Raw genomic sequence first — 477,826 nt, forward strand, 5'->3', positions numbered from 1 at the left:
GTCTCTCTTCAGCCAATATGGATGCAGTTTGGCATTTAATTTTACAAATCAATAGTTTGCTCATCCTCACTGTATTCAGTTAAATTTTGTTGTTGGGGGTTTCGTAGATTTCTTGTGGAAGGTTTTCTGCAAATTTCAGTTTACAGTGGAGGAAATGAACTGTTGGATTGACTGCCTTTTATTTGACAATATAATTGTGTATAAATTTATTTGTCTAAATGCTGGTCTTGTTCCCACTTTATAAATTTGCTTAATAATAAACATTTTGATGTATTCAGGATTTACAAATGCAGGATTTAATCATCTGGCTGAGTCCGTGAATGCACTTAAGTGGCTGTCATTTAACTCAGTTTGACACTTTATTTTATAGAGGAATTGTGCATTTGGCATAATTTCATTCCGTTTAATGTAGGACTTGCTTCTTTTCGTAAGGTTTCTGTAGAAAAAATTTTGTTACCTTCAATTCACAAATAAGGAAAAGAGGTTTATAATTGAAAGAAGGTTTTGTAGTATTTCCAGTATAGAAATGCATACATTGACAAGCTGAGTGACTGGGATCTTGTTTTAGGACAGTGAATGACCAAAAGAGATCGTCACTGGCCACCACTGAACATCGTTTGCGATTTCATTACCTGTAAAAATTGGATGTTGGATATCACATTATTTATTTCAATTTTGTCCCTGGTCTTTTGCATACATTTCCTTTGAAAAGTGTGAGACTTTTCAATGTATAAATTAGGAAAATAACAGTGAGATTAAGTGCTTTGTATCTATCTTCCATCACGGTAGTGAAGGTCTGAATTTTATTTTACAGTATAGTTGTGTATTTAACATAATAGCAATTTAAAATTTTTGGTCTAGGTCCTCTTTCCTTGGTGTTTCTCCACAGAAGAAAATTATTTGTATAGTTTCTATTTACAAACAAAAAGGGCAGCAGTGGTAAGTCAGAATACATAATACAGTAATATGATGTTCCTCCCTATCCTTGCATGTGCTGGTGCTGCCTCTTATGCTCCTCCCCCCCATCTCTGCCTCTGCTGGATCTGCCTGTTCCCATGACCCTCCACCATGCTGGCAAGCGCTGGCCCCGCCCATTCTCATGCTCCTCCCTCATTCTACCACTTACTGGCCCTGCCCCTTTGGCTACCCACTCTGATTGTGCCATTGTATGCACCGGTGTTGTTAAAGGCAAGCATTTGAAATTGGCAGAGATTTCATTGTGTGACATCTAATGGGCATTAAAGGGGAGAATTAAATTTTTTTAAAAACCTCTTTTGCCTCTTAAAAACCTGAGGACCATAATCAGTGAGAGGAAGCTGATTCTTGATTTGAGGTAAAATGGCGCTAGTTGAATTTGTCTGGTTTATTCTTAATTTTGACTTGATTTATGTATATTGTTTAGTATCTAAGTCAATTATTAAAATTTATATTCATTAAACATTAATGCTCTCCAAATATTATCTTCCTGGATTATATTTACAAATCAGAAAGGTCTATTGGTTGTGCTGAAAACTGCCTCTGCCTTTGTTACTATGAGGTACCAAGGTTTTAGGAATCAGGATATTAACTAACCTCACAAATGCTAGCATTTTAAGCAGAGCCCTAAATTTTGAACAATTTCTAACTGTGGGATTTAGGTCCAGATGTCAGGCTTGATGGCATTTTTATTGCATCCTCTTTGCTCACAGAATCCTAGTGGGGATATTTTCCAGGCCACAGCTACAAAAGCCAATATGAGCAACTGTCAAATTTCTTTACTTATTATTTCCTTGAAGATCTATGCTGTGTCAGAGAGTAGCAATATTATTTAATGACAGGAATTATTCATGAAATTAACCTAAATGATATTAGCTTCTTTCTGATGGCCATGATTTTCTAACTTACTGTGTTACCGATTACTGACACTAATACACCATAAAATGCTGTTTGTACAATCTGGTGAACAACTTAACCTCCCATTTCAAAGGTTTATTACCCATAATCCTGCCCGAGTCTTTAGCTATGGTACTGAAATAAGATAAAGTGATTTAAGACTCCCTCTTATAGTAACTGGACATTGCCTTTCAGCCTAATATTTCATAATTTCTCTGATGTTTGATTAAAGCAGGATGAACTATGGTTCATTTTGAAGAGGCACTCAAACCTCTGAAGCAGCAATCTTATCTGATCTTGTGATCCCAAGATTAGTACAGTACCTGTCTTACATTATCTTTCACTCTGCATAATTATGTACCCTGGCTCCACCAACCATTTTTAGAAGTGCCTCTGGATAAGGGAAAGAGGACACTTATCCCACCCATCTAAATGAATGTAACTTTCCTGAAGTGGTGCTAAGTTTTTTACCCAGGGCAAGCCACCTTACCGATTTGTATGATCACCACCTTCTTCAGGACCTGTGATGGAAAAGTCCAATATTGGTTAGTCTGTGGGCTCATAATATGAAAAAAATGGAACTGGAACCAGTAGTCAGAACCAGCCAGATAAATAAATGCATCTCTATATAGTGTGAAGTGAGGGGGTTTGGACAGAGGGCAGAGCCCATCTCTTATTCTCTGGTGCCATCATTAAAGATGGTGTTGAAGCCCCTTCTCTAGGTCTCTAAAAGACAGGGACTACCAGCAGTGGCTGGGTCACTGCTGGTCACTACAACCTGTTCCTTTAATTAAGCAGGAACATCTTTTCCCGTACCTATTTGTGTTCCTCTGTACACTGTGAGTGCCACTGTTACGGACACATTGACATAATTAGACCGTTCTGATGTCAAAGATACCTCGCTTAAAAGCTTTGGCTTTATAACACCAAAGTCCTGATTTTTCTTTTCATTCGTTTTGGAAAGCTAGTAGCAGACAGCAGATGCATGGAATGGACTAGACTGAAGACAAACTACAGGAGCTTAAGGAGTGCGGGGTGCTGCTCAGGCCTTGTTTCAACAGGTATGAGAGGTGGGTCTGAATATAATTATAAAGCCCAACTTTATCTATGAAAAATGGGGAGAGATGAGATCCATGCACCAAGTGGGGGGCAGGGAATGGTAGTCTGCCAGCCTACCCTCCCTGTAGCATTTTTTAAGTAGAGGTCTGGAAAGCACAGGCCAGAGATTAAAGTAATAATAGATCAATACTCCTCCAAATCTTCACCCTTTCATACATTCTTGGCCATTTCTCTGTGTTGCAGACATTGCTGGGGCCATATTCCATGCTTGATGTACAGTTAGCTTCCATTCTGAGTGAGAGACACTCAGCTTATTTTCACTCTAAGGCAGCAGTCTGGCAGCTCAGCTGGCTTCTAACGTATTATTTCAACACTGTGTACCACTGTTGAAATTTTTCAGTGAATTCAGGTATTGGAAGCTGGGGGCAAGTTTTGAAATTTCCATGCTAAGCCTCCCTGACCCCTCTGTACAAATGAAGTACAGTGGGATGAATGAATTTGAGTGATTTTATCATGACAAAAAGTGCTAATGTTGATTAGGTTACACTTAATGCTCCTGTATAATAAATGTTCTCTTGTTCCTTTCCAGGTCATAGTCTCTGTCAATGCAGTCACCAAACTGCAAGGCTTGATTGGTAAGCATTCCTTATTTGGTACTGTGTACCCCAGACAGCAGTCTGATGCAGGGGTCCTCTGTCTGAACTTGATTTTACCTTTGCTAACTGTCAATTTTCTGGGAAGGTATGCAGTAACTGGGTCAGGATTCCTTTCTCTTTATTTTTTAACTTTTTTTCATTATAGTTTACATTCAATATTATTTTGTATTAGTTTCAGGTATACAGTACAGTGGTTAGACAATTATATACTTTACAAAGTGTTCTCCCTGATATTTCCAATACTCACCTGGCAACATACATAGTTATTGCAATATTATTGACTATATTTCCTATGCTGTACTTCACATTCCCATGACTAGCTTGTAACAGCTAATCTGTACTTCTCAATCCCTTCATTTTTTAAACCCAGTCTCCTGCTACCTTCCCTTCTGGCAACCATCAGTCCATTCTCTGTATCTATGAATATATTTCTGTTTTGTGTTTGTTGATTTATATTGTTCTTTAGATTCCACATATAAGTTACATTATATGGCATTTGTCTTTCTCAAACTGACTTATTTCACTTAGGTCCATCCATGCTGTTGCAAATTGTAAGATTTCATTCTTTTTTATGGCTGAGTAATATATCCACTCATCTATTGGTGGGCACTTGGGTTGCTTCCATATCTTGGCTATTGTACGTAGTGCTGCAATGAACATAGAAGTGCATATATTCCTTCAAATTAGTGATTTGGTTTTCTTTGGGTATATACCCAGAAGTGAAATTGCTGTGTCATAAGGCAGTTCAGTTTTTAATTTTTTGAGGGCCCTCCATACTGTTTTCCATAATGACTGCACCAGCCTGCATTTCCACCAACAATGCAGGAGGGCTCCCTTTTCTCCACATCCTCACCAACACTTCTTTGTTGATTTATTGATGATAGCCATTCTGACAGGTGTGAGAGATAATCAATAATTTATTATCTCATTGTGGTTTTAATTTACATTTCTCTGATGATTAGTGACTTTGAGCATCTTTTTATATGTCTCTTGGCCATCTGTATGTCCTCTTTGGAGAAGTGTCTATTCAGGTCTTTGCCCATTTATTTACTGAATTGTTTGATTTTTTGTTGTTGAGTTGTATGAGTGCTTTATAAAATTTGGATATTAACTCCTTATCAGATGTATCATTGGCTAATATGTTCTCTCATTCAGTAGGTTATCTTTTCATTTTGTTGATGATTTCCTTTGCTGTGCAAAAACTTTTTAGTTTGATGTAGACCCATGTGTTTTCCTTGCTGAGGAGATATATCAAAAAAATATTACTAAGAGTAATATCTGAGATTTTGTTGCCTATGTTTTCTTCCTGAAATTTTATGATTTCGACTCTTACATTTAAGCCTTTACTCCATTTTGAGTTTATTCTTGTGTATGGTGTAAGAAGGTGCTCTAGTTTAATTTTTTTATGTATCTGTCCATTTTTCCTAACACCATTTATTGAATAGGGTGTCTTTATTCCGTCGTATATTCTTTCCTCCTTTGTCAAATATTAATTGCCCATAATAGGCATGGGTTTATTTCTGGGCTCTCCACTCTGTTCCATTGATGTTTATGTCTGTTTTTATGCCAGTACCATGCTGTTTTGATTGTACTATAGTTTGATACCAGGTAGTGTGATTCCTCCAACTTTATTCTTCTTTCTCAAGATTGCTGTGGCTATTCCTGGTCTTTTATGATTACATATAGAATTCCTTTCTGATGAGTGGTCAGATTTCATATTAACTTGGGATTCAAACTTTAAGAACATGGGTATACCAAATCTCAAAGTGAGGGATCTTTTAACTACAGTTTATCCATTTGATGTTGTTGCTCACTTTGACATATGTTTTAGAATATGTTCTTCCTCTGAAGTCATGTAATAGTAAGTCTTATTAGTTTTACATATTATTATCATCTGTAGAAGAAATGACTACATTATGTAGCCCTAATGCTTGGTGCTTTATAACTTCCTGGGTTGCTTTGGAGTTAGACACCAGGTCCAACCTGACTTCATCAGTAACTGTCTATCCTTAGTTCCTAACTAATTCTTTGAGCTTCAGTTTCCTTTTCTGCAAAACCAGAATCATACTTTGCTATTAAGGATATTGTGAGAATGAAGTGTGATAATCTTTGTAATGCACCCAATACTCAGGAGGTACTCAAGAAATTAGTCCCTTATTTTTGAATGCACAAATCAGAGCAGGGCATTATAGTGGTTGGTTTAGCTCCCTCCCTGTTCCTTTCCTTTAATTATGTTCTTTCCTTTCTCAGGTACAGCAAATTTTTCATAAGTTACATGGGCTTCATTTTGGAAACCACATTTCTGTATTTTTTTATCCTCAGCTGAGGATATGTTTGATTTTTGAGAGAGAGAGAAAGAGAGAGAGAAAGAGCGATGTGAAAGAGAAACATCAAGCGGTTGTCCCCCATACACACCTTGACCAGGGATCCAACCAGAAACCTAGGCATGTGCCCTAACCGGGAATCAAACCTGCAGCCTTTTGGTGTCCAGGACAACACTCCAACCAACCAAGCCACCTGGCTGGGGCACTTGTGTAATTTTGCTGTGAAGCAAGAGGTGGTCCAGGGACCTGGGATTTTTTGTGTTCTGAGCTGAGTTCTGTTCTGGCCAGCATAGGCAACTTACACAGAGGCTGTCTTGGCTCAGCACCCAGTGGGACATTAGGATTTGTCAAGTTGTGTGGGCTGGAAAGTGTCTGTTAACTAGCAGTCGAAGAAAATTCTCCTCTCCTTGCTTATAAAAAGTAACTTCTGGGCTGTTATTAGTTCTTTAAAATTAAGTAAAAACCAGATGAACAGCAAGAACCAAAAGCTCAGGTAAAAACTTTGACAATGTCAAAGATAGAAAAAATGCTAAAAATAAATATGTACTATCCCAAGATGTTTTAAAAGAGACTTTTAACTGTTAGTCTCAAAAGATACCTCTGGTTCATCTAGTTTTTTATTAGCATAGGTTTTATTCTGGTAGGATCATGGAACTTAAAGTTCACCCCACACAGGGTCAAAAAACACACACTTCTTTTTGATTTGAAACTAAAGTGTCTAGCTGTTACATAGCACATTGACCTTTCAAAGCCTTTCCTTATAAGTGGTTTAATTACTTTAAAGCCCTGGATAGTGGGTGGGGCATTATTGCTCTTTCCCATTAAGTAAAAAACTTCGGCAGGAGGTATTTAGAGAAAGCTTCACCCAAAACCACTTAGTGGAGCTGTGCCAGCCAAGTTTCTTTACTAAGTAACATGATGGTGACCTTAACTTACTTGCTAGTCCGAAAGAAAGATGTGGTTCGGCTGGGCGTGGCTAAGTGGTTGAGCATCGACCTAGGATCCAGGAGATGGTGGTTTGATAAGTGGTCAGGGCACATACCTGGCTTGCGGGCTCAATTCCCCAGTCGGGGGCATGCAGGAGGCAACAGATCAATGATGACTCTCTCCTCGTTGATGTTTCAACTCTCTCTCTCCCTCTCCCTTCCTCTCTCTGAATCAATAAAGATATATTTTTAAAAAAGTGAAACTTAACTGTATCTCTGCCACCTCTTCCCCCTTCCACATATATATACTTGAACCCATTGCCCAGTGTTGTCATCTTGGGTCTCTATATGGCAAAGTGTGGAGAAGGCCTAAATGAACTGTTTGGCGGGTAATTTTACTAAGTATTAGCATTTTAAATGTGGTCACAAGGTGGAGGAATCCAAAAGAGTTAATATATATTTGAATGGATGTTACCAAAATTCAGAGACCTAGGAAAACTGAAAGTGACCCTGTTCAGAAGTTAAGGTAGAGCTTGGCTTCTTGAATCCTAATGAGTTCAGCCCTTTGCCCTTTGACTCACCTGAGGTCTTCTCTGTGAATTTTATTGAACTATAAATTCTTGGTTTGGTTTTTCTATCTGAAACTCATGTTTGGATTAAATGTGTTTTCATACTTCTTATTTACATGGAATCTGGAGAGAGATTGGATTATAATGGAAATTTAAGGGCAAGTTTATATGCATTATGGATCTTTTATGTAGGAAAAAATTTTTTTTAGTACTTGATAAAAAAGCACCATGTACACAAAAGGTAATATGCTCAAATTTTATTTAAAAAAATATAACTTCATTGAATATTATGCAGTCATAAAGAAGAAGGATCTCTTACCCTTTGGGACAGCATAGATGGACCTGGAGAGTATTATGTTAAGCGAAAGAAGCCAGTTAGAGAAAAACAGATACTTTTGATATCACTTATATGTGGAATCTAAAGAACAAAATAAACTGATGAACAAAATAGATCTAGTGACATAGAAGCATGGAACAGACTGACGAATCTCAGAGGGAAGGTGGGGGTGGGTGGGTGGGGAGAGATTAACCAAAGAATTTATATGCATATATGCATAACCCATGGACACAGACAAGAGTGTGGTGAAGGCCTGGGGTGGGGGTTGGGGGCGGGGTAGAAGGAGTCAATGGGGGAAAAAGGGGACATCTGTAATACTTTCAATAATAAAGATAATTTTTTAAAAAATAACTTCAAATTGTAATTATAATATGTGCTCACTAAGAAGGTCTAGAGATTATAAAAAGTGGTATGCTAGTAAATGTTTAGCAACTAGCTCTCCAAAAGACAGAAAAACACCCTACTATATAGCATTTGCCAATTTCTGAGGTGAAAATACTCTCACCATGGCTTAAACCACAAATGTGACATCACTGAAAGCAGGTTTAAGAAGAGATGTGCACTCTCTGCTCATATGAGACAGCTCTTACACAGCACTGAATGAATTTTAAAATCACTGACCATCCACTTACATGGAGCTATGACAACTGCCAACATTTTGATGTTTTCCTAACTAGTCTTTCTGTGAAAATATCCATATTGGTTCTGATGAAGAGTCTTGGTACTGGTTTTAATAAGTAAATCTGTGCTTTCTCATTCAGGCACTTGACTCCATTTGTTTTCAAACTCAAATATTATGTACACACTTAAGAAAGGCATAACTATTCAGTGATTTTAAATATTCCAATTTTTTGTTAATCCTAATGCCCTAAAAAGCATTTTACAGTGTAGCATTTAAAAAATTTCAGAAAATGTAGGAATAGTGATAAGACCAGAATTCTTAAAGGAACCGTTGCTGTTCATTTGTATGGTTTGATGCACACTAATTATAGGTCTGGCTCATGGGAATATAAACAAGGAGGAGGTTTTCTCTGTCCTGTTCATATTTTCAGTCCCATTGTCTAGAATTTGTTCTAGAAATAAATTGCCTCCTAATGAAGGACCTCAGGTCTAGGTCAGGTGTTACAAGAGACAAGAGGTATTGCAATGTGTCTGTGTGTGTAGATAGACAATTTAAGAAGTTCTGCCCAAGGTCTAGGAGGAGCTGCTGATGTTGCCATACTGGATAATCAGGCAGAATACCCAGATCACTCTAGTAGAATACTGCATAAAGACTTTGTAGAGCCATGAGTGCCTTGGGAGAGCCTCATGACTGCTAGATCCCTAAGAGCAGACGTATGCACTTCTGCTGGAGCTCTTCTTCCAGAGTCGAGTGGAGGCTCTGTTCTCCTTGCTTGGGTCTTTCTCTAGCTGATGACAGTGATTAATGTCTGGGGAAAGACTTCACTAGAGGAGGCAGGGTAAGAGATGCCAGTTGGAAGCATGGTAAGAAGAGAGTAAAGAGACAAGAAGGATTGTTCATAGTGCACAAAAGGACACGTGCAACCTGCTGCTCAGAGTAACTTCTCTAAATTTGATCTCTTCCCAACAGATCCAGTTTCACTGTTTCCACCTAGACTAAGTATCTGCTCCTCTCCAGATCCTTGAGGAGGTGAGGATATATGAGAGTCACAGAAGACAAGCATTTTTAATAATTAATGGTTTTGATTCACAAAACAAACAAGTGGCTGGAGGTAAAATTTTCACAGTTTGCATTGCGTGTTAATTAGGTCCAGTTAGAAGCCTTGGCTGTTAGAGGCACTTGTTATTGTTTTGTTTGTTTGTTTTTTGCTGTATGATTCCATTTATTTAACATTTTGTGTGTTTTTTTAAAATTTATCTTTATTATTGAAAGTATTACAGATGTCCCCCTTTTTTCCCCATTGACTCTTCCACCCCACACCCACTCCCTGCCCCAGGCCTTCACCACACTACTGTCTGTGTCCATGGGTTATGCCTATATGCATATAAATTCTTTGGTTAATCTCTCCCCACTCACCCACCTCCACCTTCCCTCTGAGATTCGTCAGTCTGTTCCATGCTTCTCTGTCGCTGAATCTATTTTGTTCATCAGTTTATAATGTTCTTTAGATGTAAGTGAGATCCTGTGATGTTTATCTTTCTCTGCCTGGCTTATTTTGTTTAGCATAATATTCTCCAGGTCCATCCATACTGTCCCAAAGGGAACAAGATCCTTCTTCTTTACAGCTGCATAGTATTCCATGGTGTAAATGCCCATAACTTCTTTATCCACTCATCTACTGATGGACACTTGGGCTGTTTCCAGATCTTAGCTATTGTAAATTGCACTGCTAAGAACATAGGATTGTATATATTCTTTCTGATTACTGTTTCAGGATTCTTAGTATATATTCTCAGAAGTGGAGTCACTGGGTCAAAAGACAGTTCCATTTTTTATTTTTTGAGGAACCTCCATACTGTTTTCCATAGTGGCTGCACCAGTCTGCATTCCCACCAGCAGTGTACTAGGGTTCCCCCTTCTCCACATCCTCACCAGCATGTGTCATTTATTGATTTGTTGATGGTAGCCATTTTGACAGGCAAGAAGTGATACCTCATTGTGGTTTTTATTTGCATCTCTCTGATGATTAGCAACGTTGAGCATTTTTTCATATGTCCTTGCCACAGCCATCAGACAGGAGGAAAACATAAAAGGTATCCAAATTGGAAAGGAGGAAGTAAAACCGTCATTATTCGCAGATGACATCATATTGTACATAGAAAACCCTAAAGACTCCACCAAAGCACTACTAGATTGATAAATGAATTTGGCAAAGTAGCTGGATACAAAATTAACATCAGAAAATTGACAGCATTTTTATACACCAACAAGGAACTCTCAGAAAGAGAAACTAAAAAAAAATACCATTTACTATTCAACTAAAATAATAGGATACCTAGGAATAAACTTAACGAAGGATGTAAAAGATCTGTACTCAGAAAACTACAGGACACTGAAAAAAGAAATAGAGGAAGATATAAACAAGTGGAAAAATATACCATGTTCATGGATTGGAAGGATTAATATCATTAAAATGTCCATACTACCCAAAGCAATCTATATATTTAATGCAATTCCTATTAAAATACCAACAGCATATTTCACAGAGCTAGAACAAATATTCCAAAAATTTATATGGAAACAAAAGATACCCCGAATAACCTCAGCCATCTTGAGAAAGGACAGAGTTGGAGGAATCACTTTATGGGATATCAAACTATACTACAAAGAAGTGCTTGTTTAATTTGAATATCTATTCAGAGAAACTAGTTCTTATTAGTTACAGCCAGGGCTGGTGGCCAGCCATAAGGAAACTTCAAAACCCATTTGTTCCCTTGGACTTTTGACCAAAACAAAGTCATCCACACATACGTAGTTAGTACTGTAAGTGTAGATCATTTGGGTACTTCAACCCAGTGGAAATTTTGATTCCTATATTAAGTAGAAACACATTTTCCAGCTACCTGTTGTCAGCATCTCTTGTTTTTGCCTGTTCTATAAACCTGTCCTCCATTTGCACATGCAGTTATATTGGAAATGTCCAGGGACCAAAGGTGGATATTCATGAAATTCCATAAAAGTATGCTTTCACAAAGATGTCATTTATTGGTATTCCAGAGGACCTGGTAATAACTTCTTTTCCATCTGAGTCTGCTCTTCAACCCCTCCCCTTCACCTTGAACTTTTGCTTGAGTCTAGGAATTAATTTTGTCTAATTTCCAAATGTTGCTTGTTGGTAGTTTGGCTGGATTTTATATATATATATATATATATATATATATACACACACACACACACACACACACACACACACACACACACACATATATTCCAAAAAATGTATACACAATTTAACAGCTGATAGCTAAATTTTAAAAATGAAATATATTTTAATAAACACTGCCTTTATAATTATTCAAAGTGTGTGTATACATTTTTGGACACCATATATATCTCGACATATTCTTGTTTGTGGGGTTTCATTGTACTGACACTTCTGAAACTTACGAATTTTGTGTCTGTCAGAAAGCATCCATTCTTCAACTGAATTCTGTCTCTTTTCTATGAATGTCATCAGGCTAACTAAAATCTACTCTAAGCTTTTATTTTCTTTGTCTTGTCTTGATTGACTGTACTTTATCATGTTTCATCTTCCATCTCCCTTTCCTAATTCCATAAATTTCTCTGCCATGTGCCCTTAGGAAACATGCAGTTCCTTTATGCCAACTCACTCACCTATAGTAACTGCACTAGAAAATAATCCAGTAAGTCTGTTAGTATTTTATGATGATATTACTAGACTTTACTTCTGATCCATCTAGATTTTTTCATCTTAATCCTCAAGAGGTATTTTCTTAATTGCTATTTCTGCATACTTTGAGCTTCTCAATAATTTCCTATATTTTGGCTCCTTCAGTGGGTGGAGATGGTATCCATCTCATTCTGACTATTGAGTTCTTGACTCTCATTAGTTCTTAGGTTCTTGGATCCTGTTCACTATTTGTGATCTTTAAAACTTAAACATCTTTCCTCATCTAATACACTCTTGAAGAGGATGTAGACCTGGGTGTATTTCCTTTTCTATTTTTACCTGTCCCTCCTGGTCTTCAAGAACTCATATATATCTGCACAGGCTGACTTCTAAGAACTCATACTTAATATTAAGAACTCTTGCTTTGAACTTAATCTGTTTTAATTGTTCCACTGCTCATGTTATATGATTTAGCAGATTATTTAACTTCTCTCAACTTTAGTTTCCATAAGTATAAAATGGAGATTATAGGATCTGCCCCAGTTTCTTAAAGGGGTTGTTATTAGGGCAGAAGTTAAAATCATTGTTGAATGTAGGGTCCTCAAAAATACCACTAGAATAACTTGTTGCTAAGGCAAAGTTGAGTTTATCCTTATTGTGGTAAAGAAGAGCGTGACCTGGACAAAGTCTTAGTAATGCCAGGGGAGAGAGGCAAAATGGGGATAGTTGTGAGGTTTGAGATTTTGAAGGTGGCTGTTTGAGTTTGGGAGTTTGTTTAGAATCGGGTAAGGATCATGAAATAATAGTTTAGGATTGGTGGACACAACAAGGGAAGGTTTTTGAGACAAGGGTTTTGATTTTAATCTTATCTGTTGAAAGTCTATTTGCTGTTCATTTGAATATTTTTTCCAGACGCTTCTGGAATGAACAACAGATTTATTTGCAGTGTTTTTCTTCTTGAGCTAAAGTTTAACTGGAATAGTAAAGTCATATTGATGAATACAGTAGAATAGTAAAATTATGTTTGATAAGGTAGCTAAAGAGTAAAATCACGTTAATGTAGGCAGTGAGCAATGAAGGGTGGGTAGATGCTTTTAGTTTCCAGTTTATAAAAGCACTTTGTAATTGATAAGTACTACATAAATGATGGTGGTGGCATTAATAAGTCAAGTATTTCATTTGTTTCTTATTCTTTTGCTTTTTTACCTAACTGCAGTATTTTTCTGCTTAAACTCAGTAGGAAGGGTAATCTTTATTCAAAATGACTAAGCTTCTGAAATGTCATTTCATTCTTTTCAATGCTGGCTCGACCTAGATCGAAAAGGTCAATTATGTAATTACTACACAATTTTCCATTACTATTTTAGAAAGTGACCAGTCATGAGAGAGAATTCAAAGGGGGTTATATTCAGGTTAATCTTTCATAACAAGATAAAATGTTTGTGGGCAGATATATTCCAAGATGCTGATTGAAACAAAACTCCTCACCTGGTTAACCAGAGGTAGCCTTCTACCTTCTTTATGTGGAAATGAAATTTTGGTAGGTCTTTCCTTTCTAGCTCTCATTCTGGCCTTGATGCTGGTTTACTAGTTAACGCCAGCTGCATGATATATAGAGTTTTAAAAAAACCTCATTGGCCATAAACTGGAGAACAGGTTGCTTAACCCATAGACTAATGTATGTAAAACATCATAGAAAGACTGTATTTAACATTAGACCAAAAATTAAAATTTGGTCCTCCCAAGATAAATACTTACTGCAGAGTCCGTTCCATTATCCTTAGGTTATATAAACTTCAAATTAGTATTATCGATTAATCCTCTTTTAATTGGATAGATAGGTGTGATTTTCTCCTAATGGCTCTGAAACTATCATAGAAAATAAATGAACACAGAAGAAGGAGCATTGTTTGTGGGCTCCTTAGTAATACAGAAATTGTGTATTAGTTTATTCAGTTTGAAGAAACCTTTGGTGTTTAGAGTAGAGGGGAGAATGGCTATAAGAAGCTGTTCTCAGTGCTTAGTATTCATTACTTTTCCAAATGAGTGCCTGTTTTATATATATGAAGTTATGTATACTTATATATGGAATTTTTTCATATATGAAAATATATTTATAACATATAGATATATTTTATATTATGTGCATTTTTCATATATACTGATTTGCTTCAATACTTAGCAGCTTAAAACAAATATTATTTCAAAGTTTCTGTGGGTAAGGAATATGGGTATGACTTAACTGGATGTTTCTGGCTCAGGGTCTTTGACAAAGCTGTGATTAAGTGTTTGTAGCTGTATTTTCTCTAAGGCTCAACTGGAGGAAGATCTACTTCTGAGCTCACTCATGTGGTTGTTGGCTGGCCTTAGATCCTCAATAGCTCTTGGATACAGATATTAGTTTTTTGCCTCTTGGGCCTTTCCCTATCACAACTCACAAAATGGTAATTGGTTTCTCTTAGAGTGAGTATGAACTAGAGAAAATGCCCAAGATGTAAGCTATGGTCTTTTGGTAACCCAATATTGGAAGTGACATCCCATCATTTTTGCTATGTTCTTTTTATTAAAAGCTAGTCAGTATGTCCAGCCAGCTCTCAAGAGGAGGGGATTACACAAGGTTGTGAATATCAGGATATGGGGATCCTTGGGGACCATCTTTGAGGCTGCTTGCCACAATGCCTAACTTAGTCCTGCAGTTACTTCAAAGGCCCAGCAGTGATCAATGCTGTCTACATTATGAAATCTTGTGAATTGAGGCATTAGCCTTTGTATGAGGCTGTCACCATTAAGAAAGAAGGAAATTCAGAGAATCATAAATTCATCCTATTTTCATGCTAGAAGGACTGCAGATATCAACCTAGTTTAATGCTTCCTAGCATCCAGAGCACCAAGAAACCATTTGATTGTTTTATCCCATGGACTGCATGTTTGAAATAGTTGTATGAATCAAACAAACTACATTTAATAATAGCAGTAACACTTAATAATAGTAGTTACACTTAATAGTGTTAATTTGGTTCCTTATTATGTAGAAATCTTTGGCATTGGAAATTATTGATTAAGGTTTCTGATTGTCTATGTTAATTCACTGAATTAATATATTCTTTCTCCTTTTCCATGTGGCTGTATTCATGTTATTGCACATGTTTATCTCAAACTATCAGACTTGGGCAATACAAATTACTTTCTACCTGGTCTGCATTGCTTCTGATTTCACAGAGGATTTGATAGATTAACACAACTCAAGCCCTGGCCGGGTGGCTCAGTTAGTTGGTTTGTCATCCATATACCAAAAGGTTGCCTATTCAATTCCTGGTCAGGGCACACACCTAGGGTGTGGGTTCAGTTCCTAGTAGGGACATGTACCGAAGACAAGTAATTGATCTCCCTCCCTCCCTCCCTCCCTCCCTCCCTCCCTCCCTCCCTCCTTCCCTTTCTTCCTCTTTCTCTAAAATCAATAAATGTATCCTCAAGTGAGGATAAAAAAATGAGGGATAACTTATATAAAGATACTCAAATAGTTTTAATTGCCTATTAAGATTTAAAAAACACACACAAAATACTCCTTTCCACTATGGGACTTTTTCCTTTTCTCTTCATTTCTCTTTCTCCTATAGTTGTGAGGCTATAGATAAAACAATTGTATTTAAAAGGTAACAACTGTTAATCGCAGTTCTTTAGTGTTGATCAACTGTCTGACAACTTGTCTGACATAACGTTTTCTGATTCTTACCCACTCCCAAAATTCTGGGCCACTTTTTTGTTCCATACACATGCCAAATACTTTCTCATTTCAAGGATTTTGCTCTTGCTATTTCCTCTGCCTGGAACGCTGGTCTTAGCCATCCTTGGTCTGCTGATACCTAGGTATCTATATTCTCATTGCAGTGTGGCTTTTGGCCATTGAAATACAAAGATGGACCATCATGAAATAAGAGAACTGGAAGGGACTTCAGAGGCTGCACAGTAACTTTCCAATCTCATTTGGGAGATAAAAACAATGAAGAAAATAATTTTCTCAGGATTCAAAGAGTGTATCACCTACTTGAAATAAACTCAGAACAAGGCCAGACATTGAAAACTATATGAAAAAACAAGGCAAAGAAATTATGCTTTTCCCAGGGGCCTTACAATCTAATTAGAGAGAGAAAACTAAATTAAATTCACTTAATCTGTATAATGAGTTGAGGGGAAGGAAACATTGCAATTTAGATTAAGAAAACAAAGTTAAAAAGTCCTAATGGTGAGATTCAACTTGTTTTGGCTTTCCAAGGATAAAATGAAAGTATGAATCCACAGAGGAGAGGGGAAAAATACTCAAAAGAAGAGAAATGTGTGAGGTAAAGGGACAAAAATGGGAGTGCACAGATAGACCCATGATCCTTAAAGCTGAATTTCTGATTCAGTGCCAACAGACTTACATCATTGCTAGCACTGGTGTGACTTGGCCCTGAGTACTCAGAAGCTTTATCGGATTATTACCTTTGTGACACTGCAGCTATTAGTCACACTCAGCCATAGAGCTTGACAATATAATGATATTCTTATTTTACGTTCTCATTCATATTGACTTCTTGATAAAATCAGGCCACAATCAGGGGCTTCTGAGTACTCTTCCCTAATACTTAGTCCACAGTCTCTGACTGTCAAAGAGAGGCAGGCCCTTGGAGATCACTCTCCGCTGTTTAAGTGAAGAAATGGCAATTTAGCAAGATAACGACGGCACAGATTGTAATTGAGCTGACACTGCAGTCTTTGTATTATTTCCATTTCACTGTGCACTCTTTGCAGACTCAAAACTCACATTTGCAGGAAGTTGATAGTTAAACAAAGGCAGTGAATTAGCCCCTTCTTCAGATGGAGAATTGGAACACAGTGACCTTAAATAATTTATCCACAGTCACCAGGCCAGAGAGAAGACCAGGTTAAGAATCTGTGTCACCATGCTTTGGCCACATTCCTGTTTGATAAGTGCATCAATATTTAGGAAGAAATGTCATTACTTAGACCAACTGGTATGTACTGCATGTGGCATTCAGCCAATAGAAAGACTTTGCTATTCTTCTGGAATCCAAAGTTTTATACTGAGTTTTTATATCCTTATGTCTAAAGTTGGATTAAGATTAGGGGTGGAAAGGGGATAGTGATGTGATATACATAGTTGAAGTCCATAGGAGTATCGCATTCCAGGAGGTCCTTAGCATGCAATAAGCATCTTTAATAGTTACATGCTTCTAATTTCTTTATAAGCATATAATTTGAAAGTAGAAAGTAGTAAGTGCTACAGTTGAGGTTTCGATCTGGATCTAATGCTTTAAATCAGCACTCAGAAGTGTTACTATAATGCATAGACAAAAGGGACTATCTTTCTTAGGCACGTGTGTTCTATGAAGTTGGGGAAATCATTGGACAAGATAGGAAATAAATAGAACCGTTAGATATACCTATTTCTTTAGAGCCCATGAAACAGGTTTGAACAACCATCTCCTTTCATTAACTCAGCAGACAAGTCTTGAGTTCTATTATATTAATAGAATTGATTGGGGGCATTTAATAAATCACTATTTAGCTTATGTATTCAAATGAGCAATAACAGTGAAATACAAAGCCAGTGTTAACTCTGTGGATGAACTACCAATTTGCTACTTAGAAATAGTTTCCGATCTCAGCTTTCTCAGTAAAACCTACAATTAGTTTAAATAATTTATCCACTGATGATAATACTACTTGTAGTAAAATATCACATGTCATTCTCCCTTAATTGCAATTTCTTTGACTGTCTTCATTTGAATTGTTCATCCTGGTTTTGAAGGAACTCTGTGCAAATCAACAATGTAATAACTGCTTGTGTTACTTTTTTCAGAAAACTATATCTCAAGTCATTTTATGAGATGGTGTGAAAATAATCATATGACTAACTTGACTGTCTGTTATTTGGACTGATTCCTAATTCAGGCCAGTGTGTATTCACAAGCTGTCAAGAATGCTGAGAGGGTCTACTGTAGTAGGGTGTGGGGTGGCTATCCCAGATGACCTATAAAGTCTCTTCCAGCTCGGGAGCATAGGATTCAGTAAAAGGCTAAACTGGTGGTATATCAGGTAGAAACAATCTGTAAATGACATTTAAAGGGCTTTGGATTTTTTCTTAGAACTTGGTAAAGGACCAATATCCTTCATGTCACAGGGCATAGTTTACCTTCCTGTTTATGGTAATCATTATTCATTGGTCACACAATTAATAAATTTTTCTTTATGTGCCATTTACAGAATGTTCTGTCATACCCAGCCCTTGTGTTATTGAAGGGCAAAAGTAGGCAAAGACTTCAAAGAGCTCCCATATACATGAATGAATGTATTTGAAATGGCTGTGCAGGGAGCTGAAGGAGCTGTGATAACGTGACTGTTTGTGGGGAATGCTCTTCCCCATCCAGTGCACACACATGTACACATGCACATACACAGCAGGGTAACCATATGGCAGCCTATACTGTCTGTAGAGCCATGAGTTCAGTTTGTAGGGATGCATTTTATTTGTTCTAAAGCAGTGGGTCCCTAACATTTTTGGTCACTGATCAATTTGATAACTTGTTAACATCATACCCCATCTCCTTGGGAAAACAGGCTTTTGTACATTTCCACAGAGTTAAAAATTTTTAGGGGTTCAAGGACTACTTCAGGAGTTCAACATATTGCTCAGGCTAAAGAAATCTTGCTAATGTTATCTAAGCAATTCTTTATGTATTTGGTAATCGGACATTTGATTGTCTACCATGTATTCTGGATCCCGTGCTTGATGCAATTATTATATCTAGTGTCAGTTCCATACTAACCAGCCACATGACCTTGGGCCATCCCTTGACCTCCTCAAGTCTGAATTTTCTATAGTATGAAATTAGAATTTTCTAATAGGATGATCCCTAAGGTCCCTTGTTGTGCTTTATTTACTCAGCATTGTTCTCTGTATAGAAGGAAATGCACAGTCAAAGCATCCAGTAAGGTAAGATAGTAATCAGAACCAGGCAAAAACAAGAAACAAAGTGAACAAAGGCTCCTAGTAGGTCATCTGAAGTTCAGACACACAGGCAAAGAAACTATGTCTTACTCATGTGAGGGTGCTGTAATACCAAGTCTGCCTCTATATGTGGCACTTGATTTAGAATATAATTAATTATCATGTCATCAATTCTTTGGGCTATTATTGAATGATTGTTTTACTTGAATTTTGAGTTGCTTTTAAACTTTTTAAAATTGAATCCTTTTCAACCAAGTATTTAATGGATTAAGTTATTGTTATTGGACTGCAAGAAGTTGGGAAGATGGTACCTGTGTGAGGAAGCTGAATGGAGTTTCACACAAACTGTTTCAAGTAAATTCTTTTTAAATGCTTATGTTATTACAGGGCCTACTGAAAACATTTCAAAAGCTCTTAGTAAACTTGTTCTTAGGCTGCTGTGTCTGTATTTATTCAGCTTTGAATATTCATTTGCTCATGGCGTTATGTGTGTTTTTTTGTTTTTATACAATATGACTTAATTTTATACTCAAGGTTTGTATAGCTGAAGCTTCAAGTATCAGGATGTCCAATAAGTTCATTATATCTGGCAGATTTTCTCCTAACAAGTAGAAATTCATCAACATCGAATAATGACACATTAAACCATTAAATTGAAAATATCTTTATATTCATCCTGGAGCTTAAATATATCAGTCAATAATAATCAAATACCACCCAAACACTCACAGTTTTCTGAAAATAGAAAATTAGCTGGTTTTAATATGTCTGGAAGATAAATCAGACTGTCAACATTCTGTCGTTCATATAAGAAATATATATAGCTCACATTAAACACATTAGATCAACTGGAAAATTAGAGTTATTAAATGTTTTAGGGGAAAGAATTTTATTAGAAGAGCAACAAATACACTCTTGACGTTCTAGGAGTGCTGCCAAGACCATTCCAAAGACCCATAAGAGAATGCAAGCATACTAGGCTGAAGGGTGCGAGGCATGAGTAGATTCCCTCGAATCCCTAGATTAAAGAGGGAAAGCCCAAGGTATCTGTATTCATAACAAGTGGGTGGCTAGGCCTAGAATATGCCAGCACACTGAAGGAGAAGACGGATATCATAAAGATTTTACTTACTCCTTTTTATTTAAAATAAAACACTTTAAACTGAATAATAGAAATGCTTTAACACATATGGATGGGCTTATGATGAACATCAGGAGACTTCTCTCCCATGTTTCTCTATCCCTCCTCCTTCATAACTGTTTTTAGTTCTTCTATTTCACTATCTACATATACTATCTTAATAATCATTATTTAAATCTTTATCTTAAAAGATTGTCTGTAGTCTTCTGTTCTAATAGCTCATTTACACCATCCTCATATTTTCTCTTGTGTCTCTCTTCCAAATTTACATCACTATTAGTTTCTCTGCTAGTTACCTCTGTAACTTCAGCCACTGTACTGCAGTATCCATCTCTGGTTGCATCAAGTCTCCATGCTTGACAAGGACATTTATTTTGCACTTCTATCCTCTTTATTTCTTTCTCTTTCATATTGTGCACTTGGTCAAACATACCTTTGCTTTCACATTATAAAGTTTGTTAAAGCCCTCTTTTTTTAAATAATCACCTTATTTTGCCTGAGTAAATCATTAAGTAAGCTCCTAAGGAAGTTGTGTGTAAGATAGAGTTTCTGAACTGTTAATGATCTGAAAATGTCTTTATTCAGGCCTCACCCTTGATTGATACTTTTGGTGTAGAATTCTAGGTTCAAAACCATGGGTCCCCAGGGTTAGTTATTCTTTTTTCTATTTTCTTTCTTCTATGTTTTTTGGATCTTTTATTGATCAGATAGATATTGGGTCACCTGGGCCAATCCTCCATAACATTTATATTTCTTACATCTGTGTCTTTGACTTTTTGCTCTATGCTCTGGGAACACATTCTCAATATTGTGAAATTCATGATTCATTGGAAACGTTTTCTAGGCCACAGTTGACTACCCCTCCCAATCCTTGAGTCTTTTCAAGGTCCCATTCTTGATACACCCCCATGAGCTTCTCACCCATAATTGTGACTCCAAGTATGGTGATAGTAGATAGATGTCAGTATTTCTAATTTTCAGGTGTGTTCTCTAATAAATTAAAAAAAAATCCTTTTCTTCCTGTCCTCCCCCTTTTCTCATGAAAATGTACCTTGTTCCCTTTGAATGACATTATGCAACATAAGAAACCAATTATAGACTTCTTTATTTGTCAAAGCATCTTGAAGATGACCTTTCACAATGCCATACCTGGCTTTGAATAAAATTTATTTTGAGAACTTGTTCCACAGCTGATTTGTACACCCCATCCACCTGAATTTGAGTAAATAAAAACAGTATAAGGCCATGCATTAAATGAGACATTTAAAAAAATCTCAAGTAACAAATGGAAGAAGGGAAGAGGTTACTTGTACAGGAGTCTTCTTGTCCAGAAAATTACAAATTTAAAGATCTACAATACGTACTCTATTCATGAGTTGCTAATTCACTCATTCTTTTTAAAAAAATTATCTTTATCATTGAAAGTATTACAGATGCTCCCCTTTTTCCTTCATTGACCCCCTCCACCCCAGTCCTGCCCCACCCCCTGCAGGCCTTCACCGAACTATTGTCTGTGTCCATGGATTATGCATATATGCATATAAATTCTTTGCTTAATCTCTTCCCACCCGTCTCCTTCCCTCTGAGATTCATGTCTGTTGCATGCTTCTATGTCTCTGGATTTATTTTGTTTATTTTGTTCATTAGATTCCACATATAAGTGAGATCATGTTGTACTTGTCTTTCTCTGACTGGTTTATTTTGCCTAGCATAATACTCTCCAGGTCACTCATTCTTAATTGGCAGAAAGCACCGAAAATACTGCCTTGATAACCTAAACAGTTTTTAATTTCATATATATCGACAAGTCACTTAGTTTAAGCTCAGTACTTAACTTTACTCCTTGAAATATATAGCATCCCTTCTGTCACTGAAATTCTTGAGAATTTTCCTGCAATAATGTTTTGTTTTGTGCTAAGTGGAAACTTTGCAGCTGATGGGCTCATTAAGACTCCCACTTGCTGCAAGATTCCCGGCACACTTAGCCCTACCAGTTTCTCCTGCCTGATAATCAACCACATCTCTGCACTTGAACATAAAATCCATATTGTCGGTGGATACAGGCAATGGGTAAATGAAAATAGTTTGGTTTTTTCAACACAAACTATTTCAAGATGCCCAAAGCAAGATTGGGAGATAAGGGTGAGGCTTCTGATCTTAGATCTTGATCTTAGAATTTGGAGCTAGAAGGCACAATTTCCTTAAAGAACTGTTTCCTGTGTTTTCTTTCCCATTCATTGCTCACTTATACTGCTCTTATTAGGGCAAAAGTTTCACATGCTATTCCTTACTTTACAGCCTGTGAAAGCATACACTGATTGTAATTTTGAATTTTGGATGTAACAGATGGGGGCATGTCTTTTATAATTAGAAGGACCCAAAGGAAATAAGACAGACATTACTGTTCATTCTGCTTCATTGGAGCATTCATGAACAACCTACAAACACTGTGCTTTTCTATATCTGGATGTAGGAAGCAGGGTGGGTGTTCCAGAGGACAATATCTTAGGACTGGGAAAACCATCAACGCTAACAAATCCATAAATCCCTTCTATAGTCTCTTTTTAATATGTGTCAAGGTTATTGAGAGAGCAAACTTTTTGTTGTGCTTAATATTTAGAAAACCCGCCATAATTATCTATTTTTACTGCATCCTGAAGCTGAATATTAAACCATCCTAGTAATGTTAAGATAAACTTAGCTTGTATAGTATTTGGAAATGATTTGCTTTTAAGATTACCCCAGTACTTTTATTAGTGAATTTTTTACATTAATTGATACAACTTTTAAAACATCATTATTTTTTACTCTAACCATAATTGCAGTGTGATAACATACCTAATATTTTTAAGCACTCACAGCAACTGTAAGAAGAAAGGTTTTTACAATGCAGGAATAAAGAAAAGAAAATTTTAAATTATTAGCATTAAAGAAATAACATTTAAGTAAAATGTTCTTATTGTGGTGAATAATGTTTTGTTTTGTTTTTTCTTCCATCTGATTTCAAGGCCAGACCAATATCTGGACTTTTGTCAGATTTCTGTGATCTTACACTAATCTGCTGAACAGAATGCATTTCAACAGAGCAGATCACTAGAATATAGGAATTACTAGGACTTCTGTGTGTCACACAGTCTCTTGTCACAGCAGAAGAGTGCTTCAAGCTCTTAGAGAAATGCTTGCATAAAATCCCAAACCTCTCAAACACTAAACCTCCATTTCACTGTAGTAGTGAATTCCATTTTGATTCATGCCACTTTCTGTCATTCACCATTCAACATCTTCGACTTGGGAAATGCTGGGTCATAAAGAAGGGATTGGAAATAGCCTGTTGTCATTCTTTTGTGATCTTAAACTAACCTGCTGAGCAGGATGCATTTCAACAGAGCAGAATGATAGAGTATTAGGAATTACTAGGACACCAAAATCCTGTTTCTTATATTTTACGTCTTGGATTATTCTTTGCTTTTTAACAATCTCTTGGAGATTGTTGTCAGTACTTTTAAGGAAGAGGTGGAGTGGAGGGAAAGCAAGCAGATGTCCATATACTTCTTTTGAGAGAAGTCCTGAACCTATTTGTGAAGGAGTCTTGTGGCTTGATGGCACTCACAAGAGAGGCTGTCCCAGAGCTTTGCTTTAGCGGGAGAAAAGTTACAGGAGCTAGACTGCAACTATCCTGGTGATCACCAGGAGTCTCCATATCTACGATGCTTGGATTATTATTTTTTCCATTGTCAATTTTGCCTCCAGGTTTTGGTTCTGTGAATAGTGGCACCAAAAACAGTAACAATTAGTATTTATTGAGTGCTTACTATGTGCCAGCTAAAGTATGAATAAAATTAAATTCTAACAGCTACCTGGAGAGCTGAGCACTAATTCTCACTGGTTAAGGATACTGAGCCTTAAAGCAGTTCAGTTCTTGCTACCAAATACTACTGATTACTTACTCATTTTCTCCTGCAGGGACAATGTCTTTCATAGATAGCTGCCGGACCCCAATTATACCATTTTTTGCTGATTAGATCCTGTTGATCATTCCCATGTGAAGAGAACAGGTCTCATCAGAAAAAAATAAACATGCTCACAGCCCCAAAGGACAATACCTCTGCTATGGACTTAATTGTGTATACCCTCTAAATTCATATGTTGAAGCCCTAACCCCCAATGTGACTGTATTTGGAGATAGAGCTTTTAAGGAGGTAATATAGTTTTAAATAAAGTCATAAGGGTGGGGTCCTAATCAGATAGGACTGGTGGCCTTTTAAGAAGAGAAAGAGAAAGAGATATCTCTCTCTCCATACACATACCCTCAAAAAGGCCTTGTGAAAACACAGAGGGCAACCACCTGCAGGCCAGGAAGAGAGGGCTCAGCAGAAGCTAAGCTGTGCTTCCAGAACTGTGAGAAAATAAATTTCTGTTTTTGAAGCCACCCAGTCTATGGTATTTGTTATGGCAGCTTGAGCTGACTAAGATATCCTCCATCTGTCTTTCTCTAACCAGGGGAGGATCTGTGGGGGCAATAGCTAGAGTATTGCTTACATGTAAAGTGAAGATAAAGAAATTCTCTGTGTGGAAGTTTGGCATTTGAAATTGTTGAAAGAGCAATTTGGCTTGTCTCTTTGGGTTTTAATAGCAGAAAGGCATTTCACATAATAATTCAACTTCGTGGCTGACTCTAATCTTGGTCTGAGGGTGGGGGGTTGCATTCTTTGTTGTGATATACATCACTTGACACCTAATGTAATGACTTCCACTGCAAGGGCCATTGCTGTGGCTGTGCAACTACACTCTGTCACTGGCAACGTTCTGAGAGCTAGGGGTACCCTTGATTCAGTCCAGAGACTAGTGCTGTGTAATTAATGATATCCTTTTCCTCCAACCCCACCAACTGCTACACATCATTTCTCTTTAAAAATCAGTGAAAGCAATATTTTCCCCATATCCCCCCACGCCTTTTCAGTAATGCAAAGTTGGCTGTGCAATCAATCATTGAGACTTTAGGCTTTTTCCTTCTTCTTGCATTTCCAAGTTTTCATGAGAATGTCTTTGTTGAATATTTTAAATGCATTCTTTTAAGGATGTCATTAGTACCTGAGCTCCCTAACTAGCTACTACTGTACTTGAGGACCGCCTCTGAAGTGGAATTTTAGCCATCTGTGTGTAAGCAGCAGCCATCTCTGTGATTGTCCTCTAGGACTGTAACAGATGTTTTAACTGATAACACCTGTAATTTTATTATTAACATTGCAGTTTGATGAAAGTAGCTAAGAACCAGTTATTCTGTGGGCTAGGCTGAAGGGGGTGGAATATGGGACTAGGATTTCGAAGGTAAGGTTTGTTATGATTATTTAGGTTGTATCACTAGCATTATTAGACCAAATAATTTATCCACATAGATGGTCTTCAATTCTTAAGTCACTCATACTCTGAGTGACTGATAAATTAAGAGAATGGGGTTCATTATAGACAGTAAGAAGTAAAAAATGCATCAGAAGTTTGGCAAAGAACAGAGTCTTAAAACTAGCTAAGCCACTAATGTATTCCAGTGCTTTGTTAAGATGTTTTTATTATGTTACCATGTTCTCTGCTTTTCTATAAAGGTTTCTGAAAGTATTTTCTGTTGGCTATTAAGACAGAGCAAGGCAAACCAGATAGCACTTATGACTTGAATGCTCAGTGCTGTAAAACTATCACATGAATATATTTCAGTTTAGGTATGGAAGATGACATGGTACCTCAGTGCTGTTTGCATTATTAAAGCTCAGGAGGGAAAATGGAAAGTGACTGGAAAAGAGGAAGGTGAAAAAAAATTAATTGGGCCCGGCTGGGCGTGGCTCAGTGGTTGAGCGTCGACCTAGGATCCAGGCGATCGGGGTTCGATTCCCGGGCAGGGCACATGCCCGGGTTGCGGGCTCAATCAACGGCTCTCTCATCATTGATGTTTCTATCTCTCTCTCTCCCTCTCCTTTCCTCTCTCTGAAATCAATAAAGATATATTTAAAAAAAAATTAATTGGGACTATGAGACCAATGACACTCCCACCGGGTCAGCCCCATTTATAGTTCAAGAATTAAGTGCTGTCTAGAGGACACTAAATAAATCAGTAATTTTGAATCTCTGGAAAGCCGTTAATTACTTGCCGCATGTAGGAAATGTAGCTCCTGGAATGGACCCTAACTCTGTACTAGAAAATAGAAATGAGAATAAGACAGAATTTCTTGGAGTTTATCCAGCAGAGTTTAGTTACTGAAATAACAAATATCCTCATTACCCCAACTCTCTCCTCCAACCTAACACAACTCCTTGGACTCTGCTCCTCATCCTTGGAATGTACCCCTTCCTTTTATTTAATGAATAGCCTGGAGAGGAAGAGACTATGTAATTAAGTAGGAGACTCTGCATTTAGGTAAAGTACCTAGGTAGGAGCTTTGGGTCCTAGTCTTGGCTCAGACACTTAAAACCTCTCTGACCTGAAGGTCCTTATCTGACAAATTTGGCTGTGAGGCAAAGGATCTTTTGTCTCATCAGCACCAAGAGTTCTTAAGTCTATGCATTTACCAACTTCAGAGAGGTTTGCTGGCATGCAGAGGGAGGTGAGATTTATTTACATTCAGAGAAGATCATTGACCTGGCTCCTGAATTTTCACGTAAAATTAATCTTACTTACTCTTTGTCTCAATTTTGAGTCTGTTTTATATCAGCAACAGAAAATATTAGCCCTCCACTGAGAAAACAAGACAACTACCAGGTGAGAAAAGGGTTTCTAGGAAAAAAAACCATGTACACATAAGATATAGAGTGTAATGGGAGTATTTACAGGCGACGTTTGTCAGAAGCTGGTGTTTACTGAACAACCCCTGTCCCACGGGCACTGAGCTCACTCATGTCCCCCAGGCTCATGGGCTCCAGAGGAAGCTTGTTCTTGCTTAGTCCGGAGTCACAAGTGACATTTTTTTTTCAATTAAGTAGAAAAACACAGCTCTACCTTTGTATCTGCCAGGAGCATCTGCATCGCCATCCCTATTTTCTCCTTTGCTGCTTCTAATGACAATATGATGACTTAATTTACTATTGGAAAGCTATTTTTATGTAATTAATGTATGTGCTCTTGTTTATAAATGCCTGACTCAAAATGAGAAAATGTTAGCTCTCTATATTCTTCTACGCATATCTTTAAGAAGACATGAGCTCAGACTATATTCATGGTTAATATCATACTTCCTTAACATATTCATGTTATGGGCTTCTTACAGTAACCATATATTCTGAACCAAGTACTGTACACATATTAGTGGAGCCACTTTCAATCGAAGGTGTCCAAAAGAAAAGCAATTCAATGTAGCTTTTAAGCGAGAAAGAAAATTTATAGCATGTTATTGAGAAATCCTGTGGTGACAGTTTCACATATAGTATTCTATTTCATTCTATTTCACAGCTCTCCTTTCTCTAGTTTTCTGAGTCTTGGCTCTTCCCTGACACAAAGTAGCCCTCTCCATGTAGCAAGAGGAGACAGTTACCAGTGCTCCCCTTTGTCCACATTGTAAGAAGAGATGCTTAGACTCAGGGTGATCTGATTTTCGCCACATGGCTCTCGTATGCATCCCCTGCACCAATCTTGGTGGACAGGGGTCATGAGTTACCATGATGGGCAAGCATTGCCCTGATTGCCTGACCACTGACAAAATCAATAATAGTCCATTACATTCTATTCTTGGTAGGCTTAGCACTCTCACTGAAATGCACATGGCAGCCTCCCTCCTTTTCCTGGGAATCTTTGTATAAATAACCTCTGGGCTAGAATCACAAAGATACTCACTCTCTTTCCAACTGAAAATAACCTAAAGACAATCAAGTTGAAGTTTCCAGTGATATCTGTGGAGGGACTTCTTTCCTAAATTATGAAATTTTTCTCCCCCATCTTTTTGGTAGTCACAGACACATTCACTCCCTTTTCTGCACTTTGAAGTCAGCTCTTTAAGTGCTCTGAAGCTCTATAAGCATTTGGACTCACTGTGTTTAATTGGGCACACATATGGCATCAGATATGAATGTTATCTGCATTCCCTCCCAGGTGTACAGCCTGAGCTCCCTAAATATATAACCAATTGTTTAGTGCAATCTCTCTTGAACTCAAACTTCACCCTCATAACATATTTTTTCATTCTCCATCTCTGGGACCACACCTTGGTCCATCTTAGTGATTGGTAGCACCAAACTCTCTACCCAAAAGGGGTATTAACTGCTCTTGCAACTTGCTCCATGCTTTCCCTTGTTGATGCTCATCATTCATTTCTACAATCTCATCTCTCTATTTTTTACCACTCCATCATTGACTGTCAAAATCCCATCTGTTTCATGCTAAAAGCAAACGAATGTAAAATAGAGACAAACAATGTCAGGAAACCATTTACTGGAAGTAACTCTACTGGCTTAAACAAGTAGTTTAATTATTTCATTTTTCACATAACACTATATCTTGGGCTGTCAAAATTTATATTTAAAGCTTCTTCCCAACGTGAATATGGAATTAGTGATTAAAACTAAATATCATTTAGGCATGTTTGATTGTATGTAACAAAAACTTTCACTGCCTACAACCTCAATTACAAAGTCACATCATAGAAAATGTGCTGGTAGTAAATTCGCTCATTGTGTAAGTAGCTCCAGATCATTAAGGATCCATGCTCTTATGATCTTTCATTTTATTCTGCCATCTTGAACTTGTTAGCTTTCTAATCAACTAATCTAAAACTACTTTTCCTCTTTCAACCTTCGGACTTGTGGTATTCAATATCCAGTGGTCCTGGGCTCTCAACTGCAAGTAACAAAGCAGAACTACATTAGCTTAGATAAATATGATGGTCATTGCAGTGGCTCCATAACATTTTCAAGGAACTATTTTCTTAAGAAATCTTTCCACTCTTCAATTCTTGGTTCTATTTCATCATTACAGTGATTGTCTCCTGGAACTAATAAAGCTTTATTTCAGTGTTCATCTTCATATTGTTGTCTCATGAGATAGGAAGGCATACTTATTCCAGCTGTCATATTTGCAGTCAGATGGGGAAAAGGGAAAGAGTGGATGTTGAATGGCAAAACAGATCCTATCAGAAATCTCTCTTCTTTATCAGGTACACAAATTCAGTAGACTCCTGCTGCTATCTATTGACAGTTGTGTCTAATGTCCTCAACACTCTGGAAGTGCAGTTGGAAAGGGAAATGTTGTGGATGGGAGTTGGATCAGCCAACCTACAGTATGAGCCACATGGAAGTAGATACCAGGGTCAGGGCTTGCTTCTCATTTTCAAGAAACATATGGAAACATATAGAAAGCCAATTTCCAGAACTGGCAAGGTATTTAGCTATGCCTGCAACCACCAAAATTTTGATCTGTGTTGTCCAATATGGTAGCTAATAGCTACTTATAGCTATTTAAATGAAAATTAAATGCAATTGAAATTCTGGTCCTTAATCTTACTAGCCATATTCAAGTGTTCAGTAGCCACATGTGGCTATCATATTAGACAGCACAGATATAGTACATTTCCATGTCTGCAGAAGGTTCTATTGCACAGGGCTCTACTAGATTAAATAGAGTCAGTGAAGGGAAAGGGGTTAGTTACCAGTTCTCAGAGTTAGCTAGTAGTGAAGCAGTCACCAGACATCTGGTCTTCTCATGTTTAAGTAGAGAGCATGGCTTTCTATATGTTTCTGTCTTTCTGCTTAATAATGCGTCTCATTTTCTTTTTTTTAATCCTCACCCAAGGACATGTCCATTGATTTTAGAGAGAGGGGATGGGAGGGAAAAAGAGAGCGGGGAGAGAGAGAGAGAAACAACATGAGAGAGAACATCGATTGGTCTCCTTCCATACATCCGCTGACTGGGAATCAAACCCACAACCTTTCAGTATAAGGGAAAACTCTCCAACCAACTGAGCCACATGGGTCAGGGCTTGCTTTTCATTTTCAAGAAATTATGTTTATATTTTGTTGTTCGTCTATGCTCTAGTGTATATGACTGACAGGAAATGATGACATGGGTAACCTGAGGTGTTTTTACTCATAATGCATTGATATTTAATATTACAGTTATGGCAAAGGTCTAAATGACCATCAAGAAGTCAGTTGAGAGTTAGTAAGAATTGTGGTGATGCTGAAGGAACCTGTTCTAGCTTTAATTCTGTTTTACTTTCTGTGATGGCTAAAAGACATTACCTCTTTCAGAAACCAGATGGTAAAATCGCTTGCTTCTGAGGCTTAAATGAGTGAATGAGGAATTGCTAAAGGCACAAAATGTTCCATGCCCTTTACAAAGCTTTTTAGATTCTCAGCTTGTAGAAACGCTAGAGTGGAAGAGAAAAGTGCAGAAGCTAAGATATTATAAAAGTAACAAAGGAGAGCTAGGCTATGATCACCTAGATTCTATGTAATAGCTATGTATAAATAGAAACACCTGGTTTAAAATATGTAAATAGCCTTGGGTAAGGGGAAGGGGCTGCAAAAGAAAAGGCATTAGTTAGAAAAATAGGGAATATTCGGAGTAATTAATAGATAAGAGTAGCCATGCATTTTAATTTCTTTTTTTTCTCATCATTTATTTACCTGGGCTATTCTATAAATAATAAATGGAATGTATCAAATTAATTGTTATATTGCTGTCATTCTTGATTTCTTAATATAAATTAAGTTGGTTTGCCTATGCTGCCTCAATTAATCATCATTAATGACCTTGTGGCTGTAGCCAGAGATGAAAGTATCTCAGAAGAGTAAACATCTCCCTCTGGTAGCTGCAATCATTTCTAAACCCCCTTTTATAATGAAAAAAAACCATAACACTGAAAATCAATTACTTGGCAGCAACCCACTCTAGTGCATTAGTTAGGACATGCCCAGTATTCTTGAGCACCAGCCTCATTTTTTCCATACCAAAGAAATCCAGCTTTTCCTATAACTCATTCTGCTGGTTCATTCAGCCTCTGTTCATGTTTTTCAAGCCCTCAGCAAGGAAGTAAGTAGCCAGCACAAACATCTATAAGTTGAGAAGATATTGGTCCCTTTTAGATATGTGCTTTGTGTGTTTTCACATATCCAGAAGACGTAAGTGGAAATCCTCATTGTGTCTTGGGAAAATTCTGCATAGAATCTGAGTTTAGGTCTGAGGATGTGGCTTTGACAATATGTATACTGTCATTTCTCTGTGGGCTTATTTTCTTCATTTGGAAATGAGGAGCTTGGACAAGTTGTTTGTGGCACAAATTTCACGATTCTCTATGGGAAATATCCCTGCCCCCCAGTGTTTGGAAATTGCTAAATATGTCATCCCTCAGCACAAATGAAAAAAATGCACTGGAAGTTACTGAAAACAGCTGTAGTAGAAAATGCCTAATACAACTCATGGTCTCTGTCAGTGAGAAAATTGCAAATTCCCAAGGAAATTCTCATGAATTCTGACCTTTGTCAGGAGACTCCGAGTAAATCAATGTATTATTGATCGACCTGCTGTCATGAACCTATTTTTCTTTCCTTCTCTATACTTATATTGTGAGTGACACACCCAGCTGAAACCTGCAGTTACCCAGCAGCTCCTTAGAGAAGTAAACCTAGGTGGGTTCCCCAATTCCACAGGTATTTAGCTTATTGCCTAGAAACAAGTAGACTCTAAGGAAAAGAAAGCAGCTATTCCACTGTAGGGTTGGCTTTAAATTAACTCCTGCACTAGGGGATGTGGGCCCTGTCACATGTGCTCTCATGTGTCCAGTCAAAGGCATGGAAAAGTGAAACCCATAAAAGTGTAATTATGAAATAAGGATATAAAAACAATCAAATCTAAATCCCTTTCAGTAGCTTCAAATTCAACCCCAAAGTAAGAACTCTTTTTATAATTACCCTATGCCTGCCAAATCCAAACCAACCTATCATTTCACCTCAAGAATTCATTTCTTGTTTTAATATTTATCAAATGGGCATGTGGAATACTGCATCCCCAAAATATCACTGGAACAACCTGTGGCCAGAAAAAGCTTGCTGAATTTATTGCTTACCACTGTAAGGGAGAACTCCATATTGACAGAGTCTAATAGTGTTTTAGGAGAGGAAGGGAAAGCCTGAGATATTGAGACTTTGAGGATTGCCCTAGTGGGAGGTGGGGACTTGATTAGGATTGGTTAAGATCATAATATGAAATGGGCTAGAATAGGTGGACATGGCAGGGCAGGGATTAGGAGACAAGAAGTTCAAAAAGTCTAAGGGTATATACTGTCAGTGGATGCTTTCTATTGAAGAGTTGCTTGAATAAACAGGAAACCTATGTGCAACTTGGATCTTCCTGGGCAAGAGTGTTTGCAAGTAGTAAAGTCATATTGATGAAAATGGTAGAATAGTAGACTCATGTTAATGTAGACAGTAAGCTGTATGGGGTATATGATTTTGGTTCTCAGTACCTGTGTACTGGGGAATACATGTGCCCTGCTGTTCTTCAGGTGCTATGTATTTTAAAATTCACAGAGATAAGAAGCAAGAATTGAGGGAAGAGGGATGGATAGCACTAGGTTGGAAGAATGATGGACAACTTCATGAGGGAGTTAACATTTGAGATAGGCCCTGATCATTGGTTATAAGTTTAGAGAGTTTGAATGGTAACCTAGTATTTCTTTTTAAAGGCTACTACTGCTTGGCTAGTTGTGGCTTCCTTTCTTCTTTAAGGGTTCATTCAAGGCAAGGAAAGACTTTCCCATTTTGCTATAGTCCTGTGGAGGGAAAATGGAAGCAGAGTCATTGGATGAGGTTCAGCACATATTTTTGAAGGCTCTTGGGCCCCCTGAAGCCAGGTGGCATGTTTCCTTGTCTATGTTTTTTATGAATGTAGCTCAAAACTTGAAGCAGAGATTTTTAGATCTCTGCCTTCTTTACTTTGCGGATGGCCTCTATTAGCAGCACAACATAAAAATCACCAAAATATTGGCAGGGGAGAAGAGTGTGTGAGGTGGTTTGTTGGACTCTGAGGGACTCTGTTCAAGGATGCAAGTCCAGAGCAGCTGCTTATTTTCTCATTTGAGCTTTGTGAGTTCCTTTTCTTACCAAGATGACCAAGCTGGAAGCAGAACCCTGTTTTTGTCAAATGGTGGGTTAGAAGCTTCAGAAGCAGGAGCTGCAAAGCTCCAGATAACTGTGGAAACACTGATTTTCTTTGATTTTGCATCTCCCTCTCTCTCTCTCTCTCTCTCTCACATACACACACACACACACACACACACACACACACACACACACACACACGCACCCCCCCCCCCCTTTACCCTATTATTTTAATGGCAGCAAAGGGGGAAAAGATGTAGTATGCAGAATGAGGGACCACTTAAGTAAGAAGATGAATGAGAATCACTTTTTTAGGGGTTAGAGGTATGATTTAAGTTTTGGGAATCTGTTCTTAAGGATATTTCAGGATAAGTTTTAAAAACCACAATGAACAAATTAAGGCAATTTTGTATTTCTTCTGTTCATGGTCTGATCCTTCAGATAAGACAGATTGGTATTTTGAAGGCATAATAAGGGATTTTCATTTGTGGCATTTAATACATTTTCTAGTTCATTATAAAAAAAAAAAGCTGCTATGTAGACCTCCCTCACAGCTCTTACTAAGCTGTGTCATATATCTTGAACCAAGCTGAAGACACATTGAATTGCTGCCCGCCTTACCTTAGAAAGGAAAACGCTATAACTCCCTCTTGTGTTGTGTGAGACTAAAAACATCCCTCCATTAGTACTCTCAAAGTATCTCCTCAAAACTTTTTTTGGGATGCGGACTTTGCTATAGAGGAAAGTGCCAGGGATCCAGCTAATCTTTTATAGCTTCCCCCTTATTTCCCACTCTCTTTCTCTGTATTTAAGAGCCTCTTTCTTGGAAGGTCACCTTTTTCTGGCAGTAGTTCCTTTCGGATGATTTACTTCATGAGGTTATAACCCTATTATCTTCCACTTAGTATGTCAAATCTTGTACCATTTCCTCTCAAAATAAGAGGAGTGGAACTTGCGTTCACTATTGCCCTGTCTTGCCCTGTCATGGGGGCCACTTCATTCTGTATCATGACTTCTCAGTTTAAACCAGACACCAGTTTCTTTGCTCATCCACCTCCAGGGTAAACATGTCAAGTTCCCCAAGTCTCTCACACTCTAGTACATGAGTTTGGACATAAACATGTTGGCTACTCAATAAGTATGCAGCAGGGTGTGAGATGCATTCACATATCTGTTTTTGAAACAATACCCCAATCTCAACCCCACACTTGACTTGGACATAGGAAAAGGAGAAAGGCCACAGTACTCCTTATTCATGAATTTTCTTCTTTCAAATAATCTTTGAAAGTATCAGTATTCTTCACATGTGTAGCAATTTTTATATAATGTGGTTCTTGTTCCTGATTTGTCACCTTTGCCAATATTGCAAGACAAAGGAAAAAGTCTTGTTTTATACGTCATTTACAAAATTATATAATTTAAAGATGTCCATTGTTATAAAGATTTACACAGTTTTGTAATTATTTCTATAGAATAGCTTCATTAAGTTTGTATGCATTTTATATTTGATAGATAGTAGTCCTCACTTATTCAGTCTCCTGTCTTATATGACCTGGTCTTTGTGTCGTGTTCAGTTTGATGTCCCAGAAACAGTTCCATCCCATTTAATTCCACCTTTTCCTGCCTTGCCAGCCCTTATTTTAAAACTTCAGACACTGTTTTCTTAAGGAAAGTTAGAATTCTTTGGTCTAATCCATTGAAGGACTCCTACTTGTCCAACTTTATGATTTCCCTTGACAAAGGGAAGTTTCACTCCACACACACTGAAAAAAAACTCATTGTTTTCCAAGACCTGTTAACTTTGTGGTTGGATCATATGAAGCAGCAATGCAAGGTAGCACAGGCTTTTTTGACTGTCTTACAAAAAAGTGAATGCTTTGAGAATTCTGAGGCAGAAAAAATCAGGCCTGACAATCTTCTGCATGAAGTGAGACTCAGAATATTAAAAGAAAGGGTAAACCCTGGCCAGCGTGGCTCAGTGGTTGAACATTGACCTATGAACCAGGAAGTCATAGTTTGATTCCCGGTCAGGGCACATGCCTGAGTTTCTAGCTGGATCCTCAAGTAGGGGGCTTGCAGGAGATAACTGATCAATGATTATCTCTCATCATTGATGTTTCTATCTCTCTCTCCCTCTCCCTTCCTATCTCTGAAATTAAAAAAAAAAAGAGGGGGAAGGGTTGAACTAAGACTGAAGTAGGAAGACTATTAGGCAATTCCATGCAGAGAAGGAATGCTACAAGAAGCTGAGATAGCAGAAAATACCTGGATTCTTAAATAACATTAGTTGAATTTGATTTAATATGTTTTTCCATGTACTGCCATTTTTTTCTATATTTGTTTTACAACCTATCTGAGGTCAGGAATATTTTATTTCTTATCTTCAGATCTTGTTCATAGTCAATGTCAATAGTTGATTGTGTATCATCAAATATTTTGGTTGTTAAGTGAATAAACAAATAAATGCAATACTTAGCAGAAAGTGCTGAAAAATACTAGGAGGGTTGCAATTTGAGAAAAGGAACTGATTTCTACAAAGCCTCATTTATCATGATTTCCATGTAACAAGTATACACTCTCTCATGAAAGACCATTCTTCCTTAATGAAATCATACTTAACTTCAGAAAAATAATTTGCATTCTGGTCTCTTAATCAACTATGTCTTATTAATAGCACTACCATAATAATTTTAAAAGAATGAAAAACAAACCCAAAAAAGCTTTGCCCAAACTGTCGCTTGGAAAAGGCTCAAAGCTTGAATAACTCATGGGAACAATTTACTAGTCTGGAGAATTCTTCCCATTTTGGTCAGGGCCTCCTATGGAGAGATTTATGTGCAGTGTATGTCAAAAGGCAAAGTAATGGCATTTCTTTGCTATACAATGACTTGGACATTTGCTGAGTGCAGAAATGCACCTTTAAACCAAAGAAAGAATCAGTCTGCCCTGATCCAATCATTTGAAAAAGCCATGCTTGCTGAAGCTGGGACCAAACATGATGGCAGGATTTAATTGCTAATGCTCTAGAAGCAATGCTCCTCTTGATATGTTGACCTTTAACCCAGACTTGGGAGAGTGAAAAAAGAGAGTGCATGGTTTTCCTTCCCCCTCCTACATCTGATCATGCCTGTCTCTAACCCCGTCCACATACTCCTAACATTCATCTTTCCACCCTCATTCTCATTAGTTACTTCCAGCTTTGGAGCCAGGGTGAGAATGAATAGAACAGAAGGGAAGGTGGCAGGAGAATTGCAGAAGGAAGCCTACAAGCAGTTGACAGCTGCTTAGAAGCAGGGGACAGAATTATAGCTACTGAAATGAGAGCTGAACTTCTGGTGCCTGATGCTTCTACCCCACCCAGCTACCCCAATATTTCATGAGATTTCAGCCTTTCCATCTTTCTGTTCTCTGTTCCCATTTTACCCTTTCTTGTCCATATTTATAATCACTCCCTTATCTATACCTTCAGCTCCCTTTCTCCTCTTACTTGGTTATTTATGAATGGCAAAATCTCAAGCAAAGTTAAATGCAAGGCTTTACCTATTGCACATCTGCACCATGGCAGCTGGGCAGCTGAATTGTAGGTGGAGAAAAAACACAAATATGCTGATTGGTCTCACTGTAAATTCATCACCACTAGCCTCAGTTGACCCTTTGTGCTACTCAGCAAGGTTACTGTTCCATTCGTGCTCCTGCTTTTTTTTTTTACAACACTTTCACACCTTCTTTCTCTTCAAATTTCTTCCCTGTTCTCTAGCCACATGGTCTGCTTTCTGTTTCTAACATGCCAAGCACACTCCTAACTGAAGGCCTTTTTATTCATTCTTCCTCCTTCCAGGAGCACTCTGCAACTATCTATTTGCTCTTTCTTTCTTTCTTTCTTTCTTTCTTTCTTTCTTTCTTTCTTTCTTTCTTTCTTTCTTTCTTTCTTTCTTTCTTTCTTTCTTTCTTTCTTTCTTTCTTTCTTTCTTTCTTTCTCTCTCTCTCTCTCTCTCTCTCTCTCTCTCTCTCTCTCTCTCTCTCTCTCTCTCTCTCTTTCTCTCTCTCTCTCTCTCTCTCTCTCTCTCTCTCTCTCTCTCTCTCTCTCTCTTTCTCTCTCTCTCTCTCTTCTCTCTCTCTCTTTCTTTCTTCTTTCTTTTTCTTTCTCTCTCTCTCTCTCTCTCTTACTCTCTTTTCTTTCTTTCAAATATATCTTTATTGATTTCAGAGAGAGGAAAGGAGAAGGAGAGAGAGAGATAGAAACATCAATGATGAGAGAGTCATTGATCAACTGCAGCCCACAACCCGGGCATGTGCCCTGACCAGGAATCAAACCCCAATCGCCTGGATCCTAGGCTGATGCTCAACCACTGAGTCACGCCCAGCCGGGCTCCATCACTTTCTTTAAGAGCCTGCTATGTTATCATTATCATTTAGACCTTCCCACACTACTTTATATAAGGCAGCAAGCTTATTCCCACCACCACAGGCATGTCCTCCTCCCCTAATTTTCTGTTTTCTTTAGCAGTTACCACCATCTGGCAGTCTATGTATTTTATTTGTATATAATTTCTATTTCACTGCTAGAATGAAACATTTTTTTCTTTTTTAAAAATTTGTCTTGCCCTGCTGGGTGTGGCTCAGCAGTTGACCATCGACCTAAGATCCAGGGGATCAGGGTTCGATTCCCGGTCAGGGCACATGCCCAGGTTGTGGGCTCGATCAATGACTCTCTCATCATTGATGTTTCTATCTCTCTCTCTCCCTCTCCATTCCTCTCTCTGAAATCAATAAAGATATATTTTAAAAAAATTTTATCTTTATTGTTGAAAGTATTACAGATGTCCCCTTTCCCCCCCATTGGCCCACTCCACACTACTCCTGCCCCCCCCCCCCCAGGCCTTCACCACACTATTGTCCGTGTCCATGGGTTATGCATATATGCATATAAGTTCTTTGGTTTATCTCTTCTCCCCCCACCCCCACCCCTACCCTTCCATCTGAGATTCCTCAGTCTGTTGCATGCTTCCATGCCTCTGGATCTATTTTGTTCATTAGATTCCACATATAAGTGATATCATGTGATACTTGTCTTTCTCCAACTGACTGATTTTGCTTAGCATAATACTCTCCAGGCCCATTCGTGTTGTCTCAAAGGGTAAGAGGTCCTTCTTTTTTACAGCTGCATAGTATAGAATGAAGGTTTTAAGACAGCATGTATTTTTTTCTTTCTTTTTATTCTCCTATACCTAGAAATTAATACAGTGCTTGTTAGTATGCCGTACATATTTGTTTAGGGGATGAATGGAGAGATGAACGCCTATTGGGGTTTGAGAATCCCTTCTTCCCATTTGCCAAACCCAACATACTCACCTACTCACCTTCTAATATTTTTTATATGGTTACCGTAGTTTCCAAGCCCAAATTTAATATACATCATTTAATTGGTAGAGAAAATATCTTTTATTTTGACTGTCTTGGGAAATTCAATGTGTTGTTTTTTTTCAAGTCATATCTTTTATATGAAGGAGCAAAAACGTTTACAACTTGAATAAATAGTATTGAGATTTAGACTGAATAAAAATCAAATATTGTGAGTGTATTCTACATAGAATAATAGTTATAGAATGGAGTCCACAAAGGAAATGCAGATGATTATTTTCCAGTTAATTTAATGGGTTCTGATAGTAGAATTGGCTTATCCAAGGTCACTGTTTAGTTTAAAATAAATGTCACTTCATACCTGTCAGAATGGCTACCATCAAGAAATCAACAAACAAGTGCTGGATAGGATGTGGAAAAAAGGGCACCATAGTACATTGATGGTGGGAATGCAGACTGGTGCAGCCACTGTGGAAAACAGTATAGAGTTTCCTCAAAATATTAAAAATGGAACTGCCATTTGACCCAAGGATCCCACTTCTAAGAATGTATCCTGAGAAACCCGAAAACCAATCAGAATATATGCACCCCTATGTTCATAGCAGTGCAACTTACAGTAGCCAAGATCTGGAAACAGCCCAAGTGCCCATCAGCAGATGAGTGGATAAAGAAGCTGTGTCACATTTACAGTACATAATGGCATACTATGCAGCTGTAAAAAAGAAGGAGCTCTTACTTTTCGCAACAGCATGGATAGACCTGTAGATTATTAGGCTAAGCAAAATAAGCCAGACAGAGAAATACAAATACCATATGATCTCACGTCTATGTGGAATATAATGAACAAAATAAACTGATGAAGAAAATAGAACCAGAGGCATGGATACATGGAACCTATTCATTAACTCAGATTTGTCCACTGCCTAGTTATTCAGAAATTTTTAATTTTGAGTGATTAAGTACATCTGAACCTTCTCCACTGGTTTGAGTACAGGGAGCTAGCTCAGGTTATGTGGGCTCTGTGGCCAGAGCTAGCTTTAGGAACCTCTCTAACCTATATATGATGGGCAAGAAATTGTTACTTATACTTATTTTTGTCAATGAGCCAGATACTCTAGAGCCGACCATGGTGTCAGTGGGATATTAGTCACTAATGTAACTTTTTTGGAGTTACTGGTTTGTCTTATGGAGGGCTAGGCGTGGAAGAAGCAGGTGGTGGGGGGCATTGATTGATACCTCATAGTCTAAATTTTTGGAGGATCACTGAACACTGTCTTTTTAACATATTTGTCAGGGCTCAATACAAGTGGGCTTATTCTGGTGGCCATTGGAAAGAGCTATTCTATTTTAGGGAGAAATATTCATCACCAACAGGGTGATGTATTGGTTGTTAGGGAATAAAAGTATATTTGAAGTCCATCTTAATATCTTCTTAGGAAATTTCAGGGCTTTGGGAATGATCCTTTTACTTACTTGGTGCTCAAGAGTGTGCCCTTGCCTTGAACACATTATCACAAGTTTAATAAATGTTCACATAAGATGTTCAAGATGTTTTTGGAAAGCTGGGATATTTGGCTGAAAGTAGATATAGGATGACAAGCAAAGTTACCCTTTTCTGTTATATTTTCGGAACACTTAGTGGTAGGTTAAGTTTTCAGTTCTACCTTTACTTTTTACATGTAGGATGTGGTGATCTTAGTGCAGTGTCATGGTGCTGTTCCTCATCATCTGATTGGACTTTCTCTTTCACTACATCAGTGACTTGCTGTCTTACTGTTTCCTTTTACTTACTTTCTGTTCGGGCGATGTTAGGGACCCCACCGGATACTGAGAAGAATCTTCAGATGCTTCTGGCTTGTCCTGAAGTAGGCAGTGTACATGGAAATGTTAACATGTAAAGAACTGGGGTTACAGATTTATCACTTAGTTAGACTAACTAAATGGTGCTAAGGAGAAGATGAGTGGTGTGTTTGCAAAGCCACAGAACTTGTTTGGAGAGTTTTTGGACTGATGTTCAGAATACTGTGAGTTCTCATACCAGAAATGACCCTAGTCAGGCAAATTTGGTACACCCAACTTGTTGGAATATATGTCTCACTGGTGGTTTGGAAGGGAAGGCAACTGGGGAGTAGAGAAGTGGGATTAAGAAATTGGATTCAAGAAATTGGCCTAGCTTGTGGAAGGTGATTACCAGGCAATTTATGTTAGTTGTACAATGTAATCAATTGGAGGAGAATGTGGAAACAGTTCTAGCCAATCAGAAGAACAGTGCTAGACTGTCAGTATGAAAATGGTTTCTGCAGTCTGAATTCCATGTTGTCTCAAGCACAAACAGATCTCAAACTCACTTAACCAGGTTCCATAATTAGCTCTGGGTAAAATACCTTGTACTAACTTTTTCATGGATGGCTAAGTATGTCCTGACAGTGTGTTCACATAATATTTTCTGGAAAAAAGAGTATGAGACCTAAGGCCTGCTAGAAGTTGTTTCATGTGATTTTCCCATTTGCTTATGTTAGTGGTCCAGTTATACTACAAGGCTTCATGACAGTACTCCTCAGCCCAGCTGACCCTGGGAATCTTCTAGTGATTCTACTTTAGACAGGTCAATATGAACATAATTGCAAGTATGAGGAAAGCAGGGCTAAATATCCTGGAGGTGGTCTGTTTAGTACATATTTCACCCATGTTGACCATAACCAGTTTTCTTCTAGGCCATACTATGATGCATTAAGAAATAGAAAGTAGAAATATATTAACTAGGATTTAGTAAGAAATTTGTAGACCCTGAGTGCTGACTTGGTTTTGCCTCTGTAAAAATGGCCAAAAAGACACCAGGCCACTGACTTCTCTTCTGTTTTAACCTGGGGAATTCTTCACTCTGCATGGATTATACTGACCTTGAAACTTCGGGTATGCCTCCATAGAAACAGTGAAGCAAACGTTGGAGCCAAGAGGAAATTCTCCACTCATTATATCCTGTTTTTTTGTAAATCTTTTATACTATGTGTTTGCTTGTTCAGTAGTAAAACATAGTAAATACAACCTTGAACTGATTCTCAGCCATCATTTTAACAAACTTTCAAAATTGTGATGAGTTTTTTATGGTCTTGCTCAGCATGACTTTAAATTTTTAATTACCAGGCACTTATCATGAAAATTTGGATTGCTTAGAACATACCAGGTCATCTTAGCTTGTGGGAGCAAGAAATAGCCTATTCTTTGATACCTGCTTTAAGCAGTGGTAGTTTAGGACCCCACATGGGGTAGACTGTGTAGACGTCCCCAGTTCCACCTGAAAGAAAGGAACATAACTGGAACTGGAAGGAGGCAGACTGATTAACTATTAGTGGCCAGTGTATGAATTCCTCTAGATTTCTGGACATCAAGAGATATTCATCTGACTCTAGCCAATGTGGCTCAGTTAGTTGGAGCATCGTTCAGTAAACCAAAAAGTTGTGGGTTCGATTACTGGTCAGGGCATGTACCTAGGTTGCCAGTTCAATCCCCTGTCAGAGCATGTATGGGAGGCAATGGATTGATGTTTTTCTTTCATATCTCTCTCTCTCGCTTGTTCTCTTTCTTTCTCCCCCCTTCCTTTCCCTATAAAGTCAATAAACTTATCCTTGGGTGAGGATTAAAAATAAAATAGATATATTCATCTGTTATTGGGTTAAGGGCCACATAGTGCCTCCCATTTTCTTATTCACTTATTGTGGTTACCTTGTGGGGTCATTCTGTGACAGGAGGATTAACATAATAGATGCATACACTTGAGACATTGTTCATTATGCTCTTCACCTATGTACTGAAAGCCTTTCAAGTGTTTAATTATTTCAGTTGAAGTGGGGAAATTAATAACAGAATTAATTTAGTATTGCAATGGAAGAGATTTAGTGTATGGAAGTAGAGTTTGAGTTCTAGCCAGACATTTCTCTGATAGCTTAAATAATTTTTTCTTAATTTTTTTTTCCAGTAGCGGCCTTGCCTTGGGAATCAAGACTCTGCCTTCATGCAACTGTGGACAGCTTTTGAAGGATATTGGTTTTATCACTAAAGATGTGGGTATCCAGAACCTGAAGAGTCTCTAGTATAAAACCAACACTAGAAACAGCATTACTCTGTATAGAGAACTAAAGGACCATTGCTTTCATGTTATCTCCAGAGGTTAACTTGCAAAACAATTTGGAACTTCACAATTGTCAATAATTTAGGACACATGTATTTTATTTCTAAAGAAAATATGACTGCTCTAACAATACATGGTTTCGTCCAAATATGGAACACGGAGACTGGGATGTCTAAGTCAAAAGAAGCATTTATTGAAACAAGGGAAAGAAAGAAGAAAGTTAGATTGGTGGTTCATTTCAGCACTGGAGAATATACAACTTTTCAGCTAGGTAATAATATTAAAAATGTAGTCTTTAGATCCTATGGAGAAAATAAAAATTACCTGCATTTAACTTTCCAAAATAATAGCTTCTTGTTTATTAAAAGATTAACCTCTAGAGATGCTAAAGATTTGAAGATGTTCCTGGATAGAGTCCATCAAAATAATCTTCAACCACCCATGAGACCTGATAAGGATGAGAGTGTCATTGCCAGCACAAAAACACAAAAGAAAATCGATAAAACTTTATTTAACAAAATCTATAAGAAGTCAAGAAGTGGATTTTTTGAGACAGGAAAAGGAAATAGAGCACCTGACCTTCAGAAGATGCCTTTGTATACATCAGAATCATCAATGCCTACCTGTAAAGACTTATTTAAAAAGGGATGGGGGAAGAGAAAAAGGATGATATCTGGTTCAGAGAGATATGAGAAACTCCAGGAAGAGAATAAATCTGTAAGAAACAAGAAATCCAAGATAAATCTCTTGAAGTATATAATTCACGATGAGAGAAAAAAAAAGTGGTTAAAAGAGTTAAAAGAAAGTAAGAAATTAGATTATGGACCTTTATTCAAGACCAATTCTACTGGAAACCCTTACCTAGATGGCACTTGTTTTCTCCAAAGTCTCTCTGAGAAAATATATTTTACACTTCTGTTGGAATCATTGTATAGTGAGGATGACCCAGAATGGGACAGACTCAAGATGACCTTTGACTTTTACCCAGAGAAACTATGTCAAGGCCTCCCCAATTTGGGAAACACCTGTTATATGAATGCAGTTTTACAGTCCCTATTTTCTATTCCATCCTTTGCTTATGATTTACTCTATCAGGGTTTCCCATGGAGTAAAATTCCCCTTGATGCCCTTAGCATGTGCCTGTCACATTTGCTTGTTTTGAAAGATATTTACAGCATAAAAATCAAGGAGAAGTTACTTGTCAATATTAAAAATGCCATATCAACAGTTGCAGAGATATTCTCTGACAACACACAGAATGATGCTCATGAGTTTTTAGGTCACTGTTTAGATCAGATGAAAGAGAACACGGAAAAATTAAACAAAATTTGGAAGACTAAAATTGAATCTGAGGAAGAAAATTCACCGCAACAGTTTTTTGCTGACAGTGCTGTCACCAAAATGCTTGTTTGTCCTGTCATCACTAATTTTGAAGTTGAGTTGCTGCACTCTATTATTTGTAAAGCCTGTGGTCAGGTTGTTCTCAAGACAGAAGTGAGTAATTATCTCTCCATCAACCTTCCCCAAGGAACAAAAACACATCCATTGTCTGTTCAGTCTACTTTTGATCTTTTCTTTGGAGCAGAAGAGCTTGAGTATAAATGTGGGAAGTGTAAGCACAAGACTTCTGTTTCAATGCACAAAATCAGTAGGCTACCCAGGGTCCTCATTGTTCATCTGAAACGCTATAGCTTTAATAAGTTTTGGACTTTAAGGAAGGATGGCCAGGAAGTCATTGTTTCTAAATACTTAAATTTGTCTTCTCATTGCAACGAAAGTACCAAACCACCTCTTCCCTTGAACAAAAATGTACATATTAGGGATTTCCAATTCTTAAAATTCTTTCGAAAGATTAATTTTGAAATCCTTAGGTCATTAACACCTTCAACAAAATTGACCTCAGAATTCAAGGATTGCCTGGCTCCACACATTGGATCAGACAAAGAGTTTAAACCACAAAAGTACAAGATTTTTGGGTCAAGCAAAGAACAGCAGAAAAAAAAAATGGGAAAACACTCTAAACTGACTAAAACAGAGCCTATATTGGTACATTCAGGATATGGCACAGCCATTGGACAAGAGCTATTAGTACCGAGCTCAGTGAGGTATCTGAAAGATACCAACCTTTCTTCAGTCCGTGAAGATGAAGGTAAACCCACCAGTGGCTCAGACGCATGTCCTGCAAAAGTTCATTTTCAAGAAGTACCTAGAAATCCAAAACTAAAGAAAAGTGAGAAAACCAGTATGTTTGCAGCTGTTGATAGTGTCGCTAAGACAACTGAAGATTTTTATGAAGCTAAAAAAAACAGAATTTCAGAAGAGTTCTCAAATGTAGCTGGACAGACTCAGCACTGTGAAAAGGTGAGAATCTATGAACAAGCCCTTTGGCAGGCACTGCTTCAAAGCCTTCAGAAGACAGATGCCCAGTGCTGCACAAATAACCTTAGAAGACCAACAGAATTAAATCTCCAGGAGGCCAATGCAAATTCCTTAGGTGCATCGGGTTCTAATAAAAACCTTGGAGACAAAGACTTTTTAGGTAAGGAGAAGACTGAAGCTAAAGCCAAGAAACCAAAAAGAAATCCCAAGATGAGAGATCGTTATGACTATCGGCTCATTGGTGTTATCAGCCATCTTGGGAAAACCCTAGATTCAGGCCATTATATCAGTGATGCCTATGACTTTGAGAGGCAAGTCTGGTTCACTTATAATGATATGCAGGTATTAAGTATCGAGGAAGCTCTGATGCAGGAGGCTAGGCTTTGCACCGGGTACATCTTCTTTTACATGCACAATAAGATTTTTGAAGAGCTGTTGGGAAGGGAAGAGAACTCTCAGCCTCATAGCACAAAGGCAGGGAAAAACCATCAGAGAAAATAAGAGGAACAGACTCCTAGTTGCACAGATCTGCTTGACTGCCTCAGTAGCTACCACTTCTTCCATGGAAGGAAAACTCTGAACGTTAGCCAAAGATGAAGAGGCAGTTAGCATTCAGGAGCAAAGTTCAAGCAGAAGCACTTATGGGAAAATCTTCATTCTAATCCTGGTATAGACACCTCAATCCCACAGTTCTGACTGATAAGCATCCTTTTCTGCTAGTAGACTAGAATAGTGCTTTCCATATTCTAATGCAGTGGATTCCAAGTGCAGTCCTTGAACCAACAGCATTGAGAGCATGGAAGAACTTGGTAAAATGCAAATTCTTTTTCCACCACAGGCCCACTTATTCAAGAAACTGGGGGATGGGTAGAATTTCATGTTGATTCTGATGCTTGAGAAAGTAGGAGAACCACTACTGCGGTGTATAGAGTATCTTGGTGTGCTTCGCTGCTGTATATTTGAAATGTTTATATTTTATTGTGGGGTTTGATTACATTTTTTGCTACTTATATTCATGTATGTCTTTCCTTCGTAAACTTGTTAATATCAGAACACACACAAAAATTACTCTTCTGCTGATCATACTCAGTGATTTGATGGAAAAATAGTTTCTGAGGTCTTGGCAAAACAACACAAAACAGTTTTTGAGGTCCTGGTGGAAAAAAAATGCTTGGATCCTGGCAATAAATAGTAAATAAAGAAGGAAAATTATGAATCTTTTGGGGCATATATAGGTAAGACTAAACACCAAGTCAAGTCTCCAAATTGTTTGTTAAAGTCCTCCTTTTCCTTATGCCCTCTAGAAATTGACTAACTTTTCTTGTCTGCTAGTAAGCTGTTCTTGGTGATCTCAGCCCACTTTTCCATTTTGGTCTTCTTAGAGGGGTGTTTGCATTGCCTCAAAGGAACATTGATTACCAGAACTTTAACTGGAGTATTGAACAATCTTCTTCATTCAACACGACAAGACTACGTCCATATTTCTCTTGTTTCTCTATACCTTATAGCATGGTGGTCTTATTTTTTCATTGAGTAAGCAATACATGTTTGGTGTTTTTTTTAAGTATACATATTTTTTTATTTCAGAGAGAGGAAGGGAGGGGGAGAGAGATAGAAACATTGATGAGAGAGAAACATCCGTCGGCTGCCTCCTGCAGGACCCCTACTGGGGATCAAGCCTGCAACCACCAGCAACCTCCTTGTGCATGGGACAACAGTAAAACAAATGAGCCACATGGGTCGGGCAGCAATACATGCTTTAAAATGGATTTGTAGTATTTGAAAGTCTTACTTGTTACTGATTTGATGCAATGTCAAAAAGTTTGCACCTGAATATGATCTGCTTCTGGGTAAAATCCTCATGGATCCTGGGTTGGCCATATTCTGTTGGAACTCCCTGTGATTCAGAGATTTAGTAGGTCTGATATTAAACATGTACCATCTCTGTAACTCAGACTTTCCCTGCCTTTCAGGCAGTGACTCTGTAAAAATTTGTACCTTGGTTATGAACAAATTAATTGTACTAAGGGACTATTTCACATCACACTGAGGGATTGAATTTTGGTCCTACCTTTACCAACAGGGGTATCCCCCCTGTGTGTGTGGCATAGTCTTTTTTAATCCAAGAGCTTGTTGATGCTCTTAATCCCAAAGACCTTTAAAGGGATTAACTGGAATTTAGTGGTGTGGGAAAGTTAGAAAATGCCCTCTGAGGAAACACCAGATTCCAAAGTTTGGGAATTCCACTGTTCAGAACATGTATCTAGAAGGTATGAATGGGACATGAAGATTGTTGAGGTAAATAGGGGCAGAGTTTCCTAGATTAAGTTAATCACTCTTGTGGAAGAAGGTGTTGTAGACACAATAATGAGAGATTTGTTCAACTTGTGTAGTACTTCAGTAGCTGGACTGGTTGAAAGATAAAGCTGAAGTTATACTCAGAGGAGGGGAATGACAGTTTTGTTTTTCAATTTTTAGGCTTTGACTTCTCTAGAATAGTTAAATCTGAGCCCAGTTACATAGGCATCAAAGTAGGAGTTTTGGTAGGAATGAGGGAAAAGTCATCTTGTTTTGAAAGGAGAATGAAGATGCCAATAGTGTTAAGAGATTTAAAAATTTTTGGTGTGGCATATAGAGTATTATACATCCTGAACATGCTGCTCTTCATTCAGCATGTAGTACTTCCAAATGTAGGGCAAATAAAAAGGTGAAGAAGATGGTTGGGGCATCCATGAGAGGGATGATCTGTCCTGGAAAGATGGCTTAGATGGAATCCATCATTGCCCTATGAGAAGAAATTCTGACTGTATGATGAGTGGCTATATACTATTTACCTGTTTTGTTGTTATTTAAAATAAAAGATTAAAATAATTCTTCAATGAATCAGTGGCTGTTATATATTATGGATTTTAATTGGTTCTCTAATTTACATATCAGGTTTCTAGGTGATCCATGGCTATAAAAACTTTCTTTGACACTCAGTGTATTAGTTTTCTATTGCTTCTGTAACAAATTACCACAAATTTATTGGCTTAAAACAACATAAGTTTATCTTCTGATAGTTTTGGAAGTCAGGAGTTCCAGATGAGTGTCACTGGGTTAAAATCAAGATATTGACAGGGCTACAGTCCTTCTGGGTTCTCTAATGAGACAATCTATTTCATCACCTTTCCCAGCTTCTAGAAACTGCCCTCGTTCAGTTCATTTCTCCACCTTCAAAGCCAGTAATGTTAGGATGTCCTCACACTGCTATCTCTGGTTCTCCCTCTTCTACCTCCATCTTCCACTTTTAAGAACCACAGTGTGAGTTGGTTTACCCACATAATCCAGCATAATCTTTCTATTTTAAGATCAGTTGATTAGCAACTTTAATTCCCACTTGTCTTGTAACAGTATATTCACATCTTCCAAGGGTTATGATATAGACATCTTTGTGTGACCCTTATTCTGCTTGCTACTCCATAGTAAAAGTTAAAGGGAAAACTATCACATCAATAACGAAAAGCAGAATGATTCAGGACTCAGACCCTGATCACTCCATCAGGTAAAGAACCCAGAGCACCTAAGGTTTATCCAAGAGTGAGGGAAATTGTAATTGGTAATTGAAGAACTAAGACTTTGAGCCTAATTAAAGAAACAAGAGGTATTTTCTCTGTTTATTTTTGCAGATTTTCTCTGTTTATTATATTCATGTGTCTATTTGCGTATACTCGCCATTCTCTTTTTCTCTATCCTTATTTTTTATTTTATGCAAAAGTTACTAGAGGTTAACTTTACAATTCAGTCTTTAGGTAACAGCATATACAATGAGTGTCTGATGGAATTTGAGGAATAATTAATAGAACCCATGGTGGGTGCAATGACTTGGGACTCTGAGTCATCAAATTTGGGGAGAATGGTGAAAATGTCTGAAAGGATTGGTGTATCCATTAGGTGGAAATACAGAATTGCTTTGTTGCTATAAGAGAGTTCATATGAATGTAGAGTGGTGCATATGAAAGATGAGTAACCAAAGGGATGGGCTGTGTCAGTTATCAATATATTGCTTCTCAGTTCCAAATTTACCCTTCAATCATGTTCTGTGATAATGGACAGAATTCCTTTAGGCATTTCTCCTTTACAGTAAGCACATGTTGAGCTTTCTCAATAGAGGGTGTGAAAGGTACATTGCAAGTAGAAGGAAGGGGTTCTCTTTGCTGTTTCCAGCTGTTAACATGGGTGTGACTTGAGAATATCTGGTGGTGCACTAACCCAGCTACAGAACCAGAATGTGTGATCCCTGATTATCTTTACAGCTCCATCCTGGGCTGGTGATGACTTTCCTGCTGCTATTTCAACCTGGACACCATGAACTCTAGGGCTGTGCCTTGATCATGTGCCCTTCCCATGTTTGTATTCCATGGGCTTTCTACTACCCAGTCCTCCTGACAGGAATCTACATACTCCAGGCCTCCTGCCACACCAACACCCTCAGTCCCTGTGCATGATGGCATACTTGGCCATTGGTTGTAGCCCTACTTGTGTCCTGGAGGGTTACCAATGGGGACCCCACTTCCTCTGTGCTCATTCACTGGCTGAGGCTTGTTTGCATTTTGACTGCATTCCACTTGCACTTCATCTGTACTCCAGATGGTTGCTTACTGATTGCCCAGTAACTACAGACCATGACTGGCTCAGGCCAACCAAAAAACTTCTCTGCCACCCAGTAGGCTGCAACTACATCATTTTTCTTTTTTTTCCCTAGTTTGGTTAGAATGTTCCTTCTCAACCAATGGGCAACAGATATTTTCTTTTTTTTTTCTTTTTAAATTATCTTTATTGTTGAAAGTATTACAAATGTCCCATTTGTCCCCCCATTGATCCCCTCCACTTTGCGCCCCCCACTCCAGGTCTGTGTCCATGGGTTATTACAGCTCCATCCTGGGCTGGCGATGACTTTCCTGCTGCTGTTTCAACCTGGACACCATGAACTCTAGGACTCTTAGGTTATTCTCTCCCTACCCACCTCCCCAACCCTGCCTTCCCCCTGAGAATCATCAGTCTGTTCCGTGCTTCTATGTCTCTGGATCTATTTTGTTCATTGGTTTATTTTGTTCATTAGATTCCACACATGAATAAGATCATGTGATACTTGTCTTTCTCTGACTGACTTATTTCACTTAGCATAATACTCTCCAGGTCCCACCATGCTGTCTCAAAGGGTAAGAGATCATCAATTTTTACAGCTGCATAGTATTCCATGGTGTAAATGCCGGAGAAGATGCTTGATATGATTTCAGTCTTCTTGAACTTGTAGAGACTTGTTTTGTGTCCTAACATGTGGTCAATCTTTGAAAATGTCCCATGTGCACTTGAGGAGAATGTATATTCTGCAGCTTTGGGGTGAAATGTTCTGTAAATGTCAATTAAATCCATCTGATCTAGTGTGTCATTTAGAGTCACTGTTTCCTTGCTGATTTTTTTGTCTGGAAGATCTACCCAGTAAAGTCAGTGGGGTGTTAAAGTCCCCTACTATGACTGTATTGCTGTCTATCTCTCCTTTAAAGCCCTCCAGAACTTTGGGGTTGTTTTTTTTTTCAGTCTGTGTGAGTCTTTTGTTTTGAGGTGGGATTCTTGTAGGCAGCATATATTTGGATCATGTTTTCTTATTCATTCAGCTACCTTATGTTTTGATTGAAGCATTGAATCCATTTATATTTAAGGTTATTATTGATAGGTACTTATCAATTGCCACTTTGTTTCTTTATGCCTATGTTTTCCTTTCTCTCTGTTTGAAATTCTTGTTACAGCAGTCCCTTTAACATTTCTTGCAATGCTGGTTTGGTGGTGATAAACTCCTTTAGCCCTATCTATCTATCTATCTATCTATTTATTTATTTATTTATTTATTTATTTATTTATTTATTTATTTATTATTCATTTATTTTTGTCTGGGAAGCTCTTTATTTCATCATCTATCTTGAATGATAGCCTTGCTGGATAGAGTAGTCTTGGTTTCAGATCCTTGCTTTTTACTACCTTGAATACTTCATGCCATTCCCTTCTGGCCTGTAGAGTTTCTGATGAGAAATTAACTGACAGCCTTATGGAAGTGTCTTTTGTAGGTAAGGGATTGCTTTTCTCTTGCTGCCTTTAATATTCTCTCTTTGTCTTGAATTTTTGACATTTTAATTGTGATGTGTTTGGGCATGGGCCTCTGGATTCTTTTTGCTTGGGACTCTCTGTGACTGCTGAACTTATGTGACTGTTTCCTTCACCAGGTTTGGGAGGTTTTCTGCCATTATTTCTTCAAACAGGTTCTCTAACCCTTGCTTACTTTCTAGATCTTCTGGTACTCCTACGATGTGAATATTGTTGCATTTCATGTCCCACAGCTCCCTTAAACTGACCCCCTGTTTTTTAAATTGTTTTTTCTTTTCCATTCTCTGATCGGGTGATTTTTTTCTACCCTGTTTTCTAATTCACTGATCTGATTCTCAGCTTCCCTTAATCTGTTGTTTATTCCCTCTAAAGTTTTTATTTATTTATTTCTACTATGTCATTCTTAATTTCCTTCAGTTTCCATATCTTTCCTCATGCTGTTGAGCATGCTTATGATCAGTATTCTGAACTCTATATCTGATAGATTGCTTATCTCCATTTCATTTAGTTCTTCTGGAGAATTCTTTTGTTCTTTCACTTGGGTCTTGTTTTTTTGTCTCCCCATTTTGGCTGCCTGTTTGGATTTGTTTCTATGTATTAGTAGATCTGCTAGGACTCCCAGTGTTTTGGATGGTCAGGCCAATATCAGACACTGTTTTTCCCTGGCCTTGAGTAACCTGTTTGAAGCTTTCCTCACTTTACAGCTTGTGGTTCCCTTTGTTGGGGCTGGGTGCACTTGAAAAGGACCAAGGTGCACACCAAGTTCTGCTTTTCCAAGTCCTGGGTCCAGAAGTAAATCGGGCAAAGACTCAAAGCACCCAGAGGCTGATTGTTATTCAGTCTCTTAATGAGCCTCAGGCTGTAGAAACTCCACAGGGTTGGGCAGCTGACTGTTATTTAGTCTCCTAATGAGCCTCAGGCTTTAGAAACTCCACAGGATGGGGTAAGAGGTTTTCAATGGGTGGAGTAATTGCTTCCTCTCCAGGCAAAAGCTGCTTGTACAGTAAATGTCTGCCTGAGAAAGATGTCCTCTACTGTATGGGGGAGTGACTCAGCACAGAAATCCAGATGGCTGTCCTCTGAGCTCTATCTCTCAAGCAAGCATTCCTAGACTCTCCTCACACAGCTCCAGTCCACTCTGCCCTCTGTCTGCCAGAGCCCAAGGTGAGTGACTGCACAGGAAGCTTTGTGCCTCGGCCCTTTAAGAGGGCGCCTGCAGTTCCAGCTGCCTCTCCCTGGCAGACAGAAACCCTACTGCTTTTCACAGCCAGATGTTATGTGGGCACCTTTCTCAGTTCTGGTGCTGTGGGCTAGGGTGCCCAGCTTAGGGGTTAGGCCCCGGAGTCCTCAGTGGGAATCTCGAACAGCTGAGATCTCCCTCCGGACCTTTAGCTGCTGCCTGTGAGAGCCCAACCAGCCCTCTTGTCCCTCCACATCTCCTACCAGTTTCTATGCGGTCTCTGCTTTAGGTCCTTGGTTATGAGAGTTCTTCCCAGCTAATCTTCAGTTGATTATTAAGGATGGTTTTTCTATATTTTAGTTGTAATTCCAGTTTGGTCCCAGGAGAGTGTCAGTATAGCTTCCACTCAATCTGCCACCATCTTGGAATCCATGTAGCTACATCTTTAACAAGATCTGAAGCCTAGTCCTGGGGATTGGGGTCTCTCTCAAAATTTGTTCTTTTTTGGACACTCTCCCTCAGCTCTGGGATATAATATAGATTTTAAAATTATCCTATAGTTGCTCTTAACATAGATCAATAATTCTTTATATTAAACTTCTGTTTAAATAACTATAGTTTCTATCTCCTGATGGGGACACAGACTGATTCATAGGCTGAGCATGTGAGGTATTTTAGCTCTAATATTCCAAATAAATCTAAAGATCCTAATGTGAGATTCTTTGTTTTAATTTTATTTGGTCATGTTTTTTGATGTAAAATAGTGCAAAGAATGCTGGATAGAGAACCATAATACTCCACTTGCTGGTACAACCTCTGGCAAGAGATGATTATGATATCAAGCATAATAAGGTTAAATAAGATATCTTATTTTTATGCTTCATTTGCTATGTGGATAATAATAAGGACCACTAGATGGTTTTAGGAGATGATGGCAGTTTAGACAGGTTCACACAGGGACCTTGGTCTCGGAACATCACTCTCTAGTGTCTACATTCATGCTCTACCAACCTGGTCATACTTCTCCTTCACATGTTGACCTTAACTGGTAAAAATGTTTCAAAAGAGAAATCTTAGCAAAGTATGTTTCTGTAACCTAGTAGAGTGGACTATTTCCTCCACTAAAAGTTTCAGTGACTGGCAAGCAGAGTGGGACTGTGACCTCCAGGTGACCCTGTTTGCCACTTCAGTTGGTACAAGGAGACTCTCACACCTGGCTCCAGGCACTGAGTATCACTGTGCTAGGTGGAAACAGCACTGTAGCACTGTGTCCATGCAGGATAAGGCCTTCCCGCTTTACAAGGTAGAGTTTTAGCCTAGGTATTCTACTAAAAAAAAAAAAAAGTGTTATACCTGAGATACAGGTTACTCTTCCAAACTTAATGTGTTATATGTGTGTATGCATATATATGCATATGTTTATTTATGAACAGAGAGATTTATTTTAAGGAATTGGCTTATGCATTTAAGGCTGGAAAGTCTGAATTCTGTATGGCATGTCCGCCAACTGGAAACTCAGGCAGGAGTCAATATTGCAATCTTGAGTCTGAAATCCATAGGGAAAGCTGACAGCCTTAAAACTGCTGCAGTCTTGAAGCAGAATTCCATCTTTGGGAAACTCAAGATTTTCTCTTAAAGCCTTCAACTGATTGAATAAAGCCCACCCACACTATCGAGAGTAACCTTTACTTAAATTCAACTGATTATAGTCCCCTTGAATAAAGTCTCTCCTTACCTAGGTCTGGATTTTTATTTTTATTTTTTTGACACAAAGTGTTCCTTGTCCTCAATGTATAGCAGCAAACTGATTTCTCTTTGGTAATTGGTATCAATCACTCCAGTAAGTAGACTAACCCTTCTTATGCCAGTTTGTTCAGTGGCATAAGGAGACCAAAATGACCAAGTGGCACTATCAGTGTCCAGTTCAGTCAAACATTTTTGTGGCCCCAGCTGGAAGCATTCCTCCCCCAGGAACTATTATCTTCAAACCAGTAGAGCTAAAAATTTCTGGAATGGGAAGTGAAAATGTAGGAAGTATGTTAGTAGGTGTAATAGTAAGAGAAGCCACTCCTACTCCAACCCTTCATTCCTAAACCCATGTAGTCTGGGTATGGGGACAGAACACCACATTATGTCTGTGATTTATAGCATAAATGGCATCCTGTGAGACTGAATCCCAAACTAGCAAGGTGTTTTCTCCCAATTGGCCCTATAACTGAGTCTTCAGTAAGCCATTCCACCTTTCAATTATGCCAGCTACTTGTGGGTAATAGTGGATGCTGTAAGATCAGTTATTTCCATGGTATGAGGCCATTGCCATACTTCCTTGCTGTGTGATGAGTTTCCTGATGAGATTCAAGGCTGTGTAGATTGCCATGATGATCAGGCATTCTATGAGTCCATGGATGGTGGTGCTGGCAGAAACATTATCAGCAGAGAAGATAAACCCATACTCAAAATACATATCTATTTCAGTGAGGACAAATATTTGCCGTTTCTATGCTGGAAGAAGTTCAGTACAATCAACTTGCTAACAAGTGGCTGGCTGTTCTGCCAAGAAATGGTGCCATATCCTAGACTCAGTGTTGATCTGTGCCATGAGCAGGTTATACACTGAGCAGTAGTTACAGTCAGGTCAACCTTTCCAAGGGGAAGTTTATGTTGTTTTGCCCATGCACAGCCTTTATTCCTACAAACTCATTGAACAAACAGGTGGCTGGAGAAAAAAAGCTGACTGACATTCATAGAGTACATAATTTTCTCCACCTGATTTCTTAACATTTTGTGCCCATTCAGAATAGTCTATCTACATACCTCTTCCCCAAACTTTCTCACATCCACAGCAAACCCACTGTGCAACTGCCAGAAACAAGGGAGAGCCCCTTTCCTCCTGCAATGTTTCTCCACTGCCCTCTACTGACAAGCTCAGCATTGTGCCTACTGTAAAGGAGAAATGTTTGAATGAATTCTGTCTGTGGCGGCAGAGCTTGTATTTGGAGCTAAGAAACAATACATAGATAATTGGTACAGATTCTTCACTTTAGTATCATCAGGCCTCTGCTTATTTGGATTATAATCCTGTGTGATTGTTGAGCTATTAAAATTTTGAGCCTTAATTTTCTGACCCCTGGAACATAGCTCAAAGGGTATATTCCCCAACCCTGAATCTATTTGTAATGTTAAGGGCTTAATAATTGTATGTTTTCAGCAACATATTTCCCAAATACCTGGAAGTAAATAGGTCCCTTCAGGGGCTTACCTAATCCTTGATTATTTTGCCTAATCTTAATCTTGCCTAAAATCCTTGATCCTTCCTTTTCATACCCTAGAGAACACTTACTTTACTTAAAAATTATAAAGCAGGTTATACATTCATCCCACAGTCATGGCTGCTCCAGAATGACAGTTCAGATAGTTCATCTGAAAACGTAAGGCTTTAAGGTTCTACTGAAGAAAGAAAGACTGAGAATTTTTATACTGGCATGCCACTCTTTTTTTTTCTTTTCCTTAATTCTCACCTGAGGATGTTTTTTTTTCATTGATTTTTAGAGAGAGTGGAAGGGAGGGAGGAGAGATAGAGAGATATACATGCCCTTGACGGGGAATCAAACTGGAGATCCTTAGGTGCATGGGCAGATGCTCTAACCACTGAACCACACAGGCCAGGGCAAGGCCACTCCCTTTTGCTTTTAGTCTTTTTGGTGCAGAAAAGGTTGACTGACTTGCACTAGGAAAAAATAGTTGGTGGTAATGAAAGTACCAGCAACTGGCTAGAAGTAACAATGACTTTCTATACCTTAGATTTTACTGCTACTACAGAGTCTTGAGCATCATGGCAACAAGTAGCTTCTGAGGTGGCTCAGGCCATCAGTAGGCCCTCTGGTACATAGTGGGTATTCTTGTACCTAATTGATGTCCTTATATCAGGGTATACCCAGAGGGCTAGGGAAACAGGAAAATGAGCATAAGATTGTCTCACATTCCCATAAGCCTCTGTAAGGTTTAGGGGCTGTATTTTCCCACTCTGCTCAATCAAAAATGCAAGCCCATTGTTCTTCAGCCTTTCTATGCAGCGGCTTGATTCATGGGTACCACTACATAATGGGCCACTTTTGCTTTGGATTAATTCTTCTCACCTTTCATATCCCACCTTTATGTCTACTCTCACCTCATTCAATAGCCAATGCCTCTGCATTTATTAGCAACCTCCATTCAACATTATCTCCCAGACTGCCTTCGCCTATAGTACCACATTCTAATTGCCTCTCACTCGTTTTTTGCTTCTCTCTCCCTCCTCTGAACCATCCTTTCTAGCCCATGAAAACTTTCCTTTTCTTGGTAGGCTGGTCTGCCCCAAGTGTTGCAATAAAAGCAATTGCTTTGTCAACATGAATCCTTAGTTACTAAAGCTCCACTCCCCTCTCACTGATGGCAGATGAGGTCTTGCAGTGAAGAGATGGAGACTGGACTCTGAAATCACTCCTGCACCTGCTAGGTATAAAGCATATTTTATTTAGTCATATTGGCCACTTGGAGTTTGCTCTAATGACCACATATATTTTCTACTTAGGATCATATTCATAATTCTGAGGGAGAATTTGGAGTTCAACAGAGAGAAGTACAAGTAGGAAATGAAAAGGTTGCAAAGCACAGACTATGCTTTAGCAATAATTATGACCATTATTGAAAATGATTATCTTCTCTGTAGCATTTTCAGTGCCATCTTTTAGAAGCTTCTAATTTTCTTTCTGCCCTTTTCATTTTACAAGCAATTATCTAGAAGTACAACTGAAGTGCCAGGGATCTGAACTGTTATTCTTAAAATGACAACTATGAAGTCTAAGGAATAAATGTGAAAATTGATAACTTTTATATGCTGTCTCTGTGGGTTTTGTTCTTGTTTGTGATAGGTTGCTCAGTTTCTGTAAAGAAACAAACAAGGTACCATGTTTTGTACTCATTGTAAACCACCATACTAACCATTCTTTTCATAGGTCAAGGTCCAACAGTCACTAACAGAAATCTTCCCTGTGTCTAACTTTACCACAAACTGGTTGGGATTGTAGTAGGAAGAGTCATCACAGAGTTTTACTTGTATAAGGGGTAAATTCTGAAACTGCTTTACCTTCAAAGAGCTATTTAATATCTAAGCCTGTTTTCTAACCTGAAAAATGCACGCAAAATAATTTTTTTTATCCTGGAATAATAATTGTGATTAAATTAAATAACCTGTGTGAAAATACCATGTATACTCTTAACTGTTAAGTAAGTGCTAAACATGGAGGCACCAGTACTTTGGGGTTACATGATGGTTACAAAACCAAATTTAAGAGGCATGTGGAATAACTAAATAGCACAAGGCATTTCTTTCCCAAGTTGGTAATACCTTAAAATTCTAAAGCTCTTCATCCCCAAAGCTAGGAGTCAAAATTAATGTTTTCCAGTTTGGTAAGTAATTACTAATTCTAAATAAAAATACACTCTCTTCCCATTTTCTCTCCTCCTTCCCATTCCTCTTCCCTGTGCCACACTCCTCCCTAACCCCCTTCCAAGACCATTTATATATGGAATCATAGGCAGTTTCTAAGCACTTTGATTGAGTCCGGATTTCTGTGAAGTCTGGATAAGACATATCCAGTGGTGTGATGGAGCTGGCTCCTACTAGTACCAAATGTTTATCCACATTCCTTCCCAAAACACAGTTAATGATATCCATTGGTAGCTTAAATTGGCCATGGTAGGGAAATGGCAAACACTACAAATTAGATCTTTTCTTTTTGCCTTTCAGAGAGCCTGTTGTTAAATATTTCCCAGCAAACATATCCCTTTTGGATTCTTATCTCCTTAGCCATTGATTTTCTTCTTGAACCAAACAAGTGTATATTTGGCTGCATATAACCAAAAACCTAACTGAACAATATTGTAATCCTTTCTGTCTCATAGCAGGCATCATTGAGGGACCTTCAACTTTGCCTTCATTACCATGTTGGCCTGATAGTTCCTTCTTTTAATCCAGGTATTGTATCCCCAGATAATATATTTTGCACATAGCCACCAATAGCTGCAAGGTATCCTGGCTAACGTGTGTTTAGCTTTTCAACCTTTGCAATAGAGAAAAGCAAAAGAAAAGGTCAATGGGATTGGATTTAGGGGGGAAATCAGCCCAAAATCCATTCATGATTATTTATCCCGTAATATTAGCAAGATTCAGTGTCAGTACAAAGAATGAGTTAAAGCATAAAATGGGAAGATGGCTTTATTTGCCTCTTCTAGAAAGAGTTGTCCCAAATTGGGTCCATAGAACATATCTTTTATTTCCTTTAGTGCCATCTTCTATTGTATGGCGTTAGCTGCACGTGATGATTTTGTTTCATGTTTGTGACTGTGGATGTGAGCCTTTGTAGAGGTCATCATGGAGCCACTAGAGTTGCCTATGTTACTCAAATCCAGATGCTTTTATAACCCTTTGTGGGATCCTTGGTCTGAGATCTCCTATTAGCAATCATCTGGTCTGCGGTCCTGGCCAGATGGTGACAAGTCTGATGAGACATGTCTCCAAAGCATCTGACCCCTTCTTTCTGAGTCCACTTTCCAGTGCACACTGTGCAGGTTTCATTAGGTTTCTTGCTTCCAGAGAAAAGCAATGTGAGAAAGTACTTATTGTTCATGATGACCAGCATTTGAGGTTGCTTTCCAAGCAGATAAGAATTTACAGATTTATCATGGAAATGTTCAAACACACAAAAGTTGAAAAGTAGTACAAAGAAACCTTTTAAAAAAACTATTTTTTAAAATATTTATATATTGATTGGAGAGAGAGGATGGGAGAGAGTGAGAGAGAGAGAAACACTGATTTGTTGGTCCACTTATTTATGCATTCACTAGTTAATTCTTTTATGTGCCCTGACCGGGGATCAAACTTGCAACCTTGGTGTATTAGGATGGTACTCTAACCAACTGAGGTACTGAGCCACGGCCAAAGACACTTTTATGTTCCCATCATCAATATAAGTATCAACCCATGGCCAATTAAGTTTGATCTCTCCCCCTTACTTATTCTTACCACCACGGGGTTATTTTGAAGCAAAAATCCAAACATCATAACACTTCGTTCAAACATATGTGAATGTGTACAGAGAATGTTTTTCATAAGAAGGAACAGAAAACTTTATGAATGATTTTCAATGAGTATGCAATTTACAATGAGTAACTGACTAAGGAAGAAATGTCTTCCTTCTTTGTAGGAGTAGGGAGGGTGGAGGTGCAGAAATAATGGTGACAGTTTCTTCCTATAATATTTTATAGGAGGCATTGTCCTTTCTTTTTGTCATACATATTTGTCATCTCATCTCGATTACAAATTCTGTAAGGAGACAGAGTGCTTATCTTATTCATGCTGTAGCTTCAACTATGCAGGAAGGTTTGGTTGTTTTTCAGAAATTCCAGGCTTGTGACACTGCTTGTTTATTCTGTTTTCTTATTGTGTTAGCCCCATGCATAGTTAGTCTCACTTATTTGTTATATACCAGTGTTTCAAAATGGTGTTAGTTCCTGGGTTTCAGTATTGGAAAATGAATTATAAGTATGGGACCCTTATTTTTAATTCTAACTTTGTATTCTGCCTTTTTATCAAACCACCGTAGATTTGAGTATCTGGTAATAAGGTCCCTTCTGTATGAAGAAAATAAGTCAATACATTGCTAGTAGTGTTTTTCCAGATGAAATGAATGGATTAAATCAGCCTTTACCTTATTATGAAGTTTATTCTGAACAGTAAATGTGGGTCATGAGACCCTAAGAACTGGTTGTCTTCTGGAAAAATTTAATGACCTGGTTTCATTTGAGATGAAACAGCTCCCATCAAAGTTACTTTGTTCTCTATGACCTAATCCATAACTGAAGGCTGTGCTGGTGACGTCTAGCATTTGCCTTCCTTCCAGGCAGCTTGTGATAAAGTAGGCTAATTGTCAAGTAAAGTATCTTATGCTATTGAGCGATAGAATCATACTTCATATTTTACAAACTGCTTTTCCATTATTTATTCCTTGCAACCTACCTATGAGATCTCCTGGCTGTCTTATTTCCCATATTGTGGCTGAAATATGACTAACCTATGTTCATAAATGCTTCAGAAAGCTGCAATGAATATAGGTACTTCCTGACATACAAACACCTGGCACTCAAATGGTCAGCCTATTCTCCCCTTGGGAGTGGAGGATGCAGCTTCTCTAGAGAGTGGGAAATAATTCCATTTTCTTGTGTGTACAGTGGTCTCTGGGACTGCAGGCATGAACGTTAAGAATGAGAGCAGTGAGGGTGGATGATTATACTCTTATTTGTGTTCCACAGAAGATTCCTAGTCCCACAGACACATTGTTTACCTAGGCTTCTGCACTCAGACAAATTAAAAAATGCCCATGTACCCAAGATGCCATTTGGCTTGGACCTGAGTTAGGGTCTCTCATGGCTTTTGTGATTGAGAGTACGCTACACTATCCACAAACCTGGAACCCTGAGTTTATGGATCGATAGAAACTGCCCACATAAGGAAAGGACATTTGGCGCTTTTGCAGCATGCATTCTTGGGATGGTTATCTGTTTTGCAGTAGTTCCTGGTTTCTTTGTCTCAAGTTACGTATGTTGATACTTAACCACATTCTCCTCCAAAGGAGTTTCTAGAACAGCAGTCTTTAGGTAAGGTCTGATTTGGCGACATAGTTAATAGATTAAGAGCCTCTGTCTACCATGTCTGCCAAGGTGATCATGAACAGGAAATAGAATTTTATTTAGAGCCTCTTTGTGCTTGGTACGAGTCAGGTGCTCTCTCAACAGACCAGGGTTGCCATGGCTCCAGACTGCTTGCAGTACATCGTGTATCCTTTCCATTAGTCCAGCGTTTCCTGCTAGTTGGTGCTTACAGATAAGCCATACTGAAATGTCAAGCTAAAACAAGGACAGGAAGATAGAAATCTGTTTACATTACATGTATACAATGTATTTATACAAATATGAATTCTCTGTTGATTCAGTCTCAGTTAAATACAAATCAGTGCTATTAAGTTTCAGAAGGTAAAAGATCTGCTGCCAGAAGGGTTATATCTAATTTTTTTTTTTTAATTTTTATTTTTTCAAAATTTTTTGTCAATTGATTTCAGAGAGAGGAAGGGAGAGGGAGAGAGGGATAGAAACATCAATGATGAGAGTCATTGATCAGCTGCCTCCTGCACGCCCCCTACTGGGGGTCAAACCCACAATCCAGGCATGTGCCCTGACCCTGACCTCCTGGTTCATAGGTTGACACTCAACCACTGAGCCACACAAGCAAGGCTAAAATTTTTTTTTTTGAATTTACATTTCTTTCTAATGATGTTATTGATAACACAAAACATGAATTTTTTGAAAGGCAGAATTTGCGGAAAAAGTGCTCCAGATTAGACTTCAGGAGATTTGAATCCCACTCAGTTTACTTCTGATATTGACTAGGTAGTGGGTCTTTTGTCAGGCTACCCAACTCCTCTGGACTTGTTTCCTCACATGTCAATAAGGATGTTGAACTAGATTGATTCCGCCTTTTTTTTGTAGCATAAAGACTTTTCTACTCTATCCCAAAAAGAAATAGATATTAATAAGCCAACTAGTGACACATATGGTTTATTGCCAGAAAGCAGGCAGAGGATCTTTTCTCAAAGGATGCCACTGGAACCTGTTACCTCCTATTTTTTTTTCTTTGTCTTCCAGCAACTCATTCCCATTTGTGTACCTGTTTTCTGCTCAAGACATGCACAGGTCAATCTTAGATCAAGTGTCTTAACATTTGTATTCAAGACTTTCTCATGTTTTGTAGCTCTTCCCTATTTCCCATCTAATAACCCAACTACTGGGGCTCTTGTCCAGGTACAACTGAAAGTCTTATTCAAACTTTCCACTTGAAAGATGATTAGTTGACTGCCTGAGTTACTATGAGCAGCCTGTTTGTGGCTTTGCAACCACTTCACAGATATAGTTTTTTCATTGTCAGCACAGCTTTATTGAAAAAATTAAAGGAGAGGGTTTATGTTCTTTGAAAACAAAAGCACTTGCAAGTATTTCCTAGTAAGATCTTATGTGATGCTTCTTCTCTAGAAGCATGAAGCATAGTAACTACCTTTCTCAAAGGTAATTGATAAAACCAGAAAATCCCAGTCAAGATAGGCGTTTAATAGTGTCTTTTGACCATTATTAATGATTGAGATGAGGATTATTTAGACATACACAAGGGAATAGAGAGAATGTTAAATAGATACATTCTGATCTGTATTATGATTAGAATTCTACATATATTTTATAGTTTGATTTTATTCAGCTACAAACTCTTCAAAGCAGACAATGAATGGATTATCAGATGGTACCCAAAACAGTATTATGAAAATAATAAATGGCATCCTAGCTTTCCTTGAAAGAAAGCAGGTCCTCCAGGTTGCAGGTTGCCCCAGGTTAGGGCTTGGGGACTTGGTGTTGGTATCTGAGATGTGCTCTATATCTGGAGATGAGAATAAACCCATGGGCATTGACTAGGCCAGAAGCCCAAATCAGAAGTTAGTCAGATAGACAGTGTATCCATGATAAAAATATGAAGGGACCTGTCCAAGGTATAACATCCAGGTAATTAACATCTGGGATTGATAGCCAAATCAGAGTAACAGGAATTGGTTTGAGCTGTGGGTGGGGGTGGTATGTTATATAGGCACCTGCCTGGCTCAGATATCCAGTATAAAATATTTGCTGAATTGCTTTGAATAAGTAAAGTTAATGGAGTACTGTGTTTAGTTGTGTTAGAACTGTGTGATTGGTGGCACTTTTGCAATCATCAGTACATTTGTTGAGTGCTTACCAACTTTCTCTCTTCCTAGAGAGATGGGAGGGACTAAGGGGATATATATAGAGGCACTGGAGTTAGGAAAAAACTTACTCCCTCCCTCCTGTGGAGGACAGGAAAGAAAATCATTCTGATGTTTTTCTTTAAAATAAATTGGCCATGTCTCTTTCAATTTAGAGTATTTGGCATGTACAGCAAAGCACTTCAGAGTAAGAGGATAATTGAGATTTATGGGAAAAGGAGAATGGAAGAGTAGATGATAGGAATATAATAGTTTAGGTTTCAAAAATATCTGAAGGGTAAGAAAGAGGTGACGAACCAGGGACTGGAGAGAGGTGGAAGTTATTTTCAAGGCTGGTAAAATGCTTCAATTGCCTTCAACATTAGAAATGACTTGGCTTCTGAAATAATAAACTTATTGGTACTTCTTGGCTCTAGCTGCTTGCAGCCATCCTTTAATATCTACAGTTAAATATATTTCAGTACAGCCAAAAAAAGGAAAATTTAACTTTGCAGTTAAGGTGGAGGCAAATCTATATCTAAAGTTACCCACAAATACCTGGCCAGCATGGCTCAGCAGTTGAGCATTGACCTAGGATCCAGGAGGTCATGGTTTGTTTTCTGGTCAGGGCTCATGCCCTGGTTGTGGGCTTGATCCCCAGCAGAGGGTGTGCAGGAGGCAGCCAAGCAATGACTCTCTCATCATTGATGTTTCTATCTCTCTTCCTCTCCCTCTCCCTTCCTCTTTCTGAAATCAATAAAGATATATATATTTTTCAAAAGCCCTTAAAAAAATAAAGTTACCAACAAATATTTAAGGAATATCAAATGAAAACAGGAATTTGTAGAATAGCCAGTATCAGATCATCCCATTTTAATAAAAACTAGTATATATGTAGAAAACAATCTGGAAAAGAACACGGTAACATAATGACAACAATTATTTCTAGGAATTTTTTTACTTTCTACTTTCTTCATTTTGTGGTAACATAAATTTGTATAACCATTGAGAAATCATATTAGTACTATTTGGAAATCAGCTTGGCTGTATTTAGGATTCTTGTTATTTCAGAGTATTGAAAAATTCCAAACTTTGAAAGAAATTTGAAATATTGAAGTTAAGCTATAAAACAGTTCATGTTCTTTCTTTCTTTTGAACTCATTAACTGAGATTTTTACAATCGGTCACTTTGCTTTTAATTTAGGCCCCCAATTTTTTATCAGCAATATTTTCAAATTCTCTGGGGTGATATTTAGCAGCAGCATGTAATGTAAATTTTGAGAAGTTGGCATATAGTATTTAATCCATGCAAAGAATTTGGACACCATGCACATAACCTGAAATAAAGGTATTGAAAGAGAATTTAAAAATCATTCTTATTTTTTGTGTTTTCTTATTTCTTTTCTTTTTCATGAAGAAGATATTATACACAGTTCCTAAAATTTATGGTATTGAGAGATATAGAAATTGATTGATTATACGATTTCGAGATATCGGGCTTTTATTCTGGAGTTTATACAATATATACAATTGTTTGTGAATATTTCTGTGAAAATTGAAGTTCTTTTCATATCTATCTGACTGTCAAGGAATATAAGACCCAAAGCACATTAGAATCACTTATCTGGAGGGAGTTTGAGGTTCCTGACAATATTTTTTATATTTGTTGTAATCTTGTTCTTTGATATAATCTGAAGCATAATAGAAAAAAAACAAGTGACTGAATTTTAAGCATTTGTCAAAATTTACCCTGGCTTCCTGACCCATGGAACAAAAGCCACCATGATTAGGAGGACAAACAGAAGCCAAGGGAGCTCTCTTTGCCCCTTAAATGCAAGCACAGGTCCTGCATTTAAGTGGGCAGTGTGACTGTTACGGTGTTGTTTGTTGGTTATCTGTTTGTGTTGATGGTCCTTCTTGGAGAAAGTCAATTTTCTTGTCAGAGTGCCTATGCTGTTGGACTGCCAGTGGGGGGGCACCTGGATATCTTACATTTCTGAGCCAGTTTCTTGGTGCTTGTGTTAGTAATTAGAAGGAAAGCATTATAAGTGGGATCCCCCATGATTTTGATATACAATTTGTTATTCCATTAACTCTTATCTGCTCATGAACTACTTCAAATTTACCGCAAGCCTTTACCTGGCTGATGGTATGACTTTGGCGTAATTTCATGGCTTACTGCTAGCCAGGATTTATTGTATTTGTGCATTTGATTGAATTATAGACTAATTCAAACATCACTGAGTGTTTTGTAGGATGCCTGATGTAGGGTAATTTAATTGATTTCCCTGTATGTGTGACATTTACACATGTATGAGACATATAATGGCAATTTGAATGATCACTAGATGCCTCTGGATTTTGGTTTGCCCTCTCAGCACATTCTGCTGACTCTAATAGCACAGCATAAAAGTTACTGACTGCTGTCAGGCAGGCCACCTAATATTTTGGATTTAGATTGTATATCTGAGCTTCTCTTGCCTCTTCTTTTAATATTCATTTCCTATTAACTTGCTCCTTCTTATCAACTTAACCAAAGACCAGCAGTGGCCTGATGTCCATGAGAGTCACTGATTTTCTCAATCTCCTCCATCAGTCAGATGCAACTGGCCTTATAGAATGCTGGAAAAGCCTGTTGTGAGCTCCATTTTATTACCAGTTTGGAGAGTACAGGATGTAGAATGAGATTTTAGCCAGAATCCAGGTACCTGTGCTTCTCTTCTAGGATGTAAAATGGATGGATTTGGGCACCTGAGGTTAGAGGTGAGAACTGAACCCTTAATTATTACATGAGTGGTCCCTCTAAAATGTTTGTTGTTGTTGTTGTTTTTCTTTTATTATTATTATTATTTTTAAAAATATATCTTTATTGATTTCAGAGAGAGGAAAGGAGAGGGAGAGAGAGAGACAGAAACATCAATGATGAGAGAGTCATTGATCAGCTGCCTCCTGCATGCCCCCTGCTGGGGATAGAGCCCGCAACCCGGGCACGTGCCCTGACCAGGAACTGAACCCCAATTGCCTGGATCGTAGGTCGACGCTCAACCGTTGAGCCATGCCTGGCCGGGCTTGTTGTTCTTTTAAAAAAAAATTTTAAATTTATCTTTATTGATGAAAGGATTGCAGATGTCCCCCTTTTTCCCTCATTGACCCCTGCTACCCCGCTCCCGTCCCCTCCCCAGGCCTTCACTGGACTACTGTCTGTGTCCATCAGTTATGCATATATGCATATAAGTTCTTTGGTTAATGTCTTGCCACAGCCCCCCTTCCCTCTGATATTTCTCAGTCTGTTCCATGTTTCCATGTCTCTGGATTTATTTTGTTTATTTTGTTCATTAGATTCCACATTTAAATGAGATCACGTGGTACTTGTCTATCTCTGACTGACTTATTTCACTTAACATAATGCTCTCCAGGTCCATCCATGCTGTCTCAAAGGGTAAGAGATCCTTATTTTTTACAGCAGCATAGTATTCCATTATGTAAATGTTTCATAGCTTTTTTACCCACTCATCTACTGATGGGCACTTGGGCTCTTTCCAGATCTTAGCTGTTGTTAATAGCACTGTTATAAACATAGGGGTGCATATATTCTTTCTGATTGGTGTTTCAGGATTCTTAGGATATATTCCTAGAAGTAGGATCACTGGGTCAAATGTCAGTTCCATTTTTAATTTTTTGAGGAAACTCCATACTGTTTTCCACTGTGGCTGCACCAGTCTGCATTCCCACTGGCAGTGTACTAGGGTTCCTTTTTCTCCACATGCTCACCAGTGGTTGTCAATTTGTTGATGGTACCCATTCTGGCAGGTGTGAGGTGATACCTCATTGTCATTTTAATTTGCATGTGTCTGATGATTAGTGAGGTTGAACACTTTTTCATATATTTATTGGACATTTGTATGTCCTCTTTGGAGAAGTGTTTATTTAGGTCCTTTGCCCATTTTTTAATTGGATTGTTTGTCTTCTTTAATGCCATCCCTATTAAAATACCAATGGCATTTTTCACAGATCTAGAACAAACACTCCAAAAATTTATATGGAACCAAAAAAGATCCCGAGTAGCTGCAGTAATATTAAGAAAGAAGAACAAAGTAGGAGGGATCACAATACCAGATATCAAATTATACTACAAAGCCATTGTGATAAAAAAAAAACAAAACACAGCCTGGTACTAGCACAAGAGCAGGAATATAGATCAATGGAACAGGACAGAGAACCCAGAAGTCCAAGCCATTATGCTCAATTAATATTTGACAAAGAAGGCAAGAGCATACAATGGAGTAAAGACAGTCTCTTCAATAAATGGTGTTGAGAAAATTGGACAGATACAAGCCAAAATAATGAAACTAGACCGCCCATCTACATCATACACAAGAATAAAGTCAAAGTAGATAAAAGACTTAAATGTAAGTTGTGAAACCATAAAAATCCTAGAAAAAAATGTAGGTAGCAAAATCTCAGACATCCTTCATAGTAATATGTTTGCCAATGCATCTTCTACGACAAGAGAAAAAAAGGAGAAAATAAAAGGGAGTACATCAAACTTAAAAGCCTCTGCACAGCAAAAGAAACCATCAACAAAATGAAAAGGGAACCCACTGTATGGGAGAACATATTTTCCAATGATACATCTGTATAAACTCATACAACTTAACAAAAGGAAGACAAACAATCCAATTAAAAAATGGGCAAAAGACCTAAATAGACACTTCTCCAAAGAGGACATAGAGATGTCCAAGAGACATATGAAAAAATGCTCTAAGTCACTAGTTATCAGAGTGATGCAAATGATTGTAGAACTCAAGAGGAAGAATGGAAAATGCCATTTACAGCTTCTACATAATAGTTTTGCCTTGATTTTTTTGATTTGTATGTAATATTTTGCATTGGTTGTGTTTAAGGTTAACTTTTAGTCCATATAGGTTTCTGAATCTCAAACAATCACAGCAGTTCTACATAAGCCATGAACTTCACCTAAAAGACTTCAACTCAAGGTGTGAGACATTAGTCCTTGGGGTACTATGCCTTTGTGTTTGACCTTGGCTTGGGCATTAGGCTGTTTTCTCTTCTTATAATATGTGTACTTGTGCTTACAGGAAGAATCTTGGAATTTTACATAAGAGGAGATGTCAAAATATGTATATACTGTATTATACTGTGGAAGGCAGTAGTCTCAGGCTGATTTTTCAGCAGGCACCTTTTCTCTGAGACCTTCCCACACTCTTATGTTTTTTGTGTCACCGTGTCCTTGTATATAGCTACTTGGTTTAATATTTGTCACCTTACCGTAGTTGAACCAGTCTCAGTTTTTGTCCTATTAATTTTGGAGTTTGGAACTAGACCACAAGACTAAGTGGTAGCCTGCTAAGTCTCATTAATGCTCTTTTATTAGAGAGAACCCTATTTAGAAGACCTACTGTTGAGTTCTCCTGGGCTACCCTTGTTTCTGTGCCTGTGAAGCATGACTGTTGCTTTGGTTTCCTGTATTTTATAAAGTAATTATGTTTTTCCAGTGATTTGTTGTTGTTGTAAAGCTCCCACTTGTAGACTTTTATTATTCACAGTGATTACAAGGACGATCAAGAAAGCTTGTGGTTCTGCCAAGAACATCATACAATGTTCCGAGGCAGAGTTCTGAGGTATATAAACTGATACATTGAGGACAGAGATTTGGAGGCAAGGTGAGGGGTCTCCAGGCCAGGGTTGAAGTTATCTCCTTTGTTAAGGTCAAAAAAGTTATTAGGTAATCTAATACCTCCCTATAAGAAGTGGTCCTTTTGGCCAACTTATGAAGGCCACAAATACATATTTGGGGACTCTGGGGTAGCAAAGACATCTGCTGCCCCTGCTAGGGGAATGGCCAACACACAGTAGCACTGCAGAAAGATTAGTCCAGAACTCATGAGAACATGGACTGGAAGCAGTGGGCACACAGTTGCCTCCTGGTCAAGCCTGCAGTTGAACTTTGGTTCCTTGAGTCTGATGTGCTTCTTGTTATATCACATTACCTGGTCTGATAAAGTCATAGTAGAGACAGAATCCAAAGAGGTAAGTTAGTGAAAGACCATTTTTAGAATTGCTTATTCTTTAAAAATTTGATACTCTTTCTGTGGCTTGTATAAAATTTCTAGTTAACTAAAATTGTATGTTCTCTGTATAACTTGCCATGGTTTAAACATTCACCAAATAACCTTATTGTGGTCATTAAAATTTCCCTCCATAGGAAAGGAGAACAGGCTGCCAGTCAGTCCTGCCTGAAGATGTGCTACACTGGATGGTTGAGTATGGGTCTCTCCCTGGGATTTATAAAGATTTGGGGCTGCAGGTGTCAGCAACTCTATTCTTGCCATTCAGTCTAGATGGGCCCAAGCTGCAATGTCTCATGTCCTGCTCTTCCATAGCAGCTGGAACATTATTTATATCTTTATTGTTACCCTCTCTGTGTTAAGGAATGGGTCACCCACTGGGCTGTAAGTCACTCTTACCCAGCTACACTCACCAACATACCACTCAGCATAGTGTCCCCATAGTGTGTGCCCCTCTCCCCAGAAATTCTCTGAAATTCTGTTCCGGATGGTGAGGATTTTGTAAAGAACTAAAGGATTAGGTGAACAGATGGCTAGTGACTCTTAACCTGACTCCATTTCAAAACACCTCAAGTTTGTAATAAGAGTCTGGTGATGAATCTTTGTCACAGTTCAGATAAACTTGCAATGCCCAGTTCCACTGGCTCCCAGCACATAGAAGAAGGTGGCCAAGTGCATGGTGTCTTCCCTTGACCTGACTCTGTATGAGAGTTATGTGAGTTAAGGTAACCATGGCCTCAGAAAGGCTGGGACACACTGAGACAGGAATTGCTGCTGATGGTATTTCTATGTACTGTCAACTTTCACAGATTAGGGAGAAGTTTGCATCTTTGTTTTCTATGAAAGCAGTTTTGGAACTGGAGAAGGCTTTAGGAATATGAATGACTTCAAGGAGTAGAGTAATAATTATTTCCATTTATTGAGGGCTTTTTATGGCACCAGATTCTGTGCTGTTTATTATTTGTAGCATAACACTTTATCATCACATCACCTGTTGCTAAAAGATATCATCATCTGAAGTCATATCCTTTGAGTTTCCACAGCCAGGGTATGGATTCTGACTTGGAGTTTGTGTGTGACTGACTCAGACTCCATGCCCTCAATGACTAGTTTCCTTTTATTCTAAAAATAAGGTGATGGTTTCAGTAGGTAGAGAAGGCCTGTACCTCTGGGCCATTTTAGAGCGGAAGGCAATGAATGCCAGGGAAGCTGCTCTTCACCACCACAGAGCTAAGCAGTCTCCTTGAGTTCCTCATCTCTCTACCTTTGACTCTGCACTTAGGTTACACTCAGTTAGGTGTCCCAAATTTTGAAAATATACTTTGTCTTCACAAGTCACTTTACTTTAGACCTCATTCCCAGGTATCTGATTAGAGTAACTTTCTAACAAATTAATGACATTTTTAACATGTGATTGATAATAAGAGTAAGTACTCCATTTTAGGAGAATGTGAAGTTGACCCAAAGGATTAAATTTAATTATGGATCATCAGATAGCAGAGAAGGCCAGCAGAAAGATATTAGAGTGTATCCCTGCCTGTGTCTATGTGTGTGCCTCTCCATGACCTGTCTGAGCACCCATCATTATTCCTTAAAGGCATGTCTATACAGAAGAGGGGCAGACATCGATAAAAATGAACAAACAAACGCATCTTTGAGTTGGAATTTAATAAGTGGAGGTTGAGCATACTAACAAAAGTAAGATTCACTGGAGATCTACCAACTATGGAGACATTCTGTGTGGGTTAGATCATTATCAGGACAGGGAAGAACACATATTCCTCTAAGTTCACCTGTCCACAGTGTTGAATATTTTCTTCATGCTACACAGTGTACAGAAGATCTGCCAATCTTACCCCACCTTTCTGAGGCCTGGAGAGGTGAGACCAAGAATGAAACTGAGCCCACCTGGGGTAGCTCAGCAGTTGAGCATTGACCTATGATCCAGAAGATCGAGGTTCGATTCCCAGTTAGGACACATGCCCATGTTGCAGGCTCGATCCCCAGTGGGGGGCATGCAGGAGGCAGCTGATCAATGACTCTCTCATCATTGATGTTTCTCTCTCTTCCTCTCCCTCTCCCTTCCTCTCTCTGAAATCAATAAAGACATATTAAAAAAAAAAAAAGAAAAGAAAAGAATTAAGCTCAAGACATGTTAGTTAAAACCCCAAACTCATGTTCCCTACTCTCATGGCCAGAAAGCATTTTTAGTGACTCTGACATGCTCTATGATAAGCAGTCAGCATCCATTATCTCCCTTCATGTTCATAGTAATCTAAGGAGCTAGACACTATGTTATTTCTCAGAGAAGTTAAACTATTTGCCTAAGGACACACAGCTAGTAAAATTCAGAGCCAAGATTGGAGTGCACCTGTGTCTGATTATATAGCTTCTGTGCTCTTATGCACACAGCAGCCTAGGTTGTCATGGGACTTACTAGGGATAGGGAGGTGGAGGAAGTTTTGAACATTATTTTTTAAATCATGGTAATTGAGATTTTGAAAATTAAAAAGACAGAAGAAATCCACTTCATTTTTTCCCATCTAAACCCAAATACTTTCTTTTTTAAAAAAAATTTATTTTTGTTTAAAATATTACAGATGTCCCTTTTTCTCCCCAATGACCTGTTCCACCCCGTCCCATCCCCCTCCCCAGTCCCTCTCCCCACCATTGTTCGTGTCCTTGGGTTGTGAATATAGGAATATAAATTCTTTTGTTACTCTTTCCCTCTCCACCCACCCACCCTCTCCATCCCTCTGACATTTGTCAGTATGACTTACGCTTCCATGTGATTGAATCTATTCTGTTCATCAGTTTATGAAGTTCCTTAGATTCCATGTATGAGCGAGATCATGTGATGTTTGTCTTTCTCTGCCTGGCTTATTTCACTTAGCATAATATTCTCCAGGTCCATCCATACTGTCTTAAAGGGTACGAGATTCTTCTTCTTTATAGCTGCGTAGTATTCCATGGTGTAAATGACCCACAGCTTTTTTATCCACTCATCTACTGATGGGCCCTTGGGCTGTTTCCAGATCTTAGCTATTGTAAATTATGCTGCTATGAACTAGGGGTGCATATATTCCTTCTGATCAGTGTTTCAGGATTCTTAGGATACATTCCTAGGAGTGGAATCACTGGGTCAAAAGGCAGCTCCATTTCTAATTTTTTGAGGAACCTCCATACTGTTTTCCATAGTGGTTGCACCAGTCTGTATTTCCACCAGCAGTGTACCAGGGTTCCCCTTTCTGGAGCCATTCTGACAGGTGTGAAGGGATACCTCATTGTGGTTTTAATTTGCATCTCTCTGATGATTAGCGACGAGCATTTTCTCATGTGTCTCTTGGCCATCTGTATGTCCTTTTTGGAGAAGTGTCTATTCAGGTCCTTTGCCCATTTCTTAATTGGGTTGTTCATCTTCCTCTTGCTGAGTAGTATGAGTTCTTTGTACACTTTGGAAATTAGCCCCTTATCAGATACATTCTTCGCAAATATGTTTTCCCAGATCATGGGGTTCCTTTGTATTTTGAGGCTGTTTTCTTTTGCTGTGCAGAAGCTTTTTAGTTTGAGGTAGTCCCATATGTTTATTTTGTTTGTTTCTCTTGCCCTAGGAGATGTATCAGTGAAAATTCCACTATGTGGGATGTCTGTGACTTTACTGCCTATGTTTTCTTCCAGGATTTTTATGGTTTCGTGACTTACATTTAAGTCTTTTATCCATTTTGACTTTATTTTTGTGTATGGTAAAAGTTGGTGGTCTAGTTTCATTTTTTTGCATGTATCTATCCAATTTTCCCAGTACCACTTATTGAAGAGACTGTCTTTACTCCATTGCATGCTCTTGCATCCTTTGTCAAATATTAACTGACCATAATGGCGTGGATCTATTTCTGGGGTCTCTGTTCTGTTCCATTGATCTATATGCCTGTTGTACCAATACCAGGCCATTGTGATTACAATGGCTTTGTAATACAGTTTGAAATCTGGTAATGTGATCCTTCCCACTCTGTTCTTTTTTCTCAAGATGGCTGCAGCTATTTGGGCTCTTTTTTGGTTCCATAAATTTTCAAAATATTTGTTCTAGGCCTTTGAAATATGCTGTTGGTATTTTAATAGGAATTGCATTGAATTTATAAATTGCTTTGGGTAGTATGGACATTTTAATGATATTAATTCTTCCAATCCATGAGCATGGTATATTCTTCCACTTGTTTAAATCTTCCTCTATTTCTTTTTTCAGTGTCCTGTAGTTTTCTGAGTACAGGTCTTTTACATCCTTGGTTAAGTTTATTCCTAGGTATCTTATTTTTTTAGTTGCAATAATAAATGGTATTGTTTTTTTTAGTTTCTCTCTTTGAAAGTTCATTGTTGGTGTATAAGAATGCCATTGATTTCCGGATGTTGATTTTGTATCCAACTACCTTGGCAAATTCATTTATCAAATCTAGTAGTACTTTGATGAAGTCTTTAGGGTTTTCTATGTACAATATCATGTCATCTGCAAATAATGAGTTTTACTTCCTCCTTTCCAATTTGGATGCCTTTTATGTTTTCTTCCTGTCTGATGGCTTGGTGAGGACTTCCAGTACTATGTTGAATAAGAGTGGTGAAAGAGGACATCCTTGTCTTGTTCTTGTTTTTAACGGAAATGGCTTATTTTTGTCCATTGAGTATGATGTTGGCTGTAGGTCTGTCATATATGGCCTGTATTATGTTGAGGTATGATCCCTCTATTCCCACTTTGCTGAGAGTTTTTATCAGAAATGGGTTCTGAATTTTGTCGAATGCTTTTTCTGCGTCTATTGATATAATCATATGATTTTTGTCCTTAATTTTTTTTATGTAATGCATCACATTTATTGATTTGTGGATGTTGTACCAGTCTTGCATCTCCGGAATAAATCCCACTTGGTCATGATGTATGATCTTTTTAATGTATCTTTTTAATGGATCCGGTTTGCTAGTATTTTAGTGAGGATTTTAGCATCTATATTTATCAGGGATATTGGCCTGTAATTTTCTTTCTTTGTAGTGTCTTTATCTGGTTTTGGGATTAGGGTGATGCTGGTCTCATAAAAAGAGTTTGGGAGTTTTACCTCCTCTTGAATTTTCTAGAACAGTTTGAATAGAATAGATGTTATTTCTTCTTTGAATGTTTGGTAAAACTCACCTGTAAATCCATCTGGTCCAGGACTTTTGTTTGCTGGGAGCTTTTTGATTACTGCTTCAGTTTCATTAGTTGTTATCAGCCTATTCAGATTTTCTGCCTCTTCTTGATTCAGCTTTGGAAGGTTGTATGCTTCTAGGAATTTGTCCATTTTCCCCATGTTGTCCAATTTGCTAGCATATAGTTGCTCACAGTGTTTTCTTACAATCACTTGTATTTCTGTTGGGTCCTTTGTTATATCGCCTCTTTCATTTCTGATTTTATTTATTTGGGTCCTCTCTCTTTGTTTCTTAGTGAGTCTGGCTAAAGGTGCATCAATCTTATTTACCTTTTCAAAGAACCAGCTCTTGGTTTCATTGATTTTTTGTATTGTTTTTTTAGTCTCTATGTCATTAATCTCTTCTCTGATTTTTATTATTTCCTTCCTTCTACTTCCTCGGGGCTTTTCTTGCTGTTCTCGTTCTAGTTCTTTTAGTTGTTGTGTTAGATGGTTCATAAGATCTTTTTCTTGTTTCTTGAGATATGCCTTTAATTCTACAAATTTTCCTCTCAGGACTGCTTTTGCCGTGTCCCATAGATTTTGGGTTGTTGTCTGTTCATTTTCGTTACTTTCCATGAAGTGTTTGATTTCTTCCTTGAGCTCATTGGTAACCCATTCATTGTTTAATAACATGCTGTTTAGCCTCCATGTGTTGGAATATTTTTCAGTTTTTTCATAGTGGTTGATTTCTAGTTTCATGGCATTGTGATCCAAGAAGATGCTTGATATGATTTCAATCTTCTTATATTTGTACAGACTTGCCTTGTGCCCTAACATGTGGTCTATTTTTGAGAATGTTCCATGTGCACTTGAGAAGAATGTGTATTCTGCTGCTTTGGGGTGAAATGTTCTGGAAATGTCAATTAAATCCATTAGGTCTAGTGAGTCATTTAAGGTCTGTGTTTCCCTGTTGATTTTTTATCTTGATCTGTCCAATGCTGACAGTGGAGTGTTAAAGTCCTCCATTATGATTGTGTTGCTGTCAATCTCCCCCTTAAAGTTCCCCAAGAATTTTTTTTTATATATTTAGGTGCTCCTACATTGGGTGCATAAATGTTTATAAGGGTTATTTCCTCCTGTTGGATTGATCCCTTTAGTATTATGTAGTGACCATTTTGTCTCTTGTTATGGTCTTTATTTTGAAGTCTGTTTTGTCAGAAATAAGAATCGCTACTCCAGGTTTCTTTTCCTTTCCATTTGCATGGAATATTTTACTCCATCCCTTCACTTTTAGCCTGTGTGAGTCTTTTGCTCTCAGGTGGGTCTCTTGTAGACAGCATATATTTGGGTCCTGTTTTCTTATCCATTCAGCTACCCTATGTCTTTTGATTGGACCATTTATTCCATTTACATTTAAAGTTACTATTGATATAAACTTATTTAATGCCATTTTTAGGGGAAATGGTTTTAGTTTTTGCCCACTGAGTTTGATGTTGGCTGTAGGTTTGTCATATGTGGCGTTTATTATGTTGAGGTATGATCCCTCTATTCCCATTTTGCTGAGAGTTTTTATCAAAAATGAGTGTTGGATTATTGTATTGAATGCTTTTTCTCCATCTATTGATATGATCATGTGATTTTTGTCTTTCAATTTGTTTATGTGATGTATCACGTGCATTGATTTGCAAATATTGTACCAGCCTTACATCCCTGGAATAAATCCCACCTGGTCATGGTGTATGATCTTTTTAATATATTGCTGGACCTGATTTGCTAATATTTTGTTGAGGATTTTAGTATCAATGTTCATCAGGGATACTGGCCTGTAATTCTCTTTCTTTGCAGTGTCTTTTCTGGTTTTGGAATTAGGCTAATGCTGGCCTCATAAAAAGAGTTTGGAAGTGTTCCTTCCTCTTGGGTTTTTTGAAACAGTTTGAGGAGGATAGGTGTTAATTCTTCTTTGAATGTTTGGTAAAACTTCCCTGTGAAGCCATCTGGGCCAGGGCTTTTGTGTGCTGGGAGCCTTTGATTACTGTTTCAACTTCATCAGTAGTTATTGGCCCATTTAGGCTTTCTGACTCTTCCTGATTGAGTTTTGGAAGGTTATATTTTTCTAGCAATTTATCCATTTCATCCAGGTTTCCAGCTTGGTGGCATATAGTTGTTCATACTATTTTCTTACAATCCTTTGTATTTCTGTTGGGTCAGTTGTTATTTCACCTCTTTCATTTCTGATTTTGTTTATTTGGGTCCTCTCCCTTTGTTTCTTGATGAGTCTGGATAAAGGCTCATCAATCTTGTTTATCTTTTCAAAGAACCAGCTCTTGGTTTCATTGATCTTTTGTATTGTTTTTTTAGTTTCTATGTCATTAATTTCTGCTCTGATTTTTATTCCTTTCCTTCTGCTTACTCTGGGCTTTTCTTATTGTTCTCTTTCTAAATTTTTAAGTTGTGGGGTTAGAGAGCCTATTAGAAGTTTTTCTTGTTTTTTGAGGTAGGCTTGTAGTGCTATGAACTTTCCTTTCAGGATTGCTTTCATTCTGTCCCATAGAGTTGGAGTTGTTGTGTGTTAATTTTCATTTGTTTCCAGGAAGTTTTTTATTTCTTTCTTAATCTCTTTGGTAACCCATTCATTGCTTAAAAACATGCTTTTCAACCTCCATGTGTTTAAATGTTTTTTAGTGTTTTCATTGTAGTTGATTTTTAATTTCATGCCACTGTGGTTTGTGAAGATGCTTGATATGACTTCAATGTTCTTGAACTTGTAGAGGCTTGTTTTGTGTCCTAACATTTGGTCTTTCTTTGAGAATGTCTCATGTGCACTTGAGAAGAATGTATATTCTGCAGCTTTGGGGTAGAATATTCTGTAAATGTCAATTAAATCCATCTGATCTAGTGTGTCATTTAGGGTCATTGTTTCCTTGTTGATTTTTTGTTTGGAAGACCTATCCAGTAAAGTGAGTGGGGCGTTAAAGTCCCCTACTGTGACTGTATTGCTGTCAATCTCTCCCTTAAAGTCCTCTAGAAGTTTTTAAATAAATTTTGGTGCTCCTATATTGGGTGCATATATGTTTATCAGGGTTATATCCTCTTGTTGGATTGATCACTTTAGTATTATGTAATGACCTTCCTTGTCTCTCATTATAGTCTTCATTTTGAAGTCTATTTTGTCAGACATGAGTAATGCTACCCCAGCTTTTTTTTTTTCATTTTCATTTGCATGGAAAATTTTTTTCCAACCCTTCGCTCTCATCCTGTGTGAGTGTTTTGTTCTGAGGTGGGTCTCTTGTAGACAGCATATATTTGGGTCATGTTTTCTTATCCATTCAGCCACCCTATATCTTTTTGTTGGGGCATTTAATCCAATTACATTTAAGGTTATTATTGAAAGATACTTATCTACTGCCATTTTATTTCTTTATGCCTATGTTTCTCATTCTCTTTATTTCTACTTCTAATTATAGCAGTCCCTTTAATATTTCCTGTAATGCTGGTTTTGTAGTGATAAAGTCTTTTAGCCTTTTTTGTCTGGGAAGCTCTTTATTTCACCATCCAGCTTGATAATCTTGCTGCATAGAGTAGTCTTGGTTTCAGATCCGTGTTTTGCATTACCTTGAATACTTCATGCCATCCCCTCCCGACCTGTAGAGTTTCAGATGAGAAGTCAGATGACAGCCTTATGGGGACTCTTTTGTATGTAACAGATTGATTTTCTCTAGCATCCTTTAAGATTCTTTGTCTTGGATTCTTGGCATTTTAATTATGATGTTCTGGGCCTGGGCCTCCTTGGATTCTTCTTGCTTGGGACTCTCTGTGCCTCCTGAACTTGTGTGACTTTTTCCTTAACCAGGTTAGGGAAGTTTTCTGCCATTATTTCATTAAACAGGTTTCTGACCTCTGCTTACTTTTGACGTCCTTTGGCAGTACTATAATATGAATATTGTTGCATCTCATGCTGTCCCACAGCTCCCTTAGACTGTCCTCCTGTTTTTTAATTGTTTTTTTGTTTTGGGGTCTCTGATTGAGTGATTTTTTTCTATCCTGTCTTCTGATTCACTGATCTGATCCTCAGCTTCCTCTAATCTGCTGTTTATTCCTTCCAATATATTCTTTATTTCTGCTATGTCGTGCTTCATTTCTGTCTGGTCAATTTTCATAGTTTCCTTTTTTTTTTTTCCCCTTCATGCTGTTGAGTATCCTTACAATCATTGTTCTGAACTCTATATCTGAGAGATTGCTTATCTCCATTTCATTTGGCTCTTTTTCTGGAGACTTCTCTTGTTCTTTCATTTGGGTCTTTTTTTTTGTTTTTTTTGTTTGGTTGGTTGGTTTGGTTTTTGTCTCCCCAGCTTGGCTACTTTTTTGGGGTTTGTTTTTAAGCGTTAGGTAGATCTGCTAGGACTCAGTCTTTTTGGAGGGTCTCTTGTGTAGGCCAATGTCAGATACAGTTTGTGACTGGCCCTGAGTACCCTGTTTGGAGCTATCAACAACCCCAGGCTGAGGTCTCCACTGCTGGGGCTGGATGTGTTTGGAGATTACCAAGATGCATACCAAAGTCTGTTTTTGTAAGGCCGGTCCAGAAGCAGATAAGGCAAAGACTCAAAGCACCCTTAGGTCTGCCTCTGCCTGCAGACTGATTAATCTGATTCTCTTAATGAGCCTCAGGCTGTAGAAGCTCCACAGGGTGGGGCGGTTGGTTGTTATCAGTCTCTTAACAAGCCTCAGGCTTTAGAAACTCCTCTGGGCAGGTTGAGAGGCTTTTCAGCGGGGGGGGGGGGCAATTGCTTCCTCCCTCAGGAAAAAGCCAAAAATTGACCTCCCAAGAAAAATGTCCTCCACAGTCTGGGGGAATGACTCGGCACAGGAATCCAGATGGGTGTCCCCTGATCTCACTCTCCAGAGCCCACAACCTTAGACTCTTCCCACACAGCTCCAGTCTACTCCACTCCCCCTCCGCTGGAGCCCAAGGTGAGTGGCTGCACACAAAACTTAGTGTGTTTGCTCTTTAAGGGGGTGCCTGCATTTGCAGCTGTTTCTCCCTGGCAGACAGAAACCCAGCTGCTTTTCACAGCCAGATGTTATGTGGGCACCCTTCTCAGTTCTGGTGCTCTGTATTGGAAAGCCCAGCCTGGGGTTTAGGCCCCAGAGTCCTCATTGGGAACCCCCACAGCTGAGATATCCCTCCGGCCCTTCAGCTGCTGCCTGTGGGAGCCCAGCCAGCCCTCTGGCGTCTGCACTTCCTACCCGTCTCTGTGTGGTCTCCACTTTTCCTCCTTGGTTATGAGGGTGCTCTCCAGCTCATCTTCAGTTGGTTTTCAGGATCTTTTTTCTATGTTTTAGTTGTGAATCCAGATTGGTCCCAGGAGAGTGTCAGTGTAGCTTCTACTCAGTCTGCCGCCATCTTGGGTCTCTCCCAAAATTGATTTTCGACAGAACGCCCAAAAAGCTAGTACTTTGACTATGAAGGCTAAATATGCATTACACAGTGAATGCTCAGGTAGGATTCAAAAAAAGCCTAGGAAGTGGAGAGTGTACTTGTAACTAGATGGTCTTGGGAGGCCCAGGAAACACAGACTTGCTTCCACAAAGAGGCTAATCCGTTTTCCTGGCCTCCTGTTGGAGGGCATTCTCCAGTGCTCTTTCTTTTGCCTCTGAACCCAAGGAAGTATGAGGCTTGTTTATCCCAATGTGTCTCAGACCCTGCTGTGTATCCACATCACTTGGGTTTTGTGTGTGTGTGTGTGTGTGTGTGTGTGTGTGTACATACAAATCCGCAGGCCCAACTGCCCAGATATTTATAGCTGGTAGGACCTGCAAGTCAACATTATAAGAAGCTTTCTAGGTGATTCTGATGCAACAGATCCACAAACCAGCACTTGGCAGCCATTGACAAACCACAAATTGTGCAGGTGGGGAAAGTGAGGCTAAGAAAGGCTGAATGAACTTGCTCAAGGTCACACAGTTGTGTTTCCAGTGAGAATTAAAACAATTCTTTGTTTTTTCCAGTTTAATGATGAATAAGATAGCTACAAAATAGTCAAGCCATGCAAGTAGAGATGCAACCGGAAGCACAGCCTTCCAGGAAAGACCAAACAAGGAAAAGTTCTAGGATGGGAGAGGAGCACGAAGCAAAATGTTTTACATTTCACTTTCACATTATCTGAAAAAAAGAAAGTTTTCAACTAATTTTGCTTATTTGGATGACTGGCTTAAATTTCATTTTGGCCAGCTTTCCGCACCCCACTTTAAATTTCACAGGTTTTATGTACTTCTATGGAGCAGAGAACCTTTTGACAATAATCATTTGTGTTACTCAATATCAATGTGATATTAATTAAAATGACATGATGACTAAATACAAAATGATATCCTGAATTAGATTCTGGAATAAAAAAAAGACAGTGGTAACGTTAGTGAAACCTGAATAATATAGTTCAGTCAGGGTTTGATTCTGGTCAGGGCACATGCCTAGGTTGCAGGCTTTATCCACAGTAGGGGGCTTGCAGGAGGCAGCCGATCAATGACTCTCTCATCATTGATGTTTCTATCTCTCTCTCCCTCTCTCTTCCTCTCTCTGAAATCATTTTTAAAAACATATAAAAATAACCTCTGTAATTTAAAAAATCTGGATAATGCCTGCAGTTTAATTAATAGTAATTTACCAATGTTAATTTCTTAGTTTTGACAAATGTAGCATTGTTATGTAAAATGCTTACATTAAGGGCAAGTAGATGACAAGTGTACAAGAGCACTACAGCTCCTCTGTAAATGTAAAATGATTGCAAATTAGAAAGTTTGTTTAAAAAATAGACTTAGGTAAGAACAAACCAGAGCAGTCAATGAAGCAAAGACAAATTGCTAATCAAAGTACTGATTTCCTCTCACCCTGGGGGTAAGGTCCTTTAGGGAGAGGACTACTTGATTTGTATAAGAAAGTTACTTAAGGAGAGAAAGCCTGTTATATCTCAGAAGATAACCTGGCTGAGTGAGGGAAGAGAGTGCTTTAACTTCAGGAGAATCAAATGGTGATTTTTCTTCTTTGATAGCCCATTCTGTTTGTGCGACTTTCACTGAGATAATTGTTTTCCATTTAAGTAATCACCCCAAACTGGAATAACCTCATAATGGGGTTTATATACAGTAGGTTAAAATGGATAAATAGCTTAAGCTGAAATACAACTATGTTACTTATATGCTGTCTGTAGGAACAAATATTTTTTAAAAGTAATGTTTGTAAGGTTAGTCATCTTTATTGGGCTGCATTGGCCTACTTGGAGGAGGTGTCAGCACTCAATGTTATAGAGTGTGAGGGGGCTCAAAAATCTTCAAACTTCATGTCCCCTTCCCACCTTCCTGCTATATAGTGCCTAAAGCATCCCCATAATTCATCCCTTCATACAATAAATACTTATTGAGTAAACTAATAATACCAGCTAAAACCTAAGGAATGATTATTATGGACCAGGTGATTTTCATAGATTTATTTAATTCTCATAACAACCACATGAAGCAAGGATGAGTTATAATCTTTAATTGTACAGATGGGGAAACAAAGACTCAGACTCTTTAAGAGACTTGTTCAAGGTCAGACAAGAAAGATGTGGTTGAGCTGGATGTTGAGCCAGATTCTGACTCTACATTTAGATCGTAATGGTAAAATGCTTGCCACTACTGTGAACCAGGCCACAGGGACAGAGGGCAAATGGTGAAGAGGAAATTTTGTCTGTGTGCCACTGAGAGTGGGGAGCAAGGGGCAGCATGGTTGGCTGGAGTCATAGATTTGAGAGTCAGCCACAGGGTGATGGTCATCTAAATCATGGGAAAAGAAGACACCTCAGAGGGAGAGGGGAGAGAAGGTGTGGACAGTCTTGAAGATGCCTGTATGTAGGTGGCAGGAGATGGAGGAGAAGTTTGTTAGAGAATAGTGGAGGCCATGTAAATATTGGGGATATTAAGTGGGAAAAGAATTTCAAGAAGTCATCAAATGCTTCTGAGAAGTCAGATGTGATAGAGAATTAAGTGACATTTAATAATGAGATGTTCATTTGTGTCATTTGAAAGCAGGCCAGTATAATTGGGGCACCATATCCAGGTTCAGGGGTAAGGAGTCGGGGGATGGTGAGGAAGGAGAAGGAGCAAGGGCAAGGTGTATTTCCTATCAGTTTGGTGAGAAAGGTGAGAGAGGAAGGGCAGTGCCATTTACAAGATTTTTTGAAGTTGAGAAGCTCTGAAAAGTGGAGAATCTACTGTTGAGTGAGAAAGGGATGATATGCTAGAAGAAAAAGTATCATTGATGTGATGACAACCAGATAAAATGGGACAGGCAAAATCAAGGGCACAATGAACAGAGGAAGGAGCAAGTAGTATTTCCATTTGGGACTGGGAGTATTTGTGGAAAAGTGCACCAAATGGAGCTGTCCCTCCCTGAGTGACAATTCCTTCCCCATCCTGCTGTGTGCTCCCTTCTGTCTCCTGGTTTCTACATAAGACAGGTGGGCTCAGAATTGTCACTGAGGTCTGGGGTATTGTGGACTCTTAGCAGCTGAGGCAGCCTGTTTACCTGGTGACTGTTTCAGTGGGTAGAGTCAAAGACAAATTTCTTCTTGGTCATCATTCCAGGCCTATTTCAAAGCAGCAGGTACAATTTCATCAATGACTTCTGCTTTAAATCTTTTACAATGTCATAAAATTACATTATCCTGATGATCATCATCTGATTGCTTTCTTTAACATCATAATCACAATTGCATACCCACATATATGTCACTATTCACTTAAGGTAATCGGGTTTAATGACATTTGCTTCAGTTTCTTTCATAAATCAGGTGCTTTTAGGAGATAATGGAGAAACATCTAATTTTGATCTAAGACAAATGAAAAATGAATGTATGTGTCTTTAAATATATTTTGTTGGCTCACAATATCCATTACTTAAAGGAGAAAGAATATCTCCTGACTTATCTTTCAGAACTAAATGAGGCAAAAGTACAGTAGGTTTTGAATACCAAATTATTAGTTGTAATGTACTGTAAACAAATAATAATCTTAACTCCCCCTTAGTAGCCTTTGCACAAATCTCAATTGGATAGAAATCTTTGGCTGTGAACAGCATGTGTGATACTCTCCCAAGCTGTTCAGGAGGAAAATCTTAACACCACACTCTCTTTACAGGAGCAGAATTAAACTCTGAGACTGCTATTTTGACTGTAGAAAATAGAATAGCATTTTCTTTCATCTGACAAACATATATTACATTCCTACTATGTGCCAGGCAATGTAACAGAGATGGATAACACATTCTCTGCTCTTGAGTAGATGGCATGTTCTAGTTGATGAAGCAGGCATGTATATGACAATTTCATTCACTGGAGTGGGCTAGGTGCCAGGATAAAGGCAAATACAAGGCAAAATGGTGGAAGTGTTATCTGTGGTACATGCATGCCTGTGTGTGTGTGTGTGTGTGTGTGTGTGTGTGTGTGTGTGTGTAGAGTGGTAGGATTGGTTGGAGAATCTTACAGAGAAGGTGTGGTGGTGGTATTTGAGCTAAGTCTGTACTGAGTTGGAATCTCCCAGGAAAGAAGAGAAAGGACATTTTCCCAGTCTTTCCCCATTTATATATTGTTCTCACTGCCCTAGGATTTATCTTTCTCCAAAACCAAGTCCAAACTCAGTGTGACATAGGAAGATCTTTAAAATATGGTTGGAGACTTCCTAAGGGACTCTTTTGGTCACATACTCTTTGTTTCACTGAAATTCTCTTAGTATTTCCAGAACATACTCTTTCACATTTCCTTCCCTTCGCATGTTCCCATCACCTGCAATGCTGTTTTCATCTTGGCAAGGTGATCCTTGTCAATCTTGTATCCAGAGCAAGAAAGAGCACCTTAACAACAACCCACAGAGCTCTCTGGGAAGCTGTTACTATTTCCTCCTGCTGCAGACACAAGTTGGTGAGCTCATGTGAGCATGGCCCCCCCATTCTCTGTCTTCTGATTGACCTGATAGGATCAGATCCTGCTGCCAAGTTCTTTTTCATGGAGAGATAGCTCCTAAACACGTACTCACTTCCATCTGTAGAAATTTTGAATTCCTTTGTCTTCAGCCTCCCAACACCAACACTGGGGGAAAACTGAGGTAGAATGACATTTTCCTCTAGTCTCATTACAGGTAGACAGATTATCATTTTCTGTGAAGGTTTTCCCAAACCTTAAACCCTACATTTTGTTTCTTTATCAAAAGTGCTTTAGGAAAATTAAGGCAAGATTTGGCTTTTATTAATCTTGTCCATTAAGCCTTTCCTGAATGAATGCAAGCCTTTGGACTAAGGTCTATTGTCCCATTCATTTCAACTTTAATTGTAGGTGCCTAATTATGTTTTCCTCAAGTTTTCCTGCAATAGAATTCCAGCAAAATAAGTTAATTGTTATGAAATTGATATGATGGACCTAGAGGAAGGCTGGAATGAAACCTTTTGAAGGAATATCATTCCCCATTGTAACAGGTTTCACTGCTATTAAGAATTAATACACAATGGTCCCCACAATTGGATGAATTACATAAATTCTAATGTCAATATCAGACATCATTTAGAAGAGAGATGGAGAAACATTTTCTATTTTTAAATGTTAAATCCATTTCTCATCCATTGGGTAATAATTCTTCAATTTTCTTTTCACAAATACAGTATATAGTCAGTGCTATTGAAGTCATAATTGATTTCACAGCTATGAAACCATGGGAAGCCAAAGAACCTTCATTAGGAGATAGAGCTTAAAAATATAATAAGATACCACTTCCCTAAGAACTAGAAGATCAATAGATGACTGCAGCACATGGAGCTGAACCATACATTTACTACATACTCTTGGCTGCATATGAGTGCCAGATGGCAATGAAGTAGGTCTTAAGTGACTACTAAGGGCTCAAATGGGTTGTTTAGTAAAAAACATGGTGGTTTCAATTAAATGTCAAAGACAATTGCATGGAAAACATCAGAGCATCAGAAGTAGGGCAGAAAGATTACATTTCGCTAACCTAACACTCCGTTACTAAATTTCCCATCCTTTAGAGAAACTTAGCTGTTCCAGGAAAGCTTGAGATTCCAAATTCATGAAATGGCACAATTAAAGGGCTTTGGAGGAAATGTCACTTTCTGGATAATATGTGGGTGATTTAAAGACATGAAAGTGTGAAGTGGCAGGACTCTTCTGTGTTTTGTTTTGTTTTTTAACTCTCAGCCAAGATCTATCTCTGTTAAAATTCTTGAATGTGGTCACCATTCTTATGGTAAAAGTAAAATGAAATAGTCCAACAACCATGTCCCTTAACTGCAGAATTGACAAATCTTTTCTTTGTCCCTCCCTTCTTCCTTCCTTCCTTCCTTCCTTCCTTCCTTCCTTCCTTCCTTCCTTCCTTCCTTCCTTCCTTCCTTCCTTCCTTCCTTCCTCTTCTTTCTTTCTTCCTTCCTTCCTTTCCTCCTTCCTCTTCTTTCTTTCTTTCTTTCTTTCTTTCTTTCTTTCTTTCTTTCTTTCTTTCTTTCTTTCTTTCTTTCTTTCTTTCTTTCTTTCTTTCTTTCTTTCTTTCTTTCTTTCTTTCTTTCTTTCTTTCTTTCTTCTCCCCTCCTTTCCTTTCCTTTCCTTTCCTTTCCTTTCCTTTCCTTTCCTTTCCTTTCCTTTCCTTTCCTTCCCTTCCCTTCCCTTCCCTTCCCTTCCCTTCCCTTCCCTTCCCTTCCCTTCCCTTCCCTTCCCTTCCCTTCCCTTCCCTTCCCTTCTTTCTTTCTTTCTTTCTTTCTTTCTTTCTTTCTTTCTTTCTTTCTTTCTTTCTTTCTTTCTTTCTTTCTTTCTTTCTTTCTTTCTTTCTTTCTTTCTTTTTCTTTCTTTCTTAATCCTCATCTGAAGATATATTTTCATTGATATTAAAGACAGAAGAAGGGAGAGAGAGAGAGAAAGATCGATGCGAGAGAGAAACATTGATCTGTTGCCTTTTACAAGCTTCCTGACCGGAGATGGAACCCACAACCTAGGTATGTGCCCTGACTGGGAGTCAAACCCATGACCTTTTGGTTTATGGGATGATGCTCCAACCACTGAACAACGACCAGGACTGCCATTTTCATTGGCTCTGTTTCTCTCCTTCCCCAGTCCCATCAATCATTGTGCCTAGAAGCTACAACAAATTCAGGCTGCAGTCCTTAGGCATCATGCAAATGACTGTGGTCCCCTGGTGGTTTGGAGATCCTAGCTGTTCGCCCTTTGAATTCATCCTAGATGTGTTGGGCTAGACTCAGCATAATCCTTGTTCATAGGTAGACCTGCTGAGGAGTCTTGGAAAGAGGCTGTACTTAGGTGGGGCCCAGAGCTTTGTCCACTACTCTCAGAGAAGCCAAGAATTGGGTTCTTACCATGACCAGTCCAAGGCCAATCAAGACAAACTTAAGAAGAAAAAAAAAAGCTTGTCTTTGGAATTCCCCTCCCCATCTTTTAGGGGCCCTCATCTTTTCTCTTCTGTATCCTTGGCCCAGATGCCCTAGAAAGCACCTTAAATTATTGAGTCATTTCCCAAACTCTTCAGGAAGTACTCGATCAATGAGATATCAATAGACTTTTTGTGACAAGTATGTTTGGGAAACTCTTTATAATGTGCTATATCCCTCTACGGGACATATAGAATGCCAATGAGCACTGAAGAGTCTAAGAAGCCCTGCCATTATAAGTACAACTTTATTTTATCTAACTCAGCTTTTCTCTACATTAATTTGACCATGGAGCAGTTCTTTTCATGTAACAGCTGATAATGTATTATTAAATTACTATTCCATGGAGGTTAGCTATAGATTAAGAGGAACTTCTCAAAGGATATGCAAATATTTTGAGGCTACTTGGACATTTTGTGGGAGTTGGCACCTTCTAGAAGGTTTGTGATTTCATCTGTCTCATTTCAGCAGAAATGTAGCTTTCTTTATTTCTCCATAACTAATCTCAACCTGCTCGTAAGCCCTCATTTCCACTGATGGAGAAAACTACTAAGCCTTGGCTACTGAAGTAGACTGAGTATCTCTGGTTGAAAATGTAATTTCTTTTGGGTAATTAATTGCTCATTTGCTTCTGCATTTCAAATAAGTCCAGTATCAGGGCTGGTTTCAACTCTCAAGAATTTTCTCCCACACCCCTCCATGTCCTCTTCTTTTTTTCTTCCTTCACATCCTCTACTTCCTCCTTCTTTTTCTCCCTCCTTCTTCCTCCTCCTCCACTTTTTCCTTCTCTCCTCTTTTCCCCTCCTCTTCCCCTTCCCTTTCTTTCCCCCTCTTCTGCCTCCCCTTGAGGATGTGCTGTTTTGCAGGAAGCAACACCCCTGTACTTTACCATTTTGCATGCCAGAGCAGAATGTGTCATTGTGAGACCATCATATTGGTCAGCAGCATTTAGGGAAATCATGTTAATTGAAATTTCTTTTACTGCTGGGAAAAGTATAACTTAGAGCTAAAATAACAGAGAGTTGATGACTGGATGTTCTCACTGTTCCAGGGAGCTGTAAGAAATACCAAAAAAAAAAACTTTTACAAATGTTCTTTCATATGAGAAGTAGAGCAAAACCCAGCACATTGAATATTTCATGGGTATCAGCATAATGTTGTGCCAATGCAGGGAAGTTGAGAAACACATAATTTTAAATTATTTTTCATTTTATTGTAGGAAGCTTTGATCCAATTTATTTATAATGCTGGTTAAAAGCCCCATATATCTCAGATGGCAGCAGGTTGAACAATAGGGACGGTACCTGATTTTTTTTTTTTTTTTTTTGTATAAAGACAAGCTAAATTAACACACAAGAACCTGTTATTTATATGAGGCAGTGTCTGACTATCTCTGTAAAATGTATGCGATTTGTGATCATATCTGTCTTATGTTCTATGAGATTGTTAAAAAAGTTAACAGATGAGATGTTTTAAAAATTACTTAAGGAAATTGATTTTTATAGGCCAACTACTGCAAGTATCGAACCCATGAATAATTGCTACCCTTTCACATAATCTCCCAATAGATCCAAACCTCTGTCATCAAGTGAGGAGGAAGCTGCCCACACCACTAGAGGCTCTGCTTTTTTTATAAAACATAATTCCTCTTTTAACAGACATACTTTATCAACTAAAATCTTGGAGAACATAAAAATAAATGGTAGAAAACAACTTATTTTTACTAAATGCAACAAGTTGTATGTATTTCAGGAGCAGAAATGTTTCTGCATTCACAAAGCTATGCAGTTATCTGGGGGTCATGTGTATAAGGAATACTGAGGGAATATAAAGGTAAGCATCGCAGGTGGATTTCTCACCTGCCTATACAAATATTGGACAAGGATCTCAACAACTGGAATCTTCACTATCCACCAGAAAAGCAAACTTGAAACTGACCTTCTGAACAACTTTCCTACCTAAAACAATGTTTAAATGTTGTTCTAAAAGCTCTAATGTCTGGGATGCATCTGGTCATCAGTATAGAAAATGTTGGCTACCCAGACTTCAGGCTCAGAGTTCGCTGGATGGCCACCCCAGCTCTATAACTGGCTGGCTCTGTGAAGCTGGACAAGTAGTTTAACTCAGTTTTATTATTTATAAAATGGGGATAATAAGAGTACGTGTTTATTGTTGTGAGACCATATTTAGATAAGGGACACAAAGTCCTTAGCATTTAAGAATATCTCAATATGTTAGCTAGTGGATGGAGGTAGAAAGTAACAGCAGAACCCTCAAATCTTATATGTAGATCCTTAATGAACTCCAGAGCCCAAGGCTATTTTGGAATTGTTTAGAACCAATACAAACATGAGTCACTCTGAAGCCAGGCCCAGGCACCTTCTTGAGTGAGAAGGCAGTCCCAGATCTATACATCCAAGAGAACAGGAAACCTTAATGACTGAATGGCCTCACTTTTACTTTCTCTGAGAACCTAGATTAATTTTGTACCTGCTTTCTCACCGAAATCCCTCTTCAAACTGCAGTATCTTATTCTGCCACAGTTATTCTGCTTCTGTGGCTGTGGCAAACTGCTCTCTGCCACCTCCACTTGTTCAAACGGACATGGACCTAGGAGGATTTCTTTCCTGTCTTGGGCAGTCTCCATTGAGAAAATAGTTGACCATGCCCATGGCTCAAGAAGGCATTGTGGTGTTGGCTCACCCCTGTAGGCATGTAATTATATGGCTTTATTTTTGAAACTTCAGAAAAGGTCTTTGGAATGGAGGATATTAGCTCACTACTCAATGCCTGTAATTTTATACTCAGAGAATAATCAGTTTTAACTGAAGATTCTGAACTGTGTGCAAATGTACATGGAGCAAGGATTATCACTCATCTATACTGTAGTCTGAATGAAGGATCTGAGCATGGGTTTTGGGAAGACGAGAGAAGGGAAAAAGGTACTGAGCCCATGAGAAGGTGCAGTAGATCCATGAGGGTGTGGGTGTGGGGAGTGAAGTGAGGCAAATGAACATAAACTTCTGACTTCCAAATTTTCACAGGGTCCATTTTGACCTGGTTTATCATTGTAAGCATGTTGTAATTATGAGTGCTTCCTGCTTTGTGTGTTCATTTTATCCGTGGCAACAGAAGGCAGGGGTAAGAACAAGGGGCTGCTGTTTGATATCGAGGTCTAGCTGCCTTGCTGAGAATAGAAGGGAGGGAGGAATGTCCTAATGTTTATTGAGTGCCTGCTATCTTCCAGTTACTGAGAATGTCCACATCACATCAGGATTAATTGTTGAAGAGGGTTGAAATATCTCACTGAGCAGAGCCATGGGATGCTGGGAGAGAAAGGAAACTAAGTAAGAAGTAAGGAATTAGTGAGAACCATTCAAAAGGCATAAAGTAAGTTCACTTAGCCATCCAGGCCCTTTCATTTGTATTTTATTTTCAACAATTGTGGAAGCTGAGAATCAGGGACATTGACTCCCCTAAGATCATACAGCTACTTTGTGGTAGAGCTAGGTATGGGTTCTCCTTTGTCCAAGAGAAGAAACACACCTTCTTGAATCAACATGGCATGCAAAAGAAAGAAAATGGGCATGTTCGACTTTGGTTGGTCTTGTCAGTAGGTGAACTTCAGGTATTAACATACATGGACATCTATTTACAGAGGAACTCAGATAAGAAGGGAAACACCATGGGGCAGAGTGTCCCATTCTTCTTTGGCAACTACCAATATGGAAAAAAAGCAAATGAAAGAAAAAGAAAAAGAAAGAAACCAAGGCAGCTGAATGTGATACATTCTGAAGAGCTCAAAAGACAAAAATGATATTCTAGCTTGGAATTTTTCGTAATGAGCAAGACTCAATCAATGGAAAGTGACAGATGGTATAATTTAAAGTTCAAGTTTCCTTCTTGTTTCTTTGTATAAAAGAGAACCAACTTTTTGATCATTTTTTGCTCAGCTGTAATATTCTGCTGCATAAAGAAGATTGAACACCGAATACCACATTAATATGTTATTGGCATCTTTCCCTTTTCATATCCTACATGTTGATTGTAAAATCGTCCAGAGAGACTGATAGCTGTAATATATTACAGTTTCTCAACTTCAAATTAATTTCATAACAGTGCAGTAGAGCCAGATATTCTCTGCTCCAAGAAGTAACTCAAAGTAGGTAATATTATTTTTCTTTGCTTTTTTGAAAACTTGAGTCTGTTTCTTTTATTATTTTATTATTAAATAACCTATCTAGACTTCACCTCCATATGCTCCATTACCTGCTTCAGTAATTACCACCAACTCTGAAATGTCCAATTCTCCAGCAGGTAAACAGAGTACCTCTCTGCATGTGCCCCCAGGGTGAGCTGCACAAAGCATAGTATAAGCAGGGGAATTGTGTGTGAAATGTGAAACCCATGTCTCCAAAATCCCCATTTCACATCCAGAGTTCCAACTTGAGTCGGTGGGCCAGTGTAGTCATAGCCTAATCCAATGACCACATGAAGAAACAAATCAAGGTGATGTCCAGTGCAAGAGCATGAGTATTTTTGTCCCCCAGACCAAGCTCCCCACCTGAGAGGAGAAGTTAAGAACACTTTATTCCTTCTTCTCCATCACTTGGGAGAAGAGGTTGTAAAGAAATGGACCTGGCACCTTCTTCTCTCACCTGAGTCTCAGGATCCCTCTAGCTGCCACAATCAAAGGATCAAAAATGTATTTCACTCTTTCATCTCTTTCCTCTAGAGGTATGCTGTTCAATATGTTAGCTACTAGTCACAGGTGACCATCTAAATTTAACTTACTTAAAATAAAATAGAATAAAAGTGACTTGTAATTAAGTTGGATTAAAATTTAATTCCTCAGTCACACTAACCACATTTCAGGTGCTCACTAGCCACAGGCAACAAAAGGCCGTGGTATCAGAGAGTACAAATGAATATTTTTATTGTCCCAGAATGTTCTTGTTGAGAGCTTTGCTCTAGACCCTAACTAATTAATCTTGAAGGAGGAACAGCACATTAATTAGTAGCAGTGAGAGGAAAGATATTTCAAGATGGAATGTGCAGGGATAAATGCTTACTGTTTGGTATGGTGCAATGCTCTATGAAGAACATCTCTAAATCTCTGGTTTTCTGCAACATTCTTAATTTTATAGGCAGATCCAAAAAGAATTTAGGGTATTATTTAAAATTCTCTGATACAACCATGTAAAATAAATATTGAGGTAGAGAAAGCAGGGAAAAGGAGTTTCAAAGGATTTAAAAGCATAATTAAGTCTCTTCCTACATTTAAATTCAGAAAACACTTATTTTGGACAGTATCTTAATTGTGTGATTTAGAAAATATCACAGAACTGCAAAAATAATTTAATATAATTAATATTACAATCTAAAGTTCATATATTGGGTTAATATTTATTTCTTCATTTGACAAATATTTTTAAACACCTGCTATGTGTCAAGCACTCTTTTAGACCCTTGGGTTATAGCAATAAACCAACAAAGATCCGTGCTATGCAGAAGCTTATATCTTAGTGGGTGGAGATAGATAGCAAACAATAAGCATCATAAATTAGTAAATACAGGGAATATTTGGGAATGATATGTCTCATGAAAGAAATAGGGCACAGTAAGGATCATCTACAGTACTTGGTGGTAATATCAGTGGTTCAGGCAGGCAGTGGGATTAGGCATGCTTTCCTGGATCTTCACACAGGGTAAAATCCTTATTATATAATTGTACAAAATAAAGCCCTGGCTGGCCAAAATTTATACATACACACAGACTTCTATCATAATATGTGTTGGTAAGGATGTGACAAACAGGGTACTCTTGTACAATATTCATGGTACTGCCTTCTTGGAGGGGAATATGAGGGTATTTATTGCCTTTGACTAGCAATTCTAGTTCCAAATTTCTGTATCTGTCGAGGATGGGCTGGGTTATTTTGATAACAAAGAACTCCAAAATCTTAGTGTCTTGTAACAAAAATGTCTATTTCCATATGTGTACATGTTCACCAGAAGACGTGTTCCTCACAATATGGATGAATTTCACAAACATATTGAGTGAAAAAAACACATGGAAGAGTAAATACTGCATGTGGTAGGCAGGATTCTAAGATGGCCCTCTGAGATTCCTGGAGCCTGGTGTACATATACCTTCCTAGTTATTCAGTCAAACACTAAGCTGGGTTCTGCTATAAAGGAATTTTGCAGATTCAGTTAAAGTCCCAAATCAGTGAACCTTAAGATAGGGAGATTATCCAGGTAGGCTTGACCTAATCAAATGAGCTCTTTTAAAGCAGAGCCTGTTCTCTGCCCACTTGCAGAAGAGGAAACCAGAGAGTTGAATCACACGGGAGGTAAACATGAGAGTTCTCTGTTGCCGGCTTTAACATAGAGGAAGCCTTGTGACAAGAAATGTGAATGGCCTGTAGTTGCTGAGAATGACCCCCGGTTGACAGCCAGCAAGAAAACGGGACCTCAGTTCTAAAAGTACAATGAAATGATTTCTTTCAACAACCAGTGAGCTTGGAAGAGGACCTAAGCTCTCGATGAGAGTCCAGCCCTGGCCGACAGCTTGATTTCAGCCCTGTAAAGGAGTTTTCAGAGTAGAGAATCCAGCTACACTGGGCCTGGATTTTTGACCCATAGAAACTGTGGGATGACAGATATGTGTTTTAAGCTGTGGAGTTTGTGGTAATTTGTTAAACAGCAACATAAAACTAATATACTGTATGATTCAATTTATATAAAGTATAAAAGCAGCCAAAACTAATTTATGCTGATGTAAGTTAGAATAGTGAACACTGGCCCTGGCTGGGTGTCTGGGTTGGTTGAAGCATCATCCTGTACACTAAAAGGTTGCAGGTTCGATCCCCAGTCGGGGAGCTTACAAGAGCCAACAGATCAATGCTTCTCTCTCACATTGATGTTTCTCTCTTTCTCTCCCTCTCTCAAATCAATAAAAAGTAAAATAAAATAAATATCCTTGTTAAGGATAAAAAAGAATAGAGGCCACCATTGGGGGTTTATCAGTTGGAAAGGGGCAGAAAAGAGGCTTTTGGGGTGATGGTAGTATTTCTTGATGAGTGCTGATTACATGTGTGTTCAGTTTAAAACTTCATCAAGCTGTACACTTATCTCATGTTCAGATGCATATTGTATTTCAATAAAATATTAAAACATACATACAAAACAAACACTTTGTTTTTTGAAAACACACACAAACCAATACTATCTATTTTTATATGTATATTTTTAGGTGCACTTGTTTACAAAAATACCCCCAATCTACAAAGCAAGCTGAAAAGAGTGATTACCCCAGGGAAAGGGAATAAAATTGTATGGGGGTTAAGAGTATTATTGTTTCTATGATAATTGAAATATTACAGAGTTTTCAGTGGTGAATTAATTGGGTAATTAAAAACATGAAGGTAGAAGAAATAGTAAACCATATGTATATATCCAATGACTTATTTAAGAAGAGTAATTCATGTAGATATTCAACCATGATTTGAAAGACACTACGAAGGACCTAGCCATCTCTCCTGTTTTGTTCAATAACAATCACTGCCATTCATTGGATACCCATTCTCTGCCAGGTCCTATAAAAGGTGTGTTACATACATTATCTCCCTAATTTTTAAAAAATTTCTTACAAAATAGTTGATTATAATTATTTCCATTATACCAAGGAAGAAACTGAGGCTCTAGAGGTCTATGTACTTTCCCAATGCCACACAGCTAGTAAAGAGTAGGACTGAGATCCAAATCCTGGTCTGATTCCAGAGAGTGTGCTCTTTCCACTACAGTTGCCTGCTCCTCCAATGGTCTTATTGATTCTTAGGCTGGTATAAGTCACAATCATTCCCACTTTATTTATTTATCTATAATTTAAGTGACTTTCCCCCCTTTCTCTTGCAAATCTTTTCAATTTTAATTTTAATTTTTCAATAACGGTTGGCATTCAATACCATACTAGTTTCAGGTGTACAGCATAGTGGTTAGACATTTATATAACTTATGAAGTGATCCCCCTGACAAGTCTAGTGCCCATCTGGGACCATACATAGTTATTACACTATTGTGTTGTGATTCATTCATTCATTTTAAACTGCATTTTAGGGAAGGGAATCCTCTGAATCCCTAACACCTTGTCAGAGGTAACACCTGAGGTGTTCCTCAGATTTCTTTCTTCCCCTTTGGGCATTGAAACATACTTCCAGGTGTGGGTGGGAAGTCTGAAAGAAATGGGCTGACATAGAAAAGAAGATGCTGTGTCCTAGACAGGACTGACTTGGATACATCTCAAAGTTCCCTAGAGGTGGCTTAGGGTGACAGGATGTCCTCCTGGGGGGCTTGGCTCAGCCTAGTTTCAGGCTGCAAGCTCTATGATGTAGATTCCAGCTTGCTCTCAATATGATCCTCTTGTATGGAATATTATTAATAACTTTGGTACAAGCACTGTAGACATGGAAAGTGGAATCCAATCCCTGCCCAGGAGATTCCAACCCTGAAGACATAAGGGCCAAGCCATCCATCGAATTGCAAAAGACTCAGAATGGAGGCAGTTGACTCAAGCCTGAATACTGGCGAGTGAGCCTGACATCTGACCTGTGGCAAGGGCACTCAGGTTATGCAGATAAAAGAGCAGCCTGCAGTGTTGACCAAGAGCTTTTGCAACACACTTCTGAGACAGGAAGGGCAGGAAAAGGGCCTGCTTAGAGCATTTTATTTCTTTGGCTTTGGGGGAGTTCCTATGTTCTTTTACATGAAGAATGGTCTGTAAATACTCCTAAGGGAGACTCCTGCCGTGTCATTTAAGATTAGTTTGGGGAAGATTGGGGGAGCACAATTCAACCTGAATCTCTTTCTGTTTGAATTAGAGTATTAGGCTACAAACTCTAGTGTAGAACAGAGTATAAAGGAGGCTTGGAGAATAGAATAATGTCTTTATAGTGAATTTTCTATGTAGTGGTAAGTCTCCCTCATTTGATGAAATCTGGCTGTATCAGGTATCTGTTTTTTGATGAAGTTAGTGTTGAATAAAAAATTTAGTACTCAGCCATAAAAAAGATGAAATATTGCCATTTGGGACAGCATGGATGGACCTTGAGGGTATTATGCTATGTGAAATATGTCAGGTGGAAAATGACAAAAACTGTATGATTTCACTCATGTGGAATAAAACAAAACAAATACAGAAACAAAACACACAAAGAAAAAACAAACTCACACTTACAGACAGCAGATTGGTGGGTTACCAGAGGGGAATAGGGGTGCAGGGAGGGTGAAATGGGTAAAGGGAGTTAAAAGTATGGTGACGTGGAAACTAGACTTCAGTGGTGAGCATGCTCCAGTGTATACAGATATCAAATTATAATGTTTTCCACCTGAAATGTATATAATGTTAAAAAACAATGTTACCTCAATAAAAAAAATTTTCAGTTGATATCCAACATCAAATGTCTGTTTAAAGTGTCATAGCATGAGTATCTAATGGAGATGGCAATACCATCTAGCCATATTTCCAGATTGCAACCAGCAAAGGAACTTGTCTGTCCAGCATTCTGGAGTTGCATCATTTTGGCAAATTACTGTTGTTGTCATTGTTGTGAGTTTGCTATTGCCCCAGCATCTCAGCATCTCAGCTGGCATAAAGTTTGCCCTTGATAAGAGGGCTCAAAATTGTCCATTTGGTAATCCATTATCTGGATCTTTTCCAGACAACTCTGGAACAACAAATGTCAGTTTCTGCTTTGATTTGCTACCATCTAGAACTATGGAAACATTTACGGAGAAATGCAGTGTCTTTTCTTTTACTTCAACAGTGTCCTGCTCTCTTCTCCTTACCAAAAGCAGCTTGCTTATTGACTTGGTCTAAAAAATCAACTATTTGTTCTCCAACCCTGTTGTGGATATTGACACAGACTATACTGCCCTTGTGAAGCCACACACTGTTCTCTTGATAAAAGAGCCTGAAATGTCATGCTCTTGGCCCTGCAAATTGAGGGTGGGATTTGTACTTTGGGAAAGCTAGGCCACTTGTTATACAACCTCATCGACAAGCAAGGGTCTGGGTGTACTGTCAACAAAAGTTCCAAGACAAAAAAGAGGGGGGCAGTTTATTGACTGGCTTTTCCAGACCCCTCTGAAGTTTGCTGGGAAACCTCTGACCATTCCAGCCAACTGTGGACTGTCCTCTAAGCTATCACTACATTACAGCCAGTGCAGCAGATCAGTCAGTCATTGACTAGCCTCATGCTCACTCATGGTCACTGTATTTCCTTACATGAATGGCAAGTTCTCTGAGAACATGGACCAGTTTCTGGTGAAGATATTTGGGGTTTCTGGTAGGATGTAGTTAGTAGAAAGAAAACAATATTTTTTAGTTATAAGTTGTCAAGTAAAGGGTAGCTAACATCTCTTGAGCACCTACTCAGTGTTAGATCCCTTGTGAAGTGCCTTGGGCATTACCTTGTATTGACATGTGTACTTGGGGAGATTAAGGGAATGGTCAGTGGTGGCAACTCCATGCAAGCTGTGGGCCCTTGGTCAAGTTCCTTCAGGCCCCAGAGACTATTTCCTCCTCACATATAAGGTGAAGGCAATAACAGTTGCTTTGCCAAGTTGTTAAGGTACAGTCAGTGTTTGTGAAAGTATTTGGTAAACTGAAAAGCCCTAGACCAAATATTATTGTTGTTGGGCATGCTGGGGAATTTCTTTAAATGAAGAAGCGTTCTAGAAGTTATTGCTTAGTAAACCTGACAAAGTTGCTTCTCACACTTCCAAAAAATAACAGTATCAGACAAATGTGGGTGATGCTCCAACGTTACGTATCCATTGAATTGTCCAATCAGCAGTGTTTGGGTCTCTGCTTCCCTCTTTACTAAAATTCAGGCTCTGGGTCCTCAGAATATGTGCATGAGCCTGGGCGTACACACACACACACACACACACACACACACACACACACACACACACACACTATGATCCCTCTTTGCCCAGCTCTCTGGCTTAGGATGATGCCTACCTAAGTCTCTTGATACTCCATTTTGGGACAGGATGCCCCATACTCTCCAGCTCATGCCCAGACACCCTTGAGCTGGGTGAGTATCATTAGAGCAACAGAGTTGTTTCAAGCTGTGGAGTTAGACAGATTTTGGGTTCAAGTCCCAGCTCCACTATTTCCTAGCTGTGTGGCTGTAACTCTGCATGCCAATTTACTCATCTGTCAAATAAGTACAGAAGTAACTACCTCAAGGGATTGCTGGGAAAGTTAATTGAGAAGAGGCATGTAAAGTGTCTAGTAAAGAGCCAGACACTAACAGATTTTCAGTACAAGAGCTATTAGCTTGCTAAACATTTTAGAGTTAGCTTTCAAGAGACATTACCAAGTCCAGCCATACCTTATTACTATGTAGAGCACTGGAGATGACATCCTTTACATGTTGCTCTCCCCTTGACCATCTTGTTACATTTCTAACCCTTCATTTAGCCCTCCCAACTGCATTTTGTCTACTCATTAGGGGTTTGGATATTGTCTTCTGTTTCAAGTAAATCTTCCACAAGACAAAACCCACTAAGGCAACTTTCTTCAGTGAAGATAAATGTTCAAAATGTCTTTTAAAAATTTTTTATTGAATTTATTGAAGTGACATTGGTTTAAAAAATTATATAGGTTTCAGGTGTACAATTCTATAATACATCATCTGTATATTGTATTGCGTGTTCACCATCCCAAGTCAAGTCTCCTTCCATTACCATTTATTTCCCCTATACCCTCTTCTACCTCCCCCACCCCTTTCCTTCTGGTAATCACCAAACTATTGTCTGTGTTTATAAGTTTTTTTATTTTTTATTTTTTGCTTAATCTCACTGCTATTTTCACTCAGCCCTCCCAATGCCCTTCCGCACTGACAGCTGTCAGTCTGTTGTCTGAATCTATATCTATGAGTCTGTTTCTATTTTATTTGATAGTTTATTTTGTTTATTAGATTCCAAATATGAGTGAAATTATATGGTACTTGTTTTTCTCTGACTGACTTATTTCACTTAGCATAATATTCTCCCGGTCCCTTCATGCTGTCTCAAAAGGTAAGAGATCCTGCTTTTTTACAGCTGCATAGTATTCTATGGTGTAGATGTACCACAGCTTTTTTATCCACTCATCTACTGATAAGCACTTGGGCTGCTTCCAAATCTTGGCTACTGTAAATAACACTGCAATAAACATAGGGGTGCATAAATTCTTTAGAATTAGTGTTTCAGGTTTCTTCTGATATATTCCCAGAAATGAAATGGCTGGATCATAAGGCAGATCCATTTTTAATTTTTTGAGGTAACTCCATACTGCTTTCCACAGTGGCTTCACCAATCTGCATCCCCATTACCAAGTTCATTTCACTTTCCCACTGGCTAATGTAGCTTTCTGCATCCTAATGCCACTTGGTGAAGTGTGGATCTTGAAAATATATATATAACATGTAAGTCCTTCTCCAGGTTTTTCTGTAAAGCCCAGTTAAGGGTTTTATTAGCCTCTAGTCTGACTTTCTTTAATCAAAAATTAATTTTCATTTATTCTGTGACATGTATGATTTCTCTAAACTAATTAATTTCTTTTCCTGGGTTATTTTTAGAGGACATTCCCTTTCAAGCCCATTTTAGTGACAAATCATTTTCCTGGGAGCAACTTTGGCTTCGAGGCTAGCTTCCTTCAGATCCTTCATGCTGCTCTAAAATATAATTTTCAGCTCTTGTATTTCCCCAAGAGGCCAGTCAGGAGATCAGCAATGAGTGTGCTCTTCTCTTGCCAAGATCCCAGAGTACCAAAACAAATGCGATTCTTGGTGATTCTTGTTGTTGTTATCATTATTAAAACCTACCTAGGGCTTCTGTGTCAGCTGGAGGTCAGTTCTCAACTCTTTTCCCCAATCTTTCAGCTTTGACTTTTGCCCAAGTCAGTGGAAACCCGAAGGCTTATTTCGAATTTCTGTCTTACTCACGTGATCTAAGAATGTTTGCTCCTCAGTTAAGTCCCTCTGCTTTTTTGACTCAGCTACTAGCTGGAGGGTTATCTTTGGTAGTGTGTTTTTGCCGACATTGCTGACACAAAGGCTAAAGAATGTGGTGTCCTTCCCCAACTGTTCTCATTAACTAGCATAGCTTAGATCACAGAAAGCTCCTGCTGAAATGGGCCTTCAGGGTAATCTAATGCAGCCCCTTAGTTTACCAAAGTCAGCAAGTAAATCCCAGAGACATCAAGCAACTGGCCCAGGGTCACACAGTGAGCTAGAGGCAAAACTGAGACTTCAAACATTGTTTTCATGGCATCCAGCTTGGTGCTCTTTCTACTCTGCCACCATGAGCTGGTACTGCTGGCCCAGGGCTCAGCAGAAGAATGGACTTGCCCAGTTCTGGCTCATGAAGGATGAACGCAGAACCGATCCTGTTTTTCAATCTGACTGCCGTGGCTTGACTAGCTGATCAAATTGAAACTCCTCTGGCCAGATGAACTATTAAGTTTTTTTTAAATTTATTTATTATTTTTTTAAAAATCCCACCAAGGACATGCTTAGAGAGAGGAAGAGAGAGAGACAGAGAAACATTGATGTCAGAGAAAAACATCTGTCGGTGGCCTTCTGTATGTGCCCCAACTGGGGATCAAACCCAAAACCCCGGTATGTGCTCTGACCGGGAATTGAACCTAAAACCTTTTGGTGTACAAGACAACACTCAACCAGCTGAGCCACATTGGACAGGGCCAGATCAACTATTAACTTTTGAAGTGAATGGAGCTTAAAATTAGTGTCCATAGTTTAGAGTGGAGCTGGCCTTACAAGTTCTCCACTTATAACTATCTTTCTACTCTCCACCTCAGCTTCTCAAGCATCTCCTCCTGTGCTGTTATTTTATAGTATTTCATTGCAGCAATCCTTCATCAGGAGTAAGCATTTCCCTCTTTCTCCTCTCTTGTAGATGTCTCCTGGGAGGGGTCACGTGTACATGTTTCACTTCTCAGCGTGATTGAATGGATCAGAGGTTATCCTCCCCCACAGGACACCAGCCAGGAGAGCACTGAAGAGGTGTGAAGAGAGGGTGAGAAAAGAGAGCAGATAAAGAAATGGGAAGAAGGCAAAGCCAGTCTAGGTCACAATTAGGCCCATGGCCAACAACCTGTCATTAAACATGTGTATATTACTATTGTGAGAAATATACCAAAGAGCTCAAATCAAAGCTATTGAGAGTCAAAGGGGAAGAGAAATGAAGTTACAGAAGATCTACGTTCCCAGGAACCAGACTAAGTGCTCTCAGTAGATTTTAGTTAACTCACATGACAACCCAGTGAGGTAGCTATGATTAGCCCCATTTTCATGGATGAGAAAACTGAGGCTCTAAGAGAGCTCAGAGAGTGCTGACTAAATTCCAGGGGGATGGGCTCTCCAAACCTATGCGCTCTCCTTTTTCAAAAAAAAAGCTCACTGGAGATTGGATTCGTCTTTACTATGCTACTAAACCAGCTTTTTGAAGGTATCTGGTCAGGCTATTTTATAGAGCAGAAACTGAAGCCCAAAGAAGTGAAGTGACCGTCAGAGGAGAGGAGTCTGTCCTACTTCTCGTTGTCCCCAGGCCTTGGGTTACCATAGCTTTAAAAATGCTACAAGACCTGACTTTTCCATTCACAGCCAGAATCTCAGAGGGAAGGGGGATGGGTGAGTGGGAAGAGATTAAACAAAGAATTTATATGCATATATGCATAGCCCAGGAACACAGATAATAGGGTGGTAAAGGCCTGGGGTGAGGTGGGAACTGGGTGGTAGGGAGTAAGGGGGAGAAAAAAAAGGGAGGCCATTTGTACTACTCTTAACAATAAAAAAAAAAAAAAAATTCCACTGTCAGTGAAATGGTTGACATCCTGCATCAGGAGAAGGGTGGTCATTGGTCTGCATGTTCAGAGTCTTCCATGAACCCCATTCAAGGTCTTATCTTGCCTTTGCAGTAGACATTCATTTAGCATACACATCACCTCCTCCTTTAATTCCTCAAGTCCCTTGTTTTATAAAGCTAAACAAATAAAACAGTGTTTTGTGGGGGGGATATAAATGACTGTAGAGAGTGATATATATAACACACCCAACCTGTTTGCAATGTTAAAGCATGAATTTCAAAACAGTGTTTTCATTAAGTAATGCTGCTCATTCAATTTGGAGACACGCAAAAACAGAAACAGCCCAGCCAGCGTGGCTCAGTGTTTGAGCGTCGACCCATGAACCAGGAGATCACAGTTCAATTCCCGGTGAGAGCACAAGCCCAGGTTGTGGGCTTGATCCCCAGTAGGGGACATGCAGGAGGCAGCTGATCAATGACTCTCTCTCATCATTGATGTTTCTATCTCTCCCTCTCCCTTCATTTCTCTGAAATCAACAACAAAAAAACCCAAACAGATTTACTCAATACTTTGCATACCTTCAATTTTTGTGACAAAAATAGCCTATTATTGAGAGTATAAACATTTTAAAAAAATTAGTGACACCTGGAAAGACAAGGTTGAGTATAATGCTCAGGATAAGGGGGAAAGCCTATTTTGTTAGTGTTTTATGCTAAACTCTAAAGAGTGCCAGCACATTAAGTTTTCATTGTTTCTGTTCCAATCTGAACAGGGGACCCTGATGACAGCCCTGTTATGAAGGTCCAGAATAAGTTCAGCTGCTGATTGCCTGGTGAGACCCAACAAAATGTCACAGAAACAAATGAAGACTAGGCCTATGCTTTCCCCTAAGATGAGACTCTGAGAGTTTGCAGCCCTTTGACCCTTGAGTAAGACAATAGAGTGCATGTGACCTTGAATGTCAGAGCAGGAAAGTACCCTTCGAATAACAGTATCAATTTTGCCTTCTTACAAATAGGGAAGATGAGCCCAAGAGCAAGCAAATGGCTTCTTCATAGTCATACAGGGTCTCATTAGTGGCAGAGTTGAAATAAGAACCCAAGTCTCTGGATTCCCAGGCCCATGCTCTTTCAAATACCTCCTGCTGTCCTTTCAGATTACAGCAACCAAATAAATGTCCAGAAGTACACTGCTTAAGTAGGCAAGCCAAGCTGACCTTTACCCTCACTCCCAGAGTCATCAACCTTTTGTGGACACAACCAGAAACCCTGCTGACTGCAGAGTTCTCCTCACCTTCCAAGTTCCGAATTCCATATATATAGGGTGTCCCCCCCAAAATGTATACACACTTCAATAGCTGATAGCTCAATTTTTAAAATGAAATGTATTTGAATAAACACTGCCTTTATAATTATTCAAAGTGTCTGTGTACATTTTTTGGGACACCCTATACACACACAGCAACTCAGGTGGGTCTAAGAAATAAGGAGATGGAAAAGCAAAGTCCTGACAATTCAGGCAGTTTTCTTCCTCTTTTGCATCCCACCCCAATTTCCAAAATAGGGCTGATTTCTGAGTATCAAGACCTGTATTATTCAGTTCCTGAGAGGAACCAGCCCAGGATTGTAAGGAGCCTTGGAACTTCCTGCCAAGGCCCAACCTGGCCTAAGGAGAGCACAGCTCTTAGGACACACACAGGAAGAATTCTCTCTTCTGAGCAGGAAGCCTCTTCATCCCAGGAGGGTTCCCCTGAGATTTGTGGGACCCCTGTTGCCCCCAAAGACAATTTTCTTCCACTTTTAGGAACCCTGACATATAAAATCTACAATGAGAGATGTGTTTCTGCGTTTTTCTTAGTGCACAGAGAAAGGCTTGTAAATGCAAATATCCTCCATGAGCTGCTGTATATAATCACACTAGCATGTTAGTGAAATATTAGATCTCAGAAACTGGACTTTACAGTCTGATCCTGTTCCTTCTTTTGCTCTGCAACTACCTACCTGGCTGCCCTTTTCTTTGAGATCAGACTGTAAGTGTGTGTGTGTATGTGCTTCTTTTCACCACCTAAATTAGTAAATCCTGATTATTCCTCATTCTGGCTACCACCCGCTCACCCTTACCTCCATCCAAGGCATTTCCCATGTTTTAATCTCACAAATCTCTCTTAGAGTAGCATCTCCAGAGTTAGTTGCTGAGGGCATGAATGCATCACCCACCTATTTCAGAAGTGTTTTCCTAGGGGCCCCACTGAGTGTCATTATAATGGTGTAATGGCAGAAGGATCCTCATATGACACTATGATGAGAGCCACTTACTAGATGGACTTTTGCAGTGCCAAAGAGAAGGTGGGGACAGCTGGCAAGCCGAACTCCTGAGCTACCCCCATGGCTTCTCACTTCCCAGGTTCTCACCATCACCGGCCCTCAGGGAGAGTAGGCATGTCCCATAAGCCTGGGGGATGGGAGGGGGAACTCTCACGGAAGCCAAGTTGATGCACCGGTCCTTAGTACACTTCCATCAGTCAGAGTGACCATCTGGAACCCGGGGATAGGTGGAATGCCTGAAATGCAAGATTCCCAAGCTTTATGGCTACAGGCAGACAAAGGGGTCTTCACTGTTCCCAGCAGGTTTGGGGGCAAATGAAAAGACTGGGGAAGTCTGAGGGGAGCTAAGGGCAGGGGGCACAGCTATAAAATTGCCCAAGAAAGGCCTCTTCCTTAATTGGCCTGTGACCCTGTTGGCACATTGGAGCTTAGAGCATCAGGTTAACACAGCCTCACATCTGGAATTTCCCAAAGGTAATCATCACAGTGCCCCACATGGTCAAAAAGGAGTTGATTCTATTTTACAGAAGAGGAAACTAAGGCTCAGGTGGGGCAAATGATTATCCCAGGGCTGCCCAGCCAGGAAGTGTCAGCTTTTCAGGACTCCTAGACCAGTGCTTGCTGCTCCATTGCACAGAAAGAACAGGAGGGATGGAGCAGAGCTGAGCGAGGGACCAAATGTTCCTAGGGAGATACAGGCAGAGCCTGTCTCTGAAGGGACTTCCTTCCACTTCAGGACTCTGATGACTGTCCCCCACTCCCCAGCCCCAACAACACTCTTTTGAAACACTGCTGCCACCCTGTGCCACTTCTGCAGCAGTGAGACTGAACAGGGTGAGCATTCATTCAGGGAAACACCAGTCCCCTATATACAGCAAGCTCCACCTGATCAATCACATGGGGATAGTCTGAGTCCTGAGTTCCTGAGGATCTTGTCCAGGGGGCATCCGCTTCTTTCCTTGCTAATCCTCACATTGTTTTTCCTGAGGGTGAAAAGAGCGTTTTAGGACACCGGGGCTTGAGGATGCATCTATTTATTAGAGGGATGTGTTGATGGTTCCTGGTTTCTTTGTTTCAAATCCTGGGGCTCTGTCATATGACCTTGGGCACATTTCCTCCCCTCTCCAGGTTTCAGTTTCCTCATTTGTCACATCATATAGGACTAGATGCTCCCCACTCTGATGTAGTATTTAGTCATGTATCTTTCCTTCAATAAACCTTATATAAGTGAAGCCTTCCAGTAGGCACGGGGCTTGATGCCAGGGACCCAGCAAGAAGAGAGTGGTTTGTCACTGCTCTGAAAAATCTAACATTTCCATTCTGTCATGTTTTTGGTCATGCTTCTCCATGTTGGCTTACCTGTTCAGAAAATGCTCCCGCTTCCGTTGGAGAATGGAAATTGGCAGAGAGGGAAAAGGTCCAATTTGTGCGTTTGCTATTTTAGGGGACGTTGAAATTATGAGCCAAAGTGGAGTGATGCGCTCAGTGTAACGACGGCCCTTACCCAAGACAACAGAAAACCCAGGTCCTCCGCTTGTGAAGTGGCTCAAGCTTTCAGGAGTGAGGCAGTATTACATAAATTCAAGCTCGTTCCTGATCCTTAGTACCCTGAGTTGCCTGAAGGGGGGAATGGCACTGCCTGCGAGTGCAGCCAGGGCGCTCTGGCGGCCACAGCAACCGGAGCGAGGAGCGCCCGCCCGCACCACCTGTCCCCGCCGGCATTCCAGAGTAGAGGCCGAATTGGCAGAGAGCCGGCCCCGATCAGTCACCGCCTCAGTCTGCGAAGACCCTCCTAGGGGTGTGTCTCCCGGATTCAACCCTCAGCCGCTGCCGGACGAGCCCCTAAAGGCGTCTTCCTCCCAGGCGGGAGCCGCGCGCGCCCCACTCTTCGCGCTGCTGCCCCGAGGCCGCCGCAGGCGGATGCACGACCTCCGGAGACGCTGGGACCTGGGCTCCCTCTGCCGGGCCCTGCTCACTCGGGGCCTGGCAGCCCTGGGCCACTCTCTGAAGCACGTGCTCGGCGCGATCTTCTCTAAGATTTTTGGCCCCCTATCCAGGTACGTTTTAGGCGAAATCGGGACTCGCACTACCGGGCCCGGGTGAGCGGGAGCCATATGGAGAAGGAAGGCAGCCGCAGCCACGAGGGGAAGGGAAAGGCGCAAAGTTCCAGCTGGCCAGTGGAGACGGGGCTTGGGCGCTCCGAAGGGACAGGGCGCGCATTTGGCCACTCTGCCGCTCCCACCCCGACGTTCCGTGGGCGCCGGCAGCGCAGCGTCTCTGCTTGCAAGTCGGGCTGCCGGCGGACTCCTTCCCCCAGGGGCACTCGGCAAGCCCGGATCGGAGCTCAGGAGCTCACTCCAGGCGCCCTCCAAGGTGGGCAACCGGGTGTGGAAAAGAGCAAGGCTTGGGGGTCGGTGGGTGGGGTGGCTTGGGGAGGAAGCCCGCTGGGGCAGGCGGGGAGGCAGTAGCTTAAGCGCCCAGAGGACTGGGGGAAAGCGACTGGGAGTCCGGTGGGCGAAGCGGGATGATGATGGAGCCAGGAAACCACCGAGAGTGGAGGGAGACGCGTGGGGGCTCGGACCCAGGGGTGTGAGTTGGAAAGTGAGGCATTCAGCGTCCTGCGGGTATGAAACCCGCGAAACAGTTCTTGAGAGCTCCTGCTCCGGGAGAGGGCAGGCAGCCAGCGGGAAGGGGTTGGGGGGTGGGGGGAGGCTGTGCGGCACAAGCCACAGCGCTGAGCCTGCCGGGAAGGAAGGAAGCGGAGTAGGGCGCCACCACCGCTGCTGCGTCCACAGCGAATACTCGTTGGGAGGGGAGGGGGTAAGGGGGCGCAACGGTGGAGAGGGATTACGGGCACACGGTGAGTGCGGGCTTTGCTGCGGGATTGACGTAACGAGCTTGGGTTTCCCCCAGCGTCGGGAATATGGATGAGAAATCCAACAAGCTGCTGCTGGCTTTGGTGATGCTCTTCCTATTTGCCGTGATCGTCCTCCAGTATGTGTGCCCCGGCACAGAATGCCAGCTCCTCCGCCTGCAGGCGTTCAGCTCCCCGATGCCGGACCCGTACCGCTCAGAGGATGAGAACTCCGCCAGGTTCGTGCCGCGTTACAATTTCAGCCGTGATGATCTCCTGCGCAAGGTAGACTTCGACATCAAGGGCGATGACCTGATCGTGTTCCTGCACATCCAGAAGACCGGAGGTACCACTTTTGGCCGCCACCTGGTGCGCAACATCCAGCTGGAGCAGCCTTGCGAATGCCGCGTGGGTCAGAAGAAATGCACTTGCCACCGGCCGGGTAAGCGGGAGACCTGGCTCTTCTCCAGGTTCTCCACGGGCTGGAGCTGCGGGTTGCATGCCGACTGGACCGAACTTACTAGCTGCGTGCCCGCCATGGTGGACGGGAAGCGCGATGCCAGGCTGAGACCCTCCAGGTGAGTGCACCCCGCGGTGAAGCGGGGTTTTGGGGCTCGGGAGTGCCTGCGACAACAGTGCTCACTTTGGTGCCTTCGTGCTTACACCCCTGCTGGGCTGGCGCCAGGTATCCCACCGGGCTTGTGGCGCCGTGGTTGCTGTAGGTAGCGTATGCTTCCGGCCGGGACGCCTGTCTATCCTCAGGTTGGCCTGCTTGGTGGCTGTGGGGTGGGTGCTGGGAGGCCCGGAACGAGCGTCCCCAGCCCACTGCTGGGACTGGGTACATTATGCAGACTCTGAACTGGAGCGCCCTGGAAAGAAACGCGCTGTGTATAGTGTCACCGAGTCTCACCTGTCCTCGGTCTTCTCTGCACCCAGGTTCCGAAGTCTCCTTTAAACTTTCTTCCTCTTTCCCACTCCCGCATTGTTTCCCCCTTTTTTCTCTCGCTTCTTTATTTGCCTTTCCCTCTTTCTCATGCTCTTGATCTTACCTTCTGCCAAAATTCTTCTCACTTTGTTTCTCTTTCATCATTTATGTTTTTTCTCTTCCTGGCTGATTTTTGTCGCCTCTCCCCTCCTTTGTCTCCTCTGGCTCTACTCTCCTGGGAGAGTGGCTGTTCCACTGCTGCTGTTTGAGAACATCGGAGAGAGCTTGTGTACCCAGTTTGTGCCCCTCTCTACTGGCTGCACGCCAGGCATCTGCGGAGTTTTTCCACTGGCCTAAGGGCAGGCTGGAACGCTGCCTGCCCCATGTGGGGCTCATCCTTGAGAATCCGCTTGTGATTTACCAACCCTGAGCCCCATCGCAAGGCTCCGCTCTCCCAGTTGCTGGAACCCGGGACTGATGAGGGAAAAGCTGATATGTGAAGAGCCTGTAGCTACTTGCTTTTGAAGTTAGGGCATTTCCTCCATCAAGCTGCAATGCTGGGTTGGTGGAGGTAACGGAATAACATAAAGATGGTGGCGGGGAAGGTGCATTGGAGTGCAGTTGCTCCAGCTAGGGCTCCCATTCTCCCTAAAACAAATCTGGACTGGGCAGATAAGGGAATGGGTAAGGTAAATGTAGTTGCCCAGGCGCCTCTGGACTGGGTCTCTGGGCAGGCAAAGACACGGTCATGCTCTTTGCCTCTTTATCTAAGTGATCACAGGGGCTTTTGAGGGTGCTGCTGCTGCAATGGCTGCTTATCTGGACCCTTTCCCAACACTCCCTAGTAACCCTCCTCAGGAGGTAATCTGTGCACTGGACTAGGCAACGCTTTGCAGGTATCTCTTGGACACCGCCAGCCTAGTTTCTTCTGTCCAGCCCCAGGCAAATGGAGCCCTGTGACTTTCTGGCCACCACTGAGATTCAGAGGAATCATCACCCCCTACTCACTTTCCTTTCCCTCAGTTTACAGTGGGCTTTCTTGAATGATAGAATTTTGGCAGAATTTGTTGAATTTTCATTTCCTTTCCAGCCCTAACTGATTTTTTTGTCATCTTAAGAGAATCTTGGCCTCAGGAAATTTGCTGCCTCAATCCATTAGGAGAATTATGTAAGTCATTGTCACCACAATATTCTGGCATTTAAGAAGATTCCAAACAGCTTGGTAATACTGCACATAATTTCTGTTGCTGATGGAGTTTGTAGGTGTAGAGATGGGTGGTGATATAAAAAGCTCTTTAGAGCAAAAATAAAATTCCACAGCTGTGACTGTGTCAGAGAATTAAAACTGAGGTCTTGGCCACTATGGAAACCATGGCCCTGCCTAGAGTTCCACAGGATACATATTGCCTTTTAAAATCCTTTTGGACATGTGGGTCAGGGTGTGATATGTTCTATAAACACACCTCCTGAATTGCCCCAAATCAAAGTAAAACCATTTGGTGGGAAAAAATAAAAGATTTTGTTTGTCATAAAAAGGGTGATATCACAGTGCCATCTAGTCAAGTCAAAGAAGAACCACTTTTTCAAGAGAGTTACTGGATATTACAATATTTGCAAAAATGAAAAAAAAATTACTAGAGAAACACCATGCTACCCCAAGGGCACCTTTTTATTTCATTAAATCTTACCCATCTCCAGAAATCTTTATCTTGAGAGTTCCAGAATTTCCCAGGATGTTAAAAAAATCCATGCTTGCAGGGCCATTCCTGTGAGTTCTGATAATCTGTAAGAGCCAAGAGATGCATAAGTGAGAATGAGTGTGTGTGCACTCACACACGTGTGGTGAAATTAGAAGCAGAGGCAGCTAGGTACTGGCAGTGACGTGTGAGGGTGAGGAACTGGTCTCAAGAGATGAGAGAGCCAGCCATTGGGAGTTTCTGTGTCCAGCACCCTTTTATGCCAGTTGGTGGTCTCTGTACTCTGCTGAACTGAGGGGAACAACAGCTTAGCCTGTTTAGCCTGTGAGTTCCCACACCTGGGTCTTAGTTCCAGGCCAGCAATGAACCACCTGTGTGACCTTGGACCAGAGCCTGTCCAAGCCTGGTATGTGTGAAGAGCACATTCCAGTTTCTGATGAGCTTTCACATCTCTTATCTCTGGTATTTCTCTGTAAACTTGTACTATTTGGGGGAAGAGGGCAGAGAGGGCAAAAGTATCCCCATTTATCAGATTAAAGTGAAGCTCAGAGGGGCTGAAGGACTTTCCCAAGGTCAGTTGAGCACTTTTGTGGCACAGTAGGAATCTTATTCCAGTTCTGTTGGACTCCACAGCTGTTTTGGTCTGTTCACTGTGCCTTGATGAGTTAGGGTTTTTGTAAAAACACGGTGAGATATTTTATGTTAGTAATTATCACAAAGTGAACACTCAACTAAAGTTAACTGATATTGTTATCACCTATATCATCACCGTTTTTAGTAATGTTACACATGTGAATTTGGATGAGAGGTTGGACCAGGGTTGCCACACCCATTGGAAGAAGAGATTTCCATCTCTTTGAGGCTTTATGCTCACCAGGAATAAGTCTCCTGGCTAGGTTGCAGAGGAACTTTTCATTGTTGTGTTGGAAATCACTACAAAGCAGAAAAGAATGGGAGGATGCTGGGAGCCTGGTGAATAAGTGCCAGTAGGAGCCTTCAGCACTGACAAGGGCCACCTTCTGACTCATAGCCATCCATTGACATTATTAGGGCATGAGAGGCTACATTTGAGATGCTTCCCTGCCTCAGCAGATGATAAAGTGATTGGGTGATATATAACTGCTGAATAGAAATGACTATGGTCCCTTTGCCCCAAGAGGACAAAGAGTGCTTGGCTGGCAAAAGACACAAGTTGTTTATTAAGAATAATATTTCTTTTAAAAAACCTAGAAATTATTTCATGCATCTGTTTGCCAATATGTTGTTTGGGATGAGAGAAGAATCCTGCTCATTCTAGAATTTCTAAGACTATTTTTGAAAATGTATTAAAACATTGTTGCTTACTGTCAAAACTGGCAAATTCTGCAGGCTTTTCTCAGGCCAAATTCCCTCTGTTTGTAGCCAATTCAATTGCACCACTTGGTCTGTGGGAGGAATTCAGAATTGGGCACCAAGAAATTGCCCTAGCCTCATTCTTCACAAGGTGTGGCACTGGCCTGCACACACAAGGTGGTTGGGAGGAGGAGGAGGTCAGGATCTATACAATTGAGATAATTTGATCATCATATTCATGTTGCATCCTAGACTTTTAGTATCTCTAAATTTTCCAGAAGCTATATGGGAGAGTAATGAGTTGTTATCTAAAATTTAGTAGGCTATCACTAACATGAAAGAACTAAAAGGCATTTATATGGAGAAAAACTTTCTTTTTTTTCTTTTCTCTGGTCATTCTTTTTTAAATATTGTGATAAATGCTTTATTTTCTTTCCATTTCTTTTTAAAAGGTAGTTCTATTTTGAAAGAGCTGTGTATTTTATTTTATTTTATTTTTTATTTTTTTAAATTTATCTTTATTGTTGAAAGTATTACAGGTGTCCCATTTCACCCCCCCCTCGATTGACCCCCTCCACCTCACTCCCACCCCCTCTCCAGGCCTTCACCCCGTCATTGTCTGTGTCCATGGGTTATGCATATATGCATATAACTTCTTTGGTTAATCTCTTCCCACCCTCCAACCTCCTTTCCTCTGAAATATGATTGTCTGTTACATGCGTCAATGTCTCTGGATCTATTTAGTTCATCAGATTCTTTTGTTCATTAGCTTCTTGTTAAAGAAGACCTTTCAACATTTCCTGTAGTGCTGGTTTGGTGGTGATGAACTCCTTTAGCTTTTCCTTGTCTGAGAAGCTCTTTAACTGACCTTCAATTCTAAATGATAGCTTTGCTGGGTAGAGTAATCTTGGTTGTAGTTCCATGGTTTTCATCACTTTGAATATTTCTTGCCACTCCCTTCTGGCCTGCAAAGTTTCTGTTGAGAAATCAGCTGACAGTCGTATGGGTGCTCCCTTGTAGGTAACTAATTGCTTTTCTCTTGCTGATTTTAAGATTCTCTCTTTGCCTTTAACCTTTGGCATTCTAATTATGATGTATCATTCTGTGGGCCTCTTTGGGTTCCTCTTGTTTGGGACCCTCTGTGCTTCTAGGACTTGTAAGCCTATTTCTTTCCCCAGGTAGGGGAAGTTTTCTGTTATTAGTTTTTCAAATAGGTTTTCAATTTCTTGCTCTCTTTCCTTTCCTTCTGGCACCCCAATAATACAAATGTTGGGCCTCTAGAAGTTGTCCCAGAGGCTCCTTATACTACCTTCATATTTCTGGATTCTTTTTTCTTTTTGCTCTTCTGGTTGGGTGTTTTTTGTTTCTTCACGTTCCAAGTTGCTGATTTGATTCTCAGTGTCCTCTACTCTACTATTGATTCCCTGTAAATTATTCTTCATTTCAGTTCGTGTAGCATCGATTTTCTCAGTTGTTTTTGTCATACTCTTACTAATATCCTTGAGCATCCTTATAACCATTATTCTGAACTCTCTATCTGTTAGCTTGCTTGGATCTATTTCATTTAGTTCCTTTTCTAGAGATTTCTTCTGTTCTTTCCTTTGTGACATGTTTCTTTGCCTCCGCATTTTGGCTGCTTCCTGGTGTTTGTTTCTGTGTATTAGGTAGAGCTGCTATGTCTCTTGGAATTTGTAGAGTGGCTTTGTGTAGTGGATGTCCTGTAGGGCCCAGTGGCTCAGCCTCCACCATCACCTGAGCTGGGTCTTCTAGGTGCTCCCCTTTGTGGGCTGTGTGCACTGTCCTGTTGTAGTTGAGTCTTGGTTGCTGTTGGCGTCACTGGGAGGAACTGACCCCCAGACCAATCAGCTGTCAGGACCAGCTGCACCTATAGCCAGAGGGCTGCTGTGCTGGAGACACCTGTATGGGTCAGGATTTACTTCAGTGGAGCTTTGGTGTTCACCAAGTGAGCCCTTTGAGTGTCACTCATGGATGTGGTAGGGTTGTAATCCAGTGTGGTTGAGTCTGACCATCAGGTGCACTGTCTCTGAAGCTTCCTGGGAGGTGCAAAGTCAGCCTCTGCCAGTGCCTTGCCCAGGGCCACCCAGCCTGAGCTACACAGCAAACCGTAGATGGCTGCTACTTGTGCTGGGCTTGGAGGTGTCCAGGAGAGGCCAAGCTATGAGCCAATGCAGCTGCCGCTAGTGCCAGGAGTGAGGCCACCTATCAAGCCGTATGGGGCAGCTGCTGCTTGTTTGAGAGATTTTAGGAAAGTCCTAAGCATAAGGCTTGAGAGGCCGCTTGCATAGAAAAGCCCCTGGAAATGGCCTGGATGAGCCTGCAGGTGGGGAGGGGCGGGGCCTCCGGGAATCACCAGGGTGGAGCCAAAGGTGTGAGTCAGGTGCTGGTGATTCAAACATGGCGCCTGCCTGCCCGCTGTGTGCCGGAAGGACTTGTCAAAGCAGCCATGGCCTCTGCCATCTCTTGTGCCTGGGAGAAAGCTGCTTCTACAGCTCTTGCCCGGATTTCAGGCAGGTTAGTTTCTCCCCAAGTGTCCTGGGTTCCTTTCAAGCTGCTGCCCAGCGCTGGGCTCAGAGGGAGCGTCCGAGTGAGTCCATGAGCGGGCCCTTAAGAGAAGCTGCTGGGGCTCCCGCAGCCTCCGCGACCCTCAGCCACAGTCCCCGCTGGTTTCACAGCCCGGAGTTGTGGGGATGTCTCTTCCCAGCCCTGGAGTCCTGGGCTGGGGGCCTGCTGTGGAGCTGGGACCCCTTATTCCTCTGGGAAACCCCCACCGCTGAGATTTCCTTCCCAGTTTCAACCACGGCACCAAGTGTGGGCCTGTGGCCAGGTCTCTGCGATTCAGTCCCGATTCGTCTGCGTCTCAGCCCCTCCTACCATTCTTGATGCTCCTTCAGTTCCCTGGTTGTAGGGCTTCTGTTCAGCCAGATTTCAGGAGGCTCTGAGTGATGGTGGTTCTGTGTTTTAGTTGTAATTTTGATGTGATTGTGGGAGGTGGCGGGTGCAGCTGTTACCTACGCCGCCATCTTGTTTTCCCCTGGAGCATTTATTTTAAAATTTTATTTTTTAATTATAGTTTACATTCAATATTATTTTGTATTATTTCCAGTTGTACAGCATAACGGTTAGACAATCATATAATTTATAAAGTGTTTCCCCTGGTATTTCTGGTACCCACTTGGCACCCTATATAGTTATTACAATAGTATTATGTTTTCTATGCTGTACTTTTACATCCCTGTGGCTATTTTGTAACTACAAATTTGTACTTTTTAATCCTTTCACCTTTTTCATCCAGTCCTCCAGCGCCCCTCTCTTCTGGCAGCCGTCAGTCTGTTCTCTGTGTATATGAGTCTGTTTTAATTTAGTTTGGTCATTATTTTGTTCTTTAAATTCTACATAAAGTGAAATCATATGGTGTTTGGAAAGTGCTGAGCTACACCTGCTGGGCATGGGAAGTGCTATGTCTTAATAAGAACTTCATAGTGCATGTGCCTGCTCATACCTCACGTGCCCATGCTCCCACTCCTTTGCTTTTTGGATTTTGCTGTAAAGCACGATGAATTGACAGGCTTCTTGTACAGGGTGAGGCAGTGAATGCATGGACTGTTACAACCAGGACTGCTGTCTGTCAGGCTATAGGCCACTTGGCCCTCTCAGAGTAGCTTTACTTACTGAGGATGAATTTCCTCAGCTGTCTTTGATAAGAGCTGTTAAACTCTCCCACTGTTTCACAGGAGAGGGAGAGACATTTATCATGAAAACATCTGTAGAACTTTAGCAGTATTAGTTAACATCTCTGAACTGAGGGAAAACGAGTTAGTTGGAGTCCCAACAAAGCTCTAAGTTCTTAAGGAAGTATAAAAGATCCTTCAGAATTAACATTTCTTAGTAGTATTTTACATTATTACTGTTATGTGGCAATAACAATGTTAGAGCTTGTCTTTTATAGATATTTGTCTTCAACTTAGGTAGTATGAAATGACATTAAAGAATAGTCATCTCTTCCACCTGTTATTCATGAAACAAAATTTTTGTGACACTGGCCATTATATTCCAGGAAAGACATGTCATCCTTTTTCTCAGAAAGCTTACAATAGAACAGAACACTTTGGTATTTTAGATACTATATAAAGAAGATGGATTTTTTTAAACATGATTTGAATATTAATAATGTATTTAAAATGTCATACCTTTACTAGAATGTATTTAAAAAATAGATTTAAGTTCTTCTGTTTATGTTATAGTTTAGATCTAATCAGCAAACTTTGTGGAATAAATATTATGAACTCCTCACAGTGCTAGCATAGCAGTTGGGGGAGATTAGAGCCAAGACAAAGCCAAAAAAGCCAAAGTCACCGTTCTTGGTCTTAAGTCCATAAATACTAATGGGTAAAGTGCAGAACACTGTAGTATAGATAGATCAGTGGTGGGGAGGAACCTGTGATTTTCGGTAAGTTCATACCTGTCTGTAAAAATAGGAGATTTAAATGAGATACTTCCTAAGACCTTTTGCTGTAGAAAGTATGAGGAACAGGCTAGAAAAAGGAGAGAGATGTTTTGCAAGGCTTCCGGGAATAGGTAGGTTGTATTTAGAAGAAAGGAGGTATCGTGGGCGGGCATGGCATCCTTGTGGTATCATGAGGTCCAACAGCCTCACCTAGGCAGTGCTGGCAAGAACCAAGAAGGTTCATGTTTGTGGAAAGCTTAAGGAGCCATGTGGAGAGAAGCCTCATTGTAGAGGTCCTGGAATGGCAATGAAGGGTTGAACTCCAGTGAATATGAAAAGCTCTTGGGGAGATCCAAGATGGCAGCAGACTATGTGGATGTTATACTAACCTCTTCCCAGGACCAACCTGGAATTATAACTAAAGTATAGAACAATTGACCTGAATAACCAACTGAAGACTAGCTGAAGAGAAGTTTTATAACCAAGGATTTACAGAAAAAGCCACAACAAGACTGGTAGGAAGGGTGGAGATGTGAAAAGGGCTGACCCTACTCCCACAGGCAGCAGTTGAGATTCTGGAGGGATATCTCAGATACAAAGATTCCCTCTGAGGAAAGTGAGATCTCAGTCCCACTTCGAGAACCCCATCCCAGAGCACCAGAGCCTGGAAGAGGCGCCAAAGTAATATCTGACTGTGAAAATCAGCAGTGATTCTATCTGCCAGGGAGAGGCAGGAGTCTGCTAAAGACACAAGCACCCTCTTAAAGGACCAACTCATAAAATCTGGTTTGTAGCCACTCACCCTGGTCTCTGGTGAAGGGAGGGAGGAGTGGACTGGAGTTGTGGGAGGAGAGACTAGGGTTTTTGGCTTTGGGGAGAGAGCTGTGGGGACAGCCACTGGGATTCCTATGCTGAGTCAATACCCCACACTGCAGATGTCATCTTTCTTGGGCAGAGCACTCCCCTTCTTAGGGGATTAGCCTTGAGGAAAGCAATAGCCCCACCCTCTGGACTCTCTGATGCCCCACTCTGGAGAGCTCATTCCTTGTGGAGGATATAGCTGCCTGGGCTGGGGTGTAGAGGTCTGGGCAGATTCAGAGGGTGTCAGTGACTGAGAGGTGTGACATTGGGGTGGGGGCCATTACCCCCACTTTCCTGTGAATCTGACTGGGACTTCCCCAACATGGGAGATCCACTAACCCCACCCTCAGACTTCTGGTGTCCCACCCTCTTGACTTCTGGTGACCTCACCCTCTCAAGGTCTGGGCAGAATCTGGGCAGACTGAGTTATATGGCTCAGGGGCAGACCCACTGCTCCCCACCTCTGCACAAGCCTGAATGGCACCTCCCCTTCATTGGAGATCCACTGGCCCCACACTTCTGATTCCCAACAACCTCACCCTGTTGAGCTGGGTCTGGGCAGAATCTTGGGCAGAGCTGAGTTTTGTGGCTCTAGGATGGAGGTCATTTTTCCCTCACAAGTCCAAGTGGTTCAGAACCCTTCTTATACACAGCCAAATCTTGGACTGTTTGGGCCTGATAAACTCTGCTGTCCTCATCCTGATGACTCCTTGAGACCTTGCTCCATCACAAAGGTCTACAGGGACCCAGTGGGTGGCAGCTAGACTTAGTATACCCTGGTACATTTGCTGAGTGGCCTCAGACCCAGCACTGGTACTGAGTTTGGACCTGTATCAATCTGGTGAATATCACTCACCCCTACCTGGTGACTCACTGAGAACCTACTTCTTTCAGTGACTGAGCCTAACAGGCAGCCAGTAAGTGGAGGCAAGCAGAGGCAGACCTCAGAGTGTCTTAGGACTTTTGCTTACCTTGTCTTAGGCCCGGTTCTGGTAAAAGCCTGCCTTGGTATGGAGCTTGGTCTTTCCTGAGCACACCCAGGCCCAGCAGAGGCAGCCGCAGAGGGTGGATCACATTGTAGCTGCAAACAGGTTGCCTAGGGCCAGTCACAGTCAGCATCTGACGTTGACTTGCACCAGAGTCCCTCCCAAGAAGCCCCAGAGCCAACACACCCAGTGACCAACTTCAGACAGCGTCAGAGCAGGATCCAGTTAGCTTCAGAAACAGCATATCCAAAGGGAGATCTTGGCAAGTACAAGAACCTGGTGAGGTGAATGCATCTTCATGTGGTTAGCACCTGCACAGCAGCTCATATACCTGTGGTCGGAGTCAATCCTTATAGCAAGCTTGAAAATTGACCCCATGCATGAACGGGCCAGTAGCAATCAAGACTCAACTAAAAGAGGAGGGCCCACGTCACCCACACAAGGGATATTCCTGGAGCATGCTGCTCAAGTGAGCAAGGAAACTGTGCCTTTAGGTCCCATAGGACATCTGCTACATAAGGCCCCCCTACCAAGACTGGGAGTCATAGTAGAACTATTGAATACATAGAAACAAACACAAAGAAGCAGCCAACATGGGGAGGCAAAGAAACATGCCTCAAATGAAAGAACAGGAGAAATCTTCAGGAAAAGAGTTACAGGAAATGGAGGCAAGCAATTTACCAGACTTAGAGTTCAAAAAATGGTTATAAGGATGCTCAAAGAACTTAATGAGAACTTCAGTAAAGAGACAGTGAGAATAAAAACAAATTACATAGAAACTATAAAAAAGAACTGGTTAGAAATGAAGAATACAATATCTGAAATGAAGAATACACTAAAAGGAATAAACAGTAGGTTGTATGAAGCAGAGAATTGAATCAGTGATTTGGAAGACAAAGTAGCAGAAAATGTCTAATCAGAGAGGCAAAAAGAAAAAAGAATTTTTAAAAATGAGAATAGTTTAAGGGACCATGGGGACAACATAAAGTAAAACATCTACATCATAAGGGTAAGAGATGCAGAAGAGAGATAGGGATTGAGAACCTATTTGAAGAAATAATGACTGAAAACTTCCCTAACTTGGTGAAAGAAAAATACATACAAGTTCAGTAAGTACAGAGAGTCACAAACAGGATGAACCCAAAGAGGCCCACACCAAGACACATCATAATTAAAACAACAAAGGTTAAGGACAAAGAGAATCTTAAAAGCAGCAAGAGACAGTTATCTACAAGCGAGCTCCAGTAAAACTGTCAGCTGATTTCTCAACAGAAACACTACAGGCCAGAAGGGATTGGCATGAAATATTTGAAGTGATGAAAAGGAAGGACCTACAACCAAGACTATTTTACTCAGCAAGGCAACCATTTAAAATTTAAGGAAAAATGAAGAGCTTTCCAGTGCCCCCCCCCCCAAAGCTAAAGGAGTTCATTACCACCAAACAAATATTACAAGATATGTTAAATGAGTCTTCTTTAAGAAGAAAAGAAAAAACAACAGAGGAACATAGTTATAAAGAATAAAATGGCAATAAATACGTACCTATCAACAATCACTTTAAATGTAAATATCTTAAATGCTTTAATCAGAAGACATAGGTTAGCAGAATTGATAATAAAACAAGACCCATGTATATGCTGTCTACAAGAGACTGATGTCAGGTAGAAATATATATACAGACTAACGTAAAGCGATGGAAAAAGGTATTTTATGCAAATGGCAAAGAAAAAAAAAAGCCAGGGTTTAAATACTTATATTAGACAAAATAGCCTTCAAAACAAAGGCCATAACAAGAGATAAAGAAGAGCATTACATAATGCTAAAGGTATCAATCCAACAAGAGGATATAACCCTTGTAAACATTTATGCACCCAACGTAGGAGCACCTAAATAAGTAAAGCAAATCTTGATGGACATAAAGGGAGAGATTGACAGTAATACAGTCATACTAGGGGTTTTTAACACCCCCATTGACATCAATGGATAGATCTTCCAGACAGAAAATCAACAAGGAATTAGTAGACTTAAATGACAAACTATATCAATTGGATTTAATTGATATCTTCAGAGCATTTCACCCCAAAGCAGCAGAATATACATTCTTTTCAAATGCACATGGAACATTTTCTAGGATAGACCACATGTTAGGATGCAAAACAAGTCTCAATAAATGTAAGAGGACTGAAATCATATCAAGCATCTTCACTGACCATAATGGTGTGAAACTTGAAATCAATCACAAGAAAATAAACTGAAAAACACACAAGCACATGGAGGCTAAATAACATGTTACTAAACAATGAATGGGTTAACAATGAGATTAAGGAAGAAATAAAAAAAATACCTTGAAACATGGAAATGACTATACAACAGCCCCAAATCTATGGGACACAGCAAAAGCAGTCCTGAGAGGGAAATTCATAGTATTACAGGTCTTCCTGGAAAACAAACAAACAAACAAAAAACCAAAACGAAAAACCACACAATAAAAATCTCAAATAAACGATATAACTTTATCTTTAAAGGAGCTAGAAGAATAACAACAAACAAAGCCCAAAGTGAGTAGGAGAAAGGAAATAATAAAGATCAGGGCAGAAACAAAATAAAGTCTAAACATTAGAAAAGATCAATGAAGCCAAGAATTGGTTCTTTGAAAAGATAAACTAGATTGACAAACCTTTAACCATACTCATCAAGAAAAAAGGAGAGAAAACCCAAAAAAATCAGAAATGAAAGAGGAGAAGTAACAACCGACTGCACAGGAATACATGGAATTATAAGAAAATATTATGAACAGTGATATGCCAACAATTTGGAAAATCTGGATGAAATGGGTAAAATTTTAAAAACATGTTATATTACAAAACTGATTCAGGAAGAATTGGAAATTCTGAATAGACTGATTGCAACTAAATAAATTGAAACAGTAATAAAAAAAACTCCTAACAAACAAAAATCTTGGACCAGATGGCTTCACAGGTGAATTTTACCAGAAAAGAACTAACACCTGTTCTTCTCAAACTATTCCAAAAAATTCAAGAGCAGTGAAGACTCCCAAGCTCATTTTATGAGGCCAGAATTATCCTAATTCCAAAACCAAATAAAGATACTACAAATGTCATTCATTGTAAGCTTAGAGATATATTTGTCTAAACTTTAGTCAGTTATTTATTGGCAGAAGAGCTTTTCTAGTTTTACTAGGTATTGGACTTTGTGGATTATTCAGTTGGTCTTATTGTATCCTATTTGTTATTTCTGCCATTTTGCCTTTAAGAACAGTGTTGAAGACTCTGACACATTTCAGAGCATAACACTAAATAAATCTGTCTGGCACATTCCACTGTGCTTTTCCTGGAATAATATAAATATTCAAATATAGGCACACATGCAAATTCAAAATAAAATTCGATACATGCAAATTCTGCATAAATTCCATATTTATTACTTAGCAATGGTTTTGAACTTGTTATCCTCTAATATAAATGTATCAAATGTGACCACATAGGAATTAACAATAAATATATTTTTCTGATTAAACTGTGGGTTCCTTTTTAAGTCCCAATTTAAGCTTTAATTCTGAGATATAAGAGAATAATTTGCATTTCATTTACTCTGAATTGTCAAGAATCATGTTCTTCCCCAATGTAAATGTCTGTAAAAAGGATTTCTTATTTGATTTGATTGCTTTTTAAATTTTACTAGCAGAGATACCCTAGTAAACCTAAGAGAACTGGCCTGTTTCTCGTGAAGAGTTTAGCCTTAATGAATCCCTTCCATGCACTTTTCTGAAGGAATACAAAGCAATTGAAATGTGCAAAGCATTGATGTACGTCAAATGGATTAGGCCAGTGTGCAGCATTCCTTACATTAATTGACTTTCTCCCATAATTGTGCTAAAAAAAGAGACAAATCTTCAGTATAACATCAGTTCCAATTCACTCATGGAGATCGTTGAACTTTTGCTAACTTCCTACAGCAGAGTCAGTGGAAGTAAAAAGTGTTTAGAGATTGACAAGGCTGTCCATGTGACATCCAGGAAACAGAGACAGTTTTAAAAGGCCCTTTGATCTTGGCAGCCAACTCCTCAGTTATTACAATAAATAGAAGTTGACTAACCTCACCAGTTGAGAGACAAAGATTATCACAATGGATGAAAGTACAAAATCTAGCTATATGCTATATATAAGAGACAAAGCTAAAACATACACAGATAGAATTGGAATAGATATACTATGCAAATACTAATCAGAAGGAAGCTGATATAGTTAAATTGATATGAGACTAAATAGACTAAGAAAGAACTTTATTTGGGATAAAAAGCATCACTGAATAATGATTAAAAAGTTCAGTTCTTCAGATAACAATTCTAAACTTGTATGCACTTAATACCATCATTCTAAAATGTATGAAGCAAAAATTGACAGAACTATAAAGAGAAATTGTAAAATCTACTAACCTCTCTCCAAAATTGATAGATGAATGAACAAAAAATGAGTAAAGATACAGAAGATTTGAACAACATGGTTAACAAGCTTAATGTAATGGACCCGCACCCAATTAGAAGAATATACATTCTTTTCAAACACACATGGAACATTTTTTAAAATAGACTATATACTAAGCCATAAAGTCTGGAAAACTTCAGTCAATACATATCCTATAGTTCATACTACCTGACTATGCAGTGATCAGTCATAAGATTAGTCATAAGATGTTGTCACAAGATGAGTCAGGCAGGAATAAGGGATCAGGCTATATCTGAGCCCATGATAAGAAGTATTAGTAGTCTGAATTATCTGGAAGTATTGCTAATCCTTTAATCCTTCACCTACTGCATCAAGTTTTTAAATTCACATGCAAGAGTGAAGAGCCCCAAGACTTAGGAACAGGGAATTGCTGTAAAGTGATAGTTTGACCCAAGTAGCTTGGCCTGACTCTTCCATAAAGGCCTGTTAATGTTTAGGGGTATTAGGGGCATAACATATATTTTTCTCATTTAATCTTCAATATAACCTCCTGAGGTAGATGTTTAAAAAACTGATTTAAAGATGAGAAAACATAGAATTGGACAAGATGTATAACCCACCTAAATCTACACAGCCAATCAATATTGGAGCTGGCATTTAAAACCAGTTAGGCCTCCTGACCTGTCTTGTATGTTTTAATGCCCACCAAATTCTCAGAAAAATCTCCTGAAGCCTTTATTTTACCCTCTTTTTTGGCTGTATCTATACAAGCTAAGTGGAACAGAGACCTGAAGTGACTGCCTAGAGATATCAGGATCCAACATGTTAACTGATTTTTTTTAAAGCACCTTTGAAATAAGTTTAATAAAAACCACTCTTTAAAGGAGAATTCTGAAGCTCTTCTTCCTCCCTCTTAAATAAAGATTCATATATCCAAGATATTGCAAATGCTTTCAACAATGATTTACACAGAAGAATGATGTTTTAGGGAAAATTAAAAAAAAGAGTTATATTAAAGGAAAATTTTTTTTTTCTAGATAAGGAGAATGAAGACCTTAACTGTATTTTAATTTATGCCCCATGTGGACTTAAAATATGATGCACACACTTCATAAGATTTGTAAGTGGCCAAAGCATCTTCCTCATTCTGGAATATTGGCAGTTGGCTCATTAGCTGTGCCAATTGCACTGCTCTGAGTGTGGCCTGTTTCTATAAATGACTTTTTTTGTTGTTTTTTTGGTTCGTTTTGCTGCATTTGGTCTGTGTAGATCTTTGGAGGGTAATGTGGATCAGTTCAGCCAGGACAGCTCATGCAATCTTGAAGCACGAGGAACCTGTAAAATAAAGATCCTTAACAGAGTGAAGGGTCTCAGAGAAAATGAATTCTGAAACCTGCTGTTATCCCAGGGGCTCATCATGAAAATAGTAAAAATATATTTTATTATTGAAATAACCAAGTGAGAGTAACAAATTCCCTTAGGAGTGACCTCTCTCTTTTGGAAGAGGCAGCTTTAGAAAATGGCCATTAAAGTGAGTATGAAAATGAGGATGAGCCTACCAGTTTGGCAGACATTAGTTCAGGCAGCAAAGACATTAGATTGAAGGCATGGAAGAATGGTAAAAACATGCTCAATACAACCAGAGGCCAGTGTGACCTTGGGATGATGGCCATCTCAGCAGATGCCTGATGGCTGAGACTTTGCTAAGTAGAAGATTAACTAGTACATCTTGAAGTTTGAAAAACTGTCTGAGCCTATTTGCTAGATACACTAGAGGCAAAAATACTTCTTAGTTTTGTGATTGGTTTTGCTTAATGTAGTACAGTATGTTGTAAGAGTATAATAGGCCAACTCCAACTCATTAAAGCATGTTGAAATGAAGCATATGGGGATGAATGATGTGTACGTAGTAAGCCATTTATGTAATAGTACTTCAATAAAATTTTAATGGACATGCAGAAATTATTTTATGTATAAACACACTCTAGGGTTAATGAAATATAATTAGGCTAATATGAGAATATGAAGCAGGGTATTTAAAAATATTTTAAATTTTAGAAAAAACGGTCTGTGTGTATTTCTCCTTTTAGGTAAGAATCCATGTTTAGCATCTACCACCCTCAATTTGTTCTTTGGGACTTGGAAGCAAAGCAAGAGGAAAAAGAAAAGGTTCCATTTTAGTATTAGTGTAGCATTTTACAATCTCCTGGCAGTTTTTGTATTTATCGCCATGTGGATGTACATTAAGTCTGTATCTCCTTCTCATTTATATGTTTATGAAGTTATAAAGATATGCACATGCACACACAAAATAATTAAGCAAGTGATATATGTTTGACAATGTTTGGTGACTTAATGCAGATTAGAGGTGTTGTTGTTTTGTTTTTTTTTTAAATTGGTTTTCTAATCCAATTTCTCCCATGCTTTTTGGTGTATGCACTTAAGGACAGAATCCATTTAAAGTGCTAGAATTTGCATGCAGGCTGCTTTGAGTGAGACTTCTATTTATCCCAGATGGCCTTGAAAAATTATTATTGAGGGGCTTAGAGACCTGGATGTCACGAGATCCATTAGGATGAGACTGAAATCACACTTTTTGCTTTCCAGCAATTCCTCCTGTACAGGAGGGGATAGATTTTTGACACCTGGGGAACTCAAGGTATGTGGCTTAGCTAGACTGTTTAATGCTGCCAGATTAGTCAGTTCATCTCAATGAGGGAGTTCAGCATTGCAGACACTTTGCCTAACCTTATTGTAGGGAAGCAGCTCATCATTTTCCAGAGCTCAGCAGAATGCTAAGTTAAAGGCTGCAGATACGATGTGTATGCATCGAAGTGAGCAGTTAAATTGACAATCTCTCCCCTTTTGAGATTGCAATGAGCAAGACTGTGATGCTCTCCATTGAATGTCCTGTTTGTTTTTCTTTTAAACCACGGTGATGTAACCGTTATTTGTTGTAGAAAAGTTACGGTTGCAGTATCAAAGGACTGAGTGCGTGGGGTCAAAGGTTGTGACATTTGTTTCAATATCTTCTCTATAGAATGTCACAGAAATCAGGTTTCCATGCTTACAGCAAACACGCCAGGGACCACAAAATCCAGCTCTTCTGGTTTGCTGGTGTCTGACTCCAGGATGCAGCTCTTTCTGGTTAATGGAGAGAAGCTCTTGTATGCAGTGAACCTGCTAAGATGGAGAGATCCGAGTGTCAGAAAGCCCAGCGTATGCACAGCTATATCATTTGGCTCTTGGTTACATACCTTGGTGGTCTCTGAATTTAGCTTAGCACCAGAAACCTAGAAGGAAGAAAACAAATACTCTTCCATAATTGTAAGCAGGTAGAAATATTCAAGAAATGGTAGGAATTTGTAACTGAAATATCAGAAGCTAAAGCTGGGTATGAGAAAGAGAAATGCCATTGGGAAAAAGATGAATTATTGCCATAATTAAATGGCAGATTGCCTTAGTGACTCTCACCTCCCCCTCCCAGATGTAGTTTTGGGGACAGTCAGGGCCTAGAGGACTGCAATGGCCCTCTGCAACGTGGCAGCTTTAATAGTGACTACCTTAGGTTTCAGGGCCACTGGTGGCTTTCAGTTTAAAATACTGGGGCACCATGTTTCTGCTGGATTAGGAGTGAGAGCCGGTTTTGGGGTCCCTCTTATGATTCATCATAATTTACTCATGATTTATCAAAGCTGTTGCTTGTAGCAACAGTTCATTATTTTTCATTGTTGAAGACTTCCATGGTAAGTACATACCACATTTTGTTTAACTATTCAACTATTCAAGGACATCTGGGCTGATTCTAGTTTTTTGCTCTTATGAATAAAGTTCCTATGAAATTCATGTGTAGGCTTTGGTGGGGCGATAAGTGTTCATTTTTCTAGGATAAATGCTTAAGAATGAAATTGCTGGGTCATTTGGTGATTACATGTTTAATTTTGTAAGAAACTGCCAGACAGTTTTCCAGAAAGGCTATATATCATTTCATACTTCCACCAGCAATATATGAGTGATCCAGTTTCTCCTCATCTTTGCTAGCATTTGGTGTTGTCGTTTTTTTTTTTATTTTAGCCATTCTGATAGGTATGTAGTAATATCTCATTGTGGCTTTAAATTGCCTTTCCCTGATGGCTAAAGATGTTCAACATCCTTTCAGCCATCTCTATGTCCTCTTTGGTGGAATGTCTGTTCATGCCATTAGGCTCGTTTTCTGATGGGATTCTTTGTTGTTGTTTTTTCCAACTGTTGAGTTCTGAGTGTTACTTATATATCTGCATATTAGTCTATTGTCAGATATATTGTTTGCATTATTTACTCTTAGTTCATTGCCTGTCTTTTCATCTTATTTACATGGTAATTGACATAGCAAAATTTCTGATTTTGATAAGATCCAATCTTATCAATTTTTCATTTTATGGAACATGATTTGATGTCAAGTCTAAGAATTCTCTGCCTAGCCCTAGATCTTGAAGATTTTTTCCAAAACTTTTATAGTTTTAACTTTCACATTTAAGTCTATGCTACATTTTAAGATACATTTCACACACCATCATATTCACCCTTTTAAAGTGTACAGTACAGTGGCTTTTAATATATTCACAAAATTGTGCAATGATTGCCACTAATCATATTCCAAAAACATTTTATCACTCAAAAAACCAAACCAAAACAACACCTACCCATTACTGGTTACTACCCTTTCTTCCCTCCACCCAGCCATCTTATGGGTACCTTATTGTGGTTTTTATTTGCATTTTACTGAAGGGTAATGATGTTGAGCGTCTTTTCCTGTGCTTATTACCCATTTGAGTGTCTTTGGAGAAATGTCTATTCAGATCTTTTGCCACTTTTAATTTTCTCATTTTAGTCCCTTCTCAGATTTATGCTTTGCAAATATTTTTCACCCATTTAATGGCTTTTCTCTTCATTTTCTTCATGATGTTCATTGAAGCACAAAAGTTTTAAATTTTCATGAAGTCTAATGTGACTGCTTTTTCTTTTGTCTCTCATGAAGGCTTTGCCTAACCTAAGGTCACAAAGATTTATTCCAATGTTTTCTTCTGAGTTTTATAGTTTGATCTCTTACATTAAGCTCCATGATATATTTTGAGTAATTTTTTGTACGTATTGTAAGAAGTGGTTCCAACTTTATTCTTGTCTATGTGTGTATCAGTTGCCCCAGTATCATTTGTTGAAAATACTTTTTTCTTTATTGAATTGCTTTGGTACCTTTGTTGAAAATCAATTGGCCATAAATGTATGGGTTTATTTCTCAGTGCTTAATTCTATTTGATTCATCTATACAGCTATCTTTATGAAAGTGCCACATAGTGTAGTTAGTTTTGAAATCAGGAAGTGTTTTTTGTTTGTTTGTTTGTTTGTTTGTTTGTTTGTTTTGCTTTCTATAGATTCGTTTTTACTATTCTGGGTACTTTGAATTTCAGTGTGAATATTAAAATTAGCTTATCAATATCTGCAAAGTGACCAGCTAGGATTTTGTTAGGGATTGTGTTGAATCTGTACATCAGTTTGGAAGAATATTTCCATCTGAACAATATTAAATCTTTCAATCCGTGAACATGGACTGCCATTCCATTTGTTTAGGTATTCTTTGATTTCTTTCAGTGACGTTTTATAGTTTTAGGATTACAAGTTTTGCATTAATTAAAAAAAATTATTCACAAGTATTTTGCTTTCTTTGATGATATTGTAAATGTAATTGTTTTCTTAATTTCATTTTTGGATTGTTCATTGCTACTGTGTAGAAAAATAGTTGATTTTAAAAATATTGCTGTTGTATGCTGCAACTCTTTATTTTTTAAAATTTCTAATAGTTTTTTAGTGTATTCCTTAAGATTTTCTATATACAAGATTATGTCATCTGTAAATACTTTTACTTTTTCCTATTGGATGTGGATGCATTTTCTTTCTTTTTGTTGTCTAACTTCCCTGTCTGGAATCTCTGGTGCAATGTGGTGTAGAAGTGGCTAGAATGGACTTCCTTATCTTGTTTCTGATCTTAGGGGGAAAGTTTTCAGTCCTTTATCATTAAATATGATTCTATCTCTGGGCTTTTTCCTAGATGTCATTTATCAGATTGAGGAAATCTCCTTTTATTATTAGTTTTATAAGTGTTTATTTATTTTTTAAATCAATGGGTGTTGGATTTCATTAAATGATTTTTCTCTGTCTATTGAGATAATCATGTGGTCTACCTTTCCCATTTATACTTTTGATATGATGTTTTATATTAACTCTTGGACGTTAAGCCAATCTTACATTCTGGGGATAAATCCCACTTAATCATGGTGCACAGTCCTTTTTATATGTTGCTGGATTTGGTTTTCTTGAGGATTTATGCATGAGGGATATTCATGAGGGATACTGGTCTGTAGTTTTATTTTCTTGTGATATCTTTGTCTGGTTTGATATGTTTGATGTTTGTTTGGTATCAGGGTAATACTGTCCTTATAGAATGAGTTGATAAGTGTTCCTGACTTTTCTGTTTTTTGTTTTTGTTTTGTTTGTTTTTTTGGAAGAGTTTTTGAAAGCTTGGTATTTATTTTTCTTTAATGTTTTGGTAAAATTCACTGAAGAAGCCATTTGGACCTGGGATTTTCTTTTGGTAAGTTTTAAAATTATTTGTTCAGTGACTTTTTATAGTTCAATTAAGATCTTTGTTTTTTTTCTGTTAATTTCAGTAGTTTGTGTCTTTTAGGAAATTTGTTTACTTTTTCAGAATTATCCAGTTTATTGGCATACAGTTGTTCATAATATTCCCTTATAATTCATTTTATTTTTAAAGGGTGGTATTAATGTCCCCTCTTTTATTCTTGATTTTAGTAATTGAATCTCTTCTTATATTTTCTTGGTCAATCCAGGTTCAGGTGTCTCAGTTTCATTGATTTTTTCAGAGTCAACTTTTGGTTTCACTGATTTTCCTCCAAGCTTAGATTGCTTTAGATCACAGTTGTTCATGGAGAATTAAGAGTGACAGTTGTAAAGTAAAAAATTAACATTATGGACATTATTTATAATTGGTTAAATTATTAATAGAGATATTTATTCTCAGGAATCTAGAATCAGCTATTTCATCTTTTTTAAAAAACAGCTTTCTTGAGGTATAATTGATAACAAAAAACTGCATATATTTAGTGAATAGAGTTTGAACAGTTTGGACATAGGCATACATCCATAATGTCATCACCATGATCAAATTCATCACCTCCAAAAGATTCCTTGTGTCCTCCTGTGTGTGTGTGTGCGTGTGCATATGCATGTGTGTGTGATAAGGACATTTACCATAAGCTCAGCTTTGTCATCTTTACTGTAAGATTTGGCATCACACAGACCTGGATTTAAGTGATGGCTCTTTCACTTAGTACTTGTGAGACTTTGGGCAAATCACTTCACCTCGTTCTGATCCTTGATTCCCTCATTTTTTAAAATTTGTAAAAACCACATGGGATTTTTCTGAGACACAAATACTATAAGATAAGTGAAAGGGCTTTATAAAATATAAATTACTGTTTAAATGTTATTTGATCATTATTTAGATTTTTAATTTCATTGTAAAATATGAAAGTGTTATTTGAAAAACTGTGAAAATGTTGTTAATATCAGAATGTGTTGGCTGTATTTAAAATTACTCTTTTAATCCATTTTCTGCTAATAACAAAGTATATCAGTAAGTGGTCATTGGTATCTATGTATCTGTATTCCAGATCTCAGGCTAGCCAAGGATTGATTCTATCCAGTTTTCCCAGTCTTATAGGAGCATATTTCAGGGTATTTTCTTTTGTTGTTGTTGTTAATCCTCATCTGAGTATTTTTTTTCTATTAATTTTTAGAGAGAGTAGAAGGGAGGGAGGAAGGGGAAGAGAGCAAGAGAAACATCGATGTGAAAGGAGAGACACATCCTGCCCGTGCCCCTACTTACTGGGGCCAGGATTGAGCCTGAAACCCAGGGAAGTGCTCTTGACTGGGAATTAAACCTGGGACCAGACAGGCTTAGGGTATTTTCTTGATGACTCATCCACTGTTTCAAACATGCCTATATAAAATCTAAGATGTATTAATTTCCATGACTTTGAAGCTATTGTTGCTCTTCCCTTTAGCTTCAAAATTTTTATCCATTTCAAAACATTTACATAATATTTTTGCACAAATTAGCCAAAGCTTGGAATTGTTAATGTTTTCAATGTATCCGATAAACATTCCTGGTTTCTAACCTGAGCTGGAGATATTGGGAAGAGGCGAAGTTTAGCTAATATCCAAAGGATTTGAAGATATTTTAACTTACCACTGATGTTGTGGGATAACTGAAGAACAGGACTTTACCCAGTGATGACTTTTAACTAGGGAATAGTTATTATAAGGAGTCATGTCATCTTTGCAAGATATACAATATAGGGTTGGATGCTAGGGCGGGGAAATGATATTTTTTCAGAAATCCAGGCACTGCAAAAGTTTTATGGAGCTCTGTGGACATTTCCTGATACTTAGAGATTTATTTTTTATTGCACACCTGAGTAATCTCTTTACAAATGCTGTTAAACATGGGGAGTACCTGTTGGGAATGGCACTATCCCTTGGAATAAAGGCTCCCAGGTGCTACTCTCAGGCCAGCACGACTCTGGACAAAGGCCCTAAGTGTTCTCTGCTCCAGTTTCCTTAATGGTGAAGCAAAAATGAGTAGTTACTATCACTGAACTCATGAAGATGCTGGACTGATAATTAGATCATGCCTTGAAACCACTTTGAGTTCTATTGAGAAATACGTTGTTCTCAAATTAAGTCGAGTCTGTGATTTTATAAGTATAAATATATTGTCAAGAAATGAGTCATTGGGGGAGCAAAACACTAAACAAAATAATAGGGATTAGTAACACCAGTAAACATCAATGGAAAAGGTGACATTAAATAAATCAGAGAAGAAAATGTTGCTCTGCCAGCAGAAGGGAGCCACTGGAATGCTGGTCAGACTCAGATAAGGACCAGGGCCTAGTGGCTCGAATGGCTTTTGCTCACTTGTTGTTAATGAATTAAATTTGAAGGGACGGGATAAATGGATGCAGCCATTTATGAATGGGAAAAAGCCTTTTTGGTTGAGCCAAGGTGATACTCTCCATATCCGCCTAGTAAGTTTTTGAAAGAGTGTTTAATTGTGAAAATGCTGCTGTTTTATGTCTACAGCTTTCTGACTTTGCTTCTTTCAAAGATTTCACTGATAAGGCAGCAGATAAAAATGATAGCTTATCAGCATCTAATGAGCCAAATTATTTATTCTATAAAATATTTTCCTACCTTCTACCTCTTACCTCCAAATACACAGTTTGAAGGAAAGAAGCCCAGGGGTCCTGACTAAGTCATTGACATGTCTGGGTGAAGGAAGATGTGTGCTTCTCATTGGCTGAGCAACTTCAAAGAGTGGTCTTTCCTGTTTAACTTGAGCCTGCCCTGGCAAGGTCCTGGCTGGCTCTTGATCCTAAGATGAAAATGGGAAGGCAAGCAGTCTTTTGGATAATGTACCAAACTTGTGGCCTGTGAATGCCTCAAACCTGGCACTCACTGCTCTATAGTACCGGTGCCTTATTTGTTTATATATTGTTTTACCAGATGTGAGCTCTCTAAGGCCAGGGACTGTCATGTGTGTCTTCCCAAAGCCTTTATCCATTTTAGTCAATTAGCATTTTTTGAATAAGCAGAATAAATTTCCAGAATCAAAACTCCAACCTTTCAAAAGCCAAATCCAATTTTGTTTTTCAGTGGATGTCACCTTAGCCAGCTTTCCAAGGAGCCTGACTATTCTCTAAACCAGCAATTCTCAAACTTGACTGTGCACATGAGTCACCTAGGGTTCTTGTAAAATGCAGGTTCTGATTTAATAGGTCTTGGGGGTGGGGTAAGATTCTGCATTTTTAACAAACTCCCAGGTGATACTGATGCTGTTGGTTTGTATACTACATTTCAAGTATCAAGGGCCTAGAACCTGGTCTCTGCCTCACCTTTAAAATTTAATTTATCATCTAATCTTGTTGCAGGGATTATTGTGATAGCTTTCATCTAGTCTTCCTGCCTCTTTCCCCTCAACTCAATTATCTACACTGCAGCCAAGGTGATATTTCTCAGATATGTTTCTGATCATGTTCATCCTTGCAGCCTTCTATGTAGGATAAAGCAACAACCCTCTATTGTTAGATTGTCTTTATATTGGGTAGGAGCAGAGGCAGGGGCAAAACAATGTGAGACTTGAGGAGCCAAGGGCTTAGAGTGGTGGTGGACAAGTCTTAGGGGCCAACTCATGCAAATGGGGCTGTTTGCAGAATTCCTTCCTTCCTTCCTTCCTTCCTTCCTTCCTTCCTTCCTTCCTTCCTTCCTTCCTTCCTTCCTTCCTTCCTTCCTTCCTTCCTTCCTTCCTTCCTTCCTTCCTTCCTTCCTTCCTCCCTCCCTCCCTCCCTCCCTCCCTCCCTCCCTCCCTCCCTCCCTCCCATTTGTCCATCCAGTGAAATAAAAATTTTCATGTACTTTAAGGTAAAACCCCAATAACTTGATATCCATTGTTTCAGATTCTCTGGCAGACGAGACACCTCAATGTTTTCTAGTAAAAATATTTGCTGTTTAGCCGAGTCAATCCAAAATCTTTTTCTTACATTCTTTTTTCATTGAATTACTGAGAATTTTAGTATACACTGAATAACAATTTGTTATAAATCTACCTAAAAGATGGCTTGCAGTTTCCCTTTTCTTTCAGATTTCTCTTGTTGTTCTTGCAGCCAGGGTTTTGTAGATGGTTGGTGTGTGAGGTATGAGTCTTTCTGATACTGAACCTGTGATATAGCTGGTCCTGCCACAGTGCATAGTGTGGCTGCTAATATAGCCAAATATCACACTTTCAGGATTAGGCTTTTGTTTTAGCCTTAACAAAGGACCCACCTGTCCTTGCTGAGTTGGGGAAAAGAAGAAGTGATCTTTTTTTATTTTTGTTTTGGTGAGTGGATTGGTGGGAAGACTATCTCAGGAATCCTTAGCTCCCTGCCACTTTTCCATCTTCAATCTGCACCCCCTTCCCCTTCTGGCTCCCACCTCTGGAGCTCTGGAGTGTGGTCACATTCAGGGGAGAGTGCTGAGTTCTGTTGACGTTTGGTAGTGTTTGTTTTCTTCCCCATTTTATTTAGCAACTCATTGCAGGGGTTGATCTTTGTTCATCTTTCCTGGGTTTTCCATACACCGACTAATGCTTACAGCTGGCTTTCTCTAGAGAGAAGTGCTGGGAAGATCAATCAAATGTGATCTAAAAGGGTAAATCAGGTTTTCAAATGTGTTCAGGCAGCTTCTATTCAGTTAAGTGAGAAGAAGTGCTTCCAAGGACAGAAATTTACCCAGTGAAATGCCTCCCAAATGGCAGCAGAGCAATCATGCTTCAGATGGATGTTTTGCAGCCTGAGCATCCGGTTCTGCTTAGATTTCAAATGACCATTTAAAACTGGAGAGTGAGGGGGGAAATGAAGTGCATTTGACTTGAAGGAATTTGCTAATGGAAGATCAAAGTTGTAAAAAAAAGCGGTACCTTCACATACATTATTGGAGGGTTGTGAGGGGAGGGTGGGAAATGGAAGCTGCACAAAGTACTTTCCCCCAAGATTTTCAGCTCCTATAAGGCTCAAGAAATAACTGACATGAAACCTACATTGTATTTCAGGGAAAATTTAAGAGGCTGTTACTCAGGCTTTTAGAACTTAGTGCTGCTGTTCTCTGTGTTTAAGAAGTCCTAAAATGAAAATTTTATCATAGAAATAAACTCATTCAGGGCAGAGAGTTTATATGACTATAGTGTAGCAACTTTGAAAGCCACATCTCATCTTCTATCCTCTATTATGTCATTAAACTATGGCTGTGCTTATAGGATGAAGTGAATATTCTAGCCATTTGCATTAGTAGATTAGCCTGTTTTTACTTAGTGACCTTTGGTCATGTCCTGAGGAGGAAGGGGACTTTAACCATGGGGGATTGGTCAAAGAAACCCCTCCCCCTATTATGGATCTTAAAGACTACCACTGCCAAAACAAGGAAAGCAAGTTATTTCCAGGATCCCTTAAATGAAACGTAATTAGGAAGATCATTTTGTAAAACATCACCCAACATAGTACCCCATCCATTGTGAATTGTCCCTTCATTACATCCTTTTCTAGACAGTTCTTGATATTGTTCCCCTCTGTTAGCTTGAAAATTAAGGCCCGACTACTACAAAAAAGCACCATGGGTTTAGTTAGGGGCAACTGAAGGTGTGATCTGCAGCCTTAACAAGGCTTTCTTGCCTTCAGCACGTCATTTGTTCTGAGCATCCGGACCAGGGATCTTTAAGCTGGGGGTGACTGGCTGTCTGTCAGCAGGGGGAGGGGCTTTTTGCAGAGTAAGCAGAGCAGCCAGCAGGGCGTCACTGAAGACCACACATTAAGACAGACCATGTCTTACCTGACTACATTCCAAGGAGGTAACAAATGAAAATGCATTTCTGAAGGTTTTCTTTAGGAGAAGGGGTGGCAGGCAATGCCTCCTATCATGAAAATTATGCCTGTTTGTGACCTGTTTAGAAATCACCAACTCTCAGCACCGGGTGATCTACTAGCCATTTGTCCACCCATGGCTGTCAGACCAGCTTGGCCCTCCTGGCAATTCTGCCTCTTAAGGTTCATGCCACCATTATGCCTTGGCTGAATCTGGCTGTCAAGCTGTCTATGTGTGTGTTGCCTGGCTCTTCTAGAGCTCAGCTCATGTCTGTCTAACACTTTCCTTCCATTTTTTCAAAAGCTTGTGAGGTGGGGCAAGGAGGATATTATTCTTATTATTACCACTGTTATCTCCATTACATGGATGACAAAACTGAGACTCAGGGAAGATAAGCAAATGGTTCAAGATCACACTGTGACAGAACTGAGATGACCGTTCTGGGTTTTGACTTACTCAAATCAGTGCTGTTATACATTAATACAGAATGTAAATCCGAAGGTAATCTTGAGAAAAAAGATATTTGCTAGGTGCTTGCAAGAACATCATTTCCCATCCGACTGGACGTGGCTTAGCAGTTGAGCATCGACCTGGGATCCAGGAGATCGAGGTTTGATTCCTAGTCAGGGCACATGCCCGGGTTGTGGGCTCGATCCCCAGTTGGGGACATGCAGGAAGCAGGATCAATGATGACTCTCTCATCATTGATGTTTCTCTCTCTCTCTCTCTCTCTCTCTCTCTCTCTCTCTCTCTCTCTCTCTCCTTTCCTCTCTCCGGAATCATTAAAGATATATTTAAATAAAATAAAAAAAAAATCATTTCCCTGCTGAATGCAGCTCATCCAAATGAGGGAGTTTGAATTGCCAGTATCCCAGAAACCCCAAGTCATTGGGTGATTTCACCTACAAGTTGTTGTCGTAGCCTGAGCCCTGAGGATTGTGTTATACTGAACCTAGGTGCTTATATTAACATGATAGCTAAGGTTCAACAAAAGGCTAATGACCAATGACAGTGTTTCCTGAACACTGTGGTAAGAGCGCCAAGCCAAGGAGGAGCTGAGGCTGGCCCCAAAGGGCAAGTCTGACCATGGTCCAATGGCTAATAGGAGGATTAGCTGTTTCTTTGGGTAATCTGTCTCCAGTTCAGGCTGGTTACAGGAGAGCCTCAAGGACTCATTTTACTTGCCTGCATCTTGGTCTGCGGCAATGTTCCCTTATTAAGTCCATCTTTACCTTTAAAAATTTAATGGGACATTGTCATTTTTCTAAAGTTTTAAATGGATGATCATTTTAAGCTGGCAGAGAAATGTTTTTAAATGATGACACTTTAAAAAAATTTAAAGGGGAAGAAGAAAACCCCCACCCATTTGTTTGGTGCATTTCCTGAATGGAGTCAGTGCCAGCTCTGCACTTGGGAGTGCAAGTCCAATTCAGCAGGCCTCTTGAATGTCCATTGAGGTTCAGAAGGCAAAGATTCGGTTGCACCAAGAAATAGAACCTGCTGGCCCTGGTTTCTTGAATCAGGGCCAGTGTTGCTAAGTTGGCTGCCTCGAATGTGGTCCTGCCACTCCTCTGTGTTTCCCTTTTGTGGATGAATAGAAAGTTTCCATCTACAAAGCTCTATGATGTTAATTTCACTTAGTTTAAGGGGGTTTGCAAGCCAAATACACAATCGTAAATAAACTAAGCTGCAAACATTAGTCACTCTAAATAACATTCGGTGGTTAGGTTGAAACTTTACAGACTCCGATTTCACTCAGTCCTGAAAATAGACAGGCTTCAGAGCCAGGAGTGAGTTAAATGATTTGGTGCTTCTCAGATTAGGGCCCCTCTTCCCCCTGCTCTATTCCCGTAGATTGTTAGGGTAATAATTGTTAGTGGATTCCATAACTCCCTGGTCAGTTTCAGTACTTGTATGTGGATTGTTGAAGTGATGATATCACACAGAAAGCACACTGTCAGGGAAGTAAACGTAGCAACGTGATGGTACTTTAATCATTTTTTTCTCCCTTTGGGAGAGCGGAATGAGGTAAACATACGGGTCTGCTTTTATTGTTGAAACAAATATTCACATTTTTCTCTAAGATATGTTTAGACAGTGACTTTTACTGAATTCGATTGAAATAATTCCATGATGACTTCAAATTTTAGAAGTATGGGTGAAAGGACAGCATTTCAGAGCAGGCAGTATAAAGCCTGAGGGACAAGGCTAGGCAGAGAGAGGGGATGGTTAGTCAACCACCATTTGTGAGGACAGTATATAATTGTGCTTGATTTGATGGGATTGGCTTTTTATGGGTAATGTATTTCTCATTCCCAAATCAGGAACTATTAGGTTGTTTTAATTACTATGTCCTCAGGTCTTTATAGGCATAGGGTTGGGGCTCATAAGTTGACTAACCCTGATAGCCTGAGTTTTGGAGGTTGCCACCTAAGGGTAGTAAGGATTAGCCATTTACCAGGGAAGGCAGGAGAACACAGAGGTGGGAAGAGAAGCCATGGGTTGGAGGTTTCCATAATGGGTCAATGGAAGGGACAAAGTTCATTAAATGGAAGAACATAAAGATTGACATTTGGATTTGGCAAGAAGATCCCAAGAGAAATATTAGTGAAATTTTAGAGGCTTGAATTCTGAGCCACAAATCACAGATTTGTTGGTTGTAAAATAAACAGATTTCTAGCACCATACACAGTGGGGTGTTACAGCCTCCATTTACTAGATTATGCATTGTATTGAGTTGGAACTGAATGTTGTCTGAGAGAGGGAAGGTATAGCTCAAGTGATAGCCAGAAATGCTAACTTGGGCTCAACCTCAGGGCAGCTGTGAGTGTGAGATAGGAGTCTGAAAATAGAGGCTGTCTAGGCAAAGAATAAGCCACTCTCAGAGCTGGGATAGATCTCATGGACTCCAATCCCTCCAGTGAACAGGTGAGGAAACTGAGGCCCCTTGAGGGGAAGTGACTTGTACCAGGTCACCCACTGGTTTTGGTTTAGTTGCACAATCTACACTAAAGTGGAGGCCCCCTAATTCTCAATCTAGACTTTGTTTTCCTTTACACTTCATTGTGACTTTGCAATAATCTGGTCAGGAGACTCAGGGAATTAAGTGATTTGCCCATGGTCACACTAGTGAGGGACAGAAGCCACGGTCTGTCTGATTGTAGAGTCTGTGAACGTAACTACAGGAAGTGAACGTAACTACAGGAATATGAGATAGAGGGTTTTGTAGTGGGAGGGAAGAACACCTTAAGAGGGATGCTTAGGAATTACTACAATAAAGAGGTTATATTTGAGCTGAAATCCCAGAGAATATGGGAGGGAACTAGCCACGGAAAGACTGAAGGTAGTTCAGGCTTGAAGGAATTGTAAATGTAAAGACCCTGAGATTGGTTCACTCTAAGGGCTGTTGATGAGATCTTTGCTTAAGCCCTTTTTGGAGGTAATTCTTTGACAGATTCATTGGGCAAGTGTTACTTTGCTGGTGTATCTAATGCAAGACTTGGCTCTAGAGGCTCAAGGCCTGAGATGCCATTTAAAACTTGTTTGTTTACCTATTGAGTTTTTGGCAAGAGCAGGATGGATCAATGGAGTGTAACAGGGGGCCAGGAGCAGGAAATTGAGAGGGAAATTAATTGAGATAGACCTTTTAAGTACCTGTAGGACCAGGTTATTGGTAAAATACTGAGGAATATTTCCACTCTAAGACTTTTTAACATACGTCATGCTACAGGATTCCTAGAAGTATTTTTTTCTGTATTCATCAGAGGCTTGTATTTACAGAGGCAAATGGATCAAAAGCAAGGAACCACTTGCTGCTAGAAACATAAAACCAATCCTTGTGTGGCCAAGACCCTGGAACAAAGCAAAACAAGGCCAGGATTTCACTTCCTGCTCTGGAACTGACTTGCTTTCGATTCTGCAAGTTTTACTTTTCTGTTTTATGGTTGGTATGCATAGGCATAAAATGTTTATTCTCCATGTTAACACAATTGTAATTTCATTCACAGGATTCATGGAAGCATCAACAAAATCCAAATTCTCCATAGTATTGATATTTATTTATTTATTTTATTTATTTATATTTATATTTTTATTTATTTTTTAAAATTTTTGTTCAAAATATTACAGATGTCCCTTTTTCTCCCCAATGACCCATTCCAATCCATCCCACCCCCCTCCCCAGTCCCTCTCCATACCATTGTCCATAGTAGTAATGATCTTAAGGGTTGTTCCTTGGTAATGATTTAATTAGAATGTGCTTTTTGGAAGAGTTTATTGTAAGTTGTCTTGCACATTGCCTACTGAGAAAAAATAATGGAGCCCAAATCAAGGCTCTTTATTTCCCCCTTCTTTTTTTCATGGTGATGATAATTTTCAAGGTTACATTCTTTGATACTCAAAGTTGGCCACACAAAATGGGTGAACAAGAATCAGTTACAAAATGATTAAAGTCTGAAGATCTAATATATAATATGGTGACTATAGTTGATAATACTGCACTGTATAATTAAAATTTGCTAAAAGAGAATAACATAAATGTTCTCATCAAAAAAAAAGAGAAAGGTAACTGTGAGGTGATGAATATGGTAATTAACTTGATTATGGGAATCTTTTCACAGTGTATATGTATATCAGATCCTTGTAGTATATACTTTATTTTATTCATCAGTGATGCCACAATAAAGCTGAAAAATATATTTTAAAAAAAGAATTGGCTCTGAGATGGAAATTAATTTCCCCAGCTACAAAGCAGAAAGCATTTTACCAAAATAGGATCCTTAGACTTGTTTGGATATGCAGTTTATTACTGACTCCAAGAATGGCTGGTGACAGTCAAGATCCGTAGCAAACAGTTTTACAAGTTGTAGAAAGAAAAGAATACAGTTCTCATATTGTGAAGCTTAAGTCCAAATTTGAAGGCTTTCAGGATCCCCGGATGGCAAATGGTGGAGTGATGAATGCATTAGGAACTTATGTTCACATCATAATCCTATATCCACTTAAGAATGGTGTTTGGGCTGGATGGATGCGGGTTTCTGATATCCTCATTTACTATCACTTCTGCAGCTGTATAAGTGACGACCATCCTCGGTGGTGGTAAAATTATGCCGCATGAAATACTGTCTCCCTAAGGATCTCACCATAGGCCAGAGGTGGGTTACAAGAAATTATTGTTGCTGCTGTAATGCTCCATATACCAAGACTAAACCACAAGATGATGTAATGCACATTTTTGCTTTGGAAAAGTGGCTGGAGGGAAACCAGGATGTGAACGATTGCCAAGTGAAATATAATGCCCCAGAAAAAAAGAGGAGATACTGTAAACTTAAAACTTAAAATCATTACTAAACTGACCACCTGGGTTATATATTAAACCACAGCTCTCAATTTGTTATGGTCTGAGGAAGGCCTCACAATGTATGTCCCTCCCCCCTACCTTCCTCAGCCTCAGGAAAACATTCTATTTTCATAAATGTAGTTAGCAAAAAATTTTTCCTTAACCTCAGTTGTGTTTTTGTTTTTTTAAGTTTAAATCAAAACAATAGTTCTTAGTAAAGGCACTGTGTTTGCTTACGTCTTTGCATTTAGCCTTACTATATGGTCTTGCATTGCTAATTTCACTTTAAATGCAGGAAATACACCAGTGTGTGGCCACTGGGCCAAGAGATAAATCAAATCAATGCAGAGTTGACAGTTAAAAAAACCCTCTGCCTGAATTCAGGAAATACGAGCCTATTTAACTCACTTTGGAAAACCCTTAGGCAACAAAATCTTGGCATTTCCAATTTTTGAGACCACTGAGTAGTAGCCCTGTTTTGATAATCATTTTAAAGCATTTTACTTAATTAGAGCAGGATTTGCCCAGGCAGAAAATCACATTTACATGTTAACCTGGCTTTAACACCTCATAGCTACCCATTGTCTCTAATCAGAAAAGACAGCTTGGTGACTGGCTTCATGCTGGTTGGGGTGCAGCACATTGCAGGATTTGAAAGTTGCCAAACCTGGGGTTCCAGTGGGGTTCTACTATGGGTCTGGCTTTGAAACATAAGCTTTTTCTAATTTAGGAAAACTGTGGATGAAAAGGGGCCACATGATAACCTGAGAAGCTCGGGGAAGGCCTGAGTGGCGGCCTTATAAACTCAGAGACCTAAAGTAACCACAAAGTATGGTCTGAAATTAAAACTTTGTAACTAAAAGCAGTTTATGGCACATAGTCCTGTCCTAGGCTTGAATCTTCCTGGATAAAAGTCAATCTTTAAAAAAAAATAAATAAAATACAATCTTGGGGAAGAAAAAGAAAAGAAAAACCTTCATCTGGATTCCTAACTCCTGGTTTCTAAAAAGTCAATCTTTACCTTAATTAAGCCTGTCTATTGTCTTTTTGCATTAATCATAGCATACCTTTGAAAATGTCAGGGTAACTTCCCTTTTTCCAGACTTCTCTGGGCACAACACACAGGAGCAGAGACCATAAATCTTCTCCTTGTTATTGTTACCATGTTAATTGTTGAGTGTTAACTATCCTGCACCCACCTTTGTAAAAGATGTCTGGGTCTGTCATTTTACTTTTTTATCCAGTCGCAGAGGTTTCCCCACTTTGCTTTCTCCCACCCACCTAATCTATCACCAATGAATTTCATATAACCCACTTATGTATTCTCTTTTGAATATAATGTATAAAATAAGGTGCAAAACTGCCATTCTCTGGACCATTTTCTTAGTCCTTTGAGATTTTGCTTCCCGACAATTGTTGACAGTTTGGCTCAAATAATCTCACAAAAATTGTCTACAGGTTTGAGTGTTTCTTACATTGACGAAACAATGGCACATATAACCCATGTACAACTTAGCTACTTTGATAGGACTCTCAAACCTTCTCCTAGTTCTCCTTAAAAAACTTTTTTGGGTACACAATTTACATACCATACCATACAATTCACCCGTTTAAGGGTACAATTCCTTGTTTTTTAGTATATTCACAAAGTTGCGCATCCAAAGCCACAATCAATTACAGACTTTTTATTAGCCCCCAAAGAAACTCAGCACTCTTTAGCCTTCACCGCCCCCCCCCCGTCTTTTTCTCTCTCACAGCCTTGGGAACTACTAATCAATCTACTTTATGTCTCTATAGATTTGAGTATCCTGGACATTTATGCAAATGGAAAAATACAGTATGTGATTCTTTGTGACTGGTTTCATGGTTCATTTAATTTTATTGCTGAATAATATTCTGTCAAAGTAAGAAACATCCAAACCTGTAAGAACTTTTTATGAGTTTATTTGATCCAAACTGATGACGATTGGTGGGAAGCAAAATCTCAATGGATTGAGAATATGCTCTACAGAATGGCAGTTTTGCACCTTAATTTATACATTACAATCAAAGGAGGAGGCCTAAGGTGGTTTTACATGAAATTCTTTGGTGATAGATTAGGGAGGTGGGAGAAAGCAAAGCAGGGGGTGGGGTGGGGGGAAGAATCTCTGGGATTAGATAAAAAGTAAAACTAATAGACACACTTTTTTACATTTGTGGGTATAGGATAGTTAACAGTCAGCAATTAACATGATAATAACAATGAGGGGATTTGTGATCTCTCCTCTGGTACAGTGGTTGTACTTTGAGGGATGCTGAAAAAAAGAAATTATTTGATATTCCAAAGGTATGTTATCATAGATAAAAAAAAAAAAAAAAAAAAAAAAGACGACAGGCTCAGTTAAGGTGAAAATTGACCTTTGTTAGGGAAAAATACTGTCCTAGGAAAAGACTACCTGCCATGAACTGCTTTAGTCAGAGAGTTTTAATTTCAGACCATCCTATGTAGTTGCTTTTGGTCTCTGAGTTTGTAAGGCTACCATGTAGGTCTCCCCTGAGCTTGCCAGGTTTAGTGTGTGGCCTGTTTTTCATCCACAATTCCATTGTATAGGTGTACCATGTATTATTTATCTATTCATCAATTGATAGACATTTGGGTTGTTTCTACTTTTTGACTATTGACAGTAATGCTGCTATGAACATTTGTGTACAGCTCTTTGTGTGGACATATACCTTCATTTCTCTTGGGTGTATACCTTGGGGTGGAATTGCTGGGTCATATGGTGACTCTATGTTTAATCCTTTACAGAATTTGCAGTTTTTTTCAAAGTGACTGCGTCATTTTATATTCCCATCAGTAAAGTATGAGGGTTTTAGTTTCTCAGCATCCTTGCCAACACTTGTGATTATTAGCCTTTACAGCATAGCCATTCTAGTGGGTGTGAAGTGGTATCTCATAGTAATTTTGACTTGCATTTCCTAATGACTTAATTATATTGATCATCCTTTCATCTGCTTATTGGCCATTTGTATATTTTCCTTGAAGAAATGTTTATTCAGGATCTTTGTTCATTTTTAATTGAATTATTTGACTTTTTTGTAGTGGGTTGTAAAATAGTTTTTTATAAAGCCTAGATACAAGTCTCTTATCAATTATTGAATTTGCTAAACTTTTCCCCCATTCTTTGAGTTGTCTTTTCACCTTCTTGATGGTGTTCTTTGGAGCACCAATGTTTTTAACTTTGATGATGTCCAGTGTATCTTTTTTCTTTTGTTGTTTTTGGTGTCATATCCAAGAAGTCATTGCGTATCCAAGGTCATGAAGATTTACAGCTATGTTTTCTCCCAAGTTGTATATTTTACATTTCTATCTTTGAGCCATTTTGAGTTAATTTTTGTATATGGTGTGAGGTAAGATTCAAAGTTAATTTTTTTTTTTTTGCATGTGGATATTGACTTGACCCAGAACCATTTGCTGAAAAGGCTATTGTTGGCAGTTCCCTACTCTACCCTGCAACATCCTCATCTTGGCAACTTCAAGTAGAGAACAGATGGAGGTGAGGTGAGCTGGCTTTGGTAGCAGAAACACAATAACCACACTCCAAGTCTTCACCTGTGATGAGCTGTTCTGCCTCAACAGCTGTAACTTTGATCCGCTTACAGAAACTTACGGAATTCCTTAGTCAGAGTATTTCATTGGTACAGCAGAAGGTGTTAGAGAGTTAATGGACTACATTATGGGTAAAGCAGAAGACCCAGTATCTACTGATGAATGACATGAGCAAATCACAGATCTCTCTATTGCCTCAGAATATTGATGCCTCGTTTTGCTGCTAAATTTCTGGAGTTATTAGAGAAAATTTAATAAAGGGACAAGACAAGGATGTCTACATTCAACTCCTCTTCAGTAATTTACTGGAAGTCCTAGAGAGCACAGTAAAGCAAGAAAAATAAAAAGGTATGAGAATTGAGAAGAAAGAAAAAAACTTATTTTGCACAGATATGATTGTACATAGAGAAAGTCTATAAGAATCTTTGAATAAATGTTGGGAATTAGTAAAAGTTAAGCAAAGTTGTTTGATATAAAGTTAGTATAAATTCAGTTGTATTTCCATGTATAAATGATAAAGTTTAGAAAAAGATGCCATTTGTCATGCCATCAAAAAAAACATTAAATGCTTAGGAAAAGTAACAAAACTGTACAAGACCTCTCTGATGTTTATAAACTTTATTGGGAAACATTGAAGACGACTTAGCTAAGTGGAAAGAGAAAATACATACATGGATTAGAGGACTTGATATTATAAAACTGGCAATTCTCTCCAAAGTAATTGCAATAAAAAATATTACATTTTTTTGCCAATCTGACAAAATATAGGTATAATTTTGATTTACAAAAAAATTATAATGTAATTGCCTATCCTTTTAAAAAATCAGGTGCCTGTACTTGTATATAAGGATTTCAAGAATTAACCAATCAGATGTAATGTTACTATGTGACGTGACCATTAGGATGCAACTCTATTATATGACATATATATATGGTTCAAGACAGGGCATTCATGGCCTACGGCTATGTTGTCATTTATTTGACAATCTAAGAGAAAAGAGGTCAGTGCCCCTGACTAAATAGTCAGCTGTTGCATATTTTAAAAATTCTTGCCTTTGCCAGCATGGCGCAGTTGGTTAAGCTTTGGCCCGTGAACTGAAAGATCTCCAGTTTGAATCCAATCAGGATGCCTTTATTGTCTCCTGCATAGACCTAGCTCTTTGCTGCCTTTAAATCTCTTGTTCCTTTAGAACTCAAGGCTTTAGCTCTTTATTTCCTCTTTCTTGATAGATAACATCCTGCAGAAATCCTTCTGATAGATGAATTATTAGTATTTGCTTTGGATTTGGCTACATCACCTTTCTGACTTTCTCACATGGTACATTGAATCACTTTCTAGTTGTTTATGACATAGAACCCTTATGTTTATATATTATAGCCTGCTCAAAATCTCAATCATAAAATATTCATTGAGTTTCTAATTTGAGCAAACACTGAATTTAATATTTTCATTTTCCTTCAAGGCAATTAGTTTTTCCACTCTTAATGTTTGTTATTCCTCCAATTTTTTAGTATGGGGATATACAAGGTGACAGTATTAGGATGATGCTCCTATAGAAGCAAAGGAGACACCTGAGTTGTGTAAATAGTTTCCATTAAGCTCATGTACTATACACTGTAGGCATGCAGAATCTCTCTCAGTCTATTGATGCGACCCTAAGGCAACACATTGGAAACCACAGGTCAGTGTCTACAGGCAGAAGGGACAGTTGATAGCAGAAAGAAGAGACAGATGAATCTAACAAGTACAGCAAGCTTCTAGATAGCTGTTTCCATGTTGATATCATCATTGAGCCTCACATTATTATAACCTACCTCAGTAATCAATATTCCTAAAGATGCTGAGACAAAATGAATGTAAAGTCCTCATCAAATGCCTAACACATATAAACCACTGAATAAAGTATGTGTGTATACTTTATATGCACATATGAAAAAGCTGAATTATAATCATTATACTTTACATATATATGTCATTATATACATTATAGTTTAAAGAATTATATGAGACATTTTAGAATTATTTCTATGGAAGTAGTTAGAGCTTAAAAATCATTTAAGTTCATTGAGATGTAACTTCAGTTATCACAGTGGAACACTACTTTCTCCAAAGAGGCTAGAAAAACAAGGAGCCATTATATTTAATAAAATAAGAATTTCTTCTCTCTATATGGTCAGATTAATAAACACACTTAAAAAATGCAATTGCTACCTCCTTCTTGGTGGCAATGATCTCTGTACGAAATTTAAGTGACAGTAAAAGGTAATGGGTTAGAGGTGGAAAACTTTAATTTATTTGTTGGAGTAGTGAAACCCAAGAGATTAGTGATGGAATCTGAACTGAGTGAAGGAAGAGGTTTGGTTTTATAGGTAAAATAAAGTTTGCTGCACTTGAAGTGAAATTTAAAAATAGAACATTCACTTCATTTTCTTGGCAATATTCTGCTTCTTACACTAAATGGGACTTCCTGCCCTCCAGCCATTTATGTTATCCCTTTGGAGACTGTATCATCCTTTGAAATGAAGTACATGACTTTCCTAATAATCTTTTCCATTGCAAAAATGAATCCACTTTTTTTCTTGTAAATTGAAAGCTGTTGTGGCTGTTGTGATGCCATAGCCTCAAAGTGGACTTCACAAGTGCAATCTGCAATTGCCTCTGAAGCACTCCAGTGTTGACCTGCTGGGTGCCAGAAGTGAATTTGAACATCCTCATTATGTTACACCCCAAGCACATTAAATAGAGAACCTAGGTTTTTGGTAAGTTCTGAATGAAGCTCCTGTGAAGAAGTGGAAGAGAACTGGATTTGGAGTTTCAAGGCCACTCATCTCACTTAGAGCAATTGCACACCACTCCCTCTCATTTCCTTCCACTTACACCTACATGGATTTTTTAAGTTTACTAAGCACGAGCATATGACAGTTGTTGGGATGTAATAAAAATCCTAATAGTAAGAACATTAAGCACTATTTGTCAAGTGACTACTATAAGTCAGGCACGAAAACCCTTCAACGTATGGATAGAGTTCAGAAAACATCATGAGAGATTTGTTCAAGGTCATGTTTACCAAATACTGGAGCTTAATCTCAGAGCCCAGGTCCTCATTCTAGCATGTCTCACTGCTTCTTTATGACCTGATGTCTTTACCGGGTATATCAATACTTCTCAAATGTAATGTGGCTACACAGCACCTGGGAATCTTGTAAAATGCAGATTCTGATACTGTTCCTCTGCGATGAGACCTGGGGTTCTGTGTTTCTACCAGGTTTCCAGATGATGTCAATGAACCAGTTTATAACACTTTTACCTCACTTGCTGACTTAGCCTGACATTGGTGACATTCTAAGCAGGGGGTCTTTGAATGTGCTTCAGGAAGTTTTTACTCTTCCCATGTCCAATATTATATACAAAATCATTCATGGATGTGCATTTTCTAAGTGAAGAATCTGGAACTGTCCTTCACATTCTCCTTCGACCCATGAACCAAAGTAGGTTAAGAACCACTTCTCCAGCAGAAATGTGCAGTCCTTCAAATGGTTCTGGAACTTCCCTATTACCAAACACTTGATCAAGAAGGGTACCTAGTAATATAAGCAATTTGTTTCAGATGCTGTGAGTTCCCAAGCTGATGACCGCATAATTGAAGCCCTTTGAAAATGCCAGTTGATAGCTATAATTAGGTGAAAATAAATGCACTAGCCCCTTTAGATAATTTTCCTGATGACTATCAACCAAAACCCAGGGAGAAATACTGCCCAATTTCCCTGGAGTTGAAAGCCAGTGACCTTTAGCTTCCCATCCTGGTTCTTGTGACCATCAGAGTTGTAAATGTAATGGCCTCAGCAGCATGGTGGAAGTGAGGCTCATGAGTGCTTATCCAGGTCTCTGCACTTCCAACATTTGTAACCACAAAATGAGAACGATTAATATTTGATTATTAGTCACCAGGAGATGTTTGCAGAATTAAAAGATCAAAAGTAATACATACATATGAACTTGGAGTACTCTAAGCACACCAAACCATTCTGATGATTCAACCTGGAAAGAACTCTGGTCCTGATAATGGTCATGAAAGACTACACTTTAAACTAATATCCATCCCTTAAAATTTTTTTTTATTTGTATTAGTTTCAGGTGTACAGCTTAGTGGTTGGACAATCATGTACTTTACATAATGTTCCCCTCTATATTTCCAGTACCTTAACAGGTGCCATACATAGTTATTACAATATTACTGACTATACTCCCTATGTTTTACTTACACCCATGTGACTATTTTGTAATTACCAATCTGCACTTTTCAGTTCCTTCAACTTTTTCATCCAGTCCTCATACCCCCAACCCCTCTGGCAACCACCAGTTCACTCACTGTATGTATGAGTCTCTTTTAATTTTGTTTGTTCCTTTATTTTGTTCTTTAGATTCCACATATAAGTGAAATCATATGGTATTTGTCTTTCTCTGTCCAACTTATTCACTTAGTATAATACCCTCTAGGTCCATCCATGCTGTCATGCATGATAAAATTTCATTCTTTTTTATGGCCGCATAATATTTCATTGTGTATATATGTACCACAACTTTTTCCCAGTAGTCTATTGATGGGCACTTGGGTTGTTCCCATATATTGGTTATTGTAATTAACCCTGCAGTGAACATAGGGGTGCACATATTCTTTCAAATTAGTTTATTGGGTTTCTTTGGATAAATCCCAGGAAGTAGAATCTAATTGCTGGGTCATAAGGCAGATCCATTTTTAATTTCTTGAGGAAACTCCATATAGATCCATTTTTAAATTTTTTAAAAAATATGTTTTTATTGATTTCAGAGAGAGGAAGGAAGAGGGAGAGAGAGAGAGAGAGAAACATCAATGATGAGAGAGAGTCACTGATTGGCTGCCTCCTGCACCTCCCCCAGTGATCAAGCCAACAACCCAGACATGTGCCCTGACCAGGAATCAAACTGTGACCTCCTGGTTCATAGGTTGATGCTCAACCACTGAGCCACGCAAGCTGGGCCATTTTTAATTTTTTTGAGGAATCTTCATACTGTTTTCCATGGTGGCTGCACCAATCTGCATTCCCACCAACAGTGCATGAGTGTTCCCTTCATCCATTTTTAAATTTCCTTATTTTTCATAGAGCTGTGCTTAGTAGCTATGGCCCTGGATGCAGAGTGATGGGTTTAAATCCTGATTTTTGCACTTAATAGCTGTTTGACTTTGGACATGTTGCTTGTCCTAAGTCTCATTTTCTTCTTTCTGCAACATGAGAATAACGATAGTGGTAATGATAGTACTGACCTCATAGGGTTGTCTTGAGGATTAAATGAAATAATCTCTGTATGCACACAGCCCAATGCCTGGTAACTGTTCAAGATGTGGTAGCTGTTATTATTCTCTAAGCTGATCAGACTAGTTCCTTCTAGCCTAAAAATACAGATTCCTCTAATTTCAACCATGACAGCTCTGGCTAAGCTTCCTGAAGGGACACCCTCTTTTCCCTTTGTTTTAACCACCTCTTTGTGGTTGAAGAGTATAGGTTTTCAATCAAGTCCTGGGAAGGTGTCCATTTCCTATTGTACTTACCAGGATGTGATAGGATTTCAAATAAGATCCAAGCAATATGTTTCCAAGAGTTGAGGTATAGCCACACATTCTATACATACCATGGTCTGAAAATGTGTTACTCTTTAGAACAGGAATTCTTCTTTATGATCCATAGGATTTCCTCATGGGGTGGCTGTTAGGCAGTGGTGGTAGGGGGTCGGTGCATTTCAAACCTCATCCTGCCTTAGCAGGACTCTGTTTACAAGGTGGAATTCCTCAAGAGATTAGTCCTTGCACTGTTAATTACTTTGCATATGGTTTAAGCCAGGACCTTAGAACTCACCCTTCTCCTGCTTTGGGAGAAGAGGTTGAAGGCCCTTGAAACTGGGTTTTTCATTCCAGCTTGATAGTTAAACATAGATGTTAATTCTTTAAATGTTTGTAATTAGAAATTCTTGTGAATTGTATTGGTTTTTGTCAAGCCATTTGTTTGGGGAGCTTGAAGCAACTGAGGTGTTGCTAGCTTGGTGTAGTTTATTTAATTTCTTCTTATGACATTCTTCATCTTGGAAATAGGATTTTCAAATATTGCTATCCCAGTCATCATTACTGATTTTCTGTTTTTTATTTCAGAATTGAGACTATCTTAGGGTGTCAAGGAAGCATTTTGTGGTGCTCTGTATTAAAGTTGTAATATCCAAGGAAATTGTCTGACTGGATGTGGTGCCTTATTGAACATGTTCCAGGTTTTGACAATGTGATGGGTTTATTATCCTTGATGTGTATTCCAAATGCTCTTATTTTCTCTAAATTAATATTTTGTGCAATCTTCGAGATTCTATTTTGCTTTCTAGTATAATTCAGATGCATTTGTTATCATTCACAGTCTTCAAGCATTAAAAAGAGGAAATACATTCTTCGTGTAGCATAGAATCTTGTTTTTAAAATTCACAATGGATATGAGCTGAACCAATTGCTACAGTCTTGGTAGCAACAGTGATTTTACAACTGCTTATTACTTGGAGGATATCTTCTAGAGGGATTTTTTTTTTTTTTACCCTATCCCTCCAAATGGCTCCTTCCCCATCTTTTTTTTTTTTTTTTTTAATATGTCTTTATTGATTTCAGAGAGAGGAAGGGAGAGGGAGAGAAAGCGATAGAAACATCAATGATGAGAAAGTCATCATTGATCGGCTGCCTCCTGCATGCCGCCAACTGGGGATCGAACCTGCAACTCAGGCATGTGCCCTGACCAGGAATTGCACCATGATCTCCTGGATCCTAGGTGGATACTTAACCGCTGAGCCATGCCCAGCTTGTCCTCATCTTCTTTTAAATATTCTTATTCCTGTGGTTCCTGTGGAATGTTATTTAATTCCATCTTTTACTTGATCTTCAAGGGCACTTCCTCTAAGAAACCTCTTCAACTACCCCTCCCTCCACATTTGGAATTGATAGCTTTGTCGCTTTGGGTACAGTGGGATTTCATCAACGACTCTCTTATCCTCCATGCCAAGGTGTGGCTTGTTGTAGAGTTCACTGTTCCCCTTAGACTGGCAGATACTTGAGAAAAGCCAGAATGAAGTTTGAATCTGATCCTATAGTGTTTTGCACAGCACCTGGCTCATGCGTTTGTGTTGCATGAACAACCTTCCTTATTATGCTGAACTGATCCCTTTAGGGAGCTTTGATTGAGTCAAATGGCCTGTGTGAAATAGAATCTGATCATAAGTGGACAGAGCTCAAGGGTTAGAGTAGGAGGACTTCATTTAAGCCCCAGACCTTGCTAGTGATTAGCAGTGTGAGCTTCAGTTACTTCATTTTGTGAGCTGTTTCCTCAACTTATACATTGTAAATATTAATACCTGATGTACATAATTTGAAAAGGTGCTGTGAAGATCAAAAGATCAAATATATGTATAAACCTCTTCGAAACTCTAGGTGCAAATGCATAGAATTTTCCATTTTTAGAGCCTCATTTTCCTTCATTTGTAAGATAAAGATGTTAATATCTTCCTTATTGGGTTATTGTGAGTATTAAGTAAGATAACATATACGGGAATGCTTAAGAAATAGTAGGTGTCTAATAAATATGGCCTGGATAGGAATTTTCCTCTGTGCACTGTCAACGATGTACAGCTTTCCCACAACTTGGGGGATGTGTGTTGCAGTCAGGCAGCTTGAATCTTGGCTTAGACAACTTTTTTTTAAGCCTTGCTAGCTCCAACTTCTCAGCTATAAAATGCAAAGTAATTAAATTTGCTAGTAAATGTTTCCAGGTCTTTGAATGGCAGCCAATAAAAAAAAGCCAAATAGTATTCTTTTAGAATCCATGTCCTTGTGCTGAGGAAATATATTTACTTGCAAGTAGTCCCACCTTGGATTTTGAGAAGAATACTATGAAAAATGTTTTCCCCTCTGTATTTCCCCACTTGATGGTGTTATCTGTAGTGAAATAGTATTGACAGCTGCTAGCAAAGGAGCGTGATTTCCCTTTGCCAGGGTAAACCAAGGGTTAAAATCAAAGAGTAATCAGGCCTCTGCTGGTGGGTTGGAATGAGAGCTAACTTCTTAGCAGTCACTCAATCCTCTGCCCCCACAAGCTGTCTCATTTCCCTCCCACCAGAAAGGAGTAGGTGTTCCTTCAGTACGATGCACTCGCCTCCCTCCCTGCATCCCTCTTTTTCCTACCCACACATACTTCCCAGAACCTCTCCACCCTATGGCTAATTTTTCTTTCTTGGGACCAAAGCCAATCAAGCCTCAAAACTAAAACTTGCAAGGAAAGGCAATCCTATATGTAAACAACCCCTCACCATGTCAGTTACTTGAAAATAAGCTGTTATTCTGTCTGCAGATCATAAATAGACTTACTTAAAGCTCTATCACTGAAATAATTGTTGAAGGAGAAAGAAAGTTCACCAGATCCAGATTCCAATTAACTTAGCACCTGATGCCTGTGGAATTCTGGAGGGGTCTCAGTTCTTTAATCAATGGGAACTGGTATCCCAAAGGTTAATGAAGTTTGCCTAAAGTGGCAGTGGATTAGGGCCGCCTTTTCTTATATAAATTGCCCATCATCCAGTCCCTTTGTCCCTTGAATTTTCACCACAATGGGACTGGGGGTGCTCTGAGGATTACCTAAGCAAGCCCATATTTGTCGCAGAACCTGATTATAGATTTTCATTTTGGAAAAGCAGTATTTCAAGATTTTCTCATTATTGAGGCTCTCACTGTAGGACTGTGGTTGTTTTTAAAATCTCCTGCATTAAAATGACCAAGTGGCAAAACTTTTCAGTTACAGCATCTTTTCCAATGAAGTTAAGTTTTTCTTTTGATGACTCTTGATTTTCACTTCACATCCTTTTGGATACTCCGAGGCAGTATTTTTGTGGACTAACAGAAATGGAACGTTGGTGTAAAACCAAGTGTTCCCTCGCTACCCTCACTCTGCCTACAAAGTTTTGTGATCTTAAAAGTATGCTGGATTTTAAAATAGAATATCTTCTTCTTGTCCAAGCCTTGCACTGTAGACTTTGGCCTTAAGTATGTTTTTCTACAGATGTGTTAACTTCCCTGTTTCTATCAGCTAAAGAAAATAAATTCATTCAACGTTTCTTCTGCCATTCATCAAGGGTCCCTAAGAGGAGCTTTTCCAGAAAGGTCTGTGTTAATTGCAAGCTAACCAGTTTGTTGGCCCATACAAAATGCTCAGACATCTTGGATGCTAGTGACACAGATGGAGGGAGATAAAGGAAGTAGCTGGCTGGGTTCCTGACTTTTTTCTCACATGTCAGTCTGCTAGCCTTTGCAGATGCTGGACTTCGAGAGATTGTTGCTTATGCCTCAAACAGGGCTGGGCCTGCACATACCAGGGCTCGATCTCCAAGAAGTTGACCTCTAATTCAGGCTCCTCAAACCCTTTAAATCCTGAAGTCGAACCTTGAACTAAAGGGAGCATTAAATGTAAACTCCATATTTAAAATCAACTTAACTTCCCCCCAACTGTCTACTTTTCCCAGTGACATATTATGACCTTGTAGTCCTTTGATTACTGACAAGTTGGTCATACATGCCACTCACTGCGACCATATTCTTCAACCTGAACTCCCACCTCAGCTACCTGTCCCCTGCCCCAGGCTTTGGCACTCCCTTCAGTTTTATTACTTTGCTTGTGAATCATGCTTCTTATTAGAGAAGAGTCACCAGCTTTCTTGTCATAAGGAAGTGAATTTGACTTCCTTTAGTATTGGACTTCTGCTTTGAGACACATCCCTGACTCTGTGCTGCCCATGTTCTGCCACGGGTTTCCCTTCTGGAAGAGGGAATGTGGGAGAACTTGTTCAGCATACTAGAACACTCAGCCAAGTCCAGGGAGGCCTTTGGCAGTCACCTTGGCCAGGATATTGTGCTGGACCAAGGACTGACTGGGATTTGGGTTTTCCATTCTCGCACAGCCGGTTTGAAGGGGTGGAAGCACAGGGGTTCTGAGGACTCTTACGTGGAGAACTAGGGAGAAAAAAACGTTTGGTCTGGATCTTGAGAGAGTTCCCATCAGCACCTCTGAGTTTAGCTGGGCTGCTTGTGTGGAGGTTTTTACCATGATCAGTCTCTTTGGCTCCTCTTGTGCCCTAAGGAAGGTATTTCAAAACCAAAGTCAATTATCCTGCACCTTTACTGTGTTCATTTATTAGTTCTAACGTTTTTTTGGTGGAGTCTTAGTCAATAATATTTTAATAACTTTGCATGATGATAGATGGTTACTAGACTTAGTGGGGTGATTGCATCATAAGGTATACCAATGTCGAACCACTATGCTATACACCTGAAACTAATATAATATTGTATGCCAACTATACTTTAATATAACATGTTTTTTAAAAAGAACGTAACTGAAATAAAGTTGCATTGATGGTTCTGTTTATAGATTCAAATTCTTCCTTTTTGCAGGGGCAGCTCCAGGATAAATTCCCAAGGCTGGAGCTAGAATGTTGGGAAGTGCCCTCTTAGCCCTAGGACAAGTCTGCAGCTTCAGGGTTATTAATAAACCTGGTGGAAGGCAGCATATAAAACCTTTGGCTGCTTGAGAAATCTGTTGTTCAGGACTATTCTCAGGAAGTAGGAGGGAGTTGTAGAAAGCTGTTAAATGAGTAAAGAGGGTGTGTCATCACTCCAGGGGTCAGCTTGTCTGCTGCTAGGACAGTGAAGCTTTGGCTTCATCTTGTAGGAACCTGAATTGGGAGCTGCTCACAATTTCACTCTCAATCCAAGTCAACTCTCTCCTCTCCAAGTCCCATACCAAATTCTTGTTCTTGATCATTAAGTAGATTGACACTTCTATTCTTAACCAGTTCATATGTTTGTTTAACTGATGGTTGCTCATATCATTAAAGTCATTAATTCATTCTCTCACTCTCTTGTTCAGTCAACAAATGTGTTTTGAAATTAAATCTATGCTGGGCATGTAGTTTTCAGGAGTATGAATGGATACATTGGGCAAATGGATTTTAATGAAGTTTTCACTGAAGCTTTTAGTTCTTAAGTATTTTAATACCTTTTTATAACCAGAGGTTTCATGGCAAGGGAAAATTGCTGGGAATGAGAGTTGTTGAATAACATAATATTTAGATATATGAGCAAGGACCCAGAACCTCTCATTGTTATCCATATATACCTTAGTTTCCTGTCTTCCCTGGGAGGATATTAAGAGAATGAGTGGGGTTAGAAAGAGCAGCAAGCTTATGTCACCATAAAGTAGAAAGGGTGGTCTGGAGTATCCTGCCCTGATCATGTGGTTTTGCAGTAGCAGCAAGACAGCAAAACAGAGGAATTGGTACCTTTACGTAGACTTGTCACTGAGCACCGACTCACAAAATGCCCATGTTACATGTTTCGGAGCTCACCAGTGCCAAAGCTTCCCCCTTCTTTCCAATTTTTAAAAAAAATCTCTGAGATGTTTATTTGACCTTAGTACAGTTTTGGGAGATTGCAGAAGGTGGTGGGCTGGGTTAGGAAATGGCTTGAGTGTCATATGACTCAGCCACAGGACTCAGTAGTACATTCACTTTACTCCTGAGGACTCACGGAAGGAAGTTATAGGCCTCTGAAGAACTTTGATCAGCTTGTCCATAAAGAAAGCATTTATTGCCCTGGCCAGTATTGCCCAGCGGTTAGAGCGTCAGCCCACACACCAAAGGGTTACAGGTTCAATTCCCAGTCAAGGGCATGTATATCAGTTGCGGGTTTGCTCCCCACCCCCTGTTGGGGTATGAGTGGGAGGCAACCAGTTAATGTGTTTCTCTCACATCGATGTTTTTCTCTCTCCTCCTCTTCCTCCCTTCCACTCTCTCTAAAAAGCAATGGGAAAACTATCCTCATGTGAGGATTAACAGCAACAACAAAAAAACGCACACCAAAATATAAAAACCCAAACATTTATTGATTGTTTTATGGCTATCTTCCTTATTGTTAAAAGTATCTATGTTGTAAAGCCTCTTTGTGTAATATAATTCTGAAATGATGTTACATTGATTTATTTTCTACCACTTTCAAAAAAAGCACAACAATCTTGGCAGGTTCTTAGTATCTCAATTGTTCAGTGAGTCAGTTTCTGTCTTAGTGTGCTCAGGCTGCTGTAACAGAATCCTGTAGACTGGCTCACTTATAAACAACAAATATTTATTTACCACAGTTCTGGAGGCTGGGACATGTGAGATCGAGGCACCAGCAAATTAGGTATCTGTTGAAAACTTGCTTCTTGGTTCATAGACAATCATTTTCTTACTGTGTATTCACATAGCAGAAAGGGTGAGGGAACTCTCTTTTATAAGGACACAAATCCTATTAATAATCAGGTTACCTGCCAAAAGCCCCACTTCCAAATACCATCACATTTGGGTTTAGTATTCAGTCTATAACAGCTTCTCAGTGAACTTTCTTTCTTTGATTGTAAGCATTAAATATATTAAATAATCAGCAAACATCTTGAGTTGACACAATCATATTAAGGGATTCTGTTAAATTACAAGACTTCTTGTTATGTTTGCAAAATTCTACTATGGCCATTGATTTGTTGTATTTAGTCCATAGCAGCTTCTCAGTGAACTTTCTTTGGTTGTAAGCATTAAATATATTAAGTAATCAGAGGACATCCTGAGTTGACACAATCACATTAAGGGATTCTGTTAAATTGCAAAACTTCCTGTTATTTTTGCAAAATTCTACTGTGGCCACTGATTTGTTTCGGAAGCACTCTACTGGGAATGAGTGCACATGGGTTCTGGTGACTCTGCCACTAATGAGCTGAGACCTTGAATAAGTTACTTCTCTCTTCCCACTCCATGTCCTGATCTGTAAAAATAAGGGTCACTTAGTCCCCTCTAAGTCTCTCACCAGCATTAACATTCGAAGGTTTTAAAAGCTCATAGAAGATTCCCTATTATTTGGAATCTTTCCACATAAGTTGTTTAAACAAATGGAGAATTAGTTGAGAGAATGACTTTCAAAATCCAGTACGAGGACCTTATTTATATGGGATTTTAAACTGATTTTTTAAGGAGACTATAATCACTCTTGGCTTTCTGCATCAATAAAGGGCATCTCATGTGGGTCACTAAAGATCTTTCCCAACTCCAGGAGTTGTAGATTTTGTTCCCCAGAGTAATATTGGAATGTGTTCATGTCCTTAGCATATACCTGCTAATTGTGATGAGAAGGGACCCCCAGAAAAGTGTTGGGAGGCAAGAAAAGATAGTGGCCAGGATTTAACACATTTGTTGGTGGGGGCGGGGGGCACCTTTATGCTGCTGATAACTTAAGGAATATTAGGCTTAAGTTCATCAAACTTTGGAGGGATGATTTTAACCAGTTATAGGACACTGACTTGTAACTATAAAGTGCAATTTCAATCATTTATCTATAATTGTCAACTGACACTGATTGCGCAGACCCTTAAGGTACACTGTTTACTGGGTATTCCACTCAGAACACCAAGTTCTAGACTAGTGAATGTTCCATGGAGAACAGAGTTGAAATATTTGCATGTGTATGATCTCTTTTCCAATAATTTGTTCTGCTGAGATGAGGAATCTCAATCCTGAAAAATCATACTTTTTGGAGGTGTCTTCCAAGGCTGAGTCCATGTCTGTCAATCTTAATTAGACTGTTGTGTTTCTTCTGCTTCCTCAGCCGCCGATTTCTAAATGGTGTCTTAATGTGAGGGACAGATACAACTTCTGGATGAAGACCATTTCCATTTTACTAGTGGATACATTAATATTTACTTGCAAACACTTGTGGATCACACTTTTCCTACTACAACTACAGTTACCCTAAAGTGTTTATTTACTATGTACATGGTTGTATGCTGTGTGCTTTCCATGAAGTATCTTATTTAGTCATCACATCAACCCTGTCCAATGATGGAAATCTTCTATAGTACCAGAACTATCCAACTCTGGTAACCACTAACACATGTAAATATTGAGCACTTGAAATATTTCTAGTGCAACCAAAAAGCTGATGTTTTAATTCAGATTGATTGTGGTTAATTAAAATGTAAATAGCTTGTGTGGCTAGTAACTTCAGCATTGGATGACACAGTTATTAGGTATAAGTACTTTTATTATTCTTGCTTTACATGTAAAGAAGCTGTGGATCAAAGAGGCAAATAATTTTCTCAAACGTTACAGCACTAGTAAATGGCAGGGCTGAGATTTGATTCTGAAGCCACTCTCCTTATCTCTTTACTCTATGGCCACCACTTAGACTGTGCTTGCTCCTGTTGTGTCCAAATTTATAAAGAAACACCTCTTGTACACTTGCAGTTAACCATATGTAGAAAGAAAACTGATAAATACCCATTAATGGACAACAGTCATTAAAACAGCATGGCCCACCATGGCTGGTGTGGCTCAGTTGGTTGGAGTGTTGTTCTGTGCATCAAAAGGCCGCCAGTTTGATTCCTGGTCAGGGTACATACCCAGGTTTCTGGTTTGATCCCCGGTTGGAGCCCATGTGGGAGGCAACCAATCTATGTTTCTCTCTCTCTCCCCCCCTTCTCCCTTCTTCTCTCTCTAAAATCAATAATAATAAAATAAAATAAAAACATTAAAAAAGGATTAAAACAAAAAACACACAGAATAGCCCTTGTCCAAAAATAGTATTATAGCTAATGAAACAAAAGAAAAGGTCTATGTATATGAAAATAGATAACACTGTACTGTGTAACTGAAATTTGGTGAGTAGAACTCAAATGTTTTCCCCCTTCTCCCCCAAAAGAAGAGAGAAGTATGTGATGGATGTGCTAATTAACTAGATAGGGGAATCTTTTCACAACATATACATATATCAAATCATCATGATGTACACTTTAAATATCTTATAATTTTGTCAGTTATACCTTAATAAACCAAAAAGATAAAAAAGAAAAAGAATATATATTTATTTGTTATATTTATATAAATTGAATATGTGGTTAACTTCATCACAAAAGAATAAAGAAAGAAAGAGCTATTTAATGGCTTGGAGAAAACTGATTATCAAATAAATAGACAAGCTCTTAACCTGATAATACAAAAATAGATTTCAAGTAGCATATGATTTAAACATTAAAGAAAACACTTACTAAAAAATCAAATCACAGGAAAAAAACCCAGCCGAAAATTCATTTGAGAAACCATCTGTTGTGTGGTAAGTTCTGAAGAAAGCATGGAGGAAAATAATTACAGATTTGACTACTTAAGAAATAAAGACTTATGAAAAAAAATATTCCTAGAGTATAAAGGAAAACAATTTGGGGAAATTTTTGCAACATATAAGACAGAAAAGGGTGGTAATTACATTATCCATAAGAAAAACCTTAAGACACCGAGGTAGGTTAATGGAAAAGAATGTGAATAGACAATTTAAAACATTTGGGGAAGAGTTGAAATGGGCTTTTCAAAGAGGTACAAATTAAGTGATGACAAGCCAGCATCTTACACCTTTTGAATAACTAAAACTTCAAGAAAATAGTAATTTTTTTGTGTTAGAGTAGCGATTTTCAACCTTTTCCACCTCATGGCACACATAAACTAATTACTAAAATTCTAGGACACACTAAAAAATATATTTTTTGCTTATCTGACAAAAAATAGGTATAATTTTGATTGATTTACAAAATAATAATAATAGTAATTCCCTACCCTTTCTGCTTCAAATTGAGGTCATGTGGTAGAGTGTGCTGTGGCAAATTAAACTGTATATTATGAACATGAAATACCAGAAGAAAATCCAAAAGCTCAGCTGAAGCACCATAAAACAAATCAGCTAGACTAACAATATGCCATTCCTAAACTCAGATATGCCCATTGCTATGGAGAACATCATTCAAGCCAAATTTTGCAGATCATATTCTATGTGGACTTCCCTTAGGGAAAAAAAAAAGTCAACAAACTTCAAACCTTTACACAGAGATTCCTCAGACAGAGCTACTGTTGAAATGAATATGGTAAATGCAGAATGTATAGGAAGGTATTGGGTTTGATTTCTTTAGTTACCCTTATTGGTGAACTCTAACACCCAAACCAGACAACTAGATATTCATATGGATATAAGTTAGTTTTCCTTTTTCTCTCACTCCTTCCCTCCCTTCCTTCTTTCTTTCCTTCCTTCTATACTTCCTTCCCTCTTTCTCCCCATATCCCACCCTTTTCTTTCCTTTCTCCCCCAATCCCAATGTTTTTCCCCCTTCTTAAGCAGTTCTAGTCACTTTAGCCCACATGTCTGGAATTCTTTATAATTTTACTACATTTCCCTCTGATTTCCTGTCAGTGTTTCTTCAGTTCTTTTCCATTTCCTTTTTGTTCTTATCCTGGGGCTCTTTGAAGTTCACATATCTTGCATATCCGGTGACTTCTGTTTTTCCCACCTATAGTGCTTTGACTGCTTCCAATAGAGTGTTGATAAATGTATCATGATCCCTGTCTCTATAGAGTTGCTCCTGGTATTTCAAGCCCCTTTATGGTGTAAGTGTGCTTTTGATGACACCATAGTTCTGCTGTGGCTAGTGTGGTTTTCTTTTCAAGGAAATAACTACATGTGATGGATTGACTGAGTAGGGCACAAAAGCAGTATATATGTTTGAAGTGAAAGGCTGTCACTGGGAAGAGGGACTTAGGTATTTTCCATGTGGCTAGAAAGAACACAACAAATCCCAGTGGGAGGTGGATTTAGACTCTGTAAAAGGAAGCACTTTCTACTACAGTAGGTCAAAGATATGGGCCGTGTCCAGGACGGGCGTAGGTGGGTATACAGTCTGTGCACCCAGCCAAGGAAATGAGTGGTAGCTGACATGCAGCTGTGCTTTGCTCACCAAGCCCTGTGCTTGGAATGGAGTTATGTCAGCCTGGAGGGAGGGGCACTAGGAGAGGACATCTTTGCTAGGGGTAGCATTAGCTATCTCTAGAGAGGAGTGACTTTTCTCCAGGTCAGTTTTACAGAACAGGGGAGAGAATGGCTCAACTTTTTCTACATCACCTCCATATTTCCTGCGTGTGCTTTAATCTACTGCACTACCAAATAATCCCTTTTTCTTAATGTGTCCCTGGTCAACTTGCATCTTCTCCTCTCACATATGCTTAACAATATCCACATTAAGACTCCCAACTTCCCTGAGATGCATAGGTGCCTCTGTGTACAGTGCAAGGTTGAATTCTCATTTCAGAGAATGTGACTTCTCTTTTCTTTTCAGTAGAGACCAACTCCTCATATCTACCCATTACCTATCTAGTGCTTTGTGAGGACCACAGGAAATAATGCAAACTGAATGCACTTTGAAAAATGTGAAGAAATGTCATTAATAATATTATTAGACAAATTCCTGTTACATTAGGTAGTCAACAGGCTTGGAATTACAGTCATATTAAGGTCTTTAGTGGTGACTAGTGCTGCTTGTTTCACCATCAGGAATTCCCTGACCATTGCTGTTCATCAACCTCTTTGCACTGTGGACATCCACAACACTCGTTTGGTTCTCAACATATGACATTTGGTAGTTTAGCCTCCCTTTCACGTGTACCTTTTGTTTTCCTCAAATAGACTGCAAACTCCTGGAGCCAGGTGCCATGCCCTGTACTCTGTTGGAATTCCCAATAGGACATCATATACTACATACTATTTAAATTGAACTGAATTGATTCTTCCTTCTAACCTTCTCTCCCTCCCTTGCTTCAACAAATATTTTTGAACATCTATTATGTTTCAGTCTTTGTTCTAATCAGCAAAACAGACAGAAGTCTCTGCCTTCATGGAACCCTCTATTCTTGCCCATGTCTGCCTTTTATTAGCTGTATGTGGCTTCAACCAAATCACTTCTCTCTCTGGGACTAAGGGTGTCCTCCTGTGTACGCTGAAGGTTTTACAAACTTTCCATCTTTCTTTCCTATCATGTTTTTCTTCAACCATCTTCCCCACCTTTAATTGCTTTCTTTGTTATGTCTTTATTGCCTCACATTCAATATATTGAGTACTGTAAGGAAAACAAGGATGCCCTTTTATTAAATGACTCATCTTTGGGTATTTAATAGCCATATTTGCCTAGATCATTCTTTTTTTCCTTTTATAGATTTGTTTAGCCCAAAGACACTGCCTGTTTTATTTCCACCTTGAGTACACATCTCACAATGAGTTTCAGTCAGTTTTTCAAGTATTACTTTAGATTTTTCTCCCATTGCAAGCATCAACCTTCTTTTGTTTATTTCCTTTAGTTGTCTGTCTTGAAAGAAGGTCCCAGAGTTCCAGCCTTGGATTCTTGAGCTGCAGGAGATTGCCTGCTTGACTACAATAAACCCTTGGGAGACAATTGGGTCTTTTTTTCTCCTCTAATTTTATTTGTTTACATTTTGATTGCTTAGTAAATATACTCTCAAAGATAATTTAATTTCCAAATAATTTGGTATCTGGTTTGATGCAGTTTGAGTGTTTTGGGGATTTGGGGAATATCGTTTTTCTTTTGTAATGAGTTTCCCACAATAGCTTTGTTTAATGTTGTTACATCTTCTTGCCGGCTACCAGAAGGATTGTGGTTAGTTTACTAATAGTAATTAGCTCTCAGGAAACTCCTTTGTTGGCAGTAGCATTTGGTCTTTATCAAAAAAATACTTTTCAAAAAATGTGATTAATTTTTTTAAATATTAAAGAAATACGGTGTTTGCAGTAAAGCGATCATTTTCATATTATTTAAATCTCAGTTTCAAGATATTAAGGTAAGATTGATATTCATTTATTGTCTAAGTAAGGCAACTAAATGTGTTCTTTTAGGAGTGTGTACTAATTTAGGTTTGTTAAATGGGGTTGGTCTAAGGAGATGAAAATTCTATTTTTGATCCATAATTTCACACATGTCAAGTTTGAATTTACATGAGAACTCTAATAATGTACTGTCTTTGGTTGTTTTTGAGATGCTGTGAACATTATACATAGTAATAAGGAAAGCACTGACCAACTCAGGGATCACATACTGGGTTGCCTGACTTGGAAAGGAAATGCTTAATTCAGAAAGTCAGGTCTCTCCATAAGCAAGGAACAGTGAAAGTTACTTTAAACTGTTTCAAATAAATTCCATATGGCAACTGGGATGGATCTCAAGATTTAAGCCATGTCAATTTGCAGCACTTAGTAGACGAGAGTTGAAACCAGTCCAACAACTTCACAAATTTGTAATTAGTAAATAACTGGGAACTGCTCATCATCATTATTTTAAAAAAATTATTTGTTGTACTTCAGTATATCATCTGTTTTTCAATCCCCTGGTTGGTTAGGTTTTGTGTGTTGATATAGCCATTTGTTTATAGTGTCATTTCATTCCATCAGTAAACAAATATTTATGGCATTTCTACTATTTTCCAGATACTATATTAGGCACCAGGAATATGTTGGTAAATAAAACAGACATGGTCCTTCCACTCATGAAATTTACTGATCTCCTTAAGCAATTAAGGAAATTACATACTAAGTCATTTCATTTCTCTGAATCCCAATGTCGTCATCTTAAAATAGGAATAATGTCTACCCTGAAGGATTGTTGTGAAAATGAAAGGAGACCATGTTTATATAGTACCACCATGATGTTTGGGACACTGTGGAAACTCTGTCCATAGTGGTAACTCTTATAAGTGGTAGCTCTTATAATCATTGTGGATTCCTGGAGAGCCCACCTCTTGTAAGTGGATTGAGGAGCTATTGAAGATCTTGAGTGAAGATTCACCCCATGGAATATCTTTAGTCAATCCATTGGGTGGGGAGAGTTGAAGGTTACAGGCTACCAGGTTTGAACTCTTCCCATATGGACAGTTTAAAACTCAGTTCAAATACATTTGAATGAGAGGGCAAAGTACATTAACAATGGCATTTCTTGACCTAACCATGGGAAATGTAAATTTTGCTGTTTCCTCTAGCATTTCAGAAATTATCAAAAGGCCAGACAGAATGAGCAGTTTACTTCTTGGCTGCCAGGAGTGAGGGAGAGCATAGGTGATTCTGAGGGATTTGAAAATCTGTTCTTCTCTACTAGAACATGTCAAAACAATCTGGCTGTTAAGTTTAGTCAGTTGAGTGCAGAATAAATGGTAAAGTTTTATAAAATGTATAACAAAACATGTTATTTGCTTTCTATAATGAGCACTTTAAGGTAGGACTTTTTGAAGAGTTTCTAAAATGTAAAAGAAAATCTTGCTACAGTTTTTAAAAATGGAAGTTTTCCTGTGTCGATTGTAATTTTTATTTATTATATCATCATGAGTAGAAGGGACCAAAAATTCATTATGTCTTTGTCTTAGTCCATTCAGACAGCTGTAACAGAAATACTGTAGACTGGGTGGGTTATAAACAACAGATATTTACTTTTCATAGTTCTGGATGCTCAGAAGTCCAAGGTCAAGACACAGGCAGATTTAGTGCCTGGTGAAAGCCCAGTTCTTGGTTCATAGACAATTGTCTTCTCCCTATGTCCTCTTGTGATGGAAGGGGCAAGGGCGCTCCCTGGGATCTCTTTTATGAGGGCACTGATCCCATCATAAGGGCTCCACCCTCATGACCTTATTGCCTCCTAAAACACCACCCCCAAATTCCATCACATTGGGGATTAGGTTTCATCATGAGTTTTTTTTTTTTTTTTTTGTAGAGGGGATGACAAACATTCAATCTATGGAAGTTTTACTTCCAGGTTCATGAGTCTGGAAATAGGTTACACACATGTAATGGTTTATGCTCTTTAAAATGCTTCTGCACTTACTTTATTCTGCCTAGGGGCAGGGATTATTATCTTGATTTCATAAGTGAATGATACATTGAGGTGCAGAGACTTAAGATTCCTATTTGTTAGAGATAAAAACCAGGATGAGAAGCAGCTTTTCTTTTTCCACTGCACTAGGCCATACTTTTTGCTCTTTCACGTACATTGACATGAATAGGTTAGTACCGAAATCCTTTAAGATGAGAATTAAGTTTGAGTATCCTCAAACAAAATATCCATTTATAAAAAGATGGATGTTGTAGGACCGTGAAGATGGCAGTCTTAAAAAAAGTCTCAGCAGATAATAGTGTGACTAATGATGGAATGAAAGCTGTGACAATTGCACAGATTCCAAATGCTGTTCAACCAGGCTGCTGGTCCTCTTTCCAAATGGGGAGTACAGTTGTGTGGTTTGTGGGTATTTGTTTGTACTTTTGATATCCATAAGTCCCTAGGTGGTTCCTGTTTTCTTGCCTCCTACAGTCCCAGGCTAAGGCTCACAATGCTATACCCCCCAGGATACAATTCACTCACTATCACAATGTAGTGTTTTAGAAAACTTAGTGTTTCTGGGTAGCAGTGAGCCCAGCTCCTTGATTATTTATAGTCTGCTAATCATTATTAGTATTTTGCTTCTTGCTGTCTGTGTGCTTACATTTTACCTTTGTAAACTCTGGATTCAACGTCTGTGTAGAATTGCTGAGGGGGGTAGATGGAAACAGTTTTACTCATAGCTCTTGCAAGTGAAATAGTTAAATGAGGAAGGGGCTGACACTCTGCTGTGGTATATTGGGAGATATACCACAGCAAAGAGTGGATTTCAATTATCCATGCTCATGCTGTCCTCCAGGACTACAAATTATGGGCCGCTGGCTATAAGTGAAAGACTAAGTAAATCTTGACTTGAAGTTACTTAATGTCCCCAGGATCCCAGAGAAGATCTCAGACAGGCAGCAGAGCCTGAGGCTATCAGCTTTGTGTTGGCATTCCATTTGGAACCCCTCTCCCACTTTAATCAGAATCCTGACACATAAGGGACAGACTGGCTGTGGCATCCATTTATCCATTTTATAGAATGGCTCTAGGTAACTACAGGGTCGTAATCTGAATCTTATACTGGGACGGGTCTCCTGGCTCATTAATAGATGACAGAATAAGAGAAGACTCTAACACCTACAGATTCATTAGAGATAGTTGGATGGGTTTATATCAAGGAGATCACACTTAGAAACTTGATGAATTTCTAAGGATGCAAATAGGCAAGCACGAAGCTTTAGATTGACTTTACATCTGCTCTAAGAATGTTTTGATAATAGTACTGCTTATCCCAAATCCTGATAAAAAGGAAAGCAAGAAACATATTGGTATTGTTTTCCTATAATGAATTACAAATAGGGCTGAATTAGAAGAAGGTGAAGAGATTAGCCAAAGAACGTATATGCATAGCCCATGGTCACAGACAACAATGTGGTGAAGGCCAGGGGAGGAGGGGATCTGGGGCTAGGATTAGGTGGGCAAAGAGGGGGGGAAATGGGGGACATATGTAACAGTGTCAACAGTAAAAATAAATTTAAAACTATATAAAAACTAAAATAATCAATAAAATATTTTTTTTAAAAGGTGGATAGTATGTAGTATGGTATGTAAATTTTATTCTTCATAAGGATGTAATTTTTAAAAATCAGGAAAGAAAAGAAATATGGCTGGAAATCAGAAGGTGGAAAGAGGGGCATACAAAGATTTATAAAGGTAGGACCTAATAAATGTAATTTACTATTATTATATCAAAACAGACAATGCCACATGTTTATACAACATATACTATTATACATAATGTTAAAGCCCCTGTCTGGTTACTCCTACCCCTTGCTGATGACACCATTGAAGTTTGGTGGGTGGGGTGCTAGTGTAGGGAAATAGGACAGAAATTTCTAGGAGTTTATCTTTTCAATAATGCAAAGAATATAGACCATTTTTTCTCAGTCTTTGCTTTCCATTATCATCCCTGTAAGGAGAACCTTTAATTCAATTTAACTTATGTCTCACAATAGAAATTAAATACTAAGAACTAGATTTTTGGAGGGTTGGGTTAGACTGTGAAGGGCCACAAACCACTGCAATATCTAAAGTTTTTTTTACCCTTCCTAAGAACCACTTTTCTTCCCCTTGTGGGATATGTTGTCCTTGTTGAAAAGCATAATATAGATCTGTGAAACCGGACAATTTATGAAGTGATATATATTTTTAAAAAATATATCTTTATTGATTTCAGAGAGAGGAAAGGAGAGGGAGAGAGAAAGATAGAAACATCAATGATGAGAGAGTCATTGATCAGCCGCCTCCTGCATGCCCCCAACTGGGGATCGAGGGCTGCAACCCGGGCATGTGCCCTGACTGGGAATCGAATCCTGATTGCCTGGATCCTAGGTCGATGCTCAACTGCTGAGCCATGCCGGCCGGGCTGAAGTGATATTTAATTGTCTTGGATTATGAATGTTGTTTCCATTGTCCACATTAGAAACCCCCAGCAGGAGGGTAGTAATGTTAGTTAAGTTCTTACTATGTGTTAGATATTTCCCATTTATTGTTTAATTTAATCCTCACAACAACCTTGAAGTTGAGAGGTTAAACTACAGCTTGAACCCAGGTCTTTCTGATGTTAGAAACTATGATCTTTGTAACCTCTTTTTTTAAATTTTTTTTTAAAAAAGGGGGACATTGCATCCAGAGACATGGAAGCATGCAACAGACTGACAAATCTCAGAGGGAAGGGGGTGGGGGGCAGGAAGAGATTAACCAAATAATTTATATGCATATATACATAACCCATAGACACAGACAGTTGTGTGGTAAAGACCGGGGGGGGGGGGGGGGCAGGAGCAGGGTAGAGAGGGTCAATGGGGGGAAAAGGGGGACATCTGTAATTCTTTCAACAGTAAAGATAAATTTAAAAATAAAAGGGGGCATTGCAAGTTGTATATAGGTAGAAAGGACATAAAGGCGAGTGTTTATTTCTAAAGTTGATTTTGGAGTCTCCGGTTTGTGTTTTGACTACTTTTGGGTAAAACAGAAAAGACCTAGAACTAAATTTTGTCTCCCCCCCACCACACTCCCATGGTTTGAAATGTGTTCCTTAGTATGGAAATAATCATAGCTTCTTGATATTTACTGAGATCCTAGGAACTCGGTGAATTGCACACAGTGGATATGATTAATAATATATTATTAACACAGATTTTATAGATATTATACTAATTGATACACAGATTAATGGCTCTTAGAGGACAATAAATGACAGAGAGTATTAGGCAAGTAGAAAAGCAGTGGTCATTTGCACAGGATTGGTAAAGAAAGGGAAAAATAAACTGATTTTCAACAATGCAGGGCCTGAGAAGTAGCTATGCACACAAAACCAAGCCAGCATACTTTGACCTACTACTGGGGAAAGAATGCAGGAAGTCCTCACTTAACTTTGTCCATAGCTTCTGCAACTTTAAGCCAAAGTACATATTTTATTGTTTTTACCATAGGCTAATTGATATAAACAAGAGCTAAGTTCCTACCACTTCTCTTCAAGGTCATAACAAAACCACATTGAATGAAATGAAGTTATTCAGTGACCTGCTGCATGTCAGGTTGTATTCCATGCTGATGTTTATGATGTGAAAGTGTGTGTGTGTAGATGTAAAAACATTTCTTTATCTAGACTTTAGCCTTTACATTAAATGTAAGTTATGTCCAAACATATGTACGTGTAGATTTCCCATCTGTGCTTTCACAGATGTTTTCTCTTCAAGAAACCTACTTCCATCCCTGTCTCTCTCCCCGACTTGGCAGTGGTGCAAGTAAATTAAATTAGGAATACTAGGTCCCAGAATAGTTAGTAACTGATTGGTAGGTACTCGCTTCAATTTAGAAATGAAGAAATTGAGGTCTTCAGAAGCCACACAAACTGGAACTCAGACTGCTTGGCATATTGCATTGTCTGTCTGCCACCATTGTTCCTGGCTCTTTGCTCCTTACAAAAAGAGAGAATGCAAAAATATGTTGGCAGCTTCATCTGGTGGCCAGAGAACAATTCTGGGCCAGAGGTAAACTTTAAAGATAATTTAAAAAGAGGGGGAAGTTGGCTTACCAGCATGCCATTATTTTTACACATTAATACATTGATTGGAAAACAGATTTAAAGAAAATGAAGATCTTCCTTGCAAAATATTTTTTAAAATAAAAATTTTGAGAATATTATAAAACCAGACACCATACCTTTCTGCAAACACAAAATCCCACTGAAATTAGACATTTGGTTTCTGGGAGCTATGAGTCTACTCATCTAGATATAAAATGAGGAGTCATTGTTAGTGTGTGGAGAGACCCTTCTGCTAGGAAGTGGTTGTCTGGGTTCTAACTTCTTTATTCATGGACATGCTGGGTGACCTTGATTAGGTCAAATAACTTCTCTGGACTTTGATATATTTTTTCTGTAAAGGAAGAAAGTTAAGGTAAATAATTTCTAAAGCACTTCCCAGATCTATATATCTCAGCAAGTGGGAAGACAAATGGTTTGTGGTCTTAGAATGTTTAGGTGTATAACACTGCTATTTTCTACCTTCTGTGTACCACTCTAAAAGTTTGCTGATTTGTGACAGGTAGTTTGTTTACAAAGTACATTTGATAGATAATAAAATATTCTTGGTTGACAGGAGGTAAATACAATAAATATTTATCAAACCTTATTATTTGTGTATTAGATAAAGCAGATCTGACATTTGTAGTGTCACCAAGTAAGTAATTTATAAAGTCAGTGTGCCCATTGAACACTTCCACCTTTTTCCAGATATTTTACTTTATTGAATACTTGGATTCTGCTGAGGGTGAATGCTGAAAACTATTGTTTTGGGGTGAAATGTTCTGTAAATTTCAATTAAATCCATTAGATCTAGTGATTCATTTAAGGTCTGTGTTTCCCTGTTGATTTTTTGTCTTGATCTGTCCAATGCTGACAGTGGGGTGTTAAAGTCCCCCACTATGATTGTGTTGCTGTCAATCTCCCATTTAAAGTCCCCCAAGAAATTTTTTATATATTTAGGTGCTCCTGTATTGGGTGCATAAATGTTTATAATGGTTATTTTCTCCTGTTGGATTGATCCCTTTAGTAATATGTAGTGACCATCTTTGTCTCTTGTTATGGTCTTTGAAAACTATTGTTTATTCAGTGCTAATATTTGCTTTACGGTGAGGTTCTCATAGGTAGGAATGATTGTCTGATATTGTTAGTATAACCCCTATAATCTAATGTAGGCTTTTGTGATTATAATAATTTTGCTTTGAAAAGGCAGTTGTGTTTTGCTGACAATTCCCTGCCCCACTTCAGTTTTTCCATATACAGTTTTTTGTCTTCCTGGAAGCCATGAAGTATATACAGTATGTGTAGCTAGAATACTTTCTGCTTCTTGCAGCCAGGAGGACTAGAGTTAATATGCTGTGTTGCCTAAAGAAAGAAAATCACAAATTATTTCTGCAATCAAAAATCACCAGAAGGAATCTGTTACAAATTATAACAAAGAGAAAAGCAGACACTAAAAGGAAATTTTTATCTGTGTTTGCTTTTTGTTTCAGTGGCTTAGTAAGCTTTATCATTTGTTGAAGAAGGAAAAAGAAGACCTCCAAATCAGTGTGTTTGAATTTTATCTAGTTACCAAGCTATGCCCCCTGCCGCAGCTGAAGAACAAGGAGATTTCTCTTTTTCCCCCTTTAAGATATACTGTAAGGGAACTTGGGCACATTTGAGAGTGTGAAATGCAGTTACATTCATCTGCATTATTTAGAAAGAAGAGAAGACTCTGTAAGCATACACCTTTCTAATCATAGTTGGCCATACTATCAATTTGCTTGTGACTGATTTTTGCAGTTGCTGGAATGTTGGTATTTTAGGAGGATGCTGTTTCCAGAGTTGGAAACCCCTGTGCTCCCACTGCTTTAGGTTTTTTACCAGAATGCTGTTGGCTTTTAGTTATAGGTATCAATAAGGATGCTCTTGGTGTCTGCACAGAATTTTCTTCACAATTTCTGTTGTGTAATTGCAAGCTGTATATTCTGCACCTCTTACCTATGTTTTAGGAGTGAGGAGACCTCCCGCTTGCAGTCCCCAAGAGTTGACGGTACACATCTATGAAAATAGTCCAGTGACAGCCAGAAGAATGTATGCTGAGCATCTCTGCGGCTTTATGCCAGGAAAGTATAAGGTACTACCTTGTGGAAGAGGGCCAGGAATGCTAAAGGACACCGTTCCTTTGAACAGCAGGATCTGGCAAAAGATTTTCTTTGTGTTTCCATTTGAGTATGTGTTGTGCATGTGCTGATGCCAAACAGGCTCACCACCCTAGAGGGGCACATTTCCAGGCATTGAGGTAATGCTGAGGGAGGCAGATTGGAGGCCCTGCTCATTGGTGCTTCATTTTTTTGATTATCATACATACCATATTCCTTCCAAAAGTACAGTAAAAACAGTTGATCTTTTGATTCCATGTTAAACACAGTGCTGGGTAAGGTAGGCAGCTCAGTACATATGCTCTATGTACTGCCTTCTTAGTCTGCTCTGAAAAGAGCACAGTGTTGGCAGCATTCTGTTCACGTACTTGTTAGAATCTCAGGGCTGGAAGTACTCTTAAAAGTCATCTACTCCACCCGCCCACCCACATCTGATGCACCAGCTGCTTCTACAACCAAGTTGTCATCCTTGCCTATGCATGATGCTTTCAGAGACAGGAGCCTCTGAATCCATTCCATGTATTGAGTTGAAAGTTTCTTCCCAATTTTCATCCGTGCTAGCTAGGCTTCTTGGAACCACATAGAAGATGTCTAATTGCTCTGCAGTATGACAGCCTTTCAGAGCTTTCTGTGACATCCACTCCCACTCTTCCTAGTCTGGTTTGGATTCTTTCAAGTGTCCTCTAATGCAGTAGAGATGAAGTAAAGAAGAATGAAAGGATGCCTTTGAGATAACAAGGATGTTCCTTTCCCTCCTAGTCATAGTGTGGTTGGTTCACCTGATAAGAGAAGGAGTAGGATGAGGAGTTGCACAACCATTCCTCTGATAATGTGGTTTTGATATTTTCCCTCCTTTTTTATCCCTGAGATTGAAATAGGCTCCAATTCTTCCATATCCCTCTTATTAATATTCAGATATGGTCTCACTTGCGCTGATAATCTCCTTTCTCTTTATACTCTACTTTGATTCAACAGTGCAACCCAAGATCCTCTTAGCTCTATCAGTGGCCTCATCATACTCAACATTCCTGTAAGCCACGTGTGTCCATATTCCTTCCAATTTCCTTTATTGCGCTTGTGAAGGTAGTTATGTTGACCTGAGCCTGGGCCTTACATTTATTCTTATTTAATTTCATCTGGTTAGAAATCACATCACTGTAGCATGTTGAGATCTTTATGTATTGGTCAGATTAACACACACCATCAGCCAGCAAATCTTTAATACTTCCATCTTCATGCATGAGCTTCCATTGCTTCTGATGGACAGTTATTACCAAATTCAGGGGCCGTTCCCCTTAGAAAAGGCAAATTGTTTTCCTGGACTGACACAGGCTTCTGTGGAAGTGTCGTTAGAAAGTGCGGTGCTTAGTCCCTTTTTCTTTCTCACTTTTTTGGTACTTCGGACTTCTCTAATAGAGAACTGGTATGATCTAGAATGGCATCTGTATACACACCTGTCCAGTCAGGTTAGTAAGAGAGAGTTTAAGCACCACTACTCTGCTAATGGAATCTCCAAATGCTACATCAGCAAAAGGAAAATTATTGACCTCCGTAGAGCCTGGGGGAGAAGGGGCAAGGATGACTAGATTATTGCTTGGCAAAATCCATTCACTCCAGGTATTATTCCAGTGCTGTTAGTTCTACACATCTAGACAGAGATGGAGGTTCACTGCTAACCATCAACAGATTGTGCTATCTCTATGGTGATCTGTTTTAAGGAACACTTTCTTGCCTCTATCCTGATTTCTGCATCAGGTCGAGCAATGTTCCAGTTGCTAGCTTAATAAAATTGTCTTCACTGTTGATTGAGATCATCAAACTTTCATTTCAGCTCTCAACTGTATTATATCCCACAAACAAGTCTCATGAGATGAACTTAGTATAAGACTCCTACTAAGGCAGTTCTGATGTCTTATTTATTGGGCATTGCTAGGAAACAAGATCTTCCACTTGAGTGAAATTAACAGATAACGGAAATGTTTTTCTTCCAAGGGCCAAATGTGTAATTTTTCACCTTAAGTTATAGAGCAGAGGTCAGCCAACTGCAGTTGGCATGTCATATCCATTCTGTTTCCTGTCTTTCTATGACACACAAAATAAGAATGGGTTTTATATTTTTATATGGTTGAAAAAATTCAAAAGAAGAATATTTTGTGCCAGGTAAAACTTGAATGAAATTTAAATTTCCATGTCCATAAATAAAGGATTATTAGAAAACTTATTTGTTTACATGTTGCCTCTCCTATTTTCTTGAAATAAAAGCAGAGTCGAATAGTTTGAATAGGGACAGGCCCACAAGCCCAGAATATTTACTATATGGCCCTTTACAAGCAAAGCTTTCCAGCCTATGGTCTACAGCATCATTTTTGTAAAGGACTCTTCATTTTGTGACTTGAATTTGTGTGTGTGGCGGGGGGCTGAGAAAATAAACTTTTCATGAATAACTTGTTTAATAGGAGACTTTTGGTATCTGATTGTGGACTCAAGGAAAGAACTGGGGAGAGTTTTGAGACTACTAAGTAAGGCATCTATTTCTATATATGAAATCACAGGCTTGGGGCTGGAAGGAGTCCTTTAAGAAACTTACTAAAGTTGTTGGGCTGGTTATTTCTGGATTCTTTATATGCAGACTTAATGGGCTCTCAGTCCAGTGTTGTGCAGGAACTTCTAACATCCATGGGCATTTGAAAGGATTGCCTCATCATTCTGCATAGACCTGAGGGTTGTTCAATTAGTCACATTCATTCACCAGAATTCTTGAACATTTCCTGTGTTCTAGTCAGTAAGTGTGGAGACTTTTCCTGGAATTTTTTTTTTTTTTTTTTACATGTGGGATTTTAGGCAGCTTCTACTTAAATTTCTTCACAATTAACCTGATGTTATGTTTTTCTTTTTAGGCATATGTCCAGTTGTCTCCCTCATATACATAGAGATGTTACAAAGCTAACTTTGAAATTTCATCCATTTGTTATAATATATATGTTATATGTATTACACACACACACACACACACACACACACACATATATATTTGAATTGAACTAAATTGACTTTTAAAAAAATATGTCTTTATTGATTTCAGAGAGAGGAAGGGAGAGGGAGAGAGAGAATAAGAAACATCAGCCCAGCCGGGCATGGCTCAGTGGTTGAGCGTCGACCTAGGATCTAGGCGATTGGGGTTCGATTACCGGTCAGGGCACATGCCCGGGTTGCAGGCTGCAGCCCATCAATGACTCTTTCATCATTGATGTTTCTTTCTCTCTCTCTCCCCCTCCTTTCCTCTCTCTGAAATCAATAAAGATAAATTAAAAAAGAAAAAGAAAAAAATAAATAGAAACAGCAATGATGAGAGAGTCATTGATCGGCTGCCTCCTGCAGGCCCCCCACTGGGGATCGAGCCCGAAACCCGGGCATGTGCCCTGACCGGGAATCGAACTGCTATCTCCTGGATCATAGGTTGATTCTCAACCACTGAGCCATGCCAGCCAGGTGAACTGAGTTGACTTTTAATTAGGAGACTATCCTTGAGATCTCTTTATATAATTTTAATCCATAGGATAAGAATAATCAGTGATTGAGGCTTATCCTCTAAATTGCTCTCTCTCTCTCTCTCTAACACAATTATATAATATATATAAAACTTTATATATTATAACTAAGTATATACTTCTATATAATCTATACTTAGTTTTCCCCCAGAACCCAGGTTCATATCTTACAGAGACTATTATAGCACTCAAAACATTATATTTTAGTAGTCCATTTATGCCAAAACTATAGTTTATTCTCCTTTGTATGGCAAGCATTCAAGTACAGTGTTCAGCACACAGTAGATGCCTGTTGAATGCTTATTGAATTGAATTGAAGTCAATTGACTTTAACTGAGAAAATATCCTTGAAGTTTCTTCATCTGTATAATTTTTATTAAAATTAATCAGTGATTGAGCCTTATCGTATGAATATCTCTGTAATTTCACCAGTATTGTCAAAGGTGTGTTTATGCTAGGTCAGTATTAGGTAAGTGGCTGTCGATTCCACTTCAGAGTCCATATGGTTTGGAAGGAGACCAGAGAAGTAAAGAGTGGTTGGCTAGGGAGTCAGTGCTCACCTTGCTGACAGCTACCCTGGCTGAGTACTCCATTTGGAAGTGTAGTGGAAGGTAGAGACAGTAGAGGTGCTAAGAGAAAAGAGAGGGGAAGGAGAGAAATGCAATAATTAGCTAAGGAGAGCAGACCCTTTATAAATTTTAGACCCAGAGCTTAGGTTCAAAGCTTACATATCCAATTAGATGAAAAATGTCATTTTTTATAATTGCAGATCAAGACCCAGAGTACAGGAGGATCATGGAATGTCCAGGATGGGAAAAACCTTAGAAAGCCTATTTTTTCAGCCCTCTAGAGAAGGAGTTCTGAGTCTGGGTTAATACTTGGGCTCCCTGCAAAAGCTATGTGTGCTACATTTTTCTAGAGAGAAGATTCAGAGCTTTCATTAGTTTCTATGAGGATTCCAGGACATCCTTCTCCCCACTCCCAGATAAAACATTAAAAAACCACCTCCCCAGAAGATGTGTGAACTCTCCACCAGGACTCTGATAAGCAGTGGTTGAGCTATCTCATTTAAACCTTTCAGTAATAATGAATGTACAACTTCATGGTCTGCACAGCTGGAATTGTTAGGAAGTTATTCCTCACATCAAATGACAATTTATCTCTGTGTGACTACCCAAATTCATTTTATTAGTTTGGTTTCTGCCCTTTAACATAAATGAAAATAAGTCCCACTCCTCTTTCATGATATAGTCCTTTGACTATAAGAACATTTTGTATGCCTTCCTCAAGGTGACTTTCCCAAGCAGACGTTTTTAAATATATCTGTGACTTCCAGACTCTTCCCCATGTTGGTTGTTTTGGTCTAGTTTGTCATTGTCCCTCGTAAGGTCATGATAGCTCAAACTGCAGATAGCATTCCAGGAGTGTCCTGACCAGCACAAATTAGAGCACTATCATCACCCCATTGTTCTAGGTAATATATTTCTATTAATGCTTAATTAATTAGTTTGTGTGAGAGCCAGTTCATAGTACTGACTCATGATGAGCTGATTGTTGATTTGTCAGCATGTCCTTCAACCAGTTTATAGGTTTGGATAATGGATCTGTTTATACCATTGTCTTAGATTTTTATATTGATGCATAGATCGGGGCAGTTGTGCACATGTATATGTAGATGAGTAAGTTTCCCTTCAAGAATTTAAAAAAAAATCCTACTTTTACTGTTATTATTCTTGTTTCTTTACAAAACAGTAAAGAATTCCTGACATTTTCAGAGCAAACACCAAAGCCCATGTGCATGGTACCATATTTAGTAAGAATGCCAGAAATGAAAATACATAAGTGAGTTATTTATCTTATGATAAATTATTTGTTTTTGAAATAATTTTTAACATTTTCATTTGAAAGGCCAAGGAATACAGTGCTGAACATAATTTTAAGTAGCACTCAGGCATTTTAAAAAATATTCAATTACTTTGTCCCCCAAGTTTTCTTTATAGCTTTTTATAATCATTCAGGACTTTTAATCAATATAAGAATTACGAAGAATCTATTTGTAGTAGAAAATGGTCACTTGTCATTTAGAAGATGAGGAAGATAGTTAAACCAAATAAGAGAGATACCTCCTGTGTACAGATGCAGAAAAGGGTGACTGCCATTAGGGACTGCCTGGAATGGAGCTGAGCCAAGAAGCACACTGTGTGGCATGTGTATAGAAATAGCTTTAAGTACGAAGCACGAGTATCCTTATGCCAGTGTGTGGTGGCTCCACTCTTTAGAGAAATAAAATGGCTTCTTAATGTCATTTTCTCCTAAGTGCATTACTGTTAAATCATTAGCTACAGATCAAGATACCTGTAATGGAGCTAGTGATCTCCTTCTGGTACCAAGTATATAATAAATTTCAGGTAAGGACCAGGCAAGTTAATGATCCCAGGTGTGACAGGACTCTCATTCAGGAATAGAGTCACCAGGATCTGAATACTGCAGAGGCTGCTCCTGTTGCACACACCAATGACCAATGAGGGTATTCTACTGCCTGTTAGTAACAGAGAGGCCACCTTCTTCATTAATAGAGCTGTTATAACCAGCACAGGGGGAGCAGGGAGGAAGAGAACAGGCGAGCCTCCAAGCACTGTTTCCTCTCTGTCCTTCTTTCTCTGGATTTGCTGAGAATAAAAAAGAAAATATTTTTCTGATAGTTTGACAAAATATGTAATTAGAGATGGTAATAAAATGTCATCACAGCAGCACAATGTGTTCCTATTATGAGTTACACTTAACATATTTAAGGGTATTTGCTCACAAGCTGTTTGGTTATTGGGGACCAATGTACTAAACATGGTAAGTAAGTAAGTAAATAAACAAAGAGAACAACTGCAAGAAAAATGAATGTGCTGAAGTTAGGCTGCATAGACCTGCTACAAAACCAAAACTGAGCACATATCGCCCCTACAGAGAGGAGTGTTGAACCTTGGCAAGGAGCATTTGACACCTCGAGCTATTGTTTGTGGCTTTTCTTAAAATGGCTCAGAGTTTGGCAACTGCCAAGCAGTAGGGTGAGTAGATTTTTTTCAGTCAAAATTGGTTGATGTAGTGACCAAATTTCTTAAGTGTTTTTGTTTTTTCCCCTTTCATATAGACAAAACTTCTAAATTCACTGGGTTGAATTTTTCTAACCCTTTAATCATTTGTATTTGGTATCATGTCTTCATAGCCGGTTACCTACTTAATTTCTTTCATCTTCAGTCTTCTTAGACTTTAAGAGATAGTTATTTCCTCTTTCTTTTGATCTTCACTTGATGGGTGTGTCAGGTCTATCCATCAGTTTCATCAATACATTTCTATCTAAACACTGGATAATATGTTTAACCTATTATGGTAGGCTTACAGATGATTATTAAAAAAAAAGGCTGATACATTTTGAAAAAAATTCTTGTAAAAATTATTCAGCCCTGACCAGGTGGCTCAGTTGGTTGGAGTGTCGCTCCATGCACCAAGGAGTTGCAGGTTCGATTCCTGGTCAGGGCACATACGTAGGTTGTGGGTTCAGTCCCCAGTCAGGGAGTGAACTGGAGGCAACCAATTGATCTCGTTCTATCAATCCCTTCCCCTCTCTTAAATCAATAAAAAACATATCCATGGGTGAGGATTAAAAAAAAAAAATTCAGCAAAGAGGTTTTTTTGTCTTAATAAAACATGACACATGGTTGCTTGCCTTTTTAATTTTTCAATTGACTATTTGAACATCAAGTTAAACTTAAGCTCACTTCAGAGAATCATCGCTATAGGGGTCTCTTTATTGATAGATTAACAAATTTTTGTAGTCAGCGACCCCTCAGTTTGCTGTTAATTTTATTGAGAGCCTGATTGCCAGCAAAAAGTCTTCTTGTCAAATTCTGATGAGCTTCATTGCCAGTAGTGCCCCCATGCCCTTAACTCCATAATCAGTATCATGCCTGTGGTTGCTCCCTACAGAAAGATCAGTAGTTCCTCTCCCGCCCAGTTTGATATCCATTAAGCATATTTACAAGATGTAAAGAGTCTGAAAGCCCAAAGATGGAACAAATAAGCAAAACTTATGCTGAATATAAGATACTTTCTTGATTTGGGAAAAAGACAAACTACAGATAAGAGGAGCAATCTCATTGGAGACCTTTGGAGAAATAAATAAATCTAACAGTCCTCTTTGGAAGTCTCCGAAAGCTGGCATGTCACAAGTTTCTACCATGGCTCTACATTAGAGCACTAGCTTATTATTTCTTATAAAAATAACTTAGAGGCTGAATTTCTCTCAAGTATGAAATTTGGTGAGTTTGTGAGATCATGTGATTTTATTTCTCCTATTAGGTCTTTTCAAAAAAATTTAAAAAATCGATTTGAGAGATAGAGGGAGAAACATTGATTGGTTGCTTCCTGCAGGCACCCCCACTGGGGATTGAACCTGCAACCTGGGTATGTTCCCTAATTAAGAATTGAACCTGCTACCTTTCAGTGCACTGGATGATACTCCAACCAACTGAGCGACACCAGCCAGGGCCCCCATTAAGTCCTTCTCGACATTTATAACTAGAACCTAAGACCAACTTTGTTGCACTTAAAAAAAAAATGAAACTGTAAAAATGTTTTCTACTGACCTGCAGTTTTAAAATTGCTTTGGGATTTTTATGAACTATCACTGTGAAGTTAATAAAAAACAAACATGGTTTACATTATATATGAGAGAAATATAAAATGTTCAACATAATTTTTATTATTAAGAACAGGTAGAAGGGGTCAGTGGGGAAAAAAGAGGACATCTGTAATACTTTCAACAATAAAGATAAAATTTTAAAAAAGAACAGGGAGCATAAAGCTTTATTTAAGAATAAGATCTTATACTTTTTTTTTTTTTTTAATCTGCATGTATATATTAGAATTGGCTTCAATTCCCAGTCATGGCAAGATATGGACACAGTGTTTATAGAAAAAGTGAAGTAGAAAGAAGGGGGAAGGGAAGGAGAAAAACAGGGTTAAATTAATATTTCATGAGCATCGTCAATGTTAGGCACTGGGCTAGGCATTTTCACATGCACACAATTTCACTTAATCTTCACAGTATTCTTGCAATGCACATACTTAAAATTTCAGTAATATTAATTTTAAAAGGTGTCAGGTACTTTTTTAAAGAGAGAGAAACAGGGAGAGAAAAAGGAGGAAGAAGGAAGGGAGGAAGGAAAAAGGAAGAAGAAAGAGTGGAGGAGGATGGGGGAGAAAGGAGACAAAAAGCCTACCTAATTCCAAAATGTTTGAAATTTTGGGAACCTGCATTATTTATCTCATTATTATGAGTCCCCCCTGCCCCACCCAACTAAATACAGTTGTTAAAGTAGTAATTGGATTTTTGTGGGTATAATATGGATTAGAATAAAAGGAGACTTGTTTCACAGTCAGGAGCAAAGAGATTAGACCCACTTCACAGGTCTTCAGCTGCTCTTTTTAGTTCTGCAGAGGCTCTCTTCTAAAGAGGATACTTCACTTCAACATTGATCTGTTTTTCACCCTCTTATTCTGGTTCTAGAACATTATTCTTTTGAATAATTCTTGCCTGCTATAGGCAACAAATTTAATGGTGGTGGGAGGTGGGATATTCCTTATTCTTGTCATCTACAGCTGCATTTTTCATTGTAATGGTGTAGAAATCCATGATCGCTTTTTCCACATTCAAGTGTGATTCAGAGAAAAGAAAATTTTCTTGCATTAGTAATATGGGTGAATTTGGAATTTCTGTTTAAGTTCTTTCATAATGGGAAAATAGAAAATCCAAGTTGAAATGATAAAATATTAAATTCAGTGTTGCCAACTGGAGTCTAATTTCAGTTCACATATTATAATTTAAAATTTGGGGTCCTGGAAGCCAAAGCCCCCTTGGACAACCCCTTTAATCCAGGACTACTTTAGATTTCTCTTAGCTCTTTTGTCTGTAAACACCACCTGGTGCTAGATGGTGAAACTGAGATACATTGCTAATGACATATGCACGGGAACTGGGCAGTTCTTAGGATGTCATTGGATGAGTGACATCTTTGAGAACAGAACTGATGACTCTTTCTGGTAGGAAAAGGGTGAGGAGGGCTGGGGAGATATGTATGGAGGGAGAGAGGAAAGTGTGTGTTGTGAAGTGTTGCTGCAGGATTTCTGAAATCAGGTGAAGTGCAGTGAGTGGCAGTGGGGGGAAGCCAGTGTTTACAGCAGAGGTAAAATGGTTAAAGAATTTATAATAATTATGTCTGGCCAGTGTGGCTCAGTGGTTGACCATTGACCCATGAACCGAGAGGTCACAGGTTCGATTCCCAGTCAGGGCACATGCCCAGGTTTTGGGCTCAATGCCCAGTGGGGTGGGGGGAAGGAGGCAGCCGATTGATGATGTTTCTCTCTCATGGATGTTTCTATCTCTCTATCCTTCTCCTTCCTCTCTCAAAAAAAAAAAAGAAAAAAAAAGAATTTATAATAATTAAAACTATTAAAATGATGATTTCGTGTAAGTGCAGAATACAACCATAAAAACATAATTACTGTAAAATATGATGCACAGAACAGATAGCCACTTGATGCCTACAACTCTGCCTGTGCCATTAAGAAAACAGTTCTTTTCTGAGGAGGAAAAATGTGGATATTATTTCTGTTTGCCTACTCATGTTAATTCTTTACAGAAAGCCATTAAGTAAACAATGAATTCTTACAAGATAGGGCTGGATCAAATAATACAGAGTACGACAAACAGCTTGCAAGATAAAAGGACGGTTCTGGGGAATAGTCAAGCCACGAGCTCTCTCCGCTCTCCACTGGGCACCCACAGTCATAGTTCTAGAAGAACACAGGCCTGTTTGAATGAGAGATTACATCTGAGTTTATGGGTTTTCTTTTCCCAAATGCTACTCTGTGCAGGATGGTTTGCTTGGATATACGAGACAAGTGTTAATGAATAGAAACAAAAACCGTTCAGGTGAGCCTGCTATAAATTGGCCTCGTTTGATTTAGGGAACTAGTGATACAGCCTGGAAGTCAATTACAGTGAAGCCAAGCTTTTGGCTTTCTGTCAACTTTACTGCAGTTTGTGGCCAGTGTGGCAGCATGGGCCTCACAGTGGCGAGGAGTCAATATTAAGTTAGAATAACCTGTCCAAGAAGTCACGGGGCCATTTTTGATTAGTCTTCCCAATTCTGGACATAATGGAACAGAATTAGATAGGTGGATGAATGGCATATATTTACACACACACAGGGTTTTGCTGTTGTTCTAGACAATCCTTTTCCCTCATTTCCTGGAGACCTACTGGGATCAGAAATCACAATTTGTGCCTTGCCCTGGGTAATGAGTCATTGGATGGAATTTCATTGGGTAGATTTAAAGAGTTAGTGTTGCTCTATGAAGCCAGATGATTTAAGAAATTGAAGCAGTAACAAGTAAATTGTTTTTCTCTTGTGCTGCAAAATGCTTTCTAGGTGGTTTTGGCTTTTCTTTTTAAAATGGATTTATAATACCATTTCTTTCTACCTCAAGGCTCAAGTAAACCTCTCTGCTCTGATGAATCCTAAATGGCTCCTCATTTCCCACAAACACATTGTCCAATAGAGTTTTAATATCTCATTTTAGACTGTGGGAGCTAGAATTTTTAATTCTATAGGAAAAAATGAATATCCATTTCCTTTTAGATGCTTTATTTCTTCTGACTTACCTCATAAAAAAGCTTTGTACAACCAAGTTCAAATTCTTTAGTCTTATAATTGAGACTTGCCATTAACCAATCCAATGCTCACTGCCTTTATTTATTTGTTCATCTGACAAGCAATTGGGAGAGTGTAGGATGTGCCGTACAATGTGTTAGTTGCTCGAGGGGATAGAAAAGAGAGTAAGCTCAGCTACTTTTTTCAAGCAACTCACCGGCCATTGGGCAGGACAGGGATGCAAGTGGACACATTGTAAAATATGTTGAACCTGCATGGAAGTGTGTGGAAACTGTTGTGTGTTGGTGCTTGGGGGTGGGGTGGGGGGCGTGTCTTTATTCTCACAGCAAACAAGACCTCAAGGGAGGCTAGAAAGGACAATGTCTTGGCTTGGGAAGTGGAGACACCCAAGAGGATTCAGAATGGCCTTTTCTGTCTTCATAAATTGTCTTTTCATCCTTCTCCTTGTAGACTCACGCCCCGTCAGAGTACTGTGTGGCCTGCATCTTTGAGAGTCGGTCATGATCAGGGACAAATTACAAGTTACACATGAAAAAGCTCTCTGCATTAACATCACAGAAACTCCACAGAAGTGCTACCAACTTGGTCATGAGCTCCTTGAGGGCAAGGACTTTAGGACAACCCCAGAGTCCAGCACTAAGTGTTGCAAATGGCTGATGCTCAATAAGTTTTCAGCTGCCAAATAAACAAAGTGTCATGGGAGTCTGGAGGAAAGAACAGCTAACCGCCCCCCCCCCCCCCCCATAGGGGACTCTGAAGCCATGCTGAAGAATGTGCAGGGATTAATAAGAACTAAATTTGAAAGGGTACACAGGACAGGTCATGCTACCAGAATATGTGAGGCATCAAAACAGGAGAGTAAAATGAATACAGCAAATTTCTTATCAGGTTGGTTCTCTAAACCACAGGGGCCACTTGGAAGCCTGGAGTTTGGTGGCTACGAGGAGACAAATAAATGTATGAGAATTAAATTCATATGGCAACCATTAGATAAAAACTTCTAGGAAGAAGCTGAGATGAGTAGTAGTCATCAGGTTTTGTTTAAGCTGGCAGCTGTCATTACTGGGCCATGGTCAGAGATAAGGGTGGGGAGTCTGCAGATTGTGTTTGATGTAATTCATGCTTGTTGTCCTCCTTCTGCTACACTGCTCATCCATGCATATGTACTCTCCACCGTAGTGGCCTTTGTAAGACATAAGGTGAACAAACTGCTTATTAAGGTAAGACAATGGAGGCCCCATTTTAAAAAGGTTAAGATGTACTTGAAAGTGTCAACCCATTCCAGCTATCATTAACAATGTACGGAACGCATGGTCTGGTATTTTCCAAAGGCCACACTAACCTTTTCAAGCATGGAGCAGGCTAAAAGGAATGGATTTCCTCACCATTTGATGAGAGAAGAAATCTTTTAAATGCTTATTTTTATTTGCTCATTGAAAATCATCTCAGTGGAGCTCAACACGGTCAAATGAATCTGGAACACTTTAGCAACTCACTTAAAATATCATTAGGAAGCACTTGGGTTACTAAAAGCTGAAAACAAAGGATGAGGAGCCCTCTGGCGCTAATAACACCTAGAGAGGAAGCAAGAGCCACCTATGTATGCCCTCATGTTGGCCAAAGATGTGTTTGAATTTAAACTCTTCATTGTTAAAGAGGGAAGCTTAAATTTTGCCAAACCTTTTTTCCCCATTAAATACACCCAGTTTTCCATGTAATTGGCTCCACATTGCTATTTGCATAATTGTCATATTTTGCTGCTTCCCTAGAGGTTTGTTAAAGCATAAAGGTGAACTGCAAAGCTTTGACAAAATACACAGTTATGTGTGGTGCACAATTCTCATATCATAAAGAAAATTGCATCATTTCCATTGAGTTTATCCTACATTTGGAAACCAAGTATTCAAAAAAAAAGTATAGGATAACTTTCAACAGTAAGGATGAAACCTATTTAAACAAACAAACAAACAAACAAAAACTTAAAACTTATTGCCCCTAAGCCAGGTTTAATCTGTGTTCATTTAACTGGCCAAAGAGCAATTTTCTGATATTTGGGTATTCAGATAATGTGGTTGCCATGGGCCTTGACTTTATCCATGACTGAAAGCAAAGGCATTTTTCTTTAAGCTTTGGTTTAATAATAAGATTTTTTTAAGTTGAAATCAGGGATTTCATCACAGTTGGGCCCTGTGTTAGCTATGAAGTCTTGCCCAAATCCTTTAACCTCTAAAGTCTCAGTTTGTTGAACTGTAAAATGGGGATATCTTTAACTCACAGTGGTTTGGGGTGCTTCTGTATAAGGAAGTATATTACCCAGGTCTTGGTACATAATAGGTATTCTTTTGATACTGACTTTTTCTTGTTTGTAGCAAACAGATAGATGAATCAGAGGGCTTGAACTTTGGCATGGGGAAGAAGGCCTGGATTTGAATTCTGTCTCTGCCATCTTTTTTGGGCGGGAGACTTGGGAAGGACACAGAGGTCTGTGTGATCTTGGGCAGGTTACTTAGCATGGGAACCTTCATTTCTTTATCTGTCCAATGGGGATAGATAGAAGTGTGTATTTCCAGCCCTTCCGGTGTGGCTGAGTGATTGAGCATAGACCTATCATCTGGGAGATCGAGGTTCTATTCCTGGTCAAGGCACATGCCCTTGTTGCAGCCTCGATCCCTATTGTGGGGCTTGCAGGAGGCAGCTGATCAGTGACTCTCTCATTATTGATGTTTCTGTCTCTCTCCCTCTCCCTTCCTCTCTCTGAAATCAAAAATATATTTTAAAAAAAGAAATATGTACCTCCAAGTTTGTATTGAGAGGATTAAATGAGATAGTGCATATAAAAGCAGGTGAATGCTCAATGACTGTTTCCTATAATTAGTATTATTATGTCCTTAACAGCAGTCATCAGTTTTGGTTTGCTGCAAATAGTGATCTGAAAACTCATGGTCCCTCCAGATTTGCTGGGTTTCATCATTGTTTTTTAATTTAAATTTTTTATTGTTGACCCTATTGCAGATGTCCCCCATTTCCCCCCCTTTGCCCACTTCCACCCAGCCCCTCTTCCCTCCCTTGGGCCTCCCCACACTATTGTCTGTGACCAAGACCTATGCATATATGTTCTTCAGCTAATCCCTTCACCTTCCTTTATCCAGTCCTCACCTCCTCCCTCCCCTCTGACATTTGTCAGTCTGTTCCATGTATCTATGCCTCTGGTTCTATTTTGTTTGACAGTTTATTTTGTTTATTAGATTCCACATATTAGTGAGATTATACAGTATTTGTCTTTCTCTGACTGGCTTATTTCACATAGCATAATGGTCTCCAGGTTCATCCATACTGTTGTAAAGGGTAAGAGTTCCTTTTTTTTTTTTTTTTTTTTTTTTACACAGCCATGCAGTATTCCATTGTGTAAATATACCACAGCTTTAAAAATATATACATATTATCTTTATTGTTGAAAGTATTATAGATGTCTCCTTTTTCCCCCCATTGACCTCCTCCACCCCACCCCTGCCACCCCCCCAGACCTAACACACTATTGTCTGTGTACATGGATTATGCATATATGCATATAAGTTCTTTGGTTAATCTCTCCCCTCTTCCTTCTGAGATTCATCAGTCTGTTGCATACTTCCATGTCTCTGGATCTATTTTGTTTGTCAGTTTATTTTGTTCATTATATTCCATATATAAGTGCAATCATGTGATACTTATCTTTTTCTGACTGGGTTATTTCACTTAACATAATACTCTCCAGGTCCCTTCATGCTGCCACACAGGGTAAGAGATCCTTCTTTTTTTTTTTTTTTACAGCTGCATAGTATTCCATGGTGTAAATGTACCACAGCTTTTTTATCCACTCATCTGCTGATGGCCGCTTAGGCTATTTCCCGATCTTGGCTATTGTAAATTGTGCTATAAACATAAGGATGCATATGTTCTTTATGACTGATGTTTCAGAATTCTTTTTTTTTTTTTTAAATATATCTTTATTGATTTCAGAGAGAGGAAAGGAGAGGGAGAGAGAAAGAGACAGAAACATCAATGATGAGAGAGCTATTGATCAAGCCCACAACCCAGGCATGTGCCCTGGCCGGGAATCGAACCCTGATCGCCTGGATCCTAGGTCGATGCTCAACCGCTGAGCCATGCCCGGCCGGGCGGAATTCTTAAGATATATACCCAGAAGTGGGATTGCTGGGTCAAAAGGCAGTGTCATTTTTAATTTTTTGAGGAGCCTCCATACTGTTTTCCACAGTGGCTGCACCAGTCTGCACTCCCACCAACAGTGCACTGGGGTTCCTTTTTTTTCACATCTTCACCAGCACTTGTTGATTTTTGATTTAATGATGGTAGCCATTCTGACAGGTATGAGGTGAAACCTCATTGTAGTTTTTATTTGCATCTCTCTGATAATTAGTGACCTTGAGCATTTTTTTTCATGTTTATTGGCCATCGCATCTATTTAGGTCTTTTACCCATTTTTAAATTGGATCGTTTGTCTTCTTGATGTTGTGTTGTATAAGTTCTTATATATTTTGGAAATTAACCCCTTATCAGATTTATCTTTGGCAAATATGTTCTCCCATACAGTGGGTTCCCTTTTCATTTTGTTGATGGTTTCTTTTGTTCTGCAGATGCTTTTTAGTTTGATGTAGTCCCATTTGTTGTATGTACTTTTTTTTTTTTTGGTTTTCAAATATGTTTTTATTGATTTTTGAGAGAGAAGAGGGAGTGGGAGAGAGAAACACTGATGTGAGAGATACATAGATTGGTTGCCTCCTGTACACACCCCTACCAGGATTGAACCTGCAACCAGGGCATGTGCCCTGACCAAGAATTGAACCAGTGACCTTTCGGTGCATGGGATGACACTCAACCAAGTGAACCACACTGGCCAGGGCTGTTGTCCATTATTTTTGATATTCAGAGAGGGAGGAATGTACAACTTCCCTTACTGTGTATGCCCCTGGAAGCCTCTTTAGACTTCCTGAATGAGGACTAGATTCTTGCAGTTTTTCTGATTGCCGTGTGCTTCTGGTTGAAGCCTCAGGGCATCAGATTGCAGTGGGGAATGGAGGAAGGTATTCTGTGTGTGAGAGTGATCAGATCAAGAAGATAACATAACACAAGGCATCTGGCATCTGACAGCTTTTCACATGGGTCACTTTTGAGCCCTTATTTCCTCTTGACAAAGTTAGCCACTCATGCCACAGGTTCCATGGGCAGAATTCTAACAGAGCACTAAAACCTAACAGAGAGGGATAAATATAGGTTGGCAGGAAGGCTGGTATTGCCCTAATGTCACAGGCTTAGACTTCCATTCATATAATTGAATCTCTTATGAATTGTTTTTTTGGGGGACCAACACAACTTAAACTGATCAGAATAAATTGGAGTTGGAAAGTGTCTAAATTTCCAAGAACAAGTAGTTAAATATGTTATCATAAATATACTTGATGGACTATTATGTAATTATTATTTTTATTACAAACTTGATAATTAACATTAGAAAATGCTTATGTCATAATTTATGCTGAGAAAATGACATAAATACGTAGTATAATTAGAAACTTAAAACTACAATAAGCAAATCTATAGAGACAGAAAGTAGATTGGTTATCTAGTATTGGGGATGATGGCTAAGGGATGTGGGGTTTCTTTTGGGAGTGATGAAAATGTTCTAGAATCGATTGGTGAGGGTTGTACATATTTGTGTACACACTAAAGGATATCAAATGGTACATTTAAATGACTGATTTGTATTTTATATGAATTATTTCTCAATAAAGTTAACAAATATAACAATAAAACCTTTATACATAGAAAAGTAAAACAGAAAGAAAATTTGCCAGAAAGCTAGCTAGCAGTGGATATAATTTGTGGTTAATTTTGATTGTATTTTTTAAATCCTCACCTGATTATATGTTTTTACTGATTCGAGAGAGAGAGAGAGAGAGAGAGAGAGAGATCAATGTGGCCACCTCCCTTACATACCCCGATGGGGGATCAAACCCACAATCTAGGTATGTGCCCTGACTGAAAAGGGAACCGGCAACTTTTTTGTGTACAGGATGTCGCTCCAACCCACTGAGCCACCTGGCCAAGGCTCTATCCCCCCCCCCCCCGTATTTTGCTATATTTTCCACAGTGATCACACATGTACTTAATATTTTATAATGAAATGATATTTAAAAGACAAATAAAGAAAAGTGAATTAATATGAACTTTTCAGCTCTCAGAATTCAAAATGTAAATAAAATATATGGGATAAAAATTACTTTTACACAAAACAAAATTTTAGCATAAAGTGTATGGCCCTGTGTTCTCTGGATTAAATATCAATACTCAGCCTTTTTCATTAATATTTTAGCTTTTACAAAAATTGTCAAAAATGATAAATACAAAACACAAATGTCTGAAAGTGATAAATATCATAATCTTAACAGTTTTTTTCTCAAAATTGATGTTCATCATAGTTTAGATTTAGAGCTTTTGAAAGTTTCAGAATGTAAAAAATTTTTTTTTGTAATAGTAGAGGAAGAAAAATTTTCCTTTACCTTCTTAGGTCCTGCAGCTGGGACCTGAAAATTAGAGAGATTAATAAGAGCAAAGGCATAAACATTTTATTTGATGTTAACATTTTACATTTTACCTAAAGGAGTCCTTCATAGAAAAGATATAAAGACTCAAAAGAGGTTGTTTAAACCCGAGGGCTTATATATCATTTTAACAAAGGGTGATATATTTGTGGGAAAGTGACAAGACAAAGGAAAAGGGGTTTGGGTTTCTTGGGGTAGAAAATTATGGCAAGGTAAATACATGGGGGAAACTAATGGAAGATAAAAGTTATTGTGGTAAAGTTTGTTTGTGAGGGCCCACCGTGGTGCCAACTTTCTGTCTCTAGTGATAATACTTGCATCTTCTCTTCCAAGTATGGGAGGGGAGTGTGGAGGGCAGAGGATACCTTCATAACAGGGAAATTCTGCCAGGCTTTTTTAGGCAGAAAGGAGAAGGGCAGAGAGTTCTTTCTGTGTCTACTGGTTCTCAGTTTCCTTCAGTTCAATATAATTCTGATCACCTTCATAATCATAATGCATCCCCATTTACATGCCTTGATTTTAAATCCATTTTATAAATTGAAGGAGGAATTACATTAGCCTTTATTAAACTACTCAGATAAGTGATCTTCAAATAATTAGACTTAAGCACTGGTGGGAAGATGAATTCTTTCAAGTGAATCATATGATAAAATCTAGTCTTTTCGCTGAGGTGTAATTTTGAAGCTCGAAGATTCCCTATCTGTTCCTCCCCTTCCTTTGGTAACAGTTATTATTGTCCTTTGTCTCCTATTATTTTGTCTTCTTCTGCCTACCCTACATAAAACTTTTGGTTGTTCTACAGTTTCTTCAGTTAAATAACTTAAGTCCTAAAAACTGCCAGAAGAGAATGTGCAAAGTGATCATATTTATATACCACCAGAGCCTTTTCAACATTACTGCCATGCTTTTTATACTGAAAGGCGAGGAACAGCTGCCTTGCTCTACTTTGGTGTCCAACTCAGCTGTTTCATATTCATCCTGTCGCTTTAAGCATCTGTTGACAGGTGGGAAAGCTCACTGTGAAGAGAAGCATTGTTGCGTTGGGTGGCTTCTGCCTAAGACAGGCCTGACCCCTTTGTTTGGGCCTGGAAGAGAATGTGTGCGTTCCTTTAAGTCTTCATTAAGTACAGCTGTTGAGGACATTTCAGTTAGAAAAGAACCATTTCTGAAGCATCTCCATTCTGAGAACTGAGGGACAGTATCCAGAATGTAGTTGGATAAGGCCTTCATGCTATGGAATGTCTGTAAGTGGTGGGGCCTTGCTCAGGAGAGGCCTGTGTGTTATTAGTCTTGTCTCAGAAATGGAGCCTTTTGCTTGAATCTACTCTTAGTCTCTTGAGAACCTCGACATTGAAAAACTCTTTGGTTGGAAGCTTTCCTTTTATAGATGAGGAGACTGATGTCTGGGTTTGTTAAGTGTTTTGCTTTTAACAAAGTCAGTTAGTGACATTTTTGTCTGTGTATATAATAACATCAGAGTATTTCAGAGTTTTTTCCTTTCCCTTTCTTGTCAGGTTTCTGGAAGACCTCTTTCTCCTCATGTTTATGCCTTCGGCCTTAATCTAGTGTATTGAAATTATAGACTGGTCGCCGGATTCACAGTTAGGTTTCAGAGACCTAAGAGAAAGAAAAGCTCTGTAAAAATGGAAGTCCTGAGACAGTTTCTTGATACTTGTTCTTTCTTGAAATCTTAAAAAGAAAACAAAGCAACCCCCACAGTACCTCATCCTGCCCCCACTACCTTCTCTTGTATTCTGCACGTGGAACCATCCCCTGCCTAGTGGTAGGAAATTACATGCAAATTAATGAAATTGACGTTTTCACAGTGGGAGTGGGGTAAAATGCCCTGGGAATTTCTGCACTGAATGTAAAAACTTGGGCCTGGGGACCTCACTAATGACTTATCAAGAGCAGTTCTTTACGGAGCCCAAGTCTTCAATCTTATAACCGGACCATCAACTCCAGTGACAGCCCACTTCGAAGGAGGCCTCATAAAGGCAAGGTTCAGGCTCAGTCTAATGGCTTTAGCTAATGGAAAACCTGGAGGGAGGTAGTGAAATCATCCTCACATTTCCTACAGATTGAAAGGAGAAAATCTCTAGAAATCCTGAGAAGTGACAGGAATTTAAAAATTTTGGTTCAAATGCTTGCTTTTATTATAGTCAGTGAAAAAAATGAGAGTTTCAACTTGCTTTTCTCTACCTAGCAAAATAAATCAAGAGCAGATCAACATTTCTTAGGAAATGGCAGGGATCTGAAGGTCAAACCTGGTCATCTGAAGCTTTACCTCTGTCATCATTTCCCCTTTTTAGTCACTGTCCCTGGTCTCATATCTATCCTAGTGAGGCCTATGTGGCCCCAGGGATCCAGAGGTACCATTAAATTTGCATTTTTACCATTGCTTTTTTCTCTGAAAAGTGCTCTGGAAAATATTTAAAGCATGGTACTAATATAAGAGAATTCATGTAGGACATGGCATTACCTTGAGAACTATCATTTTGTTAAGCTAATGTTCATCTTTCTGGCTTGATACCAAAGACCCTGGTACAATTGTTAAGAGTAGGCCCATCCTAAGACCCCTATCTTTCTTATCCCTTGATTTTTGGGAAAATAATATAATATTTCATGGAAAACTCAGGCAGTGGATATGTTATGCACAGACACAAAGTGATTCTAAGACAACCTTAGGCCAGAAACTTATAAAAGAAATCACCTGAAATTCTGTTATCATGAAAGAAACATTGTTATAATTGTGTGGTATTTTCCATCTTTTTTATTCTGTTTCTTTAGTCAGGACAAATCATAATGTATATGCAAGGTTTTGTATCCTGCTTTTTTAACCTTACATTCACAGAACAAGTAGATCTTCTATTCAGTTATTTGACCATCATCCTGAACATAGTTTTTCTCATGTTTCAGATTAATTCCTTAGGAGAGACACCCGGAAATGGGATTACTGAGTCAAAGGTTCTAAATCTATTTTAAGGCTTTTGATGTATGGTGGCAAATTACTTTCCAAAAGAGCTGTGCCAGTTGACATGGCTGGCAGCATCTAGTCTCGAGTCTTCCTTTATGCCTATATGTGGGTTAATTATTTAAAAAATAATATAAAATGTGATATAACTTACAGCAAAGTTCACAAATCTTTAGTGTATTAGCTTGGTGAATTGTCATATATGTGCATCTGTGCAAATGCTACCCAGATCAAAATGAAACTTGAATATATATGATAATTCCATCATCCCCAGAAGGTTCCCTCCTGCCCCAGCCAGTATCTACCTCCTCTCTGAGGTAACCGTTATTCTGAAAGTCTCTCAATTTTGAATGATTTCTGAAAGTGTTTTCTTTTATCAAAAATAATTTGACAGGAGATCTTCACGTCCTTGGTGCCATCCAGACTTCTGCCACTTCACAGTGGCAGGACTGAGCAGATGTGCATGGTCTTTATTTCATTTGTGCCTAGTTGCCTATACTGAGCTAAGCTCATTCTGTGCTCAGGTTGTCTCAGTATCTCTTTGGGACTGTGAAGAACATATTCACTGCCTCCCCCCCCCCCAAGAATTAACAAAATGACTGCCATCTGTTCTGAACCATGTGAGGTAACAGGGAGAGGTGATGGAGAAGGTGTGTTACAGAAATAAAGCAGGAGTGATGTTGACTTTAAAAGAAACAACCTCCTCAAAGCTCCTGGTTGTCTTCTTTCTATAGATGAGTTAAAACAGAGAGTGTGTGAAATGCTTGGTTTGCAGATCTTGCAATACTTTGCCAGGGCAGAATTGCCCTTTAGTACTGAAGTCCAGAGTAAGTAGATTTAAAATGGTGTCTCCTAGAGTGAGGAAGATTGGGCTGAGTAATGGTGTATTTGTTTTGGTCAGTCTATTTTAAAATGTGGGTTCAGAGGGTAAATACTCTCTTGCTGAAACTAATTGGTTATTTTGCTGAAAATTATGGCTCCTAATTTTTCATAGGACCTTTACTCAGTTCCTTCACAGTTTTTTCCCCAGATATTTTTATTGATCTTAAATTTAATCCTGTTATAGTCAGAAAATATACTATGGCTTATTTAAATAGTTTTACATGTACCAAGACTTATTTCACATCTCAGAATATGTTCTATTTTGATGAATCGACCATGTGCACTTGATAAAAATGTGCATTCTGCCATTATTGGTTAGACTGTCCTATCAGTGTCTATTAGTTCAAATTGGTTGATCTTTTTGTTTAAGTCCTCTATGTCCCTATGTTTTCTGTCTATTTGTTCCATCTGTTAGAAAGGGGGTTATACTGATTATGTCTTGTGTACTTTGAAACTTTGTTATTAGGGGCATACATGTATGAACGAATTTAGCTGCCTTCATCTTTACTGAGATGGACTGACTCTTCAAAGGTTTAAAAGCATCTGAAGTCCTCTCTTGTAAGAAGACAGATCTACTCAAGAGTAGCAACATCATGGGCAAGAACTTAGGGCTTAGAAGTGGTTGCAGGTTTAAATTCAGGTTTCCAGTGCAGAAACCAAGAGCTCTAAGCACAAAATTAAAAATGAGGGAGGGAGGAAATTCACAATGATGGAGTGTCTACAATAGGCCAAAAATAGTGTTAGGTGCTTTCATATTCACTTACTCAATCAATATTCACAATAATATAGTGAGGGTATTATCCCCCTTCGCTGATGGGAAAATTGGAACATGTCCAAAGTCTCAAGGCTACATTTCCTTTTTGCCATGCCCTCTTTTCCTGCTAGTGGTACATTCCAAGAGGTGCACCCCCTTCCTGTTTTCCTTCTCTTTCTCATCCTTCTCATCCTTTGCTATAACATCCTGTGCCATAAAAAACGGTCTCTTATCCAATGCAGCATGCCTTTCAGGGTCAGCCAGAGCCTGGATTCTGCTGTGAAGCCTTACCAGACACTGAAGACCATAATAAGCATATGAGCATATGACCCTTGAGTGTTGGAGCTCTATCAGATATCTTTGCAGCTTCCACAGCACGTATAGAAGTTGCATGCACAGAGAACTCAACAATTCCTAGGCTTGAACAATACTGCAACAAAGATGAGTTTCTGATTAAGAAAACTGGTTTCTGTAGTGCTACACTATCGGCATAAAGGTGCAAATGGTCTTTGTGAATATACAAAGAGCTGCTGAGTGATTTCTCATCAATGGAAGCTCCTTAGTTTCCCAACTACTGCCTTAAAATCAGTATAATTATCCAACACTAATCACTCAGTTTTTCCTTTTTCACCCTCCACATTCACATACATAAACCACTTAACCATATTATATTTTAGTATTTCACTAAGGAGCTTTCAAAAGCTTCTTAATTAATAACAAAAAACATCAAGCAGGTAAAAGATGACCTGACCACCGCTCATTCTTTCTCCAAGTTCTGTGAAGAGAAGTCCCCATCCGGCACACTCATCAGGAGCTCCCATTCTCTCCAAGGACCTGTGAACAGTCTGCACCTACAATGCTAGATCAGAACAGACATGAAATTCAAACACCATCAGGCTGTTGTAGGTATTCTCTGCAAAAAACAGTGGGAAAATAATTAGTGCATCTAATTATTAGTGTGTTCACAGGCTTTGTATTTTCGAAGGGCACAGCAGTGACATACAATAAAACTATAATGTGTACCACATACGTAAGTTAAAATTTTTTGGTAGTCACATTAAAAATGTAAAAAAAACCTGACATTAATTTTAATGCTATATTTTAGTTAACTTAATATATACAGAATATTATCATTTCATGAGATATTGTACATTATTTTTTGGTACTAAGTCTTGGGAATCAGATGGTAATTTATACTTACAGCACATCTCATTTTGAACTGGCCACATGTCAAGTGCTTGATAGCTATTTGCAGTTACTGGCTATCATCCTGGACAGCATAGGCCCAAAGAAAATTCTAGTGCAACCTTTCCGATAAAGATGGAGCTAGGTTTGTTCATAGACAAATAAAAAATCGGTGTGTTTATTGGACCCCTGCTCTACACTAGGCACTAAAGAGGAATACAAAAGTGTACAGTACAGCCTCTCCCTCAAAGCAGTCGCACAGGAAAAGTGAAGACATTCTGGTTGTAATTTATAATGTGTCCAACCATAAAACATTTATTGTGGTTCTCAAGCAAGTGATTTAGGTAGTAAAGGATTGTGTGTCACAAGGAAAAAGTAATCCTTGCTAGTTGAAGTGGTCAGGGATATTTCATGGAGGATAAGGAACATTAGATAAATATAATATTTTTAAAAAATATGTTTTTATTGATTTCAGGGAGAGGAAGGGAGAGGGAGAGAGAGATAGAAACATCAATGATGAGACAGTCATTGATCGGCTGCCTCCTGCATGCCCCCTACTGGGGATCAAACCCACAACCTGGGCATGTGCCCTGACCAGGAATTGAACCTTGATCTCCTGGTTCACAGGTCAAAGCTCAACCACTGAGCCATGCCGGCTGAGCAATAAATATAATATTTATCTGAGATGGAGAAAGGGGAGAGCAAACAGTTCATGCAAGCAGTACAGCTGAAGCAAAAGTATAGGACGGGTTAACTATCAGAAGCCTTGTAAGAAAATGTGTAGATTAGCTTGCCTGTAGCTGAGAATTCACATAAAGGGAATTGTAGAAAGCGAGGTGGGATTTCTTCTGGCCATGTTATTTTTTAAAATTTATTTTATTTTTTCCATCACCATTTATCCCCTCTATGCTCTCTCCCATCTCCCCCCTCCCCTGCAGTCACCACCACACTGTTGTCCTTGTCCATGAGTTCTCTCTCTTTTTCTTTTTTCTTTTTTGCTCAATCCCTCTACCCCCTAATGCCCCCCACCCCTGAGCTTTCTGCTTGCTCTCTATCTATGATCTGTGTCTACTTTTCTTGTTAGTTTATTTTGTTCATTAAATCCCACATATGAGTGAAATCATATGTTACTTGTCTTTCACTGACTGGCTTATGTCAAGTAGCATAATGTTCTCCAGGTCCATTCATGCTGTCGCAAAGGGTAAAATTGTCTTCTTTTTTTACAACAAAGTAGTTTATAGAAAGGTAAAATGTATAGGGAGATAGGTAATATGCTTCAGTTAATAATGGTGAAATGATGAAAATTATAATAGCTGGCATTTGAGTGATTAAAGGCCAGTCCCTCTGCTAAGTACTTTACTATGCATTATGTCATTTACTCTTACAAAAAGCTGGATCTTTATAGAGATTTAATGACTTTTCCAAGGTCACACATCTAGAAAGTTGCTAGAGGAAAATTTTGAATCCAAAGTAGCTGAGTCCAGAGCATTCAGTTTAACCATTAACAATTTATTCTTGACAGTGCTGTGGCCAGTGACCTTTCTGCTTTGTGTAATGGGAGGGCCCCCACCTTAATTGTCAAAAGTACTACAGGGGTGCTGAGGTACTACCTCGACATATGACAGAGAATCTGTTGACCAAGGAGTCTCTGCAGTTTGTTTCAGATCTCAGAAGAGATCAAATGGTTTCGTTTAGCATGGTCCCTCTGGGAGTTGACTGCTGTCATTAAACCCAGGTCTTCACAACCCAGTGTCCTCCTTTTTCTCTCCTCAATGCCTCAAAGTCACACTTAGAATACTGGGATCTCAGAGACCATTTAGTTCAATACCATGATTTTCTAGAAAGAGTAAAGTGAGTCCCATAGGAGAAGGGACTTGTTCAGAGTTATACAGTCTGAGAAGTGGCAGAACTTAGACCTATGTCAGGGTTATTTCCACCCAGAGAGCTATGCCAGCATCTCCCAAAGGCCTTCTCAATAGAAAGCAACACATTCAAATTAGGGAGTATATTTCAGTTATTCTGAGTAATTGTTTTAGATGTCTGATTTCTTCAACAATTGAACAACTTTATCATAGATGAATGGTATCCCTGAATTAACAGATGGACTTCAGCAATGACTGCTATGAAATGACTTTCTTGTAAGTGGACTCTTACCAGAATTTTGATAAAATCAGATGTCCTTCAAATGGAAAACATGTTGACCTGCTGAATAGAACAAAATTGTGCTTATAAATGCAGCAAATCTTTAAAGCTCACATTTAAAAGAGAAGCATTGGCTTTTTAAATTAAAACATTGTTCTGAATATGGTTCCAGGAGAACAAATCATGGAATAAAAATAGAGTTTAAGAAATACTAAGATAACCATAGCACAGAGGCCAGGCCTTCTGGCAGGTTAGCTTAATAAACTGTTCACAACACAGGGTGGTCAGGCACTCTAAGTCTGGTCTCAAAGATCCTACCACTGTTAATTCCTTCATGCAGTTTCCCCCTGACCTCTGCCATCGTTTAACTTTATGACCTTACTTCCCTAGCCTTCTTTGCCCAATAACACACTGTCTGTTTTTCTGCCTTTCCTTGGAAAAAATAACAGCTTAGAAAGCTAAAGCCTGAAATAGTTGGCTGCTGCTTAATATTTGGTGCTTATCTTCATCTGCTGGGACCTGGTGTTGCCATACAGTTATGCAGTGCAAGGAGGAACCAAAAGAAATAAAGGCAGTCCCTGCTAGAGTGAAGCATAGTCATTTTATAGAACAGAACTAAACATATGAAGCAATTAAACAGAAGATAATACAAGAGTGTGATGAATAATGTGGTGTAGATTTTAGGTGTAACTGGATTAGATTGTTTTTGTAGACCCTTGTTGACCAATCAGTTTCTGAATTTCTCATGGAGGGACAAGATGACAGAGTTCAGGCCCTCAACTTAGCAAATGTAGGTTCTCTTTAAGCATGAGGGATACTTCTCCTTAAATGAGTGTTTCTTAAAGTGGCTTCTAGTCCCCTGAGTTTTGTCCATAAAAAGGACTCTGTAGTCAAATAATTCATTATCTGCCTTATTCTTAGAGATTTAAGAGACACATTAGTATATTAAAGGCATTTTAGAAGTTCTGCATCTCTGAAATTTTTACTTTAACCCAGTGTTAACCAAACTGATATGCCTACAGAACCTTTATTTCATAACCCATATCCCTTGGACCTCATGATGTCAGCAGAACACTCACTGGAAAATGCTGCCCTACAGTAACTGTCAGCTCCCCCATAATGGCTCAGTGCCTGATTTGGTTACAGTTCTCTCAGCCCCTGGCTCTTCCAGATGGAAGTCTTGAGCAGGAAGTGAGAAATCGCAACTAACCCAAGCTATTTTAACAACAGGCCTCTGACTGAAACAACCTCCCTGTGTGTGGTTGATAAACATTTCCCCTCTCTTAAGGGAAAATCATGCATGGAAACAAGCACATGTAAATAATTTACCAAGCTGTAATAAGCTATAAATAACAAGCCTACTAAAAAATGAATTAACCCAACTGCTGATTCGTAGGTGCATGTCTCTTGTAAAGCAACATTTTTATGGATTTTACAGCTTAGTTAATATCCACTCATATTTCATTAGGATGGTTAAGGTGAAGCATTGGGGTAATAATCTGGATATATTGGAAAGTGATATAGCACATATCAGGAGCTCAGGCAGAGCTTGGGGAACTGCCAGGATCTCTTCCTTTCAGCCAGAGCCTGAGGGGTGCTTGGATTGGGCCTTACTCTTCTCTTTCCCCCAAGGTTTCAGTTTGCCCAGCTCCTCTGTGCAAATGTGAGGTGCTGCCTTCTCTAAAACCATGAACTGGGATAGAGGTAGAGGTAGCTCTGGACCAGTGGAGGGGAGGGAGACAGAAATTACTTTGGCCTACTAGACAGAGCCAGCTTTTCTGAGATACCATGACATGAGTACACAGACTCTACAACTGAACTCGGTATTTTGATCTCTATCACTTATTAACTTTGTCACTTAAACTCTCTGTGGCTAAGTTCCATCATCTGTAAAACAGGGGCAATAATATTACCTATATCCCTGGGTTCTTATGAAGAAGAAATAAGTGTGTGTTGTCAAGTGCTAGAACATTGCTTGGCACATAACATGTACTTTTTAGCTGTTAGCTGTTATATTCATTACAACACGACTCTTTTAGACTCTTCATTTGGCTTTCTCCAGCCCGTGTTGGACTCTGAGAACTTAGCTCCTGGTGGGTTGGAGGGTCTGGGATGGAGGCCACTTGAATGATGTCATTTGCCTCCAAAGAATAGGAATGGGAAAGAGAAACTATAATTTCATTAGAGACAGGGAAAACTGTTTTTGACTCACTTTCATGCTTATATAGCACCATGGATTTCACTCATTACAGAGATTGTTGACAGCAACCACCTGAAGCGCCGTTTGCACTCCCCTCCCTGCCTGGATAGTTCTGCCATTTCTCTACATGCTAGTCTTGTGATTTGGTCATCTTGCTCTGTGCCTATTTCTCAGATGTTACATGGACTTCCTTAGATGCCTACACGGAAGGTCACTTATTCTTCCTTTCTCTATCCTCTGGGTTTAAAAAATCTATGTGGATCTTTCCTGGTCCTCTGGCTGTCCCCTTCCCCACCGTCTACCCTATCTTTAGGCTGGACCCATGGCAGTGACCAACTTCTTACACTTTAAGAAAGGTATGATCATCTTGGCTTGGACCCTGTTTGTTGAGGTCTTTCATCTCTTTGTTTTGTTGTAAGACAATAGCAAGAAAGCAGGAGGTCTTTGAATTGACAGGGTTGGATTTTCTCAAATATTTTCTTAAATGCCTCACACTGAAGAGATAAAACCTGCTTTCCTTCAATAGGTCTCTGGCTGCAGAGGCCCAAGATGCCTTCTAGGATTAACCAAAGAACTTATATGCATAACCCATGGACATAGAATAGTGTGGTGAAGGCCTGGTGGTGGTGGTGGGGGGGAGGGACTAGGGTGGAGGGTGTCAATGGGGGGGGAGGAGACATCTGTAATACTTTCAACAATAAAGATTTAAAAAGTAGAAGAGAGCAGCAGAAGAGTCTGTCAAAAGAAGATGTGACTATGAAAGAAAGGCATGGAGAAATGCTATGTTGCTGGTTTTGAAGATGGGTGATGGGGATCACAGGCCAAGGAATGTAGATGGCCTTTAGAAGCCAGGAAATTGATTTCACCCTTAGAGCCTCTAAAAAGAGACACAGTCCTGTCAACCCTTTAATCTTAGCCCCAGGAGAGCCATGCCAGACTTATGATATACAGAACTATAAGATAATAAATTGTGTTGTTTTAAGGCAAAAAAAAGAAAAAAAAAAAGAATAAAAAAGAAAGATGCATTCTAGGACAGTGCCTTCTAAAAGAAGAGAAGAGCCACCAGTGCTGCCTTGTAGCCTTCCCCCTTAGGCCTTTAGAATAAAAGGCTTCACAGTTCACAATTACTGCTTAGCCAAGCCCCATTCTCTCTTCCACCCCCATGCAAAGAAATACATTAGTGGTAGTGTGACATTCACTTTGACAAAGCTCTTTTTATTTTTTCTACGTCTCACAAAAAAAGCCTAAAGAAATAAAAACAGTTGCTAAGCTACTGGTGGGCTCTATCAGTGTGTTTTGTTGCCATCGTAGCTTTAAGGACTTGTGTTATTACATATTCAGCAGCTTAAACTAAAGAGGAGAGGAAAGAGGGGTATTGGAGAGGTCTCTTTTGTAAGTTCCCTTGTTAGGTCAAGTGCTTGGCTCTGGGAATGCAGGTGACCTGGAGCATGTCAACTACAATTATGTCTACAGATGGGAAAATAGGAGGGAAGATTTTTTTTCCAACTTCCAAACTGGTCCAAAAGATAACGTTGATGGGGTTTTGTCTTTCTTTTACATTTGTTTCAGAAAGGTTAGCTCTCAAGGAAGTGTGGGTCATGCTCTTAGTTCATTTTGCACCCATCACATATAGTTGATACTACGGATGGGATCTGACACCCCCATCCACCCATAGCTCAATCTTTCAGAAAGCCTACAAAGCCAAACCTTCTGTACCCTTCTCCAGACTGTTGTATTGCTTTATATTTTGCTTTTTGGCTCCAGCATTTCCTTTACAAAACTGGGTGAATTCCAGCTAAGCAAGTCTTCATTTAACAGTATTTAGTGAACCTGTAAATTCAGCATGTTTAGGATTTGTTACTATACAAATGCCATACCCCCAATTGGTACTAAGGGATACTTCACTCTAGTCCAAAGGCATTAACACCGACAATGATGGGAAGAGAGGTTATTTCCCAACACTGCTTTGCAACAGCCTAAATGGCCTAATCTACCCATCCTGTGTTGGTTCTCAGTGTGGGGACAATGGGAGCATTACTGACTTTAGGCTTGTTTTCATCAACTAGCTCATTCTGTGTAAAGTTGTGTTTAGAAATAACTCTTATAAAAACTAATGCAGCCTTGGGACACCCTGTGTGGAGGATACATTGAAAATACATCATAAATAAAAACCCAGGAAATTTCCCCTTCTGTCTTTCACTTGTCATAATAAGCAATAGACTGCTATAGCCCATTCAGTGGCATCTTTAATTAAGCAACCTATCTGCTGAATGTACTGGCTGACAGTGCTTTTCACTGCTGATTTGGATGACAACAGATGTAGTGAGATATTCAACAGTCTGGTGAAATGGAAAAAAACTCAAAATTGGTCACATCTACCTATTCCTCTTGGCATGTTGCATTGGCTCTGATAATACAGAAAATAGACTGTCTTTTATTTATTGAGAAAGCCATTGAATACCAACCTCTTGCCTTTACTGTTCCACAGCCAGCCCTGGCTGAGCTTTTGCACACGTTCCCATTTTAGACGAATAGTGATTGAGTCGTAGGTGGGATATTTTGGCTTGTAATTTTCAAAAGAAAAGACATTCAGGTGCTCATTTTAAACCTGATGCAGAGCCATTCCTGACCGTCATTATTTGTTTAGTGGAGTTATTGCCTAACCCTAATGGATATTACCAGTGTTAGTGACCACTGTGAAGTGTTTACCAGGCACAACCCAAATATTATGTCTATTACTCTTCCCAGCAATTCTCCGGGGTAGGTACTATTAATATACTATTTTGCAGATGAGGAAATTGAGATTCAAAAAATTTAAATAACTTGTCTGTAGTCACACAACGCGTTAGTGGTAGAGGCAAGCTTGCAACCTAGATCTCCTCTACCCTACAGCCCATGTTCTTAACCACTACTCTGCTTTGTCTCTCTAGAAGGTCAAAAGGATTTGTAATCCCAGTAGAACTATCAATATTGGGTGTAGGGGCCATAAAATTATTGGGATTATACATTTTTGTGTGGTTTCTCCCACAAAATCAAAGGTTTTTCACATAAGTCTCAGGTGAATACATAAGGTTTTTCAGATTATATGCAATTGTATGTGTCTGTATTCTGGGAAGATGGGCCAGTTTTCATCAGCTTCTTGAAGTGCATGACACAAAGATGGTTAATAACTTCCATATATAAACAAACTCATTTCATTCTCACCACAGCCATAGGAGGTAGGTATGATGACCATGCTCATTTTACAGAAGGGAACAGACTAGGAGAGGTAACTTGCCCAAGGTTACAAAGCTAGTAAATGACAACACTGGGATTTGAAGCCAGGCAATCTGGCTCCTGAATCTTTGCTTTTAACCACTTTTGACTACAAGTAACTTTTTATTCACTTGAGTGTCTCCTAGCACAGTGGCTGACACATAGTGGGTTTTATTGATATTTGTTGGATTGAATTGATTTGCATACTGCCAACTCCGTGTAGATCTTTTTATTAAATATGTTTTAATTGATTTCAGAGAGAGGAAGGGAAAGGGAAAGAGAGATAGAAACATCAATGATGAGAGAGTCATTGATCCGCTACCTCCTTCATGCCCCCTATTGGGGATTGAGCCCGCAATCTGGGCATGTGCTGTGACTGGGAATCGAACCTTGACCACCTAGTTCATAGGTCGATGCTTAACCACTGAGCCATACCAGCTGGGCTGACTCCGTGTAGATTTTGTCTTGAGAATCATCCCCAAAGGTCTGAGACCCATGGTGGGAACTCATAAATTGTGACTGGATGAGTGAAGAGAATCAACATGGTTGAAAGATAATTTATCAGAGTTTGTCAAAATGAGGGACTTGACAAAGCTTACGCACTTTGCTTTCACTGAGGGCTCCATGCAGGGCTGTTGCACAGGTTCCCAAGCCCATTCTTTTCCCGAAAGACAAGCTGGGTTGTTTAGCATGGTTATAAGGTACCTCCAAGTATGGCTAGATAACGTTGTAGGTTCTTTCAATCTATGCGGTGTTTCATGTCTTGATTACTATGCATAATTTCCCCTGCTTCTTATTTCCAAGTTACCAAGCAGAAGCCATCCAAACCCTCTGCATGTTGGCATGATTCATTTCTAGGTATCTGCCTTATCAAGGGGAGGGTGGAGGGAGACACAAATCCTGTTCAACTGCCCAACTACAAGTTTGACAGTAGTTGAGTTTCTAGGAGGAAGTGTTCTTAGAAATCAGCACAATTGCCTGTGATTATGAAGAGTGCACAGTGAGCTGGCCAGCTGGTGAGTAACAAGGTGGAGCAGCTTGAGTTTTTAATCACCTTGATTACATGTTCTGAGGTTTAACTTTGTGGCCTCCACTGTTTCCCTAATTTTGCCTGCTGCAATCTTATTTTACTTTTCATTTTCTTCTCTGATCACTGCCAATTAGAGCCCCAAGTTCATGTGCTTTAGTTGCCTGCCTCCTGACTTGATGGGTTTCTTTGTACTGAGGCACAGAACCCAGCTGGCAGCTGGACTGCCTGGGGCTAGAATTTTCATTACTCTTTTTTAGCAGGGAAGTCCAAAGTTACTGGTTTGGAGTTAGCTTTTCTCAAGTACAGTAGCTTAATATTTGGTCTCAAGTTGAAGGTTTTTTAAATTGTAAATTAATCAGATGCATGAACTAATTATAAGCCAGCAAATATTTTAAGAAAACTGCCCTCCAGTAGAGACCATTGCACAAACTGCACATACCTTGGTTGCAGGCTCTATCTCCATGCCAGGTGGTGTGTACTGTAGGCAACCAATCGATGTGTCTCTCACATTGATGTTCCTCTGTCTCTCTCTCTCTCTCTCTTCCACCTCCTTCTACTCTCTCTGAAAAGCAATGGAAAAAATATCCTAGGGGGTGAGGATTAAAAAAAAAAAAGTTTTGGTACATTTACACAATGGAATACTACTCAGCCATAGAAATGTAGGAAGTCTTACCTTTTGCAACAGCATGGATGGACCTGGAGATTATTATGCTAAGTGAATTGAGCCAGTCAGAAAAAAAGAAATACCATATGGTTTCACTTATATGTGGAATCTAACGAACAAAATGAGCTCACAAACAAAATAGAAACAGACTCACAGCTACAGAAAACAGACCGATAGCTTGTCAGAGGTGAGGGCAGTTGGGGGGCTGGATGAAAAAGGTTAAGGGATTAAGGAAAATAAGACTAAATCATAAACACAGACAGTAGTATTGTGATTACCAGAGAGAAAGGAGTAGGGGGAGGTAGAAGAGGGTAAAGGGGGGATAAATGGTGATGGAAGGAGACTTGACTTGGGATGGTGAACACACAATACAATATGCAGATGATGTATTATAGAATTTACGCCTGAAACCTGTATACTTTTATTAACCAATGTAACCCTAATACATTTAATAAAAAAAGATGTCTGCTCCCCCCAACTGGTCATACCCTAAGTCATTAAAGCCTGGAACCATGACATTGTCATATCCCAGACACCAGACACAGTGCCCGGCACACAATCAGTACTCAAAATACATTTGTTAAGTGAATCTCTGCAGATTTCTGGCATGTAGTCTTAGAGGTTTTGGTTCAGTAAGGTAGAGTATTCCTTACAGTGTGGCTCTGAGCCATCTAAATCGGAATCACATATACAATTTGTTTAAAATCTGACTCCCAGTTCCTGTCTTCTTCCTTTTTACATTTGATGCATGAGAAACCCTGCTTTACACATTTTTGAAATCTGTGAATAGCTGTAATCGCTACTAATGCAATCTTGTTTGGAGGTAGTGGTGCGATTCTCATTCTCTACTCTCTACCCAGCTGAGAGAGCCTCTAGAGAGAAGGCAGTGATCCAGCACATTGATTTGAGAATCACCACCATGCTAGCTCTGTTTATATGGAATTGTGGACAGTTGTTTAGCATCTTTGAGTTATTGAGCTTCAATTTTCTCTTATTTGCCGTTCTATGGACTTTTCTCCCTGGGGAGCCAGAATTTAAACTAGTGCTGTATTGTCATCTTCCTTGTATTAATTGGATCTTATCTCCCAAAGCAATCATAAGATTCTGGGTTTCTGAGTTATAAAGTATCAATTGCTTTCAAAAGGCTTTCTTTCCCACTGCCTTTGACAATGCAGGCTTTCCAAGTGCTGGATTTACGGCAAAAATGAAACAATAATCTCTGGACAGTGGAGTGAGTGGATAATGCCCTCCCAGGTACACTGGGCCTGGAGTGTAACAAACTGCAGAGTTTCAAGATAAACATCTCTTTTGCCCCATAGCCTCATTGCCTTTGGTTACAGGAATCACATATCACAGGCACATTTTAAAATATCAAAACAAATTGGACTCTTTTTTCCCCCCTGTTCAGAAGAAAGGAATGTTCATTTAAGTGTGGAATGTGACATTTGGAAATGTGAAAAGATGTTTATGGGGAGTAGTTGGATGTTTGAGTAGAACACCTCCCTTTTTGTACCTCTCTCTTGTTTTTGTTCATCCTTGGTCTTGTTCAGAGGAAGATTTTAAGTTACAGACAGACCTGATCTTCAGGAGCAAGGATTTAGGGAAAGCCATTTCCTCAGCACTTCAACAAGGCTACGATTTGCAGATGGGCAAAGAAAGGCTATAGGGACACTTCTAGACTGAAAGTGAATGCACCAAGCTAGACAAGCTTGAAGTGTTCTGTGAGCTGGGGAACCTCAAATGCATTTGCATAAGAGAGTTCAGGAGCCTTCCCTCTGGGAGTAGTAAATGGCCAGACACTGGTTCTGAGTTCTAGCCCGCTTGAGGAAGTGCAAGCAACAGTGCCCACTGCCATTACATTACCTTCCCATGAACCTTTTTGCACTAGTGCTGTTTTGCACTGCCCAGAACACTCTGCTTTCAGTCACTTTCTTTTTGTTTTTTTAAAATATATATTTAAAAAAAATTGATTTCAGAGAGAGGAAGGGAGAGGGAGGGAGTGAGATAGAAACATCAATGATGAGAGAGTCATTGATCGGCTGCCTCCTGCACACCCCCTACTGGGGATCTAGCCCACAACCTGGGCATGTGTCCTGACTGGGAATTGAACTGAGCCATTCCGGCCCGGCTCAGTCACTTTCTTATTGTCCTTTTAAATTGCCTTATTTCAGCTAAATCATGCCTTGTGATTTTTTTTTGTTTTCTTTTATTGAATTTATTGAGGTGACATTAGTTAATAAAATTGTATTGGTTTCAGGTATGTTATTCTCTAATACATCACTTGTATATTGTATTGCAATGTGCTTGCTCCTCACAGCAAAGAGCCTGTCAGTTGTTTCTTGAATGCTTTAGTGTCTTTTAGTTAGTTGTTAACATTTTCAAATTTGCCATTCAGCAGTTTTGCCTGTTTCAACATGTGCTCAATAAAGAGCTACAGAAATCGAGTAAAGAGAGAAGCATGTTTCTATAACCATGGGGCCCTGACACTGTCCACTTCCTCCTCTCCAACCCCCACCCTGCTGGCATTCATCTCCATTCAAGTATGCTCTTCAGGCCCCTTTTCTCTTTAGGGTACTTTTATCATTTTATCTCAGTCAACTAGGAGAAGAATCAAGCATTTTAAATGTTTCTTGAAAATGTAATGAATATCAAGTTTCCACCCCATAGACTTTGATTGAATCGTGGCTGTGTCAGGTCCACTAGTTCACGTACCTGAGAGCATTTTCATTTAGAGCCACTGTATTGTATAGAATTTTATACCACTGGGATGGTTCAATTAGCATGAAGCTGTTATTCCATTCTATAGAACATGTGATGGTAGTAAGGAGTGTGAGCCTGGAGTCAGTCTGATATGGTTTCAGTCTTGGCTTTACTAATTAGTAGCTGTGCTGCCTTGGGCAAGTCGTTTCACCTTTTTTGTGTCTCAGTTTCCTCATTTATAAAATGTCGACACCAATAGCCCAAACTCATAGGTTAGTTGTGAGGATTAAATAAGAGACTGTATTTAAATAGTTTTGCACAAACCTTGGCACATATCATTGACTTAGATGTCATCATAATTATTGTTATTTCCTTATTCCTTCAATTAGGAATAGTACAGGATGCCATATATTGTTCCTCTAGGACAGTGGTCAGCAAATCATGGCCTAAGGTCAAATCCAGCTTGCCTGTGAACTAATAATTATTTTCACATTTTTCAGTGGTTGAAAGAAATAAAAGAGAGAGTGCTCTTTTTAGCATGGGGAAATTATAAGAAATTCAAATTTCAGTGTCCATAAATCAAGTTTTATTGGAACACAACTGTGCTAATTCATTTACATATTGTTTATGGCTACTTTCCCTCCACGACTGCAGAGTTCAGTATTTGCAATATGATTGTATGGCCTGGAAAGCTGAAATATTTACTACTTGCCAATCTCTGCTCTAGGACATTTTTCTGTCTGGAACAGCACGAAAATGGGTAGTCTGAGAATTACTTGCAGATTGTCACCACTACCATCCCCAAACTCTGTGTGCATTTGTGTATGGAGAGTGATTTACAAGAGAAGAAATGACACAAGTCCATGCAGGACAAATGAGAATGAGGCTTTGTGGCATTTTTAGCTAAGGGTTTACTTTAGTGCCTTCGAGGTATCAGGAAGAATTTAGAAGTAGTGGTAGCTGGTTAGATGAATTTAAAGATTCCTTTGTTTTCCTTTTCTCCATCAGAAACTTCTATGTAAGGAGGAGATATTGGATGATTAGTTTCTCTTTGTAAGATGGATTGAGTTGCTCTTATTGAGTATACCATGCTTCTGAGGAGTTGGTACTGAATGTGACACAGAGACAAGGTCTGATCTTAGCAAATAGCACCTTAAAACCCAGTTTTCCCTAAAAAGACAAGTTCTGTAGATAAGTGTAGAATCTTAGGAAATCCAGGTCAGAAGGAGCCTTGGAGGTCTACAGTAATGATATTCATATTAATATTGCTCTGCTGATGTGGATACAATATCCTGTTTGAAGGTGAAATATTGTATACTAAATAAATCCCAGTCCATTCAGTCTGTTCAACCAAAGATGACCTTTCATGGGTGTTTGTGTACTGGAACTAGACTTGAATACTTGTAAGATAATAAATTTCATATGCTTTCCAAAGTGTGTTATTATTAAGACACACAACATAATACCCAGTTTTGAATTCTGGAGGTAAAGATAAGAATGCTTTTAGTTTAGGTGCTAGGAACTCTGGAGGTCTGATCCTTAGGCCTACCCTCTGCCTGGCCTGTGGCCTTAATGAAATGCCTTTTCAGTAGGGATGAGATATGCATGGGGCTGGGGAAGGAGCCCTTGAGATCTGGAGGTCTGGTTTCCTAGTTGAAAAGTATGTCTTTATCTGAGCTATGCAGACATACCAACCTGGGTCTCTCTGTCAGGGAGGCATGCTATCCTGGATGGGAAAGCTGAATGAAGGAGGAGTGAGCCTGGCTTGCCACAGGGGGCAAGAGGAAGGGAGGGAGTGGGGAGAGAAGCTGTTGGTCCAGATCTTGCTGAGGAGATCCCTGAACCTCTCCCCTCCTCTTCCTTCCTGCACTTTGGGCTTTCACACTTATAGGACTGGTGTTAGGGGAGATGTGCCTTTTTATTTTATTTTTTAACTTTATTGAGGAATAATTGACAAATATAATTATATTATATTTGAAGTGTATAACATGATAATCTGAAATACATATACATTGTAGAATGGTTACCAAGATCAAGATAGTTGACATATTCATCACCTTGCATAGTTAACATAGTTAACTCTTTGTGTGTGTGTGTTTGTGTGTGTGTGTTGAGAATGGTTAAAATCTACTGTCAACAACTTTCAAGTATAAAATACTTTATTAACTGTAGTCAGGATGCTCTACATTAGATCCCCAAAACTTCTTTTTAATATTTGACTTCCCTGGGTGTATCCCATGCTTCTTCTGTGTGCAACCAGTAGGCCAAGCTGAAAAGACCAGTGAAAGCCAAAGGTGGCCACATATGTATAGAACTGGTGCTCCAAGTTCATCAATCTTACCTTATACCTTGAGGTTTCATATAAGAACTTTTGCCTTCTAGCCCTCCTTCCCTTCTTATTGGACCCTGAGAAGCACACTGAACATCTATGGACAGTGACAATCAGTAGCTACATATACCAGAATTTCATCTTTGTACACTATACTGCTGGACTGCTATTTTGAAGAGGTTTAGATACAGAGTAGGAGTCTGACTATCTCAACAATTGGTTTTAAGGAGGAATCACTCTGAATGCCAAAACTATCACTTTAGTAGAACAACAAAGCTGATGACTCTGTCTTGTGAATTGGTTAGGCAGAAGAACACGGCTGGAGATGTTGGCACCAGGCAGTATAATGACTCATGGGCTTCAGCCTTTTTCCTCATCATGAGGCCCGGAGGGCTTCCAGCCTGGGATTCATGTGTTGTTTTGTTTGAGCCAGGTGGTGGTCAGTGTCCAAGCATCTGTATCCCTGCTCAGAGCAGGGCTCTAAGCAGTGGATGTGGGAATGGATGTGGCTGACATGGGGCAATTGCGACAATATCACTGCTGGGATGCTGGTAATTCACAGAATTGTTCAGCCTCTTGATCTCAGGCATGAAGCCTGAGTAAGAAAACCATATTTCAGCCATCATTTTGCTGTATTCATTCACTGGAGTCACACTTTTATAACAGGCATAGGCTCAAAGGTGTAAATAAAGCCAATTATTTTAGTTTGTCATTGATTTTCATATAGAAATTATCAATAAGGTTTTGATTTAATAATAAACATAATGGCCTAGAGTTTTATGCCCTACTGCGGAAGTTATGCAGTTGACCAGCAAGAGCTCTCTTTTAGGCTGTGTCTCTGTACAGGAAGCAATATATTAAAGTAAAGCCTGCTGATTAAGAAAAGCTAGCTTTTTTTTTTTTTAGTACTTGCTATGTGCCAGGCATTGCCAAAGTGTTTACAAACATTTTCTCATTTCATACCACCAATAATTCTATGAGGAAGATTACTAGTTTTATGCACATGGTCCAGATGGGGAAACTAAGACTTAGGGAGTCACTTGACCAAAGAAATCAGCTGGTAATTCTAAGGAATTCCTGAAACTCTAAGGCAAATCTGCCTGAGTTCCTATCCCATCTCTTTGCACCATGTGTGTAAAGTTGTAGACTTCTGTAGGGCACTACTCTTGGAGGAGTTTCCATTAGGCAATATCCTGTAGACTTGGCCGAGCTAGGGTTCTGAAACTAAGCAGGAAACTAGGAAAAGAGGTAAAAGGGAGCAATTTCCTGGGAGACTGGGAAAACCTAAGAGAAAGTTCTATCTTGAGGGGCCGATGAAGGAAACACTAAGGACAGAAACTGGTGGCTTAGCTAACCAAGTAGAGACAGCCTTGGGCCTCTTAGAAACTGGGTAGTATGTCCATAACTGGAAAGGATTGGTCATGGGCCTGTCCTGCCTTCCTCTAAAAGTCCCTGTTACCCAGCTTCCTTCTCCTGGTTGTGGTCAAGCTGCTCTAGTGCACAAGGCCATGTGACCATGTTCCTGAGGAAGGAGGAAATGTGAGTGGGGTGAGGCTGTGTCTTCTTGGGAGACCCTAAACTTTGCATGAGAGCAATTGAATCCCCTCTCCCCTCAGCTTGATTTCCCCTCTTCAGTAGTAGTTATTGTAGGTAGATCTGAAGCCATTCTTCCTTAGATCTCTGAGCCAGGAAAAATCACAATGACTCAGTTTAGTGTTTTTGTTTGCAGGACAATAGGTGCCTTCCTTGTGCCTCATTGTCCCCTTGGTCTTGGAGCATCAGAATTCGTTTCTTACCTCTTATCACTGTCCTTGGAAATACTAGTTATCTTTCTAGAAGTTTATAGAGAGAACAGCTGGTCTGCTCTGTTTTTGAATCTCAAGGTTTATTTTGGAATGAAGGTTTGTTTTCCCAGAAACATGGTACTACTTTACAGTCTCCTCCTCATCTGTGAAACTCAGGAGAAGGCAGGGCAGCCTTGCTTTATGAACAGACCACAAACTTTGAGGACAGAGTAAAGATGCAACTGGTTTTCCCCTCAATTCAAAGATAACTCCAAAGGTAGTAAAACACCAACATACTGAGATATGTTACCACCACTGCGTCTTTAGGCAAAAGCAATAAGCAGATTACATGAATGATTACCATAATTTTTACATAGGAGAGGTCCTGTTTTTCTCTTCTCATTTGGTTAATTTTCAGTTAGCTATAGCAGTATCATGATAGTTTTCTCCAGTACTCTGTATGGCTTTACTCATCACTATCACCAGGCTTTCACACATGCCCTCTGAAATCGTAGATTTTTCTAATTACATGATTTGCAGGTATTTTGTATTACAAATAATGCTTGTTTTTTGTATCTTTATCAACACAAAGCATTTGTTTTGTGCCTATTTTCTATAGGCACACCAGAACAACATGATTTTTTATGTTTATTTATTTTTAATTTTCATTTATTTATTTTTTTAAAAAAAATATATCTTTATTGATTTCAGAGAGAGGAAAGGAGAGGGAGAGAGAGAGATAGAAACATCAATGATGAGAGAGTCATTGATCGAGCCCGCAAGCCGGGCATGTGCCCTGACCGGGAATCGAACTCTGATCGCCTGGATCCCAGGTCGATGCTCAACCACTGAGCCATGCTCAGCCGGGCACAACATGATTTTTAATTGAATTTATTGGGGTGACGTTGGTTCACAAAATCATACAAGTTTCAAGTGTACAACTCAACAAAACATCATCTACACACTGCATTGTACGCCCATCCCCCCAAGCAAAGTCTCTTCCTGTCCTCATTTTGCCCACTTTGCTCACCTCCACCTATCCAAACCCCACTTTCCTTCTGGCTATCCCCACACTGTTGTCTGTGTCTACGTGTTATATATACAAGGTGTCCCCAAAAATGTACATACACTTTAACAGCTGACATCTCAATTTTGAAAACAAAATGTATTTTAATAAACACTACCTTTATAATTATTCCAAGTGTATGTATACATTTTTGGGGGACACACTACACTACACACACACACACACACACACACACGTTTTTTGCTTAATCCTTCACCTTCTTTCATCCAGCCCCCTGGACCCCCGTCCCCTCTGACAGCTGTCAATCTGTTCCATGTATCTATGCCTCTGTTTCTATTTTGTTTGTTTATTTTTTTCATTAGATTCCACATGTAAGTGAAAACATATGGTATTTGTTTTTCTCTGTCTTATTTCACTTAACATAATAATCTCCAGATTTATCCGTGCTGTCGCAAAAAGTAGGATTTCCTTCTTTTAATTAATATTCATTCAAAACAGGTCACAATTAAAATCTATAAACCTTTTAAGTCTCTATAAAAACTCCACAAATCTACCTTACAGCTAAGCATTAACATTTACTGTAGAGAGGAAAATCATCTCCCCCTGTATTTCTCAGATATTATCAATAAAAACAGAAGACACATGTTTAATAGGATCTCTTAGGTGGTATGGATGAAAAAATATGAGTTGGATTCTTCATTTACCAGGATGGTTCCATAGAGCATCTCAGAACCATGCTTTGTTTCAAATCCTTTGAGAATGCAACCATTTAATATTTTCCTCCCAACTACCATGCTATGAGCTTAACAAATGCTACACACTCGAGTGTAGGCAGCAGAAGTTTTCTGTGAAATTGGTGATCTGCAGTAGGCACACTACCCAAGAGAATGCCACCTCAAGCTCTATTTCTATGTTTGGCAAAGGGAGGAGAGAAACAGCAGCTATTTGGCACTCAAATCCTCCTGACCTGGGAGTAAAGCTGTTGGAAGTTCACTGTGTAATCTGTCAACATATAATCCTAAGAAGTCCTCTTTTCAAATAAAAAATGTTAATATTTTTTATTACTTTATCTCATAATATTTATTTTTCAAGGCAGTGAAAAGAATATAAAATGAATTGAACATCTACAGGAGGCATGAGCTGAGCTCTTGTGGGATGAGCTGCTGGGTTTGTCCCTTGAAATACCAGAATCAAGAAGCAGAAACAATGCTCGGAAACAACCAAGTTCTTGTGGCCCCTCTCTCTGTAATGTGGAGATGTTTCTAATGATGGAATTGGGCATGTTGTTCCTCTGGAGACCATAATTGCAGACAATAGTATGATGGAGAACTCCTGCACTGCAAGACAGGCTGTGGGGTTTGAGGCAGGCATGTAGGGCAGCAGCCAACATAGGGGATAGTGGGAGTGAGGTGCTTCAGAGCACTGTTCTAACACCTAATGGACTCTTGAGAGTTGGTTCTCTCTCATGCTGCACCTCACCTTTATCTTTACTGTGCCCTTTAAATTCAACCTTCGCCAGCAGGTAAGGAAATTAGTGTGTCCTGTGATGTCTTTACAAGAGAAGTAGAATAATAATTTAGGTTTGTTGAGAACTTTTGAAATGCACTAGACATCTCATATGTATTATCTCTTATAATCATTTCCACAACCCTATGTGGATAATATTGTCCTCACATTATGATGAAGGAAGTGGGGCTCACAGAAAGGTGATCCTGGCGTACATACTGGTCACAAAACCAATGAGTGGCAGAAGCAGATTAAACAGCTGGAAAATAAAAGAGAGCAACAGTTTTTACATGGAGATTGACAGAGAAAATGTTTGTGATGAAATAAAATGACCCAGGTTTCACTGTTTAGACTCTTACACGAGACAACACTGTCCTATTCCATAGCACCTTATCTTTCTAATTAATGCCTAATTAAAATATATGCAATCAGATAAACGTTTCTGGAAACAATTATAATTATCCGAAATCCTAACTACTAGTTTCTCTGAAGGGACTTTCAAGGCATAGAAACTTGCCTCTTATTAATGGTGTTGAGCTTCCTTTCAAAGATTCTTCCCTTGGTTCTAATTCACCATTCATCAAAAAGAACCAAGATGGTACGTTACTTTTCTGATGGGCCACTAGAAAGAGTCAAAAGATCATTAGGCTCAAGGACATAAAATGCTCATAGTCCAGTGCTTGGGGGAATGGACTTATAAGTACTATGTAAGATGGAATGATGCTACTCTAATCATTTATTTAACAAACATTTATTGAATAGGTTCTCTAGGTCAGGCCCCTTGCTAGGATGAAGAAATTCTCATTCTTGAGATCACAGTCAGCTAGGGGAGAAAAGAAGTAAACAGATAATTATAAAATCCTCTGATAAGTGCTACCATGAAGGTATGCAACTCTGTTTTCTGAGTGCTCTGGGAGTGTTCGTGCTGGGGACAGCATGGCTGGACAGTGGTAGCTGTATTAGAAGATTTGGAGCACTATTCATCTTGGACTTGACATCAGCCTCAAGCCAAAAACGTCTTCTAAAATGACTTTATTTGAACAGAATCAATTTTTTATTATGCTAACTCAAATGATGTATTCTGTAGAGGTTTACTGAACCATTTCTCCCTTTAAAATAAGTAACTATATGTTTTAACATGCTTCAGGGGATACTTGTATAAAGTAGCATGGATAGGACAATACTGGAATCTGTCACTGTGCTGTGAAGCCTGAATCAGTAATACACAAACAATTGCACCTTAAAAAATAGAAAGAAAACCAAATGCTAAAACCATTCACTACAAAGAGGCAGCATGGCATCAGGAACAAGTAATTATTTGCAAACAGAAGGACAAGGATCTCTGCTGACCATTCTACTGAGTGACTAGGAGGTCCCAGTTCCTTTCCAGACCTCAATGTCTTCCTTGATAGAATAGGTGATAAATGAGAACCTCAATCTCAATCTTAACCTCTAAATTTAATTTACAAGTAGCTAAAATCATGGACTTCTCTTAAAATGCTGCATCACTGTGAGGGTCCATTCTGCAGCATGTAGTAAGAACCCCCTTTGCTTCCTTCCTTGCATGTGTCTTGAGAGGTGCCTCCTGGGAGCATCCAGCACTGAGAGGTTGAGGGTGAAATGAAGAGAAAAGAGCCTTCCTTTACTGAGCGAGACATCCCCTCTCCATTTCACCCAACTTTATGGCCTTTCTTTTCTGAGCCTTCCCTCTAGAATGCCAACTAGAATTCCATACTGGGATCAGCTCCTCTTTCAGAGGAATGAATGAGAACTTGCTTCTTTCCTCCCCATCCCTTCCTTCTCACATCTGTCCACATTCTACCAGCATACTAGAGAGAAAGAACTGGGCCCAAACTCATCTTCTCGAGAGTCTCGAAATGACAGCTATGCTTTTACACAGTTAGGAATTAAAGGGATTCCACACTCCTTGTCAAGTTTCAGGCAGAGAAAGAGCCCAGAATTCCAATAGTGATGTTGTTCTTGGCAAACACTTTTTATAGGGTGGTGAGGTAATCAGTCTGTAGTTAGGCAGTTAGGCAGTCTCTGAAGGCTTCAGCTTTCACGTGACTTGGAAAATGTTAGGCGCTTGGCATTACGGCTTCCATCCATACAACTTTGCTTTAATGTTTCCACTTTTTTTGCATTAATTTTGTGGCGCTCTCTCTTTTTTAAAATGTGTTTTTATTGATTTCAGAGAGAGGAAGGGAGAGAGAAAGAGAGAGAAATAGAAACATCAATGATGAGTCATTGATCAGCTGCCTCCTGCGTGACCCTACTGGAGATCGATCTTGCAAACCCAGGCATGTACTCTGACCAGGAATTGAACTGTGACCTCCTGGTTCATAGATTGATGCTCAACCATTGAGCCACGCTGGCTGGGCAATTTTGTGGCTCTCTTCATTCACCAAGTACCCCTTGCAATCAAGGAGAAAGGACATAAATTAATTGAATCTTTGTGTCTTTTTAGCATTGGTGGGCCATGGCTTCTTAGAATCAGAGTTACTTTTATTCCTTTGAATTCAGCCCAGTACCCTCCTTCAGTCAGGATGCATTTACCTTCCCAGAATCCCCTCTTTAAGGTCAAGCAGGTGAGCTAATCAGGGAGTACTAAAGTTTTCTGGCTCAAAGATGGTAATGCAGTTTGTTTACAAATCCACCCCTTCACTTCTCTATAGTTTCCTTTCCCTACTATGATGTTAGCATTTTGGGTGTACAGTAAGCTCTCGGTTCCTAAATGTAGGCTGAAAAATAATTCTAAAAAGTGCTGCAGAGATTCACTCCCCACCAAAAATATAGGAGGTAATTGACTCCAAAGGATCCTTGCCTCTCTTGTCCCTTTCAGGCACGTGAGCAGCTCTGTTGCCTTTGATCCATAGGTTGGGCCCACATCTGTAGACTTGTTGCCATGCATGGAGGGAATGGATGAAGGTGGTTTTCAGAGCCCAGTGCTCGGCTTGCTTTGGAAAGCTTATTTACTTTAATAGTGACCATCTGTCTGGATGCCTCAGAAGATGTCTCAGTTAAGGCCCATTTCATGAATGGACCTTCGTTTGTTTCAGAGCCACACTGCTATCCAAACTTGAGCATTGCATTTTATGTGATGAGCAGTGGGAATACAAATGAAAGTTCTTTGGAAAACACTCCCGTTACGTTTACCAGTTCATGTATAATTGCCACTTTCAGCACAACCAGGGCACAGTCATTCCCTTTTTATTGAAAACATATGGTGGATACTTAGAGTAAACCCTAGGCCAGACTCAGTTATAGTTCCATCAGAAAGAGCAGGAATTAAAAATGGGGAAATGGTATCCAGGTGGCAGGAGGAATTCAGTAGGTGGAATGGGAAATACCATTAATGAGCTTCCATAAGGAGAACAAAAACAAGTTCTATGTGATTTGCAGGGTCATTGGCTGGCAGTACCTGCCAAGCAGAGGAGAGACTTGCAGAAGATTCTCAGAACTGTACCTCACACTTGACTCAAACCATGCTTCTGTCCCCCCACTTCACTTGAGCATGCTTAATAAATACCATTGAGCTTTGAGAATTTATTTAAAATAATTTCTGCCAATGGTCAGTGAGTGCCACATGCCAGGCACCATGTTGAGTTTTACTTACATTATTTCATGTCACCCTCACAAGGATCCTATGAGGTGGAGGATATTATCTTCATGTTACAGATGAGAAAACTGAGGGGCCCAGACGTTAAGTTGATCCAGGTTGCACAGCTAGGAAGTCACAGAGCTGAGACTCAATTCCTGGTCTTTCAGACTTCAAGGCCCTTGCTCTATACTATTTGGAAGTCCAGCAAGAGAGGAAAGGCACTTGTACATTTGACAAGAAGAACACAGCTTCTCTGGGGAAAGGGTTTTGAAGACATTGGCTGTGGCTCCTGCGCATCCAGCCAGAGCTGCCTAAGCTGTCCTAGAAATGGGAACAAAGGTATGTCTTCTACGGAGGTTTCCAATCAGTCCATATTGCTGCAGCCCCCAGTAGTGCAGCCAAGGAGAGATGAGAAGAATGCAAGAGATGGCTTTGAAACCCCTGCATAAAGGCATCATCATCATCCCCTTCCCTCCCAGGCTTAGGGCAGTGGAAGGAAGGAGTGGTCCTCACTGGGGAAGGTAGGGGAGGAGAAGAAGCTGAAAACATTTATATTTCTCCCACTTTAACTACCTTTCCCTTTGTCCCCATGTGATTCCCACCATTCACAGGATTTTATGGATTCAGTCCTGGGCAGTGGCAAGGACTTTGTGCTAGGTTTGAGAAGGTATGGCATCAAAATAGCTTTACAACTTATGGGACATGTGACTATGGGCAAGTCACTTAACTATAACTTCTACATTTGTATATTGAACATTAAGATCCTTTCCCATTGTGTATTACTGGGTCATTGTAAAGAGTAAATGAGATATATGTGAAAGCATTTAGAAGTCTGAGTCTCCACATATATAGAAGTGATTATGAGAAATTTAAGGAAAATAGTCAGGTAACTGACATTGTCCTTTAGGTGAGAGAAAAATTAGTGGTGTCGTCCTCTCCCTTGGTGGACAAGCTTCCTTATCCTGAAAGCATGTTTCCAGATCAGAAGGAAGCCTTTCATCCAAGCCCAAACCCAAGTGCCACATTTCTAATACAAGGGTTAGTTTGAGATTTAAATGAACCCTGTCTCTCAAGACACAACTTTGCATCTATTTTACATTCAAATTTACTTATCTAGGGAAAAAATTAATTCTACTCACAGCATATACAAGCAGATTAAATGAGGTGCTGATCCAGCAAAATGGCAAGTAGCCTTTTGCTTCCTTGAAATTGCTAATTTTACAAATGGCAGAGTGTTGAAACATGGCACAGAATATCTATTTTACTATAATCTGGCAACATGGGAACATATGGTATTGTCAAGAATGACTCAAACACAATTTGAGGATTATAATTAAGTAGTTGAAATCACAAAAGGAATAACCTAACACAAACAGAGGCAGATTTTAGATTGCTTTTCGTTAGTTTTCTCTCAGGCTCCTTCCCTGGCACATTATGGCAACATAGCTGCTTTGATTTCTTTCGATGAAAAATGTTTAATTTTAAAACATCAAACATTTTTGTCCTGACTTTTAATTGTGCTTGATTTAACATCTGTATACCGTGTTTAGGGTACTATATATATCAAAGAATGTAAGAAGACCAAGTGTAGAGCTCAAGCCAAATGTTCCTATATAAATACAGAGTGGGGCAAAAGTAGGCTTACAGTTGTGAGTACTCAAAACACAAAGTTTATTCTTGTATTATTTATTAATTGTATTATTTTCCATACAAAAAAACTGTAAACCTACATTTGTCCCACCCTGTATTTAGGTTGTTGCCTTTTCCCACCAAATCTGAACTTCTGATCAACTCCTAGGAGGCCAACCAAGATAATGAAGGAAGATAGAGACCATTATAGAAGGAAACTCTCTCTTTCTCTATCTATTTCTATCTCTATCACTGTTGCTGTCTCTGTCTCTTTCTCTGAATACTCTTTCTACCTGAAGGAAGGCTCCATGTTCCATTTTTTGTCTGTAAGTCCAACATCTAACAGAGAGCCTGGAATGTAAAAAGAATTAATTTGGAGATTTGTAATGTGTCTTTAGGAAACATTCCTTGGAATTTCCCTGTACTTGTTGTGGACCTTATTTTGAGTCCTAATTGATAACCCACTATCTGTACCTTAAAAACCCATGTCAGCCAATAGGTAGAAATAGCCCAAATGTCCATTAGCTGATGAATGGTTAAAAAGCATGTGGTATATCCATATAGTGGCATATTATTCAGCCATAAAAACAAATGAAGGACTGACATACTACAACATGGATGAACCTTGAAAACATGCTAAGTGAAAGAAACTATCAGACACAAAAAGCCACATATTGTATGATTCCACTTATATGAAATATCCAGAATGTCAAATTCATAGAGATGGGAAGCACATCAGTGGTTACCAGGAAAAGGGGGAGATTGGGAGATGATAACTGAAGAATTTGGAGTTTATTTTTGGAGTGTTGAAAATGTTCTTAAATTGTGGTAATGGTTGCACAGCTCTGTGAATATGCTAAAATCATTGAATTGTATCCTTTAAATGGACAAATTGCATGGTATATAGATGATATAGAAATCTGTAATAAAAAAAAGTAACTCTCAAATGATTTTGATGTGCACTGGCAGTTCAGAAGCCTCGAGTAGGTGAATAGATCCCAATACCAATTTTGATTCCTAACCCTTTTCTCTTCCTAGATCTTAGGAACTCAAGGTTTTCCCCAGCCTAACTTGCTGCTCCCTAGCTTTAGTTCTATTATGAAAAGCAAAGATCTCCCTGGAAGAGAATCGATGCCATGGTGGAAGAGGGGAAACAAGGACTTTCAGGTTTGAGCTTTGTCTACACATAACCAACACTCCCACTTGGATAGGTGCCCTTCCATGAAGATCGGCACCCAGTTATTCCCATCTTCATGTTTTCCCAGGGCCTTGCAAAACCCAGATCAAGTTACTCCCTTGCAAGATTGAAATAGCGTGGATATTTTTCCCCCCACCGGAATACAATGATTCTATTAATCAAAGCAGCTGCTACAAGGTAATTTTTTATGTTCCTTATAGGAAATTGTAACTTTCAAGAAAGAAGGGAATATATTTTTTAACTCTGCTTTATCATGACAAACCTGACATTGAACTGTACCTTTTACTCATTATCTTCTTTTTCTGCTTATTTAAAGAAAATAAAATAAAAACTTCTTTGTTCAATCTACAAGATACTTCCAATTTCTGACTTTAAGAGGAACTATCCCAAAGTGAGGAGATATAATTTGGACACCTGAAACAGAAAAATATTTTTTTTTATAAACTGGATGGTGATTTTTAATCATTGTTGATTAATATAAATACTTTTAGTTAAAACCTCATCAATGAGCACATATGTCTAGGAAGATTTCTTTGTGATTGAAATTATGAAGGGACTGCTAACAGTATGCTTTTAATTCAACAAAAAATATTTAATAGTTACAGCTTAACAGTGGTATTAGTTGTTTACAATTTTGGTAAAAATTTAAAGCTTTTGTCTCACTAGTCCATGGTCTGTCTACTTACAACATTTTTTCATAAAGTGGTTCTCTGAATATATTGTAAAAAATACTTATATAATGAGAGCTGATTGTTACCTTCCATTATGGTGTTGCCATTTGAACAGTGAGTGTTTTGGAGCTGGCAGAAGGTATTTCTGCACTTTAGTTCAATTTAGCAGTCATGTTAGAAGCCACCCTCCGAATGTCCAATAGTGTTCATGTGTCCTTTTGTGACTGACACAAAGGTAAATGGGCTTCGTTATAAGATGATGTTCTAAACAGGAGACCAAGGTGTGAAAAAATGCTAGAGAGTAGATTTCCAGGGCATTGAGTAAACATGCTGTCAGGATTTCCAGAGAAGATTTGATTGGGAAGAAAAATGCATCTTTGCTTCATCATTTCAAAGCAATTTCATGCTTCATTTCTCCATACTTCTGTCTTCTGAACACTTCCGAGGGCCACATCTGGGCCTCAGCATCAGCCTGAAGTCTTGTGAGATGGAGTCACCACGCGAGGGCTCTCTAGGAGTTATGTGGGAAGCTACACAGTAACACTTGGTTTTGATAGAACATTTAATCATCTTCTTCTGCCTCAGTTAAGTTGAAAAGACTCAAATGCAGCTTAAAATTGAAAAAATATAACTGAATGAGAAGGTTTACATCAAATATTGAAAGGCTGAGAGAGAACTAACAAATATACTAGCAGTGACTATTACAATTGGGGCTTGCAATTGAATGGCTCAGGAGTCCATAGCTGTGGACAAAGATGTCCACTTTTCTGAACTGAACCAAGGAGGAGGTGGGGTGAGATAGAGAAGGACAGATACCAGAAGGCTTTCTCAAGAGGTGTCTGGTACCTTATCGGTGGCTGAGTGTATTATGCAAAGATTTCAAGTACCATCTAGTTATTTCTTTAAGACCTTGTTTGTCTGTGGGCTCATTTCTTTTTTGTTTCCAGCTTTATTAAGATAAATCGACATATAATATTGTGTAAATTTAAGGTGTAAAAATTCAATAAAAATTAAAAAAAATTAAGGTGTACAACTTGATTTAAAATACATACATACATATACATATATATATATAATGAAATGATTATAAGAAGGTTAGTTAACACATCCATTAACTCACATAATTATAATTTATGCGTGTATCAAGAACATTTAACGTCTACACTCTTAGCAATTTTCAAGTATATAATACAGTATTTTTAGTTAACTATGATCTCCATTAGATTCACAGAACTTATTCCTCTTATAACTGGAAGATTGTACCCTTTGACCAACATTTTCTCATTTTCCACATTTCCCCCACACCTCAGTCCCTGATATCCACCAATCTACTCCCTTTCTATGAGTTTGGCTTTTTTTAAGGTTCTACATATAAGTGAGAATATATGGTATTAGTTTCTTTCTCTCTTGACTTATTTCACTTAGTATAATGCCCTGAAGGTCATTCCATGATGTCACAAGTGGCACTATTTTGTGAGCTTGTTTTTTGATATGATACCAGCCCAACAAAATGTGGTTTCCTTCAGTGGTGTGGTTGGTGTGTGCTGAGTGAAAAGAGAAGGGGGATTGTCATTTATCCTGTATACATTGTGCACTAGACATTGTACTTGGGTGCTTTATTTATTTTATTTTATTTTTAAAATTTATTTTATTGTACTTTGGTGCTTTATATCAACTGTGGCTACAAATTTGAATCACCTGGGGAGCTTTTCAAAAATACTGAAGCTCAGGCATTATCTCCTAAGATTCTGATTTATTTGTTCTTGGTTGGGGCAGTGGGCATTTGTAATTTTAAAAGCTTCCCAGGTGATTTGAACCTGCAGCCCATATGGAGGACCACTGACTTAATTGAGTGTCTCATTGAATCTTGGGGACATTTTTCTGCTCTGCTTACTCATCCTCTTACAATTTAGGGCTAGAGTCACATTCTTCATTGTTACAAGACTGAGAAGCTTGTATGGTGGCCTCAGTGCTCAGAATGCATGTGCCAAATTCATTCAGCACCTTAGATCAGTGGTTTGGATTGACTTCTTTTTGTGCCTCTGTTCCCAACTAATATTTCTAGCTTTCTGGAATTCCCTGTCTTGAATCAGTCATACACACACACACACACACACACACACACACATCATATAATGGAGTTGCATCTTATTGGTGTCATCTCATAATAAGGTTGTGTCTGATTGGTTAATTCTTGGTACCAGAAATCCTTATATACAAGTATAGACACCTGATTTTTAAAAAAGTCACTTTGGAGCAAAAAAGATAGATAACTACTATTATTATTTTTTATACATCAATCAAAATTATACCTATTTTTTGTCAGATAGGTAAAAACAATGTTTTTGGTGTGCAGCAGAATATTAGTAATTACTGTATGTGTGCCATGAGATGGAAGTCACCAGTCTACAGCACACCTAAATCCAGTGTGCTTGCTAATGAGTTCAGCTATATAGCATGTGCTACTGTGTGCTGCCTCTCCTAGATCATGCAGTGATAGGCTTGATTGTAGGAATAAGGAGGATAGTAGCACCTTGGTGCAAAGCTGAGCCTCAGATCCACCTGAGCCCCTGCTTCTGAGAGACATGTTCAAGACCCTGTTCCAGCTAGTTAACCCGGATCATTCTCCTGTCACCTGGAGGCTGGAGACCTCAATAACAGCTCATTCCATGATGCCTACTTGTCATAAAGGAAAGAAAAATATACATGGCTGACGATTTACATTGCTTAGGTACTACACAGAGTTTTTGCATGCAGGTTTTTGTTTCAGCCTCATAACAGCACCATTAGGTACGAGCTCTTATTTCCTTCATGTTACAGATGATGACACTGAGTCTCAGCAAAGTGAAATGACCTGGTCAACACTGGTCTTGTGGCTCCAGGCCCTTCCTTGCTGTATGATTTGGGCAAATCAGTTCATCTAGCCTGTGTCTCAATTTCCTCACAATAAGAGTAATACTAGTGCCTACCTTGTGGAATGGTTATAAAGTTTCACTGATAGGATTTATGCAAAGTGCCTGGCATGATACCTGGCACATGGTAAATACTCTATAAATTGTAGCTATCGTAGGCTGAGATCAGAAACATTGTTTTCAGCCAAGGTGATGGAAAACAGGAGGACAATTTTGTGTTAAAGGGGAGTTTGGGTCCAGAAATTATTTGGACTATTAACAGGGAGGTTTCCTTCTCCAAATGCATGATGGACATTCTTCTCATCAAGCCAAAGGATGCTCCATCACAAGGGCAGTGGGGGAAATGGCAGCCAGGCACAGGAGCTCTTGATGGGAGAAAGGGGCTAAAAAAGATCAGTAAAGCTTGGCTCCAGTGCTGGTCAGAGATGGGCTTGGCATGTTCTCCATGCAGCTGACCTTACATGTGCACAGTAGTTTCTAATGCCTTCCCAATAAGCGTAGTGACAGCCACTCCTGTAAGAATTGCAGCTGACAGATGTGGAAGACCATATGCAGAAGAAATGCAACTGAAAGTGGGTGGCTGATGGAGAGTAGAGCTACAGTAATGGACTCTGGAGTCAGACTGCCTAGGTTGGCACTGTGACACTGCTACTTGGCTAGCTAGCTATGTGACTTTGGTTTCCCTACTGCCTCTCTGAGCCTCATTTCCTCATTTATAAACTGGAGATAGTAAGAGTACCAATATCATAGGGCTATTGGGCAGAATAAGGGAATTTATCCATGTAAAGTACTTAGCACAGACCAGGTATGTAGCAAGGGGGAGATGGGGAGGGATAAGTGTGGATGATCATGGGGCATGCTGAACAAATCCCACATGAATTGTCCCCAAATCAACTTCTGCAAATATTACATTTGCCTTCATTAATTTAAAGAAACTTTGGATTATTTTATTTTGTGGCTCGGATATTACTGAGCTTTTTAAAAGACTATAGAGGTTTTGATCCAATTAAAAATTGTACTCTAAGATATCAGCATCTGACAGTTCCACTGTACTCTTTTGGGCATTTTCCTTGGAATGATCATAATGCGATATTTGTACCTGGTGAAAATTATGAGTTTTTACTAATTCTTAGATTAGACGCAGTTTAACTGGTAGGACGCAGTCTACTCATTTATTTTACTTCAGAACAGCTTCATTTACTACATGGTTCTCATGGGTTGGAGGAAAGGATGTAAAGTATCATCAATGAGGTATGAAGCAGTTTTCAAAGGATGAAGTCTCTTGTTTTCAGAATGGATTGGGCTGCTGCAAAATTACAGTCACTGCCCAGCTACACACAGTATTTATCCCAGCCTGAGCTGCAGCAGCTTTTTCCTTTGGACTTGAATCAGTCCTCATATTCCTGCTGGCAGGTTTTGTGCCCTTATATTTTACCCTGTACTGCTGGGCTAGGTGGCTGCCACTTAATTTAACACCCCCAGAGCAATTTTCTCTACATTCGTTTTTAAGTTCCAAGAAACTATCTTATCTCTGTTTTAATGATTTAAAAAAAAATGTTTTGAGGCACCTTTAAAAACAACTAGTGGTGATGATCAGCTAAATGTTTTTATATAGCTTTTCTGGAAGTGTGAAATGTTCTGATAGCTGCCAAGTGTCAAGAAAGCCCTGGAGAAAAAGAAAAGGCCAAGTCTAACTTTCTTAAGATGATTTTTAAAAAAGATCTATGGCTTTATGCCCTGACTGGTGTGGCTCAGTTAGTTGGGTATCATCCTGAGCACCAAATGGTTGCTGGCTCAATTCCTGGTCAGGGCTCATGCCCGGGTTGCGGGCTTGATCCCTGGTAGGGGGCGTGCAGGAGGCAGCTGATCAAGGTTTCCCTCTCACATCGATGTTTTTCTCTTCTCCCTTCCTCTCTCTCTAAAAATCAATAAACTATTAAAAAAATATATCTTTGGCTTTTAAATTCAGCTTTGCACACCACTCCCCAAATACTTCCAAATTAGTAGAAGGTAAATACATTTATTTGATAGCTATTTTTATGGCTGCTGTATTAAGTTTGAGTTGAATTTATAAATTAGTAGAGCTGTATTTTGCATGTTGAATACACACATCATTGTATCTCAGAGACCAGTATTTATTTAAAGAGAAACTATATTATAATTCTGTTGTGATTGTCTTTATGTCCCTTGCATAAGCACACCTGTGATATACCTGCTGCCTAATCTCTGGTAAAGGTTGCAGCACTGCTTCATGAGGAAATGTATGTGATGACAGTAACATGGCTTTTCACAGTGAATGCATCACACCAAAACTTGAGAACTGAGACCAACCCAGTGTTTGGTATGCAATAGGAGTTAATTAGATGTCTGCTGAATGGCTAAGTTAATAGTGTGTAATCTGCTCAGCCACAACTGAATGGAAAATGAAAGATTGAGACTTCTGTTCTCCCTTGTTCCATCATAACTGACAATGTTAGACAAATCCCATAACTACTTGCTGTTCCCATTTCCTACTAAAGCCATCCATCCATAAAGGGCTTAAGAAGAAAGGATACTGCTGAACATTAGTCTAGAGTGACATTCTTTCAAAGTGGTATTTAAATTCCATTAGATAAAAGTAGAATAAAACTAAACCTATCATTTTTAGATTAAATTTTCTTCTCTTTACTCAAGCAGATAGATGGTGACATATAGTAGGCACATATTTGTCGAAGTACGCTATCATAGATACTCAGCACTGTGTTAGACACTGTGAATGACAATGATCCTGTTCAGAGAGCTTCCAATCCAGTTGAGTAGACAACAGTTATATTTGTCGAAATCAAGTTTTCCCAACCTTGGTACTCAAGACATTCTGGGCAAGATAATTCTTTGTTGTAGGAAGTTGTCCTGTGGACATTGTATGATGTCCACATCATAGGATGTGTAGCACCCTTTTCTTGTTATGACAACCAAAAATGTCCCTTAACAGTGCCACATTTCCATTTCTTCTGGGATGCAAAATCACCTCCCTTTGAAAACCACTGGTCCGGGGTAGGCACTCCTTTGCCCAGCAAGCTAAATAACCATTGTCCCAGCAGGGGAAAAAAGGAAAAAATTCATTATTGAAAACTATAACCCACTGGGGCCTTCTGGGAGGATAGCATAATTCCCATGGCTCCATCCACTTGATTGATGGGGAGCACGAAAAAGTAAGATCTTGGAGGTGTTATCAGCATTTCAAAAGTTCATTAACAGATCTTTGCTGTGTAAAATCAGTTGAGGACTGAGTTTAAATTTGGGGCAAAGAATTGTATAGGTCTGAGTAATTAAGAGGGAATTATTTTGTTTTGTCTTTTCTTGGGGCAGGGAAATGGTGCGGAAGAAGGAAAAAAGTCACTGGTGTTAAGTGATCTGTCACACAAGTTAGTATGCCACTTTGCCAAATGAGGAAGTAAGGGTGTCGGAGGAATGAATGGGCTGGAGTGGTCAGAGACTTAAACTGGACCTTGAGAAAAATTGGGTGGGATTTTAATAAGCAGAGAGGTCATTTCAGGTGGAGAAAAGGGCTAGTTCTAAAAAGGACTAGTTCTAAAAGGGCTAAAAGTTTGTAGTTCTAGACTGCAAAACATTTGATGGGTTTGTGGGAAGTTCTGGTGAAAGGACTGCTTGGCTTGAATAGAGGAAAAAGCAGGTAGCAGAAGATTAGTCTGATAAAATAGATTGGTCGTGTGAATGCCAGGCTAATAGGTGGGAAACATTAGATTTCTGAGCAAAGGAGTAACTAGATGCAAGGAGCATTTTGGTAGTGATTCTTACTATAGTTTCTAAGATGGGTTGGAGGGAGGATGGACAGTAGTACGGTTGCAAACTCCTTCATCCCTGCTGTTGCCAAGAGAGAGCGTAAAATGAAATTGAAATAGCACAGATTCCTAATGCAGCTATGCCATCTGTTAGTTGTGAGTATGTTAGTATGTTAGACATCATATCACTCACATCATAGTATGAGCTCTGTGGATTTGTTTCTTTCTCTTCTTTGCCTGAGTTTTAGAGATCAGAAGATGGAGATGCTGCAGATTTGTCTTTGAAAGTAATTGTCTTGTTCTTCACATTAATATGCTTCATTAATCCTTTTAGATTACCTCCTGGGGCTAAAATGCATATTTTTCTGACAGTCTTCTTTTTAGCAGTGTATCTTCCAACAGTTCTCTTTTCAGCTATGTTGTACTTCTCTCCTCTTTGAATATTTTCACAATTTTGTCTACACTCTCCTCCAACAATATGGTAGCACATTATTTGATTAACCACTCATCCTGTGATCATACCATCGTAAGACACACCTGAAGAAAACTTTTCTTTCATAGTTTCTTTTTGTAAGAAATGTGTAATATTCATGTTGATGAGATTAACAACTTTATGGCATGTAGGGTGTTCATATAGCATACCCTGTGTGCTTTTACATTTTAATAACTTGGGGGTTAGTTTGGCAGTCCATCTATATGTAACCAGAAGCTAAATGTGAGTATATGAAGGTTTAGGGCAGCAATATAATCCTAGGACTTTCTTTTTTTCATCCTCACCTGAGGACATGCTTATTGATTTTAAAGAGAAGGGAAAGGAGGGAGAGAGAGAAACATTGATCTGTTGCCTTCTCATAGATGCCCACAACATAGGTATGTGCCCTGACTGGGGAGTTGAACCCGCAGCCTTTTGGTGTATGGAACGACGCTCCAACCAACTAAGCCACACCGGTCAGGGCCCAAGACTTTTTACTCAGGATCTGAGACAAATGGAAATGGCTGGAAAACAATGAACCCTGTACTATGACAGATACCAATGAAGCACCTGGTAGCTGAAGGAGGAAACTTCATTTGGTTTGTTAGCCAAAAATGATAGAGATAATTTCTCTCACAACTAACCTCAAAGTTATTAAAATTGAAACATTAATATAGAAACTGCCAGAGGACAGTGTGAAGCCCCGTGGTTTGATAACATGTATCTGAGCCCAGTCAGCCTGTCATTTAATAACGGAATGCTGTGACCTTGGCAGATCCTGAGTAGTGAAGGTCTCAAGGTTATCCAAGCTCAGATTGCTTAGGAAAGAAGAGGAAACTATACCCCATTTTCTTTTATTGTGTCCCATAAATAAATATTTTTAGTAATTTTGCTCAGAAAAGGAAATCTCCAATTTGTTCTTTCCATATATCTGAGGTAGAATAAATAACTTTTTTAGAAACAGTCCTCGCCCTGATCAGTTGCTTGCCTTCTAATGTGCTAAGGCAGGTGGAAGAAGAATGGCAAACCATGTGATCCCTGCCCTCAAGGAGCTTATCCTTGAATTGGGATCGTAGAGTTGTTTTGTGTGGCACAGACCAAGGCCGATAGGGGTTGGAGAGCTGTGGAGTTTCCTGGAGGAAGTCAAACTTCTGCTGGGCCTTGAAAAGTAACATAGAGAGAAAGGTGTGGGCATCTTGAGTAGCATGAGATGAGAACTAGCATGGTGTCTATAGGGAAAGCCTGGATGCCCTGCCTGGCTAGATCAGAGAAGCAGTATATTTAGAGGAAGAGTGAGAACAATGGTTGGATGGACAGGATGCTCTTGGTTCTGAAGGCAGGGCCTTGAAGAACTACTAAGTGTTGTCAACAATGGTAACCACTGTAGCGTATGGGGCAGAGGTGGACCATAGAGAAAATGATCCTTTGTGGGAGATACTCCATTTAACAGTTCTAGAGGGCTCTATAACTCAAGTTTAAGTAAAATGCATTATGGTTGTAGCTATGGCTCATGCTGGTCAGTTCACTGAAGGTTTTTTAAACCAACCTCAAGTTCAGTTGTCCATGCCTCTCATGACTCATTTTATGGCTTTCTCTAAGTAGATAAGGTTCCCTTGCATGAAGACTGGAATTTAGCTTCATAACAATTTTGAGCCACTGTCTGTAGGAGCTAATTTTCTGGAAGCAGGAATATTTGCACTTGGTACTAAAAATAAATGTGTGGAGAGAACAGAAAAGAGCAAATAGCACTTTTTGTAAGTGAACAAGATGGTCGAGGAGCTCTTCTCCTAGCTCCCAAAACCTCCTTGGGAATTCCTCCAAACCTAACGTCAAACCCACCTGCCAGCATATGTAAAGTTGGCTCATTAGAGTGTTCTCTTCATCAGGGCATGGACTTTGTTGTGCTCATTTCTGCATTCTCAGCACCAAGAACAGTGTCTGGCTTCCAATAGACCATTAACATCTCTCTCTTTGAATAATGTGCTGTTGAATTAATGAATTTTAAACTCTTGACACAGATGTCATTTGAATAATTATTTTCAGCTTGTTTGTTTAATATAAAATTTTTTAAAATAACAGCTTTATTGAGATGTAATTTGCGTAACATATAATTCACCGTTTTAAAGCATACACTTGACACTGTTCCTGGCAATGCAGATTGGTACAACCACTATGGAAAACAGTATAGAGGTTCCTTAAAAAATTTAAAGATGGAACTGCCTTATAACCCAGTGATTCTACTACCAGGAAACACCAATCGGAAAGAATATATGCATCCCTATGTTCATTGCATCAGCCAGGATATGGAAGCAACCGAAGTGCCCATCAGTAGATGAGTGGATAAAAAAGCTGTGGTGCATTTACACAATGGAATAGTACTTGCTCATAAAAAACAAACAAACAAAATAAAACAACTCACACACAAAAAAAAAACCACCACAGAAAAGCAAACAAACTGAAATCTTACCCTTTGTGACAGCATGGATGGACCTAGAGGTTATTATGCTAAGTAAGTCAGACAGAAAGACAAATACCATATGCTCTCACTGATACGAGGAATCTAAAGAAGAAAATAAACAAACAAAATAGAAACAGACTCATAGATACAGAGAACAGACTGACAGTTGTCAGAGGGGAGGAAGTTTGGGGGACAGGGTGAAAAGAGGTGAAGGTATTAAGCAGTACAGATTGGAAGTTACAGAATAGCTGCAGAGATGTAGATTACAGCATAGGGAATATAGCACAATAACTATGTTTGGGGCTAGGTGGGTTCTTGAAACATCCGGGGGACCCACTCTGTAAAGTACATGATTTTCTAACCACAATCCTGTACATCTGAAACTAATACAGAATAATATTGAATGTAAACTTAATTGAAGAAAAAAGGAAAAAGAAGGATGTAAATATTTCAATAAAAAATGTGTTAAGAAAGATGTGTATTAAAGAAAAATTAAGCATACAGTTGAGCTGGTTTTAGTAATTCAGAATTGTGCCACAATCACCACTAATTTAAGAACATATTAATACCCCCAAAAGAAAGCCTGTACCTATGAGCCGGCTATCCACATTTCCTCCTTACTCAGCTCTTGGCAGTCACTAATCTGCTTTCTATCTCTATGGATTTGCTTATATTGAACATTTCATAGAACCAGAATTGTATAATATGTGGTCTTTTGTGCCCGATTTCTTTTATTTAACTAAATCCTTTCAAGGTTCATCAATGTTGTAGCAGTATTAGCCCATCATTTTTTACGGTTGAATAATATTCCATTGTATGAATAGACCACATTTTGTATACTCATTCATCCATTCATGGATATATTTGAGTTGTTTCCACATTTTTTGCTATTATGAATAGTGCTACTATGCATGTTTGCGCCCAAGTTTTTTGGTGGGCATAAGTTTTCATTTCTCTTGGGTATATACCCAGGTGTGGAATTACTGGGTTATATGGTGATTTTATGTCCAACTTTTTAAAGAACTGTCTATTTTCCAAAGTGCCTGCAATATTTTACAGTCCCACCAGCAATGTTTAAAGGTTCCAATTGCTCTACATTTTTGCCAATGCTTGTCATTTGCCTGTCTTTTTTAGTATACCCATCCTAGTGGGTAAATGTTGTCATTTGAATTTTAAATGTATGGTATAAATATACCTATGGAATACAAGGGTGAAAGGCTTAAACTGTTGCCATAGTTTAGCTCAGTGGTTTAGCTCAGTGGTTAGAGTGTCTGCTTATGGACTGAAAGGTCTTGGGTTCGATTCCGGCCAAGGGCAGGTATCTTGGTTGCAGGCTCCATCCCCAGCCCCAGTTGGGGCACGTGCGGGAGGCAACCAATCAATTTGTCTCTCTCACATCTCTCTCTCTCTCTCTCTCTCTCTCTCTCTCTGTCTCTCTCTCTCCCCCCCTCCCTCTCTCCACTCTCTCTGAAAAACAATGGAAAAAATATCCTCAGGTGAGGATTAAAAAGAAAAGGCTTAAACTGTTATTCCTTTGCATCAGAAATGGCTCTGCCAGTACATTTCCCTTCTTGCATCTTTAGTTTGAGGTGGTGGTGTTTTATTTCCTCATAGAGGATATAACAGAGGGATTAGGGATCTGTTAAAACAGATTTTTGCACTTTTCTGATTCAGAGTGTGGTCATCATAAGACAGCACTCGCTGCGATGTGAGACTGCAAGGGAAATTCTAGAAATATGTCATTTTACAACATGTGTGTAGAAACTGCTTCTGGGCCAGTCTGTTACATTTGAAACCACATTTTGTATGTGCGCAACTTTTACACAGATGCTGAGAAAATGAAATTGAATTTTATGCCTTTTTAATTTGATTTGAGACCATGACCATGCCATTTTTTTATAATAATTACAAAAGTGTAGCCAATATATGACATTCATCTTATAGTAATTACAACTATTTACCATTTATAGAACACAGTTTAGGACATAGTAAGTCACATTTTAAGCTAAATGCTTTTCTGAAAATAAAGAATTCTGTTGCATAAATTCATGAACAATGATAGGGGAAAATAAAATCAATTGATACATTACATCAAAGAGATCAAAATGAAGAAGTTAAATATATGCTAAAGGCTCTTAGAAATTAAAAATTGTGAACTCACCCCAAAATTTATTTTTAGGCAAATAAAATATCTTGAAGGCTCATTGTAAAAGCTATTTCAAAAGTGATTTGGTGACGTTATTTTCCCCAAGGTTTGGCCAGTTTTACGCTCCAAAGGTTTCCAGTGTGAGCAGGAAATAGAGTCCAAGCAACCAACTTAGACTTTCAGATATGATCCCCCATTGAGGACAAGAAACACATTTAAAATATATATATATTTTTTCATTGATTTCAGGAGAGGAGGGGGGAGAGGGAGAGAGAGAGAGAAACATCAATGATGAGAGTCATTGATCTGCCACCTCCTGCACGCCCCCTGCTGGGGATCGAGCCCCGCAGCCCAAAATATGGACCACTTCATGAATTTGCATATCATCCTTGTGTAGGAGCCATGCTAATCTTCTCTGTATCATTCCAATTTTAGTATATGTGCTGCTGAAGTGAGCACAAGAAGCACATTTTTGTGATCTGCTTCCCATTTCCTTCTTTTGGGACTGACTGAAAAATTAAAAGTTGTCTTCCTTTCTGAAGTTATAATGCAGAGCAAAGAGAAAGGGCTTCAACAGCTGCTGCTTGTCATTCTTTGGAAAAAATTCTAATCTGAAAAATACCCCCAGCTCCTCCAGATATTTTTTACATTTCTAACTTGTATTTTTCCTTTTGTACTAATAGGTTTAGCCCTCACTCATTTATAGAGAATATCTCTTCAAGATGATATTTTTTTCAGATATTAAAAATAATACATTAGAAAACAAATTTAAAAGCTCAGAAAATATTACAAAAGAAAATGAAAATCACCTGCAGTCTCATGCTCCAGAGAACACCATTTGACTTACTTTCTTAAACTCTTTGTTTACTTTCATTCATTAATTCTTTATTTCAATAAAAAAATATTCACTGAGCACCTACTATATGCCATGCACTGTGTTAGTATATAGACTGTGTGTACATATGGTCATAATTTTCTTTATAATAATTATGTTTATAGTTGTTGGTATAATATCTGTCTCCCCTCATAGACTCTAAACTCCAGGACCATCTTACTCACTGAGCATCATACTGTGACCATTTACCAGTCATTGTTTTTTGAAAATAATATTTTTAATATCTGTGTAATATTTCTACCACAATTTACTATTTCCCCATTGATAATCATTAAAGATATTTTTATGTGTTTTATTATTCTAATTAACATAGTTTTGAACATCATGTCAAAAGATACAGACATTTATAGCTTTTGTTGTATTAGCCAAACTGCCCTCCAGAAAAGCTCTACCAATTTAATCACCTACCAGCAGTGTATGAGTTTTTCTCAAATGCAATTAAGGAGTATTGCCAAATGGCAGACTCGAGGAAGTGAAAGACTTACCAATCCATACCTTTACAAGAGAGTCAGAATGACCACCACCACCTGGGGGAAGGTTTCTTAGGAGAATTAAATGACATTTAAGAGAGCTTTCTCAGTTTTATAGTATTGTGATTTGGGGCCAAGAATAGTCAGTGGTGCAGGTTGTTTATTTATGTAAATTTATGAATTGACTTTACAGAGATAAGAGTGATCTGAAGAAATGGTATTGACATAAATGCAGAAAGGCAATCCAAATATTTATTGACTATTATGTGTCAGAGCCTGTTAGGTGCTGTGAGTGATACAGGGAAAAGTGTGGGCATTGGTATTTGAACAAACTAGGTTTCTGCTCTTATTCTGTTACATATATTAGCAGTGACCTTGGAGAGGTTATATAATGTCTGTGATCGTCAGGTTCCTCATCTGCAAAATGGGGTTAATAATGGAATTGTAGTAAGAAGGAAGTGAGATGATGTATGTCAAGTGCTTAGCAGAGTGCTTGGCACATAAAGTAACTCTTAGGAAATAACTACTATTGCTTTGGTGATGATTTTTTCTATCTTCTAGGATTTCGTGGGGATTAAATGAAATAATAAATGCAAAACACTTAGCACTACACCAACATCAAGTTAAGATGTGATAATGATTATATTGACAACCCTTTTGGAGAAGAATAAGAAAATATTTTATTAGTGAGTTTTAGTTCTAAGAGAGCAACAGAAGGGTAGCTTCCCTTGTCTCAGAAAAGGTGAAATTAGGTACCTGTTGCTGCTGAAGACAGTGTTGGTGTCCAAGTCCTGTGACACCAAGACTTAGGAAGATCAGTTGCTCAGAGCCATTGCAAGTCTGATCTACTGAGCTTTTGGTCTCTGCTGCTGTTTCATTCAGGGCACCTGGAGTGCATTTTGTCTCTGTGGAATTGTGAGAGCATGCCTATTGCCAGCCTGGCATTGTCTAAGAAGCCCAAAGTTTTTTAGGAGTGGATGGTATTTGTCCCTTGTGCCATCACTAAAGAATGGCATTTGTAGGTTATTTTTTATCCTCACCCAAGGATATGTTTATTGATTTTAGAGAGAGATGGGGGGGGAGAGAAACATCTATGTGAGAGAGAATCATTGATTTGTTGCCTCCCATAAACACCCCGACCACGGATTAAACCAGCAACCTGGGTGTGTGCCCTGACAGGGAATCAAACCCACAACCTTTTGGTGTATGGTACAATGCTCCAACCAACTGAGTCACCCATCCAAGGCAGCTTTTGTAGTTTGAAATTAGACAGGGCATTCCAGAGCTCTAAGTGTCTTGCAAAGGAAGTCAGTGGCTGGAAAACCTGTAGTGGATATCTGGAATTGCCAACCTGCAATTGATGACCATGCTTTTCCCTCTGAGCCACTTTCCTGTTATGGGGTGGAAGCTGGTTTATTTCAGTGACGAGTGCCAACTTCTCCCCTCCTGAAACCTACACTGCCCCCAGGTTTAAAAAGAGTAGGGAAAAATTAACTCTTCTTCTAAAGTACTAATGCTGCAGGCCATTGTGAAATAAAACCTTTGCTGAATGGAGAATATTATTGTCTTCTCATTTTCAAAACTTACTTGTTTACCTGTTACTCATAAAGTACAGGGTAATTCGTGGTTGGTAAAAGGTATTTTTTTGTCTGATGGGTTTCATTTCAACATCATAGACTTTCCTGAAGATTGCAAAGCTATTCTATTGCTACACATTTATAGAGTTCACCCTGAGGAAAGAGAATTAGTGTCTGGTAATACTCTCCTGCCTGCAAATTTTACCTCACCGATCCAATCTTTGGAATTGATTTAATCAATGTATCAGCACATTATTCAAAGGGGGAATGCTATTATAGAAAAGCTTTCCTGAAGGTTGGTGATTCATACAGCTACTATTCAGGACTTTTAATCACATCACATAAAAGAAGCAAATTTGAATGTTGTTTGTGCCTAGAATTTAGATGAGCATCAAAATATTAAGGGGTACTTAGGAGAAACCCATGACTTAGATTTATGTGTGCAGACATTTCTCCTGAGGAAGAAAACTTGGAGTGTTCTAGAATAAAGATTCACAAAAACCAAAATTACACCAATGGGCAAGTGTAATGAAAGTGAGAGAAATGAGAGGTTGAACGTGATACTTTTCTGCTTTTCAACTGGCTGCTTGGAGGGTTTGTACCTCTAGATTTTAAACTTCATAGAACCGGGATTTGGTACCTGAGAGATACAATGCAAATGTCATAGCATAAACTCTTGGACTGCCAATGTTGAAGAGATATTAGCAGTCATCTAGAATGAGAAGCAGAGAGCACACACCCTTGTTTTTTTAGTGTTTCTACAAGAACATCAATGATTAAGTGCCTTTAATTGCCAGCTTGCTGTATTATGTCCCATTATAAAATGGTTAGGATGTCTTGGATTCAAATTGTAGTTCTGCCATCACTGGCTGTGTGACCTTTGGTATGTCATTTGCACTCTTGTGTCCTCAGTTCTCTTTATAAAAGGATAAAACTGTATTGGGAGATCGTTAGGTCCTTTTTATCTCTGAATACAGGAAATTCTCCCATAAATAGAATTGTGCTATTTCCTTTTTGAGAAAATCCATTCTTTCTTAATGTTGAAATGCTAGCAGTCCAGTGAATCAAGTAACCAGGATGTAAGAATTGTCTCACAGAATCTTTAAGAAGGAAGGAAGCAAGGATATATTTTGAAGTATGTTTTGCCTATGAAATCTATTTTGGTATTCCAAGTGACATTTGTTCCTGCACAGCACACATTCCACACCAACATGCTATCTGTAAAGGTACACACTGATTAAGAACTATTTCAAGAAAACATCTTTTCTCTGATTGAAATCCAAATGTATTGATTGTTTTATCTCTATCAGGGATTGCTTTCTATCTCTTGATGGATGACAACTGTCCACACCACTTCATCTGCCAACTCAACAGGGGGTAACATGGGCAGATTCCAAGTCTTGCAGGCTGAGCCATTAGCTATGACAGTCAGCTTCCAAATCCTCAGTCACACTGTCCTGACCCTAGCACAATCACAGTGGACAAGGTTATACATGTCACAGCTGTAAGATGATTCCTAAACTGATGGCCTGGTGGCAAGATCCTTTAAAAGTGGCAGGCCCATTGCAAAACTTCTGTACAGGGTGGGACCTGGAGAGATTTAAGATTAGATCGTAGCTCCTTGCAGAGGACATCTGGGGTCTGCACTGTGTGCTACTTCTCTGAATTCTAGTGGAATAGCAGGAAATCCCAGAAGATTAAAACCTAAGTATTTGTGAACTAAATATAATGTTTCCCTCTGTCTGGGAATGCCCAGTGAGAACATCACTTACATTCGCACAGAATGCTTGCATTTCACAAAGTAGTTTCACATGCATCTGCTCATTTGATTCTCAAAACTTTAATCATGGGATGTAGATAGAGCCTATGCTTTTATCATGTTACAAATGAGGAATCGGTCATGCCCTTTAATTTCTGACTCTAGACCCCACAACCCACTCTTCAAGGCTTAAAACCATGACTGCTCTTCCAGGGTTTTTTCTTCTATTCTAAGCTGTTCAATCATCCAAGCCTAGAGCTAATGCCTACAGGCCAAAGTAATCATAGCAGCTCACATTTATTGAGCTCTTACTTTGGCCCAGGAACTTGACATAATTCTCATTTAATCTTCACGGCTATATAATGAGGACAGTATTATTATTGTAGTTTTTATTTTACAGAGAAGGGAAATGAAGCTCAGAGAGGTTAAGAAACATGCTCAGGGTTACTCAAATATTAAGTGACAGAGCTAAGACTTGAACCCAGTCAGTCTGGCTTCAGAATCCATGTTCTTAACCATTGTGGTATGCTGCTGGCAACTCCTTGCTCCCTACCCTTTTCAAAAGGGTTAAGAATAAGAAGAAGAGGAGTGGTTTACTTCCTGGGCTCTGTTAGTAACAAGAGCCCAAGGGGAAATGTTTTAAGCCAGACTTCTAGAATGAACCACTAGGAGCTGACATGATGCCACTGTAGACAGTATGTCTACAGGTCCATTTCTGGGTCTTTTCTGGCCTCTGCCACTCTGGCCCCTCTTCCTGACCTCCACAGTTCTTTCTCTCTAGATCCTCAGCAACATTGTCACCCTCTTTGGACATCCACTGCTCTCTCTTTTAGGTGAGATGTGTAAGGTTATTGTAAAGAAATATTTCAGATTTACTATTATCCATTCCCCACTTCTAAAAAATGACCTGAGGGGACTTCCAATAAAAACTGTTAAGTAATTTGAATGTTAGAAAGAGTTCTGAAACCTTGTAGAAGAAAGGCAAGGGAGAAGAAGAGGTGAAAGGTATTTCCATCAAGAATTCATGTTTGGAAGTCATTTCAAACATTTCTTGAGCACTGTGACACATGTCCTGGGACTGCCACTGAGAAAACAGAGCTAATTGAAACATAGCCCTGTCCTCAAGGAGCTCAAACTCTAGTAGTATTAGAATGGTCTCTGCACTGAGCATTCAGTTGGCTTTGAATTCAAGCAAAGATAGTAAGTGGAATGTGATGGATTACCTCATACTTCTCTAATAAATGGAATTATGTCTCTTATTCAGAAGAGAAGAGACAAGTTTTTTTTAAATGGTGAATAATAATAATTATTTTATATCAATAATAGTTAATATTCTTGAGAGCTCAACATGTATTAGTTACTGTGGCAAGACCTTTGCATGCATTAACCCATTTAATCCTCACCAGTATCCCTGTGATGTATGCATAATTACCCACATTTTACAGATGGGAAATTTAGGTGAGGGAGAATTAGCATATGGATTCATATATAATAAAAGAAGTGATATTTTAATGGAGTTTTTGCAGAGGATTCAGACCTACCTTTTAAAAGGCCAATGCATTCCTTGCTGAGCCATTTCTGTGCTCCCTGTCATTTAACAGGAAGTGCCTATGAATAATATACTGTCTCCAAAGGCAGTGACTGTAGCCATTGTGTTTCAACATTGCCATTCGGGACTTAACAGTTCAGAAGATGCAATAACTTTCCTCACATGGACCAATTACAGAAAAACTCCTTTTGTGAAGCAGCAGCATGAGCCAGAACAAGCACTTCATTATCTGCTTCTACCCACAGGGAAGTAGAGATGCTGATGAGAGGATGATTGGCCTGGGAAATGGCAGAGTTTGGGATCCCCACTTTCAGGGTCAGAGAACTTCATGCCCACTTCCAGGATTGTTTTCCCAGAAGGCCCTTGTGCTGGCTGGGCCCCTGCCCGGGTAGGCTCCGGGGGTTTCTCTCTCAGTGGGATCCTATTGGCAACCTCTGCCCTCCCACAGCAGCCTATTGACTTTCGGGCAGTCATTTCCCAGGGCCCCTTTCAGTGTCCAAGAACCACAGTTCTTTTCACTCTGGGAGTTTGCAGATGAGGCTGCACCAAGGAGAACAGATGTACTTTCCCTTTGGAGAACTTTAATCTAGTGAATTATACTCAGATAGGTGAAGGGTAATTTTCCTTCTTTTTTTGCATCTTTTTGAAAGTTTCTAGGATCAATTACCCAGGGCTCTTCAGGCTTCCCAGCTCCAAAGTAGAGGCAAAAGTCATTTCTTTCTCTTCATTCTTTGTATGAGATGTAAGATTCTTAGTGATTTTTTTACTGCTATCACATCCCAGGAAACAGTGCTCTCTTTTTAGTGGTGAATTGAATACAAATCACATTATCCCAAATGAAGTAATTGCAAGTCTTGTTAGTTATCAGAATTTTATTCTTTTATTGCTGTTGGTTGTTTATGGAATGTATTGTTACAAAAGCAGTGTTTGTCCTGAGTTTCAAAGTTTTCTTTTCCCTTAGACAAGAACACTTACAAATGAGGGATGCCCAGGCTTCAAGAGTGAATGACTTATGTGTGTTGAGAGCAAAGTGGAAAAGTGGGCATTTACTTGCTCTCTACCGTTGAATCAAACAGTTCTCATTCTCCATCACACTCACTCTCTCTCTCTCTCTTTCTTTCTCTCTCTCTCTCTCTCCCTCCCTCCCTCCCTCCCTCCCTCCCTCCACACACACACACAAACACAATTTTTTCTTCAGTTTGAGTACACATTCTCCTTCTTTCTTTGCCCCACCCTCCCCACATTACTGCTTCTGGTTGCCAGTGCTACTGTCTTCCTAACTCTTTTTGTGATGTGTGCCATTTCTATGAGCACCCCCAACACAGCTCGGTTTTTACTTAAACTGAGTTTATAGACAGACAGAACTCTCTTCCTCCCGTGTACAAACATACAGGTAACACATTACCTCAGGAGATGTCAGCAGTGAAAGAATATACTCTGGAGCAGCCCAGATAGCCATGAGTTGGAGCCAACCCTTTACTTACTAGCTATGTGATCTTGAGCATATTACTTAACTTCTTTGAGCCTCACTCAGTTTCCTCCATGACTTAAAGGGAACATACCTTATAGGATTGGTGTGCAAAGATTTGGTAAAATGAGGCGTGTAATTTAGCCTAGTGCCCAGCCCATGGTAATCAATGAATACTGGCTATTACCACCCAGCATCATGATCTTAGCTGTTCGTGTTATTTTGCATTGTCTTGGTTCTGTTTCTTGGCTGCTTAGGATGCAGAAAAAGCTTTTCTATCACCAGATTATTTGCTCTTTTATATTGAGGTAAAATTCACGTAACATAAAATTCACCATTTTAAATTGTACCATTTCCCTGGAATTTAGTATACTCACAATTTTGTGAACTTATCATCACTATCTAGTTCCAAACATTTTTATCACCGCAAAGGACACCCCCCCGCCCCGTACCCATTAAGCAATCACTCCCTACTCTCAGTCTCACCCCGTCCCACCCCCATCAGCTAAACTATTTGGTTTTAAATCTATTTCTTTGAGATGATAAGCCATTCCAAAAATCTGAGGATTTCAGGCAGGCAAATTCTATATAGTGAGAGTTTGACAAAAGTCAATCAGAAATGCATTCTTAAATAAGAGAAAACAGAATGAAAAATCAGAAGCTATACTCTCACTCTGGTCAACACAGAAATTATCCCTTTGATGCTTGTCTCTCATACTTCACATTATTTTCTTTGTCTTGTGGTGAAAAGGGGCTTGAGACTGAGTGAGGGGAGGGGTCAATTTTCTAAACCCCATGTAAACAAATTTTGGGAAAGCTCAGGAAGAAGGTTAGCAGGTCAGCCTCTTTGCATTCCAAAAGAGGAACTTTAGTCTCTTGGGAGGTAGGGAGGTACAGTCCAGATAACCCTCAGGGAAAATTCGACCCTTTGAAGTTTCTGGTTGTTTCTGCAGCTGCTGAATTCTTCACACCACCCAGGGTGGAGGCCCCCCCCCCCCCCCGTTCATCTGCACACACAGTCACAGGGTCCCTCTAGCTGGCAGCTTCTTTGCAGTGGGACAATTTATAGGCTTCCCATACCAGGCTGTGAAGGAGGGGACAGGACTGATAAGTCAGCAGCAAAGGGTAGAGGAGGGAAGCTCCAGCTGGCTCAGTACTCAAGAAGTGGGAAGAAGGATGCACATTTAAGAAGGTACTTGGGTGAAAATGCTATTAGATTTGGCAAATGTATGTGAAGGCCTTGTATGTTGGCTAGTTTGCCTTGAGGGGTTGTGGGCTTGCCTGAGAAGGCTTCTGCTGCCCTAGGGTGCCAAAAGCTAAAGCTTTTCCTAGGCCAGCCTCTTGGCATAGTCAAATATTGAGGGAGGTTTTCTGCTTCTTTGGGGTTTAAGATTTCTAGTCAGGCATCTTTGGTTGCTATATCCTTTTTAAAAAATATTGTTTTCAGTTTTGTTGGGATATAGTTGACATATAATAAGTTTAAGGTGTACAGTATAATGATTTGATGTTTGTATATATTGTGAAATAGTACCACAATAAGTTAACACCCATCACCTCACATAATTACATTTTTCCTTAGTGATGAAAACTTTTAAGATCTAGTCTCTTAGCATGTTTCAAGTATACAATACAGTATTAACTATAGTCACCATGGTGCACATTATATCTGAACTTATTAATCTCATTTCTGGAAATTTCTACCTTTTGATCACCTTCACCCAATTTCCTCACCCCCATCCCCTACCTCTGGCAACAACCAGTCTGTTCTCTATTTCTTTGAACTTGGATTTTTTAGCTTCTACATATAAGCGAGTTCCTGTATTTGTCTTTCCTTTTCTGACTTATTTCATTTAGCATAATGCCTTCAAGGTCTATCCATGTTGTTGCAAAAGGTAGGATTTTCTTCCTTTTAATGGCTGAACAGTATTCTATTGTGTCTGTGTGAGTATCACATCTTCTTTATTCATTTGTTGATGGACACATACCATCTTTTATGAGAGCAACCTCTTCCTAGGAAACTGTGTCCCTGCCTTGAGCAACTTAATTCTAGGACTACATACATTAGGGAGGTATGTAATTTAAAATGTGCTTCTTCCTTGCCAGGCCTGTGTGGCTCAGTGGATGAGCATCAACCCACACACCAAGAGGTTGCTGGTTCGATTCCTGGTCAGGACACATGCCAGTAGGGGGCTTGCAGGAGGCAGCCAGTCAATGACTCTCTCTCATTACTGATGTTTCTATCTCTCTCTCCCTCTCCTTTCCTCTCTCTGAAATCAATAAAAACATATTTTTTAAAAATGTGCTTCCTCTGTTGGGCCTTGCTCTGTCATTGATCTCACACTTTAGCTTGATGCAGAATCACCAAGGGTGCCTGTTCAAAATTCAGATTTTTGGACCTCACTCCTACAGAATAAGAATGATGGTGGGACCTAAGAAGCAACTCTTGAGCAAGCAACACCAAGTGATTCTGATGTAACTGGTTTTGGAACTGAACTTGGAGAAACACTGCTCTCAGGAGTCATATGGAGGGAGGGATCAGAATAATCTTATTTTTCACAAAATTTTTATCAGGAAGTTACACCGAAAAGGAGTAACCTTACAGTAGGGACTGTCGCTCACTTCTGTTTATGCATAGTTCTTACTTTACTAAGAGAGTTTTAAGTGAGTGGCCATTATTTTTTATTGAAAATACATTGTGACATTGCAGGACTAATTTTTAACAGTTTTAGTTTGAACTTCATCCATGAGATTAAATTTGAAAAGTGTTCTTAGAAACCCATATCTCCATTTTCATAAATAGAAATTTCTGAAGGTTTTATGCTCAGAGGTATTTTGTGTACTCATGTTTGTTCATTTGGGAAAGAATGAATTTTGCCTCCTATTCACAAGGTTGGAGGTTTAGTGGCTGCCACAAAATTAGTCCTTTCTGTTCCTGGAGGAAAGAGCTTAATAAAAATCAGACTGCATTCTGGAAATTGAATGATTTTTTTTAATGTTGCTGCAGTTAGATGGATTCCTAGAAATGTGCCCCAAACAGACTTTTGAAGGCGAATATTTCAAACAAAGAAGAAGGTTTCTTGAATAGTATGAGCTTTATTTTGGCCCATGGTATGTTTTTGTCTCCAAAAGACTTAGAATTATCATGAAAACACAGAAGCACTGCCTAAATCAGCCCTTCCTAAAACTGGACCTTTATTTAACTTTTCACTTATGGAGAAGAGAAGGGGGAGGGAGAGAGAGAGAAGAGGGGAGGGGAGGGGAGGGGAGGGGAGGGGAGGGGAGGGGAGGGGAGGGGAGGGGAGGGGAGAGGCCACTATAGTGGGCCAGCCTTTACCTGCTGCTTCCTCCCTTCCATTTTTCTGTTCAGGATGTCCCCACTTGATTCTGCAGTCTCACCATACCAATACATGACCCACATTTGCCTGAATGCCACAAACCATGCTTCAACTCTGCTCCCTGGCAGAGAGTGGCCCAGAGAAAAAGTGATTAAGTGATCCTCCCAGCCTGTCTTGGTGCCAGAAATCAAAGACTTATCCAGTGACTCCATCCTTGAGGATTATGTCTGAAATCCTATAGCAACTATGCATAAGGATCTGCTCTCTGTTGGCTGCTTCCCAGAAAAGCTGGCTTTCAACTGTGGAAAGTTGTTTTGCTGGTGACACATGGGGTGAGTGAAAAAGTCTTCCTCAGCCTTAGCATCCTGTTCCTATGGGTGAGTTAAGACAATTAGTCTCAAATAGCCCCAGCTGTTAGGGCTTCCCCGGGGACACTCCTTGTGAAATGGTTTTCCCCTTTGGCAGTTTTGATTGCTTCTAATGAAGCTGCCTGCTTTATTTGTACTAGACAATGCTGTATTGCCCATCTCTATCCTTACAGCACCTTTGCCCCAAAGGTTTTAAGAGTTTTCTGAGATCATTCTTGAGAGCCTTGAACCCAGAGGCATTTCTCTTGTGGAAAAAACACACTCATGTTTTTCTGTCCTTCTGCTCTGGGGTACTTTGTGTGTTTAGGTAAATGACTCTTTGGCTCTGAAAATACACACACACACACACACACACACACACACATGCAAAAGGGAATGGGAGAGCAAGAATGTAAAAGAGGGAGCAGCATGGGGAGGGGAGAAAGAGCATGAAAGAGTGAAAAAGAAAGTAAGATCACAATCATGTGTGAGAACAAGACATCAAGAGGATGTGGGAGAGTGCTAGAGGAATAGGTAAAGGGCTCCAAGGGCTCCTTGGAGAAATGACTGATTCGAGGCCTGGGGCAGGAAATACAGAAGATGAGCCTGGAGCATCATGCAGTGCCAGAATGTAAAGAAGTGCTCAAACAAACAAAGCAAAAAACAAAACATCCACGAGGTTATGGCACCAGGACAAACTGAAAGAGCTCCCAGTGGTCAATGCTGGAAATATTTGAGAAATAAAATAAACTAGTAATTGAGTATAACTCAAAGTATAATATCTGAGTCCATATTGATACAAATAAATGATTAAACATATGGTAAGAGGAGAGAGATCTCCCCTCTAGGACAATTACAAATAACTTGTGTAGATACTATTCCCTTAAGGAGACAGAACATAACTCTCCACTCTTTAAGGGTGAGCTATGTATAGTGACTTCCTCCCAAAGAATACAGCGTGGAAAGGGAAAGAAGGGTAACCTTACAGTGAATGAGCATGACAAATACTACCTCAGTCAGATGATCAATGACAACATCAATAGTCATAAATCACGTTGATAGTATGTACCCTGTACCCTTGATATGAAGTGATGAGAATCACACTTTGCCACTGTGGTCTTCCATTCATCCATAGTCCCCATCTAATCTTGAGAAAAACACCAGGAGACATCCAATAGAGGGATATCCTAAAAAATACCTCACCACTACCTCTCAAAATTGTCAAGGTTATCAAAATTCAGGAAAGTCAGCCCGGCAGGCATGACTCAGTGGTTCAGCATCGACCATGAACCAAGAGTTCAGGGTTCAATTCCTGGTCAGAGTACATGCCTGGGTTTTGGGCTCAATCTCCAGTAAGGGGCGTGCAGGAGGAAGCCGATCAAAGACTCTCTCATCATTGATGTTTCTTTCTTTCTTTCTTTTTTTTAAATTTATCTTTATTGTTGAAAGTATTACAGGTGTCCCATTTTCCCCCCCAATTGACCCCCTCCACCTCACTCCCACCCCCTCCCCAGGTCTTCACCCCGTCATTGTCTGTGTCCATGGGTTATGCATATATGCATATGACTTCTTTGGTTAATCTCTTCCCCCCCTCCACCCCCCCCTTCCCTCTTCCCTCTGAAATATGATCATCTGTTACATGCGTCAATGTCTCTGGATCTGTTTAGTTCATCAGATTCTTTTGTTCATTAGCTTCTTGTTAAAGAAGACCCTTCAACATTTCCTGTAGTGCTGGTTTGGTGGTGATGAACTCCTTTAGCTTATTTTTATCTAAGAAGCTCTTTATCTGACCTTCAATTCTAAATGATAGCTTTGCTGAGTAGGATAATCTTGGTTGTAGTTCCATGTTTTTCATCACTTTGAATATTTCTTGCCACTCCCTTCTGGCCTGCAAAGTTTCTGTTGAGAAATCAGCGGACAGTCATATGGGTGCTCCCTTGTAGGTAACTAATGGCTTTTCTCTTGCCGATTTTAAGATTCTCTCTGTCTTTAACCTTTGGCATTTTAATTATGATGTGTCTTGCTGTGAACCTCTTTGGGTTCCTCTTGTTTGGGACCCTCTGTGCTTCCTGGACTTGTAAGTGTATTTCTTTCCCCCAGTAGGGGAAGTTTTCTGTAATTATTTTTTCGAATAGGTTTTCAATTTCTTGCTCTCTTTCCTCTCCTTCTGGCACCCCAATAATATGAATGTTGGGCCTCTAGAAGTTGTCCCAGAGGCTCCTTATGCTATCTTCATATTTCCGGTTTCTTTTTTTTTTTTTTTTTTTGCTCTTCTGGTTGGGTGTTTTTTGTTCCTTCATGTTCCAAATTGCAGATTTAGTTCTCAGTGTCCTCTACTCTATTATTGATTCCCTGTAAATTATTCTTCATTTCAGTTAGTGTAGCCTTCATTTCAAATTGGTATTTTATTATGTCATCTATTTTTTCAATTATTTTCGTCATACTCTTACTAATATCCTTGAGCACCCTTATAACCATTATTCTGAACTCTGTATCTGTTAGCTTGCTTGGATCTATTTCATTTAGTTCCTTTTCTAGAGATTTCTTCTGTTCTTTCCTTTGTGACATGTTTCTTTGCATCTGCATTTTGGCTGCTTCCTGGTGTTTGTTTCTATGTATTAGATAGAGCTGCTATGTCTGCTGGAATTTGTAGAGTGGCTTTGTGTAGTAGGTGTCTTGTAGGGTCCTGTGGCTCAGCCTCCCCAGTCACCTGAGCTGGGCCTTCTAGGTGCTCCCCTGTGAGGGCTGTGTGCACTGTCCTGTTGTAGTTGAGCCTTGGTTGCTGTTGGTGTCACTGGGAGGAACTGACCCCCAGGCCAATCAGCTGTGAGGACCAGCTGCAACTACAGCCAGAGAGCTGCTGTGCTGGAGACACCTGTATGGGTCAGGATTTACTTCAGTGGAGCTTTGGTGTTCACCAAGTGCGCCCCTTGAGTGTCACTCGTGGATGTGGTAGGGTTGTAATCCAGCATGGTCGAGTCTGACCACCAAGTGCACTGTTTCTGGGGCCTCCCGGGAGGCGCAAAGTCAGCCTGTGCCAGTGCCTTTCTCAGGGCCACCCAGCCTGAGCTACACAGCAAACCATAGATGGCTGATACTTGTGCTGGGCTTGGAGGTGTCCAGGAGAGGCCAAGCTATGAGCCAATGCAGGCTGCCACTAGTGCCAGGCCTGGCGCCACTTACCAAGCCATATGGGGCCTGCTGCTGCTTGTTTGAGAGATTTTAGGAAAGTCCTAAGCATGAGGCTCGAGAGGCCACTTGCATAGCAAAGCCCCTGGAAACGGCCTGGATGAGCCTGCAGGTGGGGAGGGGCGGGGCCTCTGGAATCACGGGGCAGGGCCAAGGGTGTGAGTCAGGTGCTGGCGATTCAAATATGGCACCTGCCTGCCGGCTGTGTGCGGGGTGGGCTCGCCTAAGGAGCAATGGCCTCTGCCAGCTCTTCTGCCTGGGAGGAAGCTGCCCCTCCGCCTCTTGCCCAGATTTCAGGCAGGTTAGTTCCTCGGCAAGTGTCCCAGGTTCCTTTTAAGCTGCTCCCTGGTGCTGGGCTCAGAGGGAGCGCGTGTGAGCTCGTGCCGGGCCCTTTAAGAGGAGCTGCTGGGGCTCCCGCAGCCTCCAACGCTCAGCCACAGTCCCCGCTGGTTTCACAGCCTGGAGTTGTGGGGACGTCTCTTCCCAGCCCTGGAGCCCTGAGTTGGGGGCCTGCTGTGGGGCTGGGACCCCTCACTCCTCCGGTAACCCCCGCCGCTGAGATTCCCTCCTGGATTTCAACCGCAGCACTGGATGTGGGGCCACGGCCATGTCTCTGTGAATCAGCCCCAACCCGCCCGAGTCTCAGCCCCTCCTACTGGTCTCGGTGCTTCTTCAGTTCCCTGGTGGTAGGGCTTCTGTTCAGCCAGATCTCAGGAGGCTCTGAGTGATGGTGGTTCTGTATTTTAGTTGTAATTTTGATGTGGTTGCCTAAGGCGGTGGGTGCAGCTGTTACCTACACTGCCATCTTGTTTTCCTCCTCTTCATCATTGATGTTTCAATCTCTCTCTCCCTCTCCCTTCCTCTCTCTGAAATCAATAAAAAAACATATTTTAAAATCCAGATAAGTCTGAGAAACTGTCTCAGCCCAGAGGAGCCTAAGGAGATGTGACAACTACATGCAATATGGGATCCTGGAACAGAAGAGAAATCTGAAAAAAGCAAATCCTGCAGTTACTCATAACATATTAACATTAGCTCATTAATTGTTAGTTAGAAAGGTGCCTTACTAATTAATATAAGGTGTTAATAATTGGGGAAACTGGGTGTGGAGGATATGGAAAGTTTCTGTACTATCGTCACACGTTTTCTGCAAATCTGAAACTATTCTAAAATACAGGCATTTATTTTTAAAACTATCTTGATTACTGAGTGGTTTGACACCCCCTTAAATTTTACACCCAAGGCGAATGCCTTATTCGCCTCACCCTAGTCCTGCTCAACTCTCTAAATGCAAAACAGATTCCTAGTGCTGGATTTCCTGGGACAGAACCGTATACACTGCCTTCTTGGCCTGCATTCTCTTTGCCTATAAATAAAACCATAGTACTCTTTCCCCCACAACCTTCTCCTTAGAATATGCTGAATGACACTCCTTGAAACACCTTAGTGTGTATTTCCAAAAGTTGCAGCCATACGGCTTTGTGAAGAGGACACAGAGACAGAGTATAGTCCAAGAAAAGTTGCCATTCTATGCCCTGCGGGCCAGAGCTTCTCCCAAGGCCGCATTACGCCCTCAAAGGGATGCCACTGTTGGAAAGAGAATAGGCTGTCTTTGCTGTCTGGGTCTGCCCTTCAGATAGAGTTCTGGAAGCCTGGAACTTTGTCTCAAAAGCTGACAAGACCAAAGTAGGTTTTGTCCTTCCTGTTTCTCTGGTTCCTTTTTTCCCTCTTTTCACACCAGCACCGATAAGAGAAGACAAAGATCCATTTAGGGCAAAATGTCGTCGGTATAGATCTATTTTCCATCTTTCTCCTTCCCCCACCCTGTTCCTAGGACTGGTGAGGCTGCCAGACTGTGGCAGAAAGCTGGGCAAAGACACTGCTTTCGCTTTATTCTCTCAGCTGAAACTGCATCAGTGAAAACACAATGTTAAGCTGACCTGAGCTTTTCCGGTTTCTGACTTGACTTTTGTGGAAAGATTTGTTTTGGGGGAATTAGGATCCAGGAGTAGATAGCTCTGACTCTAAATCCGAGTGTATCATCTCATCTCTCACAGGCATCTGGGTAAGAAGATCCTTCAAAGCCAGGCAGTGTGCTTTCCATTGGAATAGGTGGCTGAATCTGGTGTCTGTTTATTAACAGCTCTGCCACTTGGGGGTTATGATGGGGGAAGTGGTAGAAAGTCAGTTCCACATACTCCTTCTGGTATCATGTAAAGTAACTTTGACTCTGGCTTCAGACAGATTTGGGTTTGGATCCCAGCTCAATAATTTTTTAACTGTGTCATCTGGGCAAGCTATCTAGCCCCATAGAATCTCAGTTTCATAATTTATAAAATGGGGATGCTCATAGAGTTGCTATAAGAGTAAAGGAGCTCATTGGAACACTGAACCAATGTCTACCACAGAAAAGATACCTAATGAATGACAGCCATCTTCACCTAAACTCTGTAGCTTGGGATACATACTCCATTAGAGTACATACCCAGGAATTACTCTGGAGACATGTTGCAGGAGGCCTGCCAGTTTTGCAGGGGTGTTTCCTTGTTGCTGATTAGTAAATGAGAAATGGCTCAGGAACAAAATGTTGCCCTTGGGAGCATCCTGGAAAAGACAGCACAGAAAATCCCACAAGACCAGATTTTTTTGTTCTTCCCCTTCTAGGCCCACAAGAAGGAGGGGAGAGCTCCTTGGTCAAGAATTGGTTTCCAGAGGAGAGCAGCTTGGGGCTTGCTTCTCCTTTTGCTCCTTTCTGGTCAGGCTGCATATTGAATTCTTTGCATTTGGAATGTGTGAGGACCCCTGTCTGGGCTTTGCACTTAGGTCTCCAGAAGCCAAGAGCAGCCCTGGGAACTGACAGCATTGTACATCTACCTCCCCAGGTGCAGTCCTGAACATGTGCTGATGGAGTTTAGTTTTAATAGCAATTATAACCCAAGAGGCCTCCTCTTTAATTTTTTTGATTGTGCAGCTGAAGACTGGATGACCTCATTGAAAAGTGGGGCATAGAGAGGGGATAGAAGCAGCTGGCACACTGCTTCTGAGGGTTCTTTGGGGATAGGGTGGATCCAGAATGGCAGCTGTCCTCTATCCATATCTTTCTTTGTGTACCCAGATGTTGAACTGAGCTGTCATGACCACACTGTGGATTCAGAAACCATGTAAAGCCCTGGCCAGGTGGCTTAGTTGGTTGGAGGGTTGTTCTGTGCACCGAAAGGTTTCGGGTTTGATTCCTGGTCAGGACACATGCCTAGTTTGTGGGTTTGATCCCCTGTTGGAGCATGTATGGGCGGCAACCTATTGATGTTTCTCTCTCACATCCTTGTTTCTCTCTCTCTCTCCCTTCCTGTCTCTAAACATATCTTCAGGTGAGGATTAAAAAGAAAAAAATAAACTGTGTAGAGTGTTTCCAAAACAAATCCTTGGCCTGTGAAATATCCATCTGCCTTTCTCTACAAGGACCCATGAATCTGTAATATGTCTCCTTTCCTCTTTTAGGTTAGTGTTTGTACCCTGGACCTCCACCTCTAGTCAACTCACCATCCCTTACATAGCCTGCTTGGACTGGTTGCCATGCTCTCAAGGAGCTGAGTAGCCGAGTATCATGCAACCTGATGTTTGTAGCTTATTATATACTCTGCCTTTATTGAATAAAAATGCAAGATATGTATTAAGCCTTCAAACACATGGGTGAACACTGAAGCCAAAAGCTTGATGAGTTAATGGTGTAATTTTAAGTACCAGCTGCAAGTTCGGAGTGGTGGTGGGTGTGAATTTGGGGACAGAGGAGTTGCCTGGGTACTTGTTCAATCACAGCATTTTGAGAGCATCATCTCCTTCTGAAGACATTGTCATGCCTGCTTGGGGAACTACACATATACATGCAAGCTATTCTATCCAATTCCCAGACTCTTAGTCTATCACACCACAAAAATAAAGTACCAGAGCCAGAGAAACCCCAAACAGATGTCCGTAGATAAAAACAAAGCTAGCAGCACTACTGTACAGCCCACATATTGTCTTAGTTTTGAAAATAGATTGTTGTGGCTTGTGGTTACTTGCTCATTCTTTACCCCATTTCCTATTAGTTTGATACCACCCATGCAAGGTGGCTTGCAGGCTTTGCTTGGCTTTAAAAAAAAAAAAAAAAACCTTTATTGATTTCAGAAAGAGGAAAGGAAAGGGAGAGAGAGAGATAGAAATATCAATGATGAGAGAGTCATTGATCGGCCGCCTCCTGCGCGCCCCCAACTGGGGATCGAGCCCACAACCCGGGCATGTGCCCTGACCGGGAATCGAACCCCGATCGTCTGGATCCTAGGTCGACGCTCAACCGCTGAGCCACGCCTGGCCGTTTTTTTTTTGTTTTTTTTCTTGATGATTGGCAGCTTTCTTTTCTAAAAAATGAAACAAAACAAGATACTTCCTCCAGAAAGTCAAGCTAATCAACATCTATTTAGCACCTACCAGGTTCACGGGTTCACAGGCTTGTTCCAGGCACTAGAATTGGGGGAGAATGCCACATGTACACGTGCCCAGATTTGACCTTGCCCAGTCCAGACACAAGGCCCAGTCCCCACAGATTGTGGTGAGAGGCTGGTTGGAAAGAGGCTGTTGACGCCTGCTATTTCACAGGAAACTTCAAGAAGGGAGTTGGGGAGTGTGGCCTCCTAAACCCCCAACTCTGGTTCATTTGCTTTGTTTCTGAAACATGCTGACCAGTATCCACATGGGCCTAGCTCATGTTCAGGGCTGCATGCTAAAACTTCATTAGCTTTTTTCAAAGCCCTTTCCTATTGGTATAGAGGTTCCTCCTAACTCTGCCAGTTTCCTTAAAAGGTTTGTCAGCTGCTCCTGAGAGAATCACTTCAAATTAAAATGCTTTGTTCCAGGGGATATTTTATTTACAACCAAACAACTATAACTAGTGTCATTTCCCCACCAAGCTGCAGTGACTGTAGGTCTGTAATACTGCTGAACAACTCTGCCAATGGTTCCAATCTGCTTTTACACAAGTGAATCGCCCAGTTCAAAATAAATATACCTAGACTGCCTTGCTCTTCCCTTCCTGCCCCCAACTCTTTCATTCCTCATAAGCATGTATCACACAGTTAAGGGCTGTCAGTCATCTGTCTCCTAGCGCAGACGTATCACATTGGTCCACCTCAACTAACAAGTGTTGGAGCTTGATTTCCAAATATGTAGTATGTTTTGTTAATAGTTATATCTATAACAGTTTCATGAAGCCAGAATATGCTCCTTCCCAAGCCCTAAAACCAGGGTGTCTGTGGGACCACATTTCATTTCTAAAGTCACCTAATTTTTATAGCCGTGAAGGACCTCTTTAGGACTTCAATCCATAGACTCATTTACCACCCACCCCCAATTCAGTTCAAGTTCCAAAACTTTTTATGGGCTGAGCCCAGGGTTAAGTGTTCTAATATGAGCTGTAGCCCCTGTCCTCAAGAAGCTCACAGTCTCTCAGGGTTGACAGACAGGTCACCAACTGGCTGTAATGTAATGTAATAAGTAGCATGATAGAGGCAAGAACAAAGTGTGTCATGTAAACCCAAAGGAAGGAAGGATTACTTCTGCTGGGGAGGGGAGAGGGTCAGAAAAGGCTGCTCCAAGGAGATGATATTTGAGCTGGCTCAGATGGGAAAGCTATTCCAAGCAGGGAGCAGTGTGTGAGTCAAAGCATGCACACATTTGGTGTATTCAGGGAGCCTTCATTAAGAGATGAGAGGCCTCTCATAGACAGTGGTTTTCCAGGAAATGCACTAAATAAATAGCCTCTGGCTGTAGAGAAGTTCTTCCCAACTGTGACCTATTAAGACCCAGCCCCATCCTGGTCAGCATGTGTAGATGGGCAAGTGTATGTAATTATGAACAGCTCCTCCGAGGGCACCAAAGGTTGGTATGTAGCCACCTTACCTTAAATGGTGGCAGTGGTGGTGACAGCCAAGGATGGCAGCTTTATGGGAGAGAGGAGTTAAATCTGAGATTTATTTTGGTCCCATTACCAGCACCCCTTTTCTGAGCGAGTCTTAACAAGAGGCAAACTCCTAATGAATGCCTGAGTATCACCGAAGTGTTCAGGGTTGGCTTGAAAAGCAAAAAAGATGAAAAGAAAGAAGGAAATCAAAGGGTCCTTCCAAAGAAAAGAAGTAGACAGTAATGGCTAGAGGATTTTGAATCGCTTTTTTTGTCTGATTGGCAGGTTTGAATTGTGGCTTAGTGGAGTTGCAGGGTAGTTCCCCTTTAATGCTGTTATTGATACTAGACTCTTTTCCCACAGAGAGGGCTGTGTTGAGGAAGAAAGAAAATATTTGATGTCTAATTTATGGGCGGACTGACTGGTCCATGCACTGTGGCCGAGAAGCAGCAGCTTTATTTTGAAAAATGTCAACCATTTTTCCTACTTTTTTTAAACTAGAGAAAATAATGTATGACTTTTGCCACTAATCGTGTGCCTTTCACGTGGCTTTATTTTCCAAGTCTTGAAAGCCTGCTTACCCTGATGGGAAGTAGAATGTTAACCTCAAACCTGGAGGGTGTGGAGCCTTGAGGACCAACGTCCTCTGGTGATGCCAGCATCCACAAAGAGATGCCAGAAGTGAATGTACTGACTGACTGGGTTGTCTGTGCCACATGCCTGTCTAACCTTGGTCAAGCAAAGGACCCAAAAGCATCACAACTGGAAGGGGCCTTGGAGGATGCTGAGCCCAGCCCTTCTTTGTACAAATGGAAAACCGAAACCCAGAGAGAGGAAGGGACATATTCATGGTCACATAGCTCATGGCAGCAGATCCAAGAGTAGAACTTGGGTACTTTCTCGTAGTCCCCTTTGCAACAATCACATACTTCAGTCACTCTCTCAGAAGCAGTTAAGAGCATCAGATTTTTCTCTGGGAGGGGCAGGGGAGTGCTCTAAGTGCTGCAAATAGGGAAAGGAATAGAGAAGAGGGCTAGGCTTACTTGGTGCTCCCCTTCCCCACATAATCTGCCTCATTTCTTTAGTGTATTTCCCTAACAATGAGATCACTGCCTATTTCATATACCTTGAGAATTGATAAACTTCCTCAGTTACAGAGAAGAGTCAGGCAGACCTAAGCCCCCCTTTGGCACAGGTTTTGTCCTCAAACCTCCATATTGGGAGCAAGTGGTCTCCTATTTTAAGGATCACCTCCTACATGAAACCTTTCCCGATTTCTTTTTATTTTATTTTATTAATATCTTTATTGATTTCAGAGAGAGGAAAGGAGAGAGAGAGAGAGAGAGAGAGAAACATCAATGATGAGAGAGTCATTGATCGAGCCCACAACCCGGGCATGTGCCCTGACCGGGAATCGAACCCCGATCGCCTGGATCCTAGGTCGACGCTCAACCACTGAGCCACGCCCGGCTGGGCCCTTTCCCGATTTCTAAGGCTGAGCTGTACAACCCTCCCCACCTTAACCTTTATCACACTGCATGTCATTGTTTATGTATCTGTCTTCCTCACTGGACTGTGAGCTACTTGAGGACAAAGACCATGTCCTCATTACGTCCCCAGTGCATAGCACACGGTTTGGCCCAAAGAAGACAATAAATATTTCTTGAATGACCCAGGACACAGATGCCCACAGTAACAAATATTTACTCTTGTTTCCTCAGCAAATTAAAAATCCAACCACTCCAGGGGGAGAAATGGAAAATCCGAATGAACTCTTTGTTACTTATTGGGCATGATACTTGCTAAGTCTCTGCTAGCTCAAACTCTGAATAGCCTTCTCTGTGAAGGTGTGTCTGCCAGGGGCACACTAGTACAATTCTATGGTGTGTTTCTTCTGGGTGCCTGTGATTGTAGACTTCAGGAAATGGGATGGAGGTTGTTAAGTAGATTTTAGTTATACTAGGAAGCCATAGCTGAATTTTATCATCATTCATGGAAGATCACAGGAGAGGTATCTTCCAAGGCAGAGGCAGTGGGGCAAGGCTGGGTTGTTGATGTGGAGACTTGAGCTTCAGGTCAGAATGTTTTACCTCTTAACTAAATGATTTTTTGGTGTTGGTTCTCTGACTTTTTGGTGAGCTCTGCAGGTTTGCATTTAATGTTATTCCTGTTTCTAAAAGCCTGAGTCACTAGAGGCCGTGTTTTTTTTGGCTTAGACTCATTTGCTCCAGGAAAATGGGCAAGGGCCTCTTCTTTCTGCAGAGCCAAGGCTGTAGGAGGAGGGACCAATAACTTGCTTTTCATTTTGTCCTGGTCTCTGTCCATCATTCTCAACAGTTACTGCACATGTGATGTCTTCTATTAAAAAAATAGAAAATTAGGCCCTAGCCGGCTTGGCTTAGTGGTTAGAGTGTCAGCCCGTGGACCGAAGGGTCTTGGGTTCAATTCCAGGGTCAAGGGTACACACCTGGGTTGCAGGCTTGATCTCCGGCCCTGGTCAGGGCACATGCGGGAGGCAACCAATCAATGTGTCTCTCTCACATCACTGTTTCTCTCTTTCTCCTTTCCCCTCTGAAAAGCAATGGAAAAAAATATTCTTGGGTGAGGATTAAGAAAAAAAGAAAAGTAACCTAAGAATTTAGGAAAGACAAAATAAAAACTGATACCAGAGTAAGTAGGAAAAAGTGGATGTTCAGACCCTCCCCAGGCCAATTACATCCGGATCTGGTGAGGTAGGCCTGGGCATCAGTATTTTTAAAACTCTCCCTGTATGATTCTAATGTGCAGCTGGATTTTAGAACTACTGGCCTAAGTAGAAAGTGATAGATAATGTGTTCACTCCTTGTTCTCAGTTACTTTCTAGAAGATTCTAAAAATAGGTAATTTTTTAAACCAGAACCTTCAGGATTTCCCCCAATTCTGTAAAGGTTTGAGACACTACAGATTTTGAGAGTGATACTAATTCTTCTCTCACCTGGAGCTTTGCTTCAGTCTGAGTTGTGTATGGGTCTACATCAAACTGTGGGTAAAGGTAAAAGTATCTGATTGAGGCAGTTTTATTCTCACCATGCCTTATAAGGCCACCAGTTACAAATGATTTTGTCTTTGACTTCATTGACCAGCCAGAGCCCCTGGTTCTTCCTCACAGATTACTGAATTTCATATGTACTTAAAAAAATTCTTTCCAAAGTGTATTCAGAATCATATGGCTAAAGCAGTTTTAATGTCAAAGTTTAAGTAATTTTAAACTGTGAGAGTGTGTTTGGTTCCTGCTCTTCGTTCATATATTTCTTTGATCTGAATGTGTGGTGGGAACATGGTGGAAGCAAATCTTTGACTTTGGGGCTATTGAGGTGTGGGACTTACAGAGAGAGTTCTTGGTGGGATAGGGTCTGTGTTTACATTACCCTGTATTTAGAGCAGTCAAACAGGTCAATGGAGTGAAAAAGCAAACCAGCCAACCAACTGTCAGACTGATGATTATTTGATTGACTGGGCCAGTGGAGTCACTCAGGAAGGCTGAACTACAGCACTGTAGCTTGGGAGGTCAGACAACCAATTGATGCCAAAAGCATCTGCTTAACAATTACTGGAGCCCATTTGGCTCAAGCCATTGGAACCAGATTTGAGTAGAGACATTGAGTGCACTGTGACACCATGGGGATGGATAAATCTTTTTCCTGATCATATTGCATTCCTTCATATCTCTGGGGCTATACAGCTCATTTCGGCAAAGTTTCCTGTTCAACAAGGAGAGAGGAAATAACAAGTCTGGAATCAGACTCTACAGCTTCTTAGCTGTATGAACTTGAGTGAGTGACTTGACCTATCTGAGCTTCAGTTACTTCCTCTTGCCATATTAAGCACTTCATAGGGTTGTTGGGAGGGTTCAATGAAATTAGACATGGAAAAATCTTAGAAAAAAATCCTTGATTCATACACATAGAAAACATCTAATAAATGGTAGCCCTGATGATTCTTATTTAAAATAATGTTGCAAACAGGCTTTGGTGTCAGATTGCCTGGATTTGAATTCTGGCTCTAGCACTTCCTGACTAATGGCTTGAGCAAGTTTAGTTAAAATCTCTTGGTGGGTCCCATTTTCCTCACCACCTGTCATAACTGAAGAGTGAGATCATGTAAACATTTAGCACAGACATATTAGTGAGGATGATCATTATGATTATCAATCACCGTCATCATCCTGATAGTTGCTAGAAAGTTGCCCCAGTTTTTCAGCCACTCCTCAGTATGATGTCTCTTCTTTACTCCTTGCCATTCCAGTCCCTTTCTCCCTTTCATTCGGTTGTGCGTTAGCTTGCCATTTTCTCCCAAAGGGAGTGTGGGATACAAAGTGTACCCCAGACCTGTGCTGCTGTGGAGCATGACCTTCTCATAACACTGCCCTTTGCATCCCTCTGTTTGCTGATGCTGAGCTTCCTGTCAACAAAAACCCCAAGGTCCTGTGGTAGGGACCACCATGAGGCAGGGTCTCCCCAAGCTTCTGCCTATTTGTTCTTCTAAACCTCAGCCTTCAGCTTTACCTTCTTCCTTGTCAAAGGTCACTCAGGTTTTGGCCCATGAGTCCAGCCAGTTACTATCTCTTTGTCATCTGCTTTCCTGATTATTTTGGCTGAGGTTTTTAGTAGGCAGGTATGTTGATATTTATTTTGGAGGATTTGGGTCTGACAGAGGCTGGCTATGGTGCTGCTCATGCCACCATCTTCTCCATTGTACTTCTTGTGATTTTGTGAATCTTGAATTGATATACCTACTTTTCACTTGGCTTTCTGAGAACCCTGACTGGTAGATCTATACCCTCAAACAGGCCTTGCTGTACATCTGGAGGCATTTACCTGAAATGTTACCATTGTGCCTAGACAAGACTCTAGAGGGCTTTGCCTTGTACTCCTAAATCTTTTAAGTGTTGAGGAATGTGAGAAATGTGTATGATTTTAAATATTGACCTGGGCTTCATAAAATTAGGAAAATTATTTAGTGCCATGGAAAACCAGATGTCCATGCGTGACTTTTGAATTAACTGTATTATTATTTCCTTAAATTGGTGCATGAAAAGTAAAAGTCAAGCTTTGAATGAATAAAAGCACAAATAAAACCCATATTCGCACCTGTTGCTGGGGAAAATTTGGCCGGTTACTTTGAGGCTAGTAGATGGGGAGAATACTTGTTTGGCCTTTATTTAATGGGCTCTATAGAGGACCAGCCATGTGGTGGCTTCCCTAGAGTTCAGTATATAGAGAGAGGAGCCTCCCTTGAGAGCCTTGGAACCCATTCCCTGCTATGCAACTGACGCTCTCTGTGACTTGGGGAAGCTGTTGCCTATCCTCTTAGTTCTCAGTTTCCAGAGAGCTTCAATGTTTCCTTCAGATTTAACCTTTGACTCTTCTAGTGACTTCAAGAGAAAAAACTGAATCCATGGGAGAACTGTTTGCGAACTTGATCCTTAAAAAACAAGAAGCAAAACCACATCGTAGGCAAATGGCAGATGGTTTGAAATAGCAGATTCCACCTTTGAATTGTGTCCTGTGCTGACTCCTGCAGATGTTCACTTTTTCTCAGCTCTACCTGGCTCCATTTACTGACTGACCACACGAGACCATTTCCTCTCACCACTAGATGTATAAATCCTTTCTCTTTACTGTGTTTTCCAAAGACTGGTTAAAACTTTTATATAAGACTATTACTACCACTACCAAAAGCACCTACCAATGACTAACTGTGTGTCAGACAGTGTGCTGTGTATCTTATGTACATTTTCTTTCTTAAAACTTATAGTGCCCTATGGAATAGGTATTATTATCCTCTTTTACAGAAAGGAGGGGTGGCTTATTGATAGTAACACACAGCTAATGAGGCACAGGCCCGTATTATGACCCAGATCCAAATCTGGGGATCTGATCCAAATCTGAGGGTCTTAATGACTATTATATGTACTGCTTTTTGCTTCCCTGTGTGGAACTGGGACATTATCACCATCACCATCCTCATCCTCATCACAGTAGTAGTTTGTCTTGTATGCTCTTGGGTAGGTGCTGTTATCCTCCATTTTAGAGGAAGACACAGGCTCAGAGGCTTCAGTTGCTTGCTCAAGATCACATACCAGTAATGTCCAAGCTGAAATGAACTCAAAGCTGATTGCTTCCCAACTGTGCTGTTTCTTTTACACTGTGCTGCCTTTGGCCTTAAAGGGCCTTGTGAATTTGCTTTCCATCTTCTGCTCCCAGGAAATTTGTCCCTGCTTTCCTAAACAGCCTTACCAGCATGTTTTTTCAGACCCGGGACAATTCCGAGTTCCTATAGTACAGCAGTAACCACCGCCTTACAGCCCCTGAGAAGCATACTCTAGTTACAATTACAAACCCAAAGCAAGTAATTTTGCCTTTTCAGGAACAAACAAGTAAATAAGATGATACCCAAAATAGAGCAGAGGAAATAAGGGACAAATGAAGTAGGAAGAAATGAACTCCCCCTTCTCAGACCCTCCTTAGCCAATGTCCACAGTCTTGTTGTCTATGATGTATGGTCCTTGCTTTTCATCTCCTTGTCCACCAGTGATCCATGATTCCAGTGATATCAATAGGCTACCTGTATTTAACGGTTACCTGCATTGATGTGCCTCTCTTTTAATTTCAGCAGCTGCTTCCTCAGTTTCCCTAGCCTTGGGAAAACTCAGCTTTAGTGCTTAACCAGTGGAGGATTGCCATCAAGTGGTACATCCTGGGAACTGCAGGGCTTTAAAAAAAGTGATTTTAAAGGCAAGCCCCATTCATTCCTCAAGCCTAGTCAAAGAATTAACCATGCCCTTTCTTCTTCTTCTTCTTCTTCTCTCTCTCTCTCTCTCTCTCTCTCTCTCTCTCTCTCTCTCTCTCTCTCTCTTTTTATCTTTTGTCAGTTTTGCTACTCATTAGCTCTTATATAAGGAGCAAAGGAGGAGAAGTAAACACAGGGAAACACACATCACTGACAAATTTCAGTATACACATTCCCCTGTCCCCAGCCCACCCCAAGCCCCTGCTATTGTGAGTGGTTTTCTGGAAGAAAAGATCTAGGAACTTCTGATGGGGTTGGACTCATTCAGAATACTTCTGTTTTCATCTGGTATTGATGACTTAAAGCTGATTACATCTGCAGAGCAGTGTGAATTATAGGTTCTAGAAGGGCTAATATAAAAGACAGTTCACAACAGCTTATGTACAAAAATAGTTAATAAACAAAAGGCAAAAAAATAAACTTAACTAGTAATCAATGAACTGTGAATTAAAACTAACAATGAAATTATTTTCCATACAGTATTGGCTGACAAATGCTAAAACCTAAATTCCCAGGATTGAAGAGGATGCAGTGAAATGATTATTTTTATACACTGCTGGTAAAAGTTGTAAATTACTCATAGCCCTTCTGGAGAACATATTGGCAATATGATCAAGGAAATTAACAACATTCCTATGTTTTGACTCTATAGCTTTGCTACTAGAAATTTCACTGAAAGAAATAATCTGATACAAACATTTATGTATAAGGGTCTTTATTGAAACATTACTTATAATAGAAAAAGCTACAGGATTCTGTGTCTAAAAAGTATTAGTTAATTTAAGGTATAATTATAGACTAGAATATTACTTAGCTATTTATCAAAAATCATGTACTTGGGGAATATTTAAGGACTTAAAGTTATAAGAAAATTCTTATGGCATAATATTTAAAAAAATAGTCTCAGGGTACAAAACTAATCATATCTTCATTTTACAAAATATACAAATTTTGAAAAAGAATAAAATGCATAGAAAAATGGCTGGCTGTAAATATACCATGTAAACAGTGATCAACTCTAAGTCAGGATTATTCATGAATTTTTCTTCTTTATATGTTTCTATATTATTCACATTTTCTTTTCTTTTCTTTTTTTTTAAATATATCTTTATTTATTTCAGAGAGAGGAAAGGAGAGGGAGAGAGAGAGATAGAAACATCAATGAGGAGAGAGTCATTGATCGAGCCCACAACCCGGGCATGTGCCCTGACCGGGAATTGAACCCCGATCGCCTGGATCCTAGGTCGACGCTCAACGGCTGAGCTACGCCCGGCCAGGCAATATATTATTCACGTTTTCTATAAAGAGTATGTATTAGTTTTATAATCAGAAAAACAAAACAAAACCCTGGTAGAAGTAAAAAAAAACAAAAACTAGGCTTAGAGTATGATAGATATAGCTTAAGTCAAACACATGGTCTGCACTAAGACAATTACTAAAACTTCTACATTTCTGATTCACAGAGTTAGAGCTTAAAAGGACCTTGGAGTGCATCTGGTGTCAGCAGCACCAATGCCACAGAAATCCCCTCAGTGACTTCCTGGCACACTTGACAGATAGCCTCTCCTTAAACACCATGCATAAGTAACTCACTCACTGCCTCTGGTAGCTGCCTCTGCAAAGTATAACAGTAGTGATAATCTCTTACATGCATCTAGTAATATATAGTCTGTGAAGCTTTCAAAGGTACCATTTTATTGCACAACCTTGGGGGGGTGGGAAGGGCAAGTGCAATTATCTGCATTTTCCAGATGAGCACCCTGAGTTGAAGTGACTCCCAATGGTAAAGGGACTTGTTGCATTGCTGGTCAATAACAAAGACAAGACTGAAATATAGGTGTCCTGACTCCATATTTATGAAATGCAACCTGCAACCATATTTATGAAATGTTGTTTTTGTAAACTACTAGTTGTTCAATAAGGCATACAATAACCAGTATAAGATAGTTATTTGCTCTACAAAATCGTTTTTGCAACACAGCTTCAGTGTCTTAGCAGTTACTACATTTTGTTTAGTTTCCTAAGAGATGTGACACAGTAGATTAACTGTTGATATCAAAATGCAGAGGTTTTCTTATTGCTGTCAGCAATCTTGTTCTCTTTTCCCACAGCTCTGCATCCCACATTTGTACACTTCTACTGCAAAGTCTAGTCACAGATCCATCTGGATTTGTCAATTTTATGAGAAAGCAACAGGCAGGAAGACAACTTTCTTTGACTTTGGGAGGGTTTCTTTGAGTTGAGCAAAGCAAGCTGATAGCCCATTATAAGTTGTCCCATGTACACAGATGGTCTCCATCTCCCAGTCCAGGGACTATAAGGAAAGTTAAACAAGACACCGTGGTGTTATCTCTCTAGTTGGGGAGGCAAGAGATACTCACAAGAAGGGAAGAGCAAGGCAGAAAATACAGTATAGACTGACTCCTTGGCGTGCAGTGAGAGTTCCAAGAGGGAGGTGACACACTGAGGGCTGCTGCCACAGGTCTGAACTAGGTGAGAAACCTGCTCTGGCCTAGACCCAAGGATTGTTGGAGAACAGAACCAACTTAGTGGATTTTAGGACAGGAACTGGCCATGGGAGCCAACACAGTGCGATTCTGATCGAACCCTGCTGGAGTCTTGCCTGGTACAGAGGAGCCCACTTCCAGGAACTCAATCTCAGAACTCAGCAGGATGCTCCACCAGCCTTCCCATGCCTAATCTGCTGACTGCCACAGCTGACACTTCCCTGGCCCAGGTCTGGGGCCTCCAGGGGGACAAGGCATGTTCTAGCAAGAGAAATACCCAAACAGCTGTGTTTGCCCCTTTCACTAGTTTGACTATTTTCCCAGAATTGACCTGAGGGATTCAGTGAAATAATTCAGAGAAACAGTTGGTTGATTCAATTAGAAATTTAGCTAAACTGGTATTTAGGCTGAATTTATTATGGAAGATAAGTTTGGAGGGCCAGGCCTGTGCCATGGTGTCTGACCATCTCTTCCACCATGTTGCTAACAGTAGAGGAGCTGGGAGTGAAAGGAAGGTCTCCAATTGCAAAAATGGAGACAGAAAGAATTGAATGTGCATGCTTGCTACCACTCAGCTGCTAATTATTGTCTCACTCCACATTAGTCCCAATCCTACCCAAGGAGTTGTCATGACAACAATGTGAGTCCATTCTTGAGAGCACCAGAAACAGTTTCTAGCAGATGCTGGGATGTGTAAGGGCTAAGTAATTTATAAATGAGGAACTCATAGGCCCATACATGATACAGAGACTAGTTTTGGAGCCAGTTATCCTCAGTCTAAGAGTCTTTTGCTTGGCTCCTTATAGAGTCTAGCTATTTGACCTTTGCCAAGTAGCACCTCCATTTTGGGCCTCAGTATTTCCATCTGTAAAATGGGAGAGTTGAGTCAGATGAGCTCTATTAATCATTCTATGGATTTAAGTTTGCCATATTTTAGTCCAAAATGCAATTTCTTTCCTGGGATGCCCCAAGAGTTTTGTCTTCTTCTCATATTCTTATAAAATCATCTCTTTCTATCTTCTCCATCGCCTACCAGTGTGAACATATGGGTCCTTCTTGTTCCTCTCACAAAGTGAGTCTTTTGTTTTGAGGTTTATTTTCAAGAGGGGCAAGGAGGAATCTTGTATTTATCCAAGATACTCAGACCCATCACACAATACCACTCTTTCATGTTAGGTTTGTTTGATTATGTTTTCTCTGACTCAGTAAATCAGTGGTGTTTCTAATGCTGGGCTGGGCAGTATGTATGCTTAAGAATATGCAACACAATCAGTTTTCTAAGATGGGAGGTGATTTGCAATGAACCCTGCTGGAGTCTGCACTACTACATACCAACGCTGTCCAGGAACCCTGCAACTTGCAGCGTATCATTAGGAAAACAGTCAGCTACCCAAGTATAAGAGTATTACTAATGATTAATTTATAGGCTAAGCAAACTAAAATAGAGATTACTCAAAGGATGCTTAACTTAAAGATAGGCAAAGGTGTGCAAATTAGCTAATAGAAGCTGTATGTGTGTGTTTTCATTCCCATGATGAGATATTAAGCAGTGTTTTTCACTTAGGAGACTTTGAGTATCAGACCTAGTATTATTAACAGGGCTCTTCTTTCGTCTTTGGATTGAATAGGTCAAACTTGGAGCCAAAAACTCTCAATGATATTCTCATCAAATTCCCACCCCTTTACCCATTTTACCGAAAGGGGAGTTGAGACCATATGTGGCCTTTACTATGCTGTCTAGTTGCTCACAACATAGTCGAAGTGCTGTAAAGCCCTCTTTTGGGGAGATGGTGAATGGTGCTCAATCCTGAATTACCATGAAAAGCCATGGTACCCTCACTCTCCAGCTCCAACTGTTAATTCTCTGCAGTGTCATCAGGCCCAAGCCCAACCATACCCCAACTCCATTTGGATTTCCATAGGAAGTATAAATGGAGGAAGACTTGGTAGTAAGTTTCCTCTTGAAGCTTTGATAGCTGGTGCCAAGAACTCCTCTAACTCAACTTTATTCCAGATTGCTTGTGTGCTCAGACCTTTACAACTTCCATGACCCCAAATGTGTGACTAATTGCCTGAATTCCTTGTCTTAGACTGGATTCTGCCACTTGGTATCTTACACACCTTTTTCTTTGGAACTTTCTAGAGTTTCTACATGTTCTTGACACCTGCTTTGACTTTCTAGATCTTTGATCTCTTGCCCCAGAGGTTCTCTAACAGATGTCTTGCTTATGGAGCACACCTCCTAGTCTGCCTTATTTCTGCTGCCTTGATGTCAGTCATCCCCCTCCCATATGACAAAGATAATTCTGGCCACATACAAACCTCCCTTCTGTGAAGTTGGAATACCAAGTGACAGCTGTGTATGAGCAGTGACTCAGGTGACAACTGATTCAATATATTGAGAGGATCTCATTATTTTTTGCTCTTGTGTTTACATTTTTCAAGTCTGTTTGAAAAATCAAGAAACAATACAATTTGGTTTCCAAAATTGAAATGATAGTGAAATTGCCTCTATTTAGTTTTTGTTGTTCTTATATTTTTTCATGCCTCTTCTCATACCCCCACCCGCCTGGTCACCCCACCAACTTTCTCTCTGGAAAAGATATACCCACTTCTAGCTCTGCTGATCTCCATTCACGTACTGTATCTTTCCAGGTCTGTCACTATCCTTTCTATTCTGAATCGTAGATATGACATAGCTAATGATGATATCTAGGCCTATACAGGTTTGGTTGAAAAGGCCAACATGGCATATTTTTTTCATAAACATTGTGCATTGGTTTGCAGCTTCTTTTGCTCCTGTTCCTATGCTTTTCAGGCATCCTGTTGCCATTGCTTGTGAAGAGACAGCCCTTAAGACTCTGATGATTCAAACTAGTCAGTGTCGTGTGATTCAGTTCAGTGGAAGAACATTGAGTATCTACTCCATCCAGGGCATCCAAGGAAAAGCTGAGCTTCACCCTGATCTTGAGAGCTCATGTGGGGAGATGTCTTCAGAGAGGGGAAGGGCTGTGAGAGGGTGACTTATCTTTCAGCTGAGTTTTACCACCTCTGACTTCCTCTCTTCACCTCCCACTTTTAAACCCTGCCTTCTCTTGTCTTGATTAGCAGGGTGCTATTTTCTCTGTTGTTGTTCTTTTGTTGCTAGGTCTTTCTTCTACATACCTCTAACTGGGATTTCTCAGAGGCTCAGCCCTCTGCTTTTTGTCTTTCTTTCTCCCTACATTAATTTCAGCATCTCACTGACTATCACTGCTATGAGGAAAGCCTCAGTGTCTCCAGCCAAGACCTGTCTTTCAAGTTCCAGTTGAAAGGCTTCATGGACCTATAAGCATGTGCTGCCAATCTTCTAATTCCATTAATCTAAAACCAAACTCATTATCATGCCTTCCTTTTTTGTTAAAGAAGTATCATTTTTTTCAAGATATAAACCTCAATATCATCTTGGACAACTCCATCATCATCATCTCTCTGCCATCTGTATATCTAATCAGTTGGCAATTTTATGGATTCTGTTGATGATGAAAAAAATTAACCTTAGAGCTTATCTAGCATGAAGTTTTCATTGTTTCAGAGAGTTGGAGGGTTACTAATAAGGTTGAGACTAGAACCGAAGTTTAAATATCCCTAAGCTTTGGCTTTTTTTGACATCATACTATCCTTAAAACATAGGTAAAGTTCATAGCCTCTAGAAACAAATATCTGAGTTCAAATCTACACTCAACTATATCATTTGCTTGCTTTGACCTTGCATAAATAGCTGAATCTCTCTGTGCCCCATCTGTTAAATGGAAATAATAATAATACCTTAAGGTACTGTTGTTAGAATGAAGTGAAAAAAAATCATAAAGTAATTAACATTGGCTTGAGTCAATCCCTTCAAATCCAGAACCACTGCAGCTCTTCTAGAAGTTTCCACATGCTGTTAAATCTTATCCAGTCTTTCCAATATAGAATTTTTTAGACTGAAAGGACTTTTCCTGCTCTGAATCTTATTATTGCAACCATTTAAGGAATTCAAATCAAACCAGCATTTCAATAAGTTTTGAAAAACAGAGTTTCTGTAAATGTTAATATGTTCAACTAGAACAAAGAAAGATAAAACAGAGAACCCATTAGTAAGTACTTATAGGGTAACTTCCAAAATTTTCCATTGTTAACTCAAAGAGAGAAGTGAAACAGACACCCTAGTCTAGATTTAGGCCATATCAGAAAGAATGGGATGATTGGTTTACTTGGGAGCAGTAAGATAATACTAGATATCCTATTTAACAGCATGTTCTTATTTTTATTTGACAGAATATCTTGGTCATGTATTGACAATCAGCAATATTCCCTTTATGAGCCCTGGTATATACTAGAGAGACTCTAAGAGACTGGGGAATGAATGGGAAAAATAGGTTTCTGAAACTAGAGAGGTGCCTAGAGGAGTGAGAATAATCTTGGAGCCATTGAGAAAGGAGCTGGCACAGTTGACATAGTGCTGAATGTGGAGAGGACAGAGGGAGGGAAGAACCCATGGGTCTAATTTCCTTGCTGATTGCTTAACTTAAATAACTTCAAACCTTATAAACTGTTTCTAAGTGCCATTTAAAATCACCTCTAGGGATAGCCTTTCTGTCTCTGATTACCTCCTATTATATGATCTGAAAGAACTTCAGAGATATTTTTTTTTTTTTAAATATATCTTTATTGATTTCAGAGAGAGGAAAGGAGAGCGAAAGAGACAGAAACATCAATGATGTGAGAGTCATTGATCGACTGCCTCCTGCATACCTCCCACTGGGGATCAAGCCCGAAACCCGGGCCTGTGCCCTGACCAGGAATGGAACCATGATCTTCTGGATCACAGGTTGATGCTCAACTGCTGAGCTATGCCCGGCTGGGCCAGAGATATTCTTACACATACGAGGAAAGTGAGACCCAGAGAGCACAAGGAATTGTTCAAAATGCTCCTAATGGTTTAATCCATAGTGGTATAATGAGCACTTCATCTGGCTTTGTGTGTGGGGAGGGCACAGATATATCATTCATATTCTCATACCTATACTGAAAGAAGTTAAGACATTTGGTACTTAAGACAGAGAACCCAAAGCTCGCTTTTTCTCTTTTAAAGGCTGGCTAAACTAGAGTAGTAAGTCTACTTTCCCTGACCTTTTTAGCTTTGATAAAGGCAACCTTGATTCATGATGCATGAGCCTGGGTCTTTGAAACCGATAAGAAATGGTTTGTTCATTGAACATGCAAACAAATTACTTTCCAAGGGCTGAAATTTAAACTGACATTAAGCTCCAAGAACATCTATATTTAATTATACATAAAGGCCAGAAAACAATTTGTAATCTTAAAGTAGTAAAATTAAAAGAGAAGTCCCACCTATGCAAATAATTTATTTCATTCCAACACTACTCTTTAGTTTTGTCATCATTTGTCTACATTAGCAGTGCTGGTTTTACCAGTATTTCCAGGGCAGCCCTGAACTTTAAGCTTAGATTGGAAATAAGCAGTCAGAGCAGCTCCCAGGGCAGGCTGATGCTATAGAGCCAGGGAGTGTGTTGACTTATAACGAAGTTTGCCCCCCCGCCCCGGTAGGAGGAATAATGAAAAATAGTCTATAATAATATATTTCTCTCAGGATGGGGATTAGGGGTCAAAATGCAGTGGGAGGACACAGGCAAGAAAGCATAGGGATACAGGTTCTAAATCTGACCCAGGGCAGAATCTTACCCTTCTCTGCTCTGGCCCTCAGGTTACCTATAAAGTGAGAGGCTTGGATCCAGTAATCAAGTTGGAAGAAAGGGGGAAAATGTGAAATGAAAAGTATGAATCAGATAAAAGTGGTTTGTTATTTCTAAATGCCCCTTAACACTCCACAACACACACACACACACACACACACACACACATTTACCCTTTCAATTGAACATATCCTGGAATTGTGGAAAAAGCACTGGATTAGGGGTCAGGATATCTGTATTCTCATCCCAGCTGTTTCTTGAATTCTTTGGGCTCCAGATAAAGGTCTTTGACTCTCTGTTTCTCAGTTTCCCCATCTGCTAAGGGAGGGAGCTGGTTTCTGATTGGTTCCCCACAGGAGTGCACAGGTACCTGATCCATCCCTGACTGACTAAAGCAGAATTTCCCCTGGGGCAGGGTGCTGCAGTCTGGTGTGTTTTAAATAGCTTCCCAGGTGATTCTGATGTGTACTTCGAGTTTAGCACCCTGGCTAGCCAGTATCTTGGGGCCCTCTCAGCTCTGCCAGGATTTTGGGGGATTCTTTTCTGGCACTATGTGCCCTGCTGCTGCCACACCAGTGGTAAAGGAATTAGCCCAACTCTACAGGACATTCAACTAGCCCCTTCCTAGCAGAGCCTTTTTAAAGGATTGGAGGTGGGCATTGGACAGGAGGACAAGAGGCACAAAGGCACGTTTTGTGCAGTCACCACATGACAATCCATCAAGCTGGTGCTCTGAACTTCCCACTTGTTGCCCATGTGGACCTTTCTTGAACTATACAAGAACCTGATTACATTAATTGATTTCTGCCTTTTCCAAAATCCCCTCTCTGATGGGTTGCATGCTGCTTAGCAAGACACGCTGACGAATCAGGTGCCAGCTTGGATTATTTGTAATGAGAAGGCTGGGGCTGTCTGGATTTAAAGGTGAATATGGTGGAGGAGGGAGGGCAGATCATTGCTTGCTTTTCTTTTTCTGTTGCTTTAGCAACCACAGAGTGTTACAAAACCAAGTGTGCTTGCAAAGTGAAAACAAGGAGGCACTGGGAGTGGCTTGATAGGTTTTTTACAGCTATGTCAAGGTCAAATGGTGAACAGCCTGGCTCACCATGCTTGAGGATGGACTCCATCATTTTGCAACCACAATTCTTTCCCAAGGCAACAATTTTCCTCTTACTGCTGTAATTACATGGGTCTTCTTGGAATGAGAAATGCATTCTAGCTTTTTCCTGTTTTTTTCCTTCCTCATCTTGCCTTGGACTTTCTGGATTTGGTCCTTTTATGATTCAGTCACATTTTCCTATAGATAAGAAATATAGGAAAGCTGCAAGAAGCACTCCTCACTCTCCCAAGAGAGAGAGACCTGATCTGCTTGCCAACTTCCTTTTCCCTATAGGCTTTCAGCCCACCCACAGCCACCTGATTTATGTCCTAGGGAAGCGGCATAGCTGTGGTGAAGATTTATGGCAGCTTTTCATCTTCAAATGAGCTACCGACTCTCTTCCTTGTGTATTCAAGTGCTTGGCACTCAGAGCCTGCAAGTTTATCCTGGAATTCACAATGAAAAATGGTCCCATGAGAACCTTGAAGAGAGGTGCCCAAGGAATCACTTCAGAGCAGTGTGCAGGCATGTAAAGTAACAGTAACTAGAGTGCAGCCCAGCAATCAGTGCAGGTGTGATACGCACAGGGAGAGTCTATACAACGACCCTCCCACATTACGGCTTAATGGAGGCATGGCACACAGTACAATGGGGAAGGTGTAAGATTCAGAGTCAGGGAATATTGAATATTCCCTTATGAGCACCTTTACTTATTACTTGTGTAACCCTGAGCAAGTTATTCTCTGACCCTCACTTGACTCAGCTGTAAAATGAGAATGAAGGTACAGTACAGCTTACTAGATAATGACTTCGGGTACTGGCATCCTCCAACTTTGGATCTGAATTATTAGTTGTGAGAGTCCCTCTGTGCCTCAGTTTTCTCAGCTATGCAATGAGTACAGACTTTTGTTCAGGATGAAATGAGATAATTCATGTAAAGTGCATGGTCCCTGTAATATAGTAAGCACTCATGAAATATTAGCTAATAGTATGTATGATTGTTATTGTTTGTTATTTGGGTATAATTCCCAGTAATTCCAGAAAAGATATTCTGTGCACTCTTCCAGATGATTTGGCAAACTCGTCCTGTATTTTGGTACCTGCTTTTGGAACCTCAGGTAAGACATGAACCTGAGAATCCTGCTGAAAGATGGAGACCTTTTTCCTCACGAAAACAAAGGCTTTGCCCTAACAGTGGTGCTATATCTTCACATCGAATGATGTCCAAAGCTGACAAAAGATGTTGAACTGGTCATGGATTTTTAAATAGCACATCTATCAATAGCAGCAAAGTAAATTCAATTATGGGTATTATATCTGCCAAACAAAAAGAACTATTTAGCCAGAGGTAGTAAGCACAGCCCTGGACCTTCTGATTTGTCACATTAACAGAGACCCACAAGGTATATATGGGCAAGAACAGCAGTGGCTTAAAGTCTTTAAGCACATTTTTAACAATGAAATCATTATATAGATGTTTCATTTACTCTCTGAGGAACTTAGAACTTTGGGGGCATCTAGACAATGAAGAGGATTTCTCATTTTTTTAAATTGAAATTGTTGATTGCATTAAATTCAGCAAGCTTTTTTTAAAAAAAAACAACAGCACACCATATCTTTATTGATTTCAGAGAGAGGAAAGGAGGGTGAGAGAGAGAGATAGAAACATCAATGATGAGAGAGTTATTGATTGGCTGCCTGGCCCACAACCCGGGCATGTGCCCTGACCGGAAATCGAACCCTGATCTCCTGGATCCTAGGTTGATGCTCAACCACTGAGCCACGCCTGGCCGGGCAAATTCAGCAAGTTTTAAACACTCAGTTTGTGTCCTCTATTAGATGTTATTAGATATCATAGGGAGGTCACAATTTTGTTGACAAAAGTGAGACTGACAGGTATGAAGTGACCAAAGAAAAGTGGAGTAGCTGGGATTTAAATGCAGTTCTTTCAACTCTAAAGCCTGTGCCCCTCTGCTCAAGCACGTTGTCTCTTCACAGACCTGTCAGTTCACTCATCTGGGGCTGACTTGAGGGAAGTTTCAGACCCAGTCCATTGGCTTCTGCTGTACTTGACTTCAGCAGACATATATCTCTACTGTCTGATCCTATTAGAGAGTTGACTGAATATTTTTTGAGAATGATCTCGATCTTTATTTTAGCAATTGGCAAAACATTATGTGTTAGAGACTTTTTCATGTTTTGTGTTTTAAGCATGTGAAAATGTGAATGAAGCCGTTATATCTTAAATTGGTAGCTTGCCATCCTTTGTCTCAGCATAAACTATTTGGGATTCAAACAGTAGTAGCCCCTTGTGAAGCTCAATGTAAAATTTACAGATAAAATCTTCCCTGCTGATTTGAACGGGGCTGAAATAGCATTCACTGTAGACCTTTCATAGCCCAAAATCTGAAATATGGAAACAAAATGGGATAAAATAAACCACACACACTTTTATAAGTGAAAATTTTCAGGCCATTGTAAACAAAAACCAAATCCTGTTACTTCCAGATTTCTAAGGGATTCTTAATGATCTATCATTCCTTCAAAGCATATATATATATATATATATATATATATATATATATATATATATATATATATATATATATATATATATATATATATATGGTGAAATTGAGGAAACATATTACTGAAACCTAACATACAAATACAGATGTTTGCATCTGGGGAACTCTAATACACATTCAGAATCCAAAATCACTGTTAACTTTCAGTTAATGGATTCGGGCTGCCTCTATTCACCTTATTTGACAGTTCAAGCAGTGCCCCTGCATCATGAGTGGAAGTGGTTTTCAGGAAAGAGGACAAGCCAGGTTTTTTTTCTTTTATGGGTCTCCTTTTTTTGGTGTGTTTTTGTTTTGTTTTGTTTTGTTTTGTTTTGTTTTGCTTTATTTAATGGCTTTCACTGCTTTCAGAAAGAGCATATCTTGACATAGTCAAGGACAAGTTATAGCTAACCCCATTTCCCATGAAAACAGGACTCCCTGTCTTTGGATACTTTCTTTTTCCATTTTATTGAATTTATTGGGGTGACACTGGTTAACACAATTATACAGGTTTCAGATGTACAAAGCATCATCTGTACACTGTATTATGTGTTTAACACCTCAAGTCAAGTCTCCTTCCATCATGAAAAGATACTCAGCGTCACTAATCATCAGAGAGATGCAAATTAAAACCACAATGAGGTATCACCTCACCTCTGTCAGAATGGCTACCACCAACAAATCAACAAACCAGTGCTGGCGAGGATGTGGAAGATGTGGAGAAAAAGGAACCCTCGTGCACTGTTGGTACGAATACAGATTAGTGTCTCCAGATTCTTAATTAGATCAGCACTAGAGGGCACTCTTATGATGCCAAAATGGAAGAGCTTTACTAAAAATTGGCGGATGAAGGTGGGGGTGAGCTGAAGGGTCTGGTCCAGTAATGAGTGTAGACAATAGACAAACAGCTTAGAGAAGACATCTGCAACTGAGAATTGACTGGCTCACCAACAGATGAGAAAACATTATTTGAAAAAGGTTGGTTAGCCATTTTCACTTTGTTTTCAAAATGTGGTTGGTGTGTTGTCAATAGAGGGCCCAGGTATTCAGCATGATTTCTCAGAGTGAAAAGAAAGAATCACTGATTGTCACCATGGGATGTAGTAAAAGCGCATTAAAGCAGAAGGCAAAAGGTGAGAGAGAAGTTTAAGAAAATGTGTTTACAAGTTAACAGCTACTAGAAAGGAAGAATTTAAAATCCTTGGGGTCTTTTATGGTTGTTTTCCAAGTCTTTTGCAGCCATTGCTCCCTGAGTTCTTTTGAGTGGTTGTGTCTGGAGGCTCAGATGTGTGTCTGCAGACTCTTATGGATACAGAGTAGGTAGTGTGTGTCTTGGCTCTGCCACTGATGGTGCTCTGTGATCTGTGGCACATCCTTGCCCCCATAGGGTCTCAGGGTCAGGAAAGGGTTGGACAATACTAATTAATGGTCTCTAAAAGAACACAAGGTGACATCTCCCAGCCACTCAGAGTCTGTGGTTGATGATCACAGAAAAAATTTTCAGTATCAGTGCGACTCCTGTTTGCACGCTGGGCACTGACCAGAACGACTCAGGTGTACCCATGTGCAGTTCCCTGAGGATCCAGTGGGAGGTCTGAATATCTAATTAGAAGAGGGCCACAGAAGACAGACTTGTCTATTCTGTCTTTGGCCTTAAAGTCTCTTAGAACAATGCAAATGCATTACTCTCTAGGACTCACTTGTAAGACTCCAAGCTACATTTAATCGGAAATGTTGCTGACAGAGTTGAATTCTTATCGAGTCTTAGAACATTAAATGAACAGAGACCTTTGAGAAAGCACCTGGTCCAACACCCTGATAGTTTGGATAAGGATGTTGAGTGTCATCTTCCCCATTGGAGAATGGCTTGCCCCGAGCTGCACAGCAGATTTGGCAGGAGGACCTCAGTCTATTTTTTTTTAAGCGTGATCAATTTTTTTATTAAAAGTTTTAAATGTTGACATAATTGCAGGTGTTCCCCTTTCCCTCACCCCTTGCTTACCTCCACCCATCCGCCGCCTTCCTCTCCCTTGGCCTTCACCAAACTGCTGTCTTCGTCCTATGTTTATAGCAGCATTATTTACAATAGCCAACATCTGAAACAGCCCAAGTGCCCATCAGCAGATGAGCGGATAAAAAAGCTGTGGTACATTTACACAATGGAATACTACGCAGCTATAAAAAAGAAGGAACTTTTACCCTTTGCAATAGCATGGGTTGATGTGGAGATTATTATGCTAAGTGAAATAAGCCAGTCAGAGAAAGACAGATACCTTATGATCTCACTCATATGTGGCGTCTAATGAACAAAATCAACTAACAAAATGGAACCAGAAGCATGGATACATGGGACAGACTGGCTGGTGCCTGAGGGGAAAGGTGTAGGAGTGACTGGATAAAGAAGGTGAAAGGATTAACTAAAGTACCTTAGTCTTTTTTATTTTTATTTTATTATTGTTTAAAATATTACAGATGTCCCTTTTTCTCCCCAATGGCCCGTTCCACCCTGTCCCTTCCCCCTCCCCAGTCCCTCTCCCCACCATTGTCCATGTCCTTGGGTTGTGCATATAAGGACCTTAGTCTTTTGACTTCTAGTCCAGGCCTCTTTCTGTTACCTTCTGCTGCATTTGTATCTCCCCAACCACATTAATTCCAGGAAATAAGAAACCAGTAGCTAACTATTAACCACAGGGTTTTGGCATAGCTAAAATAGCTCTGTGTTATATATTGTATATTGTATTGAATATTTTGTATTTAGGTGGCATGGATGGAGAGATGTGGCAGCAAATCCCTATTGAAAATGTTGTCTCTAGATGTCATAGGACTGGAGATTGAACCATAAGAGGGTAATTTCTGTGGGTCTAGAAGACTCTGTAGTCTTAAGATTTTCTTGCCCAAAGACAGGATAGAGTTGAAATTCCTGTCGGCTGGCAGGGAAAGTAGGCCAAGAGAATGGGTCTGGAAGCCAGATTTAGTTTCTTGGAGAAAGGGGGACACTTTGAATGGAGCAGTCAAGAAAAATTTAGGAGACCTCACAGCTGTGCCAAAGGCTAACCTTCAGGGGATTAAAATGAATACTCATAGGATAAAAGTTGGAAAGGGTGTTCTGGATTTCAGTAATCCCAGGCAAACCATGAGGAGCTCCCTGTTTTGGACTACCATAATTTCTGGCAGGCTTGGCATAATGCAAGGAAGAAAGCCCACCAGTCAAACAGCAGAACATAGATATTAGGAGACACTCCTCCCATATCAATAAACGTGGTTGCTTTCAATGTGGCTTTTTACATGTAGCTGTCTTTGAGTCCTGGTTTTAAAAAGCTGGGGCTGGGGGCCCTGACCCAGGCCTGCCATAGATTCACTATAGTTATGGACAATTCTTTTATTTGTCTTCTTCCCTAGAAGAAAATAGTTATGCATATGCCCTGGCTGGGTGGTTCAGTTGGTTGGAGTGTCCTCCTGTGCTCAGAAAGTTTGTGGGTTCTATTCCCGCTCATTTCATGTACAGAGGCAACTGATCCATATTTCTTTTTCACATCAATGTTTCTTTCCCTCCCCTTCCTTTCTCTCTAAAAATCAATGAAAACATATCCTAGGTCAAGGATTAAAAAAAGTAATTATGCATAAAAGTTACCGTGTCCTGACCCTGGACCTGGTAGTCAGCTATAGGTTTTCCATTCATGATCTCATCTAATGCTTATAACCACCTTGTGAGGTATACATTGGCATGTCTACGCAGGTTGTTTACTTTTGGTTTTTGTTCTCATTGGTCACTGTCCATGCCATATTAGTTGTTAAATATGTTGACTATCATTACTGGTGTAGGTACTATACTTGTTCCCATTTTATAGCTGAGGAAATCAAGGTTGAGAGGTTACAGGACCTTAGAAGGTCACACAGTTGGTAAATTGAAGAGCCTGGACTAGAACCCAGTCTGTGTGACTTCTGAGCTGATTCCATGGACCCATACCACCTCTTAGGCTTGCACATGAGCAAAAAGCTGAGGCCAAGCATTTTCACACTTTGCAAGTGATGTATACAAGTAGCATTTTTGCCTGGAGCCTTAAGAATCATTCAGTCCTTTAGTCTGGCGTCTCTATTTCCTCCCACCAATTGGAACAACAATCCTTTTTCTGAAACTTTGCAAACATGAAACCCCTTCCCATTTAACATTCAGAATGGTTCAATAGGATATCTTGCACTTGCTTTTAAAGATGTGGCCTGAGATACAAAAGGTGGTGACAGGTAATTAAGCAGCAGTAGAGTAGGTCAGACAATGATGTGGGTGAAAATGCACCCTAAGTGAGTATAGGGTGGGCAATCAAGGGCACAGTAACTCTGCATGTGGAAGTTGGTGAGAGGGTGAGCAAACCAACCTAGTGTCAGAAACCAGAGAAGTTGAATGGGCCATTTGCTTGGCAGCTCTGGAACAGTGATAGGTAATTGGCTCCCACAGAGTGTATTATTATCTGCCACAGATTTGCAGTCAGATCAAAACAGTGTTTGTGGTTTGTTTTTTTAACCATCCCTCGCAAAATCTGAGCAGCTATGTAGCCTTTGTCTGGGAGTGTGTAGCAGTGGAGGTCTCTGCTGATTGACAGCAACCAACATCCCAGGCTCCTGGCAGATGAAGAAGCTTGCATGAGTAGAAAGAGAAACGGGGGTAATGTGTGTCAGTTGTTCATCAATTAGGTTTTCCTTGTTACAGTATTCTCAATGAAGTTTCCTTGTGTAACTTTTCCATCCTAAAGAATCAGCCACTCTATATTTCAAATAAACAAAGCTGTTGCCTGGGACAGAATGATGATTGGCTACATTTCAACTTGGTGATTATTGTTTTGGCCATGTTCTCATTTACTCATAAGCTCAGAATGTTGGGCTCTGGGCTCTCTGAACTTCTAATGGCATGTTTTACTGAGAAAATGACTAGAGATGGCTGTACTTTTAACCGACTTGGCACCAAAATAAAAGACAAAGCTATTAGAGAATTACAAAATATTGGAACTGGAGAATTTTTAGAAATCCCTCATTTCATATGGCTCACTGAGAGAATGGAGAAGAGAATTTGACCCAGATGAAATGAGTCATTGCTAAAACCAGGAATAGAGACCATGGATCCTGATTTTTAGGCAGGGGCTCTGAGATTTCTATATCATACTGTTTTTCCTAGATCTTGATTTGGATCTTTAATATCAAAGTGAATAGATAGCTTCATTTTCATTTCTGAAGCATGAAGCACCTGCACTGAGAACATAAATGTCAGGAGTAGGTGTCATCGTTTGAGGTTTCTGGTTAGCATGAATCCTCATCTGAGACTTGGGGCTTCCAAGTCTCCCCCACTTCCCATTTTTCCAATGATATTTATGTATTCTCTTCATTTTCACCTTTTCCTTTCCATGGTAATTTGACATTTAGGCAGTGACTGTCACTTGAGAGATATCTAACATCTTCTTGAACCTGGGCCCAGAGGAAAAACTACTCTTATTGTTTCTTCTCCAGCCAGTGTCTGTGTAATGAGTATGAGAACCACAGCTCTTTTTGTCCACCAAGTGCTGTTGCTCTCCCAGGATGTGGCTTGCTGGTGATGAATGCAATCTCACAATGTCACCAGTATAGCAGTTACAGAACACTACAGCATCTGTGAGAACTATTCTGCTGGGGTGTGGGACTGCAGTGTTACAAAGCTGCCATTTAGTGACTTCTTGTTTTTGCAGCATTTCAAGGTGCACGCATGTGGAGTCCTATGGACAGTAAATGGTCCAGCTAAAAAGAAATCTGACTTATAGCCTTGTGTGGGGAACTTTCCACAAGAAGAAATCATGAATAGAAATAATGGCCCTTTCATTCAGAAAGAAAATTGTTTGTAGTACAAATGTTGAATCTTATGCCATTGGATATGCTCTCCATACATAAATAGAGACATGAATAAAATGGGGAGAAAATCCTTCTGAGAGTTAATAACTTACAGTATATTTCTGTGGAATTCTTTTCCAAGCAGATGGCCTAAAAAAATCTTACACAAGATTGTAAACTCCGTGAAGTCAGGAACTTGTGTTTCTTTTATTCACTGCTATACCCTCAGTACCTCTGAGAATGCCTGTTGCATAATAAATAATCAACATATTGTGGAGTGACTTTTTTATTGAATATGTTTGATATATAACATTGTATAAATTAAAGGTTTACGATGTGTTAATTTGATACATTTATATGTTTAAATATGATTGCCATTATAGTGCTATTTAGCATCTCTGTCACATTATATAGCTACCGTTTCTTTTTATTAAAGGGTCTTTTTTAAAAAGATTCCATTTAAAATTCTTCCTAAAGTGTGTGTATGTGTCTCTGTATAAATGGGTTCATAAAGTTAATTCATTTTTGCTAATCAGTATCTATCTCCTTGTTTTTTACCTTTTACCCATGGCCTTTGATTCACTTCCGATGACTGACTGCCCCTTTGATTGATGCACCTGGAACATCTTCCTGGATCACCACTGAATACTCTGCCTGGACAACCTGGATTCCCAGGTAAGACAATGAACTTTTAAAAGTCTCCTCAGGGCAATCACTGAACAAACTTTAATAGGCAGTTGAGAAGTATACATAGAAACTTAAAAAAAATAATCTCAAGATGTAGTAGTTCTTCCTAACTAAAGCTAAATTTGGTCTGGTCCCCATATAAATTAATTATGCACATATTTGTATTATTTGAAGATTTCTGTTAGCGCAGCAACATTAAAATTATGGTTTTATAAAGTGCTACATATGTGACTTTGGAATTTTCTAGTATTAAGAATCAACATAGAGCTTCATCTTTTCTTCTTTTTGCTTTGTATTTTTTTCCCCAAAGTGGTGCTATTTTTTTGTTCATGAGGCCAAGTGCAGTGGAGAGGGTACTAGCCTCTCTTCACTGTGTAGGGAAACGAAGTTATGGGGTAGATCAGAAAACTTTAGACTACTTCTTTCTTGTGGTTGGAATAGAAGAGGAGCACATAGGTCCTTGGATGGTAAGTCAGCTAATAGGGGTGGGTGTCTTGTCTAACAGATCTGGCATCAGGGCTCACTAATTACATCACTTTAGTTATTTTCATAACACTTGCTTCTGTGGCATTCTTACCAACTCACAGGACTAGGGAAGTGAGGCTTAGCCACATTGGGAACTGATAAGGAGAGTCTTATATTGCTTTTCAAATGATGATTTGAGGTTCTGCTGCTAATAATGCTACTAAAAGTCTCTCTTACCTCACTTATAAAGCCTCTAGACAAATTTAATATAAAGAAACACTTCTCCCAAGAAAATGTATAGGCCACATAACTCTCTTTGGGTGCAAAAGTGTGTTATCACATTATATTATCCTTTGCTTAATATAAAACGAAAGCTAACTGAGCCCATTTTAGCTCACAAACTAGCAGTTGACTCGTGTACAACTTCACAGTCCCTGCTAATATCAGACATTGACATAGTAGAATTAGTGTTTTGTGACTCTTAAGATATAGATTATGGAAACAGCTGAGCATTTTTTTTAATGGAGAGACACATTGCTTACTTTGATGGATGTCCTGCATTTGCATAGAAAGGACTAGAGTAATTCTTTGTGTATCACTTATTGTGTGCTTTCTTTCAATTTTCATTTTTCTTGAAGAACATCAGCATAATCATTCTTTTTTTCCTTTTCCTTTTCCGTTTGTTATTTGTGTTTTATATATTCCTGATAATATGAACAATTTCTACAAATTCCTACTAGGTCCTTTCAGTCAAGCCATTTCCATTTTAGTGATACCATAGCATTTGGTTTGGTTTAGTTGGCTTTTGGTTTAATGACTTTTGTTTTTTGCTTAGATGGCTATCGCTTCTGTGGAAGGGAATGGAATGAGTATGATCTGTCATTCTCAGTCCATCAGGTTTCATTGGCCTGGATCTTAAGGCTCCCCTTTTAGCACTGTGTTTTGTAATCTCCCCACTACTTGAGAGGAGCTAAATGAGGAGCAAGGTGAAGGAGCCATATGTGAGCTGGTTCCTTGTGGGTTTGAAAGCTGAAAAAATGTGCTCTCAAATCAAACTGGAAAACTTTCACTATTTTAACTTCTTTCTTACCAAGTTCTTGCTAGCGCCTGGTTTCACTGTTCCTTTAACAGGTGGAGGATTTTTCAGATTCTAGATGCAGTGAGGTAAGTGACAATGTATTTTTCGTTTAACTAAACCTAAGTAAGCTGGAATAAATGGACTCTGCAGTTGCTTATCAGTTTAATTTCAATACAATAAATAGTTAGATTTGGGGCCCAGACAAATTATTTTTTATTTGACTTTTTTTTTTTTAAGCTTAAAATAGCTGAAACTACCCAAGCATGTATGTAGTCTTAGGCGTGCAGACTTAGTTCAGAGGTGGGGTGAATGTTTAGGGGCAAAACCCCAGATAGTTGGGCAGTAGGTCATCAGCTCCTTTTTTCTCTTTACTGAAATAGGATGACATAGTGGAGTGTTTTGGGGAAGAAGACCCCACCACCCACCAACAATGCCTTCTTCACAGTGCTCAGGCATGCCTGCCTGTTGCTAGGCTAGTCACTCGTTTAGGAACCAACTAGGTCAGCTTTTTATTGAAGAGAAATCAACTATCCAGTTATTTAAAAGTATCAGGGCTTTAAAGTATGTAAATGTAAGATGGAGCGAATGTAGGTTTTTGTATGAAAAATAATACAATTATTAATAAATACCAATACAAGAATCAACTCTGTATATGAGGTACTCACAACTGTAAACCTACTTTTGTCCCACCTTGTATGCAGACTTGCAAGGTAGAGGAATCCCATAGGCCAGAGACCTTTATGGCCTGAACTCTGCAGAGGAGCAAATTGAATTAAGCAGAGGAGAGTTCCTAATCTCTATTGGTCATTCCATTTTATAAATATATAAGATTATGATTATCTCTGCCTCATAATTAAAATTTGCATAAATATATGCTATTTAGTTGTCTGAATGGGTTTTGCAATTCAAAAAGAGAAGGGAACAATCAGTGGATGTCATCCCAAATGCCTTGTTATTGCTATACACATGCACAATGAACAGTGATACTAATTGAAACCAGAACCTCATGTGTTTTTTTGTAAACAGCCAAAGCATTAATTGTCAGAATCTTTGTCACTCTCTCTCTTTTTCCTATAACCTGCTGTATCATAAGGTCTGCAGTTAATTGTAAGCAAACTATTTGGCTGGATTTTCAGTGTATCATTTTGTGATGTAGTTTCCAAGCTTCTGTTTAAGTTCGCAATCAATGTCTTGAACAGCCAAAATCTATTTTTTATAATATTTTAACAGTAGCCTCTGTAAATTTAAGGAACTAAAGGATACTGATATACCAACCAGTTCTGCTGCTGCATTTACATTCTACTTCATATTCCATATCTTTAAAATTATTGGTATTAGACCCTCATATGAGAGTCTTAGAAAGTCAAGGCTAGAGGCCTTTATGATCATCCCGTCAAATTCCCTCACTTTTCAGATGAGTATGATTATCAGTAATTTGAATATCAGTAACAACCACCAAGTGAATGATGTCATGCTTGTGTTTATTTTGTGTGTTTTTTTGTTTTTGTTTTTGTTTTTTTAGCTTTCAAACCATTGGGAACTATTGTACTGATACATTTGAATTATAACTGCTTGTTTTGAAATCATATAGCTTCAGCTTATTTTCCAAAAAGCTGAATCAGGTTCCTTTAAATATGACTTCACAAAGTTTACCTAAACATAGCCATAAAGGTGATGGTATAGATGTGAAAGGAGATGGCCTATGGAAAGCTCTTGATAATTGGAGACACAACCATTGTTAGCTATTTTCCCTTCATGCATAGGTTACCTAGTTAACATCAGCATAGTGGAAGTGTTACTTTAGTGACTGAAAGCATGGGCTTTGGTTCAATCCTGTGCTGCCTCTTTGTAGCAGTGTAACCTTAAATAATTTATTTAACCTCTATGGGTTTTCAGTTTCTTCACCTGTAAAATGTAGCCACCTTACAGAGTTATTGCAAGGATTAAATTGTGATCAGGAATATCAAGTGCTTAGTGTTGTTCTTAGCACACAGTAAATGGTCAACAAATAGTAGTGGTTATTACTGCCATTGTCTGGCACACCCAGTAGCAGTCTCATTCACTAGTAACATTTCATCTTATGGCAGTTTGGAGTACATGCATATACACCTGTACACATCCACATATGGACACTCTGAGTCCATAAGGATGATATTAGCAAGACTGCTTTCCCAAAGGTTATGTGTGACCATCATGTTTTTAAATCCAATGGCTTCTTCTCTGGCCTCAGTCTTGAACTCTTTGGAGGTTCTTGCACTTCTGCACTTCTCTTGCTTGAAAGCATTCATAATTTATCTTGGTTCACCTTCTGTCTTCTTCTTAACACTTAATTTCTTTTGTTGGGATCTCTTTTACACACACATACACATACAGCCTCTCACTCCCCCTCACTCTTTAAATGGAGCAATTCCCAAGGTTCTGTCATTGATCTGCTTCTCTTCTCTTGCTGTGTTCTCATTCCGGGTAATTCCATTTCCTCACATAGCTTCACCTTTCACCTCTACACTAGTGATTCCTAAATTGAACTCTCCAATCCTTAACTCATTCTGGAGCTCCAGGCTAACTCCAGTTTCCAATTGCCTGCTTAGCATCTCCAGGGCAGGATACCTGAGGAGACTGAATTGTAGTCTGGTTTTTGTCATTCTGCATCAGGAATGCAAATGGGGGAATGTAGCTTCAAGTAGCACTAAGAGTTGAAAACAAGGAAGAAATGCTGGGCATTAGTCTGAGCAGAAGTAAAAGTAGCTGAAGTGAAGCAAGTGGTTTAAAATGAGATTTCCAGGGAAAGCAATCACAAGTAAATTGTGAATTTATGTTATTATGAACTGGGGATAATAAATTGGCACTTGAAACTTTAAAAGGTGTGTGTTTTCTAAGAAAGAGGAAACAGCTTTCCTAATGAAAATTGAGTTCAATTTTTAGGTGCTAGAAGGTTGGCAAGATTCAGGGAAATGTTAATTAAATTTAACTTTCTTGGGACAATTTGTATGGTTGATGTTGTTTCAGTGTTTTGTTATACAAACACACCTGCTAAGAGGAAGGATATATTCAACCTGAAGAATGAGCATGTGGGAATTTTGAGAGCATATGCATGCATAGACACGCACACATGCCGGGAGAGCTATGCCGGAGATTTCGAATGTGTGAAAATAATTCTGTCAGGGTAGATAGATATTTTTCTTTCATTCATTCTGCAAATATATACTGAATACCTACTAGACACCACACCCTCTGGAGCAATGGGCTGTGAATATAGAACAGATAGAGTCTTTGTCTATAAATGCCTTATATATATTTTTTTAGTTATATATAAGTACACTGAGAATTTCATTTGTCTAAAAATATTTGCTGCATGTAACAAATTGTTCAACAACTGTAACCTTGCTGACAATCTTAATGACCAAATAGGAACTTAAGGGAAATAAGACAGTGCCAAAGTGGGAAAAGAATGTGCATAAATTTGAATTAGAAATTGATTACTTCCTTTAAATTTAGTAAATATTGAATTCCTTTGGGATTTTACATTTCTAGCTGGCTCTCAGTGTTTCAGGCAAGTGAGAATGATTATGTCAAACCCTGAAACTTAATTAGAGCAAAGGGATAAGAAAATGTTCATAGTATTGTTAGGAGAATTTTTTGTAAATGAGCTATTCTTACAGAATCTATAGACCTAGCTTATAGGTTTAGCACAGGGAACAACATTCTTTTTGAGGAAGGGTGACCCCATTTCCCACCTTCCCCAAATTAAGTAAATCCATTCCAGTTGAGTTCCTGCCCTATAAAGTATTGTCAGGCCATCTTACCCTACAAACTGTAATAGCCTAGTAAACCAGGTGAGTTTCTTGCCTTCATTGGTGCACTCCAGCCTCCTCTTTAGAAATTTAGCATGGCTCTTTGATTGCAACTCTTAAATGCAAGTGTTCTTGGTCCCAATTGTAAATTTCAAAGTACCTTTTATGTTCACGCTCAGGTTGCAAAGATTCCTCATTGCATTTGTAATCCTGAAAACCTACCCCGATGCCCCAGAGCTCCTCCTATGGATATATACGTGGCACCACCCCTCTTCCACTATGCCAGCACCTCTTTGAGCACCTTGAAAGCACAAAAGCTCTCATAATAATGGTGCACATATTGACTGGTGTTCTTATTTCCTTTGTCTTAAATGAGTTAGAGACATTGATGTACTTCTCTTACTGTGATAGGAAATAAGCATAATAAAAACATCCTTGGATTTGTAATCTTGGATATCTTCTCATGATTTGCATCAACCATAGTCTAACTTGTTTTATCTTTCTCAAATGTATTCATTTAATATGTATCCACTGAGCACTTACTACATTTCAGGCACTGCTCTAGGCCTGGGGACAATAAGACAGACAAGGTCCTTATTCTTCTGTTTTTGTAAAGTGTGTGTGTGTTCACGTGCACGCACATATTGGAGAGAGACAACATAAATAAGTATACAAATAAATAAGCTAATCTCAGAGGGTGAGGAGTGATAAGGTACATTTTGCTTTTTGTTTTTATTGGTTTTGTACAGACTTTACTAACAGTTTGTCTAGGCCCTTTGGTTTCCTCTATTTTATACTTTCCTGGACTTGATACCAATTCTAATTTTACTCCTTCTGGTCATGCTATAATTAGGACCACGTTATTAGCTAATCCTAAAGTATAACCCAATACATTCTCCTTATTAGACTTCTGTTCCACACTTTTCTTGTTCTTGTCACTGTTAGAATTCATCAAGTTCATCCTCTTCCCTGTCATAGAGTGTAAATGGGCCTACTAATTCCTTAGGGCTATTTTACTTGATTGCTCAAAGCATTTTTGCTGCTCAAGACAAACTGCCTGTTAAAAGAAAAACCCAAACATAAAAGGTTAGCAATTATGGTGGCATTTAGCTTTGTCTACTTCTGGAGTGGGAAAAGTACTGGATTGGGAGTCAGAAGACCTGGTCCCAGACTTCACTGCTACAAATGAGCTGTATGACCTGAGACATGCCACTTCCTCTCTCTCAGCCTGTTTCTTCATCTCTAAGACCAGTGTTCATAATAGAAGATCCCTAAGGTTCTTTCTAGCTCTAAAGTGGTACAATTAGTTGTTTTCAGAGACATGAGCCAAGATTTCTTTCCAACATTCTGTTTAATTTTACAAAGTGGCTGTGTAGGAACATTTTCCAGTGATTCAGAGCTGCTTAGATTAAGCATAAGTTTTCCAGCAAAAGCCAGTTTTACAATTCTGGTAAATGTCACAAGAAGTTAAAACATTGCTTCTTGTTTTAACCTCCACCAGCTAGGGCAACAACTTAACACTACAGATGCAATTGTCAGTTTCTCATAAATGAATATCTGCAAGTTCACTGCCTTTTCAGCTTGCCCATAGGAAATCTCCAAGAAGAAACAAATACCACTAAAACTAAGGAAGTTATTATAAGTTGGCTTCAAAATGACAGTCTTCCTTAACACCTAGCCGAAGCCGAGTTAGGAGTTGAAGTAGGAGTTAGAAAACTTGCCCTACCTAACTTCCCCACCCCTTCCTAATCTGTTGCACTGGACTTTGTCGAAGAAGACGGGGAAGCAAGAAGGGTGGGTTTGGAGAGCTTAGAACAGATAGAAATTACAACATTCAAAGTACCCTTGGCGACTCCCTTCTATGTTTCCACTATTCCACTTATTATTCAGATATTTGACCATATTCTAAACACAAGAATCAACTCCATGACTAGATTTTAAGAATGCAAACTTTTACAAATCCAGAGAAAACCTGGGCATGATTCTTTGTCTAAGTCAAGATCTTGTATGGCTCTAATTTAAAAGGCCGTAATGTTGTGTGTGAAGAGACAGGTACCCATTAAGACAAGGACTTACCTAAATATACACTATTTATTTATTGTAGACTTGGGGCAAGAACCCAAGTCAACTATATCTTGTTCGGTACCTTGATTTGTAATTACCTATGCAGCTGGTATTTTTTGCTTGCTTGTTTGCTGCTTTTGCTGTTTAATTCTTGGTGCTACTTCTGTTCACAGCACTTATAATTCATTATTCTTAAGGAATTTTATCAATGAAGGTGGGAAAAAAACCTTAGGAATAGGCAAAGTGCACTTAGTTTTGGAGGGTTTAGGGCCAGCTGGTAGATAGTACAAGGTCATACAGAGGAAGGTGTGTCTGGATTGGAAATAGAGCCCCAAATGCAAGATTCCATTGAAATAAAAGAAGAAAGGGAGGATTATGCCTATAGACTGGAGATCCACAATTAAATGTATACATCATCTTTTTAAAGCTCACTCTTAATTATAGCTATAGCTCATTCTCCATCAAAATATTTAGATGCCTTTTATTTTGCTTTCTCAGTACTTTGAATCCTTTTCCAGGTATATTTGTTGCCTCTTCCTTATCTTTCTGTTTCACTATTCTAGATGGTTTTTGTTTGCAATGTTTTCCATCAGTTTGGTCTCACTGTCTTTTCCAGGGTATTTGTAGTACAACTATATATCACAGGAGATCTTATGTGCACATAAAATGGAGAATACTATTTCACAAGTTAGAAATGACTAGATTATTTCTGTTCCCCTTGCAGAGTTGAAATATTTCCTATTTGGAAGATGGCCCTTCTTTAAAATCTTAAAATGGCACCTAAGAAAAAAAAAATGACTGTCACTGTGGCACCATGGGGCTTCCTGTCCCTTCAATTTCATTGGCTTACGGTCCAATTTGTTCCATCAATTTTCCAGACAACTTAGCATCGTCTCATCACAGAGACACTGGAATTATAAGGGGCTTCATCAAGGCCTTATGTGGTTTGAAAACTTTTCAACTTCCATAATTTTGGCCATGGGTATGCTAGAAACCACGTATAAGTGGCATCTGGCGGCACATTGGTCTTTCTTCTCACAGTTTCTCCAATTTCAGACTTGATTTCTGCTTGCTGCAGGGTACAGTTTACCTTCTCTTCTCTGGGAGCTCCTGTTCATTTATCAGGAGCCCTACAAGAAGGCTGCTCCTGTGCAAGCATGGAATATCAGAGTTATCGTAAACTGGCATCAATGGGTCTTTCAGTGGCCTTTACTCATTCACATGAGACTTTATGAGGAGCCTGTGCGTACTCTTTCTCCCATTTTTCCATATGAATTGATTTGACAATGTCATAGATGATACATGAGGTAAAATAGAGAGTTTCTTAAGCCCATTACACCTTGTTTGCATGAAAAGAAATAAAAGCTACAGGGAAGAAATGAGCATTATGGGATGCTTTAGGCAGGAGCCATTTTCCAATTCACATACACCTTTTAGTCAATAGCCTGCCTCTGAATCTATGCAGGCAAAAGAGGTCACTGGGATATTCTTTTGCTTAAATAACCTTTTCAGACTAATTAATGAGAATTAATTTCTGGTTATGTAGGAAACAAGGAAGGTTTTCTGAAATTCATAAGGGGTGAAATAAAGTGAGACAACCTCAAAAATTAGTTATAATTATAAATGCTGGTATCTTTTGTGAGAAAAGGAAATGAAATGGGAGGTTGGGAGCTTTCTGAGGAAGATTCTCTGAAAACCATGTGATGTTATATCATTAAAGAGCAATGTGATTTAATACTCATTGATTATAACATCTTGCGTTAAGCCATCCACCAGGAAATTTCTGTAAACCTCACTTATTCCTTTCTATATGAGCACCTTCAGTGTCTCTTTTAGTATAAATATTTATGAATAAAATAATACTCTTGAGGTTGATTTTTAAATTCCATTCACATTAACTATATAGTTTAATGTGAGTACCGAGCACTGCATTTCTAATCTGAGTGCAAAGTGAAAGCACGATAATTAGGGGATGGTCTTCTTTCTCAACATTCTGTCCTACAATCTCAAGCACAAGCTCTCTGATTTCCCCTTCTTAGGGAGGAGGTTGTTTCCCATCTTGGCAATAGGTATTCTTCACGTCTTCTCTTAGCTTTCAATCATAGGTCTGTTGGCACTAAGTCATATCGAGACTGAAGGAAGCAGGTGATGGCCTTCAGTAGATGAAACCAGGAGGGAACCTCCAACTTGGTGATTATCCAATACTGTGATCGGAGATTTACTATTAATTGATTCATTCATTCAGTCATTACAGATATATTTGTTAAACACCTGCCATAACCCAGTACTGTTCTTTGTGCTAGGGATTTGACAATTGGATAAGACAGGTCAAGTTCCTGCTCTCAGGGAGCTTACCTTCTAGTGGTGGATATAGACCATCCAAAGCAAGCAAGTCAATAAAGTATGCTCAGGTTGTGATAGGCGTTAGGAAAGAAATAAGCAGAGTGCTAGATTAGAAATGTGTAGCCTTGGAATAAACTCAGTGGGAACAGTTTTATCCTTTATGGGTGTAAATGGCTTTTTGAAGCATCAAAATGATATGTAGAAAGGTCTTATAAATATAGTAGAAGATCAAATTGACTGATAGTACTTTTGGCCCCAAATGAGAGTTATATGTAATTCATATAATATTTTTTGACTGCCAATAAAAATACATTCTATGCTGAGTGGTGATGAGCACTTCCATGCTTTCAAATGCAGTTAAAGGACTTAAGCAATGGGTGTTACCCTGCAATGATCATTTAAGTGTCTGTAGCTATGAATAGCACTGCCCTTATTTCTCTGCCTCCCTTTAATTTTGGTCAAACCCTGTCATTATTGACAAATGTACCTTAACTATTCTGTTGGTAAAAATTATCATAGGATTGGGAGTGGGATATAAAATGAACATTTAGAGCTCTAGCTGGTTTTGCTCAGTGGTTAGAGCATGGCCCTCATACTGAAGGGTCTCAGGTTTGATTCCAATGAAGGGCACGTACCTGGATTGCAGATTCAATCCCTGGCCTCTGTCAGAACTCATGCTCGAGGCAACCAGTCAATGTGTCTCTCACATCGATGTCTCTCTCTCTCTCTCTCTCTATTTGCCCCCCCTCCTCCCCACCCCCTTCCACTCTCTCTGAAAAGCAATGGAAAAAATATCCTCAGGTGAGGATTAAAAAAAGAAGACGAACATTTAGAAATATTCCAAACTATATAATATAGTTGTAATACATGAAATTTGATAATGACAGTTTATAATTTAGTCTTTTCATTTTATTAGCCCCAATACAGTGAAATTTCCTTTATGCTATTTTGAAACAAACAAATCTGTAGAATGATAATATACTATTTTGATGAGATATATTCAATTTGAGTCTATGAAAAGTGAAAATGTTTATAAGTAACAATGCTAAGATGGAGATGGACAAAGGAAGCCATGATAGGAGGACTGAAAACACACTGTGTACTTCTTCCTGTGCTAACTTAAGTGGTTTCTACAACTTCCCTTTAGTGATTCCATATGTTCTAGAAATGTTGATTGTGCCTCCAGTAAAGGAGAACTATTAAAATAAAGATGGTTTTGTAAAGTGGGAGGAAGCCAATGATTGTTGTTTAGTTGCATCTTTAGTGTGATTTTAGCTCCCTGCTTGAGATCCTGCCTTTATGTTATTCACAGTTGAATTGGGGAGAAAAATAAACTTTATGATGGAATAGGGTACATGCTAATAGCACACAGCTGGTGCCACCAAGATTCTGCACTAGGTTGAGGTTGTTGGGTCAAAAACTCCTGAGGAAACTATTCCATAAGTTGCTACAGCAAGTGATAGAGCAGGTATACTCATTTTCTTTACCTCAAATAAATCTCTTTAAGGTGGATATAATGGTGAGTCCTAGCTTCAAAATAAGTAAGTTTTATAAGGAGTATTCTGAAGTTTCTCCTTAAATGTAGAACCAGACTGGGTCAGAATAACTCTCAACTGACCTGTTGTGCGGAGCCAGCCTTGATTTTCTTTTCTTTTTGCAACACCAGTTCTAGTTCTAGCAGTAGCTGCATCTGAGCCAAAAGCACAGATTCATTGCCTGTTTATATCAGGTACTAAATAGGCACTGAGCAGAGGATTGAGATAGTCCTGTCTTCTGGAAGCTCATAATCTAAAGTAGACAGCAAATGGGAAAGAATATCCATCACAGCTGATATGCTCATTTCCCTTCCCATATAAAGTCAAAGAAAACAGTTTCTCTGCTCCTCCTGTTCATCAGACAGCCACATCTTCCCGCGCGGTACCAGCCACAGCCCAGTGACACGATGGTGAAGGTCAGAGTGAATGGATTTGGCCATATTGGGTGCCTGGTCACCAAGGCTGCTTTTAACTCTTTTAACTCTGGCAAAGTGGATATTGTCGCCATCAATGACCCCTTCATTGACCTCAACTACATGGTCTACATGTTCCAGTATGACTCTACTCATGGCAAGTTCAAAGGCACAGTCAAGGCTGAGAACAGGAAGCTTGTCATCAATGGAAAGTCCATCTCCATCTTCCAGGAGCAAGATCCTGCCAGCATCAAATGGGGTGATGCTGGTGCTGAGTATGTTGTGGAGTCCACCGGTGTCTTCACTACCATGGAGAAGGCTGGGGCTCACTTGAAGGGTGGAGCCAAGAGGGTCATCATCTCTGCCCCTTCTGAAGATGCCCCCATGTTTGTGATGGGTATGAATCATGACAAGTATGACAATTCCCTCAAGATTGTCAGCAATTCCTCCTGTACCACCAACCACTTGGCCTCTCTGGCCAAGGTCATCCATGACAACTTTGGCATTGTGGAGGGACTCATGACCACAGTCCATGCCATCAATGCCACCCAGAAGACCATGAATGGCGTCTCTGGGAAGCTGTGGTGTGATGGCCGAGGGGCTGCCCAGAACATTATCCCTGCTTCTACTGGAGCTGCCAAGGCTGTGGGCAAGGTCATCCCTGAGCTGAATGGGAAGCTCACTGGCATGGCCTTTTGTGTCCCTACCCCCAACATGTCAGCTGTGGATCTGACCTGCCGCCTAGAGAAAGCTGCCAAATACAGTGACATCAAGAAAGTAGTGAAGCAGGCATCAGAGGGCCCCCTCAAGGGCATTCTGGGCTATACTGAGGACCAGGTTGTCTCTTCCACCTTTGATGCTGGGGCTGGCATTGCCCTCAATGACCCCTTTGTCAAGCTCGTTTCCTGGTATGACAATAAATTTGGCTACAGCAACAGGGTGGTGGACCTTATGGTCCACATGGCCTCCAAGGAGTAAGAGCTCCCTGGATCACCAGCCCCAGCGAGAGGAAGAGAGGCCCTCAGCTACTGGGGAGTTCTTGCCCCAAATTGACCCCCCAACACAATCTCCTGACCTCCACAGTTTCCATCTCAGACCCCCTGAAGCAGAGGAGGGGCTTAGGGAGCCCTACCTTGTCCTGCACCATCAATAAAGTTCACTGTACCCAGAAGAAAAAAAAAGTCAAAGAAAACAGAAGGTGGCAAGTCACATTCTACAGGTTTTGTAAAACCTCTAGAGAGTTTTCTCTCCCTTTTTGTGACTTTTCAAATTGAAAGCTATTTTGTATATAATATGCATCAGATCGCAGTGTTAATTTTTTAAAATTGGGAATGAGAAAGCAAGCAATATTCTTTCTTTTTTCTCTTTTTACAACAGGTTACATTGGAAAGTATGGATCAAATTAATAGTGGATTCTTGATTTGTCATGGGGAAATATGCATAGTATTTCAGATACTCCAAGGTCAGGGTCAATTTAGGAGGAGAAGAAGTATCATAAAAATTAATTTAAGAAATTAGACTTGAGATGTTCCCTAGTTGTAATAATCCCACGGGTGAAAGCAATATCTGTGGAATAATAAATATGCTTTGTTTGACCTTTTTAGCTAAAGGAGGTATTACCAAAATATGACCAAAGCTTAGAGCAGAGGCAGTGTAGTAAAGTAAGGGGTTTTCACTAAGTATTTATGTGATAGGGATGTGATTAAAAAAAAAAAAAAAGGCAAAAAAAGTAGGACACATACCAAAACAAGATTAATTTTCCAAAACTTGTGTATGTGGGAGAGACAGAGACAAATGCACAGAGAAGAGCAGAAATACAGAGATAAAGGAAAAAAGACAAAAGTAGCAAGAGGCTGAGCCAGAGATGGACAGAGACCAAGAATTGAAAATAAGCCAACCTAGGATCACATTCCAACTCTTAAATTCATGGTGAAGACCTTGGCTAAGTCACTTCTCTCTTGGCCCCAGTTTCTCCAACTGTAAAAAGAAGGAGTGTGCTAAAAGATGACTCTATAGACCTTACCAACTCTCTAGTTTTACTCTTGGGTAAATGAAAAGGCAGACGGGTGGGTAGGCATGCAAACAGACAGACTGGCCGCTTATATGCACATACCAGCTTAACAAAAAGAGAAGACTGACATTATGGTGGGCTAGTGGATTGGGAATCACAGAGAGCACCAGTCAGACCCAGAAAATCATCTAATAACTTTTGCTATTGCCATGGTGATCTGAGGAAGTGGCAGCTTTCCTTTGCCTGGCACTAGCCCAACTTCCCAGGGGCGACTGTGGAGTCATTTCCCGAGTGGCTTGGCTATCTCTCTTTCTTGCACAGGCTCAGAAGAGTAGTTATGTGAGGATCTATAATGTCCTCTGATGCCCAAATGGAAGGATAAATCAGATGTCAGGCTTTGTACCCATGAGCATAACTTCAGCTCCCCCAGTGGAACATGCTCTCTGAGAGAACGGCAAAGAGTGGCTACTTGACCGCTTGTGGATGAGGAAACTTAAATGTGTTTATTTTTTGCCCAACTTTCTATCTGGATACCTGCCAGTGTTTCTAAAACTCTCTGGATATTTTTGTGCACACTGTGTTTTCCAGACTTTCCAATTTTACCATTTTTAAACTTTTGTGAATCTGGTTTGCAGGGTAGGGGAACTGATGAGGATAATTAGTACTTGTCAAGCTCCCAGCCAGGAAATGACTTTAGTAAGGAGCTAACGATGTACCTAGTAGACAAACAGTGTAACAAAACATGAGGCTTAGGACAGCTTTTAGGATCTGGTTTATTTCACTTCTATTGGTTTTGGCAAGAAACAAAACACTATGATTTTCTTGCTTTGCTTATAAAATAATAAACCAAGATTTTAGCTTGAGGGTACCTGGCCTGCTAGTAGGTTGACCTCCAGTTGGATTTGATTGGAGGTTGTTTTCTTGAGAAACTTCTGTGGCATCTAGGACACCATTTTTGAATTCATACAGCTCTTCACATTCTGATGCTAGTATGTGTTAGAAAAAAAGTAACCCTGTAAAGAATATGTTTCCTTAAGTGCAACACAGTTCATCAGGATAACAGAACCTATACCACACCTGTGACTATATTACTTTGTTAGATGGCTTTTGCCATCATTAGAACCCCTACTTTTATGGGCAAAGTGAGTCCTGAGACAAAGGTGGGGGTGAGTATGATGTGTGAGGAAGAAGGTAAGGAGGCCAGGCTGGCTACAGGCAAGCTCGTTCTTATACCAAGTGGCTGATGTTGATGGTTGGATAATGTGGAGCATGCTTGGAGAGGATGCTGAAAGGTGGGGCTCAGGCTCACCTTCCCTATGCATCTCCAGCCTGGGCCCTCCCCAGGGCTTCAGACTCATATAACCAGCATCCCACACCATATCTTTACTGGGAAGCTTAATTGATATCTCAAACTTGACCTGCCTCCTAACAAACTTCTGACTTTCCCCCAAAATTTGTTTCTCTCACAATCTTTACCACCTCAGTAAATGGAAACTCTATCCTTTCAGTTGCTCAGGCCAAAATCCTCAGCATATCTTCCACATTTCTTTTCTTCTCCCAGGCCACATTTAATCCATTAGCAGATTCTCTGCCTTCTTAAACTGTTTGGAATCTGATCACCTCTTATCTCCATCTCCTTGGCCATCCTTGTCCAAGCCACCATCATTTTTTACATGATCTGCTTTAAAAGGCTCCTGGTTGACCCTGGTCAGTGTGGCTCAGTTTGTTGGGCATCTTCTTGTGCACCAAAAGTTTGCTTGTTTGATTCCCAGTCAGGGCACATTCCAGGTTGTAGGCTCAATTCCTGGCAGAGGGTATGCAGGAGGCAGCCGATTGATGTTCTGCTCTCACATTGATGTTTCTCTCTCTTTCTCCTTCCTTCCTCTGTTTCTAAAAAAAAATCAAAAAAATCAATAAAAATGTATTTTTGAAAAAAGGCTCCCGGCTGGTTCCCCTGTTTCCACCATTGGTCCCCTATAGCCTGTTTTCCACTCAGTAACCAAGCTGATGAAGCTTTTAAAATGTTTATTCAGATCTTGTCACTCTTCTGTTCAAAACCCTATAATGGCACCCATTTCATGAAGAATATAAGACTGCGGACTCCCCATGACCTGCAAGCCCCTGTTTCTTCTCTGACATCATATTTTATTGCTCTGCGCTGTGTCCATTCCTCTTTAATCACACCAGTCTCCTTGGTTTACTTTAAATATACCAGGCCTGCTGCTACCTCAGGGCCTTTGCAATTGCTCCTTTCTCTGCCTGGAAAGCTTTTCCTTAGATATTTGTAGGACTTGGTCCTTAAAATCAATCAGATTTTTCCTCCAATGTCACAAGAATAAGATTGCCAAGGGGTCTGATTCTTGAAAAGAGGTCATTGGGCTTGGCAAGCAGGCAGACACTGATGACCTTTGAGAGAGCAGCAGCAGTCAGGTGGTGGAAGAGGAAATGGCATATTCTAACCCTCTACCTCTCTTGCTGGACTGTGTGCTGCTTGAGTTCAGTGCTGTTGTCTCATTCATTCTTGTGTCTCCAGCATTGGGTTTAGTACCTAAAACCTGGTAGGTTGTCAGTCAATGTTTGTGGAATGAGAGCACGAATCTTATTTTTAAATAATTGGTTACATTAAAAAATTAAATTGCTGAATGTTGTGATAGCTGCCTCCGGTTGTTCTCAGGGAACATGGTTGTAAAATTAGACATGTGTCTTCATTGGAGAACCCATCCCCTGAGTACCAGCATGTGACATGGTATTAAACATGTGATTTAGGGGTTTTTGGTGCAAACAGGGTTGGAGAGGTGGAGGCACAGGCCACCCCAGGTCTCTTAGGGAGATAAGACTATCTCTGCTTGTGTATTAACTAGCTCACTTCCCTTTTGAAATTCTTCTTTTAAGGACATGGGAAGGGTTATTTAAATTCAAAAGCTATCCTTGGGGTTAAGCAACATCTCAATGACTTACGGAGTGTCCATATAGTTAACACTCAGGTGGTGGTAAAACATACATTTCATGTGGATTCCCCCAAAATTTTAATCGGTTTTAACCTTCATCTTTATTTTCCCTCCTTTATTTAACTGTGGTGCTGAAGTTCAAACAAGCATAAGATGGCTTTAAAAAAAAAAATGTTATTGATTTCAGAGAGAGGAAGGGAGAAGGAGAGAGACAGAAACATCAATGAGAGAGAATCATTGATTGGCTGCCTCCTGCACACGCCTCACTGGAGATGGAGCCCACAACCTGGGCACATGCCCTGACCCGGAATTGAACCGTGACCTCCTGAATCATAGGTCGACGCTCAACCACTGAGCAATACCAGCTGGTCAAGATGAATTTTCTTTTTATATGCTGCTCCTTCTTTCACACTTTGACCTCAGATCTTTCCCTAAACACCAGTTAGAGAAGATCGGCCTCCCCTAAAACCCTTTATTCCTGGAACCTGTTGACACCAGCAGTAAATGCTGTTTTCCTTTGCTGACAACTGTATGATGGTCACTGCTGCAACCTGGGCTTACAGGGACCTCTAAGCCAATGGCTGGGGAGTCTTGGCAGGGGGCTGCTCTCATTTCTAGCTTTGCTCTTAAGCCCTTTCTGCCTGCAGATGTCAGTTATAGACTTCAAACCCTCTGTTTCCTATAAGTGATTATGACTTGTAACCTATTCCTGGGGTCATTTCCTATGGGATGGCCTGCCTATCCTGGTGTCTACCATGCTTAGCTTGTGAGACATTTATATATCGGAAGAGAGACAGGTCATAAGTGTGGCCAAGAACAGGTAGTTACTCTGCCATCCTTTGCGGTCATTTCATATTCCTACAAAAGAGGATCTTTCTGTGACTCCCTCTGCTATAAATCAAATGTGTACTAAACAGTTATATGCCATCCAGATTCATTCAACAAACATGTGCTGAGTGTCAATTCATCTAGATATAAAAGAGATAGAGGAAATGCAGAGATGATCCATGGTTCACGTAACCTCAAAAAGCCTACAATTTTCAAAAGGTGGGAATAAAAATAAATGCGAAGGCAAATGTTATGATTCAATGTGATATAATTGTATCTGAACAAAATGGAGCCAAGAGGAAGGCATTAAGGTTGCCTGGGGCTGTATAGAAGCCTGCACGATAGAAAAGGCAACAACTGTAGGTTTTCAAATGGAAGCAGGAGTTTGCTGGGAGGAGAAGATGATGAAGGGCAGTCCAGGCAGAGGAACCAGCTTTGTAAAGGCCCAGGAGCAAGGACAAGCATGGGGGATCTATAAAGGGCAATGGTGTGGCATTTAGAAGATGTGTAAGGCTGGGTTTCATCATGAAGGGCCTTGGAGGCCATGTTGAGATGCAGACCTGGTTTGGTAGGCAATAAGAAGCCATGTAAGTTGATCAAGCAGGGTAGCAGTGAAATAGCTGTTTTGTCCAAAGAATACTGACATAGCGTGGAGGGAAGAAGGGAGTGGGCTGATGCTGTTTTAGTCACTACTTTACTGTCACCGTTACTGCGCTGACCATACAGAGTCAGCTATCAGTGGGAAAGAAGACAGTTCTATTCCAAAGGCCTATATTGTGTGGGCAGAAGAGCCGCAACCCCATCTCTTGTCCTGATCCCTACGACACTGAGCATGGGATGAGAGTTCCTTGTTTCAAGGCAAAAGCCCTCAGTAAGAGACTGTAATCATGTCTAAAATTGCTTCATTATTGGAACTTGTGTTTGATATGTGATTAGGAGCTGGATTAAGAAATCAAGTAATCAACCATCGAAATTGTAACCATAAATTGTTCTATAAAAAAACAACTTCCATGTCTTCCCCAGCCCAAGTACCAAACCTGAAAACAGATGCCTTTTCTGTTATTTATGCCCCCGCAAGGGTTTTAGCCAGTGATTTTGAGGTGTGTACAAATCAGAGAACAATGTGTGCTGGCTGCAATGCCCTTTATCCCTCATACATGGATCACTCGTGTTATACCTTGTCAGACTAAGACAAGACACCCAAGGAGTGTGGAACTGTTAAAAATATGTAACTCATTAAGATTTGCCCAGTGAAAGGGAAGAGGTTTACTTTTTTTTTTTTTTAAAGTTATTGATTTTAGAGAAAGGAAGGGAGGGTTTATATAGAGATAGAAACAGAGAGAAACATTGGCTAGCTGCCTTCTGCACGCCCTCTACTGGGGATGGAACCTGCAGCCACAGCAAGTGCCCTGACCGGGAATTGAGAATCGAACTGATGACGACTTGGTTCATGGGTCAACACTCAACCACTGTACCACACTGGCTGGGCGGAAGAAGTTCACTTTTAACAGAACTGAGGAGAATCTGCCTCGAGTTCAGGATGAAGAACAGTTAAAGAGAAAACCCTCAGAAACTATTGCTGTTTGAGTGATTTGTTGGAAGTAGTTTTTGTCCCAAAGGTTCATGTTCTAGGCCAAAAGCATTCAAATACCACAGCCCATAGAGATCTGTGTTTCTGTAAAACAACCTTAGGGCTTATTGACTTTTTCTTGTCTGGGACTGTGCTGTGCTTAACCTCCCAGACGTTCAATAGTTATAAATTATAAGATCTAAATTTCATTTTGAGAAGACTGTCAGGAACCGGGCAATAATGTCACATGAAGCAACTGACTGTGCAAGGAAAGTGCCATTATATAGCCTACTCTGTTCCCATAATGCCTAGGGACAACCAGACAAGAGTAGCTTGAGGTATTTGTTTGATCACTTTTCTGACATTAAGAGGTAGCAAGCTTCACTATACTGTTGTCATCATTTCCAACTGAAAACACTCAGAAATTATAACATGGAAGGATCCTTAAGGATCTTTCCAAAACATTCCATTTTACAAAATGATGATGAAGGCCCACAGAAGACAGGTTACTTGTCCTTTGTCCCTGGCTACTCATCAGCAGTAACAGAGCTATAAATGGGCCTATAACCCAGGTGTTCTGACCCTTGGGAACAATGCCAGTAGGCCAGTAATAACACTAGCATTTTTACAGAAATTCATTCTTGACGAGTTTGCATCCTTGACACTTGACATCATACCACCAACTCTGGCTAACATTTGCAGAGTACTTCACAGTTTGCATAGTGCTTTTTTTAAAAAACAAAACAAAATATTTTTATTGATTTTTTTTTTTTTTTTAAGAGGGGGAGAGAGAGAGAGAGAGAGAGAGAGAAGCATCAATGATGAGAGAGTTGTTGATTGGCTGCCTCCTGCTGGGGATCTAGCCAGCAAGCCTGGCATGTGCCCTGACCAGGAATGGAACCTCGATCTCCTGGATCATAGGTCAATGCTCAATCGCTGAGCAACACCAGCCAGGCTGCACATTGCTTTTCACCATAACATCTTTCAGCAACACTGGCAATATTGTCACTGGTTTTACCAGTGACATTTTAAAGGGCAGTTTGTTGTAGATTGGGGCCCCTTTTTTGAAGAGGAGTTTAAATTCCTTTTTTTTTTTAAAAAAAAAAAAGGATTGTTTTTATGTTCTTGTCATTTCCTAAAGGATTTGTAAATAAAAGCATTAAAACCCTAGCCAGTTTGGCTCAGTGGTCAGAGGGTCGGCCCTTGGACTAAAGGGTCCTGGATTTGATTCTGGTCAAGGACATGTGCCTCAGTTGCAGGCTCCATCCCCATCCACAATCGGGGCATGTTCAGGAAGCAACCAATTGATGTATCTCACATTGATGTTTCTCTCTCTCTTTCTGTCTCTCTCTCTTCATTCCACTCTCTCTGAAAAGCAACGGAAAAAAATCCTCGAGTGAGGATTTTAAAAAAGCATTAAAATATTGTGTGGAATAAAACTACGTCAGAATTGGAATGGACTTACAGTTCAGTGAGCAGTTCTAGAAGACACATCAGTGGAAGGGCCTAGGTCAGGAACAAATAGTGACAGCATTAGCCTAATTCCAAAACTAGGTAAAGACATTACAAAGAAAGAGAATTACAGGCCAATATCCCTGATGAACATAGACGCTAAAATCCTCAACAAAATATTAGCAAATCAGATCCAGCAATATATTAAAAAGATCATACACCATGACCAAGTGGGATTTATTCCAGGGATGCAAGGCTGGTACAATATTCGCAAATCAATAAACGTGATACATCACATAAACAAATTGAAAGATAAAAATCACATGATCTTATCAATAGATGCAGAAAAAGCATTCGACAAAACCCAGCACCCATTTTTAATAAAATCTCTCAGTAAAGTAGGAATAGAGGGATCATACCTCAACATAATAAATGCCATATATGACAGACCTACAGCCAACATCATACTCAGTGGGCACAAACTAAAATCATTTCCCCTAAGAACAGGAACAAGACAGGGGTATCCACTTTCACCACTCTTATTCAACATAGTACTGGAAGTCCTAGCCACAGCAATTAGACAAGAAGAAAACATAAAAGGCATCCAAATTGGAAAGGAGGAAACAAAACTGTCATTATTTGCAGATGACATGATATTGTACATAGAGGATCCTAAAGACTCCACCAGAAAACTACTAGATTTAATAAATGAATTCAGCAAGGTAGCAGGATATAAAATTAACACCCAGAAATTGATGGCATTTTTATACACCAATAATGAACTCTCAGAAACAGAAACTAAAAAAACAATCCCATTTACCATTGCAACTAAAAAAATAAGATACTTAGGAATAAACTTACCAAAGATGTAAAAGACCTTTAATCAGAAAACTACAGGACACTGAAAAAAGAAATAGAGGAAATATAAACAAGTGGAAAAATATACCATGTTCATGGATTAGAAGAATTAACATCATTAAAATGCCCATATTACCCAAAGCAATCTATAAATTCAATGCAATCCCTATTAAAATACCAATGACATATTTCACAGATCTAGAAAAAACACTTCGGAAAATTATCTGGAACCAAAAAGCACCTCAAATAGCCACAGCAATCTTGAGAAAGAAGAACAAAGTTGGAGGGATCACAATACCAGATATCAAGTTATACTACAAAGCCACTGTAATAAAAACAGCCTGGTACTGGCACAAGAACAGACATATTGATAAGTGGAACAGAACAGAGAACCCAGAAATTGACCCATGCCATTATGGTCAATTAATATTTGACAAAGGAGGCAAGAACATACAATGGAGTAAAGACAGTCTTTTCAATAAGTGGTGTTGGAAAAATTGGACAGATACATGCAGAAAAGTTGAGACTGAGCCACCAACTTACACCATACACAAAAGTAAATTCAAAATGGATAAAATACTTAAATGTAAGGCATGAGACCATAAAAATCCTAGAGGAAAACATAGGCAGCAAAATCTCAGACATCTCTCATAGCAATGTTTGCTGATACATCTCCTAGGGCAAGAGAAACTAAGGAGAAAATAAACAAATGGGACTGCATCAAAATAAAAAGCTTCTGCACAGCAAAGGAAACCATCAACAAAACGAAAAGGGAACCCATTGTATGGGAGAACATATTTGCCAATGACACATCTGATAAAGGGTAAATATCCAAAATATATAAGGAACTCATACAACTTAATAAAAGGAAGACAAACAATCCAATTAAAAAATGGGCAATGCACCTGAATAGACACTTCTCCAAAGAGGACATACAAATGGCTATGAGACATATGAAAAAATGCTCAACGTCGCTAATCATCAGGGAGATGCAAATTAAAACCACAATGAGGTATCAGTTCACACCTGTCAGAATGACTACCATCAACAAGTCAACAAACTACAAGTGTTGGCAAGGGTGTGGAGAAAAGGGCACCCTAGTACAATGCTGATGGGAATGCAGACTGGTGCAGCCACTATGGAAAGCAGTATGGAGTTTCCTCAAAAGATTAAAAATTGACCTGCCATTTGACCCAGTGATCCCACTTCTAGGAATGTATCCTAAGGAACCCCAAACACCAATCACAAAGAACTTATGCACCCCTATGTTCATAGCAGTGCAATTCGCAATAGCTAAGATTTGGAAACAGCCCAAGTGCCCATCAGTAGATGAGTGTATAAAAAAGCTATGGCACATTTACACCATGGAGTACTATGCAGCTATGAAGAGGAAGGACCTTTTGGCCTTTGGCACAGAATGGAGGGAACTAGAGAGCATTATGCTAAGTGAAATGAGCCAATCGGAGAAGGACAAGTACCAAATGATCTCGCTTATATGTAGAATATAATGGACAAAATAAACTGATGAACAAAGTGGATCCAGTAACATAGAAGCTTGGAACAAAGTGAGGGATCTCAGAGGGAAGGCGGGGAGGGGGTGTGGGTGGGGAGAGAATAATCAGGGAATTTGTATGTTTATGGGCATGGCCCATGGACGTGGACATTGGTGTGGGGAGGGCCTGGGGGTGGGATGGATGTGGGGTGGAGGGGATCAGTGGGGTTAAAAGTGAGACATCTGTAATGGTCTCAACAATAAAGATAAAGAAACATTAAAAAATAAATAATTTTTTTAAAAAAGCATTAAAATATTCTATGTGTGAAATAAAACTACGTCAGAATTGGAATGGACTTATGGTTGAGCAGTTCTAGAAGACACATTAGTGGAAGGTTCCAGGTCAGGAATAAATAGTGACAATGTGTTTCCAGATACTTCTCTTGAATGCTAAAAACACTGTGAAAAGAAGTGGTTGTTACTGAAAAAATTGGAAGAGTGAAGGTGAAGGCAAGAAGTTCAGGAAAGGAGAAGGGACCAAGATTAAGGAGAAACCTCTGTATGAGACTGGAACTAACAAAAGTTAGTTTCTTTTTTCCAAACTCATACATTCACAGAGTAAACAGCTGATATTTGAACAGAAAGCACCTGACTCTCCCAGGGCTTCTGCTTGGAAGATAGTACCTGGGGAAACTGAAGACACTTTCCATTTCCTAGGGAAATCTCTGATTTGGGTTTTTCTTGAGAGTTCAGCCCCCTGGCCAAATCCAGTCCATTGCATGTTTTTTGCATGGCCTGTAAGCTATGAATGTTTTTATTTCAAATGGTTTTTACAAATTAAAATATTTTGGGACATTTCAAAGTTATATGAAATTAAAATCTCACTGTCTATATATAAATAAACTGTTGGAATTAATCACCCATTTGCTTATGTATCATCTGTGGCTGCTTTTGTCTGCAAATCTGAAAATATTTACTATCTAGTATTTTACATAAAAAGCTTGCCAGATCCTGCTTTCAATAGAAGTGTCTTCATGATCTTAAATGAGTTAAATAACTTTTTCTGAGCTGGGGCTCCAGGATTATTTCCAAGGCTTTTCACCAGAGAGAGTTTAGACACTGGGATACCTTGTTCCAGTATAGTTGAATCAATGACTTGCACACTTAACCACCATACTTTCACAATCAAATTAGAAAAACGGAATTTTATGCTTATAGTCTAATTATAAATTGTATTCTATAGAGGTACATCAGATGTTGAAATTTTTTAATGTAATATTAAGTTTACTAATAATTCCAACTGAGATTAAGAGGAAATTCTGCCATTTGCCCTTTTGAATCATCTACTTCATTTAACCAGCAGCAAGCAATTTGGGGTCTGCAGGCTGGGTGAGGACACTTTTTGTATTAATTAGCTATAGCTTATGCATGAATGGTTAAGTCAGCAACTTGAAAAAAATTTCCACAAGTATTTTCTTAAGCTGTAGATTATAATACCTCTACAGCAACATCTTTACTATTGGGCAGGTGGTAGGGGCAGGCAGTTATTTTGTTTGTACTGATTTCTGGCTAATTACTCACCTGTTCACTGTGGTATCACCCATCAAAATACCATACAAAGCCAGGCTTTCCAAGGGCATTTTTGATAATGGAATTAAAGCAGAAATTTAAATACTCACCTAAAGCTTTTTTTCTGGGTCTCATCTCTAAGAATGAAGGAGGGTTGATCCTGGCTGGGAATAGAAGCTCAGGAAATAAATGAAGAGGCTGAGGATCAGCATTGGAAGGTCGGGAAGGCACATTTTTCACATTGGGACATTCAACTTATGAATCATGTGCCATGCAGTTTAAAGACATACTTTGCATTGATTAGCTGTCATTTAAGCCCATACGCTTAAGGCAGTTTTCTGCTTTCTACCTCTTCCCAGAGCACCCTTATTAGCTGCAGCTTAGATCTAAGAGAAAAGGGTGCATTCTGTGTCTAGTTGAGATTTATTCTCCTAGCTAAAAGGGTCAAGAGCCTTTTAGCTCCACATGTCCATCACTGCCTCTTTGAACTAGATTAATGAATACTCCACTTTGTAATTTTCCCATTAGCTTCTTACATTTCAAATCAATAGTTTCATACAATTATGACCTTTCATTTCCAATTATGTTTTATTTTGGAGATCTTGCCATTTTTTATGGATTTCTGTAGCTCTCTTGCTTTTGGCTCTTGTGAAGTCTAAGAAAAAGGTTTCCTTCCCCCCCCTCCCCCCCGGGGTTTATGCTTAGCTAAAGTCATCAGGACCAGATTGAATTTGTCTTTCAGGAGGCTTCTCTGAAATAAAAAGGCAGCCATCTGGTGATAGGCCTGCTTAGTGAGGATTATTGGAAATGTGGACTGGTGTCTTCTGTTGGGGCAGGTAATTAACAGTGCAGCTTTTGTTGTGGTTTCTTGTTTGACCATCAGTTTAAATTCCAACTGATTCCCCTGAACATTCTAGATACTATTGTTCATTTGATAACCTTGAATGATTTCCATTCAGCCCTTCCTTATCCCAATGGAGTGTCACGATGAAATTCATTCAGAGAAGTATTGATCCCTCAGCCATCACACTCCATTGATTTCCTCCTTTCCCAACAGAAGAGTGTCCTTCATGGACCTGAAATGTTCACATATTAATTATAAAATAATTAAGTTATTATAATATGCCATTTCCCAGTTATTACCACCATTATTCTTTGAAGTCAGGTGATGAAACTGCCCTGTTTTTAACCCCCATTTTTCATTTGTGTGAACGGAGGCATGCCAGTCAATTCAGGGACTGGTGTGTTGGCTTAAAACAAGAACCCCAATTCTCCAAGTCTCCATGGGTGCTCCTCTCAACAGTCTGGATGAAATAAGGAGCCAGCATCAGTCACAGTTGCTATTTACAAAACTCTAATGAATACCTTGCACTCCCTAATGAGATGCTTCTTACTCCACAAACAAGCAGATCCAAGCAAGTGACTTCAGAATGCCAGAGTGAGTTATTGGGCTTATGTCAGCCCAGGCAGGGATGAAAAATCACCACAGTGAACTTAATCCAGGAGCAATCAAAAGGTCAAAGTTCTAATTAGTGAGAGTTGTGATTTACATTCTCATTTGGCATCCTCAAACTCTGCATTCGTTTTCAAACTTTTGCAACTCCCTGGATGGTGTTTCACACTGGTTAGGATAGTTAATGTGTTTTTAAATAACATTATGTTTAATGGACCTTTGAAGGCCCTGACATATGGATCTATTTCCTCATGCATCAGCAGAACTATTACCATTAGAGAAGTCAGTGAAAGATCACATGTTGGGAGGAGCTATAAGAGGGGGAACATTTCATCCTGGTACTGGTTTTTTCACCTTTACCCACTGAGAAAGCTCACAAAAAGTTTTCTAGGACCACAAATATAAGGATTCATTTTTAATTAGAAAAAGAATGATGTCAATGCACTATAGTAAATATAAGAATGGACTGGATTTATTTTTAACAAAAACAGAAGAAATAATATATAGAAAAGGGTGCTGATTACTTCAACATAGTCAAACTTTCCATGTCGCTGCATTCAAACTTTCCACTTGCTGCATTGGTTACTACATTCGACAGCTGTAGCATGTTCTCTTGACTCTGCTCAGTGGAGACATCTTTGTCCTTTGAGGGTGAATTAGGTTTTTGGAATCAGACAAATATTATCAGAAGGTAACTTTGATGTACTTATTAGATGACCAGGCTGGGTGCTATGGTTGGGGTTAAAAGTGAGGTGTGACTACACAGACCTAAATGATACTTATCATGTGTTTCATAAGTGTCTGTGGAGAGAGTTCCAGGGAAGAGTTCTGGAGATCTTGTGAATGCTAGCAACATCCTTGGAATCTGTGCACAGCCTCTTTAAGAGGACCAGCAAGACCTGGTAGGCCAGTTAAGGATTTATTTTAAGACTCGATCACATCACCTGCATTGGTGTTTCATTTGTCAAGTAACTCTTAGCCCGGTTCTTCCAACAATCTGGATGTAATTAGCATCTTTCATGAGTGTCAATTTACAAACGTCTAATTAATTCCTCTTACTTGTTAATGAGTTACTCCTTTTGACTCCATAGACAAGCAGGACTCGATACATGATGTCAGAATTCCCTAAGTGAATTGTTGAGCTTGCAACAACCTGGGCTGGAATGAAAAATCACCCCAGTATATTTAATCTAGGAACAATTAAAGGGCCAAAGAATTAATTAATGTGGATTTTAATTTGTTAAGTTCTTGAAAGAGGGAACCTTTTGTTTGCCCCAGTACCTTTTTTGTGTCCTCCTTGATTACAAGTGAATATTCCTTTGGGGAAAGAAATCTATTTCTTTACTCTGTTCCTTGGAAACCTATGGGCAAGAAAGAAAAAAAAAATGGTTTCTAAACCTACAAAGAACACCAAACAGTAGGATTTGCAGTTCAGGTGAGTAGCCACTGCACTGCCCTGAGGAATTGAAAGGAGGTATAGAAGGAGAAATACCAATACAGGACACAGATGATGATAAGAGAACAGGTGGTAGAGTTTGATAAGAGTGCTACATCCCAAGAGTCCTGAACAAAGAATTAGAAAGAGGCCTTCTCTGCTACTTTTGGCCAAGTCACTAGCTCCCAAAAGGATGTTGACAGCAGATATAACTGCTGATGTGAGGACAGGATCCAGGCAGATGACTGGTGCTAGGGAAGGAAAGCCCCAAGCCCACTGACATAGAATGATTCAATGGGAGCAATCCCTCCTGCTGTCCATTGAGCAGGTGGTTTGGGGAACCACTGGTCTAAAGCCCATGTTCAAATGCTTGCCTCTAAGTTGTCCACACTCTTCCCCAGTGTCAAGTTAGGTCACCAGGAAGGCTGCACCTATACCACATGAGCTTAGCTGCCTACAGGATTGTGGTTTCCTCAGCTGCTAAATAAATATAGGTGAATTTTACAGTGTGTAAATATATTCCACTCAACTTGACTTTTTAAAATGTCTGTATAAGACACTGCCCCATGGAGAATGCTTTTGCATTTCACCCCCAAAATCTTTATTTAGACTTGGTACCAAGAATAAGTTTGACTCCCCTGACAGAATGATACCCTTCCTTTTTATTACACGTTTAGAATGCTCTTACCCAGCACCTTTCCCTTATGGCCTTGGTTACTAGGACATTCAGAGCTAGCTTTAACACTCAGTTTCCCTAATCCTGCAGCCCAAGATTTTGAGACTGAATTTCCCTTTTAAAAATATTTTTATTGTTCTTGATTTTTTCCAGGGTCATATTATAGATGGACTTTAAGATAAGCTACCTTGAAGGTGGGATAGTGGTGGATTATAAATTACCTAAAAATCTTGCTGTGGCTCAGCCTATAATGGTTTAACACCAACCTGCATTCTCCATAGCCCATGATACTGGCTCTATACCTCGAGATCCCTGGGATGAATTGTGTTTCTGTTAGTCACAGCCCCCATTTTCACACTGGATTTGATACTTTCCCCTATATAAATCTTTAATTATAATTTTATATGCTTCTATATATCAGAAAAAGTGGCAGGGGGACATGGAACAGCATGCACCTCCTTGTTTTATTATCATCTCTTGAGCCAGGTGTATAAACTGCCAAGAGGGGGATTTCCACTTAAACCAGAACCTTCTGGCACAGGGATTGACTGACCTGTGGTAATTACTTTTGCTAGGATTGGTTTAATTGGTGCTTTATTGGACTTTCAGTTTGTGGCCATCACCTGACAGAATTAATTGCTTTATCTGTTAATTTCTTGAAAGGGAAAGTCTATTCCAGAACAGATGTTTAGGAAACAAAGACTCTGTACTGTGCCTAGAAACCAAAACTGGAGGGGTCAGGGCCCAGGCCTGCAAACCTGTGGCCTACTGCAGTTCATGGTCTTGCATAGGCCATGGATAACCTTTCTATGGAGCCATGGGCAGTTGGACAATGTACCTTGACAAGGTCTCACTGAGGTTTGAAAACAGGGCAAGCAGGCAGTGAAGGACATATACCCTTAATTTAAACAAAAGTCCCACCCAGTCCTACAGGGGATGAGTAGAACAAGAGTTCCTTGGGGAAATTCAAAGGAAGAAACAATGACAACAAAACTTTTCCAGAGTAACAGCGTCACACTTTCCTTCTAGGGTTTTATCTTCTTTTGATTTTCTGGAACTGTAATGCTCACCTGCTTTTTCATGAGCCTTACACAAGCTGGAAATATCAAAGGTGACTTTAATAAACCATGCTTAAAAAAGAAGGAAAAACAATTAGTGTATAGGTCACAAAATCTATAATTTTAAGAATACCAGGAGATGCATTTAACAGCTCTAGAAAGCACATTTCTTCTGCCCCTCTGCCACAAATATTGTTTGTATCCTTTTTAGGCAGCTTTCTGTGTGCCTCTCCTCTCAATTCTGGATTTCCCTAAGGTAAATGCTATCTTATTTCCCCTCTGAGTGTCAAGTCTGCTTTCCCTAGTTGGAATCTTCAGTTCTACTTCCAGGGCCCTCTCCTTTCAGATGCACTCTGAAGAACTGGTCATGGTCAAGGTCCTGATGGTTAACTGACATTCTTGAGCCCCAGTGAAGGTTCTACCTCTTCACAGCTTAAGTTATGTACGTATCTCATATAGAGTCATTTTTTACAATTCATCACTGGAGTGTCCTGACCCAGATGTCCCCCACTGAGAGGAATCTGGAAATGGTTGAATATTTATGGCATCTTTTCATAACTGAGTCAATAATAGAGTCAAGACAGTCGTTTTCTCACAAAGGTTTAGGGAAGTAAGGAATAGGGGAGTCTCTTTCCATAGTAGGATCTACTCCAGCCAGTAATGAGGACATTTTCCACAGGGACTTAGTTCCTTATTTAATTTAGACTTTTATAGTAATAAGCTTCATTTTTGCGTTTCATGTTTTTATCACTGACTCTAGTTTTCTACCTCTCCCTTTCTCCATTTTCCATAACCCAAGAAGTACTCCCAGACAATGAGATCTTGCATTGTGATTTTAGTGTTTGCTATAGAGAAATTCACAGACACCCCCAGTTTGTATAAGATTAAAATAATTAATTAAATAAGAAATTAATTGTTTATGGATAAGGAGAACCAGAGGGCTGTTATTTCAAAGCATAAAACCTATCTTACAAAGAAGCGAGAGATAATATCGTGACTCCTGGGAAGCCCAGCCCTTCCCAAGGGCAAAACAAGTGGGTCTTGGCATATGGCTGACTAAAATTCTGATTATTCCAGAGCCAAGATTTTCTTGAAGTTTTGAAGACAAGGGTAGAGCAATAAAGCCCATTTCTGATTTTGTAGATAATAAAGGAAGCAAACAACAGGAACAATAATGAAAAGCAGACTATTTCTTTGGGAGGTTATAACAACCATATTTGCATAAAATTTAGTATAGTTCCTTCATTCATTTAGACACTAAAATAGTTTCTTGTTTTATTGATCTTTGTTTAATAAATAAAGCCAGACTAAAGCCTATAATTATGGATTTGTTTGGTGCAGGATGCTTCCTTTAGCACACTTCAGATTGTCCTTTTCAGGAATTGATGATAACAGATTGCATATGATCAAGAGGCTCATTCTCTATCAAATACTCTTGGCATTATAAAGGACAGCATGACTAATGGAAGACCATAACTAATCAGAAAAGTGTACTAGGAGAAAGTAACATGTAGCAGCTAGAAACCCAAGACACAAAACTGCCTCATAATCAAATGAATCTCTTATGATTGCAGCACTCAATCCCTCAGATCCAGTGTCTCCTTTGGCTTGCAGGAGACCATTTTTTCCACTCTAGCGTATTCTTCTTAACCTTCTTCCAAGGCTTTTCTCTTCTCATTTTACACACTGTCTTTGTGTAATCTCTTTTACTCTAAAGTTTTCAACTACCACCAATATTCTAAAGAATCCTAAATCTTTGGAGACCATTCTTCAACTTTGATGTTTATATCCAACAAAGTTCTGCATCCATATATCCAAGTTGTCCACCAAACTGTTGCTTGGGGGTCCTACAGGCACACAAAACTCAACATAACCACAAACTGAACCTGTCGTTTCCTTCTACATATTCTCCCCTCACCAAAAACAAAAAAAAGGAAGAAAAAAAAGATGCTGTCCACCATGTTGTTGGTTTTTTTTTACTACTAATTTTGGCAAATGGAACCACAGTTCATTCATGTTATCTCATCTTTGGTCCTAACTCTTCCCACCTTGTTCTGTACCCTGTGAGGGCTCTGGCCTTATTTGCTAGGTGCCAGTCAAGTTCTATTATTAACTTGATGTTACATCCTTGTATATATCCCTTCTCCTCTCAGGCCCTTACTTTACTAACTCTATGGACATTCCTAGCTCAATAGTTCTATGACTCTTTCCTTTGACTGGGGTGGGGTATATTCAGTAATGAGCCTCAATCTTTGGCTTAACTAAGAGTCTTTGGTTAGACTATACTGTTACTAAAAATTCATATTCATGGATAGAAGTATATCATTATAAATTATACAAGGTCTAGCATTTAAAAAAAATTCTCACCTGAGGATATGCTTATTGATTTTTTTAGAGAGACAAGAAGGGAGAGAGAAAGTGAGGGAAATTGATGCGAGAGAAACATTGATTGGTTGCCTCCCATATGTGCCCTGACCTGGGATCTAACCCACAATCTAGGTATGTACCTTGACCGAGAATCAAACACGAAAATTTTTTGGTGTACAAGATGATGCTCCAACCAACAAAGCCACTTGGCTGGGGCCAAGATCTAGCATTTAATAGTGATTAGTGGGAGACATAGAATAAGAAATGTTTTGTTTCCATGGATTGTCAGAATTTAATTTTTTATGAACACACACAAAAAACTAATGCTTAGCTTTCCAAACTATAAGACAACAGATAGAAGCCAACAATTGGGTTTCATTCAAAAGAGAGAATTAGAAATAGTCTGTACACATCATATGTGATATCTAAATGAGTGAAACTTAAGCAATTTAAAAATGAAAATATTTTCAAGTTTTAAGATAAAAGTGTAAAAACCTTTGGTAGAAGCTCAGGGGTGTTAAGAGACACATTGGAGCATAGCTGAGAGAATTTTTCTTACTACTTCGGAAGGCATTTTCAACACCTTGTTGATAGGGCCCTTCTACTTGATTTCTAAGGAGCCGCCTGGACTTTTATTTTTTAAATGTGTTTTTATTGATTTCAGAGAGAGGAAGGGAAAGGGGGAGAGAGAGATAGAAACATCCATGATGAAAGAGTCATTGATCGGCTGCCTCCTGCACGCTGCCTACTGGGATTGAGCCCGCAACCTGGGCATGTGCCCTGGCTGGGAATTGAACCATGATCTCCTGGTTCATGGGTTGACGCTCAACCACTGAGCCAAGCTGGCCAGGCCCAACTGGACTTTTAAATTTTGAATACATTTACCCCCTTAGAAAAGTACTTAAGATGCCGAGTTCAGGAAAATAATATCTTTGAATGCTCCTGGCTTTGGACACCAACATGTAGCTAGAGAATTGGTGCCCTGAAGCCCCAGTGTTAATATCAGAGGTCTTTGTTAGGCAGGGCCAACCTATCTCAATGACGCAACTTCTCCAAGATACTCCAGCTCTGACAAAGACAGAATATGACCCCACCTCTGCCTGATTCCAGTGCCCATGCTCTTTTCACAACTTCAGAGTTGTCTGCAATTCATTTGGCAACACCATTCTCCAAAGTTGCTGACTCCTACTGGTTTTACCCTACTTGAGTTTCATATCTGTGGGCACTGGAGCTCAGAAATGGTACTATGATAGGCTGTCACCTTTTTAGGCATACAGTGTTTTCTGACATAAGTCATTTGAACAAAAAACCAAAGCCACATGACTGTTACTATACCTCTACCTTAATATGTGTTTGTCAGTCATTTTCTTATAATTTTTAAAAATCTTTTTATTGTTTTCAGAAGGAGGAAGGGAGAGGGAGAGAGAAATAGAAACATCAATGATGAGAGAGGGTCATTGATCTGCTGCTTCCTGCACACCCCCTACTGGGGATCGAACCCATGTCCCAGGCATGTGCCCTGACTAGGAATCGAACTGTGACTTTCTGGTTCAAGGGTCGACACTTAACCACTTAGCCACACTGGCCAGGTGGTCAGTCAGTTTAACTGACCAAACATGTTAGAAACCAAATTCATCAGAATGGTTGTCATTCAACAGTTATTGAAAAAATTCTGTATGACCAATGTTACAAGAAACTTTGTAAGCAGATATGAACACAATTTGCCCTTGTCCTTAAAGAATTTAATATATAATGTGCAGCAGAGTGGACATTCTTGAAAATCCCATAAGAATGTGGTAGAAAGTAAATGCAAAGTGACTTCACCAGGGAGAAGGAAATGAATAAATTATCAGTTCCCCTCCACCCCATGACCCCTAACACCCTTGGTTCATATCATACTGCAGTGTAATGTCAGTATCTCACTTCTAGGTAAGTGGGCTGACTTTTCTTGTTTCTCTGTGTGCTAATTCCTGCCGTAGCAGTTGGCCTCTTTGGCTTTTCCTTAAAAAATTTACTGAGATTTTTCTGGCCTACTCTGGGGATTCCTTAATGTACAATGTACACCAACTAGGATCCAGTTGTGAATTTTTAGTTATGCCAGATCATTTTCAGTAAATAGAATTTCAAGTTCAATGAATGCTGTCAGATCCCACTTTTGTCTCACTTGCTATTGAGCTTCGCTCTGTGATGTTTGCAGTAATTGCCACTTCCCTAGAAAACAGGAGCTTCTCTAGAGGATGTCAGCAGCCCTGTTCGTCCTCCTCTTTTCTGATTCAGAAGTAGTATAGTGAGGGCACTTTATCCAGCAGGTTCTAATTATGTTGTCTGCAAAGCAGGGACAATGGATACGGCTCATTGTTATCTTTGTTGCCACTGATTGTGGCTGTCTCGTGCTTCTTTTGAGGCAGCGGTTCTCAAAGCGTGCTCCTGAGTCCAGCATCATCATCATTACCTGGGAACTTGTTAGAAGTGTAAATGCTCAGGCCCCATCCTAAACCTACAGAATCAGAAACTCTGGGGGCAAGACCCAGCCATCTGCATTTTATAAGTTCTCTAGGTGGTTGTGGTGTATGATTCAGTCTATGAGCCACTGTTGGGAGATAAGTGTTTCAAACTAAGGATAGGCAGAATTTCATTCTATCTTCTGAAAATACTCATAACGCGGATTTTCTTTTCTTTTTTTTTAAATATGTCTTTATTGATTTCAGAGAGAGGAAGGGAGAGGGAGAGAGAGAGAGAGACAGAAACATCAATGATGAGAGAGGTATTGATCGGCTGCCTCCTGCATGCCCCCAACTGGGGATCGAGCCCATAACCCAAACATGTGCCCTGACCAGGAATCAAACCATGATCTCCTGGATCATAGGTTGATGCTCAACTGCTGAGCCACACCGGCCATGCAGATTTTATTTTCTGATGTACGATTTATAAACGGAAACCTCAAATCATAAGCTTTGTAAAGTAACTCAGCTTTACCTTTGCCTTCCCTGATTTCCCCAAGCATAGGTACTCACTCCAATTTATTTTTCTAACACTTTCTGACACTGGCTATATCCCATTTGATACACTGAGTTGTGTATCTGTTAATATGCTCACCTCCTCCACTAATCTTTGGGTCTCTTGAGGGCAGGAACCTTGTCACACATATCATGGTATTCCCAAGGCCCAGAATGATATAAAGGATTTTTGAATGAATAAATTGTTCAACATTTTATAATTTTCAAAACTATGCTATGGTACTAAGAAATAGGACTGACAGGTGAGGAAACTGAGACCCAGAGAAGTTAAATGATTTCGTGGCTAGGTTGCAGACCCAGGGCTAAAGGTCAAAGCATGCCTCACTTTGGGAAAAGTAATGGCCATACAGTAGTTCCTTAAACACTGTCCTCATGAACTCACATCAAGGCAGGAAGCCTAGGATACTTTGGCTTTCCAAGGGCAAAGCCCTTGGTTTGCTCCCAAACCCGCTGCCCCTATCCCCAACTGTGGTGATGCTACTATCTGTGACATTCTTGTTCCACCCAGAATGCTAAGAGAGGGTGGCTGAGGGTTCCAGTTAATGAGGCACAGTGAAAAGACTGATAACCGGAAACAGGAAGGGTATTATGCAGAAAAAGAGGAGTGGAATTTAGTATTATTAAAGGCATAGTCCCTGACATATGCTTTGTCCTTGGTAAAGGGGAGCAAAAAGTAAAAGATGTGAGCTGCAAGTGAAGCCAAAGTTTAAAGCTCAGTTTTGCTCATCTGCCAGGCTGCCCTCCTTACACCACGATGACAGCAGCATTGAATGTACTTTGTAAGGTGTTTTTGTTATGGAAATGGGTTGACAATGGTTGCCACCCACCTCACCTCTTGGCATGCAGCTCACTTTGTCATCTGTAAGTGATCTGGCTGGGCAAGGAGAATGGGGAGTAGCAGGTGATGGCTATGGGATGAAGAAAGTAACTGGCCCCCACAAGGATCTAGGCCTGCACTTCCCCTCATTAACCTTACCATTGAACTCTACACAACGAACTTAACTGGATCAAGCTCTTTTACTTGGACCCCTGGGATATAAGACTTTGTAAATCCTCATCAACTGGGGTGGAAGGAGGCATATTCTGGCATAGGCTGTCCCCAGCCTGAAATATCTACTTGTTAATCACAATGGATGGCTGTCCCATCAGGCCTCATTCTTATCTTACTTTGACTACCACTTCGGAGCAATGACTGTGCATTTGACCCTGTCTTTCCTCTTGAGCTGCAGTGCTATCTCTCTAATTGCCTGCTGGACACTGTCCATCAACATTCTAACTCAACATGTTCCAAACCAAATCCATCATCTTCTCCTCTAGTCTAGATTTCACTCCCAACTAATCTGTCTCTTTCACTGGCACTTCTGTTTTCGCAGTTATTGGGCTTCCAAACCTTCTCAGCAGCTTTCACTTAGACTTTATTCTCATTCTCCATGTGTAGTCAGTTCCCAAGTTCAGTCATTTCCTATTGATATGCCGCATATGGTTTCCTTCTTTCCACCTCCATAACTACCATTCCGGTCCAGGCTCCCATCATATTTCAGGTCTTAATCACCTCAAACCTGCAACACCAGAACTATGTTTTTTTTCCTCCTCAATCCCCTATCTGATGGAGGAGCCCAGAGCTGATGTGAATGCAATAGTTATAAGATACAGTTCCAGTGGCCTCTGATAGTCTGTAACCCAGGATCCAAACTCTTGGTAAAGACATAAGTGAATAGCCAGCATAAATGAGAAAAAGTATAATTTAGGAACTGATTCATTTTCTTTCTTTATCCCAGTGAGGCATCCAGGGATGTGACTGCCTCCCCTGGGCAGAAGCAGCATGTATCAAGAGGTGAAGAGAGCAAAATAGCTACAATAATCAATAAGCTTATTGTTTCAGTCCCTGATGCCCCTATGGTGAATTGTTAGAGTGAAAGGTTAATGGAAGGGGAGAGGGCAAGTTAATGCAAGGGTCCCAGCTGTGTTTTCCAAGAGCTCTGCAATCAGAGTAATCTGAGCTTATGTGTGAGTGGTTTACATGATCAGTTTAATTTACTCAGCTTTATAGATGAGAATCCTAACCTAGAAAAAAATGATATGCCTTGCTGGAAGTCAGGATTAGAACTCAAGATTCCTGAATAATTGCTTTGAACATAAGAGGTTGCTTCTGAGAAATCATTGACACTGGGCTTCAGAGCAAAAAAGATGAACTTTTCTCTTCTTTTAAAAACCTCAGTTATTGCCCGGACAGACGTGGCTCAGCGGTTGAGCGTCGACCTAGGATCCAGGTGATCTGGGTTCGATTCCCAGTCAGGGCACATGCCCGGGTTATGGGCTCGATCAATGACTCTCATCATTGATGTTCCTATCTCTCTCTTTCCCTCTCCTTTCCTCTCTCTGAAATCAATAAAGTTATATTTTTTTAAAAAATAAAACCTCAGTTATTATCCACAGTGAAGCAAAGGGAAACTAGGGAAGGAAGCGAAACAAAAGCACAGCTTAGTGAACTGGACATTCTTTGCTTGGTGATTAATAGAAATGTAGATAATGGGAACAGGACCCTTAAAGGGGCATGGACTCTAATTTAGACACTTAGGGTAGAAGAAAATGAAAAGTTTGGAGCAAAGAAAAACCCCCACTCAGTATATAACCTAGCAATATAGAAAAATGAAATAGAGAAACCTCATTAGCTCTAATGAAATCAATATTTGAAGAGCTGTCTTGCTTAGGGATAACACAAGGGCAAAAATTCTTGGAAATATGAGCCTGTTAGAAAATAGAAAAGCTGGCTTTCTTGGGGTAAAAATTATGATTTAAAAACCTTTCAAGAGATGACCACTTGGTGGATATATTGTAGTGGGGACTGAAGCACCTGTTGGGGAAGCAGATTAGATGAGCTTCTATATCTGGTGGGGGTCTATGTATTTTAAGTACATTCCCTCATCCTGGCAGTTTTACGGAGTGCAGAGTCATCTCTAGAGAGCAAAGAGTGGCTACCGTTTTCCCAGAGGCACTTGAAATAGCCCCTTAACAATAGCTTGGGTTTCATCTTAGTTGCCACTTACAAGAACACACACTGGAAAACATCAAGAGTTATATATATATACAACAGATTCTTGTTATTCAGAGACACTAGCCATCCCTCCAAAAAATGCTTGCTTGTGAATTCTTTCAAAGCTCCCAGTCTTTGTGATCCACATGGTGATCAGCCATCAGTAACTAGAACCCAATTCTCCTAGACCATTCTTCTTCAGGCGTGGAAAATATGTGACATGCGCCTCACTGCTTTGTTCTCTAACACAGGTGCCAGACATCAATAATCAATCATAGCGTTCCTTTTCCACTGAACCCAAATGCAGCTCTTTTGTTTACCTGTTCAAAAGCTAGTTGGAGAGACAGGTAAACAATAAAATATAGACAACACTACAAACACCACATGCCAAGTGCCAAATAAAAGATTTGTTGATAGTAGGTCTTAAAGCCCAACTTTCTCATCTGAAATACAATTTCAACTTCCTAGGACCTTGAAAATTAATGTTTAAAATGTCAGTGCTATTGTAGTTAGAGCAGCACAACTATTTTTTATGGGTTTGAGATGAATTAATTCCAAAATGAATTTATGAAGTACTATAGGAAATGCAGCCTAGCCAGCTGGCTGAGTGGTTGAGCATCTACCTATGAACCAGGAGGTCAGGTCACATGCTTGGGTTGTAGGATTGATCCCCAGTAGGTGACGTGCAGGAGACAGCCGATCAATGGCTCTCTTTCATCATTGGTTGTCTGCCTCCGATCATTGATGTTTCTATCTCTCTCCTTCTCCCTTCCTCTCTCTGAAATCAATAAAAACATATTTTTTAAAAAATAAATGAAATGCACAAGTTTCTGTGGAGTGTGTCTGAAACCACTAGGTTCTTCTCCCTTAAGTACCTCTCTGACGTAAGAGAAAAATCTAGATTGGATTGGATGTGATTGCCATTTTGGGCTAAGCACACTGAATGCCATTTCAGCATCAAATTGTTCAATCAGAAACACTTTGAAAATGCTGAAGAGTTGGGTGAGTCACAGATTTCCCACCTGAATACAATGTGCATAATATTGCAGATTTCCCCCCACTTTTCTGGTATCTTTGGAGCCTGTGTAAAAGGGCTCACTTGCTAGAGGGCTGCAGACAGCTGACCAGGCAGACAGAAGTACTGGCACTCGTTAACTTTTCCTATGAAGACCTCACCTGGAGTTGTTTTCCTAGGCCTTTGATGAGGCAGGGTTGTGAGGGAGGGAGGAAAGAATCTTAACAGAAGGAGTGGAAGAAGCCTGGATCCCTGCCCTTAGGGATTCATGCCACAGCCTTTAAGATTGCAACCCAGATAGGAGATGAAAGTGAAGGGGGTTGACAAGTGCTCTAGAGACAGACAAAGTGATGACAACTGGGGTAGGTGTGTTTCGCATGGTTGGAAACTAGCTCTAATTCAAGGTAGCGTCCACCTACCCATCTCATATACTCCAAATTATCATCCATATATCCTAAAGGCAGGCAGGGCTTATTCCTGTAAGTCCCTGGGATTGCCGGATGTTGTAGTGGCCAGGGTCCTTGGCAACATCTTAATCTTTGGGTCCTTAACCCATATTTTTCTGAGGCTCCTAGACAGTCTGCAACTGCATGGTTATCTTACTCTTCCTGGGGCACTTCTGCAAAAGGCAGAGTCCTTCCTCTCAAGATTTCAGAGTTATGGCGCCTTGTCCACACTTACCTAAGCAGCTTGGAATGGGGGGGAGGAACGATGATTCTTTTTTCTTCAAGCCTTTTTGTATAAGAGGCACGCCTACAAAATTAAACTCTTATAATCCAGGCCTGCTATATGTTCTGCTTGGCCCCTCCCCCAATTTCACATGCATTTGCCGCTGTGAATGGATCTACTATTTGCACAGAACAAACAGTTTGAGTTATTTGATTTTGTTCACCCCCACTCTTGGTGCCGTACCTTCTGTATGTGATTTTTCTCTGAGTTTTTTTCATTCCCCTCAGATCTGCATCTGCAGGATTTGCCAATAGGTCAGAGGGGTTCTTATTCGTATCTTTGAAGGACTACTGCTCCAGGACCACCCCCTCCAGAGCAGCAGTTAACAATCATGAGGCTGCCATTGCCAGCTGACAGCTTTCCCTGATGTCCTGTTGCGCTCTGCATTGAGCTTAACCGGGGTCACTTGTCATGCAGATTATAAAGGACCCTAGCGCCCAAGGCACAGCCAGGGGAATTAGCAGTGGGAATGAGTGTTGTTTTATTCAAAAGAACGTGGATGCCTGAACTTAGTGACTCTGGGGAGTGTTAAATGACCACCTACTCTGAGCCTAGTAGCGGGTAAGATCAAAAGACCCCTTGTTTCAGAATGCTTCCAGTAATTTCCCACTGCCTCCGGTTCTATGGAGGGGCTAAGAGGAGGAAGGCTCAGTGGCCAGTGACCAGGGTATGGAAGCGAGGAAACTGAGACTCGCTCATATTTGGAACACATAGCATATTGTGTCTTTGGCATTAGACTGCACTGACCTTCTGAAAGAGATAGTTTTGTAGAGTTACAAGTCTCTTATCCACTTGTTCTATGTTATCAGTTTCTGAGTTTGGTTCTGAACTAGGAGGATAGCTGGCATGGTCCCAGATATGGTGAAGGAGTTATTTGCCAGGAAGTCATAATGGATGGGCAGAGGCAGCACAGTGTGAGTTCTGTAGTCTCTACTCAGAATGTAGCCACATTCTGCTGAGTCTGTGACCAGCACAGTGAAGCAGGCCCCGCACTGTACAGAATCCCCGCATTTTGTTTCAGCGGTCTTCTCACATCTCCTCTGTGATAGAATGTTTGCCCCCTCTCTCTTGAGAGCCAGCCACCCCAGCAGAAGAACTGAAGCTCACCTTGCTGTCTCCCACTTCAAAGAACTGCTTTTGGGACCTCTTGTACACTGAATTCTACCTGCTGGGACTCTTGCTACCTGTCTGGATAGCTCTTGTCTGTGCCCGCACACATCTGTATTGCCTTTGCAGTCACCAGGAGCCCACGATTATCTCTTTTTCCAATCACATTCATGTACCATTTAAAGCTGAGGGGTGCAGGACAGAATACCTTTTGTGAGCCCCACCCCACATATAAATATACAGCTACTTGCACGTACCTGCTTCTGAGTTACTTAAAAGAGTCACAAATATCTGGAAAGCTCTTTAGCATTCTCTGAGATAAGATTCTGTGCCTTTGGAAGGCTCTATTATTCTCAGCAAAAGCCTATATATGCTTTTTCTTTTTCTTCACTTTTTATAAAAGGTTATGCTGACGTAGATCTTACTAACAAAAAAATCTTTCTGATGAAATCAGGATAAATAATTCCACATATTATCAAGTGGCGAGAAAGGCTTTGAATTGGTTTCCATGGAAATCTGGAGATGAAATAAAGCAATAATTTCAACGCAGAACAACTGAATTGAAGATAATGGTAAAAATAGTTTGATAAAGAAAATAGAATAAAGTAATCAAGAAGACTGCACTCAATTATTCTTTTTTGTTTACTTTCAAGTGATTAATTTGTCTGCATTTATTAACCTGATGAGATTAAGCAGACCATCCTAGTGATTTATTTAGTAATTGTTTCCAAGGTTTGACATAAGCTGTGGAGTTATTGAAGGTGGAGATTTAAATTCAATTACTCATGAAGCAGGTGGTACTTCTGAAAGAATAACTGAATTCATGGCCTTCCCATGTTAACATTATGAGTGAAAATTATTAATTCATCTGATAGTATCTCCCAAAGACTTTTAGAAGTCATTTGGCATCCATATACTTCACTAAAAGCCAGCAGCTTCAGAACTGAACTTCTAATACAGAGGATCCAGAGTGAAAATAAAGGATTTTATGCTTAAGATAAATTATATATATAATGTACATATATTTTATTTATTTATTTATTTATTTATTTATTTATTTATTTATTTATTTATTTATTTATTTATTTATTTTTGCTAGAACCTCCCTTGGGGCCTGGGCTGTGGCATCACCATTAATGGAATCCACTAGCTCAAACTTTGAATGCCAAAAGGATAGCTTTCTTTGAACTTGACCAATGGTTCCCATTCTCTTTACCTTTGGATGGCATCATTGAATAAGATCTTGCTTTATTTTGAACAGGAGGGAGAGAGGGAGAGAGAGAGAAATTAAGAAAAGAGATATAAAAGAGAGAAAGAGAGAGAGACCTTGAAAGCCTTTCATTGAAATGACTAATTGCTTTGTGTCTCTGTCATCATTGTTGTATATATTTTTCTATTCTTTTTGTGGGTACAGTAAGGATAGACGGGGTTCTCCAAACACTAATCCAGATACCAACTCTCCATCAGTCAAAAAGGCACGGAACACACCTAAGAGTGGGAAGTAGGTGAAAAGTACCCTTGTGCAACTAACATAGCCATCACAAAGTTGCGTGCTGTCCTCATTTTGTCACTCATCCACATTCATTCAGCAGAGATTTGCAAAATGCCTCCTGTGTGCCTCACACTGGGCTAGTCACAGGGGAATTTAAATGAGTGAGGTGAAGGTAAGGAATATTGGGTGCAAGAAGGACTAAAGAAAGAGGAGGAGAGAGAGGGGAAAGTTAGGATATGACTTTTGAAACATAGCTTTTAGGGCTGACTATAAAGGCCAAGGACTTATAGCAATTCAAGATTTGGACTATTGAGTTTCAAAATTTTAGGAAGCCCAGCTAGTGTGGCTCAGTGGTTGAATGTCTATCCATGAACCAGAAGATCATGGTTTGATTCCCAGTCAGGGCACATGCCTGGGTTTCAGACTCAATCCCCAGGAGACATGCAGGAGCCAGTCAATCAATGACTCTCTCATCACTGATGTTTCTATCTCTCTCTCTCCCTCTCCCTTCCTCTCTCTGAAATCAATAAAAACATATTTCTTAAAAAGAGTTAAAAATTAAGGGAAAAAACAGCACTGATTGATCATTTTGTGATTTGCAAAATCCATGAAAATTTGTCTTTGATCCATACAAGAAGATATAGGATTGATTTAGAAGAATCTGGAAAGCCATTCCATAAATGTTGTGATTTAAGTACATGTACATTGTAATCATATCACTGATTTACGTAATGGTATATTCTTTCCCTTGTAACTAGCATGTACCGTGTCCTACCTTAAACTGTCTTTTTGGTATCACCAAAACTTGTATTGGCTGGATATTTATGATGTTAGATTTACTGCTTTGGGCTACTTATAGAAAACAACATTGGTCGATTGCTTTCTCTCTTTGGATTCAGCAGAGCATGGTAACCTGAAATGGTGTGATCCCCTGAAGATGACATATCTCCAGTTAGGCACTTCCCTTTCAAAGTGGCTGCAGCCCTTGGGTGAATGACTTGGGTTCTCTGTAAGCTGCCTCTCTCCGGGGTGTGGGGCATTGTGACAGGCAGAAATACAGCTCAGAATGAGCACCCAGACCACATCTAGGAGAAGATGAAAAATGCCTTCATTGTGCTGAAATACCTAATCTAGCAATAAGATATGTCACTACAAGAGCATGGCTTTGCAAGAAAAGATGAATTTGTAATGGTCATATTTTTTATGTATTCATCTTTGGACCATAAATGCTGCACTGTTAATATGATCTTATATTCAATTCCCAAAGTGAAAGATCTATTGGTTGCCTTTTTTAAAAAATCTTTTTCTCTTCCTGAATACCATTTCAGGTTTGCATATAAAGTTGAATGTAGGCTCTCCTGGAGAATATTAAAAGCAGTGGTGAAGATGTGAGAGTTAAATCTCAGAGAGCAGTTAGAAGTCATTTCAGTTGTTTATCACTGAGCACCACAATCAAAATGCTGTCTAAATTATGAAGGAATCCCTTCCTGCAGATTGATGTTCACATTCCCAAACAGCTGAATGTTTCCGAATTAGTCCCAAATCATCATCAGGGTGCACTCCTAGTTAACAGAGATGGCATTGGAGGATCAGTTTCAACAACACCATGCTTGCAGAAATGGCAGGCCCTGTCCAGGCACCTTGTACACACGTGTCATACTGAAAAGGCATGGCACAATCTCCATTTATTAGACCCTGATGTATAATTATGGAAGTTTGAGATGGCTGTTGCATTTTGAAAAGGCCATTGTTTTGTTTCTTTTGGCTTTGCAGGAATCCAGCCTCTTACCTTTTGTGTGAAGAATCTCAGTGTTAGTCATAAAAGAAGCAATTGGTAACATTTGAGTTAAGATAACATAGAGAATGCATACCTAATGCCGTACCCAGGTTGTTAGCAGTAGAAAGCCAGCATAAATACATTCTTAGGCAGATAAACACCATCTTATGTCACACTTGCTGCGTTTGGATACATTCCAAGCTTATGCCAAGATGAGGGCCTCCCTCTTCACACATTCTGAGCTAGGTGTCTCTTATTTGCCATGTACATGACTCACAGGTTGAGTTCCTTCTTTTTAATTCTTTGTTATTTTTGTTGACTACTGATGTAAAAGAAAAGGTTTTCCAATATCTAGTGTCCTCTTCATGGATATGTACGCCAGCTATCCTTTCTCTTACTTATCTCCCATCAGTTTTTAGGAGGGTTTTAAAAGAAATTCTGTTTCTGTGCATTTTCTTCTTCCCAGGATATTTTTGTCAACAGGAGCAGTACCTATCTTTCATAAGTATGGGGAAACTCTGGGGAGCATTTTTCACACCTTCTAGAACAGTGTCTAACAATGGTTAGGCATGTGTGTTATAATTCAAAGACAGTAATTATTTCCTATGTATTTTGTTTGTTTGGGAGTGTGAGGTAGATTTCTGTGCCCCAGGGCATAACCTCGTGGTGCATTTTCACACCAGTCAGCATTGAGGGTGCTGCTCTGCTGTTTTTTTTCATGTTATTTGACTTAATGACAGCGAGCTAGAGTGCAGATTTTAAGAGTTTCTATGTTATTCTGAGGCCAGATACAGGCTGGGAGATAGAGGGAGTGTTCTTTTCTGAAAATAAACAGGATCTTCCGTTTTTTGAAAAAACAAAAATGCAAAAGTCAGGGTGCCTCAAATATATATCATGGCTAAAAATAATATTTAATATGTGTTGAGTGAATGCTATGGGTCAACCTCTTGACACATTTTGCCTCATAAGCCCCTACCCACCAAAAGCTCATGAAATAGGCAGTATTACTATTTCTATTTTATGTATGAGGAAATTGAAGCTTAGGATATTATGTGCCTACATGGAGTCTCCAAATGAACAATTTTTGCCAAACTTTTCTTCAACATCAACATTTATAATAATAATAATAACTACACTATATTGAACTTTTACTTTTTGCCTTTGTGCTAGAACTTGAGATGAAATATACAAATTCAAGATACAATAAGTGCCTTCAAGGAGCTCACAGTCCCAGTAGAGGAGAGACAGAGGATGATGATGTGGTGTTTACAGTGAGGCATCATAGGGTGCTTGCTGTTGGAGCCAGTGCCAGAGTTGAGGTGGGGAAGACATCATGTGGGAATATCAATGAAGCCTTCTGAGAATTGACCCTTGAACCCTTTAATTATCTCCACTTACCAGGTAGCAAGGCTAGGTCAGAAGATGACAATGCAAATTAGTCACTAAGGTGGGCAGAATCCTCGAATGATGATAAGAACAAGTTGGAATTGTGGATTAGGTTAAAGCTAAAACTGAATGGCCAATTGGGCCTTTTTTTTTTTTTTTTTTTTTTTCCTGACCTCAGTCCATTTGGGACCAACTGACATGCACTGTAGTATGCTTATGAAACCTACAGCTTGAAAGTTGTCTCAGTTCTGCTTGCTGTTTCATTGCCTGGATCTGAAACTTGTAGCCAGCCCTCTGTTTGGGGGAAGGAACAGATTGAATGGGATGTGTCTGAGCAGAAGAGCCAGACTACCCTAGAAATGACTTTGAAGGAGGTACACACAATTTCTTCTTTGCCAACAGTGGACAAAATTAACAGGACAGGAAAAACAATCAGTGCAGAGCCATCCCTCTGGGATCAGGAAGCATAGGTATGGTCCATGACAACCAGACCAGGCCACTGCATTCAAACTCACATTTGGTTCCCTTTGGTAATGGGATTCTATTATTCTGGCCAACACATCAGGCTAAAGTCAATCTATTCTCTGACACATTGGGTTGTTCCCATCAAGTACCTCCACTGGCAAGGCTGAGCATACATGGTAGCCAGAGCCATTACAAATTTTTATCATTTTGTATCAAAACATATTTTACATGTGACCAATTCACTTGCTGAACAGATAAGAACATGACTTAAGATGGATCAGTCACTTCCCAAAGTCACATATATAGTTAGTTGCAGAGGTCAGCCTTAAGTTCTGGTCTTCTCATACTTGTCCTATGCTCTTTCTACTACAATGTATGCCACCGCTCTTCTCCCAGATAGCAAGATACTTCAGCTAATCATGCCAAAGGAGATTTGGAGTCTGGTCTCAGGATGTCTCACTGAGTGTACTGCCCTCTATATACCATGGTACCCATGTGGGTTGTTCTGTTAGCCACTGTCAAGATTGAGACTTTGGAGAGAAATTAGAATCATTACACTTTAAAAAATGTATCAGTAATAATGATGAAAGGAAACAGCATGCACTTTTCAGATGCTTTACGTTTCTCTAAAATAACATCATTTTGGTTGTGTTTGGACAGTCACTTTTTCTCAACATTATTGTTGAGTGATCTCAAGCCTTTAACACACCTCTTCATCCAGAAAACAATAAAGAGAACTTGTAGATCGCTACAGCTATTTCCGCTCAAATTAACCAACCAAGGTTGAGGTGGTGTGTGTGTGTGTGTGTGTGTGTGTGTGTGTGTGTGTGTGTGTGTGTGTGTGTGTAACATTCAGAGGCATCAATTTAAACATTAGATCACAGGCAGTTGCAGATGACAATGGAAATCAATCACTCCTCTCAGCCTGAATTGTTTTTCACATAGACTCGGGCTATGGAATGACAAAGACCAAGTTCAGTTTTCAAATACTAGTGAAGGCTATGACTATTATAGGACTAGGGCAGAGCACCCAAGCACAGTACCTGATAAATGATACCATAAATGTTGAGTTAAATACCATAAGTGCTGGCTAAATGAATCAGGCTAGGGAGTGAGAAGGATGCTGAAATGGAGAAAAACAAGTACAGAAGGGGAATACAGGATAACCAAGGCAAACCTTACTCACTTTACACATCTACCCAGTGTCTACCCTGGTAGCAGATGCCACAAGAAGACTGATTCTAACCTGTCTTTGCTAAAATTGTCTCATAACAAACAGACCTGATTATCTATTCAGCAACCTCTAGATGAAAGCAGGAGCGCATAGCTTCATAAATAAACTAAATACACCAATACTCTTTTGGTTTTTGTTGTCAGAAGCCAAATGGAAAACTTCCCTGCTTTAGTAAAGAAGAGGTGAGGTCTTGTCTCTTCTGTATGAACTCAGAATGGTGCTGTTTTATGTTCAGATTCAGCTGTTTGTATGTGCATCACTGGAGTCAAGTCCTGCATACTATGATCTCATGATTCTGTTGTTTCCTCTCACTGAGAGATTTGTTTTGCTTCTAAGACAGCAGGCTGTGACTGTTGCTAAAACACCTAGATTTGCCTCTGTATGAAAGTGTGTGTGTGTGTGTGTGTGTGTGTACTTTCACTTGAAAATGGTTGTATGCTGTATGAAACTAGCAATCAATCACTAAGTATTCAACTTTTCAAATAATTGCTGCAATTTTATGTTATGGTGATGTCAATAGTACCTTAGCTTAGCTATTAGACTAAGTCTAATATCACGGAGGCTTGTGACAAGGCAAAGCATTAAGCTGATATCTATCTCCATCCCTCTCTCCCTTTTTCTCTCCCTCCACCCCCTCTCCCTCTCCCTTGTTCTGCCCCTGCAATTGCTTCCTTATAGAAAAAGACAAATGACAAAATTATGAACTGGTGTCAGAATGTATTCCTAAATACAGCTTTCAGTATTGTGTGCCCAAGAATCAGTTCATTTGTAGCTTAATTGCCTTTTCTTCAATATTCTCTCTCCAGGATCACATGAGACCCTTGGTCATAGCAAAAAGTCATATCTATCCCAGAAAGTGCATTCATTAAAGAGTCAGGAAAGTAGCCTAAGACATTTGAAAAGAGACTTTTACTAACAAGGGTAAATAACGCACAGGCTTTGCATACTTTGAAGTTTAACTTTCTGCTAATCAGCTGCAATACAAGGCTGTTCAAAGATTTCTTTAAATAAATCAGTCATGCAGTGTTGTGTGTATTTGAAAGGACATCAGCTTTGGAGCCAGATAGACCTGGATTTGAATCTTGGCTGTACCACTGATTAACTTTGTATGTCCCTCATTGTGCTATTATGAGGATAAATATCAGAATCCAAGTAAGTCTCTCCTAGCACCTGGCACATGGCAGGTGCTTAATAAATATCAACTAGTGGTTATGCTTGCTTCAGCTGCCAACATATTGCAGCTAAGGACAGTGTGACCTGACCAGTATGATTCTACACAAATGAGAACTCTGGTTGGCACAGCTTGCTTGGTTATCTGCTTTGCCAGCTCCAGAAGTCGGGAAGCAGAAGCTACAGCACCACTGAAACTACATAAATAAAACTCACAGGTTGGGTAAGAGAAGAAATTAGTGGAAGATCAAGAAAGAAAGTGCAGCAATGGAAACATTTCCTAGGGGGTACACATGCATCTCTGTGCTGGTTAGGATACAGAGTATACTTACTAACATAATAAATGCCCTCCAAATATCTGACTGTCTATTCTGGGCATGGTTCTACAGCTTAGTCAAAAAGAATGTTCTGCTAATGGAGCGGTGGAAAGCAGGAGCCATTTTTCTCCCTTTTCACCTGTCATACAAAATCATGGAACCAACCTGCTGCACACCAGAACAGTGGTCCTCAATGACTTGCTTCCCCCTCTGTGACATACATGGCTGAGAACTCATTTGCATTTGCTCTGGCAGAGCTCAGAGTTACATTCAGTTTTCAGGTGCTGGCCAGAATTCTGCTCTTCTCTCTCCCACTTGAGAAAGGCTAAGAATGCAAGGAAGAGCAATGTTAAACAGAACTCCATTTTCCCCAAGTAAGAAATCTCTGTCTTTCTCTGTCTCTCTCTCTCATCTTCCTCTTTCTCTTTTCCCCCTCTCCTACCTTCCCTTCCTTCCTCCTTACTCTGTCTGTCCACCCATTCATCTATTAATAAAGAAACATCTGAACTTTCAGCCCAATATTTTTATTTCTCAGCCCAGCTCTTTCTGAGCTGAGGGAATTAACGGAGGCTCAAAAAATGACATCTTCTAATCACTGTAGGCCAAATCTGTGTTTTTGTGTTTTTATGTGTGTTTTTTTCAGAAAACTAACCATTTAAACATGGCCCACTATGGTTTGCAGTACTCAGAGTGTGGGGACACAGGGAAAAAATGATGTGCTATCCAAATAATTCGTATCAATCCAACAGTGACTAAAAATCTGGATTGTAGAAGCATTCAAATGTAGAATAGGGGTTTTTAATTTGATGAAATTTAATTTGTCATTTTTTCTATTATGCTTTTGGTACTATATCTAAGAAATTTTGCTCAACCCAAAGTTGCAAAGGGTTTTACCTATGCTGCTTTTATAGTTTTAGATTTTAGATTTAAAGCAATTAGCCAATTTCAGTTAAGTTTTGCATATGGTGCAAAGTAGAAATCAAGGTTTTGTTGTTTTTTTACATATGCATAGTCAGTTCCAGTACCGTTTCTTGAGAAGAATATAATTTCTTCATTGAACTACCTTGGCAGTTGTTTGAATGGAAAATAATACAATAATTAATAAATAATAATACAAGAATAAACTCTGTGTTTTGTGTACTCACAACTGTAAACCCTACTTTTGCCCTGCACAGTGTGTGTGTGTGTGTGTGTGTGTGTATATATATATATATATATATATATATATATAATTTCTAGATTCTCAATTGATACATGTTTATCTTTATGCCACTTCCACACTGTCTTAATTACTTTAGCTTATAAACCTTGAAATCAGATAATGTGAGTCCTCTGACTTCACTCTTCTTTTTCAAAGTTGCGTTGGATAATCTTGGTCCTTTGTATTTCCACATGAATTTTACAATTAGTCCATATATTTCCAGAAAAAAACAACAACACACCTGTTGGGATTTTGGCAGGAATTGTGTTGAATCTATATATCAAATTTGGGGAGAACTGACAACAATATTGAGTTTCTAAGCCTTGGACACAGTGTATCTCCCTCTCTTTTTAAAAAATTCTCACCTGAGAATATGTGTGTTTTAAAAAAAAAAAATTGGAGAGAGAGAAACATTGATGGGAGAAAGAAACATTGATCAGTTACCTCCTTTACACCCTTAACGGGATTGAACCCACAAAATAGGTGTGTGACCTGGCCATGAATTGAACTTACAACTTTTTGGTGTACGGGATGACAATCCAACCAATTGAACCACCTGGCAACCAAGGCCAGTGTATCTCTCCTTTTATTTAGATCTTTTTTAATTTCACTAAGCAATATTTTATAGTTTTCAGTGTACATATTTTTTCCTATCTTTTTTCACATGTATCCCTAAGTATTACATACTTTTTCTTTTCTAAAAAAAATTATCTTTATTGTTGAAAGTATTACAGATGTCCCTGTTTTTCCCCCCACTTACCCCCTGAACCCTGTACCCCCACTCCCAGGCCTTCACCACACTATTCTGTGTTCATGGGTTATGCATATATGCATATAAACTCTTTGGTTAATTTCTTCACCCCCTCCCCACCTTCCCTCTGAGATTCATCAGTCTGTTGTATGCTTCTATGTCTCTGGATCTATTTTGTTCATCAGTTTATTTTGTTCATTAGAGTCCATGTATGAGTGAGATCATGTGATACTTGTCTTTCTCTGACTGGCTTATTTTGCTTAGCATAATACTCTCCAGGTCCCTCCATGCTGTCTAAAAGGGTAAGAGATCCTTCTTTTTTACAGCTGCATAGTATTCCTTGTTGTAATTGTACCACAGCTTTTTTATTCACTCATCTACTGATGGGTACTTGGGCTGTTTCCAGATCTTAACTATTATAAATAGCATTGGTGTTTTGGGATTCTTAGGATATATTTCTAGAAGTGGGATCATTGGCTCAAAAGGGATCCATCCAACAAGAGGATATAACCCTGGTAAACATATATGCACCAACATAAGAGCACGTAAATATACAAAAAATATTTCATACTTTTGATGCTATCGTAAATAGTATTGTTTTATTTCAATTTGTAACTGTTTATTTCTAGTATATAGAAGTGCTGATTTTTGCATATTAATATTATTTCCTACAAACTTGCTGAGTCCACTTATTAGTTCCAGGAATTTTTTGTAGATTCCACTAGATTTTCTACATAGACAGTTATGTCTATATTTATGTGGAAAAGACAGTTTTATTCTTCTTTCCCAATATGGTTTCCTTTTTTTTCTTGCCTTATTGCACTTGCTAGAACCTCTAGTACAGTGTTGAATAGCTGTGAGTTTTTTGGTGTGTAAATAATTTAACATTATAAAAAAACCCATATATATGCCAATGGAGTAAAAGTAGAACAATGGAAATGTCCTCTAAAGATGCTGTTTTGGGGACAAATGATTGATCACTGCCTTTATCAAAAGGCCAAAACTAGTTTACGAAAATACTGTACAGAAATTTTGTCAGATAAAGAGTAGATCATATTCATGGGGCAGAGGTGAGAACAAAAAGCAAAAAAAGAAAATGAAAAAGAAACCCTCATGTCTATAGATTCACATAAACTCATTTTCTCATTCATATTTTCTCCTTCTCTTTCTTTTCCCCTCCATGAGTTCTTTAAAATACACAGTATAGTATAATGGTTAAGATGGAAAATTCTGGACTCAGTTGCTACTTTAAAATTTTAACACATTCCTGGGCAAGTTACATAATCTCTCTGTGCATCAGTTTCCTCACTTACAAAAAGAAGATACTAACAGTGACTGCTTCATATGATTTTCTTAAGGATTAAATTCTTCATCCATTCAAAAACTGTATTGAGTGCTTACTACCTATATTGTAAGGTCTGGGGATATAGCAAAGTACAAAACAAAGAAAATTCCCTGCCTTTCTGCCCATTCTAGTGGATGAATACTGTCATTAAACAAATAAGTAAAATATATAGTATTTTAAAGGGGAATAAGTCATAAAGGGGGGAAAAGGTAGGGCAGGGGGATAAGGAGTGGTGCAGCCAGGAGATTTTTAAATTTAAATAACGTGGTCGGGGAAGACCTTAATTTACTTAAATAAGGTAATATGTGTAAAGGAATTAGAACCAGTCTCACATGTAGTAAACATATAATAATGCTTTTATCACTTACAATTTATTGAGTGCTTTCTATGTGTCTAGCACTGTGCAAGGTGCTTTACATAATATTACCTTGCTTAATCATTACAATAAGCCTATAAAGCAAATTTAGTATTAGCTCTTTAACTGACAAATAATCTGAGATGACGTTTACTTGTTCCAGGTCACTTAATTAATATGTGATGGGACCAAGACTCCAACCATGTCTGGATTTGGCCCATGAGGCTAAGTTCATCCATCCTTTCAGGAGGTGCCCTTGGTGCTTAGGGATTGTATTAGACCTAGATTCACAAAGATTGAAAGACTATCCTGCTGCTCGAGGTGTTAGTTAGAGGGTATAGTATTGAGTAGGTAGAAGGTTCTGCAGGGGCTGTGGAGTGTGGTGAAATCTCACCTCAGCTTAGTATTTAAACTTGAGGATAAGTGTTTTCTTGCTTGGAACTCTACCACCATCACCTGTCTGACACTTTTATTACTATATGAGTTGTATGCACACAACCTGAGAATAGCGGAGTGTAGAGGACAGAAATAAAACTACATTACTGGTCAGTGGCGATTACTTTTTCACAAAGCATGCTTTGGGCTTTCAAGATGGTTACCTGCTAAAGTTTAAAAAAAGAAAGAAAAATGAATCAGGACTCAGCTCACTCGTGATTGAATTATAAATTTTTCCTGAAAAATGCTGGTGATGCTATAAAATACAGGCCATCATCTGTTAATGCTTACTTGAAGTAGCATTTGTACTGAATGATTAAGATGTCACATGCATTTGAAGCACAAATCATCAGTACACAGGTGAGTAGCATCTCTGGAAAGATTGTGGATGGTGAAGATGGTCCAAGAAGAATACTGTATTGCTCAAAGCATATATTTATATATCATAAACTACTGTTTTGGGCCACTTGAGTTGGGTTGAATATGGAAGGAGATGTGGACAACTGAGAAAGCTGGATGCTTGAACTGACTGGATAATTTAATCAGAATGATCAATTGGCTCATCCTGTGCAGTCTGGCTACCTGATATATGTTTGGCCATCACTATCTGCAAAACCCAGTGTGAAATTAGGAGATATGTATGAGGGGGGAGGGAAGCAAGACTGGATAAGTCCAAAATTCCTAATAATGAAAAAAAAATCAGGTAGAGGACTTACAGAATTCATTCTCAATGAAAATAGCCAAGACTACCAATGATAACAAGGGCCAGGAATTTTAAAATAAGTGGTAACATTTATCAAGTGCTTCCTATGCACCAGGCCCTAGTCTAAGTGCTTTCAATGCATGCATTTTTTCATTTAATCTTAAAACCAGCCTATGACATTGGTTCAAGGAGAACTCATTACTTGCTTAGATAGCATGGATCATACCCAGTCCTGAAGGTTCCCTTAAGGATGTACAAGGGTCTCAGCAGAGACAGGCTCCTAGTATGGTTCGACTGTGGAGCTGAGTCATGGCAGTGATTCTCCAAGCCTTGAAATCTAAGCAGTTGCTTTTTTTGTCATCAAAGATCATAACTGACAGGTGCAGGACTAGTAGGCCTGCCCTCCTAGTGACTCCTCAAGAGAATCCCTCTTTCTCATTATTGTTGGGGAGGACATGTGCACTTCCCAGGCTTTAATGCAATATGCCTCCTACCTAGCACCTGCATGTTTACTCTCATCTCCCATTTCATGTCTATGGAACCTTCGAGTGATAAAGCAATTTTGTGTCTTCACGGTAAGCACCAGGGCACCTACTTGCTTTGTGATCTTTGTCAGAAAATAGTATGCTGCCATTATCCATCCCCATTACTCTCCCAGGACTGCTCCTCTGTCTTCTGTGAAATGCAGATAATCCTTCTTGTCACTCCTCCTGGCATCACCAGGAAGGTGTGAAAACAAGCACTATCATGTCCTTAAAGACCTTGCCAAAAACATCTAGTCACAGATACACTTTTTCTAGTGGTTTTCAGGATCTTGGGGGGGGGGGGGAGTACATCTCCACATAAGCTGACAGGGTAATACTCTTTACTGAGAGTGTCTACTATCTTTATGCCACATCTGCAATGGTTGTCCCTATTATCCCAGGCCATCAGGCCTTTTTCCAATCACATGCCTGGTGCCTCACCAATATTTATTTCTCTACTGTTCTTCTTTAGTGGCCATATTTCAAGGACTAGTGAGACATTAACAGCTTTGTCCTTGTAAACACATCAAGTATGGAAACTGTAGATTTCTTTCCCTAAGTATATGGGTCTCTATTACCCACTTGGTGGCAAGAAGGGAGAAACAAATGCATAGTATTATTTGGATGGCTGTTTATTTATTTTTTTCATTCTTACAATATGAAAGTCATTATCCATTACCAAACACCTACAATGGACAAGGCATTTTGTGCTAAGTCATAGGAGGACCAAGAAAGAAGTTTCTCCATCCCCCTCTCCCTACCCTGCAAGTGCTTCCTGCTGAGGAATCTGCCTGCCACATCATCATTCTCTATTCTTATTTTGGCTTCTAATGGGTGAAAAAGGCTAAAGGAAGCTTAAGGGAGCTACCTAGTTTAAGCCATTGCAAATGACCTTACCATGTTCTTCTTTTGTGTAGACCAGTGGTTTTCAATCTATGTTCTGTACAGTTCTTGGGTTCTAAGGCAGGACCTCAGAGCCTGCTGAAGTGGGGGTGGTGGGGATTCTGAAGTGGTAAATAGATGGAGCTCCAGGCACCCACTCTACCTCCTCTTTAGTGAGTCCATTTTCATGTTTTATATAGTGGGGTCTGACTATATAAAACCCCGCTGCCTCGAATGAGTTTGATAACCACATGTATAGATTCAGACTGAGAATACTCAGTGGAATATGTAATAACAGCTTTTATTCACCATGCTCTAGCTCCCCAATTACAGCAGCTCTGGCTATTGGGCAGTCGTGCAGTCCCCTTACTTAATTCTGCAAGATCTTACAAACAAAACAAAATAAAAAAGAAAAGAAAAAGAGGAAGAAGAAGAAACAGAAAAATCATACACATGCTTCCTTTCACATGGCCAAATTACTCTGAACAAATGAAAGGAACCAGACTGACAGGTGATTGTTCCCTGAGATTACAGCCTAAACCTATGCTGAACCTGAAGTACTTGGAGGGAAAAACACCACAGGTTTTGAGTATTGCTCCCCAACTGGCTTCTGCTCTGAAAACTAAATGAACACACACTATTTCTACTTTATTTCCTCTAACTGGCCTCTGTTCTAGGCTATAATAAAACCTTTAGGGGAAGAAGAGACCAGTTGCTAAAATTATCCTCTCCTGGAAAATTGCCAGGCAGGTGTTTAGGCCAAAGTCTCCATTGTTAATTTGAATGCCATGACAGGGCCCATGTTTTTTTCTAATATTTAGTCTTTGTAGGTATTTTATATAATCCTGTGTACACCTTTGTTATAATTTTTAAACTCTCTCTCCAGTATTTTATGATCACTCACTAAGGCAACCTTCTCACCAACTACATAGTGTCATCGTCAGCTCCCACGCTTCCCTTGGTTATACTGGTCTCCTTCTTGTTTCCCAAATGCCCTTTATTTTCATACCATTGCACTTATCTTGAATGACTCTCATCTTTCAGCTTCACCTGTCTAAATCTTAGTTTATTGGAAAGAGGTATCTTTTGAATTAAAAAGATAGGGGTTCGTATCCCAGATCTAGCACCTTGGACAAGTTACTTAACTTCTTTGAGCCTCAGTTTATTCATCTGTAAAGTGGGGATAAACAGTGGACCTCTCTCTCTCTGTATCAAAGATTTTTTGAGGATTCAGTGAGATAACTTATGCAAATTTTCTGATCTGTATTAGTGCTCGTTAAATGGAATTACTGTTACTACTCATATTGTAAAACACATTATGCCATTTCCCTCTTTCTTGTTTCTCCTGATACAGCCTGAGAGCATCCTTCCCTTCTCTTGAACAATATCCATTTAGCATTTAATCAGGCACTAATATGTGTTCATTAAAACAATCAGCAAATTTTGTGCATCTAGTATGTAATGGGCAAAGTACTAGATGCTGGGTGGGATGGGAGTAGAGAAGTGGAAATGAGAGGAGGGGAGTAAGTGGAAATAGCAGGACTGAAAGAGGCACAAATTCAGTCACTGCTCTTAAGTGTCTCATGTTCTAGTACAGAAGATGCTCATATACACAGATAACTAGAATCCAAGGAACAAAGTGGTGTGCTTTGCAGGAGAGGGGCAACTGAAGATGCTGCTTGGAAGACTGGGTGCTGGGTAATAAAAGGCAGAGTTCTGGAAATAATAGCTCTCACTGTTATTGTTAACTTTCCCATTTTCTGATCTCTCTAGCTAACATATGACTGTGGCTCCATAAGGAAGAGTGGGCGTAATTCTTTTTTTATCTTCCACACAGTGTACCAGAGTACATCATAGGCTCTCAGTATATTCACTGATATGAGACACTTTTGTAAAGTGTTCGTACTAAACAGAATATAGTGTCTGCAACACACCCTGGGAAAGACCACCTATTTTCTTGTTTCATCTTGTTGCAAGGGCAGAAAGTGAATGCACCGTGGCATTCAATATGTGGCAAGGTTAAGATGACTTAGCCCCATTTTTAAATAAATGGATGGATAAATGAATGAATCCTTCTTCTTCAACCTTAAAGATCTTTGAGCTTATTTTAAACAAAGAGCATCGGGTTGGAATTTTGGTTTTGAACCAAGTGAAGGACTTGTTGCTTTCCCCTGTCCCCATGATATTACAGACAGGTGTAGGGAGCACTTCTGGAATGCCCTTACCCCACAGACCTTTCTATTTCAACCCACCACTTGCCCTTGCCTTTCCAAACTAGTCTCTGGGAGATAGTGCTTGATAGTGCTTTTGGTGGAAATTAGAATCATCTTGGTTCTAACCATCTTGCCGCAGTAGGCTGCTGAGGGACCTGTTGGAAATCAGATCCCTCACCCCATCTCAGTACACAATCTCCCTCTTCTTGTACATCTTCCTCTCTCTCCCCCCACTGTTGTCCTTAACTGCATTAATTGAGTCACTTATTCAATAGTATAGCATTCTTTTAAGGGAGATTCCAATGACTTGGAATTTATCCTAATTGAGACTGGGCTGGACACAAGCAGAATGGGGGAAAGCCCTGAGAGTGGAAAGACTGGAGTTCTAGCTCCATACCTGATCCTTATTAACTGCCATCTTGAGAAAGTCCCCTTTCTTTCTGAATCACCATTTTCTCTGATCTTAAAGTAGGGATTGGCTTTGCTGACTAAAGTAGAAATAGCTAGACAGCTCCCCTCACCACTCACTGTTCCCACAAATAATGGAGCTAGAAACATAAGATCCTTTCCAGGATCTACAGCTGCATTTTCAAGGTGGTGGGCTGGGAAGATGAGTTTTTAAAGGAGTTAGGAATAATTCACAGCTCTAAAGCTACTGTTTATACTGGTCTATTAAGAACACATTTAGAAGAAATGGCCTAATTCTGCAGTCTTCTACCCAGGACAACAAGCCAGTTCAGCCAAAGTAATTTTTGAATAAGGGCCATAAGCAAACCCTTTCCAATGAAACTTAGAAAACTTTTGCAGAGAGCAGAAAAGTGGAGTTTCCCCTTAATACATTAAAAAATGGTCACTTCCCCATGGCCAAACTTCATTACCACTCCCAAGAGCTAACGCTTCAAGATTAATGATCCTCGTCCCACAGAGAAGGCAGTGACTGTTAAATGGAAAAAAAAAAAAATAAGCAACACATGCTATTTACTATTCTGCGTACCTTGAGAATTAATGTCAATAACACTGTTGCAACATTTTTCAAAATAAAGGATGGAGTTTTCTAATTGTTTAGTAAAAAAATTTACAAGGCTGAATCCCCAGAGGAAAAAACCTGAGTTTAAATCATTAACACCACAGATCTGTTAATTGTGAAGTGATTGCAAGTGCCTTAATCAGGATGGCATGTCTGAGTGGCCCATTTTAATTTGATCACACTGATTAAGTTTCTGTAAGCTAATATATGTTACATTTCCAATTCAGTTAAATGAGAATCTCCTGCCATTACTAGATATTACTAAAATGCCCTGATGGGTGAAGACTAGCCTTGGTATTTTCAGTTGCTACTGACTTCCTGATTACATAAACTTTGTATTAAATGAAATCAATGTAAGCTCAAATTAAATTCATACTTTAAGGACTAAATATGGTTTCCCCATGCTTTTGGTGTATTTTCACCTCCAGGTATGGAGTGCATTAGTTGAAACTCATTGATTACCTTTAGTGATAAATTTTGCAAGACTCCTTTCATACACCAATTTCTTGAATAGTCTATACTGTTGGAAAGCACTGTAAATGTGGGTGATGAATAGGTGCTCTCCATTATATATGTATTATAGTTGTGCCTCTTTCAGCTGTTGATAAGAGCTATCTTGTGTAAATGCAATTGCTTTGTAAATGTAAATGCTATTGGGTCATCAGTCACCTGGAGTTGGAGGAAACAGAACAATAGGGCGAGGTGAGAATGAAGCTATCTAGGGAAAGGAATGAAGAAAATTGCTAAGTGGGTAAGGGACTGAATCAATGAAGCTAGATAACTTTGTGGAGGGGGCAGGGATGGAAAGGACAGCTGGGAAATTACTGAGAGGAGTGTTGGAGCTGCCCCTTTGTGGCTGGTGCCAGCAGAGTCCTCCAAAAACCTGGCTCTCTTGAGGTCCTGAAGACTGACTACAGAGAGAGAAATGGGAATAGTTGGTGTAGGTTTGGAGCTGGAGGGACTGAAAAGAAAAGTGGAACTTAATTAAGTGGGACCAGGGCACTATGGGTGTCTGTCTTTCGTGTATCTCTCAAGTCCTTCCCACTCTCAGCTACTCACAGGGTTTGTGAGTCTCATCTGAAAGTAGCCCCTGAGAGATAACAGTCACTTGCCTCACCCTGGATGAAAGGGGTGCTGAATAGACCTAATAATGCTGCTAGTTTGAAGCCCTAGCAGCATCCTCAATTCCTTGGGTGGTACCAGGACTCAGCATCACCCAGAAACCATCTGGGTGAGAGTGCCCCCAAATTTTCTCACAGTGGTAGGTCCTTTTTATGGATTCTGGATTTCAAAATATGCTTTAAGCCAAATGTGTGACTCACAGAGTAATAAAGCCCTCTAAATCAATTTGTAAGACATCTAGAAGATAAACAAGGGGGAAAGGCTTTCTATTTTCCTCCCACTCTTCTTTTTTATATTCTGCCTACTTCCAAAAAGAATCTGAAGTGACTTCCAAAAGGCTTTCTTACTCATGCCTAGGAGCATTTAAGAACTGTTTCTTAAAGTTGAGTTTATCTGTATCATATAAATAGAGAAGAATGATTGTATAAGGACATGAACAGATTGGGGTTTCTCGTTTTAGACAATAAACTCTGGGGGAATTGTTAAGTGAGTGAAGTATTTTGGGCACTTAACTCCATTCTTCCCTTGGGTGTCCTTTCACTTCCTTTCCCGGCATCTGCAATATCCAAACAGTGCCTTTCCTTTCAAGTAAAACTTCCCTGTCTTGTATTCAATACTTGCAAGGAGATTAGAGATAGAGATAGAGATAGAGATAGAGATAGAGATAGAGATAGAGATAGAGATAGAGATAGAGATGATGATAGAGATAGAGATAGAGATAGAGATATAGAGATGATAGAGATAGACACACACACACATATATATTTAATCCTCACCTGAGGATATGTTCTTTTTATTGATATTAGAGAGAGAGGAAAGGTGAGGGGGAAGGAGAGAAGCATTGATGTGAGAGAAACATCAATTGGTTGCCTCCCGTACATGCCCCCACCTGGGTTAGAACCTGCAACCTAGGTATGTGCTCTGACCGAGAATTGAACCCACCACCTTTTGGTGTATGGTAGGATGCTCCAACCAATTGAGCCACCCAGCCAAGGTGCAAAGATATGTATTTATATGTATATTTGTCTAATAAAGTATGTGTTTATAAACTAATGATTATAAGAGGCTTAAGATATCAGTTGTCCTAGTGCTTAAAGGGTTTCCTGTAATGGTTGTGTTATCTGTGGAAGTGGAGTTCTTGGGGGGCCCCAAGGAAATGAATTTCCTGAGGCCCCCATGAGAGAATGCAGTTTTGTAGAAAGCTTTATTCATGATGTAAAATTAAGGGGAGTTTCCCTCCCAGGTCCCATCTCTGTCTGTCCGGCCATGGAAAAAGCCCAATCCTGTTTTTAGCAAGGCCAGAATTAAGGCCACTGCCCAGAATTTCTGTTCCATATTAAAGTACAATCTAGTCCAGCATCTTGCTAGCTTAGCTTGTATTCGCAGCTGCAGTCCATTGTGTGTGGGCTCCTCATGGGATGGTCATGTGGCTGCTTAAGGCTGTGTGGCTATGGAGAGAGAACATGCAAACACACGGGCGAGTGCAGGTCATGGAGCAAGAGAGGGCAGGAGTACAAGAGTAAACAAGAGAGGGAACTCTTTGGGGATTTTAACCAGGAGTTTCTTCAAACTAACTAAACAACTTTCCAAGATTTCGAGTGCTTCTGATAGATGTCCACTACCTAGACAATCCATTGTTCCCCAGACTAGACTGACAGGCAGGCACCTCCACTGCACCACCCTGATTTCTACTGTGCATGTGCCTATCTCCCACTTCTCCCTGCAACAGTCCAGTAGCTGATGGGGGGAAGGGAGGAGTGCTAATCCGCCTGGAGGAACAATGCTGTGTGAAGCTATAGCTTCCTGGTATAGTCTCCCAGGTGACCATGCTTACAAAGTCTGACTTCCTTTTGCCTTCTCTCCTTTATTAATATTAACTAGCCAATTATGGCAATAACTGTTGGAGAGAGATTTGGGGACAGAGATAATGCTGTCCCCATAAGAGTTTATCCCAACCCTTAAAGAGTATGCAGCCTAGTTACTGCCAAAAAAAAAAAAAAAAAAAAGACGTGTAAAATTCAGGGAAAAGAGTCAAGTACTGACTCTTAAGTGCACTTGTGGGTCAGAGAAGGCAAAGAGCAAATTCATTTGGTGGAGCCCTATGCAGTATAAGAGCTTTTTGGTAGTGCCCAACAAGTGGTCACAGATAGTTACTAGAGGACATAAGAGTCCCTGTGGACAAAATTCGAATCATAGAAAGGAGGAGAGAGAGTATCTCTATCTGCCTTCCTCCTCTGTCTCTCTCCTCTCTTAGCCACTTCTGCACTCCACTTCACGCCACTCACATCACCTCTTCCTTTTCATTCTACTTTCTCCACCCTCTCTGCCCTTTCCTCCATTCTCCTTTCATCCTTTCTTTTCCTTACTAACCTTGACTCCCCTTTTCCCCTTCCATCTTCTACATACCTCCAACCTCTCCTTCCCCTCATTCTGTTCTCCTGATGAATCTTTGCTCCCCTATTTCTCAGTTTCCCTCGATCAGTTGCCAAATCAGCTTAAATCAGTCCCAGAGGGGAGCACTGGGACCCAGAAACCCTGAATATGGGTACCCCTAGAGCTTAAGCCTGGCGGGGGCAAGTAGATCTTCAACACTCCTTTGAGAAACCACTTTTCTTCTGATTCCCCTGCTGGAGGGTCCAAATGCTCCTAGGTATGTGTGGTCTTTACCAAACTGTGTCTTTGGAACACATCTCTTCTTCCCACAGCATCTGTGCAACCACTTTTAGGAAATGAATGAAGCTACATTGTTAACTGCAAGAAGCTTAACATGGGGCAGAAGGAGAGTGCTTTGTACATGTAAAAAAACAAAATGAAGAAAAATATTGCCAAGAGCTTCAACAGGACAAGAGAGCCTTTCTACCACAGGCATGGGGCATTTAAGAATCCAGGGAACGGCCCTGGCCAGTGTGACTTGGTTGGAGTGTCATCCCATACACCAAAAGGTTGCGGGTTTGATTACTGGTGAGGACACATACTGAGGTTGTGGGTTTGATCCCTGGAGGCAACCAATCAATGTTTCTCTCTCACATTGATGCTTCTCTCTCACCCTTCCTCTCTCTCTAAAATCAATTAAAACACACACACACACACACACACATCCTCAGGTGAGGATTAAAAAAGAAAAATAATTGAGGCAACAAGTCTGAGGAAAGAAGGCTTTTCAAAACCAAATTTAAGCGAGGTAGTGGAGCATGAATTCTGCAGCCACCCTGTTTGAAGTTTGAATCCCAACTCCATCTCTTAAGCAACTCTCCCAAAGTCAGCTGTGTGACTTTGGGAGAATTGCTTAACTTTTCTGTGCCTCAGCTAACTCATCCATAAAAAGAGGATGATAATACTATTACCTGCCTCATGGATGCTGGTAATAATTAAATGAATTATTGCATGTTAATCGCTTAAACTCATGTCTGACTCATAGTGAAGGGTCAATGAGCACTGGCTGTAATTGTTTGAGTATGTGATCATGCTTGACTTCTCTGAGGACTTTAACAGCTACTTGATCCATGAGTCAGATTTACTCATATATTTGGGGCAGAATGTGTTCCTCCGTACCTGAAAAAGGTGATCCAGGGTCAGGTAGAGATCACCCTAAGCCATTTTCAAAATCAAGGGCAGTGTCATCTGTCCCTTTGCCCCCAGAACCACAGAGTGCGCTCGTGTACTTTTCATGGATCTAAATGGATGAGGACCAAGTAAAAACTCCCCATAACCCAGCTAAACCTTCCTCTGAGTAGACAGCTCTCTCAGGAAGGCCATCAAGACCACTCCTCAGCTAAACTGATTGCATTTATCATTCTGAAATCAAATGTTGAACAAGTGCCTAGATCCAGAAACTCAGGCTTCTGATGCCCTTTAACACTGAAAATTGTACCTGGAAAGAGACAAAGAAATACTCGAGTGTAAAATTATAGATTAACACTGAAAATTGTACCTGGAAAGAGACAAAGAAATACTCGAGTGTAAAATTATAGAGAGTGAATTTAAAATATAAGCAGATATAGAACAGTCTAATTTCTCTTTCGTAAGCCTTCAACTTCTAGTTCTATCTAATATAAACCTACATCTTTTGTGGTTGGCTAACAATTCCACAATGGGGGTGGAATTTTTAAACTCATTTTCCCAATTCCCTTTCATGTCTTTAATCTGGTAGCAGGGGAATACAGAGTGCCAGCCTCAAACCCAAGACCAAGTTGAAAGATGTGTTCAACCATTGCTTTGTCTTAGCACCCGAGTCTGGGTTTGGTCAATGGACATATCCTTGTGAATGGCAAACAGTCCATGGGCACAGCCTTTACAGCCCTGGAGTCTTGAGAGGGGTTCTCAGAACTAACTAATGTTTCCTTAAAAGATCCTGAAACGTGTGTGGGGTAACACATGTTTTATCATAGTTATTCTGGCTCCGCGAGTGCAATGAAAATGTTAGCCTTGGCATATCAATCGTGTTTTACAGATGACTGTAATTTCCTGAATGTCAAAACTCCAAATTTTTCTACTAAGCAAACTTTTCAGTGGCAAAACAGATTGCCTCCATAATGTATCACTGTGGGCAGGAAAAATGAAATCTTTATGCAGTGTATTATGAATCAATGAGGCATTGAGATTCTTGGAAGGGTGAGTGGACTCTGGAAAATGAAAAACTGCCACTATTCCGTCTCTGCAACCACCGCCCAAGGAGTGGAGGCTCTGGCGGCAGTCAGCGTGTGGGCCGCAGGAATATCAGATTCGAGCTGAAACCAGTTCCTGTCTTTCCCTCATTTTGATGGGATAAATGTTACTGTAAATATAGTGTTAGTCTGGGCATTTAACGACCCTCCCAACATGATTCCCTTTGCTTCTGAGATAATGACTCTGTTGTTTATTGATAAAGGAAGCATGAGAGGACTGCGTGGTTTTTTAAGAGAAAAATAATCTTAATAGCAGACCATTGTGGAATACGTACCAGGTGTAATGCATCATGATAAACACTCTACATGGGTTATTTCATTTGCTAAATCACAACACTGAAGTGGGTGCTCAGAGAGGAGGAAACCTATACTTACAGGGGTTAAGTAATTTGCATAAGGTTACATAAGCTAGGGTTTGCTTTCAGGACTGTCTTGACTCCAGAGACTGAGCTCTTAACTACAAAGCATTTATCAATGTCTGGATTTTCTCATGACTCTTGGCCAGCTAGGTCCATGGGGAGAGAGAAGAGATGTAGTAAAGAGAACATGGCCTTGCCCTCTTTCCAAGATGCCCATAGCCTCGGGCGGAAGACAAGACTTACACATGAATACCTTATATTACAAAGTCAGATGAATGGAGTCCCATAAGAGAAATCTGGATAACCCTTTTTGGAGTTCAAAGGAAGGCATGTCTGCTTTTGCTATGGACATCATGAGGAAGAAAGCCTTGAGAAGACAGTCATGTTTGGACAGACAGGCAGAGAGGAGCAGACAGTGTTATACCTGGGGGACCAGCATAAGCAAAAGCAGGAGGCAGCAAAAGGAGGACATGGAGGAAGAGTTTGTTTTGGTTAGAATGTGGGAGTCTGTGTGCCAGGGGATCAGTGATAGGATGGAAGGTAAGACTGGACCAGTGACTTAGTGATGAATCATGGACATTATTTATCTAATATGAGCCTGGTAATTTTCTCTGTAAAGCCTTGTTCTTCACCATTTACATCTTTGCTGTTACATTTATTTTTAAACCAGGGATTTCTGACAGGACCTTAGACCCTATCAAAATTCTAAGGGAGTCAAGTTTGACTTTGGTATCCTCAGTTTTTCTTCTCAGCATTATTTTCTTTCCTTGAAACTCAGTGCCTGTGTCTATAATGCCCTGCACACTCCCTCCTCCTCCTTCAATGTGAGACCTGATTACTAAATCCATAGGAGGGATATCTTAGAGGCCATTTACAGCCTCCCCCATCTAAATGACTGGTAAGTCTTAATGGCTTATGACCCTCTACCCTTTGTCCCCTGCCCCCTCCAGACATGCAGGAGGCAGATTTTAAAATCAAAAGAATAAACCTCACATTGTGGTTTTCTGGCCATCCATGAGAGGAAGTGGCTGTGCTCCCAGCACCCCTGAAAACCATGCCACCCCACAAGGCTGGCCCTGGTTGCAGGTCCTATTAAGATATTGCAGAAAGCTCTGAACTGCTTCACGCAAAATTCCTTTCATTCTCAAATAAATAAGCCAAGTGTCACAGGGTAGTGGAATGAGTCTGAATGTCTAGACATGGGTTTCAGACATGTAACTTGATCACTTACTAGCTGTGCGATCTTTCACCTCTCTGTGCACTAATATCTGTGACTATTAAATGGCCTGGACCTGTCTATTTCATAGGCAGGTTATGAGGATGTAATGAGAGAGGAAGAAAATGCGCCTTGCTAAAAATCCATTACCATAAATACGTTTTTAGAAGAGGACAAAGAAGGTGTTGTGCCCTCAAGAAGGTTTGGAATAATACATCTTTAATGCTTGAAAAGGAACTTAGAAATATAAATATTTCACATTTAAGAACCTCAAAGGTGACTCACTTGTCACCTGACATATGGTTGTACAATGAAATGCAGCAAGCAACACCAGTCTCTCCAAAATGTCCCTGCCCATATTTTAACTGTCAACACAGTCTTCCCATCATGAGGAAGGTGAAGGTCGATGTATTCTCCCCACACATATTTCTAGTTACACCTTGACTTGTGAATGTTAAATGGAAGGAGGTAGGATAGGGGAACAACAGGATTTCAAAAATAGCTCCTGGGAGATAAATCTTGTTTTAACTTAGTGTGTTCATGACTGATTCATGATTCTGAAAAGGAAAAGAAGTTTGATCAAAACTGTCACCAAATGTCCTCATTTTAAATTCCTGTGCTTTCTTTGAGCAGGAAGGAACAGACTTCCTGATTGTGGCTATTGAAGCAGTCTTTCAGCTGAATGCAATGGCAGGTCACTTACAGGCTGTGATTTCAGGAAGGCTTCCTACCTCATAGTATTTGCCCTGCTGCTGCCAGAAATTCTCCCCTAAGTAAAGAGGGTACAACTTTGCCCCTCAGGGGAGGCCTCTGTAAAATGGAAATCCTTCTGGTGCTCCTAAGTACATGACACCTCGATGAGAAGAATTTTTCTAATCACTGTTCCTTCTAGATTTAAGATTTTGAGCAGCCTCAGCTGGGAGAGTCCAGCAGGGATAAAGTGAGAGGCATAGGACAGGGGATGGAGAATATTGGAGGACAACATTTTCTGGCCACCATGAAGGAAAAAAAAAATAACTAAGAGTGGGATGTCAAGCCTCAGTGGAGAAGTGTTTGAGGGGAAAGGACCTTCTTCACCCTGTCAGGTGGCATTGTGTGTGCAATAGTCTCTGCTGGCTGGAAAATGCCAAAACTGGGTCTAGAGGAGCTGTAGAAAGCCAGAGAAAGGGTAGTATTGTGAATGAGGGGCCTGTATGGCTTGTGGAATAACACCCTTGGGCTCCAATTCATGGTGAATGACCTGGGAAGAGGAGCTCATGTACAGCCAGGTATGAGAGAGCAGGAAGGAGCATTCTGGGTAATTCAAGTCTTCTTGGTAGACATTCCATCAACTGACTCACCAGTCTGAGATCCCATAAAGTGCTGGGCCCTGTGCTGAGAGATAGGAGAGGTGCCCAATAGTCTTGACCTTTAAGGAATGTACAGTCTGGTTAAAAAGACAAAATGAGACATCCATTTGGGGTTTAATGTGCAACAGAGACTAGTGGGAAAAACACTGAATTGGAAATTAGGAGACTTGGGTTCTGGTGCTAGACCCACTACTTGCATTCTTGGGCAAGTCATTTCTTTTGAGGCTCAAGTTCCTCATCTGAAAAATGGTAATTCTGTTTCTTGTTCTCTGTACTTCAAAGGAGTGTGAGAAACTAAAGAAATAAGAATGGTGAGCCATTCACCTTTTCACATGAAACTTCTGATTGTTATTCACCTGGCTTCCTTCCCTCCTTCCCTCCTCCATCCCTCCCTCCTCCTTCCTTCTCCCAGGCTCTGATATCAGTGGATTTTCTTCAGATGACCTTTCTTAAAAACCATTGTGGGAAGGAGGATGTCATTTAGAGTAATCATCTGTAGCTTTAAATCCGACTTGCTGAGGGTCACTATCTTTGAGAATTAACCTCAATTGCATGGAGAAAAGCCAAGCCAGGAGGAAAATCTCTATAGGTGGTTCATGAGCCTGTAAGTAAATCTGACTCCCCACTGACATCTTCAAAGTGAATGATTAATGATTAATGGAAGAGTTGGAGGGTGGTGCCACACTCCAGCATTTGCCTTAAGTTGAAAAATCAGAGTCATACATCTCTCTTAGTCTGAGCATTGACTTTTAGTCCTTCTTTGTGGCTTTTGAATCTTGCACTGGAGAAGAAGGGAGCTTCTACTAAACAGAGGGGGTGCATTTTCCTGAAGCTGATTATCATTGGTCAGTCACCTTGAGCATGATATTCTGAAACCTGAGGAAGGAGTTACACCCTAGGTTTTGGTTCATGACTCTGCTACAAACAGGCCATGTGACCCCAGAGAAGCCTCTGTCATTCATCTCTGGGCATTGGCATGCTCATTGGTAAAGGGATTGGGCCCAGTGACTTCTGAAAGGCTTGCCAGCCCTGCTACTCTGTGCAAAATATGGGTCTGGTTCCTTCACCTGTGTATGGCTTCCATCAGTTCTCTTCACAGAAGCTTTGTTTTTCAACAGGTGGGCCAGTTCACACACTTAGAACATGGTTCTCACCATCTAGAGAGCAGCCCAGAGCTCAGTCCATGCATGGAGGGAGCTATGGAGTACTCTCAGGCTTCTTGCTCAGCGAACTGCTCCTCTCCTCAGTAACATAGGGTCCCATTTTACACACGATGGTGCTTATAAAATGCCATTAAAAAAAAAAAAAAGAATTTGCACTCTGTCAAAAATTGTGGAATGTTTACTCTTTCACTTACCAAATGGAACCATGACTTACAGTTCACAAAATATAGAACTGTCTGATTTCATGTACCATAAGGTTTCCCATTCTGATGCATTTTGGACAGGAACAAAAATATCTTTTTCTCTAGGACTCAGGGCATTGCAGTGTGATATTCCCTTGCAACCTGGAGGAGCATTCTGTGACTGGAAAGGGCATGGGGAAGGCACTTGGCCTCCTAAACTTCCCAGTGCTATACAACTCATTCCAGGGTAGGATCTCTTTTTATCTTAAATGTGAAACACAGGTAGCCAGAGTCTTTTTTTTATACCTCAGAAAGTAACCTATGATGCACAGAACTTACAGAATTCTTTGTAAGCTTTTAGCACTAACAGAACCTTCAAAATAATTCCTTCTATTCAAGCAGGATCTTCTTGTCCTTGGTTCCCTTTCCTGTACTCACTCCAGCATGACATCAGATTGTGTTTTGGGTAGAGAGGTTGGGTGGGGAGCAGCAAGGTTTCTTTCTATTCACAAAGTTATCACTGTAAAGAAACAGACTGTGCCTGGTACTGTATATGATGCTTATTTCCACAGACATGCAGCATAACCTTGTTACCAAGTAGTTGTACCTTTCATAGCCTCAATATCTGCAGAAAAAACTCTCCCAGGGGAAAGGAGACACAACCCTGCCAGCCCTTGAAATTCTGGATGGCTACAAATCCATACAGTTTAAATGATTAACAAGGTCTGCTTCCCACACAAAAACCAGGGTTTGCACTTCATCTCTCTCATCACCTTAAAACAATATTAGAGCTCATTAAAATCAACCCGGGACTCAAGAAAGGCAGCCTTCATTTAGGGGATAACATTTCCCCTGTGCTGTTCTGGAAAATAGCACAATGCAGAGAGCAGGCATTTATCTTGACTAGTTTTCCTCTAATGATTTCTCCAAAGCACACTTGAGGGGCCTGCCTCCTAGACACCACATGTACAGCAGGCCTAGGTGAACGAGTGCAACTGGCCGCAGTCTGCTCTAAATGACCTTAACTGATATTTATTGACTGCTTACCATGTGAAAAAGCCCTGTTACCTGATTCCTTGTCTTTGTGGAGGTCCCTAAAGAAATGATTCCATGTGTCTCTGGATTTCTCACAGTATGCAGATGGCAAGGGAGCTGGCTATCTGGTTTCCTCATCTGTGGAATGGGAAGCTTGGGCTAAAATGGTTGCCAACCGCACCCCACTGCTGGCCACAGTGTGGACATGCTCAGATCCCATCCCTACGACTCTGCAATGGGTCCACCAAAACCACAGAATCAACCATTCCTTTAACATCCTGGCATATCCACCTACCTCCTACTTTCAGCATCCTGCTTCTGGCCAGACTAGTTGTGCCTTTGGCCTGTGGCTCCTGACACTATGCTCAGTGAGCACAAACACGCTGGAGACTCAGAGATGCCTGGCAATGAGGATCCTGGGGTATCAGCCAGGGCAATGGACAAGAATTGTGCTTGGGAGCCACACAGACCTGACAGACCATCACTAGCTCTGTGATTTTAGACAGTTAAATAAAATCTTTTAGCTAAATACCCTTATCTGTATAACAACAGCAACAATGGTAATAATAGTAACTGACATTTATTGAGTGTCATGTCCCAAGACACATCTAAGACTGTGTATATTATCATTTTATCTTCATTGAGACCCCATGGTTTCCCTCACATTATAAGTAAGAAAAACAGAAGCACAAAGAGGTTCAGTTATTTGACCAAGCTGACACAGCTAGTAACTGGCAGAGCTGCAATTTGAACCCGAGGCACTCTGGATCTAGAGGAGCCCTGTCCAAGAGAAATATAATGTAAAACACTTTAGTAATTTTTTTAAAAAAAATGTTTTTATTGATTTCAGAGAGAGCAAGGGAGAGGGAGAGAGAGAGATAGAAACATCAATGATGTGAGAGAGTCATTGATCGGCTGACTCCTGCATGCCCCCTACTGGGGTTAGAGCCACAAACCCCAGCATGTGCCCTGATTGGGAATCGAACCTCTACCTCCTGGTTCATGGGGTCGACGCTCAACCACTAAGCCATGCCGGCCAGGCACATTTGTAATTTTGAATCTTCTAATAGCCACATTAAAAATGAAGAGATACAGGTGAAATTAAATTTAATGAAATATTTTATTTAACCCAAGATATAAAAAAAATATCATTTCAGCATATAATCAGTATAAGTAATAATTAATTAATGAGGTATTTTATCTTCCTCTCAGTCTTGGAAACCTTAGTACATGTGCTTGGAAACACTTAAAGCACTTATTTTGGACTAGCCACTAGTTTTATTCCTTTCTAATTGAGACCTTGAGCATGCAGTGTTTTGCAGTAGATGTGCTTTCCAATAAAAAGACAGGACAGGAATAATAGATTCCCAGGACAAGAGATACTAAGGATGCTCATCTTAAGAGCAAGACATTATCCATGGTAGTCCCAGAGGTGGCACTATGACATTTCCTAAGTCTCCTCCCGTCCCCTAGGGGTTGAAGTTTACCACTTCTCACCTCTGCCCACTGTTTAGCAGGAAGGAAGAGGAACAACCCTTCTCCAACTCTTGATGTCAACCCTCAGGGGATGACAGTTTGACAGGGGGGTGCCACTTAGAAACACTCAGGAAGCCTGAGTTTGTTCATCTGTGGCAGAGCTGGTCTCCATGTCACATGGGCAGATTATATCCCTTCATGGGGCTCTAGTTTCCTCATCTACACACCAAAGGGGTTTTTCTGTAGAAGTTCTTTCCACCTTAAAAAGCACACTAAGTATTAATGAACCGAGACTCACAAAATAATTTCAGAGTGCAAAAAATTTCAGGGGGCATTGTAAGCTGCAAAACTTTTCAGGCTGCCAAGCAATTGAGTGAACTCTGGATGAAGTCTGATAACTACGGGTCATAAAGCTTGGAATTTCACATCTTGTTAAAGAAATCAGCTCTTTCACTGTTTGCAAAAGTCTGTGGATTTATGTACTTTGGAGCCTACTGGGCTTTGGGAAGGAAGAGAGCTAGCTTTATTTCAAAAGGAAGTAAATATCACCAGGACTTATTATGTGAAGAATTCCACATTGGGTTTGAATTTACAGACATTAGAAATTCTCTTTTATTCCTTTTCAAAGAAGAAGAAAACATAATCTTCCTACTTTTTAAAAGAAAGAGAAGAAGACTGGCATAGAAAAATGTCCTTCTGTTTAATGAAAGCCCATTTGCGCTCTGCTTAGTGTTCCCCCACAATACGCAAGATAAGTTCAACCTCAGCTAACCAGAGGGGGGGAAAAATCAATAAACTAAGATGTTAATAAAGTCATTACCTTATAAACACAGAACTACTCCATTGGGCGAGGTGTAAAGAACAGTAGAAAACCTCTGCAAGGAGAACTGAATAGCTTGTTTGGTGGGTGTGAGAACTTTAGCCTCTATAAGTTGGTTTTATGTCCAGTATTTTCCCGGAATGGGGATGTCTTGCTAAGGACTCTAGTCAATCCATTCAAATAATGAGTGAAAGTCTTGGTTGTCTTATAGATCATTGGGCTCCCAAGTATTGGTCCTGCTCTCCACATTTCTTGGGTTGCCCAGGAGAGCCTGATCTTGTTGTGAGCCCATAATGTCAACTTGAAGAGCAAAATGAGAAGTTCAGTGTCTAGATCATTTAGGTATTCCTACTGTTGTAAAAACAATACAATCAAATCATGGGTGGCATTGCTTTAACCCATTCTATGTGAAGGTGGTGGCTCACCCTTCTCACTAAAGCATGACTACTCAGCCACAATACTATTTTGACAAATGGACCAAAAACAACATATTGAGTGAGCATCCATCCACTTCAAAGTAGTCCCCTTTCAAAGTTCTGTGCTTCTTTTATGAGGCTGCTGCCACTGCTGATCACAGTGTTTATGGAACTCTTCTTTGGGGACTGCCAGTATATGAGTCACACAGAAGCAGCAGTTAAAACAGCAACTCCAGGGTTTGAGGGATCCAGTCCTATCGGAGGCACATTTCCCTTTGATTTAATTACCTGTACTTTTATTTAGTCTGTGCTCATATATTAAAGTCATTTGATCTGAAAGTCATCCTCCTTGATTTGACTGAGTCATTTACATGCAGTAGGAGGATCCATGCAGTTGCTTTAGACATCATTAACTGAGGAAAGAGACTATACCTTCAGCATTAATGACTCAATGTCTTGTATAACTCCCACTGTTTGAAGACTTTACTTACCACCACCAACCATAGTTCTTACTTTTCTACTACTCATCCTTGATCCAAGAACAAGATGTGTAAAGGCTGAACTTAAAAAAACACACACAAAAAACCTCCACAAAAAAACCACAACTAAGCTACAAGTATAATAAAATCTTTATTCCTATTGATTTGAGCTAAGAATCTGTTCCCTTTCTTAAATTAACTTTTTATTGATCACTCCTGACCTTAACTGGTACAGTTTTGCTGGCCTTCCATAAAAAAAATGGCTTTGATATTTATTTCCCATTTGAGTAGTGCAAGAAAAACCTTATTCTGGCCTTTTGTGGACCAGTAGCCTTAAAGTAAATGTTTACAGCATGATGCTCATAACTTTGCTGAGGCAGAATCCCCTGGGCTTTCCCCGGACAGAAGTGGACACCCTTAGGGCTTGTCTAAGGAGTACAGTGAGGAGCTCAGACTTGCTCTTGGGAGCTAATTCAGCTTACCCACATTCTGAGTATTCCCTGGGAGACTTTTGATCTCTGAGGCCACATACGTGGGACAGTGGTTCTCAAAACTTGACCATACGTGTGCATCAGAATTTCCTGAAGGGATTGTTAAAACAGAGATTGCCAGGCTTGACCCTTGAGTTCCTACATCAGTAAATGGACTCAAGAATGTGCATTTCTAACAAGTTTGTAAGTGATGCTGCTGCTGCTGGTTCTGGGGCCACAATTTGAGAACCATTTCTTTATTTGTAGAGGCAGAAGTCACGGGTTTGTGTCCTAGGACTGGAATGGGGAGAATACACGTTCTGGAGTCAGAGAAAACCAGGTTTAAGTCTAAGCACCTCTGCTTAACTTGTAGCATGACCCTGAGTCAATTCACTCTCTCTGAGTCTCAGTTTCTTCATCCTTGAAGTGCGAGTGATATCATCTGATTCACAGTATTGTTGGGAGTTAATGTGTAAGTGCCAGGCACAAGTGCCCCCAGCTCCTGGCTGTGCAATTGGTATAAGGAAGTGCTATCTCTCAACAGCCTGATGTTATCCTTTAATGAGGGTCAGTGAGCTCTTTCAGGCTTAGTTTATTTGCTGCTCTAGATAATTAACAAACATAAAGACAGGGTCTACTAAAAATACAGGCCTTCGGTCCAGGAATATTCCTTGCAGTTAGATTGATTTCCAAGAGCTACTGGCCACTTGTGACATGTGGGCAAATTTGTGCCCCTCTCAGGACCTTGAGTTCCCTACCTCTAAAGTGAAGGGTATGACCTGGATGTTTTGCCATCTCAAAGGTTTCTTCTTGTTCTGACAGTCTAGGGTTGCATGACTTAGAATTCAGGTACTCATTGAAGGATAATCTGTAAAAATAAAATGAAGAAATATAGTTCTTGTTTTTATCCACTTACTTACATTTAATATTCTTAACCCCCCCCCCACCTTCTTTAACAGTGGGATGCTGCACAGAAAGTCCGGGGCAGCTGCTAAATATTACTAGATGTCCTTTATAGCTAGATCTCTTTAAAACATTCCATCACAGATATAAAATGGTCTATCTGTTTTTTAATACTGACATCTAGTGGCTTTTCCTTATCAAAGAAAACCATATGCACTTCCTTAGCTTATCCTAAGCTCTGCTGCTTCTGCTGCAGATGTTCATTCAGCAATCTTTTATTAATCACTTATTTTATGCCAAACATTGTGCTCAGCCTGGAGGAGCTTACATTGATAAATGATACACGGTCCCTGCCCTCCCAGAGCTCATACTACAATGGGGGAAGCAGACAAATTACTACATAATCTCAGCACATTGTGATAAATGCTACAATGGGAGAATACCAGTACAGTGGAAACAGAGGACTACCAGGGCAGTTAAGTCTGACAAGGAAGGTCAAGGAAGGCTTCATGAAGAGGCAATCTTTCAGTTGAGTTTTATTTTTCTAAAGATTTTTTAAAAAAATTTTTATTGAATTTTTTAGAGAGAGAGGAAGGGAGAAGGAAAGAGAAAGAAACATCAATGAGAGAGAAACATCAGCCGGCTGCCTCCTGCATGCCCCCTGCTGGAGATCAAGCCACAACCCAGGCATGTGCCCTGACTGGGAATAGAACCGGTGACCTCTTGGTTTATGGGTCAATGCTCAACCACTGAGCAACACTGGCTAGGCTGAGTTGAGTTTTAAAGGATTTTCTAGATAACCTACAAAGGACAGATAGAAACTATCCAAAAGAGTGGGCACTCCATATACAAAGGAAGGGGGCCTGTAGGATTGTTGCCTGTGACCAATTTGGAAAATTAATATTACTTTTATATGCCTGGGGCATAGAATATTAAGCAGAGTTTCTTGACCTTGACACTATTGGTTGACTAATTCTTTGTTTGTGTTGTAGCATGCTTACAGCATCCTGACACTCGACCTACTAGATGCCAGTAGCATCTGCCCCAGGTTGTGACAAACAAATGATATTGGCAAATGTCTGAGGTTCAAGGGGCAGGAGGGGGAGATGGAAAATCACTCAGAAAAAAAGGAGGAATACGTGTGCTAGAGATAAGGGAGAGAAAGAAAGGTGGTTTCTAGGTCTCACAAGGCGGTATCTACCACGTGGAGGAGCTTAGACGTCATGCCATAGTTGATAGGGAGCCATTGAGAGGTCTTAACTAGGAAATGACAGGTCAGATGTGTGCCATATGAGGTTGTGGAATGGGTGTGAGACTTGGGAGCAGGGAAATGGGCAAGTACGCTGCTACAATGAACCAGTAGAGAGGTGATGAGGATCTGACACCAGGCAGTGGAAAGGATGGACTTGAGCTAATAAGAACTAGAGTCAGCAGGACTTGGGGAAAGTTCAGATGTTAGTGATGGGCATGATAGAGGAGTCAGGATGGCCCCAGGTTTCTTGCTCAGACAACTCTTTCATTGGTTGCTATTGTTGTTTTCTCAGTTACTTATTAATGACAGGAAGCAGTTGGCCTAGACTTGTACAGGATAGAAAACATTTCACTGTGTTCTGTCTGTAAAGGCATACAGAGTAAAATAACAATGGCCATTGACCCAGATAACTGATGGGGAGTCATGACTCCAATTTAAAGATGTGGTCATCCAAATTAAATGATACATTTGGTCACAAGATATTTCCATCCAAATACTACTCACTGAAACAGGCTGAGTGTGATTTTCCTGTGGCTGAACTTGGCTCACTCATTTAAAATTAAATCAATCCATTCAGCAGCAACCTTTGGGTTTATGTCAACCTGAAAGGAGATTTCCAACAACTACCCCAGGCATGTTCTTACCTGCATCTCGATCTGTTTTGATCAGTGCCTGGATATGGGCATTGCCAAAAGGAATTACAAGATATGGTGATGATATTGGGGGATATAGTCAGAATCCAGATGAGTTTTGACAGGTTTAGACTTACCCTAACAAAAAGAAACAGGGCCACAAATAAACTGCATCAGTCTAGGAAAAGGTAGATTCGTTTTCATAATGGCAGATGTGTAAATGAATGAAATAATTTAGTTGACTGTGTGTCAGTGGTGTGGTGTGTCTGCTAATAAGGCCAATGTGATATGAGGCCACATTAAGAGAAATTGTGTCAAGTATGAGAGGGGGGGGTAGACTGTCCCTACTTGTTACTTGTCAGAGTGTGCCTGGAGGGCATGTTCCAATAACGTGGGATATGTTCAGAGGCAAAGAAGAGGACAGTGAGGGGACTTGAAGTTGTGTAGAGAATAGTTGAAAACCATACTTAGCATCAAGATGAGAAACGTCGGGGGGGGGAGGGGTGTGTTAAATGCTGTCTTTTAAGTATCTGAAGCCATATGTGTATAATTTAAAACCAATCCCTAAATAGGTCTTCACAGTCTGAAACTACCACTTTTTGCTGACAGCACATCTTTATCTTAAGCCTAGACCACTCTCTGAGTATTAGATCTGGCCATTGAACTCTCTTTTCAAGTGTCCACAGAAACTTCAAACTTTCTTCGAGAGACCTGAGAGGCATCCTTAACCCCTTCTCTTTCCTTTCACCTACATTCATTTTGTGAAGTCTTATTAATTCTGAAATATTTTTCTCGTCTGCCTCCCTTCTTTGGTCTTGTTTTCTACAGTTACCTAAATTAATTTCTTTAATTTCATCTTCACACACCTACACAGTGATTGCTCTAAAAAACAGATCTCTTCATGACGCTTCCTTGCTTAAAACTTTTTCAAGACCTCACTGTTGTCCACAGAATTCTACATTCTTAAATATGGCAGCTGAGGCCTTCCACAACCAAATTCAGAGCTACTTCTTCATTCTCAATTCCTGCCACTGCCTTGGAATTCCCAGTAAGATGTTTCAGTGTACTTCTTCCACACACAATAGGCCTCTGTGCCTTTGCTCATGCCGATCTTTCTGCCTCATACTCCATTTCTCTCTTCTTCCCTCATCTAATTCTTACTTGTTTTTCAAAATAAAGCTACAATAACTCTTCCTCAGTTTAGGCTAAGAATCGCTGCAAGTTGCTTTCATTGTGCCTTGTACTTGCTCTAACATTAACAGCACATTATATTAAAATGCTCCCCTTAGGTTCCCACCTCTTACTCCTATCAGTGCTCCCCATGCCTGTCTCAATTCTAGGCACACATTAGGTGCTTGAACTGAACTGACCACTGGAAAAGTGCCACTCATGTCCCTGAGCCTATTTGATTCCCAGTACATTCCAATAAGGTTGGCCTTTTATATCCTCCTTTGTTGTGGTGGGAAGACTGCTTCTCTACTGTTTCCTTAACAACTCTTCACTTAGAAGAGCGAGCATCCTGGATCCTTTGCCCAGTTAAACCTCCCAGGTATTATCCTTATCTGCCTTCCCAATTCCAACACACTATGAATTTCAAGAGGCCACCGGACACTCCTGGAGACCTGCCCTTCAGCAGATCTTCCTTTTAACTTATGAGATCATTTTCAAGCAGCATCAAGTGTTTCCAGTTGTGGCAATATGGGCCTCGGGACTGATTTTTCCTGGAGGAAGGGGGCTGTTGGCAATAACTGAATCTCCAGAACTGTTATCATCTGAATGTAAATGTAGGATGGCTTTTATTACCAGTGCAGTACGTATGTGTGCATGGATGCGTGCATGCCTATGTGAAGGTTCTTCTAATTTCTCGTGCTCCCATGATAATCCCTACAGTGTAGAGACTGAGGCTGCCCACATTGGTCTGCCCTCATCTCATACGGGCACTAGGGCCCTTCAGGTGAAAGGAGTCACAGATCCAGAACACAAGAAACTCTGTGTATGTGTGTCTCTGCCTTTCTGTGGTGCCTCCTCTCTTTCTCCATGTTGGAATGGTACTTACAAATCATTGGTTCTGACACTAACCCTGCTCTGAAAGGTAAGGAGGAATTAAGAAAGGAGAGCCTCAGACTTGCACTGGGGTGCACTCTAGGATTTACCAGAAGATGTCACTGTAGGCTTAAATCAGGAAGACATACTAGGGAAGGAGGACTATCAGCTAAGCGTGAAGGTGACTCCACTATGGTGGTTTAAAAGACCCAGCAGCCCCCATTATAATGCATGCCTGGGAAAGCTGGTTGAAAGATTAATCCAAATGTGTCACTGAACTTCATAAATTTCTTTTTTCCCTAAATAATCAGACTAACTGTTGCTAAGCTATTGCCTGAGGCCTAGTATAAAGGCTGGATAAATATGTACTGAATGAATAAATAAATGAATGAATACCAAAGCTGGGAGTGGAAGGAAGGAGCCCATGGGAATAGTAGTCACCTTAGTTGGTAAAGGCTTCTGGGGAACAAAATCTGCTACTCATTAGTAGTGCATCTTCACTGAGATGAATTTAAGTGGCACCAGCTAAGTCAGGTCCTAGGAAAAGCAGTAAGATAGGTGAAGGTGGTCTTGGCCCTCCCTCAGTCCTCACTCCCAGATGCTTGTTTATTCCACAAAAATATTTCAGGTGATTTAAATTTTTTTTCTGTGATTTGTACAAGGCACTTAGAAGATTATCCAGAGTTTTTATATGATCAGGCATGTCCTTCTTAGTTTCCAACTTGTTTGGAATGAGTCAATTGAATAAACTTCAGAAAAGCTGCAAGCCATTCCCCAGGCTTTCTTTAAGGAATTAAATGTTAATATTCAGTGTTTGTTGTTTTCCTTCCACAATATGCCATTCCATGACTTCATCTTCATGCACTGCACCTTAGTGGAAACTTATTTTTTATTAAAAGCCCACCCCAAGGTTGTTTCTCTCTTTGAGTATACCTGATCATGTCATAGGCCTTAATATTTCTGGGGTGTGGTATGTGTGTGTACCTGCTGTGTATGGGTGTGCGGGGGTGTGCACTTTAAATGTTTGCTAGTTTGCTCTTTGAACAAAAAATTTTATCAGTTTTCAGCTTTAAAGTGAGGACAGTAACATAGCTAACCTCTGCTCTTGCTGACATCCAGGTGTCTTTTCCGTGGGTAAAGAAAAGGGGCATTTTGATACTTACAGAGTTAACTTTCCTATCCGCGACAATTATCATGTGAGTGAAGACCGAAACCAAGGTAGTACTTGCATATATGTCATTGGCAGACACCATGTCTATTGCAGTCAGTGATGAACCACAGTGTTTATTTCTGGAGGTGCTGGGCTGCTCTGCCTATCTCTGCATTCCAGTTTCATAATGTATGAGCTATGATGTTATGACAACCAAAATCAAAGATATCATATCAAACACTTTCAATGAGGTTTTCTTTTTTAATAAGATATCCTGATTAGACTGGATATTGGGGGGAAAAGCTTTTGTATCTTTAGTAAAGAAAGATTAGGATTTATGTTCACTTATCAATTCCATACCACTTCAATAAAATCACTTACTTCCACTGAGTCTCCATTTCATGATCAGTTAATAGGGGATTGAGGGTGGGGTATGAAACAAAATGGTTGTCTACTTAGCAAATGGAGCCATTGAAAGGATTTTGTCATTGGTTGGAGAAAGAGAAACAGAGGGCAAGAGGGAACAAAGGGGGAGTGAAGAATGACAAAACAGATGTCTTAGGCCTAAACTTTTCATGCCAGCAAGTGAAACTCAGAGGGGAGACTACAGCACAGTTCACAGGACAAATGCCACCAGATCTCCATCATTCCCCTTTTGCCTTCCTTACCAGCCAGATAACATCACATACACCATGACCTCCCTGATGCCAGTATGTCACCTACATCCCTGACTGTTGGTCTTTGTACTTTTTCCATAGAAACTTCCACTATATCACCATCCTCCGAGACCCAGTGTCCCGGTACTTAAGCGAGTGGAGGCATGTCCAAAGAGGGGCGACATGGAAAGCCTCGCTGCATGTCTGCGATGGAAGGCCCCCAACCTCCGAAGAGCTGCCCAGCTGCTACACTGGCGATGACTGGTCTGGCTGCCCACTGAAAGAGTTCATGGACTGCCCCTATAATCTAGCCAACAACAGACAGGTGCGCATGCTCTCTGACCTCACCCTGGTAGGCTGCTACAACCTCTCTGTCATGCCCGAAAAGCAAAGAAACAAGGTCCTCCTAGAAAGTGCCAAATCCAATCTGAAGCACATGGCATTCTTCGGCCTAACTGAATTTCAGCGGAAGACCCAGTATCTGTTCGAGAAAACCTTCAACATGAACTTTATTTCACCGTTTATCCAGTATAATACCACTAGGGCTTCTAGTGTAGAGATCAGTGAGGAGACCCAAAAGCGGATTGAGGGGCTGAATTTTTTGGATATGGAATTGTACAGCTTTGCGAAAGACCTTTTTCTGCAAAGGTATCAGTATATGAGGCAGAAGGACCATCAGGATGCTAGGCGGAAGCGTCAGGAACAGCGCAAATTTCTGAGAGGAAGGTTCCTTCAGACCCATTTCCAGAGCCAGAGTCAGGTCCAGAGCCAGAATCCGAATCAGAATCCGAGTCAGAACCCCAATCTGAACGCAAATCAGAATGGGACTCAGAATCTGCTTCAGAATCTGCTTCAGAACCTGACTCAGAATTCAAGTCAGAATTCTAGCCACAAAGAGAACCGGGAAAGCCAGAAGCAGAACCCAGGCCAAGAGCAGAGTGATAGCAACACCAGCAATGGAACCAATGACTACATAGGCAGTGTAGAGAAATGGCGTTAAATGGTTCCCAAAGGCTTTTGTGCACTCCTCCCAAAACACTAGTAAAAATATAGCAAATTGGAAAAGATGAGAGTGCCCAAACACATCCTGCTTCCTTAAATTTGGAAGCTAAAAAAAGTTAAGCTGTTGCCTTTACAGTTGCCTTTCAATTAAATGTTATACTGTGCGTGGGTAAAACAAATCTCAATATGTAATTAAATTGTCTTTTTTGTTGTTGTTGTTGTAGTTTTTGTACAATCCAAAAACCAAACCAGACTCACCAGAAATGGCTCTTTAGATATCTTCAGAAGTTCTTAAATTAGTTATAAAGACAAAATGAAAACAAAAGGTGGCCATTTAACTTATCACTAAAAAAATGGACTTTAAATTATTTATGATAAATTAAAGACTGTTAAAACTCAGTCTTAGAAGCAAATTTTTTTCAGGGTTAAGCATAAAAAGCCTAAAATTAAACACACAACCTTTCATTTTCTACATTTTCTACATTTCTACATAAAATGTAGAAAATGAAAAATTTCTCTCCCAAACATGGGTAGTTTTATGTAAAAAAATGCTGGCTTTTCAATTTGAACAGAACTCATATCTTGATATTTAAGAGATGTTTAAAATTTTAAACTTTTTCTATTTTCTCCTTCAAAGGTTTTAAACAGGGTGTATCTCATATTAACAAAACACTTTTTTTTTCTAAACAGAATACTAATGTTAATATCTAATTTCCAGACACTTTACGGGCACTGTAATTTCAACAATTCTGGAATCTTTTTGGCACTGCTTCTCATTCATTTTAAGGCTTCTGAGTTGTGCTCATCCCAAACTAACCCATTTATAGAATCCTTCTTCGTCATCTAAATAGTGTGTTGCTGAATTTATTGTGATATATAATCCTGTATAAAAGTCAGGATTTTCTATAGAATTGTCTTATCAATATTTGTGTAGTGAAGTCCTTATCAAGAAACTCTTGAACAGGATAATGTGTCTAAAAATATTGCTGAAGTTATTCTTGATCAAATAGAATTGAACCTGAATGTGAATGAATTGTTATTTACTTTTTGTACATTTTTACTGTGATGTTTCCAATTGGGATGGCTATTTCTAGCCAGTTATTTCTTTTTTGTGTTGACAGATTGTAGACAATTACACGAGAAAAACAATGGTAGACTAAGCATTAGGATAGCCAGAGTTATTCAGTATCACCAAAAGCTGTACCTTGATTCTTTGGGTTAAGCCTCTACTAGGTTTTGTTTTAAGAAAGAACCAAAGGAAACAGTGTTCTGTTGTGAGGTTAAGTATCAGCCTATAAATTGAGGAAAGTGATTTAGTATTGTAAGTCCATACATAAATACTTTTAGGATATTGATTATGAATTGAGCAGGGCAAAAAAAAAAGTATGTAACCCACTGTGCTATGAAGCTGTCCATCAAACAAGGCAACTAGGAGTGGCATTTGTTTTCAGGAGGGCCATGCTTAGAAGTGTGACCATAAGTCACACCTTGTACAATCTGCTCATTTGCATGATCTGGTTTCATCTGTAATAATATGGCCACAAGCTGGACAAGAAGCTGAGTATTTGGGTTTAAAAAGAAATTTTCTTGACTCTGAGCTTGTATTAAAATATCTAAATTGTGCTTTATCTGACAGTATTGCAATCTTGGTAATTCTGAGAACTGAAAGATTGAAAGGAATTAAAAAAATAAAACACACCAAGTCAAAGTATTTTAGAGTGAAACTATTTTGTGTACATTGTGTTTTTAAAATCAAGATTCTGTAGATCACTGTGGTAATTCAATTTTGTTTAGTTTTAATTGATAATGTTTGCTCTAAAAACTGATAGTTACTGTTAGAAAGCAGGATGAAGCCTGAGCCAGTGGAAAAGCTTGTTACAGAAAATCATTTTTTGTTGTTGCCGTGGTGTGCATGATTTGCAGAAATTAAGTACATTTTTTTTGGTCTATACTAATTATTGTATATAAAGGATGTTATAAATATACTTTTTTGTCAGCATTATGTAAATCCCATGATTTGAACTGTAAACATCTGTCCAATGGTGTAGCTTTACAAACAATTCACTGATTTTGTGTAATTTAACAATAGATATGAAATAAAGTTTAAATTTCAGGCTCTGAGTAATTTTGTTATTTTAGTTGAGGTTTGCAGCCTCTAGACAGTATAACTTCACAGGCAGAATTCCCTTTTCTCAAGGAGTTTCTTTTTTCCTCTTAGCCACCAGATATGGAAATGAGATGACGCATTCTGCTCTATCACGCTAAAATGGCCTTAGCTTTGGCTGCTTCCCTCTGGGAATCCACACTTTCCTCTTTTGAGTAAAACAAAGTTGTCAATGAAAGACAAAGTTTGCTGTGTATTTTAGTCAGCTCGGACTGCAATAACAAAATACCGTAAACTGGGTGGCTTAACAGAAACTCATTTCCCACAGTTCTGTAGGCTGAAAGTGTGATATCGAGGTGCTGGCATGGTCAGGTTCTGTTGAGGACCCTTTTCTCCATTGCAGAATGCTATCTTCTTGTTGTATACTCACATGGCAGAAAGTAGCTAGCTAGATGTTTAGCCTCCTTTTATAAGGGGACTAATCCCATCTATGAGGGCTCCACAGTCATGACCTAATTACCTCCCAAAGGCCTTACACCCAGATACTATCACATTGGGATTATGGTTTCAACAGATGGAATTGCGGGGGGGGGGGGGGGGGGACGACACAAACATTCAATCCATTATACTATGCAAATGAATGTGTTTATTTATTTATTTATTTTTAAAATATGCTTTTATTGATTTCAGAGAGGAAGGGAGACGGAGAGATAGAAACATCAATGATGAGAGAGAGAATCATCTATCGGCTGCCTCCTGTACTCCCCTGCTGGGGACGAAGACGGCAACCCAAGCATATGCCCTGGTAGGGAATCAAACCATGACCTTCTGGTTCATGGGTCCATGCTCAACCACTGAGCAACACCAGCAGGCTGAATGTGCATTTTAATTTAAAATTTATGAAAGTAGATACTTGCATATCTGAGAGCATGCAGGAAGGAAAAATAGCACTCCTTATTTCTTATCTATCCCCTCTGTCCACAGGAGAGAGGTTAAAAGTAAGCAATAAAGTGTTAGTTTTTAGTTATGGAACACAATGTGCTCTCATTATATCAAATGTATATATTTTTCCAAACTTACAGTTAAGATAATAGATGGGGATGATTTGTCCTTGCCCTTTTCCAAAGAGAATATAAATGTCAGTTCTATAGGATTAGAGGGAAGAAAGCTACAAATTTGGGAGGTTTAACTATACTCAGCCTGAAAACTATTTATACTTAAAAAGTTTTGCCCATCAATTGTTTGTTAAGTAATAATTAGGTGGCCAAAAGGTCCTGATTATTTAAGGGTCCACACAGCCCCTTGGTAGGAATGGTGAACAGGAACTCAGAGGCCAAGAACTTAAAATATTTAGAAAATAAAGGCTGTTTCCCTTTTACCTTGAGGAGGGTACTCTTAGAGACCCGGGCTCTCTTACTGAAGTGGGGAACAGGTAAAAGACCTGCACTATGCTTCAGATCACAAGTTCAGGATTGGCTACTAAGGAAATTGGCTATTGAGGTAGCCTGGAGAGGAGCTATAATGAAGAAATAACTCATTGGCTCATCTCTTAAGGACTTAGGATTCTCTATAGGAATTATAACCAAATAAGAGCAAGGCTGTCTTTGAGGGATGGGAGGTCTACAACTCTGTACACTTGGAGGGGTGATTTCCTTCCATGGGGGGTCATTGAAAAGAAGCATAAAATCATCACATCACAGGCTTGAGACAACTACATTTCCCCCATGCCTGAGACACAGAAGAGACCAGCAAAGTAGTCCAGGGTGGTGATGTGCAACCCACAGCTTCCTTGCCCTGTCCTAAGGAGGAGTTCCTACTATCTCAGTTTTACTGAGGGTTACACTATACAAACAAACAAAAACCAGGTGTTTGTAAATAGTTGAACAAGACACAGTGTATCCTGAGTCCAAATGTAACCCCATGGGATTGTGGGATAAGGCAATCCTAGTTAGACAAGCACCTCAAAAATTCTAAAGTAAATTTATAACATATCAATCAGATCTTCACAAATGTTCAAAACCCTCGGAACTGCCAGAGAATAGTATCTTGAAAACAAAGCAAATCAGTCATTTCTCAGTACAAGAGACACTGTTCTGAGTAGCTAAAGGAGGAGTTTGAAAACTCTGGACCTGGGCCAAATGCAGCCCTCCACCTGCTTTTGTAAATAAAATTTTTTGGAACTCAGTCATGCACATTCTTTACATATTTCCTCTGGCTGTTCTCACACTACAGAGGCAGAAGTAGTTGCAACAGAGATCTTATGACCTGAAAAGCCTAAAATATTTACTTTCTTGCCCTTGAGAGGAAAAAAAAAAAAAAAAAAACTTGCTCAACCCTTGATCTAGATTGCCAATCAAAACTTCCTAAACAGTGAAATCTTGGCAGAGTTTATCATGATCCCAGAGTCTGAGAGAATACAGAGGTGTGATTCAAACAACATACTTCCCAATAACGCAACACAAACAACATTTATTGAATATATGTTCCATGAAAGTTGCTGCATTAAGATTGAGAACAGGGAAGAATCTGATCTTTTCTCTCAGGTTTATGGGAATGTAAACCAAATGCTGTGTCAGAGACTGTAGTTAAAAGCTTCCATTAGTTTTTCAGTGTGTGTTTGATCCCATGCTTGTAAAAAATTAAAACATTATAGATGTAAAGTAAAAAGTGAAATTACCTACACAACTCTCACTCTCCGAAAATAATTAGTGTAATTATGTGATTGCTTCTAGACCTCCTTGTCTTATTCACATTGAAATCTAGTATCCCTCCTACTCTCAACCATCCCTCTCCCTCCCCCTGCTCCCTGTCTCTCTCTCTCTCTGTCTCTTTCTCTCTCACACACACATACATAATATTGATAGCAAAAATGAAACCATGTTGTCATTGTTACTCAATTTCCTTTTTTAAAAAAAGATCCAAAGTATATCATGGTTGTTCTATAAAACTGGAATATAATGGATAGTTTACCCTAAGCCCCCAACTGAGTACTGCTGATGTTATAGGTTGAGAGTGCTGGCCTTGGATCCATACTTCGGGGTTTGAATCCCAGCTCCATCCACCATTTACCAGCTTTGTGACCTTAGGAAAGTCACTAATCTCTCCATGCCTCAGTTTCCTCACCTGTAAATGGAGAAAATAATAGTTTCAACTTCAGAGGGATATGAGAATTAAATGAGTTCATATTTGTAAAGCACTTAGAACAGTGCTTGACACAGAATAAGCCTTATATGTGTTTGATAGTATTGTTATTATGATTATTATTAGTAGTATGAAGGCTAGGTGTCTAATGAATGCTCATGTCTTTAATAGCTCAAGACCGACTCTGAGATCAAGAATTGAAATTATTGGCAAGAAAGTAAGCAAAAAGTAGTATATGTCTTATTGTAACTAATTATAGATCTTTTCTAAAAATACTAGATAGATAAAACAAATTTTACATAATTAAATGTATAAAGACCCATTTGAATGTAGATAGTGACAGAAATATTCTGAAATATCTAATCCACAAAATGTCAAGTGAGTCACTGATACTCTCTCCAGCAATGAAAATGCCTTATCTGATGTCCCTGGCTGATTTGGGGTCTAGTTTATTTCATTTAACCAAAGATGATTCACCACCAGCCTCCTTCCTTTTCTACCCAACTCTCTACCTAGCATTGCCAGAGTACGATGGGCTTGTTTGTGTAATAGATCTGAGAGGGTCCTAAAGGCCTAACTGCTTCCCTCGCAGGTCTAGGTTGGTGCCTGGAATTTCCACACTCCAAGTTTTTACTCTGGGTGAAAGCAGCCTGTCCAGAAGACCTTATTAAAATGCATATATGCCACCTAGGAGGTAAGAAGGAGAGTAACCCATTAAAAGTTAACACATAATAATTGATCAGATTAGCAGTCACGAAGGACCCTCAGGGAAGGGAACACACAAGGCTTGTAAATTCAGATAGCTCACTTCACTTTAAAAAAAAAAGGAAAAGGAAAAATAGTTTTCTTCTATGCCATTTGAATTTTAAAATTTTGATGTTGTTGCCTTAAAGGCAGGATACGGTTCAATAATCCTCATCAAGTGTCATTAAGTTGTATAAATTCTATCCTCATTATGCCTGGTTAAATCTTGTGACTTCACTAAACTTGGTAAGATTTAATGGTGCCTAACTGGGCTTAAGAAAAGTTTAACAGTTTTTGTGACTTAAAAATGCTCCACTGGATTTCATGTGACTTAAGAGGACCTGAGAGGATGTGTCAAGTCTAGAAAGAGTGCTATACCATAGCTTTGTAGGACTGAACCAGCCAGCTGGAGCCAATCCTAACCAGCCTTTTCATGGATTAATTAAAACACAATAGTGTTCTTTGCCTCAGGCCTGAAAAGAGGTCTTCTGTCCTTGAAACTAGCTAGAGCAGGATCCTGTGCCCCTCAAGGTCCTTGGGATTACATGGCAAAGACTCCTGAATTTGACTTAAGAGGCCGGATACAGCTTCACAAAGCTACACAGGTAGGGAGGAAGGTTAAATAAGGAGCCTCAGCAGTGACTAGTCTAGATGAATAGGATTTATCAAGAATGAGCTTGACATAACAGGCATCAGTAGTTTCCCATCGCTCCCCAGTGCCCATGTTTTCTCCAGACTCCCAGGAACTTTACATGGGGGACATTGTTTTGATTTCGAGCACTCCCACTGTAAGTCAGGTTTCTCTGTTGCCCCCCTGCATGGTCACAATACTTTTTTAACCATTCTCCAGTTCTCAGCTTATGAACCACTACACTCATCTTCCTAAATCTGCATCTTGAAACCTAATTTATGGGCTTGTAGCCTCACAATCCTCCCTGATGTATTTGTTTAAACATGCAGATTCCATGTGCCCCAGTGCAAAGGTTCTGAATCCAAATCTCAGGTGCAAAGTGAGAGGTTCTGTGTTTTTGGTGAGATTCTAAGATGCTTAGGTAAATTTGAGAGTTACTTGTTTAAATCATAGGTCTAATTACCTCACTGTCCTCAGGACGCATCGGGGGCTCTCTATTATCTGCAAACAAAAGTTCACTCTCAGCTAAATGCACAAAGGTCTCTAAAATCTGAACCCGACACTCATCCCAGACTTTCTGTTGAATGTCACCCTACTTGAACCTTTGCTTCAGGCTAAAGTTCTTTACTCCCTGTCCCAGGCATGGGCCTTCCAAAATGAATTTGAATAGGAGTTTTTGAGGTAGCATTGATGCTAACAGGTTATATATAAAATCTTACGTAGGCTGATTGCCATCTTAATAGAGTTTTAATGAACTCTAATAAGCCTTGGGTCAAAAGCAAGTAGCTACCAAATTAGAGCAAGCAAGTAAAGCAGTGAAAGTTTCCACCCTGAATGTGTCTGTTCAGAGCATACGAAGCCAACCCAAGATGCATACAGTTCAAGCTGGTGGAACCTCCATGAGGCATGATGACAAATGTGCCATTCAGGTCACACTGGAAGTTCTACTCTCATCACCTGCTTGATTCCCATACCTTTAGCTACCATGCCCCATGTGGTGGCTAGGCCAGATTCAGACTCTGGAAACACGCTCATCCTGAGTCTGGAGGCATTTATTTCACCAGCTTTGACTTATGAACCCACTGTCCAGCTTCTGGTAACTTGATTCTGTTCTGTAGTCCATTCACTTGACAAACCTGCATTGAGCACTTTATTGTGAGTCAGGCTTAATGAAGCAGGAAGCCAGGAGAGGAGATCTGAGAAGGCTTTATTACAAAAGTGATTCCCAGCTGTGTCCCTTTTTCAGGGCCAAGAGCCCTGCTCCAAAGCCCCATAAATAAAACCCCCTGGTAGAATTGCCTGTCTCCAGTTGTCTATAATCTTCAACTGTCTCTTGTTCACAGAAGCTCTGTAGAGGAGGCTTCGACAGCTCAACTTGAGGTACTTAGTTGGTCCTGCATTTGGGTGGACATTTCTGTAGTTAAGCTGCTGGAGAAAGTTATAACAGTCCCACTCTAGTAAGGAAAAACAGTTTTTATTCACCCAGTAGACTTTAATACCCATATCTGCCAACATTCTGGTAAAATCGGGAGCTCAGTTTAACACTGCATTCTGACCAGATATGAAGAGTTTGGCTCCCGGTGATACTGAAGGTAATTATAATGATGATCAATACTATTTATTAAACATCTACTGCATGCCAACTGCTCTTCTGGGCTCTTCATATAATAATAATTAATAATTAGTAATAATAATGACAGACAAGGGCAATAGCAACAGCTAATATTTTGTGAAATTGTATTATATCTCAGACACTGTACTAAGTCCTTTACATGCATAACTTCATTTAATCTTTACAACCACCTTGTGAGGCAGGAATAATTATTCCAATGTTTAAAAGAGGAGTATGCTGAGACTCAGAGGAGCTTAATTAACTTGCCTAATAATTCAGTTAGAGGCAGGAGCTCATATCAAACCTAGCTGGAACTCCAGAGCTCAATCTCTTCATTTTATGCATTATTTAAAACACTTTATTGCGGGATGATTCAAATCTCTACAAAAGTAGAGAGAATAGAATGGATCACCATTTCTCTATCACCTAGCTTCAGCAATTATCAACTTTTGGCCAATCATGTTTAATCTATGTCTTTATTTATTTCCTTACAATCTGTAATATTATGAAGTAATCTTCAGGCATCATCTGTAAATGTTTCATTATGTATGTATCTCTAAAAGAAGCTTTATCTCATTATTTCTAAAAATGCCGACAAGGAAGTTTTATTAGCTCCTATTATACAGAGAAGTAAATTGAAGTTCAGAGAGGTGTGTCCCAGGCTACACAATTAGTAAGAGGAGGGTCTGAGTTTCACATCCAGGACTGTTTGACTCTAAAGCCTTTGCTTTATCCCAAATGGAGTTCTCTTCTATAGCAGAAGCTTCCTTCGGAATAGGATATAGTCATAGAGGACCTTGAGCTCCTGATATAGACAAGCTAGGAAACCATTTCTGGCTTCTTTGAAATTTAATTAACAATAGTTTCTTTCCCAATTAAGGATACTCACAAAGTAACTGACTTCTTCAGGTTCTTTGGATTTAAACTTACTCAACACTTGTTGCTGATCCACAGATACCCAGGCCACATTCTTGGAAGGTAATTGCCTAATACCTTTGCACTTGGAGAGGCAGCCTGAGATTGCCTGACCTTTGAGCCCATGATTATTAGCTCCATAAATATTCTTCTAGGTCTCATAAATGGAAGCAGTCAACCTTGGCCCTTGGTGTCAGGATTTTTGATCAATAGCTCTGTGCATTGTTTTCCACAGGCATAATTCCTGGTTCAACTCTGGGGCATTAGAGAATATTTTTAATATTCAACAAAATGGTTTTGGCCTTCAGTCTGAGTTGGGCCCTCAATACTTTATATATTGCCAATATATATTAGAGATCAATCTATATATACACTGTACTTCTGTAAATTGGAGGGGATATGGTCTCCATAGTTGGTGGGTAAGATGTATCTGGAGCAACAAAAGTCTTTTGAAAAAACTTGAAAGCATTTTTAAAAACTTCTTTCAGCTCTAACACTGTCAGGCAAACCCATATCACCTTTCTGCCCTCCTTCCCCCATTTTACAGGTTTACCTTGAGGCCCAGAAAGGGCAAGTGACTTGCTTAAAGTCACACAGGGAATTAGTGGCAGAACTGAGATCCCATTGCAGATCTCCCTGGGTCTGGCATACACAACACTACACTAATGTTTTATTTTTTTTATTTTTTTTTAAATATATCTTTATTGATTTCAGAGAGAGGAAAGGAGAGGGAGAGAGAGAGACAGAAACATCAATGATGAGAGAGTCACTGATTAAGCCCACAACCGGGCATGTGCCCTGACCGGGAATCGAACCCTGATTGCCTGGATCCCAGGTCGACGCTCAACCGCTGAGCCACGCCTGGCCGGGCTACACTAATGTTTTAATAAAAGATTTTCAGCACTTCCATTTTCTTTTGCATTCTCTCCATTCCATTGCATGTTGGCCTCCAGCCTAAAGTAGAACTTTTTTTGAGATTCCTACTTCTGGGTTCATAATCCTGGCTGAACCCCTTATTAGCTGTATGACTTAGGGTAAATGACTTCATCTTTCTGAGCCTAACTTTCCTCATTTGTAAAATGGAAATTATAATAGTACTTACACCATGGATTTGTGGTAATGACTAAGTGAGTTTAAAACACATAAAGCATTTTAGAACAGAGTTCTGGTGCTTTGCAATTTGATTGAATTAATACAGGTAAACATTTCTAGCCCAGAAAGAATTGATTATTTTTGACTAATATGTTTTATTCATTCAGTAAATTTTATGGAACACCTACACTGTTTTCCTTGGTAATGTTTTACATTCTTCCCAACTCCATTCATTGCATTCTGATAAGTTACAGAGTAATTGGATTCTCTGTCATTAAAAGGAAACATTTTTACTTAAAATCCCCGCAGAAACTAGATTTTTTTCCTTTTCTTTCTTTCTTTTTGCTTTACATTTTTCCTCCCAGTCTCCCATCATGGGGTCCAGTGCTGTGTTTTATACATGGTGGGTACTTTGTTGGACATAGTAACATTTATATAAAGTTGGCAGATACCCTTTTTTGATAGATGAAAACAGTGCCTATTTATTCTCAACAATACTAGGAATTACTATTTAGCAGATGCACATGGTGCAATCAGCTCTGTACTCATGATTTCTTTTATTCAGTATCATTGTCAGTCCATATGTTTCAGTTTTTGTTCTGGAAACTGATTATCTTTAGTACTAGTACTAAATTTTAGCATTATTTCATGTGTTCAATTTTAATCCTTGGTGGTATATAAGCAACAAAATGAAATCTTTGTAAATAAAGCACAGTCAGTGAATATCTTTGAGTGTCATTCCAAATGCCTCTCATGATCTAGCCTCTGCTGATTTGCCTGTGTCATCTCTCAACACTTTCTCCTCACACTCCGTTCACCAGCCAGGAAGAGCTATTTGAGTTTCCCCATCATCCCTCATTGCACCTCTAGGCATTTTGCACATGCTGCTCTCTTTGCCTTCAATGCTATTCCTTAGCCCCCTCACTGTTGCTTCTCTATTATCATTGCATTCTCTCCCACCCAGTAATGCACATACACACGCACACACACAAACACACACATACACACACACATACACATAAATATACTCTCTTAGCATTGTTACTTCCTGCTCCTCTATCAGACTCTGCTTCAATGTCACCACTCTGGCAAGTCTTCCCTGACCTCCAAATTGGATTTAGTCTCCTCTTTTCTGCACTCCCCTCAGTCTCTACGTAAATGCCCATCTCAGAACTCATCCCAGCACAGTAAATAGTATTTTGTGTGGATGTTTCGGATCTTGCCATCTTTGATTTACATACACTTTGGAAAAGTTGATAAGGGTAGGCATATTTTTGGGCAGTAATGAGTAAGGCTGTCTGAGGTCTTTTCTATCATTCATTCTTATGGTTGCCTGTTTACTTCCCCCAGTAGACTGTGAGCTCCAGGAAAGCAAGAATGTGGCCTGTCCTGGTCATCTTCACAGTTCCAGTGCCTTGGTAGTCAATCACTCATTTATTAATTCATTCAACAAATATTTACTGAGTATTTAACCTACTCCATACAAGGATATATTCTCATACTGGTATTTAGATTTGAATAAAAGAGATATCATACTGGATTTCATGGAGCTTACAGCCTAGCATTGGGAACTGACATTAATCAAAATATCTTACAAGTCACTTATAATGCCACACCATGCTAAGTACCATGAAGGAAATATATAGAGGAAAATACAAAGGGTAACAGAGAGGCAATATTTAGGGTGAACAAGAAAAGCTACTCTGGGAGGTGACATTTAAACTGCAACATGAAAGACCAGAAGGAACTTGTTATGCAAAGAGGCAGAGTCTCAGGAGGGAGAGGAACTACATTTTAGATACTCAATACATGCTTATTGACTGACTGAATGAATGATGGGTGTATGTTTAAATGAATTCTGTTGTAAAGGTTTTTGTCATAAAGGGTTACTTGTAATGGAAAGAATCAGCCCTGATCTCTATGTTCTCTATCTTGGATTTTCCTCTACAGGCAGACCTGGACTATCAGTGTTCTAACATCAGTCCTTCACCTGCTAGTTCTTCAGATTATGGCAGATGCTGACAGCAGGGAATGCCCAACTCAGCCATTCACTCAGACCACTACTTCCCAGGCCCTAATGCACATGACAACAGCATTGTGGCTCCTAGCTTTGGGCAGCTTCCCAACCTGACAACTCCTCTCTAGGAGCTCTCTCTCAGCAATAAATAGCCTTTTATGTAACTAGTTAAGATGTTGTTCTACCTGATTTATATACTTTGAAAAATTTAAGAGCAGTTGGCATATCCTTAGAGGTGATGAAGCAGGAAGTTTGTGGTCATTTTTTTTAAAAAACATATCTTTATTGATTTCAGAGAGACAAAAGGAGAAGGAGAGAGAGAGACAGAAACATCAATGATGAGAGAGTCATTGATCGGCTGCCTCCTCCACATCCCTGACTAGGGATCGAGCCCGCAGCCCGGGCATGTGCCCTGACCGGGAACCGAACCCCGACCGTCTGAAACCGCTGAGCCATGCATGCCCTGCCGGGCTGTGATCATTTCTATACATGGTTAGATATTGGTCCTTGGTCAGATAGATAACCTGACAACACTCTGAACCTCTCTTAAAAGGTTGTAATACATTGTTTTGAGTTTTATTTTTTGTGTTCTTACCTTATCTCCCTTACTGAACTATAAATATATTCTTTAGGGTCAAAGTGTGCTGTTTAAACATTCTCTGTCTCCCATTTATTAGCTTGCCTATAGTGGACACACAAGATCTATGTATTTGGATTAAATGTTTCCATTGAGGAAATTTGAGACTTTCTTAACGGAATTATATTCTTGGAAAAACTGCACTAACTTCAAGGGCAGTTTGTGACATAGTGGCTTTTCTTTGTGTGGCCCATCCATAATGTGACTCTACCAGTTAGGGGTTCAATCAGAGAAGCAGAACACAATGATATATATCTATCTATAAAGGCATTTGTTTCAGAGATCTGCCCACACAAGTGTGGGAGCTGGTTAAGCCATCTCTGCAGGGCAGTGGTCTTTGTTTCAGATGCTGAAGCTTGAAATCTGCAGGGCAGGCAGTTGGGAAGGGAAGATTTGTGTAAAGTGGAAAAAACAAGAACACAGTGTAATTCAAGAGGATAGACTGATGCCCATCAACCCATGCCAGTACTTGATGCCTTTGCCTTGATGGCATGGCTATCTTGTAGAGGCCAGAACACTTTGTCACATAGCTAAATATGTACACACCTGGTCCATACATTGGAGAAGTTGAAGGAAGATACAGGGTAAGATGGAGCAGCTGCAGCCAAGGCAGGTCCTCATACCAATGAGGTGAGCCAGAAGATAGGCCACAAGGTATGTGAGTTGCAACATGTTTGCTGCTTCATTTCTGTCCTCCAAATCTCCCACAAGAATCTCTCTTGTGAACCACTCTAACCAGAACATACAGGAAAGGGGATACTGGGAAATTTAGTTTAGCCTAGAAAAGTGGGCTCATTAAGCCAACACAATGACCTTGACTCAGCCTCACTCTTTAGAGCCTATAAGCTATCAACTCCTCAGTCTTTTACAGTAGAAAACAATAACCTGTTTGCATCAAACCTGCTTGAGTGCGTTGGAGTTGCCTGTTGAATTGAATCAGCCTCAGTGTGCTTTGATCCAAACATTTAAGTAAGTCACATCATCATATCACATCACATTATCATTCTACTGAGCTGATAAGGTGATTTTTTTCTGTAGTAATTAAGTTGATTGTTGTCTAATTGTTGCTGTTGTTTTTAATGAGAGCCTTTTCTTGGGTCGTTTTGCTGATGAAGCAAAATGTATGTGGCTACCTGTGCCTCTTAATAATTGTTCAAGGACTATAAAATATTATATCGGAGTTGTTCAAAAATCAAACTGACTTGATATTCAGGGTAGGTGACACTGGTGATGAAAGAAAATACTACCTTTGTGAAGAATTTATTCTGGAAGTCCCTGTATCTGATTTTAAAATTTTCTGATTGAATCCTTACAGCTGGTTGAGGCAATGAGACAGGTCTAACAGGATATGTGCATGGAGAGAGAGAGAGGTGAGGAGGGGGGAGAGAGAAGCACATTGGGACATTGCTTTTGCTAGCATAGCTTTTCCTTTCCAATTTTGTGGCTAGGATGAGAAAAAGATAAGACAAGGTGGTAATGGACCTTTTACAAGGTTTCAGCAGAGGATCTCGGTAAGTGATGTGCAGTTTACAAGTATGGCCACAAGATGGTGCAGTGACTGTGCACATGGTGTACACTCCAATAGGGGGAATTCAGGCCTTCTAAATATTCAGCTTTCTTGTTTTTCCATATGGGCACTAAGTATCAGGAAGATAGCAAATGTGGAAGAGAGCCAGGGAATTTGAATGTTTTACCAAAATATTATCTGCAGTGTTTGAGAATGAAGAAAACCTATTTACAGCCGTACTTGGTTCTGAAATCCTTGTGATGGGTATCAGGTATGCAATTTGTAAATCTGTCAGCTAATTATGAGCTGTTTTGTTAGTTATACAGCAAGCTAATAAACTGTGGTGTAAATTGGCACTTTTTATACAACAGCTTCTGTTGCCACTAGACATGCTCAATGGGTTTAGGGGTGGAATGGGATACAGAGTTTTATCCCTCTAATCATGAACTTTTGTCTTGAGACCTGGGTTATGAGGTTCATTTACTTTATGCCATCTAAGTCTTGTACAAGACAGTGAAATAACAGTGGTCTGAGATGGCACAAGAGTCTCAATTCAAGTTAGTGTTACTGTCTCTTCTGTTTGGGGCTTAATGGTAGCAGATGGATTCATAGTACCTGTTAGCTGCATGGTTCCTAAAGGTAGGCATGTCATATGAAGGGCCTGGCTAAAGTTTCATAAAAGATAGTATTCAAAGTGATTGTGCAGTATCTTTAAGTGCTCTAGAAAAAAATGCATACCTCAACAGGTAAAACCTGACTTGGTTTTCATTTATGTACTGGTGAGAAAGATTAGCTATATATAGGTAACAGAGAGAGTAAAATGGGGTAAATTTTATTCTGTTCAAAATAAAGCTTAGTTTAATGATGAAATTTTCTAAAATTGTTGGTTTTCTTCATGGTATCTCTTATGCAAAGATAATTTTAAGTTGTTACAAAAGATAAAGGCAAGTGACAGTCTAGAAGAAAATATATCACATATGACAAAGGGTTAATATCTATAATGTAACAAGAACTCATACAAACCAATAAAGAAAAAGAAAAACAAACCAAAACCCAAGTTAATAAAGGTCTTTGAATAAGCAATTTATGGAAGAAATATAAATGGCTAATTAACACGCTTAAAGGTACTCAATCTCACTGGCTAATACAGAATAGTCCCTAGTGGGGAAATGCAGATCCAAACAAAAAGATAGCTTTTTTGCCTCAGATAGGAGAAAAAATAGACAATATTCAGGGTTGTTGATGGTGTATGGAAAGACATATTCTTATATACTCTTGAGAGTAAATTGTAATGGCAATTCTGGATGGCAATTTGGCAGCTTCTATCAAAACTTCTAATATCTTTGCCAAGAAATTTCACTATTAGGAATGTATCCTCTTCTATAGAAATACATAAATGTGTGCCCAAATTTGTGTGTATAAAGATACCATAACAGTACTGTTTATGCCAGAAAAGATGGAAGCAATCTAATTGTTTATCAATTAGGCTGGTGGTTAAATAAACTGGCATATCAGTACCACAGAATATGGAAGTTTTTTGTTTTTTTTAAATTTTCTTTATTGTTGAGAGCATTACAGGTGTCCCATTTTCCCCCCCCAATTAACCCCCTCCACCTCACTCCCACCTCCTCCCCAGGCCTTCACCCCATTATTAACTGTGTCCATGGGTTATGCATATATGCATATAACTTCTTTGGTTAATCTCTTCCCACCCTCCACCCCCTTCCCTCTTTCCTCTGAAATACAATCATCTGTTGCCTGCGCCAATGTCTCTGGATCTATTTAGTTGGTCAGATTCTTCTGTTCATTAGCTTCTTGTTAAAGAAGACCCTTCAACATTTCCTGCACTGCTGGTCTGGTGGTGATGAACTCCTTTAGCTTTTTTCTGTCTGTGAAGCTCTTTATTTGACCTTCAATTCTAAATGATAGCTTTGCTGGGTAAAGCAATCTTGGTTGTAGTTCCATGTTTTTCATCACTTTGAATATTTCTTGCCACTCCCTTCTGGCCTGCAAAATTTCTGTTGAGAAATCAGCTGACAGTCATATGGGTGCTCCCTTGTAGGTAACTAACTGCTTTTCTCTTGCTGCTTTTAAGATTCTCTCTTTGTCTTTAACCTTTGGCATTTTAATTATGATGTGTCTTGCTGTGGGCCTCTTTGGGTTCTTCTTGTTTGAGACCCTCTGTGCTTCCTGGACTTGTAAGTCAATTTCTTTCCCCAGGTAGGGGAAGTTTTCTGTAATTATTTTTTCAAATAGGTTTTCAATTTCTTGGTCTCTTTGTTCCCCTTCTGGCACCCCAATAATATGAATGTTGGGCCTCTTGAAGTTGTCCCAGAGGCTCCTTATGCTATTTTCATATTTCTGGATTCTTTTTTCTTTTTGCTCTTTTGGTTGGGTGTTTTTTGTTTCCTCATGTTCCAAATTGCTGATTTGATTCTCAGTGTCCTCTACTCTCCTGTTGATTCTCTGTAAATTATTCTTCATTTCAGTTCCTGTAGCCTTCATTTCAAATTGGTAGTCTGTTAGGTTATTGATTTTCTTCATTGTTTCCATAATTGTCTGCTTAAACATCCTTATAAACAAAATTATGAACTTTGTATCTGTTAACTTGCTTGGATCTATTTCATTTAGTTCCTCTTCTAGAGATTTCTTCTATTCTTTCTTTTCTGACATGTTTCTTTGCCTCCACATTTAGGCTGCTTCCAGGTGTTTGTTTCTATGTATTAGGTAGAGCTGCTATGTCTCTTGGAATTTGTAGAGTGGCTTTGTGTAGTAGGTGTCCTGTAGAGTCCAGAGGCTCAGCCTCCCCAGTCACCTGAGCTGGGCCTTCTAGGTGCTCCCCTGTGAAGGCTGTGTGCACTGTCCTGTTGTAGTTGAGCCTTGGTTGCTGTTGGCATCCCTGGGAGGAATTGGCCCCCAGGCCAATCAGCTGTGAGGACCAGCTGCAACTACAGCCAAAGAGCTGCTGTGCTGGAGACACCTCTATGGATCAGGATTTACTTCAGTGGAGCTTTGGTGTTCACCAAGTGAGCCCCTTGAGTGTCACTCGTGAATGTGGTAGGGTTGTAATCCAATGTGGTCAGGTCTGATCACCAGGTGCACTGTCTCTGGGGCCTCCCGGGAGGTGGAAAGTCAGCCTGTACCAGTGCCTTGCCCAGGGCCACCCAGCATGAGCTACACAGCAAACTGTACTTGGCTGCTGCTTGTGCTGGGCTTGGCGTTGTCCAGCAGATGCCAAGCTATGAGCCAATGCAGGCTGCTGATAGTGCCAGGCATGGGGCCGCTTATCAAGCCATATGGGGCCCGCTGCTGCTTGTTTGAGAGATTTTAGGAAAGTCCTAAGCATGAGGCTCGAGAGGCCACTTGCATAGAAAAGCCACTGGAAATGGCCTGGATGAGCTTGCAGGTGGGGAGGGGCGGGGCCTCCAGGAATCACGGGGCGGGGCCAAAGGTGTGAGTCACGTGCTGGTGATTCAAATATGGTGCCTGCCTGTTGGCTGTGTATGGGGAGGACTCACCAAAGGAGCAATGGCCTCTGCCAGCTCTTCTGCCTGGGAGAAAGCCGCTCCTCCACCTCTCGCCTGGATTTCAGGCAACTTAGTTCCTCCCCAAATGTCCTAGGTTCCTTTCAAGCTGCTGCCCAGCGCTGGGGCTCAGAGGGAGTGAATCCGAGTGAGGCAGTGCAAAGGCGCTTTAAGAGGAGCTGCTGGGGCTCCCGCAGCCTCCATGACCCTCAGGGACAGTCCCCACTGGTTTCACAGCCCAGAGTTGTGGGGATGTCTCTTCCCGGCCCTGGAGCCCTGGGCTGGGGGCCTGCTGTGGGGCTGGGACCCCTCACTCCTCCGGGAAACTTCCACCACCGAGATTCCCTCTCAGGTTTAAACCACAGCACCGGGTGTGGGCCTGCGGCCTCGTCTCCCATTCAGCCCCAATCTGCCCACGTCTCCGCCCCTCCTACTGGTCTCGGTGCTTCTTCAGTTCCCTGTTTGTAGGGCTTCTGTTCAGCCAGATTTCAGGAGGCTCTGAGTGATGGTGGTTCTGTATTTTAGTTGTAATTTTGATGTGGTTGTGGGAGGCGGGTGCAGCTGTTATCTATGCTGCCATCTTGTTTCTCTCTCCTGGAAGTTTTTAAAGAGATTTTTTTTACTGATTTTTAGAGAGAGAAGAAGGGAGAGGGAGAGGGAGAGAGAGAGAAACATTGATGTGAGAAGGAAACATCAATCGATTGCCTCCTGCATGCCCCCTATTGGAGATCGAGCCTGCAACCGGATCATGTGCCCAGACTAAGAATCCAACGGGCAACCTTTTGGCACATGGGATGATGCTCAACCAACTGAGCCACACTGGGCAGGGCTCTCTATATTTTTAATAATGAGCAGGTATTAATGTATTATAAAATTTACCTTTTTAACCCAGCCCTCCAACCCTCTCCCTTCTGATAGCTGTCAGTCAGTTCTTTATATCGATTTTTTTCTATTTTGTTAGTTTATTTTGTTCATTAGATTCCACATATAAGTGAAATCATATGGTATTTGTCTTTCTCTTACTGGCTTATTTCATTTAGCATAATACTATCCCGGTATAAAATTTAAAAATAAATTTATTTAAAAAGATAATACTAGGATTAGAGAAGTTATAATTTCTCATCTCAAAGTTTCACAGGTGCCCAGATAATTCTCAATAACAAATAAAAAAGCTATGACCTACATGAGATGGAGATTAACAACTGTGCTCCTAATATGTCTTAATTTGATTCTTTTTTAAGCCCACAGAATTGGCTTTCATTACAAGTTTTTCCTGGCTGTCATCTGGCAGTAGCTCTCCAAGGGACCATGTGAGGGCTTGAGGTGAAAAGCAAGAGGGTTGGCTAGAAAATCATGTTTTTCTTTTCTTTAGCCTCCTTTGTTGCCTTAACTAATTGAAGAATGGTTTATTCTTCACCTTTTGTGTCCTTTCTTACTTTAGGGCTTTTCAAATTGCACTTACACACAGTCATATACATTTTAATACTTGTCATTAGAGCTTTGTGACCTGGCTAGATTTGAACTTTTGTAAATTCATTCCAAGTTGCTTTCCAGAGATGTGGGGAATTGTCACTTCAGCCAATCCTACTTCTTGCTCCCTTCTTTCTTCCCAAGTATTGATAATGATATAATTCATTCTTGTCGGCATAGAATTGCTTCACACTTCTCTCATCACCCCCTGGAGCCTTCTATCATGGTTTTTGGTTTGTTAAAAGCATTCTTATACTACATTTTGTTTAATGTTCTTCATTTCTGAGTATCCTATATGTTCTTTCGTGGTAGTGTCCATCAAGGCTCCATCCACATTCAATTTCTTAACTGTTTACCCTGAGAGGAAAAATTGTCATGATGAATGATATCCATTTTAGCTGATTATTTTACCTTTTTTGCTGAGTGGTTGCTTTAAACATACTCCTAAGATATATTTAGCAATTTGTGGTCTGGTCTACTTTTTTCCCAGCAGGCATATAGATTGCTAGTCACACATCGCCATCAGATTCTGACCTGCAGTTATATTTGTAAATGACTTTTCAGCCTTTTCTACTAGCCACCCTGATCTGTGTATCTATAAATAACTCCTTCTCTGAGATCCCCATCATTTGTTTGCTCTCCCACCTTAACTCTCTATGACTTCCTTTTTGACTTATCCTAAAAGATAATATGTGTCAAAGACTAGTGTCTTATCTTCCTCTGCCTATCAATCTATATTCTTCTAGATCTATTTTCTTTTGCTATTGGAGGTGGAGGTTAAAAATAGCTACCATCTATCATGTAATTTCTTATCTCTGGAGTTAAAAATCTTCCTTACTATATTTTCCTTTAATTAACAGGCATATTTTCTTTTCCACCCAATGCATTATTGATTAACATATTAAGTAGCATCAGTTTTAGGTCAGTACCTTGAGAAAAACAACAGTGTGCTTCCCTGCCTCTGGTTCTTACTGAACTATCAAAAACAAGTTTGTCAATATCATCCTGTAGTGGCAATTGTATATGATCTGAACCATATTTTTCAAGCTAGTTAATGAGTAGGTCATAGCCAGGAGCAGAATAAAGAGATTTCTAAGTTCAATACATATTATGTTGCTTGCTACCTCAAATACATTAAGCTTGTCATCTGTTACCAACAAAAATTACATTGGTTCAGCAGGTGATTTTCTTCATAATGTAGTGTTGATTGTTATTCAGTACAATGTGCTGTTCTTACCTTTCATTTTATTCTTATTGTGGAATTACTTTTTAATGCCTTCCTGTGATTAAATTAGGTATATTTTACTTGTTATGTCTATGTTGACTCTCTTTGCTCTTTCTTAAAAGGTAGGTGGTAACTATATATATATTTTTTATTTCTAGAAACACTGGATTGCAAGAATTTCCAAACATGGTACAATAATTCTTTAAAGAATCTAGGTGGTTCTTTAAACACTCTAGGATAAAAATCCTAAGAGACTGTTTTTAATGTCCAGTAGCAATTAAGATTGCTCAGTATTCATTCTGTGCACATGAAAATTTAGGCAGCCCATGTTGCCTGCTGGAATTGTGTGTGTGTGTGTGTGTGTGTATGTGTGTATGTGTACAGTACAGTTTGATTTTACTTTGATGTCATTTTTTCCACTGGCTTTCCAGGCAATGAAAGAGCCTCACTATTTTCTCTTCCTTTGATACAATATATAACATTTTTCTCAAATTCTGTTATTAGCAGGATCTTGTTCCTTGCTTTGGCTCTCTCCATTTTATCTTTAAATGTAGCCGTCTCAAATCTTTTGTGGTCAGGGGAGAGACGTTAAGATATAATCAATTTCCTAAGTGTAAGTGTTCAAACAGGTAGTTTTGTTATAATCCACGTATGTCAAGGAATACAATTGTTAGTTCCTGGAAATAGTGCTAAGGAGGAGGATAATGCTTGAGGAAGCCCCTTCTAATCCTACAGAGTTTAAATGACTAATCTCCACTTACCTAAACACCATGCTTTTTCCTCTACATAGAACAGTAAGTCTTTTTACAATAAATATACAGTTGGAACCTGTTCTTGGGCCTTTGCTATTTAGAGTTCCCCCTCCTTCATATCATGATTTTATTTTCATTAACTAAGTAAAGTGTAAAAATTAAAGAAGTAATTTTATGGATGTAGACACAACATCCAAATCATCATCTTCATATTTTGGCACACCAAAAAACAAACAAACAAAAAACAAAAACAAAAACCCTCTTGCTGTTAAGTTTTCTCTATTCATCTTTCTTTTCTATCAGAATTAAGTGAAAACTTAACAGTATTATTACAACCAGTAATAGCTAACTTATATTGAGTGCTTACTATGAGCCAGGCTTTGTTCTAAGCTGTATTGTGTAATTAACCTCTATTTTTTTTTCTTTGGACTTTTTAAAAAAATTTTATTATTGTTTAAAATATTACAGATGACCCTTTTTCTCCCCAATGACCCATTCCACCCCGTTCCTTCCCCCTCCCCAGTCCCTCTCCCCACCATTGTCCATGTCCTTGGGTTGTGTATATATGCACATAACCTCTATTTTTGCTAGGAGTAAATAGTAAATAGAAGTTCAGAAAAGTTAAGTGATTTGTCCAAATTCATATAGGTAAAAGTGGCAGAGTTCACCATTCTTTAGGTCACTCTTTAGTAGGACTGAAGTTGGGCAGTCTGAGGGTCTGAGATAACTTATTGACATTTTTATTGTCCATAAAATCAGCATCCATCTTACAATTTATAGCATATTGAATTCTGTTAAACAGAGTATTTCATATAAATAGTATAGTTTCTATTATAAAACAACTATATGCTCATATTAGAAAATTCAGGACAAATTCATACCCAAATCCCACCATTTTATTGTTTCCTCTCTATCTATTATGCATACTTTTCTTATGATTTTGTTTATTTTACATAGTTGTGAAAATACTATACATGCAATTTTCTATATCTTAACAATTTTATCCTAATAGCATAAGTATTTTCCCTGTTGTGTTATTTTTTTAAACGCTACTTGATAATCAAGTGAATAAATATCCAGTTTACTTAAACTTTTCCATATGATTTGGCATTTAGGCTGCTTCTGTTTTTATTATTAGAAATATCACTGTATTTAAAGTCTTTATTCACAAAGTTTTGCTGTATTTTTAATGATTTTACAGAAATGAAATTACTGAATCAAAGAATGCAAACCTCTTTAAGTTTTCAATAAATGTTGTCAAAATTGATTTCTGAGCTGGTTGTACCAAACAACAATCTCAGGGCATAAGAGACTGTTATCAAGCAAGAACTATTTTCATAGCTACCTGATGGTGTCCTTGAATTTCCATTATTTGATTCATTTGTAGCATCATAGAAGGTTAAAGCCAGAAGGGATGCTGGGAATTATTATAATATGTCTTTTAATAGAGAGAAACACAGTGAGGTTGTGATTCATGAAAGTTCTCCATGGGAGTTAAAGGAAGAGCCAGGAATTGAAACTCTGGCACTTTTTCCACTACTGTTTCACATATTCCCATCCTGAATCTTGCTGCCTATTTCATCTTATAAGGATCCTATGAGTATTTACATTTTTAGAAAGGGTTATAGAAAAAAGACAAAGCTTAAGATACAGACATGGATTAGTGATGTTGGAGCACCTGGCCCTGGCAAGGGAAATATTTTGGACAAGGAGGTCTTCTTTGTCATATCCAGTTGCACCATGTAGACTGCCACCACTTCTGCCAGTTCTGAGAAACTTCAGCTCTTGCTCTTCTGACATCTGGTAGCCATTCAACACTTTTCATGGGTTTACTGTGGGGCATATCAGAAATAGAAAACCCAATGCTGCCCTCAGAGATCTAACAGTGGAGTGGAGCCCGGCCAGGCATGGCTCAGCGGTTGAGCATCGACCTAGGATCCAGGAGATCGGGGTTTGATTCCCGGTCAGGGCACATGCCTGGGTTGCGGGCTAGGCAGCCAATCAATGACTCTCTCATTGTTGATGTTTCTATCTCTCTCTCTCCCCCTCCTTTCCTCTCTCTGAAATCAATAAAGATATGTTTAAAAAAAATAACAGTGGAGTGGAGAAAGCAAGAATTGCATTCATGAAAAAATTAAAGAGGTGTTAGAATATATACTACAAGTAATTCAGCTATAAGGAAATTTTAGGGTGGTGAGGGTATATGGAGAAACCTCTGCACAGGAGGTGAGTAGAACAAGCACTTAATAGATGAACAGAATGTGGATGGGCTGTAAGGGCATCTTTAATGTGGGCATAGAACCAGAGGCCATAGTTAAGAGGGTATGGGTGTCTTATATGGAGGATTTAGCCATGGTCAGGGAAAAGCTTGGGTTAGAGGGAAAGAGGACTCTAGAAATGCTTCAGAACATCTGGTCTATCTGCCTCATAGACTAGATGGTAATAATAACCACAGCAAACATTTATATCACACTTACCAAGAACTGTCTTAAGTTCTTCACAGATATTAAATCACTTTATAACAACTCTGTAAACATTATCCACATTTTATAGATGGGAAGATCAAACATGGGGAGATCGAATAACTGGCCTAGGGTCACACAGCTAGTAAGTGGTGGTGTGGTATTTGACCCCAAGCAGCCTGACAACAGAGTCCATATTCTTAACACCAACATTACATGTTGGTGCTGCCTTACATGTGGAAGAAAAACTTGAGGCCCTGAGAAGGTGAATGACTCACCTGCTTGAGATCATTCAACAAGTTAGTATAAGAATTGTTACTAATGTCCATGTTAGTGAGCTTTCCCCTCTTCTCATTGTATCTTGAGCTATTTAGTTCATTCAAGTGGCTAATGTGGAATCAAAGTGCTGGCAGGTAAGCAACCAGAACATATAATCCTCCTATTAAAGTGAAGTGGACCACTCTGTTACCCAAGGCTTCCTCATTGTCAAGAATCCAAATAAGAGCCTGGCTGGTATGGCTCAGCAATTGAGCATTGACCTATGAACCAGGAGGTTATGGTTCAATTTCCAGTCAGGGCACATGCCCAGGTTTTGGGCTCTTTTCTCTGTAGGGGGCATGCAGGAGGCAACTGAACAATGATTCTCTCTCATCATTGATGTTTCATCTCTCTCTCTCTCCCTTCCTCTCTCTGAAATCAATAAAAACATATTTAAGAAGAAGAAGAAAAAAGAATCCAAATAAGATATATGGGACTGAGAGGTGTTCTCTGCCCAATGGCTTGAAAGGCCATTGTTGAGACATGTTCCCATTTATGAATAATAGCTATCTAATAGCTATCTATTGCTTTATGACCTCCTTCTTAGATAGCTCCCTGTTTGTGGAATCTAGAATCATACAGAAGGATAGGGGCAGGGAAATAGAAGGGAGAATGGAAGCACCAGAGCCTTTGTAAAGATTCTGGAGACAAGTTACTCACGTATAGAGTATGTCTCTGACCCAGCCCTCATCTCTTCCCCTATTAATCAATGTGTTAGTGCCGGTGCTGCAAGAGACAGCTACCAAGATGGGGTTAAATGTGCAAGGATTTCATTAAAGGAAATTCCTTTGAGAGAAAATGGGATAAGCATGGGAGAGGCAAGTAATGGCCTCAGATTACAATGTAAGTCTGACCCCATGAAGAATAGGAAAGACGTCAAGCTTGGCAGAGGATCTCAGAGCACAGTAGCTGGGGCCCTTGGTCAATTATATTAATAACTGGTTAATAAAATTATATAGGATTCAAGTGTACAATTCTATAATAAATCATCTGTATACTGCATTGTGTTTCCACCACCAAAAGTCAAATCTTCTTCCAGCACCATATATTTGACCTTCTTTACCCTTTACTATCCCTCCAGACCCCCTTTCTTCCGGTAATCACCATACTGCTTTCTGTGTCTATAAGTTTTTGTTTGTTTTTATTATTTGTTCAGTTGTTATTTTCAGTTTTATATCCTACATAAATAATATGGTGTTTTTTTAAAAATTTTATTTTTGTTTAAAATATTACAGATGTCCTTTTTTCTCCCCAATGACCCATTCTACCCTGTCCCTTCCCCCTCCCCAGTCCCTCTCCCCACCATTGTCCATGTCCTTGGGCTGTGAATACAGGAATATAAATTCTTTGGTTACTCTCTCCCCTTCCACCCACCTGCCCTCCTCCATCCGTCTGACATTCATCAGTCTCATCTATGCTTCCATATCATTGAATCTATTCTGTTCATCAGTTTATTAAGTTCTTTAGATGCCACGTATAAGCAAGATCATGTGATGTTTGTCTTTTACTGCCTGGCTTATTTCACTTAGAATAATATTCTCCAGGTCCATCCATACTGTCCCAAAGGGTACGAGATTCTTCTTCTTTACAGCTGCATAGTTTTCCATGGTGTAAATGTCCCACAGCTTTTTTATCCACTCATCTACTGATGGGCCCTTGGGCTGTTTCCAGATCTTGGCTATTGTAAACTGTGCTGCTATGAACATAGGGGTACATATATTCTTTCTGATCAATGTTTCAGGATTCTTAGGATACATTCCTAGGAGTGGAATCACTGGGTCAAAAGGCAGCTCCATTTCTAATTTTTTGAGGAAACTCCATACTGTTTTCCATAGTGGCTGCACCCGTCCGCATTCCCACCAGCAGTGTACTAGGGTTCTCCTTTCTCCACACCCTCGCCAGCACATGTTGTTTGTTGATTTGTTGATGGAGCCATTCTGGCAGGTGTGAAGTGATACCTCATTGTGGTTTTAATTTGCATCTCTCTGATGATTAGCGACTTTGAGCATTTTCTCATGTGTCTCTTGGCCATCCGTATGTCCTCTTTGGAAAAGTGTCCATTCAAGTCCTTTGCCCATTTCTTAATTGGGTTGTTTGTCTTCCTCTTGCTGAGTACTATGAGTTCTTTGTACACTTTGGAAATTAGCCCCTTATCAGATACATCCTTGGCAAATATGTTTCCCCAGACCGTGGGGTTCCTTTGTATTTTGAGGCTCTTTTCTTTTGCTGCACAGAAGCTTTTTGCTTTTAACTTTTTCTGTCTGACTTACTTTGCTTAGCATGATATTCTCAAGATCCGTTCATGTTGTCACAAATGGCAGTATTGCATCTTTTCTTATGGCTGGGTAGTATTCCATTGTGTATACCTACTACATTTTCTTTATCCAATCTACTGTCAAAGGGCGCTTCAGTCGTTTCCATGTATTGGCCACTGTGAATAATGCTACAATGAACATAGGGGTGCATATATCTTTGCCAATGCATGTTTTTGAGGTGTTTTGGTGTTGTTGTTTTTTTGTAAATACTCAGAAGAGAGGTTACTGGGTCATATGGGAAGTCTATTTTTAATTTTTTGAGGAACCTCCATACTGTTTTCCATAGTGGTTGTGCCAGTCTACATTCCCATTAGCAGTGAATGAGGGTTCCCTTTTCTCCACAACCTCTCCAACACTTGTCTTGTTGATAATAGTCATTCTAACAGGTGTCAGGTGGTATCTCATTGTAGTTTTTTGTTTTTTTTAAATCCTCACCCAAGGATATTTTTTCCATGGTTTTTCAGAGAGAGAGAGAGAGAGATGGATGTGAGAGAGACACATCAATTGGTTACCTGCCACACAGGCCCTGACCAAGGCCAAGGATTGAGCTTGCAACAGAGGTATGTGCCCTTGGCCAGAATCAAACCTGGGACCCTTGAGTCCACAGGCCAACTCTCTAACCACTGAGCAAAACTGGCTAAGGCTCATTGTAGTTTTGATTTGCATTTCCCTAATAGATCGTATATTCAAGCATCTTTTCATATATCTGTTGGTCATTTGCATGTCTTCTTAGAAGAAGTGTCTGTTCAGGCCCTCTGCTCATTTTTTTAAAAACTTTATTTTTTTAAAAAATATGTTTTTATTGATTTTAGAGAGAGAGAAAGGGAGAGGGAGAGAGAGAAACATCAATGAAAGAGAAACATCGATTGGCTGCCTCCTGCACACACCCTACTTGGGATTGAACCTGCAACCTGGGCATGTGCTTTGGCTGGGAATCAAACCAGCGACCTTTTGGTGCATGGGACAACAACCAACCGAGGCACACTGACTAGGGCTGGTTTCATTCTTTTCCCTCAGGATTGCTTTGGCTATTTGAGGTCTTCTGTAGTTCTATACATATCTGATGATTTTTTGTTTTATTTCTTTAAAACAATGCCATTGTGGTTTTGATGGGTATTGCATTAAATCTGTGTATTGCTTTGGGTAATATGTCCATTTTACTATATTGATTCTTACAATCCATGAACAGGGAATATCTTTCCATTTCATTGAGTCTTTTTCAATCTCTTTTAATAATGCTTTGTAGTTTTTAGTGTATAGGTCCTTCACATCCTTTGTTAAGTTTATTCATAGGTATTTGACTCTTTCTGTTGCAATTGTAAAAAAAAAAAAAAGTCTCTTTAAATTTCTTTTTCTGAAATTTAATGGTTGGTATATAAAAATGCAATGGATTTTTCTACATTGATTTTGTCTCCTGAAATGTTTCTGTATTTGTTTATTGTTTCTAATAGTTTGTGTGTGTGTGTGTGTGTGTGTGTGTGTGTGGAGTCTTTAAGGTTTTCTATTAAAGAATCATGGCATCTGCAAAAGGTGACCATTTTATGTCTTCATTTCCAACTTGGATGCCTTTTATTTATTTCTCTTGCCTGATTGCTCTGGCTAGGACTTCTAGTAGTATGTTGAATAAGAGTGGTGAGAGTGAACATCCTTGTCTTGTTCCTGATCTTAGAGGAAAAACTTTCAGATTTTCACCATTGAATATGAGATTACTAATAATTTATTATATATGGCATTTATAATGTTGAGGTACTTTCCTTCTATACCCATTTTATTGAGTGTTTTAATCACAAATGGATGTTGTATCTTGTTGAATGCTTTTTCTGCTTACATTGATATGATAATGTGATTTTTATTCTATATTTTGCTAATGTGGTATATTACATTGATTTGTGTATGTTGAACCAATCCAAGTGCCCTTGGAATGAACCCCACTTGATTATGATGTATTACATTTTAAAAACATTGTTGTATTTGATTTTCTAGTATTTTGTTTAGGATATTTGCAACTGTTTTCATCAGAGATATTGGTTCATAGTTCTATTTTTGTGTGTTATCCTTGCCAGGTTTTTTATGTCAGGGTAATGTTGGCTTCATAAAAATGTGCTGGGAAGTATTGCTTGTTCTTCAATTTTTTGAAAGCATTTGAGAAAGATAAGTATCAAGTCTTCTTTGAATGTTTAGTACAATTCACTCATGAACCTATGTGGTAATATTTTTCTCTTTTTAAATTGCAGGTGTCCTAGTTCACTTATCGTCTATGGAACTAGCCAATTCTCCTCAAAGATCAGCTTGATTGAGCAATTACATGCTGATCTATATGATAGCATTAGTACATCCAGCTATGTGGTCAGAGCCATTACTCTCAATATCAGCACTGCCCCGTCCAATAATTATGATAAGAGCTAACATTTATTGAACAGTTAATTTATGCCAGGCATGCCAAACACCATGTATGCACTATCTTATTTGATTCTTATAACTACTCTATAATGTAGATCTTGTTTCTTTCCCCAGAGAAGTTAAATGTTTACCGAAAGCCACATAACTAATAAATAGCAAAATTTAAGATCAGGTCAATCTAACTTCACAACTTATGCTCTTAACTACTAGAATGAGCACATCTAGAACATATTCAAGACTGCTTTTCCTGCCAGTGATGTCTCAGCCAGGACCTCAGGCTTTATTCATTCAGCCTGATTGCTCAGTAGTGACCTTCCTAGCCTTAAATCTCATTCTAGGGTGGGTAGTGATGCTGGATTGGGTGGACTTGGATAAGGTATTGGGTGTAAATTCTCATTCAGGGAAATTTGTAGCTGTCAACACCGCAGGTATACTCTAAACCCAACAAGCCAGCTGGCAGAGGAGCTGGGATTAGAGAAAAAGCCTGTCCATTTTATAGTTTACATTTGGGGACACTATGCTCATGTATGATTTAATTGAGCAATCAGTGGCTACAGCACAAAGAGTAAACAAATTACTTAGGCAAGGCTTTTCTCCCCCAAAAGTTCAGAGTGATTTTACTCAGAGACAGAGTCCTCATTTCTTCTGTTAATACCACTTTATAGCATCATGATTGCTTTAATTGCTGCCACTATTTCCCTAGCACATGAAGTATCTGTTGATTTATGTCCCATGGGATGCACAAGATTTAGTATAATAGCATTGCCTCCACTCCCAGTGGCAGCTCAGCCAGCACTCAGGCACACACAGACCATCATTTAAGTAAGAAACTACTGAGTGTCTCTTCAGTCACTCAGCCCACACTGATGCTAAGTACTTGTTATTCCAATATTAGTGACATGTCTCTAACTGATGGTTGTGTCAGGGCATTGGCTGCTACTGCTCCTGCTGCTCTCTTCCATCCTAGCTTCTCCACTTCAGCACTGTGGTGACTTAGCTGGTTGTGTTTCAGACTTCCCTTCTGTTGACACTGAAGCCAAAGTAGGCTAGAGGCTGGGTCTCCACACTAGTGGCAAACAAGCAAGAGGTGTCAAGCCTGCAGCTTTCTAAAAGTGGGAATACTTGGGAAGTTCAGTGAGTCTTTATTAGGCCCTTAGCATGTACCCTTAACTGGCTAAGTACTGGAGGGAGGGGTGTAGGCAGAAGGAGGAAATAATTCATCATCATCACCATCACCACTGCCATCATCATCATTGTCATCATCACTGCTGTTTATCAAGTACTTACCATATGGCATTGGCATACATTATTTCAGTACCCAGAGCACCCTTATGAGAGAGATACTACCCCATAGAAACTTACTCTCAAAGTGGCCAAATCATTTATCCAGGCTCATACATAGCTAATAAATGGTGAAGCTATGAAAAGAACCAATATCTATCCTCAGGTAATTCATGTTCTGTTTGGGATTTAAAAACATGTGAAGATAAAATCATTTTAGTTAACATTATGAAAGAGCACATGGCAAATTACTAAATTTAATAAAAGCAGGGTTAAAATGCACACTGTTGGGAAATACCATGGTGGGGGCAAGGTATAGTCAGAAAGGAGAGAAGTCAAAGAGCAGCAGATATGTCATGGAAGATTTCTGAAGAAGATGGGATTCCAACAAAGTTTGGGAAGATGTATAGGACCTGGATGAACAGAGGAAAAATGGAGGAGTCCCATGTGGGAAGAACTTCAGAAATGAAGGCATGTGGCCAACAAGAAGAGAAATGGCTAGGAGCAGAAAGTATGTGATACAGAGCAATGAGTTTTATTTTGCCCTGTTTACAATTCAATTCAATTCAATTCAATTCAATTCAATTCAATTCAATTCAATTCAATTCAATTCAACTCAACTCAACTCAACTCAACTCAACTCAACTCAACTCAACTCAATTTATTTCTGACCTGTGTATGCTAGGCACTGGATTAGATAGGTGGAATATTGCAGTGAGAAAAGCAGATAAAAAAAAAGAACCTCTGTTTTCTTGGAGCTTATATTCTATTATTATTGCCATAGCATTATCACTATTTTGAACTATCTTATTTATGTATTTATTTGTTTACTTATTTACTCTCTGATTCCCCACCACTCCCAAGAATGTATGCTCCATGACAGCAGGAACTATAAAGAATCATCTTATCAGCCTTTCTAACTCTCATTCTTTCTCCTGGCAATGGCCCCTGATTCATTATTTGAGAAACACCCCAAATACAATTTTCAGCCATGTGCTTGGAGTTACTATATTGACCCCATTGCCTACTCAAAGCCCAACCACATAATTGACTCTCTTTCTGAATTTCTGCTAATTGTTTCAGATCTGGGAATATAACCCAGGTTTAAGCTGGTCCTATGAAGGCAAACCACAGAACGTGTGCTGTGAATGCTTGGAATGTCTTTTTCTTCCATGGGGCTTTGGGTGCTACAGCTATTTATGGCCAGGAGGGGAACATTTGATGCTGCTGGGGCATCATGTGAAACCTTAAGAGAAAGCCAACACTGCAGCGGACAGGACAGAGGGACAGGAACAGCCTTGGTGACATCATTGAGCTGCTAGATCAAACTTCATTTGAGGCTAAATCTACCTCTAGACATTTCAGGTATATAGGCCAGTTTGAGTTCGATTTATTTTTTATCATTTTTAACACAAAAGGTTTGAGACAGGAATTTTTGTCTTCCTTATTACTGCAGCTCCAGTGTCTTCTGTAGAACAATGCCTGACACATAGTAGGAACTCAATGTTTATTTTGTGAATGTTTGAAGAATGAGTGAAAAAGGAAATTAAAGAGGAAGTGACCCCCTTCTTTTCTCTGTTTTTAAAAATTAATATTTTTTAAATTTAATTTTATGAAATACATCACACATACAGAAGTGCATGTCTAACAAGTATATTTTAAATAATATTAAAGAAAGCACCTTTGCAGCTTTCACCCTAGTTAAAAATGGAACATGGCCAACATCTTGGAAGCTTCGCTTCTTCCTAAACCACATTCCCCTTTCTCTCCCTTCCTCACAGAGGGAACCACGATGCTAACTTTGTTTTAATGATTCCTTGTTTATCTTTCCATTAGTATCAACTGAGTATACATCTCTAGAGTTTAGTTGGCCTGCTTTTTAAAAACTTTATATAAATGGAATTATACAGCATACTTTTATGAATGGCATAGTTCACTCTATATTTTTGAAATTGATCTATGTTGCTGCATGTGCCAGTATTTCATTCACTTTAATTTCTGTGCAGCATTCCATTTTTAAAATATTCCATAGTTTATTCATCCACAATTATTACTGTTATCAACATTATTATCTATGTTATTATTACCAACATTTTGACTGCTTCTAGTTTTGAGCAATTACAAAAAATTGTACTATGAACTTTCCTATGCACATATCCTGGGACACTAGTGCAAAAGTCTCTAGTGTATATACCTATGAGTGAAATCACTGGAGCATAAAGTATGCATATGTTCATGTAGGTAAGCATTTCCTTTTCCCATTATTGTAAATTTTAATCAGCAGTGTAGGAGAGTTCCCATTGCTCCACAGACTCATTAATCTTTGATATTCTCAGACTGCTTAATTCTTGACAATCTTCTGGGAATGCTGTAGTTTCTCTGTGTGGTTTTCATTAACCTTCAGCTCATATTAATTTCTAATTTGCATTATAATTTACTATTTCACCCATTTAAAAATGTTTCTTAATTTAAAAACACATTTTCCAGTTACCTTTTGGTTATTGATTTCTAGCTTTATTGCATTGCTGGAAGATAAAGTTAATTGTATAGTTTTGAAGATCAAAAATTTGTTGAAGCTTTAATTTTATAAAAATGTTCTATGTATGCTTAGAAAAATGTATACTTTGCAGTTTGGTGGTGTTAAGATCTTTATCTGTCTCTTAAGAAAATTTATTATATGTATTATTTAAATATTTTATATTCCCCCTTTTCTTGTTTTTTCTGTGGATTACTGAGATAGGTGTGCTTAAAATCTCCCACTGCTGTGGGATTTTCTATTTTTTATAGGCCATTTATATTTTGAGGCTATGGCACTAAGAAATACAAATTTAGAATTTTTATATCATTATTGTAAATTAAACATGTCATTACAAAGTGACCCTCTTCATCTTTAGAAATACTTTTTTACCTCAAAGTCAATTTAACAGCTAAAATCCAGCAACAATGTATTTCTTTCCTTAACATGTTCATGAAATATCTTCATTCCCTAGTTTACTTTCAACCTTCCTGTGTATTTATCTTTCTGATGTGCTACTTATAAACATTTAGTTGATCATTTTACTAATCTAGTCAGAACATCTTGTTACTTAGAGCTTTAAGCCTACTTACATTTGATATAATTAATGACTTATTTGTATTTATATGTACCATGATATTTTATGCTTTCAAATTGTCTTAGCTCTCTTGTTTTTATTTGTACTACCTGTTTTTTAGATGGATTTAATGTGTTTAATCATTCCATTTTCTCCTCTACTAATTTGAAAGTTATAGACTCTGTTTCAATGCTTTTAACAGTTATCTTTGAAATGGCAACATACATGCTTAATATATCAAAAATATTTTGATCATATTCTTACTATCCTGGACAATTATTAGATCTTATAGAACTAACCTCATTTATTCTTCTCCTGATGTAAATAGATATTTGCTATATTTTTTTAGTCCTATTCTTTTGGCCTCACAAGACATTATAATTATATAATCAGTATTAGGCTCCCCACCTTTTATGGCTCTGAGCTTAAACTTTTGTCATCCACACCTAAGGAGGCCATGAAAATTCAAATTGAGATTCTCCCTGTTTAGTAAATGCTCTTAGTTCAGATGAACTATTAGTGCTCAGCTTAACTCTGAGTTCCAGCCTTCACTTACATTTTGATTTGTTAATGACTAACTCTTTTTCTAACTCCTTGACACTTTAAAAATGTTTGGAATATTTCATTCAACATTTTTAGGTTTTTTAAGTCAGAAACATCAGTCAAGATATTTATTCTACTACATCTTCAGAAATAAACTTGGCCTTGTCTTTATGTATACAATTTTATTTCAGTCCCTCTCTTAAAATTTTCAGTACATTTGCTTCAACCACCTTTAGTTTTTCTTTCTCAGCTCAGTTTACCATGAAAGTTTCTTTTTTCTCCCCCTCTGTATTCATTTCATTTGTGTGTCACAAAGAATGACCTTAACCATATCTGAAATGCCTATGAGTAATGATAGTGATGCACTTGAATCAAGGAGAAATTCATAAATTATAATGTGAAATTATATAAAGAACCAGTGCTTTAAACTGTTAATGTCCTTGAAAATGTCCAAAGACCCCTTCAAAATCTTAAAAGTCCCTACCCACATTTCTCATTTTCCTCTAATTAAACTGCTTTTTCTTAAGTACGATCAGCATTCAAAAGAAGTAAAAAAAGTCTTTTTTTATATTTTATTGCAACAATGCAGTTTTATACTGCTTCTCTTTTTAAATTTTATTTTATTATAGTTGACATTTAATATTATTTTATATTAGTTTCAGGGGTACAGCATTGTGATTAGACAACTACATAATTTATGAAGTGATCCCCCTGATAATTCAAGTACCCACCTGGCACCATACATAGTTATTACAATATCATTGACTGTATTCCCTATGCTGTACTTTACATCCCTGTGACTATTTGTAACTATCATTTGTACTTCTTAATCCTTTCACCTTTTTCACCCAGGCCCCCAATGCTCTCCTATCTGGCAACCATCAGTTTGTTCTCTGCATCTATGAGAATGTTACTGTTTTGTTTGTTCGTTTATTTTGTTCTTTAGGTTCCACATATAATATGGTATTTGTCTTTCTCTGACTTATTTTGCTTAGCATAATACTCTCTAGGTCCATCCTTGTTGTCACAAATGGTAAGATTTCATTCTTTTTATGGCCTAGTAATATTCCATTGTACATATGTACCACTTCTTTATTTACTCATCTATTGATGGGCACTTAGGCTGCTTCCATATCTTGGCTATTGTAAATAATGCTGCAGTGGTCATAGGGGTGCATATATCTTTTCAAATTAGTGTTTTGGGTTTCTTCGGATATGTATCCAGATGTGGAATTGCTAGGTCATAAGGTAGTTTAATTTTTAATTTTTTGAGGAACCTTCATACTGTTTTCCATAGTGTCTGCACCAATCTGCATTCCCACCAACAGTGCACAAAGATTCCCTTTTCTCCACATCCTTGCCAACACTTGTTTGTTGATTTACTGATGATAGCCATTCTGACAGGTGTAAGGCAATATCTCATCATGGTTTTAACTTTCACTTCTCTGATAGTGACATTGAGCATTCATTAATATGTCTCTTGGCCATCTGTATGTCCTCTTTGGAGAAGTGTCTATTCAGGTCCTTTACCATGTTTTAAATGGATTGTTTGTTTTTTTCAGTGTTGAGTTGTATGAGCTCTTCATATATTTTGGATATTAACCCCTTATTAGATGTTTATGCTGCTTTTCAATGGGAAACTCACAGTGTTTGAGTTTGACTAACTCAGTAGGATATTTTCAAATCACTTGAGACTCCCCACAAACGCCATGCAAGTTATTTCAGTGTACCAGACATCTGACTCACAAATGACTCTCAGGAACATAGCCTGCTTTTCAGATAGGGTCCACTTATAACTTAGCTTCCAAAATTTTGTTTAAAAGTGTTATGATCACATTAAATGACATTTTTAAATGTTTTCAACTTTTACCAGATAAATATAAATTTTCACTTCTCCTTAGTCTTTTGCAAATTGTATTTATATACTACGTAACTTAGTTGTAATCATAAATATACATTGCTGAGTTCTCTTTTTGAATTATTCCAGTGTTTCATAAATACTCCTTCCTGTTGTTACATGACTTCTTGTCTTTCATTTTCAATGGCTGCTTACTATTTCACAAAACTGATATAATTTTCTGAATAATTTCCCTGTTGTTGGACTTTTAAGCCATTTCAATATTCTTCCTATTATACTATTAAAAATATGTGTTTGTGCATATATCCACTGACAAATTTTTAGAGGTGAGTTTACTGGTTTTGAGACTGGTAACATTTTATGGTTTTTGATACAGATTGGGTCCTAAAAATATTGTACCAATGTATAATGATTCCAGTAGCTGATGTGTATGCTTGTTTCTATTGACAGAAATCTAGAAATTATTTTTCTTTGTTTTTTGTTAATTGAATAACATATATAAATGGTGCATTATTCAACATATGTTTATTAAATTGACAATGAGTTAGGTATTGTGTCAGGTATTGTGGACACTGAGATGAATAAAATATGAGCACTTCGTAGGAGGAATTCATCACCTAGTCATGTTGATAAGGAGAAGAGAATGAGACAAGTGCTGTAACAGAGGCTCACATATATTTCCATTGGAATGCAAATGAGGACTAGATTAAATATATTATAGTTCAGTGTTTCTGGAACATAAGCAGATCTATCATGGAAGCTGATTCTTACAAAATATGTAGGAGTTCCCCAAGCTGAGAAGGGGCACCTTATTTATTTATTTGTCTGTTTGTTTGTTTATTTATTTATTTATTTATTTATTTATTTATTTTTGTCTCTGGATCCATTTTGTTTATCAGTTTATTTTGTTTATTATATTCCACATATAAGTGAGATCATGTGGTATTTATCTTTCTCTGACTGGCTTATTTCACTTAGCATAATACTTTCTAGTTCCCTCCATGCTGTGCCAAAGGATAAAAGATCCTTCTTTTTTACAGCTGCATAGTATTCCATGGTGTAAATGTGCCACAGCTTTTTTATCCACTCATCTACTGATGGGCACTTGGACTGTTTCAAGATCTTAGCTATTGTAAATTGCACTGCTACAAACATAGGGCTGCACAAATTCTTTGTGATTGCTGTTTCGGGTTCCTTAGGATATATTCCTAGAAGTGGGATCACTGGGTCAAATGGCAGGTCAATTTTTAATCTTTTGAGGAAACTCCATACTGCTTTCCATAGTGGCTGCACCAGTCTGCATTCCCACCAGCAGTGTACTAGGGTGCCCTTTCCTCCACACCCTCACCAGCACTTGTAGTTCGTTGATTTGTTGATGGAGCCATTCTGACAGGTGTGAACTGATACCTGATTGTGGTTTTAATTTGCATCTCTCTGATGATTAGCGATGTTGAACATTTTTTCATATGTCTCTTAGCCATTTGTATGTCCCCTTTGGAGAAGTGTCTATTTATGTCCTTTGCTCATTTTTTAATTAGATTGTTTGTCTTCCTTTTGTTAAGTTCTATGAGTTCCTTATATATTTTGGATATTAACCCTTTATCTTATGTGTCTTTGCCAAATATGTTCTCCCATACAGCGGGCTCCCTTTTCATTTTGTTGATGGTTTCTTTTGCTGTGCAGAAGCTTTTTATTTCGATGTAGTCCATTCTGTTTACTTTCTCCTTAGTTTCTCCTGCCCTAGGAGATGTGTCAGCAAACATATTGCTATGAGAGATGTCTTGAGATTTTGCTGCCCATGTTTTCCTCTAGTATTTTTATGGATTCATGCCTTATATTTAAGTCTTTTGTCCATTTTGAATTTACTTTTGTGTATGGTGAAATTTGGTGGTCTAGTTTCATTATTTTGTATGTACCTGTCCAATTTTCCTAACACCATTTATTGAAGAGACTGTTTTTACTCCATTGTATATTCTTGCCTCCTTTGTCAAATATTAATTGACCATAATGGCATGGGTCAATTTCTGGGTTCTCTGTTCTGTTCCACTGATCTATATGTCTGTTCTTGTGCCAGCACCAGACTGTTTTGATTACAGTGGTTTTGTAGTATAACTTGATATCTGGTATTATCTGGATATCTGTGATCCCTCCAACTTTGTTCTTCTTTCTCAAGATTGCCATGGCTATTCAGGGTGTTTTTTGGTTCCATATAAAGTTTTGAAGTGTTTGTGCTAGCTCTGTGAAATGTGCTGTTGGTATTTTAATAGGGATTGCATTGAATTTATAGATTGCTTTGGGTAGTATGGAAATTTTAATGATGTTAATGCTTCCAATCCATGAACATAGTATATTTTTCCATTTGTTTATATCTTCCTCTATTTTTTGTTTTAATTTACATTTCCTAATTTATTACATTAATTTCCAAAATGTTTGCTTGGGTTTTGGAATTTTTCTTATATGGATTATCTGTTTGTCTTATTGTATTTTTAAATTTTATTAATAGTAGTATTTGGGAGAACTTAGTATCACAATGAAGCAAAGATAACAAAGACAGTAATGTCATAGTAACCATGTGCTGAAAGAAATAAGAGAAATGTTCATCATGCAGAGTTGAGATGTTGGAGAGCATGATGACCTATCTCTGAGAGAAAAATGATCCTGTCAAATTATCTCCCAAGACAGGAAGAGTCATTTTGTCAATGACTTTTTTTTAAAAGACATATAATTTCTTCATGAATGCAGATGTGAATACATATGTATAATATGAATATAGTTTAGTTGTAGTGCTTGGTTTAAAAAAGTATCTTATGGTTCATTTATCTTTAAATTGTGGCAAAATTCTTCCCAAGCTTTAGGCCAAGCTTGTGAGATGTTTCATATGGATTAATGAAAAGCAGTATTAGTAGAAAGAGCATGGACTTTGGAGTCAAACAACCTGGATTTACGTTTTGCTCTGAGCACACACAAGCTGTATTGCCTTGTTTATGTTTCTACCATCTCATCTGTTATACGGGGCTTAATTATACCTACCCCATGGAGATGATGTTAGGGTTAAATTAGATAATAAGTATAAAGCACAGTACATGGTATGTAGCAGAATTCAGTTAATTCTAGTCTTGTTGTTATTGTCACTGGGTTGGGAAGGTAAGACATAATTCTAGGAAGGACTAATTCTATTCCTCCTTGTTGATTATAACATGAATTAAAGAGTCCTGTAAGGAAGACTCCCCACACCACAAAGATGGGGAAAGTTATGTTATGAAAACATGAATAATCCAATAAGATAAGGGAGAGGTAGCAGCTTTCAAATACTTTTTAGTCAAGAAGAGTGCTGGGGTGCTACTCCCATATTCTGGTATGCTGAATAAATGCAGAAATCAGAAAGCCTGCAAAGTTTTTTGCTTTTAATCAACTGATAAATTTTATGTTTCAAGTGTGGGCTTCAGTAATATCACCTTTCCATTTTTTACAAACTGAACAGAAGCTTAGGAACATTGAGAACTTGATCTCCAAGGACTGGACTTCAAGGCCCTTGAGTCCAACCCTCTCATTTTCTTGACAAGGACACAGATGTCATCATTGACATCTTCTTGCCTCTTAGTGGAGATTTGATTCAGAGACTAAAAATTAGACTTCTCTACTTTCTCGTCTGTTTCCATTAGATCAGTGGTCTCCACCTTATAGAACCAAAAATTTGTTGGAAGCACCATGAAGCATTTGGAAAATGGGCTTAAAGCAATTTCTGGGTGCATTTTGTAGTGGTTGTTACCAGGTGGGGGAGTCCTTTTTGTTTAGATTTTCTCAAGTGTGTATGATCTGACAAAGGCCAGCACTAAAAAGAACACACTTGTAAAGAGACCACTTAGCATCCCTCTTGTTGCTGCAGTGAGACAGCCATTACTTTTCATTAAATATATAACATTCTGAGCAGTCCACTTACTCATTATTAAGGGCCATTAGTAGCTGTTCTTTGTCACACATAAACCTTAATGGGGCTCTATCATGGGTTTTACTAGAGAGTTGCTAATTTATAAAGGAAAATCAGTAATGCTGGAAGCAGAATTTAGATTTTCCTCTAAAGCTCTTCTAAATATTCTCCCCTTTTGTCTCTGCCCTAATTGGTAAAACAGCCCACACATTAATTATGGTGAGGCTGTAGCAGGAAGAACCTCTGCTCTGGATCTGCTCCACAGTGGCTGAAGTTTGGTCTTTGATCACAGGGGAGCACACTGATCTCTGAATTGAAAACTCACAAAACACTTGCCTGCTTCTCTGGTCTTTTTGGACCTTAGTCCAATTTGAGAACCAGGACATTCAGTGTAGCCAGGAGGCCATAGAGGAGTCCTCTTTAAGCCAAACAGCAACTCTTGTCCTTCCCAATATTTCAATAGAAGAGATTTTCCTAGGCTAATTTGGAAATGCAACTGTTCAATGAATGAATTTGAGTTGGCTATAACCAGTTATTTTTATATCTTGATGGCAAATCTACTTAGTGAGGCCAGAGGGGTTCTAGTTAGCAAGCATGGCAGAAGTAAGGTAGCCTAGCTACCTGACCTCTAAGTGAGATCCATGAGAATTTCCTTCCCACCTCCACTTTCTCCACACTCATCTTCTCTCTGATCCATCTCGTTATTTTAATTAGTATTCTTTTTCAAAATGGAAATTCCCCTAGATTTGCAAAGCTTGGTGTAAATTGTTTGAGTAGATGATTCTCAGTGTGCTATAGGCATCAGTGCTATGACTTAGCTAGATATTCAGAGATAAGTAGAACTAAGGAGTGAGAAACAAGAGGAAATTAGGGCAGAAAAGCTTAAACGTTATTTTCATTAATAAATCCATAGAAAAGTGTACTTGATTTCCTTGGCCATCTGGCTGTTCATCCATTTAATTGTGTTTTGACATAATAAATAACAGACCAGTGGAGACATTGGATAGATCTTGTTTCCTTTGCTGGGTTTGGGATTAGGAGATAATTCTGAGACTGTTCATTGTGTATTCTCAACACATGCAAACATCAAACCCATCAGAGGGCAGGGCACTTTGTATTAGGAGACCATTTCAATTGCAAAAGCTTTTTAATTAACTGGAGTTTTGTATCAGCTTTCCTATCTACCAAGCTAGAGTTCCCATGTCTTGGTAGTTGCATCCTGTTGCGTTAAAGAACAACAAAGGGCAGTATAAGGGCAAGGACACTTAAGAGAATTATGCCTGAATGAATTCATGCTTTCCTGCTCTCTGCCTCCTGCTGTTTCTGTTGCTCCTCTTGCTGACTTCCTGAAAGAAATTTCCTTTAAGTAGACTGTAGCTCCAGTTGTTTGTTTGTTTGATTGATTGATTGATTCATTCATTCATACACACATTCAACAACTATTTACTGAATAACTGCTCTGGGCTATGTGTTATGGTGGGTCCTAAATATATAGTGCTGAATAAAGAGGGCTTACTGTCTAAGGCAGAAGGCAGATATTCATGAAATCATAAAAGGTAAAGTGAGATGAATATTTTAGTGCCAGAAGTCTTGAGAAATTTTCCCACATGGATTGACCATTTTTTCTTCCTAATAGTGTTTCTTTCTCTGCCTTTAAGAGCCTGCCTCTGATGAAAATGGACTACACAAACTTATGATTCCATGGAATCCTAGAAAGGATGTTATTGCCAACTTGGTCCACCAGTGTGATGTGGCAGAGTTCTGCCAAAGCCAAGACTTGGTAGTATCATAGAACCCAGAGCCAGGACTACTGACACACATGTTACATACAGCATACAAACAAGTGGGCTTGGCATATGGGGCTAGACTGGGGCATTGGTCTTCCTAGTTCCCCATTTTACCTACTTGCCCTTACCAGTAGACTCATCAAAGTCTGATATCTTGGGAGGGTTGGGAACATAGTGAGTAATTATACATAAGGATCATAGAATTCCAGAGCTGGTATGATCCTCATTATACTTAATACTCCTGGTACAGTCCATGGACCAGCAACATCAACATCACCTGGGAGCTTTTTGGAAATGCAGAACCTCAGGCTCTACCTCAGACTTACTGAATCTGGATCTGTCTTTGAATAAGATCCACAGGTGATTTGGAAACATTATATTTTGAGAAACAGTGCTCAAGATCAGTAAATTTTAAACTTTTCCTCTGATACCTACACATTAGATGAGTTTTCTGTGCACGGCACACTTCCCTAAGTGTGGCCAGGGTTGTAAATGTTTCCATACTATGAGTGACAAATGATAAGAGAGTACTGCAATATGCCAGTGCCTTATCATGGTTTAGAACAACTGATATAGCTTAATCCCTTCGTTCTACAAATGAGTGAATTGCCTAGGTTCCATACATAAGCTCATGGCAGAGCTGGGACCAAGATCTTCAGCTGTTTTTGGGTTAGTCTTGAGTTGGGGGGATTCTTGTTCTACCTTTTATGACCTGATTCATCACAGTCTATGATTCTGTCATTTGTGTTTCAGGTTTAAGATCATAGCTGCTGATGTTTGCACGCAGCTTACCCACCTATTTTTGAATAGGTTGGTAATCTTATCTCTGTTGGTCTCAGTAAGGCATTTTCTGGCCTGGTACATCCTTTCATCTATAAAGACCATTCTATTCTGACCTTTACTTTCCAGTTACCATATATGGAACTTTTGGCCCTTGGGCTTTATACCTTGACCTCTGTGAAGAGCATACATTGTCCAGTAGTTTGCTTTGAACCTGCTGTGTGAACTTATATGTTAATGAGAACAACCCCCATAAAGCAGATTCCACAATGAGAGACCCATATTTAGACTTTCCCAAACTCTAGAGCTGGAAAAGCTATTGAGCTTTGAACTCTGCATCCATAATTTTCTGTTTGATCTTATTCAGCCTCCATCCTGACCATCCTCTCTTTTTATTTCCAAAGAATGTGATAAGGAGAAGAGAGAATGGAAAGCAAATGTGAATGTTCAGATTAACAAAGTGGTAAGGAAAGTTCAAGAGAATAGCCTTCCTTTTCCAAAGAGGAAAATAAGAAGGCCTCTTCTCTATGTTAAGGGTATAATTCAATCTCACCCAGACTGACAAAGTTCAACATTTTAAAAGGAAAAGATGGCAAGTAGATAGTATCTTAATTCTAAGGCAATTTAGTTCCTCTTAAATCTTGGTAATTTTTGCTATTAATGAGGAATGTGACCCTGAACACTGCTGTAATCAACATGGCAAAGTCCATGAATTACCACATCTACACTTGGGGACCAGAGCTTGCTGCAGGTAACATGGGAAATAGGTGAAGCTAATATAAAAAATCCCTTTTCCATAGTCACTACTTTTGGGGCTCTTGCTTCTTTGGGTAATGCTCCCTTTTTACTTGGTTCTCAATGCTGTTTTCCTGCATGTTCTCTCCCCTATAACAAGTGAGGCCACCTGCTAAAAATAACCAATGCCATGTAAGCCATCGTTAGAATATATGCATGTGAAAAGACACATGGAGACGATAAAACTTAACCCAAAGGAATGATTGCTCAAGCTGGAACTTGAGGCATCAAAGATGGGGGAGGTCTATTGGCAGTGGGGCCGTAGGATACCATCAGTAGTTGCTTGTCTGCTTCTCCCTTAGATAAGGTCATATCTGAGGAGAATGACACCTGCCCCCACCTTGCTTCATAAGGGGATTAGTAAGGAAAAATTAGGTCAGGGATGCTAAAGTGCTTTTGACACAAATTAAATCAGAGCTTTGATTTGTCCCAATCTAATATAGCCCTGCCTAAGGGTCAGTTTCTGCCTCAATCTCTCCATCTTTCAAAATGAGAATATTGCACTCATGCGCTTTTTTCTCAAGACTGCTGGGTGAAAAGGGCACAATTGTGTTTATGTAATGCCCATTGGATGAAAAATGTGTAAGATGATTGCGTTAATGGAACCAATGGCATCGCAGAAGGAACAAGTGGTTGTATTCAGCCTGTATTTCAAATTGGTTTTGAGCTAAGCAATGTTGAGGCAGGTGAAAATGTGGCACCTTGGTACTACTTACCAGAGCAATGAATACTCTTTCTGTGTTTGATGTCTGGAGGACAGAAACAGTTCTGCTTCATTCTAAAGACAGAACCCCCCACCCCCATGTCATTTAGGTTTCTTTTCTCAAAGATAACCCAGGTGCCTTCAGATAACAAAGGGAGTGCCTCTTCGGTATTTTTTGAAGGTGTGGCCTTTTGATCTGCTGCATCAGAATCACATGTTTGCTACAAATGGAGATTCTTGGCTCAAGTATCTTATCAAACCCACTGATTCATGATGTCTTGGAGTGGGAGCAAGAAAGCTATATATTAAGCAAAAAGATGACTCTCAGGCATACTAACATATGTGAAGCACAGTCACCAGTGGATTGAATTCCTCAAATATTACTATAGGGTAGTGACTCTTAACCCTGGCCACAAGCTAGGATCACTTAGAGTACTAGTAAAAAACACCAATGCCAGCCCTAGCCATCACCAATTAAATTAGTTTTTGGAAGATGAAGCCTGTTATCTGCATTTTAAAAGTTCTGGTTATTTTAGGTGTTCAATCAGGGCTGTGAACCACTGACATAGGGCCATGTTAGGATTCACTGCCCCAGTCCTGCTTGGGTTGCAAGGGAACTACTGAAAGTCACACATGAACAGGTACACTGATTTCTATCCCTTTTCAAGCTTCTTTTATGCTCACACATTATGAATCTGAAGAGCACCTACTGTGTGCTACATATACTGAGGAAATCAGGAATTAACCAAACAGAAATAGACTCCTCTCAAGGCGTCCACAATCTAATGGAAGAGACAGATCCAGTCACAAAAAGTGAGTGGATGAAGCATTGATCCCTCTAGTTTCCCCCGTTGACCACCTTGGTCCTTGAAATAAGAACTTTGGTCTCCCACACACCAGAAAATTACTTGCTTACGAGGATCTCTTGTTTTTCCCTCCCCCATCTCCTTGTTCCAAACATCTTTTAAAACACAAGATTTTGAAAGTTCCTAGAAAGCATTGTGGTTCTTAAGCTATTTTGGACCTGTGTGAGTTTCTACCCAGATCCTGGATTCCCTCAGTTATGAGTTACAGTCTCACCCTTTCAGCACTTGTCTGTTAGCACATGAACGTTGTAGCATAATGATAGTAGACTGACAAGTCCTGACTCATGGGGTTAAAGAATGAGCTGCTCTTCCTCTGCCAAAAACATGCCTTTATGTTTGAATTCAGTGAAAATCTATTTCTTAAGCTGATTTGTTGGATTGTATCTAGAGATAACAGAGCTTTTAGGCAGCTATTCTAGTTCAGGCTAATGTATGGAATAATGTATAAGCTACCCCTTTCTTTAAAAAGAGCTTAGTTAAAGTTAGGATTTTGTTCTTTAATCATCTAATGAATAACACACGGCATGGCCACTAGACAGATGAAATGATCAAAATGTGATGTCTTTAAACAGCCTAGTTTTTAAAATGTTAGCTTTTGCTTCTTTCCTTCCCTATAATAATTTACTTTTATAATTAATCAGCTGAAAAAACTATTTATGAAATGTCATGGCCTACATAACATCGAAATATATTCTTTTCAGAAAAAGAGAGAAGAAACTTTTTGGCAACCATGACCTTGTTTCATTTGACATTTAAAGGAGTCACAAATGAACCTTTCCCATTTTATTTACTGTATTCATATGTCCACATCTTACTATGATTTGATATACCTTTCTGAAAACTAGTTTTGTGAGAAAAATGGTTTAAAAAATTTTTAACCCCAACTTTGAAACAGTGAATGCTTGCCTGGAACAGATAACTGAGACTCCTAGCTTCTCAAGTAACATGAAAGTACATCTCTTTTATTTATGCCCATTTAGAGAATGGTTACAGTTTTAATTAGCAGCAATTTGAAATTCTTCAACTATTCAATGGAAGAAAAGTGGTTTAAATACTTTGTAGAAATAATGGTAGGCGATGTATCTAAACATAATTATAAACTGGCAGAAAGATGCTTGGAGTGAGCTAGCACTCAAGAATATGTAGAAAAAAATGTAGGAAATTATCCTAACTAAGGACAAATAGGAACTTATTCTGAAAGTCCTTTGAATGTAAGGGAAAGGCATTATTTTCATTCTTTTTTTTAATTGATTTTTTTAATCCTCACCTGAGGATATGTTTTTATTGATTTTCAGAGAGAAAAAGGGGGTGGAGAGAGAGAGAGAGAGAGAGAGAGAGAGAGAGAGAGAGAGAGAGATGTGTGAGAGAGGAACATTGATCAGTTGCCTCTTCCATGCACCCCAACTGGAGATTGAACCCAAAACCTAGTTATGTGCCCTGACCAAGAATCAAACCCACAATCTTTTGGTGTTCAGAATGACTCTCCAATCAACTGAGCTATCTGGCCAGGTCCGTTATTTTTATTCTTTACAAATATGCTATATAATAACAATGATTAACCTTTCTGGTTCCATTTACTTGATTATTTATGTTACCATACATGGCAAGCAGAAGTGGTAGAGGAGGGAGTTAGTTGTTCAGGAGCAAAACAAACATTCCAAATCCCCAAATAGGCCATTGTCAACATGGAATATGCCAATGGGATTTCTAACAGCTTCTTTGAGAAATAATATGGTTCATGCTACATACATACAATACACTTCACCATTTTTAAGTGTACAATTCAATCATTTTTTATGTATTCACTCAGTTGTACAGTCATCACCACTGTCTAATTTTAGAACATTTTCATCACTACAAAAAGAAGCCCCATATCCATTAAGCAGTAACTTCCCTATCTTCTCTCTCTTTAGCCCCTGGCAACCATAAATCTACTTTCTGTCCCTGTGGATTTACCTATTCTGAATATTTCAGATAAATGGAATAATATATAATCTTTTGTGTGTAGTTTCTTTCACTTGGCATACTATCCCCAAAGCACTTAACATAATCTCCTCAGTGTTCATTCATGTTGTATCAGCACTTCATTGCTTTTTATGGTTGAATAATATTCCATTATATGGTTATACCACATTTTGTTTATGCATTCATTAGTTGAGGGACATTTAGGTTGTTATTACTTTTTGGCTCTTATGAATGATGCTACTATAAACATTTGAGTACAGGTTTTTGTATAGACATATGTCTTCATTTATCTTGGATATATATCTACAACTGGAATCGCTGGCTCAAATAATGGTAACTTTATGTTTAGCATTTTGGTCAATGAATTTCTTAAGCTATGGTTTTAAGCATTATTTTCGAAGTTTAATTGAATTTAAAGAGATTGTAAATGAATATACTACATAGGCTTAATTGAGTCTAAATTTTTTCTTGATACCATTTGTGTAGTTGAATTTAAAACTCAAAGTAAGTTCATACAAAAACATGAATCTTTCTATTTGCCTCCTAGTCAGATGATTAGTCATATTTGTACATTTAAATATCTTATGCAGATTCAATGTCTTAGAAAACAAGATTACCTATGTAATAATGCATGAGCTTATTTCAATGGTTTCCTGGATGTTCTTCCCTTAAGACGAATTTGACTAAAAAAGAAAGAAGAAAAAATTGTTTTTCACATTTGAAGGTAAGTAGTCAACTATGTTCCTTGTTGTTATGGTCATAGGTATGACAATATTGGAGCTTTGGGTTCTACTATAGTGTAGTCAAGTCAGATTCAAATGGAATGCAGTCAAAGTGATAAAGGTAAGGAGGGTTTGGAAATAATCACTGGGAAAATGGGGCCAACTCTGAGGCTCATTGGTCTTCTATGAAAATTTTAGTGTGTAGTCTTCAGACAGTAATAGCAATAGTGTATTTACATATTCCATTTATTTGTGCCTGGCACTGTCTAAGTGGTTTCCATGCAACATTTTATTAAACCCATTTTGCAGCTAAGGAAACTAAGGCTTGGAGGTTAGGTAACTAACCCAAGGTAACACATGTAGTAAGTAAAGTTGAAAAGCCAGGTCTGTCTTAATCTCGAGCCCACACTCTTAACTACCTAAACTCTGTTACAGTGAGAACCCAACTTCACAGCTATTAGCCCAACCAAGAGATTTTTTTTTTTCTTTAACACATTCTGATAACCAAGTGACAATGGAAGTAGGTGATCTCAAAAGGGCCCCTCTATTTACTACATATGCATTGTAAATAGCCTACCAGGGAATAAGAACCTGGTCTTCTGCCTATAGTTAAATTAATTATATGTTCTGGATTTTCCAAGAAGGGAAGGGAAAGAAGACAAAAGAAGGCATTCCAATACTGTCCCTGTTCACATCTTCATTCCCACCTCCCATAACTCCTTCCATCATAAAATATGTTTTGGCAATACCCAAATGGTCACAATACCTTGCACATACTATGTTATTTCTCACCTTTCTCAACCTGGGCCTTTGCTCTGGGTCTTTGCTCAGGTTGCTTCTATTGCATGGAATACCGTTCTATTCCCCTTAACCTGGAAGAGCTCTCAATTAACCATTGAAGCCCATCACCTACTTCAGGAAGCCTTCCTTAATTCTTCTTCTGTTCCTTCATAATAGCCTACACACAGCTTTATATTGTCAGATTTTCCATACTGTATCTTAATTGTTTATTCCTGGATCTCATTGTTTTATTTATTTTTTAATTTTAATCCTCACCTGAGGATATTTTTTTCTGTTGCTTTTCAGAGAGTGGGAGGGGAGAGAGAGAGAAGCATTGATGTGAGAGAGACACATTGATTGGTTGCCTCCCACACACACCCTGACCTTGGCCAGGGATCAAGCCTGCAACCAAGGTAAGTGCCCTTGACGGGAATAGAACGAACCCGAGACCCGTCAGTCCGAGGGCCCACGCTTTAACCACTGAGCCAAACTGGCTAGGGCTGGATCTCATTGTTTTAATTGTGACCTCCTTTAGAATGAGCATTCTATCTCATTTTGTCTTTGTATTCTGAATACCTAGCACAATGATTGCCACACATAGTGAGTATTCAATAAATGTTTGTTGAATGAATAAATAAACTAATATTTGGGGAGTACCTATTATAAACCAAGCCCCTTGCAAATGTCAATTCACTTACTCCTCAAAACAGACCTGTAAGATATGTAGCAAAATGTCAATGTTGATGAGTGAAGGAGTTAAAGTACAGACTTTTCAGTAACTAAGTGGAAGTGCTAGGATTCAAACTCAGGCCTCCATGACTCCCCAATCTGGCTCTGTCCATGTACCCTTACTGTTTCTTATTGTAGAAAACTGACTCTGGATTTCAAACACCTGTTCTATGTGGCCATATACCATGTAAATGGTCTTCAAGTTTCAACATTTCCACATATAAATTACATGTCTCATATGTTCTCTGATATTTAGAAGTGCTTCACACTATTTCTGTCATACAGCATACCCTGATTTATATTTGATAATTTTGTGAATGTGGTCGCAGAAGATTGTCTGGAAGTCCAGACCTGATTCTTTTTTTTTCTTTCTATTTTTAAATTTTTTATTTGATTGATTTGAGAGAGAGAGAGAGAGAGATCGATTTGTTGTTCCATTTATTTATACATTCATTGGTTGATTCTTGTATGTGCCCTGACCAGGGATTGAATCCAAAACCTCAGTGTATCAAGAGGTTGCTCTAACCAACTGAGCTACCCTGCCAAGGCCAAGACCTGATTATTCATTAATCGCTATCCTTGAGAGTTTTAGACGGAGATTGGTCATCTCACTGGACATATCAACAGCAAACAGAGATGACTTTCTACTACTTATAAACATGGGAAACAAGGTCTAAGAACCTTAGCAAAAGCTAGCAATAGAGATTCAAGGGTTATGTACCATTTCCTGTCATCACTTTTATAATATTAATTTTAGTTAAAGAATTTAATATTCTTTAATTCACACAGAATCTAATTGAATCATCCAGTTGGTGAGCAAGGGCTACTGGGAATGCTTAGAGGCTTTTAGAAGTTCTTGTTCATGCTTAGATTTAATATCTCTTACACCTCTCTAATGCCACTGAACATCTTCACCTGATTGTATCAAGCACTAATGGAACTAGTTTATCATCTCTGAAGCATTACTGGATACTAAAAGACTGAATCTAAATAGTTTGCTTTGAGACAGAACATAAAAACTATCTAGGGCAAACCTCATTCTTTTTCTATCTAAACAAGAAATCATCTGAAGTCACCTCCATTATCATAGGCCATGAAACTGTGTTTCTCTAGATTACTAAGAGGCACTCAGTTTCTTATAATAGGATGTTATAAAGGATACAGAATAACATCAAGATGGAAGACATGCATAGGGCAAGGTATGTGCGAAGGGGCACAGAACTCCCTTCTTCCTTGGACTGTGTAGCAGAGCCAGAATTAAATGCCTCAACTGACCCCAAGGCTTATGTTCTTTCCATTACATTAAGCTGCCCCTCAAGTGGTCCTCATGAGTCAGTGGAAATGTTACCCAAATTCTAACCTTTCATTGTCAAAACCACCTCTTCCTTGCGGGTTTTTCATTCCAGGAAGAAACAGGAAATATCCCCCATGCTTTTCTTTACCAGGAAAATTTTGCTATGTTATTCAGAATAAGGTTCATTCTGCTAACACGGCAGTAAGATACTTACATTAAACTCTCCTGAGGACTCTTCTAAGATAATTGCTTTGCATACTTAACCTACCTTGTCACTAATTATATAGAAGCCTTCCTGTTCAACTGTCAATGTATCTTTACTGAGGGTAGGAATGCTAACACCTTACTCCCTTCTGCAAACATCTGCAACTATGCTTTGCCATAATTTCTGATCTGGTTTTATCCAACCTTAGCTGCATTCTCCTCCACTGGAGCACAGAGTTCATTTAAAAAAATTTTAATCTATATTTAGTCTTCTACTCACTACCTAGAATAAGATACATCTGCTTTCAAGTAAAGAACTTGGAGTTACAGGTGTAGAATGGGATGGTATTCAAGGAAAAGGGAGAAAGAATTTCAACATTCTGAATTCCCAGATGATGAGGAAAGTAATGTTATGCATGTAAACATCACATACTTGTCAAAAGTACACAAAAGCAGCTATATAACATTAATTTATTTAACAAATATTAATTGAGTGTCTATCATGTGTCAAGCACTATTTCAGATGCTAGAAATACATCAGTGAACAAAAATGACAGAGATTTATGCTCCCATGGAGCTCATATTCTAACATGGAAAGAGAGACAATAAACAATGACATGAAAACAATTAAATGGTATGGTATGTTAGAAAGTTATACGTGCTATGGAAAACTTAACAAAAGATAGAGCAGGGTTAAGGGAATTGGTAACGCAGGGTGGTTTGGGTAGGATGCTCTATAGAATAAGATAATAAGGGTAGACCTTAAGGAGAAAGTGACACTTGAACAAAGACCTGAAAGAAGGAAAGGAGCCATCCAGCTATGTAAGGAAAGAATATTTTAGGCAGAAGGAAAAAACCAGGAATATCTCAAAATATATCAAATTTTTATCAAGATACAAAAACAGCCCTGGCCAGGTATCTCAGCTGGTTGGAGTATTGTCCCAATACACCAAGGTTGCGGTTAGATCCCTCATCAGGGGACATACAGGAATCAACCAATGAATGCATAAATAAATGGAATAAATTAATCTCTCTCTCTCTCTCTCTCTCTCTCTCTCGCTCGCTCTCTCTCTCTCGCTCTCCCCCCCGCAAAATCAATAAATAAAAATTTTAAAAAGATAGAAAAACCAAAGTGACTATTACTACATCAAAGTAATGGGTGCCTTTGTCCCTATTTTTATATATTTAGTTGCATGGTGCCTATATTTCTAAATACAAAAATCTCAATTTGTTCCTGAAGCTGCTACCCAAAAAGCTGTCTCCTTCATGGACTATGTTATCCTAAAATGACATCTAGGCAGAAAGAAATATGTTTTTAGAAGTGCCCATAGCCAAGGGTATTGACTACTCAAATTCTTATTGTAACTGATGAGAGAACTGGTTTAGATTTTTCATACCATTAGGATCTTTCCTGCTTGTGTTGTTACTGAATCTTTTAAATTATTGGATACCTGATCACATTTTTATGTTTTGTTTTTCTCATACTCTGAAACAGGTATGGCAAGCCCAGAGATGGCTGCTAAGAATTCTGTACCAATGCTAAATTGAGAAACCACACTCAGGGTACTGTGCCGTACTTTCTGTGCAGTTTTCCTTAGGCTAACTTATCTATGTCTTCAATCTATAGAACCACCTTTTTAGCTTTTAGAGCAGTAATTGCTACTTGTCTTCTACTTGCCTTCAGAGGGTAGGGAGGAGTGGTGGTGATGCACACTGACTTTCCCTTCCCTTCCTCCTTGTCCAGGTTCTTACTCTACCTGACAAGCACTCTCATTTTCTTAGTCCTGATTATGTGTCTTCTGTCAACATCTCATCTCTGCTTTCCCAGGATCCAGTCTGCCCACCTACCTCAGAGTGCCTCTTTAAGCCTACAGCCACACCCGTTTCCTCCCACTTTCCATAAAGGAGCCTCTCCACTAGCATTACCCTTTGGGTTTTGTGAGATTCCTGCTCTATAGTCTGTGAATTTCCTTTCCATCGCCAACACTTTACTCCCTTATTCTTGTCACTGGCTTGTTCTAATTCAAACTTGGCTTTGCTCAGACCTAGTGACCTTTCTCAGACCATTTATCTAACACAGCTATTCTATTTTTTACTATTTTTTTTTTTTTTATAGAATAAGTGTGTGTGTGTGTGTGTCCATATGGGAAGAGAGGTTTAGGATTACTTCTGATTGTCTTTTGAATTAAGGTTTTATTTATGTTAGTTGTTTTTTTTATTAAGATATCATTCATATACCATAGAATCTACTTGTCTGAAGTGTACAATTCAGTATATTTTAGTATATTCACAAAGCTGTGCAACCACCACAATGATTTAATTCCAGAATATTTTCATCATCCCCCAAAGAAATCCTGTACCTATTAAGCATTTGCTTTCTATACTCCCCTCAAAACCTTGGACTAATCTACTTTCTGTCTCTATAGATTTGTCTATTCTAGCTCTTTCATATCAATGGAATCATACAATATGTCATCTTTTGTGGCTGGTTTCTCTGACTAGCTTAATTTTTTTAAGATTCATCCACATTACATCATAAATCAGTACTTCATTCCTTTTTATAACTGAGTAATATTCCATTGTATGGATATACCACATTTTATTTATTCATTCATCAGTCAATAAACATTTGGATGGTTTCTCCTCCTTAGCTATTGTTAATAATGCTGATATGAAAATTCACATGCAAGCATTTGTTTGAATATCTGCTTTCAGATCTTTTGGGTATATACCTGGGGGTGGAATTTCTGCGTCATATGGTAATTCTTTGTTTAACTTGTTGAGGAACTGCTAAACTATTTTCTACAGCAGTTGAAAAGTTTAAATTCATACCTGCAATGTATGATGGTTCCGATTTCTCCATATCCTTGTCAACACTTGTTATTTTCTGTCAAATTTTTTATTACAGCTATTCTGGTGAAAGTGGATTGGTATCTTATTGTGGTTTTGCTTTGTATTTCCTTAATTACTAATAATGTTGTGCATATTTTCATGTACTCTGGGACATTTGTATATCTCCTTTGGATAAATGTTTATACAAATCCTTGCTTATTTTTAATTGGGTTACTTATAATTTTATTTTTAAGTTATAAATTTTTTATATATGCTGGATATAGTTTTCTCATCAGATATATGATTCACACATATTTTCTGCCATTCTGTGTGTTGCCTTTTCACTTTCTTCATGGTGTTATTTGAAGCACAAAAAATTTTAATTTCGATAGCATTCAATTTATCTATTTTTTCTTTTGTTGTTTATACATTGAGTGCCATATATAAGAAAAAGTTGCAAATTCAAGGTCTTGAATATTTACTTCTATGTTTTCTTCTAGGAGTCCTATAATTTTAGCTTTGACACTTAGGTTTTTCATCCATTTGAGTTAATTTTTTTATATCATGGTATGTAGAAGTCCAACTTCTTTTGCATGTTCATATACAATCATTCCAGCAGCATTTGTTGAAAAGATTATTCTTTCCCCTTTGACTTGTCTTGACACCCATAGCAAAAATAAATTTATTGTTAATTTGATTCCATATATCTATATGTCTATCTTTATGCAAGTACCACACTGTTTTTGATTACTGTAGGTTTGTAGTAAGTTTTTAAATCAGCAAGTGTGAGTTCTCCAACTTTTATTTTTCTTTCAAAATTGTTTTGTATATTCTGGGTCCCTTAAATTTTCATGTGAATTCTAGGGTCAGTTTATGAATATCTGCAAAAAAAGAAAAAGCAGCTAAGGTTTTTATAGAGATTGTGTTGAATCTGTAGTTCAATTTGGAAGCATTGTTATCTTAAGAACATTCAGTATTCCAATCCATGAACACATCACACCTTTTAATTTATTTAGTTTTTCTTTAATTCCTTTCAACAGTGTTTTATAGTTTTCAGTACACATATCTTGCACTTCCTTTGTTAAATTTTGTGTAAAATATCTTATTCTTTTGATGCTATTGTAAATGGAGTTCTTTTCTTAATTCCATTTTCAGATTGTTCAATGACACTGTGTAGAATCCCTAGTTTTTTGAATGATTTTATCTGTGGTGTTGGAGTTTCTCAAATGCTTTTTCTGCATATATTGAGATGACCATATGATTTTTGTCCTTTAATCTCCCTATAAGGTGTATTATATTGATTTTTGTATGTTGAAGCAATTTTCCATTGCTTGGATAAATCCCGTTTAGTCATGATATAAAATCCTTTTTATTATATACTGCCTAATTCAGTTTAGTAATATTTTGTTGAGGATTTTGCATCTATATTCACATGAAATATTGGTTTGTAGTTTGTTTTATTGTGGTGTCTTTGTCTGGATTTGGTGTGAGGGTGATAATGGCTTCAACAAAAAGCTGGGAAGTGTTCCTTCCACTTCTACTTTTTGGAAGAGTTTGTGAAGACTTAGTATTAATTTTTTTCTTTTTTTAAAAAATTACTATTTCTATCTCTTTACTTGTTATAGATTTCTTCAGATTTTCTATTTTTTCCTGAGCTAGTTTTGATAATTTGTGTCTTCCCAGGAATGTTTCCATTTTATCTAGGTTGTCTAGTTTATTGGCATACAATTGTTCATAGTTTTCTCTTACGACTCTTTTTATTTCTGTAAGGTAGGTAGTAGTATCCCATCTTCCATTCTTAATTTTATTAATTTGAGTCTTCTCTGTTTTTTAATTTGTCAGTCTAACTAACATTTTGTCAATCTTTTCAAACAATCTTTTGTTCATCTTTTCTAACAATTGACTTTTGCTTTGTTGATTTTTATCAACCATTTTTCAGTTCTCTGTTTTCATTTATTTACTCTCTAATCTCTATTTTTCCATTTGTTTTGATTTGGGTTTAGTTTTCTCTCCTTCTAGTTTCTTAAAAATTACAAATATTAGCTAAACATTCACCCCCAAGTTGAAGTTATCTTCCTCAGTTATTTTGGTGACTGGTTCATATTTCTCTCTTCTCTGTCTTCCTTGATGACTTTAGCAAACACACTGACATCCTGACCTCAGTGCCATTGATCCTAAACTCGTGCTACATTAGCCACCCACAATACCGGTGACTTCCTGAATCCCAACTCCAAGAAGAAATGCTCCTCCTCTGAAGAGATCTTGGACTTATAGTTTCCCTCCATTAAGCACAACTTCCCCTCTTCCCTCCAACTGCCATTTCCCAACCACACTAGACTGGCCCTTTACCTTCCACTTATTCTGCCTTTGTTTTTCATTTCATAATGTCTATTAACATCCTCCTGCCAAAAATTGACTCTAAGTAGTCTGGACTCTGTAAATTACTACTTTAGTTCTCCCTTACTATTTTGTGGTGTATGGCTCTGTCTTTAAATCAGTCTCCATGACCTCTGTCTATCCTCCTGTTTCCTGGAGGTAGATCATGGCTGTAAGAAAGCATGAACATATTCTAATTTGAACAAACTGCTCCTTAAAAAAGTTCACAGCTGTCATTTGTCTGACAAGTCACTAGTATTGTGCCTGGCACAGAGCAGGGATGCTGTGGATATGAGTCCCTTTCCTGTTCCTTCTTATTCTTTCTCTTGTTGATTCTTGTCCACATATTCCTTAATGGCTATTTCTCATCTCCATGCAACTCATGTCACACATGTTCTCTCCTTCACACATAGCTCTTTCATTCACTTCTTTCTGTGTTCCAAAGAAGACATAAATAATACAGTATGAGTTTTCTATTCATCTTCTGTCTGCCTTTGCCCATCTTCCAAGGCCTTCTCTAATATCTCAAGTATATCAATGTTGCTGCCTCAACAGAATATTACATTTCCTTCAGTTCACAGCCAAACCTCTAGACTGAGTGGATAGCAACTGCTCCATCATAGAATGAAACTTCCACAAGGCCTGATGGAAGGTTGGTGACAAGGCTCATTTGATGAAAGAAAGTGGTCTCTGCCTCTGCTACCTCTGCTTTTCATTGTATGTCCTCTCTTGAATCCATGCCCTTTGACTTCCTACTCAGATATTCAACATGTTTATTCCCCAAAGATATCCAGGGATATATGAAACCTTGAGCTATGTTGCCTTTTCTTCTAATTCAGTCCTCTGTTATTTCACTATAAGATTAACACTAAAAATCTTTCCTTTGTGACTTTTGGAAAAACATATCTGGAATTTCCCTGTACTCTTCCCTATCTTTTCTTTCTTCCTACTGTATAAATATCAGCATTTCCCAGAGTTCTGTCCTATGGCTCTCCATTTTTTTCTTGTTCCACTCACTTTTTCAAACTACATATGCATTCCTACCACCTCATTTGTCCCTTAGTTGTGGAACATATATAATTCTTCCTCCTTACACCTGCTTTCCTTTCTGTACTTAAGCGTATATGTCCAGCTATGTGCCAGATAATTCCATTAGATGCTCAATTGCCACCCAATACACACATGTTGAAAACACAATATAGCCTTTCTCCTTCAAAATATGCTCCTGTCATAAACTTTCCATTTCTATCAATGGCTCCACCACACTGTCATTTATACAGACACAAAACCATTCTTTGCTTTGTCCTTCCTAACCACTGACCCACCAAGCCCTGTTGACTCTAATTCCTCCATTGAAATAACAGATATCTGCATGTTTTTTTAATTTCAACTATTACCATCACTATAGGGTAGGGCAAGAGTAGGCTTACAGTTGTTCATATGGAAAATAGTAAATTAATAATAATACAAGAACAAATTATTTCATGTACTCACAATTGTAAACCTCTTTTTGCCCCACCCTGTATTTTAATTCAAATTTTTGTTGTAATATGACCGAATTAATAAAATCATTTCCTAAGTATTTTCTTTTCTATAATTTTTTATATCAATATACAAAGCTTCTAGATTTTTATGTTTATTTCATTATGTCACTTATCTGCCCAAAAAGCATCAAAGACTCTCTACTGACAAAGTGCACACTCTTTGTAATGCAGTTAAATCCCTGTACTTTCTGGTCCCAACTTACAGCACTTTGTTCACACATCTATTAGAGCCCTAATACATTGTTGGGCAATTATCCATTAACATGCTTTTCACCCACACTGAACTATGAGTTCCCAGAGGCCAAGGACTGTGCTGTATTGACCCTTGAAGCTCTAAGTTTAGCTAGTATTGGATGTTTAATACACAGAAGTTAACTGGAATAAAATTATTGTGATTTTTTTTTTTTTTATCATAGAAGTCACATGAGAGTGTGGTGAGTGGTGAGGGATTTAGTACAGTACTTGTCCTTTGGATGAGAGAGCCCTTCTTTCTCACTTTTCTTCCTCTCTTGTTTTTACAAATGGAAAACAAATCTTCACATTTTAGGATACTGGTTTGTTATTGTAGATTATTTTTACCTCGCTTGTTCTGGAACATTAATTGCTCCCCAGTTGATCTCATAAATGTTCTTTCATCAAACGAGACTGCCAAAAACAGAGATCAGGGTATCCTGACCAGTGGTCTGCAGGTACACTCTGATTACCACATTTGTGAATGGCTTTCAGGAAATTACATTAATCCTCTACTATTTAAAAAATATTAGCCAGCCCTGGCCAGGTGGCTCAGCTAGTTGGAGCGCTGTCCTGCATACTAAAAGGTTGAGGGCTTGATCCCCAGTCAGGATGCCTATGGGAGGCAACCGATTGATGTTTCTCTCTCACATCCATGTTCTCCTCCCTCTCCCTCTCCCCCTCCCCTCCCCTCCCCTCCCCTCCCCCTCCCTTCCCCCCCTTTCTCCCCCTTCCTCTGTCTCTAAAATCAATTTAAGAAAACCACATAACCTCAGGTGAGGATAAAATAAACAAACAAAACATTAACCAGTGTGACCATCTGCAAGTCCGAAAGTACTAATGGCATTGCAGCCTGAATGTTAGGACTTTTAGCTAATTTCTAAAGGTCCAGTCATGATGAGCTAAATTTGGAAATGTTAGTAACAAAGTGAGAGAAAGAAAGGTTCTAAGGAAAAAAATGTAGTCTTGGGAATATTTCATTATTTTTAAACTAACAAGTATTTGTAGTAATTAGTTTAAGCATCCATTTTACTGCAAATGCATTTAAAAGTGATAGTAAAAAGATGGCATTAATAATACACTCACATGTACTTTGACAATAGCTGTAAATATAACTAGAAGTATATCCTGAGTTAAGAAAATCTAAGGTAATAAAACTTGAACTTATTAAAATGGATAAATTAGAATTAGCAATTATTTGTATTAAAGAAATATTCTTCACTTACACTAGAAGGTTTCTGATCTCATACTTTTCTATGCTTTGCTAGTATATTTACCTCTATCTTTTAAGTAACCTGTATTTTTAAAAGTAATTAGTTTAGTTTCATATTGGATCAAATCTCTGATTCTCGTGAGTCTTAACTGACATCTAATACTTTATGTTAGCTCAAGGTCATATGAAAAGTTCTGCTGTTAATAAGCAATGGTTCATGGAATGATCTTAAAAAACAACCTCTTCCTGTATTTTCTGGCTCAGTGAATGGTGCCACCATTCACCCAATTGCTCCAGCTAGAAACCAAGGAGTCTTACTGGGCACCTCCCTCTCCTCCTTCACCCTTCCCACATATCTAGTTGATCACCAATTCCTGTTGATTCTCTCTCCTAATATCTTTCAACTCTTCACTTATCTAGATATTTCACTGCAGCCTTTCTTACCTAAACCATTGTAACACCCTGATAATTAATCCTCCTGCATTTGCTTTTGCCACCTTAACCACTTCCCACCAATTTCTTTGACACACAGCCAGTTATCTCATAATTTCATTTTCCTGTTTATAACCCATGAATGCTAAAAATAAGCTCAGCTCCATGGCCTGTAATGTCTTCCCTGAATTCCAGGGTGACCCTGGGTCAGGGGCCCCTCTGTGTTCTTTCAGTGCCCTGTGACCAGTTACCTTCAGCTTGGATTGAAAATTTGCCAGTTTATTTGTCTCTCTCTTTGACTATACTGAAGACTTTTGGAGGGCAGGGACTCTATTTATCTTGTATCTTCAGCGCCCAGCTCAGTTCCACTAATTGATTGCTGAATGAAGTAACTCCTACAGTTGTGTGTACTCATGTGTTTCTGTTTGTGATACTGGTTTGGACTGAATAGGCTTTAGGTACTTATTACTGAGTTTGAGTAGGCAAATGTTGATGCTTCTGAACTGCTTAAATTTACTAGTGATTGGAGAAGGAGGCAGGAGGAGATTGTTTTGCCTTCAAGAGTGGAGGGACTGCCAGGCTGGGCATGGCTCAGTGGATGAGCATCGATCTAGGGTCCAGGAGATCAAGGTTCGATTCCTGGTTAGGGCACATGCCTGGGTTGGGTTGCTGGCTCAATTCCCAGTCGGGGGCGTGTAGGAGGCAGCTGATCAATGACTCTCTCATCATTGATGTTTGTATCTCTCTCTCCTCCTCTCCCTTCCTTTCTCTGAAATCAATAAAAAATATAAAAGTGAAAAAGAGCTTATTTTAAAAAATGGAGGGACTAACTAGTGTGCTCCTACTGCTACTATAGAGGGTTTACTTAATGTGGGAAATTGTACTGTGTGAAATCTTGAATTAGCAGAAGTGAGCAGTGAAAATCTCCTCTGGTCTTCTTCTCTGCAACTAAAGTTTTCCAGCTTCTCCAGCAAGATGTCAGATGTACAAAAAAAGCAAGAAATCATTTTGTAAAGAATGAAAATAGAAAAAATTAATAAACAAGTCTATATTAGAAGTATAGGAATTTTCCATCCCTCACCTCCAAAAAAACAACATCCAGTTACATAATTCAGGTTGTAGAAAATTGAAACTTTCCCCTAAAGCTGTATTATGACCTTGCCAATGAAGTCTTATGGCTGGGATATGAAATATGATACATTATGTCAGTTGTAGTGATGAGGGCTGCATTAGGTTGTCACTAAATAGAAAGGTTCAAGGTAGAGTGAATGTGGGTGTGTTTTCATACACAAAACTAAATGAAAATTAAATCAATTATTAGACTAATTGAAGCCTAAATTCCCTAAAGTTTGTTTCAATTAGATAATTGATTGAATTTGGTGAAAGATTTTGAGGTAAATTTTTCTAGTCTGAATTATCTCAAATTACTTTAATTCTCCACTTCACTTTGATTATGTAGACCCAGCTCATGCTTTAGTGTGAGTGGATTTAAGTAAATATTATGCTGCTAGTTTAGATAATTCCTTGTTATTTCCGTATCCTTTTTCTTCCATAAAATGTGCCCTGCACACAGTGTGTATTAGCTGATTTCTTTCTTTCTTTTTTTTTTCCTGGAATGTACAAATGTATTTTTATTCAAAAATACAAAATAAATTACCTGTAGGCATGGACAATGACAGTAGTAAACCATTGTATGTTGTCAACTGAAACCAGTAACTGATGGTTGTAGTGATTTTCTTGAACATCAACCAGCCTTTTCTTCAGTCATTTCCTTCAAATGACTTCTCTGAAGTTATAGGTGAGGAGCACAGCCTTGAGATTCCTCTCACAGTTCTCAGTAATGGTAAAGCACTATTCCAGGATTAGAACATCTCATCTCCCATCCCACCCATCCCCCCTCCCACACCCATTCCAGGGTCTTTCTCTTCTTTAGGAATTTCTGTGACTACAACTTCTGCTGTTGTTAACAGAGAGGCCACTCCAGCAGCATCCAATAAAGCAGTTCTTACAACCTTAGTTGGATCAATGATTCCTTTTTCCACCATATTCACAAAATCTCCAAGCATGGCATCATAACCGACTTCTGAGGAACTCTGCATAATTTCTCAACTATCAACGATCCCTCAACACCTGCATTCTTGGAAATGGTCATTTCAGGAATTTTGAGTGCTTTTAAAATAATCTCTATACCAATTCTTTGATCTTCATTAGCTGGAGTTAATGAGTCCAAGGCTGGAATGCACCGAAGCAGGGCACAGCCCCCTCCCAGAACAATGCCTTCCTCAACAGCAGCTCATGTAGCACTGAGGTTATCTGGTACTCTGTCTTTCTTTTCATCCACTTCAACATCACTTGTCCCACCAACCTTCAGCACAGCTACTCCATTGGAGAGTTTTGCCAGGTGTTCATTTAGTTTTTCCTTTTCATATTCACTAGTTGTAATATCTAACTGCTCGATGATTTCTTGAATACATTTTTCAATTTGAGCCTTGTCACCTTTTCCTTTCAAGACCATGGCATCATCTTTGGTCACAGTGACCTCTCCAACTTTTCCTAAGCCATGTGGTTGAACATCTTCAAAATTTAGAGTCAATCCTTCTCAAAATGCCGCACCACCAGTAGCAATAGCCATGTCTTTAAGCTGGTTCTTTCTATTGTCACCAAAACCTGGAGCTTAGATTGCTACCACCTGAAGACCAAATTTTAGCCTATTCAAAACAAGTGTACTTAGAGCTTCTCCATCAACATCTTCAGCAATTATGACCAAAGGCTTACAGTGAGCGTTAGCAATTTCAAGAGCAGGTACAATGGACTGAACACTGGAAATTTTCTTCTCACACAGTAGAACATAAGCATCTTGGAATTCACATTTCTGACCTTTTGCTGTATTAATAAAGTATGGAGAAATATAACCTCGATCAAACTTCATGCCTTCCATAATTTCTAATTCATCATTCAGTGTTTTTCCATCCTTTACTGTGATGACACCTTTTCTTCCAACCTTTTTCATTGCATCGGAAATTATGTTGACAATTTCTTTGTCTCCATTTGCAGAAATTGTAGCAACCTGAGCTATTTCTTCAGGGGTTGTCACAGGTTTAGACTGCTTCTTAAATTCAGAAATTACAGCATCAACAGCTAACATCACACCTCTCCTGATTTCCACTGGATTAGCACCTTTACTAATCTCAAAGCCTTCTTTGGCAATAGAGCATGCCAGTACAGTAGCAGTGGTGGTGCCATCCCCAGCCTCTTCATTTGTATTATTGGCAACATCTTGAACAAGTTTAGTGGCAATATTTTTATATTTATCTTTTAAGTCAATGGATTTTGCAACAGTCACACCATCTTTTATTACTTTGGGACTTCCCCAGCTCTGTTCAGTAATCACTGTTCTTCCCTTTGGCCCCATAGTAACAGCTACAGGCTAACGGTCTACACCTTGAAGCATTAAGGCTCGGGCATCTGCACCAAATTTTACATCTTTGGCATAAGCCTGAGTGAGATGAGGAGCAAGTGCCCTGGAACTGGCCTAATCTCTTGAAGGACTTTGTGTAGTCAAAGCATTTCTGCAGGGCAGTGGCCAGGCGTGCGAGGGGCGAGGCACCCCTTCGGTGGCGAGTTGCTAAGTTCTTTTTAAAAAATATATGTTTTTATTGATTTCAAGAGAGAGAGGGAGATAGGGAAACATCAATGATGAGAGAGAGTCATTGAATGGCTGCCTCCTGCATGCCCCCTACTGGGGATTGAGCTGGCAACCCAGTCATGTGCCCTGACTGGAATCAAACTGTGACCTCCTGATTCATGGGTTGACACTCAACCACTGAGCTGAGCCATGCTGGCCAGGTGTATTAGCTAATTTCAATGACAAAACCACTGCTTTACAAAATGTAAGACGCTGTTTAATACAGAATGGGAATCAATTACTGAGAAAGAGCAGTTTAATGAAATCTTCTGTTCAGGAGGGACGTTTTTGCCTCTAATATTTTCCTCTTTTTGTTGTAGAAGAATGGCTTGGGAACAAAATTGAATCAAGACAAATAATACAAACTTTATTTAAAGTCAGCCTTCATTGAAATTATTTTATATTGATAAGAAATTATTGCATTGTGGTAGGAACACCTTGATTATCTTCAGGTCAGATTCTTACCAATCCCAAACAACTGTACACATATATCAACTGAGAAGCCAACATCAAATGAGTCAGAGAAGTGATGTGCAACACTGAAGTGAAAGTGCCCTCAAGTCACATTCTATTGACTTAAAATTGGATATAAGTTATGGCTTAATAAGTATGATTATTGTTTTTCTTCAGTTCTTTTTGCAAAACTATATTATATTATTTATGTAGGAAGAGGGACAGAGGGAAGAAGAGAGATGTTGTATCCCACATACTAGGATATGATAATACAAGGAAGATAGGAGAATCTGGGGACATTTAGACTGGGAGCAGATAGTGCAGAAAAACTCACCATGACTTGATTCTTCATTAAAAAAAGTAATATTGATTAAACTATATTGAGTATAGTATTTTAAAGAAATCAGGGGAATATATGATACATTGTTAAGATGTGTTTTAGCCCAAATAGCTAAAAATTGTTTAGTATCAAAATAAGTATGCTTCAGGTATTTGTAAATAAAAAAAAAAAAATTGTTAATCCTCATCTGAGGATATTTTTCCATTGATTTTTACAGAGAGTGGAAGGGAGAGAGAGAGAGAGAGAGAGAGAGAAAGAAACATGGATATGAGAAAGACACATTGTTTGGTTGCCTCCCACACACCCTCTGACCAGGGACGGGGATCAAACCTGCAACCCAGGTGCATGCCCTTGACGGGGAATCAAACCCATGACCCTTCAATGCACAGGCAGATGCTCCAACCACTGAGCAACACCAGCCAGTGCAGGTATTTATAAATTTTATTTACCAGAAACTACTAATTCCTCAATAGTAACATTTTAAATTATATCATCAAGTCTCCAAAGCAGAATTTTAGAGCTGATTGCCATTAATCTTGCCTCAATAATAGACCAAGCAAAATGTGAAATGCACGTGTCTTTTGACACCTCAATTTCCATTCTAGAAATTTACCTCAGGAGGTTTTTACCCAAATGCAAAAATACACATGAATTTTATTTACCTTTTCTCACTATAATGAAAAAATATAAAAACACTAATGTTCAACCATAAAGAATTGGTTATAAAAATTATAATTGACCCATACAACAGATACTAAAGGGCCATAAAACATGACTTATAGAAGAATATTTAGTAAAACTCGAGAAAATATTTATGATATATTTTAAAGTAAAAATTTTAAAAATATTGCAGAACAACATGTAAAGTATGATCTCATTTTTGTATACACATATTTGTATGTGTGTAGATCAAGAAAGATGTTTAGAAACAGGCCTCCAATGTGATTAAAATATGGTAGTTTCAATGATCGGATCGAAGTTGTAGATATATGAGTGGTCTTTCAACCTTTCTCTATGTTTGAAAAATCTAACAATAAAAAACAGAAAGAAAAAAAAGTAGACTAAGACCACTGAGATTTGGTGTGGGTTATGTGTCATATCACAAGGTTTGCTGATTTGTGAAGAAACTGATAACATGCCAACTATGTTTAAGTATCAAGTATTATTGTAGCATTATCAATGTCAGTCTGCCCAACTATCATTGGGAGAAATTTCACAATTCCATGACAGCTCCTCATTTCCAATGAGGACATCACTTTGTGGGCATGCACAGCGCATGCCAACTGAAGTCCCAGGCTTTTAAAACATCTCTTACTTAGCTCTACACAAGATCATGGACTTAGAAGACATAGAGAAGTTGCCTGACCAAAATAATCACAGCGCTTAATTTTTTAAACACCTAATAAAGGTCTTCAGTGAATCTGATAGCTGGCTGTTTATGGAAAATAAAATGGGCAATAATGACATCTATGACAACAAAATGCAAATAATATACTCTTTCCAAACCCAAGTGTTTCAAAATAAAAAACAAACTAAAGTTGCTATCTGATAGACCAAAAAGAAAAGCTTCACTTTTTTCCCAAGTCTTTAATTACTAGTTAAATTGTCCTTTCATATATAAGACTGGACATTTACATATCTTTTTTTTTCTGAATTGCTATTTATGTTTTCCCCTAGTTTCTACTGTAATATTCATTTGTCATTTATTTGTTAAGGCTCTTTGTATATTATATCTAGTAACCTTCTGTTATATGTGATGATGATTTTCCTCCAGTTTGGCATTTACCTTGACTATGGTGTTCTTACTATATATAAATGTTTTTCATTCTTAATTTCTTATAACTTCTGCTTTTTATGTCATCTTTGGGAAAACATTCTTCATACAAGGTATAAAAATAATTACCTATAGTTTCTTCAAGTATTTTTAGTGTTTCTTTTCTTTTATTACATTTAAATCTTTAAATTATGTGCAATATATTTTGCTTGAAGGCATCAGATAAGATTTAACTTAGTTCTCCCCCCCCCAATGGTGAGCCATTTGTTCCAGTATCATGTATTGAAAAATTCTTCCTTGTCCTCTACTTTAATCTTATACCTTCCCTGTATGCCAATGAAAAGAAAGATGTTGCTTATTTTAGGGTCTTGTTTGTTTGTTGTTGTCGTGTTTTTAAAGAATACCAGTATTCTTATGTGTATGGGCTGTAGCTCAGCCCTTATGCATAAATCCAATGATAATTTCTCTTCCAAACAAAAATTAACTTTATAATTTGCATGTCAAACATTAGGTTCCTCTTAAAGTATTGGTATACATACAAATGAAAATCTAATCTTTTGTGCAAAATTTCAGATTTAGATTCAATCGCATCCATATTACAGTTGTTTGAGCAAGTCACTTCAATGTTATAGAAAATTCTGTTTGCAAACAGACATGTGAATATTACAGTACACTCAGAATCTGTGTGCAATGATTTTTTATACTACTTTAAGATTTTCAACGGCCTCAGGAACCATATCATCAACTATAGAATATGACATTTAATTAAAAGAACACTGTATAAACCAATGTGTAAATTTTTAATAGTTTTAATCTTTACTGTTGAAAGTATTACAGATGTCCCCTTATTTTCCCCCACCATTTATTTTTGATGTTCCCAACTTTCATGTAAACTCCTCCTGGGAAAATAGCCAGCAATGTGGCTTTATCTTATTTCTCAATAGGAATATAGTCACCAGCAATTTGCAAATCATTTGGCCAAGTTATCTTTACTATCTTTCAAGGCTTAGTTTTTTCTTTATTTAGTAATCAAGGAAATGAGGCTAAGAACTCAGTGCCAATGACCAATTAGAAAAATGTAGTCTAGTATGCTATATGATTCAGAAAACTCACCTGAGCTGAGACTAATAACCAAACTGGTCAGCCCTTATAAGAAAAACTATCAGAGACATTTTCCCTCTATCCTCAAGGTTCTTGTCAACACTTCTGAGGTTATTTCTTGGCAAATATGCCATAACAATGATGCCACTTTTTTATTTCTGTGGAATATTACAAGATATAAAACTTTTATGTCTATTATTGAGTTTAAACATTGTGGCATGACTTGGCCCATTCATGGAGCCCACATATAAGAATGAACACTTACCTGGGAGGATGGCTGAGTTCTAGTTTTTTCTCTACTTTCTAGCTTATTCTGTGTCTTTGGGAAGCCAGGCCCATCTTTATGACTTTTCTTTTTTTTTTCATCTGTAAAATGAAGATGTTGCTTATGTGAGTTTAAGATTTCTCTCAGTTTTAAAAATCAACATTTTAAGTTCACTGATACAATTGCAAAAGTTTATTTCTTCACAGAAACTGCTTATAGGTAGGACTTGACAGATATTGCCACGCATGTTAAGTGGAGCAAGCACACACAGGCATGGATTATGTACTATCATGCCCAAACATGACTTTACGGATGGTACACAATTTTCTCTATCAAAGAAAGACTGACTGATTGTTACAGAGTTTGACAGCTCCACACAAAACAAGCCAAGGAAATTCCCCAAAGGCTTGGCTCTCCTTTTGCTTTAAAGGTGCACAAAGTACAGGCTGCATGCACGCTATATCACCAGGCTTATATCCAACTGACTTATAAAATGCCAAAATGTGATCTTTAGATAGAATCCAGACAGTAATTATTAAATCAGACAACACTCCAAAAGACTTTACTTTTTTATACTAATTTCAAGATGTTGAATTACATTTTTACAGATGGAGAACCATTTATTAGTTTAAGAAATTTTGGCCCAATGGTTCTTATGAAAATGCACAAAAATAGGATGAGAAGACTGACTCACTTGATTTACTTCATGTGGAAAAGAATGTGTGTGGTAGGCTTCAGAATTGATCAGGGACCAACAGGGCTACAAAAGTGAAATATCATGTCTGTCTCCATTACTTTTCCAATTTCTCCATATTGCACTTCCTGCTTTGCACAATACCTCAAAACAAAATGTCCATAATTAATTCACAAAGGAAAGAGCAATTCTAAGATATCACGAATAATATATCATTGGCTTTATAAATTGAAAACTTCATATTAAGCTCTAAGTAGATCATTGCTTATAAATCAAAGTAGCAATTTTGCAATTCCAGAATTTGTGACCATTAACAAAACAATACCTCTAAAAAACTTCTGAGCCACAGAACTTGAGTGAGATGTTATTTTCACATCTGCTCCTGTCTAGTACATTGAGATCACTGTCTTTTTGTTAGATCAAACATGGGACAGTGAAGGTGTTTCTGGGTGTCCAGTATCTCCAGAAGAAAGAGAGAAAGGTATAATCATTTGCCAGCTAACCAAGACAAATGTACTTATCCCTAACTATGCAGAAATGGGAAACAAAGTGGATTTGAATTCAATATTTTATGAGCTTCAGGAACCTGTCTTGCTTCTTGATTTTTTAGTATTTGTTAACACAGTTGCTGACAGGATGGGTTTGCACATTTAGCAGTTTTCTGTCATATCTAGAGGTAGGCTCAGGTTTATGTTATTCAGTCTTCCCAACCAGTCTACTAGGTATTCTATGTACTATTATTCCTATTTTACAGATAAAAAACGGAGGTTAAGCTAGGTTACATACCTTTCCAGAATTAACCAGCTAGGAAGTAAAATAGGTTTTGTAACCCATGGTCTGTTGAATTCTTGCTTTCCACTGCAAGACTTGATATTTAGCTGAAATATAAACTTTTAAAATATGCCTTTTATAGAGACTTGCAGAGTCTCTCTCTGATGGAAAGAAAATGTATGTATCAATGTAATTTTATTATAACACTCAAAAGTATTTATGAGTTATCTGATGATGGGAATAGATAGCTCAGATAGTTGGTAATATTTTTTATCACCTGAAAGTTCTGGAACGGAAACACCTTATCACTTTGTTTTAGCCATCTGCACATGAATTTTCACATAGTAGTAAGTGCACAATTAATATTTCAGCAATGAATAAAATACGCTTACTTCAAAAGCTTTTTCAGTCATATAAGATATAGAAATTTGAACCAGGGATAATGATAATGGCTGGCATTTATTGAGAGCTTGCTATGAGTAAGACACTATTCTAATGTTTTCTTACATAATTTCATTTAATTTTCACAATCACCATGTATAGTCAGTACTATTATACTCATTTTACAGACAAGGCAAATGCGACTCAAAACTTTTAAGCAGCGCCAGGCTGGGCGTGGCTCAGCAGTTGAGCATCGACCTAGGATCCAGGAGATCGAGGTTTGATTCCCAATCAGGGCACATGCCCGGGTTGCGGGCTCAGTCCCCAATGACTCTCTCATCATTGGTGTTTCTATCTCTCTCTCCCTCTGCTGCCCTCTCTCTGAAATAATAAAGATATATATATAAAAATTAAAAAACCCGCAAAAAAAAACTTTTAACTAGCTTGTCAGAGATATAACAGCCACATAGTGGCAAAGTTGAGATTCCAGTCTAGAACCAACTTCAAAGACTTTATTCTCCGTATTACTACCTTCCAGGAAAGCCAGAAAAATCAGAATCTATCCAAAATGTTCTTTTCAAAGAATACAGGGGCCTGGCTGGGCATGGCTCAGTGGTTGAACATCGACCTAGGATCCAGGAGATTGTGATTTGATTCCCAGTCAGGGTACATGCCCGGATTGCAGGCTCCATCCCCAGTCTTGGGCCAGCAGGAGGCAGCCAATCAATGACTCTCTCTTATCATTGATGTTTGTATCTCTCTTTCTCCCTCTCCCTTCCTCTCTCTGAAATCAATAAAAGGAGGATTAAAGATGGCAGCAGACTGAGTGGAAGCTACACTGACACTCACTCAGGACCAAACTGGAAATACAACTAAAATATAGAAAAATCATCCTGAATAATCAACTGCAACTAAAGATGAGCTGTAGAGCACCCTCATAACCAAGGAGCAAAGTGGAGACTGCATAGAGAATGGTAGGAAGTGCAGATGCGAGAGGGCTGGCTGGGCTCCCACAGGCAGCAGCTGAAGGTCCAGAGGAGTATCTCAGCTGCGGGGGGTTCCTACTGAGGACTCTGGGGTCTAACCCCCAAGCTGGGCCTCCCAGCAAAGACAACCAGAACTGAGAGAGGTGCCCACATAACATCTGGCTGTGAAAAGCAGCAGGTTTCTGCCAGCCAGGGAGAGACACTGGAAATGCAGGCACCCTCTTAAAGGGCCAACATACAAAGTTTCGTGTGCGGCCACTCACCTTGGGCTCCAGCAGAGGGAGGGCAGCTTGGATTGGAACTGTGTGAGGAGAACCAAAGGTTGTCGGTTCTGGAGACAGAGCTCAGAGGGCACCCATCTGGATTCCTGTGCCTAGTCATTCCCCCATACTGCAGAGGCAGACATTTACTTTCCAAGCAGCTTTTGCCTGGGAGGGGTGGGGGGAAGCAATTGCCCCACCCTGCTAGAAAACCTCTAGCCCTATGCAGAGGAGTTTCTACAGCCTGAGGCTCATTAAGAGAATCAGATGAATCAGCCTGCATGCAGAGACAGACCTCAGCGTATTTTGAGTCTTTGCCTGATCTACTTCTGGACCCAGGCTTTGGAAAAGCAGACTTCATTGTGCATCTTGGTCCTGTCCAACTTTACCGAGCCCCAACAGTGGAAACCTCAAGCTGAGGGTTGTTGATAGTTCCAAACAGGGTACTCAAGGCCAGTCACAAACTGCATCTGACATTGGTCTGCACCAGAGACCCTCCAAAAACACTGAGAGTCCTAGTAGATATACTTAATATATAGAAACAAACCCAAATAGGCAGCCAAAATAGGGAGACCAAAAAAACAAAAAAAAAACAAGCTCCAAATGAAAGAACAAGAGAAGTCTCCAGAAAAAGAGCTAAATGAAATGGAGATAAGCAATCTATCAGGTATAAAGTTCAGAATATTGGTTGTAAGGATACTCAACAGCATGAAAAAAGATATGGAAACTATGAAGGAAATTAAGAACCACATAGAAATAAAGAATACATTGGAAGGGATAAACAGCAGATTAGAGGAATCTGAGGAGCGGATCACTAAATTAGAAGACAGGGTAGAAAAAAATCACTCAATCAGAGGTCCAAAAGGAAAAAACAATTAAAAAATGAGGACAGTCTAAAGGAGCTGTGGAACAGCATGGAACATAACAATATTCACATCATAGGATTGCCAGAAGAGGTCAAAAGTAAGCAAGGGTTAGAGAACCTGTTTGAATAAATAATGGCAGAAAACTTCCTTAACCTGATGAAGGAAAAAGTCATACAAGTTCAGGAGGCACAGAGAGTCCCAAGCAAGAAGAATCTAAAGAGCCCCACGACCAGACACTTCATAATTAAAATGCCAAAAATTCAAGACAAAGAGAGAATCTTAAAGGCAGATAAAGAAAAGCAATCTGTTACCTACAAAGGCGCTCCCATAAGGCTGTCATCTGACCTCTCATCAGAAACTCTACAGGTCAGAAGGGAATGGCATGAAGTATTCAAGGTAATACAAAACAAGGATCTGTAATCAAGACTACTCTATCCAGCAAGGCTATCATTCAAAATAGATAATGAAATAAAGAGCTTTCCAGACAAAAAAGAGCTAAAGGAGTTTATTACCACCAAACCAGCATTGCAGGAAATGTTAGGACTGCTGTAATTAGAAGTAGAAATAGAGATAGAGAGAAACATAGGCATAGGCATAAAGAATTAAAATGGCAATAAATAAGGACCTATTAGTAATAACCTTAAGGACTTTAAGGGAGAGATCGACAGCAATACAGTCATAGTCCTGGACTTTAATACCCCACTGACTTCACAGGATAGATCTTCCAGACAAAAAGTCAACACAGAAACAGTGACTAAATGGCATACTAGATCAGGTGGATTTAATTTATATTTATAGAACATTTCACACCGAACCTACAGAATATACATTCCTCTCAAGTGCACATGGGTCATTCTCAAAGATAGACCGCATGTTAGGACACAAAACAAGTCTCTACGAGTTCAAGAAGATTGAAATCATATCAAGCATCTCAGATCACAATGGCATGAAATTAGAAATCAACTACAGTAAAACCACTTAAAAATATCCAAACACATGGAGGCTAAAAAGATGTTATTAAACAATGAATGGTTACCAATAAGATCAAGAAAGAAATAAAAAACTTCCTGGAATCAAATGAAAATGAACACAACCCAAAATCGATGAAACACAGCAAAGCAGTCCTAACAGGGAAGTTCATGACACTACAGGCCTACCTCAAAAATCAAGACAAATTTTTAATAATCTACCTAACCCTACAACTTAAAGAATTAGAAAGCCCCCCTGTGAAGCCTTCCAGACCAGGGCTTTTATTTGCTGGGAGTTTTTTTTATTACTGCTTCAATTTCATCAGTTGTTTTTAGCCTATTGAGATTTTCTGATTCTTCCTGTTTCAGTTTTACATGATCTCACTCATATGTGGAATCTAACAAACAAAATAGACTGAAGAACAAAATAGATCCAGAGACATAAAAGTATGGAACAGACTGATGAATCTCAGAGGGAAGGTGGGGGTGGGGGTGGGGGAGTGGGTGGAGAGAGATTAATCAAAGAATTTATATGCATAACTCATGGACACAGACAACAGTGTGGTGAAGGGGGTGGTGGTGGAAGGGATCAATAGGGGAAATACTTACAATGATAAATATAAATTAAAAAGACACACAAATCAATAAAGATATTTTTCTTTAAAAAAAGAATACAGGGTAGCAGGCATTTTTTTTTTTTCAGGATTCATTCAGTTAAACAAGATGTTTGCTGTTAGATAATTCTTGCTACCTATCTTAGTTAACACTGATAAAGATCCTTACCCTTGCCTTGACTTCCCTGATGGTATCAAAAACATCCTATATCTGTAACTTTTTCACTGTATCCTTGCCTGATAATGAAGCATGTCAGCCAAGTCCTGAGATACTTTGCATGGCACAAAATTCACAACTCCTGCTGCCTACAAAACAAAACACAACAAAATTTGATTGGTCTCTTTGCCAGCCAAATTAAACAAACACCAGTGCCTTACCATACAGTTCAAGAGCCACCACAATCTGACATCATTTCCTTTCAAGACTTCTGTGGGTTTCCTAGTGAGCCCATGTCAGTAAATTCGGCTTGATGCAATTTTATGCTTCACCATTATACCATATTCTTAGCATTCATTCCTACACATATTCCCTGGATTTCTGTCTGTATAAATTAGAAAACTCAAAGTTGTCCTTTTGAAGCATTGGGCTACTCCTCATGATCACACATTGTACCTCACCTCTAGTGATCTGCTGTGATTTGAGTCTAGTTATAAATCTAGACATCAAGAGGGATGGTGGGAGGAGGTCCTGAGGAGAATCAGCATTTCCTTGCATGACAAATACCTCAAGGGAGGCCATTAAGGTTTCCTCAGGTAATACAGGTGGAGGTGAAAAGGCTCATACGGCTGTGGGTGAAAATGCCAGTGCCACTGGGGATGGGGATGGGGATGTCACTTCTGCTTGGGGGTAGAGTGGGGATACCTCTTCAATTGGTAAAAAAGACTCATCAGATTTTAGGAGCTCAATGTTCCCAGCTTCATCAAGGCCTTTCCACATGTTTTCATTCCAACTTTTGGGATTCCATTAGTTCCTAGTCGATGCCTTCACTTTAACACTCTGGAAGGCTGAGTTCAACTTGCACTGTAATTCAGCTAGTCACAAGCTGAAGTTCTGCGTTTGAGTTTCAATAATTTCAGCTTTGCAGCTATGGGAAAAAAGAGTCTCTTTCAGGGAACACATAGAAGCTTTTAAGTCATTTATGCAATGCTTGAGCTGGATATTTGAATCTGAGTTCATCCTCCCCCCCACCCCCACTTTGTTCAAGGACATTTGGAGAAATCAAATTGTACTTGTTAGTTTTCCAAAAATGTTGAAAAGTATATACAGAGTCACTTTGTTCCTTGTTTCTTCTTTTTATATATATATATTTTTATTGATTTCACAGAGAGGAAAGGAGAGGGAGAGAGAGAGAGAGAGAGAGAGAGAGAGAGAGAGAGAGAGAGAGAGAGAGAGAGAAACATCAATGATGAGAGAGTCATTGATCGGCTGCAGCCCACAACCCGGGCATGTGCCCCAACTGGGAATCGAACCCTGATCGCCTGTATCTTAGGTCGATGCTCAACCGCTGAGCCACGCCAGGCCGGGCTCCTTGTTTCTTCAAAGTGGTTTATCAGAAGTATCCAATGGTGATATTTTCCATGTATCTATTACTAGATCATGCCACGTACAATTAGTGTTCTTTCTACTACTGGAAACAGAGTCATTAGTGTCTTTAAATCTAATCAGATTAGAGAATCAATTCCAAAAACCACAGAATCAATTCAGAAAACTCATCCTTAATATTCTCCTCCTCTACAACCACTCACAATACCAAAACCTATTTTAAGACCATTTTGATCAAGACTAATTTTGAAAAATATTACTTTATCACATTCATATGATATGCTTTACTAACTTTTTTGTCTTATTCTCTATCTTTTTTTATTCTTAAAAAGCATTAAGACAGCAGGTGCTTGATTTTCCATTCCAATTTAATTATTTCTTATTTTTTCTTTTCCAAAACTAAGAATGCCAGTGTGTACTTCAAATATCTTCCTATTGGGCTCATCCTCCTCTGTATCTGCACTTGATACTCTTCTTGATGTAAAGAATTCTGATGTTATAATTCACAGGCATGATCTTGCCTTTTTTCCCCTTAAGGTACCTGCCCCAATGCTTTAATGAATTCATTAAGTGTTCCAAGATAATTGCTGTGATTTTTTAATTCAAAAAGAAGCAACATTCAATAATGTTTACAAATTATGTTTCCCTATATAATACTCTGGAAATCAAAACAGTCTTCACATAATCCTAGAAGATCTGTTCAGTTAAAATAAAAAAAGATTAAAAATGAGAAAGAAGGAGGAAGAGGAGGAGAGGAAGGGAGAGAGAGAGGAAGGGAGGAAGCAAGGGAGACGGAAGAAAGGAAGGAAGGAAGGAAGGAAGGAAGGAAGGAAGGAAGGAAGGAAGGAAGGAAGGAAGGAAGGAAGGAAGGAAGGAAAAGGAATGGAAAGAAAGAAAAGAAAAGAAAGAAAAGAAAAGAAAGAAAAGAAAAGGAAAAGAAAAGAAAAGAAAAGGAAAAGAAAAGAAAAGAAAAGAAAAGGAAAAGAAAAGGATAAGAAAAGAAAAGGAAAAGAAAAGAAAAGAAAAGAAAAGAAAAGAAAAGAAAAGAAAAGAAAAGAAAAGAAAAGAAAAAATAAGGAAGGAAGGGAAGGAAAGAAAGAACAAAGAAACAAGGAAATATTGAGAAACACATAATTCACATTGACACAATCTTCAATATCTTCTACTTCAGTTACCAGAGCAAATGGGAGCAACTTTTAGATCAGATTCATGGTTATCTATGTTTCAATTACCTTAGGATAATAATCTAAATTCATTTGGTGCTAGGGTACTTTCAATTCCTTCCTTCCTTCCTTCCTTCCTTCCTTCCTTCCTTCCTTCCTTCCTTCCTTCCTTCCTTCCTTCCTTCCTTCTTTCTTTTATACTTCCTTCCTCTTACAATTATTTACTGTTGATTTGTCTAAGCACAACACTATGCAAGATGCTATGAACGATACAAGGAAATTTAATGCAACACTAATTTCTGTTAATGTTCTAAAAAAAACAACATAAATGCTTTTGTGGAAATAAGAGACACATGAATTTAATTAAATTTTGTCAGGCTTAGGGTGATTCATGCTTCAGAAGACCTAGTTCTCTGAAGTCCAGATTATGTGATACTCTTGTGAAATATTAGTTGCTGAGATACAATACAAAACAAAACAAAAACCTACACAAAATGGTATTTGTCGAATTCACTGTATTCCTGCCTCCCAAAACCCACCAAGTTGAATGTGAAAGACATAGTTTGGCACCTATCAAATATTTAAATTATTTTTGTTGAATTTGCTAAAACTTTCAGAGTACACTATATTCATTTATTGCCTCATCAAACAAATTATTATTGAGTGATTACCATGACACACACTGTCCTTGATGTTAGGGATACAACAGTGAACAGAAAAGAAAAAAATTTCCAGTTCTTCTGGAGATTGCCTCTAGCAGTGGGAGATAAAAAAGAAATCTAATAAATAAATGAACAAAGAAAATCTCAGGTATGTGACATACAGTTATGAGAAAAGTTGGCATGCTCCTCAGGCTGGGTGAGAAAAGGTGTGATCTCCACATATTAGCTATTTTTGTCCCATCATCCTAAGAAAAAAGAGAATGGAAATAATAATGGTTTCTCATTTTGGTCTACATCTTTACTGTTAACAGCCTCTATCTGTAATACCCAACCTTCCTATTTGAAGGATGTTTTCATAGATTCAAATATTCATCAAAATATAAGCTGCTACTGCGCTGACTATGTGTTCACAGCATGGATTTTAATCAAGGCCTCAACAACATGACTGTGAGGTGGGAGACATGGCCATCCTCACAGGATTCCAGGATGGCTGCAGAGTAGACAGAAGCTCTGTCCTCTTTCTTCCAATATGGACTTAACTTGGGGCTAAACTGCAAAGCAATTGATTTGAAAAACCAGTTAAAGGATAGCTGATCTGAAATATAGAGAGATCAGGGAACATGGAGTAAGGATAGGAGGAGACACAGAAGACTTGGTTCTGTCAACACTTGTACAACAGTTGGCATGATGTAGTCAGGGTTGAGCCTCACAGTTAACCAGCCCAAGGACTGAGCCCACACACAAACAGGACAACATCAATAAAGACCCAATTACAACCGGAGGGCGCACATAACCATTGCAACAAAAAAATAAGGTACCTAGGAATAAACTTTGACAAGAAGTTAAAAGACTTATACTTGACAAATTATAAGAGATTGACAAAGGAAATAGAGGATGAGGCAAACAAGTGGAAGCATATACCGTGTTCATAGATCAGAAAAATTAACATCATTTAAATGTCCATGCTATACAAAGAAATCTATAGATTAAATCCAATCCCTATTGAAATACCAACAGCATATTTCACAGATCTAGAACAAATATTCCAAAAATTTGCACGGAACCAAAAAAGACTCCGAATAACATCAGCAATCTTAAGAAAGAAGAACAAAGTTGCAAGGGTCACAATACCAGATATCAAGTTATACTACAAAGCTACTGTAATCAAAACACCTTGGTACTGGCACAAGAACAGACATATAGATCAGTGGAACAGAACAGAGAACCCAGAAATTGACCCATGCCATTATGCTCAACTAATATTTGACAAAGGAGGCAAGAACATACAATGGAGTAAAGACAGTCTCTTCAATAAATGGTGTTGGGAAAATTGGACAGGTACATGCAAAAAAATGAAACTAGATCACCAACTTACACCATACACAAGAATAAACTCAAAATGGATAAAAGACTTAAATGTATGTCCTGAAACCATAAATATTCTGGAAGCAAAATAGGCAGCAAAATCTCAGACATCTCTGGTAGCAATATGTTTACCAATACATCTCCTAGGGCAAGAGATACAAAGGAGAAAATAAAAAATGGGACTACATCAAAATAAAAAGCTTCTGCACAGCAAAATAAACCAACAAAACGAAAAGGGAGCCCACTGTGTGGGAGAACATATTTGCCAATGAAACATCTGATAAGGGGTTAATATCCAAAATATATAAGGAACTCATACAACTTAACAAAAGGAAGACAAACAATTCAATTTAAAAATGGGCAAAGGACCTAAATAGACACTTCTCCAAAGAGGACATACAGATGGCCAAGAGACATATGAAAAGAAGCTCAAAGTCACTAATCATCAGAGAGATGCAAATTAAAAAGACAATGAGATATCACCTCATACCTGTCAGAATGGCTACCACCAACAAATCAACAAACAAGTGCTGGTGAGGGTGTGGAGAAAAGGGCACCCTAGTACGCTGCTGGTGGGAATGCAGACTGGGGCAGCCACTATGGAAACCAGTATGGAGTTTCCTCAAAAAATTAAATATGGAACTGCCATTTGACCCAGTGATCCCACTTCTAGGAATATGTCCTAAAAAATCTAAAACACTGATCAGAAAGAATTTATGCACCAGTATGTTCATAGCAGTGCAATTTACAATAGCTAAGATCTGGAAACAGCCCAAGTGCCCATCAGCAGATGAGTGGATAAAAAAGTTGTGGTACATGTATACCATGGAATACTATGCAGCTGTAAAAAAGAAGGATCCCTTAACCTTTGGGACAGCATGAATGGACCTGGAGAGTACTATGCTAAGTGAAATAAGCCAGTCAGAGAAAGACAAGTGTCACATGATCTCACTCATATGCAGAATATAATGAACAAAATAAATAGATGAACAAAATAGTTCCAGAGACACAGAAGCATGGGACAGACTGATGACTCTCAGAGGGAATACGGGGGTGGGTGGGTGCGTGGGGAGAGATTAACCAAAGAACTTATATGCATAAATGCATAAGTCATGGACACAGACAATACTGTGAGGAAGGCCTAGGGCGGGGGGTGGGGAGGGTAGATGCGGGATGGAGGAGATCAATGGGGGAAAAAAGGGAGACATCTGTAATACTTTCAACAATAAAGATACATTTTTTAAAAAGTCAGAGTTGAGGATCAGAAACTAGGAGAAACAGCCAAGTCCTCTTTCATCCCATGGCCATTTTAAACAGGCCATTCGCTTCCTTATGGTCATTGTTCTGAGGCCTCTTAAAAATATTGCCTAGCAACCAAAATAAGGTCTAATGAAACCTCAGGATTCTCTGATGATTGAATCCTTAGATTTCCATTGATAATAATGTTTTTTATTTTGTTCCAAGCTTATGATGAGCACTTAAAGTGTTAAAGAAGCTATATGTGGCATTGGTTATAATTCTAAGTTTAGAAACTATAAGATCAATATAAGAATGCTTACTTAAAGTAGTGAGTCAGCCTCTAGAATAAAATCTTATAAGAGAAAGGCTGCTGGATAGCAAGGCACCTGTAGAAAGAAATACATTAAATATAGAATATAGTTTATAAACATGTTCAGTTTTAAATTGGCATCTTCTGAATACAAAGCCACATGTGACATTTCCTCCGAAGCCTAAACAAGCACATGGAGGATGGTATTTCAGTCAATGTTAGTGTCCCAGAGCCTGTGGAATTGTTGGCAACACAGCTACAGGATGTGGGGGAGCCAGAGGATTAGTGGAGAGGAGACCAGGGAAACAACGTCAGGGTTAGTAACTTTCCCAGATTCTTCTGGATAGGAAATTCCATGGCTAGTCCCACCAGGCTTTTTTTCTTTTTGTTTTTGTTAAAGTAAAGGCTCCATATTCCTATATTTCCAAAGCATATTCAGTCAGGAGGGGCCAAATCCCTCCCACAAAGAGAAGCAGTGACTTCTCCATTGAACAGTGGCAGGGCCAGCAAAGCAATTGGAAGGACATTTTTCTTTCATTGCTCAGGAAATGTGTTTAAGGCAAGAGTTTAATAAAAAAATGAAATGGAACAGAAGTTTTCCTGGACTCCTGCTGGTTCCTCATCCTACTATCTTTGTTAGTGCATAGCACTGGCTACATAAATCAAGGGTGGGGAACTTTTTCTTTTGACCATTGACCCACAGTGGGGAAAAATTCAAGATCACTTAAGTAAAACGCAATCTTGTTCTTTATCTGGTTTTTAAATTAAAAGGTTATATTACACTTGCATATTATATATTTTTAAAAACCTTGTTCTATATTATAGCCAATTAATAGAGGGTGGACAAAGAATGATGGAGGGAACTGAAAAGATAATACTAGAACAAGGATTGGGTGAGAAAGAAAAAGAAACAGATATTCACAGGGCAACAAAATCATGAGGTAAAAATGTAGGGATAGAGAATGGCTTTTGAAAAGTTGATGGACATTTTAGCAGTTTTAAAAAACTAGCAAATTTAAACTTTTTTCTGCATTATAAGATCATATCCTGTCTTTATTTTCAAATTTCAAAATTATTTTCAAATTTCAAAATTGATTTTTCAAAGAAGCCTTTATTTTCTCACAGAATCTGAAAGTCTTTGCATGTGTGAAAAATAATGTGTTGGCTGTTTTTTTAAAATCTTGGAGGTGTTTTAAATTTCCTTTAGGCCTCCAAAGTTTTGTCTTGGGGAAGATAAATTATCTGGTTCCCTTATTAGCCTATTTTCTATTTTCATTTCTTTGTCTGCTTGTTTTGTTGCCTCCTGCACACTCCCTACTACATATTGAGCCCCAAACCCAGGCATGTGCCCTGGCTAGGAACTGAACTGTGTGATCTCCTAGTTCTAGGGTCAATACTCAACCACTGAGCATACGGGCCAAGCCCAAGTAGGCATTTTTCGTGATTGGTTCCATGAATTGAAAATCTTCATTCTGATAAAACTTCACTAGATCAGGTGCCATTTATGTAACACTAAACAGTTTAGAGATAGGTTTGCATCTCCGTGGTACCATATCTGTCATTTAGGTCAACATTTGTCATTTAGGTCACTGTACTGTTAGTGACACCTGTCAGTCTAAGATAGATCCTCATAACTCAGCTCTCCCCAGGATTTACAGAATTGAGAAGCCAATTAAAAAGACACAATTTTAATTTGCTTGCAATCAAATGTTGCTTCTTTTCTTTTCTTTTCTTACTTTTTAAACCATCTATAAAAAATTACAATATGGCAGTTATATTTAGAAGCTGAATCAATATAAAAATGTAACCATGAATTTGAAAATACAAAATACATAGATAACAATTGATACTTTTTTTAGTTTCAAATATTGAACTAATTTTACCCTGGTTTTCCTTCCTTGGCCAAGCAACAGCCCCCTTAATCTCACCTCGGTCTTAAACTCAGTAAAGCCTCACAGTCCTGTCACTGTTAATAGAAAGTCTAGCGTTCATTTCATTTTATTACATTCAAAGGTTTAAAAAGAGAAAAAAAACTCTGCCCAATTGTGGAGCATCATAACCTTATAAATGACTACTTCATCTCATTTAGGGCATCATTCCTTAAATTGCCTGCTCACTCTGTCCTACCTGTGGATCTACTGTATCCTCATTTAGAGCCCTTTGATTTTATGCTGTCATGATATTCCCTCTTAACTACACTCAATATCCAAAGAGTTACAGAAATTTTTAGAGAAAGGCCTGGTTTACTGATCTTCACTACATGAAAAATTTAAAACTTATCTCTGTTACCAGAAAGCATACAAATCATAAAAGACCTTTTCCTTTTTATTTTTCAGAACTTTGAGATTATTTGAACACATGAAAATATTTTAAACCATACTTTCTAGTTAATCTCACAATGGGCACATATTATTCTGCCTGTTGGTACTTACCCCACTGGTTGATCAATTGTTTATTTAAAAAAAATTTTTTAGGTGAAAACCCTGTCCATTTTATTTTATTTTATATTTTATTTTAATTTATTTTTATTGTTGAAAGTACATACGGATGTCCCCCTTTTTTCCCCATTGACCCCTTCTACCCCACACCCAACCTCCACCCCAGGCCTTCAGCACACTATTGTCTGTGTCCATGGGTTATGCATTTATGCATGTAAATTCTTTGGATAATCTCTCTCCCCTCACTCTCCCATCCCTGCCTTCCCTCTGAGATTCATCAGACTGTTCCATGCTTCTATGTCACTGGATCTAACTTGGATTTAATATTTGTCTTGCAATTTTTGCTCATTTATTTGTTTTTCAATCCTTTGCCTTTATTTTGCTGCTCATTAACAATACATATTGCTATGCCAAATTTGGTGACCCATCTAAGGAGTTGGAATAAATGTTGACAAAAATCTCTCTTTGGATCATCTCAGTAGTATCTGATGAACCTGTGCAGACAGAAAATCTTCCTCAGTACTGCCAGTTTCTACACATGAAAGTCAATATTTGCCCATAGTAGGCTTTTATTTAGCTTAAACAGTAATGTGAGCATTATAAATGCCTGCACTTTAAAGAGAGTTTTTCACTTTGTTTAGTTTCAAGGATGTTGTTTCCATTTCAAATGGAGACATGAAGAGGGACCACCCTCTGATCTATCTCAAACCCGTTTTACCCATCCCATCTCATTCTTCAACTAAGCATATATCCCCCCAAAATGATAGAATAATTTGCTGCTTCCGTGACTCTCAATCTTTGTGAAAAGGAAATAAAGAACGATTATACCCTTTCAATTTATTGTTAATAGACATGTAGCTGCTTACATTTCCATAAATTTTTGAGTTGCAGGTGCTCTGAGGTGGAATCTGAAATTTTTTCTTGCTCTTTGACATAGAAAGTGATATCCCAATGTGGTGGCTGTTGTTTCCATTAAATCTGCAAAATCTAATTGTCAGAAGAATGAGGAAGAGGAGAAGCAGGAAGAAAAGGATAAGGAGGGGGGAGGTGGTGCAGAAGGAATCTATCCATTTTTTGATCTTAAAATCTAGGAACATGATTAACTGTTACTCTTTTTTTGTGAACAGAATTAACTGATGCTCAGATTTTGTGTATTTTTTTTGTTGTTTTGATTTTGGTCTTTAAATTTATGACAAAACCACACCCTACTATAATGAAAACTGCTGTTCTTTGGCACTATGAACTAGATGTAAAGAATAGGGAGTGGGGTTGGTAGAAGAAAGAGATGAGAATCTACATGCCGTGAATGCCTGGTGTGTACCAGCCACTGTGCTAGTCACTTTTAAAAACAATTTTATTGAGATATAATTGACATGCAATAAGCTGTTCATAATTAAAGTGTACATTTTGATAAATTTGGCATATGTATACACCCATGAAACTACCACAGCAATTGAGATTATATTCAATATTGTTCATCCCAAAAGTTCCTTCATGCACTGTTGAAATCCTTCCCTCCTGCCCCTCCTCCCATCTCCTCCTGCTCCAGGCAATCACCCTTCTGCTTTCTATCACTATAGTTTGCATTTTCTAGACTTTAATGTAAGTGGATTTATGCAGTATGTGCTTTCATTTGTCTGGATTCTTTTGTTCAGCATAATTATTTTGAGGTTTTTTAAGTTGTTGCACATATCAGTACTTAATTACTTTTTATTGCTTAGTAATGTTCCCAGACAATTTGTTTATCTATTTACCTCATGATAGATGTTTGAGTAGTTCCAGGTTTGGGCTATACAAATAAAGTCTCTATAAACATTCTTATAAAGCCTTTGTGTGGAAATATACTTTCACTTCTCTTGGGTAAATACCTATAAGATGAGTGGGTGGATTATATGGTAATGTTCAGGTTTGACTTTTTAACTAAATGTCAAAATATTTTCTAAGGTTGCACCTTTTAAAATTACTACCAGCAGTATGTAAACATTCCAATTCTTTTACATCCTCACTAACATTTGGTATGGTCAGACTTTTTAACTTTAGTGGGTATGAAGTGGTATCTTATTATGGTTTTAATAACTTACCAAATAACCAATGAGTTTGGTCATCTTTTCATGTACTTATTTGCTATGTGTATATCTTCTTTGGTGAAATATCTGTTCAAATATTTTTACTATTTTTATTGGTTTATTTTTTGTTTTATTTTGTTTTGAGAGTTCCTTTCTGTATTTCTAACGCTCTGTATTTTCTGCAGTTATCTGCATTGCCTTAGTTCCTGTAATTGGAGAATGGTGTTAAAGGCTCAGCAGTTTTTATTACTTTGAAAATCATTCTGAGTTTTGGATTCAAGTCTTTTATTTGGATACAAGCCTTTTATATAGCTTTCAAATATTTTCTCCTAGTCTATGGTTTGGTTTTTCATTCTCTTCTCATTGACTTTCAAAAGCAGAAGTTTTTATGTTTGATGAAGTCCAATTTACCAATTAAGTCCAATATGTTTATGGATTGTGTTTTGGGGGTTGTAGCTAAGAACTCTTTGACAACTTAAAGGTTTGTGTGTTTTCTTTTTAAATCTTTTTATTTGGAAATAATTTCAAACATACAGAAATGTTGCAAGAGTAATATAATGTAAAGTACATGGGTATAACTTTAGCTAGCTTTAACTTTCCTAAATATTTTACCTCCTTTGTTTCATTCTCTCTCTCTCTTTCTCTCCATCCATCTCCCTATTTCTCTCTCAAAATTTCCCTCCTCTTCTCTTTTCCTGAACCACTTAAAAGTAAATTATATACATCACATTCCTTTACCTTTAAATACTTCAGTGTATGGGAAGTTATCGACCTCACAAATTTTCACTGACAGATACTACTTTTATCAAATCCAATAGCTATATATCCATGTCAAACTCTTTTCAGTTTACCTAATAGCATCCTTTTTCTATTTTTTAAATTTTTTAAATTTATCTTTATTGTTGAAGGTATTACAGGTGTCCCATTTTCCTCCCCCAATTGATCCCCTCCACCTCACTCCCACCCCCTCCCCAGACCTTCACCCCATCATTGTCTGTGTCCATGGGTTATGCATATATGCATATAACCTCTTTGGTTAATCTCTTCCTACCCTCTGCCCTCCTTCTCTCTTCCCTTTGAGATATGATCGTCTGTTACATGCATCCCTTATAACATTTCCATCCCTCCAGTACAGAATTTAGTCTAGGATTAGGTATTGCATTTACTTATCATATTTGTTTAGACTCTTTATCCTAGAACATTCTACAAGCTTACTCTACTTTTTAAAAAAGATATTGATATTTCCAATGTTCCTTTTGTAGGGTTAGTGTGACTCATGATCATATTCAGGCTATGCATTCTAGGCTGGAATATTACATAGGTATTGTGATTTTCTCAGAGCATTACATCTGAAGGCACACAGTGTCCATGTGTTCATGATAAATGATGTTAATGTTGATCACCTGGCAAAATAGTTGTCCAATTTCTTCCCTGTATAATTACTTTCCCCCCCCCCTTGCAACTAATAAGCAGTCTATAGGAAAATACTAAGTCCATACAAATACCCCACTCATCATCAGAATTTCCACCTAGATTGAACATCCATTGATTTTATTTTATCCCATCTTTATTATAGTGCTTACAAAATACTGACCTTTCAGCTACAGGAATTCCTCCTCATTTCTCTCTCTCTCTCTCCCTTCCTCTCTCTCTGAAATCAATTAAAAACAACACCTCAGAGAAGTTAAGCAACTTGTCAAGATCAACAGGCAAAATGATGTGGCACCTGGCATCTCTTAATCCTTATCCTTATAACTGGCTCCCTGCTGTTCACCTCTGAAACATGAGGGTGGGGCACAGAGGCCACCCCCAGACCTGGGTGCATATATTGACTCAAGGAACAGCAGGGATGGAAAAAAGAAAAACAAAAAAAACCAAAAAAACTGCCCAGAGTTACTGTCTTTGGCTGACACAGATGTCTGAGGCAGGCAGGGAGCCTAAAATGAAAAAGTTATTAAGGACTGACAGAATAGCATAAGCTTGTGGACTTTTCTTTACTGGAGATGTTTAGGATACGTTACATCACCCTCTCTCTGGAGTTACTTATGTGTAATTTACCTAGAATCAGGGATTAGTCCACACAACAGTTCTGCTAAACTTCTGATCACAGATCTCTTGAACGGTAGTGGGTGGGATGGTGTTGGAGAAATTTCCTACAGTTATATGCCTAATAAAGGTTTCTGGATAAATAATACATTATATATATATGTGTGTGTGTGTATAATGAAATATATATATATATTTCATATGTATCTAGATGTTGTTATTGATACAATTGTTATTAAATTCACAGTAGTTTTTTGTAACTGTGTATTTTCTCATTCAACAAAGAGCAACAGTTTAAAATGTTATTAAGAAGAGTCCACAACTTTTCTTACCCTCATACTCTAAATGGCCAGAGTCCTGTGGACTCTACAATAACCAGTTTCCTCATTAAAAAGAATATTCTTTCATTCATAAATTTATTTCTGGATAATTTTACAGAGCCCACTCCCACCTCTGATACAGCAAATAAATTGTTCTGGGATATTCAGATCCAAAAAGACAAAACAAATTAGAGATTTCTGAGAAATACTATGGCATGATGAAGTAAGAAATGGATTACAAAGACTTCTTATAAAGAAAATTGAATTGCAAAGGAGTTTGAAGAAAACATCAACAAGGGAATAGACAGGGAAGTGGTGATAGCATCATGATTACCTGGGAGATGTACATGCCAAGAATGCAGAACTAATATTTTGCTGCATACAAGCTAGAAGTAGGCTATCTGGGATTAAAGTAAGGAAGAGCAGGAAGTTTGCATTTCCCACAGGTACTTCCTATTTCACAGTGATCATGACACAATGAAATTCAGGATAGATAAACAAAGAAATAAATTCTTTGTGCATTCAATATTTGGAAAGGGGAACCATGGAAAAACTGTCAAGAAAAAAACTGATGTTAAGAAAAATAAAAAGAAGAGTTTATAAGTTTAATAACTTACAGGATTCTGGACTATTTTAAAACAACTATTGGAAGCTCAGAACAAATGTATGCCAGAGTACAAAATTATTACATGCTTGGAAAAAAAAGTTCTTTATGTCATGATGGTGGTGAGAGACTGCCAATGCTTTTTTTTTTTTTAAATTGTACTTTAAAAAAAAGTTTGCATAACATAAAATCTACCAACTTAACCACTTTATGTTCCATAGTGTTAACTATATTCTCATCATTGTGCAACAGATCTCCAAAACCTTTTTCATCTTGCAAATCTGGAACTATACCCATTAAAAAACAATTTCCCTTTTCCCTTTCCCCTCAGACCCTGGCAACCACTATTATACTTTCTGTTTCTATGAATTTGACTACTCTAAGTATTTCATATAAGTGGAATCATACAGTATTTTTATTATTATGACCAGCTAACTTTATTTAGCATAATCTCCTCAAGGTTCATTCTTGGTGTAGTATGCGACAGGATTTCCTTCTTATTTAAGACTGCATACAATTCCATTGTGTGTATTTGCCACATTTTGTCTATCCATTCATCTATCGATGGACATTTGGGTTGCTTTCTCTTTTTAGCTATTGTGAATGGAATCTGCCAATATTTTTACTTGCATTTGTATCATTTTAATCTGTTTATATGAACATAAGTAATGTTTGCTATTCCTTCTGAACTCAAGGGATGAAGGATTAACTATTCAAAACTGGTCTTTCCCCCTGCTAAGCAAAAAACCAAAAAAAACCCCACACAATACAAAATAAAACAAAAAACATCCCACCACCAATAGCCAAGAGAAAGAAACACATAAGCAAAAATAACACTGAATATTTGAGTGTTCTATCACTAAACAGCAGTAGACCCACTGGGTACTTGTTAAATTATAAGGTCTTTTTAATTTTTAAAATTGATTTGAGAAAAAGAGAGAGATTTTGTTATTATACTTATTCATGCATTCATTGATTGCTTTTTGTATGTGCCCTAACCGGGGATTGAACTCACAACCTTGGTGTATCTGGACAACGCTCTAACCAACTGAGCTACCCAGCCTATAGGATCTTGAGGTTATGCTTTTCTCTTGAAAACAAAGGGGACTGTTTGCTCAAATACAACAGATTTTAAAATAATAAGTTCCTGCAAATCTATATTGATTATATAACTTTTTTCAAAACACTGGGATAATATAGCATAGGTAAAATTCAGGTCGTTTTGGCAATTACTTCTGTCTAAAATGGTGATTGCCAAGTCTGGTCAAGTACTGGAATCTCCTAAAGACCTTAAAAATCGGTATTCCTTAGGCACAGGGGTTTGGAGAGGCTGGGGGACCTCTACCTCATCTTCTACTTCTTTCAGTGGGAGTGTGAGGTGCAGGTATGGGCAGTGGGGGCCCAGCTAGACAAGCCTGTTTGTGGGGACAAGGCCCAGCACCTCTTGTTCCTCACACTCCCATCCGTTTTTTGACCTGTCCCCCAAGAATGGGGCTTAGTGGGTCCAGGGCGCCACAGCCAGAGGTAGGGAGTTGAGCTCTGTCTGGACATTTGCTCTTCTGTCTACCTCCTTCCCAGCCTTCTGCAGAAGTGAGAAATAAGGTCAAACAAACTTTCTCCCTACTCATGATACCCTCCTCCCTCTTGCCTTATGTCTACTTTGAGAATTCTTCCAGCAACTCGTACCTAATCAGGAGGACAGAAGAACTCAACAAGATTGCAACTGGCAACGTGGAAGCAAAAGTAGTGTGCACTTATAGACGACGAGATATTTCCAACAAACTTGTAAGGCTTGTAGACAAGCATGCTAAAGAAATTGAGGAAGAATCTGAAACAACAATTGAATCTGAAACAACAATTGAGGCCAACTTGACTGATAAACAGAAACATCAGTTGAAACATAAGGAACTCTTTTTATCCCACCAGTATGAATCTCTGCCTGCAACACATATCAGGGGGAAATGCACTGTTGCCCTTCTGAATGAGACAGAGTCAGTACTGTCATATCTTGATAAAGAGGATGCATTTTTCTACTCATTGGTCTATGACCCCTCAGTGAAAACACTGTTAGCTAACAAAGATGAAATCTGAGTGGGACCTAGATATCAAGCAGACATTCCAGAAATACTCTCAGAAGGAGAATCAGATGAGAGGGAACAGTCCAAACTGGAAGTTAAAGTTTGGGACCCAAATAACCCACTTACAGATTAACAGATAGACCAGTTTTTAGTTTTAGCATGTGCCATTGGGACATTCGGTTGAGCCCTTGATTGCAGCAGTTCTGTAAGGCAGCCTGGTTTGCATAAGAGCTCAGCTGCAGCTTCTCAAGATATCACCCTGTTTAATGCTATGGATACATTGTGTAGACACAGCTATGATTTGAGCAGTGCAATTAATGTCTTAGTGCCACTTGGAGGACCTGCTTTATGCAGAGATGAAATGGAAGAATGGTCAGCCTCTGAAGCTAGTTTTTTTGAAGAGGTACTGGGAAAAAATGGCAAAGACTTCAACTATATACGTCAAGACTTTCTCCCTTGGAATTCATTGACTAGCATCATTGAATATTATTACATGTGGAAAACTACTGACAGATACGAGCAGCAGAAATGTCTAAAAGCAGCAGAAGCTGAGAGTAAACTGAAACAAGTGTATATCCCAATTTACAGCAAAGCAAGTATCCACCAGCAATGGTAAACCTGGTGCTGTGAATGGAGCTGTGGGAACCATGTTCCAGCCGCAGAATCTCCTCTTAGGGCAAGCCTGTGAGAGCTGCTATGCTACACAGTCTCATCAGTGGTATTCTTGGGGCCCACCCAATATGCAGTGAAGATTATGTGCAACTTGTTGGCTCTATTGGAAAAAAATATGGCGGCCTGAAAATGCCCACCCAGTCAGAAGAGAAGTTATCTCCCAGCCCACCTACAGAGGACCCCTGTGTCAGAAGCCACATGTCTCGCCAAGCCATGCAGGGGGTGCCGGTCAGAAACACTGGGAGCCCAAAGTCTTCAGTGAAGACCTGCCAAATTTTCTTCCTTCACACTACATATTTCACAAAATTTGCTCATCAGGTCTGCAAAAATACCCTCCAGCTGTGGCAGGCAGCGAGATGGCTGTTTGTTCCTATTAATTATGCTGCCATTAGGGCAGAATGTAAGATGCTTTTAAATTCTTAACCTTATGTATTGTGTTTCTGACCATTTTCTTTCTTTCCTGCTCTCTCTTTTTTGTTTTGTTTTTGTTTGCAATAAACATAAGTTCTTCTGTTTAAAAAAAACAAACCTGTATTCCTGATTCCCATTTACAGCTACTAAATAAAAAACTCCAGGATCAGGACCCACTGCTTTCATTTGACCTATGGGCTCTGACTAGAATGGATCATGTTAAATCATCAAGTCATTCTTTTGTTATCTTGGAATAATCTAAAGCCTTTCCAAAAAGCCTCTGGCTTCTTCTTTTATCTGTCAGGGATATAGATATTTATTTCACTGTCACTCTAGTGCATTTCTGGGACTTCTACCATGTCAACACTCCATTACTCTGTGCTTCCCCTTCCATGACCATTGCGCCTTGCTCCCCACAGCCATCCTTGACTTATCATATTACTACCCCCAATACAAAGTCCTCTGTTCCCTTCTCTGGATCAGAGCCTCTGTGATTTTCGAGGTGGCAATTAGTCAAACTGTTAAGTAACTAATTGAGATGTGCTAATAGGTTCTCTCTCTCCCTCTCTCTTCCTCCCCCCTCCCCATCTTTCTCTGTCTCTGTCGCTTTCTTTCTCAAAACCTCAAAACCAGTACCATTTTTGTTGCCTCATCTGGGAAATACATTTTAGAATAGATAAGAAAGGTAAGGAGAGAAAGATTTAATATATTTCTTATTATGCTTTAAATAATCAAATCCCTAGCCTACACTCACCCATACCCAGCTACAGATGTTCTCTAAATTGTCACATGTTTGTTCTTTCTCCCCTCTCCCTTAAATGTTCTCAAGCTAACAGGACAATAAATGAGAAAATGCCTCTCCATAAAATTTGCTTATTTTAGTATTTGTCTCACTCAATATAGTTTCCTTCTCATCATCTGTAATGTGCAATCAATCGCATACCCCTCCCCTGGGAAGGTTGTTTATTGGTCATTTACATGATTAAAGAATGGAGAAAAATGGAGACACTTCAAAGAATAGAGGTGTTTTAATAACCTCCAATTTGAATCTCTTCTCACTATCTACCCCCCACTGACATAATATTGCAAATATCATTACCTTCATCGTCTCTGAAAGCGGGTTTCAGATTTTCCCTATGTGATGCAGTATTTTATTTATTAAGGATGCGAGAAATATGCTAAGCCATTAAGCCCTATGGGAATCCCTATTCTGGCTGAAACAGGAAGATACCATGGATACATCTCTGCTCCACTGGATGGTCAGCAACAGCTGTTGAGCTAAGCTTGGGAGCCCTTTTAGACTGCTTATACACAAATTGCATTAGGTAAAACCATAAATGTCACATCTCAGTGTTGTAAGAATTCAATATCTTCCAATAGCTTTGCCTGAAAGCAGAGTAGTCAACAATTTCCAGAATCTCCCATATCTATTTGAAGTTCCCTGACCTTCAATGACTACCCTGCTATCAATTAGATGGATGGCATTCCTCTGTAATCGATCTTCACCCATAAGTTCACCCCATGAGCTTAGCAGATGGGGGAATGCAAAAAGGGGGGGTCACCTTAAGCAGACAGTTTAGGATCGTTACTCTTTGATATCATATGACACACTTATATGGCTTCTGCCAAATATGCTTTGAGCTTTATAAGAGTATTGGACTTGCTTTATGATTGTTGTGACCCACTTGCTTTCCAAAAGTATGGTGAACCTTGCAGAATCTGAGCTAAATTGACAACCAGCAAAGAAGCAAAAGAGGTTGAGTGTCTTGTAAGAGTTTGATAAGCAATGAATTATAGCTACATAACATTGACAGGGAGCCCAAACCCCAGGATGATTTATTTATAGACCTCACTATTTCTGCTGTGTTTTGTTTTCCACATTTGTGACCAGCAGCCTGAGTTCTACCATAAGTGAGAGTTTCTTCTGTTGGTGAGGAGAAAAGTGGTTTTGGGAAGTGAAAGTGATGGAGTTAATCTCAGAAATACCAATGAGTAAGATTCTATTTTAGAGTAATGATTAACTTTTCACTACCTAAAGAGTGTGGTCTCAGACTTGGAGCAAAGGTGGAGTCTGGGTCCTTTGCTATGAAGTCAAAGAAGGACAAGAAAACCTGATTTTCTTATAAGTAGTGCCCCCATTAAAGGCCTTTTTTGAGAACATTACTGCATAATTTAAGTACAGTTTAAAAGGAATCTTCCCAGATAAATCTCTACATGTGTAGCTTTGTACTAGACACTTCTATAAATAAGACTTAATAAAAAAAAGTTTCAGGGATATTAAGACACATGATAGGGCAGTATTTATGGAAATAGCAAAAGTGTAGAAAATAATAAATAAAATAAAGTTCTAAACAAACAAATCTATAAAAGAAAAGGTCAATTAAAAAAACACATTAGTATGGAAATCAGGAATACACTTATTTTTTTTTCTATAGACAATGCAATATGAATCTTCTGCAAGTTAATACACCAGTGCTGACCAAACCTGTTTTAAGTGCACAATCTGAAGAAGATATTCAACTAAGCCAATCTGTTAGGTCAAAAGTTTAGCAGATGCTCAATCCAATTACTGAATAATTGATGAAAATGAACTCAAAGCTTGGGGCTGTAACAACTAGAGTAATTAAAGCTTTGTATGGAGATAGGATTAGTATCAAAAGGAAGTACCTAGGTTAAAATTGAGAGAAGTAGCTCTAAGATTCAAGTTTAAAAACCCATAATCATAGGCCTGGGTGGGGGGGCATATGTAAGGTGGAGGGGATCAGTGGGGGAAAAAGGGACATCTGTAATACTTTCAACAATAAAGATAAATTAAAAAATAAAAACCCATAATCATTAACAAAGGAAAAGTTGTGATTAGAAAAACAAACAGTGAAAACCTACATGCATTCTAATATCAAACTTGTTAGCACAAACCTTACAACTAGGATGAAAAGAAGTCCCAATGAGAGTGAACACCTACTGAGTGGGGCTTTTATCATCAAAGTTCAATGCACACCCAAAGGATATTTCAGCAAGGTTTTTAAACATGAGGATCAAAGACGAAATCTGAAAGGAAGCAAAGCATAGAGATTCTTACAGTACCAAAATAAGCATATTGTTCTTTTCAAGACGTGACGTGAGAGTCAGTAAGGAAAGGACAGGAGATGAACGAGGTAACAGAAGTCACTGAAAAATATTGAAGACCATTGGACCATTGAATCAAGATAAAGGTGACATTTTATGTGCAGTTTCCCACTTTGGGATTTAAAAAATCTAGGAAGGGGGCCAGCTTTAAGGGTGTGTGACTTGTATAGTCACTTAGGGCTTCACATATAGAAGGGCCCAGTAATTGGTTGAATGCTCTCCTGTTGCCATCTTGAAATTCTTAATTTTTGAACAACGGATATCATATTTTCATTTTGTGCTGGGTTCCATAAATTTTGTAGCCAGTTCTGGCTAAGAAGCTCATACCCAACGAATTTTTAAGGATGGGGGGGAACAAAGGAGAAAAACATGGCCTTATAAAAACAAAACTAATAGAAAGTTGCAATTATTTCTATATTCTATTTTCTGTAACAGTTCTTGAAACTACTGGTCCATGCATGAGAAAAGTCATATGGGATTAAAGACTTTATTCTGCGATTTCTCCATTCCCTTACTATTAGGAGTGTTTTGTTTTTTAAAAAATAAAATGTGAATCTGTTTTCTTTTGGATTTTTTATAACTCACTTCTCAAAACCCAGTTTCTAGTAATTTTAGTACTGAAAATGGATTGACAATCAAATACTTATTAATTCTTTCATTAACATTTGAGGATTTAGAATCCATACCAAGAATGGAAAAATCTGATGTGGTTGTGTTACAAGAAATACACAGCAAGTTGTCCTCTCAGCCACTGCTGAATTATAGTTTAAACATCAACTTATTGCTTCAGGGATCTCAAAAGCAAGAAGTGCTACCATTCCAATTGCTTAAAAATGCCCATTGGATGTCCAAGGGCCTGAAACAGAGCCTGATAGGTAATTTTATTTTAGCTAAAGTCAATTAGCTAAACAAATCATTATCCAAGATGATCATTTTAAGTGCTGTGTACCCACAAAAGTTATATTATAGCTCAATCCTTTGCAAAATTACATAAAATTTAGTGATGGGCAAAAGATAACTAGCAGGCTCTTTAACACCCTATTAGATGCAAAGATAGAGACATTTTCCTTTTCTGCCACTAATATGAAAGCAAGACACTGGGGATTCTTACATTGAAATCTCAGCTGCAGAGTGCACAGATCATCTGCAGGAGAGTAGTTTTTAATTCAACTATCCAAAAATTACTCATAATTGTATTATATTTTAAGTTTCTCAGTTTGAGTATGTCTGTGTATGCTGAGATAGGAACAATAATGCTGGCCAGCATTGCCTGTCTCCTACAAAGTTCTGGGAAATAGAAGCATGAAAAAGGCTTAGAATGGAGGCATCATGACTCCATTTTATAAAGTCAAGCTTTCAGCAACAATTTCTTTCTATCTTCACCCCAATACTTCATGTGGGGTATCATGTGATATGTTTAAGATGCATTTAATATAACAGTTAAAAGGATCTGAACTATTGCCACCTCCAAAAGTGTAAAATTTCTGAAAAAAGAAAACTATTGTTCCTGGCTGAGAAGCAGGCAATTTCCTGGAGTGAGAAAGAGAACACCAGTAAGACATCCCTATAATATTCTATAATAACAGTATAATGGGTAACATGTAAGTTGGGCTTAATCCCTGCCAAATACTTTGCATAGGTTATCTTCCTGAATCCTCACAATGTGACTTTACAGATGAGGAAACAAACTAAGGCTAGACCAAGACAACCATGAGTAAGTGGTAGAGGCAGATTTAAGAGGAATTCTGTTTACAGCAATCTGCATTCCCTCCAACAGTGCATGAGGGTTCCCTTTTCTCCACATCCTTGCCAACACTTGTTGCTTGCTGATTTATTAATGATAGCCATTCTGACAAGTATGAGGTGATATCTCATTGTAGTTTTAATTTGCATTTCTCCGATGACAGTGATGCTGAACATCTTTTTATATGTCTATTGGCCATCTGTATGTCTTAAAAATGGAATTGGCTTATGACTCAGCGATTCCACTTCTGGGGATTTATCTGAAGAAATCCAAAACACTAATTTGAAAGAATATATGCACCCCTATTTCATTGCAGCATTATTAACAATAGCTAAGATATGGAAGTAACCCAAGTGCCCATCAATAGATGAGTGGATAAAGAAGTTTACATATATACAATGAAATATTACTTGAACATAAAAATGAATGAAATCTTGCCATTTTCGACAGCATGGATGGAGCTAGAGGCTATTACGCTAAGTGAAATAAGTCAGTCAGAGAAAGACAAATGCCATATGATTTCACTTGTATGTGGAATCTAGAGGACAAAATAAATGAACAAACAAAACAGAAACAGACTTATAGATACAGAGAACAGACTGATGGTTGCCAGAGGGGAGGGGGGTTAGGGGATTGGGTGAAAAAGGTGAAGGAATTCAGAAGTACAGATTGGTAGTTATAAAGCAGTCATGGGGATGTAAAGTACAGAGTAAGGAATATAGACAATAATATTGTAATAACTATGTATGGTGCCAGGTGGGTATTTGAAATATCAGGGGAATCACTTTGTAAAGTATATGATTGTCTAACCACTATGCTGTACACCTGAAACTAATACAAAATTTAAAAAAATAATAAAGGAAGTCTGTCTGACTTTAGAGGCCCTGCTGTTGACTAGTCCATTCTACTGCCTCTCAGCAAATAGCAAGAAATACTGTGATAAGGAAGATAGAGGTATATTTCCTACAAGGAAGGTAGGATTGGATCTAAGGTAACTAAGTTAGAAACATCCACCTAAATACCTGTGGGTTTTGTCACTTCTTTGTTCAAAAACTTTTAATTGTCTGGCATAACAATAATTTTACCTGGAATTCTAAGCCCTCTATGATCTGGCCCTACCCACATGTGTACTTTAATTTCTTCCACTTCTCACATATTTTGTCTCAATAACCAATTGAACAATAAAGCAGTAGAGATCCCACTAGTTAGTCTCTAAGATGTTGAAAATGAAACACCCTCTCTCTTCTTTCTCCAATCACTATTGAGTTTAACAAGTTCGGGATCATCAAATTTTACCAGTAAGAGTCTTTGATGACTATCCAAACTAAATCATTATTGCAGAGAGAAACACATAAATGCATGCAGTTTGAAGAATTATTTCATTCAACAAACATTTAGTGACACTAGACTTGGTCCTGGGGATAAAGGCAAACATAGCCTCTGCCCTCCAGGAGTCTGCAGACTATAATATTATGATCTCTTCCAACTGCTGCCCTAATATTTTCACCTTTGCAGTTACATTTCTTGAAAAGTCTATGCTCATTGCATTCATTGCCTTAACTCCAATTCTCTCCATAAGCCACTGCAATCTACCATTTTCCTCATAGTGAAATCCTTCTTGCCAAATCATCAACTATCTCCCCACCTTTGTAGTATAAACCCAATAGATTTATTTGGTCTTATTTTTTACATACCTGGAATATTTTTTATTATTGACCTCACCTGCCAATTGGAAATTCCAGCTTCTCTCTTTTTTGTGGTAAACTCTTCTCCTGCTTTCCCTCTCTATCTTCCTTACTTGATCACCCATATGCATTCTTCTTAAATAGCGACATAACCCAAGGTTCTGCTCTTAGATTTCTTCTAGTGTCACTCTATGCCATTATTTTTGAAAGTGTGGTTCTAGGAACACTTGTAGCATTATGACGTAAGGTACTTGGTAAAAATACAAATTTTAATGCCTATTACCACTTTAGAATTTTATAGCACCTTAGAATCTGCATTTTAATTCAGCATCCTAGGTAATCCTAGGTGATCTAAATATTGAAAACCAGTGTTCTTTATAGACACAATCTCCTAGAGGATGCTAATCTTTCCCACGGCTTCAGTTACCAGCTATATGCTAAATGAGGAAGCTGGTAAGTTTGTAGTTGGCATATAAGGAAGTTGAGAACATTTCCTTGAGATGACTTTAGTTTCTCTGTGAAGCAAGAGTTGAGGTCATATTTTGAAAATGAAAGCATAGGGCTGGAATGGAAAAGAGAAAGGCAGTAGAGTAGGGAAATACAAAAGGTTTGCTGAGTAGTGTGGAAGCTCCAGTTGAAATTTAAAAAATTAGGAAAGTATCATATAATTCTTCTGTATAGTGGGGTGATTTATGCCCCAGCAAACTTGGTATAGATGTAGAGAAAGCAGATAGATTTGATTGATTCAGAAGTTAAATTTTTGACAGGAGATGGGAACAAACAAACAAAAAAATAAGTGAATAAAATTTTGAGGATGTCAATAAGAATAGGAAAGTTATAAATGATATGATCTAGGCTACACAGAACAAAAGTTATAAAGGGGAATTGATAGAGGTTTTGATGTCATTAAAATACAGGTGTAATGAGAACAACAGAATGAAACAACTAAAAAAATAAGTGGCTACTGATAGAATAGGAAATCTAAATGTGAGATTTCAAAGATGAAGTAGTTTTTGGTAAAGAAAAAGTCCAGCATGTAGCCATGGAACTGGGTGGTTGAAGTGAAAGGTTGATGAAGATTAAGGAATATAGAGGCCAAAATATTAGAAGGGTTGTTCATTGTGGACATTGGGGTCACCAAGGATGATTGTGGCAGGGCTTGGAATAAAGAGGAAGGCTGTGAGCCAAAGTCTCCAATGGATGAGGGAAAGCAGCCAAAAGCAGCACAAAAAGTGAGTATTTCATCTATTGAAAAATATCTAATTTCTTGAAGTGCTAGATTCTTTATTGTGGTCTCCAAGATTTTACATATACTGATCTCAACCTAAATTTCTAGCCTGATTGCAATCAATTCACTTTCAGGCAGTCTCCATTCCAGCCTCAATGGGTTATTATCCTTCCTTATAAAAATGCCACATTCTGCATTATATAATTCCTGATCCCTTCTCTGAACTTCTGTAGTACTTTACTGGAGCCACACCTACAATTTAGGGTTTTTATTACAGTTATTTGCATATGTTTTCTCCTTTACTAGTGCCTTTGATTTTAAGGATAATGTCATATGTACCTTTATAATACCCATCTTATCACCTAGTACAGTGCTTTGCACATAGTAAGCAATTGACAAGTATTTAAATATTTGTTGAATGTTGATAAAGTTATAAAATTATAACTAGAATACATTTGGATTAATTGTAGAACTGCTAAGTTAAGCAAAGGTATATGTTTATTCATTTATATTAAAGAAGGAATTTACTTTTAAGGCTGGAAAATTTTGCAAACTAAACAATGGCATAAGAAGAATCTGTGCACAAAGTCTAGTTCAATAAGATATAGGAAGTGAACAGTTATAACAGATTAAAACATTTCTTGCAACTTGGAGTACAATAGTGATGTCTTAGAATGTTGACTTATTTCTAGAAAATGCCATTGACAAGAATGTTTGAAGCTAATCTATATGCTATGAATACATAAAAAATAAGGTAATTAACCAAAGAACTTCTATACATATATGCATAACCCAAGGATACAGACAATGGTGTGGTGAGGGACCGGGGAGGGGGTTGGAGAGGGGTGGAATGGGTTAATGGGGAGAAAAAGGGACATCTGTAATATTTTGAACAAAAATTAAAAAAAAAATCCTACTGAATGTTAAAAAAAAAAAAAAAGGTAAACAGGATGAGATGACATAAAATAAAATAAGACATAAATATCCTCTGCATTATTTTCACTGTGCACCATAGTGCCTAATGCCGCCAGAATTGTTAAGATATGTTAAGCAGCTTGAATTTGCTGTTTCACTTTTTAGTAAATTATACACGTATGTAGATTAGATTACATAGAGAGCATATAATGTATTGTATATACATATTTTTTAAAAATGAAAATAACAGTCCAGTATTTTTAGCATGAAATCACTCTTATTAGAAATCTAAATTCCTGAGAAAAAAAATAGCTGCACTTCCCTTTAGGGTTTTTTCTCTCATTCTAGAGAAAGCCAGAAGTTTATTCAGGAGCATTCTCCTTCTTGTTCTTTTTTTAGATATGTCTTCATTGATTTCAGAGAGAGGAAGGGAGAAAGAGAGAGAGAGAAAGAAATATCAATGATGAGAGAGAGTCATTGATCTGCTGCCTCCCAAAAGTCTCCTACTGGAGATCAAGCTTGAAACCTAGGCATATGCCCTGACCGGGAATCAAACTGTGATCTGGATCCTAGGTCGATGTTCAACTGCTGAGCCACACTGGCCTGGCAGGAACATTCTTATTTCTCTCAGAGAAGTCCCAAAAACACACAGGTCTAATCCATTGGTAATGAAATCAGAGGGTCTAGTCTTTTTATTTTCTACTGTTGCTTGGAATCAGTAAGCTATAAGTTTTTCAAAACATACTTTATTGAGATATGATTGACATATAAAAAGCTGTATATATTTAATATATACAACTTGATGAGTTTGGAGATAAATATACACCTGTGAAACCAAACAAAAATGAGCACCATGTGATCATTTCAATATATGCAGTAAAAGCACTTGATAAAACCCAACATCCATTCTTAATATAAACATTGAGCAAACTAGAAAAAAAGGGAACTTCCTCAACTTGATAAAGGACTTAACCAAAACCTTACAGCTAACACCAAAATTGACAATCACTTCTTTTGCTTTTAATCCTCACCCGAGGATTTGTTTTTATTGATTTGTTTTTTAGAGAGAAGAAGGGAGGGAAAGAGAGAGAGAGAAAAAAAACATTGATGTAAGAGACATCGATTGGTTGCTTCCCATACACAGCCTGATCAGGGATCAAACTCGTAACCTAGGTACATGCCCTGATCGGGAATCGAACCCGAAAACTTTTTGGTGTATGGGAGAACGATCCAACCAACTGAGCCACCCAGCTAGGGCCCTAATTGCTTCTTTTCAACATTGTACTTGAAGTTCTGTGCAATGAAATAAACAAGAAAAAGACGTAAAATGCACACAGATTAGAGACAAGAAAGCAAAACTGTATTTGCAGATGGCATAATCATTTACGTAGAAAATAAGATAAAATCTACAAAAGCTACTAGAGCTGATAAGTGAGGTTAGTAAGGTTGCAAAATATAAGGTCAGTATATAAAACACTTGTTTAGCCCAGCCAACGTGGCTCAGTGGTTGAGCTTCAACCTATGAACCAGGAGGTCACGGTTCAATTCCCACTCACTGCACATTCCTGGGTTGTGCCTCGATCCCCAGTAGAGGCTGTGCAGGAGGCAGCCGATCAATGGCTCTCTCATCATTAATGTTTCTATCTCTCTCCCTCTCCCTTACTCCCTCTGAAATAAAGAAAAACATATTTTTAAAAAACACACAAATGTTTATATATATATATATAAACATATATATATATATATATATATATATATATATCTCACCTGGCCAGGCTTGGCTCAGTGGTTGAGCGTCGACCTAGGATCCAGGCGATCGGGGTTCGATTCCTGGTCAGGGCACACGCCTGGGTTGTGGGCTTGATCAATGACTCTCTCATCATTGATGTTTCAGTCTCTCTCCCTCTCCTTTCCTCTCTCTGAAATCAATAAAGATATACTAAATATATATATATATAAATATATTAGCAATAGATGGCATAATATCAAAATTTTAAAATACCATTTTACAATAGCATAAATATATGAAATACTTAGGGATAAATCTGACACTGAAATTACAGAACATTACCGAGAGTAATTAAAGAAGACCTAAATACACGGGGAGTTATGTCATGTTCATAAGTTAGAAGACTCAATTTTGTAATGATGTGAAATTTCTCAAAACTGATCTGTGGATTTAATGAGATCCCACTCAAACTCCCCCCAGGCTTTTTGCAAAGTTTCACAAGTTGCTTTACAATTCACGTGACGTGTGTATACAAGCCCTGGAATAACCAAAATAGCTTTTAAAAAGAACAAAGTTGGAGGGCTAAACACTTCCTGTTTTAAAGTTTTATTATAAAGATAAAGTGATAAAAGCAGTGTGGTACTGACATAAAGACAGGCAAATATACCAATGAAACAGAATAAAGAATCCAGAAATAGATTTTTTACAGGACTGCAAAGGCAATACAGTTGAGAAATAGACTTTTCAATAAATGGTGCTGGAAAATTGGATATCCATTTGCAGAAATATCAACTTTTATCCATACATTGCAACACACACAAAAATTAACTCAAAATAGATCATTGAAAGGAATGTTAAAGCTATACAAACATCTATGAGGAAATATAGGAGAAAATCATTGGGTCCTTGGTTAGGCAAAGAATTTCAGATATGACACCAAAAACCAAAAACTATAAGATAACAAATATATAAATCTGACTTCATCAAAATTTAAAACTTCTATTCTTGTAACTAAATGTTAAGAAAAAGAAGATACAAGCCACAGAATGGGAAAAAGAATTATGAACGAAATATTTGCCAAAGGACTTGTATTATTTGTGTGTGTGTGGAGAGAGAGAGAGAGAATTCTCAAATTCCACCCAAAGGAAGTAAATAATCTCACTAAAAGATGTGCAGAGAAGATATAATAATAGTAAATAAGCCATGATTATATGCTCAACATTGTTATTCATTAGAGAAATGAAAATTAAATACTGTCATCAGAATGACAGGGATAATTTGAAATGAAAAGGAAAAGGAAAAGGAAAAGAAGAAATTGAGAGGAGAAAGTGGAGGAAAGTCAAAGAAAGAAGAAGAGGGGAAGGGGCTGGTTATGCATAAAAGGAAAATGCATGGAAGCACATGAAGAGAAAGCCCTATTAGCACAGGTTCAGATTGGGTCCTGGCAACACATATCACAGCACAAATAGGGTATATCTCTTCTTTCTGTAAGACAAGAGTTGAGCAAGCTCCTGTGCTCCTTTATCTCCCCACTGGAATTTGTCTGCAGGTCAATGACCCAAAATCTTTTTTGAGATTCTCAACAACTGGGATCTTAAGAGTCAGTTGCCTTGCCCAGCTGGGCATGGCTCAGCAGTTGAGCATCGACCTAGGGTCCAGGGCATCAGTGTTCGATTCCCGGCCAGGGCACATGCCCGGGTTGCGGGCTGCAGCCAGTCAATGACTCTCTCATCATTGATGTTTCTATCTCTCTCTCCCTCTCCTTTCCTCTCTCTGAAATCAATAAAGATGTATTAAAAAAAAAAAAAAAAGTCAGTTGCCTCTAGGGTATGGTATCAATCAACCCATGTTGAGTAGTCATTTGCACTTGTTTTGTAAGAGGAAATCAATTTGAATATAGACAAGATATAAAATGCCTTCATTCGATTAGACTAAAAGCTAGATAAGCTCCCTGCTTGAATTAACAATTGAAAATGACATCCTAAATGTGTGTAACTCTAGTTTATTACACAGTATTTTTTTCCCTTTCTCTTAAAGGAATAGGATACAATATGTTCTCAGGAAAGACACTCCACAATGGGGAAACAAGGGAGCAAAGAAAGGGGTAGAAAATACCTCTCCTTGCATTTGTTTTGGGACTATTAGTGACTGTTGAATTTTGGATGAATTATCAGAGCTTTTTCCCTCTCCAGCCCTCCCCCGATAGAGCAAATGGCAGAAAAAAAATCACTGATGGTTAGCAAATTATCACAATGTGCTTGTGTTGACTCTGAGTTCCGTGGTCAACAGTTCTGATACTTATTTTTTTAGGGACCTACATCACATGAAATAAATACTTTATAAAGTAACAAACAAGCAGCTAGCCTTTAAAATAAAAGATTCAACACAAATAGAATGCATCTTATGCTTACAGACACTATTTAAATAAGCAAACAGCACCTAATGATGTCAGCAGCCATAGCTTATGTGTTCAAGGACACAAGGGCCTCTCTAACTGGAGGTTCAGAATCAGGACATCTCTTGGGATGTAGATCCTCCCTAAGGTCCAGTTCAGATGGAAGCATTTATCTAGAATCCAGGGTGTCCAGGAGCACTGCCCTTGCTTTCTTGATGAATTCCTTGTCAGTCTACTGCTTTAAAAGTGGCTGCACTCTAATGCAGTGACTTTCAGCCTTTTTCATCTCATGGCACACATAAACTAATTACTAAAATTCTGCCACACACCAAAACATATATTTTTTGCCTATCTGACAAAAAAGTAGGTATAATTTTGGTTCACTTATAATGGACAGCTATTGTGTTGGCTGTTTTGTTTTTTATTTGACAACCTAAAGGAAAAGAGGTCAATGGCCCTGACTAAATAGTTAGGTACTGCATGTTTTAAAAATTCTTGTGGCACACTGGTGTGCTGCACAGCACACTGGTTGAAAATTGTTGTTCTAGCCCGACTGGGCGTGGCTCAGCGGTTGAACATCGACCTAGAATCCAGAAGATTGCAGTTTGATTCCTAGTCAGGGAACATGCCCGGATTGCAGGCTCAATCCCTAGTCAAGAGTGTGCAGCAGGCAGCCAATCATTGATGACTCTCTCTCATCATTGATGTTTCTATCTCTCTCCCTCTCCCTTCTTCTCTCTGAAATCAATAAAGATATATTTAAAAAAAGAAAAAGAAAAAAATTGTTGTTCTAATGTTTCCTTAGGTTCTAATAGGAGAGATAGCCACTCACACATTAACCTGGCCTCAGAGTAGTCCTGGAGGTTGGGCCCTGAAGAATACCCTTTCTTCTCTGCTCCCTTTCCCATGGATGTCCTTTTAGCATTTCTCTAGGAAGCTTCTAAATTATCAGCGTGCACTCTGCTTCTTGTCCTGAAAGATTCATGCAAAAGCTCCCCAGAGAATTGTCAAGAGTAGACCTATGTGTGCTGCACCTGCTCCAGCAGCCTCCCTCTCAGTGGCCTCTGATTTCATCTCTGGAGCTGAAAGCATGAGGCTCTGGCGTCAGATACATGTATTCTGCTTGGATTGAGAGCAGAGCTTCCCAAAATTGAGTGGGAGACATCCTCATTGAGCAAGGCTCAGGAGGAGTATGCATTACTGCTTGCTCACTTGGTAGCCTTTGCTTACACTACTTGGGTAAAGATTGTGTGCCCTAAATATATACATTTTTAAATTTAGCAATTATATATCAATAAAACTGGAGGGGACAAAAAATAAGTTTAAAGAGGAAAGCAGTTATTTACACCACTGAATTGTACACTGAAAAATAGTGAAGATGTTAAATTTTTTAATTAATTTATTTTACCACAATAAAAGTTTTGAAAAAAAGAATGTAAGAATGCAGTTTTAGTGAGAATGAAAAGGCATTTGAATGCTTCTTAGCCCACATCATTATGCAAGAGGCAGTATATTAGTTGACAGAATGAATTGGAAGCTGGCCATTGTAGTTTCTATGCTAACTTTGTTTGACCAGGGGAAAAATCATTTTTTTGTGCCTCATAATACCGATAAAATGGGAATAATCATCACAACTACCTCACAGTGTTGTTGTGAGCATAAAATAAATTAATATTTATGAACCACTTAAAATAAGGCCTCAAAATTATAAACACAATGTAATTCTTAATTATTATTATGATATGAGGTGACTTGTCATAACTTCTTCATGAACCTCCAAGGTCACATTCAGACCCCTCCTCCCAAAGCAAGCACACACACAAATACATACCATTTAACCACTCTTACCAAACTGTGAGGTTCATAACAATTTCATTAAAAAAATCTGAGGTTGAGAAAATAAATGTCAGCCTAAAACCAAATGACTACTTTGTTGATCCCTAATGGATATTAACCAGTTTCTTTTGGCTGCAGCACAGAGTTCTGCATTTCCCTTTAATGGAAGGAGGTTAATCCAGCCCAATCACAGCACACTTAGACTAGACGGATTTACTAAACTGCTTATGTTTGGGAGGATATGAATCTTTTAAAACACTTACATAAAACAATTGCTGTTTGAACTTCAGACTACTAAGTTAGTGAATTACTCCACAATTTCTAGATTCTCTGATAACTGAAGTTAATGGGACAGCCATGAAAATAGACAAGAAGCTGGAGGGAAGTAGAAACCCCAAATTCACAAACAAAAACAAAATGACCAGAAATCTAGACTCTATCTATCTCCAAGGAACTCCTGCTCTTTTGATATTATATAAAGTACTACATTTAATATTAGGTAAAGCACAGTATTATGCCAAGTACTAAGGACATGTGTCAACTGAACAGCATAACATTCAAAAGAGATACCATTAAGAACAAGAAACTAAGCAGAAAAGGAACAGTGAGTGAAACTTTGGTAAACAACTTCTCTAACAGCAGTGACACTGATGATGGAAAGGAGCTGATGCAGACAGAGTCTCTATTCCTTGCCAGGCTCAATAGACACCTGACTGCACTGATTCCTCACAACATTCTGTAGGGTATCATTATTTCCATTTTTCAGATACAGAACCAAGCTTCAGAAAGATTGTACAACATGCCTGAAAACACCCAAACAGGAAGTGTCCAAGCTGTAGTCTGTAACTGAGTTTGCTGTCAAAGCCTAAATTTTACGTACTACACAAGCCCACAAGTTCAAAATTTATGTTTCATAAGCCAATACTCACCAGAAAGGCTCAAAGGTATATGTGTCTTCTCAGTAGAATAATTGTTCTGGAAATTTCACCACTGCCTAATGAATGACCCTTTTCTAGTATATGCAAGGGGTTGGTTGGGAGATAAAGTTGGGAGAAGGTGGATCATTGAAGCACAAAAGGATGAAAAGAAAATCATAAAGGAAACAGTAAGGTCAATTGACAACATGTTAATTTAGTGAACCGATTTTAAATTTGGAATATTGGATCTACCTATGATTTTGATTTTTTACCTGGACCACATATACTCAACTAGTAAACCACTGGCCATTTTAGTTGAAGCACCTGAAATAGTGAAAAAAAACATTGGATTTGGGTTCTGGTCAAAGCCTCATTGCAGTGTAGGCACCTTACCATTTCTCTGGACTTCAGTGTCATGTTAAAAAGGGGTGGGGCAGAGCAAGATTTCTGGAATGACAGAACAAGGATTTCAGCAGACCCTCTCTCCAGCAAAACAACAAGTGAACTGCTAAAAATTATATAAAACAATCATTTAAAATCTTGGGGCATTATTTTAAGGGCATACAGCAGATGGAGAAATATTCATTCAAGTAAATTTATTAAATCTCTGAAAGAACAACAGAAGACTTTCCCACCCCTCTCAGTTCTGTGTTATGGAATCTCTAACTTGGTTTTGTGCAACCAAGAAGACAGAAACTCTCTTTCCCCGCTGTTTCCAGTCTGGGGCTGTGGTTTCAACAAAGAAAAATAAGATGCTAGTATTTCTCATTACCCAAGTGTCATGTTGTAGAAGCTCTATTCCAGGAAGGTGTGGTCAGAAGGACTGCATCTTTCTTCCCTACCAAACCCCTCCTTGTATAGTGGAAGCTCTACCCAAAGTGCAGCAAGCTAAGAATACTGGCCTAAATTATCCCCACTACAACTGGCTCACAGGGTGAAGGTTCCAAGCCCAGAGGGGGAAACGAAGATCAGAGATTTGCCAACACCCTTCAGTACCAATCTTATAGGGTGATGCTGTCACTCCAGGAAAAGTAGGCCCTTGGCCCTAGCTCCAGTGTGGTAGCACAGAGACTCTGCCCAAGGGAAAAGGCAGGCCAAGAGATTGAAGAGCTCCACAGCCTTGCCTGAGGGTACTAGCTTTATTTGGAACAGAGTATGAGAACTCCATGCCTAAGGGTGTTCTTGAAAACAATGAAGGTCTTAGTGAAGAACAAGAGGAGCTGATAACTCCAGAGCAACCAGTTTAAGAGAGATGATCAGGGAACCAGTTAAGAAAAGCCCTCCTAACATCATAGTTAAAAGAACCAAATGGAAATGCTAGAGTTGAAAAACACAATTGAAATGAAAAATTCACTACAAGTATACAACAGTAAACTTTGAGATACCAGAAGAAAGAATCAATGAACTTGAAGATAGATCAATAGAGATTATACAATCTCTTATTCTCTTTTGGCTGCCTTAACAAAATACCATAGAATGGGTGGCTTATAAAAAACGGACATTTATTTATCACACTTCTTGAGGCTGGAAAGTCCAAGATCAAGGTTCAGCAGATTTGGTGTCTGGGGAGGGCCCACTTCCTGGTTCATAGATGTCTACTTTGTCACTGTATGCTCACATGGTGGAAGGTGCGAGGGATCTTTTTTTATATCTCTTTTATAAGGGCACTAATCCCTTCCATGATGGTTTCACTCTCATGATGCAGTCCCTTTCCAAAGGCCCCACTTCTTAATACCAAGTCATTGAGGGTTAGGTTTCAACATATGCTATTTGGAGGGGAGGAGGGCAAAAACATTCCGACAACAGCATGCAATCTGAGGAACAGAGTGAAATTAAAAAATAAAGAAAATTGAACAGAACTTCAGAGAAGTGTGGGGCATCATTTAGTGTGCCAAACTACCATTGTTTTGAATCATTTCTTTACCACTTTCATTTTATGCTGATTATTTCTTTAAGAGTGAGCATGAAAATGCACAAATAATCACACTTCCTAATTTCCTAAAAGAAGAGTTAAAACAGAACTGCTTCACGACAGGCTTAAAAGAACAAGAGTGGATTTGCTTGTTACATGCAGACTTGATTGCCTCATATATTTGCCAGTTCATGAACTGAAGAACCAGTTCTTTGTGAGTAGAACTAAGATGTAGATTTCTAAAGCTAGTATTTAGTAGCAAATTTGCCAAAATTTAATTCACAGTCTCCAATAGCTATGTGTAACGTCACCTTAACAGGAAGTATTTATCATGTTTAAACATATAAAACTGAAAGAATGATTAGAATAATAATCTATCTTTAACCAAAGGAAGCAAATAGTAAAGTATAAGAGAAGCAAATTATTTTTAGACACCCCCCCCCACCAAATCAAATTAAGAGTCCTATTTTAGTAGTTTAGTCAGAGATAAGATCGCAAGTTTCATTCAAGACAGGCTTCCTAAAAGCTCAGCCATTTTCAGAAATGGGACCAGAAACAAAATTGAAAACATTATGCTCAATTTCTTGTATAAAATCATTATTCTGTTACAGGTGGACCACTATGTGCAAGTCTAAGGAAGATGCAGGGGAATAAAAGTGAAATAAGAGTTTCCACATAGTTTTACATAAGGGAGAATATCAGAATAATATATAAAAGAGAAAAGAGCCCAGCCAGCGTGGCTCAGAGATTGAGCATCTACCTATGATCCAAGAGATCGAAGTTCGATTCCTGGTCAGGCCACATGCTTGGGTTGTGGGCTCGGTCCCCAACAGGGGGCGTGCAGGAGGCAGCTGATCAATAACCCCCTCATCATTGATGTTTCTCTCTCTCTCTCCCTCTCCCTTCCTCTCATTGAAATCAATAAAGACATATATTAAAAAGGAGAGAGAAAAAAACCCTTCAATATGTAACGAAAAAGAGGGCATAAAATTATATAAAACCAAAAATGGTACTGTGTTAAATAGTTAGGACCAATATGGGATTGTCACCAAATCCTAGAATATTAACAATGTAAAGCCTCTTTTTAAAACCTGGAGAAGACTTGTTAGATTATATTAAATTAAAATTAAGTAGCAAAAGAAATGACAATCAACACAGCATAGTGTTTAAGAATACAACTCTAGAGTCAGACTGTCTAGTCTCACTACCTGGATCTACAACTTACACGCTGTATGACCTTGGGCTTCAGTTTCCTCACCTATAAAATTGGGTGATAATAGTATCTACCTCAACAGATTTGCTATGAAGATTAAATAGCCCATATTGCTACACAATAAGCATTATGGAAGTGTTAGTTAAATTTAAAAATAATTTTAATAATGATTACTTTTTCACAGAACATTAAGGCTCACTTATCACATTTGCAAACATTATCTTAGTTAATACCTTCTGGGGTATGCATAATGGAATATTACCCATAAAAAAAGACTGACAACATGAATGGATATAGAGAGTATTGTGTTGAGTGAAATAAATCAGAGAAAGACAAACACCATACAATTTCACTTATATGTTGAATTCAAAGAATAATATAAATGAACAAATAAAACAGAAAAAAATTAATTACATTTTAGAGGTGAAAAAATTAAGTTCTAAATGTCAATAACGACAACAATCATTAACATGTATCCAGTATCTATAATGTACCAAACACAATACAAATATATTTATGTAATTCTCAAAATGTCTCTGCAACATAGGGACTTCCCTGCATATGTATATTTAACACATATGCATATAATATATACATCATGTTACATATATACATAGAATATACACATACATAATTATTATTTTTGTATACATATTATTATGTCTAGTTTTTGAACCATTTGAGAGTAAGTTATAGTCATGGTGGCCGTTTATCCCTAAATACTTCAGTGTGTATTTACTAAAGGCAAAAACATTCTCTGACATAACAACAGTAATATGGTCAAAATTGGTAAATTAACATCAGCCCAATATTATTTATCTATCTATGGACCTCATTCAGATTTTGGCAATTGTCTGAATAATGTCCTTTATAGAAACAAAATACAGAAACACATGGCACATTCAATAGTCATGTCTGTTTAGTCTCCTTTAATCTGAAACACAATCTTTCTTTATGTCTCAAGACATTGATAATTTTAACAGTACTGATTGGAAAGAATATCCCTCAGTTTGGGTTTGTTTGTTTACTCCAGATTATATTCAGATTATGCATTTGGGGCAGGAGTAACTCTGAAGTGATACTGTATTCTCCTGTGTGCATGATATCAGGAGAAACATGATGTTGATCACTCCCATTCCTGATTATGTTTATTTTGATCATTGGTTAAAGACACATCTGCCATGATTATCTCGCTATTACCTGACAACTTTTCCCCTTTGTAATTAAAAACCTTCATATGGTGAGATACTATGAAATTATGTAAATGTCTTCAAAATTTTACACACTAGATATAGTTGAGTCTTGCCTGAAAAGATTATTACTATTATGGTTGCCAAATGATAATTTGCTCACTTCATCATTGCTTCTACATTTATTAGTTGGCTTTCTACTCTAAGAAGGACCTTCCCTGTCTCTTTATTTCTTATTTATTTAATCCGTATAAATCCATGGATTCTTATTTTACTTAATGGAATAAAATATTTTACTCTCATCCTGGCTGAATAGCTCAGTTAATTGCAGTGTCATCCTGATATGCCAAGGTTGTGGATTCAATCCCCAGTCAGGGCACATATAAGAATCAACCAATGAATACATAAATAAGTGGAACAACAAATTGATGTTTATCTCTCTTCCTCTAAAGTCAATAAATTTTTAAAAATTGAAATCTTTTACTCTCACTTTTTGGATGTTCAAGTTATCCAGCATTTGGTCAGTGGAAGGCCCTTACAAATGACTCGTTTCCGTTTCACATATCCCCCTCATGTTTTAAACAGTTTCTTACTTTCTAACACACCAAGATATTACAGACTCATCTTGTTCTTCTTCTACCTCAACCTTGAAATCAGCCATTTCTTCAAGGAGCTTGGGTTCCTTTGAGTATTTAGAAACCAAGACCTGGGCACTAGGTGTGCCCAGCACTTCTTGAATGTCATTGCTTCTAGGCCCCCTCCACTAACAAACTTAGAAAATAGACATGTGTATTAATCTATATACATCTGTATCTATTTAAATATCTATATCTATATTAAAATCTATTAGGTCGTGCCCTAGCCAATTTTGCTCAGTGGTAAGAGTCAGCCTGCAGACGAAAAGGTGCTGGGTTCAATTCCAGCCAAGGGCACATACCTCGGTTGCAGGCACGTGAGCAGGAGGCAACCAATTGATGTGTCTCTCACATCGATGTTTCTATCTCTCCCCCTTCCACTCTCTCTGAAAAGCAATGGAAAAAATATCCTTGGGTAAGGATTAAAAAAAAAGTCTTATTAGGTTGCAATGATACCTCCAAATCCTATCCAACACTGCAGGGTTCATTCTATTTCGCTCACTTTCTATATTTGTAACTCCCTTCTCTGACAATGAGAAACCTGTCTGGCTTTATCCACAATACATCTAAGTATTTGGTCAATCCCAGAACACACAGAAAGAAATTCAATATGACTAACCCATGCCTCTTGAGGAAAAGAATCCCACAAAATAAAGTTCAATATTTTTTAGAGTTCTTTTTGTCTTCAGCCTGAGGTCATATTGTGCAAACATTGTGTTCAAAAGTTATTGAAAGGCTAGAGGAGGGCAGGGGCCTGGCATCTCAGTTTCCCAAAATCTCTCTGCACTAAGTGGCCTGCAAGTACCCGGATTGTGCCCAGAGGAAAGTCAGTTCAGTTCAAGGGTTGGTGAAGGGAGAACCCAAAAGAACTGCAAGGTTGTCAGGTAAACCTGCTCTTGCAACAGGTGGAAGCAAAGTCCAAAAAACAGGAAAGAATAAACCCTCAAACAAAAATGGCAAACAAAAGGGAAAAGGGGAACAAAGGGCAAACAGACCCAAATGGCTAACCAAGAAACTAAAAACTGACCTGCAGAAAACAGAGAACTCAAAATAGCAGAATCAGGCCTCTTATATGTATACATGTCATGTCAGTGGTCCTTGTATCTCTGTACAGTCATAGGAACTCCTTATCAACTATTTTTTAGATGCAAGCTTTTTAATAGCTCTAGAAACAATTATAAGAAGGGAATGTCACTTCATCTCATTTGTTAAGTGTAAATGCTTTTATTCATGAGGTAGAATAATTTGCTGGTTGGATTTTTTTGTTTTGTTTTTGGTGCAAACAGAACATGGTGAAATACTAAATTACATGGGAGGATTTGACTATTTTGAACATAAACTTAGCATTCTTCAGGTTTGAGGAGGCAGTGTTTATATCCTATAATACAAAGCATACGAAATGGCAATTTGAAGTCACAATCATGCATTTAATATGTCTCTAGCATTTTAAATGACTTCTATTTCATGTTGCTGTTTTTTAGTAGAATCATTTCTTAAAGAAAACTTCTTTGTAATGTATTTGGTTGGTGGTAGTACAGTTTTCCTATGTTATATGGTGTGAAAAATTAAAAATTAACCTATGTATAATATTAAATTGTGAATTAGTGAGACTTGTAACAGAATATCAAACATTTGAAGGTACTGGTACTTGACACCCTCTGAAAGAAAATTTGCTTTCAAATTTTAAGCTGGGAAGTCACTGAAATATCTATTTGTAGAAGAATTACAACTACATTGTTTTTTAGATTTTTGGTACATAATTAGAATTTGAACAAATTGTTCATAATATATGTGTACTGATCCTCAAAGCAACCAATAAAAATCTTAAGTGTGAAAAAAGAGTTATTCGAATTAGTTCTCTTTGTCCACTCTTTAGTGCAGTCATGTTACTGTATTTATTTAAACATAAAGTTGGTTTATTTATTTCTATTTGTGTTCCATTTTAGGGTTTTCCCCAATCCTTTTTGATTTTATTGATTTGCTTTTCTTGAGTATGTGAAAATTTAACATGGTTACAGGAGTTAGAAATATTCAAAAAGGAATTCTCTAGAAGTAGCACACACACTCCATTCCTATTTACTTTTTCCACTCTTTTCCCACCCCCACCCTGTAGGAAACAGATGTCATTACTTTCAGTTTAACCTTGCTGTATGTTTCATTTTTTGAACAAATGAGCAGATGCTTGTACATTTTCTTATTTCCCTTTAAATAAAATGTAGCATACTGCACACGCTGCTTTGCACTTTGCTTTTCTTCAACTAACACTATAACCTGAAAATTACTTCACATCAATTCATGGAGATCTTCCTCATTCCTTTTTTAAAATTTTTACTTTTCAAAACTGCATAGTACTCCACTGTATGGATGCACCATAGTTTATTCAACAAGTACAATATTTTGCAATTACGAACAATGTTGCAAAGAATAACCTCATGAATATCTATTTTTGTATTGATGGATGTGAATCTTCAAGTGTTTATAATTCCCTCTAAGCTCAGCTTTTGCTGCATTTCATACGTTTTCTAATTGTGTTTTCATTTATGTTCACTGCAAAGTACTTTCTTTTGTGATTTTTTTTTTTTTTGGCCCTTTATTGATTAACTGTGTGTTAATTTTTTATATATTTGTGGCTTTCCCAAGTTTCTTTCTGTTACTGATTTCTACTTTCATTCCATTGTTGTTGGAAAATGTGCTTATATGATTTTATTTTTTTTAAGTTTTTTAAAATTTTATTTATTTATTTATTTTTAAATTTTATTTTTGTTTAAAATATTACAGATGTCCCTTTTTGTCCCCAATGACCCACTGGTTTTAATGCTCTTGAATTTATTGAGACTTGTTTTATTATCTAGCAAATGGTCTATCTGGGAGAATATTCCTTGGGTTCTTGAGAAGAATGTGTATTCTGCTGTAGTTGGGTAGCATGTTTTATAAATGTCTGTTAGGTCTAACTGGTTTGCAGTGTTGTGCAAATCTTCAATTTCCTTGTTGATCTATCCATTATTGTTCTATTTATTTATCTCAGTTGTTATAAGTATAATTGCAAGTGGGACATTGAAGTCTTCAACTGTTATTGAACTATTTCTCTTTCCAATTTTGTTAGTATTGCTTTATGTATCGTAGGGATCTAACAATTGCAGATGCTCAATTGTTAGGTGCCAATATGTATATAATTGTTACATATTTTTGAGGGATTGTCCCCTTTTTTAAGTAAAAACAAGTTTTGGGTTAAAGTTAATTTGTCTAATATTAGTATGGCCATTCTAGCACTCTTTTGTTACCATTTGCAAGGTATAATTTCAGAGTTCCACACTCTGCCATTTTGCTGCTGTCACTTCTTGACTCATTTTATAAAGATGTTGAAACATTTTTCTAAGTATCAAGTTCTGATAGAATTTTGTTTTTAATTTCTGATGTGGCATTGTGATCTGAGTGCCTACTCCATATGAATAACTTTATTTTGTTAATTGATGGAAGTTTGTTTTTTTTTTAACTTGGAATTTTAGAATTAGAAGAAACCATAGTTAACTGAAATTTAAGTAAAAAACTTTTAATTTCATTTTTTGCTGAAGACATTTCTATGTATATGAATTAAATTTCATGGGCCACTTAAGACAGACACTAATGAATACAACAGAATATTTCTATGCTGGTTGAAGATTTTGCACTGTTCAAGGGTCATCATTCAAATACACGCTTTGGTGTAAAAATGACCTGGATTAAAATATGTGATCTTGGACAAGTGACTTAACTTCATGCTCTTGACATGTTACATAACACCACTAATCCTCAGTTTCCTCATCAGTAAAATTAAAATATATGACATTTTTTATGGGGTTATTGTCAGGATTAAATAAAATTGCCGATGCTCAGCATGGCTGGAACAGAAGATATGTGAAGAAATAAATGTAAAATGTTAGCAGGGGGTTAAATCACAGAGATGGGCACATAGGAAGTATTTCATAAACATGCATTGCTTCCTCTGTTTCCTTATATAGCTATCATAGAAAAATTGTAGGAAAATAAGCTCAGTGTCAAACTAAGACACCCTTCCTCTAGAAGATATGGTAGTATTTGTTAACTAAATTGGCTGACTTTCATTTGTCTTTTTATTATTTGGTTCTCTCTGAGTAAAAATTAATGACAGCAACATTTCAGTAACTGGGGAGTTCTTATTGGTTGAGTTTTAATTAATTTACTTTTTACCTACTACTAATAACTAAGAGTTAAGTTTAACTAGAGAAATATCCTTGTGATCCTTTGAGTATATAATTTTGAAAGGAAAAGTGATAAAAACAAATCATTCCCTCAAAGGTCTGTAATTAATTCTCTGTTTGACTATTTTAAGGGCCTTGAGTGTCAATAACTATTTTAGTTCTGAAAAAGAAATTTAATTCAGTAAAATTTTGTTCAAGTGAATTAAAATTAAGCTTCCCAATCCATTGATTTAGCTTCTTTTAGTTAAATATGTTTGGGGTTGAAATATCAGTATAAGAAGAGCAAAATATCTTAAGTCAATTTTGGAATAATTATTCACCATTAGCAGTTACTGAGAATTCCTCTTTCATTTTATTTAAATGTAGTCCTGTTTTTGAGGCTTTAACCTTTTTTAACAGCATCATTTGGCATTAAGATAGGAAAAGCAAATCATTAGCAAAATTCAAGCCATCCTATTGTACATTTAAATCTGTATTCACTTTTCTGCTCATAATCCATCTAAGTTCAACTGCTCATTCCTTTTATTTTCATCCTCTTTAACTCTTTCTCATGTTTCCCCGTATAGATAAAAGACAGGAATACAATAGCTTTGATTTTGCATACTGTGTAGATATGTGTATATATGTATGCTTACTTCTCTACATACACATGCATCTTACTCTTGAATGTCCACTTTGGAGTTTATAAAATGTATCCATGTATCTCATTTATTTATCACAATAGCCCTCTTAATTCAGTGTTTTCACCACCATTTTTATCTTTAAAAATGAGAAAGCTTACATTTATTTATTTATTTATTTTACCCTCTCCTGAGAGGATATGTTTTTATTGATTTCTAGAGAGAGAAGAAGGGAGAGAGAAAAACATCCATGTGAGAGAGAAACATTGATAGTTTGTCTCCCTATGTACCATGACAGGGAATCAAACCCTCAACCCAGGTATGTTCCCTGACCGGGAATTGAACCGGCAACAGTTCCGTGCACAGGACAACTCTCAACCAACTGAGCCACTCCAGCTGGGCACACCTTATCCAATATTTAAATAACACTCCATATTTTAAACATAAAATAAATAAGTGCTCTCTTTTGGGGCCATGCACTTATTCTGGTGGGATTCAGGGGCTCCCAATATTTTGGCCTTCTTCTTTGGGAACTGCCTTCAGAGCCTATTCTCATGACACTCAACAGTGTAAAAGTCTGGTCTTTTGAGACTAGATTTATTTTTTGGTAAGGCCGTACAGTCTCCAAAAAGCCAAGTCTAATGAGCAATGACTGGGTGGTGGGGGAAACAAACTGGGTAAGGCTGTTTTTGTTCAACGACTAGGTATGGATCTGAAGGAATCAGTGTACTTTTCTTGTATGACTGAGATATTGGCTCTAATGGCATTTCCCTAGGATGAGTTCCAAGGTGTGAAGTACTGGCATTGAAGAGGCTACTTTTGAAAAACAGTCACTTGGATGTTTTAAATGCTGAGGGTTTTATTGAAACAAAGTAGTCTCATTACTTTTTTGGCAGGCAGTGGTCATTACAGGGTAGAGGACCAGCTTGTTCCCTGAGGATTTAAGTATAATTTCACTTTTACTGACCACACCTTCAGTAAAACAAAATCTTCAACCACTCAGCAGGAGTCACTTATTTTGAAAACCTTAGGCCCCGCCTATTTAAGTAATACTTAGCCCTTAGTAAGCATTCCTTTAGGATCAAAAGGAAGAATGAACTGAATGTCTTGCTAATGTAGGAAACATCTTAATGAAGCAAAGTGCTTCTGTTGATGGCATTGAGGAATCTCAGAAGTTAGGTGACTTACTCCAAATATAGCAAATATAAAGAACTAGGTTGCATGTAGATTGTATTCTGCTCATAGGAATAGCGACTCAGTTCAGGACTAAGAAACAAATGTAATTAGTAACATTCAACATCCTTTTAATTCTGGGTGTCCATGTTGTTAAAAGGGACTTTAATCAAGGATCCAGTAACAGTAGCATGCTGAGAAATATATAATGGGATTCAGGAGTATTAAGGAGCAGTCATAGTTCTGTGGTGTCTTTTTTCTTTGCCACTGAAATGCAGCCAACTTTTGGTGGCAGGACATGAAGCCGAGTTGCACATACACAGCACATAGCACAGCAGGAATGGGACAAAGAGGAGAGAAACTTTCAGTGCCTTTCCAGAAGGTCACCAAATTTCCATACTCCTGTGAAGAAACCTTGATGCCTCTCCTTATAATACTTTGTCTGGAAAGAGTAAGCATCTGGAAATTGACCTTGGTTAGGGATCTTGGAAGCTTCAAACCCATGGGAAAAATGTTTTTTTTCCCCCCATTACATTATGCAGTGACACAGTCAGGGGGTTTAGTTCTTGGACCATTATGCAGTAAAGGAGCACAGAAGTACTCCTTTAAGCCAGGTTGGGGGGACCACTTTGCAAAGTATATAATTGTCTAACCACTATGCTGTATACATGAAACTAATACAAAATAATATTGAATGTAAACTATAATAAAAAAGAAGTTAAAAAAATATCCACTTATGATTAGAGTCTGTTGCTATTGACATGTTTTTCCTTAAATGTCAGAGCCTTTCAGAGGGATGGTACTGGCCAGAGAGGGCCAACCTTAATACACGTTGTGACTTGAACTTTACAGCTAAAGCTGGACTTCTCTTTTCCTTTTGGGCTTTGATCTAAGCCTTAGTCATTCGTTACACATTATTATGAACCATAGATTTAAATTCCACTACCTTTCCTCATACTGTCCTCATTGTTCTGCCTTTCTAGGTCCATTAAAGGAATCATTTCATAGAAACCATATTAAGAAAAACCAACAGTCTTTCCAAATTCCCCTCCTTCACTTTCTTTCTTCCCCCTCCCCCTCTGTCTAGTAAAATCACCTGCATTATGAGGTCTTATATTTGTACCTGAGTATGTGGACCTTTTAAATGCCAGAAGTATATAAGAAAAAAAGGTTGATAAATGTACTACTTAAATATACTACATTTTTAAAAGTTACTCTTTCCTCTGACCTATATAAAATGTAAAGGTCTAAATGGAATTATAATTACATTCCCACTTAATTGTCACCAGGGCAACCAGAATCTTCAAGCACTTGGCAGAGAAGTTGCAGTTGCAGGTAAAATCTGGGGAAACCTACACTGCCCAGGAGGCCTGCACTCCAAAGCTGGATGCCTAAGTTTTCCCACACAGGAGGAAAGGGGTTGAAGTTGATCAGAAATACTTCACATATGTAAATTGTAGTCATCAATGGTTTGGAAGTGAAGTGATTCTGTGTCTTTGATCTGGTGGTTGTGGTACATTATTGGTGTGTTGTTTTTTTGTGAGTGCCTGTGTGTGCATCTGGGAGAAAGGGTGCAGGTTATTATAAAAAGGGTTGCATTTACCAAGAAAATACTGTGCTATATATTTATATTCTCTAAGAAACTAGAAAGTTTTTGTTGTTGTTGCTTTTAGAATAAATTTTGACACAGGCTAGTGGAGAAGTGCAAATGTCAAATTTTCTTTCTTTGCCTTAAAAAAGAGAAAAGCAGGTCTTAGCCCATAGGATGAAGGAAACAAAGATGGGGGTGGGGCACTGGGAGAGGCAGCTTACGAAATGAAAGAGTTAATACACTTGGTTTGAATGTCCTATGTTCTTCCAAATCATTCTATTAATCTTGAACCTAAACAAAATTTGGTTTTAATTGGAGTGAGGAGGCTTTCCACCTGGAATGGGGAGCTTTCTGAAGATACATAGTTCAAACATTTTCACTATTTATTTGTTCTCTTCTTCATTCATTTATTCATCAAACATTTTTTAATATCCACTAAATTCAAATGATAGCAATGCAAATATAAGTAAGATATAGTCTCTGTTCTGAAAGCATTCACCACCTAGTGAGGAAAGCAGAGATGTAATAGTGTGTTAGCAGACAGAGTAGGAAGTGGAGGAATTGAATTGTATCCAATGTACCGTAGGAGCACAAAAGGGAGGAGGATCACACTTGCCAAGGTCATTTAAAAAATAATAATAATCCAAAGAGTAGGTCATACCATTACTGATGAAGAAAACAAGGCTTAGAGAAGGGAAGTAAGCTATGTAAGGTCTGTGTGGGAGGCAGAATTGATACCACCTTGCTTTGTCATAAAAGTCTTTGGTGTCGTACCTCAGCACAGTAATAACAGGTTGACCTTACCCCAGTAAATACTTAAGAATACCTGAATCATTTACTCAAAGAACTCCACAAAAACAAAATTACATTTTCATGTGGAACATGAGATGATAAAATGATTTGAGAGATTTAGTGCTCTTTCCCCCTTTTAAAACCTCTCATCAAGCTTATTCAGCTCAGCCAGAGCCACCAGGCAACTCAAATTTCAGGTTTTTATGTACCACTTTCTAAGTGAAATGTCACCAGGGTTGATGGTCCCGGATAGGTAAAGAGTTGTATTTCTAAACATCTATAACTAAGAACTGACATCAATTAGTGCACGTGTCACCCTCATCTGGGAGTGAAGGGGAGTTTACTGTGCTGGCACAACATGAATAGGGAGCAGTTTTATAGCATAAAGAAAAAAGAATCATTTCTTCTCCCCATTAACATGACCACTTCATTCCCCAACCATGCCACCTTCTGAAAATGTTACTGGAGCTCTTTATGTGACCAAGTTCAAGAAGCTCCTTAATAAGGGGATTTTATTTTACAAGGCTTGAATATTAAAAAAATAACAACAATAACAACAGACTGAATATAGTAATCTATTTCTATCATTGTTAAAAATAAGGAATAGGGTAAGGAGTAATTAGGTCATTTTTTTTTCCTTGAACATGTAAAGTATACTTCTGAATTGGCCATATCCTTTTTAGAGAGAAGATACGTATATCAGAAAGAATCAGATGGTGGATGAGTTATCAAACAATATGTAAAAAATCAACAGTGCTGGAGGCAATGATACAGACTCTCAAGCCAGGATTTAAATTGTTTTGGGTCATATTAAAATTAGAAAATAAAAGTGTGTATGGAAAATATGTAAATGAATATGTGCCATGTGTCTATATTATATAGCTAGCCAATGAGAGTAATATTGTACTACATAAATTTCTTTTTACAACCCAATATGGCAGTGGAGTAGGTGTATGTCACCCTTGCCTCCTCCCAGTACCAAACTGGAATTACAACTAAAATATAGAGCAATCAACATGAATAACCAATTGAAGACTAGCTGAAGAGAAGTCTTACAACCAAGGGTTTACAGAAGAAGCCACATTATGACTGGTAGAAAGGACAGAGATGTGAAAAGAGTTGCCTCACTCCCATGGGTGGCAGCTGAGATTCCACATGGATCTGTGGAAAGTAGTATGGAGTTACCTCAAAAAATTAAAAATGGAACTGCCTTATGACTCAGCAATTCTACTTTGAGAAATATATTCAAAGAAATCCTAAACACTAATTGGAAAGAATATATGCACCATGTTCATTGTAGTGTTATTTACAATAGTCAAAATTTGGATGCAGACCAAGTGCCTATCAGTAGATGACTGGATAAAAAAAGCTGTGCTACATTTACACGATGGAATACTAGAAGAAGGAAATCTTACTTTTTGCAACAGCATGGATGGACCTGGAGAGTATTATGCTAACTGAAATAAGCCAGAGAAAGACAAATATCATATGCTTTCATTTATATGTAAAGACTAATGAACAAAATAAACTAACAAACAAAAAAGAAACAGACTCATAGATACAGAGAACAGGCTAATAGCTATTAGAGGGTAGGGGGCTTGGGGATGCATAAAAATGTTGAAGGGATAAAGAAAAAATACACCTGATAGACACAAATAACAGTATGGTGATTACCAGAGAGAAAGGGGGTGTGGCGAGGTAGAAGAAGCTAAAAGGGGGATAAAGAGTGATAGAAGGAGACTTAACTTGGGATGATGGACACACAATACAATATTCAGATGATGTATTATAGAACTGTACCCTTGAAATCTATATAATTTTTTTAACCAACGTCACCCTATACATTCAATAAAATACATAAATAAATAAGAAAATATTTCTTTTTACATAGTTACTTAAATGGAAATGCTAGGTGTACAAAATAAAAGGAGGATATGATAATGTTTATAAGTTCATTCTCAGATTTTATTTATGCGGCAAGCCATTTTATAGGGCTTTCCATGTGTCTACAATATTCTAAAACTTAAACTTGTAAACTCATTTAATCCTCCAACTACCCTTTGAATTATGTAACATTATATGTCCAATTTGCAGATATTAAATAAGATTATTTTCCAGTTCAAATTTTCAAATAAAAGGAAGAAGCAGTTATGCATTTATCTTCCATAATTATTCAAATGAACAGACTCACTTTTTTCAATTAAAATTATTAGATTCCTAATATGTGGAAATTAAGCAATACAGTTCTGAATAACCAAGAAAGGGATAAAAGTAGAAATTTTAAAAAAGAAAATTTTTAAAAATCATGAAACAAGTTGAAATGGAAATGTAGCACACTGAAACTTATAAGATGCAGCAAAAGAATGACTATATGACACACTAGATCAGATGGATTTAATTGACATTTACAGAACATTCTACTCCAAAACTGCAGAATATGCATTCTCCTCAAGTGCACATGGGACATTCTCAAAGATAGACCACGTTAGGACACAAAACAAGTCTCTACAAGTTCAAGAAGACTGAAATCATATCAAGCATCTTCTCAAACATTTACACAATAGAATACTATGCAGCTGTAAAAATGAAGGATCCCTTACCCTTTGAGACATCATGGTGGGACCTGGAGAATATTATGCTAAGGGAAATAAGCCAGTCAGAGAAAGACAAGTTTCACATGATCTTACTCATGTGTGAAATCTAAT

The 477,826-nt window shown here is 39.0% G+C and overlaps 2 protein-coding genes, 1 non-coding gene and 3 pseudogenes across 3 annotated transcripts; 4 read left to right on the top strand and 2 right to left on the bottom strand.

The window, feature by feature from the left end:
* The first annotated feature begins 2,856 nt into the window (after positions 1-2,856).
* Positions 2,857-45,860, top strand: USP26 (ubiquitin specific peptidase 26). The gene is made up of 4 exons (XM_016198024.2): positions 2,857-2,942; positions 3,521-3,566; positions 9,335-9,394; positions 42,621-45,860. The coding sequence occupies exon 4, from the start codon at positions 42,864-42,866 to the stop codon at positions 45,651-45,653; it is 2,790 nt and encodes a 929-aa protein (XP_016053510.2). The 5' UTR covers positions 2,857-2,942; positions 3,521-3,566; positions 9,335-9,394; positions 42,621-42,863; the 3' UTR covers positions 45,654-45,860.
* Positions 45,861-105,874: 60,014 nt separating this feature from the next.
* HS6ST2 (heparan sulfate 6-O-sulfotransferase 2) lies at positions 105,875-359,420 on the top strand. Its single transcript, XM_016198004.2, has 3 exons — positions 105,875-106,302; positions 107,159-107,677; positions 356,408-359,420. The coding sequence occupies exons 1-3, from the start codon at positions 105,875-105,877 to the stop codon at positions 357,303-357,305; spliced, it is 1,845 nt and encodes a 614-aa protein (XP_016053490.1). The 3' UTR covers positions 357,306-359,420.
* LOC148090399 (U6 spliceosomal RNA) lies at positions 231,883-231,989 on the bottom strand. Its single transcript, XR_015713794.1, has one exon. It is a non-coding gene; the product is annotated as a U6 spliceosomal RNA (small nuclear RNA).
* On the top strand, positions 289,017-290,022 carry LOC107525765 (glyceraldehyde-3-phosphate dehydrogenase pseudogene; annotated as a pseudogene).
* Positions 359,421-417,990: 58,570 nt separating the features above from the next.
* On the bottom strand, positions 417,991-419,695 carry LOC107525781 (60 kDa heat shock protein, mitochondrial pseudogene; annotated as a pseudogene).
* A 24,973-nt stretch (positions 419,696-444,668) lies between these two features.
* Positions 444,669-446,215, top strand: LOC107525779 (metastasis-associated protein MTA3 pseudogene; annotated as a pseudogene).
* Positions 446,216-477,826: the final 31,611 nt, after the last annotated feature.

This window comes from Miniopterus natalensis, chromosome X (assembly GCF_054644295.1).
Source record: "Miniopterus natalensis isolate mMinNat1 chromosome X, mMinNat1.hap1, whole genome shotgun sequence".
Classification (NCBI taxonomy): Eukaryota; Metazoa; Chordata; class Mammalia; order Chiroptera; family Miniopteridae; genus Miniopterus; species Miniopterus natalensis.

Coding starts and splice junctions, on each gene's coding strand:
- HS6ST2 (XM_016198004.2), top strand. CDS start 105,875: ATGGCACTGCCTGCGAGTGCAGCCAGGGCGCTCTGGCGGCCACAGCAA. Junction 106,303..107,158: donor ATTTTTGGCCCCCTATCCAG/GTACGTTTTAGG, acceptor GGTTTCCCCCAG/CGTCGGGAATATGGATGAGA. Junction 107,678..356,407: donor GCCAGGCTGAGACCCTCCAG/GTGAGTGCACCC, acceptor CTTTTTCCATAG/AAACTTCCACTATATCACCA.
- USP26 (XM_016198024.2), top strand. CDS start 42,864: ATGTATTTTATTTCTAAAGAAAATATGACTGCTCTAACAATACATGGT.